The sequence below is a fragment of the Solenopsis invicta genome, chromosome 11 (assembly GCF_016802725.1).
Source record: "Solenopsis invicta isolate M01_SB chromosome 11, UNIL_Sinv_3.0, whole genome shotgun sequence".
Taxonomy (NCBI): domain Eukaryota; kingdom Metazoa; phylum Arthropoda; class Insecta; order Hymenoptera; family Formicidae; genus Solenopsis; species Solenopsis invicta.
In genome coordinates, this window is record NC_052674.1 from 3,250,931 (window position 1) to 3,708,430 (window position 457,500).

Genomic DNA, 457,500 nt, shown 5'->3' on the forward strand with positions numbered 1-457,500 from the left:
TTTATTATATCGATTTGAAATGGGCTTTTAAACTTATCGAGTGTACATGTACATAATTTATAAACTATTAAATATTAATAAATTATATTCAATAAATTATGTTAAACTATATTTATAACCTCTTAAAATATTATGTACATAAATTTATATAAATTTACAATTACAAAATAGCATTACAATGATTAAATTTTTTACTAACTAAAATTAGAAATAAGAATTGAATGATTTTAGAAAAGCAGATGCATACGATATATGCAGTGCTATATTTTATGTGTCATATTTTAAAAATTTCTTTATATTTCATCGCAGCAATATCATTGCTGATAATTTTCACGTTATCTATAAATACAAATAGAAACAAGGTGCTAAATTTGCCGGATGTAAAATAATATTTCGATCGGATAGGAAACAATAGCAATGTGATACATTCGCTCGGGAATCGCCCACAAATCGTTACACCCGGCTTGTTCCGTCCCACGCGTGTCCGCTACGTCATGTTTGCTTAGTTTAATCCGCTACCCTTCCAATCCCCCAGCTTCGTTCACATAGTCGTGGCGCGTGAGGGCAACGAGAAACCCCCTCTCTCCTCAGACGGACAAAAAACAATCGTGGTTAATTGCCACGCACACTGTCCGATCACACTTGTCACTCGTGATCCAATAGCCGCGCAGAGCCAGCGAATTCCGTCGCCATTGTTCTTCCAGTCGCGTAGACGGTACGCGCGTGGCAGAGAAATCGGACGGGGACTGTCAGAACTCAGGGGTGAACAGTATCGTGAAGAAAGTGATAATAAGAAGAAGGAAAAGGACGATTCCTCCGGTGTGACCGCGGTGCGGCGGAAGAATTAATTGCACAATCGCTATTTATTTACTCTTCTCTCCTCCCCGCGCATCCCGTCGGAGGAAAAATTGCCATGGCGGTCAGGTACGTGTTACGGCTGCGACGACAGTGGAAACAGCGTATCTTTTCTGTTGAAAATTTTACCGACGAATACCACGGACTTGCGGATGATAAGTAGTTTTTATACGCCGTGCGAATGCCCCCGTACGCCGCAACTGATAAGAATGTAAAGGATCAACGAGTGCAGTGCCATATTCGCTGTCGCGGAGCGTCATTTTTCTTACGAGCCAGGAAAGAGTAGAAGATTTCACACAATGCTGCTTCCTTCGATTTACGTTAATCGCATTTCAGTGATTTATTATTTAACCCACGCTGAACGGTCAGTCGGAAAAACGCGTTGTTTTTTTTTTTTTTTTTTTTTTTTTATTGTTAAAAATAGATATTGAACGTTATTAAACCGCGTTGTTAAGGCAATAACGAAGGTATTGCCTCGCACAGAAAAATAGGCCGATCAGTGTCTTTTTCGCGTCTACGACCATCGTGCATTCTTAATATATTTGTGGCGGTACACGGCTCGCGAGAAATCCGCTTAGAAAGTTTATCTCAATCTCCTTTTCTCCGCGCTCTGTGACGCAAACGAACGAGAATCGCGCTAATATTCGAAACTTCGTTTATTCTCCAGAGTGTGCGCGCGCCTCATTATACAGCTTGTCATCGCTATATCTGCATCCAATTTCATCGCCAACGCCCATGTCAACGTAGATTATAGCGAGGAGTGGGTCCTCAGGATACAGGGAGGATCGCAAGTATCGTCGTTATTAGCCGCTCAGTCCGGTTACAAGCATCATGGTCCGGTAAATCCTTCTATTAATTTCACGTAAACGGCATGGTACGGCGTGGAGCCTCTTTCGTCTGCGTGCTGATATCGCGAAAATTGCGAAACGTATTATTACATCGTCTTTATAAAAAAAGAAAAAAGAAAAAAAATAAAACGAGCACGTGAAATCGGTAATAGCGTACGATATGTAACATTTTCGCTACTTTAAATCCTCTCGAGAACGAGCAAAAATTGTGATACGTGATTCGAACGTGATTATATGTGAACCGTGCGGTTCGTATTTAATCGGCAGCTAAACGATATCGCGAAATGATTTTTGATTTATGTATCGATGTGATTAATTTCATATTCTGCCGATATATCGCGGGAGAAAAAAAAATGTATGTATTACTCCGTATGTGTCACTGTTTAAAGAATGCTTAAAAATAGATTGATTTTTTTCGGGGATTATCTCGCATGGGATGACATTCTGTTTCAGACGCCTGACATATGGCGTGCAATAAACTGCGTTAAGCTATCAAGTATCTAAAAGCATGTTATATGTCACAGACATTGAAAATATTTAATCATAAATATAATTTTTTTCAAACAATCATTTAACACTCATTTAATTTTGGATATAATATCTCCTCTTCTTTCGGTTTCAGATCATATAAATTTTATAAAATTAGTTAATATTTATCACTTATCCCGCTGATTTAATATTTCCTGTTTAATATACATACATCATTTAATAATTTGTTTAACTATAATTTGAAAATGTTGAAATCAGTTTCTGTAATAAGTAACTTTTGGGAAAAAAAAATCTTGTATTATTTCAAAATTTAATCATTAAAATTGTTAATAATAAAAATTGTTAAAAGTATTTCAATGTTAAGAAAAGACTCAAAATCAATTAAAGAATTTATGAAAGTTCTACATATTTTTAAAATATTGAGATTAAAAAATTCTCTCTCTCTCTCTCTCTCTCTCTCTCTCTCTGATAATTCTTCATTTTCAAAAATAAAATCCATTGTCTAGCTTTAGAAAAGTCTTGTTGTCTCAAAAAACATAAAAATTAGCTATATAATATGAACAGAATAAAGTTAAACTAGAATTGGACATTGCACAAATGGCTAACAATAAGTTATCAAACAGTTGTCCAACTTTTAATTGTATCCCTGTCTTTCACTTTACTTCTAAAGGAGTTACAGATATCTCTTGACAAACTTATTCCTTGACTTAGCGAATATCCGAAGAAAGAAAACTTTACTGATTTTTTTTTTTTTAGTTGGCAGTAATAATGATTCAATAAACATGCAATATTCGTCAAAAATTTTTATTGAAATTTTGCAATGCAGACACATTTTTATAAATTAGAAATATATTTCATTAATAAAAATATCTTCAAACATTTTTCACAAAAAAAGATGATTAAAGGAAGATGTTTTATTGTTTTATACTTCAGATCATTTCGATAAATTCACTAAGAAAAGTTTGATAAATATTCGCGCAACGCAAACGTAGAAATACATATGAATGTGCTAAGGCAGGTCGGTCCCGTCTCTCTAGAGGTCAGCGGCATCCCACGAAAGCTGTAAAAAGTATCCCAATTTCTGCGGAAAGTTTCCGCCCTGTGGGTCCCATTCAGCTCGCGGATACAGTTCGGGAAAAAAGAATGTCCATCACACAGGAGTGAAGAAATTTTCTACTTGCCCGGTCGAGAAAGCATCCGTATCGCACGTATCTTGCCGAATTTGACCGGATCGAGGAGGAGAAAATGTGTTTCGGAGTTTTGGCAGCGTGGATGTGCGAGAACGTTGGATGCGCCGGCGGCCGCGAAATCGTTTCCTTTGCTGTACGGATGACTGCAAAGAGATTATCCCCGTAAGCGGAGCCTCACGAGCCATTTGATCGTTCGTTCATTCCGTTCCGCTCGCATCCGCTTTTTCCGCCCGCAGACGTCTCTCTCTCTCTCTCTCTCTCTCTCTCTCTCTCTCTCTCTCGCGGATCTCAGAGTCCGGTGTACTTTGCAAAACGAGTTTCGCCGTGAGATCATCGCGAGAATTTGAGAGAAAATATTGGGACGACTAGGGCCGATATCGCATCTCTTTCCTTTTCCTTTGACGGAAACGTCTCAGGCAATCGCCTTATTTTCATCCGTAGACGCCGAGCTTCGGATGTTCCCTGCAGTTTTTGATGCGTAATATCGAAAAACGTACGAGAAGAAGCAGCAATATCAGTCCAATTTCCTAGGAATATCTCGTTAATCGTGTGTTCAATCGAGCAGTAAATTGCGTACCGTAGTGTGCTATTTTCATACGAATTCGTAATGCGATTTAGGACATCTCACTTTGTGTAGGCGTACATGTAATCCGGATCAGCTTCAATAATTAAATTTTAAAATACGTATCGTGTGTTCATTGAATAAAACTTAAATTTAAATGTAAAATTTTAAGTTCGAGTTTCATTTAATAATTCTATCACAATAAATTCTATTGCATTGCATCATTTAGAGATTTTGAATTTAAAATTGTAAATGTTTATGCAAATTTACATTTGCACAAATTAATATTTATTACAATGTAAATATAACCTATGTATTAAAGAAGCAAGGATCTAAAATTCAATTTTAACCACTTGCTTGCAATAGTAACTCGTAGAATTTTGCACATCTTAAGAACACTACACAAATCTTAACGTCTCCGTGCACAATAAACCGAAAACGGACTCTAGTTGTAAGGTATTGCCGCCTACACCCGCGCAAACGATAGTATCTATAGTTATCGTGCACTTTGCACAACGAGTTTTACCTCGTGTGCGAGAAACATTGGCGAAACGATATCGTATCTTTTCCCTTGACTTTGACGAGAGTACTGTGCAATCGATGTTGCATCTGTCCCACGATACATGCAATAATTTGCGCCGGAAGTGCTAAGTCTAAAAAAGAAGAAATATTTAGATAAAATGCTGAATTTTGCGTTTTGTCAAAGAAATAACATTTTTTATTTGCACATTCTCTCTCTCTCTCTCTCTCTCTCTCTCTCTCTCTTGGATGTTAAAACAAAATTATTAGTGCCAGTCAATGTCTTGAATACTGTTCTCCGATTACTGCCACACAAATATTTATTTACATAACAGGACTCATTTATTGCCTGCAGAAATGCAAGAAAGCCCTCAATGATTGTCCCTAATATTACCATGTCAATAAATTAAATTATAAAGTAATCTACCATATTTTTATGCTTGTTTTATTTAAATGTCATTTAATTATTAACATATAATTGCTTCATTAGATAAAAAGTATAAATATCACTACTTTTCGTACTTTCGAAACATGCAGTTCTGCTTTACTTCTATTTAGAACATAATGGCGCCTTCTCAGGTGCATTCCTAATTTCTTTAATTATTCTATAAATATAAAATTTATAGAACATTTTATATCGTTACATTTATGTTTATATGATAATCCTAATTTAACGTTAAAACATTTTAAACACATAACGTTCTCATACTTTTTGTTCTAATATTGTACTACAATTGAAAAAAGTGGCAATATAATTGGGACACTGGCAATAATTGGAACAGTTATCCTAAATATTTAAATTTATGATTTATTGTACATATGTAAATTTTTCCAAAGTTTTATATGTGTCAAATGAGTTCCTGATTTGTCGAACTGCTACTATGTGTTTAGCTGTTCATATTGCGGTACACATTTGTTTAATGAGTCTGACATAATTACGTAAACATATTTACGTAAAGCGTAGTTGCTTCTTCAACTTTCCGGAAGTCACCAAAAGTCCCCCTTTAAGTGTAATATTTTTTTTTTAACTGAGAAACTGCGAAGTGCACGCGAGAAAAGGGCATCACGAGACCGCAGCAACTGCAACTGCTTCGTCAAGCTCGCGGTATACCGCAATCCACGAGCGAGCGCAATGCGTGAGATTGCTCTTAGGTTGTCTGTAAGTGCATATATCCAGCGCGGTTACGACATGTAATTATTTCATATAATTAAGCCCACTCGTAACGACTAGCCAGGAGTACGCGGCGTAACCGCGACGTTAACAGGCCGAATGGAAAAGTGATGAACTAGTTTCAAAGAGCTTAATTGCACACGCAAAGTCGTCGTGACCTCGTAGACTGCCCTGTAATTCGTAGCATTTATTATCATTTATGTCTACCCTTTATTCTGCATCGCGGTATACTATTAAAGAATCCGATGTGTGCATGAACGAGCGCGATGTCGTTTACAATTCGCAGCAACAACAACTTGTTTAGTGCACATGCACAGAACGCTGCAGCTCATACTTTACGATATAATGGGAACAAGTTAGCATTTAATGCATTCAGAATGCAAGATAGAAAGCCTTTTTTAAAGAAACAGTTTTCTGAAAGTACACAGACTTTCTACAATAAAGATTTACAATATATCGTAAATTTATAAATTGTCGAAAATAACATGTATAAATTTACGTAGTACGAGTTTTATATTGCTTACATCACCCTGTTATATTTACAAATTTTGATGAATGAGGATTTTTTGAAATCTCAAAAATCCAAATTTGATGTCGTTTATCAAGATCAAATACATATTGGACGTATCGTGTGTCTCACTGTTTCGAACGTAACTTGCGAGCTTTCAAAGGTATGAGGCTCCGCATGACTGATCCGCACAGTCATGTGGGCTTAACGAACCTATCAGAGTTCAATATTCTGCAGACATGCACATTCATTTACACTTTATGTGTAACACACACATACGTTTCTGCGAGCAGAAGTGCAATAAATATTTAAAGAAAAATAAAAATAGATGGAAAAAATGTTGACTTAAAAATAAGAAGAATATGAACAAGAACGTGACCTATATACCTATTTTGATATAGCTAGAACAGGATATTAAAAGTTAATATCTTTTAATTACAGGAAAAGGATATGAAGTTTAGCATCGAATTGGGAGAATATGTAATAAAAATAAAGTTTTTTAATCATCATTTCGTAATAATGGCCTGTAAATGATATAATTTAAATTTAACGCAAATTTCAATTTAATGTAAATTCTAACTAAAAAGATTATGTAAATATTATTTATGCTAAATACATTCACAATTTATGCTCATTAATTTGCTCCTTACTGATAATAAATTTAAACTTGTTATTTGATAATTAAAATTAATAATTGAAATAATTATTAATTTATGTAAAAGCAGTTAATTTTGTTTTCTACGCATTTACAAAAAAATTTAATACCATAGTGTCAATAATGATTGTCACGGCATTCATAACAGTTAAAGCGATCGGATTTATACAGCAATTTATAAAATTGTCAAACTATGTGACAAAATGACGTTTGATCGACGAGTAATTAGCTGTAACATAGGAAATGTCCGTAATTCGTTTCTCATTATCGTACATCTTACGCACAACTTCTATTATAAACGGCGAGATTACTCAATCAAGTTCGGGCCTCAGGGCAAATTGGAATTTGGTTATCGAGAATCTGTTATAGAATTGTCGGAATGAATTTCCCGACATTAATTTTCCTACCGGCGGACAGAAACGATTTCTTTATTTTAGAGGCACAATAGTGTGAATATTTGAAGAGACGGGATTATTGTCGATATAAATTGTCAATAATATCTGTTTTTATATACTATTTGAGATATTTGTTAGATATATTTCATAAATAATATAACATATATTTTTTTATAAATTTTGCAATTCTATACGTAATAAAAAACGGACCACTGAACCACACAAACCACACGAGCCACACAACCCATCGAATCACACGACGCACTAAACCATCTAACCATACTAACCACCAAACCACAATCACAATCATCAATCGCAATCACAAAATACAAACATACCATTCCTCATATTTTATTTTTTAAAAATAATACAACAGTTATGTGTTTCAAAAAACAGTATATTCTTTTGGAATTAGCACAATTGAAAAATTTCATATTTTTTGTTGTTGTATAAAAATACTTTCTTTGAACGAAATAGCGAATTAAGCGCGAAACACTCTCGTGACTTTAGATAATTTGCTAAAATAATATTTAAAAAAAAATTAAAAAATGAAAAAATTAAAGTGACACAACTAAAATGAAGTTTCCATTCATTCATGAAATCTGATCAATTTTATTCTCGGATCAAAGGCGATACGTTAAAAAAGTGATCTTTTACTTTTTTTTTGTTGTTTCTTTATATCGCCATAAGATACAGAATTTTTTAAATGTAAAATTTGCAAAATGTATCTAAAAATATGTATCTAAAAGCTATATTTCTTAAAATATATCTAACTTAAGAGAATTAATATTAAAATTATATGGCAGTTATTTCGCGTTCTATTAATATGAAAAATAGCTTATTAGACGAAAACTTTTTAAAATCTGATTATGGTTTACGGATTTCATGTAATAATGGTATTTTTATACTTCTCTATTGTAAATATTAATGCTACACGTTTGTAAATTATTGGAAACTATCGATACGAATTTGCTGATTCAGCGTTTGGCAATAATTGAAATAAATGACGCTGACTTCCTGCTGTACTATAATGAACTTCCCATGAAGTTATGTCCATTGACAAATGTCACAGCGATTACTGTTCGGATCGTGCCTCTTCGTCAGCTTCCTCCCTTCGGTTCTGAAAAGATTTAATCTCAGGGCGAGATCCGCCCACGCCAATATCCCGGCTGGTGAGGTTAATGCATATTTGATAGCGCGTAAATCACTATAATCTAATTTCGTTTAATTTATACACAGTGTTGCAGCTTCTGTAATTTAGCCAAATTGTCAAGTATACACGAAAATTTATGTCAAAATTTGGTGTACTTTAAACACACATAATTAGTTATGTACGTAACTTTGATAAAATTTCAATACTTTTTGATTTTTTATTCAATTATTAATTTAAATTTTTTTTTAGGTATTATTAATATTACTCAAGTACATATACATGAAGTATAAAAAAATGATATCATTTATTTTTAAAAAGTTATTTATATAAAAGAGAAACAGCAATTTTAAACATATCAAAATTCGTAGACTGTATTATTTATATTGGCATTTTACTGATTTTTTATGATGCTTTTTAACTAAAATTATACAGCTTTTAGTCAACAACTTTTATGAATTTGAACAATGATTGTAATATATATTACTTGTTAAAAAAATTTTTTATGACATTATTAATTAACTAAAAAAGTAAACTGTAAACTTTGATGAAATATTTAGCAAATCTCTATAAATAATTATTTTGACTATTTACTATTCCAACAATTTTCTTATTTACCAATGTACATAGTTGCTGACAGGTTTGTCTCAGGTATAGAAATAGAATATATGTATAATCAATATAACGTTAATCGGTTCAAAACAATTGAGCGAGATCGACTGTATGGAACTAGTTGGGGCTCTTTGATCAAATTCACGTGATGCTGGTTATAGCGTTGATTTCAATTAAAACTTTAACTTTGACATCGACTTCGACACGATAAAGTTTCAAAGGTCGAACGCATTAATGCAATTTCTCGTTGCTTATACATGCCTGCTACAGTTCAACTATTACAAAGATTGCCAACTTTCTCTACTTCTTTGAATTTCTTAACGTCACTCTTCAAAACGATGAAAACTCTCACGATATCTTTTACTTTTGAAAAGCACAAATAATTACAAAAATAGCGGAGGTGTATAAATCAAGCATTTGTGAGATCAAATCGAATTTTTGATGACATGTTCAAAATCAAATTGAACCGAATCTGAAATTTTCACGTTGAATATGAATCGAATTTGAATCAAATTTTCTCGGATTTATGTTCTTGGATTACGTTTTGGATTACGTTCTTAGATGTTAATTTAAGATAATAAAGGTATTAACTAAAAAATAATTTGAAAGTAATAGAGAATTTTTAATGACGTTGCAGATCCTTTAAAATAGACAAGAAAATTATTTTCAAAAATTTTTTAGTCTAATCTATGTAGTAACTAATATAGGATTCGCTTTTTTGATCAATTTCTCAGGTTGTTTATAAAAATTCAAAATTGAAAAGTTACACTGAGAGAAAAAAATCTCTAAACTTTAATAATTATTTATTTTAATATTATTTCTTCTATAAGAAAAAAAATGATACTTAAATTAGTAATTCTTGTACTAAATAAATATATATTTACATTTACATTAGTAAATACGCCATTAGTATTATTTGAATAAACATTTATTAAAATTTAATTATTTTTCCTTCAGTGTAGTTACTTAGTTCCAATCTGCTCTACGTATTCGGCAACGACTCTCCACTACATGTTTAAGAGAAAATGAGAAACTATCATACAATTTGAGCGTGTTAAAATCCACAGCAACTTATTAATGACAATGAGTCGAAGTAATCTCGAATTTAACGCGAAGCATAAAGAAGATGTTAGCTATTATCTACGCGTTTTTTCTTAAATGCCTAATTGCAAAGACTATGATAACAATGTGGTCGTTTGTTTGTGCGCAACGAAGTTTAGGATATCATTGTCACTTTAGATGTTTACTGTTACATATCACCGCGACTGTATAAACGCTTGCCTAAAGTGTGAGTACTGTCAGTTTGGGAACCTGCACGTGAACGTGTAGATCGTCGAGAACTTCTATCCTCCGCTGAATTCAATGCATGTAATTGAATTTGCAGTCCGCAAGTGCCAGACATCGCGTAATTCCAAGTAACGCGTATATCAGAGTGTCATGGGCCGCCACTCACAATACGTTCAGCTGTTAAGAGAAAAATTCCACGCCGTGACCTAACGTGGTTTCGAAATCTAAACTTTCGCAGCAATAACCTTATAAAATAAACAAGCATTTTGAATTTCTTTTTGTTACTTCACATTTTGTTATTAACGGGTTTTTAAATGTACATACGTAGGCAATCTTGTTTTCAATAATATATTTTGTATATTCAATTATTAATTAAATATAGAAATGTAGAAAGTTAGGACGAACTTTATAGACACGTTGTATGTATATAAAGCCAGAGAGAAAAAGAGAAACTATTTGTTAATCAAAATAAAAAAAAACCGGATTTCCTATACATTCGTATCTACGTCCATTTGCTTCCGGTGGCACAGTAGCGACGGTTACGTATCATTTATGTAATACGAACAGTAAATACACGTGTCGTGTACACAATCACACATACGACACATGCATCAACATTCACACGTACGGCTTACATGAGACGAAGCATGTACTACAAACGCAATACCTGCCGAAGATTGACATACGTACGTACGCAAACTTTCACGTGCACTTCGTGCGATCGTTGATCTTTTAATTGTGCTTATCTTATTTAGCAGGAACTCTGAACGCTACAATTTTATCTATTAATTTAAATATTATTATTAAATTTTTTGTAAATTCTGTTACGTGAATTATGCTCCGTAAAATATTCAAGGTGAACGTATATGAAAACCGGAGTAAGAATATATTGATTAATTTCATAGAAATTACTTTGAGCACACTTAAGCGGAACAAAGAGCAGGTTTATTAAGAAAATTTATCTAATATTGAAAATTAAATAATTTGGGCATAACTTTAAACGTTTTAAATAAAACATTGAAAATTACATTATAAAGTTTAATACATAAAATTTGAAAAATTATACCACATAAAAAAATATTTTAATTTTTTGCCAAGAAAAGTAATTATTCGAATTTATTTAAGTTTTTGTTTACGTTTTATAAATTGTATATATTTAACATTTAGGAATACAATTGTACAATTATAATAATAAGGATCATGTTATTAACCACTTATATTCTCCGCTTGATATTTTGCCCAAGATAAATAGACAGAACGCTATTTCACCCTCGATTCTGGAGCATTTACGGACCATTTAAAACTATCTTGGACCATATGAAGTTACTTTTATAAAAGAATATCCTTACGTAGTTGGTACCGATTCGTTATTCCCACTGTTTTCTGAAGCGTCGGTTAAACCTCCGTCAGCATCTTTCTCGCCAAACAACTTGCTGCAAAATAAATCTTGCGATTATCCGCATAAAGAAATTCATAACGTAAAGCGCTCTCTCATCTTGAATATTTTATTTTGAGTTTCTATAAAAATATTTCTACAATAAGAATTTTACTCACATTACACGTCGAAATAAAGGTGGTCTGTCGAAATTTTTTTCGAAGTAAGTGGCTCAATGGTTTTTGCTAAAAAAAGAATAAAAAAATAACAATTTCGCTAGACCACCTGGGTCGCTGACAACACAAGTACAGTACAAGTTCGATTTTCACCTGTCACTGTACGAAACATGGTTGACGGCATCCCTTGGTCGACGTGTCTCCACTACCAATAACTCTTTTCAGGAATGGAAGTCGATCCCTTACGTTTACTGACTAATTCAAAGTGAAAAAATTGTTTGAGACTTTAATTCCTCCTTGTAATCTGCGAAGGATTAATACAAATATGTGCGCGTGACGATATTAAAAAATTATTAGCATAATCTTTGTAAACTTCAACGATATAATACACTCCAAGACTTCATAAATTGCATATATTTTTTTAAATTCATAATTGTAGATTTTTTAGTTAACTTATAGTTAGTAATATTAATGGGAGCTGGTAAGATGACTAATCACTATATAGTATGTTTACATTTAAAGAGTTCCTTTGTAATGCCCGCTAAAGATTACGAATTTAAAAATTTAGGTATAGTTGTAGATATAGTTTATATGATAAAAGGACATTTTAATACGTACTTTGTATATACATATAAAAACATTGTTTTTATCTGATATGTCTATAGACGTACTTTTATAACTTAATACTTAAAAAAAAAAGAAATCAAAGATTTTAAAATTTTAGACCAAAACACCTAAATTTTTATAATTTATAATTCGCTGTTTTCTAAATACCTTTTTTTTCAAGATAAAATCCGACTCTTTTTCGAGAAGTCCACATGGTTCGGACAGAGTCTAGAGAGTCTGTAAAGTTTGAAGAGAACACGCGATGTCTATGATACCTCGTATAAACGTACGCATGCACACATTCGCGCACGCAGCACACATAGAGAACGCGGAGAATGCTCACAGGAATTCAAGAGACAGGGACGAAGGTGTGGTCGGGAAACGACGACGAGGGTTGTTACTGAACGGGCAAGGTCGGATAGGGAGAAGAGGATAGAGACGTTAGGGTTTTCATTGGAAACTGACGACGCCTGCGGGAGCTTACGGGTGCGGGATTACGAGAGACAGTAGGAAATCCGATCAAAACAAATGGACTGCGAAAATACTTCGTCTCTCTCTCTGTCTCTCTCTATCTCCTCTCCCTTGTCCCCCTCTTTTTCTCTCTCTTTCTCTAAGTATACGCCCTTCTTTCTTCTCATTTCTCTCAACTTTACCTACGCTTCACGCCCAATATTCGCCCGAAGGCAGTTAAGTACAAGCAAGTTAGGCCGGCGATGTGCAGATTTTCCTGTATCTATATGAGACATCCCTCTTAGCAACCGAAAGCGCAATCTGAATACCGATAAGACGGATCGTGTCTACTGATCGCGAAGTAATGATCGGCACTGATTTCTCACGTCTATTTGTCCCTTTCCTTTTACGCGCACGAAGGTATTTCTCACAGACACCTTCACACTCGAAAAATACTACTGTCGATAGTATAATGATGCTCGAGCTCCGAAATGTCTTCACGCGAGCTTAAGACGATTGGATAGGAAACGTACAGAATAACGTAATTCTAAAAAAAGCCTTTATAAAAAAAATAAAAAATGTACATAATATTTAAGTACAGAATTTTAAAGGTGTATGCATTTTTAACAGGGCTAGGTATATTTTAAATACTTGTATTTAATGTACAGCATTTGAAATATAATATATTATTAATAACTACCTAATATTTGGTTAATTAGATTTATTTTAGATTTATTTTTAAGTAGTTATATTTTTTAAATAATGCATACATTTTTAAATATTTTTTAATATACTTGGCTTACATTTTTTTTTTTAAGATTTTTTACCGCATTGTTTGATTCTTTTTCAAGAGTTTGTATCAAGAAATCGTTAAATAGCGGGGAAGTCAAATGAGATTCGGTTAAGCGAAACTTCATCAATTTGCGAATATTATTTGTGTAAGACAACAATGCGAAGTAATGATGCGAAATTATGAGTTTAAATCATAAACTCAATTGAATTACGCTTTGAAAATTAATTTTCATATAATAAGAACAAAGTATTTTTTCTTTCATATATACATAATATATACACATGTATATAGATATATGTATAAAATTGATTTATTCAGAATTAGCAAATAGTTGTTGTGAAACAGATATATCTCCAATCAATTTTTTCTCAAAAAGGAGATATTAAAAACTGTTATTGCTACAATTTTTTACAAAATTAACATTAATCATATGTTCGAGCTTACAAAATTAATTCATAAAACGCTCTTTACTTTCAATAGCTTACACCTTCAAAATTGAAACTAAAAATCCGCTTCAAATTTAACAGGAAATTATTTTACTTCATGGATTTTAGTATACAGCATTTGTTTCGTTTAAGTATCGTATCTTCTCTAATAGTTTAAGAAAAGTAAATTAGGCGAAACTGAATTAGCTCCAGTTTATTTAAGAAAAACTGGCGTGTACATTTGCGGCTTAATGTTACTAAGGAAAGCCATTTCGTATCAGATTAACATTGCGATATCACGGTAATACTCGGTAATAACCGTAATATTCGCCTCGTCGCTCGCTGATTGCGAAGTAATGACCGTCCCCGATTTTCTCTTCGTGCTTCTCACGTACACGTCCGTACAACCCCCGTATTCTCTGCGACTGCTGTGCTTACCGATTACGAGGAGAGAGGAAAGGACCATTATCACGTAGTCGACGAATTCGAGTTTGAAGCGTTCCCACGTGGAATTTAAGAGAAGCACCCTGGCATGACACCCGGAAAGCACGTGCCCTATCTATCCGATGCTATTCTGCGTTAAAAGCGGGCGACCTTGAAGTCGCCGATAAAAGGGTCGGAAATGCTCACGTGCCGATCGAGAGACCTCCTTAAGAATTCTACGTCGGAGAAGTTTGCGGTAACTATATCGAACCGCAAGATTTCTCGAATTAACCCCTTTCACAACGGAACACGTACCCATAAAGTAGAAGTTACTGCGGAATTTTATTATCAGTTGTTTTAAAACTTACCTCAAAATCTCCGTTCGTGATATCTTTCGCTGAGCTACCTTCGCTTTATCAGCAATAAACGATAATTAATATCAAGCTAAAAGAAAATACGCGAAGATAACGATGAATTTGATTTTCTATAGCCAGTCCTGTAACAAAAATAAGAAAAAGTTCCAATTGGTATGAAAACTACAAATAATACGACGTAGCTTTATTCTTTTCTTTAATGCTTGAGAAAATGTTAACAAAACTTTCTTCCCGCAAATCATTTTTCATATGCTGCTATGTAATATCGAATTCAAATAGTTTATGTTTGCAAAGCTACGTTTACAGAAGGCAGAACGATATCCGATCGATCCACGGATCGCGATGTAAAATCCTAAATGCTTAATGCAGCGTGCGTGGCATACGTGATCACGGATACGCAAACGTGCAACATTTATGCACCGTTGTATTGAAAAGTGTATATCCTGCCGGATATTCAGTAGTTTATCAGCGAGTTCAGTGAAGCATTTTGACGATCAAATTTATTCCTTCCAATCGGATGCACAGCAGATATGATGGTTAGTGGATTACGGGATTTTTGCGCATGTTGTATGGGATTAAGAGGATGGCAGACGAAAGGATTATTGTTTTATAATCCCGATGGCCTGAATTTCCTTGGACTCTGCCGCGAAGTTTGATTGCGTTGAATGTTGTTTATGAAAATACAATAGGTACTGAAACTATTGTTGCCGCAATTAATAGAATTGATGAAGTGTGCCCGAATAAGCAATTTAAGATAACGCATTGTACAAAAATAGGAGCAAAGTAATCTTTAATTCTTATAAAAAGAGATGTTAATCATTGTAAATTGAAATTCAACGTATTAAACGTATTAATTACGTACATAAATCCAATTAACGTTTTTTTTTTAAGAGAATAGTTAAATCCTACAAAAATAATAAAAATATAGCTAAAAGTAAAAAATAATTAGTATTAAAAATAAAATTACATATACCTCTAGCATTTTAAAAGTTTCTTTACAGCTTATTCATAACTATTATTTTTGTACATGTGTACAGGAATTAACTCGTTTTTACACTGTCAAGTTGAAAGTACAATTTGTGCAGAATAGATATACATATCAAAAGTGTCGTCATAACATTGTCCGAACCAATTTACGATATAAAATGTCAATAAAGGTTCCATGCCAAAAAAAATAACACATATCGACAATTACCAGGAGAGGCAGATCGGACAGTTTAGGAGGTATCTCGAAATAAACGGCACGTGTCTGATGCGTTACGGAAATATCATAGTCGTCCTCCTTTGCACAAGCGACACTCAGTTTCCTACCAGGTGGTCTCCCCTCCTACGCGCTTCCCTCGCTCAGTCTCTGTCATATTGCTTTACGCTATGCGGAACATCGCATGCGGATGCCATACAAAAACGAAGGCAAACCAGCCGCGTGACACACCATGGATAATAATAACGTTACGATACCCCATTTAGACTTTCGATAGTGCCCCACCCCAAAGAAGTCGGTCGATCTACCAACTGCTTCTGTATGCTATCCTGATCGTAGCGTCCCTTTCATCCGTTGGCAAAGGGCGCGAACGTCGGGACGTCTAGTTTTACCCTCACCCTAAGCGTCGAGGGGTAGTTAATGCGCGAGATAAAGATGCGATATTGATGAGCATTCGAAGAACTTACGTATTGAATGTGTTGTTTTTACACAATAATATTAACGATTTTTATTGTTATTTAATTTAAAACATAAGCAACCTTTAATTTAATTAATTCTGATAATATTTATTTTTGTCTGTTATACGTATTCTATAACCGCAGAACATTATTAATTCCTATAATGAATTGTTTTTAAATTTAAATATAAAAGTAATACTGGCAATGTTTGTTTATATTTTAAAAATTAGCTGTATTTATATAAGCAATTTTCTTTAATGTGACTATAATACTGAATAATTATCTCTAAGGCTATATACATAATTAATACAAACGAGAATATGTCAAATTATTGAAAAAAAACGTAAAATTATACAAAATAGTCTTTCTCTTTCTCTTTTTAAACCAAATATATCACAGTATTAATCTATGCTGATGAATATTGAGAAAAAAGGATCAGCTGCGAGACAAAAGAATGGATAAAAGGACGGTGTTTTAACACTTATTTAAGCAAAAAATTTAAATAAAGGCTTAATCCGACTTGAAGTTCATTAAATATGCAATCCCGTATCATTGGCCGTCTTGATAAATTTACATGTAATGGATCTCTTCATTCAGGTTCTCGGATTCAAGGACACATATATATGGCTTAAGGATGATAATCCTAGTCAGAAGAAAAGGGGAAATATTCGCTTGACGAAGGCCCTTAATGCAAACTCTAAGGTAACATTTTTATACTCTGCAAAAGAACGTTATTTGAAATAACGTCCCATAACAGAGAAAATGCTACAACAGACTTTTTTAATTAATAATTTCTATATTCAATACTTTTCTAAGATAAGAAATTATTAATACTAATGCACGAAAATAAAAATAATACTAGCAAGTTTTGCAATGATAAAAATACAAAACTTGTATAAATACAAAATTATACAAGATACAACTTTCTTAACATAATCTCTGTTTTATTGAAAAAAAGATTATCTGGGCGGATCAACAGAAAACCGTGAAACGACTTAAACGTGATTACATCTCATTAGCCGATTTGGAGTCTGAAAAACCTTTAACGCGAGAGAAACGTCTTCCATTAAACATATACGGAGATGTATCAAACGCTATTGACGAAAATGATGGTGCTGTCCATAAATTACGGATATTCAACGATGAACTTTGGAATCAAGAATGGTATCTGGTAAAAATAGGTTACAATATTTGCACATTTTCCTGTAATTATTCAAAACGTAATGCTTCATTGTCGAATTATACAATAGAGATTCATAGCCAAACGATTTTAAGATGAAATTTTATTGATATTGTAAATCGTCAATTACTCTATGAAAGAGAAATATTACCATATGTATTATATCTCTTTATCTTCGATAAAATTCCAGAATAAATTTCAAAGTATTTCAAGAATCTGTTTTATTTTGATACTTAAATGAGTAAACCCAAAGAAAGTTTACTTCGTAAAAGTTGTAAGAAAACTTTGTGCGAAGAGCAAATAAAAAAAAGTAAATAAATGCAATTAATAATTTTGTTTGTATAATTAATATATGTATTTTATTTGATTTATTATTTACTGCAAAAGAACACAAAAATATATATCATTATATTTTCAATAATAAAGTATAAATTATGCAACAATACATATATAAATCTTTCAAGAGCAAAAATAATCAATTTTATTTTTTGTAAATGATTATAATTTTATTAATTTTTTCTTTCTTTCATGCAGAGCAATTGACTTTTGAAGAACTCATATATCATACTGTCTTTGTCATTTTTTATTTTTTATGATTTTTCTTTATCAACCGCCGTAGCAAGACACGAGGACGAATAAAGCTTTGCCGAAGCTCGACTTAAACGTTCTGCCTCTCTATCGACTGGGGATAACTGGTCGTGGAGTAAGAATTGCTGTTCTCGACGATGGTTTAGAATACACGCATGATGACCTGCGGAACAATTATGTACGTAACATTTGCTTCAAACTTTGTGCTCGTCTCATAGATGACGAAACGAGTTACTTAAGAATTTAATTTAAACTAGGAAACATTATTTTGATCCTATATTAATACATATTTTATCATAGACTATCTTCATATACATATACATATACATATACTTGCATTAATAGTATATTTACGTATATAAAATATGTATATGTACTTGCATTTAGCAGAGAAAAGACAGATTGTGAGATACGTATGGGGTGGTGAAGTACCATTACATTTCGTTTAATTCTAAGAGCAGCTGTTAAAATTACTTTGTTACAGTCTATTTAGATATTGTAGAATGATTACTGATTATTAGTGTTCATTGCATTTTCATAAAAATTGAATTTTGGTTTTGCAAGAAGCAATGATTTTTACAAGTGTATGTTGAGAAGCATGTTAAATATTAATCGTTTAACTTTAATTTAGCTTGAAAGCTTTGAATGTGGTTTTCAAATGATGTAATTTAATATGTGCCGTAATGTGCGTATGAATTCGGCATATAAAATTATATTATGTAGTGAGAAGAGTTGTAAAATGCTCGTGATCCATTTGCACTATGAGTATAAGATTGCTTTTGCGACTTTACAATCTCATAGTGGGCGTTGCTTACTGTCAGTAAAAAAATTTATATATATATTTTTTTAAAGTTATTTTTTAAACCAAAGAAATTATTTAAAAAAATTTTTTTTAATTAAATATACTTAATAAAATGGAATGAAAGTAACAGTTTTTATTAAGTAATAAAACTTTATAATTTCTAGTACTTTATAATTTCACATAAAAACTTTTATGGCACTTATAAAATTTACAAAGAATCATTAAATTGTGACATTTTAAAATTAAAGGTATCTTTTATAACATTATCTTTTAATATTACGTAACCGCTCGTCTTGCCATCTCACAACCAAAAATCTTTTTTCCTTCTTCAGTAAATTATAAATTACATTTGTTCTATATACCCAATAAATTTCTATCTATGAGGATGATTGGTAGAACTCTACAATGTCTAATAAATTGGTGTTGATAAGAATTTGCGTTAATATTTACTGATAATAAGGTATGTTAAAAGAACAAAATGGTATTCCACTATCCCTTTCTTTCCTCTACATATAAATCATATATGTATATCTGAAAATAAATTTTATATCTTTATGTAAATGGATATCATGTGTCTTCATAATTTAACATTAATTAAACAACATTATAAGGAGAATTATTTTTTATAAATAGCGAGAAAATGATGTAATATATATTATCTATAGTTTATATATAATTGTAATTATAATATTTAAATTAGGATGCGGCCATTAGTTACGACATAAATGAAGGTGATGACGATCCTTTTCCAAGATACGATGACTCAGGTAATTTCTATTAGATCTTTCTACAAACATATAAACGTATAATACAGTTACAATGATAGAATAAATATATATAGCTTAATTGTAATAGTTGGCAATATTATTTAGTTATATTATTAAACCAAGCGCATGTTAGAGCACTTAATATATTTAAATCAATACACACTGATTGATTGCAAAATTAATGGAAAGTTATTGCTTGTAAAAAAACTTTGTTACTTTTAAACTTTATAAATTTTTTGTTGTCCAAATGAACTAAATTATTAACATTTCTAATTTTAATTTATATGCAGAGTTATTAGTTCCGATAATTTAATATTAATTTTACTTTCTATATTTAAAAAATTATTCTTGTCTTAATAAAATATATTAAGAATCAGATTTCCACTTATAATTAAGTAATATTCTTTTATAAAATGTAGCTAAAATGTACCGGCAAAATAAATATAAAGAAATCTAAAATATTTTGTTTAGTCTAAAAGAAAAGTTTTAAAGTCCAGTTTAAAAATTTTTCTTTTAAAAGAAAAGATTGTCATATTTTAACTCATAAAATATGCACTACATTTTGATATATTTGTATGTGCGTGCGTATTATTTATAAAATAAAAATGCAGAAAAGAAATATTTACAATATAAAAATATTATATATTGTACAAAATGCAAATTATGACTTTGCAACATGTAGTTGTGATTATTAAAAATAATTTAGTAAAATATTATATACGAGGTGTGTTCAAAAAGTATCGCGAATTTTGAATTTTCGCGGGTTACGTATATTCGAATTTCGATCTTTTTGTGGCGTTATGTTGGTACTCATGTCTCTCACTTATGCCGACAAGCTCGGCCATTTTGAATGTTCACTTAATTGTTGACAGCTGCTTTGCTTGCACGTGTTTTGGATCGTCTTCGATTTTTACCTATTCAAAAAAATGGATCAAAGAACCTGTATCAAATTTTGTGTGAAAAACGAAATTAAGTGCGCGGATGCATTCCGAATGTTGACTGTGGCATACGGAGAAGCTACCTTGGACCGAAGCAACGTTTATCGGTGGTACAAAATGTTCTCAGAAGGCCGAGAAGATGTGAACGGCGAAGAGCGTGCCGGACGCCCGAGCACTTCAACAACAGACGAAAAAATTAATGAAGTGGAGAAAATGGTATTGGCCAATCGTCGAATCACCGTTAGAGAAGTTGCTGAGGACCTAAACATATCGATTGGCTCGTGCCATTCGATTTTTATCAATGATTTGGGCATGAGACGGGTCGCCGCGAAATTCGTACCAAACGCCCCTGCTCACACATCGTTGCTTGTGCGCGACTTTTTGGCCAAAAACAACACACTAATGATGCCGCAGCCACCGTATTCCCCAGATCTGGCCCCCTGTGACTTTTTCTTGTTCCCTAAACTGAAGAGGCCCATGAAAGGACGACGTTACGCTACGCTTGACGAGATAAAGACGGCATCGAAGGAGGAGCTGAACAAGATAAAAAAAAATGATTTTTTGAAGTGCTTCGAAGATTGGAAAAACCGTTGGCACAAGTGTATAATATCTCATGGGGATTACTTTGAAGGGGACAAAATAGATATTCATGAATAAATAAATAATTTTTGAAAAAACACAAAATTCGCGATTTTACAAAATAATTTAGTAAAATATTATATATTTCGAAATGACAGCTTACGTATTTTATTATATAGAAATTTCACATTTTTATTACCAAATTTTTATGAATATTAAAACATAGGATGGAGATATTTGTAACTCGGTTATTCGAATAATGTAGTAACGTCATAAGAGTTCAGTCAATACAATTTAATAAATAATTCATCCGGGAGAGGAGAAGTAAAAGTGTTAACGTGTCGATATTAATGAAATTTGCGTGAGATCAGATCGAATATGGTTAATCGCATTATCCTCAAATTAACCTATTCACAGGTTTACAATCTAATTATTAATTAAATATGATTATACAGGATGAAATTAGTTATGCAAAATGGAAGCGATCTGACGCTGGACATTTAAATAAAATAAACATTGCTTATTATTGCTTAACTTTAAATTATTATTTTAAAAATATTTTTCCATTTCAAATTCTCTAGAGAAAAATGATCTATGTACTTTAAAAAATAATTTTTATAGGTGGAAAAAAAGAAACGCGCAGTAGATCCAGGCTACTCTGCAGTATTTCGTTTTCAATAAAATACATGTGAAAAGCGTTTCATTTCTTTTGTACATGGACTACGTTTAAGGCGTATCGCTTTCATTTTTATCAATTGATATTGCATCACCTGTGTACAATTGCATACGTAATATTCTGAATTTCAAAGTCGAGTAATGCTGAATATTGCATAGCGAAATCTTAATACCTCCCACGCAAATGTTGCTATCGTTTGACTCCTCTTCTCGTGCATCTTGCAGGACTTTGGCGGGCTTCGCCAGCCCGATTGAACATTACTGTTTCACGATTGTATTATAAATTCAACTACTCCTCAGGGATGAACGGTCATGGCACCAGGTGTGCTGGAGAGATAGCTATGGAGGCCAACAACCAAAAGTGTGGCGTCGGTGTCGCCTTCGACGCATCCGTCGGCGGCATCAAGCTTCTCGATGGCCTGGTGAATGACCGTGTGGAAGGCGAAGCTTTGGGATACAGGTCCGAGCTTATTGACATTTACACGGCTTCCTGGGGACCGGCGGATGATGGAAAAAGTTTAGAGGCACCTGGCAGACTCGCTGTTGAAGCACTTGAACGTGGTATAACAAAAGTCAGTTTGCAATCAAGTTTATAACAATAATAATAATAATAATAACGATAATATAATAGTAATAATAATAATTTTATTGATTATAACGAATCACAAAAAATAATAAAAATACATGTATAGTAGTAAAAATATTGAATGTACAATAATTACATGCAATAAGTGAGGGAACAACTAAAAAGCTCATTTGAAATCATACCTGAACATTGAAATAGTTATACATAATAATTACCCGAAATAAAAAAATATTATAAAGTACACATTATTGTACAGCATAAAATTATTAAAAAATAAGAGAATATTAAAAAGAAATATGATACGATAATTAGATTAAATATAGAAATAAAATGCAATAATTAAATCAAATATTATACAAAATATTAACATCAAAAATTATTTTCTAATATACTTTATAATAAACAATATTTTAGGAAATTAAGTTTTTTCTTTAACAAAAGGAAGTTTGGAACTCTATAAATAATTTAGATTTGAATCTCGGGATTGAAACAAATAATAAATTACCCTAAAAGCAAAGTTAACGTGATTCTGCCAGTTTTAAAAGTACAGAGAAAATTTTGAGATAAGCATTATATTTTATATTTTTTTATCAAATGTAATATTTATTTTTTATTTCTGGAGAAATATCTATGAAAAAAAAGGAGACAAGGTACGAGTTTTGTACTCGAAAGTCTCTAATAGGATTACGAGTGGAGTTGACTTTACGTCAGAGTGAAACAGATTTTCTGGTCATTTAATGTTTAAACAAGCTTTTAACACCAACTAAGCTTAAACTCACAATGTAGTTAAACTTTAACAATGTTTTCCACAATGATACGTTACTTGTTGATCATTTTTTTCAAACGGTAAAAAACCCGTTTTTCTTCATTGCATTTTCACTTGCCATAAACTTATCTTTACTTGCGCAATTTTTTATACTTGAGATTTATCCACGCACTGCGTATTCCACGTAAACGCGGCAAAGTAAATTATGCCCCGCGATAATCAAGTTCATATTTCTAGGTTAATAAATTCCTGTAGGATTTATTAACTTGGAAATATACATTAATTCATTTAATGCTCGAAAGTTTGACTGAAAGCAAGGATGATTAAGACGGCGTGTCGGGAAGAGATTAGAGAATAATTTAATCTTGTAAATGTAAGAGACTCGAGGCTCTTTGCGTATCTTGACTTTTTTTCGAGGATTTTGTTACCTAATAATGTAATTCATTTTGTACGATTTCAAAGGTATGTCGGCTTTAATGTTATCGGCGCGAACGTTAGTCTCGGGGCTACAAAGAGATGCTTGCAAGATGCTCGCGTTTATGAAGTGCTCTCTTCTCATTTCTTTTCGAGGATTAAATATGAAGGCGAAAGGTCTCTGACAACGGCCTGAGGGAAGGGCATGATTTACTTGTGCATATTTATAGCGGCATCTTTTATGCAACAGCATCTTTCTGCAAAGTTATAGCACACTTTCTAAAACGTCGCGGCAATCTTTAAAATATACGTACATAATTTTCTTTATTTATCTTTTGGGTCATTAGTAGGTTTTCGCTCGAGTAAATTATTTGCGATTTGACATCTCGATATAACGCGACGTGAAAGTTTTATCACTTGATAAATTACTTTGACATTTACTTGTGGCAATATTAATACTTGAATATTTGACAGGGTCGGAAAGGCAAAGGTAATATTTACGTGTGGGCGTCTGGTAATGGTGGCTCCAAATCGGATGACTGCGGATGTGACGGATACGTAGGGAGCATATACACCGTGGCTGTTGGATCAGCCAGTCAAACCGGAAGATTTCCTTGGTATGGAGAAAGATGTCCTGCTACCCTCGCTACGACGTACAGCAGTGGCGCGTATCACGATCAAATGGTTGTAAGTGCCTTTCAGCTTGACGATGATTAATTGAATTGAAAAAAAAAAAAAATGGAAATGATGTAAAAGATGACTGACTATTTTTCGTGAGATTTACTTTATTGATAATTAAATTCAATTGAGATACAAATGCTTTAGCAATAAAATTTTGTAGTTTGTAAATTTCCTCTTAAATTTTTATTTAAAATAAAAATATATTATTCTTATCTATATTTACATAAATTACTTGTAAAATAAGAAAAGTATGCTCGTAAATGTAACAGGACTAAAGTATCGTAGATTTTTCACCGGTATCACTAGAATGTATAATCTTTGATGCAATACGATACGCTCTCATTTACCTTGATTCGACTTTTTAACGTGTTTTCTGAAATCGAATGACAAATATCTGCGTGGGAGAGAAATGAAAGGAAGGGCGGTCGAATAATTTAATAGCTTTCATTTCCACTGCGCAGGCAACAACGGATCTACGAAACACCTGTACGACTAGGCACACGGGTACTTCAGCTTCCGCCCCATTAGCCGCCGGAATATTGGCTCTCGCACTGCAAGTAAAGTACGTACATACTGCCGGCAATCTCCCATTGAAACTTTTCTTTGAAACCCTAACGCTAACTTGATTACTAGTACTCAGCTACGTTTATTTTTAGTCGCAGCGTCAATGAAAAGGGATACTTTACTCTGGTCCAAACTTTCTTCCCTCGTAACGGTATTTTCTCTATTAACACACATCTCGTCATTAACTCCGAACTTGAGAAATTGAAATTCGAACTTAATTATAATGTGTAGCGTATAATTATGATAATTATAACAGAAAGGATAGTATAATTATTGTAATAATCAGTTTATAATAAAGATGAACGTACATTGAATATATACGATATGTTGAGATAGTATTTCATAATGGTACACGCGTTGAAGATACCTTTATTGTACTTTATTAAAGAAACGCTGACAAGTTTTGAATATATATTCTTAAAAATTCTTTATTACAGTTGGTCTTTTTCTGTCTTCACTTCTTAAATATATACGTACGATCGATATATGAGAATGCAATATTCGATATATGCAATATTCGATACACATCTAAATATAGAGGGTCACAATATATTATTGAGTTTCGATTTAGCCTCAATTAATCTACGGCCTAAAATAAAGATGTTAAATTTTATTTTAGCAGCAAATAGTAGATATTATCGATATTTTGATCGAAGACGGTATATTTCTTGTTCCTTATTTTATTATTCCGACTTCCTTATTTTTACAGCAACAACTTGACGTGGAGGGACATTCAGCATCTGGTAGCTTGGTCATCGGAATACAGTCCTCTCAGGTGAGCGTCTCTCGAATAGCAATTCAGGCCACGTGTATCTGCAATTGTGCCAGTTTAACTTCTTATTCTCTCGTGCCGCGGCAAAATAGATCGCGGCGTCGCCTGCAATACGAAACCGTAATTCAGCTAAAAGCCGTAGGAAATAATTTTTCTTGACCTGACGTTAAAAATAATTCAGCGATCAATGATTAACAAGAGATCGCAGAAGGATCCATGAAGCTCAATTATCGGTATTGAATGATAATTGAGCCTCTCAGAAACAAAATTAGTTAAGTTTACCTTACAAAAAGTTTTTCTTTCAAAAAGTTTTTCGATACTCAATTTTAGTATCAGGATACACGATTAAATTTTAAGTTGATCAATTTGCTCTCCTTTTTATTTTATACAGTTAATCAGCTTTGCTTCTGAGAAGTTTAATCGTAATTGATTTTAAACACTTTTTTGCGAGATTTTCAATCAGATTTGCACGAATGATGAAACTCGTTAGGAAAATCCGATATTATTTTTTTGACGTTTCTCCAATAGTATTAAATACATTTGTTATGTTTTTAAACATACAAGTCACAACTGTGCCATGCGTAAAAATTATTTCGAACAATGGTGTGCAACTTTTATCGAATAGTTGTCAAAGAAACGAGGTCATATATCCGTGGCGGAAGAAAAATTGCTGTTCGATCAGCCTACTGGGATGCGTAGGTACACAGATGGTCATGCATATTTCTGTTCGTTATTGCCTGGTCTCGTAATTTATATTCCGCGTTAATTGCCTCCTATTGTCGTCTAGTAAATTATAAATGCGTCCGTGATAGCTTTCGCAGAAACGTGTGTTATTCACGTTGATGAGAATTAGTTTGTAATCGTACTTTATTTGCCTACATGTGATGTTTAACAATTGTGGTGTCGAAATTTTGTATTTTTATTCAAAAAATACCAATATCGAACTTTGTTAAAATAATTCACGTCTACAGTAAAATAACTCTTAAAAAATCCGGCGCATTTTGTTACGGCGAAGAACTCCAATAATAATGCAAATCTCATTTTACTTCTATTATTATAGAGATTTTAACGAGAAAAAAGGAAATCGAGGAAGTCTGAGAAAGAATAATTTTTCCACTTTTGCGTGAGCTTACGGAAACATCTTTCCCCGAATGGGAGCTTTAATAATATTTGCATAAATTTTCAGCGAAAATCCGGGCTGGTTTAAGAACGCGGCTGGATTTTGGTTCAATTCACGCTTCGGTTTCGGGCTTATGAACGCGTACGCGCTAGTAACGGCGAGCTACAACTGGACGACAGTGCCAGAGAAGACTATTTGTAAAGTGGATAACGTGTACATGTGAGTAAATTAATTTAGCGGATTTAGAGCGGCGGCTTAATTGCGCGGTACGCGAACATCGTGCTAAACGGGCAGCACAGGTCGTACGGATAAAATGCTTCCATTGATTAAATGCCTCCATTTTTGCTTACAGAAGCAAATATATTTACGCGACATTTAATTAACAGATAATTTATATTTAAATTATTAGACTGGCAAAACTGGTCGATCTACGAATCTCCCATTTTCATATTTTATTTCGGTTGCTCGATACCACGTAATTGCAAGATTAGATTTTTCTGACGTATGTAAATAAGATATTAACGCGGATTATCGATTAGATATTAAAGCGAGTTGAACATCTACAACGTGTAGTCCCATCGGATCCTTAAATTTTATTTCACGTAATCCACGAATACTGAAAGAATAATGATCTTTCGCGCTATTCGGTAATCCCCGAATGTCGCATCAATCGAATACGGCGACCTCCTTTTTCGGAAAAGCATTTGCGGATGTTCGAAGAAGCATGAGATAAGAAGCGCATCGTTAAATTCAACAAGATCGTAAAGGTCCTCATTCGTTACGTAACGACAGGGCGATAGAAGCGAGAAAATGGGGCATCATGGAAGACTTTTTCTTTTATTAGAATACGTTTCTGAAAGAGCAATTTACGTAGCAGGAAACGACCGAAACTTTCCGTAACTTAAATACGAATGTGCGTGATCATCTCAAAGAGCCATCACCTCGCGCGTGACCGAAAACGGACGCTGTAATCTCGTTACAAGATATCCCTCCAACCTGTGTAATTTAGGTGCAGACGTACCTTCATGACTGTGAGGATTTACCTTGTTTCATGTTCGCGTTGTTACCTATTTTGCGCCAAGCCATTTGCGATTACTCATAATCTCACTGTGAGTGATGAGATACTCATAAAGGCAGCTGCATTAATTTACCTTTTTACGCGGCGCTTTCCTGCATTACCTCTTATAATTATTTTTACCTATAATTTCAAAATTACTTGCACGCACAATTACGTAATGAACATATAATTAAATTATACAGAGATTACAAAAGAAAGATTTTGTTAAAGTTTCTAAAAATTTAATTAGATACGAACTTGAAAATAGTTTTATTGTAATTATCAAAATAATTAAATAGAAGTCGAATAGATTATTTAAGTACGATAAGCTGTACGATAAAAATTTTGACATTCCAGCAGTCAGTTTGAGCGTCCAAACAAAATTATTTTCATATCAGCATCCAGCTAAATTTTTAAAGCCCACAGTAAAACCATTCTTTCCATGTAGATACTTTGAATGCAAAAGAACAGTTTATAATCGTTATATATATATACTTTGCGTTTTTAGGATAGAAAGTATTAGAACAAAGAGTTTCCGCAAATTTCAATTGCACATCAAAACCGCTAGATTTTTTTTTATGCCAATATTTCTTCATCTGCCAATATTTCACGACGGCTCCGGCGTTTCGCGAAACTCTTACATTCAAATCCACTGCTTACACGCATAAATATGCAATGTTTTTCGTCGCAGCGCCGATAACAGGCTGATTTATGGAAATTCCAAGAAACTGCAGTTCGATGTCGATAACTTTTGTCGGACATCGGAGAGCGAGATAATCTTTTTGGAGCACGTGGAAGTTGAGGCGAATCTCGAGTACTCTCGCCGCGGCGCACTGCAGATGCGTCTGACTGCGCCTTCAGGTATTACGTTTTTGACTTTTCAATCATTTATCATACCTTCAAAGCTTTACCTACGTGCCTTGGCTGGCAAATAAAGCCCGTGTGTATGCGCAACGAGATCGTAGAATATAGAATTTTTTTTCTCATTTCTGACTGTAAAGAAAATGATAAAAGTGTGAGTGGTATTTTTAATAAAACTTTGGTGCAACAAATGAGTCGCATAAGTCTCTTGTGTCCAGTTTACTCGGCTGCGCTTCATTTAAAATGCACCTCTGGAAACGTCAATCTTCATTTGTATCCGACTTATAGAAGCGAAAAGGACAGAAAGCCGAGGAAATAACCATGAGAATAGTTCGCGGAATGGACCGTTTTACGTCCTTAACTAGGAGAAATTTGAGAGACTTCCAAAAATACATACAAGGAAAGCCCTTCTATAATTATATCGGCGCTGCAGTCTCCAAGAATATTCTTGGAGGCTAAATGCAAATGCATTTAACTACATTCATAGAAATTCGCTTGTCAACCCAATTTATCGGGCTCTATTCACTGTTACAGTTGAGTTTATGAAAGAGATGGAAGAACTGAAGAATAGAAGAAATATGCGAAGAATAAAAAGTAATCAGCATAAATAATATATGCATATTTTTTATATAATTGCATTGCATTAGGCAATTTTTTCAGAATTAAGTAATTAAAATAATATTAAAAGAAAAGACATTTTGATATCTTTGCAAAGAAAAAATAGAAAACGAGCTTGTGTTTTCCGACACATATCTTTACGCGTCATATATTTATCGTAGAATCAAATATCTATCTGTTGTTTCTTTTGCGAATCTGTTACTTGAAATGCTCAATCTTTTTTTGACTAACGTTCTTTTTTTTAAATAATTTTTTTAAAAATTTAAAGATTAGGACGTTATATTAATTGAACAATTAATTGAACAAGTTAAAAGCGTTAAAAGTAAAATTGATTATCGCATTATTAAATTAAGTTTTTAAAGAAAATTCTTTAATTTATGATAAACAGATATTACGCAATTTCAGAATTATTCATCAAGAGTATTACATAGTTTGATATAACACGATTCTGTTAAGGAAAGGTAGCAAATAACAAATGGATAATTTCACACACAACGGAATTAATACCACCATTAATATTGCAAGTCACGTTTCTGTGCCGCATAGCAAATGCAGTTAACAGCACAAATACGTTCTTACTTCAATTTATAGCTGGAAATTCAATTAATGCTACTTCGATGCGACCTGTTTATTCGAAGAGGGACAGAATTATATAGAAACATAGCAATAGGATTTATTCATTGAATAAAGATTATCGAATACCGTTTTTAGTAACGTATGTTACTATATAAACCTTAAATGTGTAATAAATGATAGAAAGAAATTCTATGACTTTTTGTTGAATAGAATAGTGCTTCAGACGCAAATACATAGCAAATAGATAGCAATCATCATGTTGGCCAATACGTTATTTAAATCCGTACACGTTTACCAATTGACGTTGTTATCGACAGTTGACGTCACTCGCATCTGAATACCGAAAGAAATCCGAAATGTATTGAAATGCAGGATAGAATAACGAGTAAAAGCATCCTCACATCTAAAGCAACAATGTCATAGTAGGACATATTCTTTTTTTTATATTCGCAAATTTTACTGGCAATATTCTAGCGAAAGCACTCTCCTTTTTAAAGAATGTCATGTTGCAATTTTTATAAATATAAGGGAGAAGGAAATTATTTTGAAAGTGAGACAACTTTTATGTGAGCAAGCTTTTTCAAATTAATTTCAAGAAAAAAAAACTACAATTTTTTAGATGTTTAGATGTTGCTATTCTGTATTAAAAACTTTTAATTTTTAATTTCAATTTTTTGTTTTATAAATATTTAATGTTATTAGATTAATATTATTTATTAAAAATGTCTGTAATTTAGCAATTTAATATTTTTACATTTCTTGTCATCATTTTTTAAAGACATCTAATTATATATTTTATATATAATTAATATATATTAATTATATACTTACTAATAAATTGTGTTATTTTGATACTATACAAATGTCAAATATTAATTTAATAAAAAATATTTAAATAATGTTGTGTTAAATTAACATTTGAGTATTCGAAAAATTCAACACAAAAATTTTAACAAGGTTCGGTTTTAGCACAAGTACAAAATCGTCTTATTGTGTATTTCTATCTGTGACAAAGATTAAAAATACTTAGCTAATAATATTTCTATTAAATTTATTGTAAAAAAAGTAATACAATATTTCCATTTGTTAAATAGATCAAGAAATGCTTGCAATTAAAATTTATTAAGAATAAATAGAAGTTTATTTTAAAAGAAGATGATACCTTCTCTCATTTTACAAAATTCTTCTTTCATTGTACTAAAATAGTAGATCGTGTGTATAATATGATTTAAAATTGCAAATCTATTACATATGTGAGAAAATCGATAACATTCATCATGAATGCAAATGTAATTAACATCTGCATGTTTTACGGAATCGATTGTATTTGATTATCTTAAACTAGTCATAATGGGTATGCATGCTTGTAATAATTAACATGTTAGTAATTAACACAACTCTCACGAAATGTAATACTGGCAGTATTAAATTGCTCAGTATTACATTTCTGTAAGGGAAAACCAAATTTCATTTATGTTTTCACATTAATGATGCGATCTTTCTTGTAGCAAAAATATCGTAAAATATTTATCATAATATTCTTAAAAGTGTTTGTGCATTTACGTATTTTATACACAAGTTCTACTTATGCAAATCATGTACTTTACTTTTTAGGGACTACCGTCCATATTCTAAGTCCAAGGAAGCTGGATAAGTCTGACTCCGGTTTTACGAAGTGGAAATTCATGTCCGTCGCGACGTGGGGTGAAGATCCTCGAGGAACATGGATCTTGGATATAATTGATAAAGTAAGACTGAAAATATTTTATCGCAAATTCTGCTATGAGGGATGTTTGACACGTTGTGCAAATAAATAGATAATAGTAGAAAGAAAAATTTTTAGCGTGATTTTATTGTGCCATTTTTTATAACGTCACCGAAGAAATTTTTATTTATTTTACTAAATTGTTCCGTTTTAACAGCAATGAAAATAAACGTTGTTTTGATTCTAAAAAATAGAAAAATAAAAAAAATTGTGTTGATTATTGAATATCTTGTAAAAAAGATATGTGGTACGTAGATCATCTGAAAACTTTTACATATCTGCATAAAAGATAAAGAAGAGAGCAGTGACTCGAGAACACATAAAAATAAAACAGAGCGGCACTTTCTTCAAGCGGGCGAACATTATAATTTATAATATAATTCTAATCATTAATTTATTCAAAAAGACACGCAGAAAAGACTTAAGTAAACCGGTATCAAATAACTGCAAAACATACAATTTGATCTTTGAAATCTTATCATACTATTGATTATTATTGTTATAATATTATCATACTATTATCATGGTCATATTATTAATCATGAAATCGAGATGAGATTACAGTTATTTCAATTGAAAAAATTTTACATTTAATTAACATTGTTTATTAATATTGCGTTGAAAAGTACTCAATACTCACTCAATGTGAATCGAAACGAGTGCGCTATTTTTATGTACGTGAGTGGTTTGAAAAGTTTGTGACCTGACTAATAAAACACGAATTTTCGGAACAAATCAAATTTATTTTTGAATGTAATTTTCTTTTAACTTAATGCATTTACTCCAACTTTTTTCTAAATCTTTCATATCGTCAGTAAAAAAAACTTTTATCCAAACTAGAAAAATAATTCACAGAACTTTGCACCACAAAATTCGATGAAAGTTTCTTTCCACCGAGCTATTTTTCTAAATTCGGTAATAAAAACGCTCAAAATATATTTTTTCAATGTTTAACCGAACTCGTTTTCGATCAGCGTCAGCAAACGCGACACTCACGGTTAACTCTCTCAAAGGTTTATAAAAACATTGGCGTAAGTGCATTGGGTTAAAAGAAGATTACGTTGAAAAATAAATTTTATTTTGCCCTCGAAATTCGTGTTTTATTGGTCAGATCGGAAACTTTTCAAACCACTCACGTACTTACTTTTAACATTCGAGAAACACCCTTGTTAATCTTTAGATTTATAATAAAGTTAGTTAAGTCGCACAAAAAATCGGTTTTTATTCGCTCTTTACTATATTTAATTTCTTTTTTTACAATCATTAAATTTATTTTGTACATCCTTTAAAAAATAATTCAAATTATTGAAATAAAACCATTAATGTGAATTATCAATGTGCAAACTAATAAACGATATAAAAAATAGCGCAACAAAATCATGCAAATAATTTTTTTCTTTATTTATACATATTTATATTTGCAAAATTTTTCAGATAATTCTCGTACCGATGTGTCATATTGAAAGAAATTTTCATAAGTATATATAATTTTATTGTTAAAAAAAAGCTATTAACGGTATTATACACAATACTAAGTAATGAAAATATAGGAAAAAAAATTGAATCGTAACATAAAGTATGATTATTCTTTCGTGAAGTATACTCGTAGATTTCCATAAGAAAACTTCATATTATCGTGAAAGCATTTTATATTGAAAATACAAATATACTATATAGTATAATATATGTCGCTCAGATATGTATTTAATGGTAATAAAATAAATACATAAATTCAAAAAAGATGTTCGATTGAGTACATAAGGTAGTAAGGTTCACTCCCTTTTCCATCAAACATCTTAAATTACGGCCCTTGGATTTCAAAGGTTTACACATACGAATATATATGTATGAATAAATTTGCATATTTACATAATATCTACATATAAATAAAAATATTGTAAATTTTCAAAGCACTTTTTTTCAAAACGATACCTCGTGATCCGACAGGCCCCGTCGGATGACGATACATAAGTTACCAAAATGTTTAATGCAAGTCGAATATGTTGATCGAATATTGATCAGTTGAAATTACCTCGTCGCACATCCGCATCTATCACGCGTGCATATTTGATCGTGCATATTTACGCGCTTTCAGATAGGCCCAAAGTGGAATAATGGCACTATTGGAGTATTTACATTAATTCTGCACGGTACCGCGCAAATTCCGGTTTATCGTCGAAACGGACCGCGAATCTACAACGAAGATTACAATCGAATACGCAAAACCGTAAGTAAACACCAATAGAATTCGGTTGTTTATTACCTATTTTAATAATGTCGATTCTTTCAGTACGACATTCAGTACGATTTTCAGCAAAACGTAGTGGAACTGAACGCAGCAAATCCCGTAGAAGATAAATACAATCAATATATAAAGCCAAAAATTAATAACATTTGGTTCAAGCAATGGTTGAAAAAGCTAATAAGATTATTATAGTCAGTTTTCTAGTCATGTCATTGAATATTAAATTATTAAAACAATTAGAAACATTTAAACAATTATCACCCATAATAATTGTCTGCCAAAACATTAATTTTAATTAATATTCACGCAGGCTTACGTTACGCTTCTACAACAAACTAATCATATTATCCTTCACAGTTATATCGAACTTTCATTTTGAGAGTACGATATAATGCAGTAATTTGCAAATTGGTGAGAATCTGCCTGCCTTTATTAGCAAATGCTACATAATGGATTTGTGATATCTTTGTATCAATGGTAGTATTATTAAATGAATTTCCTGCAAACATGCCAGCGGGGAGAGTTCTTTGTAACATCCTACGTATGTACATACGCATGTGTAATTCGAGATACGTAAATTACCTTTAATTCGTTATCAACACTGAGTGAGTTTCTCCTAACCCTTTGTGTGCGGCTGTCTGGACCATTTAACAACAGGCATCGGCCGTAGCAAATATCGCTGAAATTCTAGACGTAACGGAACAAGATAATAGCTCTTGCCTATGCGCATGCAAGGTACGTTATAAATCACGAGTTACAAGCGGACGTAACTGAACCGAAGTGGACTTGCAAATCACAGGCATAAATACCTTCGTAATTGTATACGACTGAAATTCAGTAATGAACTTCAAATAATTGCGCATAATTACTTATTTGTTTTAATTAAGATTTCATTAATCTTAGCGAGTTACTTTTTAGCTTTGATATGTAAATACTTTGTATTTTCTTCGAGAACTTTTATCAAGAAACAAGAAGAAGATCTCTTTGGAAAATCTTGGGGTGCACATCGTAATTAAAAATATAAAGAGGAAAATAGATTTACTGTAAAATTTCTTGATTTGAATTTTTCGGAAAATTTTCTTTCCGTGAAATTTTACTTTAGATATGCAGTCTTCTCTTGTATGCACCATTCTAAGAATTTACATATCCTTGGCTTTGCAATTGTGAAATGTCGTATGAACCCAAAGATACATGCAAACGTTCCCTTTTGCACGCACTAGAGATTACCATAGAGGAAAAGGAAGAAAAACATTTGAGTTTGCAATCTAAATCATCTTTACAATAACATTTGCACTTTTTCAATATTTCAATTCAATAGTACAAAGGATATACAAAATTAAATAGTAAATATTTTATTCTCTCTTGTGTCGTCAATGTGAGAAAATATTATTAATATAAATAAAAGATTTTATGTTTACAAAAAATATGTTATATAAAGTAAAAGTAAAAATATATTATAATAATTTATGACATATTCATAGTAATTGCAATTACTAAAAATTATTGCATATTTCAAAAATTAAAATATTTTTTTTTTTTTTGTTTCATAAACTATAAGTACACAACTTTTAATTCTATGAGAAAACTAATATTACATCCTTTTAAAATAATGTTTGATTGATTAACAATATATACATAAACAATGAATCAAAGCAGAGGAAATAAAAGTTATAGTAAAAGAATAATTGTAAATATAAAAAGAAAAAGTATTTAACATAATGTCAGTTACAATTTAAAAATAATGTATATAAATTGAATAATGGATTTATATTGTATTAAATTAGCTACTTTTTAAATTAGATAACAAAAATGTTCCGAACTAACGTAAAAAATGGCTTTTTCAAAGCAAATACTACCGGTGCTATATACCTGCACGTTCGGCTATAAATCATTCGCCGTGCGAGCCAGCAAGAATTAAACTTACACAATCTCACTGGCATATTTCACAATGACATATATCTTCACAAGCACAAGCACAATAATGCAAAACTATTTATCGTAACTACGAAATATCAGAAATAAGAATCCTTTGTTCTTTCCGGTATAATATAAATCATACAATTATATCATTTATTTCTTTTAAATGTTAAAGATGGAGCAACATAAAAAATGGATAGATTTGTGCTGATGCGTATTTTACCGTTGCTTATTTAGGAAACTAGTTTTGCGATAAATTAATTCAACGCTGAGAAGTTGGTCTAAAGTAATTTCACGAGGAAGATGATCCGCCCGTCGCTCTAATGTCATGTGCTGAAATTGCACAGTAATGTTCCAGCATAATTCATCAAACTGAGAACCGCAATGACAAAACCAAATAGCTTCATTATTGATAAAATTAATGAGACACCACAATTTCAATTAATTAATACGCTTGCATAAACGGGTGAAAGCGGCAAATAGTGACATTCATAAAGTCTACAATTAATATAATAATTACCTTTTAAACGTATTAAAATATCAACTTTTTAAGTAGAAGCTAATAGTATATTAATTATAGTATATTAAAATACTATAATTAATATAAAATAGTATATTAAAGAATTAAATTTTGAATTTGATAATAGATTCTTCATTAATTTATATATAACTAAATTTTTTTAATATCACTTAGTAAAATATCTTTCAATGAATTTTTAAAAATGATAAATAAGCGACGAAATTTATGTGGGCTATAAATTAATTTAAATTAATTAATTTTAAATTTGATATCTCATGTAGAATCGAAAACATTAATTATTTTTTGTAAATTTATAAAATAAATGGAAAACTGTTTATATAGATGTAATTGTAAATTGGGGAGACGAGATCTAAATGTTACCGGAAAGACAAGATCTAAATTATAATCTAAAGCTAAGGTAAACTCGAAGTAAAGGAAAATTATATTTTGACTCATCCAGAGACACGCTGTGTAGCAAATTACGATATATGTATTCTCGGAGATTCTACCCTTACACCGTCATTATATTAAGTCCTCTTAAATCTCCACTGATAAAATCCGAGATTAATTAAGACTGTTTAATTTGTCTCCTGAAATATTCCATATCTAATTTTCACTAACGTAATAATGTAAATAATATTTGCTGTATTTCCTTATATTGAGACTAATTTCTGCTCTATATTTCCTTGTATACACATCGGCGCATGAAACTTGCATGTAGTTTATCCGGGAAACTACGAGTTTGATGTACTTTTTATAACCGATAGAGCCTCCATTTTTAAAACTTTAGATAGATTTATGAGACCAGATGCATGATAAAAAATCACTCTATATGTTTCAGTACACATGTATTACTTCTCGAAAGTTTACCTGCTGAAATTCCGCGTTTAAATCACTCTAAACGAATTACATTACTTTTATGCATCGGAATCGTTCCATAAATAACAACCTTTACCTTATCCGACATTAATAATCTTACTCTGAAATACTTATTTTTAGATAATTGCATAATTAAATTTATTTTATTGATTAAATAAGGTCTTTATGAAAAGTATATTTAACTTATTATTCCTTATCTTTTTATGAGTTTGATCAAAGATTAGAAAAAAAAACGATCGAAATACGCGCGCGCCATCGTTCTGCAAACATACCAAGCGATTAATTGCTATGAAATATATCTTATTTACTTACGTTACTGCGTCCTACGTTATTACTAAAGTTTCGGTTAGATATCCAATATATCGCGATCAACATGCCGCGAGTAGAAATTTGCGATGCGAAGCATTAGGATGATGTAATTACATTTCGCATCGATTGGGCACGAATAAAAATTATCGATACCTACATATATCGCTCCAAAAAAAGGTCTCCTTGACCTTTCTCAACGAACGACTTACGGTGGACGGCTTTCAGTATTTATTCGTATTTTGTAAAATCGGAGGACAATGCATTTATCAGAGAACGCAAGCTATTAGAAACGGTTTAATGGTGCCGAAATCCGTGTGACAAAAATACAAATTGATACACATTGGAGTTATTTTCTGTTTTCCCATGAATATTCTGGATTTCTGAGAATCGGCGTATTACTTTTATATTCTACCTTTTCCTGTTTTGTAATTACAAAGACGCAGTTTTCGATTCTACGAGGAATCAAATGTTACATTCGTTTAAGATTGTGCTTTATTTATTAATAAAAATCAACGGGCAATTGATACAGAAAAAACTACTTATACGTAACAGAGTTTTCTATTGATTTCATTATTTAGTACGTCTAAAAATCTTTTAAAATATAAATCTATTTAGCATCACATTTTTTACAATACTGTACTTAATTTTTAAAAAAATTCTGCGCGATATTATCGTGGAAAAAGTAACTGGTCTTGTTATAAAACACGTAAAGCAGAAAATATTTAAATACAATTTTAAATAACAAAGGAAATAAAAAACGAGATTTAAAGAGAAATAAATATTACTAAACTATTGGAAAATGAAGTAAGTATAATTTTAATATTATCAGTATGTTAGTTATACATAAATGCACTAAAATCAGAGCAATAACATGTTTGTTCATCGATGCTTACAGTATCATGATCGAACAGGTGTGAAAAGAAAAAAAACTTGCTACGATTTCAAACTATTTCCAAATCGGCAAATCCGAATACGTACTAACTGGAGCGACTATAATAGTGGTCCAACCCTCCACGTGGCTGCGCTACCGTCGACCTAATAACAGGGGTGCCTCGCAGGCGAAAGAGGGATGATTCAGCCAGTAGCATGCTGCCTCTCGTAGCGTGAATATCGGGCGAGCTCTCGTTGCGGAGGAATCGCTACGGAAGAACGCAACACTCTTCATTGCTCACCTGACTTTTCAACCTCATTGTACCAGTGATCGAAGATTGAGGGAAGAGTGGTGTTTCCACCGCGGGAACACTTCAGGAAAACGAAACGACACGTAAGCGTGCCTTTAATAAAAAATATTTCCGCAAATTTAAAATTAAAAGTATACATTAAAATTATAAGAGACGCGTCGCTAAATTAATAGATAAACTCATTTAAATTAAAATGATACACGAGTATGTAATAAAACTAAATGGGTGCGTGTATAAATGTACAATAAAAGTTTCGCAGTAAAATTATTATGATTAATAAAGCCACTCGCGGTGAACTTTGAATGATAAAAGCTGAATGAAACCGAGTTCCGTTTTCAGTATTTCATTCTTGTTCGTGGTACAAAAATAACGTTATATCAAATATTATGTTAATTAAAAGAATCAGAATATTCCTAAACGTAGAACAGGTTTTACCTGATTTTTTTGCAGAATGCATTTTACAGCGTGTGTGGTTTAGAAAAAATTGTGTTGGGAAAATTTGTCGTTCGTACATTGGCGAAATACTTTTGCAAATATAATCGTGACCCAATTGAATTCTAATGGACGAAGAAGGTCGTCAAGACTGTTGACACGACCTGCGTCAACTCTGTGACCCCTACCCACTCATTCGGCATCTATTTTTCATACGCAGTCTCGCATGGGAGGCATTCGCATTCAAGACCAGCTAATTAATCATTAGAATCGCATACCCTTTATAGCCCCACTCATGACAATTTAACGGATTCTTCAGCAAATTATCGCACTTCGTGTGACTCCACGATCTAGTTAGAACCTATTTTCCGCGCGTCAAACTCGTGCCTGTATTTAATGACATTCTACGCATCATTAGAGATTCCGAAACTTTTGGGATATTGTAGGAAATGAAAGATTTTATTTCTTACATAAAATCCTTTTTTTTTATCTAAGCTAAACGTTTCTGTAAAAATTATTTTAAATTGTTTGATTCTTTTTCTTAATTCGTTTCTTTAAACAAAAACGTCGCTACATTAATATCTATTAAATTGCTTGTCGAGAACTAAGTCACTCTATTTTATTTCAATCACGAACAATTAGTTTGTTTAATGCAGAAAATTAGCAATTATAAAACAATAAAATTTCCATCGAGGAAAGATTGATTTTCAATCAATCACGAAATACTGCAAATTTGTGAACTTTATTGTAATATTTATTGCAGTATTTTTTATTCTTGGACGCGCACACATACTCGATCGTATTCTCTATAAACATCAGTCTCACGTTAAAAAAAATAGATTTTCCATTACTGTACAGCAGAAGGATGAGAGAGCAAAAGCTACAAACTTTAAAATTAAAATCCCTTAAGAGATTTATAAAAGCCACTTGTTAGCCTTGGCTAGAAAGTAACAGCTATTGTTATAACACTACCAGAAGCATATTCATAAAGTCGAGACATCAAAGCGTAAACTATGATTTCAGAGGAATAATCCCAGCATGGGGATACCAGAATTGAAAATGTATTCTCTTGCAAAAGAGAGATTAAAAACACGTATGCGCTCTACTTTTTTGAAAATGTAAAACCGGGATTGCTCCATAAATCTTGAAAATGTAGAGAGAAAACGAAAAAACATGTGTCGACGATTATATCGTATCGTATCAATTTCAATACGTTCTCGTTTTTCGAATAATTAAAATAATTACGTAACATAAAACAATGACACAATCACGATATTTTCCGCTTTGCAAATAATAACTCGCTACCTGTAGCGTTATTGTATATTTTGCATACTAACACAGTTGATTTATAAATCTATCGATTAATCGCTAATAACATTGTCTCGTTCAAGCAAGGTATATTTTTAATAAAAAGATTAAAAGTTGAATGTTTCCTTTTTTATAACCGTCAGACCGAAGATTAGCGTAATAACAAAAAAGAACGTTATAACGAAGCAAGGCAATAAATTATGTATATTATCGATCTATCAGTACTACATTTAATATTTCTTGAAAATTAAACTCGAGAGAATATGTAAAATTGAAATAGAAATAGTGCGAACATCGGGGGAGAACTTTGCAAAGAAGAGCCGTGTGATAATATGACTCGTTTACAATTGTGACGAAAAAACCTCGTGTTCCAGCCAGTCTCATGATTTTCCAGGTCAGTTCTAGCCTAGTGCGACAAGAGCTGGAACCATGAGTAAAGAACGAGACTTACCTGAGCCAGCCAGGTGATATTTTTCGCGAAATTCAGAGTTGGTGATGCTAACAAGGGAGGAAAATACCTAGCAATAACGTTAAAATAATTCAAGGACTGCGCGAATGTATATATCTCATTCGCGTATCCAGCTCGCATGTATGACATGCATGTATGTACATGCGATACACGGATGATTTACCGCGAGACTGATCGACGTTTGCGTTTCGCCCGACGCCCGTCGTTTTACATGGATAATCGACGGATATGCGAAAGCGCGCAGCGGGAATTGAAACTGACAGCGACGTAAACAAGAAGCGAATTAACGACTGTATTACGCATCCTACTTACACGACTCTCGTTAACAAATCGACGTGAACTGAAATGCTCGAGACGATTAAAAGCTCATTGCCGCGCGGATCAAATCACTTTGTCCCTGTCATTTTGACCGTGTCATTTTGGACAAGTGCCGAATTTGGAAAATGTCTCTTGTAACGAGAATAAAACACATTGTCTACATTACACAAAGGCACACGTGAAAAGTAAATTTTAATATCGTGCTACGGATTGTTTGATATTTCTATTTCTGCGAAGTTCGAAAAACGCACGAACGGAAGAGAAAATTCCTATTGTATGTACGCACGTAAATATTTAAAGTGTTCAGAGATATCTCTCTCTCTGTCTCTCTCTCTCTCTCTCTCTCTCTCTCTCTCTCTCTCTCTCTCTCTCTCTCTCTCTCTCTCTCTCTTCTCTATTCTAATTTTTATGCTAACATACTTGTGCAAACAATACATTACAAATTCTTCCAAATACCAATATTTAGTTTAATCTTTGAAAAGTTGTTTAAAGAAATGAGATAATACATAAACGTATACCTACATATCTTATATACGTATATATCTTCGCATTGTTCAGTGAAACAGCGTGCATTATTCCATTCGCTTACCTTGGCATCGACTGTATTCGACAGAATTGCGCAACTGCTAATCATAAATCCAATTGTGATTGATACTTAATTTCAGCGAAATAGGCTCAAATAGCTCATTGCAAACTGATGCTCAACAATTTTCTCTTACTTTCTGCTTATAACACTGCTTTTAACATATTCATTAATAGCTAATGATTTCTTATAATAAATCAAAATTTACCATTTTTTTAATACTATTTTTGAATAAATATAGCATCGAATGTTTTAAATTCGATAATTCTATCCAGAATTTGCTCTATAATATCAGCTAAAAGTTATTGAAATTTAAAAACTGCAGGCTTCTAAGGTTCAAGTTTTTTTCTAATCAATGACAAAAAATTTTGAATACAAATTTTGAATTTTGGCCCTGAAACCAGCTGCAATAAAAAATTATAAAAATTTTTCTTTGTAATGGCACTTATGCAAAATGATCCTATTTTGTTACAGTTTTAGGTGAATTTAAAAAAAAACTTTTTTGAATGAGAAAACGGGTCCAAATAAACTTTTGCACGAATATTTTTTGAGTTTTGTTACAGTATTTTTTTACATGTATTTTTACAAATTGTAAAAAATACATATAAAAAGATATATGTAAATAATTTGTTTTAATTCATAATGCTACTTCCTTATTAAATTTGCAAATAAGTATTACAAAATGCGGTATTACATAAAAATCAAGAGTAAAAAATTAAATAACTTTTGAATTAATAAGAAAATTATACTCAAATTTTATACATATAAAAAACATAATGATAGAACAAATCTACGATAAAAATTTTAAGTTTTTGGTAATATTTTGAGATGTGGCACATCCTTAAATATATACATTAAATGAATATTTAAACATACAGTGTTTCAAACCCAAGTTTTTAAGCACTTAGATCAAAATACACATTTATATAACTTCATAAAACTGTACATTAATTAATAAAATTATTTTTGTGTGATAGTTTTAAAAAAAGAAAAATGTCTTGAAGGTCGTATCCAATAAATTTTTAATGATCAAATTTAAGTTTAACTTTTATTTAGTCTTTAAAAGTGTTTGAATTTAATACTGGCGATCTCTCTTGAGTGTCATTAGAGAAACATGTTACATTATGTATAGTGTAAGGGAAGGATATAGCGTACCCTAGTTTCCGACTTTCTTTGGTAAAACCTTAGAAGATAGTTGAGATATATCTAAGTTAAGGATCACGTACGATCTGAGAGATTCTGAAGCTAATTTTAAATTTTGTTTTCTCTCTCGCTACGCTTCTGTAAACTCAATTATTTCTTTAACAAAGTTAGCCACACCTTTTCTGTCTTTCGCAACTAATAAACGATTAAAGTTCAATCGAAGGAAAGCGTAATTCGCTCGCAAATTCCGTGTAACTTCCTGTATACTTTATAAGAGATAACCGGATGCTACACGCTGCGGGAAATTCTAGATCCTTGATATATGTTTGTGCCAATGTTCAGGCGCTTGGTAGGTTCGTAGAAAGTTCCGTTCGACGGAGAGCTTGAATTATCGAGGAAGCGTGAACAAGTTCCTAAGCACTGCTGGGTAAACTGTGGTATGCTACCTATAAGACAGACGACTTAAATGTCAGGTAATTACACTCGCGGAAGCTTGAATGCGATTATTCAGCCGGATCGTCTTTCACGCGGCGTGACAGCGAGGTGACCAAGTGACTTGAGAATTTACTCAGAACTAATCAGGCCAATTTCTGATCTAGAGAAATCTTTCATTTCCTCTTTATTAGGGCATTTAAATTTACTTTGCGTGCACACAAAGTATTCATTCCTCTATCTTTTTTTATTCTTTTGTTCCATGATCTCGCGTGATGCTCACCGATACGATCGCGGTTAGCGTTCACTGTGATAACTGTAGTAATTCAAGATCATATCGCGCGCAACTCATTTTTTAATCTACAATCGTTCACCAATGCTTGACATACTAGACGAGAAAAGGTTGAGGTATCGATAATTAATCATCTTTACAAATATTATTTATTGAATCCAAATTTTGGATTCTTAAAACCAAATATTTCTATTCAATTAAATTCTGTTTCAGATAAACGAAGAGTAATGTGTGTGTCATTGACTAATCTGTAACTTCCAAACACAAATTAATAAATGTTTATTGTATAAACTTTGCGTGATTTATTATTGAGGTTTCGGTTCGTCCAAAAATTAATCGTGCCGAGCGTTACGCACAGGTGTGGGTAAACAAGTATTTATTAATATTATTACTTTATTTATCTACGATGAAATTAATGGAGATCCGTCGAGTTCGTGACACGGGAAATACGGGTTAATTACTGTTATCATGGACCGACTGATTGTATCGCGCTTATTTGTCATGGCTGCGACCACTGTGTGCACTGTGTGTTGTCGGGGTGCTAGTTTAATGAAGTCCCAGACGATCATTCTTTTGTCCGCGCGATATGAGTATTCTATTTTTCTTCCATCTGGCCAAGCTTGTAACCTCTTTGAAACGACTTGCGGGAAGAGAAGCAAATATACGCGCATCTCGGGAAAGTTCCAATTTTCGTCATTAATTCAGAGCACGATTTTTCTTCAATCATTCGACAATTGAGTGATAGAGCAAACGTGCAGTCAGACATCGGTGTAATAGGAAAGCATGCGCGCAATATATTTTTATTACGCAGCAAGTATCCGTTGTTATTGCATGAAGACTGCATGCCGTATGCAAGAATTGAAGTACGCTTTTACAAGATGATTTTAAAATTTACCTTCAGTTCAGGATCACGTAGTTTTATATTCACGGTATGAAATTTTGCCATACCCGCTATGTAAATACAATCGTATGTGAAATTAACGACGTGAAAAAACACAGAATTCGTATCTTAACATTTGCGATAGCAAATCGACCGTGTCGATTTATTCTAATGCACACGTGTGCACATTTTTATTTAAAATCGGAAAAAAATAAATTCTCTAGGCTGAAAGATAAAATATTGTTTCATGTCGGAACTAAAACAATGGCATTTTCAAAGAATTAAAATTATAATTTGAGTGTGCAGTATATATTTTAATTTGGCATATTTCTACATTTACAAATATTTTAATCTGTATCGCAATAATAACAATAAAACGTTGTATCATCGCACGATTATAACACACCATTAATTTCTATCATAAAGTCTGTTTTGACACAAACATATTTATAAAACTAGACTGTGAAAAGTCACAAATTAAAGAACATCAGTATAGAACTGAAATATCTATACTAAAATACAAAGTTTAAAGCAGATTCAATTTCTTTTCCCTTTGTGTATTGAAAGATATAATTGCGTATGTATAATTTTAACTTTGCATGCTAATGTCTTTTACGTTTGAAACTCTGTTAACATGCTTGATCATTCTAAAATCGAATACCATTGTATGCATATAATATAACAATTGACCCACTAACAGAGTATAATTTGCATTTCACTTGATCGGATTATATTCATCGATTCATATAAAACCTCATCCGCTTGTGCTCGATGAAGGCTGCTCGATTAAGTGCACTAATTATATGAGAGAAATTCGAATCAAGCACATTTTTTCATGAATACTGGCTCAAGTATCATTTCTATGTTTAGCGCGTATTACTCAGATACATAAAATTGAGCAAAATTTTTATAACTATTGGAATACGCTTGTTTCGCTTCTTGCATTGTAGTCTTATTCTAAGCTCATATCACTTTTAGATTACATTAAATGTTTAATTACGGGTTTCGATTCTGTCAGTAGTTAGTGTGTCATTATTTTTTATCTGTCACAAATGAAATGAGAAATAAAAGTAATAATACTGAATTAGGAGAGTTTTTGAGAGTTTTTAAGAGTTTCTGAGAATTTCTGGTTGGAACTCTCTTCAAATCTACAATTTTAAATAAATCTTTAAAATATTTAAATTTTAAACCTATATTTTTACGAAAATAAATAAATTTTAATATTCCAATTTTTAATTTAATTATTATCTCTACTTAATTTAATTCTGCACTTTAGCTTCAAGTGTTATATAATTACTCTAAGTGCATGAAGTTTCAAAGTTTGCTTAACTACTAAATTGGCGTCAAATTTTGAGGACATATCTCTCTCTCTCTCTCTCTCTCTCTCTCTCTCTCTCGCTCACTTATACATCATCTTCAATTTCGGCATGCGTCTATTATATCTGGCCGTGACATTCGAGTTCTATTCGAGAGATCAGTATACCATTGCATTGCAAAGCACCGAAACCTTACCGCATGTGTTGGCAATGGGTTATTCTGGGAGAACAATGGTACACCTCCAAACGTTCCTCGAAATCCAATTGCGCATCTGTCATTGGCCGCGTGCTAAACACGTTTCGATCGCAATACCACGAGACCGTATAGTATTAAGTACACTGATGAAGTGACCGATTCTAAGGAAATTTATGCTACAACATTGTTTACAAAGTTCCCGTAGAATACAAGTTACCAAAACTATTTTGTTAATATTAGAGTGAAATAAGTCTCTTTTAAACAATGCTTTAATTCTCCTTCGCGTTTTCGCTTCCTGAATAAATGAAATGCTTATAATATAATAGTAGAACAAGTTATAATTTATACAATCTGCTTTAAATGTAACTTTGTAATTAAAATGGATTTTGCAAATTAGTATTTTAGACTACTTGGTCTCTGAAAGTTAAAAAATTATCCAATTCATTAAATATGCAATCAAATAGTTTGGTTCCTATAACGTTAAAAATAATCGCATTTGAATGTTAAAAAATTGTTAGATAATATCAATATTATAACGCAGTACGAATTGAAAGAAACATAATTTTATAGGAAAATCGATTAACACGTTGGCGCAACCGCATAAAATTTTCTCTGGAAAAATTCTCAAACAATTGCATCTCATCAAACATATTATACAGAATATATCTTCCCTAGCACAATACGTGTCTCATAAAACAAAATGCATAAATGCAACGGCGAGATTTTAGAGGGCAAAAAGACAAAATATCAAAGAGAGAGAGTTTCAAGAGAAGCCGAAAAAGTGTGAAATTCTCTTTAGAACCCAGCATCTCGTCGCTACCCGTTTTAACTCTTTAGAGAAAAATGTCGACTTATACACCTGTATGTGACAGCAAAATATGAAAAATGGTAGTATCTGCAATGGAGATGATATATTTTAAAGCAACGCTTCTCGACGGTAAAGATTTATGACTGCACTCGCTGAATGCTCACTCATGCTGTTTTCTTTTTTCTTTTTTTTTTTTTACTAATTTCATAACTGCACTTATCCGGTTGACAAGTTGTTAATGCGACTAATTTGAGAATAATAAAGCATCGTTACGTTGCACTTCAAAGATGCCATTTGAGAAATAAGGTCCCTTGGAAGTAATATTAATTGCTTCTCGTGCATATCTATATATAATTTATTATTTCATACTTTTATTTATTAATAACTTTCTTATACACAAACAATACACAAATATACACAATAAATAATTAGAGTTAACATTTCTATAATTCGTATGAAAGAAATCAAACTTTACACGTCTTTGTCATTATTAATAGATTCGTCTTTTATTCGCTTCCAAATGGAAATTCTCAACATGATTGACATTCCTTATGCTTATTAATATTCCATTGTCTTTACACTATGCAGTAATGTTTGTAGTGCTTGTAGCATAGTTACAAAACAAATGGAAAACGTGGACTCATTTTACTTCTATGACTACTCTTTCTCGTTGTTAAACCAAGAATTGTTCGAGAAACTACAATTTTACATGCTCAATATTAGATAGGCGAGCTAAGAGATAAATGTCATGATGTAAACGTAAACCAACGTTAGCATATGATATGCACAACGGCGTCCGGGCAGAGTTAGGATTTATCGCATTTTTTCTCCTTTTTATTATCAATTAAGTAGAATTAATATGAATTGGCTGAAGATTAAGTATAATCGTAACGTGCCGTACTCATGGTAAACAGAGCTAAATAAATGATTATTTTTTTCATCGATAACTGTTTATCTCGTTGGCCTTTTTTCATTATTCCATCTTTCTACTGTTTCAAACATTTATTTTAACTAATTCAGGACAGGCATACCATGTACATCTAGTAACTCAAAATCTCGAGAACGTATTAATAGTTTTTAATGAATAAAGTATCATTTTAATCAAAATTTTACGTTTTACGTTTTGATGTATGTCATCTTTCATACTTGCAATTTCCATTATACTTTCATCATACTAGCAATTTTCAACTTTTTCGCGTCCCTATGTATAGTCAATTAATCAAATTAAAAAAATATTTTCTTAATTTATTATAATTATTGAGGAAAGATTAAAATTTTTTTAAGAAACCTTATTTGGAAAGGGTTAATTGTAAAAAATTAAGTGTTAACTTGAAACTATTGTTATAGTTTGTTATTTTGAGATTCTATTTTTTATTGATGATAAATGATTTTATTGTTATATTGTGCAGTTAAATAATACTTTCAATCTAAAGCTCGAATAATAAAGCATTGTAATCCAAAAAACTACACAGTGACGGTAATTTATGTAACTTTGTTTACTACACGGCATTAGATCGTATATTTACTTTTTAATACGCGGATGAATGCACGTTGCGGATGATCAGGAAACGGAAACATCGTTCCTGACATTACATTATTAATGAAACAACACGCTACTAACTGAAAAGGCTTTCTGATCGCTCGTAGCCATGAAATATATAACAGCGTACAATGCATCGGATAATGGAATTGATATCTGTTTCAAAACAACAAAATAAATATTGAGTTACAATATCACGTCTATATAAAAAATATAGAGAAAAAAAACTATTTCTCCATTTATCTCAATATAAAACATTTTTTTCTAATTTATTATATATTATATAATCTAATAGGTTTTTTCAAGACTTTATTTCGTTGGACGGAAAAAATTAAATATAATATACATAATATGAAATATTACTCTTATACCAAAACATTCTTCTAATCGTATCTTTCTAGAAATAAAAATGACTAAAATTTTTATATTTTAAAAATTATTACATTTTTTATTTTTCTAAAATGAATGGTAGAGAGTGATGGTGGTATAAAAGATAAAAATATTTTTTATAAATATGTTTATTGACTTGAATTACAAGTTTGTTTTAGTAGAATCCAGTATTGTCTGTGCTGGTTTTAATGCTCCTATCCTGCTTTAATAGCGCTTTTAATCTATCTCCTAATGTACTTTTCGGAAAAGAATATTACTCACTTGCCTGTCTTATTGTCATTTCCTTTGTATTTTTTAACAGCTAATGTCGTGCTCTTTTCTTCCTATATACCTCGCATTTTCTTCATATTCACCTAGAACAAAGCACAGTCGTCAGATATCAAGTCTCGCTGACTACTTGGACTGTCCGATACCGTCCGAATAATGCGCAACGAAAAACCAATGTATGAGACAAGCAATTTTTAAATAAAAAAGATTTTTAAACCCACAACTTAAAGAATAATGGATGCTATTTACATTACCCTGTAAAAACATTTTTATATAAAAACATATTTATATATGTTCTTATTAGTAACTAACATAATATTTATGTATGCTTTTGCATAAAAAATTTCTTATCGGATATACTAAACTAAAAACAAAATTCGGCTTATATTTAATAATGTTACTGATTGATAAAATTAATTCCGTAAGGTAAACAACAGCTACATAATATAATGCATAATAACTCACAAACAACACTGCTTTTATTCTTAATATGGAGAGGTTCCGATTCTCAATACAGGTGAACTTGGCAGTGGCTTAACGAATAGACTGCTACGCGTCTAAAATTTTAAAGAATCCTTATCCGATACTAGCCGTTATTTGATACTACTCAATCTTCCCCTAATACTAATATCCAAACCACTGTCTAAATCTCGTGGAGTAAAATTTTGATTCTTTATTTAGAATGAAAATTGAACTTGTTCAATTTTTCGAGTAATTTTGATTCTAATAAGAACCAAAATTCAATCCTATAGAGTAAAAACTGAGCTTGTGCAATTTTTGAGTGATCTTTTTACTCTACGAGATTTAGGGGGTTGTTTCGCATAACAATTTTTAAATATTTCAAATATTTTTCATATAATCAGAATTTAACAGAAAAACAAGAAAAATTCTATAATTTTCCGCATTAAGCGCATATTATACTTTTAAATAAATATATTTTTACAAATATATGAAAATATTATGAATATCTGTACTATTATAACATCTTTACGGTACTTTTGACATTTTAGATCTATTTATATACTATAAGTATAAATGACACTGATGTATTGAATTACTTTGTAACAATGAAGAAGAGAAATGAAAGTATCCAAGAAGTCATACAAGATTAAACGAATACAAAACTTCCACAAGTTTTAGCAATATCGGATTATGTAGGATTCAACGATAAACTCCGACGGCGTGGCGCGCCGCGGCACCTTGGCTCGACAGTAAAGTCAGGCACAATCAATCATTAAAAACAGATGGCAGTCGTAACTTGCAATGCTAATGAATGTCTTATAGATAAAAGCGCATTCTGTCGAGCGACAGACCTACAATGAAATATATTCTACAACGAAGGCATCAGTAATCCGTCGCGATGTGTGTGTGTATGTGTGTTTGCTTTCCTGCTATCTTTCTTGAAAATATTCTTCGTTGAATTAGAGAATTAGACATAAGGATATTATATTATTATAATACTATGAAATGTGTAAAAGTTAATTTAATATTTGTTCTATAGAATCCAATATTTACTCACAAAAAATCAAATAAAGGTTCAATGTTTGAAATGGTTTTCATTATTTTCTGAAACTTTGTTCTATCATCTATTGAGCAGCTGAGGAATACTCTCAAGAAAAAACTTACCAATTTTAAATCGATAAAATTTTCAAGACTTTTTTGAATCTCTTCCACAGTCTTGAAATGTTTATCAGACAGATGATTGAGCGACCGCCGGAACAGATGGTAATCCGACGGGGCTGGGAAAAAATTCGCATAGAGAAGAATTTTGCAATCTAAAGCACAGATGACATCTTCCGTCTTCCTCGGTGCATGTGGCAGAATATTGTCGTGTTACAAAAATATCTCCACTCCGAAACCCGTGATACGCTTTTCACATGTTTTACGAGTTACCATCACCCACATTCGGAGCAGGACAAATCATTTCTATGGCTTCAGCAGCATTATTTTTTAATGAAATGTGATAAAAATGTAGTGTCTCAGGTGCTACTTTTTGAATCTATCATGTTCATTGCTGTCTTGCTGAAATCACACGCATCGTCTGTTTCGCCAAGGTATACAATGTTTTGAAAACATCAAAAAGAGATCCACACTTGCAACCGTAAAAGGGTGGAAATTTAACTTTAAAATAGAATTATAAGACATCAAATGTAAAGGCACTGAATTAACTTGCTCTAATGTTAATATTACACTATATTATATTATACATGCTGTATTATCATATTCTGTATTATTATATTCTGCATTATTATATTACACAATAATACTGATATTACATATACATCACATATCGCATTTCACCACGAAGGACTATTGTCGTTCAAATCAGCCGACAGATATGTATTCTGCGCACATTGCAATCATACTGACACCTGTCCAGAATAAAGTTTGAAAGACGGATCTTAATTACAGTGGGAATTAAATGCGAACAAAGATAACGTGACTTCCTGTTAAACGATCTGCGATCCTTACCCGACGGATGCGAAAATAGTTTGATATAATTTCCATCCCAGTTTAAGCGTGATTATTGAAGTTTCCGCGGTTCCATGAAGATCCAATTCAGCTACGAAATAGCGGCTAAATTTATGAGATATTGCCGCAAGTACCGCTACAGTTATAACGGAAAGCATGCGGTAACTCAATCAACGGAATTAATGTATAATTTGCCACATATTTGGGCATACGATACCGAGTCGCATTAAGAAATGTTTAATTCACTCCGAACATTTACTCGAATTGCAAGATGAAAAAAATAAGCTCGCAACTCGTGCCGTCTTTATTTTTTTTTTAATAGATTTTTAAAAAAATAGAAAAATTATACTGATTTAGGAAACAAGAAATACAATAATTTCTTGATACACGACATATACGTATTTAATTAAAATGATTGATATTATCTTTGATTTCTTAACTGGCGTTTGAAATAATATCGGATGTCAAATAAATCGCGCAAAAATTTAATCGGTGCAAAACTAATAATACTAACGCGTTTATAAGACTGTTGTTTTTGACTGAAATATCTGTAGCTATCTACAAAATAGAACGCCTAGGAACGTCAAAGCGATAAAGCGACGGGTAGAGATTAAGCTAGATAGAGATACCTCGCAAGAGAAAGGGATAGGGAAGCTTTTCTTGTTACAGCGTAACTGACTAATGTTGAGAAAATTTTGACATTTCTGCTATTTCAATTGCACCCTCTCCTTTCCCTCCCTCTCTCTCTCTCTCTCTCTCTCTCTCTCTCTCTCTCTCTTCTCCTCGCGGCTGTGGTTTTGCGGTGATAAAACAAATATTACTGCATAACGAACTCCGAGAAAATTCGCAGTCGAGTAAATACGCACAGTATAACGGCGTTTTAAACGAATGTCGAATTACAAACGTGAGTTGTTTGTAATTCACTGTGGGATATGAAATTGTCAAAAAATCAGAATTAAAAAAAAAATAATTTGAGATAATGGAACAGTGCCACGACTACTAATTGATCATAACGTTACTTTGTAACAATACATCTTTAATTAATTTTCGTAACGATTTTAGTATTAATCGGTGAATAGTGCAAATTATATAATCGAAAAACGACATAAAATGCTTTAATATGAGGAAATGCATTGTAATTTGCGGTGCTAATTTAAATATTAAAATGCATCAAATCTAGTGTCACTGATATAATTTCGAAAATTAGAATTTCCGAGCGAATTAATTATCATTCATGAATTATATATGTTTTACACCGCTAACCAAGCTCCGAAACATATATTATTCGTCCTAACCGTATTGCGACCGCACGAACAGCAAATTGTAATAACAGATTTCATCGCGATGAAACGGGAAAATTCGAAACACAACAAATTGACATGTGTAGCGAGAAAACTCGTGAATAATTCGTCCGTCATTAATATATTTTGCCACCTACAAACTACAATTGCACAAGATATATGGAAGATTTAATATACGGCAATTCCAATTCCGTGTAACAAGCACTCAGAATATTTCTGATAATTTGTAGACATAATAAATTAACACCTACACTGATAATCTAACAACAAACTATCATCATATTTCAATTTATCTTTCAAATAAATCAGAGAAAATAGAAGCCATTACAGAAGTCTATAGTGTAGTTTATCTACCATATAGAAATTTATATCGTATTGATATTGAATCAGAAATTTGAAAAGTATTTTTAATTGCATTTTTTTTTCAATTCGAACACTCTATAATATATTACGTAATATCGGATATGTTGTATTGTCATATTGATTTCTTTTTTTTCATAAAAAAAACTCGTTGAACGGATTTCAACGATTCACTCTAGGAATTTCAATCTCTTTTGAAATTGTATTTTCAACTAGAATTTCTATGATCGCACACCTGACACTCATCGTTGAATTTTGGCTTTTCAGGTTGTTGATAATTAGTAGTAGTACTGAAACTCTCAGATATATTAACGTCGCACAACGACCGAGAAGCCGCGACGACGCGCCGATGACAATGCTAAACTCAGAACAACGGCAGTGAAAGATGGTGGACAAAGAAGAGTTGAGAATAACGAAAGCAAAGGCCCCACCACCACCGTTGAATCTCAGCGAGGCGATCGAGGATGAAGTGCTGAACCAAAAGACTGCTAGAAGTAAGTAAAGTACTGCATCTGCCTTATACAAAATGTGCCACGAAGCGTGCAAAGATTTAAAGCTGTCTCGGCAATCCCAAGTAAAATGTGAATATATGAGAAGTGTAGAAGCGGAAATCACGTTCTCCATTTTCCAAGATTTACGGTAAAGCCGGAAAAACCACTCACATATTTGCGTCACCGAATTGCCTGGATTTCTTTTAACCGATTGGTTTTTCCGTGACTTCCTCTTTCTTCAAATCGAAGCAACTTTTCATTCTCACGGTGCAATAATTTATGATCACACACTATCGCCGGAACAATAGAGAGCTTTATTATGGATAAAGTTTTACAAAAAAATATATAAACGTATTTATGTATTTATTGTTGTTATATTACATCCCAATAAATACTGCAGAAATTATTTATTATCAAAGTGGAACAATAGATAGAGTACGAGATTTATGATTCTGAGATCCCGGGGATATAAAGCATATAAATATAATAAAAATGTAATAAATAAAGACGTATTGTAAGTTTAATAGAGTGTAATGAAAAATGTTTACTTCTTTTATTTCAAATTTCTACTCTAAAACGTTTTTATTTCATAATTTTTAACGTAAATATTACATCACTTTATTCTGTCGTAGTTACGTATTAGGTACAGTGCAATGTTGCTGATTTGATCAAAATTTACTCTGAAAATAACGTAATAGTTACAGAACATCAAACGTCTACTCTGTAATTATTACGTAAAAATTACAGAACAGTGTTTATTGGGGCATATATTATTATATGTATAAATATAAAAATGTCTATACATTTATTGTTCAATGAAATAGAATTCTATTATGCAGAAGCGATAATAATATAATATTATATGAAGACTTTTAATCAGTCTCTTTTATCTTGCGTACACAGACGAGATGAAGATAATTTTTTTGAAGCAATTGCCATGTATACTTTTCACCATGCTTGGTCTCTTTATTAAAAAAAAAAAGAAGAAGACAAAAAAGAGAGAGAGAGAGACATTAATAATTATGCTTTCGCGTAATTAAAAAATTTTTTCCACGCTTTTCTATTTTGCTTTTGTAAACCATGCAGTCTATTAACATACGCAGTCGCGCAGAAATAAAAAAGATATTCAATTTGCATCGGACATTGGCGAAATCAGCTATTCAACTAATTAACGATACACTGTGCACACACACGTTTCATCCCCGCCTATCTTCCTTTCTTTCGCCTCAATTGCACAAACGATCGATATCCGTGCCGGACCGAAATTATAAAAAACAGTGTGCAGCGGTAACGACAGCACGTGTGCGCTACGACGTGACTGTCGAAAGTTAAAATAAAAAGTCCATAACGTGCACACGAATTAATTGAATCCGTACTTTTTCACGTTTCTCGCTCGTGATCCTACTTCCGTAAAAACCATTACAAAATAATGGAGAAATTAATCCGTGTATATCCATGTTGTATTGAAAATACGATTCATATTTTTGCAAAACCAAAGTATAAAGGAATTGAGAAATTAATCCAGGCCCATTTATATTATATGGATAGAAAAATAGCTTGACGTATTTCGTAAAAAAAAAAGGTAATATAAAGAGATTACAAAATATTGTGCTAGAAAAGTGATTTGACATATTTCGATATGAACATTTAAAGTAAAATCAGTTTGGAAAATAACTTCATCTCAAAAATTATAATTTAATAACTTTGTAAAGCAATTAACATATTTTAATTTTGCAATTGCATAAATTTCAAGATCGAAAGTAACAACACGCAGTTTGAAAAATAAAAAAAGTATATATAAAATTACACATGAAATATTATTTAAGCACTGAGATCCGCTGTTGCTGGCTTTATCTTAATTTTAATTGTGTTATACATTTATATTAATAATGTATATTATTATCTATATACATTATTATAATATATATTATAAGATTATATATATTATAAGCAGTTATTATACATAAATTAGTGTTTAAAAATATTTTATTTTTAAATACTTATTATTAAATATTTATCATTATTTCCTCTATATTTTCTTCTGTCCGTTTTTTTTTTCAGTTCTTAAGAATGATCTTCTTCTACACGAAGCTGTGATAAAGAACGAAGCGGACACTGTTCGTAAAGTACTCAAGGAGACTGTCGACGTAGATTCCAGAAATAATGTAAGTCACTAAAGAATGTTTTGAAGACAAAAATATATAATGGAACGTTCTGTTCCTCGTTCAATTCGACGTCTACTTTACTTTTTGCCAAAAATTTTAATTTGACGTTATTAGAGCGATAATCGCTCCTGACATTTATTATTAAAATCTCTCTTAGTATGGTCGCGCTCCGATTCATTGGGCAGCGTCTAGAGGAAACACAGAAATTATCGAGATGTTGATACAAGCGAAATGCGATATCGAAGCGAGAGATAAGGTACGAAACATTTTCCTTCTGTTTTTTTTTTTTTTAATTACAGTCTATTAAAAGAGAAGTGTATAAAATGAAAATAAATTAGAATAGCAAGGTAAAATATGAACGTTACGTTTCCGCGCAAAAGAGAAAAAACTCTTCCACGTTAAAAATAAATGGAGTCCGTAGATTTAATATCGTCGAGCGCTTCCGCATAGAGGAAATTAATGTAAGCGCATTGATTGATAAATGATTACTTTATTACGAAACATTAGTATCTATATATTTTTGGGGAGCGACATTTCTTTCGGAATTTAATCTAGACCGGCGACCGGCTTGATGAAATTCCTCGTCGAACATTAATTTCCGGGCTGTTCATTTCTCTTTCAAGTATGGAATGCGACCTTTACATATGGCCGCCCAACACGGACACCGAGACGCGGTGAAGATGCTGATCAATGCCGGAGCAAACGTATCCGCGATTAACAAGGTACACCAATCATCCTTTAACAATCGCTTCATTAAATATTTCATGTAAAAGCAAGTTTGAAGCTGTTCCTTGAGCACGACTTTGCAAGTGTCTAAACTCGCTGTACCATCTGTTAAGCATGCACGAAACTTGTGCAGAACGTTGCGATAATGGTGCGCTTGAAGAAAACTTTATTTAGATAACGAGGTAACTTAATTCAAATAACGCAAAGAAAAAATATTTATCTGACGGAAATTCGCGAAACACGTTGTGCAGAATTAAATCACACTTTTAATTGGAGTTTATTGATCGGCGATATATCGGTAGGAAAAGGAAATACTGAAACAGAAATCTCTCGCGGCGGCGATTGTGAAAAAAGTGAAATAAGTCCTGGGAATTCAACTTCCCTGGGAAACCGCAGCGGTGTCAATATTGATATTGGCATCGGTCCTAAATAATAAGCACGCGCTTTCATCGTGCCCTCTCGCCGCGCCGTACAGAATTTTTATCACGCGTGCCGATGCGAGGAAGGTGAAAGACGTGAATTATAAGAGTGCCAATGTAAAGGCGGTCCGCAAAGCTCCTTTGCAGATTGAATTTACGAAAAACGTTATAAAGTGACGGTCCCAGTTATGGGTTATTTAAGATTAAAATAATTTTTATTAATTTGTTTAACGATCAAACATTTTAAAAAGTTGTTAATATCAATATAGTTAGTAAACACATAATTTTTTAATACACGATTGTACAATATATTTAATAAACCAATTTGTGAATTTTGTAAAAATATTTAAAAATGTTTATATAAGTTTTAATAATTGATCGACATAAGTAAATGTACATTATTGTATATTAATGTACGTTAATGTACGTTTTTAATACGTTTGATGTTTATTATACGAAAAATATAATCTGTTAAAATTCTCACAATGAAGGAATTATTAAAGAGGTATTTAGAGTGCTTATCAGAGAGGTAACTTTTCGCTTTATTCCTAAATATTAACAATGATTAAGAAAGTGATTTTATATTGCAATAATTACAAAAAAAATTAAAATACGTAAAAAAGTGTTCTGTAATTTTCTTAACAAATGTATGTCTGCAAAAGCATTTAATTTTGTAAAGTCAACCAGTAATTGGAACCGTCAGCTTAACATATGCAACAGACTTTTTTCCGTTTAGAAACAGCACACCCTGCTAATGTGCGGTGCTCGCGGCAGCAACGTGGCCGTGGTAGAATACCTCGCGGAAGCCGTGGAATCGTTAAACGGTGAGGCTACCGACTGCACCGGGGCGACTGCCCTTCATCATGCAGCCATCACCGGACATCCCGCGGTAATCACAGCGCTGGCAAACATCCCACGGATCGTGCTGGACGCCACGGACAAGGTAAGCGGAAATAGCGTCTGATTTCAGTATGTCACTTCAATTTTTACATGAATAAATACGCTCACATGAATACGCCAGGACATTCACGTTTTACAAAAAAAAAATTATGTGTAAGAAATTATTTTTTAAATTTTTAACAAAAAAATCATGTTATTTTGTTCATCTCCGGAAAAACCAAACAAACTTTTAAAAATTTGTGGCGAAATTTGACTGCAATGTAAAAGTAGAAGAGAAGCAGGTTTCATTAAAATACGGACTCTATGCGATGTCAAAGGAGTTCAAGAAGCCGCAGCAACTACCTTGATGGTAGTATGTCAATAAAATGTGGTAAAGAAAGATATATACTAACATATATTGATAGTTTGAATTAAATTTATTCGCCAAATAACATTACCGAAGCTAGGAAAAGCTGACAGAGTTCAAACCCACCCTCACCTGAAACTTTTTTTTTTTTTTTTTTTCATTTTTAACTATAAAAAATACTTAATTTTTGACTCTAAGTTCTTTGTGGTCATATAAAATATTGAAAATGTGTTAAATTGTTTTGGAAAAAATCGTATAATTCTTCAATTTTGTAATTCTTATTGAATAATTTATTGAATTTGCTGTGTCTTGTTTCATTGTTTCATCTCTTTTTTATTCAATTTTATTTTAATATTACATTTTTAATAATATTTATTTCGCTTATAAAAAGCTTTTCATGTTCTTATCAAAATTTTTTCCCTAGAAAAATAATTATTATATAATGTTTTTTGTGTAATAATAACAATAATAGTAATAATAGCAATATTAAAGAAGCTTACATATTTCGTTTTTAATAACTGCATTTTGCTTATACTCTCTCCAAAGAAAGATGAAAATTATAGGTTTATAAAGCTTAATAAAGCTTTTCATTAAGCTTTTATAAAGCTTTTTTTTCATTTAAAATAAAAACCGGGAAAACATTCTAAGCTCTAAAATATTCAAGAAGTAATTCACTAACATAGACAATTGCTGTTTCTACGATAGCAGAATTGATAAATCCTTTTTTCCCTCGCCCTGCCCTTCCTTCTGCGATTCGAAAAAATTCTGGATACTCCCATGATCAAAATCAAGATACTTTCCATGATTTTCATACAAGTTATTGAACCAATGAACAAGTAACATGGCAAACGACGACCATTTTATCTCGTAACAAGATTGAATGATATATTATTGTGCGTATCACGTACACCCCAAAATAGGCCACCAATGCGTTCTCGCGCAATATGGATGCTCTGAGCTCAGTTTCTCGAATTTCGTATTGCAATGAGATATTCCACACCCGGAAATCTGATTCCCACTATTTCGTCCTCCATTTCAGTATACACCTACACAAACACATACACAACACAACACACACACACACAACACACATACACACACATATACACATCTACATCTCGAGAAATACCCGTCCAATCCGTCTATCCGTCCATCCATTAACATCTTGGTTGCCCGAATTTCGTTCGCGAAAGTTCCCTCACGTAACACCACTAGTCAAAAGTGCTTTCACGTAAATTTCGAATAGCAGATTTATTCGCGCGATCGCAACTGTATACACAAATTCGCCCTCATAAATTATTAATTACTCCTCTCTCTCTCTCTCTCTCTCTCTCTCTCTCTCTCTCTCTTTCTCTCTCTCTCTCTCTCTCAGAAAATATTTGCATACATAAATTATGTAGTTTTATATATCCCATTCCCCGCTTGAGAATCACAGACTAATTGCCTGTAATAATATTTGGAAACATAATTTTACCTTTAAAAGCTATAATTAATCACTAAAATGACGCAAAGGTGCCTTTAACGTGAATGCGACGCTTTTGATGTAATTATAATTGTTCGTGCTGCGCGCAAATTAAAAGTAAGATTATACGTTTGCTCGATTTAACGTTAGTGACGGTCAATTAGCGCTCAACGCAGCGTCCAATTAGCTGCAGAGACCGCAGCAAATAAAAATTCATTATCCTCGAGCGATAACAATAATTCAATGTATCCAGCGGAGGTCGTTTATAAAGCGGATTTCGGAGATGGAAACACATCCGCTCTCTGGAATCAGTTATCACTTGGTAACGCACATCCTCGATAAATCATTCGTGCGATCAATCCTCGCGTATATCTCACTCTGATTATTTTTTTTTCTCACTCTCCCTTTTCTCGCTGTTTCCGGATAAATGCGGATCTCCTATGGCTTTCAGTCATATATCGCAACCATGACGAAAGGAAATAGTAAGGTGCGCACATTTCTGAGCAGCTAATAAGATTTTGTTCCAGCAACGGCGATATTGCAGTGACAAATTCAATTGACATGTTGTACTCGGGAATTTAAAAATGAAAACGATTGATACAATGCGCAGAACAATACGAAAACATTCAGTTGTCGATATGAGCACAGCTCACGTTTCTTCCACCATGACTGCAACGACGATAAGCATCTATCTACAATCCGCGATCAGTTTTGACGTGTGATACGGGCACTCTCTGGGATATCTCAAGCTGCTTCCCGATACACACAGAATATTGTATGTACATTTAACATCCCTACGCGCATGTTTGGGACATGCCTAAAAGCCCTGTTGATCCCGGCCTTTTGTACATCGAAAATGTATTACATACATATATATATGTATATGTATATGCATAAATCAGAAAACAAAGTATATAAACTCTTTCGATAAAACGAGGAGAAAGGAAAATACTTTTCCGAGCTATTTCGTTCGGCTGTCGCAGCCCCAAGACACTGTGCGTCGTATGCATAAATAAAGATTAATGATCGAATCTGAGCTTTAGCAGACTTGATAAATTATGTTAAATAACATTATATTATTATTTGCCTGCTACAATCAATTATATTATCGCGATATATTAAATCTCTTGCGCGCATAAATATAATAAATTTCTCTCTCATCGCTAAATTTTACGCGAAATAATGATAAAATTAAATATCACGTATCCGAGAAACAGCAAAAACGCATCAAAAATTGTACGAGAATAATAGCACGATGCCTCGGCCATGGAGCAGTGCGGTATCGATCGCGAGGCGCGAATGAAGATACAAAAGGGGATATTTATAATTTATCGACAGGAACAATCGACCGTCCGCTTAACGCGCGGCGATAAAAGGAACCGCTCAGATTTCTGTATGTGTAGTCACATACAGAAATCACGTATTACCATACATATATTACATATAATATCTCGCCAGATCAGACGCAAGTCTTTCTCTCTTTTTCTCTCTCTCTCTTTCTCTCTCTCTCTCTCTCTCTCTTTCTTTCTCTCTTGATTTAAATCCTGGGAAACTGGATCTCTCTTTCCCGGTGTCGACTGCCACAGTGTCCTTATCGAGAAGCAAGCGTAATCCCCCGAGGAGGGCCTCCGCGACTGTGAAACTCGACCAACCGTTGGCTTGAGTACATTTTACGGGAGCCTTTGTAAACGAACTCTTCACCTTCCCGTATATCCTGGATACTCTTACCTTCCCATTCAATTTACTCGCGTATCTCCCCTCGTAAGGAATTCTAATTTCTATGATACAAACGCGGCATTCCGCCCCATCTTTACCGCATACCGCGCGGCTTGCCGTATCAGTTAATTCGTGGGCAATCAGTCATTTCCACTTCCTCCGAAAATATTGATTTGATGCCAATTAAGGAAAGCCATAAAATCTATTTGGATAATTGCGGCTAAAGATAAGCGCGTACCAATTATTTCCAGCAATGCAATTGATAATGGTCAAATCTCGTTAATTTCATAATGTCCATTGAGTCACTTTCATCCCATCGGCAATATCTATTTAATGCTGATTAAAACAAGCAGTAAGAAATATCTATTGAAATAATTATGAATAAACCGAATCGCGTCTCAATACTTTCTAATAATGTGATGGATAATCGTAAAAAAAAATTTATAATTTCGCGATATCGATTAATTAAATATCCCTTTATCACTCTTAATCATTTTATTATCAAATTAGTTATATTCAAAAGCATTGATTCAATATCAAATTATCAAGATTTGCATAGATATATTTGACATCTGTTATTTGTAATTGAAAAAGAATATCAGAAATGTATTCAATACGAATTTACCTAAGATATTTCGACGTAACATTCGGTAACTCTTTGCAAGCGTTGTAATATCGATAGCACCGCAGGCTAAAACTTCAAAAGTTTCTGTAAATAAAAGAGTTTTATTAGAATTCTTTTTCCTTTTACTAAGATTGATAGACGTCGTTTTAAATAACTCTAATGATGCGAATTTGTATCACTTCCAATGTTGCACAATGTTAGATCACACAAATGCGACGAATATAAGGGATAATAGGACAGAGAAAAATAAGACGCCCGTAGAACTAAAGGACTGTTATAACCAGAATATTTTCAAACAATTGCTTTTAACATCCTGTCCAAAGTTTACAAAATGTAATATAGATAATATGGCTCTCTTTCTCTCTCACGAAAAATATTACTCTTAAAACCTACACGGTATTTTTATTCGCTCAACAAACATTCTGCAAAACAAGAGAAGCTAGAATATAACGTGTTTTTCTATCATCCACTGCAAAAAGTATGCAGAATATATTGGATAAAATTGTGCTTTCTTTTACACAAATGTTATTCGGACAATATTTTTTATTTATTTTTTTAAATGATTAATGGGTACGCGTCAGCGTTAAATTATGAGAGTAATTTCTATTTAAACTATATCTTAAATGTAGGAAAATTGTGATAATCACGTATTTTGTTTATATATATATCAAAGTTGCTCAGGTGCTGATTAAACTTTTCCGAAATCTGGATTCATTTCCAGAAAGGACAAACGTCGATGCACTGTGCCTGCGCTGGGGAACACTTGGACGCGGTTGAGGTTCTTATAGGATTAGGGGCGAACGTAGACGCCCAGGATAACGACGGCAATACCCCGCTTCACGTGGCTACCAGAACTAGGCACACAGGGATCGCGCAATTATTATTAAAGGCCGGAGCGAACACCGAGCTAATCGATGCGGTAAATTGAACAGTTGAACGAAGTTGCGTTTACTTAACAGATAAATAAAAAAAAAAAGTATGATTGGATAAGCGAAATTACATGTAAATCTGTATTTGCAGTAATTAAAATTTAATACTATTTTCTTATAAAACTTTAGAGTTTGATTTTACTCACCAAGGCTTTTTCGTGCATAACTGACAATGAATGAACACTATGATACGTAGAAACGAGGACTTATTGTATAACGATGAATCATTACTTTGACCATCGTATTACGATCATTATTTCACATGATTAATCTGTATCATCTATCTCCTAGGAGGGCTTCACTCCCCTTCACGTCGCCGCAAGCCAGGGGTGTAAAGGAATACTCGACTCCATGATTCAACACGGGGCCGATCTTAACAAGCAGTGTAAGGTACAGATATACCTCGGTATTTCCAAATATAATCCGTGCCGAGACTGCTGCATACATAATGCTAGCAATATTTTGTCGGTGCCTTATTGCGCATAGAAATACCTCGGCGTTCGATCGCAAGTACGCAATCGTGTGACGCAATGAATAAAATTAATTATCGAGAAGTAAGAGGGACGCGAAAGAATTGTCAATGAGGGAAAGGTATATCGAACGAACAGTACGAATCCCCACCATTGCATTATTTGTTGCAGAACGGTAACACGCCTTTGCATCTGGCCTGTCAAAACAACGAAGTAGAAACGGTAGAGATATTAATTAACAAAGGCATCGATCTCAATTGTTTGAATCTGGTATGTAAAATAATAAATACATTTTGTGTACTCTTAATAATCATTATATTATTAACATATTTTGTGTCACATTGATCCCTGAGAACACTTCAATATTTTGATATTTTGCCTGTGAAAAAACATAATTATAAAATAATTTCTTGTATAAGTGAATACAGAATTATTATATACGATACAATATTAAAAGTGCATCCATTTGGGGATACAAATGTTTCGAAGCATTAAATTGGCCAATCAGAATAGAATTTTGCGAATTGACCAATTAACAAATATTTCAAACCATTTGTAGCGTCAAATAAATCGTTTTTTTAAATAATAATAATAATACTAATAACACTAGTTTACAAAAAATTTATTTTTAAATTATTTTAAACTTGACAAGCTGTTTTTTAGATTTTTTAATACATACTGAAAACAATCAAACAATGTATTAAACGCGACGTAGCCTCGAACTACAACTTATTAAGTACAATATATACATATATGCAATATACATGTAAACTTTATTATCAAAGACAAAAAATTTGCTATCTTAGCAGAAAATTTTCTATTTAAATGCATCTCATGTAACATGGCTAAAAAGCAAGATATTTAAAAAATGCATTTTATTGTGGATGAATAATACGTTCATGACTTCTAAGCAGAATTTCAAGCTTTAATCTTTCTACTTTCAAGCTTTAATCTTTCGAAAACGGTTCAAATATCACAAAAAAAGCTACTTCGTACAGCTTAATTACTTCAGAAATTTGATATGCTGAAAGATTTCATCAGCATCATTTTCAGTATCCAAAAATGTATAAGAAACATCTTCTCTATCAATTCAAAATAATTTTTGGCTATAAGCTAGTGTAATTTTTGTAGTTTTTATTTATTATGAAATACATTTTACTTACGCGAAGCATAGTGGACAAGTCATTTAAAATCGATCCGGCATCCATGCCATGTTCCAAAATGTTGTCAGTATCATGAAAAATAATATTGCTTGTACAACAAACAATATTATGCTTGTCAATCTCCAATCTGAAATTACATCTTTACAATCATATTCAATATCAATATCGGAAAATTTACAATAAAAATCTGTTATAACGGAACTTTTAATCTTTCCGTTTCCTCTCGATTTACTTCAGAGGCTTCAATCGCCCATACATATCGCGGCTGAGATGGGACACACGGATATTTGTGAATTACTTCTTGCAGCAGGCGCGAATATCGAGCAGAAAGAACAGGTAAATAATCAAACGTAGTTTAGAGAATTGGGCATCATTGCATTATACTTTGACGATATAATTAACTGAATCCGTTTGTGTGTTCGAACCGTATTATCGACGCTTGACTAAATCATTTATGGACATTGTCCCGTTATTGGATAAATTGCTATGCCATGAATTTGGTGCTTGCGCGGCGGTAGAATTATAATCGGACACAAATTATTCAATAACCAATTAAACTTTACTTACGAGTTAATTCCTGAATCAGCTTGATAAGTTAAATCGTAATTCCTTCACTTTTTACAGAGTGAAGGAAGGTTCCACGGACGTGGAACTAATTAAAAAGGAAAATCTAATTAAATCCACAAATCAAAGCGAAACGCTGCAATAGTGCTATAAATTAGCAAAATAAATACCGCTTGTATCTCATTACATTCTTCGTTGTGCCTTAATTAACAGATCTGCTTTAATAGTGACCTCCTACGTACAATGCATTAATCAAGATAATATTACGGGATTACTATGAATCACTATTATTCCACCTGAACAAATAAAGCTACTATCGCGACGACAGTTATGAAAACGCTAGTAAAATTAATAAAAGTATTACTTATATCCGCAAAATAAAGAAGTGGAAACTCGAAAGTTTCGCACGTGCGCTCGTCGTTTATTAAGACATCAATTTGAACAATAATACAAAATAAGGAAACTTCAACGACTTAAGTTTCTTCAATATATACCTCATTGCTTGCATTTCGTTCTATAGAAGCAATAGGATAAGAATGCAATAAAAGATTCAATCTCACGACACGGCTCCAATAATATAACATCCCACTCTTGATTAACACATTGGATGAAAAGCCTGAGTGGAGTCGATCCTGTCGACAATGCGACACGTGTCACGTGAAATTGACTCGCGCTATTTGCAGAAAACTCCGAGAACCGAACATCTTATTCCTGATTCGGGCGCGCTGCGGTTAACGCGATAGGGGGTGCCGGATTGACGGCAACCGTCGCAAACTTGATAATAAAGTTAAACCGAAGTTTATCCTGACGTTTGCAGAGCGGTCGAACGCCACTTTACATTGCGGCGAGGGGCAGTTTCACGGCCATCGTCGACATGATCATTAAGACCGCCAGATTGGATTATCCGACCCCGGTAAGTACACACCCGTCGTAGTTACAAGAATATCGTTTAACGTCGATCGCCTTTCCTTTCACCTCGCGTCTGACACTGCATTTGACCTGCGGCTTATCCTGGGGCTTGACGCTTAAATATCCCTTAAGCTACTTTCACGAACCTTGAAACTTCGATAATGAAAATAAAAATACGGAATATGACGTAAACAGTATCTCGTATATTTCAAACGCAGTTTCAATTTCCAATTTAAATTTGTTTACGGCGTTATTTATTTTTTAATTGTACAATAAAAATATAAATATATTTTTATCAATATTATTCAATTTAATTGATATTATATAATAAAAATAAAAATATTTATTCTGGTATTCACAGTTTCAGAGAAATTAGGTAATGCTCCAAACAATGTTTCAATAAAAAGCACAAATTCAATACGAGATTACTTTTTGAAACAGAACGAATACGCGTTTAGATATCACGTACTCTACTTATTTTATCTATATTGAAGTCAAATCAGATAAGGTAATAAAAATTTACGGATTTTTTAGGAGATCTCGAATTCTGACAAGGAAGTACGAGAACTGACCCCGGCCCGAAGATGGTGGAGAGAAGGCTCGCGCGGTGGCAGCATCTCCAGCAACAACAGCCGCCTCTCGGAGCAAGTTCGATCCGTTCTTTGGAAGTTGGCCTACAAGCAACTAGCGCCTGAAGATTGGAAAAAATTAGCCTTTCATTGGGCCTTCACTCCCGAGCAGATCAGAGCTATCGAGCATCAATATACCGGTAAATCGATATTATGTGTATTATTAGGTTCTTTTCAGCGATTTATTCCGTTTTTCAAAAAAATATTCAAATCATCTATCTACGTATCTCTGTTGATGTCCCCTTATTAGCTTTAATTAAAATTCACATTTAAAGATTTTAGAACTCACATTTAAAGATACAAATACGTACCTATACAGCATTGAAAATTTTTTTAGAAATATTTCAACTAAAAAGTGAAATAATTTACAATATGTTTAAAACATTTCTGAAACAGAATAGCAAAATATTGGTTCGTGCATTTAAAACCTCGTAGAAAAATTGCTAAAAAAATATTACTAAAGAAATCTGCTGCTTTTCTGAAATATTGCCAAAAAGTTACAAAAATGAATGAAATCTTTTAAAATATTACTAGTCATCACTTCTCTGAATACAATAAATTTATATATTCCTTCTAAAAAAAACATAACAAAAAGAATGCATGAGTGTATGTATACAAAACAATGATAATTTTATTTGAAAAACATTCTTGTACCTTACTACATAAAATTAAAAAATTAAAGTCAATAAGTAAAAACAACTCATCAACTTTCTTTTGAAAAATTCAAACTTTGCTCAATAAGAAAATGTAAAACGGCAAATGTTATCTGCTATTTTACGTATTACTGTATTATTTCACCCATTAGTCTGATTATTACCGTGCAATGCCAATTAGCGTGAAAAACAAAACTTATATAAATGTATCAATCTATCGCTCTGATATTATTACGATAATGAATCGCGATTGATCACAAAATGACTTTTAATAATTATATCGAAACTATTTTGGTGTCATGACTTTTTATTCTAATCAAATTTGTTTACAAATTTACTGTATGTGATGGATTGTAGAAACATGTTTCAACACTTCACATGAGACATTCTGCAGAATCTTTCCAGGATTGATAAAATGTGAAAGGTCGAAACCTTTCCTGAAAACTTTCCGCAACAATCGGAGTGTGCTGTATGGGTAGTCACGAGATCATATAAAATTGAAATATGCCCTAATCCATCGAGGTACAAAAGTTAATACAAGATTACTCACGCGGATAATAATTCGAAAGATAACAGTAAACATACGTTGCACCATAAAATATGATAAAATAGTCGTAGAATTACGAAGGATTACACGTGAATATTTGTACCTCGATATTCCTATAGTGCATCAAGGGCAGTCTTATGAAAAGGACGATAAAGCCCCAATTGTAGGTCCCTCGAGTTACAAGGAGCACGGGTTCCGAATGTTAATGATCTGGGCCTCCGGACTGAATCCAGATGTACCATTGACAAAAGAGCTCTGCGAAGCTTTATCAGCGGTGGACAAGAAAGCAGTTGCTGGTATATATATAAATTCGCTCTTTTTTTACTACTATTGTTATCCGATTGTTATCTCAACAAACTTCTTACCGCGCGTAGTAAAAATATTCCTTATTCACAAAGATAACATTGGGATTACAGCGCAACCGACGTTTACAGAGATAACAATAACAAACGTAATATATCTGAGATTGAATTTTATATAAAATAGAATTGAATAGAACTTCCTACAAGAAGATTCTATTTGCTTTTGCTCATTTTGCAGAATCCGTTCGCAAACAGTTGGAGCAGGGAGACGACAGTAAGGCAAAATCGAAAGGGCAACGATGTCACAAATGCTCCATTGCGTAAATGTCTGCAAGTGCCAAGTTCACGTGAAAATTCTACACAATCATATGAAAACGTAACGAATGGATATTGTAATTTACGTAATAGCTGTTGTTGTTGTTGTTGTTGTTGCTGTTGTTGTTGGAAGCTTACTTGCATTGTAATGGAAAGAGTTCAACTTGGCGAATGCCATTAACGACGGATTTACGAGAAAGATAAAAAGCATACGATGTTGTGTACATTGCCTTTCGTACCAATGATGCAATGTTACGCAAATTCTTAGAGAATACAAAAAACAATTATAATTTACGACGCAGGTATAGATGAAATGGCCCAATTAATACTAGTTTTTCAAATGCTGAAAATTCAATCTTTAATGCTTTTTTTAATATGAAATTTATATTATTACAGCATTATATTTAATTTTACTTGAATTCTTAAACAGTCCACTTATTGTCGTAACATTTCATTAAAAATAAAATCTCATTCTTATAGTTAAAAAGAAACATTTATTTTAAGATTGAATTTTCAGTATTTGAAACACTGTAGGTAACTGGATCATCTATCCCAGCTGCCACTATTATTTTGAAAGAATAAGAATTTCTTTGCAAAATATGAGATATATAACTCGACAGAGTTTATATACATACACACACATTTTTTAGTCAAAATTTAACGTTTGACCTAACTCATGGATGAGATAAGTTATATGACCCGTGGATGAGGTTAATCTGTCAATATTGAATAAATAATCTGCGATTTAAAAATTCATAAGAAAATAAAATTCATAATGAATTATTTCTTAAATTTTTTAATCAGACGGATTATATATTATCCAATCCGTATTTGAGAAAAGTTGATTAAAGATTACAAGTATATACAGTAGCTTCATTCATTTTGGAATAAAAAGAAAATGGACCCGCTACATTCGGGTTAAATAATATTTATCATACACGACGCGACAACAGTGAAAAAGGTATTTGAATTATATACAAATAATATGAGAAAAGGAGAGAGCGAATACTTAAAATGGAGTATTTAAACAATTATACGTACGAAACCAAGCCGTCCTAAGCTAAACTTAATTCAGACAGACTATCATGATTCCGTTTTATCTTCGCGATTCTTTTATAGAGAAACGCCTCCGTAACTCGTAGAAACAAAAATACAGTTAGTACACAAAAGCCATCGAAAAAAATGTACAATTGTAAAATCAAAGTAACAATCGAACGTAGATACTCTTCGGAATAATTACGCATAGAGTAAGTGTGAGAGTAAATTTTGCAGGGCTTTCGATGTGATATCAGTTTATTAGATTAGACCTCGAATAGTTATCAATATAAAATCGATATTGATTATCGCGCACGGTTCTCGAAAGAGACAATCTACATATCTAAAACTTACAAATTTAGACTTAACTACAAACGATAACATTATACATAATTTTATCCTGTATTTCGCAAAATAAATAATAAAATAAAAAATTATATAAAGCAAAAATTGAAAAATTAAAAATACAATTTTTAATTATATGAAATCAAATATATAATAATAAATTTATAAGTGAGAGAAGCGAATCATTTCTTCTCTACCATATTTAGCTTATATAATTTTATAAAGTTGATGAACTACTCAATTAAAAGATATCGAGAATAATTAAATGCGAAAATACTTTCTCTGCATTTCGTCTGTATTTTCAATTTTTTCATACAATTACGACAATTAGTAATGCAGCGATAATACAAAAGTTAATATATATAAGTAAATACTTACGCATGGATTTAAAAAAAAAATCATGGACTTCCGAAGCTGCTTTCTGAAAGTACGATTTTACAACAATGTACATATCGTCTTGATGTAATAAATCGTTGTATTCTGTAAACCGTCGTATATATTATTGTGTTTCAAACGCATCATATAAATTATACAATGTATACAACGTAAATTTGTAAAATTATTACTTTGTTGTAGTAAATTGTATTGACACACAAGTTTAATTTTTCAGGAAAGAACATGGTGTTTTTCACTTCCAAAATTAATAGAAAATTAGCAGAAAATCGAATGGAATACCGTGTGCCTCCATACAAAAGCAATGGCCTCGTAAGTGACAGGTCGTGAGTTTAAATCTACACATTTTATATATATACAAATTTTTTAATTCGTAAACTTTAACGAGAGTCACAGAAAAAGATTCTTTAGCGTAACAATAATGCAGAACTAATGAGGAACCTTTATTCCAGTTGATTAGTTGAATGTTTCGACTCGCTTTGAATCAAAATAAACGTTTAACTAATTAATTGAAATATTGTTAAATTAAAAATAACTTTCGAGTGAATTTTTTTATATTTGTAGACTCTTTAGATCTAATTGTAAGTGATATAGGGACTGAGATAGTTCTACCTACTCTTACTACTACTACTACTACTACTACTAATAAAAAATCAAGCTAAAGGGAAGGAAGATCAAGATAGAGACAGAACGAAGTGATAGGTTAATTCGTAAATAACTGACTCCAAGCGTTTCTATTAAAATGTGAACGTTTATTAATCCGCATGGAATATATCAATTATTCTATGCTATAAAAGAATGCATTTGTCGCTATTTTCTCGATTCGCAGTATGTAACAAAATACTAATATAGTATTAGAGTGGTGAATAATAGAAATGGAGATGGTGTCATCAATAGTAGTCGTACCGCGACGGATTACTTTTAAACTCTTTTAATCAGTATTATCATTACGGATGTTACACGACCGTACCCTAATGCGTGTCTCTTTTTCGTTGTCGCAAATTCCGGAAATCTCTTTTGAAATTCGTAAATCCCGAAGGTACGTGTGCCGAAACGCAGGTGCATCACGAAATACAAGTCAATCGCGCATCTCGTAGAGACGCACTATATTCCTCATTTCCTATTTTACAGTCGGATACATTTTACAGTTGTACATATGTGTAAATGTATCTCCATATCTAAAAACTACTCTTATCCCTTAGACCACTAACGCAATTTTAGTAAATACGTTTGGCGTTTTGACCTTATGCGATTTTTTTGCGGGACAATTCGTGCTCGCTTCACTCGTTATGACGCCTTTGCAAAAGATTTCGAAATAACAATGGGAGAAGTGAGACAAATGCGTACATATTTTCAAGATATTAATATTGAAATGTATAGATTGATTCATTTTTCCGGATTTTTTGTATACAGAACATTCTCTTTTGCCTTTTGCAAACAATCGATTCCAAACAAATAAATAAACTGGCAACATTCATAACGCAGATAATTGCATTTCTCGTTAATAACATCGCAGGCGACAGTATTATATAATTCCCATAGATACAATTTTAAATCTGAAAATCTAAGAAACAATATTTCTCCTACTGAAATTTGGATGATTAGACTTTTAAAACAAAACGAATCGCAAAAGGAAAAGATATTGCGTCAAGAAGATTGTGTCAAATGACTGGGTCATATCTGCGCTCGTAGTGCGTTAAAATTTCATATGCGTTTTTGACCTGTTTTTACCTCAAGTCCGCAAGCCTCGCGTCATCCGGTCAGTAAAATGTGATCAAGGACGTCTAGCAAATAAACTTCCTACGGCAGAAATCGAAAAAAAGAAAATATTAGGTTCTATATTCTAACGCTGCCGTCGACAATTATATAATTGAAAAAGAAACGAGGAAACACACGAAAGGGGGAGGGAGGTGGGCAAAAAGCAATTTGATCGCCCGCAAAACGAAAGTGAAATAGCTCGAAAGAGAGACGGTAAGATGAATGCTGCCGCTGCGAATAAACCTAATAATTTGCCCACGAGTCGGTCTCTCGTGCTGAACAACACGTAAATGAAAAAATAAAAGATATCGTCTTCCTACGGTAGCGGCGTCGTGTATATCTATAACACAGTCGTTGTTTGGTTTGTTCTCCGTCCTATTGATCGTATTCTCATTGTTTCGCGACACTTCTTATACGCTGGTAGACACTTGTTCGAGTACAGTTATAACATACGTACAATCCGCGATCGCGCGTCAACGTTAAATATGCGTTCGTAAGCTGTTTGACTTGCTCATCACCGAACGTTAGTCGCTGAAGTCGCTCGTGTCTTCCGCTTGATCCGGACACGCAGGGTACATAACGTGCGCGCAGTTCGAAATAATGGAAGAGAAATAATAAATTGCACAAGTTAATCGCTGTAAGAGTACGTTTGTACGTTGAAACCTGTCGAACATTTTTTTAATGACAGATCATTGATGAGTTCTCACGAGTTATTTATCTCAAGAAATCTATCGCAAACTTCTAGAAATATTATCTCTTAAATGTTACTCTACTGGGAAAAAAATGAACTTTTTGTAGAAAAGTTATCGTCACTATTAGATTATCATAATATTATATGTATAGCATATATAATATTATAATAATTATATATAACATATTATACGTATATAATATACATATAATCTTTTACAGCTATCCAATATATAAAATTAGAAATTTTTAGAAATAAATCAATAATTGTAATGTCCAATCTCTATTGTAAAAGCTGTGCAGTCTCTTAACTTGATTCAAAAGCTCAAACAATGCGCTTCGGGAAACGTGAGATGCATTCAGAACAAAAAGTCAAGTAATCTAAAATCGATTTCAACTTCAATGAGGAGTTTGCTGCACATACATAAAAGTATCTCGACGTACGACCTCGCGAGGAGAATCAATCAATGAAGCGTCGTATTTAGATCTTAAATCTACTCGACACCGCTCGATCAGTCGTAACGACCATCGATCTATTTTCTTTATTTTTATCGCGCGAGTGTTCCGCAATTTTTCTCTTTTTCTTTGTTGCATGCACCTATGGTAAATATACAAGTTGAAGACGAGACAAATTTACGGCAAACAACGTTGCGCCTTTCTTCGATCGTTGTCGCACGTTTCTCGCTCGTCCCACGAAGTACCATACGTCGATCCCTTTTTCTTCGTGAGCTTCTCCAGCGCAGACGTAAAATATGGCGGGTGTTGTTCTAGTACCGAGTATAAATGAACTCGTAATAAGTATGCATGCGAATGTGTACGTTAGCAACAAAGAGGGGAAGGATCTCGGACCGTGGCCGAAACCAGTTCTGTCTTATTCCTTTTAGCGACGATAAGGATGGTAATTGTTGGTGCTCGACGTGGTGCTCGATCCTGTGTAACCCCTTTGGGGCCCACCACCACTGTAGTTGTCAGTTCCTGGCGCGGCAGGAACACTCGACGATCCATATCTGGCGCCTGTATAGAATCGCACAAAAGAACATAGTACTACGTGCCAGGACGTGGCAAGAGGACGTAATCGGAGATGGTGGTAACAGAGCAGTGACTCGTGTTATTCTACAATAACTCAAGAGACTGATCCTCGATGGGAGATTTGAACGTGAAAAGCAGAGGAGGCTTAATTCTTTGCAATCCGGATTACGAATAATTAAAAATAGACAAAATTTTGACGACGCAGCGCAATTCACTAATGCGTTTAACGCCTTCACAGGTATTGTCCGACACATAAATCTATTATATAAATTTGAGCATTAATAAATTATAATTTGAATAATTTATTAACGTTCATGTTTTTAGATATTTATTACAGTTAGTTCAAACGATCGGATACATTCATATGTTTGTGTTAATTTCAAGTTATTAAAAATAATCTTTATTGATGTTATGAAATATCATAGTAGGTTAGAGATGCAGTAATATTCTTAACGTGATAATCCAGGTGAGCTGACGTTATTTTATCATTATTGTAAAACGTCATAAAAATTTGATGTCAAACAACGTTGACAAACAACGTTAGCTTACCTGAAATAAGACTGCAAAGAGTTAAGATTATCGGAATTAGCTGAAAAAAGAAGTTGGAATGGAGAATGGAGAAGCCAACCAAGACAATCGCCTAAAGTTTCTACAACTCCAAATCTCAACGGTAATAAATATTTGAGATCAAATAATTATTAGTTTGATAAGAAAATAATTTTTGTTTGATAATAAAACAATTTTTGTTTATCATTATTGGTAATAGTACACTGCGATATATCATAAAGATGATCTTTATTGAATTAATTTTAGAAATCGATATTACTGAAATATCAAAAAAATTAATATAACTGAAATTTTAATCAGATAACTATACAAGTAATTAAAAAAATATGATCCACGGTATATAAACAAAAGTAAACGTTTAATTTAAGAAAAAAACATGCTACGATGTATAAATTTATATTCAATGATTACGTAAGTTAAACGCTTCAGATTCCCAATCAAAATTTTAATAAAAGATTTTTTTTTAATATTATATTTGTTTAAAACGAAATTAAGATACAAATAATAAAAAAATGCAGAAAGTTAGTAATGTCTTCTTTTAGATCGCTTAGATTTATAAATATTTAATCAACTCATTTTTGCTATAACAGAAGTGTATAAAGTGTACAGAGACGAAAAATAGCAAAAATAAAACAAGAACAAAAAGAAAAAGGGCAGAAGTAGAAAGACAGGAGCAAGCAAAAGTTTGGAAGAGAAAGTAGTCTGAAGGAACTATGTGTAGGATCAGAGAATAGATGTCTTGCTTCTGAAACGATCTGAGGCGCAGAATGGATGGTTGGACAGACAGATGGATAAATAGTTAAATGAATGGATGAACGGATGTATCATGGATAAAAGGATGGATGAATGGGACAAATAAATAAGTGGATAGATGAGTAAACGGATAAACGTATGGATGGATGTATGGATGAATGGACGAGTGGAATTTTGCGGAGAGTAATTTGAAAATTCGAGAGCAAACGGGCTAAATTAATGTCACCGACCTAGATTTCGAAAGAGATTACACATCTTCTTTCCGTATCCGAGAGATCCGAGCGTGCATCGTAGTGGCGGCTTTTAGGACCTCCGGACGAGTTTCGAATCGCGACGGGTTCGTGACTAATTTGCAAAAAGGAGACGCCTGAAAAACGGTCCGCATCGACCTTATATCCGTTCACGACACAGGACATAAAACCGGAGCGTCATCACGATCAATTTTCTTTTAACGCTTTTCAATTTTGTTTTGTTTTTATTAAAAATAACGTTTATCGCGTTTAGAAAAATGTCTCGACCAAATATCGAATCGAAAAAGAATGTAATTTTCTGAAATCTTGCAATTAGTTTCAGAAAGTAACGTTGGACTTCAGAGTCCCAGTGAGGCAAGTAATTAACAGCCTGTTTGAGTAATAATTTATAATAGTGATATTCTATCCATTTTCATCTATAACTAGAAGATAAAGAATTTAAATAATATCTAAAAAAAATAAAAAAAAAAAATAAAAGTGATTGTAATAAATCAAGTTTTTTCGAAAGCACTGTAAATCCTCGTTATTTCATAGTATTCACAATTGAAAAGCGTTAAATAGATGTTTTCACTTTTTAATGACTTATACTTTTAATGTTTAATTACTACTTAAAACAATTATAGAAACATCGTCACGATTAAAGATAACACATGTATATCTATAAAAAAGCGGGACATACCTTAAGACTTACTACAAAGATACTACACTCTAAAGATTAAGCGATAAAATTTAATGTTAGCTTAATAATGAAAATCGTACAGCTAACATATGTGACGGTGGCTTAGTTAAATCTTACTGTATAAACCGAGCGCACTTACTTCTGGCTAATTTAATTAATTAATTAATCCTTACTCGGTGATCGATCTTACTGCGCGCCATCTCGATTGCTGGAAAGCTTAAAGTCACCGCTATAAAATTAACAAATTGTAATATATAATCAAAACTATGGAGATACAACCGGCACGAGGTACGCGCATGGGGAGATTCCGGCCGAAAGTTGTGCGCGTCCACTCTTGCACCCATTCCCTTGCATTCTCTTTCGCTTTCTGCCATTCTCTCGCACTCTTTCTTCCCCATTTCCCGTCTACTCGCGCACTCATGGAAAAACCTGTTTCTCTCGGCCGTTCGGAGGACATCGATGGTCCTTTTTAGCGTCTATAAGGATGGTAATTCGTATGTTGGGTCAAGGAAAATCGTTGGGGACCAGGGGCTGCGTCTCCGTTGGGAATGAAGGCCGGACTTCCGGTTTCGACGTTTTTGAATTTGGGGATCGGGATATCTGCGGAGGAAGAAAAGGTAGGAAAGATCGTTAGAGCTCGTTTCATCTCTGGGAACGCACTTACCTCCCTCGAGAGCCACTCCTCCGGAAATAATTCTCGAGCGAGTTTCGTGCAACGGTCGAGGATAGTAGAGATGACAGAAAAAGGATTAAAGAGGGGAGAGAGAAAGGTGGACAAGGTTCGAGTATTTTTCTCGTCGAGGATGATCTTACTTCAAGTGGCTGAGTATACGGTCTCATGAAGCTCCTAATTTAACCCTTTAACCGAGTATTCGTTTTCATAATATTAACACTATAATTATATCTATGTCCATTGCAGCCTAATAATCTAAGTCTTATCTAAAATTATTATTTACGATAATATGCGAATTCAAAAACATCGTACATTATAATATATATATAAATATATAAGTCTCTATATCAAATAGCTTAAATTAGAAATCGTATTATCTAAAAATTTAACCTGAGTCTTATTTAATTGAAAATTATATGTGTATTTATAAAAGTGTCATTTTGATCGATGCACTTCTAGACGAGATTTTTTCGTCATTTACGTATATATCTATATCTACATATACGTGTAAGTTATATCTACATAGTAATATATGAAACTATGTTACGATCTTTAACGTTGAAAATTATACGCATATTAAAAGTACGAACGCCAGAGAAATATTTTAACTGCCTGCCCGGTTAATGGGTTAAGTGTACTTAGAGATTAAGCTTCGATTTACATGTCAACACTAATGATTCAAATGATGCAAATCTATTACGGAATCATTAAACTAAAGAGAAAGCTTTAAAAAAAAGTTTTTAAAACAAATCTGTACTTAACTTGCGCATAGTAGCTTCAATCATGTTTAAATAAATATACGGAAGTGCTGACATGTCTAGTACCAGATCAACTCGAAACTGAGACTTCACCGTTGCAACGCGAAATAATTCGTAATAAAAAAAAATGCAAACGTTCTTTCCAGTGTAACAACTCTGGATATAATAATTATATTATACAGAATGAGACGCCTCAGATTCGAGAGAACATGGCAGGATATGTTGGGACGCGCATAAAACACTGCACTAATTAAAAAAGCTTGTCTCCACCGTATCCGGTACGTTCTGTCTGCGGCAATGAAAATCCATAGAATCCAATCAATACTTTTTTAACAGTGGACCACCTCTGTAATTTCGTTCTCTCGTTAATGACAGCGGCACCGTGCATACGAAAATTGTCGCGATATCGATTCGATAAATGTCCGCATAAAAAGTGTCAAAACTGCGCGTCAAAATTTTTTCACGTTTAAGATATATTATAAATATATCCATGATATATTACTTTTGTAATAAAGTATCTTTTCAAGTAGGACGTTGACGTGGTCGCGTTTCGATTGCGCCCACATTATCGCGTATGCACGGTGGAAGTCGCAATGCGTGAGATAATTGCAAAACAGAAGCGGCAAAAAGAAAGTAGAAGGTCGTGTGGAACGCATATCGGTGCCGATGGCACTGATCCGAGGGATCGAAGGGGATCGATCGTCGGACACAGATGCACCATCGTAATTAAAATTCTAAGGAAACACATGTAATCCCTCCTCTCTCGCGCACTCGCATGCTCGCTGTCATTCATACCATGTATATACAAATTATATATATATTAAATTATATATATAAATTGTAATTATATATATAAATTTAAAACGAAAAAATTCTTTAAAATGATAGATACTCGAACTGATCACTGCCACTCACATACTGACATCCCGCGATAATAACTATATGCTAGTACGATCGTCATTAGAAGAATTTATGCTGTGCAGTGTTTTAAGTCTCTCAACCACATGAAATAGTAACTAAGTAAGGTACGATCTAATTTTAAGTAAAGGGATCGAGATTAGTTCGATTAATAAGATAGAAATTTTCATCAATATCATTTTCTATTTAATCATAATTTCTCATAATCTATACCAGTGTGTATTTTTACGAATAATGATCCATTTTTTCTCTATATTATATCATAGTAATCAGCATATCAACTTATCATCATTATATCATTATATATATATATATATATATATGTGTTGTATATAGATTTATGTATATATATATATATTTATTTATTTATTTATATAATATTATATACGTCTCATAATGATCGTTATTAATATTATTAATATATCTTAAGTATCAATTAATCAATTAATCCACTAGAAACACCGTTAAGCATATTAATATATATATATTTTTTATATATATGTGTGTGTGTTCAATGAATAATAATAATAATAATAGCAGTAAGAATAATTATAGTAATAATAATAGTATAAGTAGTAGTTGTAATAGTAATAATAGTGGTAGTAATAATAATAGTACAGTAACTATCATAATAGTACTGTTATTTTATGTGTCGTCGAGAGTGGGGGGAGGGAGTAAGGGCGTATGGTGTATGACGTACTCGTATGGGCTAAAAATAACATGACAAAATGACGAAAGCAATGTATGTACGCGCGTGTGTGCATGCGTGCGTGTTCATGTGTGTTCGTCCACGCTTACTGACAAAAATTAAATAGCAAGGTAATCACTCCCGAATTGTCACATCTCATTTATTCATACGTTTATACGATCGATTGCAACCGAGTACAAGGAATACATTTCGCAGAGCAAACATGTAATTTATTGTATTTGGCGATGCAATCAATTACACGTATGTGTGAATAAACAAAATGTATTAATTAAACAATTCACGAGCAGCTTATTTGTTCCTTAACGTTTGTCGGCAAGCGTATATGTGTCAAACGCAAAAAGGAACAACGAGAAGAAATCAGCGGAACGAGTCGATGTCGATCTCTTCTATTTCGACTACCCTATCTTTACCGTTACACATCAGATTGATAGATATCCTTCCCTCGAAGACACGTCAAGGATTCTTCCGGAAAAAAAAAAAAAAAAAAAAAAAAAAAAAACGAACGGACACATTTTTCTAGCGCGCATCGTTTTCTTGACTACGCTGGCATATGTATTTCTATCTTCGATTCATCCTCTTTGACCTACTACAACCCGTCCATCTATCGACCTTCAATCCTTCCAAATTTCCCTATCCTTCTACCTCTGAACCTGATCTATGCCAGTCATCTGTGAAATTCACTTCTAAAGTGCCTGTTCCATACTGATTTCAACGTCCAACTTCTGAACATCCCTTTTCACCGCTTCAAACTTCTACTCACGTCTGAGATTTATATCGGTACGATTCATTTAATAAATCCGCCTCCGATATTTCTTTCATATATTCATATCTTCAGATTCAAGCTATACGTAACGTCACCGTCGTATCGATGCAACATCAGATATTCTTCTATGAATTTCAAATCAAGCAATTCACACTAGCCGTTATAAGACCAGACATTTAATATCAGGCATTCTCAAAGAGAATATTTAATAGGTCGGACCATGCAAATTCTTATACATAGAATAAAGTAAAAAGCATTTTAATGTTAAAAAAAAACAATTCACATAAATCAATAGAATCTTTAAAAATCACATACACTTCTGATAGTCTCTAGTACAGAAATACATTTCTTTAGATTTATTTTATTCGGGAAATTTTATGTTTGAAGACGGTACTTTTTTGCAGTCCCTCGCGGAAAATGTTGTACATGCGACGCTGTTGGAAGCACATTAAAACGGTTATTAATTTGCAATAGCCTATAGTAATTATTTAAGATTTAAATTTTAATATTCCATCATTATGACTGAGCTAAAAGATATATTTAAGATATATTTTACGTTCTATAGTAATCAAAAATACGAGAAGTATGAAATTAAATTAAAAAATTATTTTGAATAAGCTAATAGTAGTTGATGGAAAGTGTCCGCAGTTACATTTTTACTAATAGATTTGAAATTGTAATTACATATAAAAATATATTCCGATACAGATGGCTGTCGTAATAAAAAAATTATATAAAAAATATGGCTTACAAAATTTTTTGTTTCATGCTATACTGATTCAATGGCAATATTTACAAGTTAAAGTTCATACTAATATAAGTATCTTCATTGAAATTGTTAAGAACAGATTAGCACAACAGATGTTTCATTAAGAATTGATCGTCCTGATATTAAGTGGCATTACACGAAGCTCTACGACGATATACGGTCCGACGTTACGTAGTTTGAATCTTAATTTATAATGCAGACTAATTAAACTTCGGCATGTGTTTCCGTTATTAATCTCGAAGGAACGCCTTGACCGACTTCGGTCCCATATCGCACCCACGCCACGCAGACTACGTCAATTGCAGAGCCCTGCTATTTCGTATGAAACAAACGCAGAAATTCGCGTCACGTCAATTCAATCTGATAGGTGTACCGAAAACGCCGTTCGTGCCTCCCTTTCATTTGTCGTTTCGCCCACGCCAATCTCCCGTGATCTCTCCCCCACCCGTCGTGTCGGAGATAACATCGCTAAAAATAGATAACGATCGTTAATTATTTTTTAACTACTTTCGTAATTTTCACTCGTCGATCCGTCTCTGTCTTCTCCTCCTTCCGTTCCCTCGCTCTCGCCGTGCTCTTTCCTTCGCACGCAGGACACCAACACGTTCCCGACGAGTTATATTTGACGATCGTTTTTTTTTTTGTCACATTTTGATAACTAACATTATGCATGTGCCCTGCGAACCTATAAAACGCTCCGTCGACACACTGATGCGTCGACACAAGGATCGCGAAAAGAAAAACGGAGACACGATTGCAAGAGAAATGCAATGACCGAGAGTCTCCTTCCGTTTGATTTGTGATCACGATTTCCTCCTCACATTTCTCCCTCCCATTTTCTTTTCTTTTGTGTTTCTTTTTGCACGCGGATTCGTTCGGGATCGGAGGGCGGTTTCCTTCCGACAAGCGGCAGGTTCGAGGGGCTTCGATTTGGAAATATTGCGCCGGCACTTTTCATCACATCTTCGTTTTAATAAACACTAACGGTTTTTAGCTATGTTTTTTTTTCTCTCTTTAATGCAAGTACTCCCTACATGCTATACGTAGTGCAGCTTAATAAACTTTACTCTGTTTCGCGTGGTTTTTTTTACTTAGTAAGATTTGGCAAATCTTAAACCTGATTCGACGCGCGATGGTCGCGCGCCAACTTGTACCCCGTACGATCTATGCTCCTGTATTACTAAAACTGCGTTTGTGAACGTCACTCTAAATATGTGTATGTATGTATCTGCCATTTGGTTGTTAACGTCGGATATTTACGTCCTCACTCGTTGTCTCCTGATCGCTTATAATCACACACAACCCTTTCGTTCGAGCCTCTCATGTCGTCTTTCCCATCCGAGAAATCGAATCTATTCGTCTCTTTTTTCCCAAAATTTTTCAAACTCTTTTCCATAATCCTTTATATTTCTCCATTTGTTCTCATTATTTTCTTAAAATGCAGATATCGTCATCGTAGGAATCAACAGACTTAGCTTCAAATCGCGATTCTTTTTACAAAAAAAAAAAAAAAAAAATTACTTTACAATTTTTTAAACAATGCTAAAATTGATAATATCAATGAATAAATTCCAATAAATTATTCGATATATTTTTAATAAACTCTGCGTGTTTATCAGAAAAGTAAAAAAAAAAGTACACGAATGTATTCGATTCCTCCTTCAATTTAACATTCATTAGCAGTCGCTCGATCACCGTTCCTATCGATTCATTATCATGCAATTTCGTCAATCACTCGACATTCTCTCGCATCTCGTGCGCACGTCCATTCGCCTCAGTTACGTACGTCTCGTTCTGCGTGTGGTTTATCATATCCCATTTTACTTTCTTCCACCGTCTTGCTTTCTAACAAAAGAATTAAATTACAACGACTTATATAATCAACGACTTAGATACGCTTTCCTTTTTTCTTTTTACTTAAGAATTACGGAATAATTATGATTCTCACGAGAACACAATAGTTGGCATTTGTGGTTTCATTAAAAATATTTCACTTTCCCTATTTTAATACTTGTCTACAACGGCCTTATTTCGAGAGTTACGAGTTTAATTAATTAATTAGACAATAATCGATACCTTAATTATTGATTCTATATGCGCCCACAATGCTTCCGCCCTCGTGCCCGCCCGTCGAAAAGAGCGGGCCAACGAGTTTCTATATATATAATATGTGTTTACGATAATTAAAACGAGTCAAGTGAGTTTCATTAATTACTTGTTTTCCTTTCTGCGTTAAGGTACTCTGGAGATAATTGTTAATTTATAATACATTTGTACACAACTTATCTCTTAATCAATAATTATATCGATTTACCGCTACGACGTCTTGCCCAAGTTTTACACATTCATTCGTCTTTCACCCCGTCCGCCTTTTGCCGACGCCGTCGCACCCTCCGGGAAGGGGCACACGACGACACGTATCGTCGCGATTTTTTTAAGACACGTTTAAAAAGGAGTCCGCTAATCGTGTCATCGAAGCACGAGGTAAACACTCGCGCCCGATGTAATATAAAAGAGAACGAAAATAAGCCGTCGACTTGGTCTCGCGCGTTGTTAGAGTTATTTATTTTCGAAGCTTGCTTCAATAATTGCGAATCCTAATCTTTGTTTGCTCAGACATTACCAGCTAAATGAAGTTTAAAGTCGTCGTCGTCGTTCGAGACGTGATGCGATATCGAGAACCGCGCACGAGGTAGAACGAAATCGAGTTGATAAAAGGGAATTGCTGATATCGGGTAAATGGAAAATTTCGCTCGCACTTATCTTTCCCTCCGTAAACTATCTCGCGTTAAGAAAAAGAGAGATCTGTAGTGTAGCACTTTCGGTGTGTACTTTCTATCCTCATATTATTTAATGCGATTTCGGCCTTACCCAGCTAAACCTTACGACTTTTCGTAACAGCTATCATCCTTAGGCGGAGGTAACGAGTTTATTAAACAACTTTTTTTTGTCCATTTATCGAGTAAACTAGACCGTAAGACGTTAGAGATAGCCCATTAACTATTAGTAACAATAAACGCGAACAGTCGTTTGACTTTACAGCCAGCCTTCCTAATTAACTCTACTCCGAGGATGTGATTTAATTAATTCCCAGTCTTTCCAGGTCGTCTTATATATGTCTATTTATCTATCTAACCGAGTCCCAAGTTTTTGCTGCGCCCGTTTCTTTTTTTTTTTCATCTCGCACATGCACACCCACGCAGCATTCGGCCGCACAGGATTCTTACAGAACCACGACACAAATTAAGCACTCACTCCCAATCATCGATCTTAATTAACGTTTAAACATGCTCGCCTTACTAATCTAAGCTACGCACTTTCTCACACGCCCTCATTGCTCCGTAGCCTCGAGAAGCTGTTCGATATAGTATTTTATCAAGAAAATAGTAAAGCCATGGCTGATGACAATTAATTAATTACAAATAGAAATTAATAACAACAGTAGTTTTTCGTCTCTACCTCTCTCTCTCTCTCGCTTCCCTCCCCGCTAATCTTTCGTTTTAAGTGGTACTAACGCGTTAATAGTTAATAGTTAATTAGTGATAATTGTAGCAGTACTTTGACACTTCTTTTATCTTTTAATAAGGTTTTGTTTTTCCGCTTTTTTATCCTAAGCCTAAGTGTCACGGCAATATTTCCAAATCGGGCTGAAGCGCGTGAGTACGCGCGCACGCGGCTCGCAAGGAGAAACAGCAGACGCGCGATTTTTATTTCCCTTTTTTTTATTCAGCACGATAAAATACGCTCGTTTGTATCGTATTATGTATCGCGGCGACCCTTCTTCCGGCTGCCCCTATCCAAAGGGGGACACCGCCAGACACGAAAAGGACCGTCGCTCTCGTGTCTCCACGGAGGGCAGTGGTCGTTGGACGTATTTCACTTGGCGAAATTATACGTTTAAACGAACATAACTGTAGCGTAATAACTGTATGCTGATAAAACGCGAAAATTAGCCGGTAATTTCGACTTGGCGAGCGATCGATCTGTAGCCTCTCGCGTCCGTTCTGACGAAACCGAAATTCTAAAATGAGCGAAACATGAACTCAATCTCGATTCAATAACTGCCGCGCCCTAGTCGACAATTGAATCCCAGGATTGGAAATGCGAACCGTTTTAATATCAACCCCAACATTCCCTTTGATTGATAAATTTTTCGAGCTCCTCCGGCGAGTAAAATTTGGGGACGATATAGAATAGAATCGAAAAAATTTACCCGTGCGATCTGCATTCAGATCAATCAGATTAAATGCAATATTTTTCAACAAGAATTAATAATTTCCATTATCTTACAAATCTCACCAAATGATCGGTGAATTGCGAGTTTTTCAATATTTACGTAATTACTATTATTTTCATCATTGAAAGAAGTGTCGCAATGTCAGAAATAATTTTGATTCTACGATCTTACTCGCCAGATACTCGCAACTCAAATTGTGATGAACGAAAAGAGGAAAACCACGATAGCCGAAAATGCGTTCCAACCACTAACCCATCCTAGATTCGTCTATCAATATTAACACAGTTACCTCCACGGCTGTTCTCCTACGTTTACGCACACAAGTATAATGTGGAGTGGATGAAACATCAAACATTAAATATTACTTGTTAAAATACAAACAGTTATCTAGTTAGTCCATGCGCATACAGACTCGTAAATACTATTTATATATCGGCACCTTTATATCTTGCCGTGGTTTGCTTAGTAAATGATGTAAATGACGGCGAGCGTCCCTTCCGACATAGGGGGTAAAATGCGGTAGGTACTCTAATCGACAAAGTTCTCCAAGCGCTCGCTTATATATAAATCTTCACGTGTATGCGCTACCTTAAAAGCGTCTACGATGTGTATGTGTGTGTTCGATTTCTTGTGGGTGTCACATTTGCGTCGCGTCCGAAGCACAAGTATTAGAAAACTCTCGTTAAATGCAAAAGATTCATATTAGCGACATATTAGCGAGCTAGGTAAATGGTCGGCCGTATAAAATTTTGTGGTCAAAATAATTAAATATAATTGCAGTTAAAAGACTTACAGAATTTATTTATAAATTAATATACTGAGCAGTGTGAACACCTTAAAAACTTACATGATAAACCTAACATGATATTTGATAATACAATTCATTAAAATCAATCGCAGATAGTAAATCAAGGCCAGTACGATGTTCGCGAGCGCAAACGACGATTCTCTTATGCAAACAAATAGAATTCGAATGTTTGCGTTCGAAACGAGAGCTCTCTACATCTGAATCAGTGAGTAATCACTGGATTACCAGTAGCATACTTGGCACGGATAAATCAGTGATTATTTTTACCTAAAAATCAATGAAAGTTACTGACAATCATTGAAAAGTTTTTATTGATCAGTATATTAATAAATACACTCGTAAATACTAATAAATAGTCATTAATAAATACACGATAAATTTATTGATTTTTCAGTTCAGATAATCACTGATTACCAGTGGCATACTTAGAACTGATGATCAGAATTATCCACTGATTCAGATTTAGAGTGAGGAGTTAAAAACCAATAATCGAAACGTCCCGGGAATTCTATTATTTTAATAAAAGAATTGCTTATGCCCGCGAATATCGATTTGCACCCGTGGCCTTGCTTACGCGTTACAGTACAAATGCGCAATATTTTTATATTTCTGTCCAACTTCGTTATCGTCCAAAACTTCATTGTCAACTCGTCTGTAGTCAAAACCGCATTACGTGCATTCTGTTTGCAAGACTGTTGTAACTGGGTGCAATTCCTGAATAAATTGGATTGGATATTCCATTTGAAAGTGCACCTATATAATTAAAAAAAAAAGAAAAAAATTTTTAATAAATAATATAATCAAAATAAATAAATGTTTAACGATATATATATATTGCTTTATAAAACGCCGCGCTGTTAAAGGTTTATACAAGTTGCCAACCATCGTACAATAATAGGAGATGCACTCCTCTGCTTACACGCATGATCAATGATCGCGATTGGTCATTTAATTAGCCATTAGTAGTAATTCCTTAATTAAGTTTCCATAACGATCTAGTTACTGATTGAACGTACCATCTAACATTAATGACGTTTCTATGCGAAAGATAAACTATTGATTCACAGGTTCACGTAGTCCTCTCCCTTATTAAGCTGCAAAATGCATTATTATCTCGTCGCGCACTTTTGACGTACCATATATCGTAGAATAAAATTTACAAGTATATCATATCTCTATCGAGTAAGTTCGTATAGTAACCAAAGTCTAATTAAATATAAATCCAACAATTATAAAACCCTCGCCGCGCACAGTCAGTCCTTTCGTCGGTTAAGTTAAGTTTACGAATTACAACTAGTTTATGCTTTACATCGCTCTATCGGCAATGTCACGTAAGCAAACATGTGCCAGGCATTAATTACTTATTCATCCAAACGGAATCGAATATTGTTACACGTGATACTCCCACTCGGCCCTGTGATATCTCTAAGAGTTACCGTTAATTAACTAGTACTTAAACAAGAAAGTTTTTCTTTTCGGGTCCCAAGTGGTTCAGACCTCTGTCTTACTTAAGGAGAACGGATTAACTGCGTGTCACTAAGACTTTCCAAAAACTGGTTTCTTTTCGTTCTTTAAAAAAAAAAAAAAGGAATTTTACTTTCGAGTTTAGCTTAGAATACACCCTGAAAGATTAGTTGGGATATATCGATCCCTTCTCGGGATCGGTTTACGTGACGCGGCCGCAAATGTGACGTGCCAAGTAACACCGCGAGACGCCAAAACAAATGATGTCCTTGCGACAAACAAAATGGCAATCTCGATTGTTCCATCCAAGTTTATTCATTTGTCACCTTTCGTTCTATTATCCCGAACATCAGTAGTCTCAGTTGCAAGAAATATCTCGAACGCGGAAACGGATCGGAAAATTTCGGAGTCTAAAAAAATTTTCGTAACGAAACGACTGCATCTACATCGAACTGAACTGTAGCGATCATATGCCAAATATTGGTGAGAGCAAACTGTAAAAATGGCCTAACTCCACTGAATCGAATTGTTGTAGATATATGGAAAAAAAAAAAAAAAAAACGACAGATGAGACTTCCCTAAAAATGCACTTTATCCTACCAAAGTAACTCCTTATCCGAAATACACGCGTCTATTTCGCATCCTCACGATTAAATAAGAATAAACCGCCTACGATTAAGCAAGTTGAAAGCTTCAGTCTCGATTTATGCATGCTATATCGATACGAAATGATCGAATAACATCGTCGAATAGAATCTAAGCCTTACTTCTACAACGGTTGATAAAAAATATCCTTGCAACCAACATTACTCCGTCGACAGCGCGGATAACGCGCCTATATTTTCCACCAAATGAAAAGAAAACAAAAGATAGTGTATGTATCTGGTGTAGTGATTGTATTTATTCAGATTATATGAATATATGTATGCACGTGTGTGTGTGGCATACGTATTTATCGGACATACGCGTGCACGAATGACCGTGCATACACAATGTACATACCTTTAAAAAAATACTTATGACCCCTATACGATATACGCATATAATTTTAAAGGTATACATTTACACGAGCAGACATACGAGTGCGTGTACATACACATATGTCGTAATGAATATATATAGATACATGATAGAAGTAGCGTGTAAACATTACTTTGTCCACATATGCTTTATGTTGGTAATTTAGTAATCATTAATCATTAATCATTATCATTTAATATAGGAGGATCATACAAAAAAAATTATGCTCTTACATATCGTTCGTATGTTTAACTCTTTCTCTCTCTCTTTCTCTCTCTCTTTCTCTCTCTTTCTCGCATTCTCCTATCTCTCTCACCAAAAGAAAACCTCCTTCCTTCCTCTCTTTTTATCCTATCCTGTTTTTCAATTCTTTATCTTTTGGCTTTTTCTTGCGAGAAAAAAATTGAAATAGAGACCATGCGCCTTGGCCTGGAACGTACACCTCTGTGCTGTCTGAAAAATGTCCGACTTCAAATCTCATGATTACTTATTTTTAATCACACGGTCTAGTCGACCGCGCTTGAGATTTCTCTCGCACCAAACGAAACACAGCCTTTCTGTCCTATGATGTTATTTTTTTTTTTACCTTCTATTTTGATCTATATTTCACGTATTTTATTTTCAAACCGCCTTTATTTTAAACTTAAATATAGAAAGGCTGTAATAAATTTCTAAAAACACTTAATATAAGCTTTATCATAGTTTTTATCTGCGTCATTAAACCTTTCAGAGTACTTAAATATCTTTTATTCAATAATTCAATTATAAATTATATACTTGAATTATTATATTAATTTTAAGTTTTGTGTCAAATAGTGTAAACATTATGTTTCAATAATTTTGTATTTAATAATTATTGTTAAAAGAGAACAATATAGATATGTAACTGTAGTCATATGTAAGAAGTAAACGTATATAACAATTTCTTTACACTGTTAAATTTGTAATGTCGAATTATACTCAATTTGAGCCATTTTTAATCATTCCTACAGGTCGACATTGCTCCTACTCAATTCGTCATAATTTAACTAAAACAATGGAGTTAAACAATTTAACTCAAGAAATGTATTAAATTTGACTCAAATTTAGCTTATTATTCAATAGGAGCATACATAAAACGTTGTTTACTTTGAAGCTAAACAATTCAACTACTGAAATACAGAAATTACAGATTTGAATTAATTAGATATGATTGTTTTATAACCATATGTTCTGTGTTAAAAATAACACGTTTCGACATACACACACATTGAAATTAAAAATAACAAATGTTATTCAACTAAAAAAAAAATGGTTTCAATTTGATTCTTTTAACATTTAACAGTGTACAGTTATCAAAAAGCATAAAAAAAGAAAAAAACAAGATACGCTAAAAGGTTAAACTTAAAAAAATACTCGTTTCCTTTTTTAATATCTAATACATTGTTAATAAATTTTATTTCAATAATCTTAAAAAATAAAACTGAGGTAACACTTTATCACAATTTTAATTAAAGATTAAAATAATCGCAACTTCATGACGATAATCTAGTAATATTTTTGATATAATTTATTCTTACTTAATTCCTTGTATTTCTTTGTTCCAGTAATAATTAATACACTTGATTCTGTGTCAATTACTTTTAAAAATTCATAACTGCTTATCATAGATATATAAAAAGTAATTCACTCGGATCACAAGCTTATCTGTCTCTTATCTTACATAATACATAAATGTTCAATATACACAGAATCAATGGTGTCAAATCTACACCTATTATCCATTAATTATGAAAGATGATCATCATGAGAAAAGAAAGTTCATTGAACATATATTGTAAGATAAAAGCTTGTCAAAATCTATCAGCAGCGTAGATTGATTGAAAATGATTTGATGCTGTGAGCAGAGTGAACTGACAAATAAAATTAAATGGAACGTTTCGTTGAGATATGCTTGTCGCAAGTATAGATCTTTCATACGCAAAGTATTCTTCGAAGCTTATTGCTTTTACTCTGCGATTTGATTATTTAACATTTATTTAACATTTTTTTGTTTTGTTTTAGTCTGTCTCGTTCTGCATATTCAAAATTCGTCAAGTAAACAGTTGTACATGTAAACATTATTCTGGTTATTTCGACATATATTACTGTTTTAAAATTTCAGTCCAGAATAGATTGGACAAAGCATTCAACGTTTTCCATCATTTTATTGGATACGGATATTCTCGAATAAATCGAACACAATAGAGTGGAAATAACATTTCATCGCGGAAGCGTTTATCAAAGCGGAAAGTCGAACATCCTCTTTCAGCACAGGGTGACATTAAATTCGGAGCACTGGGAATAAGACGGACGGAAAGCGCGCGAGCGTAAAGATCATTTAACAAATATATCCTTATTACTGAGACGGGCATTACGCGCCTGCTCACTTTTTGTTTTCAGAAAATCGCATATCGCATATGCAAACAGCAAAATGCGGCACACTTGTGAAGTACTACTAAACTTACTACCATAGATTTTTCTCATATTATTCTCTATTTTATACTATTCACGATTAGCTCGTAAGGGGATACGACCTTACCAATACAATGCTAAAAGTTTACAAGTATACAGGTCATGTTATTACAGTTAATAATTTCATTTATTATCGTTACAATCATTACCAACTTTACGTCTATTACCTTATTACTTCACACTAAAATATGATAAAAGTAGATCAATCGATTCTCTCATCGTACCGTGTGCGAGATATTATTTTAAAGTATCCCAACGACTGTAGGAATTCCATTCTACTAAAATCGAAATAATCATTCGACCGTTCTCGAGCGAAATAAACGATAGCGGTGTATTCCCACCCTCCCCCCACCCTCCCTACATGCGTAAAAAAAAATTAAAAACCCTCCCTCTGTACATATTATTTCATATTCTTTTTTGCATTAGTGGCTCTCAAAGCAATCTAATAAATCTAAAAATCTATTAATCTCTCGATCACGTGTCTTGAGATTCGATGATCAAAATAATTATACGTTTTATAGGATTTTACTTATTTCGTTTCATCTTCTAGCTAACTTGCCGAATTTGCTAATGCACTCGTGGTTTTTTTTGTTAAAAATCGCTGATCACTCTCCCGATACACTCATTTCTTCTCAATACTGTGTATTTTTCGGATCAATGGATTGTGTGCGTGTGTGTGTGTAAAAATCGTGGATAGTCTAGTCTGTTTGCGTGTGACTTGTCCCGCTAAAAAAAAAAACGGGTGTCGATTCCTCCTTCTCATTCTCTCCTCTTGTAACAATGAAATATCAGCCCGCTGCACAAACCTTAACATAAACATATTTTAGAATTTCCCTTATATAAAACTCACTTGTTTAAATCCCTACATTGTTTTCGCATTACTATATACGTTTAAGACAATAATTATTTTGTCCTATCAGACTCGCAGGAGAGAAAATCACTTTGTAATTATAATTTAATGCCTTAACTGCTTCTATGTAAACGTAATTTAGAATATATCGTGTGTGTATAACACATTTATCTCTTATATTAATCAGCTTTGTCCCATTTGAAATTATTTTATTTATTTTTTTTCTTTTACTGCCTTATGCTCGCACCAACACGTGTGGGCGATTATCACACTACCTGAGTACAATATATACCAGCGGCCTCTTCTTTATTATCTGACTCTCACGCATCGTCTTAGTATAGCTAAAGAAAAAGCAAGCTAATGGGGAGGTTTGGTCTATCGAGATTTCCGAGGGGAATCGTACATCGATATTTATTTTTTTATTTTTACTTTTTTTTGGTTCTTCACGAAAGTTCCGTTACTTGTCGACAGATGTTCAATAGTTTGAAACGAAGCGAAACATCGATATGTATTACATAGATTGCTGATGTTCCAATCCTCTGCGTTTTTCTTTTGTACATTTTTTATAAAAATTTTAGTCCAGAATGCGTTGGACAAATCATTCAACGTTTTCGGTGTTTTGACTCAATATGTTTTAACAAAGCTTTAATTATCTCAAATCTCCTTTCAAACAGATCAGCAATCCATGTACATATCAATATGTAGTAAGATCGATTTGACAAAGAGTAGACTCAGGCAGTGACGAAACGATACGTTATATCGTTTGAGAATATATCCTTCTTCAATTATTAATTCGATGCGTTATCGCGGCTGCATTATGATGTTCGTTCCTTAATAAATCCCATGGTTTATCAACAAATAAATGCCCACCCTATATATTGGTCTTACCTATCTAACGATTTTGTTGGAGATTTCGGTGCAATTGTAACAAAAGTAATAATAATAAAGAAGAGGAATTGCGCGATATTCGTAATTTTAAGGATTAACAATAGCTTGATGAAAATGCAATAGCCAATGATTATGTCATCGTACCAACTAAGACATATACTAATAATTAAAAACGGCAGGAAAAATCATTTATATCAATAGAAAGTGTTTTTCACGATAGATTACGATACGAGTAATAAGTAGTTAAGTGTAATATTTAATTATACCAGTCTTTAGTGTGCGGGACGCTAAAACGTGCGCTTAACATTAAAAACAGACATTTCGCGACGTCCCCGGAATTATTTATACATTTAAGGACATTTCTTTAAATATCAAAATACTTAACTTGCCTGGTAAAAAAAACCCCCTAATTCGCATGCTACGCATTCGCTTGTAGGATGAACAAGGATGAATTCACGCATTACCTAATTAAGTTAATAGAGAAAAAAATAACGGCTTAACTTAGTGGCTGTAATATTTATAGTTTCCTTCGTTATGCTGCGTTTCGCTCTATTGACTGTGTGTTTAAAAAAATAATAATTTAACACGATAATCATCCAAACGCATAAAAAATGGAGAGAGGAATTTGCAGATATAAAAAAAAGCGAGATATATTAGTGGAAGATTGACCGTCAATTACTGATCGACGCGGCTTTAATCAATTTTATCTGTATTTCTTATTTTTAAGGCTTTTAACGTAAATGTCCCAATAATTAGATATGTATAACGATGCAGAATTAAAATTGTTTAATTTTTTTGAGGATTCACATGATCTAATTATATAATTGATTAAAATATAACACATACATATAGCTCTTTTTTTATCAATTGCTTCCGTTTTCCGGTAAACCGATTTTGACTTCCTATTCACCACTATATTAGCATGACAATAAGTCAGCATCAAAGCAGCTAGTAGAATTTATTGATAATTACGATGCACATTACAAATATTATACAAATTAATATTATTCTACGGATACTCGTTTTTATTCTAATTTTATTTTACAATGATCAATAATCAATTAACTTCAATTAATTATATTAATTAAAATTAATAAGAAATAAATAATTCATATTTACAAATCAAGCTCCAAGAGTTAAAAGGCCAAAAATCGAGCAAATTCAGGGTGTAATTTCCAATATTTATTTCTACTTATAAGGAGAGAACAAACCTTGGACCTTATGGATTTCGCTAAATATTCAATATGTTGCATTATACCCCTCCCACTAATACACGGTAAAATAAATTTATTCAATGCATAATATACTAGAACATATTGGTTAATTTGACATTAATGTTATTTTCTGTCTAGATAATAAAGATATGCGTTATTTAGAGCAACATAAGATACATTTAAATTGCCACACATCTTTATTTATGAGTTACCATTGCAAGATGAAAAATAATTCTCATTAACACTTTTGTGTGGTTTGAAGCTTGGAATTCTAAAGATTGCTACCAAAATTATTGGATTTTTCAATATTATTTCTCGTAGTATTGTTTATTCTTTTAAGTACTGCAGATTATTTTTACATTTTTTCGCAATTTCCTGCGTTACATTGCACGACACTGTGGATTATAAATTGTCAAGAGTAGTTGTAGAAAAGTTGTTAGTCTCTTTATTATGTCGCAGAATCAGAAAAATTTTCTATAGAATGACTTTCTAATGTTAGATTTTGATCTATTTTAAGAAGTTCGTCAAACATAATTTTATTAGCATTTAAAATATATAAAATAGAACTCGTGAAAATAAACATAACAAAAGAAAAGTAAATGTAAAGCGCCGAATACGAGTAAGGCGCTACTCGTAGTTGCTTGTTTGGTGCACAGAAATAAAATTAGTAACAATCGTTTATCAAATTACAATGTATTATAAATACGTTCCGGCTCATCTTCAGCCATCTTTCAAACCATTTCCAGCGTGTAATGACAATTTTATTAACATTTTTGCTATTAACATCAATGTCATTATTACCATCATTTCTTTTGTCTTTTTTTTTCTATTCATTTTTCTTCTCGTTTTTTCTATTTTTTTTATATTTTTTCCTATTACAATCACTATTATTTATTAAAACATTTCCGTTTATATCATTTCAGGTTTCAATCATTACAGTATACTTTTCAAGTTTTTTATTTTCCCCTTTAGCATCTTCTCGAGCCAATATGTTATTTATGTGAACTGTAGCAACAAATGGTCAAATTGTTCTTTGTTTTTAGGCGTTTTAGACATATAATAGGATATTAATTAAATAATATAATATATTGCATTTATTATTTGAATCTTGTCTCATATATATATATATATATATATATATATAAAAGGTAACAACATTCAATATATATAAAATAAATATATATATATATACATAATAAAATATCCTTTCAATATACAATATTTGGTTCGCTCTCTCCGTTTTTCTAATTCATGATTATCGTGTAGAATAATTTAATAAAAATAAATATAATAGTCTTCAGCAGATGTTAGATGTAAAGATAACTTTTAGACGCGTTTGATAAAAAAAAAAAAAAAAAAAAAATGAAGAGTGTCTCAGTCTAATTGCCGAAAGTATCGCAATAAAAACTTTTCAGTACTGAACATAGAACCTTCTTCGGCATGTCCCTTTCGAAAACAAAATAAATACGAGCGATTCGGAGCAGTAGGAGTAGATGAACATAAGACAGGGAGGAAAAAGAGCTCAAAGAAACAATAATAAAAAAAGAGAACAACAACAACCCTGAGAGCAAGCCGTACAGTTCGCGAAAACCGCGAACGAGGCAGGTAGTATAACAACGGCTAGAATCAAAGTATATCTTCCCTATATATGCTACCTATTACATTAATTAGATGCGTCATCTCTGTATTTAAAAATACTAATAATATTGCATTGAATATAAATATATTATCTGTTATAATTAGTAATCAATTATTCGAATAGTCCCCCTCTAAAACCTCCAAGTCCTGCCTTCGTTTTGTGTTTTAAAATTCCATTTGCGCCACCTCGCACATAGCTTCTCTTCCAACTATACCACCGTATCATAATCTAAAATATATGTATGTACATATAGTTGAGGCAAAGGCAGCCATTAATTCTTTGTAACCCTTTCTTTTTTTCCCTCCCCCGTCTCCGCGCGCTAGTATTTAAATTTATTTTTATCCGTCTGAGACTCGTTAATATAATAAATCAATTAGCTCGTTTATACCAATCCTCAACAAACGCATCAATTATATTCACGTGTTCTGTACAAATCAAATGTAATAACGCTTTTTCTTAACACCTCATGTACACTTAAGACTTTAAAATTCACGCTTTAACTTTAGTTAAAAATCGATAATAGTAAGGAATACAATATTAGTAGTAATAATTATAATTGATATACTAGTGGTTCTTATTCCGCATCGTTATTTATCGGTATTATTCTATAAAATAAGTTGTAAAAAACAGCCGTAGATAAAACACGTCGCTATTATTTGACGCTCCCTCCTTTGCAAGTTAGATATTAAATAACGCGTTATCTATTTAGAACAACCATAGTGTATTTCATCACTTTTTCATCTATATATTTTTTCCTTACGAATTTATCGTTTGAATGTTCAATAATATATTAACTATTTAACTCTTTAGTTGCAAACATCACATATATACATGATTCTGTTACAAAGTTCTTAATCCAAGTTGGATAGAAACAAATAAAAGTTTAAATAATCATGGAAACACTTTCCTGTTATTAAACTTTATAAAATCATTATATATATATATATAAATTTTTAAATATTGGATAGTCTAATACTTCTCAGTGAAACTCAATTATTCTCTAACTATGTAACTTATGTATTAGATGGATAGATGCTAAATAATTACAATTAATCGCCCTGTAGAGAAGAGACGTTGATTATCTTTGATGTATACAACATAGGTTTTTTATCTTTATGGAATATTATTTATTATTATGTTAATAACACTAAAATCTACCTTGGTGCTCATAGTTCTTTATTTTCACTATTTAAATTTTATTTCGCTGAGATTTTGTTTAATATATTAATTTTTAAAATATAAGACTTAAAATATAGTAAATTTGTATTATAATATTCCATAATTGTGATGTATTTTTGTTGAGAATTTTAAAACAATCGCAGCTAAAGAGTTAATTAGTTACTTCTTTTATACGCGTTTAGAGGTAAAAGTGCGCGTGTGTGTATATACGTGTATGAGAGAATATGTGTTCATGAGTGTGTTTCTCTGTACGTGTTTCCTTTGTATTACCATAATAATTAGGATGTAAAATTGGTTGTTTGATTGAGCTCTCTAGTCGCATTTTTGTTTCGTTATGTGTTTAGTTAAGTGTGTTATTGCGTTGATCCCAGAAGTTCACACGAGTCGCGTTTTGTTAACATTGCACTCGCTTCTTTTCATCCGTTTAGCGTGTATGACACCGGTTTTTTCTTCCCGATATATTATTTCGTCGCAGGCGAGAAAGAAGTTACTATAAGAATTCTAACAAAATGCAAAGTGGTTCTAAGTTCGAAATCGATACAATCGAAATTGATCGATAATACAGGATAATAAATACCATCGCAGAAAAGAAAAGATTGGCTTATTCTCTACACCTTTGAATGCAACACGATTTAACACTTTATTGTCAGGATGCGTAATAAGCATTAATGACATGAACGGCGAAACGAATAATGGAAAGAGTATGAAGAAAAATAAAATTAGCAGTCGATCTTGCACTTAAGATACAATGAAGCCTTACCCTGTCGATGGACAAGGAGAAAAATTATGGGCAATATTAAATTACGTTATATGAGATCGCATTTTATAACGCTTAACGAAAATGTTGGATTCTGTAACCGTAATCTATTAATTACACCTTTATGTGTGGTATAAGGTCTATCTTGGTGAATTATACATTAGCATAATACTCGCCATTCTCATCGATAAAGTAAGACACAACGCGACCCGCTCGGTAATTAAACATGAGCATTTGGAGAGCACTCTTCCGAAATATTCCTCGTTTAGATCTATGGTAAATCCTACAGAGTAAATACAATTAAGTCATATATTTAATCAGGTAAACTTTTCAGGTCAATATCCCCCACCGAGACATATCCACACGATTACAATATACCCCTCCCTCCACCTTATCTATCAATGATCTCATTCTACTGATCTAAAATTTAAACACTTATAAGCATCATCGCATATTTCATAATTATCGTCGACAGTAATAATAGTGTAATAATAGTAATAGTGCAGTTGTAGTACTTGCAGTATTAGCAATAGCAAGAACAGTGATAATTTATTAATAGTAATAATAGATGTATACAATAGTAATAATATAGAATTAATTGTAATAGTAACAATAATCGTAGCCTTAAACGTGCCTAATAGTTATTATAAATCGGAGGTAAAAAATAAACCAGTTTTCACGTGCATTACAGTATGGTCGAACAGAAGCCAGTCCGACGGCCACACACTAAGTTCTTATAATACAATTTGTAAAAATATTTGTGATTGTTTGTCGGTCATTTTTTTCTCCTTATTCCCTCCCTGTCGCGCGCGTTGATATCATTTCCAAATCGTTGGAAGAATAGGAAAGCAGCCGCTAAACTAATTTAAGGAATCAGTATTCGTAAACAAAAAAAGAGTAGAAGAAAAAGGAACTGAGGAAAATACGTATTTAAGATACTACTAGTGATATGACATGAAAGTAAAAAAAGACGCCTGCAGAAACTGCATCCTGCCGTGTGTTAAAGATTTATATAGATATACATATATCATATTAAAATGATCTATATATTTTACACTATTCTCTGTAGTCAGCCTGTGTGATCGTCTTACTTAATTATCTCGTCAATTACTCATTATATCATTTTTCCTTTTTTTTTTAATTATCCGGTATAACAACTATTTTAATAAATACAAAATCGTGGAGGGACGAGTGTCTCGAATGTGCAAGTCACTCGCGCTGACTTTCCATCAGAGACCATAGTTTAAATATTTTTTTCGTGTATTCTTAACTGCATTACATACACCGTATCTGCTAACGGTGTGGAAGTGAACAAGTATCGAATTTTGTGCTTGTCCCGAGAATTCTTCTCGAACGAAAACTTATTCACCTCCGTAATAAATGCCATTAACGATTAAATGATTAGCATTTCTGATTCTTTACGCTCGCTTTCACTTGTTTGTTTATTATATTTTGCCTTAGAAGTTTCATCTTAAAATCTCTTTTAACTCATTATATATTTTTACAATTTGATATCGCGCTTCCTTTCGTCCATCCCAGTGCCATGCAAACTTCACTTGCCTCATGGGTGTGTATCCTAACAATGTCGATTTATTTATCGTGTTTAACATTTAACATTTAAAATTTATTTTTTTATCCAAAAAAATCACGGTCTCGCGAGCGATCAGTGAAGAAAGCAATATTTGAAAAAAGCCTAAACACCTTCTTTAGAGGTACCATTCATCTAGCTTACAAGAATTCGACCGCTCGCGAATGACATGCTGGCATGAACAAGAGACACTCCATTTTCTGTACTCGATTTTGCTTACAAATCTTAGTGGCTTTTTTTAGCAACCATTTTATATTGTGCAACTAATTGTAACTCTAATTTGCAGTTTTCTATAAAAATATGTTGCGTAATATCAAATTTCTTAAAAGATATCTTTCTCTAAATGGCATTCCTAATGCTGTAAGAAAGGTAAATCAACAAGGAATGTCTTATGTCATAGCGCAGATGTCACAATCATATGGTTCGCGTTTATTTTGAATATGAAGAAATAACCCACGAGCAAGGCCAAGCCATTCAGCGCATCGAGTCTCCAACTGGAGTCAATTAAAATGGTCATGAGGTGGGCCACTCTTTAAAATCGAAGCCTTGCTGACCGGGTTTAGGTGCGCTGGCAGCATACCCACCTTGGCTATTTTCTCCTCCCTGATACGAACGCTGAGGATAAGAAGTATCAGCGTAATTACTGTACGCAGAATACCCAGTGTAATCGGGAGTCTTGGCCGAACTGCTGCTGGATCCTGGCGCACCTGAACCGGTATTTTGGCGCGAATACATGTCACCTGCAACATTTGTATACAATATTAAGTCATTACGCTCATCTCATTCCAACAAGTTGTAAAAAAAAATGTAAAGAAAGTGAAGCTAAACGTCATGTGCTTGAAAAAAGTACTAAAACTAATTATTTACGATATTTATCTTCACTAACAATTAATACAATTTATACAACGCATCACATTCTCCATACTTTATTATTTAAACACTGAAATATAAAAAAATCTAAGTACTTAATGAAATTAATATACAACAATATACATACAACACTATTACTTTTATATATAAATAATACTATTAAAATCTATATAAATACACAAAATCTTCTATGTTTACTTTCTGCATTTAAATTTATTAACTTTAATTTCTTAAATTTCTTTTAATATTGAAAAATAGAAATAATCAAAAATCTTCACTATATGACAAAGATAAATTTTTGGCACTTTTTAGATAAATAATAAAAACATTATTTTATATCGCTTATACAACAAAACATCATAACAGTAATAATAGCTTTCTGTTAAAAAAAAATCTTAATCATTCTTTTCCATTATTCAATTTTTGAAAAAATTATATTTAATTGTACATATAATATACATACATATGTATATATAAAATATATAAGTGAATAAACATCAAAGATATACATATTTTATATATGTATACAATTTTATAAATACATATAACGATATCACAAAGATATATCTTTTTTAAGTAAAACTTAATAAAAAAAAAAAATAACATATAGGGGAGACCAAGACTCGTTGGCATAAGAAGCAAGTTGACATTGCACTTTGTTTATGTATTTATGGCAAAAAAACAATAAAAAAGTTATCGCAAAATATATATCTTTTTTTATAATATACATACTATTTTCAAATCACATTTACTTAAATGGTACAAATATTACAATTAAAAAAAAAAATGATTCAAGAGGCAAATAAATTTCTTAACGTTTCAAAATTTTATATTAATGTTCTTCAGCTTGAGAAAATATATCGAAGTTACATATCATTAATTAACAGTTTCTGTTACTGTATGACATGTTATTTTAAATAACACAATAACAATAATTTATTAAAATGATTAAAATTAAGTATATTTAGGAATGAAGTATGTTGACACATATAAGGCAAGCTCAGCTCACGTGCGAGTAAAAAGAGTGTAAACATTTAATTACAACTTAGTTTTAACAAAACACTTTACATTTAACATTTCTATACTGAAACAAGCTACATTCAAAATAGTTTACATTTGTTTTTCCTATAACAACACTTTGTGATTCGATCATTACAAAATCATTTTGAAAGATACAACGTTTATAAAAATATATTTGCGATCAATTTTTTTATTTCTATTACTTTTCATTAATTTCATATTCATTAATTTGATTTAAGTTCGTCGTACAAACTTACACCGTGATAATTTACTCTATAGAGATAAATAGTTGACTACAATGCAGAAAGTTCGTATTTTACTTATTACAAAAAAAAACTATAGCATGAAATTATACATTAAAATGTAAAGAAAGGTTTCCCTATCATATTAATACAATTTAATCATAATAATTATTTAAAATGTCAAATGTCGAAATTGTAAAAAACTGCCAGTACGCTTCGGTCTCCTCTATTGTTTACTAATATATTCTTTAAGTACTGCAAACAAATTTTACTCTGCAAATATCTGCCTATAAAACACTAGTTTTATAATTCATACATTTAAATTAGCTACACAACGTCAAGATAATGAGATCAGTATTCACATATTGATTCACACATATGATTAATTTACCTTTCAATATCGACTTTTATATAAGAAATTTAGATACTACATAATAATAAATTATAACTTAATTATAACTATATTAAAAATTTTCCAAGCAACTTATAAAATATATAAATCTTGTTAAAAAGATATAATTTTCTAAAATAATAAATCATGTACGCTAAAGATGTATAACTGCTGTATAATCATGCATTTAATATCAAAAAACCTATTACAAATTAGCATAATAACTACGTAAACAAATCATTTTAGCTGTCAATAAGTCACTTTTTGAATATCTAAATGTCTCATACTACATTTGTATTCTTAATTTATAGATTATAAAAATAATAAATATTGTAAAAATATTTATATATACCAATAACACATTTCAAATAAAAGATTTATATCAATTGCAGGTTTCATTACAGTTACAATTAAATGCAAATTGTGTAAATTAACAATAAAAAAGCACTAGGTAGACATAAATTTATTACACACAAGCAAAAATATTGAAAATATTGTACTGATCTCAGGATCTTAAAGACGAATTGATGTCAGTTGTACAACTTTTATTTTCTTTTTAAATTTTTATAGCTTATAAATAGCTCATTACTATTGATGTGTGATTACTTTCAGCGTTTACGTTTCCTGAGATAAATTATATTCGTTATTGTAAATAAAGAAGACATTAATTCGTCATTAGTCATACAGGTGATAAAAGGAAACAGGGCAGAATACAGAATATTATATTATTATTATTCTGCATCACAAATAATCATAAAATGTTAATTTTTTTTAACTTTTAGCTTTTTTAACTTTTATTTGTGATTATTTCTATTTTATAAATTATATTTTATAAATTATATTTTATAAATTATAACATATGCTCTCAGATCTTGAGACAAAAATATCATTTGAGAATCTATTCTAAATCTATTACGTAGAATAGTCTATGCAATATATATGAATATATAACTTTCAACTATAAATGTGATTAAATAACCCAATAAATGGGTACTGGCAGGGTACATGCTTTTCGAGAATCTACATGTAAAAAGTTAAGCGCAAAAGGCATATTCGGAAAAGACATACTTATAAAATATAATTAAAAAATTGCAGAGGAATGGAATATATCCGGGATAGGATCTATTTAAATAAAAAAAAAAAAAAAATTGTAATTTAACATTACCGTTCAGAAATAACCGTTTTCTAATGCTCGAGGCGTAATCTAGAACATCGTGTAGCGAATAAAACATAAGATAATAAAGCAGATATGATGGGAATAAAATAGTTGGACGAGCGGCAGTGCGTCAAGCGTACAGCAAGCATTACTTTCGATCCATAAAGTGAACAATATGCAACGAACATATGACTATATCTATTATCCCTACTCAATTCAACTTCAAGCAGAAGCTAGTATCTATATGCCATTTTCTACTTTTGCATATACATACATAAATATATGCAAAATTTATATCTATAAAAAATATAAATGATATAACATACATACATACACACACACACACATGTACATATATATATAAAAGATCTCTCGATGATATAAAATTGCATCTCAAATAAAAAAAGGTGAACTCTATACGCTCGTTGTGTGAATATAATGCAAATTTTATTCTACTTCCTTCAACCTCCATCACAGTTATGTCGTGCGTCAATGTATCCAATCTTCCATGTAATAATTATTATTAGAAACTCAAGCATAATGTGTTAATGTAATTTTTTTATTAGAAAATATACATGCTTATATAAATTTCTGTACAAATATATTTCAACCATTTTTATTTTCTTTTAGTAGTTACTGTTAAAATTGTACAATCTTACAAAATAAGACATAAAAATGTTAATGTAAACGCAATGTTATACAGATTCACCGCGCTTATTTATCTTACTATTGTTAAATTGCTAATCCAATTGTTAGTGTGTGTGTGTGTATATATATATATATATATATATATATATATATATATATATATATGTATATATACTTTCAGATAAAATATCACAATTAACAGAAGTTATGAGAATTGGAGGAAGTTTGTGCAGGAAGTTACAGCATAAACAAAAAGAAAATGACAAATATTCCGATGTTGAAAGCATCAACCCTTTGAGTACAATGAATCTATATACACATTTAGCAAAACTCATCAATCTATAAATTCATGTATGCATCTGACGAAAATCATTGGCGTAGGGTCATATATGTATTTAATGGAAGTCACAGCGTGGTTATGGATTTATATATAGTTGACAATGTCTCCTTTATAATTCCACCATAAAAAAATTATCTGATGTACATATATTCCAACTATAGCCATCACTACTGTAAACAGTAAGTACATCCACACAGAACGTTCGGCTTCTAAGCGCTGCGTACTCAAAGAGTTAATTCTCCCGACCACTAAAACTAAAATCAAGCTGATATAAGAAATTACGTTGCTGTAGCTAGGCGCAGAATTAGGTCAGAATGGAACTAAATGCGATGCCAAAGGGTGGAAAGAGGAAAGTTTGTTTGACTTGAGCTTGAAGACTCACCCTGCGGGCCAGAGGGGTTCGAGTTGGAGTTGGGCTGCGAGGAGTTGGGCTGAGGGGGCTGGGGTGGGGGCTGGGTCCCAGGAGGAGGCCCATTCTGTGGCATGTTCCAGGAGCTCCAGGAGCCCCCAGGCCCGCCTCCCGCAGCCCCGCCAGTACCCGCCGTGGGCCCGTAGCCCCCTGAAGCGGCCGCCGCCGGCCCACCTGCGATCATCAACCACACAAAACACGTGTCACCGACCGCATGTCATAGCTCACCTCATATTTTTCTGTTTAATTTATATTACTATTATTTTTCTCTATTTGTACAAATATAAAGATGTCTCTACTTCTTCTGTTATTTAAGAATGCCTCTTCGGCAACTTCAACATTCATGCTTGGTTCTCCTAATAAATAGATATAGAAGAAGAGCAATTAGAAGAAGAAAAATAAAAATAAAAAGAAAGCAATAGATAGGCGGTGACAGTAATTCTATACAAAAATTGCTCTTGTACAAAATATTATTAAATATGTATATGTGTGTATATAACAATATAGATTACAAAAGATATAGATAACTTTTCTATTTTATAATACATAAATGTGACACTTGTTATCATGAAATATAAGCATGTGACATGTTATCATACCCAATGTTAGTACTCGTTATCTCTAAGCATATTAGAGATAGCATACTATTTTTAATATAGCAATAAATGCTTTAAGGTGATCTAGTGTTATAGATAAGTAAAACAAGAATATTTTAGTGAAATCTGAAAACAGGCAAGTAAATTTCAATAAAAGAAAAGATATGAGAAGGATTAAATTTGAAGAGAATCAAGCATAAACTCTATAGATAAGATTATGAGGTCCAATATTTTGACGTATATATTTGAGATATATATTATGTCAACCCAAACCAAGTGTTAGAGTTTGCTCAGGATACTTGAGATATCAAAGTTAAATCGTAATTATATTTGCATGTTTTATATAGTTATTATAATATAATAATTATTATTATGCAAAAATTATATATATATATATATATATATATATAATTTATATTTACAAATATTTAATATAATATATATATTATAATTTATATATACAAAATCCCAAATTCGAGAATCAATTACTATAGTAAAAAAGTTTTCAAAAAATTGAGTAAAATAGTTATTTGTAACTTTTTATTATAAACAATAGTTTTTGAAATATAAAGATCTAAAGCTGGCCAATCAAACATTAAACAGTCGCAAGCTCGTTAATTACGTATATAGCAATGACACGGGTCTAAAAGTAATCTCTAACTAACTTTAAGAAAAATTAAGAGCTAAGAAAAGTTATTTCTAAGAATATTTATGAAGATAACATTTTCTCTTTAGGCATTATGTTAAAGTTGTATAATCTGCTCGTTATACAATAATAATAATAAACACATGAGTCTGGGCTGACATAATTACTCTTTATATTTCAATTTTTTTTTGCATCAAACCTGTTATATTTTTTTTCTTATTCTTTCTAAAACCTCCAGGGGGCAAATAGATCGTATGGTAAAAGTATTACAAGTTCGTACTATAATTGTATGAATTGTAGATTTCTCATGTTCTTATCTTTTTATTTCTTCTTCTAACCTCTCTAAGCAGGATGGAAGAGGATAGGAGCAGGATAAAAGTTATATTAAGTAAAATTTTATCGCTACCTAAAATATGGTATAAACGAAGTTGATATTTGTTAAAACTATCAATTTTAGAAAAATTGTTCAGATTAAATACTTTCCAATGTATAGCGATCTAACTGTATCTCAGCAATATTTTTGCAAATTTTATTTCTCTAGTATGCAATTGTATGCGATATCAACGTCGTTCACCATCATGTACCCTGTATAATACGATACAGTAATCCACTCAGTCATACTGTCAATTTCTATTTAATAATAAATTTTCCTAAAAATCTTTAATTTTGCTGATGAAATATCAGCTATAATTAATGTTAATATTTTACATCAATGATATAAATGCAAGAAAAAATAAAAAAATTTTTTTATATATAAATTTTTTAAATTTACATTTAGAAAATTTAATTTTCTAAAATTACTTCAGTACAGTCAGTAAGTTGTATACTATTAATATTGGACAAAGTGTGTTAAATTACATTAAAATTATCTCATATTCCATTATAATTCATTGAATTAAAATTTTGATTAATATTTGCTAAACGGAAGATGAAAATGTGTAATCTTCTGGAATTATATTTCAATTATATTTGAACTCACCATAGCTTCCGTAGCCCTGAGTAGCTGCAGCTGGTTGAACGTTATAGCTGCTACCCCATTGATGCGGCGGCGGCGGCGGAATTTGCTGCTGTTGTGGTGGTCCTGGTGGTGCACCCCAGCCTTGAGCATTATACTGGGTGCTGTATCCTGCGTATCCACCAGTTTGAGGACTGGTACCCCAACCCTGGTATTGTTGCATCATATTACCAGGCGGTCCCATGGGTCCTCCCATCATAGGTCCACCCATCTGCCCGTTCGGTCCACCCATAGGCCCCATATTTCCGGCCATTCCCATCGGCGGACCACCTTGTTGAGGTGGGCCCCATTGACCCTGATGACTATCGTTCATTTTGCTTGATGAGTCCCGTGGTTCGGCTCTTTTAATCTCAACCTGAAATGAATAAATATCACACAAATGTATTATAAATTTCCTTCTTTTCCAACAAAATTAATAATGTTTCGAATTAATGTCAAATAAATTTTAGAAAAAAAATTATAGGAATTTACATTACTATCATTTATAACTATCTTTACAAATTACTTTACATTTTAGACTAACAAGTGGCTATCGTTAATTAATTTTATAGTCTGTACTAACGCTTGTGCTACCTTATTTTTATATATAAGTTAAATATTTTATACAACATTTAACTCTAATTATATATATTAGATTTAAGATAATTGTAAGATATTTTAGGATAATGTTAACAAACAAGACTCTCATTATAAAATAGAATCATTAATTGGACTTATATTGTAAATTAACATATTTTATAAAATACTTATATAATATTTAAAATATTTTACACTTAATACTATTCTAATTATAAAATTCAATTCTATCCTCAATTATATGTACAGTTTTTGGAATATACATCAATGTTTGTATTAATATGTGACTAAAATTCTTATATAATAGAGCCTTAAACGGGGAACAATATTAATATATACTTATATTTTATTTTTTATTTTTTTTAGAGGGGGGAGATAAGGCCACACAGTTTAGTTACACGATGATGTATTGTTTGAACTAGCTATACCTGCTTTCCATTCAGGTTGACAAAATGTTCCGCGACACATCGGTCCACAGCTTCTTCATCCTCAAAGCTGAGAAAGCCGAATCCTGTCGTGGAAGAGAAAGCCGAATCCAAATGTGAGAGAATATAATCAAAAATGCTCGCACAATGCACAATAATACAAGAAAGCAGTTTCTACAATATAATTACGCGCAAAATATGCGTATAATCAAAACTAAAAAAAAAAAATACAATTACCAACATCCAGTCTTATAATAATACTTATTAGATAATAAATTTTATCATTTACATTAATAAATTAATAAAATAACTTTTATATTGCGCAATGTAAATTCAGCAGTTCATGTATATCAATATATTGTGATAATCTATGTATTATGATATAATAAGATTTAATAAATCAAAATTAATATTTTACAGTCCATTGGAACGCTACTAATCCATTTAATGTACAAGTTTCTTCAAATGAAAAAATCATATACACATATGTTAAAAGGTAAGTAACAGAGACTAGGAAAAAGTGAAATTATTGTGCCATGACTATTGGCTGAGCACATCTCTCCTGGCGCAGATTTATTAAATAGTTTCATTTGTGATTTTTAATAAATACTTTTTGAAAAATTTAAACATGTAAAATATCACAAAATAATATATAAAAATCAATTTATTTATGTTTAAAAATTACCCATATATTCACTATTTTATTAATAATTAATATTTATATTATTATTTGTATATGTTTAATATTTATATATACATACATATATATATATATATATATAATTATTCGTTTTTCTTATTTATGAATAATACCAATACTACGCAATTGTAATTGTATTTTTTAAATTTCTATATATAATCTAGATATATCTAGAATATAATATTTTACGTTTAAAATGAATGGAATCATCTAAAAATTGTGACATATCTATTTAGATGATTTATTTATTTAGATGATTATATTATCTAAAAGTTTTACTAAACCGCAAATAATTTTATGATAACAATTTTAATAGTGATAAGATTTAAACTTAAAATTTTATAAGATTCACAGTAATCATGCACATCAGCCTATCTGTATTTCTACATGTTTATAAGTATTCTATAAGTATATAAATCTATATATATAAATCTTAAGTATAATATGAAATAAAAATTACATGATACATTATAATACAAATGAGATAAATATTATTAAATATTATTAAATAATAAAAATTTGTTTCAAGCAGTTTTATAAAATTGAAAAATTATTTTTTATCCTGCAATTTGTATGTTTTACAATTTCAATATAAATAGCTGATTTTAAGAATACTATTTATCCACCGCAGCCAACTTGGATTAATATTACACACGAGAGAACACAGTTGAAAATTCTTGCAACGTGTATTAAAATAAAAAATTTTTTCAATAAAACACCATTTATAATCAATCAAACTTATGAAATATATCTAAAACTTTTCTTTTGTTTATGTTATTTATAAATAACTTACGTATATCGAATTGAAATGTATCTAATCAAGGATGAAAACAAGGTGTTTGAAAGCTGAATTAAAATAAATATTTACTTTTACGTATAGAATTGTATCAAAATAAGAATGTTCGGTACATTTTAACACCATGACAATTATTTCAAATATAAAAACGTTGTACTGAAATAATAACGCTGTACATTGCAAGAATAATTTAGTTTTTTGACATGTCATTTTTAGATACACATTGTGCGCGCGCATGTGTGTGTGTGTGTGTGTGTGTGTGTGTGTGTGTGTATGCGTGCGCGCGCACGCGCGTGTATGTGTGCGTGTGTCGATACACGGAATATAATTCTTTTTTCAAACTTCCAACATTTTAAATCAAATAGTCACTATCAATGCAGATTTGGCAATCAATTCAGCAGAAGCCTTAAAAAACTTCTTAATAGAAATAGAATACTTTATTCTGATGTACAGATGTAAGCACAAAGCCTTATATCCATTTCTACTAATGCAGATTAACTTTATTTCGGATTAACTTTATTTTTTCTTAGTTCTAAAAATTAGAAAAAGAATAAACACAATGATGATAAAAAGACCTTCTTCGATCGTAGCTAGATCTTAGTGCCTATATTTATTCGTGTGATTTTATATACTTCTTCAAATTCAGAAGTATATAAAATCACACAAATAAATATAGGCACTAAGATCTAGCCACGACCGAAGAATGCCTTCTTATCATCGTGTTGTTACATTATCAGTCCAAAACATATCTCTACTTTAAAAAGAATAAAGTTAAATCGAAATTAAAATAAATCTATATTGGTGAAAACAGACATTACAGTATTGGCTTCTTGTGAATGCAACAATTAAATTATTTATTTCTTATCTTGATTAATATCACAACGTAATTGGCGATTATAAATTATTAATGTTTCTATACACATATATAATCTAGATTTATCTAGAATATATAATAAATATTTTGTGTTTAAATTGGACGGAATCATCTAAAAATTGTTTAATCTATTTAAATTATTTATTTATTTATTTATTTATTTAAATGATTATATTATCTAAAAGTCCTCTCTCATCGTCAACCTAAATATTTCAAAATAATTTAGAAATGCTTGTATCTAATTATATTTACTAAATACTAGTCACCTTATTTTAATTAAGAATATTTAATTAAAAATAATAATAATGCTTAGCCAATAGGTTCAAACTTAATATTTAATCGTTACTTAATTTAATATTATTAATTTTTTCTAAAATAACATACGTTATTATTCGTTTTACAAAGTAATTTTTATATAAATTTATAAATAAGATTATATAATTATGGACAGAAAATACATAATTATGGATAAAAAATTACATAAACGAGTTATTCAATAAGATATCTAATAGATAATACCTAGTGAAAAAATTTGGAACTTGTAAGATTTTTTCCTTGTTACATAGCAAACTTAAGCTATGTATGATTTACAGTATAATCTGACAATCTTATATACTTAATAAAACTTAGCCAAAAACGCATTATTTATAAACAACTGAATTTAATTTAATGTTAAATATCGCAATATATAAGAATGAAAAAAGCGAAATATTACTACAAGTAAAATATTATTACAAGAGATAAATCAAGCTATCATAATTGCGCAATATTAGATAAATTTAAATATAATTGTTTAAAGTCTTAATTAATAGAAACTGTATTAGATTAAAAATACAATAAAAATTATTAATTCTAATGCATCATACATCAATTTTTATTGTACATGAATAATGGATGTGTCGTAATCATCAGAATTTTTGATCCAAATATTTACTTTTATAAAATTATTTTCAATACCAATAAGACATTTAACTTTTTCCTTTTATTCTCGTACATTTATAATAAAATAAAAATATTCAAAAATTCTGACTGATGATCATAATAAAAATGTAATTTATTCTATCATTTTGATGCATCATTCAATAGTTTCCATTATTTATTTTCGAAATTTATTAACATATATAATATAAAAATTATTATAAAGCTAGCAAATCATAAAAAACATGTAACTCTTTTTCTGTTAACGGAGAAAGAACAAGATATAATTAAATATAAGCAATATTAATAAAAATATCTTATAAAAATGTTGTGAAAACCATTAAACATAATGCATCAAAGAATAAATCTCAATATAAAAATCAACTCGCACTCACCTCTTGATTTCTTCTTCTCCTGATCATACATTATGACTACTTCCATGACTTTACCAAAACGAGTGAAATAAGATCTTAAGTCAGTCTCCGTCACATTACTTGGCAAGCCACCAAGAAAAACTTTCGGGAAGCCACCGCTGCGTTTTGGCTTTTGAAGAGTGCGTGGATTGCATGGTTTTGGATCAATCTGTAACATCAACAAGATATATTTCATATAACTTTTACTCATGTAATAATTAGTATCAATCCTAAATTTTATAAAAGTAAAACATTATTAAATATAAGTGAAATATTATTTTATATAAGAATAATTAATACATAATTGACAGATTTAATTCCAGTTATCATTCCATATTTAATTTTTAAATTAATTTAAAAAAAATTTATTAATTTATTGTAATATGATGCATTTGCGAGTTTTAACATGAGATTATTAGCATACATCTACCATTATTTTCTATTTAAAGATATGATTTAACTAAATCACTTGGAAATACACACAGTCGCTGAATCCCATTCAGTTTTGAAACTGTGTTGGACAATGTAATTTTATTACTGGAATATAGAGTAGTACTCTCCTTTACTAATTGCACACAAATTGCAGATCAGCACCTTACTTTGTACACTGAAAATGGGTACAAGTACAACCAAAATGTATAAAGAAGCTTTTTATAAATTAATACTTAATTTTTAGAGAAAAAATGTTTGTGGGTCACTTAAATTGCTAACTCTCTATAGCCAATTATTCGTAATCAATTTTTTTTATTTAAAAAAAAATAAAACAAATTCTTATTCTTATTCTTGACCCTTCGTCTCTTATCAAAAATGTGGTGACTCTTCAGCATATTTTTGTGCAGCAGAAAAATAATTTACATAGATATACAGAATCTGCAGTTTTAAAAATCCTCTCCAGTTGCTTTCAACTCCCTTTAGAGCAGTTTTATGGCAAGATACTTTTGATAATGTACCACTGCCTTCAAAGAAGCAACTTAATAAAATCCAATAAATCTGATCAGATCTGCACCTGAATCTTTGGTACAGACAATAAACACAAACTCTACCACAATCACACATATATTAAAACACATAAAAGATAAATAAGCCTTTTTTGGTCAAAGCGGATATTGATATCAAAAATAATACTTTCTGAGTAAATTTTATATATATTTCCCATGTCTGTAAACAATGCACTAACTATTTTATCGATCTTAAAATACAGTCCTAAACTAAAGTTTAAATTTAAAAAATTGAAAGATTTTGATAGAAGAGTACAACATTACTGTCTTGGGAATCAAACTAATACATATATAAATGTAACATCACTTAAATGTTACATCAAAAATGTAATTTTCTGCAATTTATCTAAGTAAGTCTCTGCAATCTTATTTACAATAAGTATAAAGGTACATACCGTACGTCCATCAAGTTGGTGGGGACCATTTTGAAGGACTAAAGAAACATTCGCAGGATCGCTGAATGTTACAAATCCAAATCCACGACTGCGCCCGGATTCGCTGTTTTTCATAACGACGCAATCGATGACCTCGCCGTAGCGGCCAAAGTAACGTTGGAGATTTTCTTGGGTTGTTTCCCATGATAATCCACCAACGAACAATTTTCTGAACAAAATAAAAATCATCTATACAGTATATTACATAATTAAATAAAAAATTATCCATACAGTATATTATATTATATAATTGGAAATAATTTTTATCATTAAAAATTACACCCTAGTTTATTTGTTTTTTGACCTGTTATTTTTCTTCAATTGCTTTGTAAATATGCAATTTATACGCTATTTAATCCTTATTATTTTAAGATTATTTTTTTAAGTGCTGTGAATATATAAATTTATTTGATGTGCTACATACATTTAAAAAATATATATGTGGGTTATATATGATACATAATACATGTTCATTGTTCTTGAATCTACTTAAATGCTTATCTTTACAGGAAAAATACTTGGTGATATTCCAACATGAGTCATACAGTTAAACGATCTGTTTTTATTCAATCTGATATTATAACAATATAATATTAATGTAACAAATATATGTTCTCTATAAGCGTATCAAATTATTTTAATATATTAATTAACATTGCACAACATAATAAACAGAATAATTATATATTCCATAAATATAAATATCCATAGATTTATTTATAAAAGTGCGTGTCCATCTCATAAATGTACAAATTCTGTCAAAACAGCGACAATCTTGTATCTTTTTTCATAAGAAATTCTTTTTTCAAACTCTGGAAAACTGAACTTCTCACAAGATTTATCTTTCCTTTTTTTTTCTCTCTAATGCAAAAAGAAAAAGAGGAATCCAGGTGGAAAAAGAGCAAACCTACAAATGATTTGACTCGTGAAAAGAGAATAACATGACACGTATACAACATAAATATTTACGAATAATAATAAACGTAATGTTACGTCCTGCATTCAGAAGATATTTTAGCGCTTAGTCTTTCGGCGTTGCCTCCAACATCCGAGTTTCGAGAAAATGGAGTACTAATCTCAAAAAGAACGTACTGAGTCATATGAAAGTGTAAATATGCCCGGCAGCTACTGGCGCCAGCGAAATTCGCTCGCCGAATATCGAAATCAACCGATATCTATAACGCCATTCCCTTTTTGCCGCCGTTTCTAAAAACACGCCATTCCGACTGTATCGTTTATATTCGCGCGTTATCAATTATTCCGCGTATGCTCGACCGGCACAGAGGCGCCGAGGATCTTCCAGCCAAGTCCGCCGAACGGCTCCGGTCGGGAATTGGAGCGTAAAAATAGAGAGACCAGCAGTCGTCTAAGGACGCGAACGCTTTCGCCGCTCTCGGTGTGCTGCCTTAAAAGAATGCGCGGGCGGCGAACGACGGCGCGGGGAAAGGCGGAGCAGGAGGGGGAAGAGATCCAGTATTTTTCCTAAAAAATATCGCGAGCGTGGGAGCCAAACGGCGCTAACGCGCGGCAAACAGCGACCGGCGAGCTTCCCGAGCGAGGAGTCGAAGCGTCCTGGCCGTCGCCAGCAAAAAGAAAAAGGAAAAAGCCAAGAGAGAATGTCGCCAGCATGTCGGGATACGCGCATCGACGACGGTCCACGTAGTCGCGGGACAGGATTCGTGGAATGCGAGAACAGTACCGATTCCGGGAACGAAAAATCGTTCTCGCGACGCGATCAAATCGCGATCGGCGGCGGCGGCGGCAACAGCGGTGGCGGCGACGGTGGCAACGGGAAAGATGATGGCCCCGCCGAATAATTCTGCGCGTGAAGGACGGCGAGGGGGACGCGACACCGCTCCCCCGATACCGGCCTCCCGGACTTTCACTCACCCCTTTTCGTCGTCATCCATTTCGGTCTTCACTCTCATAATATTTCACTTAAAACTACGAGAACGCGGTCAATTTCAGGGCGCGAGTGGGAATATGGCACGATGCTTTTAGCGGACGAGGGTAATGGCTCCGCACCTCATACAACGCGACGTCGGGAACAAATGTAAACGTAACGAAGCGACAGACGTCACTTCCGCCTGACAACGCGGGTCGAATCAGCGTCAGGGCTACGATACAGTTTAGCCAGTTGCGACACCGAACGTCAGCACCTTCGCCATGTAGGCAATTCAAGTCACGTGATTTTGTGAATAGGGCTTCGCAGCGCGTGATTGGTGCGGACGCATTAGCGTATCTCAACTGAACACCGCATTGGTGCAACCATCTTTTCCGTAGTATAAACCGTTCATGCGCATTGCAAATTCGTGACATTGGAAAGAGTAGTGTATCGTAACTGGTTAAACTGTGGTTACCAGGGCCGTCGTCGCCTGGGCCCACCGAACAACTTCAACTAAACTCATGATTAGCTTAGGTACATTTGCGCACCAATGTAGCTCAACTTTTAATTTAGTTTAATTTACTTTCTATTTTTTCTAATTTTTAGAATTGACCAAAGTACTACAAGACTGGTTAGAATTGTTAGAAATATTAAGTTTATTTAACACGATTAATATAATTGTTTTGAGTAATCAAATTTAAAAACTTACAAATTTCTAATTTAATATATATGAATAATGCTTTTCAGAATTAACTTTTAATTTAACTTAATTTATTCTTAACGTAACTTTTAACTAGTTATAACTAGTTAAAAACTATAGGTTTTAATTTATGTAACTTTTAATGTAACTAAATTAATTTTATAAGGAATTAACTTTAACTTAATTTAAAAAATATATATAATTAACTTACTTAAACTGGTTTCTAGTAATTCAACTTCCAACGGTGAAAATGTGTTACAAACACTGGTCACAGAGCTATAAAATCTTAAGATATTACTTAAGATAATCTTGAAATAAGAATTTATTATGAATACTTTCTTAAGACGTCTTGAAATTCATAATTCGTTCATATATTTATGATCATCTTTAGCACCACCTTAAAATGTCATCAACCAATCAGTGACTCAAGTCAAGATCGAAAAACAACCAACTCAAATTGCCCAGGAATTTGTATTCCCTTCTTTATGTACGGCCCTGCGAGAGAAAACAATCGCAGTGTGCAACATATCTATTTTGTGCGATATTCTTGCTTTATTTGCAGCTGTTCGCCGCTATTTATCACGTTTGCATGCAACAATTTATCTATTGGAAACGGAACATCCACGTATTGGCGATGTACAAACGTTAAAACGTCATCTGAACATATCAGTCAGAGTTCAACGATCTGTCGGCATAAAGTCCGTTTCTCGCGCCGCGACTTAACGCACTCAGCGAGTACGGAACAGATCATGTCAAAATTAATGCTTTTTATTTAATAATAAAAGTGTCATTCTCTCTTTGTTATATATTGATGAATATTAAACATCAAGAAAGATAAAACGACATTCGTACCGGCCATAAATTTTGAAACACAGCTATTGAGTACGTTCAGTGAACTTAACAGTTGAGTAAATACTCGCTGTTATTGGTGTACTTTTTTAGATCGTCCAATCAGACCTTTAGATATAAAAGAATACACCAATAACAGCAAGCGCTCACTGAATTGTTGAGTCCGCTGAATGCGGCCTGTGCACAAGGCCTAAACTTGTAATTATTATGAGCGCCAAACAGAACATACCTATGAACTTGCACGAATCTGTGACTATTTTGCCCGTGGTTTTGCCTGGTTTTGCCGTTCGACGTTATGCTGCGCTGTCGCGAGAAATTGTAGTGTCATTCAATTTCAGACAATTTTCATTCGAAACACTTTGGAGAGCCAAACGCAATGATGGATCTGTTGACAGAAAATGGAAAAGGACGTTTACCCGATTACGAGGTGCAAGGAGCGAAAAAAGTGAGCTTCAGTCCGTATTCTGACAATGGAGGGTAGGTTGAATGGAAGTAACCTATACTTCTACTGATTTTAAAAATTACATCTAAAAAATTATATATTTCTACAGTTAATCGTTAAACTTTAGTTTTTGTCTAATCTTTCTCTATAACTTTATATTTTTTATACATTTATATATGTACACTATATATATATTTATATAGTACATGTACTATATAAACTATGGTAATTATAATATATAAAGTAACATATATATAATAAAAAGAAAAACTAGGTTATAATTGTATATAATTCAACTAGATTTTATATATATATTTTTTTGTAACACATATATGAGCATGCACACACAACATCCAGAATATTTTACATTTACACAATTATATGAAAATGTTTTGTTCCCAGGAGTGTAGTAGCTCTTGCTGGAGATGATTTTTGCGTCATAGCTGCAGACACACGTCTCAGCACTGGATTCTCAATTTACACTCGAGAACAGGATAAATTATTCTCTTTGTCAAACACTACAATCTTGGGATGCTCTGGTTGCTGGTGTGACACCTTGACTCTAACTCGTCTCCTATCTGCTCGCATGCAGGTATAAACTATACTTGTAATCAATTAGCATTTAAATATAGTAAAGCATATAGTTACATGATATCATACATGTTAAATTGTTAGACGTATGTATAACAGTTGTTGTCTCGCTTTAGATGTATAAACATGAACATCAAAAAGAAATGTCAACCCCAGCAGCTGCACAAATGCTGTCGATAATGCTATATCACAAAAGATTCTTTCCTTATTATGTCAGTAATATACTTGCTGGATTAGATGAAAATGGAAAAGGCTGTATATATAGTTATGATCCAATTGGACATTGTGAGAAAACTACATATAGGGCTGGTGGTTCAGCTGGTGCACTTTTGCAACCACTTCTTGATAATCAGGTATATATTTCAATTTTTATATACATATATATGTGTGTTTATGTGCAACAAGAAATGTTTAAGAAAAAAAATTATTTAATTGGTATCACGTGTAATTTTTTTATCTTTTAGATTGGTTACAAAAATCAAGAAGGTGTCACTCCTACACCAGTGACTCAAGAAAAAGCTGTAGCAATTTTGAAAGATGTTTTCACTTCTGCGGCTGAAAGAGATATATATACAGGTGATGGAATAACCATCAAAATTATTACAAAGGATGGAATAAAAGACTCCAGTTTTGCTTTGAGAAAGGATTAATGGATAAAAAAAGCATTTATACTATATCTGCGCAAATAAAGTTATTTGAATATTCCAACGTTTTGTTATCAAATTCTCTCTTGAACTTCCTTTGAAGGAAAGAATGCACTATGTGGAATAAGGTAGCTTGATTTTTTTTTACAGATTTTAAATAATGTATAAAAGACAAAAGTCTGAAATATACAAGACAAAAGATATTTAAATAGACTTTATATTTATATACTATATTTTCTATTTGTGTATGTGTATCTCATCTATACTTTCATTCATATAGTTTTAATAAATCTTCACCATGCTCAATGAGAACAAATACCTGATACTTTACCATAAATTAAGAATTTTATTTTGTCATTCAAACATGTTTCGCATTTACCTCATGATTAGCATTAGTAATGTACACTTAAAAATCTATAACAAACGATTACGCGCAAAGGTAACTCAATAAGCCTTGTTTAACGTTACACTATGTATGCACTTGTACGTAACCGTGTGTTACTCCATACGTATTTGTGATATCCTAAAATAACTTTCTTTTATTTCATACATGAAGACAAGTTAATTATAACCCAGTTTTTACTGTTCAATATCCATATAACCAAAGGAAAAGAAGGTAGGGAATTCTTTTTTTTTTGTTGCGTTCCGTTTCTACCGTCTTTCTCATAGTTCTTCCATGGGAACAGTATATAAGGATCGAAAGATAGACATTGCTTCCCCCCGAGATTCACTTCTTCGTCCCGGGGGCCGTTAGCGGTTTGCCGCGATCTTTACCGCGCAATTTAATTCCAAGTACTCGCTCGATTTTGCCAATTACCATCTGGTTCGGTATTCCACGTCCGGCTTCGTAATCATTAATGACTTGCGCCTTCTCGTTTACCTTCTGTAAAAAAAAAAAAAGAAAAAACGTTAACGCAATTTAACAAAAAATTTGTACTTTATTTTTCTCTACTAGTTTAATACAATAAGTAGTTAAATTATAAAACAAATATTTTACCGTAGCCAGATCTTTTTGCGACATTCCCTTACTCTGTCGTCCTTGCTGGATAAGTTTGCCAAGTTCGAGTGGAATTTGATCGTGCTTTAATTCCTCCGTTTCACGATCTAATTTAGCTGTGTTCTTTGTAGTTACATGTTGTCTGTTTGCACCACCACCCCCTAATCAGAAATATTATTTTCAGAAATATTGTACTCCTGATAAAATATTGCTAGAATAAAATTATAACATATGTGGTGATAAAATACAATAAAATATTTTTAGGACAACATTCTAAATCTGTAAAAATTAAGCAAACTATCTTGATTAAAATCTTAAAATCTTAATTATCTATTCACAATGTCTCTTTCGATTATTTATATAGCATATTGATAGAATACTAAACATCTACTAAATATATTTCTTGAAATATAGATAACCTTACATATATCCATTATATACATTATCTACTATATACATTAATCTGTTTTCAAACTACTTCAAGCCTTATTATCTAAGGCTCAATAATAATGCAATATACATGCAATTTTTTTAATGCAACTGTGCTGACATTTACATATATTGTTATTCAGAGGAAAGAGGAAAATATAAGTATCACGTTTTGCAATTTGCAGTTCGGTCTTACGAGACCATGATGTAACTGTTATCTCAGATAAGAAAGTACGCAGAAGCGGCGAGCACAGACTTTGTTTATGTCGCGAACGGAAACAATTCCCCACGAGGGAAAAAGCAAAAATCATGGTCAGACTCGTGGTACTCACATTTTGCTTGTGTCTCGACGGTGTAACCCTGCCGCCGAGCGTCGTTGACCGCCTATAAACAAACACATTCGGTTACACAATCGCGTGGCGCAGATACGCGGCGGCTGGCCAGCCGGATCAGACCACGTACGTGGAACGAGATGGATTACCTTCTCCGTTTTTAGCGTGGATGACTTCGGGACGCGCTTGCGAAGAGTGATAGGCGCGGTGTCCCAGTCTGACATACTGTTAAAAAAAAATATCGCTACGACGAGCTCGGGGGAGTTGGTCGCGATGGGTTGGGAGCACGAGCGTTCGCGGGGAAAAACGTTTCCTCAAACGTGTGACCACGACAACGATAGCGGTCGCTCTACTGACTCTGCTCCCGCCGGCCCCGCCGCCCGCCGCTCCCGCGCCGTGTTGCGTTTCCAGCCGAACAAGGTCTTCTCTCCGCCTCGCGGACGTTCCGAAAATCATGCAGCGCGGTCGCTCGATCGACCGGCGCGAAGTCGCGATTCCGCGAACATCGGGAGTCGACGCCTACGGGGATACCGTGGATACAACTCACCGCGTGTCCTTGTGCTCGCGAACACTAATTTTTTCTCTGCGACGCCACACCGGCCGGGAAAATTGCGATACGACACGACACGACGCAACGCGTTCGCGGAGCGCCTTACGTCTCACAACCGCGAGATCCAAAATGCAACTTATGCAAACTCATGCAACTCGTGCTAGCGTAACTGTCCAATTTTCAATTGCTGCGTGCACAAAAAAATTTCTTTTTACATCGATCATTGTGATAACTACGTAGGTTGTGTCGTTCTCTTCTGTTCTAATTTTAACTTTAAACTTCTATATGAAATCTCATACGCAACTATTTTCACACAGCAGAAAGTTTATCCCTGGACAGTATTACATAATATTTATAAAAGATTTACAAATATTTACAACATTTGGATATTTTATAAACGTTTACAATATTACATAAACATTTTTATGATCTTAGATTAAATACACAATAAAGATTTATCATAATAAATATTTGCCTTGTGAAAAAAATTTGATAGCATTTTAATCAAATTTCGATATTTTGTTGAATTTTTATTTCAATTTTATCAAAATTTTATTATTTTTAATAAAGTATTTATTATTAATTTGTTTATTACGACCTACCCAGAAATGATAATGAAATCGATATCGATTCTACATCGAAATCATCGAATCGATATCAATGCACTATCGAAATTATCGAATCGATATATATTGAATCAAAATCGATTCCATATTATTGGCTGAGGAAATAGTGACGATTTTTCATGGACATTTCATTAAAAATTTAAAATTACAATTTAAATAAAACTTATTTTTTATGTTAAACAGTATTAATAGTTTTTCATTCAAATTTTATTACAATTGAATTCTCGTTAAAATTTCAACTGTTTCTCATTAAACGCGGAAAATAATTTTTTCAGCAAAATATAAACATAAATTAAAATTTTATTGCATATTCATTGAAATTTCATTAAATTTAATGAAACGTCAAGTTCATTGAAGTTTCATCAAAAGTTTTATTAAAAATTTGTTTATCAAAATGTAGTCGCACTTATCCGAACATTTACGCGGAGTAAGTGAGCAAGTTTCTCATTCGACAGTTTTACATCTCCGTTTCGTTTTCTCGCTCTCTTTTTCTTCCTCTCTTGCTCTTTAGTCGCCGATCTATTGCGCGTGTTCGATCGCCGAGAGTCCGTCCAGTCGTCCAGTCCTCCTACCTCCCCATTCCCTCTACCTTTGTTGTCGGTTCTAGCATTACTGCTGTGAATCTTCGATCCGCATCGCGACGTCCGCAGTAGCATATTTATACGGCTGTTCAGCTAACCGCGCGAGGACAAGATGTCGTTGATCAGGACGCTATGGAGGTGTACGTTCAGTCCACGACTGTTCAAGATTTACGAGGTAACGTGGATCGGTCTGGTTGACGTAAGTACGACACACTTATTCAGCATTTTCCGCAGGAATTTGCATACAATTGAGGTTACAGTGCGTGTGTATGCGTTACAGAAATCGTACGAAGCGAAGAACCTGGAGCGATGGGGCGACCAAATTGTGATTTCCGTAAGTGTTTTGTGCGATAGAAAAGAATTTATAGACAGAGCTGTTAAAAACTTGCCACATCTTTTATCGTGTTCTGCTCCGTACAAGCAGAAATTCTCAAAGTGCCGACGAACGTGATCTTCTATTACATTCTACTAATTTGATCACATCTTCTATATTATTACAGCTACAAGAATGTGCGAATTCACAAATTGTTCTTGCACTGTTGCAGTTTGCAGCGATATGGTCCATAAGCCTTTATGCTGTGCCAGTTATTGCTATGTTCGCCATGTATCAGCGTGGCTATTCATTGACAGATAATGTCTCTTGCTTGAGTAAATTGGCAGCTGGTGCTGGTGCACTTCTCGTTGCCTCGTTGGCTGCACGAGGTTACTCCAGGGTCAACAATCCAGTGTATGTAAAATTCGTGGAGACCTTGAATGAGGCACATCTGCATTACAATGCAAGCACAAAGCAGGAGCTTCACAAATATGATTTTGAATTCTGGGCATGGCCTGTGGATTTTGATGTATCAGAACTAAGGTACAACAATTATTATATAATTAATATACAAGATATTCGAGGATCTTTAACTTTCATTTTATAATAAAATTAAATTTTTTATAAATAAATTTAAGATATTTATAGGTGCTTTTCATTTAGTGATAAAATTAACACAAGCATCATTCTCTTTGTTATTCATTGAGTACCAAAAAAAGCTAGAATGTTTGTGTCGATTTTTGTAGTAATCTTTTATAAGTCTATAATAGCTCTGTAATAAATATAAAATATTTTCTAATTATTTTCTAATCTCAAATTAATGTCTTGGAAAATTGATTTACAATTCAAAATTGTTTAATTTTCATTCCAAAACTTAGAAAATAAAGTTTGCACATTTCAGTTGAAGAAATATTGATCTTTTAGTTAGAAGACTAAGATGGAAGACTAGTTAGAAGACTAAGATGGAAAATTTTACAATGGTTTGTGTGTCACAATTAATATTACTATTAATTATTTCTTGTAGCGAAACTGCAGATAAGTTGACACTAGAAAAAATTGCAAAAGCTAGTGGACGTCTTAGGAGACAAAGCGGCAAAGAATTTATACTTGCCATACCATGTAAATTACTCTCGTATATGGTAGCACACATCTTCGCGGGTAAACTGATTTATCCCGGCAGTATATCTCTGATCGGATGGGCGCTCGGTAACACATTATTATTACTATTATGATACAGAATTGTAATTGGAGTTATTTTGTAAAAATAATTAGTTATATTAATTTTGCAACTTCAGGATAAGATAGCTTCAGGATATGATAGCTATTTTTGAAAATGATTTATTACTTTATTCTAATGAATACAGATCACATGTTGACAAATAAATTTAAAATATATAAAATAATTACAAAATTAGTTACCTAAAAAATGTAATTAAGTTGAGTTACAGTTACTGTAAAAAAAAACTAAAGTAATAAGTTTCTTTCCAATCCTATTATTGCATTTTCTCAGGTTTATATGCAACTTAATATCATTTTATTTACAATGTTAAAGGCTCAACGTTGGTGAAAGGAAGGATAGATTTGATAAAACAAGGTGGAGAAAGATTCAAATTAATGACTGTTGATAAAAATCAAATCGATACGATGTTCGTTGATCGGCGCAACAAGTAATGTAAACAATAACTTTATCAATATTTTCCATTGAGTTACAAATTGTTTCCTGACATATCCCATTGCAGAAGCTCTAATGGCGACATATTGGTTGTAACCTGTGAAGGGAATTGTGGTTTCTATGAAACAGGCATTATATCCACTCCTCTGACCAAAGGCTATTCGGTGCTGGGCTGGAATCATCCAGGTTTCGGCAGTAGTACTGTAAGTATCATGCTTGCACAAAGGAGTAAGCTTCGCATATATTTTCACAATAACAATCCGACGGGAAGAATTGCTATTACTCCGTCGTATAAAATTCTTTATTGCAACAATAAAATTTTGCCAATGTTGCAGTTATTGTCATTCAGACAGTAAATGCAAAGTTGGAGTAATGGCAAGCCTTCTTCGAGAGCCAACTTGTATCTTGTATAACAGTAACAGTAAGTCATGACCACAAAGGGTGCACCATATCCAGACCAGGAGGAAAACGCTGTCGATTGTATAATGCGCTTCGCAATTGAGCGCCTAAAGTTTCCCGAGGAACGAATAATCCTGTACGGTTGGAGCATCGGAGGCTATACCGCCACTTGGGCTGCTATGAATTACCCTTCCATTAAGAGCTTGGTAATATTACTCAATTCAACTGAGTACATATACGTCATATATACAATACCACAATTAATAAATTAATCACTGCAGGTTTTAGATGCTACATTTGATGATGTACTTCCATTAGCTATTAAAACAATGTCACCGTCCCTAGAAGGTTTAGTTCGTAACATAATAAGAGATTATTTCAATTTAAACATAGCAGAGCAATTAAATAGGTATGTTTTACATAACATATTATCAGGGTCATACATTTTATCTACATTACATCATGATTATGTCTACATGGATTATTCACATATTGATTACACTATGTTTATACGAATTTTTTTCATGTAGACCCTACAATGTAAATTATTAAATGGATAACACAATACAGAAAAAAGTAAGTTATAAGATTGTTAATATTTCTGACTATAGTATTGACAAAATAAAAATCTATACTATGAAAAATAAAAATTACTGAAATCTGAATCTTCAGTGATTTACAAATTATTTACATAATAAAACATAGTTTACATTGTTCATACGTAATGTAGATTATTTATATTTTACATGTAAATGCCGAACCCTGCACAACACAATGCAATTAGCGATAATGTATCATATGTATACCTTTATATATTTTTTGTTTTAATAGGTATAATGGGACTGTATTGTTAGTGAGACGAACGGACGACGAAATCCTTTGTATACCTAATAATAGCTTAGCTGGAAATCGCGGTAATATGTTGCTGATGAAATTACTTCTCAGGCGTTACCCACACTTATTTTCCGAAACTTCCGAGTCTGGAACAGTTTTATCGAGGTTCCTATCCGCTGAATCGTCTGATAGAAGTAAGAAATTCAATTCATTGTTACATTATTAAATTTACTTAAGTGTTACTTAAAGAAATCCTACATGAAAAATAGTATATTATTGATTCTTATATTTATAACAGCGTCCATATTGGAATCGTTTAAAGTAGAAGAAAAACATTGCCTAGAATTGATATCGGCTAATATTCGAAGTAATGATGGGGTGATAAATTACCCGTCTACTCTGGGACAAGATTGTAATATTAGGACAAAAATACAGTTGGTTCTCTTCCTTGTACGTATCACATACACATAGATTCGTAAATTGGAAATCAAAGAGAAAATAAGAAAATTGTCTTTTGATTCTATTATTCCATTCGCATTCTATTTTTTAGGCCACAATGTATATGAAAGATCAATCATCATCACATTGTATCCCATTGTCGGTTGATCTTTTTCATCCAGGTTGGGACCCAGCATCCATACTTCTGTGAAGTAGTTTTTATAGTACTATATTTTGAACACATCTGAATAAGCTTCCCAAGAGATTCTTATTTATATAGTACATTATGAATAAGTGAAAGCGGTAATAACAGTGCATTTTCGTGTTGAGTTTTACTAGCACACATACACGCAAGCGTTATTTATTCGAATTTCCATATTAATCTATAATCAATCTTATAAATTTTTGTGAAAAATGTTACACTAGATACTTTAAAATCATGCTAAACATTTTTAGTGGAGTTGTAATATTTACGTTTTTTAAATACATTATACGAATCGCATATCACCAAGTACTGCTTTGTATAAAATTCATTTGTATTACAATATACATATTAAAATTTAAAAATTGATTCTTAATATATTAACATTATTTTAAGAAATAGCTTTTACAATAATGTGTATTATATTTTATTAGTAACTTAAAAAAGATAAAAGTAACTTGCATTAAAACTAAGTGAGAATATATATATATATACATATATATATATATATATATATATATATATATATATATATATATATATATACAGGGTGATTCAAAACAACCCATGTGTCCCTGTAAAGACGTGTTCTTGAATAAATTCTGAGACGATTTTTCCTGTACGAAAATTTTGTTCGACGCTTACTTTTTGAATAATAAGAGGATAAAGTTAGCGAATCACGGGCCGTACACACGTGGTAGACAAAGGCGGCACAACTCAACGTCCGACGCGGGCGCTTACCTGTGTCGAACGGTGAGTTGCGCCGCCTTTGTCTATCATGTGTACACGGCCCGTGATTCGCTAACTTTATCCTCTTATTATTCAAAAAGTAAGCGTCGGACAAAATTTTCGTACAGGAAAAATCGTCTCAGAATTTATTCAAGAACACGTCTTTACAGGGACACATGGGTCGTTCTGAATTACCCTGTATATATATAATATGTATACACACATATATTCTCATATACATACACACATACACACACACACAAACACAAACACATATACATTGTAAGATAATAAATGTATTTTTCATTTCAATATTATAATTTAATTGTTACGTAAATTATTCGTAATTATTATTTATTTTTTAAATAAAAAGTAAATTCTTATAGTGAGATAAAGATAACATTGCAAAAAGTATTGAAAAAATTTAATGTTAAAAGTACAAAATTTTGATTTAAAATTATCAAAATTTAAAAATCATTTATATGTAGAGAATTTTGTAAAATTCATAGGTATAATGATCTAATTTTATATGAAATTTCTATTATTTCCATGCAATGTATAAAAATAAATAACTATATGTCATACCACGATAATTTCCAGTAACTTTACGTAACTTGAATACTGTCTAGAACAGTTTTGAGAGCAACTTTGGAATCTTGAAATGGATCGACAACATTTGCACGACTAGTCTTCATTGGTTTCTCTAAGAATACCTTCAATATATTCCTCGTACGTGCTAAGAAATAATCTCTCTGACTAATTTTTTCCAAAGCTTTAAAACATCCTTCCAAATTCCAATCAATTTTTCCACTGGCTTTGTCCTCGCCCTAAGAAACGGACAATTAATCATTTTATTTGCTTTATGTATCTTCTACGCGCGTGCATATAAATAATAGTAATTCTTAATTCTTCTTACTTTTATTAAACCAAGATTAACTAGTAATGCATTATTCAAATTTGAAATTTGATCATTTTCTACAGCATAAGAAAATAATTTGGCGTATAAAGCATCTGACAAGGATTCTGCTTTTATTCTCACGTTTATGTAGCCACTACCACATAATGCCGATACTTTCATAGTTATTCGTAAAAGTTCTTCTATATATTTCTGTTTTGTAGTTGTATTATTTTGATTTGCTAAATTCTGAAATCAAAAGTGAATCTCGTTAGAAATACTACTAGTACAAGTACACATTAATACTTACCGTTGCGTAATCGATGAAAGCTTGCACATTATCATCTTGCAGTAGCAACAGTTTCTCGCCTATTGGCGATTTTACGAATTCTGCTACTGTAACCACTACGCTTTGTGCAATATTATCTTGTTCTTTGTTATCTTTGTCACTTGTTTCATCTTCATTATTATCACTTTCATCCTCTCCACTTTGTTCATCCTCGTTATCATTATCGTTATCGTCATCTTCCTCATCCTCAGTATAATCCTCTTCCAAAGAATTCAATGCATCAAGTCTTCCCAATTTTGCAAGAATTTCCCTAAGGTTTTCGCGTCCTTCTGTTCCAAAGCAATTCCCATCTAATTGTAGATTTGTTAGAAGAGTTTTATCATGAGTGGCTTTAGCAATAGCATTACCAGCGGGCGCACGTAATTCGTTACAACTCAAATCTAGATATCTAAGAGATGTGTGATTGCCGTGAATCTCTAACGCTTCTGCTAAAGCTAAAGCCCCTTTAGTCTTTAATAAACAATCTCCAAGGTTTAATTCCTCCAAACCTCGGAAAATCGGTAATACTTTAGCGAGCGCTCTGGCGCCTTTTAATCCGATTGTATTATCATTCAAATTTAATACTCGCAAATTAGGATTGGCAGATAAACCCTGTGCAATTGCTGCGATGCCCACATGATATATCCCATTCTGCTGCATTACAACTTCCTCCAATGTTTTCAACTTTTCAAATACAGATGCTAACGCTTGTGCGCCCTCATTCTCTAGCCGATTTCTACCAACGATGAAAACTTTCAATGCAAGCGGTGTACCTATAGTAGAATTCCATAAAGCATTTAAAATATTTTAAAATACATTAATTGATAATATTCCCACAAAACAAAATTTTTTCACTAATAAACATCCTATTTAGTTACATATCTTACCTTCTTTAGAACTATTTTCATGACATTTCTCCAATGCTTTAGCTAACATCTTTCCACCTGATATACCAAGACCATTGTTGTTCAACTTCAACTGTTGAAGAGCGTAGCATGGACTCGACGCCAACAGATTCGCTAACCCCTGAATACCAATTGGACCAAAAGCATTGTCGCTTAAATCAAGTTCGGTAAGCTGACTGCCAGCAGTACACAATGCTGTCCCTAGGTACTCCAAAGCTTTTGGAATTTCTGTTTTCAAACGACCGGTAAACATGTCCTTCCATAGAGCTCTCTTCAATGGAGTCCCCTTCTCTTTCAACGCTTCTGCTATAACCTCTGCAGCTGGCGTACCCAGTGTGTTTCCTTCCAGATCCAAGTATTCCAAGCAGGGGCATGCTTTGATTGCTTCTACCACCTGGAGAGCTGTTTGAACGTGATAAAGATTTATTGATAAACAAATTTCCTGGTAATAATAAAGAAATATGAAAATAATTCTTATAAATAAATATTTAATTTATACACATACAATTAAAACTTTTGTAACAAGTAAAATTACATAAAAGAGTAATTGCATCTCGAAAAGACGAGACGAATTAAAGAGTAGATATGATTGTTTAATAGCTCCGTACGCATTGTGCATGTGAGGAACACGAGAAGCTACGATCATTCTAACGTCTTACCGTCATTCGCGGTGTCCAAAACGAGCGATTGACCGGCGAACGAAACCCCGACCGATTTTCGACTCACGTCTTTCAATTGCTCGCCAATCTCGCCTAGACTGAACATGTTGTGCGTTCGCGAATGTCACGGAAATTCTTATAAAACGATTTTGATTGACTATCTCTCGATACGAGCTAGCAAAGTATGATAAGCGTCGATAAATTCGCTCCTTTGTTGATATCACTTCACACACAGTGCGTGATGCGTGTTTCTATAAACGCGACCAACGCGACAAAACTGCACGCGCGGGAAACCTCTGCCAACACAAATAAAGCACTGGATAAAAGATCACTAGCGTTACAAACATGCTGTTTGTTTTCTGTTCCTGAACTCCCTGAATTATTGTGCAATTAAAATGAAATAGATATATATTTGAAAGTTAGTGAAAGCAAGAAGGAACGTTCCAGTGCAGTCTAGTGTAGGAATAGAAACAAGCCTGTAATCGCGGCTGCGTTTAAATGAAATTTTTGTACTACAAAGCATAAAGATTAATTTATAAATATAAAATATGTAGTCTAATATTTTAATAACGTTATAACAATTGAATAAAGATTTTAATTTTTTTCTTTATGTATGTACATACAGTATGTATAAAATTTTACATACTTTTAAAAAATAAATAGTAATATTTACGAATATTTATCATAAATATCATACTCTATCTGAATAAGAAAATTGTTAAAAAAAAATTGATTTATCAATTGTATAATCTTGACCAAAAACTGACAAACTTATCAAGTAATATTTATACAATATTAAATTTCATTAACGTACATATTTTTTGTTGTTTAATACGTAGAATTATAAATAAATCAAAATTTTGCTTTGAGCTTCTTTGCTGATTGAATTAATCGCTAATTAAGTTAATTGCTAGAATTTAATTTACAACGTTATTTCAGACAAAAATTTCTGCCATGCGGCAGAAAGAATATTTGGAAAAATAAAAAAAAATGAATGCTGATGACAATAAATAAGAATACTTTTTTGATGAATTTCAGCGATTTCAGCACGCAATATTATAAAGGTGAACTGTGAACCGTAATCACTCATTTATGCAAATCCATAACTGATTCGCACATTTGCAACTTCAGTCGATATTGATGCATTCTGAAATAAACAATGTTAGATGCCACGAATGTATATAAATATATAATAATAATAATGAAGTAACATTAAATATCAATAAAAAATAAAACCAATTTTGAATAATTTTCTTCACGAAAAATATTAGTACCAGATTATTATAATTTAATAAAGTATATACTAACCATTTTGATTGAAGATACATAAAAATCAAAATTAATATTCAGATAAAAGCTTGGAGTTTATTGGAATGAAACATATAACGCAATAAAACATTATTTGTTATAACTAGCACATTTCCAGAGATCTTTTTCTCACATATTTATTTACAAATCGAAAAAAATATCTCATTTTATAGCCAAATATAACAAAAAAATACAATTACAGCTGTTTACAGTTATAAAAACTGTAAAATTACAGAATTCATTGAACATTCGAGACAGAATTATTTGATCTTTTTCCTCTAAAAAAAACTCCATATATTTATTGTTAATATGTGTAGAATAACAATGATAAACAATAAACATATAGGATACTCAAATTCAATTTTTTTGTTTCGTGCTAATAAAGATGCTTTATTACACTGAATGCTGCTTTTTCATAAACTGGCCACTGTGTCTGTATATGTATGTGTACTTATGATTTTTATTATATCATCATATCATAAATATTTTTTCTTCATTAATTTGATTTTTTCAGACATAGGGGATGTCTAGAAATATTTCTTCAGCTTTGTTCTATCACTTTAGTAAAAAGTTTATATATATATGCATGTTTATAATAAGCATACATCCATTCTCGCTATCCATTCCATTTAAAAATGTCACCGTGTACACGCTAAACATATTCTAAATTTGGGAAGGAGTACAGAATACGAGGCATAAGAACATAAAATCACATCTGAGTCCATAGCAAAAAGAATGACACACTATTACTAACAGAGGAAACAAATTTTTTTTAGACAATTTTTAGGCAAATATAAGACTATGAATGTTTTCCAACAATCATACATTGTATGACACAATATTACACAGTGTCGACTTGTAGCTGAAACGCTGCTTTTTTTAGTTTTTATTTCACTTTTTTATTTCAATATCACTGCGCCAAAAATGTAATGTTGGTATCCATGTGGACCCAGGTAGAACATAAAAATTATAATATCAGAAGAAATTTGTCACTCAATGATATTATAATATCTTAAATATACTTATAAGTGACAAAGTCCTTATGTTATTATAACTGTTCAATGTAAAGTGTGACACAAAACGACGACACAGTCAAATACAGCATTTTAGCTACATATGATTGTATCAGTTAGAAAACACTGGATCGCACACTATGTTATGCAGTGTCGCCTATGTACGTTATTGGAAAGTACCTTGTTTTTTACTATATATATATATATATATAGTGGCCATTTTATACCTTTTTCACATTATACGGTCAACATTTAATACAAAAATTAATCTATTATATCTAATGACATTCCGAATGCGTTCGAATGTAAACGTCAATTAATGAATTCTACTGTTAAAATTACTTAGAGGCTAAGTTTTCTCTTAAATGTACATAAATAACCCTCTTATCCAGTAACTATACTTTTGCAGTGTGTCTCAAATGTTAATAAATTGTCCATTTCCATTTCATCTTTTGGCTTAAATATCGAAAATTTAAATTAAACTTTCAAACATTCAATTTTTACATCGTACGAGCCAATAGTGAGCTTGTACAAAAATCTAAATATTACAATATATTTCTTCTGTGCCTTTTGAGTAAAAGACAGAAAGTGATTCTTTATGTGTTGCACAATGTTTTGTATGCGATGTGGTTGCGATAGGTGAGAGAGTTGTATGTTGAAGTTCGTTACGACAAAAGCAGATTTTTGACTGAGCATTCTCAATTTCTTACGATTTCCAAACACATCTAAAATATATAAAGGTTAGAAGCCTTCCTGATACTGTTTTGAATCTAATTTCGCTTGGGTGAGCTCGAGTTGTCTTTTTGCTTCACATTGAGGGAAATTTTGTAGATCATAATATTGTGGCGCTATCATAAGTAACCAATCAGCTGTAAAAAAAATACATAAAATCTCAGTAAAGAAAAATTAAATCAATGATAATTATTATAATGAATCAATGAAATAAAAAAGTAATACTGTGCTAATTGTGATTAAGTACGAAAAAAACTTACGTTTTATATCGGTGACTGTTCTGATATAATTTTTAGTTGTTAGTACAAATTCATTATAGATAACCCACTCTGGTTTGTGATCAAGACAACTGCTCGGATGAAGTTGTACTACCTGATTGTCTTTGATAGTCAGGTAATGTCCTGTTCTTTCTAAATGTGCTACCTGTTGGAATGAAAAATCGAGATATAATATGTAAAAAAAAAACATGTAAAGAGAAGCTCACTGCAATGCATATCAATATTTATGTTACCTGCATGAAAAAACCATTAACAAGAGCTTTTCTGATATTAATGTAATAATCTTTTGAATTAAAGTCCGTCGAAGTACGTTTTAATACAAATCGATCCATTATTCGGCTCAACTGTTGCCTTACATTGTCTCCACTCTTCAACGATCGATAATTCACGTAATTGTCATAACACCATTGGACATCATCCATATCTGTAAATAATTTGTCAGAAATAGAATTATCAAATCATGTTTTGCTATTAGAAATATTATGTTTACTCTACATCATTTATCATATAATAAAAATTAAAAGCACTTACGTTGTTTGAAAGAATGATATACGTTAAGTAGTGTCAGATGATCACCATCAATATGTGCAAATTTCATTTTTGCATCATCTGCAGCCTTTTTTGATTCATTTGGCCTCACAAAGCACTGTGGGACTAATACCACGTCAATCATCAATATACTACCATGTTATCTTACCACAATTCTGATTCTATTTTACTTTATTTTTAGAGTTATTTCTTAAACATTTTACACATAATTTTCATGATGTATTAATAGATAATATGTATAACATAAATAGAATAAACTGTTATTATTAAAGTATAAATAGTATTAGTAGAGTTACATGGTGTAATCATGTACAACAAACCCTAATACGTTACCTGAGAGCATAGCGGTAATACTGAGTATCTCATTGCTGCAATTATGATTACAAGAAGCTATAAGCATCTTTGCCAACTGAGGATCTAATGGAAATTCCGCCATTACCGCGCCGAGATCCGTCAGATTCCCGTCATCATCAAGAGCCGCTAGATAATTCAAAAGCTCCAAAGCTCTCATAAGAGTTTCAGGCGCAGGTGGATCCATAAAGTCAAAATGTACCTGTCACATAACACGCGATAAAGTCATTAAATTTAATACAAAACAATGTTATTTAAAAAGCAAATAATAAATTATTATTTGAATAATGTAACATTATAATAAACACACCAGATCGTCAATGCCGAGTTTCTTCAATTGCAATACGACGCTTCCGAGATTAGAACGCAAAATCTCAGGATAGGTATTATCTTGCATTTCATTCTTGTATGCCTTTTCTGTATATAATCTGAAACACTTTCCAGGTCTTGTTCTGCCAGCACGACCGGCTCTCTGCTGTGCCGAAGCTTTGCTAATAGGTGATACTAAGAGGGATTCAACACGAATCCTAGGATTATATACCTATTAACAAAAAAGAACATTAGAAATTAATAAGTTTACCATAATAAAAATTAAATTCTCAATGCTAGTTTAAGATTACTGATTTAAATTAAAGCATATTTACTTTTTGCTTGGCAAAACCAGGATCTATGACAAAGACGACCCCGTCAATAGTCAACGATGTTTCCGCAATATTAGTCGAGACGACGACTTTGCGACCGATAGCACCATTAGCTTTGGTAGGCGGAGCAGGCTCGAATATTCTCTGTTGAAGATTCGGTGGCAGTGTCGAATACAACGGTATGCACTTCAATTCACCGACTTCAGGTCCCAAGTTGTCCATTTCTCTTTTAATTCTCTTACAAGCTTCTTCGATTTCTTCTTGGCCAGTTAGAAATAGCAAAAGGTCCCCAGCAATCTCTTCACACATCTGTATCTGAATAACAGTTCTAATTGCCGCTTCCAAGTAATCTCTTTCTGGCTCCGGCGTGTAAAATATCTCGACTGGATGCGTTCTACCAGGTACGTTCATGAGCGGTGCGTTATCAAAGTACTGCTGAAATTTTCCCGCGTCCAAGGTAGCACTCATAATCACAAGTTTCAAGTCCGGTCTTTGTTTGATCACTTCTTTCAAAACACCCATCAGCAAATCAGTAGCTAACGTTCTTTCATGAGCTTCATCTAGCAGTATCACTTGATAGGCATCCAACATAGGATCGGACATGCCTTCTCGAAGCAACATACCGTCGGTCATGTACTTCAACACAGTCCTCGGAGAACTACAATCTTCAAAACGGATGCTATATCCTACTTCTTGACCTATCAAAAAATTATATAAAATTTTTTTTTTTAGTTTAGCACAGTTGCAGCACTTTATCATATCACAATATTCTTTAATTTTTCAATGTAAAAGATAATGTCTGGTATTCACTGAAATTTTGTAAAAAAACTGCATGAGAATACCCAGATTTTCCATAAATTTTATTAAAAATTCCAGATAATATGAGAAAATTTTTTAATTGAAGTAAATTTATTTTATTATTTTTAATGTTTTTTAATCATGCAATTGTGAAAAAAAGCCATTTGAATTTTGTACATTAAATTTAAAAAAAATACTAAAAAAAGTAAACTAAATATAGCATATAATAATCTATTAGCAATACACAGATCTAACTCACCAGAAGCATAGAGCTCAAAAGTGATAAAACACAAATTTATATTTAGAAAGATGTATCAATAAATTTTTTTATAAAAACTCACGAGTCACATGAAAATGTACATACATGTGTATGACATATTTATTGCTAATCAATTTTGCATTATTAAAAAACATGATCAAAGAAACAATTTTGTCAGAAAGAGATAAAATTTAAATTTAAAAGTAAAGCTCCAAAAATTTCCCTAATACCAATAAAATCCATGAAAATTCATTATTTTCAAGGTTAAAAATAATTTCCCAAAAAATTTCAGGTTTTCCTGGTTTTTCCATAAAATAAACACTCCCATAATCAATAATTAACATACTTAAATAAAAATTTTCATTATATTTATAAAAACAAAAATTTTTTTATTTGCATTTTAATCATTTTCAAATCTTTTTTTTTTTAATTTTTTTGTGCTCTTATTAATTCAAGATACAAAATAAATAAAATTGTTCTTAATATAATTGTATTATAATATATACCTAAGGCAACATCCATCTCTTCTGAAACTCTTTGAGCAACGCTCATAGCTGCCACTCTTCTAGGTTGTGTACAGGCAACTCCTTTGTTTCCAATACTTCTCGAATACTCCACACACCATTGCGGTATCTGTGTAGTCTTACCAGAACCTGTTTCTCCAACGAGAACAATGCATTGATGCTGAGATAACAATCTCATAAAATCAGTCCGATACTCGAATACAGGCAGAGTTATCCTTTTCTTGTAAAGTTCATAGTATCTCGGCGTGTATGGCAGCATAGTATATGGATTGAATTGTACTTGGCTCTTCGCCGCCGTCGTCCCTGGAGTTGTTGCATTGTTGGAAACAGAACTGTCCCTGCAAAAAGATTACAATATTACATTTTTCATTCTAACAATCCATGTATGCAGCAAGCAGTACGTAGAGTACGCAGAGCATACGAATAACTTGGGTATCTCTATGTAAAATGGTACAATCTCGAGATATCATCAACGCGAGAATCGGCACATGTGCAAATTTAAATCAAATTACGGCGATGCGTGCGAATAAGTGCACATAGTGCATGGTACGCTCGCTAGAGAAAAGAATATAAAAAACCTAGACTCATTTTTTTTCGCAAATGCAAAACAGGTCAGACGACAGAACCGTTACGAAGCATAGCTACGAGTTTCCCATCGTCGCCGGAAGTGAGGGCTATCGAAGCGACATGACCTATCCGAGGCTCGTCGTCCGCAGACAACATGTGAGGATCGCGCGCACGTGCCAGGACGTGGATATTTGCCAGGGTATCCGGATATTCACGCGCGCGATCGCGCGTACGATAAGCTCTCTGGCATGGTGCTGATACGATGTCGCGGCATTGCACATGGCAAAGGGGGACTGCTGCCGACTACCCGTGACCACTATCGTCCGCGTGAACGGAAATAATGTTTGAAACACTTACGTGGCTTTCCGTTTGACATAGGGATCTACGACCTCGATCCTACGCTTCGACATAGCGTCCCCGTCGCCTCAAGCGCGGTCAAGCAGAAGCCAAAACTGTTTACGAAATTTCAGGCGAGGCGTCAGTCAAGATGGCAAGCAGGCGCCAGCAGCGGCTTGAAGCAGGCTTCCTGCCTTTGTAGTGAATACAAGCAACAGCAGATGGCGCTGACGGCAGTTTAAAAAAAAAAAGCAAGCAGAAGAGATAAAAAAGAGAAGGCAGGAAAAAAACGGAATGTTTTTTTATAGGTAATTAATAACTCATTAGAATTCAGAAAATAGAATTTCTCACAAAAAAATGAGCAACCTACATATTATAAAATGCATAGACATTTGCTTGTCTTATAATTAAATAATTAGGTAGATTTTTAATAAAATTTTTAGTAGAATTTCGATGTAACGTTTGATGAAAGTACTGAATTAGTATGGGCGAGTTTTTTAATTCAACGATTAATCAATCGCATTATGCGTAAATGTAACTTTATTCTGTAAAAGCAGCATTTGCTTATAATGCTATTGATCTATCAATGAATTAAAAAACTTGCTCTATTAAAAATTACCATTAAAAATTTATAGTGGCTTTTTATTAAATTTGTAATAGAAAACAAATTTTGCATATGCATAGCTGGAGAGAAACCTAAAAGCAGCCAACCTGACTTTTTTCATGGGACCGTCACAATCCTCATACATTACCACCAGTACATCCATTCCTGCAATTGGTACTATATAGCACATTTATATTTTCTTTTACAACACTGCCAATAAAAATAGTTCAAGTCTACGTTAAAATCATGGAGCACTGAGGATATAATTTTTTAATCCCCACTACATTATTTTAGCATAGACAACATAAAAAGAATTTAAAGCTTAAAGCAAAAATGTGATATATTTAAAAAAAAATAATGATGCTAATATAGAAAAGATGGCAATTTCAAGTTTATTTTATAAGTTTAATAAAGTTACAAAAATAATGTATATATACACATTTTACTCTGTTAAATAAGTACATTTCTTATAATATATATAGCTTCATTGTCACATCCAAAAAGTAATGTCGATCTGTTGATATCAATACTGTTTATTGGTTTGTGCATAGCAGCACACAGTGAATTCACATTAACTTTTCCATTTGCACTAATTGTATTCAACCAATGCATGTCTGCAGAATCTAATATCATGAAAAACAGAATGTTAGAATCATCTATGATGCATTTGCAACTTATAGTTACAGTTAAACTTCTTACTAATAAATAATTTCTTTCAAGTTCCTTACCAAGTTTTAGTTTCGAACTTTGTGCATTGTTCCAATGCCACAACTCTCCGCTAACAGAACAAGTAAACAGATTGTCAGGTCTGTCTTGATGGAATAATATCTCGCTAACGGCCTTGGTGTGCGCATTGAGTTGTGACATCGGATAAGTATTCTGCCTTAAATCCCAGACAGTTAAACTGCCGTCTTCTCCACCGGCGACCACAATATGCCTTTGTGTAGGATGATGGGTAATACTCGTAGTTGCTGTCTGTAAAAGCATTTTTGTTACTTTAAGAATTTTATAAGATTTTTTCTAGTTTTCAGAATTATAGAAAAAGATGAAGAATAAATTAAATCAATCAAAATTAATCTAATTTCATAGAAATGGATATAAAGGTTTATATATTTATTGGAATTGTAAAACTTGTCAAAAAATAAAACAAGACTTACTTTAATTTGATCAGAGAGCATGAAAGTAGTGGCGGGCACATCTCGATCATTTCTCAGATCCCAAACTTTCATATGCCCTCTGGAATTTCCCGTGAGTACTTCATTGTGTTTTAAGAAGTCGGCGCAATATATAGAGCAACTATCAGCGTTTTCTGAAAGTAAAACAGAACAAATGTAACGAACATTTAAATGACATAATCAAATTATACATTACAAATTAATGCACATATTAATGCAAGTTTTACCAATAACCCTAACTGGTTTCTTTTCTGCAGCTGTGAGAAGATTAAGCTTCCCATCCTCTCCCACTGAAGCTATGTCTTGTTCAAAAGTAGACAATGCAGTGCAAGAGGCATAATCTGTTGTTCTATGAAAATAATTAAAAACATGTAATATTTATTTAGTCATTCAGAGCTAACATTAAAATCCTTGATACAGTTACTGATACTGGATTTGTGAAACTATGTTGACTAAAAAGTACTAATTAATTTCAAAGGACCAAAATGACATAACTCATAAAAAAACAAATACTTCAAATTTATTTTAATAACAATAATTCAAGATTTATAATTGACAGTAGGTTCAATAAACTCACAATCAATTTCATAAGATTAATATTTCGATTTCAAGGTTTACGAGAATGCAGACAAATTAACCAAGTTTACTCACTTAAAATTATGTATAAACTCCCATGACATATGTTCCTTAAATTCAGTACAGGTATCCTCATCAATTTGCAGTAATCTTATTGATCCTAAAGATGAGGCAGCGACAAAGAAATCTTTACTGATAAACTGAAAATCCATGTCCCATTAATTCTTAATAAATAAAATAAAAATTAATAGTTTTTTTAAAAAAGAATGATGTACTACCTTCAGTTCAGTTACATCCCCAAGAAATGAATATGACGACAAGACTACAGGGTATGACTCTTCGTCATAATTCGTTTTAAATGTCCAGTATGTTATTTTATTTATCTGCATAAAAAAGAAATTTGACAAAATTAAATTCTAAACTACTTAAACTCTTATCGTCATTATAAATTATTAATTTTTATTATTGAAATATATAAATGTACAAAGTTTTATATAAAAATACTATAATACACATTTACTTCAAGAAATATATTTATAGGTTAGGTATATCAGAGGTCTTACCGGGTTATCCCAACTACCGGTTAAAAAATTCTTCGCTTCCGTAAAATTTTCATATTGCCATCTTATTTTGGAAATTTTCTCAGACACAAACGTCCCTTGCACATTTTCTCCCATTTTTTGATAAAAATCAATGCGAATTCAACCGGGAAGGAAGTGCCAACTATCACAATGGTGGGACGCTAGCCACAGTCCCGCTAGTTCCGCTTAAATATTAAAAAGTGTCGCCATGTGTTGTGCATTCTTAAGCCATAATTATATTACCCAGACAATATTTATTTACAAATTATTTATAATTATTTCAATATTTTATAAATATTTCTGTGATCTTAGATTGAACAGATCATAAAGATTTATCATAAAAATATTTATAAAATATGTATAAAATATTAATTTTTTAAATATAAATATTAATTTTTTACTTACCATAAATATTGCATAAAATATTTAATCTATATTTTAATAACATGTTGAATAAAGATTTTATGATTTTTTCCTTCATGTATATAAAATACGTATAAAATATTTATTTAAATAATATTTAAAAATAATAATAATAATAAATATTTATAAATATTTATCATAAATCGTGTATTGTCTGAGCGAATTGAAGATTAAAGATTACAAAATGGAAATTTTGAAATTTAACCAATCAGAAATAAATAGATTTAAATTAAAATATTGGTATGTCAAATTCAAATTTCAAATTCTCAATTTCAATCTCCAATCCGCTTTTGATACAGTCTATTTTATGCAACAAAATTTTTTTCATACCTTTTTACATTTTTTTTTTAATTATAAGCTTTTTATTTTGTTTAAAGCTGACATCAGATGTTTACGGTTATAAAGGTTTGATGAGCTACACTTTGAAGAAACTCAAACTAATTTTGTCCTCGTATTTTTTCAATGCTTTTTTTTAATACTGTCATATTAAATTGTTCCAATTATTTCCACGAAAATCTTCATATATATTTTAAAAAATATATCCCAAATTAAAAATTATTTCATTACAAGTCTAAAAAATGCAAAATAATACAGCTACAAAAAAACAGCTTTGTTTGTTCTAGTTTACAGAATTGTTAATTTATTTGTTTTTCTAATATTCTACAAACTTGCGTACAGATTTTTCATTTAGAAACGATTTTTGAAAATCGTCTTTTCAAGTTATTCTTTTCGATCTTTATGATTTTTGTCATATTGTATTAAACATATTTTTTTATTTGTTTTGATAATAGCTAATTTTCAATACAATAACAATTATAATTTTAGACAATTTTGATAAAATTTTAATTAGTTTAATCGATGATTAATTTAAAGAATGTCTGTATAATCCATAGTTTAATTTCAGTGTTTATTAAAATAAAATTTAAATACCCAGCAAACGAAAAAGAAATTGAAATAGATAGAAATAAATTTATTTCGATATTTTTGAGTTTGCGCTGCAGATTTTTTTAATCTATTTGAATCCAAAAATAATGTGATGAATACATCCGAATTCAGCATGATGAATAGCTTATTTCGTATTTCAATTTATTTAATTCTAAAAATAATATGAGAATAATAAATCTATTTGAATAATAAATCTATTCGAATTTACAATGATGAATAGTATATTTCCATTTATTTAAGTCTAAAAATACTTTAGGACTCTAAAGCGCGAACTTAGATAAATTAAAATGAATTAAAATAAATTACAATTTTTTCATCTTATTTGAATTCATTTTTGTTTGCTGAGTATAATTGATGTAAGAGAGAAAAATGTTATTTAATATAATATTCAAAATTTTACTTTGCTTAATGAGAAACAATCAAATTTTTTATAAACCATGTTATTATATTATCTGTGTAATTTTTCTTTGAGGCTTTCTCATCGGTAAGAAGACGATAAAATCTATTTTTAAGGGCGAGTGGAAGCCACCGCTGTTTGTAATTTCGGCTACACCATATGATGAATTCACAACGTGCTGTTCACGTGCGACGAGATGTCGAGAATCATACGTTACTCTGTATCATTGTTTTGTCTCATTTCGTTTTATTTGGCATATGGTGTGAGTGAATCTTTGCGGAAAACGCGTAAGTGTAAAACAATTGTTTATTACGCGCTGACAACTTCCCATGGATGCCTGATAAAATACTGTTTAAATAAAAATATTTTAAATAAATACATTTTAATATATGCTGTGACCAGTAAAAGTAAAAAATCACATAATTAGAATTTTGTTAAATTTAAAAAATTACAAAATCAAATTTAATGATATCATTAATGCAGTCAATTTTTCTAATTATGTCTTATGTATTTTTTTCCTCTTTATATTTATCATACAGATAAGAGACACAAGATTTGTACGTAATGTACAAAATCTGATAATTATTGAAACAACACTCCTAGATAAATAGAGCAGCATTGCGTCAATAATTATCAAACACTTGAATATACAATGTAGCATTATCAAATAATAATTTTGTTTATGAAATTCTAGAGATTTTTAAATAAGTTAGTCCAAAGATTTTTTAAAATGAATTAATAAAAATGAAAAGATGAAAAGCAGTAGTAAAATATTAACTATTTGTTATATTTGATTTAATATTTTATTATACAATCAATGCCTGATTTTATTATAATCTCAAAGAATGAAGTTTTATTGCAAAGTTACATATATAAACTCCTTTTATAAATAATCTTTGATGAAATTGCACTTTCTTTAGTGCATTATTCATTAAGACAGATTTATCTGAGATACACTGTCATTTTTAGCAACGATTGAGGCCAATGTCAGCAGCGACGATGTCACGGAAACGCAGCATACCACTTGCAAAATCGCAACGGAAGATGTGATCGCGAACGCACGTGCCACTGTTACAACAGTACTCAGCGGCGCCTGTAAGGCAAGTGAGTAAAAATCAAAACTGATAAAATAAAATATTTAAAAAATTAAAATATTAATATAAGTATATTATTATAAGTATCTATTACATCTAAATATTTAATATTAGCTTGACGCACATTGAAGGATACTGTAGCAAATTTTTTAACTTGCAGAAACACAATATTCAGAACGCATTTATAAAGATATTAGCGTGTTTTTTTTTATCTTTATTACTTAGTATAGACAGTAAGGATAGATTAAAAAATGCTCTTTTGAGTATATGGCTCATTATTTATAATAATATCAATAATTAAAATAGTTTTAAAAAATAAGATGAAAAATAATAATTTTCATATCTTTGCATTTTTCGTTAAAAATAATTTTTTAATTGTGTTAGAAGATGACTCCATACGCATTTAAGCTTTTCATTAAATCCTTATACAATTTTCTAAGAGTTGTCTTAATATTATTAAATTACGTAAAAAAGTAGAATGAAAGAGTTGTGAGTGACAATACGGCACACGGAGAATTTTAAACCTTTGGCATACCGAATGAAACACAGCTCTAAATTTAAATAAAGACATTCCAACACCATTCCATCTGATGCAAAATTAAGCCTTACAAATTGATTAAATTTTTTCACTAGAAGATAATTCCGCTCTCGTAAACGTAAGATAATCAATCATCGTTCATGGAAACATATTCTGTAGGTAGAACCTAAAATTAATATCAAGATCAAGATTATATCAAATAGAAATCATTTTACCAAAAATTGTTAAGATCACTCGATGATTTTGTAAATTCTTGATATAGTAATAATTTTAAAGTGATATTTTAAAAAAATGTTAACCAAAAAAATAATTAACATACAAGAAATTATCACAAAATTATTGTCAAAAAAGAGTTATCGTCAAATGTGATTTTTTAGTTAAAATTATCGTTAAAAGCATTTCGAGTGAAATTATAATAATTTTTCCTAAAATGACTTCTATGTGATATAATCTTAATCTTATGATTGTATGTTCTATCTGGGATGTTTTATCTTGGACATAGGTTTGTAATACGTTAAAGCTGTGATACATCAAGTCAGTTAAGATAAAAGTTATTTTAGAAAAATTATGATCTCACTCGATACACTTTTGATGATGATTTTGTAAATTCTTGATACGACAATAATTTAAAAGTGATCTTTTAACTAAAAAATTATTTTAAAATCATTGATATATCAAGAATTTCAAAGTGTATCAAATGTGAAATCATAATAAATTTTCCTAAAATGATTTTATTTTGATTTTATTATGATAGATTTTGTGTTCTGCTTGGACATGTTTTTAGAGACGATGGACGAAAAATTCGCGAGTCTCGAGGAAAAGTTGAGCAGAGAATTTGCAGATGTCAAATGGTTACTTTACAGCATTCTAGAGCAACAGTCAAATTATTTGAAAAATGTACGAAACGCTAATTATCTTCAGGACGGAGTGTTCGACGGTTATTTATCCCCGAGACAAGACGAGATCAATAAATTCAACAACACCATGCAAAATTTGAATGGTTAGTGCAATCATTTAGGAATAATTTAGTTATGCTCTGTGGATCAAAATATAAACGTTCTTTGTGATATATATAAATTTTTAAAATAATTTTTAGCACGTAGAAAAATACTTTTTTATCAACACACAGTCCATAATAACGATAAAGTTAACTTTATGCTTACAATTAAACAAGGTAGTTCTTCGACACAATTGGAAGACCTAAAGTTCTCAAAACTTTGCAAGTGCTTCTACTACTCTGCAACGGCCTATCTTGCATGTATCTTCCATGTATGAATGAGATTAGTAAACTTGGTAAAAGAACAGTCTTGTACCAACTACAAGTGTTATTAAATTTTTATACACTTGTATAACAGAGTTGAAAGAAAACTTCTATTTTAGTATTTGTATATTGATTATTCTAGATTCTAAATAAGAAATAACGTTTACCTGTGTCGCAAAACATACTTTAAATGGATTTCTTACTTTGAAATTTTTATTTTAAATACATATTATTTATTTATATACATTTACATATATTTACATTATAAATATTATGAATTTTATTTTAAATAAATATTAATTGTTGTAAATTTTAATAGTTGCCATTAAAACGATTATCAAAGTTCTTAATATTCTTAATTAAATTCAGAGTGAACAAATAATTTTTACAATCTGAATGTACGGCAAAGCTTAGTATGAAAAATGAAATAACTTTATTTTTAATTGTTTACAATCCGAATGATAATGTATAATTCATTTTCTAGAAACTAAAGCTACGCAAAACATGACATTTAACTTGGCATATGTGTTATCGCATGTGCATGTGATTCTATTTTAGAATAATGAGACCCGAAATATAAACGCGGACGTAGTGTATAGAAGTCTTGTACTTCTTGCATAATATCCTGCATTGTTATACTTCAGAGCCTAAGCTAAGCATTTGTATGTAAGAGATCCATGCTTTTATGTAAATGGATTCTGCGTTGAGGGGGTGAGAGAAGGTGAGAGTTCGCCTTGTCCATGGAACGACAAAGCTGAAGCTTAGTCGGGATAAACATGATTCAAATGAAATGAATAGTGCAACGAAGTACTGAGATTTATTATTTTCAATTGCAGTACATGCAATGATTAACTCTGTCGCGTTTGAATCATAAAAGATTTACGTAATACGCAGAAACCCAGTAAAACTTGTAACGCGACTTCTATTAAATTATTGTAACTACATTGTATTGTTAAACTTTGATTTTATTAAGATATTTAATGAATTATTGAAAATATTATGATTTTTTGATAAGAAATCAATTGATAAAATTATACAAAAAATTATTTATATAAAATATTTTGAATTTATCCTTAATTTAATAATCTTGAAATTTAAGAGTTAGACATTATTTCGCAGTAAAAATTTAATGACAAGCTTTGAGCGAACACTTCATATTATTAACAATCAAAGCAAAGCATATATGTTTAATTGGACATTATGTAATATATCATAATCTGTTAATCTTTAAATTACATGATGAATGATGATGTGAGATTTTATCCCAAATTAATTGAAATATGAGATTTTGTCGTTTAAAGCTTACTTATTAAAACTTTTAATATTTTTCAAATCTTCAATTAACTTCATAAAGTTCTCATCTTGCAAGTTGAAAAAAAATTTGATTTAAATATTAAAAAACGCACTATCTTGTAGTATCATAAAAAATTCTGCATTTTTTTTGTGAAAGTTACAAAAAAATGATACCTCAAAAAGGAAATAATGATTATGAGTGGAAAGTTATAATTTTTAATTATTCATGTTCCAGATTCAACGAATGCATTTGCTTATTACTGGGAGGTGAAAAATTTCAATATGATGCTGATGAGCTGGCAGACTGGCCGTTCGATGCGCAGCTCTACCTTCTACGTGGATCGCAGCGGTTATGCCATGTACCTGAAAATCACTCCAAAATACTTTCCCGATGGCACGGTCTTCGTAGGTGTCGGATTAACCCGCGGCCGTTACGATTCCATTCTTGCGTGGCCATTTCCTCACAGAATCCGCCTCGAGGTATGCACAGGTATACGATGATCAAAACCAAGTTAGACGATCCCGGAGATAAATCGGTAGACCCCAAATAAAATAAAATTTTACAAATTTTTGGATCACAGATGATACAATTGCAAAATGTCATTGCAAAAAATACCTGCGGGCGAGCGGAAAGAAGGAGAACATCGTACTGAGATGTCGTGTCGAATATCCTTGTCGCGGATGTTTATGGAAATCTCTCGAGACGTTTTCAGAACAGGGGAACCTTTTCAACGCGATCAAATGATTTCCAACGAAATTAGAGAGACACGACTACATAAGTACGATTCCTTGTTGCTCTCATTTTCATTATAAAAAGGATAGACAAAATCAATATTGTTCGAAGAAGCTATCTTACTTTTCAATTTTACTTTATTATTATTGGATAAATATATTTTATATGTATCGTCGGTTAAAACGTATCAGATAATTTCAATCTTTTGAATAGATGTATTTTTTCCGTCTTATCTTGAATTTCACGTTATCCGCGATTTTAATTTTTGACTGATTTTTGTTACATTTTTACGCGAAGAATTGATTAATAATCAAAAATTTAAAAAAGTAAAAAATTGTTAAAACTAATAAAATTAATTAATTAAATTATTAATAAATAAATATTAAATTGACCAAATTAATTGCTTATTTTACTTGCATTACATAATTATTTAATTTATAATAACAAATATATTGTATTAACGACCAAATATTTATGTTTATTTATTTTATGTAAATAAACATAAATAATAAACCTAATAATAATTGCTTATTATTTCTTTACAAATTTAACTCAATTTATTTAATTAAATTTAATATCTTTCATGTTGTGTTACATATTATTAAAATGTGACATTGAATATTTATTTATGTGTAAATAATTTTATAATGTGACTCGGTAGGTATTAGATCAATCTTTGAGAGGCGTGCGTGAAGATCGACGATCTCGAATTTGGGATCCAGTGACGCTTTGTACAGAAGACTTCTGGGGTAGACCTGTGGCGGACAATCCGGAGTGCGTCGGGATGAGTATTCCCAGACGTGTAATTCTATCAAAATCATTATCAATATCGTCTCGATATTCAGGAAATGCTAGGTATGTGTGGAATGGAAGTATGCTAATAAAACTTATCGTTTATCTGTAGGTTAAGATAAACATACAACTATCAGGAAATATTTACTACACATATCAGTAATATTTTTGCTGCTATTATTAAACAAAATATGTATCGTAATTATTATAAAAGAAGAGAAAAAGCAAAATTAATAAGTTGTTATTTTGCATATTAATTAACTAGATAACATTTTATAGAATTTATTGAGTACAATTAAAATTCAATGTAACAGTTGTTTAAAAAAGATGTAGATTTTAAAGTTACTTTTAGCAAATTAATTAAGACATTTGTCGAGAGGATGAGGTACGTACAAATAAATGCATAACTGTCAAAGTGCTCCTGCAAATAAATGAATATTTCTAATCTAATTCTAGCTAACACCAATATTATACTGATTACATTTTTATATGCTTCTTTTGTGAACAATACATTCGTAATAGTAAAATTCTCGGAAGTTGTACGGAAATGTCATATAATTGTACAATTTTCTCATTTAAACGTAGATTTCTTTAATTATAACAAGACGAAGAAATAAATACAAATTAAGATATAGGCAAAGTGGACGCAAAAAAAACTGCGTCCCATCGCAAAAGAAGAAATAAGCTTTAGTTAAATTAGTGTAATTTCATAAACATAATTTTTACACTGAAAAAAGATATTGCAAATCAAATGCTTTTTGTGCGTTTTCTTCGATATTTCTTATATAGTTAAAAAAACAATGGATAATGAACATTTCTATAAAATATACATTATATTTAAAGAGATATCACTCAATGGAAAAATAAATAATTTATTTACTAAAAATAAAATTTTTATTACACTCTATTAAAAAAAAAATAATGTATTAGGAAAAAAATACTTAAAAATTATTTGTAACATAATACTTATCTCACATCAAATTTATTCCTAGAAAATAAACCAATTAATAAGAAAAGTAAGATATATTTCACAGAAATATATTTCATCATCACAACCAAATTTTTTATAATCAATAAATAGCGAAGAAAACGTTAAAAGGAGTATTTGCTTTTCAATATTTTGACTTTTTTCTCTCAGTGTATAAAATATTTAGTCAGTATTATAAATAAATTTCACAATGCATATTTAGAAATAAGATAAAATATAACTCCGTCTGTTACAAATTCTGGCGGCGCCCATGCGTCGAGTTGTGCCCATCAAAATTAGCTTTCCACCGTATCACGTAGAGGCATTTGACCCGAGAGATAAATCGGCAATTGTTGTGATCGATAATCGTACTCCTCACGATCCATCGTTTTCCAAGCATTCTGTTTGGCGGCATTCAACAGTGCTTTGTACAGAGAAACCGGATACTGAACGTTGTTGCTCGTTACTTCAAAGTTCAATAAATCTTGCAGCGTAGAAGGTCCTTTCTTCTTCTCTCTTTTTTCTTCCGAAATAAATCTGCCACATCCTATGAGGCATCAAAAGTATTTTATTAATTACTAAAATTTCTACAAAAATCAAACCAGCCCATTTTTTATAAATCTGGCGTCAAATCATTTTCTAGAATATTGTCATATCAAATATGATTAACCAATTCTCTTTCTATTCGTGATTATGGACTGAGTTTTAGTTTCGTGGACACAAGATTTTAGAAGCAAATAAGTCCAAAGATGTTCTAATTTTTTTTAATGATATATTTATACAATTAATAGTTTGAAGAATAGAAGTTTTTCTGTTTCTTGAAAATTCCTTTTTGGACTTGTTTAAAGCTTTGAAATATGCTACTGTCTTATGATTTATTTCAGACAAATATTGTTTTAAACAAAAAGCTTTCAGTTTTCGAAAAATATTGAAAATTATTTTGAGTTTTGGAAAGTATTGTTGATCTCTGAAAGTAAAAAAATTATTTCTTACCCGTGAAAGCATTGCAAAATGGTCTCTTTGCCTTGATTGTTTTCTCTGCGTTTAGGCCGTTTAGAAGCTGCCGTTCGAACTGTAAAAATGAATTCTGCCCGCCCATTCCCATTAGGAATTATTTTTTATCTTTTCAAAATATGTGAAATTCGATTGATATTTAGTTTGATATTAAATTTGATGTATAGAGAATAATTCTTTTACTGTTAATCTATTTTACATAAACTAAAATTGTACACCAGATATTTTTGATTGACAGAATATACATGTTTTAAGAAATAGATATAACAGTTTACAAATTCCAAGTAATATAACAAAAATTTATCTTAACGCTCTCAGTAAATTATTCATTGAAAGCTTTACCTTGTCTCTCGAAATCTCACTATTTGCCACCTTCAGCAGACACATGCAAGCCAGAGTACAGTAAAGATATTTGGTAATCTGCATAACGAAACAAGATATTAACAAACACAGAAAACTGTTCAGACGTTTTTCGTAACAACTCTGTGAATTGTTTAAATGGAGAAAACGGATCTTACTGCTTAATAATAATTTTCGTGATGAATTGTATATGCATTTACAAGTTCTCTTGAACTGCGTGCTGCATGTTTCAAGGGGGATCTAGGTTCGCACCCTAACAGAGGCAACAAATTTTTTACAATTTTCGAGATAGAGATTTGTAGAGATGCTTATAGGCAACCAAATCATGAAATTGATTAGCAATTTAATTTCTGATATTACATTTCTTGTTCTACTTAATTAACAGCTGCGTTTTAAAGTCCGGCAAACATGCGGTGCGCAGTTCGAGGGAATTTGTATATAAATTTACTTTGAAAATTATTATTGAGTATTAAAATCTGTTTTCAATCGGTATTTCTCAATTTAAATGTATTAATACATTTTCCGATCATGAGATTGGCTATGGATTATGTAATTAATGACAGACAGGTAAACGGTATATCCTGTTGAGAACAATTTACAACAATGTTTATGTTAAATAAGCATCGTATCGTATTTATCCGGTACTTAAGCTCTTTAAACATCCGAGATCAATATTATATTACAGCTGATTAACAATTAGCGAAGTTGTTACGTTATTTGGAATGCCATATGAAGTGCATTCAATTTAATTAACTCAATAGGGATAACAAATAACGATTTTGCATATATTTACATTTCTTTTAATATAATACGCTTCGCGAAAAATTACAATTGATTTTTGTGTAATATAGGAGCGAAAAAATAAGACTTACGTCATTGTACGTGGTATTTAATATGCGGTTGTTTTTATAAAAATGATTGGTAACATTTGTTATTTCATACTGGGAAGTGGGAACTCCGATAACCGTATGTTAAATATTCGTTTGTTATCATGTGTTCGTAATATGCATGCAACTCAAATATTTGCGCATATTTTTAAATCAAAAGTAATTTTTTACATATAAGGTTATTAGAAAGAATTTATATGCCATTATTTTTTAAATTTTAATATTAAATGGATTAATAGATGAACCAAGTTAAATTATTATTGAGCTGGAATATACTTTAAATTTTATTACTAGAACTTTTTTAAATTATATAAAAAGAAATAAAATGCTAATTGTAGAGTAACTTTAGCATTTACGTCGCAAAATCAGAAAAAAATAGGATTGAAGATAATTTGCTTGCAATTATTCTGTTTTACGTGCCTTTATATTAATATTGCGTTTTCAGTTTTTTTACTATTATTATGTTTACCATTTTTTACTGTTAATATATCGAAACAGCATTATGAGTTGAATTAACTGTTAATGTTATGAGTAGCGCACACAGCAATGTATTACAATCTATATAAAATTATTACTCCTTATGAAGTGTAAAAGGCTTAGTGGTTATTTCGCAATATATAAGTGTAGAGGGCTAGTGGAGTATACTGTAATACAAGTACTTTAGTTCCGTGTTGAACTGAATTGTCTCACCTATATGAGTGGCTATATATTCCACCCCCTTTTGATATACAGTAAAAATGCAAGGGTTTCTAAAAGTTTTTCTTTTGAAATATAAGAAAATAAATATTTCATCTTTTGTATTTTTTTATAGTAGCAGACAATATAAAATTTTTATTGGCATAGTTTTTTTTTTATTTGAAACAGTAATAATGCTTGATAAATTAAGTTTTCGATAGGTGCGGTAAATATACCGGAGTTAACTTATACAAATTTAAAATTTAATTTGGACTTTTATACAATGTCGTGATATTATCAAAATTATTATTTGCAGTCTGTCATGGATTTATAATATTTGATTGATATGAAAAAATAATTAGTTTGTTACTAGTACTTAAATTCATAAGTACTTAATATCTCAGATAGCGCACGTGTTCAAAATCGGAAAAGAAGAATTAAAGATATTTTAAAGATGTCTTTTAGCACGACATGACTTAAAGTCATCTTTATATCGTTTTAAGACATTTATGTCTATTTCCGCCAATATAGATTAACTTTGATCTCAGTTTAACTTACTCTTTATCTTTTTTCAATTTTTAGAACTAAAGGAAGATGAAAAGTAAGTTAAACTGACAAGAGATCAAAAGTTGAACTGCGTTGGTGGAAATAAGCATTAATGTTCCCGTTTTAAACTGTCCAGGATTATTAGTAGTTACGCTTATTATAACACTTTGCGGTCCGCGACATTTTACCCTGTTGCATCATCTGACACAAACAAACTACAGCTATAATATAAACTGAGCTGCAATTTTTACCATAACCACGTACCGATATGAAAGCACCCATTAAACTATTTTATGTGTTTTGTTTTTAATAAAGTACATACAATATTCTTACACCGCGCAGCGGCATTGTGCCGTCGACTATAATGTCGAAATCCGCACGACGATACTATGGTTGCGTTTCGAAATTCATTACTGAAAATCTATAATACTATAATGCGAACTATAGATTTTCAGTACTGGCAGTATATATTGAAACGCATCTGTTATCGCGACCACACATAAAGTGTTAATACTTAATGTATTATTTTTATAAAACATTATATAATAATTGTATTTAAATTTATAAATCTAAAAAAAATATATATATATATATAAAATTCACACAATATTCAATTACAGTAATGAAAAAAATTGCAGAAATGCAAAATGTGTATTAGCCAAAACCTTAAATTACTTCACAGATGCACGATCTGAATACACATCATAAAACGTAAAATGCAAAAACGTTTTTATATTTAATGAATTTTTTATCATAAGAATTTTTTTAAAATTATTTATTTTAGTATAAAATAAAAGAAAATTTTACATTTTAAAAAAGTATAATAAAAGTTTGCAATATCTTTATACAATCGGCATATATGCTTTAATATTAAAATATTTAATTTAAAATATTTTTGAAGATACAAATGTATTAATAATATAATATTAAAATTTTCTCAGATTCCTTATGGAAATATAATACTACCAGTATTACATTTTTGTAAGAGATGTAGCAATATATATCAAACATCGATCCTGATCATTACATATTTAAATACGTGTTTAATATCAGTTTCTAGTTTCTATCTATATCATTCCTCACAAAAAATTTAGTACTAGCAATATTAAATTGGTTAGTAATTTGATTAATTATTGATTTGTTATTAATGTTTTTAACACTCAAAATAAGTAATTAATCATTAATTCAATACTACGTTCAATATTTTTAATTGTTGTAAAAGGCAAGGACTCTGACACAAACTTTTACATAATGCATATACGTATAATACGTAAGAGAATTAATCGATTAAAATCTTTTATTTCTAATCTAGGGAGGGAAAAACGAAGGAGTTGATTAATCCTTTTAATTGCTTCCTCTTGTGCATTATGCAAAAGACTTTGTTTCTGTCCCAACATGGTTACGAAAAAATCAAATATCACCAACCTTCATATTGCAATCTTCTTTTCAAGCGGTTTACAAGATCTTTGGTTTCTTCAAGACGCACCCCTAATTCGGCACCTCTTCAAGAAGTTACGTTCTCGATCAACTATCGATACGGGATACGCGATTCGTATGCCGAAGGACAGCCGCGCACGATTGAAGCCGTGAGCTTCTCCCTCTCGTTTGACGGGTAAAATCGCGCGGTCGGTCTTCAAATACAATCCCCTCCGTTGTGGTAAGTACCAGGGGGTGGATGCTAGCGCTTGGAGAACGCATGACCGCAAGGGCGCGGGCGTATTTTACACCTCAAAAAATCTCATTACCGAGAACACATTTCAGACCTTATGATTTCGTAAAAGATTCATGCATCTGATTTAACCCTTTCTAAACAATTTTTTTTTAATGTTAAATTTTCCTAAGCAAGGAATGCAAACAGGAAGCTCTCTGCGTGGGTGTGCAATTGGAGATTTTTATTTTAGTTCACTTTTAATAAATTCACTTTTAATAAAAAAAGACGAGATTTGATACAAGATTTATTAATAACTGTTATATACATATAACGGTTATTTTTATAATTCTAAATAATCCTTCTCTTTCAATCTCTCTCTCTCTCTCTCTCTCTCTCTCTCTCTCTCTCTCTCTCTTATGCTAGTTTCACATATAATTCAAGCAAATTAAATTTTTATTTAGTGCATTTGAATAAAAATTTTACTAGTCATATTTAAATTCAATCTTATAGATCATCAACTATTCGATTATTAGTTATCGTATCTTTAACTATAATATTTTTAAAATACTTTTTCACATGTTTAAACAAAATTAAAAGGCATTTATTATTGGAAGATATTTGAATTACTTCTTCGTCAAAAGACGTTTACATAACGCTCGAACTACCGTATAACTGTTCCGCTATAGATTACAGCCGAACTCCGATTCCGTGACTGCTCGCGGGATATGCATCTTATGCAGGTCTAATAATTCATGTTTCTCCGTAAGATTCAAGGATCATAAGTTGTCATAGGTCACAGGGTTTAACAGTGAGGTCTCAACCGCATATTGACGCAGCAACGCATCCCGACCATTTTATTGCGTGTATTGTACCGCTCGCGAGAGAATTCTCGTTACAATATTGTACTAATTGGTTACATATTTCAAAACAATTCGATATCCAAATCTATTGCAATTTAATTGATATTTTTTACGTAGGAATTGTAGTGTACAGTTCGTAGAAAGTTTTATTGTACTTTGAGGGCACGCGTACACGAAATAAAAATTCACATATATAGTATCAAAATCGAGTACGTGGGAGTCCAGTGTTTCAAAAATTGTTTAATTTTGAAATATCATTATTTCAAAGTTGCATTTTTACATACAAAACACTATAATATTTTTGCAAATATTATTCTTCTCAGATTTGCTCTTTATTATACTTTTAATTTAATCAACGTTAATTTTATCTTTATGCTTTGCATGGAAAATTTTTATTAACGTAAGTATTTGAGGAAATATAATAATGTACCTGTTCTGTGGCAACATATAATGGAGATAACACATTAAACTCTCTTTCTAAATAGAAATTTAAAAATAATTACAGTAAGTTAGTAAATCCTAGATGTGCGTAAATTTGAATGGTCATTGCTATATGCTAATCTGTGAATTTTGTAATAGAATATTTTGTAAACAGTCATAAGTGCAAATTATAGATAAAAGAGATATCTGATATCGTAACAGTATGATAAAAATAAGTGCTTTGCTTTTTAGCTGTAATGCATGAAAGATGAAGCAACAGTAAGTACCTCCTTCTAGCGCTCCATGCAAATATGATTTATCGCGTACTTACGCACAACAAACGAGAGCCTGGATTATGCAAAGAGAAGTCGAAAGCGAAAGTATCGGATCTGAGGATTAGTGCCGATTAAATCAATGCTAGGAAGCCGAAGTATTGTATAGCGGGTCGGCCGATAAGAGTCTCCATGTAAAAATCGAGAAAAAACAGTCGGAGTTAAGTACTTACACCATTCTCACATCAGAACCCGCTGAGTTTCGATTAGGTCGTTCAACTTGGTCTGCCAGACTGTTCACGTTTTTTTTATTCTCTTTTCCTTTAATGTGCTTAACACATTCACCAATGACAAAATTTTCGGTAAGAATCAGAAAAGTTGCTAATAAACTTAACAAAATTTAAATTTAATGTATTTTAGTAATATAAAATAAAACAGAATGTTTCTTAGCAGTCAACTAAAGATGCTATAATCTTTCAAAAATCGATGAAAAGTAAAGCTTAAGGAAAATGAGAATTTTATAAAATAATTAAAAAATCGATTTTTTCCTTCTTAATAATTTTTAATAAGACAATCCTTTAGGAATATGATACTACTTATTAGACTAAAAATATTGAAAATTGCAATTTTGACAAATAAAAAATAAAAAAATACACGGTCCAGTTTTTCGCATTTTTCTCCATGCAATGTCCTTCATAAAATCAAAATATTTTTTTTAACGTTTTATTTTAAATGATCAAAAAATGTATGTTTTCATCAGAAGATATAATAGCTTCATAATAATTATAATTAAATGCTGAATAATAAATATTATGCTATAAAATCGCCAGTCTATTTAAATAAATACATCTTTTAATTTAACGACAGATATAAATGCTGCTGCTAAAATTAACGACGTGAGACGAATAAATCAATGCTTAGAGCTACTGGATGATAGTTCACTTATGAATAAGAGATGTGCCTTATGCAAAATGTATAGCAATCTCTCTCATAAAAGAAAATTAACACTTTTATAGCAGTCCAGATTTCATACGAAAGCACTCAACATAATTTTCAAAGCATTTGTTGACAGTAGGCAATTGTTTAAAATGTTTAAATAAATTAGTACAATTTTTTTTAATTTACAATGCTCAATTCCTTAAACAGAAATTGTTAATGATCAGGGAAAACCCGAAAATCAAGGAAAAGTTAGGAAATAAAAAAATTTGTTAACATAAGATGAAATTGAATTACTGTAAACCAATTCTAAATTTTTAAATTATATTTTTTTAAATTATTAAAAATAATTTTTAAAGTTATTTAAGGAAACATTGTAAATATTTTTTATGATTTTTAAATTTTATCATGAACGAGTTGCAGAAAGTAATTAATAGATAAGTTAAAACAGCAAACTATAATATCTTGATTTTTGTATATAGTTATTATAGTTTTTATGTTGACGATGTTTCATAAATCAATCACTCACAAGATTATATAAAAATTATATAAGATATTTTCAAGATGCTTAAGCAATCATATATCTATTTTTTAAACGCGAACAAAATTGCGAGAAATGTTTAATCTTTATTTCGCACAAATAGAAAAGATAACTGCTCCTTTTAAAACTGCAATGAAATTTTTGTCTTATAAATAATTTAAAAATGTATTAAAAATGTGATCAAAATTTTATTTTATATTATTTGTCACATACTTAAAAAAAATTTGTTTGTTATTAAATATAATATTTTAATATTTTTTCTTCGTTTTCATTAAGTGTTCCTTTTTGGCTTCAGTAAAAAAATTTTTCCAAAAAGTAATTAGGAAAACCGGGAAAAATCTTTTTTTTTTCTATTTTGCTAATAAAATTCTGTTAAATTTTTATCTTAGCTGTTATTTAAAAAAAATACTAACCCATACAGCACATAACTACAGCAGCAACATTGTTACAACGTTGCAACAATATTTCTGCAATCTTTTGTTTGCAAAATGTTGGGAATGTAGAATAAATTTGATATAAATGTTTCAGAATTTTAGTACCAATTTCTGATTTTAAAAATAAAGAATTAAGAGGATTTTACACACACACACACACACACACACACACGCGCGCGCACGCACACATACATATATGTATATAGAATAAACGAAACTAAATTTGATATATTATTTACATCATAATCAAACTTTTATAAATTGTATGTTTTGATAAACATTATTAATAGTTTTAATTAATACAATATAAATTGTTATAGTTATATCAATAAATAATATATGTATATGTATACGCATACACATATTCCAATTAGGCGAAATACAGTACAATATTAACCTCCTCATTTCTCAATCGCCCGGATAGCTCAGTCGGTAGAGCATCAGACTTTTAATCTGAGGGTCCAGGGTTCGAGTCCCTGTTCGGGCGTTTTTTTTTTATTACATAAAACGGAACAATATATTTTGAGATGATTCTTTTTTTTATAATATAAAATCAAATTTTTGAATTATATAGTCATGTTCAGTATTAATTATTAAATAAGAGCAATTACATTGAAAGTATTCTAGATTTATAAATTTTTCTCATTGTATAAATGTTAAACATACATATTCTAAATTTTATATCTATTCAATGTTATTAATAAAAAAATTATATATATATAATGCAAAATTTATTTAAAATAATATAAAGTAAATAAAATATTTTGTGTGTGCGCCTTGGTAATTATTATTTTTATGTCTATATCTACTATACTTAAGGACCTCAGGTCCACCGAGGCAAAACATGAGTCAAGTTAGTTGATTGTTAAGGAGTCAAAGATCGATAATAAAGGGTTTATTTTTTATGTGCAAAAATTAGATACAAGAATATTGTACTAAAAAAATATATTTTTTCTGCTTATTTTTATGGGTGTATAACGTGTTATTTCAAGATAAACATTTTATATTATACATATCAAATATAAAAATTTTCTGATTATTTATACTTAAATGGGTTACACACGTTCAAGTAAATTTATCAAGTATGCATGCACAAGCACGCTTGTGCAAGTTTATTGAAGTGTAGATAACAAAACTGCTTAGTCATTTTAACTTGTGCAAATGAACAAATATGAAAAATCATTCAATATACTTGCTTCAAAATGGATTGTTCAAAAAAATCGGAGTGTGTGTAGCAACATGGCAGACTTAATTCCGATTAATCAAAAGTTAGCATTGTATAAATAAAAGTAATTATATTAAAGTAAAAATCAAAGAAGCGCTCCTTCTATAATGTAATTATTACTTGATAATATATTATTCAATTTAATATTAACAATGTTATTACATGAGATAGTCACAAATTTTTACTTAGCACAAATAATTGTACACTCTTATTTTCTTTAAAATCTATTCTTATAAAATAATTGCTTTTCAATCATTTTTTTTATTCTCACTGTAGATTTTTAACTTTTGTTCAATTAAAGAGCAAATCTTTGATGTATATTTAAGAGGATTTCTTTTTAAACTGCACATGTTGCAAGAACGCTTGTGCAAGTTTATGGAAATGTCTGAAACTGCAAGTTGTTGCAAGTACACACATTCCGGTTAATTTACACAAGTTTATGTTAGAGTACACTTAAACGTGTACAGCTTTACAAAATACGCAGTGCGATTTGTTGTTGAAATATACGCTTTGACTAAAAATATTTACAGCTTATATAATAGTAATAAAGAAAATATAAAATATACTGTGTACAAATTGGGTATATAAAAAACAGAAATATAAAAAGTACCCATGATAACGCAATTGGAATGACACATATATAGCTAAATAAAAAGTAAAAGTGCAAAGAAAGGTTATCAAGAATCTTTATCTGACAGCATTATTTGTAGATTATTGAATTCAACTTCACATTGTATGAACGGTTATACCATCTTCCATACCAAAGTAAACTTTTTTTTTCATATTAAGAAATAAACCAGTTTCTACGACACCAGGTATCAAAGATATTTCGTTGTTAATATCGTCCCAACATTCTATGTTTGGAGGAAAACACCAATCCAAAATAAAATTACCATTATCTGTTATTACTGGACCCTGGATAAATAATTAATATAAATTATTTCATGTATATGTTATTTATACTACTTGATTAATAATAATCTACAAAATCAGATAATGAAAATATATTTACAGCTTTAGCAATTGCCATTCTGAGTTTCAACTTTCCTCCATATTTATCTTCAATTTTATGTTGAATTGGCACATATGCCATAGGAACTACTTCAATAGGAATTCCCTTTTTGTACTGATCGCCTAGCTTTTGTGATTTTTTTCTGAAATGTAAGGAATAATGTAAGAGTAAATCCTATATAATCTCTGTACCACAAGAGAGAGATTTCAAGTTGTCAATATGTAATTATATACCAAATCAATTACAACAGAATAAATACTAATAGATGTAATAGTACATTTCTAATAAATCAGTTCAGTTCCTTTTTTAATGATCCTGTCAGCTTAATATTAAGCTATCAACTCTACATTTTTTATCGAAATGTCAAGTATAGTACAAACTTATTTTTCATGGTATAATTTGATGCAAAATCAATACTAAATGTTTCAATAAATCTAATTTGATCTTGCTGACTTGATCCTACTAACTTAATAGAAGTCAACAATACTTACGTAAAGTCTGCTATAATAATAAGCTGCTTAGCACAGGAAGCGACAATTTTTTCTTGTAACAAACATCCTCCACCACCTTTGATAAGATTCAAATGACTATCAACTTCATCTGCTCCATCAATTGCACAATCCAGCTGTGATCATATTAAAAATATGTACACACACACACACACACACACACACACACACACACACACACACACACACACACACACACACACACACACACACACATATATATATATATATATGTATACACATACATACATACATATATTAGTGCTTAAAATATGTAATAAAAAATACATAATGTAGAGAAAGAGTATGAGAATTACCTGTGGGTAAGTTTCTAAGTCACCTAAGGTTAGATGATGCTCTAGTATAAGTTGACGAGCTTGAAACGATGTAGGAACACATATTACACTGAGTCCTTCTTCTTTTACACGTTCAGCTAGAAATAGAACATTTTCAAAAAATAAGCAAGCTTGTAAATTGTAAGAAGTTAACTTTTGAAAACAATCTAATACAATATATATATATATATATATATATATATATATATATATATATATATATATTTCAATAACTATTTTACAAAGCTCAAAGAATGAAATAGTATGTATTATATTTTAACAAGTAGAAATTTTAATAGCTATTGAGAACAAAACATAGGGTGCTTTCCAGTTACGACATAAGTCGACACTGTATAACACAGTGTCCATTAATGTGAGTAAGACAACTAAAATTTTCTTTCTTACACTGGTGGACACTGTGTTACACAGTGTTGATTTGTGTCGTAACTGGAAAGCACTCATAATGATGTGTATATATATATATAGGCACTCAAATTTTAAATTTTATGTATCTTTTTACAAGAATTTAAAGAATAATGCATTAAACTTACTGTATAAAATCTCTCAGCATGTTTAAAATTTTATGTTAGATCAACAAAATAATTTCTTATTAGCAATGTGTTGCACTAATAACAGTTGAATTTACATATTGCAAGATGTCTTAAGTTTAACACATGTTCTTTTCATAACACATTATATTCATATAGAAAATCTGAAAAGATGTAAGGAAATTCTTTTACGATTTTACTTAAAAAAAAAGTAAGTGTAAGGACGGCGAAAGTAATTGTGATTGAGTTGCAACATTTAAAGTATGAATCGTCAATAAAATCCATTTCAATTATATAAGACAATTAATAAATATAAAATTTGTTATTACCAAGTCTCTGAACAGCATAAACCACAGTGGATCCGCTACCAATTCCGATCACAGTATTATTCTGAAAGATAATTTGCCGGAACGTATGTAACGTAATATAACCTCTGACAGACAAGAGCAATTGAGCGATACGACCGATCATACAATTGCTTTGGAGTAAATATCTACTTACCTGAACGAAATCGGTTACAGCTGTGTAAGCCGCAATTTTCTTAGCACACTCAATCTTTCCCACCATTTTCGGTGAACTTCCCGAAATACTGTACAATGCTCTAACAGCTATTCGAATAAGCGAATGGATCATGTGCGCACAAGAGTATTTATGCGGATGTCATCTCTGGTCATCTCCACTGACTTCAGATTATCTCTCCACAGGCGCGCGCGTGTGTGTGCATAACATGTGTATGGGCACAACGAATATAAATATGTATAATTTTAAATCACAATTAATATACTTATATATAAATTTGTCAACACTTGACAATTATAAATTAACGTTTAAACATGATCCGCATACGTTCCAAATAGACAAAATCGATGTATATAGCTTTGTTTCTTTAAGCATTTGTGCGCACACATATCATATCATTGTTTAATGTTATGTAACTTTTTAGTTTATGTTAAATTACTATATTAAAACATATAGTATAAAATTATTTAACCATATGATATGCATATCCAAAATACACACATATATTGCATGCAATTATAATATAATATGTGTATTTTGGATATGCATCAGGATCGAATAATTTTTTACTATGTGTTAATATAGTAATTTAACATAAGCTAAAAAGTTAAATAACATTAAATAATAATTTTTAACTTAATTTAGTTAATTTTAAATGAATTATTAATTTTCAATTTCAACTAATAATTATTTTTAAAACACATAAAACGTACTTTAACTTTATTAACTTTTTTCTTAAATTAAAAATTTACTTTGTATATAAAAAGAATACATTCTTTACATGGTATCAAAAGCAATATATAAATATATAATACATATATTTGATCTTTATTATGTCATATAAACTTAATTTATAAATGAAATTAAATTTATTTGATGACCTATACTGTAATTATTTTTTTTATTTAGAGTAAAATTATGATATTTTACGCTAATATAAATTAAATTTTTTAATTAATTTTTTATTTAATTTAATTTAATCTTAACGCAACTTTCAACCAAGTTTTTTTGTTCATGTAACTTTCAATATAATTAAATTAATTTAAATTAACTTATAAATTTATAAGTCATACTTAATTTAGTTTAAAAAAATATTAACTTATCCTTATCCAATCCTAGTGTATATACACATCATGAAAGGCGTATATTATATAATTTTACACACATGTTCAAAAACGCAGGACGTTTAGAAAAACTTAAAAAATCAATGAAGCGATTCATTACCTTTTAACAGCTATTACGATAATATATAAATATTTGTATAAATGAGTATATTTAATAGCAAATATTCGATTTTTATATTAACGATTATATAAAGTATTTTATCCTAATTAAAAGTCACTGTTGTTAACTATATATTAACTGCATATTATTGTTTTACACCTTATTATTTTAGTAATTGAGATCATTAAGATAGATATACTCAAGATTTTCTAAAAAAATATTACAAGAAAGTAAAAAATAAAGATGGATTCTTGAACAGTAAACTAATTGAGTTTCATTTTCTCGTTGCTGGAATATATATAAAAATCATATATATAAAAATTCTACGTGATGACGTACGTTAATTGTCGGGTTAATAATAATGCAATATAGTTTAACGAAAATATATAACGATGATATAATTACCATATATAAAAATGCAAGAGAAATTAAAGAATTGATACGCAAGATTCCGTTTCCGTTAGAAAAAATATAAACTGAAAACAATCTAGAGCTCTTCATCCAAGTACATTTTAGCAGGGAGGGTGAAACAGTTTAACAAGGAGGTGAACTAGTAGACACCGATCTTTGATTGAATTTCCATTATATTCAGCGTCAGAGGCGTATAACACAAGATACACAACCAAACACAATTTACATTTCGACAATCATTATGTATAAGACTTCACTTGGATTTTCTTTCTATTGATACTTAGCAGTAACGCTCATCGATAGCTTCCCGCTCCCCTTGAAGGGCATCGCGATAACTTCTGGTTTATCAACGCACCCTCTCTTTCCTCTTTCTCTCGTTCATTCACACACTCTCACTTTCGTGCATTCGTATGTATGTCGTGTGTAGCGTCGTCGATCGAAAAGTCAGGTAAAAATCCGCGAAGAACTCCCTCAGCTGCGACAATTCGCATTATGATTCACTCTTGATAGCGAAACGTCGCTCGGTACTCTTCTCTTCCTGATCGAAGTTGCATTCCGAAGGAAAGCTTCATTGATTCTCAATGAAGAAGTTCGCCGCTTTAAACACCGGCAACACCTTAGAATTTCGATGATAATTATTTCGCATTTACTTCGCTTGCTGATTGAGCTTCTTCCCCGAGAAATTACATGATCACTTCACTTTTCTCTCATCTACAAATTAAGTTTTGTCTGTGGCAACACCAATCTGAGTAGAGTCTCAGGCACGCCGCGTGAAAGATGACCCTGTGTGGGTACGACAAAACGTGCAAACTAATTAATACCATCATCTATCGCACAAGTATCTTATGCGATGCAATTAGGACGCCTGGTCACAATGATCTCTTGTGCTCTATATATTGGAGAAAGACTCCATGTGAAGATTCGTTTGGGATTCTTTTAGTTTTTTCATATTTCTTTGCATATCATCGCACCCCGTTTCTTCAGAAGAACAGCGCAATGGCAAACTTGCATCTAAAATTTTCTTGGGGGATCAGCAACTATCGTCAGCGTGTTCTTTTCTTTCTACCATTTATACATCTAATACATACGGCTTCTTTAGCTTCTAAGATTCTTCCTTTATCATCATGCACATCGCTTATCTCTCTCTCCACCCTCTCACTCTCTGCATTTTGACTACGGCTCGTGAGAAACACACTATCAAAATTAATCGAAAATCGAAATCTTTTTAACTGTATTTTAATCAGGATTGGAATCAGTATAATTTCTTGAGCTCAGATTTTCACAAGTCTCTCTCTTATTATATTTTTCAGGACAATAACTCTGCTAAAAATCTTTCTCTACGCAATTAGAAATCGAACTCGCCGAAATTACATCAAACTCCGCACTTAATCTTAATCAATCAACAGCAGGACCAAATCGTGAACGAGAGTCGTGAATTATTGAAAAAGTGACGCTCTTTGCCAGACATTTTATTATATTTATATTAAAATTTTCCGATTTATATGACACGAATTACAGCGAAATAGATGATAGAACTTTGAATGTAAAGATTAAGGAAAATCTACGAGAGTGAAACTTCGACAAACATTTGAGGAACTCCGGAATTCCGTACATGTAGTTCGTGTCCAAGTATCTCGCTCTTGATCACGAGCCTGTCCGGCTGAAAATGGATAAGCCTGTCTTCTACAATTACGCCTCGTTGCACACCTCCTAACGCTTGAAGCCGAACGAGACCGTTTTAAAAGCGGGATAAAATGTACAGCTAAAACAAAAAGACTCGATATTCTCTTCGCAAAATCGTTCCCTGTTCTTCCGTTTATAAAAGAGCAATCCCAGTTATCGCATTGCAATGAATTCGATTCGACAAACCGCGGTCCACGATGACGGATCTTTGATCCTCTTCGGGTAGCGATTGCATCGCCATCGTTTATATTTTTTTTTTTTTGTTGCGATCATTCACGCAAAAAATTATTTGTTTATATATTCTATATTTACACTATTTTTGCTTTCGACATTTCGTACAGACATGCCGTAATATTCGCTTTCGTTAAATGAGCGAGATTACCTCAATTAAAAAAAAAAAAAGACAAAATGAAAACGTAAGAAAGATAACTTTTCTCGCATTCAATGTTGACAAAACGCGTGCAAATGGCTACATTAAACAATTTAATGAAGAGGACATGTATGTACGCACATAAGAATAAATGTTCTTACGCCTTTACAATACATGATTGTTGCGAACGAGAGCGGTTTCACTTGATCTGCCACTCTACATGCATGCGCACAAAACGACGACATTCCCTCCGTTTTAAAATTATCAATAATTGTCTAATATGTTACAAGGCGTTACGTCGATTCGCGAATCTAAACAAGCCTTAAGATTAATGATTAAGAAACGTATGGTAATAAGAGTAATACAATCAGAGTAAATTATCGAGATTTAACAAATTCCACTTTTCTTCTGAGTATTCGCTCTTTAAGCTCTTTCTTCCGTCGCTTCTTTTTCTTTTTTTTTAGTCCCATCACATATCTTTTATTACCTACGACTGCATTATTTTAGATTTGCTTCAGCATGTGCGCAAACATAATTAATTACGTGACGCGTATTCAGAAAACGATATACTAGCACATATTATGAATACGTGCCTCTCTCTCTCTCTCTCTTTCTCTCTCACACTCTTTCTCTCTGTGCATCTCTATCTACATGTATATATATATATATATATATATATATATATATATATATATATATATATATATATATATATATATATATATATATAATTTATATATAATTCTCTTATATGATAAACAACAGTACGTAAAATGTAGTAAATACAATCAAAACATTGTTCATGGGAAAAGGAGACAATTTTTGTTCATTAGAATAAGAAACGAGAAAGGGAAATGTCGTACGTTCTCTTCCTTCGGGAACTACAGTGACGTTATTGCGCTCGATTCCATTCTGCTCAGGATGCATTTGTTACAACCATGAAATATGTACTTGTATGTACTCATCAAATCCTGAATTCTTTATTTCTTAAAAATTTGCTTCACAATCTACGAATCAAATTTTAAAATCAGATTGAGTCTCGATCAACAATAATTGGAGAAAGTTGATAACTTTCAATTTAAAAAGTCTATTTTGCAGAATCTTTTAAAAATTATCTCGTAATAATAATAATATGGCATATCGCATCGCTAATAACAAAGAGATATCTGGAATGAAGAGAAAAAGGAAAAAAATTTCACATGAGACAGTGACGTGGAAACAAGGGAAATGTAATTTTTCACGTATGAATAAAAAAGTCACGTAATATCGTGCATTTAAATTTGAAGAAAATTATAGCTGATTGATCGTTGAAAAAGAATTGATTAAAATCAGGAAACTAAACTTGCATTAGAGTCTTGCTTCGTTCCTGAACACTCTCCGGATTAGGCGTGAATCGTTGATTTCAACAGTCGATTTGTAACGTACGACAGTGCAATAAATTCGCTCAAATATCTGCAATTTGGTAATTTTACATACGCATACGTTTATTAAAATTAGCTCAGTACAGTATTAACTTCATCACGGAGCATCATGCGCAAAAACTTTCGCAATGCAGGCACATCCGTTTCTCAAAGAGGGGTATCGATTCTTTTCACATTTTAATTTTTTCAGGCATCCTGCATTAAGGCAATTAAGTGCACCCCATTTTATTTTACGTTTCGGATCTATTTCTTCGCAAATTGCAACTAATTACATAATACAAAGTACAAGATCGTGAATAGCTATTAAAAAAAAAACACTCGTTTAAAGTATACACATGTCGAATACGAGTAGAGAGACAGGCAAAACATTCAAGATTAGATAAACGTCGGTGAAACGACGCAATTAAAAGTTAAACAGGTTTTTTTTACAATCTGTATATTTTCTTTTTTTTTTAAATTTAATTTTGAAGTTTCTCGACCTTGCACACAGAAAATAAGATGGTCAAGCTTTGAAGTTCATACTCTATATCGTAGTAGATTCGCACACTAAATATTTTAATTCTTTTTTCCTCATGGATTTATGAGGCGTGTATATATCATTTTTGCGCACTTGTAAAACGTTGCACGGTTTGCAGAGCTACCACATCTTGCAGCTACACGCTCACACGGGATCTTAAGTGAGAGATAATTTGGATCAAGAACATCGATGAGAGAAAGAGAGACAGGAAGAGGACAAGGCAAGAGATATTATGTATACGACAGTAACATGCCAAAAAAAGGAAGAAAATAAGAGAATAAGTACTCGAAGAAAAAAAAATGAGAAAAGCAAATAACGCTGATGTATAATAGAGCACCTTTAAAATTTTACTTTCAGTAAAAATTTTACTGATGCATTCATATACATCGCACGCATACTCCGATACAATGTTACCGATGTTACCTTTGTGTATTTTACAGAAGAAATAAATATATCTCTATTAAAAAAATATTAGATATATTTGAAGGATTTGGCTTGCTATTTCGATAAAATTCAAGAAAATTTTGAAGATTTTCCATTGCCGAATCACATTCTTTTTAAATTTACGCTTTTTAAACATATAGACCGAAGTACGAATTTGATAAAAAACACAATTTTTTTTACGATTACTGCAATTGTTCAGTGCCTTAAAATGGAGTGATTAATTTTAAAAGAAATTTTATTCTTTAATTCTGTGCATCACATCGTAAAAAAATTGCAATATATGATAATTCGGAAATTAATATTCTGACAAACAATACGTAAGCATTAGTAAAACATTAAATACATTTAAACGCCAAAGATCATATATTTTAAATTATTGAATTTAAAGGCTGACATAAATTAATAAGTTATATCTAAATATAATCTCTCCACTTTATGACACACATCTTTTATGCCATGTGTATGCCAAGGGATGGTCCGCCAATACCGAGATTTTTACTAAATTAAAAATCTAATTTAATTAAACTATTAAATCTACTTGGGAGAGTCTATTACGGAAAATTTATTCTCAACATCTCTATTCTTTTAGCAACTTCTTCTATTACTTGCGTATGCAAAATGCCACAGCGCGCGCGCGAGTCAGCTCTGCTTAAATAAATTAAAAAATAAAGGAAGTTTCGTGTAAGCTACGAATGATAATTATAGACTATAAATGACTTTCTTGTACATTATACCAATGATTTATTGATTGTAAAGCATATACAGGAGTCTATTATAACGAGAATTATAATCTAAGTAGTCATCTGAAAAATATGCAGCAACGTTGTTCTGCACTGTTATACCATTCGTGACATTCATTCCTATAGTCATTTTTTCCACTATTAGTGCGCCGGAGAAGTTATCTGTAGGTTAAAGCAATTTAAAAGCGTTAGTACGGACCAACCCAGGCATGATTTTGCACTTGTGTATCTTTATCTGAAAAAGGGAGGTACATCGTTTTTTTCAAGTACATAGCACATTAGCGATCGATCGTTCGATTTGTACTGGGTATACTGATCAAATAAGATCTCTCGCACTTGGTATCATGTGACAGTAAATGTGTATAATATACACAAAATGTAATGTGAAAAGCAACACTTGCGTACACATTCGTTCACCATCTCATTGGATCAATATGTACTATTGCTAAACTCTTACATCAATATGCTGATCCACGTATCTGATTAATCCTTATTCGTACTATTCTTCGATATCTCAACAACCGAACGATAAATGCTAATATTGCTTTGTCCTCATAAGAATTTCTTTTTAACAACACATTTTTTGTTGATTCGCAAACACCTGCTCTCCAGCGGATAAAAGGTAACGCCGTATCGTGGTAGCACGTCAGCGTGGAAGAACGTGGCAAGACTCATTCGAAGAAGAGTAGTATACGCGAACGAACTCTATATATTTCGAGCATGACTGCAAGAAGTGTGAGTTATGTACATTATTCGCAAATATGCCGCAGCGGCAAGCGAATCAGCCCTTGCCCTTGTTCCATGTCACGTAACAGCAAAAATGGCGAGATTAAAGTTCGGGAAAGTTGTCATAGCGTTAGGGCACAAAAGGATGAGGACAAGGATGAGGTAGAGGAGAAGGACAAGAAGGAAAAGGAAAGGAGAGGGCGTTTCGAATAATTATTAATATATAATATTATAATAATAACAATAATGATGAGGTGTTCTAAACAGTGCTAGGACTAGTGCTAGGGAATCCTGTGTGAGGAATCAGGGTAGAGGATGGGTACATGGGCTAAGGAGGGGTTAGTGTGGGGGTGGCGGTTCCGTAGATTGGTTTCTGCCATCTACTGCCCTAACCGGCTTCCTACGCGAAGAGCCTGTTACTCCGACAGAGCCAACTCCACCTCTGAGGTAAGCAGGCGCCGGAGCTGCTATCGGTTCCCTGATAGTTCCAGTACCAGTATTCCTAATTGGTGGCGGCAGTGGTTGCTGCAATACCTAAGTCACACGAAATTCTATGAGGACTATTTCGATTTTCTATCGTCCATCAATTGTCACGTTAACAATATCACGTCTCTGGAACTAGATATAGCGTGTCTTGAAATAACACTGACGTAAGCATTATGCATAATGATAGCAAAATTAGATGAGATAAGTGAGAGATAAATTCGTATGTGGGAAAGATAGATGTTAGATATTGCTACATCGAGTTCCAAATATATTATTATATTATACATTATTATATTATTACATATATTAGAAAGTATTACATTAATTTCAAATATATTACTATAAATTAAATATATATTAGAAAGTAATATATTAATTTTAAATAAATATTACTTTCATCTCTTTTGTATCTTTACTCAATTTTATAAGTATTTTAACATATCATATTATTTATCAGAAAAATAGATGCTTACCAATGGCTGAGGTAATACACTATGCATCAATGTTTGAACTATAGGTGGATTTTGCGTTGCAATGCTACTAGGATTCGAGGATAAGCCCTGATTTTGCAGACCTGAACCTACGCTGCCAGTAGTAGCAGCAGCAGCAGCAGCAGCAGCTTGCAGAATATGCGATTCTTTTTGCTGTATAGATGCCTGCGATGTCACGTGTTTACTTGTCGCTTGTTCCCTCTTCGCTTCCTGAGTTACTCCCAATTTCTTTGCAGAAACAATGGAAGTATTGGCGTTTGGTGTTTCAGGACTGGTCGTGGCAGTAGTCGCATTCGACGCTGGTGTTTGCACAGCGCACTGCTGCTGCATCAAATCTGACAATGTTTGAGAAAGCGTTCCGACGATAAGTTCACGTGCAAAAAGGCTCCTATTTGCACTCTCACGTTCAATACTTTGTAGTTGTGAATCAGATGGCGTAGTTATGATGCATCTGCACATATGAAAAAATAAATCATGTTTATGAAATTAAAATAAGCGTCATAATATTTATCATTTTATTCCAGTACATTAAACGTTTATTTCTTTACTGTTCATGGATATATATTTTTCAATTATAAATATCACATGTTGATATATGATAAAATGTATATCAGTGTTGCTCAAAATAGATATGTAGATATTTATAATACGGTTTTTGGCAACAATTTATACAACACGTAATCTTGTGCATTTAATATATAGGCTAACAAAAAATGACTAAAAATTTTTTTCATTAGAACATGCGCTTGACTGATCGCCATTATTCTTTTGCACATTGCATGAATTTTCAATCTTGATTCAATATATATGAATAATTCAAATCAATATTCTACGCTAGCAAAGTGCACATAAAATTAACCAGATTTGTTTACCTGTTTAATGAAATTAATATCGATAAATTGTGTAAACAATATTTCATATTTGCAACTTTAAAATGTACATTATTAATTAAAGATATAAAAGGAAAATACATACCTGGGTAATAGAGACATATTATTCTGTGAATTAGAAGAAGACACACCGGACGGGTTGGCCGCATTGGTCGCGTTATTATTACTACTTGTACTGTTCGTTGTCCCCATAGTAGTAGTATGACCGCCACCACCGCCGCCACCTCCGCTGCCTCCACTTACAGAACCGATCACTTGCGTCTGTCTTCTGGGTAATCTTTCGAGTTGTTGTCTAGCAGCCTAAAAATATTTTGTTTCAGTAATCATATTGTTTATATGTAAGAAATGATTAATTCTTTTACTACAAGAAGGGTCTATTCTTTTTAGCTGAACTTCTTGCATAGTTCATCCTTCCTCATTTTCTCTCCAATGTTTTTCTCTCCACAACAAGAAAAAGAAAATAAATCGTGTAAGAAGTTCAGTTAAAAAAAACAAGACTATTGACTAAAATTAATTTGCTACTTTTGTTACTTAGAAATAACCAGAACTGGAAACAAAGTAAATTAATCACTTGCCCAATACTTTTTATAAAAATCGTACGACTATTAGAATGATAACCATTTAAATAACTCACAAGTTACCAATAAAATAACTACATACTATTTAAACTATTAAAAACAACATTACTTTCTCTAATATAATAACTATATTTTGCTGCAGCAACAGACTAAGTAATAAAAAAAATATTAGCTTACTTTAGAGTTATTTGTTACTATCATTGACCAAATGTTTCTTAATCTTTTGTATTAAAGTCAAAAATTCAATTTAATAATTTAACTCTATATAAGTCAGTAACTGAACAAAATTTTTGAAATTGTCTTTTTTCTAAACATTTCCCTATTTTTCTAACTTTATTTGTCCTTCTAATGTTCTGCTAGATTACTTATAAATATCTATTCTTTTGTTTCTAGTTATAACATCTTATCTCATCAAACAATCTCTATATATTTATCATTAAACGATAAAGCTAAATATATATATATATAATTTTTTGCCCCTTCCCTTACATATACATAAATATGGAGAGGGAGGGAGGGAGAAAGGAAGAGAGGGGGGGGGGAGAAAAACGTAATACAAGAATTAAATTATTCACTTAATACAAGTAAATATGCAATCCACATCATGTGTGTATTGGTCTGAGATTAACTTCAAGAATTGATATTGAGATACTGATAATGATATATGTAGCTAGATACGCCACTTAGCAATACATATTTGCATATCATAATTGTTAAACATTCAAAATTACTTTCATTATTTTTGTTTCATAATTTGTCATTTTCTGTTAATTTTATCTTACGATTAAGTTTTTGTATGTAATAAATATCCAACGTTATCAAATAAATAAACAAGGCTATGAATCGCGATGCATTTTAATATGTATATTTAAACACAATTCAACTTGAATGTCCTTCAGACATAATGACACATGACATGAAGATTATGCATAACTCAATAAATTTTATAAAAAAAATATGCATATACTTTTTTGTGAAGTAAAAATTAATTATACCCGAACTTGTTGTCGTTCTAATTGCAATTGCATTTGTAATTGTTGTAATTGTGTAGGTGCCGATGTACTTTGTCCACTTCCTCCTCCACTTCTGCGTACCCCTGACAATTGAGACAGCAATTCCGCAATTGGATCTATACCTTCGCGATTACTTGGGCTTAACCCTCCAGATGAACTAAAATGCATGTTGGACCTGCAGGTCCAATGATGACTTTAAAAAAACATTATCCAATACAAAATAATAATATTAAGAACTTGTAATTAATTATAAAATTTGTCAATTTTAATTTTTTAAAAATAATTTTAATTTATCATGATTTATATATCAATTATTATATATGTTTATAAAACAGCTTTTCTATAAAAATATAAAGACACAGATAGAATATAAATTTGCAAAAAATCTAATAACATAAATACAAAAGTTTGTATGAAGATAAAGTCTATAAATAATATAATCAATTATGAAATATTATCATTATAAAAATTTATTTTTTAATTTATATCAATATTAAAAAAAAAATATTTTATATATTTAATAAAGTATGTAATGTATTAAATAAATAAGTCATTAGATATCTACAGTCTTGTACATACCTACGCCCACGCGGAGCTCCAACGGCTCTAGATGGATGCGGTATCCGTCTAACACCATGTCTACTTGCAGTCGGTTCATCCAGAAAGGAAATCAGGTCCCTTGGTCCACTGCGGTGCTCTAATGTCAGATGGCCAGCAAAGTCGTCAGTTACATGATTAGGATCTCCACCTGGCACTGCTGCGCATACTGGACAAACCTGTAGAAGTACATAAATTATACATTTATGTAATCGTTAGATATTTAACCTATTAGTTCTTTACTAGTTTAGATTACTCTTCTTTAAATGTTTTTAAAGCTCCTTTAAAGAAATATTTAAAAAAAATATTAGGTACACATAAAAAAAAAAAAAAATTGAAAAAATGCTGTCCTATAAATAGGATATGAGAATCTTTTAGTACACGTACGACTTCAAACGAAGTATCTGGATGATCAGCAGCAACGTGTTCTTGTAATGTAGCCTCGGTAAAGCCCATTTTTGTACAGTAAGGACAAGTCAAGGATTGAGGCTGTTCTACACTCACACCTTCGCCACCATAGTATAATTCTAGTAAAAAGTTAATATAATATACTGGGGTTAAAACAGTAGTTCATAATAACATATGTGTAATTGAATAAATCTGTGTACAAATATCTAAATATTATTTTTAAATTTCAATTAAAAAATGCCACAAACTTATGTTCCAACTAGATATTAATTAAAATTTAATCACAGTAATATATGTCATCTGCAAATTACTTAATGTTATTATATAATTATGCTTTGAAATTTGTTCCTTTTTTATATTTATAATTTTTAAGAGAAATTAATTAAAATTTTTTAAATTTATTTTATCATTGAAAATATTGTACCGCGCAACTAAAAGCTTGAGTTGCAAAAATTTTATTATACCTCATGTATTTATAATTATGTATGAGAGTTTGGCATTGAAATAAATGAATTGTCTTCTTACATATTCTGTTGAATAATATATGTGAAAAGTTGAAACATATAGAGTGCTTTTAAAGCACTCTATATATACATATTTAATATAATTAACCATACATTTCAATATTTATAATTAACTATCAACAAAAAATATTATAATTAAGCCTTACCAAAGTCAGATCTAGTAAGTATGCATTGCATAGGATGATCTGTGAGGTGGCGAGTGGTACTAGCGCCTCCCTCGTAGCAACCGGCACATAGATCATAATCGTAGCATACAAGGCACTTGTATCTACGACCCCGAAAATTTCCTTTCAAGCAGGAATCACAGCTAACCCCTAAAAGGAAGACGTTTAACTCAATATAAATTCAAAAATATTTTTAAAATGTTACATATCATATACATATAAATTTCATACAGATTTTTTAAATACCCTGTATCTGATGTATTAGAATTTATTTATAAATTTTTTGTTATGTTATATTAATATAATAATTTATTATATTAATTATATAATATTACTTTTTTGTAATATGATAAATCCTTAATGTATATTGACTCAGACATAAAATTATAATAAGCATATAAATTCAAATTGTGGTTTAATATATTGAAAGTTATCAAAGTTACACTAATCTTATATATGTTGGACAGTTTTTATTATTTATTATTTATTATTTACTAATTTTAAAAAGGAAAAAATGATATATCAGTACAACTAAAATAGCTTAAAAATATCAAAATAAAATAATAAATGTTATATGAAGTATAAGAATTAAATCATGTATCAAATTTACCACTCAATATATTAAAATTAATTTAAATTTTACATTTTTTAAAATTATTTTTTATTAATATACATTAACTCTAAATTATTCTTAACAAAAAAGAATGGTAGAGAACATATATTATGTAAATGAAAAAGACAAAAGGCTAATTAAAAGAAAAAAAGAATAATGTTTATCATTAGTTAACAATAGTTAACAACATTTTAAGAAAAACTGTGTATATGTGTACCTCTATATAAATTTTAAACAATTTAGTTCGCATAATATTAAATATGCAATACTGTTAATTAAAAAAATATTTCTTATACAGTATTTAATATTTTTTTAACACTTCAGTATTAAAAAAATTTTTTTACTTTACAATTACGTTATACAAAACACAAACCCAAGAATACTTTTAACTTGCCAATAAGGAATTCCTACTACTATATCCAAAGTCAGATGACTATACAACTATAAATAGCAATGTGGAATAAATACGAGTCACAGCCTTGCAACAATGCAAAGCAAGATTTGGACACAGTATACACACTATCCGAGTATGATAAGTACAAAAGCACAACTGATCTACATTTCATGAAAAGGTATAAACTTAACACATATATATATTTCTTAATTCACTATAAAATTGATACACTATATTTAGCTTATAATAAAATGTTAACTTGACGTTCATGGCATACAAAAGTATTGGAATTTCTAAGTACTTCAGCTTGATCTTTGCATCAGACATGAAATTATATAACATATAACATGTCTTAGGCTCTGAAAAAATGTAAATTCTAATCAAGGAGTACACAGATTTCCCTGTGCTGTATGTGCCACTAAACTGATGCAAAACTTTATTTCTTTTATTAAAAATCTCAAAAGTCAGAGGCTTGAAAGCAATACGGCTCGCAAAACTATTTTTATGACACACATTAAGCAATGATGCTGTGATCTCGAGAGGATGGCAGGCAGATCCACCCAAGGATACAAGTCACTATGTAAAATTTCCATTGACCATCTGTGCATCGGATTCGTACAGAAGGATCACGATAACATCGGAAAAAGGTTGCAATATGTTCTGAAAGGAAGACTTGTCAGGGAAACGGGCTGGGAGATAGGAGAGACCGTGTTGAAGAGGGAGTCAGCTGAGGCGGTAGGGCGGCCTGACAGCTGATCGGACGTGGTGGCCGACGATCAGGCAGGATAGACCGTGGCGGAAGGAGAGTAAATATTGTCGCGAATCTCCAAAGATTTCTTGGGAAAACGTCGAAAATCCGCAGAAATTCGCGTAAATTTTCACCGTGTGCTGCCATCTGGCCTCTGACATTAGGCCCCTCGGCCACGGGAGCTCGCGGGACGTGTCCCGTGTCAAAGGGACGTCCCCGCGATTTGACGGTCCCGCGGACACCGTCAAGGATCCTCATGGATCCACGGCGAATGATTTCGCATGCCCCACGCAACCCAAAAACCGCTCGCCGCGATAAATCCCTGCGTATGGTCGCCCGTCTCCCAGGCTGACTTGCCTGATTCGGTGCATGTACGTACCTTCATGTCGACTCATTTTCCGTTTAAAATCTCATATACGCCAAACCACGCGAACCCCTCGCGATCGCACGCTCTGCGAGACACGATCGCCGGCCGTCGCTACGTAGGCACCTCGGCGTCGCTCGGTCACGGGCCAACGCGACACGGGGAAAACATCAATCGTCAAACAAAAAATTTATCGTTAGAATTTCCAGCGTAAAACCTAACCCAACTAGGCTGACGAACGTGACGTCACGATAGACCGGCCTACTGGGTATTTCGTTGGATGTTGCGCGCCGCCGGCGCCGTCTATTGGTTAGAGCTCTAGATTACATTACAAGAGTAGCGCAATCCTTTTATCAGCGAATGAACAATTGTGTTTTCCTATTGGCTGTTTACTTTTTTTCACCTCTCTTTTGAATCAAATTGGTTCTACGGGGTGTTCGGTAAAAATCTTACAATAATTATTCAGTTTAAAGATCTCTACTCCGGAAAGCGACGCTTTAAAACACAAATTCTCTGCTTTAAAAACATAAATTATTTTCTTATATAATCTTTGTGTTTTTAAAGCAGAAAATAGTTTATTATTTAATTATTTTGATTTATTGTTATTTAATTATAAATGATTTGATAGATATTTATTGAAATCATCAAACGATGCATTACAAAGTGCATACATGCTTCAAATTCGTGCACTTTTCGCATGTGCATATAGCCAGAGAGCATGCACATGTAGCCACGGATCATATTTTCATGTCGCTTCCTTTTGTCGGTATGACAGGTTTCTTAACTTAAATAGTCCGATTAATATCTCGCTTCGTGGGGTGAAGCGATGCTTTTTCTGCCAGATTCTTTCGTTTTGTGCAAAAACGAAACGATTGAGTGAAAATTCATTAAAATTGGAGGTGATTGAGGCCTTTAATTATTAATTTAAAAAACTAGTGTCATCGCACGATTTTTTTCATATCTCCTTTGTTCCAAAAGACGTTTACGCACGTTTGCGTCACTCGGTAGACACCACGTCGACGTGATGAGACACTCGACAGCCATCGACAAATATGTAATTCATGGTGAAATCTGACGATCCTTTCACGAAACTTTCCGAAAGCCTCTTCGCACGTGATCGTATCATTCCGTCGGTAATCGCGGGTCTCCGGGTCGGTCTCGCGAAATCGTATCATTTATTGAACAATGGCCGCGGTACTCGGACGCGTAATTGTGTACGGGGGTAAGGGTGCCCTCGGCTCGGCCTGCATATCGCAATTCAAATCGCAAAATTGGGTGAGTAAGGGACTCACGAACGCCATTACCCTCGCGTCCAACGTGATTTGGGTTCGATTAATCGCGCGATCGTCTTATCGGCAGATCTTATCAGTATGTTGCGTAAAATTTGATTAGAGTTTTCTGTTTCGGTATTCTATTAAAATAATTTATAAATATGCAAGAACATATATCATTACATACACAGGCATCAAAAGAATATAAATATATATGAAATATTTAAAACGGCAAAATATAGAGTAATGACTTCGAAGCCTTCGTTTTATCAATCGATTTATCGGTGACTTTTGCCCGGTTGTTTTCATAAATCGTATATTGATATTTTCGTATGTTTTTAATTTTTTGTCATAAAGTTTATCGCAATAAAATAAAAATTGTTTTTTTGTGATGTGTAATTTACATGGAATTTATTTAAGTCCGTATCAAGAAGCATATGGAGATGTCATATGATTTGACCCGAATGACAGTCGACTGTTTTCTCTTTAATTTTTGCGGTTCCATTAATCTGCGATCGTAAATATTTTCGGAGTAATTTCAGATTATATGCGACATTATATATGGTTTTTTGTCTATTTCATTATCTTTTTAATTTTTATATGTCATTAATATATAAATAAATATTTTATATATTAATATAATAATAAATATTTTTTTTAATATGTGATTATATAATTAAAAGATTTTGTAATTTAATCAAAATTACCTTACATGAAAAATTTTTCCTTGAGGTATATTCATATGTACATATAATAAATGTCTGAAGGATGTTGCATAAAAACTATCTGTACCAAGGTTACAGGTAGTCAGGCAAGTCCTTTCACAAACACTTCTAGAGGCTTCTAGAAGCTATTTGCCTTTACTTTTACATTTAGATAAATGCACACTTGGACCAATTGCATTCACATTTAGTTAAATTGTATTTTTTTAGTTGAAAAGCACAAATATATTTATTGTATACTAATTATTTTATTACAAATTATTTTAATACAAGTGTCATTTGTATTATTAATTGTATGTATAAAATTATTAAATATTTGTATAATATTATTGATTTGTTATATTAACCTTGCTGTTTTCAAACTTTCTATCATATCATTGAAGTTAATAGAATCAAAAAGCTCTGAAAAATAAAAAATAGTTGTAGAATTTTGATAGACAGAATCATCAAATCCCAGAAAAAAAAGTTTTTAAGGAAAATTGATTAATAAGAAAATAAAATGCACTTTTGGATCATACAGATCAAACAGGATAACAGGGTTAAATATCTATTATGTTGTGTTATGTATAATTATTTATGTATAATCATAAATTATTATTTTGGCACTGTATACATGTTGTAATTATAATTTTTAGTGGGTTGGCTCCATTGACATGAAGCCAAATGAACAAGCAGATGCGAATATGATTGTAAATCCAGACAATAATTGGCAGCAGCAGGTAATTTTTTGTCTTTTATTGACATTTTTATTAGGAATATCCATGTGGTAGATATTAATTACTTTCTATTCAGCAAACAGAGATCTTGGCCCAAATTAAAGAAACACTGAAAAATGAAAAAATCGATGGCATTATCTGCGTAGCTGGGGGATGGGCTGGAGGTAATGCAGCACACAAGGATTTCGTGAAAAACAGTGACTTAATGTGGAAACAGAGCGTTTGGAGTTCTGTTATAGCTGCTAGTATCGCTGCTGAATACTTAAAGGAAGGGGGATTCCTCTCTTTGACTGGTGCTAAGCCAGCGTTAGGAGAAACACCAGGTTTAATAATAATGCAAAATATATAATAGGATATTACGTAACTAGTGGTCGGAAAAAAGGTGATTCTACATGGAAAAAAAAAAAAAAAAAAGTCAAAAACTTTACATAAAACGAATTTATGAGATATTTTATATTTCTAAATATGTAATTTCAAATTTGATTATTTTGAAAATGATACATCATATGAAGTAATTTTATTGTATGTTAAAAATTTTTTTTATGTAGATTCACTCCTTCAATCTTGCTATTCCAGTTATGGAATACTCTGTAAATAAATCATGTACTTTTTTGTATTTGCTAAAAGATCGATTTTACTCTCGATTAGGTATGATTGGCTATGGAATGGCAAAGGCAGCTGTTCATCAGTTGACAAAATCTCTGGCGGCCAAAGATAGTGGTCTTCCTCCCAACAGCTTAGTAGCTTGCATATTACCAGTTACTTTAGATACGCCAATGAACAGAAAATGGATGTCCAAAGCTGATACAAGCACATGGACTCCACTTGAGTTTGTTTCCAAGTAAGATGAGATGTTCATATATCAAACTAATCTTGCATTTTCTATTATAAAAAGAACACTTTGTTTATAGTTTGTTCTGGAAATGGTCTCAAAATCAAGATCGGCCTGCTAACGGTTCTCTTCTGCAACTCATTACCAAGGACAATAAGACGGAGCTAATCACAGCTTAAAGATATCAAATGAAATAAAATTCATGGGAACAAAAGTCTCGGAACATTTATGACAATATGATAATAGATGTCGTTTATTGTTATGTAAAGAAGAGAGATATGTTCAAGAGCGGCAAGTCCTCCGAAAGTTATATTTGTATCAAGAACCAATGTAATTTTTTTATAAGTTTTTAAATGTTCATTCCAACATTATATATTTTTGTATTGTGTACATAAATCATTTAATATTTTAAAGAAGATAATTTTAGTGCATGTGCATATACAGTGACATATCTGTTTTTGTTGCGAATGTAGAATATATATACATACATATACTATATTAAATGTTGCAAAAACAAAAAAGAAAAATTACTTAATGCATCATGAACAAATTGTCTCTTTCATGTAAATCTCTTCTCCTTTTTGACCTTTATTAATGCAATCGAATAATAACTAAATTTTTTTCTGTTTATAATTCATAAAATTTTATTTCTTATGTAAGTAAATTTTAACATTTTAATCCAACTTGCAGTATTATTATAGCAAAATATTTAATGTTGAATATTATTGAAAATACCGTGATTATAAATTATATTAAACATTTTGCGATCCACTATTAATTTTTTAACAATTAAATTTATTTGCTTTTATTTAAAAAAATTATTAAGCTTATTTTATGTGAAGATAAATAAGTATCTATAGTAACTAACACGTTCAAAGAAAGTTAAGTATCAGCCCGGATAGCTCAGTCGGTAGAGCATCAGACTTTTAATCTGAGGGTCCAGGGTTCGAGTCCCTGTTCGGGCGTTTTTTTTTTTTTTATTACTCGGAACAGAATATATTTTGTACAAATAGTAATTTAAGAATTTTAAGTAAAATATGTTTAATAGCATGTTTAATTCGATATACTTACCATAAAACTTTATTTTCATACATATATTACAGATTATAACTTGCAATGTATAAATAATCATTTATTATATTTTTTCAGATATTTATTATTTTTGTACAATATGTAGTATTATCTGTGACAATGATGTTGAAACAGCACGTAGACTAGGTCTATAGATACATATAAATCAATCGGCGAACAAATTTCGTGGCATATATATATATATATTATACTAACGCCAAACAAATTATGCTTATTTTTCTTTGGATAGATTGAAAAGCTCGTCGAACATTTTTTGTTCCGCTGAAAAGAAAAAAAGAAAAGTTTATATTTATGATAAATTTTCAATTTGCATTATAACATACTTCTATAACATTTTTATACATGCTATCTAAAATTCAATCGTGATTTGAAGAATAATGGAAAGGAACATACAGAGACTAATGAAAAAATTATAATCAAAAAGACAGAAGACAATCTCATGGAACATATTTTATAACATGTAATGTGACCAAAGAGATTGTATATAAATGTGACTCAACTCACTTTTATTATTTAAATGCACCTTTAAGCTTACAGTTTATGTTACATATATTTGAAATTCAATAAGCTAATATTTTTTTAAACTAAATTAAGTTAAAGCTAATGGCTTATAAAATTAGCTTAGTTACATTAAAGGTTGCATGAATAAAAAAATAACTCAGGTAGTAGTTGCATTAAGATTAAATTAAGTTAAATTAAAAATTAATTTTAGACAATTTTATTTATATTAAATTAAAATACCATAAATTAAAAATTTTTTAAATTAGACTAGTGTAAATAACAAAACAATTCTAATTTTAATATAAATCATCAAATAAGTTTAATGTTTTATTTATGACTTAATTTATATATAAAAAAAAATACATTTTTTATATAGGAATACTTTTCTTTACGTTTTATCTTTTACATAGGTAAATTTTTTAACTTAGAAAAATGTTAATTAACTTTAAAAATAACTATATGAACTATAATAAAGTCAAAAAAGTTAACAATTAACTTATTAAAATTAACTAATTGTAAGTTAAAAATTATACAGTTTAATTTTATTTAATTTTTAGCTTTTTAACTACTTATTATCTAATCCTGCATATGCTATAAAATTTTAGACAAATGCATACAATCATTGATAAAATTGAGCTTAGAATATGGGGTATGGCATTTAAAACTTTTTCACTGATCAGATTGTGTGATGTCAGAAAAAATATATAATAAAAATTCTTGTACAAAATATATTCAATTAGAATTAAGATTATTTTTCAATAAACTATTTGCAAATAATAGAACAAACTTATAAAATATATTGAAACTATCTTTTTTCATGACAAAATATATTTATTTTTACATATTATTAATTAGATAATTGTCACAGCTGTAAACATAGCTTATTTCATTTTTAGTATACATATTTATTTTCAGAAATATGATTCACTAACAAAACAAAAAGATAATTTTTGGTATATTTTACAAATCAATTCTATCGACTGTAAATGTTATTTTGTTGAAATATTTCATTTTAATATATTTTACAAGATTGTATATTTTCCTGTTTCTGACATCACAATGTAAAATAATAATGGTAAATAAACATGAGGGACTTAATATAAAGTTTCCTGGCAAAACTAAAGATCTGAATCATAAATTGAATGTAAGGGAAAAGTAACAAAAGTGTAAGAGGTATTGCCTCTTAAAACACCCATTTTATGCTTCACCAATCCAATTTACACTTTCTAGAAGTTTCATTTAAATTAGACTTAAACATTCCAGTTTTTTATTTTTGCCAGGAAGGACATTTATTTTTACATTTATATTTGAGTCAAGTGTTTTACCTAATAAAGAAAGTCTTTTTTCCTCAGCTAGCTTGGCGTCACGTACAGGTTTAAGTCTCAGTTCCTCTGCTCTGCGAGCATCCTCTTTCCTTTTCAATCTTCTGTGATGATATGCACCGTAGGCGATTCCAGTAAGGAGCAGACTCCAGCGGCAAAACTTCAAAGTACAGAAAAATAGAAATTGTTTATGTATCCTAGTGTTTATAAAGACATTACTACTAATTTTATAAGTGCCACTTCTGAAACAAGCTAAGGGAAGTTTAATTCGCAAAATAATAGTCACATAAAAATCAATTACGAATTACTAATCGAATTTCGAGAATTTACTTTAAACAGAGCAAAACACTTCAAGGTTAGAAAATCAGGAGGGTCAACGTTAGGAAACTATTCAATAAAAATCAGAGCCGTGAATTATCGCAATAATGTAAAATGCTATCACCAATTATCTTATATATACATTTATTAATTCCAAATACCTTCACAAAACAGTAGAAAAATTATGTAATAAAGTCAATCCGATCAAGAGGCGAGAGATGAGAATTCAATCGAACATTTGCGAGAAAACTTTTATCGTAAAATAATATTAGGAAGATGGATAGCAAAATATACGATGACGGTATCGAAAGAAGCTGTTTCTCTTACTTTAATAAAAGGAGAAACCCGCAAAGGTCTCGGATTCAACTCGGTGGCCGACATCTTGCTCGCGGATGAGACAGGATGAGAATGATGAGAATCAGAGAATGTCGTTTCTTGCGAGTGCTCGAATCGTGACGTTTGTGACATAATACGCGCGAACTTCAAAAATGCTGTTTTGCTTTTCGTAGTTACATTCCGTTTGTTTTCTGTTCCCGAACTCTCTAAATAAATGTACAGAAAATGAAATAGATAGATGTTTCAAGGTGAAAGCAAGAAGGAATGTTCCAGTGCAGTCTAGTGCAGGAATAGAAAACAAGATATTATTATATCTTCTGTATGTATGTAAAACTAAAGTAGGCATATAGTTAGACATTAGAGAAAAGAAAGGAAAGACGAAAAAGAACTATTATAATATAAATTTCTGATAGTATCTCGCCAGTGTAGAAATTTAAATACAATTTGCTGGGTCGATAATGAAGGAAAGCCATAAAAGCTCGAGAGGACTTTCTCAATATTAATTCGCGGCTCCGCACGTAGATGGCGCACCGCGCGTTGCGAGATTCCATAAAGTCACTAGATATAAATCTAATGGCTTAAGGGCCTCGCACATGAAATGCATAACATAACATAAGCACAACATAAAACCGACGGACCAATGAAAATGTTATGTAAATCAATATGGCGACTTTATGTTGAATGCTCATTGGCCCAACGGTCTTATGTTGTGCTTATGTTATGGTATGCATTTTATGTGCGAGGCCCTTAAGATTTCAGTCGATTGTGCGCCATCTAGAGCGCATCCCCCTCTCCAACGATAACAATTGTGTGGGCGAGAAACGGCCCGGTGTTCGCAGCTCGCGGCAGTGAGTAAAATGGCGTTGTTGTGGTCGGTGATATCGTTCGCGTTCTCGTTGCTGCTGACACCTTTCCTCATGCTGCTACTGGCGATCATATTCCTCGCATCCATCGGCAAGTCCCTCGGTGTGCGCAGGCTGTACATCAAGTTGCTATTGGCCCTCTTCGAGGTGAGTTTCTTGGTTGCCCAGGAGGAGTTCCTGTTTTCTCCGTCCCAAACGTCACAAACGAAATCAACCGGCGCACTCCCGGATGACCACTTCCTGCGAACCAACGCAACGTCCGTAGTCCCGTGACGTTGCCGCTGTCTCCTTCGACCGTTTCTCGTCTCGCCTTTCGCCGGAAGGGCGACCGTTTTCCACTTATATTGGCGCATTTTTCTGGCACGTGCGCGTCGCGGCAACGCAAATCGGATGACTGCACGCCGCGCCGTTGCGTGGTCGCGTCTCGCTCGAGGTACGATTGACAGCAGTCACCGAACACTTGGTGATCTCATAGTCAACGAGAGAGAACAATCGGTTTGTTTCTTTTTCCTTTTTTTTTCTTTTTTTAAATTCGCGCTATTCAGAAAACGGAGCTCCACAGAGATTTTTGGCAAACGATGACGACGCGAATGCCTCGCGTGGCTCAGCCGGATGGAGACAGATGCGATGATTGTGATTGAGGATTTTTTGTGAGTTGTAAGTTAATTGACGCGCGATGAACAACTCCTGACCTTTCATACTTTGTATACATACTTTCTCATACCTTATGACTGCGAAATCAAAGTACAGTTCTCAAGAAACGGTGAGAAACGTTTTTTCAACGTTACGCAAGCTCGATTTATTTTTAGATGGAACAAATCGGTGCGGAAGGAGTCTTTTTCTTCAACCGAATGATTAATCTCTTGTTTTTCTCACTCGTGCACAAATGTTAAGAGAAATAATGACTCAATGGTTAAAGATTACCGGCGAAGCAATATTACGTAGAAATAAACGTGTTTTGTGTAGTTTATGTATGCATGCGGCTTTTGAATTCTTGAATGAAGGTATCCTAAATCTCTTCACTTGGGATAGCTCGCGACAGCAAGACCTTGTCGAAAGCAAGTCAAAAATACTTTTCAATTCTGATGGATCAACGCGGTGTAATCGCGAAACGGGATTAACTATAATGATCTGCAAAGTCCTCTTGGATCGCGCGACAGTCAAGATTGTCCCTGATTTCTATTTTAAATTATTCTGCATCAGAATGTGGCGCCTTTGACGTCAGACACGTAATAATTTATGAACAAGACAGCTGTTAACTGAAAAGATTAAAAAGTAATCTTTGTTCAGATCGTTTTTATCGAGGTATAATGTCTTGTAATATCGTACGTAAACATTGTAGAAATGCTCCGAAATTTAAAAACTCGATGGAGTTAATACTAACCGATTGATGAAAGAGAACTGAGAAATCCTATGATTTAAATTTCAAAAATTTATATGTAGATAAGGATTACTTTAATATATATATGTATATTATTATTAATGTTGTTTATGATAATCTGCTGAAAGATTTCTTTTTTGAAATATCACTTGCATATTCATTGATAATATATAAAAAGCCTTAATTATGTATGAAAGATACTTGAAATAAGAAGAATATCAAGAGTGAAAAAGTTATTTAATTTCTTTAAACGACTAATTAGGCACGAAATTAGTATCTAAAAAAATTTTAGAAATCATTACCGGGTACTTTCTCCAAAAAATATGCCAAATGTTCCGCGTTTTGTGCACTTTCTCCTGATTACATATACATTTAAATTCAATAGATAAAAACGTATCAGTTTGGTGTGAATAATTTGTTGATTCTAAATGCCTCAAAATTAAAGATTTCTAGAAACGTAGAACTTTTTATTCTCTAGTTTATCGTTTAACATTTGACCTCCTATCATTTCATTTTTTTAGTCGATAGCAGCATAATTTTACATTATCTAACGTATCTGAAATCTATAATTGCTTATATCATTACATTATCCATTATCTCAGGTATTTATTGTACAACTTTATGAATATGAATTTTGATTAATTTGAAAAGTATTTTTTTTTAAATTCCGTAAAAATTCAAACTCTGATAATTTTACAAAAGTTATATATGTTTGAAAATGGAGATTTTTATGAATTTTCAAGATGTAAAGAAGTAATTTTAATGTTACTTTTTATAATATTTCTAAATTCATTCTTAAGCAAAGAAATGCATATCTGATTAAAATTATCTTATATTTTTATTCTGTATTATCACTAATGTTTTACAAAATTCCATAGTCGCTTATGCACACGTTTATGTTTCATATTTACAGCGACTTTTGCCTCGCGCTTCTTTAACAAATTTGTCGATGTTTAATCAAATTACAAGATATCTGTTTCGCTGCATACCTTTTTTTTCTTTTCTGCAATTTTTTTTGCCTATTCACGATATACTGCTTCACATTCCTTTTATCATTTCCGTTTACCGTTGTGTTCTACGATGTAGACTACGCATATGGTCTTTTATTAACTCGAATGGGTTTGTCCTAAAATTAGTGTGCAATCAATAGACTAGATTATTTTCTTATCACGTTAATTTTTTAATAATTATAGATATAATATAATATATCTGTCTTTCCGCCTGCTTTCAGAACAGAATAAGAAAGTATATGCCCGAGGAAATATACGTTCTCCGTTTTAACAAACTTTTTTTTCTCTACTTATCTGTCGTTTAGAAGTCGAAGATAATTCTAAATATACTCGAAGTCATAATTTTAAAAATGTCTATGATCTAAGACAGAGAATTTGACGGTTTTAATTGTAAGTGAATTATTTCATACTGTGAATAAAGATAAAATATCAGTTTTAAGGGACGAGAGAATTGAGCGCATAGACTATGATCAACAAGTAGTAACAGCAACATATGATGCGAAGTATTAATCAGGTTTTATGTTAATTTCCATAATTAGCAAACTGCATACGTGAGCAGTTTTTGCATTTTATCGATGCGCGTCGTAATCGTGTGACAACCAAAACTGTCTTTGATAAAAGAGCCAAATGAATACCATTATCATACTTTATAACATCGTTATCGTGACATAAAGATTTAATTTATATTTAAACCGTGTAAGCATGTATGTATTGTATTTCCGGCGTGACTTTGCGATAACTTTCCGGTGTTTGATACGAACTTTCGTCGTGTAGCGTAACGCTAAAATATTTTAAAATAGCTACCTAAAATCAAAAATAAGATAGCAAACGATTTACTAAAATAACTACTAAAATCAGAAATAACTTGTTGACATTAAATAAGTTTCGAATATATTGCCAGAAGATTGTGAGAGAATGGAAGGATCAGTATACTTGAGTGCTTGAACGAAATTTGCATTTTAGATTTAAACTATTGAATTTGTAGGTTTTTGTGGAATCTTTCTCTCTCTCTCTCTAAGATATTTGAGTATTGTTCATTATATGCACTATTCATTGCTATTCTGGCTATATTTTGTTGAGATTTACAAAATTACATCATTAACATATTTTATCTAATAATAAAAGAAAAACAGAATAATATTAAAAAAACTTACAAATATTTTCTTGATGGAAAAGATAAAATATCTTTTTAGAATTTTCTAATATTTTATAATCGTTTCAAATTTATCATTGATTGAAATTGTATCTGCAGATATAATACTTTAATTTCTGTAATGATATATAGCCGTTTTTTTATTGATTTTTATAATTTAGATATTGAATTTTAATATTCTAAACTTGATTTCTTATTAACTGGTTTTATTTTGTCTCATTATGCACACACACTGCATAAATTAACAATAAAAAGTGTAAATTACAAGTTGAAATGAGATGAGAATTTTTTAAATTTTAGTTATTACATTTTGCTTTACTTAATTTAAATTTACAAAAACTAAAACTTGAGCTATTATAGTGTGGAACATTATTATAGATAAGAGATGTGAATATTTGTGCAAGAAAAAAAAATTATGCGGCACTATTATGTCGTAGATTTATATTTTAATATGTTTTTTTTTTTAATTCTGAGTATTTAATTATACAGTACTTAATTTCAATAAATTTCATTTACATAAACAGTAAATATATTTGATTAATGTAATCAATTTTTGCAAAAATTTGTTATCTTTTTATACTAAATCAAATAATGCAAATTACTTTAGTTAAAAATTACAATTTTTTAAATGATTAATAATTTAAATTTGTATAATTATAATAAATATTTAGAAACAGACTAAAATTAAGTGAATGGTGTATCGATAAATCAACAAGGTTCATTATACATTTCACAATCGTGTTTTTATGAGCAAAAACTTTAAGTCATCGGTTATATTCCGCAAGGTCTAATCGAAATGTTTTGAATGCTATAGGAATGCTATAGGAAAACGCGACATATATCCCTCAAACGTAATGATATTCTATTCTGATTTACTAATTTAATAATGTGATTGTTCTTTACTGCTATAAAGATTAATGTATAGAGCGGAAGAAAGTTTACAGATTTTTGTAAAGCAAATGTAATGTTTGATAAGAAAGAATCGATGCCTTTTAATGATGTACAATTAATAAAAAACTTGAGAATTTATCGTTACTTTGAACCTCAGATTGACTACTTGTACTGTGACATCAGAGACGAAGAAAGCACAAAGTTATATATGTGAATAATTTATGTTAACGCAAATGACTTTTTTTGTTAATTATACCGACCTGGTTCGATAATACCTGGTTCGATAATACAATTTGTTAAGTGTACATGGTAAACATTATCAATGATATATTTAGATGAGCGCAAAGAATATGATGTAATTGTGCATTTGTCACAAATTATCAGTAAAAGAATTTGTCGAGACATAGATACATGTAGTGCGTAGATTTACATTTATTATCTTTATTACATTCCTTAAGAATATGTAATATTAATACGGAAATTTCACATATTATTTTTACTAAACAGAATTTATTTAAGAACGAATTTTACAATTAATAAAAAGTTTGAGAAAAAATTATTTATAATGATTCCTGATATTTTCAAGAAAAAAGTATGCAAAAGAGCAAAATTGCATGAAAAAAACAAATATTTAATTTTAAGTTATTAAAACGTTATATTTCTCTCTTTTTTTAAATACTTAAAATGTTTTAGTTTTAAACAGTGTTTAGGATTTAAAACATTACGAATATTTAAAGCTCTTAAAAATTTCAGTTTTAATAAATGTATTGACATTGTACATTTGAATTCAGATTTATAAATGCCATTTAAAATTAAAATCCAATGGCCAAATGCCATTTAAAATTAAAATCCAATACTATTTAAAACTGAAACGTTTTTAAGTATTTAAAAAATGACAGAGCTAAAACATTTTAATATCATAAGATTAAAAACAATTTTTTTTAAGTGCATGATTTAAATTTTATCTATAGAAATGTCATGAGCGCGTTACACAACTGTCGGTCTTGGATTTTACGCAGTGACGAAACGAAGTTTGCGAATGCGTTCGCACTTTGAATTCACCGTTATGTTAGAAATTCTTCTACACGTCTTGAATCTTAATTAAATTACAATACACATGTGTAATACAGTTGGTACATACAAAAGCACCGATAATGTTCTGACAGTTTTACCATTGATAATTATTTTTATATCAAAGAAAGAAACATTATGGAATGTTAAACATAAATTAACTTGGTCAAAGAGTCATGTCATTTTATTTTCTAAATAAATAAAAGTTTTTGTTTTGTATGAAGAAATGCCTTTCGTTTACAAGAAGAACGACACGACTTTTTTGTCAATCTAATATATAAATATGTTAATAATCTTTTAGCTATAATATCGTTTTTTTTGTTTTTTTTTTAATGTTGGAAACTATCTGTCACTAGCAACACATCTTCATCTTAAAACTACTTTGACTTAAAAAGATGAAGGATGAAGATGAGCAGTGATTCATGAATCAGCTCTCTACGTTATTTTCAAGTTATATGTAGATTGTTTTATTACTGTTTGTTTCAAGGGTAAAAAAGATTATTATGAATTTTATCAATGATATGTAGACAATTAATTTTCGTATTTTTCATGTATTTTAAAATATTCTTTATCCATATATCATGATAATTGGAGCAATGCCCGATTTTATTTTACAAGATCTTTGTTATCACGTTTTCGAGGAAAACACTGAAACGATCTCCATTTCAAATCGAGTTCGTGTAAGTATTTATTCTCTTGCAAATATATATTTAATTTGGAAAAATATTATGTTTCGCAGCTCTTGTGTGCCATGCTGTGTATTTGCTGATACGATTTGACTATGATAATTAGTCGAAAATTTCATTGAAAATACGGAATTGAAAAATACCAAGATCTAACTTAAAAGATTTGATTTATTTGCGCTTTTAAAATTTACATTTTATGTGAAGTTTTATCTATAATTGCATAATCTTTAATGTTTGATACTAAATAATAACATCAATTTTTTATAATCTTTGTTGTTTTTATTTGTTATTCACTTATAAAAAACTAAGAAATTGTATTTATAATGAAAATTAATTCGATATTTGTATGTACATAAATGTTTTACATATGTAAATTTATTCAAAATATGTAATATTGTCAAATCCTGTACAGTACATAAAAGAACGTTAAGACTACATTATTATTAAATACATGCAGTATATGAAAATTCTGTTGAATTAAGATGGATTAAAATTCAAATAACAAATTTTTATTAGTCTTTCCATTAATAATGCATGAAGCTGGATTATCTTTCTCGTTATTATTCGCAACTAAAATACACACATACATACTCGAAGGATGAGAAAACTATTTTAGCCTGTGAAATCTATGTACGGATCTGCACGAGTCCGTTTTGATCTATAGAGCGTGTGTAAAGTTATACATGTGTAACCTACATTCGCTTGAACTCCTGTTCTCTATCACTGATCGATACGGATTTATTGTATTGTCTCTGCATTGTACAGTATATATTTGTGTATCTCGAGATATACAAATATATCAGATGGATATATCAAATCCTTAGTAAAATCTGTTGCACATCAAATGAAAAATGCATAAATTGCATTGCACAAAGCATATTTACAAAATAATTTTTTTCGATTACACTGCAAATAATTGTGTAATATTGTTTGTTTTTTTTTTAAGTCGGAGTCTTAATTGTTACAAAGAATTTTTCTTACTGGAATATTAGAATATATTTATGGCACAATCGATTTTAGTTAAAAGCTCATCGTGTAAAGAAATGCAAATCTATTAAAAACCAATCTTTTATATATTGCGAAAGCTTTGATCTTTTTATAATTGAATCTGAATAGATATATATTACGATAAGATAATCCGATGATCAGATATGATCAGTGACGCTATATCTGATAATAATAAAAAAATAATAATGATTCAAAGTTCACTCGAAAACACAATAGTATTATTAACTATGCCAATGGATTGATTATTTTAACAATTGATCGACAAAACATCTACGTTTATTGTTAAACGAATTGATTAAATATTCAATAACTCTAGTCAATAACTAAAGACTGAAAACAATCAATCAATATGTGTAACTTGGAAGATTTGATTGTTTCTTTTTGTTTTTGAAATAGAAACTAGACTTGCGATTATTTTGATGCGACATTAGAATTTTCACAACAATGTTTTCAATTTGCTATTATGGCATTATATTTCCCAAATTCTCATTGATTATTCTTAATAATAGTTCTTATCTGTAAATGACAAAGTTAAATATTCTGATTGTAAAATAAAAGATTTCGGAAAATCTTAATCTACTGATTGTTCTTTTATTTTTATGTAGCGTACATTTTTGTGTAGTGTAGATTTATAGTGTAGGTCGTCCCCGATTAATTTTTTAAAATTTAAGTTTTTTATTACACACTGACCGAAAAAAATTTTATAATCAAGTAATTCTAATCAGAATAGATATTTTCTAATTTTTGACGCGTTGAATCCGAATCCATAAATAAAAATGTTCTATCACGTCACACAAGTTTTTGAGAAAAGTGAGATTAAAAACTTTAAAAAAACATGTTTTCGTCGACTAATGTTATGTGTAATGCATTTACGTTTATCGCTAAAACAAAGTGGATCAGACTTTCGAGAGTGAGACAGATAATGCATACGATAAAAGATTTAATATTTTTACTTTAAAGCACAATGTTTATACTCTTTAATTTGAGCCCTTTTCAAAGTTTCTAGCACATTGAATTTATTAATTACGAATAAAAAATAGTAAAAAACACAGGGAAAAGGTTTAACTTTATTTTTCTCAAAAACTTGACATAATAGAACATCTGAACATTTCACTTGCGGATTCGGATTCAGCTCGGTTTTGTCGATCAATGCTATTAATTAGAACTGTTATTCTAATTTTTAAAGCACGTGTAGCGTTTCACATATAGCTTATAAAATTAAGTCGTAAAAAAGTAATCTTTGCTGAATATCACTCATACTTATCGTAAAGTTAAATATTAAAATTTAAACAAGAATACGAATAAATGGAATTTAAAAGTTAAATCGAAGTTTGTCTAGACTAGCATGTGATAATTTCAACCGATATCTTCAATTCATGCATAAAAAATATTTGGAAATCTAATTAGCGGGTCCTGTGCATGATGTTCTGTTCGCTTCGACAATTGTAAAATGTCTGGATTTGTTTTTCGGTTTAGAACTGGTGAGAGGCTTCGTGCAATTTCTCTTGGGAGAAAGCCCACGAATCTATAATGCCGCGTGATCCAAATGCTCTCCTCACACGTTCATATCACATGCTGTTCATCATCAGACGCGATATTAAAGCTGTGATTCGTGCTTCGAAACGCGTGAGAAGTAGCGACTAAAACGCGATTATCTGTGTTACTTGCGAAACTTTTCCACAGATTGTCACAGTATGAATGATGCAACGATTAAACGTGCATAATGTTTACGTTATTGTGCAAATGTCTAGATCAATAACAGTTTCCTCTTGCCTGCGTCGAAAAAATAGCATCGATAATGTGCCACTTTATTTTTTAAAACAACACAAAACTTTTCTAACTGCGCCATTTCTGATGCATTGTTGATGCATACTCATTTAGCATTCATTATCATACGTTGCATATGTACTGCGGCAGTCTGTTATATGAAATACGAGATGTCACATATACGTTGCTTATCAACACATGATTGTTGAAGTCTTAGAGTGAGCAATGTATGATCAACAAGTGATAATTCATGTCAACAATTGTAAAAATATCTTGTTTGTAGGAGATAAGTTTTACCTGAAAACTTCATCTGACACTACGACATAGCTTGTGTATCAGCAAGATCATCTTTTGGAAGGAATCAACGGAACTTTTTGACGATAAATGTATCTGCCTTTTTCCTTATCTCGCGACCTTAACTTTAGCGGCAGGTACTCGAATGAATCAGAATTAATTTCTTGTTAGATGTAAGGCGACTGAAAGACATGAGAGAACAGTTCGCATGATTAATACCGAACGTAAAATATATGTAAAAAAACAATTGCCTGTTACAGCTTGCAGTTGCATTCTGATCTATCGAACGTAACTGAAATCTCTATCGGACTTTTTGATAACAAAGGTGAAACATCACACCACTTGAAAAATATCTTGTTGCGCAAAATCAAGGATAGGATAATCCAATCGCTTGGAAATTGAGACAATTTTAGTAAACAGCGCTTTATCTTTTTTTTCCTTTTTCATTCAATACGTATCCAGAGCTTTGTCATTACACGGATCATGTCCAAGTTTATCAAACGATAAATTATAAAATACTAATGGGAATAATTATATAAAAGAAAAGGGGAGAAAAATTCGTAAATAGAATTATGAGGAACAATGTAATGTCACAAATATTTAATTTTAAAGTAATAAGTAAATTACTAAAAATATTAATATTAAATCAACACACTCTCTCTCGGGATTTTTCCTTTAAAATTTTATATCCTTACGTTTGTTTTTTTCCACATCTTAGAACTGAACTTTTCGAACGGTTTTTTTTCTTTTTTTTTTTTAATGTGGAAAGAAAAAAAAGAGATGAACCGTTCAAGAAGTTCAATCTTAAAATACATAAAAAGAATAAGTCTCTTATCTCGCGAGCTTAATTTTAGCGATGGTCCTTGAATGAAACAGATAAAATCTTTTTTTTTATTTTTTTTAAATGAAAATTTGCGATAGCATATCAACAGATATCAAAAGAAAGAAATTTAAGTTATTTCTTTATTTTCTTTTACAGGCAAAATTCTTGACATGCAAAATGTCGACTATCAATTAAATATGACGTACATCTACCTACATTCTCGTCTGATTCGCGAGTTTTTATTTAAAAAAAATCGATGTTGTGTTTAATTACGTTTCAAATTCTTTATTTCCGGAGTTAGATCCATATATTGCGGACAGATCTTTACATACCATTTAATTCACATTGCTTTTTAGTATGCTTTTTAGTATATTATATACTTTTACAAATTAAATATTGAAAATTTAAATAATTTTTCTTTATGATTTTATGATTTTTTGATTTTTTCTTTCTTTAAGATTTTATGACGTTCTGAGAACTTAGTACACTTATCGCAAAAGAATGGGAAAATTTTTTTACTTTGGAACGGAGTTATAAGGCATCGAAATAATTTGTACATCTAATATAAAATAATGTATTAGACATATGTAGTATGTTTCTAATTTTATCGATAAAAAAAAACGGTCTTCAATAAATACAAATTTTGTAAGTATTGATATTAGAAATTAAGAGAACTCTAAGAGAGAATTTTAATTTATAAATTATTTTAAAATAAGTATATAATTTATAATATATAATTTATTTAGAAATAAATAATAAACTGAAAATTAAATATGATAATTACGTTTACAAACCATCTTGCAATTTAATAACAATTATTTTATCTTGAAATTGATCGAAGATGGTCACTTAACTAGGGAATGCTGTCATACAGTCAGAGTTGCAAAGTAATGCATGACTTATAACATCGTTACCATTTTCATTACTTTTTTTCGATAACGTCGTGCGTCGTTACATTTTTATGGTAGCAGTAACAAATTTAGTCGTTGTTTTTATCGTTATTTTAGTTTTCTATTATCTTTATATCTATTGATTGCACTATCTATTCAATCGCGTGATTGAATAGAAATATTTCGATACAGTACTTTGTATCTTGGATTGAATTCCGATTGCAACTGTCAGTATTGCATAATTTCCATTTACACATTTATATTATAGATTTTCAGTACTGACCGTGATTATTGGAATACGTTCTTAATAATTTTAATGTTTAAAAAAAATTTTTATTCTTGAAAAAATAAGTTTACATTAAGAAAGAATTAGAAAAATTATTAGATAAATTGATAAAAAAAAGCTTGTTCTATATACTGAATAGCTTAGAGAGAGTTCAAGTTTTAATATTTATTATGACATTTAACATTGATTATATATCAAATAATGTAATTTAATGACTTATAGCACTAAGTAACGAAAAATGTCAAACAACTGTAATGACAACACGTTAATTTTTTCCATCAGTCACAGTAATGCATTTCTTTTTTTAAGGTAACATTCCCATCTCTGCGTACATCTTTAAAAGACATAATAAAATACACTTATTTTAAAGCTGCATTAACAAATTCTTTAAATCTTACCTGAAATTTAGAATAAAAATTTTGGAAAATTCTCAGATAATTCTTTTACAAAAATAAACACTTAGTTTTAAATCTTTTTAAATTAATCTAATTATTAAATCTTCTCATATATCTAATAGTAATAAAACAACTTATAGCTAATCGTTTTATTATTCTTTCTCATTTTTGTAATCTTTGCATTGAAAAAGAGACAATTGTTGCATCTGCTTTATAGAGAGACATATTGCACTTGTGCATGACTTTCATATTTGATGTCGTACCGATAATGCAGCGTCGTAATAATTTCACAGGAAAATATTCTCCAGCTGACATGTATCTATTAACATTCACATACGTAACTGTACTCATCTCGATAGGGGTGATATTCTAAAAATACAGATAATATCGATCATTTGTGTTTTAAATTGGAGGTCATATTTCTCCAGCATAATCATTCGAGTTTAAATGACACACCGGAAACTGTACATTCTAACAAATGATACGTACAAAATTTACAGTATAAAATGTAGAAACTGGAAGAGCTATATGCGAAAACCTTTTTTATATAAATGATGTTTTAATAGTCACGTAATTATTAATTTCTGTAATTCTGATTTACGCAATTCAGTTCAAACAATTTCCAATAACTCTCAGTGCGCTGACAAGTGCACTCTTATTAATTTTCCTGGCGTAGGCGCATTGAATAAGTGACAGTTCAACGAACAGCAAGAGTGACTTGACGTGTTTGCCTTGACGGAATTAATTAATGCACTTGACTGCACACTCGTATCAGATAATTGCGTACACAGTAGTGTGTAGCACACCAAATTCGTCGAAAGTAACTTATTTTTTCCAAATAAATCAATTTTTGTTTAAGTGAATTTTAACTGTATAAACTCGTACCTTTGGACTAACATTTTTTTTAAATCTTTAACGAGAGTTATAAAGACTAAACATGTCATATTTAATAAAAATCGTAATACATCCAATTATCATATTACGAATAGTTGGAAAGCAATTTAATTAGTCTCAAGAAGCGATTGAGCGTTTATTGATGACATTTCTCATATCGAAATACTTGTACCACATTAAAGATAACACTGCGATCAACATAAGATATTGATTCAGAGAGTTCGATAATCACTTGGACATGCGATGTTCACGCATGGATCACTTTTTTGGAGTTTGCTCCTGTAATTGTGACTCATCGCTGATGTAAAATGTTATTTCGTCATTATCGATCAGTGAACGGAGATCAAAGTCTCGGTATAACTCCAGGATAATTATCGTCAGTTTCCTGAAGATTACGTTCTCGTTGCGCGTGCAAAGAATCTCTATCTTCGATGACGTGCATCGTTCTTGATCACGCATATATAGATTAGCATCGCGTGCATCTGTTTTTCGCTATCTCTTACTTGCAGCTAACGAAGTATTTGCGTATTACGCAACTTGTTGTGGGATATTTTCTTGCATCGTTCCTGTTTCCTTGAATTGAAATCGTGGTAATCAAATGATTCTGCATTGCAAATAATAATTCTACAAGTACACAAAATAAAATGTAACTGAAAATATATTATATATTTCTAAATAGTTAATAGAATTATACCTGAAAGAATATAGATAATATTTAATTTTGCTTAATTGGTAACTCTTAATTTAATTTATTTTTTCTATTGTGTATTTACACAATAGTCATGAAAACACTTCAAATATTTAAATTAAAAAGTAAACTTTATTATCTGAGAATGAAAATAAATGAGATAAGATTATGCTATTATAATATTTCAAAATTTAGTTTAAAAATTGAACATTTTAGCATTTTATTATTGCAAGGAATTTTCTATAAAAACCACGAACAAGTTTATTTCTTAAAAAATCTGGTTTATGGCGCCAAATTATTATTTACAGCATCATATAAATTATTTTTTTTTTGACAAACATCGAATAGAAAATGAGGAATATAAATGTAAATAGCTAGTAAATATAAAGTTTCCGCAAGTACAAGTCCAGAGAAGTTTTTTATTTTTTTCTTTTAAATAGGTCCTCAAACTATTGGATTGGAACAAAAGTTCGTAGTGGCACATATGTAATGGAATGATTCTCTTTACAAATATCTAAACAAATATCTTTGAATTTCTCTTAAAAAACGTTACAAACTTTTGTTCTATCTCAATATCAAAACCTATAACTTTACTCTTATATTATATCTGGAAAAAATTACCATATTTATACAATGAATGATGTGTAAAAAATGTTTATTTTCTGGAAATTTAACTGATTGGATTTGTTTGATAGGTTCTAACCCTTTAATTAAATTTTTATTTCTTTAGATATAATTGATGCAGCATTTACGTCCAAAAACTCATAATTTTTTGCTGTCAATAATTCACAGAAGTATAAATTAGCTAACAGAAATAATGTTCAGTTAATAAAGCTAGTTAATAAATCTGTTTGTACTATTAAACTACATTTTTTCAAGAAATCTTTAATAGTAACAATATGTCTTTTTCAACAGTTCATATAAAGAATGTAAAAACGAAAGTCTCTCTTTTAAAACTCTAAAAACAGTTGTAAAAGAGAAATTGTTCGCAAGGATTGTAAAATTATAGTTACAGTTTACAAGAGACCTTAAATTTAAGTCAAAGACACAAACAATTGACATGATATATACCTTTTTACGATCGACCACATTTCCTGTGTTATAGTACGGCCGACAAAACATAGAAAATGTGAGGAAGAAGAACGGTACTTGGGATCCGGATGAAAATCTTGCTGCAGGAGAGGAATGCGAGTCGCCAACGAAAACGGAAAAAGATTCAACAGCAGTATCGCCTAAAATGCAAAATGGCAATGTGAGCAATTCGGTGATAGCCAGGTCGAAGGATTTAATCTTAGTTCCCGAGCCAGAAATGCAAAATCAAAACGCTGATGAATCGAAACTCAAAAGTGAACCGTCAATGATTGTCATCAAAGAGGTAAATAAGAAAATAAATATGTAGAATAGATTACATTTCCGTCGAGTTTTATAAAAATTAGCCATATTTTTCTTAATTATATTTAAATATTTTAGGAAAGCCTTAATTCAAAAAACTCTTTAGAAACGTTAAAAACTGCATTTGCGCCTGCAAGTTTGGATTATATTAGAGCAGGCTTTGAAGCCATCATAGAAGACGAAGTGACTTCACGTTTTGAAGCTGAAGAACTTAAGGTAATATTTCATCGACTGTAATAATCGTATTGATATTTGTATAGTGATAATTGACACGTTTGAATAATTAATCAATGTATCCTATAGAACTGGAATCTGTTAACTCGAACGAATAGATCCTACGAGTTTATCTCTTGGAAGTTGACTTTTATATGGATGTTTGGATTCTTCTTGCGCTACTGTTTTCTGCTACCCCTAAGAATATTTATCTGCTTTGTAGGGGTAAGTTTGATATTTATTTTGTATAAATTGTAGTATATTTAATATACAGGGATCATTTAATGTATTACTATTTTCCATAAAATTACTATTCAAAAATTCAGACGAAAGTTGTACGATTTGAAGAGAGATAGAAATAACAGTAAAATTAATTTTAAAAACACTGTTTTAATGTTATATGAAGATCATCGCCATTTTTATAGACTTATATGATTTTTTAAATATAATTTTTTTAATTATTTTGCACATAAAAATATTAAAAGAGTTATCGAAAAAACAACAGTTTATGAGATTTATATAATATACTATAATATACTATAATATAGTATAAGGTATCTCGTGAACTATTGATTTTTTGATAACTTTATCATAATAATTTTATGTGCAGAAGAATTAGAGAAATCATTATGTAAATTGTAATAAAATTATTTAATTTAATTTTAAAAAATAAAATTTTTTAAGTAATATTAAAAAATCAATATTTTTTTGAAATTTGATTTTACTATTTGCTCCCCTTCTGACCATACAACTTTTCTCTTGAATATTTTTGTAACACGTATTGTCAGAAATAATAGTAACGCTTTAAATGCTCCACTTGGTATATATTAACGCTGAGCATACAATAAGTGATAAATTGTGACAACCAATAGGTTTTCTGGTTGGAATTTTATTTATATAGCGGTACAAAATCAGTTCTTTCAGATAGTCAAATTTAGATAGTACGTATTAATCTTCTGCAAAAAGCTAGATATAATTTTTAATATTTTCACATTTTTAAATGCACGTTTTAGATTTGTGATAAAGTTTATTAAGATGTATGCTAAACATATAAATTTAAAATTGTGCACTAATATCGAAGTTTCTTAGGTACTGTATCTCGTAGTCGTAACATTTTTTATCGGCTTTTTGCCGAATGGCCGTATAAAACGTTGGGCAAACCACCAGGGCACCGTTATTTCGTTCAGGATAATGTCCCGTGCTCTCTCGGCCCAGATCACGATTCACAATCCCGAGTACAAACCAAAGAAAGGAGGGGTGTGCGTGTCGAATCATACGACCACCTTTGATGTCTGCATTTTATCCACGCAAACGACATTTTCTTTGGTAATATGTCGTGGATGAGACAATATATTTATAAGCTGAAAGATTTTGTCTTGTTTCATTGTTTTGTCAGCATAAATATCTTCCATTTGTTAAGAGCTTTGTATTATCTATATTTCACTATTTCGTTTGGTACAGAGAATGGTACACGAACGAAGTACATTAACAGGGTCAGCATAATACAGTAAGCGAATCAAGCATGGCATGGGGACGTTATTTTTTAGGGGCACCTAATGCCGCGTATATTGTATACAATAAAAGATACTTTTTTTACTATCAATTCCAAAATTCGCAAAAGCCGCGAATTAGATTATTCCGAATATAATAACTTTTGACATTAGGTTTAAATTTTATGTTAATACAAGTTTTTTTCTACTATTATCATGATTATTTATACATAAATAATATTACCGATTTTTATTGTTCCACTTTTAGAAGTTTTGACTTTCTGAACTTTTATCGTTAATTTTAAAACATGTGAAAGAATTTTGTAATTTTTCTAAAGAAACAGATATATTAAATGAAAAAAAAAATGTTAGACGATATTTTATTTGTCAATATTTATATTAATAATTCCATTTTTAATTTATGGGGGGTTTATGATAATTTACATAGATTATTTTATTCTGAGGTTAAATTATCTTATTAATTTATTTTACTTTAAAATATTTTTTCTGACACATACACACACATACATACACGCGCGCGCATGCACGCACACATATAGGGTGCTGATTCAAATATGCATGGGAGCGCTGAATAGCTTAGCGCCGCTCCTGAATACATATATAACATAATTATGTATATTACATAATCCATATTACTCAAACTGTATGAAACAGACAGTATATACGACTTTGTATAATATATTTTTTATTCACAATAACACTGGATTCAAAGGTATATTTCCCTCATGTAACAAAATACGATTTTGGTCGATTCGTTTTCACATATGATCAAGAGTCAGGAATTTGTTACTAATGTTATACAGAAGTTGTTGCGCGTTAGTGGTAAATGTTACAGGTAACGTCTCCTGTAACTTTGGTTTACAGGTAGTACCTACTCAGCAACGATAGAGAGGGAATCCCACGTTTCTCAGGTGCAAAGCTTGTGGTTTACAGGTGATGTGGCTGACAGTGTGCACTGCAGTAGTGGGTTACGTTCCCGAGGGTAGCTTCAAGCGGTGGCTCAACTACAAAGTCTCCGTAATGTGCTTTGCTGTCTTATCCAGTGCTTTGTCTGCAGTCATCACCTACAACAATCCAGAGAATCGACCTGTCAGAGGCATATGCGTAGCTAATCACACATCTCCTATCGATGTTCTTGTACTCATGTGTGATAATTGTTATTCATTGGTATGTTTTTGCTTATAGATATGGATATCTTTTTACAATTGCTTTTTTGTGCAAACTATTTTTTTTGCTTTGCTTATTCATCAAATTTTTCCAAACATCTTTAAAATGACTATTATTCCATAACTACGTGAACATGCTTGGATCTCATTACTAAATAATTTTTTTGCTTTCATAATCACTTTATTAATATATTTAAAAAATCGTACTCTTCTTAGACTTTACAGATTTGTTAAAACACGTGATATTGACTTTTTTTTCACGAAAATTGGAGAAAACTAACAATAATTTTGTAATATACAATATTAGATATACGAAAATTAAATTACAAATCTATATTAAAATAAGAAATTTTATATTAAAACAAAATCTATCGTAATTATTTAAGAAACATTTAATTTTTCTATATTTTTCGACGATTGTAATTATACATTGGCTATTCATTGGCCATTCTTAACTATTTTCAATATCTGTAATTCGAAGGAAGTGTACAATTTTTAAATAGTAATATACATAATTTTTAAATGCAAATCGCCTTATTTGCATTTTTTACTATAGATAGGTCAAAGGCATGGTGGTTTCTTGGGAATATTACAAAGAGCTCTTGCCCGTGCTTCTCCACACATATGGTTTGAACGCTCCGAGGTCAAAGACAGAGAAGCAGTTGCGAAAAGGTGCGATTACTTAACTACGCGATTACGTTTTCCTGCCATTGTGTCTTCCTGTCTATTTTATATTCTATAGAATATAGTTGTTAATGCATGTTATGTTATGTGCAGGTTAAAGGAACACGTATCAGATCCTACAAACCCACCAATACTCATATTTCCGGAGGGTACATGTATCAACAATACATCAGTTATGCAATTTAAAAAAGGCAGTTTTGAAGTTGGCAGCATTATTTATCCTGTGGCTATAAAAGTAATTTTTTCATATTTCTGATGTACACCATATATTTATCTTGGCATGATATTTTTTTAACAAATGTCTTGTACTTTTTTTTACATATAGTACGATCCAAGATTCGGAGATGCGTTTTGGAACAGTAGTCGATATTCAATGTTACAATATTTATATATGATGATGTCCAGCTGGGCTATAGTCTGCGATGTGTGGTATCTCCCTCCAATGCATAGAAAGGAAGGAGAGAGTGCCATCGATTTCGCGAATCGAGTGAAATCTGTGATAGCGCGGCAAGGTGGTCTTGTCGATCTGCAATGGTATGTTCAATATTAATTTAAAACTTCGTAGGAAATTGGAATTTTGCAAGTAAAAATTGTATATTTATTTCATAAATGATAGGGACGGGCAACTGAAGAGGATGAAACCGAAGAAGGAATGGAGGGAAAAGCAGCAAGAAGAATTCAGTAAACGACTAAAAGTCGAATAAATAGTAATATCGTTTCTAGTCATAGCCTCATAATGCATATATTGCGTGATATTTGTTTGTTTAAACAATATCATTTCATTCAATTGGCCCCCTCTGTCTCACATGTTATTTCCGCATATGTCATAATAAGGAAAACCTATGTCTTTATTAATCTGCGTTATTAAATTTTAGATATAGATATTTCCGCAAATATGACAGTTTGCACTTTTCTGACAAATTTCTAGATAAAAATAAGTGGCATTCTAAATGTTACGCGAGGTAATATAATATTGTACATTTACAATAATAGAAATGTCATTTTTAATGGAATTTTTAATGTGCCGTATGGCTTATATCTTGAGGGATTCCAATTTTCATTTGAAGTGCAAATATAATATTTGCTAGTTTTTAATAGTAAGGTTCGATGATTGCAAAGGCATTATGAATTTATTATTTATATGTGGAATGTATAATTATGTTAAAACGTGTGATATCTTTGCATATGAGTGTGTGTAGTATTGAGAAACTTTCCAATTACTCGTACATATTAAATTATTGAACAAAGTCAGACAGTTTAGATGCATTAATTTTCTTTTATCTATAAGAGTACTAAAGGGAAAAATATTATAGTTTTTACTGTAGTTAAAAAAGAAACGAAATAGTATATTTATTCATTTTGCTCATAAAGAGATTTAGGCGGAATGACAACTTACCATTTTATCTATCCTCTAGAAATACGGTACACGATTGCATTATGTTATTTTTCTATTAAAACTGAATAGCATCTCGATATATATTTTCTACTTTTATATTTTACATACATAGAATGTGAACTTTTTTAGCGCTCTATATTGCAATGTATGTCAATATAATATATGGTTATGAATATAACATATAAGTGAAAACACACGCGCGGGCATATTAATATATTCGTGAACTCATAAAAAAAAACGAAACAAAAAAAAGATATACAAGTATGGAGAGACATATTTTCTCACACTTCCAACCAAAGTTAAATAGCAGTTTTAAAAGAAGTGCTATTTTGCTATCGATGGCATTATTGTAATAACTATTAGTAAATTAATAATAGATGTTATTTATTTATTTAGAAATGAAGATAACGCCTATTATAAATTCACATTATTGTATATATTTTATAATTTGGCCTAATTCCTGTTATAGTTAAACAATTTAGAGTTGATAAATTTTTTGTGAAAGAGAAAAAGTTAATTAACCATGTTTTTTGCAATAAAAAATTATTAATATATTTTGAATATATTCTCCAAGAATTCTTGAAACAAAAATAAAGACTAATGCTTTTTTAATTAAATGCAATAAACGATGTTCATTAGATAATACAATTATTACGTGGGGAAAATAAATTGTAAGTCTATTTATTTTCCAAATCATCTTTATCATAACATCATATAATATACTAATTATCAAATATGCATGAATCCATTGTTTCGTAAAATTAAATTTATAAATGTTATCATGTACTATTTGTAACATCACTTTAAAATTTTTTTTATATATAAGAAACGGTATAAAATATATTTTTATAGAAATAATTAGTCAATAATATATAAGAGATGTAACTAAATTGCTTATATTAAAAAATAAGGATTTCTGGGATTATGTAAAATTATTTCGTCTTTTATAAATAAAATTAATTTGTTATATAGCATGTATATATATTGTTATCGTTTAGCTCACATGAGAAAAATGTATTATATAGTGTGTATGGATTTAATATTGTATTTTGAATGGCACTTGTTTATAATTAATGTCTGTCGATGTACATGTAGTTAAATAAGTTAAGTTAATTGAAGTATATTAAATAAATTGATTTGTACGAAAATGTGTTGCAGTATGTAAGAATAAAAAAAGAAAAGATTATTTCAGATTAAATATAAAAGCAACATAACAATCCTTAAATAAAAAGCAATTAGGAGAGTAAATGACATTTTAAAATTATTAAAATTCTTAATTTTTAGACTCAATATATTGTCACTTTTTTCGATTACATAACAAAATTGGTGTCAAAGCTAAGAACTGTATTCATAAATGCTTTGTTCAAACATATGGTTATAAATATATATATATAATATATATTTTTTTGAAAATTTACTCCGCAAATAAGTAAACAAGTTGAACTAACGTAAGAACAACAACTTTGAATACAGATCTTTGTTACATTAATTATCAAAAGTAATGAATAAACTATTAAGCTCTCTATTTTTTAGTTTATAATTTTCTTTATACTTATTTGCATAAGATATAAATATATTACACGATAGTACTTTTTTCTTTAGCAATACATGTAATGCTCTAACGCTTTTAATAAATAAAGCACTAATCTCTTTGGCATGAGACTCAAATGATAATGATGAAAAATAAAATAAATAACTTGTATTAACGTTATTGAACGACTATTTCTGAAAGGTAAGTTCCTAAAATTTATACTGTAAAAAAGCAATGTAAAATCGGTACCTTGACTGATTATGAAGTCTACGATAAGATTATCGTTCCTTGTGTAATTCACTTAAACTTTCATTCTGATTTTGTGCTCAATTAGAAAGCAACTTGTCATGGTATCGTGTGACTATTAGAACCATGTAATCATTACATTCATTTTTTTGAAACAAATATGCAAAAATGCAAAAGCATATGCATTATCATTTGCTGCATACTTATTCTTATTGAATATATTTGTAAACAATCTCTCAATATTGTTTGTATTTTTTAAAAATAACATATAAGACTATAGTCTCGTTAACAAGTATGAAAATGACTTATATAAACATTAACATATAAATTGTTTTACCACTAGATCACAATGGCTCTTGGTAATATTTAAATAACTATATTGCGATTAAATTATAACTACTCTCATTGTTATAAAAAACGAAATTTGTGAAATAAATTAGAATATTGTAACAAATAAAAAGTTTGCAAAACGTTCTCATTATATTTAATGCGTATTATATTATTGATAGCAAATATCCGTTCAAAAATGGATTAGTATAAAATGTAAAAGGTTTCCAAAATTTTTATTACAATTAAAGCTATATGTGTGTGTATAAGTTTTATATCAAAATTTATAAAAAATATATATTTTCCACGAATATATATGTCCAAAGTCATATTGAAATAAAAACTTTGATCAAAAAAATGGACACTACTACAATATGCTACGCATTGTAATGGATGTTACAGCAAGCATATGAATTATAATAAAGCAATATTGAATATGTTCGATAAAAATGTACTTATTTAGAGTGAACGAATGTTAAAAGCAAATTTCTCAATTTTTTGTCCTTAATAAGCACAAATTCCTTTTATGATATTACAAAAATCTTAAAATCCTTCTGAATATAGCTTGCTATATAAGAATAGAAATATAATAGAGGCATTATTATAGTCTCAGATTACATTATAGTCCTCGTCACATATGCACATAAATTATAAAATGTCTTTTAAATCCATACTGATTTTTAGATTCCTTTGTCAATAACATTGCTTATTCGGTACAGAAAAAGCAATACCTTCTGTTATTAGAGTACATTTTTAAGATTTTTTTTCATATTACTATAGCGTATACTTATTCGCTTATCCTAAATCGCGAAAGAAAGGCACAAAGAAATATATTAGAACGCTAACTCTAATTAATGGTAACTCTTCTAAAGATCGATAATACAAAAATCAATGGAGAATGCTTCTGTAGATGTGGATGGATGCTTATTTTGTTCACAACACTTGGCAAGGAGGACAACGTGAGGCGTTTTACATTATGCAGTTGATGAATCTTCGACAAGCGAGTTTTCGACGTCGTTTGAGGCAAGCGTGTTCTTGCTCAAATTGTGAGCCTGTCTTTTCGGTTTTGGTGGAGGTGTTGGCGGTTTAGAATGATCATCCAGATCATCATCGGTAGGCGTTGGCAACTTATTTTTACACTGTCCCGAAGACTTGTTTAGATTATTTAAAGTAGTTGAACATCGATTGGTGGACAGTTCGTCTGGAAGATTGCAATAATCGGCCTCGCGCATTTTAATCGGTAGAGGTGGTGGTGGATCATCCTCGGATGCTGTACTGTCGGTTGTACCGACGCTATCTCTGTTTCCCTTCCCTAAACCACTTGATTCTAGTCCATTGTTGACGTTTCTTAGGTAGTGAGAGTGGCCGGACCAACGATTACTCATTCTTCTTTCTTTCTCCGCTTCCGATCTCAAGGGACGTTTTGGCGTGAGCTGTGTGCAAAGAAGTTCGTTCTATGTTTACTTTAAAGTCATGAGCAACAAGAAAATGTTCCTAAAATCTTTACCTCTTGTCGAAGCTCAAATACATGTGATGAGTGTAAATTAGATATTAATGACGTAACAGATGATGCTGTTTGCTGAATAGAACCGTGGGATATTTCGGTCGTGGTATACCACTGGCTGGTCGGTTGATCAGTTTTCATCACTGTGGCAGAGTCACTTTTTCGTGAGCTTCTACGTTTCGAATCCTTTTTCTTGTACGTGCCTGAACTTGGACTTCCTAATGCTTTTTGCAAAGAGGCCGTCGACAAGATGTGCGAACGCATCGAGTTGCTTCTACAGATTAAAAATATCCGCGATTAAAAATGTCTCTCCATTAAAAAAGAAAACTTGTAGCTGGATAGACAGAAATTACTAGCGATTGTGCAACTCATGATCAAATAGATAAACAATTGAATTTAACAATGGAATAAATAAAAATTTATAATTATTGTTAAAATAAAATTTCCAAACATTGTGTGTACGCTTATATTTTATACTTATTATAGGTCAGCATGGTCAGTAAAAAAATCATCCATTATAATAATATTAATCACGATGTTCGAACTTTGCAACAATCTCGTAACACAAGTGTATATTTTTAATTACCTATCGTAGTTATTGTAGACTTAGGAAGCTTAGTAGAGATTGCCACTTGAAGGAGATTTATATTCCAGGGATATTTATGACGATATTGTGAAAAATGCGAAACAAAACCATGCAGATAAAAAGCAAGGTAAACAAGTAAGAGATATAAAAGTGCTAATAATAACAAAATCAATCGTACACCTTTTGCATATATTTAGAAAATTTAATATTTATAAAATGATACACATATCATTTTATAAATATTATATTGTATATATGTATATGTATATGTGTATATGTATATATATATATATATATATATATATATATATATATATATATATATATACAAATATATAAATTTACTTACATAGTCATATTCCTTTACGTATACATATGTAAAGAAATATTACTATGTAGCATTCAAAATAATTTTTAATGTTCTATTATGTTTTCGATGTTTGCATTTCAAATTTATTATTTTTAAAAAATTTCTTTTGTGGATTTCAATGTCATTTATTTAATGCTAATTATAGCTTTAATGTTTTATAAATATTACCTACCCTCGAAACACACGTACATAAAATAGATTAGTGCAAATTAGTGCAATATGTGTGATAAGATATATATTAATTTGTTTACTGTATCGCATGAAAATCAACAAAAATAAAACAAGCAGAATATTAAGCATAATGCTTTCATTAAAAAAATTAAAATATGAAAGAAAAACATATATAGGAATACTAAGTGCGAAGAAAGGATAATAAGGTATTATGCGAGAGTTTATCAGGTCCAACAGCAATATTCCTGAAATCATATTGTATTCTTTTCTATCATGTGTTCTAAATGAATTTTATATTATTCATCTTCTATTAATGTAGAACGTAATTATATGTATACTAAAAATAAATACTAATAAATACTGAAAAATAAATTCTAAATAAATCCGTGCATCTAATCGATTAATTAAATATTTATATATTCCATATAAAATCAAAATATAGATACGTAAATATTTTGTTGTTCTGATTGGGATCAATTACACTACATCTAAATTCATCTACGAAAATAGTCTGACTTTTAGATAGTGCTGAAGTTAAGTTAAACACTGGTATGATGATGTTACCTTGACAAATTGATGCTTTGAGCATTACTCGGAGGTATGTTGTTGTTAAAATTGAACGATGCAAGCGACTTGAACGTTGCAACTTGGGATCTTGTAAGTGAGGATACCCTGTAGCGAGTTTTACAGCTGAATGGGATAATTATAAAGTAGCTATATAACTATTTTACTATTTTATACAGGGTTTCCCAGATCAACAATGTTCGATCTTGGACATTCTGTATAATGCACACACCCATTCATATTGATATTATTTTATAATAAAAATATGTCTCGCAGAATAACCGCATTATTTTGATATTTGATGCTTGTAAAAGATAATGTTAAAAACAATTTGATTTAATGTTGCTTGTTAAGGATAATTAAAAACATCTTTCTAAAATATTGCCTTATTTCAATAATGATGAATGTGATACAGCAATAACATGCTATGCACTATTAGTTATATTTATGTTAATTATGATAAACTTATTAATAAAACAGTAAACATGCTTTGCAATGGATGGGAAAGCTTACTCTGAATTATTCATATTTGACTCGGACAGGCAGTGATTATCTCCTCTCGAGGTTGGTGGTCTTCGCATTGTTACGGTTTGCGTTAGGCTTTCAATTTGCAAATCGCAGGTCTGTGTTATAGAATAAATTACAAATTTAGAAATCTAATGCATCGACTTGATTAGATTTAGAAATCCAACATACTTGATATTATTTCGATAGATATTAACATAACCGTTTAGAAGCTTACTCTTTTTCCATATTTAGCCTCCACTTGATTACGCATCGACATGAAACATTGTTCTAAACGTTGATGAAATGGCGCCAACTCAGTAGGTGCTCGTGCTTTATGTAATTGTAGACCTACACTAAGTAGAGGTATTTGCTCTGCAATAAGCCCCTCTAACTTTAAAAGATCCGAACTGTCTTCTGGATGACTATCTTTGTATTCTACATTGAGGAAAGCCTTTTCGTAGTTATCGATACCACCCATCACAGCTGGATCCAATATACCATTCAATTTCATGCTCAAAGGATTCAATGGAAGACTGGGATCACTTCTACATAACAAAATAATAATTACATAAAAGCTGCTATCGTAAATCATGACAAACATATGTATAATAAAGTGAATTAATTAAAGATCTTATAACAGGAAGCTAATTCACATTTTGTAAAAACGGAGAAAATAAACTCTATAAAGTTAAAGTGATGAACTTTGCAGTTTTCTTTTTACACAATGTGAGTTAGTCTATGTTGCTGTAGTCTTCAATTTTACTTTAACATGTAATATATATTTATTATAAATTACAAAAAGATATAAGATAACACGATTCTACGTAGAAACAGTCAACAGATCTTAGATTTGATCTAGAAGTTCAATCTTTCAGTTTTTAAGAAATTGATTACAAAGTTGAAAGTTTTACAAATTAAAAAATATGAAATTGTAGGATAGGATAAAATTATAACTCGTTTCAAAAGCAATAAAATTAATTATGTATAAAAAAATATTGTACAAACTTGTTAGCAATAATGAGATCCCTCAGTGCTGTATTTGTAGCTTCCATAGTTTCAATCGCATTCCTCAAGGGGCTGACTAAATATGTCTCGCTAGACGTCACAGGGAACCATCGAAGAATTCCCGGCAACGGATAGCTTGTAACGAGTACCGTTCTTTCCAACCATAAAGAGGCGAACTCGTTGCTATTATTAGTGCCGGTATTTGCTTCCTTTTCCTTATCGCTATTTGCCGCAATAATTTCCTTTCTCGGAGCGGGTCTTGAAAATCTGAAGCGCTGCACATCATTTACACGATGATATCTAGAACATAAAGATACAATACTTATAAATCCAAACCTAAACAATCATAGAAATACAATACAGTAAATTGAGAAAATTGAGATTTTACATAAACTGTATTTAATAATGTAATGTTGAATATGTACCTTAAAACTGCTTCCGCAGTAACGGGTTTACCGCTTAAACGATGCCTTTTCTCATCCATCAGTGGTTCTACCTTATTGATTTGTACGTACTGATGATATGATTCCAGCATCTCTGTGGTGGGTGGCGACAATTTATTCATTTGTTCAGCATTCGGTAACTGATTCAGTGTTCTAGTACAAAAATCACTAAGTCGTTCATATTCTTTTCCTCGATACACAAACACCTATATCGCATAAATATATTTCATTAATTAAAGAATAGAATAATATCAAAGATATGAGAGATTAAGATAGATATTAAACACAGTAAAAGTACTTTGTTTTGAAGAAAAGCGGGGTGTCCTCTACCGTAATACGCGACTCTGAAATATTCTGGTTCAGGTCTTAACTGTTTCACTATGCAATCATAAAATTTCGCCATACGTCTTAATAGTACGGACAATTGCAAGTAATCGAATGTTTCTTCTTCATATTGCGAAACTAGTTCTTTACAAACGGCAAGAGCACATTCCCACATTCTTCCTTTATCAAAATAATCAATGATATCATTGTACAACGCTTCTTTCAATTCACGGTGTGTTTGACATAATGGATACCTAGAATGATAAAAATGTTTTAATGCTAATTTCATTTCTCAATTGATTAAATATGAACTATTTATTTAAATTTAATTGAAACTATTTAATTCTGATTGATAACATTACCTATGGGATATTAACAAAGGTGACAAAGGCTGATCACTCCAAGCTAACAAATGACTGTGGAGCTTTAGAGAATAAGCTGCTTCTGTATAATTATCGCATTCTAGATGTAATTCACACAGCTTGTTCACATATCTGCAGAAAAAATCAATTAATATATTTAAATATGCATTTATTATTTATATATTAAATCTTCATTTATAAAATATTTAGAATATTAAAAAAAAACAAGTTTATTACGTTGATTTAGTTAGACTTAAAAGATACACAATTGAAACGTTTAAATTATAAAAATATGTTATAAATTTTTTGTAATTACCTGATATACATTTCCTTTCTATTAATTTCAGAATAGAATTCCAATAAATTCACAGTACAAAGCATGCGATGTTCTTGGGATTCTGCGTGAATAATATCGCGATATTGTAATAAGCGTTCCATAAGTCGAGCTATAGTGTCTACAAAACGTAAGCCTTGCTCTCGCATTGTAGAATGTTTCTCGCATAAAGAACCCATAACGTCAATCCAAAGTGTACGAAATTGTTCATCACCTCTGCCTCCTTCGACCTACAAAAACAAAACTTTGATGAAGCAATTTTCCACTAATATAATTACCATTGTAAATTTTAATTAAAAATCATTGTTTCGCTATTTATAATTATGTATACAAAATATTATACCAAAATATCCAATTTTGCAATCATTTCATTTTCATATTCTGTAAAATTAGCTTTGATATGAGCAGGATCGCGTTTAGTGTCCCCATATCCCTCCACTATACGTGAACTATAGTACTCGCATTGCATCATGTCGAAAAAGATAGGTATAGTAGCCTTTCTTAATTCAGTATCAGGTATCAATGCCATTTCAAGGATGGCACCAACTAAACCGGGTACAAACAGTATTTTGTGTTGGCCTAAGTTAAACCACATAGATCTAATTTCGAACACGGTTGCTCTGTAACGTAAAAAAAATTATTATTAATTTTATTTTATTTATGTAATATTTAATAATTATATATATAAAATAATTATATATATATATATATATATATATATATATATATATAGAATATGTTGACTAAGAATCGTTTGTCAGTACTACTCGATTTTTTCTACTTGTGAATCTTTAGTTTTACTGTTAGATTTACATGTTCTGTAATTATTTTATTATATGAGAAACGTACCTGCGCATATCTTTATAACGTTTAATAATACGATTTCGTTTTGCTGATGTAAATGTTTCCAATTGTAGGGCAGGTTGAGTTAAGAACGCAATAGCGCAATGAAAGAAATTTGACCACGCTTGATGCTCAAATTCGGTGAAAAAATAATCTCTAATCGTGGCTGAGAAATAACGCAAAGAATTCAAAATAATGTTATTTTGAAGCATGATCATTTCACACCAATCCCCCGCAAATACGCTTCTAGAAACCAGATCTTTAAAGACTAATAATATCTCCATAAGAAAATCAAGTAAATCAATTCTTGTTCCAAAATGATTAATATACACTTCATAATGGAGCTGTGTCATTTGTCTGAAAAAATTAAAAAGAAAACAAAAAAATCAGTTCTGTTCTTTTGGCAATATTTTACAATTTTTTTTTATATTTTTGAAATCTTAAAAATACCTGAATATCGCCAACATTACTGAAACTAAGTTTCCAACTAAGGGATTTTCTCTATCCATTGAAATAACTGTCTGTATAATAGTACGCAAGGCCGTCAACATTATCTCTTTAACATCTGAAACTGTGCTACCTATATCTTTTCTAAAAGTCAGTTCCAGGATGTCAGATAATATCTTGACGCATAATTCCACCTGTAGAAAAAATAAAAAACGGAGATAAGTAGATTGCTTTGTGAATTATATATAGTATATACCTATAAAGTATAAATAAAAAGGATTATTATAAATGCATAAATTTACACATCAAAATTAGTATGTGATATAACACTCTGCAATCTATATATCCATACAATAAATAACTCACGTAACGTGGATTTTCAATGCTAAAATTGTAATGCAACACAACAGACATAAGTGCAAAGTACATCAAAGGTCTATGTTAAATAGTCTCATAATCATGATGCCATGAAAAACGCATTATTCGTCTGCATAGATTTTAAAATTTCCTGGACTTATGACATAAATTACCTCTTCGGAGTAGCCGCGGTGTTGGTTGAGTCGATGCCGATTTTCGCCGAGCAACCTGGCTACCTTCGCCACGCTCTTTCCAGGCGTACTGGATAGCCCCTTTAAACGCCATTAACCAAAACCAAACCGTACAAAAAAAAATGAAATAACCCTTGTTAGTTAAAAAAAAAAACGATGCTATTTTCTAAGAACGTATACAATTACATTCCTGACAATTTCCCGACACCATTATAAATACAGGTCTGCAGAAAAGGCGCAATATCATTAAGCGCAGTATAAAATATCAATAAAAATTATTCATAGTACATTAGAAAAAGAAAGATTAGATAATATCTAATAATTTTAAGTTTTTTGGATCATACAAACTTCATATCAAATAACTTTATCGCACAATGCAGAATAAACACTATACAGTAACATTAATGGACAAACACATGCTACATTCCAAGTTTCAATTCCTTCGAGTCGTACATACTTTTTTACATGCTTTATCAACAGTAAGTAAAGGATGTCTTTTAATACCATATATTTCCAGATAATGCAACTTACTAAATTATTCATTGCTATTAAATTTTCTGAGTAATCACAGTTTACAACATACATAACTATTCTTTCTTTAATGTAAGATTTAGAAATCAACTTTAAGAATGTAACAAAGAATTTAATTACAACAAATTACAAGCAATTTTAAAAATGAAAATGAAGAGACATCCTCTATAGCAAGAGAAGTTTCAGAAAGAAGATTCATAGAAAGATGCGTGGCGGAAGGATCACAGGCTGCACGGAAAGCACGAACAATGACATTTATCATACATCACGTTGAATGATATTAAATGTAAAATTTATGAGTTTGATCAAATTTAGTTATATGCATATGTATGTAGTTAGGATTCATCATAAAGTATTGCGAAAATATGTAAGTTTATGAACTGATATTATTTTTTGTGTGAGATATGGATAAACATTCCATTTCGCTTAAACTGCAAGTTAAGAAATAGCATTAGAAAATAGCAAATTTTACAACGTCTTACCTCCTCTTTGGCTTCCAACAAGTCCCTCACAAGTATAGTGATTCTTGGTAATAAAATCGCTCTACAGTCCACATTTAAAAAAAGCGGACTGTGGACGATGTCGTTTACTGTCATCATTTTTTGTTTGGTTAATCTACCTGTTGGTAGAGTCACAAGTAAATCCGTTAAAATTGTACTCAATTGCTTGCCACTATAAACTCTTAATAAATGAGGTATCGTTGTTGGTAGATACTTGAGACAGGCTCCTTGAACCAACAGAGTACCATCTGTTTCATGACTCATGAGATTAACGATAGATCGTAATAGATCAGTCAAGGTTTGTGAGAATTCTTCTTCATCCTGATTTAACCTTTAAAATAAATTACAAATATTTATTAAGAATCATGCATATTTGTTTCTTGAAATATGTACACACAGACATATTTATTACATTATTATATTTAATCAATTTTATAAAACATTTTATTTATGATCATTTCATTTATGTAATAAAAAAATGTATGTAACAATAAATAAAACGTACTCAGTAAATAAAAGACGAGATTCGACAATAAATCTCATGCAGTATTGCAGACTTTTCATTGTCTTAAGCAATAAATCTCGTTCCTGACCGTCGCCGTTGCTGACGCTGTCTATACGCTTGCACAATACCGAAATTAATTTCTTATATGCGAGAGTTGCAGAAAAACTTTCAGAAATATATAAATCTAATACTGGTTGGAAATGCTGATACTTTCTATCGGATACAAGTCCAATAATATATAAAAGGCACTCAAAGACCATATCATCGTATACGTCGCTGTCTGAATTACTCATTAAGATATTAAATAAAGCATCCAAAACATCCTGTGAAAAAAATGCTGATTTCAATATAAATTATCCTTTACAGAAATATTATTTTTTATTCTACATATATTATCTTTATATTTTCAATAAATCAGATTTACTGTACCTGTAAAAACTTCACTATTTCCTCTCCATCGACCTTCATTAAAGCAGCTAAAGATTCTTTTAAGTCTGTATTGTGTGACGCCCAATTAAGTAAACCTAGTAAGTCTACATTCTGGGTTAATTTAGTTGAGCAAATATTGGTCGCTATCAAGAAACTATCTTTGCTGCTTAATGTTAGCGATCCTAAACTTGGCTTCTTCTCCATATTCAATTGAGCCTAAAACACGCAGACAGAAATAAAGAAAAAGTAAAATAAAATAAGCAATATTTAAAGATATCAAACTTTTCTTATCAATTTTATTAAATAAATAAACATACCAATTCTCCACGTGTAGATGGCAACTTGAAGTAGGATATATCACTCTCTTCGTACTTCTTCTGTTCTAATTTGTAAACCAACAATTCGTGCTGTATGTCTTGTAAAGTCGTTCCATTGCGCTGCATTAATCGAACATAACTTAAAGCAAATGGCTTTTCAGACTTATCTTTTGCTTCATTAGAACTACGATGCTTAAACGTAAACTTTAAGTGGGCCTGCTTAAATTCTTCTATAGGTATGGCAATCTTAAACGTTTCGCACCATCTAGGTTTGTCCTCGTGATAATAAATAACGCTACGGTACTCGTCAATTGGTGACGCACCGCCACCTAATGTCATAACTCCGGGGATTGCTATACCATGTTCATTACATACTTTAACCTGTTAAAAGTTATAAATATTCATATATGTGTATGTATTCGTACATATATATTTATAAGCATATAAATACAATTTTTTTAAATTATATTCTTACTAACCGTTACTTCCACATTTTTGTCCGTAGATTTGGAGCCTTTGCTAAATTCACCACTAATTAAAGTAAGGTACAGATCGTTGCGTACGTCACCCGGTAAGATAACTTCTGGGAATCCCATTTTACGCGCGATGGCAACATTACCGAGTACCAAATGTGGATTTTCATCACGCACCTTCGTAAATATTCAAAATTGCAGAAAATAATTTTTCTCTTGATCAGTATAAGTTTATTTTAAGACTTACCTGTTTCGGATCGCCCCTTAACAATTTTAAACTAGTCCACAATCCTTGTCCACCTGTGACATTGGCAATATTACCGTTGACGTGTTTCTGGGTACTTGCCTCTTTCTGCGCAATAATTCTACGTAACGTGCCGTCAAGGCTATCTTTCTCACAACATCTGAAACAAGGACGGGAAACCAACAAAAAGGATTCTACCACAATTTTGTAAGAGTCGTTATAACGCTCTTTTCTGACACTTTAATCGCGAACGTTATACTATCAAGTCTCATAAAACGGAAATACTTAAAATGTGTACTTACTGTACAAAAGGTATAAAGTGATGTTGCTCAACATCACCCTCAAGCTTGCCGGTAATGAATAAGCTAATATCCATCGCGGCCACACCGAATGGTCTCCTCATACTCTCCGCGCTCTTAGTTTTGGTTTGATTGGCTTGTGTGACACTCGAGCGACGGTGGTCTGGTTCTTTGGCTTCCATACCGCCTATTCTAATTACGTAACAAGCTAAATAGACTTTGTCTCTTGTCAAATCTCTAGAACCAAGATCCGTGAACAATACTCTAAGATTATGCAACTGATCGATGTCCCTTGCAAGTCCTTCTTTGCTCCACGATACCACGTAATTCTCCGTGATGGCTTTCATCTCTCTGCCGTCGTACAAAGTCAATAGCAGTTCTACATCCTCCGCCATCTTACATACGAAGTTTCTCACACTGACAAAGAAGATATGTGAATACACAGGTACTTGTGGCTTATAGGGCTTCTTCTTGGTATCATTGCACGCTTTTCTTATCCTTTCTGCAGCAGTCTCGTGATGGTAGTATAACTGAATAGTGCTCGTCTCCATGGGATTCAGAATATTTCCATGTTCGTCTCGAACCACCATGTCCAAGCCCAGCAATTGATTCCCAGTGTCTATTTTCGCCGTTGCCAATCTTTTCATATCCTTCAACTCGTCTACTGTTAAGGTACCACTCAAAATTTTGCTTCTGTATCCAACTGCATCCAGAATTTGTTGTTGCATCGTCCGGAAATGCTCGGAATGAGTCTACATACATAGAAATATGAAAAAAATGAGGAAGATCAACAGCCAAATGACGAGCTATAGAGATGTAAATTAAAAATATAATTTAATCTCAAATAATTAAGTACAAATTAAATTTCAATTTTATTATGTTTTCATTAACATTAAGATAATGACATAGATGGAAATTAACATAACAAAATGAAATTGAGAATAAAATTCAAAATAAATTAAGTAACAAAACAATTTTTTAAAATATATAAACACGAACAAAAGATGTGAAACTAAATTAAAAAACAGGCAAACAAATTGATAAGAGGTATGTAAAACATATCTGTTTTTAAGATATAATGATCAAATTATCAAGAGATTAATTCTTCATTCAAAGGTGAAAACATGTTAAATCTAATATGATAAAGAAAACATTACTATAAAATACGATTTAAAAAATTAAAATTTTATATATGTATAAAAAATCTAATGTATCAAAATTCACAGTAATAAAAATTATATAATTAAAGATCAGAGTTTTGGGAAAGTTAATTTTATTTTTTAACTAAATTAAGTTCTAATGGCTTACAAAATAAATTTAGTTATTGCAAAAGTTGCATGAACATAAAACTATAACTCAATTAAAAGTTGCATTAAGATTAATTAAAATAAATTAAAAGTTAATTTTAAAAAGTATTATTAATGTTAAACTAGAATATTATAATTTTTTAAAATTCAATCTAAATAACAAAATAATTATAATATAGATCACATAAAAAAATGTTACTTATATAAGAATACATTTTTTCTTTTACAACCTTACATTTTAGTTTTTTATATAAATTTTTAACTGAAAAAAAATTAACAAATTAAAGTATTTGTGTTTTAAGAATAACTAATTATTAATAATTATAAATTAACTTATTTAAAATTAACCAAGTTAGAAGTTATTAACTTTTTAACTTTACTATTTAACTTTTAACTTTTTAACTAGTTACTATCCAACACTGTTAAAAATAATATGAAAAGTATGTGAATAGCAATTGTAAACAGCTTTTTATTCATACAGAAGACATTCCGCCAATCAATTATCAAAAAATATATAGTATATTCTTTCTATTTCCAAAAATATAAACATAAACTATCTATGGGGAGCAACTCTATACATACCACATATAAATGTTTCCAATGATGGCCCCATTCTCGTAAGACGTTAGTAATTTCCTGCACTAAGTTATCCGTATTCGTTGATTTCTGTAGGATATGTATATAGGACTTTGGGAAAATTCCACATGTACCCTTAAACTTGCTGCGGCCATAATACCAATCTGCACATTCCGCAGTTATTTGTACAACCTCTCCGACTGTTAAGCATATTGCGTGCGGGATTGGATGTGCAAAATTATGGATGGCTAAATAAAAAAGTGATAAAATATGACAATAAATATGAGATATATGTTTAATTTTAGTATTCCAATGGTTGTTAAGATTATATATAGAATATTTATAAATTATAAATTACAATATTTCTACAAAATTTGTTACAGAACATTGTCCTCTTTCCATTAATTTCAGGATTATAATTCTTTGAAAAGTTTGCATGCTTTACAAAATCCAACATTTTATTCATTCACTTTTACATAACAGTTTAAAAATAATCTGAGAATTTGTATTTCAAAAATTAATGAATTCACATTGATGAATTTTATACTAAGTTTATAAAAACAAAATACAAATATGAGTGTAATGTGGAGTGCAGTGTTTTTTTTCCAACAGATAATCAACATGCGCATTTCAATGAAATGTTTATTCATTGACATCATCAAAAGCAAAGTCTGAAATAATTAAAATAATAATTTTCCAACGATAATAAATGAGTTCTTCTGTAAATCAACTAAAAAAACGGAAGATCGTATTCTTGAGACAATTTGCCATTTACAATAGGCTCAAATATACTGTCAAGTGAATATTCGATATTACGCGCAAATGTCATGCGTGAGATCAGCTTGGAAATTCCGCATTTGATTCGGACGCGAATATATATGCCGAAGGAGTGGAGGATGCGTATGTCAGCCCGCTCGACCGTCAGACGATGCAACGAGAATTTATCTGAACTCGGGGGGCACCTCCCAGGATGTTGGAGTTTCACAGTGGCAGGTTATTTAGTCTCGTATATCGAAACTACTACTCACCTACTCCTGAATGTTCCTCAATCCGTTTCCATGTCATTGTCATTTTATCCATGACACTTAGCAGCTTTAAGTATATTTACGGTAATTACATCTCGACTCATACTTCGCCAATAAAGTATTACCGTTTTCTACCTTCCCATCTAACTATAGTGCTGCAAAACAGGATATTACTTCTCTACTATATATTGCCACAATGAGAGAGTGACAGGGGACAAGATAGAGCAGGGGCAGAGATGGGAAGGGGCGGAGTACCAGAGAGAAGCCCGAGAGTGGCCATGCCCACGATTTAGCTGATACGACGCCATCTCTACAACGAGGATATACACTACAAAGAAACGACTTATTTCTTACCTCCATGGTACATACGTTAGACTTCGGAAAGCACGTCGTCTGACTATTGGCACACCTGGCAAAAGGAACGCCGAGCGCGCATACAACGAAGTCAATTGTTCCTGTCTTAAACGCTTTCGCGCGACCGATTGATTCGTCTCGTCGTCGTACCGACAATGCGACAATAATTTACGCAAGTGCAGTGTGAACTAGGCGCGAATACCGCGAATAAACGATAGATACTAGTAAAAATGGACTCACCGTTCGTCGCTGGTCGCTCCGTCCAGCTCGATCTCGACCGCAGCTTTCGAATGTTCGAGATCCAAGATTCTCTTCACGATTCTTCTTGATTTCCATTTGGCATGCGTAATTCTTCGTTTTCGGCATTCCCGGTACTCACACGCGTCGGAAACTCAAGATACGAGGCAAAGGAGAAGATGCGAAACATGATTGAACGCGCGTCATGAATTCGCAGACTTCGCACCATGCATCTGACACTTCACGGTACTCTCGAAACACTCGCTCGCATGAAAAATTCGAATGGGACAACGAGGATGCGAGTTGAAATGTCTTACGCCGTCCCGTCTGACCTGTCTGACCGACAGTTACGTACTGCGCCGACTGCGCGTTAACTGCGTAGCGGCGCCGCGTGGCGCGCCTGCGCTGCTGGCCGCTGCGCAGTCTCGTTCAGTCGGGCAGTCAGTCGGAAGGTTAAGCAGGACGGCGCGTAATTGCAATGCGTCGTAGCGCGTTTCAACTCGTAGCTTCGTCGTCCCGTTCGAGTTTTTGATGCGGGCGAGTGTTTCGAGAATGCCGTGGAGTGTCGAAAGTGAAGCAAAGTGTCGGGTGTCCGTGCCAACATCCGGCGTCGTGTCGAATACGATGCATGATGCGAAGTCGTGTCGCATCAACCGTGTTTCGTAGCTTCTCCGTTTCTCGTATCTTGAGTTTCCGACGCGTGTGAGTACCGGGATTGCCGTAAATGAAGGGCAAAGTGTGAATCAAGACGAATCGTTGAGAGGAGGATCTTGCGGTCGGTCGGGACGGCGCGAAGTCGTGTCGCGTGTTCAATCGCGTCTTATTCTCCGTTGCCCCGTATCCCGTATCTCGAGTTTTTGACGGGCGTGAGTACCGGGAGTGACGAAAGCGAAGGATCACACGTTCGTGCCAAGTACGAATTATTAAGACGAACTGTCGCGATGATCTTAGATCTCGAATGTTCGACAGTTCGGCCGACACGAAGCGACCAACAGCGAACGGTGAGTCGATTTGTGTTTACTGTTTATTTGGGGGGGTTTCAGTATTCGCGCCTTGTCCCGATTGTGCTTACATAAATCGCGATAAGACTAATCGGTGAATCGCTCGAAAGCCGTTAGAATTGAAAAAATTTCAAGTTCGTGTACGCGCGTTCCCTTCGCCAGGTGTGCCAACATTGTTGACGGGCGATGTGCTTTCCGATCGAGGTCTAACCAGGTATATTGGCATCGTAGTGTATGTCTATGTTGTAAAGATGGCGTTACGCAGGCTTCAACCGGCTCAGCTGTTTGCATCCATCGCGACATCGCGTTTCGTTTGCTTCCTTCGCGATCTCCATGTCGACGTATTTTTAAAATTTTATCTTGTCGTTATCGTCGAAATAGTTAATAGTATCATCACATCATTATGGTGCCCAATTGCACAGTCGAGCTTAACAAGTTAATGAACGAGTTAGAAGTAAGCGAACTGGAGGTAAGTCCCGAGCCGTGCGAGCAAAAGCGCTTTGTTGCGAGAGGTTATGTTGTCATTGATGGTTTTTGGTTTACACTTAATCCTATTGTGATCATTAGCAATCATCCAAAGAATTATTTGATTATTTTTGATACTTCTTAATCCTCTTATTAAGGAATGTATATTTCTCTTTAACTATTACTTTCTTAAAAGAGGGAATGTATCAACTCTTTAAGCACTGTTTTCTAAGTAAAGGGTAATAGTTATAATTCTATCCAGCACGCACACATTTCTCAGCTAGCGTTGAAAGATATGGAGTCGAAAGCTAGGCTTGAACTCGAATTTGTAGAATCGTAATTCACTATACAGTGCGATACACTAACAGATTGTTCCAGTTGTTGATTTGTTTCTCTTTCTTTAGTTCTTGGCTCTTGTCAGAGCTTAGTGATCCCTCAATGTATTTCTGTGGTGTACGCTTTGTACACAGATATATGGGGGGACCTATAGTTTAAATGCCAGTTCCGGATAGCCTAATTTAGAGGAATTCTTTTTGCATACTCATGGTGGTTTGCCATTGCTTTCCAAGAGGTAGTGATTGAATAAAATCGGATGTTTCTTTGATGATTAATTTGATTTGAAATCTTCAACATACAAAGCAGATGCATGACAATCTCTATCATGTTTACTACTTCTTCTTTTCCATGTCGAGTAAAATGTAGTTTAGATTAAGTGTCGTTGGTGCAAGAACGATTTTTAATTATTTACTTGTATTCTGTTGTTTCAGGCACCGAAAGCTATAAGTGCACAAGCCTACATGCGACTACTGGCTATCTACCTTCATCAGAATGATCTGTGAGTAGAAAATCTTTTATTGTATTGCCATTTGTTTGATTTTGTTGAGGTTATTACACTTTTATCTCAAATATGTATTTTGACAAGACGATAAATAAGATATTTTTTTAAATATTTTTAAATATCTTTTTAATATTATTACAATTTTTTGAACAAAATTTTATTAATTTTATCGTTTTATTAATAAGTTTTATTAACAAGCAATAGGATTGTACACCGAAAAATATGTTATATTTAAATATTGTTGTTTCAAGTATTTTATAAATTTATCATAAGCATCAAATTCATTCAGAATATATTTAAAATGTATTCTAAATCTTAATTTAACTTTAAAGCCCAATTATAGATATTTTGTGACCAACCGATTTTTACACTGAGAAAAAAAGTTGTTAACTTGACTAACATTTTCAATTTAATTAGATTTCTTCAAGTATTTATGTCTAACCTGTCAATTTTCTTGGGAACAATACTGAATTCATTTTTGAACACCAGTAGTTTGAGTCCAATGTGTTCTTTTTGTTAAGAGTAAAAATCTTGGTATTTTATTTCAATTCTATATTATCTGAATGCTTGTTTTTGTTTAAAATTATTTTTTCTCGAAAGAAAATTATTTATTTAAAAAAAAAATAAATTTACAGAATTAAAGCATTGAATTGCATTATATACAGCAAGACATGTTGAATCTCTTACAGGGAAGATGTTATTTTTGCACCAAAATATTTAAAAAAATTTATTTGTTGCTAAACTGATTTTTTCTATTTGCCTCTTGTTAAAAATCATTCTTCTTTTATGTGCTTAAATAATTTTACTTTTTGAAGCACTTTACTGAAGTCATTTTCAAATTTATTATAAAAGAAAGTTACAATGTTTTTATGCCATATAACTTTCACCCAATTTTTGATTAATCTTTGATCATTAAAATATGTATATTATATTTTATTTATTCTCAAAATACATTTGTCCCTGTTGAGTACGTTTTAAATATTTGAAAGTATGTTTATGATTTTTTTAGAAACTTTTTTGAGTCATATTAAATAGATGAAAAAGAGATTGGACGTAAGATATCCTTTAATTGGGCTAAACTCTTTTTCACATTGTACCGTAAGAGTTATTTACTTCAGGAAAATACTTCAATCAAGAATATTAATTTAATATTTTAAAAATTGATTTTTTTATTATTCTGACTTTTGTTTGATAAAATTTTGTAATATACTTTGAAAGAATATAAATTCCTTTTTTGAATACATGACAATAAATTTTTCTAAAATTTGTAACGAATATATTTTAAGACTGTTATAAAAAAAAAATCTTGTTAAAGATTGAATCGTTACTTGAAAGAAAAGATGCAAATTGAGTGATCGCTTTTCTTAGCAGTAGAATATGATATTTTTCTGTGTATCGATTTTTATGTGTAGACTGAAGCTTTTATAGTATCTAATCTATATTTGAGTTACATTAAGTACTTTAACGTTAAAGTACTGAATATCAATGTTTAACGAAGATGTAAGAAGCAGACCAAAAAATAGCAAACCATGCAGTAATCATATTTTAAAACTTACATGTTGGATTGGAGTGTCAGATCTATAAGATCATTAATTGTATTGACTTTATGTTGTTATTAATAGAGAGAGACGTGATATTTTCTTCAAGAGAATAATAGGGCACTCGGAGTAGTACCTTGTAAAAGTAAGACGGTAAGTTGTAATACCTATAAAAAAATGTTGAACAAGATGTAAGCTATTACAAACTTTTCTTTCTTACGCTTTTATATCTTGTTTATAACATTTTTTTTATATAAGTTACATCTTACTCCTGTTATTTTTAACCCGTCTTCTTTAAGTCTCCCCTGTTTTTATACATATTTTTATGTAATAATATTTAAATAGTTGCATTGAATTTATAAATTTGCAGAGAAAGATTTGTCTTTAATAAATCTAGTTTATAATTAGAGTAAAATTTTTTTCAACTACAAGCGTTTAATCGTTCAATAATTCCTAAAATATAAATTTCTTTATAATATACTTTTTATTTCTTAATATATGTTTAGGAACTTTGGCTTTGCCATCTCACATTTCGAAAATGTTCAATTTTATAAAAAATAAAAGTGCGAGTTTTCTTTATATCTTATTTATTGTCACGTAAACGCATTTTCTTTTTACGTATATTATTTTCTTGTTTGTTGCGGGGCTCTAAGCTCAATGACGAACATTTCAAGCACGAACATCACATAAAACATTTCGCCAAATTGAAATGACGACTCGTTTGCGACCGATCGTAATTTTGCAAGGTGCATCGCGCTCGAGAGCGCGGTGCCCGGTAGCGTGGTCGGTTCTCCTTATCGATTGGCCCTCTTGAATGAACGACTACTGATCGTAGGTGTAACGCGAAGTACCTCTGGAAGCGAATTCCTGCGGACATGAAGACCGCCCACGAGGAGCTCGGACGGGTGTGGACGGTAGGGCAATGCATGTGGCAACGTAACTGGCCCGCGGTTCACACGGCACTAAACGTGGAGTGGAGCGAAGACATCAAAGACGTTATGACAGCCCTCAAAGGTAAGTAAGGTAGAACAATAAACCTAGGGTTAATAAAACAAACGTTTTGTTCGCGCATTGGATAAAATTTACGACATCAATTATGAAATCGTATTTCTTACATTTTTCTTGTGTAAACAAGGAGATATCTATAAGAAGATATTTGCACGTATAGGAATACGTAATTATTGCAAACGCTCGTCCGAGGATTATCGGTTATAATAATGATAATAAAAATTTGTTGAGTCATTCAATTATCCAACATTTGCTCTCTTGTCTTTTGAATATATTAATAAATATAAATTCTGATAGAAGAGAAGAGGGTAATATGGCCCATTTTTATTTTATTGAATAACTTTGTTTCAATATTTTATATTGAAACACGAACGATTATATTCGTCAAAGTGTTGCTTAACACTTCTAGACTCAAAGTACTTAATGAAATATTTATTACTTAGAGCGTGATTTCTAAAAATTTAACGCACTGCATAATCGATGGAAGAAAAAAAAGTGATGGTAATATGATTAGTCCAAACATAATTTTAAAAAATTGGTTTATTTTAAAAGACATTGTATTTTGTTACAAAAATTGGACATTATTAATTTTCCATCGTTTAGAATTTTCCTGCGTTCTCAGAAACTTTAAAGATGTTATTAGAAATATTTTACCCTGTTTAACATTAAACGATAAGCATAAAATGATATCTTTAATATTTCTGAACACCATCCTCTAGCAGATAACAATCTATTTACCGAAGGAATATTTTAATATGAAAATTTTGCTTAAAAAACCATATTAATAAAATCTCAAGTTAACTTTGCATAATTTGAAATGTGTACAGCCGAATAAAAAGTTAAATAACAAAAAAAGAACACTGGAGTATACGTACATTCGTATGATAATACGCTCAAATTTTAAAACCATTAGGAAGTATGTGTAATTAAGTCCTAAAATGTACCCTGAAAAAGTTTGGCAGTGCTCGAAAGTAAAAATATCTTATAATAATTGTCAGCAATTGTGTATTGACATAGTGCCACTAAAACGGCGGGCTACCAGATGAATAATTCCATAAGCAATTGTTAGAATTCGCCATCTAATAACGGAGATAATAGGGGTAGCCGTACGTAATGTCCACAGTAGCCATAATACCTCCTTCTCTTCTATGTTGCCATTTACATACGGCTCTCAATTATTACAGTGATCACTTATTGAGCACATGTAAGAGGATATTTGTATTTTATGAATATTACACGCGGGTCAACTTCGTGTTAACCACGGCAAGTTGCTTTCCTTATTTAGCGCCCTACATCTGTAGAAGCAAGGACTAAATATGTACTTTATTATAATTAACGACAATCAATTGTTATTAAACCCACCGTCTACATAATTATCGCTTACAACGCCAGCCGATAATCGATTATTCAAGCGGAACCTGCCGAGTACATTGGAGTCACTCTTCACTCGAACTTCTCGTACTTTATTAAGTGAGAGGTGTCCCTCCGCGCTAATGGAATCTCCCCCGCTCGATTTCGACCCCCGATTTTTACAGACAATGTTCGAGAACGGCTGATGAGGCTGATATCGAAGGCGTACTCCTCCTTGAACCTGTCGACCATGGCGACGATGAGCGGAATGTCGTTGGACGAGGCGCGGCAGGCCGCCATCGACAGGGGCTGGGACGTTGACGGTACCATAGTGCAGCCGCGCAAACAGATCGACGAAGAACAGTACAGTCAATCGGACAAGATTTGCCTGACGGAGGAGCAGCTGCAGAAGCTCACGCAATTCGTGTCCTTCTTGGAGAATTGAGGGAACTTCGCCGTTTCACGGATCCCCGGATTGCCGCGCGATCTCTGTATGACGAACTTGCATATAACTCCTCTCGCAATCTCACCTCGTAATCCTATTATATAAAGGAGGAAGTGCGCGCCAAAGGTAGCATCATCGGTGTTCGCGTTCGTAAAATAAGCATATCCCATGAGAGAAAGGGAGAGAGAAAGAGAGAGAGAGAGGGAGGGAAAGAGGAGAGAAAGAGAAAGAGAGAGAAGGGGGGAAAGTGACAGAGATAGAGACAGAGAGCCTACCCACGCGATTTGTCCATTCGATCGGAAGGATAATTCAATGAAGCTCCTCGCAAGCGTGGAATCAACAACTATATTAATCGATAATCAGCTGTGCGTGCGAGAGGGCGGACTGGCATTTGCGGAAAGGGATCCTCCGGCAGGAGCGCGCCTCTCCTCTCCTCTCCGTTCCGCCGTCCTCCGTCGCTCCTCTCCTGCCCGATGTCGGATCCCATGAAAATATACTGCCGTTCGCGACCGTTCGCATCGCTGTAATTATCAAAGCGGATCGTGGCCGCAGTAAGAATCGCGCAGGTAGCCATTAACGTACCTCGCGGCCGACGACAACGTATCTCTCTCTCCAACGCGGACGACGCGCGCGGCGTGTGAACGTTTATCACGCGTGGACTCTTCGTAGCATATTTTCGAGTTGATTAAAAGAATAAAAAGAAAACGAAAGAAGAAAAAGAACTGGAACTATTTCGAGCGGCGTGCTCTGCTGAATTTTGATAAAGTGTATTATAGCAGCAAGTGAGTGTTTGTATTTGTTTCTTTTCCCCGTTTACCGACTGTACCATTATCCTCACGCAGCATTCCCTCCCCTGACATTATTACATGCGCGCTTCCGAGAGCCGCTTACATACCGAAGTATACTTTGTAGATATTATGGATTTGCGATCGGTGGCTGTTTTCTATTATTTCTGAAGGAGTAAGTTAATGATTATGATGATGCTGCATTATAATTGTTTAAAAGCAAGAAAACATTCACTCGATAGTTATAATCGTTCACGAATTGTAATACGTTGATAATAAAAATCTAATCGATATGGATCTGTAGAAACGACTGTCTTTAATTTCAGTTTATTTATTCTTAGTTTTTCGTTAGATTTAGAATTCTAAAGGAAGGTTTAATAAAACTAAAATTGAATTGGTAATATCAGTTTATTTATTCTTGATTTTTTGATTTAGAATTCTAAAGGAAGGTTTAGTAGAACTAAAATTGAATTGTCAATTTTGAAAAGGTGTTATCGCGTGTAGAAATTTATTAAGAATGGTTTTATGTAACATGAGGTCTCGATCATTATTAGAGATCCCATAAGAAAGATTTTCTTATTTTAATCTGATAAGTTCCCGATTATTATTTATTAAAAACCTCATAAGAAAGTTTTAACTTTATAAAAATTCTCAAATCCAAATTTTACAGGAAACGAAAAAAATGTTTTTTTTTTCTTATTATTTGATTCAGCGCCATTAAAATTTGTATAAATACTTTATTGGTGATCTGTTTATAATTGCTGATAATGGTGACCATTTTTTAAAATTTACTTGGTTAGATTAAATTTTGATGTTTGGACATAACTCTTTTGAAACTAACGATACAAATTCATAAAATAACTGGTTATCAATAAAAAAAACATTTAAAAATGTAGAAAACGGTTTATAATTATCTTTACTGTATTAAAAAATTGGAAGTAATTTTCAAATATAGAAAACTCATATTATGTTACCAGATATCATAAACGTTTGAAAAATTGGTGAATTTAAAAAGTAAAATGCTAAGAATCAAAAATCTTTCTCAGAGTACGTTTCTTTTTTATTCAGTAGATGACCTCTTTTTGAAACTTATGATTATTTCTTTTCTTTTTCAAAACATAATATGATAATATCCGTTCTCATAGCTAACGATGCTACGAGAATACACAAGCGATCAGAATAAGAAAATGTAAAAAGCAATATTTTGAACGAAAAAATAGGATAGACATCTTTTCAAAATTGACAATTCAATTGATTAGTCTCAAGTTTTAGTAATTAAATTAATTAGCATCTAAATTTTATTTCGTACATAACTTCACTCGCACGTAACTTCGCAGATCGTAATACAATTTTCTCAGATTGCGTTCTTCTGATCCCTCGATCGAGGTAGAGGCGGATCGCCGCGTGAAAGCCGAACGATCGATAGAAAAATCGGCGTTTCACGAGGATTCGCGAGTTGCGTCACGCAAATCGAATCCTCGTGCGGAAAAATCGGCGCAAACCGGCGCGCGGGCGAGGTAAATACGTTCCGGGAGGCGGCACACAATAATTCTCCATGAAATCGATTTCTGGGCGACCCAACCCGCCGGCATTGTTACGCGCACGGATTGTGCCGCCGATCGCGCGCACGCGGGGTCGTTATGCAATCCCGTGGGTATTCTCGAGGAGACCTGCGGCGGGCAGGTAGCTCGCGGTCTCTCGCCGGCACCGCTACTCCGTGGCTTTTGCTCTTTTTTTTCGGGCCCCGCCGACACTCTAGAAAGTTGTTGCACCAGTATCGCCAGTCCTATACGCGCGCGCGTGTTCGCTAATCCGCTCCTCGCCTGTATGTCTCTCTACAAAGTGCTGAAAAGCTACATGTATATCGTCGGCGTCGAGATGTTCGAAGCACCTTTCGTCGCGGACAGCGTTTTCCTGCAGATTTATCTCTGTACAAATTAAAGCTAATAATGGCAGTTAACGCTGGTTATTCCTGTCTCGACGAGTAAATTAATCTTATATTAACAGATTTGATGCCTCGTTATTTAAATGTACTCTGAGGATCATTTATGACAAAAATTTTGGATTCATAGCTGACATTAAGAATTTTTCTATTCTCGTTAAGAAGGAATAAATTAACAACACGTGTATAATTTTAATTAATTGAATCCGTTGACTGCGCGAATTGAGACCATGTCAAGGATTCAAATATTAATAAAAATAATATATGCAAACGTGGGTCTGGAAAAGTCTTTTGATTCGCAAGCGATTGAAAACGATTAGCACTTTGCTTTATAAAAATAGATATCAATTAATCATTATTTAATCTCAAGTGAATTTCAAGGATAATTTTATTTTGATTTCCAATGAAATCAAATCTCGAAAATTCAGAGTTAACACAACGATGTTATAAAACTTCTGGCAAAGAGGAATGCAAAACGATCTTTAAATGATGCTATACGTGTAGCTTTTCAGCAACTTCCAAATAGCGCACCTTTACCAGATTCTCACCTGTGGTCCTGACTTCGGCAAAACGTCGAGGAACGTGAGAATCGCCACGAAGATCTACCGCGAAACGTTTCTACTCGCGAAACAATTGTTTCGATCTTCGCTGATCGCGCCGCGGTGCACCACTCGACTTCGATCGCGCGGGGATCGCGAATATTTCGCCGGGAATATGCATGCTAACGAGAGAAGTTGAAACGCTCTCGTCGGCGCTCGTTGGATCCGCTTCTATTATGCGGAATAGAATGCATATCACGCTGTGTACCCTCCGGAGTCACGAAGGTGAAAGCTTTTGTAGCGTCGCCTTTTTTACCGTAGCGTAGATCGAGATGCGCTTTCGTAGAGGATACTTTTTATCAGACTCCTCAGAAATGAAGAAAGAGAAATTTTTGATTGTAAAATATATCAAATTGAAGAATATGTGATACAATATAAGTGAAATTTGTTCGACATGTATCATTTTTTTGCACGAGGCACAATAGAAGCATATGCCAGTATTACATAAAATTTCATTCAAATTTCAAATAATTTATTCGTGATGTTATTGTTATGTGCGTGAGCATGATAAAAGTAATAACTATTACGAAATATAATAAGAAAGTTAATCATTATGCAACAGTCTTTTTTATTCTCTTTCTTTTTTTTTAAATGCAGACGATTCTCATTATGTTTATTGGATTAGTCAAGAATTACTAATTTTTAATTGATGTCAAAGATTTTGTCAAAGAAAAATTTCAAATTATCCGTTACATAGAAGAGATTTTTAAATTTCCATGAAATAGACTCTGCTCCGATATATCACGCGTAAGATCCCTCAAGCCTCTTCCTCGTGGCAAGCATCCAGGAAGTTGTTAGAACGCGTTCGTCGGCTGACGTATCCCGATCGAAGTGTCTAAGCTAATTTTCGCGCACACTAATTCCGACGTGTGGGAATGCTCGCAGAAAAGCGTTCAACCTGTCGAACGGAGAAGGAAGGCGTGTTCCCACGCGCGCGTTCGCTCATACGTACGCGCGATCGCGGGGCCTATCCTAGACGCGCCGTCGCCGCGCCGTTCCGCATCGGGTACGCGCGATCGGCACAATAATCGGTATCGAAAAAAGGCGCTCTCCGTAGATCAGCGGGGGGTTGCAAAGCGCGCGCGCGCGCGTGCTGTTCGGGATGTGGTCCCGGACGCGAGGCGCAAGGCCCGCGATGACGGGGCCCGACCCCGGGCCCTCGTTCGTTGTACCTGTTTCCACGAGGCCAGCTCTCGCGTGCGCGCCTTCTCAACGCCATTCGCTGAATAATGCAGATTCATCCGGCGAGATGATTGCATCGCGATATCGCACCGCGATATTCTTTTTCGCCGATCCCGAAGCGGCACGCGGCATGGGGATAGAGCCTGGGCGGGGAGGAGGTGGCTAGAGAGCGATCACGCGAGCGAGCAGCTCCTCGCGCGCTTCGGGATACATTGCCCGCGGATGGATGCCTCGTTTGCGCCTCGTTCGCGGATTGTCGAACGTTTCGCGGCTCTATCGGTCTTCGTTAACCTTTCGGCGAGACCTCACTTACGCGGCCCGGGAAATTTGTCTTGGCCACGTCTCGACGGTTGATTGAGTTGCAGTCCTCGATTTGATGCGGTAATGGAAGAAATGGATGCCCCTTAACAACGTGTATCATCGTTCCATTAATTATCCACAAGTATCCGGGTATACATTTTAAAATTATTTCTAAAAAATTGTTTTTCTCGTTAAAATTATAAATACATAATTATAAGTGAAAACGCAATTAATTAAATTAACTTGGAATGAAGTACGACGGTTTTGTACAAAGATAGAATTATGTCTGGAGAATTGAGTTCTACAGAGTCACAGAGATAAATTAAATTTGTACATTATTAAGAATTTTTAATTCTTGACGAACGAATATTCGAGATTCTTTTTATGGTGTAAAAGAGACCACACACACTGCAGAGAAGTATACACATATTAAAGAATTGTATGTAAGAACGTAATTACTTTGATATTTTGTAAAAGACGTATATGGGATTAACGTAACATGCAGTTTTACTGAATTCCTTCGATGTGGGGAATGAAATTGCAACCGCGGTGATTTACGAGAATGTAATTTATTTGCCCTACAGCGATATAATCGAAGCAACTATCAAGCAGCAAAAGAACACACTGTTCCAGTCTTCCCGTCGAGTTGCTGCAAATACAGACATTAGCGGATGGTTCTTCTTACGTTCATCCGATCGTCCATCATCGGTAATCCTGTAGCATGAAAACAACCCGACTCCCCTACTCTAATAATTGCACATTTCAATCAGATATTTAATTACAAACGTCAAATTTTTATTTCATAAAGTAATTTAGAAATTAATCATGATTAAGGAAATATATATTAAAAATATAACTATATACATATATAGAAAATAAAAGGACTATTAAAAAATAAAAGCTGAGGACTGAGTAAGTCGAAACGATATTTGCAAACATTGGAATAAATGTATTAATTTTTGTTTTTTCTTAACTAGTTCTTTTGCTCGTTATTGACTTATAGTCGCATTTATTATTTTTATATAAATAGATCGAGCTTGAAACGGTCAAAACTTAAAAAAAGTAAAAATTATAAGTTTTAAAAGAAATATACTAAATTTTTTAAAATTTTAAGTGACAAGTGACCCTTTTGTATCACACTATAATCTCTATTTTAATTGTAAGAATTAGAAAAAGATAGAAAATTAAACTGAATTTAAGCTACATTTGTGCAAATGAGCTTAAATAATACGTACTAACTGCGCTAAAATCGGCAATTAAAAAATTACACGGTGAATTAATCTTTTCTTTAATTCGAATAGTGCACCCTCCAGTGACTATGTTTACGATGCTCAACCCGCTTCCTATAGTCTATCAGTCTCAAAATGAAGATTTTTATTAGTAACACCCCATGATTATCTCGGCGTAAACGCGACGCGGAGTATTAGCGAAGATAAGCGAGCATCGGTTTGCAACATTAAGCGAAGTGAAGGTGAGAGACGAGAGAGGGAAGAGCCAGCCGGGTTACCGGTTACCTCAGCTGACCTCCCCTCGTAAGAGTACGCGCCGGTGACTCGCGTCTTCTTTCCCGAGCGGGCTCGCGCTCGCGCTCGCTTGCGGTGACCTTTGCACGTCGCGGAAAACCGCCGATGCTCTCCGCGCGAGCGAGCGAGCGAGCGAGCGGCACGAATCGAACGAACGCGCGCGACTAGTCGATTTCGTAAGTCCCCATCGCGCACGCGGCGGCGACGGCGGCGACGGCGGCGGAAGAGTCGTCGAGGTGAGACGTCGAGGACGAGGAGTGGATGATGATGATGATGATGATAATGACGAAGAGAAGAAGAAGGCCGACGCGGCGAGCAGTGGGCCTCCGACGACGACAACGACGAGGATTCCCCTTCGCTACAGCTTTCCTCCCCCTCGACTCCCCCTTTCTCGGTCTCGCATGACCTCTCGGGTCGTTCCAGGTTGCACTCGGAGGGGTTGCGAATGCGTTTCCGCGGGGTGCGTTTTTGAGAGTTAAAGGTGATAATGTTTGCGACAACGGGTTCGTTTTACACGCGCGCGCGGAGAAAAGGGCGGCTACGTTCAAGAGTGACCTTTTCTTCTTGATACCATTCTGGGTATTTTTATCGCGCCGGACGCTACTTGCACTTGCCTTTAAATGATGTGATCGATAGGAATCTGCGTCGCATTATCCGCGCGCGGCGCGGATTTTTCATTTAGTCGGAGAACGCGGGCACGGTCCGGGGCGTCACGGCGCAACGCGATATCTGGCCGTCGGTGTATCCGTCATCGCGCTCGCTTTCAGCTTCGACGGAGAAGCTAATGATGGCTAGGAGGTAGCTCACGAGAAGCGAAGGTAATTACATAAGTTACGTAATTTCGAAATTACAAAAGTTAGGAATTTCTTATCCTCCTTTTCTTTGTTTTCTTCAATGCGCAGCCTAATTCTCAAAACCTTCAATTGAAAAATAGCTGTAGTACTTACTGTAATCTGTATACTGGCTCTGCAAGTGTTATTCTTATTTCCCTATAAGCGCTACAATATTATTTAATATTAAATAATATTCCTGAAATGTTGCTTAATATTAATAAAGAATGGTTATATGTCCACTTCTATTAGAGGAAAAGAGGGTATTATATGGCTACTGTGAACATTACGGCTACTTCCGTTACCTCCGTTATTAGGTCACGAATTCTAACAATTATTTATGAAATTATTCAATTAGTAGCCCGCCATTTTTTAGTTAGTTATAATATGCCAATACACAATAGTTAACAATTATTATAACTATTATAAGTTATTTTCACTTTGAGCACTTCTAAACTTTTTCAAAATACATTTTAACATTTAATTACACATACTTCCTCATTGTTTTAACTTAGCGTATTATCACGCGAATGTACGTTTTGGAGGAAATAAAAAAAAGTACTAACAAAGATAATTCTCTTTTTTATCAGATAATAAAATATCGATATCGATGCAGATTATAGATCTAATATTGAGGTACCAGAATAATTCTATTTTAAAGTTTCTCTTCAATTTTTCTCCAGTTTTCTATTATATTACAATAACTGCTTCGCGTTTCAATAAGGACGATAGCGCTTGCTATTTACTCGACTTGTGGAATTTTTAGGATCTTTTCATTCATCGTTAAAATCGATTTTTTTTTGCTATTTATTTTGCAACCAAAAATAAAACGACAGTTTTGGGGAATTAAAAATATCGTATTAAAATTATTATATGTAGAATTAATCAACAATTTAAGATTGAATTTAAACATCGCGTATGTAGGTATAATCTCCGTAACTATGTATTAGAAGGAGAAAGACGAAATGTAATCGCAATCACGACCACTCTCTTTGTTATTACGATTCAAAGCGGAACAGACAATGTTTTCTCGCGTTCAATTATTTGTTGCGTAATCGAATAATTCCACCTTACAACAGTTTGCATTCTGACGGTGATCCTCCTTCGATTGGCGACGTCATCCCTCTTGTTAGGTTTCGAACAGGTCGCCTCCTTTCTTCTTTGTCTCCCCTGATGGGATTTATGTCATCGGTCAAGTTGTTAACCATACTTAGTGCTGACGTACATTCTAAATAATGCGCTACATCGAAAAGTACTGACAACGTTCGATTAACTTGGTGTCCTTGTCATAGTTGAATGTGCTTCCAATACTCTGAAATTTAAAAACCCAAGTTTATTAATTATTATGCGTTTTCGAAGATTTTCGAAGATTTGAGCATCTTAGGATTTTTATGAAATAAATTCTTCATTTTAAAACAAAAGTAATTGATATATCTACATTTTTAAAATTATAAATTGTGATATAATTCATAGAAGCTGTATAGAACTAATATAATTAAAAGCTAGTTATTAGTTTTATAGTTTATATATCTTATATTAACATAAAGTAAAACAATCAATTTATGTTCTAGTCTAAAAAATCATGTATAACTATTCTTAATCTATGTAAATTTAATAATATAAAATTCTTGTTATTTTGTTAATATCATCTATATCTGCATTAAGAAGTTTTAGGATCCTAGTAAACTAAAAAAAAAAAAGATTTTCCAACACTATGTAAAGCTTTTATTTAAAAAGATAAATACATAAATGTTTTTGTATTAAAATATTATATATATTTATTGCAATAAATAAGATGCAAAATTACATTAAAAAAAGTATTGTTAGAACTTAAAACATCTTTCTCAAAACATCATTTTTTTAAAATAGTAGTCTTAAATGATTATCATCTGATCAATTTGAAATTTTTAAGTAATATTTTTAATGATATATTTGGCATCTGCTCGCGATGGTTTTTCCCGGTTTTTAATTTTTTTCTTAACACATGATAAAAAGAACAAAATTGTTCAGGAAAACGCAATTTTAAAACTCAGACGTGTGCAATTTCGCGAAAAATAAAATTAAAAACATTCTTTTGCACACCAAAAATAACAAGTATGGACCAAAAATTGTTTTTTTTCAATTTAAAATGATTTATGAATGCAGACTTATTGTTAAATACGTACAAGATTGTGGCTATTATTTATAATAGAACATTATTATTTTTATACTTATTCTAACTTTGTACCTTTTTTTAAAAATAAAAATACGTATCTTAAAAGCGGGAACATTATTTATCTATCTTTTTAAATAAAAATTTTACTTTATCTATCTTTTAAATAAAAAATATCTTATTTTTCAATTCACTAGAATTCTAATCTTTTAATGCGTCTAAATCAATAAAAATATAGAACATGATATAGCTCACAATTTGTTAGAATCAACGAAAAGGAAATGAAATTAATAAAAGCTTAAACTGTCGCTGACAGATTCGATTATAGAATTTTTCATTAAGCAACTTTATATATCAAATATAATGATAACCGATCGAGCGACATTATAGTCACTAGAAAAAAAACTAAACGTATCATTATATACATACACATGTATACAATTGAACATATTACATATGCCATGTGGAAATCTATTTTGGATCTAAGATTAGACAGAATTTTAATTTCTTCTAATTATGTACGATCTACAGGTATACGTAGAAAATAAAAGAACAATTTTATAACGAGAAAGAAACGATGGTCTTGTGAGATTTGTTCCCAAAAATTAGGGGCTATCGACTTCCTTGTTGTTCAAAAATAATTGCGGATACAAGTCGCGATGAGCGGGCGTCTACCAGCCAGAATAATAAGGACTTTTCGTTTCTACCATGATTGAAAGCGCGCGGGGGAGTTCGAGCTCGAGACGAATCGATGATCCCCTCGTTGTTCGATCGCGCATACGTTCCGCGTGTACGGGATGCAATTGTGCAAAGGTAACGATCGGTTTTCTTTCCTCCGGTGGTATGCCGCGGAGAAGGCGCATTCTGAGCGCACCCACTGGAGTACCATCGATTCGCATCGGCCAGCTCGAACGGGGACAAAGACGTGATCTACAGGGTGTCCCACCACTGTCTACCGGATGTCTGTCCCTCATAAGTAATAGAAAAAATGATCAATTTTCATTATTTGTATATAAAATAGCTATGTTGCACAATATTGGATCTTTAATGATTATAATATTGCTAAGCAAAAGTTAGAAAGCTTTAGAGTAATTAAGCCTCGGAATTGTAGATGGATGACGGAACATTATTTTCTATCAAGCGTAAACAAATTAAGAATAAAAAAGAAAGGTAGTGCTTATAACGTCGATTGTATGTGAATATATATCAGTAATTTCTTTAATAATGTCCAATTTTAGATTAAAATTATTTCCGTAATAGATCCATTTATTACACAAAGAATGTTGCATCAACAGCATCAGTCTAATTGGATTTTGTTAATTTAATAACAGTATTAATGAAACAAAAAGATTAAAAGTAAAGATAATAACAAATATAGTTGAATGAATAAAATTTAATTGAATCAAACTTCGTTTTACTTCATATTGCAGCATTTTTTTCATTGTACTAATTGATAATTACAAATTATATATTTTATAATTGAAGAGCTCTGATCCGAAAAATTGTAAATCATATAAATTGATTGCAGTAAGATCAAAGAAATTATTTTAAATTATTCAAAGCTTTTAAGAAATAAAAGAATGACTATCGTAATAATCAATGACCCGCTTTTGGTGAGAGTCTCGCTGTTTCAACAAAATTGAGCAAAATAGTCTCGCTGAGAAATGCTTCGTAAATTTCAACAAATTTTAATAGCAAACCTAATACGTTCAGATGAAAAAAATTATTTCGCTTTGTATTAGAAAATATCTGATCATATTAATGATAATGCGATATCGCGATTTGATATCGAGAAATGTATGATTGAGGGGACACCCTGTATAAATCTACGGGAACACTATGTCGGGTGAGATCGCCATTGCCGTCGTAGGAGAGGGAACGAGGATGATCGCGATAAAGAAACAATCGAACTGCGTCCCGCCCACGGATCCGCCAACATTCAATTGTGTCTTCTCTCCTTCGACCTGCGATCGTCCCCGGTGTCCCCTCGCTTCCCTCATCTAATCGAACAACAAAATGTTTCGTAGCACTTGGAGTGGCGCGACGTAACACCTGTATAACACTCGTTATTGAAGAGCCGATGAGAGTCAGCTCGAAAAAGAATATATAAGCAAGAGAGCTCCTTTGGTCCACCTTTCAATCTTCTGATCGAATCTACTCAAGGTCGTGCCATTGATTCGATTGGAAAACTCGAGAGGAAGTAGAGTGTCATAGAGAAAGTATCAAAGTTTACCTTCTGCATTTATTCAACAAGTTTATATTTATCTCCAATATACAAACGTAATTCGAGGACGCTCTTGAGTTTAATAGTTTAGTGACGAAATTCTATTTTGTACGAAGCGATAGAAACAACGAAGTGTTATAACGATGATTTTATTAAGTAATTATATTAAAGATTTATTGAATATAAAGGCATTTTGTAATATAAACTGTTTAATAGATTTGTAAGATCACGTTATATTTACTTTATACCTACAATTTATTTACAATGTTGCAACAGAGATTTGAGAAGTTTATCTTGCTTGTCGATCGGTTATCTGATTTGATTCTTTCGCGCATTGCCCAGCTTACTCGGGTATCACGATAAATTGCTCGAATTCGCGCTCACAGCAAGCAGATCGTATCTTGGAAATTTTGCGGCCGTTCAACTTCTCGCGCTGCGAGCAAATACGCATCGCGTTGCATAACGCGCGACGGCAGAAAGTATCTCGCATCGTTGCAAAATCGACACCGCACTTCCGATCCTGAGAACGCGATGGCGAGTGATTCTCGACCCGCCCCTTAACTAAGCACAAAGTAGTATCTTTTCCCGCGCTCTTGATTCTCACTCGGCCTCGATAACCCCTTCGAGCGAGATAACAATGACGATCGATTATCGAGAGTCACGGCCATTCAGTTGAAAAAATATCTGGAACCTTTGCGAATGAGAGAATTGTTTTTCTTTCCGGAAGACAGCCCTGATTTCTTTTCTAATATTAAAGATTATATTAACCGAACACCATCTGATCTTTTTCTCTTATGTTATCATCTCTAATTAAAATTATGTGAATATATTTCTAAAAAGTATATTTACATTAACGTTCTTTTTTTTTAAGGAAAGTTGCTGAATGCAAACTGCTTTCTTCTAAAGCATACCTATGCAATATTTCACAATTTTACTTCATGAGCAACATTTATTTGAAAAGAAACAAATTTTTTCATGTGAGCAAGTTATGTCTGTTTTAAGATTATCAAATTCTTTCAAGAAGATACACTCATTATGAGAATATTGACTAGAGTATTGATTTGATAATAATTTTTTTCTGTGTAGTTAATCAAAAAATAGAATACTTTTCAACATATTGAAATTTTTGTTTAAAAAGATAAATAAATTATATGTTTGGAAAATAAATATTTTTATTAAAGAAAATAGGATACAAAATTAAGATAAATATGAAAATAAATTAACAATAATAACATTCTACATAATAATCACAATCCTGCATGATATAACCACAATTCAACTGTGATAAATTATTTGAAATTAAAATTTTTCTTCTTTACACTTGTCGGCTCACGAAAGAAATTTTCTAAATTTAATTTTTTTGTAAAATTACACATCTGAATTTAAAAATTGTATTTTTCTAAAAAATTTTATTCTTGTTATATTTTAAGAAAAAAAAATGAAAAATCGAAAAAAAAACTCCGTGAGTCCATACTGAGTGTTATTAAAAATATTGCTTTCAAATTTTAAATTGATCGAACAAATCATTTGAGTTACCGTGATGACTGCTTTGAAAAATTATGTTTTGAGAAAAATGCGTTTAAAGTTTTACAAAATTACTTATCTATTTCTTTAAATAAATGTTTTACATGTGATATTGACAAATATCTGCTAGGCTCGACAAATAACTGCTTAAAAAAATATCTTACAATTAGAAAGAACAGATTGACTCATCGTGGCGTCGCTCATTAACTCTTAATTGTTTTAATTTAACTTTAAAAACGAATGATTTAATATATCGTATTGGAGTTACATTTTGCTACAAGAAATTTACGGTGTTTAAAGGAAGCGGCGGTCGCATTCTTTGCTCCCAATCACGAAGTAAAAGGAAGTTCTCTAGGACGTGCGGAGTCGTTCTTCTTCCTCGGCGACTCTTCCGTTTCCTGCACGATATCTAACCGCGCAAAATTAGTGCCCGCCGTTGTTCGAAAAACAAACACAAGCTCTCAGGCCACGATTACTGATCCGAAAAAAATCTGTTCGTGTTGCTTGTGGTCGTGCGCGAGGAGTGAGCTAGGAGGACCCTTCTTTCGGAAGTTCCGACGCGAAATCTTGTCCGGCGCGGCATCCTCGCGCCGCCAAACAAGATTATCCGAGGTCCCGTCGCGATTTTGCAATCGCCCGGTAAAAGGAGCAGTCAGATTGCACACGAACTTCTAATCCCATTATCCGGCCTTTCTTTTCGTTCTCGATGAAAGCCCGACAAAGAATCTTCAACTTTGCCATTTCGAGCACACTGCGTGCATGGGTGCTTCGTACCGGGGAACATATAGTTTTAAAATTATATTTCGTAGTAATGCCGATAGCGCAAGAATAAATTTGCTTCGTGAGAGTATTCCTTTGGAAGCTATTGTGAAAACTTCGAAGATCGTACGATAGAAGAGGAATGTAGCAAATGCGAAGATGCATACACGGAAAGAATGGTTTTGCTAAAGTACGTTTCTAAAAAGTTACTTGGATATAGAACTGAAAATAATTTTGTTATTTCATCAAAATAATTATTGTTGGACTCTCAAACTGATTATTAAAATGTAAAAATTTTTTGCAGCATTGCTCATTGTGCTTGAACGTCCGTGATATTTATTTTGATGATTAATAAAAATATTTTCAGATGCGTATCCAGTTAATTGTTTAGATACTTTAGTAAAATCGTTCTTTCTGTGCAAAAAACGCAAATTTATTTAAAAAAGAAAGCGGATAGCAATGGAATTTTTAAATATTTATTTTCCGCTTTGTGCGAAAGTAGCACTAAATTTTTTCATTTTTAAACGATTAATTGTCGAATTCTGTTTGGATCTCAAAATCATTTTCATGTCGCATTAATAGTAATAATAAGAAATTAATAATACTAAAAAAACCAAGAAATTTTTATGGTAAAAATCTCTTGTTTAAAAAATTTGTCTTACGACAACATTAATTTTTACGATACCCTTAAAGATATTAAACACCAATAGTGCGTGGCAGTAATGAACCGGACACACTTTGAAGAAATGTATAAATGTAATATGTCCTCCCCTACACCCTTAAGGCTATTTTGACTATACAATACGAGTTAAAAGTTACCGAAATTTAAAAACTGAAAGATTCTTTAGGTTTATTCTTTTTTTTTCCTAATCGTAAATGCTTGAATTTTGGCCTTGAAACTAACTTTAAAGAAGAAAATGATGAAAAATTTGATTTATAATAATTTTTGCAGCAAAAATTGCTGCAAACAGTTATAAATAACTTTTAAACAAGTAAGTGAATCTAAATGAATTTTGTACGAAAATATTTATTTATTTTATTAGAGTTTAATTAGTATATGTAACAATTTTGATTTAATTGGTAATGCTATTTCCCTATCAAATTTGCAAATAAGTATAATATAACATAATATTAGTATGTAAATATATAAATTATTACTATATTAGTATATAAATATGTATAATTATATTATTAATATTTTAGTATATAAATAATCTAATATTAAAATAAGTACTGCAAAACGCGATTTTTTACAAAAGAATAAAAAATAAACAAAAAATTAAATAACTTTTAAACCAATAAGTGAACTGTGTTCAAATTGTTCACAAATTGTTCACTTAAACTATAATACTAGAATATCTTATGGAATTTTTATATTTTTGGTAGTGTTTTGAGATATTACCCATACATCTTTAAATCATAAATTGCCCTCTAGCGCATTTCGGTGGCACGGTAGAAGGTGACTACACGCTAACGCGAGCATACGCGAGACTTCTATGATTTCGCAAGTGTGCAGCGGCACTCTCGGAGATAAAGAGAAATACCTGAAGAGGTGCAGGTGAGGCAGAGAGAAAGAGAGCCTCGGCTTGGAGAGGATCTGGTGAGGCTCCACGGCTTACTCGAGAATAGAGAATTAGCGAGATAGAACAGAAGACGCGGAGGAGAGCGTTCGCCAGCCTAGAAGAGAGAGAGAGAGAGAGAGAGAGAGAGAGAGAGAGAGAGAGAGAGAGAGAGAACGGAGAATATGGGATCACTCGGGGTTAGGGTTCGCGATACTGCGCCCACGTATCCATTGTCTCCGCTTTCGTGCGCCGCGGGAAAAAGGACGCGAGTTGCCTACGGTGCGCCGCTCGCGCGGAGCCTCACCGACCCTTTCTCGCCCGCGGGATGCACCGATACTCCGTTTCCTTGAGCGAGAGAGAAAGGTGCACCAGCGGCGACGGGCAATAAGAATACGTTACGGGTTATCGATGCCTTAGCCGCATCAGTGACAAAGTGAACCGGGATTGCGAATAAATGCGTTTAACCTTCGACCGAGCAGCGAGCTGCACCCCGATCTCTATTTCTTCGAAAAATTCGGTGCGTTATAAACTCTTTTCGAACAGGATTTATATCCTGTAAATAATACGTTGTACAAAATACTGCTCAATAAATTAAAAATCGTCATTTTCTTTTAGGAAACTATTTATAAACAAAGTTATTTGTTGAAGCGTTTGCAATATTACGATAAATTACATTTCAAGATTATGCAAGGAATAGATAAAATAATATAAATACTTGGAAATTACATTACTTATTTTATTAATAACAGATTAATTCATCTTTCTTTAATACAGATTCCTTGTTTGGAAAAAGATTGTACAATTTTTCGTTTTGTGCAAAAGTAACTTTACTCTTTCTTAAATGATTAATTATCGATTTTCTATTTGGATTTCATAATCATCATTATCCTGTTGCATTAATAGCGCATAAATAGCAACAGTAAAAAATTAATGATGCCATAATTTTTATGATACTATAAAAAATCCAACAGGCTTGAAAAAGTTTCTTACAAGACTGTAAATCATTTCTATGTATTTTTGCTCGATGAATACGAATTCATCGTCAAAAATTGACTATCATGTTAATTTTGAGAAAAATGACGATATTTATGGATTTCAATTTTTTTCCAAATTTTGTTAATATCATGCAAAAGTAACAACTTAACTTTAACTTTAGTTTCTCAAAATTGTTCACAATAGCTCATTTAAAACAGGCAGTTATATTGGCCGCGGAAAACATTGAAATTATGAAGAACAGAGGACAATTTTAAAAAATAGTGAGAAACAAATTTTTTCCTTCAACATCATTTATATAATCAATTGAAAGATGTTCTGCTAAAGGAATATTACAACATTCCATTAATGTCTATTCAAGCAGTGACCCTTATTCCAAACAAGAATAAAATCTGTATTAAAAACAAATGAATTAGTCTCTTATTAATAAAAAAAATATTTACACAAAAACATGAATTCTTAAAGAAATGCATAAATGCTTTAATCTAAAGAAATATTTTATGCTTAGAATAGTGCCAAGAATAAATAATCTTTGATTAAGAATAAATTATTCTTGAAACAAAACAAAAAGATATTCTTAATTGAAAACAAATTTTACTTTATTTAAAGAATAAAATTGCACCTGTTTAAATATGCTTGTATTAGGATTATTTTTTTCTTCAATACGGGCAGATTTGTTGCGGCGGATTTATTGCACATTTCACTGTTTGTGGATAGCAGATCCGCTGCGGCAGATCCGTTGCGGCAAATCTGCTTATGTGTACAGGCAACCGGCGTTTCTCTATCGCTGTGACAAAGTATCGGCCGTTTATTAATTATGAACATAGGTTATGTAGGACGAGCTGAACATTTTACTTATCTGTGAAAGTTTGAATTACATTTTGAGGTGATGTTCTGTGAATATAATATTTCACTTACAAAACTCTCTTCATTTATTTCATAACCATTGATAGTCTGTTCGAAAATAGGTTGGCTATTACTGGCGTTGCGTTTTGTTTTTTCCACTAGTACAACCAGTAGACGATCCCGAATAGTCCGAAACATCATAAAGATTTTCAAGTTTAAAATTGTGGACATTTCAACGTTACCGCAAGCTTATAGTTAAAGTTAAAAATTAAGTCATTGAAAATTAATTAAGTTAAATTAAAAGTTATTAATTTTATTATTTAACTTTTAATTTTTATAATTGCCCAACTGCAAATGAGTTACGAGAATTTGTAACGCGGTGCGATGCAAGATCTTCCTAAAAGTCGTTGCGGTAGTCTCGCGCAGCGACAGAGACTCCGTTTACCAAAGGCGCGCGTGCATGCCGTCTTTATTAAAGCCCCACTCGGGTCGTTGACCGCACACAGGGTTCGCAGACAAGCGCACGTGCGCGGCCGTCTGGGCCGCCTCCCCACTCTCCGTCGGCCGAGGAGAGTGGGGAGACGGCCCAGACGGCAAGCACGTGCGGGACCGTGCGGTCAACGACCCGAGTGGAGAAGCATTAACCGGCGTGCACGCGCGTTTTGAGTAGACGGAGTTTCCCTCGCTGCGCGAGACTATCGCAATGACTTTTAGAGAGAATTTCTTGCGTCGCACCGTGTTACAAATTCTCATAACTCATTTGCAGGATTGGGTAATTAAAAAATTAAACATTAAATAATAAAGTTAATAACTTTTAACTTAACTTAGTTAATTTTAAATGGCTTAATTTTTAACTTTACAAGCTTGCGGTAACGTTGAAATGTCCGCAATTTTAAACTTGAAAACCTTTATGATGTTTCGAACTATTTGGGATCGTTTCTTGATTTTACTAGTAAAAGAAACGAAACGCAACGACAGTAATTTTTACCTCTGCCAATTGCATTATTTTTACTAGTAATAAACAAATTTATTTTCAAACAAAAGGTGAATCATCTTGCTTGATACTAGGATCCACTGGGTTGTCATGCACACTTTTGCCCGTGAACATGAAATAAGTGAGCTTCGAGTATAAGTCGAGCGCACTTTCAAACATATTATTTTTAATCCAAGAATAAATAGCTTTCAAATAATGTGATTGAGCTTGTCGTAAGAACAATATGATATTAGAAACAAGAATACGATCTTAAGAATAAAATATACTTCGCACAGATGTATTTATTATTTATGCAAGTGAACAGTTGTAATTGAAGAGAGCATTTTATACTTAAATGAAAACAAATAGCATTCAAGAACAAAAGTATACATGAATTAAGAATTCATTTTTTTGTGTGTTGTATTTTCTAGATATTCACATTATTATTTGTTTCATCCCTTGTACATGTAAATAATAAACAAAGAAATTATTTTGAACTGATTTTTCATATAAAATAGGTGAATTGTAATAAATCTTTTCCTCGGTATCTTTTACTGTGTCGCTGAAGAAATATATGGGTATATGTATATGTACGATACATTTTCCTTGCTTCTAGGAGTTTTGCATTCAACATTGGTACTCATTGAAGTGAATATTCGATACTCGCCTACTGGTAAAGCCCGGAACACAGACTATTTCCAGGCAAGGGTCGCCGTTTTTCCGTGCGCGCATCACATCGGCAGCGGGTAAGTTTTTCTTTCTTTTTTTTAATGAATGTACGTCGTTAGAGAGTACCATCGATGGCGGTACCAAACGCGTTCTAATCTCGCTAGACTGAATGACGTCAGGCACTGTCCTCTCGCGTCTTTCCAATTTGCGGCCACCGCATGGATGATTAGACATCATCTATAGATGATTTTTTTGTGCCGCGCACGAAACGAGGTAAAAGCATCGATCGTTTTTTCTAATGGCCGATGTCGCAACGCGAGCGATGCGTCTTATCAAATCTCGAAGATCGTAATTACCGCGCGATCTTGTTATCGGTATAATTTGTTTAACGGAAATTGTAAGAAGAGGCTGTTGCCAAGTAATATTTAGCGATCTTATTAATAGATATTTCAAAATAAAAATACTCTGCAGAAATAACCGATAAAAAAATATCGTCAGGTAATTCAGCTTTTTTGTTAAGTGCAATTATTATTTTTTACCCATAGCTATCACGCGTCAAAGTTTAATTTGCAAATGTTACTTTAATTTTATACTAGAAATAAAGGGTATTATGATATAAAATAACGTTACACTACGTGACCTTACAGTAAAAATCACTGATTTAACAATGATCAACTCATCGACGTTTTGTTGTTTTATTGCATTACATATCGGTAACTTGACATTAGATTGAAACGCCCATCAACATCATCCGGTATCTTTGCAGTATAGGAGTCAAAGAAATGTCATGTGTTCCGCTACAAGATATATAACTCGTTTTTCACGGACAACACCACGCCCTGTGTTACTTCCACATAAATTTATCTACCACCCTAATGATAAATTGCCAAGGTTGCGTTCATATAAAAAAGAAATAAACAGCCCGACGCACGCGTCGTGGATGATCTTATCAGTGTGCATTTAGCGCTGTCGTCGGGACTCGTCCCGCGTTATTAGCGGTGACGATGACAATGGATCTCAGATGAATGGAGTCCAAGGGAATCTGATGGCTCCATAAACCGTCGTCGTCGTCGTCGTCTGTTCCGGGTGGCGGCCACCAACGTCGCGCACGACTTCTCTCCCAATGGTTCTCACCTATCGTAACCACAGCGCGGTCGAGCAGCTTCTAAACGTACCGCCGTTATTTAACAATCGTTCCGTACTATTGCGCTAGTAATTAGACACGATCGTGTTAGCGAAACCGAGGTAGTCGACGACCGAATGTCGGCCACGTGTCTGTCGAATAATATTTTTCCTCCTGCAGCATCGTAAATTGATATAAAATGTCGCGTCAGTCGAGATTTCTTGAGATTAGAAACGCGTCGAGTATTATGAAATACTTGTTACATTCGGTGACACTTACGTATTATATAGAAAAAATAGTCTAAAAATGATTTTATTTATCCTTTACTTTCTCCTTCATCTTTGAGAGTTTGGAAATCGCGAGTGGTAAATACATATGTTGATGATGCGTTTCGTACGTTACAGGGCTCTTCGTTTCGCGCGACATGCAATTTTCAACAGTTCGTATTTGTTTGTGTACGAGCCACGCGGAAACTGTTCAATGTCAATAGCGGTTTACGCGCGTGGGAGTATCTTTTCTCTCGATCTACCCCGAGTACCGATGACTATCGGCGCTCGATCTCGTCGACCTATCATCGTCGGACTTACGTAAATTTCAAGGAGTTATAGTCGAGTTTAAAGAATTACATCTCGAAAGTATACACCTTCGACGACGTTAGTCTCCGGGAGAAAGAGAGAGAACCGTTAGGTCTCTCGCGAGACTCGCGATCATGCTCCCCGTCGACGTTGCGTTCCGCCCTTTCTCGTTGCGCTTAATTCCTGAACGGTCTATTGTCTTCTCTCGTTCGCGACTTTCGCACCGAGAGGCACCGGAGTCACGATTAATCGGGGCCTAATCGCTCAATGGACTTTACTCGCCCGGTGCTTATTTCGTTACAGAATTCCGCGAGAAGCCAAGAATCGGACTGGCTCTACGCCGGTCGACAAGTTTAGCGATTTAAAACCCGGTGATGTTAATTAATTACGATTTGTGACGTTAGAAAATATTACGAAAGATTGCAAGTGTCTTGAGCAATTATAAAAGCTTCGCGAGAATTCTACCAGTTTTCGAGTAACATCGGAATTACGTAAACTACCACTTGCTCAAGCGCGTGAGAATTGCAATACGCCAAACTTCGCGAGCACACAAATTCATACAAACGCCGTAATTACGTAATATCATAATGTATCTCGCGGAGAGGTCTGTTCGCGCGTACGCGCCTCGTTCGCAGTCGTTCGTCCATTCCTGTTATCTTCGCGATCAGTTAATTAAGCTCCGGCGAATTCGGATGTTGCATAATTAAAAACAAAAACGGCTGTTTAGCTCGACGAATTACCGGATTATTTCGGAATTTGTCCTTCCGTGCTCGACTCCCTGCGTTTATTAGCATGAAATTTGCTGCATCGGCAAATGATTCATCGCAGCAAGTATATCGTCATCAATAACAACAAGTTACGTCCGTCCAACGTTAATTATGTTGGCTAAAATAATAAACGTCGCGTTTTAAATATTCTTGAATATTATCACATAATTTATTTTTACTCTCTCGATCTCTCTTATATATAAATCCAAGCATGATTTTGAGAAACTTATGCGGTCATTGTTATAGTATTCATAACATCATAAAATATCAATGATAGTAATTAAATAAAATTGATATAAATGTAATGCTATTAAAATTATATTTAAATTAAAGAGAAGAGCTCTACAAGATATTTTATATATTTATAAACAACAAAAATTATTGGAAATTATTGCGTCGAAAATCTTTTTTTTTTTTTTTTTAAATACGTATCTCAGCAATTTACAAATTTATTTTATTATTTGTTTTATTAGCTTTTTATGTATTTATAATCGATTTAATAATCTATTTAAATCATGATATTATCAGGATTGAATAATTACATTCAAACGATCAATAATGTGTTTGCATTAAATTTTTGTGAGAAATAATTCGTTCCACACTTCTAGATCTTCTTTTATGTAATCGCTACAATCGAGTACACAACACACTACACACGGTTATTATGGCGCAATTATGCGTGGTGAAATGATAAGTAGCGGGGGCCGCGTTAACGCGGACAGGTTCATTTCCTTCTCGTTCTCCGACAGGAGAAACACGAATCAATCATCGGTCGAGCTTATCCTTCCTCTCTTCCACTGACATCCCTCTCCGTTCTAATCACTCACGGCGGCGATCAGCTGCGCTGCGTCCAATTTAATCACGTCTCTTTACGCTCGAGAAGTTCGATATCGCGAGCAGAACTTCATCATTATACTCTACCTCTCGCCGCCTACGCCCACACATTACAATTGACGCAAGCTTTTATGCACCTGAATTGCCGTAATCCATGACGCAATCGAGCTCGTAATTATTTCGATGTTAAAGTCATAAGGATGTTAATACGCAAGCGCATCCAAAAGGGCTACGTTGATTTTTAGTTATAATTACACATTTTCTTAGTAACTATTAATACGATAAGGTCGAAATAGTTCAACGGTACACCTATGTGCTTCTTTTTTTTTCAGTTTTTGCAACGTTTTACTACGTATACTTTTTTTAGGTATAACTTTTTCCGCATTTGCGCACTATTAAAAAAAAATTTAAGTTGTAATAAACAAGTTGCAATTACAAGTATATTTCAAGTCTACGTTACAAGATTGTAACAAATTTATTTCTCGACCGCGACATTTGATACTTTCTCCTATTAGTTCTACATATTAAGATCCGGCTGCAGTTAACGATTTCATTAAACAGAATTTTTAATTTGAGCGGAAATTAATCAGGAGTTAACTCAGTACATTAACTTCCATTCATTATGTTTGCAAAACGGTTCGCTTCCATTCATGCAACTTGTCGAGCACTCGTATTTATGATCTCGCCATTACAAACTGATAGACTTTAATTATTCTTCCTTTATAAAGTATCTACAGATACTATCACGTAATGTCGTGGCATTCAGTCTTTAATTACCATATGGCGATTTGAGTAATCCAACTACATTACGTTGAAATTAATTTTGATTCCGATACTAAACGATGCTACGTGTTACATAATCGACAACGATAGACAGCCCGATCGATTAATGTTAACCAACATTATTGAGGCAAGCTTCTAATGCGTTTAACTCATCGACGAATTCACGATGTTTGTTGGTTCGGCGGGGAAGAAACCCGGAGACAGCCTCTTCCAGAGCCGTGCGCGGTGCCTTCCCCGTGCTCCTCTCTTCTAATCGCTCACGCAGTAATCGGCTGTGTCCCACTTAACTCGGATAGCGTGGGATAGGCCCTTGGGAGATGATAATTACACGTCGCGAGCTCGCGCGCGCCCCGCGCTGTGGGTCGACCTACGGGCATGCCGGCACGACCGTATCGTACCGTATTGTACCGTATCGTACCGTACGTTACGGCCGTGCACTCTCACCGGTACTCTTCGGCCTCGCCTGTTCTCTCTCTCTCTCTCTCTCTCTCTCTCTTTCTCTCCCATTCCGCGCGCGATCGCCGTTTCTTCTGTCTTTCTGCGCTTACGTTCGAGTACTGCAGCGCGACCGGTGCGCGACGGAATCCTCGTAGCCACGAGAAGTACCGGCGAGTAATTCTCGGGGTCGAACGCGACCTCCGGTATCTCGCGCCATCACGCGCGATTAGCGAGCCGCGACGAAAGTGATTTCGTCGTCCTGCTTATGCCGGAGTCCTGTGTGGATGCGTCCACGCGCTTTCCCGCTTCTTCTCCGACTGGGCTGCATTGGTGGATCAAACCTGTTATGCACAGTCTAATCGTGTATTATTTATAATCGTTAACTATTTTATTGAAAGACACCCAAGTAGAACAACAAGTCAAAATGATATCAAAGTGATTCGTCCCGTACAACACGGACTAGTAAATACATTGCGAAATATTTTGCTGAAACATCGCAGCAATGTCTTACCATGCTTTTTCTATGCTGTGCTGTATGGGGTGATTGATCAAAAAGTGACTTAGCCCTAGCTCGCCATGCTTATTTTTGGTTACCTTTGTCCCCATCTATGAGTTTGTGAAATCTTGTAACTTTGACACGCTATATCTCTAAACAGAAAGCATATTTAGCTCATAATATATGAAATCGGTACTCAGAGTTTGATAAATTAAACTCGAATCAAAAATATTTTATTCTCAATTTTTTAAAAATTGTGTTACAAAAATTCGCAAAAAATGAGTATTTTAGATAACTATAGTTTTTCTTCGAACTTATCCTAGTCTTCAAATTATATTATAAAAAAGTTACAGCAATGTAAAAAATTGCATAGGATACATCGTGATGTATCCATCGTATCCATGTGAGGGAAGCTAGACTCAATAATCATTTTAAAATCACTTTGATTGAATCATTTAAATATCACGATGATTTTTTTGTACCGCTTCGGTAATATAGTTTTATGCTAGAAACACAAACTACACTCACAGACTGAAGAAGAAGTTTGATCAATGAAGAAAGTAATTATCTCGCGGCTTTTGCAACTTTGAATACTTGATCAGTGTTAAATTAGATTCGATTAAAGTCTATTTAAAAACAACGTGGCAAAGGTAGAGAAAAAGTCAGGTGTACTATTATATTATATATCCTTTGAAATAAAGTGTCTGAAAAGTTGGCAAGTATTGTAATTGCAGAAACTAGCTGGTTTTATACATTTCTACATTGCGTGAATTCCAATGAACTCGTTGCAAAAATAAACCTCTTCTACGGTGGATTACGCATTCATTTACGAGTTAATCATGTTTATTCACAGTCGTGAACATCAAGTTATATGTTGTTGAGATAAAAATCCGAAGAGGCTTCCTTCTTCATTATTTTTTTTTTTTGCCAACACAGTGAAAACACCAAATCGTTAATTGCGCATTGGCAATTTGCCACGGAGAAGTCGGCATAAAAGAAGAACAAAAACGCGCAGGCTAATAAAGACGATAACAAATGTGCCATCTACCACGCGTCGAAATCACTCGCGTCTCGCCTCGCGATTATCTCGTCAATCTCGCGCTCGCTCGAGCGAACAACTCGTCGACACTCGCAATCGACTCCGATGTTTCCGCCAATGTACTGGTTTTGAGATACGCTCGAAACTGTCGCGTGCGCGAAAATAGGCAGTTTATTATTCGTTGTTACGTTCAACGATATCGCGCGTCGAGAGAGAAAGAGAGAAAGAGAGAGAAGCGTGCAGACCATTTGATAATACATATATTGGTTAATAGAACGATGTTCCGTATCGGGAATAGAAATATTTTATTAAATTTCTATTTCTACCTTATACTCAAATTTCTACCTTATTTAAATTTCTTTACCTTATTTAAATTTTACCTTTCTACTTAATTATCTCGTTTGAATTTTTATTTTGCAATATGACGATTTCCTCGTTACTCATTTGGGTGAATACTTGGTGTTTACGGTATTCCGGAAAAGTAACAGCCAGCCTTGTCTGCCGCACTACCGTTGCCGCAATTATTACAATTATTCAATAAATTACAATTACGCCGTCACACTCCGGGAGTTTGCAGAAATAATCGCCCGGCGGTTACGAGAGCGGATCGCGCGCGGGAAATAGCGGATCCAGGCGCGATAAAAAGGATAATAAACGTCCCGTTCACGGCGCAACGATATCACTTTCGTCTCGCCTCGCGGGATCACGCGCGTCATTCGCGCTCTCGCAGCGGGCGGCTTTTAAATTTCTTTTTTCGCGCCACACAGCGCAAAAATTGAGCGCGGCCGAACACCGCCTAAGGTATTCGCCTCGATACTATTCCTTGCGTAATCCGAATGTGAATATTCGTCCGTGATCGCGTCGTATGATAATCCTGTCGTAAAGCGCGTTGACAGCGAGAAAATCGCGATGGAAGAAATCAGGGGCTCGAATCGTCGCTGTATAATGATTTTTTTCGAAACAGACACTTTTATTAGAATTTATAATAGTATAACTTTGTTTTTTTAAAGCATGGGCCGTTCCATTTTATGATATAAATGCATTTCTTTCCCAATGTTTCTGTCGTTAGTCAACCATTCGGAAACAATGTTAAAGGAACATTGATACAGATAAACGTGCATCGAGAGAAAAAATTACTAAATTTTAATAAATATTTGTCGAAATACTTGCAATTTAATAAATGTAAATAAATATTTATTTAGTACGAGAACCACTAATTTTATTTAACTGTCGTTTTTTTTATTGAGTAAATATTGATGTACAATAAGTAAATAAATATTTCATTTCAAGTATCCAAACAAATATTTATTAAAATTTAGTAATTTTTTCTCAGTATAAAAAAATTAAAAAAATTGAAAAATTCATTAATGAATAATTTATATAAATATAACTTTGCCGTGTTTAAACTAGAGTTTAAGGATAATCTGACTTTTGTTAAAGAGAGCGTCCTGGAGAAAGCCGTAAATCCTTAGCTATTTGCGCTATTATATCTAATAAACATTCGAATCTCGAAAATATCATTCTTTCGCTCCATGTCGCTCTTAATTTGGTCCTTTATTGAAATTGGACTTTAATTTAAATTATAGGCAATATGTGTCCCGCGATCGATCTCGATTCCGCCTATTAAACAGGCAGCGAAACATCGCCGCGTCCGATGACGACGCCAGCGTCGCCGGCGTCGGCGAATCGGCTGTAATATGATAATAGCGTGCGCGGCGGGGCACTCCCCGGCTGCCTCTATCTATGTACGTTTCTTGCCTTCGTCTCCTCGCGAAGTGAAAGGCGGGCGAGTCGCGCTTGTATGCCTATGCCCGAGCTATGCCTGAGCTATGCGCCACGGTGCCCCGCGATCCCCCCGACCGCCCCTCGCGCGTCGGGTCAGAGGTCGGCTCACCCACTCCCCTCCCAGCCCCGTCAGCTCCGCAGCCGCGCTTCTAGCTCTTACTCTCCGGCCTCTCGATCTCCTCTCGCGCGTTGTGTTGTCTCTGTGGCCATCCTTGTCGGACGCGGCCGCGTCGACGTCGCCGCGTCTCCGTCGCTCGGCGTCGGCGGGATGCAAGCTTACGTTACGTCGACCGTTCCTCCGAGACAGCAGGCCAACAGGATCTAATGACGCGCGATCGTTTTTGCTCGTTCGCTCGCTTCTAGAGACTTTACGCTCGTCCTTAAAAGACCAACCGCGGTGGACGACGCTTCTTTCGATTCTTTTAAATCTGCTTAGAGCTTAATCGCGCGAGCTTTTGCCGAGATTGGAATTTGAGACAGTCTCTGAATGACCGAGACACCTTCTGTTTCATAGATAATCTTTGATGAACGACGTTTATTGACACATTTGCACCGCGGGGCAAGTTAATGATTAATGTGAATGAAATTTCGACTAAATTCCTGTCTCCAAGTTATTTTTAATTCGCAAAAGTTTAACGTCACTTTGTGATATCGTTCAGTTCCACGGAAATAGCTGCGCTAAGAGAGATCTAAAAGTCAGGTCATGACCTGGATATTTAATTACGGAGATGATAATTATGTGTGAAAGGAAACGATAAAAAATTATAGATCGACGGCATATGCATTTTCATCATATTTTTCAGACGTATAGTGTACAATAATTATCACGCCTGTCATAGTACTAAAAAATTATGCATGTCAAACGATGCAAATGTTAATAGTGATTTACAAAAAAAAAAGGAAAAAAAGAGGAGACCGTACCAAACGTGTAATTACGAAGACACGGAGCAATCTGTAATTAACATTTGCATACGAATATTGAAACGCCAAAATCGGAACCGCGGCTTGGGACCGATCCTTCGTTTTCGTTTTTACAGTATCGATATATTATTGTACTCGATATCAAGCGACCATTAATATACTGAAGGAAAAACTAGTTCGCGCCGTGGTGCACGGTACATGATATCGAGAGGTCGATGTAGATCAGCGCGCACTACGAGATAAGCGGTATCCGTAAGCGTTGCACGAGGTCCTATTTTACAGTTAGCCGAGGGAAGGCCTCTCCTCCGGTATTTCGACGTGTCGCGTATACCGTATCCGAAAGCGTACCCACGCTGCGGCTGCGTGGGTACTCGGTGGAGGATCGCGGTGATTAATGGCGATCAAAGGGAGAAGGCTGAAGAGAAAGAGGAAGAGATGTACGCTCATTGCATGTACACTTATACGTGCACACAGAGAGACGGAAAACGGTTCTAGGAGCGACAACAGCGAGCGTCGCACCCTTGCGTGGCCCGCGAAACGATTCTACGCGGTATGCGTATTGTATGGTAATACTGCCCGTGTACCTACTCCAATATTTATTCACTGTCGTTATAACGCGCTTTTACTACCACCCGGCATCATCCATCTCCCGCCCGGACCGGCGCGGCGCGGCGGCGGGTCCTCGAGAGCTTCTCTCTCCTACAGACGGGGACGATGCGACTCGCGGCCGCGGCTCTGCTGTCATCCGATTCAGATATATAATACGAGGAAAGTCGTAATATAACATCTAGATCTCACTTCCTGGATGTATTAACAGCTGCCATAAACCGCGCAACGTCAGCGCAAACGGTGAAAAAAGATAATTAGTCTCTCGTTCTAGAAATTTTATTAGGAGAATTTACAAATCTTAAATAAGTAAACAAAATCATTTTTTTAAGAAGAATTTTTAAATCGTAACCAATTTAAAGCAACGAAAACCAAAGAGATATTAATTATAATATACGAGAAATAAAATTTTATCGAAAGCTCTCCGATTAATTATATTTGGCTTAAAAGTTGTTCAAATATATATCAGATTTTTTAAATATTTGTCAAATCCATAATTTCGATAGTATCCCACATAATGAAATTATTAATTAGCTATTGATTTGGATAGATTTGCATTTTCTATTATGCATTTTCTGTACACATGTACGTGGGATTGTTCTTTCTTCTATTTTTTTTTTAATTTACTATCAATCTTTCAATTATTCACTTGATTTTCAATTTACGCAATTTTGCGTACTCACAGACTTTTAATACCTTCAATTTTTTGTTGTAATCCTTAACCGGAATCGTTAAAATTTGTCGCTTAGCGTCCGGGTGTTTTGCATTCATTTGAATATCGCTGTCTTGCACTCGCATCCCGCTAGATTTCCAGTGGCGATTTAATGACCGCGATCTCTTCTACACCCACGCGAGGCGTTCTCGTGTACATACACACTGTGCTAAAGCAACTTCGAAATGCAATGTACCGCTCTTCCTCGAACTGTCGTGGATTATATGCAGAATGCTATTTCGCCACTTATACGGCAACATAATTTTTTCATATCTGCCTGTGGATAAACCCAGTACATGTAACTCGATTTTCAAAGTTCGCTATCTTTTGATTATTTATTTATTTAGATTTAGGCGATAGAAATAACCGTGTTTTTTGAACAATTAATTTTGAAATGCATCGCATGGAATGGTAATTGTAGTTGACAAATAGAATTAACTTTGAATATCTCGTATAACCGGAATTAGAATGAGAATACTTTCTCTTCACTATTGCATCGTTCAAAATTACATTTCGTGCTATTAAACTTATTTTTAATCATTAAATTATTAAAAAAATATATTAATAATGCGTTAATTATGACGTTCACTCACAAAAGAAGTATTTAATTTTAAGATATTGAAATGTTTTATTTCTATTTCCGTTTTTTGAATATTTGAAAGAATCTTATTTTTAAAGTCGAAATCTTTAAATCTTTTAGTGCTTTATTGAAACGTTATTTAAAAATAAAATATTTGGAGAATTTAGAAAATGGATATAGAAATTTTAATATCTTAAAATTAAACTTTTTATAAGTGTACTATAGAGCTATTATAGAGTAATTATTTAATTATTATATTTTATTCTTATTTTTATATAAAATATAAAATGATAATTTGTGAAATCTTAGAATAAATGGCTACAAGTGCACTTTTAATTTTGACAATAATAAAATTAAAGTATCAATTTACACGTGAATTATATCAATCGTGAGAGCTAAAATCCAAAGAGAATCGTCAATTGCGCATCATATATTTATTTCTTTTTAAAGAGAAAATTAATTAATCGACGTGGAGATATTTTGTAAAGAATTTTCGATTGACGTACATGTGTTTATTGACCTGTTAATCTCGATACAGGCGTGTGACCTCGTTTTTTTAGTCGGTTAGTCAGGGGAGCCGATGGGTCTCATAGTTGAGCGCATTCGCCGAACGATTCCGGTCAGTCGGGATGTCTGCGACTACTCGCTCGTAATGGCTCGTCCTTTCCTTTTTCGCCCGCAGCGATCGTCCTCTCTCTTTCGTTCCTGCGCAGGTGACAGGTGAAACGACCTATACGCGCAGGACAGCGAGGTCGCGCGCACCATTCGCCGAGGATACCCAATTCCGTAGAAAAGGAGAGATACTTAATCGAGAGGCTCTTCGCCGAGCGATGGGAATGCTCCTCGCTCGGCCGAGGAGAAACCGATCGCAATCGGAATATCGGGTGCGTTCGTGATCGATTTGAGCGCAAAATTAGAGATGTGATTTATGCATACGGAGGGCGAGATTGCAGCCTTCCTGCGAATCGACTTTTTGAATGAAAAAGTAGAAAGTTTCTGAACGTCTTGGTTTTTTTCATTTTTTTTTAATGAACAAATTTTATATGTAAAAAAAATATGATAAAACAAAATTTTTCTATCCATATTTCGAAACGGATATTGTTACTTAAAAAAAAGAATGGTATAATAAAAAAAAAACCTGACAGATTTCACGCGACCGATAATAATGTACGTACAGCGGAGAGGAAGAAATTTCAAGAGAAATTCTTTCAAATTGATTTCGTTTTAAATTTCCAGCGGAAAAAAAGTAAAAATACATAGTGCACGAAATGTTAATCGCGTTTGCACAGCGAAGTAATAAACGAAACATTCTCTAAAGAGAAAGAGTAACTTGATGAATGAGCCGGAGCTTTCGATTTTTCGCATTTAATCCCGGGAATTCAGTAATGATATGTTTCGCACGATTGGCTGAGGAAACACGCGCATTACCTCCGTTAACATTTCTGCCGGTGCACGGTGGATAAAAGTCGCTTCTTTCTTTTTTTCCTCTTCAATTTTTTTTTGATCGCTGGCATGCCAGAGGCAACGACACGAAGGCGCACATTAGCGGATAGACTAACGCGCTAATACGCGCGTCATTCGCGCCGTGCAGTTTGTATAAACAAGGATTTTGCAACGCGATGTGCATCGCTCGCGCGTCTCGCGGGCTAACAATCGATGGGCCACGCGCGCGCGCGCGCGCATGTGTGTGTGCGTGTGTGTACGAGTTTCCTGCTCATTCTACTAAATTTTTCGATAGGATATCGAAGATCGGCGCGGGGCGGCGGGGAACGGGCAAGGACTGCCTTCCGTCGTAATCAAAGAAATGAAAGTGGTGAGTGAGGCTCGCGCGTGTGTCCTCGTAAACGCATAATTACCGCTTGTCTTCGCGTCGGCAGGATCAGAAGCCGGCAAATCAGACTCTCTTACGTTACTTAACGTAAGTAATTGGCCTGTGGAACGAGTAATGTTACTTAATGTAACTGCAGGCCGCACCGCTGCCGCTGGAGTCGCGTCTCTCGAAACGATGCGAACGTATTCCTTCCAATCGTATGCACCGGCTTCAGAGGTCGAGGAATCGGATTCATGCGATCTATATCTGCATTATGATCAATCGTAGAAAAGTAATGGAAGGTCGTGCCGTTTGCCGCGCGTTTCGAAACACTTTGCGATCTGTGAGTAATCGAAAGCAATTTGTATTGTGATTAATCGGAAGTTCGATTAATGTATTGTGAAATATCCACGTGTCTCTTTCCAATTTGTGACATTATCAATCTTGGGCCTTGACTGTCACAATAAACTCAATAATGCGTATAATCAATAATGTTAATAAATTTAATGTATTGACTTTTTCAAGGATGTTTTAGCTTTACAATACTAGCTAGAAGTTATCAAAATTTAAAAACTGTAACCTTCTTAAATTTATTCTCTTAAGAAAAAGATTAGGAAGTCAACGAAAGAAAAAATTTTATCGTGACCAAATGCCCGAATTTTGGTTCTAAAACCTGCTGCAAAGAAGAAAACATTAAAAAATTTGGCTTGTAATAGTTTATGCAGCGAAAATGAGACTTCATTATGCAGTTTTAGGTCAATAACTTTTAAATGAGTAAATGGGTCCAAATGAACTTTAATACAAATATTTATTTATTTATTAGAGTTATATTAGTATAAGTAAAAAATTTTATTTAATGCTACTTCCCTCAAATTTTTAAATAAATATTACAAAATGTGATTTTACATAAGTACGTAATAATCAGCGCAATCTATGAAATTTTAAAATTTTCAGTAATAGTCTGAGATGCGATACACACATTCCTCAATCCGGCAATATTTATGCATTACTGAATTAATTGTGAGAACAAATAACATAAATGCTTGTAACACACGGTCGGAGCGAAAAACTAAATTTGCAATGAAAATTCGCTCGATTAAGTTAATTATACGGCTTTTTCTAGGATTACGCCGGAGGTGCAGTTAAGCCTAATCGGCCGACCGCGACTCGTATATACGATAAATCGATAAGATAATTGACACGCTCATTGCGAAAACGCGTACCCTGCAGGCTCCCGGAATATCTAACGCGGCAAACGCTAACTATCGCGCACACACAAGGGAACACACACTACTTGGACAACCTTTTATCCATCTATTTTTTCACCGGTGTTTACGAGCGGAATTAATAAACGCGCATTGACATCTTATCTGCTTTACGCCGACATTCTGTTACTCACGAAAGCACGACTAAGAACCTGTCTTTCGCGATATAAACATTTATAAGTGTTTTCTATCTTTAGCATTGCGTGCAATATTTCCGCAACAAATGGCGTTTCTCCTGGAAAGTGCAGTCCTTAAACGCCGTGATAAAACTTCATTTACGGACAATCACATACACGTCTTTTCTTTTTAATTATCACAACTGTCTCGAGAAGGTGTACGATGCTCAGCAAATTACCTTCTTTTACAATCCGTTTGTTATTATCGTTTCGACATGTAAGATTGCGTATAAACTTCGCCATATCTCGCGGATAATGTAGTAGTGATATTGATGCGATATCACTGCAATATCATGGATATTAGAGAGCTATTGAGAAGTTCGAAGTGGGTTAACGCGCGTCAAACCAGTTATCACTGCACTGTGTAAAAAAATAGACATACTGTCGATATTATCTAAGTCCGAGGAACAACGTGTTAAGATCTTCATATCAAAGCGCGGCGAGACCTGTCAAAAGGAAACGCTTTACATTCGCTAGACGAGAGAGCCCGTGCGAAAATAAATCACGCGATCGATAAAGGATCGCGTTTCGCGCGCGGCGAGGGAAAATTCGCAGAGGTCCCGACACGTGCTAAACGGCAAAAGCGAAAGAGACACATGCGGGGGTGGAGGGGGGGGGGAGATTATTAATATACGCCCAATGCGAGATAAAGCGCCACGAGGACAATGATAAAGCGCGTACAGAAGCCACAAAGTAGATAGCAGGAAGCAGATATCGGATCTGAAAAAAAATCCTCCACGACCCGTTAACCAACGCGACTCCTGACCAAGGCCAAGCAACGTTGTTAACGACTTTGTAGTCTCCGGCTTCCAACCGGTGCGGTGGCCGTGCGCGTCCCCGTCGCGGTAGTTCTGCATTAGTCATCTGTCAAACGCGATGAAACCCGGTATTACGTGCAGGTTCTCACAGTCCTCGCCTTTTTCTCCGAGAGCACGCTTCTTCGATAACCAAAGTCGGCCTGCTGCATTCCGTCGCGGTAGAATCGACCAGAATGAATTGATACCGCAAATACTTTATAAAGAATTTTTTCACGAGAAAATGTTTTGAGAAGAGTCAGACTACTGACCTTTACCTTTTATACTTAATATATTCCCTTTGGAATATATTTTCCTACATAGGATCACGCAAAGTTTTCCCTTGTTAGAAAAATCTTGTTAAAAGTTTTTTCGTGTTAAAATGTCGGTGAACTTTGACATATATTTATTAAATTTAAGAAAATTGATTACAAATTTATGTATTAATTTTCTGGAGATACTCAATTTATCGTTTTCTCTAAAAATAGCTTTCTTGAATGAAACGTAAAAGCCTTGAATGAAACGTAAGTAGCGACAATACATAACGTCTTCCTGATCCGTTGTTTTCTCGCTAGTACACGAGCTAAAAAATTTTCTAGATCCACTTCCACGTACGATTTCACGTAATTCGTACGATTTCACGCAAGTGATAGTAACGTACAACTGGCCGCGCTCTCTATCGCTTTTCACCGGCCGCGTGGTAGATCCTTTTGTTCTCCGTTAGATGATCGGTCGTACGAGCGATAGAGAGAAGGGATCGTAAATCAGTGAAATTGCACGATGCCGTAACGAAATCTTAAAACGCCCCCCTCTTTTGAAAAAAATCGCCGGCGCGGCGGAGGTGTTTTGCGCAACGCGTAAAGTTTTGATCCTCTTCTGCGCTCGGCAATTTGTTCTCGCTGCATCGTTGTTCCATAGAGATACGTGAAGAAATCGACAGGCTCTCGAACATTGCAATAACACCTTGATATATCGCGTCCCGATCATTTTTCGCTATCTAGAGATTATTGTTACGTAAATGTTAAATTAGACTGAATACCAATCTCTGGAAAACTATGCGATGAGATGCTATTTGGAAAGCGGTTATTGCTTTTCCTTTGTTGCCTCCCCATATAAGATAATTTTGCGATGAAAATATAACTTGTCACGTCACGTGTCAAATCAAAACGCAGCTGCATTATTCCGTATAAATAAACCCCCGTTATTGAGTGTCGCAAAATTTACTTGTGTCGATATTTACCAAAAATAAGAGTAACCCGCGGGTCTGAAAATAAAGCGCTCATGTCGAAACTACATTTGCGTGCATGCAACTTCCATCATTGAAGCTGGCCTAAGGTTAAAAACGGGTGACGGTGGTGCATAATTCACGCGTCGCCAGTCCGAAAATCTGAGTGGTAATTAACTTACACTTTTATGATGCTTCTTTTTTAAATCTTAAAACACGCACCGTATTCGTTCAGATTATAATGCGTTGGATTCAAGCGACAAATCAGGTCTAAATTGCGTATTTACATAAATTACATAAATCAGGACCATGCATCGGTTCGCGCCATTATTCTTATTGCCTTGGATCAATTCATCGGCCGGTGCTGAGCAAGAAATCGGCGACTCTTCGAAAAATATTCAGCCGTTGCAATATTTCCGAGTGATCGTTAATTTTTTAGTTCGCTATAACAGCCAATTTAATTTCGATTTTCAACAAGTAGAACGGTATATAGAACTGTTTTACGTTCATTTTTTTAACGTAAAAATTGCATTGTTTTATACATTTTTCACACACTCGAGAGGATAAAAAAAAGTCTACTTTTTTTGTGAAACTAAATAAATGTTATAATTTTCTTTCTCGCTTGCAAGGAACAAAAATCATATTTTTTACGTATTAATCTACGTATATTCTTATTGTTTATTGTATAATGAGTGTTCTTTTGTACTCCAACGTAAAATTTGAATTGGAGAATTTGTTGTCAATGTCAATGAAAAGTCAAGAATTCTCTCGAATTACTACGATTACAAATTGTCGTCTTGAATTACATGCTAGACGAATAAGATTCTAAAGTGAATAAACAATCCGTGGGCGACTTGTGTATATGTCTGATAGGTGTTACGACGTTGACGATACCGTCGTCGTTGTCGTCATCATCATCATCGTCGACGTCGTTGTCGATCTCCGTGCATGTTAAAGACGACCGAAAAACTATGGGAGAAAGTACCTGTATGTCTTGGAAGATCGGCCATGGCGGGATGAAAGGGGGGGAGAATAGAGAGGGAAGGGAAGGGGAGAGGGAACGACCTTCCCGCGGTTCTCCAGCTTCGTGTCCAGGCACATCTCTCTCTGTCTCTCTCTCTCTCTCTCTCTCTCTCTCTCTCTCTCTCTCTCTCTCAAATTCCTCTTTCTCCCCCTCGCATTTACCATCTCTCCCACTTTCCGCCGTTCTCTTATAACTGGCCGCCTAGGTGAGCAACGCACGTATACGCGACACGTGTATACGTGTATACTTACACACACACACACACACACACACACACACACACACATACACACGTGTATAAAACTAAGCGCTAAAGATAACGAGGAGACTCGTTAACGACTTTGTGCAGATCGGAGACGGCGACGTTGCTCGCAGGTCGTATATCGACTCTCCCACGAGGCGATAGAGGGTGAGAGCGCGGGTCAAAGGAGGCGGAGGTGAGACGGGGGAGGAGGAGGTAGGGGGAGGGAGAGGGAGCGTATTCTTCTTCCTTCTTCTCGCGGGTCGCACCCGACGGGGGTTTGCAACCCGATGGCGACCCCGCGTGTGACCCCACGACTCGGCGTCGATTCTCTGTATGGCATTATAATCGTGACTGCGCTGCCTACCGGGAAGCGAGACCATTTCTAGGGAGAGAAAACCAACGCTAGCGAAACACTCCGCGCGAGCGATGGCCTGCTAACTCGCGCGGACGGTATCGAGATTCGACGAGTCCCGATCGTGCCGAAATCCGGAAGTTGCACCTCGGCGTGCAGGACTGGATTCACTTTTTACGTACTCATCCCTTTTCTCGTAGACGCTTAACGTTAAGTGCAACTACACGTTTCGCCACGAAAGTGAAATATTCTTTTACGCTGATACATGATGAAATACTCATTAATAGGCAAAATAATATATTATGAAAAAAAATGTGTATTTTATGGTAATTAGATTATATTTTATCTTTAAAAAGGAATGGTATTAAAAAAGAAATTCGGTGCTTTATGAATAATCTTTCGGCAATATATTATACTTTTGCAAATTTCTTTTCTCACGTGCGCTATTTCAATTCAACTAACAATCTCCTGCGAGATCTTCTGGGTCACATAAAAGCGAAATCACGACCATTCAATTACGAGCACAATTTGTACGGAATCAACTCTCGCGCGGTAGCGTCAAAAAGAGATTACTTTTTTTTTAAATTGATCATAATAGCATTTCCAGAGGTATTTTCAAACAAAATTAACAATAATAAAATGAAATTGTAACAATATATGAATAATATAAAAACGAAAAGAAATGGGTCTTAATAGATAATGACATATTGGACGATGTTGGATGTATTGGCGGCGATTTTCTATCTGGATAAAGTTATTTCAATAAGAAGTAGACATGTGCTCTAATGAAAATATAATTAATAATAAAATAAGAAATAATGAAAAAAGTCTGAATTATTTTATTTACGTATTTTATGTAAATATTCAAGATGATTTATGTAAAGTTTTATTGCGATGCAGAGTCAGTTTTGTAAAATAAATAAATTTATTTATTTACAAAATAACTAAACAATCACAATAGAACTATAAATCATCTTGAATACTTAAAGTCCTTACACAAATAAATTGAAATTTTTCTTAATGCTGAAAAAAATAATTTAATAATCTATAAAAATGTTATTAGATAAAGATATAATCTTATTCACACTTTTATGTGTATATAATTTATTTGAAGTGTTAATCTTAACACGTTTCCAAACTTTATTCACTTTGTAAGGACCGTACGTATATGTCCAATACATCCTTAATAATAATTTCTGTACCAATTATATATTAAATACCCTTTTCAGTTCTATAAATTACGTGTCGCTACGGATTATCGGATTTGAAACGTAATTATAAACCGAATCTAGAAATTAAAATAATATCTCAAATTAAATTGATCGTCATATTTTAATAATGAGGCTAAAAGCATTTTAAAACAGTATAAAGAATTTATTGCAAAAAATATTCCCCATCCAGGCAAAATATCATCTCATCCGTAATGAAATTAACTCTTATCAAAAATATGATGGCTTTTCGGAATTAGGTATATTTGAGAAGATACTTTACTAATACCGCTTGACCGGATTTCACATATCCTCGATTATGTTTCGTTGCATTTACGAGAGATTTCGATCATCCATCCTCCTCGAGACATCCATCTACCTCTAGTATCGTTTTAGTGTCGTTGAGTGGAACACTTCAGACCCACGCGTCTTATAGCAAACGCCTCTTAATCCTGAACACTCAAAGGAGGAATCTAATAAACTGAAGTATCTCTCTCCTCTCTAGCTCTTATTTATCATTTTAAAGTTTGTATACTCTCCTAACAAAATATGCTTATATCAACAAGGTACACAATATATATTTCGCGATTTAAAAAAAAAACACATTATAATATTTGTTATGTTTTTGTTATGAATTCACGTAACGTAACGTAAAAACTATTGCGTACGTTAATATAGTAGTTTTTCGTTTTTCTATATACATATTTAAATTTTCTTGTTTACCGCTTGAGTAAAATATTGATTGAGTAACGTGCCGAATCGTGACTTGTTGCATAAGGCATTTTTTTTTAATTTATAGCGTTTGACTACATTTTATACATTTTTGATCACGTCATATTTTTACTTTTTTTCGCATTGTGTCATGTTTTTCGTATCAATCTTTTTTTTATCATTAATAGAAATCTTGTTTTTTTTTTGTTGACAAAATCTCGATTTTAATAAATTCAGAACTTGTGTTCTAGTGCGAATCTCGTTCAAGGCAAAATCTTCAAGATGCTTTTACATTAGCATAGTCATTCTATTTAAAAAAAAACACATTAAATCTTTATGAGACACAAGTCTCCCGTAAAGTTATAAATTGTTTAGAAGCTCTTACATCCATTCTCTTTCTTTTTTACACCATTGCCGGAATGAAATTAAGAGTGGTCACATTAACGAGTTGTGCGAGTTAACGGTATCGCAAAATTTTATCTTTTCACACGCATTTGATTTACTCGTATTATTTTTCATGTCCAGACATCCTATTCAGATTCAATCTGCATCATGGATGAGTTTGTAATATTAACAAAAAATTTTTTTTTATTTGAAAAACTGGATTTTTTTTTTTATCAAAGAACAAATTGGAACAGAATTTTACGAACAAATTCAAATTAGACATGTTCTTATAATAAAGTCTTCTAAAATAAAATTAATTTTTTATTCGTTTTCTTATTATTATCATTTTGCTTAATAAGGTTTGCTTAATAAAAGTTTAATAAATCGATAAAAAGTCCAAATGATCGAATATATGACACGTATACGACGTATGACTGATGCATTGAACAAGAATAAACGATAGCTGTTTAAGGATGTATTACTACCTATTTTCAAAATAATGAGATAATTATGAAAAACTTATAGATTATTTTATTGTTTGAGAAAGTAAAAAAAAAGTTTAGCGGCGATTTTCTACCTGCATCACAAATTATTTCAATATTAGTATGTTTTTACCTGCACTCTCTAATGCCCAATATAAGGTCTAAAATCGGGATATAAGACGTTTTAAAAACGATTAAAAGAAGTGTTACAGATATTTTTGCAAAAAATGTTTTTTAGATTATGTTTTTTTAACGTATGACATTACAAGTGTAACAATGAGAAAAATATTGAAGATACGATGAGACATTTTCATTTCTTTTTATAAACTTTTTAAGTATTCAAAATGATTTATTGGCAATCATTATAATGCTGAGTTTAGTTGTTCAGTAAAAAATAAAGTATAAATTTGAAGTTATATCCTAAGTATACTATGCATTGTATATTTTTAAACATTCAACGTATTTTGGCACTTTTTTCAACATCTTTGATTCAATTGCGTAAAAAATATTTTTGCATTCGTATTTTATTACTTTCTAGTTGGATTGGTATATTCACGGCATATTCACATCTAAAATTTTTCACCGAGAGCACTGTAAAAATGAAAAATGATAGCATTTAAAGGAAATAAACTAAAAAATTGTGTTAAATATAAATATTGACATTATTGAAGTATTGACATTATTGAATAGTTTCATATAAGTATATAACATTTATTTTTATACAAAAAAGTACAAATATTGACACATTTCCAATTCCAATCACTTTTTGCAGAGACTACATGGGTAATACATTCTTAAATAGAATTTTGCATTATTTATACTTAAACCAGTTATCAAGTCTTTACGTAAAAACAGAGAGAGAGAGAGAGAGAGAGAGAGAGAGTTGCGCTTGTCTCCCATATCCGATAGAACGAAACATCTTTCGATTTCAGTGCGATCGAAGCTCGAACCTTTGACGTCGAACCTTTGGCAAGCTAGAAGTCCGTCCAAGGATAGCCGTCTTCGACGATCGGGACGCTCTCTCATTAGCATAGCAACGCGGAAACACCGAGATGCATGTAGGTACGCGCGCGAAACTCGTGCTCTCATCCTTGCAGCTCCTCTCGCGTACGCGCGCGCGTGTGCGCGCGCGCGTGTATGTCGACATGCCCGCATCCCGTAGACATCCGTGTATGAGCAATCGCGATACGCGGTGCGTGTACGCGCCGCGAGATCGATCGATCGCCGGTGGAGATAGCGTCGCAAGGCAAATTATAGAAAACATCGGAACGTGTCGTACAATGTAAATAATAGCGCCTTCCCGCACACGCTTTTTCCGCGCAAGTGCGGAATGAATATGTATTCTCGCACACGAGAGGACGGAGAAAAGGGAGAGATAAAATGTAATTAACAAATGGAAATGTTACGTAATATGTGGTTTGCTATATCAGGAGGAATAACTCCAATTACTCCAAACTCAATTTGGTCACGAAATATAATCTTTATTTCATCTCTGTCAGACGTTGAATTAATTAATAAATTTGAAGGAAAATGTTTGGTGAGAATATCTCGCTGCTTTTCTACATACGTACAGAAATCAATATGCTGTGTACCGATACACTCGATTGAAGAGAGGACTTTAATGTTGCAATATTATGAAAATGTAAACTGACTGATTATGAGCTGTAATGAATCCGACAATTCTTCACCCTGTAATACCATCCATTAATCATAGCGAAGCCAATTATAATGAATGGTTTCTCGCAGTATTTGCATGGCTCTACATAACGCAAGTATGGTAATTCGGTCCATAAAATCTCAACCTTGCAATTACGGCGGATTCATTCATAATTTTTCTCGCGGCTGATCGTTCCAGCGATCTCACGGCGTATCACACGACGGCTATGACGAGAGTGCCGAATTGCATTAAAATTAATTCACGCCGACGAATATATGTATGCGATTAAGGAATGTGTTTACAGGCAAGTTTCCATTCTCAAGAACTATTTAAACGTGCTTGTTTATTCGTTTTGCTTTCACATCTTGTATTATATTATTTCTTGCTCTGTGTTTTTTGTCACTGACTTTTTCATCCACTAAAAGTATAATATTTTTAATATGGATTTAAATATCGAGTATCATTGATAAATGTAACTACAATGAATGATGTAAAAATCCAAGTTATAATTAAAATCCAAGATGTGAAGAAAGCTATGTAAAAACGGACGTAAATATTCTAAAAAAGTAAATGGTTGCAATATTTACTCCATCTGTTGCAAATAATTCTAAAAACAAGAAAAGATAGGATAAATTTTCATATTTCAATATTCAATAAGCATCCCTTGCATAATCATATTTAAATCATAAGCTGCAACCTGCCGCTATTATTTTGATAAATCCTTTTGACGTAAAACGTAAGGATTATTTGTGATAATGAAAACAAGTGAGATAAAGTGTATATATTTTTATTTGAACAAAAAAAAAAAAACACACGCGTTTAGTAAAATTGTACAATATTCAGTTCCCTTGAGTCAAATATTAAAATTCACGGATCGTCGAAATATTCGAATTCACTCAGCATTTGCAATTATTTATTCACCCGTGTTAATATTATATATTTAATTTTATATCACTCCCACCAATCGTCACGCGCGTCGATAATGATGGTTTGAAAGATCCCAAAAAACTCAACAGAATGGCTCTGCCCGACAAATCACCTATTCATCGATTTTTGAATCGCGTACCGTAAAAAGCACCAGCAAATGCGCGCAGGAGGAGAGGGCGGACGGCTGGCAGCGAGAAAAAAGGGAGAGAGAAAGAGAGAAAAAAAAAGGAGAGACGCGGATGGAAGAGAGCGCGCGGGAGAGACGGCGAACGCGCGTTACGTACGGAGGAGAGAGTCGTTTCGAGCCGTGTACCGTGCCGTGCTGTCGGGTCGATCGTCCTCCTCCGTGAAGTCGACCACTCGCTTTCCCTTTCACACGCGGCGCTAATCGCCCATCGTTCTCCGATCTATCGAGCCGAAGAGAGAACGAGCTAGAGCTAAGGCAGACGGAGAAAGAGAGAAGAGGGAGTAGAGAAAGAGAGAGAGAGAGAGAATAGAGTAGGATACAGCAAGATTTATTTTACCTCGGGATAATAATCCTTTAAGCACGGCGGTGTTGTTTATAAATTTCTCTGTGTTTTCCGTTTTCTAAAAAAATCAGACGCGCGCGATCGAGCGCCGCGAATGCAAACGCCGTGTAGCGGCATTTTAAGTAACGGGAGAATAATCGTCCTTTAACACCGCGTTTGAGGACACCTGATGAACGCCGGCCGGCAATTATTGCCCACTTTTTATTACCGTATCATGAACCTAATCACGTTACATGATTTTTTTTTTTTTTTAGAAAATATACGGGAAAAACGATTTTATTGTAGCATCTACAAATTTTTAAATACAAAATAGAAAATAATTTTATATCGGGTCATCAAAATAATTATGTAGGATGCCCAAACATGATAATGTTGCAGCAAACAGTTTTGACATTCTAGCAACCAAGTTGAACATCCAATGCAATTTTTCTAAATGGTTCAACACAATTATTTTCAGATCTGTATTTCGGCAAAATTGTTGTTTCCGTGTATACATCTAGTTTCTAGTTAATAGTCAGCTCGTAATGCCTAATATATCTGACATAGACGTGGGAAAGTGCGGTGCACGACCGCCGCCACAGATCGCCGCCAAAAAGTGCGAGTCGACGGAGATGCGTCGACTTTCTTCGAGACACTGAATTATGTAGGCGAGGAGATTGCACACACATGCGAGAGAAAGAGAGAGACGCTACAATAAACGTAACGATCGTCGTTAAATCATGTCGCACCTCCGGCCGTGCGTTTCCTTTCGTTTCGGACGCGAAGAACCTCACGCGGTACTCGACGTTGCACTTTACTCGTGGGAAGGTGGAAACAGAATCTTTTTTGAAATCTTTTTTATTCAGCGTGACGGCGAACGGCTTTTCCTTAGACAGTGCGATAATAATGTATTGAAAGAATGGGTTTGCTGAAGTATCTAATGATTTAGCTTTTAGCTCGATACAGATCTGAAAATAAATTTGTCGGATCATCAAAATAATTATGTAGGACGCTCACGAGCAATGCTATAAAAATACACTTTACATCATCGTAACTCTGAAGAAGATTGATTATCGCGAAATATGTACATTACTTACTATACTTTTACAGACTAAATTTTATTTCTGTAGATCCAATATCCTTTTTGCTCATTTGACTATATTTCTTCTTTTCTATTGCTTAGCATATAGCTTGTCCTGTATTTATCAAATGCTATAAAAAGTTTTGACAGTTTTAGTTCGAGCGTCCTACATAATTATTTCGATGCTTTAATAAAATTATTTTCAGATTTATGTCTACTAATTTTTTTTAGATATTTCAGCAATAAAAACATTTTTTCCGTTTAAAAAGCGATATATAAAATTGATTTTCATTTTAAAAGGCTTTATTCTAAGAATGTTGATATTTGTTTATACGATTCTGTTCCAATTTTGGTATAAAACTAAACTGAAAAAACATACGCTTTTATATATTTAATATTACTGAATATTTTTGTGTCTCTTAAAAAAAAAACCAATATTTATGTTATAATGTTCTTTCTAATTAAAATAATTAGAGCATTAAAATCTATTGCTCTTCTTAATATTATTAACTCAATTAAAAATACTTTATCAATCTTAATTGATATATTATCGTTTTATATACTATAAAAAGTGTAACGATATTTATATCAAGTCAGAAAATAAGATCTCAGATTGAAATTAGATTAAATGCTTTTAAACGACATTTAATACGTGACATTCGGAAGGAAAAATAGAGCAACATAAAGGATATTATAGATCCTGAGTTTAGTTCTGCTAAAGGTTAATCCTTTAAAGCCGATCGTATAATAGAGCCATTTAAATTAACTCAACAAATAAAAAATGCGCATATTTCTGAATAAAATTCTGTGCATTGTGCAAATAATTTATATTTTTTTAACAAATTTAGAACATGTATAACATATATAGGGTCATTGCTTGTTAATCGAGAAGACTTCAGACAACGCAAAGTCTAAAATCGAGTTTTAAAACTATTGACAGTGTGTTTTTAAGATGATTTTTTAATCATCTTTAAGACGACTTATGACTCGATTTGAAAAGAGATGTCTATGTAATTTTTTTGAAAGAAATTAAATTGAATTGTGGATTAGTCCTTCTAAGAAATCCTTATATTACGAATAATCATATTGATATGCTGAATATTCTGTTTTAGCAACTAGATCGATCTCGGCGCGTACGTTACACTAATCAACGATGTAATGGATTCGTGAGCGTTCGCTCACGTGTTGCCATTTCGCCGCACTCGCTAATCCAATCCGTCACGATCGATTCGACGCGTTTTGCCGAATTAATTCGCACCGCCGTCGCCGCCGGGCATGAATGAAAAGTCGACGGGTCGCGGCGATGGTTAACGGAGGTTAACGACGTCTGTGATTTTATGCGCCGATCGTTTTACGGCGGATAGTTTCCCGGCGCGGGTAATCGCCGGTGCCCGATCGAAGCCGCATTGAAAGCAGCAGTTATCCGGTTTCCATTCCGCGAAACGATTCTGCGCTACCGCCTCTTGACGATACCATTCGCACACATGCACGCACGCGTACGTATGACACCCACGCGTGCGACACCGACACCCACTCGTTTTATTAATCGATGTACACGCGATGTATATACGCGACATCGCTTATATCGACAGCAAAATCCTTGCTAGGACTCGCCTCCCGTCGTTTTCGTGGTCTTACCCGATCGATTAAGCTCTTCACACTCAATACTTCTTGTCATTTTTCAGTCATCTGTTAAATCTTTAGCTGTTTTTAGCTACGACACGTGATAATGCTTCTTTGAGATTGCCAATAAAAATAAAAATGTCCTGCTGTTAATCGGCTTCATTTTTGCAATGTTAATTAAAGCAAAATGATGTGTTACTGATTGAAACAAATAAAAATTTTTATCGGTTATTTACTTCAAAGTTTCCCGATTATTGGTGAACGTACACCGTATTCGTACGCAAAAGGATTAATTTTAATAAAACTTATTAACATTGTATTTAGCTCTCTTTTTATATTATTTTTGAAACGCAATAGAAGCTTAAAGAGCTGAAATTCCAATTCCAACAAGTTATAATTAATTTAACTCGTGATTGTGTAATTTTCACAATGATTTTAAAGGTGAGAGTATGTCGACTGAACCATATTGTGTTTAATCAAACAATAGACATTTCGGTACAAAGTGTACCTCAAATATCAAATGTACACGCATATTTAGATTTTGCAATACATTTGCGTTCATGTACTATGTATAAAGGTACAAAATTAACGGAGAAATAGATACCCAACGAGAATGTCACTAAAGAAACCTTTTAATTTGAATCTCACGAAAAGGAATAGCGTACTACGCTGTTAAATATTTAAGGATCAAATTTGAATCAGTTCCTCGAATTAAATAATATTTTGTTATTTTTAATTTCCATATATGTGAAAATTTATTATTTTAACACAAAATATATAATTAAAAGAGAGAACAACCTCATTTTACAAACCCATTTCTGTGGGTCCATTTCCATCAAGTTGCTTAGTTTCAAAGTAAACGGCGTCCATATTAAGCATCTAGTAAGTTTAACTAATTAATTTGAGTGAAATTTAACATTTCTCGAATTAAATTGTTTAACTCAATTTTAATTAAATTAGCGGCATATTTAATAGAAGCAACTCGAATTGGGTATGATGCTATGAAATTAACAGTATATTTTTTCGACAGTTCTACTTTTACGTATACGAACACAAATATATATTTGCAGATTGTAAATATATAATATATATATTTATGCGTTTACGTTTGCGTAAAAATGTCAATTCCGAAGTACTTTGTCAGTGTATCACTCTTTCATCCACGTTTCTAATTAGAATCACAATTATGATATTTAAACAAAAATACAATTTATTAATTGTTGTATCAGACTGCCTTACAACGACTTTCCTTATTAAAGACTCGCGCTCGATATTCAGAATAGATGCTGCCACAGCCGATTAATATAGATCTTGCAAGTCCGATACTCTTTACTGCTCACGCAAACACATCGTCCTTTAGTTTGATCAGGTACATTCTCGAATATCCGTAATAAAATAGAGGTATCATGGTAATCGACGATAATATGCAGCTACTTTTTATTAACGCGACGTAGAAAAAAAAAAGAGAAGTTACCCTCTTAGAGATCGATTCACCGACACGCGCCGTGGCTCCATTATAGAGAGGCGGCCCACGCATTCAGCGCGCCACGCTTTAATCTCATTCACGCTGAAAGGGAAATTACGCTCTTACGCTGCATCGCGGAATTACTTTGCCGGAGGAACGCTCATGCTCCATTCTCGCAAGTGTACGCATGCGACGCGTGGCTCTAATTTCAGAACGGGCGTAATTGAGGGGTTTCAGCGCAGGTCATACACGATAACACTCCGGACAGATATATAGTAGATCTTTAATAAAAATCTAGTATAGAATAAGTGACCTTCCTCGATTCTAATAAATAGATTACCCTAGATCTGAAATTTTTATTCTATTTTGCATTGAACAAAATATAACGAACGAAATAATTTATTAATTGATTATAATTTATTATTTTCGATTGTATTGGAATTCTGCAAGATACAGTGCGCCGCACCAATCCATCCGACATAATAATAAATTTCCATCTTGATGAGTGTTATCTCAACTTTCGAACAAAATGAAGAACTAACGGCGTATGTTGATTCTTTCCAATGTAAGATCCTGCGAGCGCAAGTACGGTTATTGTTTATTTCGAAAGGAAATAACAGTACTCGTAACTTTGACAGGTATTCTCATCAAACTCCGTCGTAAACAAAAAGTGGTTGTAACTCGGAGAGAAAGAGTTTCTCTAGACTCGTGTTTTTCATTCTATCTTCCGTAAGTGATTTCTTTCGCTTATTACTTACGCGACTCGTGCGTGAATATCGATAGATCGCAGATATTACGTGGCACTCGCTAACGTTGCACAATATACGCTATTCGCGGTTGAGCACTCTAACAAATACGTACGCGTCTACAATGTAATTAAAAGTGTACTACACTTATAAGATTACATGAGCATATAATGATGTTTACCGTAATTAGCGCGATAATAAAAAGATTCCAGATTGCAATTAAAGTTATGTTATGCAATAGCGATGTAATTATATTCGGACACATGTTATTAAAATAATCTGTGAGAAGAGGAGTTTGTAATGATCCTTCGCTTCCTTAAGATTTTCTCGGATTAGCTGGTCACGCGCTGCTGCAGAATATATATACTATTCAAAAGCAATTAGACAATTAAATGAATATTTCAATCTTTCTCTTTTGTATTTTTTACGCAATTCAAAATTTATTTGAAGCTAATTTATAAATTATATAGATAATGTTAATATTTTCTATTAGAGCATTGTTATCATTTTCATGATTGTCTGCCACAGTAATGTTTTATTCATGTAATTATCGCAATATATATTTGAATATATAAAAAATATTCAGTTGCACTTGGGTGTCTTTTTACATGGATGCGTACCGTGTAAAAAAATTGATTTGCTACAAAGTATAAATTGTAAAGTAACGCAAACTATTTAAAAAGCAATTTTAATTATAGAAATGCATCACACACTGAAAATATTTTACTTAATAAATATAAGACATAAAAGAAAAGCTGTATTGAAAAGATATATATATATATTTTTTAAAAATCGATATTTTATTCATCTCATCACGAATAAAATGTGTTAAAAAAGAAAGTAAATGTAAATAAAATGTATTTAAAAAATCGTGTAATTGTAAATAAAACGTATTAAAAAAAACTAGTGTAGTTTTAAAAATTTGGATTATAATTTAGAATATAAATTAATGTAATATCGAACTATTCTAAGTGCATTTCTATCAATTAAAACCGCTTGTAGCACATGTTTTCAATCTTCCAGTCAGAAATTTATGTTAATGTTGCATAATTTTACACGAATGTACAGAACGATAATTTTTTCGACCATACTACAGATATTATATTAAAGTCATTGTGTGTGCATATCACCATTAATATTGCTTGCGTAAATGTGCGTGTTCCTGTCCGAGCGACAACCGCCTTCCGTCGTGCAACCCGTGGCTTGTGGCCCGCACGCGATTGCGTAATATCGGCCTCTCACCCTCGCCTGGTTCTTCCTGTCTGTACGAGAACCGGCAACCGGTTTCTTCTTTTCCCTTTCGTCCTTCTGCCCCGCCGAGTCCTGCCGAGCACTGATCATCGCTTCCTTCTTTCTTATGAATGCACCGACGACAGGTTGTTGATTTTATTATAAGTAGCAACTTATGAGTATTACAATTTGTCTTACAAAATTCAAAGACTTCAAAAAATTCAAAGACATTTACTCTACGTTTTAAATCAATCTCTCTAAAGTTATTGCTATTTAATCAATGTGTATCTCATTTCAATTGTGATATAATTAATTTGATGTCATCTTTGCAAAAAAAAGTATTGAAACAATCAATCCAAGAACATTTTAAAAAGTTAGATCCTTATTTATGTAATAAAATGTTATGTTTTTGAATATGCAACGTTACCATATAATATTCTGATACATTTAAAAAATATAAATATATATATATATATATATATATATATATATATATATATATATAGTCCATTACCAAATAATAAGGATCGAAATGTTATACTGAATAAACTTTTTACAATGTTTTAGGAGAATTTTAATTGACTCTGAATATAATGCTGAATGTCATCAGCCAAATATTCGTAGCATAATCAGTAGAATTATAAATGAATGTGCTGGTAAGATATAAAAAGTGTTAATAAGTCGGACAATGTATCTAAACGCGTCCATTTCTTTAAATAATAACTAACATTTTAACTGCAGGAACCAATATGTCACGTTTAAATAGTACGGTGTTTGGGATTGATTACTCATTCGGTTGTTCATCGAATTATATCATTCTTAAATGTCATAGGCTTTACTTAACTCATATTTACAATATCGCCGTTATTCTAATTTTTGCATAAATGTCAGTTATTTGTGATACCGAATAGCCTCCGAATTGCGACAATTGCGCGAGAAATCGAAGTGAGGAAAGCTATCAGTCGATAATATTCCCACGGAAAAAGATTAGTATCAAATCAACAATTTTGTTTCATATATGAATAAGAATATAAAATCTTGAAAAAATTTATAATCTTAAATAGATATAATATGCTAACGTGAAGAAATTTTGTTTCTTTATGTAAGCAAATTATGTCTGTTTAAAATTATAGAATTCTTTCAAGAAAATTTTATATTTTGCTTATATATATGAAACAATGAATTGTTGATTTGATACTAACTTTTTCTATGCGGATACGATACATTTCTTATGTGCTTATGTACGTAACGTTGATGTGAAAAACGTTTTATACGATGTATCATTTACGCTAAAATGACTTTAAATTGACTTTTAATTAACTTTAGATTGACTTTAAATTCTAGCTTTTTAGACGTTCTGTAAACACTTGCTGGACGAATTAATTTTTCAAAATAAATAAACGCACTTTTCGGTGTTGTTCATCGTCTTGTTCCGCATATCGTTTATCACGAGTCACTTTCTAAAAATCTTCCATCAGATCTTCAAAATCGCCTTAGGCAAGTCGCATAGTTGACGAAATTTTTCGACAACGGCGCTCGTCAAATAATTGATGATGCGCAATCACGCGAGCGTTACGTGCTGAAAATTGGTGGCGGCTTTTGGGTTGAAATTTTCATCCAGTGGTGTCGAAAATGAGACAAAAAGTCTAGTACAATAAAAACTACATTTTTTTTAAATATACAAATAAATAATCTATTACTTTTTATAAAATTCAATAATTGTTGTCGAAACATATTAATATAGTTCAATCATGAAAATAGTCCCTATTGATTAATAACATTCTTTTACCTTTCAAGTAAATTATAGAATCCGGCACGAAAGAAAGACTAGTCTTTACTTTCGATGAATTCATTTAAATCATTTACTTATTTTTTCGACTTATATAAATGTTTTGTCAAATCGTGTTACATCAAACGAAACAAATGATAATCTGAAGACGATATGTTCGATGAGGATGCGTAAAATGTTTCAGTCAAGTTACAGTGCTTGCAACTGGCGATAGTAGGAAATGATCGTCGCCCAATTGTCGTCGACCTCACGTGGCGAAATCAGTTAAAGATTAAAATTATAATAAGAGTTATATACATACTCTTTAAATCTCAGAGTGAAAAATTACACACACTCTAAAATTGCACAAACTTAATTTTTATTCTATAGGAGAATTTATTCTGCAGAATTTAGAAAATACATTTTATTATTTCGAGTCTTAAAATTGACTATTTTATTATATATAAATCATATAAATCATGGCTGTATTTCGATATTCATTATCAGTATTGAAAACGTTTATATTATACATGCTTTATATATTTTCAGTATGAATATCGGAGCAGTACGACCTATTAATTTATTATTTATTTGTAATTTAAATTTTAAATCTAATTACTAAAATTCTAGATAAATGCAGGTTTTGATCGAACTGGATTTTTCCGTAATACTTTTTTTTATAAATTTACATACATATTTCTACGTTTGCACACTACGCGCCAATACATTTTTGAAATATAGTCTTAAACTAAAGATAGAACAACAATAATAATATTCTGATTGAGATAATATTTTGCGATAATTCTTTGCTCAACATATATAGATTCTTATTAACAGTAGTATTAAATTGATTATTAATTTAATAATTTAATATTACTATTGTATCTTTAGATTGAGATTGCGTTTCAAGATTGACAAATATAATCAATGCGTTTACAAAAAAAGCTGAAAAATGTATTACACAAAAATTCAGCTTGAACAAAAATATTCTTATTTCTGATGTTAATCACGTATAAGGGATTTATATTTATTTATTGTTATTAATTATAATCTATCTAAATTGTAAAAAAGAAATCAGATTGGCCGAGTACCAAATAGTTGGTGAAAATTTAGCTAATTTTTTGAGATCTCATTTCACCCTTTAAACATATTGTCAATAAAAAAATACGTGTCTATTATTCTTTACTACTCCACAAGTGTAGAATAGTCAATGTAAACTAAATCGAGTTTTAATAAATTTGGCGAGTAGCACAAAGATAGGTTTAAGTGTCGTTATAATTGACGAGTCGATTTCGACGACTCAGAAAGCTCAGACTCTCTCAGAATGTTGGTCCGCGTTTTAGTATCACGAAAATGGCCCTTCGATCTGTATCGCGTTACACTCGAAATAAAATCTACGCTGGGCGTTTCAATATTACTGTCGAAGAATGCACTCGCGCCGCACCGATGGGAAATCGGAGGCCGGTCCGATCGAGCGGACAGTGACTGGGACGAATAAAATTTCAACGTATTGTTTTTCGCGAAAAGCTATTCTTCTCGCCAAACGTTCGCATTCAAATATGAATGCCTTTTACAAACGCACCGACTGATTTATATATATTAATCGCACGCCACGCTATGTACGAACCGGCGCGCGAGTCACGTTCTATAAATGCCGCAAAAAATAATTCTCCATTGCCCGGCGAAGGAGGGAAAGAGAGAGAAAGAGCGAGTGTAAGGGTAGTACGCGGGCAGAGGAGGTTCACTGGCATCGTCGTGCTCGTCCTTTTATATACACTGATAGAGCGCATTACTAGCTCACGGAGGAAAGGTCATCACACAGTGTAATAAAAGATTATGCGCCGCGTTGGCTCCCGTGCATACACGGTACAACGATCTTCAGGGCGCGATACAAAGTGTCCGGAAGTTTATTAAAAAATCATTAAACAGTTCATATCGGCCCCGAGTTGATTAATAAGAACAAATTATCTACCAGACTGCCGCGCGGGATGAGCAACAGATTCCAGAGCGGCTATTATTTGATACAAACGGTCATCTTCGTCCGATCTAGAAGATCTTGTCTGCATTTCCCAATATTTAGCCGCTGCTTCGATTTCCATTAATTGCACAAAGGCGAATAAATTAGTACGACTTGCTTAATTAGAAGAGTTGCGTGATTTGATATGTAAGATTTTTTCTTCAAATCTGTTCTTTGTTTTGAAGTAAATTTCCAACATGTTTTCGCACATCCTTAATCTTGCACGTAGCACAGATTCAATTTTGAGTGACATTAGTAGTACAAGTATAAACATGGTGTCCCACATATCCTTTCAACCACAGATACTTAGAGGTCAATGTAAAAGAAACGGCGCTTGTTTTAATGTCGAGGTATCTATAGATGCGAAGTTGTTTAACAGCTACGACAGAGGATCTTGCGAATTAATTCCTGAGAATGTGGGCAGCCAACAAAACATGATAAATTATAATTATATTTTATAAAATAATTTTATATCGTCGATCGTAATACTTTCTTCGTTCAAGCAAATATGTATAATTTTGTGAATTATTAATTTTAAGTTCACAAGTTTGTGGTTAAGAAATCACAATACAGGATAAACTTGCATTGATGAACACAGGAGACAAAAAAATATGCGCGCGGCTCCTCCTCGTATCTGCATTATAATCATCATAATATTACCGTGTCGAGGCAAACCGCTTTTTAGGTAAATGGAAACTCATCCGTTTAAGTCAGGCACGTGTCTCTCGCGATTATCGCTACTGCGACGAGTGCTGCCGGAAGGTTCCGTGTATCGATTACGAACGACCTTATTCCTTTTCCCTTTACCTGCCGCGTCTCGTGCTTTTCTCGATCTATTGAGTTTCGTGATAATTAATTTTATCATTGATCGAATAATCACATGTAATCTCTTAGCTATTTCATGCAAAGTTGTTTCGAGGCAGAAATAAATTCGCGATAAAATTGCAAAATAGTACTTTTGATGATTGAAAATTTTATTTGCATAATTTTGTCTAACGCGTACATAAATAAAATTTTTATATAGATAATCTTTCTTGCTGCGAAATATATATCCACGCAGATTCACGGTTTTATCAAATTACCGTTGTGTAGTAAAACTTAAAAAAAAAAAACTTCATTCAATCTACGAATGAAAACTTAAGATTTCTAATTGTTTCAATCATTGTGATATTTTCTGCACGTTCTATTCTTCAATGCTCATACATATTTAATGACATTTGTATAAAATGAGATGCATTTTAAATTATTATTTGTCTGCATCCATTTCTGTCTCTTGGCTACGCTGCGGGCAAATACCTTTAACCTCACAAAACTCGAAATACCTTAGCACGTGTGTGCTCCATTTTCTCGTCTCGCGAACGTCATTAGAGAGCAACGATGAAACCACAATAAAGCACGTTTTCATAATATATGGTAATCAAAAGGTTAGGTTAACTATAACTAAAAATTAATTAATACACATTCATTCATAAGCTCATGATTAAATAAACTAAAGATTATGTATTTGTACACGCGTAACCTTTAATTTATCTAATCATAAAAGATGTATGAAAGTATGTGTGAAAGTAATCACAAGGTATATATTAATTAATTTTTTGATTAATAATTGAGATAAAATCGCGATCTTTGAATTGCACATCATTATTTTTGGTCTTGAAAACGCAGTTTTTAAATTGAACCAGAAGTCATATTACAAATATTAAATGGATAATTGATTTAATAACACTGATACTCGCAATATAATTTTTAAGTTATAATTAACCTAATTTTTTGGTTAACCATATACTATAAAAACGCCAAAGTGACAAACTAGGGCAAAGGCATACATTATTATCAACTCGCGTCTTGAAGAAAAAAATGTCAAAATTACCCCGGGAAACACATGCGGAAGCTCGATAATTTATTTCGCCGCCATTAGTGATGGCTGTTAATTAATCAAGTGCGCTAATTACTCAAGGTGGCACCAGAACGTTGCACGCTCTGCATACCTCGTCATTAATATCAAATAGACTTACTGGCGTAATGAACGTCGCGATTATAACGAGCGAACGTAGTTAAAGGGGAGGGGGTGAACACTGTTAAGGGCGAATAATTTCAATTATAGGAGTATTCAATTAAAATTATTTATAATTATATAATTGTGAAATGTATCGTTCAATTGTCAGGATTTTATCGATGACAGTTAATTGTTTCAAGCTACTCAGTCTTGTTCGCATCTATACGTTCTCCGATAACGAATCGATTGGAAATATGTATTATATGTACATGTATATTAAGCACCGTCTAGCCCGGGGATACGCGCCGTTCATTGTCGATCGCTGTCTTGTCGAAATCAACGCGATTCCATCGAGAGGTAAATGACTTTATCCGCCTTTATCTTATTACCGACATTTATGTGCATCTCACAACACGATCGTCGCGATAATCGCGCCCGTTGCATTATCGTGAATGTCAGTCAATTCTTATTACTGCGCGTTGTTCTTGTCTCGGCATTGTCGATTAAGCTTTCACAATCGTGGGTTCTATCTCTTTGAAGGTAATAAATTTATTTACTCCGTCTATGCCCACAGATTCTTCCCGTATGAAAAATTTGTGCAACCCACAGCTGCAAAAAGTTTCAGTCCCTACAATATAATTAAACCGAGGAGTATAATTAAATCTTTATATATAACTGAAAAATTGCCTACATGTCATCATCATCAATTTATATAGTGCACATAAGAGGCAGAAAAACTTTGATGCTTAAGTGAGACATGCTCGAAGATGAACGGCTTCGCTGCTCGTTATACCTCGATTCAGCGGGCTTACGCTCCATAGAGGCGAGCGTTCTCCGCGCACGAGAGCAGTGTGTCGCCGATTTCACCCTGCTGCGACGACCGGATCGAAGTCGACCTTACCCCTCAATTGGCGCTCTTCCGGTTCAGCGGACGTTTCATACAGGTGACGGCACGCCGGCAGCGTTTCGTCACGTGTCGAAGTGTCGAAGTCTTACGGTTGATTAAACTGAGGCGACATCAACTCGTGCTGACGCCTCCGCTCTGACACGCGTGCACCGCGTGCCGGAGGATCGAGAGAGAGAGAGAGAGAGAGACGTGGAAACGCAGGAGAGAATGCAAGGGGGTGCTGGGTGGGTGCGCGCGGGGTGCATTGGGTGACGCATGAATGGAGGCCACGCGGCGGCGGCGGCGGCGGCGGCGGCGGCGGTGGTGGCGTTTGAAGTCGACGACGGAAGAGACAGCCGCCTGCACGTCGCATCCTTCTCTGTCTCTCACCCTCGTTACCCGGTTCATCCTATCTCCTTCTTCCACTTGATAACAGACCTGCACCGCATCCCCTCTGCCATAACTGACCTACGCGCAGAAGCGTCCGATAAAGAATGGCGTAGGTACCGTCATAGAAGCGCGAGCGCGCGCGCGGAGGGGGACGGACAACGGCGTCATCGTTTCACCCTCATATGACGTCATGGATAAATTGATGACGTATTAAACCGCTTGTTCCGAGTGGTTGAGTCTGCGCGAGAGGATTCGCGAAAGCCTGTCTGAAACGAGTGGGACGAGTGAGACCAGACACTGCAATACGAGAAGCGCTTCCATTGCGATAGTCTCATTCCGCGACGCTTTAGAAACTTTTAATTGAGTTACCGCTGTGTATCGGTATTGACGGGGCGAATTTATAAAAGCGGGACAGCGCTATTAATGATTCTTTAACTTGGGACACAATTTCTGCCACGCTGATGCGAAAGAATATATTCGATGCTTCGTTGGTATTTCAATTTAGATGTATTAAGCAAGGTGGATTATTTCTGAAATTTTTTCACGCGGAGAGAAAAATTAGAAAAATTTAAGTGAATTCACTCGCTTTGTAATTTAATTTTCCTCTTATGCGAGTTTTCAAGTTCTCTCCCCGCGGACATCTCGAGTCTTTAAGAATTAAAAGTCTTACAAGAAAGATAAAATTAAAGCTTACTATTCTTGTCATTAAAGTGGAAGACCTGATTCTAATGATCGGTGATCCGTTACGTCATGAAAATAAACATTGCGCAACACGTGCGAGGAACATTAGTTATTCTTAAGCTTTTCTAAGTTTATATGATAAGATAATTGCGAACTGAGTCTTTGATCATCGCGGACAAAATAGCGAGATACCGTCACAACTTTACGCGATAATCATGAGCTATATTGGCTGATTACATTACCCCATAATGGGGCTGCCTGGATTGCGCTTTCCTAGGTCATAGGTTAATAACGACAGCACGTCTGGACTGCGCCCCTGATGCATTCCGGTGCATTGTTGCACGCACGAGCAATGAGTATCGACTCCCGCAGTCTCTTCTCATCGATATTACAAAACCGGCTATAACTGACATAAGCTCGCCGTCAGATCGGCCTCGGTATATTTATGATAACGTGCAAAAAGTATGTAATGCATTCGTTAATGCATTACAAAATCCGCCATCGTCAACGAATTGAATCGTTATTTACGATCATATATTATGTGGGAGGTATTTATTTGGCGCTTAATTGTGAAGTTTTAATATTCAGTTAGCAATTTTATTAGTGAGTATCCGTGGAATTTCTTATGGCATTTATATAAACGTTTAACCACTGTTAAACTTTCAAAGACACATCTTTCGAGCTAAAAATATTTTTAAAGGTTTACATACTGCACTCTCTTTGCAAAATGTACCAAACGAAATAAATAATATCGTTACCGTAACAGAATCATCCTGCAACGAAAGCTCACGCAGTTATCTAAAAGTCTTTTATAAAATTCAATATACAGTGTAAAATTTTTTAATACCGTAAAATATTATTCCGCATTTATAAAAATCTTTTTTTAACTGCAATACATGTATAATAAAATTCCGTTTCACAGTACTTAAAAAGACTTACGTAATCAGATAAGTTACATTCATAAAAATCGCGGTTATCGTGAAATAAATTAAAAGAAAAAAAAATAATAGAAACGAAATTCTTAGAATTCAAGTTTCCTTCTTTGTTCGTCTCCCTCTCGCGCTCGTCTTTCTTTTCTTTTCATCTTGGGCGACACGGCGACGTCGGGTCCGCGTGCCGCCACCGTCACCCCACACCGCCTCAAGGCTTGCGTGGGGTTGAAACGAGTGCCGGAGGGTGCCGGAGGGTGCGGAGGCGGGAGATGCAGGCGGGGTGAGGGTGGAGGGACCGCCGGGCGGCCGGTGGGTGGCGTGTTGACGTCACCGTAACGGCATCATCAACCGCGTGGGCCAATAGGTGCGCTCATACTCAGAGCTGGTCCATCGATCCGCCGGTGTGCTGTCGTGTGTGCGTCCCGGGTTATGACGTCCGCGATGACGTCATCGTTAGCGCCGTTCGCCTCCCGTCGCCGCGCCGTCCGCGTTCTCCGCTCCGCTTCACTCCGCGCCTTCCTACGCCACCACCGCCGTCGCCGCCGCTACACACGGTACGGTTTTAATATAGCGGAGGAACGCGCGCGATCCGGACTCAGTTACGCGGCGGCCGGCCACCCGTGCGAGTGTACCGCTCTCTCTCTCAGAGTATAGTCGAAGGTCCAACTCTCTCAGGATCTTTCACCTGTCGTTTCTCGTTCGCTCTCTTTCTCTCTCTTATTCTCTTTCCGTCTCGACGACGTCCGCTCGGTGTCTCGCGGTTTCGCGCGTTCAGTATCGTGCGGGATTGAGCGTTTTCCTATCCCGAGGGTGGCCTGCGATCTCCGCGTGTTGATCGTCGCGTTCGGAACTTGCGGAGTGACGATCCCCCATCGATCCGCCCATCGGTGTTTCGAATGGTAATCGCGAGCGCCGGTTCACCTCGCGATTGAATTGGACTAATTGACGACAGGTGCATCTAATCTAAGGACCTAAACTCTAACTGAAAGAACGACGATGTCGTCCGGCACGGCGACGCGGCAGCAACGCTAAGGCATCAGGATTCTGCATGCGAGTACCCAGAGCGGAAGTATTCGGGCTCCTCGGTGGGGCGCTGACCTCCGACAACATCATCAGGAAGGACTCGCCTTGCCCTACGACGACGCACGCAGGTCGGTGATACATCGCACATCACATCACGTGTGCTGTCTCACGTTCGTTCATTCGTTGTTGCGCGGGAGGAGGCCGTTCTGCTCCTGTGTGTTTTGTGTATGTGAGCGTGTTTTGCGTGTGGCAATCGCGGATGATCGCGGAGCGGGCGCATTCACCGTCATCTCCGTTGACAGCAAGGGCAATCCTCATCTTTTCTTTCTTCCAATTCATCTTTTGCTTTTCCTCCTCTTTCCTTCTGATCTCTTTCTTCCACTCGTCGCCGGCTCTCTTGGCACGTTACTCTTCAACTGATCGATAATCAAACAATCGGGAGAGCATTCGGTCGACTGGCGGGAGTCACGTAGCGGATTTTCGATCGTGCATTGCCGCAAGTCAGATCTCTCATTGATCTCTCGTTTCTACTTCATTTTCTTTCCCTTCCTCCCTGCCTCCCTACTGCTGTCCATCCGACGACCGGCGCGGCGCGCATGCTTCATTATTAAAGGGATGTGATACATCGATAGATGATGCCAGTTTTTTTCGCGTATCTCTTTGAACGCAACGCAATTTTTTGACAACTGATCGGCGTGGACCGTGCAACACACACACACACACACACACACACACACACACACACACCGATCTGACTCTGTACGATCTCATCATTCGTGCATAAGAATTAAAAAGGGACCTCTCGAAGCACCGATATTCGGTGTCAGACCATCCGTCAGAATCTAGAGCTCCGATGCACATGCCGATCGGAGCGAACCCCTCGCGTTCAGATACACTGGAACTCACGTGACGATCCTCGCGGATCTATAGATCGCGAACGCGTCTACCACACGGACTATTTAATTTTCGGTGTACATCGCGGAATCGCGAATCGCGCGGGATGCCACGCGCGATCGGCGGTCGCCCGATGAGCAGCCGCCGCCGCGATTGAACGAATTGCGCGAGGTCGCAAGCGCCGAGGCCGCCGCTGATACGCGCGATGCGCACCACCGTCGAGGACAGCACCGGCAGCACGAAGCGACCGGCGGCGTCGCGACGCACCACCATCATCAGCATCAGCATCGCGGCATTCCCGACGTCCGGCACCTGGGCGTCGAGCAGCATGAGCGATCGGCGGCGGTGCCGATCCATCTGACCACCGCCACGCCGTACCATCAGCTCACCATCGCCGCGGACACCAACAACAATCACGACCATCATCGGAACCTCGAGCACCACGCGGCGCAACGTCACGATCATTGGAACAAGTGTAAGTCAGAAACACCAGACGCAAGATCGCGGATTATCCCCGTAAGCTGCTCGCTGCTGGTGATGGTTATGGTGATGGTGCTGTACGATGATGATGAGGATGATGATGATGATGGCGGTGGTGGTTGTGGTGGTGGTGGTGGTGGTGGTGGTGGTGGTGGTGACGGCGGTGATAGTCCCGCGCTGATCGTAATATTCGAACATTTTGTTCGTTCTGTCGAAATTTTCGATTATCGCTGATCAATAAAATTGCGTTTTTATTATTAATATACGTAGATAGTTTCACAGCCTTTTTTTGTCGACGTTTTCATACATATTGTAGAGCCTGACTGGGTATTGAAATTTTACAGTTTGCAATCTAATTTCACGGCTTGTAACATTGATAATCGATTGATGATAATTGACAATCAAATAACGGAAAATTATAGATGGAATTTTTCAAAATAGATCGCTCACCATTAATAAAATACTTGATAAAATTAAAAGATATTATTAAATTAAAAACTTAATAAAAGAGAAAAGATTGCATTATGTATTGGAGGATATTTGATATCCTAATGTCGATGTGCGCAAAACGTTAAATGTTATCATTTTTTATTTTAGTTTTGTAAAAACTGACTTTTTTTTAAATTTACATGAACACTGTTCGAGAGTAATTATTGAGTGATCCAATTGTCAATATGTGCAATATTAAAATATTGGAACTTTCATTATTAAATAGTCAAATTTTAAACTAATAATGTTATGCGATATTTATGTTTAATATATGTCAAATTTATCATTATATAGAAATTAAATTGCAATCAATTCATTTTGATTTTTTAAAAATTTACATTCAATTGAGTACATACGCACAATACGATATTAAAACTTTTATCGAGTGTGATATGAAATTGTTAAAATATTTATTTATATACAGTTTAACGTGTACTCTGTTCGATATTTAGGTCACATGATATTATATTCTAATTTCGATCGCAGAAGCGAAAATATATAAAATATAATTTATAACGTTACGAATCTGTTGCGCGTGTTTTTGCTTAATAATGGCATGAAGAGAAGATTATTATGCATCGCACACATTAGCTTTTACAGTGTTTTTTATAAACACCGATCGTTTTGGTTTTAATTCAATAATTTTATTTCGGGGCGATGACATAAGCTCGTTCACCTATTTCAGCTTCCAATACTGACGCGAAATATTCATATCGGCCTTCGTCAGGGATATTAATCTATTTGAAAAAGGCAGGGAATTTCTTCGACCGCGCAATATTTGATCACCGATAATTGTAACGCGTTCTTCTTCGTGCCATTTGCGGTACATCGAGCCACGGGCGGCTAAATAATTGAACGTTATTACAGAGCGATTTGGGTTATCGTCGCCTCGTGTCCGTCCGATATATATTTCCAAACGCTTGTTACCGTTTGTGCTCGATATCTGCTTACGTCACGGCCGTGACGTAGACGGCGGACGAGAATATCGTTGTTATTATTTCGCCTAGACAATCGCGGTGATCCACTTTGTCGCGATTATTCCCCGACTGCCAATTAAATAACAATTTACCTGGACGCATCGATCGGCACCTATAAATTATGACGTCAAGAAAGCTATCGTGTTATTCTAAGTTTTTCAACATCTCCATTTGAGATCAGTCAGTAACCGTTGTGAATAAATAGTGGCGTCGTTAATATTAAAGAATGTCACCTTTAAATTTTTTTAGACTGATTAGCTTCAAGCGGTTAGTTTTAGTTCTAGTTATGTTAATTTTTTTAACGGTAATTACCGTAGCGCATTCGAGACCCTTTAAATTAAAAATGCTACAAAAATAAAACTTCGCCGGTGAAGAAATATCGAGATGCAAATTTTTAAAAAGCCAATTGCTCCGAATAATTTGGAAACTTTGTTAATCTGGATTTCAAGTATATATTGAATTACTGATTTGCGATTATCAAATATTCTCGGGATTACAAATTAGCTTTGCTCGTTCGATCGTGAATAGAAGATGCGAGACGCACGAAATTTTGTAACGTAACAAATAAAAATTTTATATTCGTACCATCGAATTATCGCTATCATTACCATCATCCTCACGCCTCGCACTTGTAGAAACACTCGTAAAAACCGAGCGCATCAATTCAAAAGTTATGCAGCACACTCTATACGTTATTTTCTCGCTTCCATCACAGCTATAACTATTATTATTATCTTTTAGCCGATAAGTATATAAATAAATCGATATAACCGGCACTCTCTCGCAAGCAAAAACCCGGGCTTCGTTTTAACTTCATTTAGCATTCAGAAAATTTACTTTGTACGAAAGGCGGACTTGGACGGACTTCGGGTGGGCTTTTGCGGGTGGCCACCACCCCCTCGGTGATTAATCGATACCGCGGGATCTGCGCTCTCCGCTTCCCACAGGACTTTTTACAGGTGTAATCGGCACGTCGCAGTAAATATAGTCTGGCAATCGGCCGAGAGTGCAAGCCGTTTCTTTTCCGCGTACATACTTGGCTTGCGCGTTGAGGCCGCAGGGAAAGAAGAGAGTATACGAGAGGATTACAAATATAACCACTTGCACCGAGAGCGGGTGCAGGTACGGCGTGGCGAGGTGAGGAGAGGTGAGACGGCGCGGCGAGGCGGTCAGCCGGCCGGCTCGGTCATCGGTTTGCAATTGCCGCGCTCGAATTGTGACGGCCGCCGCGCCGATCGTAATGCTCTCGCGATGGAGAGTAACGACCGTGGCAATGGTAAATCGGTAGCTTATAACTCCCTCCGCACTCCGCTGTTAAGGATGCTTTGGCTATACGACAGGAGCTAAAGTTATTGAAATTTAAAAACTGAAGGCTTCTCTAAGTTTATTCTTTATTTTTTTTCTAATCAACAAGAAAAAAATTTGGGTCACGATTGTCCGAATTTTGGTCCTGAAACTGACTGCAAAGAAAATAAAATTTGATTTAAAATGATTTTTGCAGCGAAAATTGTTATATTTTGCAATTTTAAAGAAAGAATTTTTAAACGAGCAAATCGATCTAAATGGATTTTTGCATGAATAGTTATTAAAGTTTTATTAGTATATGTAAAAATTTTGATTTAATTGGCAATACTACTTCTCCGTCAAATATACAAAACGCGATTTTACATAAGATTGAAGAGTAAACAAAAAATTAAATAACTTTAATACCAATAAGTGAATTGTGTTCAAAATTTATAGATACTCAAACGTAATACTATAAAATTTTATAAAATTTTTATATTTTTGGTAACGTTTTGAGATATGACCGATACACCCTTAAGCTAAGCGAGTGCTGTTACCAAACGGTTGAAAAAATGTGAAAAAAAATGGGAGGGTCAGAAGCAAAGTCAATCCCTCCGAACTTCGTAAAGCCCTACTTAGACCACGCATTAAAGATTCGGGATTGAAGATTTTAAATTTTAGATTTAGCTTTTTGTTAATCAGAAACGGATTTAAAATTAAAATTATCTGATTGGTCTCAAAGTTTAGTCTTCAGTTCGTAATCATTAATCTCCAATGCAGTCTGATAATCTTCGTTAATCTAGGTTTCAGGCTGATAGTGAGCTGCGGATTTGTGATTATTTGCGGCTTCAAATTATGAAAGTTAAAAAAGTCAAAGAACACTTTGCGATAACACATCTGTAAAATATTTTCGCGAGAAATTAGTTTTGCTCGTTCGATCGTGGAAACAAAATGCAAATGCAAAATGCAAAATCTTCTCGATACATGAATTATCTATCGACAATGTGACAGAGAGATGTCCAGTTAAAAACTTAATTAATCTCTTCTTTTTTTACATGCAAATTTTTATATGAGATACTCGATATTATGGAGCGCGCATTTAACAAATTGCACAAATTGTATGATTAATATTTTAGCAATTCCGTATTTTTCGACTGTAACATTTATTCTTTCACTGTAGCTACTGTAGTACGAGTAATCAGAGACGTCGTCTAACAAGTAGTTAAACGCCTTCAGACTCAGACGTCAGCGAACATTTTTATCGCGAACGTCTGACGATGATCGCTTGTAACTACTTAACGCGGTGAAATGTATGTCGCGCTAATTTTAATTAACTGTGCGAAGCTTGTGCATTACAGTAAATAGATCGCTTTTACGTTTCCTTTTATACTCATTGCCTCGTTCAACTGGTCGTGCAGCGGATTTATCGTATTTAAAGTATTATATTATTTATCTGTTATATATATCGCTATATTCTCTAAGAAAACCAATATCGCAGTGACTTATTAAGTCTTCTATAGTAGGAAATAGCCTCTTTCGACATAACGTTTTGTTACTTTCTTTTTCGTAGACACGATTTTGTTTCTAATGATTATTTTGATTTTTACCAACAAATAAATGATCTCTGAAAGGTATTTCGCAGTATTAAAAATAAATTATATAGCACGGCTTACTTATAATTTTGCAATTATTCGTGACTTCTTGAAAAAGTTAAGTAATAACATATAAATTTGCTCTATGAAAATCTCATGTGCACGATATATAATTGAAACAGTAAAATAATTAGTTCACTGATAATGCATTTACGAGTTAATTAGAATTAAATACTGTGTATCGTTTTTTTATGAAACTATTTTTATAAAATCTTTTATGTGATAATATTTTCAAGATAAAATTATAATTAAATATTGAATACTTTGTACAATAATATATTCAATGATAACATAATTATAATCTCTCTTATCGCCTTTCCTTTGTCTTTTATGTCCCCTGAAAAGAATTACGATTTTATCATATAGGAGGTTTCATAAAAACAACTGCGATATACGTTTCACGTGGATAATACCTCTTTAAAGAGTATGCGAGTAGCAATAAAAAAAGGATCTTCATTTTGTTCATCACTTAAAAAGGGTCATTTCCGCGGAAACATTGCAGTACTCTGTACAATTCTTCTTTCGCCCACGCGCGATTACTATGAAAAGTGCGTCACTTTATTTTCCTCCATTATTTTTGAATAGTGCACATTACGCGACATCCCTCGTCGTGTAAGTCCAACTTTCTCGTATCCGCTCAGAATTAATCTACTTGTCGGTGGTGAGATTTATCCGCGATCGAAGTGAGCGCGCGCGCGCGTGTGTCCCGAGGACTGAGAGTTGTTCTCGGGTTGCCGGAGACGCCGATGTCAGGCGGATGCGGCAAAGGGGAGGCGGAGGTTTGTATAAGCGACAAATCCCGCGTCCCTTGACTCGTCAAGGCCGGAGCTCCATAAACAGCCGTAGCATCGTATGCACGTATATTACACGTGTTTATTATGTACGCGTGTGCCGTAACCAAGATAACGACGTCGCGCGCGCGTGCTTGCCTTCTTGCGGCCGTGTAAACCAGCCGCGCACCCGTTATAACGTAGAGCTCGTTCACGCAGCCACTGAGCAGCACAAGGGGTAGCTTAAAGTGTGATATCGGAAAATATTCTCTCTGTGTAAAAATTCTTACACATTATATTATCTACCGTGTCGCCGACAATCGGTGCGCGCGCCGCCGTCCTGTTTCTTTTCCACGCTCGCAATCTCTATTTTCGCGCCGAGCGAATAACATTCCGTTACGCGCGGCGAATCGCACGTCGAACGGTTTTTTTTTCTTTTTTTTTTCTAAGCGAGTTTCACGCGATGCTAATTGCTATGCGGTGCGCACGTAGCGTCTCGAAAGTAGTGTCCTCCGTAACTACATTTATTCGACTATAGATTTACTACAATCGCTTTTTCATTCTATTTTCCACTCAATCGATTTTTCCATTTTTATCATTTTTCGATATCTTTGATGAAGCAACGAAATAGTCAAACAAAATAATAATATTTTTGGTTCATAATATTTTTGGACGGCGAAAAATGATTAATATTACACGAATAAAAATAATTGCAATTTATTAAAATTTGCATACAATTATAGAAAAATTTTATTATGTCGAGAGATTGTTAGCTATTTTTAGTATTTAGAAGAGTTCGATTATACATAATGCAATTAATCCGCAGCTTTGTCGTCAAAAATATATATTGGCGTATAAAAGCAATGCTCATAATGACTTATTCTTGATATATTTAAAGAAAGTTGTGATATTCCTAAAATAATTAAAATATCGTTCATGCACTGAAAGAAATAGAAAGAAGGATTTTAAAGAAAATACAGGTACAAAAATAATTATGTTGAATCATTAAAATAATTACATTGTACTGAAAAAGGATTTGATAACTATTATCAAATTTTATAGGATTACCAAATCCTATTTTCAGTGCAATGTAATTATTTTAATGATCTAATATAATTATTTTCATATGTGTATTTTCAACAAAATCGTTCTATCAGTATGTATGTTTGATCTCTCTCTCTCTCTCTCTCTCTCTCTCTCTCTCTCTCTCTCTCTCTCTCTCTAGTTTGAGAGGATGTTCTTTAAAACGCTTAATAAATAACGCTTCTCTCTCTCTTTCTTTCCTCTCTCTCTGGCAGTCAAAGTACGAAGGATTAAAAAAAAGATCTTGGTGGAACCGAGCAGCGCTTCCTAGAGGCCAATTGCATTGTTTTGTTGGGCAAACTAAATATACGTGCGAGTCGAGCGATCCGCGGCTACTTGGCCGGGCTACAAAAGAGACCAAAACGGCAACGAAGACGGCTGACGCATCACGTGCCGCTTACACTTTTCACGTTTCCGACGTGTGCTATAGCGTCCAGCCACGCGCGAGATATAAACCGGTGTGCCTAGTATCTTGGTCGCTTCGCGTAAGGACGCCGTTACTCCGATCTGATGCTGTCGCGAGTATCGCTCGCTCGCCGTGAATCATACGTCTGTTACACGCGCGGCGACACGTCGCCACACTGATAAGGCGCTCCGCGATTCGTTCGATTTGTTCGCCGATCGATTTGCTTATCGCCGTTAGTCGATGATAGCCAGCAAGATAGTAAATCACGCTCGACCCCGGAATTCGTGCCGCGCTTTTCCGAGATAAAACGTATCTTGGTAACTGAGAGATGAGATAATAACGGATGACGCACGGCAGACTGCCAATCTGTTTTTTTTTTGTTTTTTTTTTTAAGAGAAAAATCGGCAAGAGAAGTCGCGTGGAAAAATTCTGTGGTACGGAATTTTCAGGTGGATATTGCATAAACTGAAATTTATTAAATAATAAAATATTTGGAAATTTATTTGCGATACAGCTATTATAATTACGCGTTTTGCATAATATTTTTAATATGCCGAACTTTCCGTAGGAATTTTAATATTGCATGATCGTCGTGCGTGTATAGGAAATTTGTAAATGTTTAAAAGTTTATAAATGTTTTAATTAATTAATACAATTGTTGTTTAATTAATATATTTCACATGTGAAATATTAAAACGTTCAACATTTTAAATTCTGATTTAATTCGATCGCGCGAACATAAGGTAAATAATTTTAATTTCAAATACATGCAAATCTGCAATATCTGTGTATAATGATATAGTTTTAATAGCTAATTGACTTCAATGTCTAATATCTACAACATACTACTAAATTATAATTTAATTCATTTCATTAATATGTAATCATATTATATTATGCCCGCCGGTAAATATTCTATTTCGTTAGTTCATAAGGTAGAAATCAATATAATTATGAATTCTTTCTATAATGATAAACAAATATTAAGTTTCACAATCAAATATCAATCATCCAGCGTTTTGATTTTAACGAGAGCGCAATATTTATGATTTTACTTGATTAAACACGAATCCATTTCGCAAGTGCAGAAATTGCAGTTACGATAAATAATGTACGTGTGTATGGAAGAAATTGTTCGAAACGTAACGTGGCAGGAAATGCGATATCCAATCGCGACGTCCACGTTAAATTCACTCACTACCCGTCCGAACCCTTTCTTCGGAGGGGACACGCGACCAAGAGGCGAGCTGTCTCGCTGCTGGGATGAACAAGAAAAAAGCGTGCAAAAATCGGACGCGGTTAAGACCCGAAGTGATTTATATTGCATAAATGTTACCAACCGCGAGGCCTCATCAAACATTCAATCCACGTCATTGTTACCGCGATGTTGCGATGGGGCTTTTGTCGGACTTGATATACGTATTGCACGAAGGGGCGAGATCTTGGTATCGTGACTCTCGCGAAGAAATCGTTAGGAAGCACAAAAGCAGTCAATTACCGGGCCTGTCATCGTCATCATGTTAACGTCGCGCGATATAATCGACGTCGTAACCTACACGTACTACAAAAAAAAAAATATTTCCCTTTAACGTATTAATATAACATATTGCATGTGGCTTATGATTCTTCTCTATCTTTTCCTTCTCGCATACTTTGATTAATCATTCGTTTAGAATTGTACAATCGTACAATAACTTTCACAACAATGCACTTGTCGTCTTTTAATGTTTTTTAAATTATCTAATAGATACATTTACTTTTATTTTTATACGTAGATAAATTTAATTATGATCTTTCTAATGTTACACGGAGAGAAAAGATTAGGAGTATTAGCCATAAATATAGTTTGTTCGGCTATACTGCAAATACATTTAAAGGTTAATTAATAAAGCAATTATGTTTTTTGTATGTAATAGCGATTCAATAAGTATATTAACCAGTCAATATGTAAAACGCAATTATAGGAATATTTCTAAGTAGATGTTTAGATTCTAGTAGATGGGGTTATCAATTCCTTATGATTTCTCTCCGTGTATTAATATTATTATTATTATTATTAGATCCTTCTGAGATTCCAGGTGTTAATTTTATTCGTTCTAGTTTCGGTGCGAATACAATTGATAAGAACGATTTTATACGTGGAACAAATCCATTTGTGCGGAGAAAATCGTGTCGTTTTATTCGAAACTCAGGCAGAGAACGCGATTCCGCGGTGAAGTCTATTTCAGGTGAAGTAGGCACGTGCGTCATACGGTGCGTGGCGTTATATATTTTTGCCGATCCCATATGTCCGAAGTATCATAAGTCTTTTCGGCAGGCGGCTATTGAAAGAGACGTTTCATACATCAACACGAATAACGCACAGTCCTTTTTTAAATGAATTCTGCAACGATCGTAAATCGGGATCGTTGTCAACGGCCATCAATTTTCGTGCTCGCGTGTATATAAGTGACACTTTGATCCGTTAACAGATTGTTTATGACACAACGTAATAATATTAAATTTGAAATTGATGATAAAATAAAAACCTAAAATACGAAATTGATGGTAAAATATCCAAAATATGATTTTTTTTATATTGATTGAAAATAAATCGTAAAAAGAGATAATTTGTAAATTCTGCTAACGATCGTGCATTACATCCCAAAATACGCGATAATAGCGATTAATCAAGCGCGCTAAAATATCGCTGATATTTGATTTCTGTATGTACATCAGAATAACACAATGTTACTGCTTTTATTTAGGAACCTTTATATTGAAACAGAATTTTTCCTTAATGAGAATTTGATTAAAATTTATCAAATTTTATACGGTTTTTCATTTTTAAACGTCAGATATCTTGAGCTTTCGGGATTCGTTATATTGGAGACAAACTTACTGGGTATTAAGGGGCTATACCAGTGTGACCGCTCAAAATTTAGGTGATTTTTGGGAATTTTTTTGAAGAAAAGTATTCCATCGAATGTTTTTAAATTTTAGGGATGTATTTGTCTATAAACGAACTGTATAAAATAATTTTTTTATCTAAAAATATTGAAATGCGAGCGACTTATGCGCTATCTCCCGAGACGCAAAAAAAAAGGTTCCGCCACTGCTGCAGTGATACCGGTCGCTAGAGTGCTTGAAATAAAAAAAACAAAAAACGTTGTTAAACTAGAACACGTTCTCCGTACAATGATTAAACAATATTAAAATTTGACAAAATGGCGGAGTTTTGAAAAAAAAAGTTTGATTTTGCCTTAAAAAAAAAAGATCGTTTTTTCGATGCCAAATTGATTTTCATCCAATAAAAAATATCCTACGTCATTGTACAATAAAACAAGTTTAGAACACTCTGTTAAAATTTCAAGTCAATCGGATGATTGGTCTTTGAGTTAGAGCTGCAGCAAATTTGAAAAATACCGTTTTGAGAAAAAGGAGTTTAAAGTTTCAACTATCGATTTCTTCATGATAAAATGAAATTTACCTTAAAAAATGTTACTCTGCCATTTCTGGCCCATATAATGCACCCTCCTCTTCCTCAAAAAGTGCCTGCTGAGCCGCTGAAGCTCTCCGAGCTGACTGACCCTTTTTTGATGCCGCTTGTAGTATCTCTGTTAGGTGGATTCTGTTTTCATCTTCCTCCTCGGCATATTTCTTTACAATAGGATCAATGGTAACTTCCATTACTCGGAGCATTTTCAAAATAAATTGAAAACCATCATTAAAAATCGAAACAGCAATAAAATTAGCAAGTTCAATGGTTTTTAAGCCATTGTGCTTTGGAGTGAAGTACCAGAGCAAGCCATTGTAGCTTTCGTTATTATTTTGGGTGCTCCCTCCGTTGCATCTATCTAGTAAATCTCTTCTACTTAGGTCCGTATAAATACAATAGCACTAACACATCTGCTCCGATCCCCACCCCAAGGCCGTAAACGTGTTTTTGACCTGCGAGCGGTTGCTCTCCAGAAGGCTGCCATTCTCAAACTATTTGAGATCCGACTTTGAAATTTTAATATAATATTCCCGAAGGTATAAACTTTCGAAAAATGCAAAAGAAATCGATTTTTTGAAAGTGTCACACTGGTATAGCCCCTTAATCGCAAAATATAATTTAGCTGTAATAAAGTGTACTTCTGAAGCTCAGTTTATTTACGATTTGTTTTATTTCTGTTTTAATTTCTTGTATATAAGAAATGTCGATATATCTTGACATTTTTATCAAATAAAAATCCATTTTATATTGATCGAGCAATAAGGATAAAAAATATTTTCAAAAAAATTTGGAAGGACGGTATTTTTTTTATCAGAAAGAGAACTCTCATCCAGTGAAGAGAATAAAAATAAATAAAGAGAATAAAAATAAATAAAATAATAAATAATAAAAAAATAAATAAAATGATAGAAATATTTTAAAAATTAACTTTTGTTAAAAAAATAAACTTTTTTTATAAAGTATACACGTCGCGTATATAGTATCAATCGATTTTTGCCCATCAATCCATCGCGAAACACATAAATAGTATCGAGACATCGGTGAACAAATTCGACGCGGATCTCCATCGATCGTCTCCGCAGGAAAACTCGCGCCTCGTGTCTGCTCCGTTAATACTCGTCGCGCAAGCTTGGCGTCGAGTCGGTGGCGTCGGTAGCGACGGTGGTGGCGGCGGTGGCGGCGCGACGGTGGCGGTGGTGGTATTAATACTGACGTCACAATGCCGCCCCCGTCCGTCATCGACCGTGCGGCGGGATGACGACGTCATGCTCGCCGCCAAGGACGACGCTATTTCGGGCGTCATGCATCGCCGTCGTCGACGGCGTCGACGTCGTTACCGCCGCGTTGGAGGAGACGGTGGTGGTGGTGGTGGTGGTGGTAGCGGCGGCGGCAGCGGTGGCGGCGGCGACGAGCGACGCGGCTTCAGTGACGGTCGAACCTTCCTCCTCCACGTGGCCTCCGTCAGTTTGCTCTCGCCGTCACCTGCCTTCGCACGCGGCTTCCGCGTTTCCGGTATCCTGCCCGCCGTCCGCAGTACCGGTGCCCGTTCCCGTTCGATCGCGACGCGAGAGATGCTTCGATCGACCGTGGCAAGGTGAACGCGACGTCGCAGAGTTCGGACGACTCGCCCGAAGCAACTTCTTCCGGTAAGGAAGCCTTCGCTCTTGTTGTTTGCGGTTTGATCCTTTCAACGGTTGAAACAACTTTGCTGTTTACCGCTGATTTTCCTTTTTTCTTTTTACTCTTAAAGGGGCGAAAGGTTACGCTCGAAGGATCGTGGGCGTTTTACAGAGCAATTGTACTACGTTTATAACAACTGTCGGAAAAGTAATTAATTCGCCTCTGCTATTAATATTAATGATCCTCATACTGGTTAATTAAAATACTAAATGTTGCAAATTGAAACTCATTGTCTGATAAGGAGAACTCATGTATTTTTAAAATATTGATTTTACAGTGACAAACATGTTGTTTATCTCTCGTTATAAATCGGCTTTCCTATTAATTTAGATAAATGTAAAATTAACTGCGACATGCGTAGGCGCCCTAGAACTATCGTCCTTATCTTTATTCATGAACTTTTTTTATGAATTTGAGATTGATCATTTTTTTAAATAAAACTTCTATGAAACTCCCGTCGTCTCGTTATGCATGACTTTAAAATAACCGATAGAAGTAGAAACAAGGAGTAAAACAAATTTAACAGCTGAGACAGGTTTCTCCCGCGTTTTACCGAGGCACGTAACACCCTATTTCAATAATATTGGCGGCGATCAGAAAATCGCTGATTGATGGCCTGGTATTTCCTCGAGCAGATTTCGTTGGCAGGTAATCGTCGCGATCCGACACACCTTGCCGTTTTTGTGACTCGGTGATACGATATATGCAGTGTGTCGTATCGATCGCGCAGAAGTCGATTCGACGGAACACCAAGTTCGCGAAGAGAGGTGGTTTAGAAATTTCTTACACCACAGACGCGTTCGCTGCGTTAAACCGTGACTGGAGATTTCGGCGATGCTCCTCGCGATCGATCGGCAGGCGTTAAATCGAGTCAAACGTTACGCAGTTAATTAAATGCACGCGCGCACATACGTATATGTCGCTTTCTATGGAAATGTGGAACTTTAAAAAAATATGCGTTTTTAGTACTAAACAGTCACGATCAAAATTGGTAAGCGCTAACAGCTGCATGATGACAAAATGATTATACTAAAGAATTAAAAACAGAGAAATCGATGACTCGTGGCAATGGAATAGATTTAACGATTTATAAAACCCGCTTTGAAAGGCGGTTCTTAAATTAGGTTTTTTTTTCTTTTTCACTTTCTTCACAAATCGTAAAATTTACTTTTACTAAATTTTTAATGTTTAACCTTTCTATATACATTTTAATTCTCATAGCATTATTTATTAATATAATATGTTTCAATTTACAATTTGTAATTATCTACTTTAAATATCACATATTATAATTGATATTTGAAGTAGATTCCTTCAAATAAAGGACTTATTTTATAATTAATTGTATGAATATAATATTTTAACAGTTAATTAAATAACATAATAATTAAATAATATAACAATAGTCAATTTATATTGAACATTCAAATATAGATTGATTGTTGCAGGGAAAGATCACATGATGCACTGCTCACCCTGAACACGTGAACGTTTATGCATTCTTATGTTCGTGATTTCCGTAGATTCCGCGTTTCGCAATAACTTCCGGGAAACGGCGTTACGCCGTCGTCGCGACGGAGGGCGTCCGGGGAAGCGACGTCGTCAAGATTGCGTCGAGGCACGAGCCTGCTCGCGTAATAACTGGCGTCTAAATTTAAAGCAGCGCTCCGCTGCGGGCGCGCGTGACGCCGCGACGCCGCCGCGCCGCAACGACGACGTCGGGGTAGTAGCGTCGTGCCAAGACGCCGATGACGATACGTCCACTTCGACGCCGTCGATCGCGAGCGTCGCAATCGTGAATACTGCGATGGCGATTAACTTGGTGAATGACCGTATCGGAAGAAAGAAAACTATCGAAATCTTATTCTGGCTACGGGAAAATAGATGGGAACGAAAGAAAGTGACACTTATATGACGGATTTTTATAAGAGCTGAGAGAGGGAAAAGCGGAGGGTAGTTGGCTTTGAAGCTAGATTGCTAGAAGCGAGATTTCTATTTTCTGCAGCATTTTAATGCTGCATCGCTGACTCTACCTTTTTTCACACTCTTTTTAAATTCTTATGCTTTATAAAAGCTCTAGATAACATTTTTTTTATAATATTTACGCGAAATCAGTTTATAATTATGTCAGATGTTTATATAATATTCTGATTCATTAGTCTAATGCTTATGGGGGATAAAATGACAATAATAATAATAATAAAGGTAGCGCGCAATTCTACATTAATAAATTTGAGTTTTCTTAAAAGAATAATTATTTGAAGACCGGGGGATGAACCTAGCTAGTACGCTTTGTAGAAAAGGGATACTTTATATCATACAAAGTAAAATTTCTCAATGTGCTGACTAATATACGCGCGTTGCATATTTCTGGCGGAGTTTAGCCTCATACTCGGGAACGTGCATTATTGTCATAGCGTGTCGCATATAGTGGGCGGTGCACTGCGTCAGACTTCTCGTAGCGGCGAACGGGTTTATGGGATACGCAATGAAATTATACAATGCAGTTGGAAAGAGATAGAACTGCTGGCGAGAAATTCGCAGAATGGAGTGACGAGAAAAACTGGATCAACCAGTGCCAAGTCGAGGAAAATAAAATATGAAGAAAATTCATCTCGAGTAGGAAAGCAGCGCATTAGATACACGCGCATTGGATACAGTAGATATATTTGCACATAGTTACACAAATTTGCATTACAAACAGTTTTATTTTGTACTGGAGAATTAGAGTACAACTGCATGTATTACATTCGTAAATACATTCATGATTATATTTTTGTAGAATCGTTAATAAAGCCACGATAACAGAAATGTAAAAATTATATTTTTTCTTCTAAATATTTAATAGATAACGAATGCATTTGTTGATACCAATCACTTAGGTGTCGATTATGTATCAATTTGACTTCGATTTAGCAATGGGAACTATTCGAAATTTGTAATTCCGTGTGCGTTTCCCGCGCACAATTGTCTAGTAGAGCAAGTACGCAGAGTAAACAATCGACCGAACTAATCGCGCCGAATTTGCGCACACGCGACAGACGTGCGGCATGAGAACCGCTACCAAAATATTGATCTTCCAACGTTTGCAATTCACTGCTAATACTAACTGCATAGAGAGTGAGCGAGAGATCCGGCAAGTAATTGTTTCGCCAACGTCAGTTAAATGTCTCGATACACAGATGTCAACAAATTCGCCGACGTGCTCGAATGCACCTTTCGTGTGTCGATAGTAATCTTGATATGTAATATACGTATATGTACATAAACAGTCGATATTTATTGCGTCATTCATATCCAGCATATCCATGCTGGTATTCAATTTCTCGTGTGCACTTGATTTTTATTATTTTCAATTTTTATATCTTGCATTTTTAATTCACGTAGCACGCGCGAGTAAATTAATAATATATATTTACATATAAATAAATAAATATACATATTAAATTTTGATAAAATACAAACAAATTTATATATTAATAAATATAATAAATTAATAAACTTATATGTATATATATTAAGAAGAAAAATTTGTTGAAAAATGAAAATATTTACTTGAATCGATCCAATCTTTAGTCGATCGTATCAGATTAAATATTTTAGTTTTGTAACAATTTTTTTTTCTCAGTGCACATATAAAGCTTTATTTATTAAATAAATATTAAATTTATGTACATATATAAATTTTTTATATTTTATAAAAATTTTATATACATATATATGCTTTATGATATGTGAAGTGAAACAATTATAGGCGTGAACAATGATGGCTTTCGAAGGAAGAGTGACACGAGAATGTTCTCACGTAGACTTTCGAAGAGCATTTAACGTCTGAATTTGCGTGCATTGAACAAACGCAACATGCAATTTCTCCACGAATACAACAGCTGTCTCGCAATCTCGACACTCCGTCGCGCTATAAACGTAATATCTTTCGCAATACGAGAGGGGAGAGGGAGCGCGTAATTTTCGCGTGATGTCACTGTGCAGTAATGCCGCGATGTAGCGCCGTGAGGGACGTCTATGCACCGCGTGCTGCATCTGTTGGCGGCCGTCGCATCGCGCACGTGCTTCCTCGCGAGCTTTTTTCGCGCGCGCCGGCCGGTGACGACACAGAAATAGTGCGTCGGTGAATAACCAACCGATGAGGGAAAAACCGCATCGGCACAAATCGAATCGGCCGGCGCGGCGGTCGAATGAAAAATCCGAAGGATAGCGCGACGAGCGGGGAAGGACCGCGCGTTTTTAGGCCGCGATTAATTTCTCGTGTAACGACGTATCGATTCTCACGCTTGATGGTGCGCGGTCAATGTAGAAATATAGCGAGATATACCAAAGCGTTTGAGGGGACAGCAGCAAATTTTTATTTTACGAAAAATTTAACCTTTTTCAATTTTTTTTTCAACGCACGCCGATTTTCTTTTTAAGTCACGCCGGGGAACAATTTTTAATAGCAACATTTTTCGCTGAACTTCACCGAACTCGGTGGACGTTTATTATCGAGGGTGACCTCTGAGCCGTTAAAGTTCCGAAGTGTACACCTCAGTTTGCGTGCCACCACGGAGGAAATGAAGAGCCCGCTTTAAGCTCGGCGTTAGAGTCTAGCAGGCTATTTCTAAGCTTGCGTGGAAACGAGAGAGAATGCCGGGATATACATGAGAATGGTCGACTGGTGGCACTGACGAAGCGCGCCGTATTGATTCAACGCGGTAATCTGGTTGGCTTTAACGAACGCGCAAATCAAATATTTCCATACGGTCTATAGGAGGCTGCGATTTCGACGATGAGACGATGATCGAACCGCACGATGTGCCGTGACGCCTCTCGCGCTATCGATCGTTCACTGTCGCCGATAATTCCGCGATGATGACGTACCACCTTCATTCGACGACCTACTTCGCGGGCTTTCACTTTTGCTTCAAATATTTATGTACCCTGCTACACCCGCGATTCTCCTAATTCATATCCGGATCGTCTCGTCCTTTTCTTTAAATGCGAAAAAGTATATCACAGATAGAGTTTAATCTGCTTTGTTTATTAATTTTAATTAAATTTGTAACGTATCGTTAATGTTTCATTATTAATAATTTTTTATTCATCTTATTTTAAATAAATTTTAAGCGAAAAAACCTAATAGAAAAATGTGTCGAAATTTTATTGAATGAATAATTTATTTTTATTACATACAAATGTGTCAAAACTATGCGATTAAATTGACAATAGTTTGAGAAATATGCCTTATACACTTTTAGAATACAATGTATTCGCGATCATTGTCCTTCAGATCGACAAACTCGTCTCGTCGATAAGAAAAAAACCTCCATGAATTATGACGTTAATAACGATCGCACATTAATGAGACTACATAATGATCCCGCGATTACGCGATGTATCGCGCAAGAATGTAGCCGGACTAGTTCCGGCTGAAGTCGAGAGACGCAGAGAAATGTATTCGGAATCGCGCGACTGAAGAATAGGTATCGATCTTTCTCTCACCGCCGTTGCTCGTCACGTCGATCGTTGCTATCGCGCGATCTACATACCCCAACGAAGTGGCGAACGTCTGGAAAGTCTCACCGCGAAGATTAAGGGACGAGTTTTACGTGCACCTTTATCTACAAATATTTGCGTAATCTGTCGGCGTGTAACTCTGTTGCAACGCGACAGGAAAGTAGGTAAAACGCAAACTTTTGCGCTAATTTATCTACTGTCTTCAGGGACCTTTGTTCCCTCACTCGCGTTTTTTAACATCATCCTCCGCAATGATTAAGATGAGCGATAAATCAATGGCGTCGACGCGCGTCGTGGCGGCGTATTGGAATTTATTAAGTTGGTACCGGCCGGATTCTCTCTCCCTCTCCTTCTTTCTCTCTTTCTTTCACTTTGATCGGCAGTGCTTGAGAGATAACTGTGTCCCGGCATTCCTCGACGAGGTCGCGACGGCGAGGGAGGCCGACGACTTTTTTGCATTGGTATTAAACGGCGTGTCACCTATGCTCCGCGGGCTCGTAGATCAGCTTAATGCGTTCCGCGAGCGCAGCGAAAGAGGGATTTCAATTAAAAGCTGACGCGGATAAACGCGGAGCGATGCGTGACGCAAACATTGCGACACACGCACCGCATCCTGCGTCCAACTGCTAATTGCAGGCCGTACTAATTCGATTCGGACGAACGGTGATTTCTGAATGCATCGAACAGAGTAGGCTTTCACAAATTGATATTTGTCCAGGAGCAAGATTAGTTTGTAATTTCTAAGATCGTAAGGACGGTCTTGTAAGAGAGCAATGGTCCCATTTTGCACCATATTTCTTAATTATTATAAAATTAACAGTTATTAGTAAAAGTTCTAGTAATTAAAGTTATTAGTAAAATTTCTTTCTTAATATTTCACATTTAATGACATACGTATAAGATACTTTTCTTTAATTAATTCTTTAATTGATTTAGAGTAGCTATTTCATTGAAATTTATAAAATAATATTTTATAATATTTTATAAGATGTGATTCTGCATTTAACTAAATTTTTTATAAATAGAGAATAACATCAAGGAAATTCAACAATCACGCGGAATCCTAAAATTCGCGCGGCATGATACTTGATAACGCCACCTCGGATTCTTCATTCCAAGGATACTAGGACAACAAATCGTGTAAACGATGGCAGAGTTGAAATAACTCTGGCAAAGTAACTTTAGTCACGATTCTTGTATCCTTGGCAGTGATACGTAACGCGACGTTTCTTTTCAAGAGAGAAACCAGACCGGGGAGCGGAGGGTGATAGTCTTTTTATTTGCAAAGCACCTTTTCTCGCTTTTAATAAAGTTTATAACATTCTGTCAACTCGTACGCCCAAATGCTGCACACATGTAGGTAGCAAGTTCAGTGAAATAATGAAGAGGAAAAGGGGAATTATGTCACATTTGGAAACGTACGCGTGTAAACGCAAAGTAAAAAAAAGAAAAAAAAAATGACGAAATCCATATCGGGGGTAAGAATGACGTGATAGTAAAAGACGCGTCCGATAAGGGACCATAAGGGAGGTAAATAAGGGACGATGTAATCGAAAAATTGCGTAAATTCGCCTCCGCAATTCGCCTCCGGCTACGCCTCACGCTCCCTTTTTTTAGTGTCCTTATTCACGTTGCACAATTCTAAATAAGGTAAAAAAGAAAAAGCGTCGGTAAGCGTAGGACGGGGGATGAAACAACCGTGAGCGCCTCGTGTCGTGAGCGGCAGAAACAACTCGGCCAATAAAGGTCCCTTCCGAGCCTCTTCGTGTCACATATGAGCGCTTATAATAATTCTGCTAACATTACGTCAACACGCACGAAAGCGGGAGAGGCTAGCCGGAATCGGGAAGCCGTGAAAGAGATGGCTTCCTCCACCACCGCCCACGTCTAATGGTTCCATTCACGCCGCATGCAAAAAATGCAACGCGGAAGAAATGTATCAATTAAATTTATTACTCATTCCAGCTTGCATTATCGCGTAAGACTTTGGGAATACTCGTCTATGTGGAGCGTACGACTCTATGACGCATGTGTGAAGAAGTTTATTTGGTGAACGACGTGCTTAGCATGTTAAGTGTTTGTCGCAGTATTTTCAGATGAATCTTTGATTACCGTGTAAGTGATGCATGTGTACGGCAGGCAAGCGGAAGTATTTCGTTACATGCTTGCGAAACACTTGGACAACAATGTTAATTAGATGACCTCAGCTAGGAATCGCGTAGGGCGCGACGGGGGTTGACCGTGAACCTATCGCCATCGCGTGAGAGGCGGGACACAATGAAATATAAGAATGAGAAAAGGACCATAGAGAGTTTCCGTACTTTTATAAATATATCGTATCGGTGCGCAAACCATGCTAGCTACGAACTTTTCTTTTTACACGTTATAGCGTATTTTTTTATTAATTTAATTAACAATCGGTAGAGATCAAAACTAAAAAAAAATTTTTCATTTTGTTCATTTAATTAGATTTCCGATTATCCTATCACGTCTTACTCTTGTCTCGTTTGTTTTTTGGTTTCTACAATAGTTGTAAAATTTATTTTACATTTTTCCGATTATCCATTTTAGGACTACCGACAGCCCTTCGACAGGTGGGCTTCACGCTGACACGTTACGTCACTCCCGCGCTCAATAAAAATAATGGAGGCGTGGGCCGCGATGATCCCACTGTCGTTTTTCAACGCAAGCATACACGAAGTCGTCACGACAAAGAGAGTTAGTGAGCCGATCAGCACTCTCGTGAGTGCGCCCCGACGGACGTATCTCTTCCGCCGCCCCTGCGGCGACCCCACGGGTCGCCGATCGATGAACGGAACTGCGGCACAACGGTGACGTCATAGACGACGTCGCAGTATGACGTCACTATTGGCCGCGGGGTTGCTCGTGGCGGAAGGAGGCCGCGAAAGGGGGCGGCTGGCGGATAGAGAAGGATAAGTGGAAGCGCGGGCGAGGGAGGCGAAGCAGCTGTGTAAAGCGTCGGATCATTTAGAGGGGGGTGGGTTGAATATCGGCGGCCACCGTTTTCTATGTGTGTTGTCGACTCACACTCGGGGGATGTCAGTGTGTTAGTGTGCGCGCATTTATAACGGGGACGAGTAAGGCCGTCGCTTAAAGCGGATAGAGCGCCGCGATATCGAGCGACTTTTAACAGGTGGACGCGCAGCTGATCGCTTTCGCGAGGCTCCCCGTGAACGTTGCTGACGTTACAATTGGAATTGGAATTGGAATTTTGCCATCGTGTCGTTGCTTATTTATTCGTTCAAGAGGCAATGCACCGACGACAGAATTCCATTGACATATTTTATGAATCTCGCCTCTCTTAATTTTCTCTGAAATTGTACTCGGATCGAGTTATTAATTCTAACGTCCGTGCGTTAAGCTGCGCTTAGAGATAAAGCTACATCGTGGAGTGACGTTAAGATAAATAATAAGCGCGAAACGTACTTAAAAAATATGTACTTTTAGAAAACAAATATCTTGAGAGATGTCTATTGAATATGTGTTTGTTCTAGATGCTGGAAGTCTACGATGGATTTCCAGCTGAGAAACTTCTGGTTAGTGATACTTTTTAATCTCATCTTTGAGCGCGCGCGCAATTTATCTGAAATGATATGTGACCGAAGGCTTTGCGAAGTCAAGTGCAAAAGAAAGTGTTGGCGCCGCTTTAAAACCCAGCATGGTGTTTAACGTTACAACTTCCGGAGTAATTACACCCTAAGTATAGCTAATACTTGGCGCACGAATCGCTCATTTGTTCGTTGCAAATGCTTGTTCTCGCCTGCGTATTTGTCGCGTGATGCGCGATCCGCTGGACGGATAAGAAAAACGCTCTCTGAAAGCCCCTCTACTTTATTACACTTCTCTAATTATTCTAATTAATATTCGCCGTGATTATTCTGAATCCGGTTGGAGTCCGGAGGGCAAATTTACGAGCGACACTGTGTCTTAACGTTATTAAATGTCCCGCATTAAACTCTGCCGGCGGATGAAACCAGCCACCACCTAGGTGAAATCTTTCATACGATTTTCTCGGTGCTGCTCCAGACATCTTAATTAAAGTCCCTGGGCTTTAATGTCGTTCTAGCACGCCGTGTTCCCAGACCGGTCGGTGAAAATGATCGGGTTCTTTCACGAGAGCTACAGCTTATCAGATCAGATCAGTTATCGTTCCGTTTTTCCCTCCCGCGGCGCCCGATACGGCGGGCTTGAACTTGCCTCAGTGTGCCTCAGCGATGCATACAGTGTTTTGTGTCGGTGTTTTAGCTTTAGGTGTATGCAAATCCGACCCTGATCGAACGTGTGTCCGGCTGCTTGATTCGCGCTGCTCGACCGCGATTGAATCGATTTCGCGAAATACCTGGCTTGCGCTCCACTTTAAGGCGCGACATTTTCCGCTATTCCGATTCATTAATGGACCTCCATTTATCGAAGCGAGGATAGATTTAACTTTCCATCCCCTGGTCCGTCAGACCGAAATAACATGATATCGTCGGGCGCGAGGATTATTCTCGACTAGTAATTTTATTAGTAACCTGTCCGTGTCTCGTTTGGAACGACCGGTGACACCGTATGACCTGAAAGCCGGAGGAAGCGAATGTGGAAGGAGTCGCATTGGAGATTTATTTATATTAATTAATTTTTTGCCACAGATTCGCTTCTTGCAACACACATTACTTTGCTTGTAACATCGAGTTGTTACGCGATTGCAGAGATTCTCCTTAAAACAAAAAAAAATTCACAGAACCAGTTTATATTTTTATCAGGTATGACGTTAAATTACGTTTCTAAAGTGGTCTCGCTGTAAAATAAGTCATCTTGCTGTTCATATATTACATCTCCAAGTAATTCTCTCGGCGTATTTCCATATGAATCACGTGCGGGTTTACATTTGTTTACATACGTCCTCCACGTCAATTATGAAAATATTTATGCAACCGCGTGGCTATCGCCGATGAAGCAACAAGGACATGGTCGCACGATCCGCAGGAAGGATGAAGAATCGATGGGGAATGTGCCGACGAATTCGGTACGCGAGTGACGACAAAGTTGGCCGTTGGCCGATTGCCAGGGCAATCGCTACTATTTGGGTATTCCGCGAGAGACGATGAGTACTGACGTCCTTTTTGACCTGGCTGAAAATGTTCACGGTGAATTGACTCGGTCCATGATACAACGGATTCAATTTTACTTTGCATTCAATTATTCTCCAAGCAATATTCTTATAAAACGACTAACATTTTCAATAAACAGTTGAATTAAATTAAAATTAAATTATACACATAGCTACACTGAGAGAAAAAAAGAAAGAATACATTTTCTTAAAACCATACATTTTGATGCAAGCATTCGTTTGTTTTTTTTTACATTTAAATAATGATTTTACAAATAAACTATTTATATTATTAAACTTAATTAAATTATTTTTTTAGATAAAAAAATTGATTATCTTAAATATAAAAACAGTCTGAATATTTTCTGGACTGCGGGAAAAAATTATTTCAATAAAAATTATTTCTACATTTTATTAACATATATAAATATTTCAATTAAAAAATTATTTTTAACTTGATTGCAAGGAAACAAGCTATTGGGATCCATCGAGTAAATAATTTTTTGTTTTGAGTAAAATTTTTTGTTGTAAACTTTTTTCTCTCGGTGTATTTAATTTTTTCTATTTAATTCAAAAGTTTCAAGGTTCACGTGCGCTATAAATTTATATTATTCTTTCTCAATACTTTTGTCATCTGTCAAAAATCTACGTATCTCGTATATCAGCGATTTCTGTGAGCAATCATTTGAAGATTCTCCTTCGAATATTTTAATACAAAATTACGTAATGTCACAGGCATTCATCAAATCGTCAGATGACACAATGTTCTTCAAAACTCACTTGGAGAATAAATTTGATTCTTTTTTGTCTCTCCAAAAAGTTGTGAAACTAATTAATTTAACGCGCGTTGAATTAACTTGAAAGAAGGCAGAGATCGTAGACACGCGAGTGTGTCGCTAACGTCCACAAATCTTCGCGACGTTTCGGGAGGGGGCCAATAAATTTCGGGGGCTGCATTGTGCCGGCGATAAGGGCACGCGCGGCGGGATCGCGCAGAGGCGTTCGTCATCCGTTCTCGTGCCTCGCGCTGGAAATCCGCCTCGCGGCGACGCGAGGGAGAGGCACGAATTGGCTTTTACGAGCCCGGCGGCCTTGAAGGCCTCGTGTCCCCAACAACGGGGTCCCGATACGTCGTCGTCCTGCGCGCGACTCGGTCACACACAATCGTTCGGTATGCGGACCTCGATTTAAGGCGGCTAAATCACCCGCCGTCGTCGCACGCTACACCTCTCGTGTACGAACGAACGATCACTGGGGATCCTGACTCACGAGCGAATCCATGTTTCTCCGAAAATCCGCTCCAGCCAGTTTCCGCCGTAACTTCCGCCAGCTATGAACTGGACGAAGTGCTGCCACTTGCGTCGCTCGATGATATATTACGCTTGTCTTTTTGTAGATATAGTTGCTGAGATTGTGTGTTATAAACTCTCGAATATGCCGCTTCACCGCAAAATTTATTCGCAAGTTCTATTCGGATCTTCATCGTTCTATATTTGCCTTTCAGCATTATTCATATTTTAGAAGAGTTTTTGGTTGCATTCTAGGTGATTACATGATTGATAAACAGTAATGGATGGATGAAATTAATGATTTGGTATCATTTAGAATTACCGCTAATCGTCTATCTTAATTACCGTCTAATTTAGTTTTGCGAAATTAATGGATATAAATTTTAGGTCATCTAGAAATAACTCTAGCTCTGTTAACTCAAGTTTCACACCTGACATACTTTTATTACAATTTCATGCGACCTGTCGTATTTGATATTCGTAAATAATGCTTACAATTTTAGTACGTTCATCCGCTATGAACTAGACTATTATTATCGACATCGCCAACTTCTGCGACGTCCGTGAAATTAGGATAAGTTTATGCATCGTTTTACGAAGTGTTTATTGTCGAGAATGAATTGTAACGAAAACGAATGTGGTGCGGCGCGCGAAAAAACGTTTTCCGCTATATCTTTTCGAAAATGTCGACCGTTCGGCATCAGACGCGGGGGTGGGCAAAATACATTAAAAATTGTATTTAAATGCAAAATACGAAACACTCTAAAAAAAATGTATGTAAATACAAAATGTATTTAAATGTGTGTATTTCAAATACATACATTGCGGGAAAAAAAATTACTAAGTTTTAATAAATATTTATTTGAATGGTTGCAATGAAATATTTACTTACGATACTTAAATATTTACTCTATAAAAAAATGATAGTTAAATTAAATAAATGTTTATTTACATTTAGTAAATATTTCGTTGCAACTATTCAAACAAATATTTATTAAAATTGGCAATCTTTTCCTCTCAGTGTATATTTCAAATACTGTTCACCCCTGGGACAGACACTATTTCGCTTCTTTGCTACTACCCAGGGTCTTTCTCTGTCTCCGGCGATTCCTCGGTTTCGGGGTCACGGAACCTGCAGCTCCGTTTCCGCTCACGATATGGATGTCGCGTATGAGTTGGCCCCCGGCGCATACCAAACCAAAGAGAGAGATTCTATCCGCCGCGTATTGCGTCGACACGCACGTATGCACGCGTGCATACGTTTATGCGATCTCCCAAGCTGTCCTGTCTCGCTCTATCGTTTCCTTCTTATCGTCCGCCTCTTTTTTTCCATCTACCTCTCCCTGTCTTTTCTTTGCTCGCGGACCGACCACACGGTTGGGTCTAGCTCTTCTTTTTATCCTCGATCTGTGTACGCGTCTTACTTTCCCCGTCACGTCTTTTTCTTCTTCTCGTGCGCTGTTTATTACGTTTCTGCGCTCTCTCTTCTCTCTCAGATCCTTTTCTCACGATTTTTCGATACTAATATTTTTACAAATCGAAAAGGCAAAACAGAATAGAAAGAAGCAGAAGTGGTAAGCAGAACAGAAAGAAGAAGAATAAAAGATGTGCAGAAACATAGACGAAAAATCTTGACTCTCGATCTTTTCTCCAGCTCCAAATTCTATTTTCTACGCGGAAAGAACGATTCTGTCGCAGAATCTAAAATATTTAACTGGATACAGATCTGAAAGTAATTTTGTTGGTCCATCAAAACTCCTTGCTCTTCTTTTTTTTAACTCTATCTTTTTGTTCGCAACTTCTTCCTTTTTCTCTTTTCACCGGTCAAGTGTTTCAGCCGATTAGAAGACAGCGCGGTGTAGAGAAATTTCAAAGAGAAATCGAAATCGACAGCGGATCGACGCCGAAAGCGGCATGTCCGGCGAGCTCGGAGGTTTCAGTCTGTGGCGTTCGCTTCCTTCCTCGTCGCTTCATAAACGTGATCTATGAACTGCCGTGACTCACGCCTTCTTTCGACGACCATCGTCGCGAGTTCCTCGACATCCAAACCGCAGCTCGCTGCTCAGATCTCTCGTGCTGCCTCCGTGGTAACGGTTATTAATCATATCGGTTATCTCGCCGTCCATGAAATAGACACGCAGTGCGCCTATCTTATCGCATTCCATTCAAAACGCACGAGAATAACGAAATAGCGATACATTAATCGAGGTAATTGATTATCTGCATACATATTAATAGATAAAATATTGCGTATAATGTAACACGGTGTATAAATGTTCTGCAGTGCGGGTAGTCGATTCCACCGTCTAGTCCGATTTTTACACTTTCACCACTCGACAGGCGCGTCGCTAGACAAGCGCGTAGGAAAGACCGACCGCCCGTCAATGCGCGATATGAAGAGCACTTGTTAACAATCGCGGTGGTCCGCGGTGCGATTCGCGCAATCTCGCCACATGGCGGATCGCGCATATGCGTTTCGCTGCCGCCGCTCGCTCATCTGGAGACGTTGCGCGAGTCGATTCCCTTGACAGGCATCGACAGGCCCCCGCGCGTTGTATGTCTCAATTTGCGCGGATCGCGCCGCTAATTAATGGCGCTCATCGAGCGCGGCGCGGGGTTTGCGCAAGTACGAGCGCGCGGGGAGGAGGGGAGGACTCCTCTTCGACAGATGCGCGCACCTCGGGAGAGCCGCGCGACTTTGACAGCTGCGCTCCGTAATTCGCGTTGATTCGTGCCGAGCGCGGCCGATAAATGGCGGCCCATAAATCGCGCGTATTACCGCCGCTCTCATAATCGACTCTGTCTCGTGTGTATTTGGAGAAATCTAAATCAGTCCCGACGTCTTCCTCATCTCGCGCGCGTATCATCGCTCGCTCTCTGCGCGGCAAATGAGCTCGTTGAGAGCCGAACCTGCCAGCTGTTCCTCCTGTTGGCCTGCACGCGCGCCCGCGCGACTGATTCCCTCCGCCGTGCTTGATTAATGCGACCAATAACTCACGCGTGAGTATTCTAACGGAGACCTGCAGCGCGGCACCATAATTCGATATCGCTTTCTCTGCTTTGTGTCGTTTAATTAGCTGAAATACCCCCCGGGAGAACGAAAGAAGGAGAAAGAGAGACGCGTTGCTGATGAACGGAAGTTTCTCTTGAAAAGCTTTATTTGTCAATCATAACTTTTCCTTACCAATTAGCTCTCGGAAGAATTGTTGCTTGATTACTGAATATTATTTCTACAGTTTCGTAACTGTAATAGTGTTGATGTTTCGTTTCTCCAAGAGCAAAAGAACTTCTCTCCCAACGAGTTTTAATTGTTTGTCGGGAAAATTGTTTGTTTGCGACATCTCTTCCATTACTTCGTACCGTTCAGCGAAGATAGTCTGTGACAATCATTTAGTCATAATTGAATTTAATGATCAGCAAATTTATTAGTTATTAGCAAACTTATCAATTGAGATATATAAATATAAAGAGTTCTATACGCAAATATCTTGTTAATAAATTTTATGTCACTTTGCATCAAATTTAAATTTTTTATGTATAAGCTTAAATTAATTATAAATTAATATAATTAATTATTTCTGACTAAAGTTGAGTCGTAGTAAAAAGGTAGGCGAGAGGAAGATGGCTAGTTAGAAAAATCGATAAGAAAGCGGAAAGAGGAGAAATCTGAAAGTGCGAAGAATATCAGATGGTTCAAAGTTTCAAACATTAGAGAGATACGCGTTTAGAGATACAAATGTGGAGACCCTTCCCATTCAACATCATTATTGGAAAGATATTAACGATAAATGTTACATGTCACTTTGTTAAATTTAAAATTGGAGCAATGTACAAAGTTGAATTAATTAAAGCATAAATTATATAAAAGTTTCTTCCGATTAGCCGAGAGTTCCAGGGAAGAAGTAGGCGGTAAGAAGATTATGCTAGTCAGAAAAATCGATAAGAAAGCGGAAAGAGGAGAAACCTGAAAGTACGAATATCAGACGGAATAGAATATCAAAGTTCCAAGCTCAGTATTCAGCTCGGGGCAATTAAAAAATGCATTGAAAATAATTAGATATATCTAAACAAAGTTATAATTGTGTTTAAATTAAATTACGGTTTGTCTTATAATTGACGTGCGTATCTATTATCCGAAATCTGAACAATTTACCGAGCTTGTTAGACTAAACGGGTGCTTTTCCCGCAAATTCGCCCACTCATTTCGCTGCCTCCGCGATTGTCCCCGCGATTCCGAGAATTGCGTCGAGATCGTAATCATCGCGAGCGCCCGCATCATTAACCGCATCTCGTCGAGCGTCGGCACTTCGCTCATTTCGAATCGCCGAATCGATTTTTATCGGCGACCGGTGCAAGGACGATCGCCACGGGCGATTACCGAATATCTGTATCACTCCGCTCCGCCACACCGTGTCCTTCACCTTCACCCATTTCGCGCGCTACACGTTTCATCTATCCTGCGACGACCCACTGCCAACTACACCATCGATTTTCGTCGTCGTTACCGCGTAACCCGGCGCAAGGACGCCGGCCGCGGCGTTAGCGATTCTATGACTTCACCGTTTCGGTAAGCGGCGGCGGCGGCGGCGCTGGCGGCTTAAAGAGGAACGCTTATTCGTCTGTGACGCTGATCATCGCAAATTCTTATCTACGATGCAAAAATTATATCGAATAGATACTGGTGAGCGAGCAAGTAAGATGCATAAATTTGAAGACGAAGAAATAAAATATTAAAAAGTGTGTTTTTAATTCGAACAGCTTTAACGGAAGATAAGTGAAGATAAAGTGCAGTGAAGAAACGTTACCAGAAATATTCAAATATATAAATTCCTTATAAATTTCTTATAAATTATTCCGTGATGGAAATGCTTAAATATTTGCATTTATAGATCATTAATGTTATCAATAACTGTCCAGCAAAAGTGATGCAAACGTGTAATTTACATGAAACTATTATTAATGAATACGCATAAATAATATCCGACGTATAAGCGCCGTCAGCTATTGACAAATCTTTTTCTCTGCTATAAATTTACTTCCGAACTGCGATTACGCATTCAGAAAAATCGTCGTGGATCTGGCATAAATTTTTCCACCGTGTCCGCCGGCCACCGATTTGTACGCTAATTGATATTGCCATTTTCATGTCGTCGAAACAGGAGCGGGCAGGTAAAACTGTCGCAAATAGATTTAGCGCGCCGATTAATATTTCTCGCGGACATATTTCTCCTGTCAGTGTCCGTGTAATGAAACGCGCTTCCGCATGCGTGTCTTATCTATCGATATCGTAAACAGATCGCGCGTATTGATCTCTGTCGAGGATTTCCGGCAACTTTCGCGCGTAGTGCAACGACGAACGACGCGACGGTCGCGCAAGGACGACCAGGAATACGGAAATGCCGGCACACACACACACACACACACACACACTCTCGTATATTTGATAACTTTATACATTTTTGAAAGATCCGGGCGTGACGAATCCACGCGAGGCCCGTTGCACGTATTTATAGATCCTGCATATTTATAAATATTAATGGAGTGAGCGTCGTTGTCGCGCGCTCGCGTGGATAATAAGTGTCGCTCGTTTCGACACGACGATTAGCATTTTCAAAATTCTTCCTCGAGTCGTTCGCAACGAATTAATTTTGGGACAAAAATTTGCGCATCCGTCCAGGACTGGCCGGAGCGCGCACGCGCGCTTAGCTGTTTACGCAATCTCTGAAAGAAAGCTGCCTTTTTGGAAGAAGACATAAAATGCATAATGCATGAGAAAGAAGTGGCAAATAAAACGCATATATTTCGTAGCATATATTTCGTTCAAATCTTGTTCCGAAAAATACATAATGACTATATTTGGGCGATACTAATAAATTCGATAGCTTCTAAGCGGCTATAACTACCGGCATGGAGCGGGTGCACGATTACTGCCTGTGCACGTGCCGCGACAGGTTCGATCTTAAAAACTTCAACACGTTTGATCTTAAAAACCTCTCATCATAAAATGCTTGGTGAATAATTTCCTTATAAATAATATACGTGGCGATGTGGCAGAAAGAGTGCCAAAGATTTGGGTTTAAAATAACTCAGGAAGTATAACTCTAAATCGGTTTTTAATCGATTCAGAAGCGATCGCCGCTTCTCGGAAGACAAAGGTAAACCACCGAGATTAACTCTGTCCAAGAAAGTTTTTTATTCTAGTAGGCCGTTCGGAATCGAAACTGTTCACAAGGTCTCCATATATCTAGAAATATATGCAGAAAAGATCGCCCACGCGCTGACAAGCATATGGCACGCGAAGAAGAAGTAATATCTAATTTAGTACTCTAATAACTAATAAACCATCTATTTTTGCCTTTTCTAAATTTCCAACGCATTGTTAGTCGCAATCAAACAGACCGTCCGATATAAACGCTACAATATTCTTAGAATATTATACAAGTATTATTAACAATTAAAATGATATTAAAATAACATTCCGAGAATATATTTTTTAATATTATAGAAATATTAATGTCCGCTTTATATTTGTGGTATATTATTTCAATATCCGTGGAACATTATAAAAGTGTTCTACGAATATTAATTTTGTTCAAAAAAATTAATGTGAATTATTGTCCATAAAATAACTTTATAATTATTACATTTAGAAGTTAAAATATTTCCGATAATTTAAAATATCGAAGTAAATAATATTATTTACTTCTCATATAATATTCATATAATCAGGAGTGGACATATAACCACTTTTTATTAATATTAAATAATATTGTAGCGTATCATGCATCGATCCTCACGTTTTCCCTTCTTTATGAGAAATCGAACCAATCAATATTTTCTGCATCTAGAACGCTTCGCGCATTGATCACAGTTTATTATAAAAACTTCACAATTGTCAGTCCATTTTACAATATATTACAACTATACGTAGCATCTCGCTCATCTGCAATGACAGTGCTCTGAAAAGCAGCTATCCGCGACCGCCCGTGTTCGCTCCTCGTCTCCTTGTCTAAATGTGCACGTTAGCAATTACGACTAATGCCGTAACCGGTTCTGACTTTGCCTACCGCGCTCCATTGATTCCGAGCTGAATTTCCGTTTCGAAAATTTCTATAACGCGTGGCATCGACCGCTACAGCCGCGATCGGAACAACGTCCTTTCGCGGAAGCGACGATTCCGGAGTATTAATTGGCCGATATTGTTTGCGAGTCACCGATACTGAAGAAGCGCGGAAACCGCGATAATTGCCACACAATCGATCGATCGTACGAACGTGCGTTGCTTGGTAATTATCGTCTATTTATGATCGCTTATCTCGTGTATGTATCTCGTTTACAGCTCGTTTAATTTAATTTACGCTCACGTTATTTAATTTTCTGTATTTAACAGAAAGTTTGTCTACAAATATATTACTAAATATGTAAGTTTCGCCGTAGATATTATTTCATTATACACTCTCGATACATTTTTGATCGAGTTTTATTAGTACCATATATGTATCGACATATTTCATAGATATATTTTTCCTTGTGCAAATTTTATATTCATCCGCGCATACTTTGAGCGTGTCGTAGGATTTTCTTTGATTAAGTTTTATTGATATGGAAATCTCTTGTGAGTTTTATATCGGTGCAAATGGAATGGAATTTAATTTATTTACTGCAATGCTGCGTATTAAGCAATCGTTACGTGTCATTTGCACAGATATATGATCTTGTGTGCGACAAGAATAGCTCAAGCCTATGTTGCGCTCCATGCCTCACTTACGAAAGACCAATTAAAATACTCACTTATAACATAATAAAGATCACTTCTGGCGCCAAAAAAATATTATCGCTCAAGATATGCTAATCGCCTTAGTATTATCAGACGCATATCGGCCATGTAAACGCGCGATTCGCGTCACAAAGCAACTAGCTGACTAACGGCCGAGGACGTTTTAATCGGCTGCGTGCGCGCGGATTGAAATGACGCGAAGGGCGTCGCGTGCTATTGCAAAAATCCGATAATGGGACGCCGACGGTGGAAAAGTGCGCGACGGATGAAAAGTCCCGATCTCTCACGCCCGTCGGCGACGTGCACGCGTGCCCCATTGGATTTCGCAATAATTGCAGGCTACGGCCCGAGTGCAATCTGCGTGGCGATGCACAGCGGGCCTTTATCGCGTTGCACCTATCGCCGTGGCCGCGCGCCGGTGGTGCCTGCCTATTGCGCTCGCATTGCACTCGTGTCGGAGGGGCCCCTCTCGTGATCGGACGCCCTACCTGCATTCTGACGGGCGATTGTCTTCGCGCGCATGCATTACGACAGGCCAGAGATTGTAGGAGCGACGCTTTTGTCTAGCTAGTTCTTCACGTGTGCACCGCGTGAGTGTACGTGTCTTGTACTTCGCGAGCGACCGCTGCTATGCTTTAGAAAGTTCAATCGTCGATCGGGAGGATTCGTCCGCCGATAGCTGCAAGTTCGGAGAAATCGATTCGGCCTCTGTGTATCGCCGCGCGATAGGTCATAGAAAATAACCGACCACCACGCTCGACATTTAATGTAAATCTTTATCGAATCTATATTTATACTCCTGTCTCTTAGTACCTCATAATATTTCACTTGGATCTCTAGATATTTTTCAACATCGAGATGTATAATAATACTTACCAGAATATATGTATATCATTAGGATGGAATTTGTCTTCGACGTAATAATTTGATGTAACTTAATTTGTTTACATCTTAATTTTGATTCATTAAGGTCTTCGACATTTCAATAATTCCGAATAAACACTTTCGCGTATAATTCATCGCGATTTCTCGTGAATTGCTGACGGATATCTCTACACACGATCGAAGTGTACTTCCTATAGGGATAAGGTTATCGAGCGTTAATATCTTACGGCAATAAACGACATAATGAAATGCAACGGGAATAAGTCGGCGACCAGCCCGAGTAGTACGGTAGCTCCGTACCGTTGCTGATATAAATTAGCAGCGCCACGCGTTTATTCTCTCTCGTGTGTCTAATTACGCGCAATACATGGGACAGTCCAGTGTTCGTATATCGGCCTGTGTTGCACGCACGTGCGCTGCCGATTATGCAACGTTCACGCCCGCGACAGTAACTTGTTCCTCTCTCACGAACGCGAATGCTCTGTTGCTCGATGCAATTGTTTTTATTACGAACGTGACAACCAAAAATGATTGTACGTATAATTTTCGGATAATCATTATTTAAAAAATAAATAAATAAATAATATGGTATTAATAAAATTTTTCTCTGACTTGTTTGATTATAAAAAGAAGTGCAGTTGTTAGACTTCTATGCGCGACTGCACGATATGCCGTGACAAGAGCATTAGTACGATTAGATTGTAGAGCGTGGATAATTATTGTGAAATGCAGGTGTCACATGCGCCAGTCATGCGATAAATAGTTTTTGAAAATATTTTCATACATTATACTTACTTTTCGATAACATATTATGCGGGAATTCACGCATGAAAGATAGTGAGAACCTGTTATAACGATCTTGCATAATATGTGTTGGATTTTGTCTGACATCTATAGCGTTGCAGCTGCGACCGTGTCAGTAGAGAATGCACGTCGCGATCAGACGTCTCGCCTGTGCGTGCTAACAGGCGATTGTCTCTCGAGAATTACAACGGGATGCCCATATGCCCCAGGCTACCGTGATGCCCACATTCCCTAACATGCTCGATACCGATTCATTATCGAGCCTACCGCTCGTTATTTCGTTGTACCTCTTCAACATTTTAAATACTCGAGATTCCTACCAATTAAATGTCGTTCTGAACGTCAAAATATCTTAACACGATTCAAGCACGAACATTCTTCGAAAGAAGAATCCTGGTCTCTAATTGTTTTTCTCTCAGACTCGCGAGTAGATCTCGCGCGCCTAAAAATACCGGGCAATGCATCTGATTCTTTGTCGCAGCACGCGACAGATATTTCAATGCGTCGATCGAACACTCGTGCGCGAACGAAGGCCTAGCGCTCGCGTTGCCAGCACATTTCGCAATAATTACCCACGCACCGCAACCTGCCTGCGATGCAGCCCTTATCGCGACGCGTTATCCTGTCGCTCGCTCGATAGGAGAAGGGGGATCTCTGTTCAGAAGGGTTCACCGCATTCTCTGACGGACGATTGTCTTCGGAGGCGCGCCGGGATCACGCCACGTGCGTCGACACGCCATACACAACCTGGCGTATCTACTGACGGGTTTCCCGTGTGTGCCCGTATACAATTGCAATATGCGCATATACATGTGAATGGCATCTTGCATCCTGCGATCGGCGCCCTCTGTAATTACTCCCTCGTAGCGATTTAAACGTATCATTAGTACGTGAGTTATGTGAGCAAACATGCTCGAGAGAGGCCGCAAACGTAATATCGTTTAATATCTCGTTGCATCATGATTAAGCCGAATCGACCGCGGATTTTTCTACTTGCGACGAAAACTTCGATCTCACGGGGATTCAGCGACAATCACTCCGCCGAATTGTACGCGATCGTTCGATCAGCAACAGTTAACATGCATTGACAGATTGCGTTATGATTAAAAGTTTTGATTAAAATAAAAAATTAAAAATATTAGATTGCATTATTTTGTTTACAGTAAAAACGTAAAATTGAAAAAATAAACGAAACGATGAGTTTTTACGCGATTTGCAAAGTAGACTTTTTTAAATCTTTTGTTATTTTATTTTTCAGACTATCCGGATCATTGCTTACGGATGTATTTTTGAAAGTTTGAGCTCTAAAAAATTTGAAAAATTTTGACTCTTTTAACGTTTGTAGGAATACAATTATGACACAAAACATTTTTTTTTATTTTTTTTTGTATGCCCAAATTTGATGCAGAATTGGTAAAGTGGAAAAAATCGTCTGAGAATCAATATGACCCGGGTTAATCTGCGAAGGATTAATAATCATCCTGATCAGATATAAAAGCGAAAGTTTAATTTTTATTTATTAACTCTCTGTTCTTCTCGTCGTTTGCGATTTCACATGCGTTAATCATATGTTGCGTACGTTCGCCTACGCGTCCACGAGAGAGGAGAGCACAGTGAGGAGAACGGACAATGAATGACATAACACGCTTGCACGCGAGGGAACAAGAGGTTCGGCTTGAAAATTAATCACGATCATAAATTTGAAGCTTACGCGCGCACGCGGGCGCTTCCTCGGGGGCGATATTCCGATTCCGAAAGCCGCGAGGTCGCCTGGTAGCGGGACTTGCGATATTATTCATTGGCGAATCGTCCGGTGAGATTAATAAGGAACGAAAATATACACAACTTTCGATCGGCGGTGGTCGCGTTATTGCCACTGGCCCCTTACGAATCCGTCGAAAACACGTGAGTGAGCGAGAAACAAGCGGCGATTATCGAGCCGTACGAGAGGCACGAGGAATGCGCAAAAAACGTTGAAGGAAAGTTACATGTTTTGCCAGATTATTAAGCGAAGGGGTACATTAAGGAGAAAATGACTGGGGAGCGAGTTAAGAGAGGATCGATCGCCGCGATTTGTTAAGAGCGCGCTAATTGTCGAGAGGAAAAAGCAATTTTACGGTTCAAACTAGATTGAAGAACACCGTTGCCCGTGCTGAAAGATGAAAGTATTCGGCGCACGTGGAGCGGCATTGAGCAACAGAAATCGTAAAAAGTGAAAATTTGAAAATACAAAAGATATATTATCTTGTCATAACTCAATAATCGGAGAAAGTCGACAATGTCTAGCTTCAGTATTTTTCTTGATAAATTGACAATACGCTTGACAAATGTTTTTTTTTTCTCTAAACGCCATATCTTTTTTTTACGCTAAAAATGAACTCGCTTGTTACCACTTCCTTAAAGCTACTTATCGATGTCCAGCTATTTTAGCGCAACCAATTTTATCGCTAGCAGTAAATCTCCTTCTTTTAAGATCAAGATAATGCGCAGTAAAGAATTACAATTGCCATTAAGCTCGCCTAAGAAGTTCAACAAAATCGATAATTCATGCGGTCGTTCTTTGCACTTTACGCACATGCGTGACTATTTCCGCACGTGCGGCAGGAAAAACGTCCGTGAGAGAAAAGCGAGAAGGTGAAATAAGTCGAGAGAAATGATCTCTTATGTAATTGTCTCACAGAAGATGGAAAAAATATATCCGCTTTTAGCATTAACGTATCGTTTACCGATAAAGTTTTATTAAATAAACATTGATATCATAAAGACAATATCGGTTTATAACGGAACATTGATTAGTGTCGATGGTCATCCCCATATCTTATTTCTTTTTTTTTTCTCTATCTTCGCTTATTTTCTTATCCAAGAAGGACATTGTTTTAAACGCACGATTAGTGGAAGTAACGTAATCGTTCGAGCGTGATTATAACCGCCATGTTAGTTGAAGCGTTTTACGAGCTAAGCTTTTGTTAAGTGATTAAAGTGTATCGTGAGTTACTGGAAGTTGCATCGCGGTGCGGACGATTCCTGTACACGACGAGCGATTCCTCGCCACAGGCGGTATAGAAAGCTGGATGGGATTAGGGTACCTGTTACGATATCCGTGCGCGATTACATCTACCTGCCCGTCCGTTGACTTCCGCCACGAATTCGCCCACGTTACGTCTCGCGCTTTGCGGAGGAGAGCCAGTTCGATCGTGAGACGAGCAAATCGGCCAATGTGAACTCTTGCGAACGAAGCGGACGATAATAGGTGCAATAGGTGCATACAACATGCTCGTAACGCCGCAAAAAATTTTCTATTGTGTTAGCATTTTTATTTCGTCTATGATTGGTTCTTTAAAAAATAGAAAATGGAGGTGGAAAATATTAGCAATGCTGATATATTCTGGACAAGCAAACTTATTAAAAAGATGCAAAAATATTATTTATACATTTGTCTGACATCATTTATATTTACTTGCTTTTATTTATTTTACATACTCGAGCATAAATACGCGTGCTTTCTAAAAATTTTAGTAATCGATCATTGGTTTTGAAAATCGATTATACGCATAAATTAACAAACTAAATTTATAGATAAAAATTGATAATTATTAATGCAAACGATAGATTTACGATAATCTGGCATTACTTGAATCGTATTTTATTAAAGAGTGGAAGCTCATTGCTGATCCGTATTTGATATTCGACGAGTCGATGATCAGTGCCTAATAGGGTTAGTCGGCTTGATACGAGATCTACGAATGGACGAGACGAAACATAACCGTAGAAAAGAACGTCGTTACACGTGCACCTTTCTTGAACCGATCGCCTCGTATCTGATCGTCCGAGATTGGTGAACCGGTAGCATCGATCAACGCTCAATTAAGCGATCAGAGATCGATTAGACGATCCGGTTTTTGTCGTACTCTTATCGGGATATGAAAATCGCGGTCGCACGTGTTTTTACGAAATCTTACGGAATCGCTTAGCGGTTATTTATTTTTTGATCCTTACATTTTCAAATACCCTATAAATATCTGAGTATCTTGTACCTTTCGCGCGCGCGATGCAACAAGTTCATCTTACGGGCTCGTTCCACTTTAAGAGTTAATACTTAGAGGAATGCTGAGAAGCTGCTCCAGCAACTTCAAGACACTTTTAATGGAAAGAAAAACACTGTTTAATACTAATTACAATTATCACTTAACTCGCGTGACAGTATTCCGATTGCCGGTTAAATATTGCTCTATTTGATTACCGATTAAACGTTGCTCTACGTTTGACACTATGACTTGTTCTCCGTCTTTTGCGATTGGGATCATTTATATAAAGCTATCTGCGGAGCGTGGGGCATATGGTCACTTGATTTAACTATATATTGTTATTGCTTAATCATATCCATATAGTCAGTTTATAGCTACTAGACGCATTTGCAATTTCCGCAACCATTTTGCAAAGTGTGAAACTTGTGACGTAATCGTTGCTATGCGGCTTGTTGCCATGCAATTACACGAATATATATTATTGTAGCTTTCGGGCTACAATAAACTGTATTACCAATAGTAACCCTTAGAGGGTCGCTATTTTTTCTTTGAACTTTTGAATTTTTTAAATATAAAATTTATACATACATATGTAGAATCTACATGTTGCGCAAAGTTTCCGCGTTTATTACTGGTCTCTTTAACGATTCATGTCTTTAACAATAATAGAATTTTACTTCAAATTCAAAAATTACATTTATCTGTGTAAATAAAATTTACATATGTAACATTTTACGACATAATTATATGGTTTGGTCAATTTGTATAATTATTTTTTTATGCATTTTTCTCTCCGAAGGTAAATTGAAATTTATGCTCAGGTGAAAAGTGAATATAACCAACTTTGTACAAATTTCCGCTATTGCTTAATCCACGTATGCCTAATGTATGTACAACCATCTGTAATCATGCCGCAAAGCAAAGTGTTAATCGGCTTTATGAGAAACTTTCATAAACTTTCATAAAAGCATCAATATGTGCTAATGATAATGTAAATGCCATTTTAAATATCACATTTAGCCAGCAAGTTGGACGTTTGAATATTCAGGAGCGTTTCCCGTGGCGGAAGCGAAAGAGAACCGGAGTGCATAAAACCGATCTCCGACTTTCATCCGCGAGAGCTAATCGGCTGAGCTATCAGACGTTAAATCGACCGATCCCGGCGCGGCGCGGCGCGGCGTCTCGCCAGCTTGCACGTCGATACCGACGATGTGGGAAATCCTGATGCGATTTTTCGCTGGCCCGGCGCGTAAACTTTGGCCCGTAGTGACCCTATTAGCCGGTGGTTATCTTTTCCCATGGTGTCCCGCGCGCGGAGACGACGACGGTGACCCCGGCTCAAGTCCTTTCTCCTCCGAGCGATTCGCAGGCTCCTGCACCGTTGCGCTCCGTTCTCCGCGGCTCCACCAGGCACCGAGGCACGTACATTCGCACGTGTACCTCGAATACGTGGCTTCTTACGCGCGCGCGGGTCCGCTTGATGCGGTAGCGGAGGTAGTTCCTTTGTTGATAGTTCCTCGCTGCTCGTTAACTATGCAACACGGAAAACGCGTCGACTCCACGCATTTTGTTAGATTCCAAATGTACACGATATCTCTCTCTCTCTCTCTCTCTCTCTCTCTCTCTCTCTCTTTCTTTCTTTCGTAGCGGTATTTACCGCTACACGAATAGTGTGCAATTTCCTATTTAGGGTGTAGCGTTCTCATACTATTGCTAGATTGAGCGGCGATTGCAGTCAATGGTCGAAGGTACGTTGCTCTTCTGATTCAGGAAGGCTATCTCGTTGTTTCGTTATTATTCGAAAGTTTCGAAAATTTCGTGAATTGCGGAACTGCGTGTCTTTATCTTTCCTGATTCGATCGAGCTAACATGTAATTAAGATTTTTATTAGATTAATAAAACGTATGTGGTAATGTAAATAACAAAATATTAAATTCCGCAGTTAACAGAATTAATTTAACCTGTTTTATTATCGGCGACAGTTGTAACTTGCCAATTTCATTTATGTTTTATTTAGCGATGCCTAATGACGCGCGGAGTCGGGCGTTCCTAACGAGCGCCCCATTCACGGATTCCTCTCGCGGATAGCGCACTTAAATAACCGTAAATAATAACAGCGTGCCGGGAATAATCGGGCTCGAGCGCGAATTCGCTCCGCTCGCTCGAAATTCCGCGAATACTCCACCTTTCTTACGGTTACGAACAAGTATATACGCGAAAAATATCGGGAATATACCTTCGTTTTTACGGGGATAACGTGCCGTGAATAATTACCCCCAACGCGTATTTTGACTGCGCCATTGGTCACACCGCGACACCCCGATGCATCGCGATGCACACTCGCATGCTTCGGTGCGCGCTGCGATAGGCGATGCGATAGGCATCTTCCCTCCGCGCGACGCGGACGCGGCCCTTTTTCTCGACCACGTAGACCTCCGCTCGAATCCATCAACCGCCGGCGATGTACCGGCGATGTACCGGCGATGGTGCGCGGGTGTGATGCGCGCGCGGCGATGCAGTCGTGTAACAGTCCGCGCGGTAATTGATGGCGCGATCCGGAACTCCGTCGCTGTCGTGATAAACGTTCGCACGCGTGTACCGGAAAACTGCGCGTGAGACTGCGCGTCTTCGCGGAAGATTCTGAGCTGTTACCCGGGTGATTGATAAGCGTATATATTGCTATGCGCCGTGAAGAAAGGGACGTTAATGATCTTACTGTGCATTCGGCGGAATGAAAAATAAACACCTCGCGCTCCCCCGGCCAGGAGGACTTGTCGAGAAAATTGTGTGAGCGCGCGTGTTGCAATATTAATTCTTTAAAAGTTACATAATCCACCAGTCATTTTTTCGCTCGTTGCTTCGAAGTTTGGAATCCACGGAACACTCGTAAACTTTCTCAAGTTTGAGACAAGTCACGCTTTCACACATAACACGCGTCTAAGAGCATATAGGAGCGTATAGTGTAATCCCGTGAAAAATTATTTACAAATCTGCCGCGGGACATGTCGGGTGACGTCGGAGTAAAATTCGTTCCCTCGTCAGTTTCGATGAAAGTACACGTCGTCTGCGCCTGGTGTCTCACGATACTCCTCATCTTCCTGCTGAGAGTGAGAGGATGAGCAACCGGTATATCGCGCGTTGCACGACGGGGAAAGGAGGACCGGTACCAACGAAAACACATATAATACACACGTTGATAGCAGTCTTTTCTGACGTAACGTGTCACGTTTTTTTTTATTTCGAGGCGACAATTTTTAATAGTTACAACCTGTCTTTTATAACGGAAACAGGCTGTCCTTGAATATCGCGATTGAGTCTTTTTTTTCAGTTATAAACCGTTATCGCGGGATGGACCGTTCGCAGAAATCAAAATCACTGGCGACATTGCGCAATGCTCGATTATAAATGGCTCATCGTTATTTACATCTGTATTGTCCAGATCACCTTGCGATTAAAGTTGTTGGAATTTTAAATTAATTTTGAGATATTCATTAAGTTTTTTGGAATTTAAAGATCGACAATTGTCTGATTTCGAGAAAATCGCGATTTAGACAGAATTTGTCTATTTAACACACATTTGCTTTGTGTCTCTGTGACAATACAATTATAGAGCTTTTTTCCTCAACCCTGTCAAATTTAGAATTAATTCGCTGGCCATATGGCTGCGCGAGAAACGAGAGGATTAATCGAGAGTGGCGCAAAGGTGTAATCGAGTGCGGCGAACTGGCCGGATCACTTTCCGTCTGGCGCAACAAGAGGATCACTCGCTCGCTGCGAGAGACGATCCGATCGCGGAAAGGAGCGCGCATCCTGCAAAACGCACACGAATGGTTATGCAAGACATTCGACGAGGCAGGTTCGACCGGTCTTAATTGCGATCGAGCCGCCTGGCAACTTCGAAACTAGTCAGTTTGGCCGCTCGGTTCTGCGGTTCTGGAGATAAAAGAGTAGAGCGTATGGGAAGCGTTCAAGGGGGAGGCGAATTAGATAATGCTGGCACGTGGCTTTGAACAGGCTACCGGTATTAGCAAACGTGAAAATTTTCGCTTGTGTCAAGCACAACAGAATTGAATATTTATGAAATTGAAAGTATTATCCGGTTCAAATGGCTATGCAATAGAAATTTTCCATACAATGGAAATTTTCCACGCAATGGAAATTTTGTTGTACAGGTACTACTGACTTTTAAAGTATTTCTGTCATACCACTGGTTATATATTGTGATGTACTCGTATTTGATTTCGACTGAGTTTGAGGAAACGTACAGCTTCTTATCGTTTGACATTTGTTTCTGATTAATTTCCTCGTAATGTAAATTGCGCCAGTAAAACGTGGAAAATTACTGGCCAGTAGGAAGCCGTTAACAAAACTCTAATCACCTTTTATTACATGGAGAACCAATAAATATTATTATAGTATATCATCTACCGCGGTACTAATTTAACTTGATTGCGTGTAATGCGAATTTTTGCGCATCTTTTATCGGTTCAGGGGTTAAGTTCTCTTTTCGCGACCTTTTTATGGTTAATTGCAGACTCTCTCGTTGCACAAAACGCACAGCTGTATTGTATATAATTGCTTCTTGCCCGACAGATTGTAAATCGTCGAAAAAACTTACGTATAACAAGACACGGTAAACGGCCATAAATGTCCTCATGTTTTCAAAGAGGAGGAAGCAATAATCGCGTTTATTAGTCGTTATTGGGATCTACGCAATTATCGCCAATTTATAATATACGCAGTCACTGATCATTAACGGCCGTTGTAATTTTCGTTCATCAAGTTTCTACGATCACACTCGCAATCTGTTCTATAATTCCCGTCGCATCGCAAATCGTCGGTACCTTTGAGAAAGATTCATTATTTAACATCTTAAATTAAAATTTGTTCGTTTATTTAAGTGATATTAATGATTTGTTCAAAGTCACAAAGATTTCTAAATAAATTTCTTGTTATAGTTTTGCAGTGTTTCTTCTTTACAAAAATGATTACAAAGTTAAGGAAAAAAAATGTTTGTATCTTTTTTACTGTCAGAAATCAACATAAAATACCGCTGAAAATTGTTTTAAAGAGGACACTTTCTCAGAATCTGGTTATTCGAGTAGGAAAGGCGACTTGTGTTACGTGATTTTCGGGAAATCGCGATAATTCTGGAATGATGGAGAGTTCGATGCCCGCGAGGAACTCGCGACCATCGTTCCCGGTGTTGAAAGGGGTCCGTTGAATCGATATGTGAAGTTCTCGAGCACGCATGCGAGAATCGAGACGTGGGTGGAACCATTTCTCACGGCCATCTTGAGTTACACGCCATTCTTTCCGGTGTGTGCATTCTCATTTATCCCTCCCTAATCCTCACGTTTTGTGTATTTATTCAGTATTTATTTGAATCACTCTTTACGAATTTTTAAAACGCGTTTTGACGCATATTAAAAAATGTTTAATGCAACATTATAGTTTTTCTATTTATGTGATTGCTGTAAATTATTTAAAAGAAAATAAAAATTCATGCATTATAAGTTTGTTGTGTATTTTGTGTTAAAATTGCATTATAAATTTATTGTGTATTTTTGTTGAATTTTTATTATATTACATGTGTAAAAAATGGAAACTTGATTTTTCGAATGATTTAAAAAAAAAGTTTTAAACTTTTAATAGGAATTTCACTCGTAGCGCCTCTTTCGATATTTTCTACTTGTCTCCTGCTCGCCCACAAAGTCGCGTACGCGAATCTCGCGGTAATCTCGTAATTGTGTTTACTAAGAATATATAGTTGCTAGGTAGATTTCTATTTGCCTACTCTTTCATCTGTGGAATGTGTGCAATTTATACTTAATTTACAGTACGTAAAAAAAATGCATATTGTATGTGAATGTCATTTTTTTAACTTTGTGTAAGGAAGTTACTTACGAGCGGCTATAATTAACTGCAGGAGGGAGAAAAAGGGAAAAAAAATTTTGTGAAAACGTTTAATTATTTTCGATATCGAATAATGAACATTTAATTAAATGCTCGTTGAATGCAATTTTAAATCATGAAAAAGCAAACCGATTCACTGACACGAGTATGTTGATTGTTTACTTGGAAAAAGAACTAAAAAATTTGTATTTATATTGAATTAAATAAGTATTCGAAAATATAAGCAGCCGTATGACAAGACGCGAGTGAATGATACAAAATTATATAAATGTGTACTCGCACGTCGAGTTTAATGGCTTACGAATAACTATTGGCGGATTGCTGGATAGGAGAAAGTCAATCTATAAGGTTTTCGCTGATATAACGAAGAGTTCCGATACGTCGCTCGTCCCGCGAGCTGAAATCGGATCGCGAAGTACCAGAGAGCGACGGGAAAAGCGCTCTTGCGAACGCCACTATCGGGACACCCTGTACAACGGTCCAAGCGAAAGTCCATCGGTAAATCTCTCGCAGAAAATTTCCTGGCGCACACGACGCCGATATTCGGCCGGCGATAAATCGCCGATGAACCGTGAACGCGAAAGAGTGGGTCCGATGAGTTCGGGGCGTAAATCACGCGCGGCCCGGAAAGAAAAAAAACGATTGCCGTAATCGCACGCTTAGGATTTTACGGCCGCGGCTGGAATTAAGAGTAGACGAGTATCGGTCGTAAATCCGTGCGGATGATGTTCGGCCGAGCGTAGATTCACGGAGTCGTCGGAAAATTCCCTCGCGCATTGGCAGCAAGTTTAGCAAGTTTAGCAACTTTTTGTTTAGGACAGTTCACAAATATATCAGAAGTCTGATAGCTACGGTCTGATAGCTTTCGTGAAATTTCCGGTTTAAGCGTTCTAATGCGTAACGTTAATCTGTTAACTTTTAATCAATTTATGTGCAAATAACTAACTTTTAATTTGTTAAAAAGTATCATGTTTTTACTTTTTATATAAATCATGCTAAATAAACTTTGTTTTTGCAAAACTACAATATCAAATTGTAACTTTCGAAATATTTTTAAAAGGATTGAAAATGCTTTGTTATAAACGTGGTAAACTTATTGAATTTTCCCATCGCTCGTGAATCTTCGTTCGTCAAAGCATCGTGTTAAGAAGAAGATACAAATATTAATAGAATGATTAAATAGATTAAATGAAAAGATAAGTGGGCATTCATTGAGGAAAGATTTGAGATAAAGAAGATTCATTTCAGGAAGTCAGAAACTGTCCGAGCGTCTACGCTTCGCGATCCATTTCCACTTGTCTCCCTGTAACGAATCTCCGCGCTAACGACTCCCGACGCGAACAGCGGATTCCTCGGTGGACGACCGAAGATGACGGTCGTAACCCCTTCGCGGAGTGTCCATAAATCCTACGGTTTCGCGCAGCAACATTTATAACGCTTGCGACACCGCTCTCGCGGCGTATCCAAACGGTCCATTGAGCTCCATTCCTCCCTCCTGCTCCCTCACCGCCGTCGTCGCCGATGCACCCTGAGCGAGCGCGGATGCGGCCAGATGCGGCTGCACCCACGAGACTCCCATCTATCGTGTCGTTCCCTTCTCCTTCGCCCTCGTGTCACGCGTGCCCTCTCTTCCTACACTTCTCGCGGCGCCTCGCGAGAAAACACACACACACGTATAACACACGTGCACCCAGTTCACGTGCATCATGCACGCGATGCACGCCGCGCAAAGCGGAGAGCAAAGGAGAGTGCTCTCCGCGCGCCGGCCGGAGCTAAGCCGGTCTCACGGTAGTTGTTCGGGGTCAGGGGGCGATATACCTACCTACCTACCTACCTATCGGGCCGGTTGCGCTGGAGCCTGCGTGTCGCAAGCGCCTCTCCGTATCCTTCTCATCCCTCCCTCTCTTTTCCTCTCTCTCTCTCTCTCATTCTCGTCTACTTCTCTCACTTTCTACCTTCGTCTGCTTCTCCTACTCGACCCTCTTCTTTCACCTCCGCCAACACACCGCACTCTAACCCGCGCGCGCGCGCGCGCACGAGAGAGAGAAAGAGATATCGCAACAGCAGGCGTGTATGTACACGACTCGTGCGGATAGGATGCACTATCGAGATAATGATAAGCCGAGAAGTAAATGTGAGACTCACTGCAAAAACCGATTTCATTTGAAATCGTTATCGATCACCTCTTTACAGCCCGGCGAAGAAATGATATTCTTGGTCATATGGGGAAAGAAAGAAAGAGTATTTGAAGACTTGGTTTAATTTACACAAAGGCCTCGCGTAGTCGGTGCTAAAGTAGACGCACCACTTGTAGATATTGGAGATGTAATCATGGAGATTTAATGCTTCTGTCGAGGCATTAGATTCTCGTACTTCTCGTCAAAGACACTGATCAAGGGAATACCATGTAATCAACCGACCCATTAATTTAATTATAGTCTCAAACAAGCATACGAGCTGGTAAACATGTAATCGATGAAGTTAACCGTAAACGACGACTAAGAGGATCGAGAAGTGCCTACCATTATATTTAGAATTAAACGCCAGTGCTAAACGGCAGTAATAAGATCTCTGCGGCGTGTGTCACGTGAACTACTCTTCAGATTCCTTGAATACGCTGAATAATAGCCGGCGATAAAAGGCAGCGAGCGTGTGCCGTCATCCTTAACTCCTTCGGAGAAATGCTGATGGTCTCGGCGCGCGCGCGTACACGCACGCGGAATCGTCGAATGTACACGGTGTTTCACAGAGCTATATAGCTCACTTCTTATTTATGGATTCATCAATCAATCTCGAATTATTTCCTTCTTAACGTAAATGCCGAGAGTAGTTGCCATTTGTCAATCTTAAAACATTTTAATACTCGACTTAATACTTAACTCGATTATATTTACGACTCTGTTAAGCCTACTTGAAATTGAAGAATGACATCTTACCGTTTCCACCTTTAAGATTTAACTTCCGAAAAGTCCCTTATATTTCATCGCGCAACTCTGAAAGGCTGGCGATCTTTTCATATACGATTAAAGAAAAATCGACTCCGAATTAATCTACGAATAAAAGGTGGCTCGCTAGTTCTGCAGCAGCCTGTATTACATCGCGGCGGTAAGGCGCATTATCATTAATCTCCTGCTAAATTTAATTAAAGTGAAAGCAGTCTGACATCGGGGATTCACACGACGCGACGGTCTTACCGAAACGCGTAACATCTGGGTACTTTCAAAATACGGTATAGATAAAGAAGACGAATGACTGTATAGCGCTATTTAGTCGCTTCTTTGTAACTCATATACGACATATTACGATAACGCATGTGCATTAAATTACGCGTAATCTTATTCGGATGCAAGACGTATGCAAATGCAAGCGGGACTCGGGAGCGCGCGGCATGACGTCTCGTAGAATTGAATTATTATCGTAACTACGATTGATTCATCATTCGACGATTATTACTCCTGACATAGATAAGTCCCGGTGATTTGCCGGCAATTATCGTTCTATCAATCTGCGATCGAGTTGAAACTTTATCGGTAATTCTGCTGTTTACCATTTGTCATTTATCATTGATCGTGTCGATTATAAACAATTTTTATTAGAGAACTTCGGTGTTTCCTGCGTCGCTCAAATAAGAATTTTTCGTCGGAAGTGAAATAATGAATCATACTATCGTAGAAATAATAACATGGAAACACAGTATGTTAAACTATGTTCTAATACATTTTTAATGTAAGAAAATTTGATGATCAATTAGTTTGGTTATCTCAAAATGTTTTACGATTTCGAGTTTGTAAAATATTGGAGGAGTTATTTGCATATATGTATGAAGTTGTACGCATTGTGGACAGAAATAGATAATAGCGCGACGCGTCATCGATGCTTTTTCTGTTCATTACCGCGCGTCTGAGCGAGAGATGACTAAAGAGGCGTGGAGAAGGTATTTTATCCACGGACTTTCCTCCGCGGCCGTGCCGCCGCGATCAATGGACTCATCTCGTATGCGGGCACACCTAACGTTCCGCCGCGGTGCGTGCGCGAGAGCGTGCGCGAGCGTGCGCGAGCGTGCGTGAGAGAAAGCGGAGCCCGATATCATGCGGCATACAACCGCGGCCGCGGGGATATCCTCGATTTAAGATCCCATCGCGTTCGCCCACACGACAGAGGCGTCCCGCGGGTCTGTCCGCCGAGCGCCAGATGCCGGACGATCATAATTAACCCTTTCACTGCTAAGTAAGAGACACCGTCTGCTTTCTGCTACTTTAGACTCAGACGCGAGTCCTATTCCTTACGAAACTGTGATGGACCAGCTAAGTCTTTCGAATAAACTTGTAATGTAATTTGCTCTCTCATGCAAATGCTCAGCTGGAATTTACTCATGATTATTGCAGCAAATTGTTTTACACACAGTTTATTTTTATATAAAACACTTAGCACTAGAATTAATTTTAAATTTAAGAAAATTAAACATTGAGAATTAAACATTGACAATTAAATACTGAGCTTTAAATAATGAAATATTTACTTACGATACATAAACATTTATTCAATAAAACATGATAGTTAAATTAAATTAGTGGTCCTTGTACTAAATAAATATTTATTAACATTTAGTAAATATTTCATTGCAATCATTCAAACAAATATTTATTAAAATTTAACAGTAATTGTTTTCTCTCAGTGAAAGTACAAATTTTCTCTTTAAAATTTTTCTTTATATTGATTGAAAAAACACGTAAAAATTTATAAAAAAGAAGTAGGACATAATAGAATTTATAAACATGCTTGAAAAGTAAAAGATTATTTTGCACAGAGTGCAAGAGAATTTACATATAATCCTCAAAATAATGAAACGGTGGTAAACCTGAAACTCATATTTTACCGACTCCTTCTCTTTAGTACTGCAGATTATCGTAATATTCGTGGAATGTGAGTGGCATTAAATTCGAAGCGAGACACCGAGCTCATCGGCTGTCGATATTACCGTCAAGTATTCATGCAATTTCACTGCAATCGGGCGTTCATACATTGTAATCGATTGCACGTTTTTTTTTTAATTTTTTTATTGATCGAGAGAAGGACGCGCATTCCTCTCGCGGACATTTTCCTGACGGCCGATGCACAACGGCCGAGAACTAATCGCTAATGACGGAAAAACTGATTGTAATCTTTGAAGTGTGCGAGCTTATGTAGAATTGTCCGGATGATTTGCATAATGGGTGAATCTCCCGGGAGTTACTTGGCGATCAGCAACAATATGCCTTTCTCTTCGCCGCGCAACACGCGGACGCTTAATACGCGCGCGCTTGTCCGCGTGGCTCTTCGAAATAATCCGCTCCACGGTAATTTACTAGTTATGCCAACTAGAATCATTCTAAGGATGGAAATTATCCCCGTGGCTACATAAGCGCAAAACGGAATTATCGTTACGATCCTCCGTAGCAACGACCGATCCCCTGATTTAGCAATCTCCAGCAATACGGCTTCTCGGTCTTCTTCACCCCCGCCCACCAATTCTATTCATTTTCTCCGCTCATCTGCGATATTACATGCGGATATAATTTCATGCTGTAACTAAGATTCGTCTAAATCTATAATATGCACGTGTAAAACATGCATTCGCATGGTCTTCTTCCATTTGCGGTCGATCGGAGAAAGTCTATAATGCTTAGCTTAAGAACCCAGTGTTCAAATCCATTGTTAATCAATTTTTATTGTAATAATATTTGCCTTTATCGATCGTGGTAGATAGACTCGCGAGAAATCCGTGTATGTCGTTTCTCATGCGCGCGTTTAAGTCACCGCGCGGAGTACCCCTTAAAATGCGTGACTGCATCTTATATATCGGAATTACAATATATTGCAACGAGATTTATCTGCAATTAATATATATTTAGTAATTGATTTAGGATTTAGGTGATACGATAATTAATAAAAACTGTTCTCGTCCGTTCAATCCAATTATTATTTCATATGTCAAAAATAATTTTTTTTCTTTTATATATAACGTAAATATATGAAATATTATCATCAATTTTCCTTTTTTTTGCATATATACATTTTCTTGCTTTCACGGAGCAGTGCACTTTTAATTTTGTGTTAGCATTTATATCAAACTTCGTTGTCACGATAATACATATATTTGAATTCATACGCGAGACAAAGGAAAGTTGCTTTCATCTACGTATAGTCGTGAGCTAAAGGGTTGCAACACATTTTTTTCAATTGTTTTTGAAATGTAGACTTGCTCATCAAATGGCGAACGTCATTGGTTCTTACCTGTGGATCCAACCAATTAAGAATCGAATCATCTAATCATCGAAGAAAATGTGTTGCAACCTTTTAGCTCACGACTGTACACGCGTCTTCGTTTTCTCAGCGAAGAGAAGATCGCGAGATGTGAGGGAAGTTGAAGGAAGGACCGATAAGAAAACAAGAGAGAACGAAAGAGGGGACGGGTGATTCACGAGAGAGGAAACCGCGGACGCGGAGAAGAGCGAGCGAGCGAGCGAGCGAGCGCGAACGAGCGTGCACGTGGTGGCACGTGGAGAGGCGTGGTTCGTGGGAGGGCCCTGCACACCAGAACGCTGCAATCCACTTGGCACACGCTGTTCTGCTAAGCCCTACTCTTTTCTCTCGACCGTTCGCCACCCTACTCTGGCTCTTTGCCGCTCTACCTCCGCGCGTTCACCCCTGCCTACGGCGCTGCCGTTCCAGCCGTTCGTTCGCGCGTGTTAGTCGCCGCCGTTCGCGCGTTCTTCCGCGTGCGCGTGCAGTTGGATGCGGAACTCAGATCCGTTATCCGATTCATTGGCGCGATCGAGAGTCGAGATGTTCGAAGGGACAGTATTTGAAATTCTTTAAGTAAACATTTGGATCACAAAAGATCCGTGTTGTCTTTCTTTAAATTTTTGGACCAATTTGCAAGACTGAATAAATTTTACAAAAATCACGTTTTATTTAATTAGTTAAGAAATTAATATAACTGATAATTAATCTCATTCCCTATTTTATGTTTTTATAAAGTCGTCAATTTAACTTTTTAACGCTGTATAAGCATCATTACTATAATATTTGCTAATTTTATTTTAAGGTAATTATAGTTTCCAATGCACTCTCGTGTTTAGCGTATCTTTTACGATGTACCCGCTCACTTCCACCATATTTCTTGCAGATAAGATTGCGACTAATTGCACATTCTGCCTTTACGCAATCTTAAATCGCGGATTTTATGGTATCTCCTCGGGCGGGCTGTTAAGTGCCATTTTCACACTTAAAAATAACCGCGAACAACGTATACAAACGGCATTCAATTAACTGTAACTGTAACGAATGTTACGGGTTGACATTCTCATGGTATCGGCTAATTTATTGCGTGGCGATAACGACATTGTATTTTATAGCAGCGAGAACATATAAGTTTTTATATCCCCAAAGCACGCGACTATCACGAACTGGCAAGGTAGTCTCGCTAATTGCATCGGGTCGATGTTTACGACGCAATTAGTAATCTAAAATTTTTGATGCCTGGATGTCAGGAATGATCGATCGAATTGCTTTATTTTCCATTAACAGAAACTTTATTAGATGCAAGCAGGATTTACGATGACGTACTTTAATTTTCCTTACTGATTAATATTAATAATAGACTTTCAACAAATTAATTAACTCACTAAATATAAATATGTAATGCTGTAATAATAATGATTACCGTAATAATTTATCTAAAAATATATATATGCTTCATATCATTTACTTATGTTATACTCAACAGTTAATTGCGCAATAATTAAATTTCACGTATATTTGCATCAGACAATTAAACGAGAAATTTATATTTCTCACAGCGCCACGTTAAGAACAAACGATTATCTGTATACTAATGCACGCATAATTCCTATAATTTCCCAGATTCGTTTTCAATAATCTCTCTATCGAGATAGTCGCACATTTTCACTTCATGCGAGCTTCGGGATAATTAACGGAGATTGCTGAGTCTGACACAACTCGCGGAAGACGTTGCCGATTTCCCCGTTTCGTTCTATGACGCGGATAACAATAAGCTTCCCTTCTCTCGCGCGCATTCAATTCGCCATAACAGCCGGTTCATTGTGCCTAATCGTCACTCTTTCCACGCGCGCAACACACCCCTTGCAGAATCGATCGGCGTCACGGTGAAATCGCTCATGACCAATGCTTCGCGATCGCGGTAGGTGGTCCTCGGTGTGGTGCGATCGTGAAATTAAATCGAACGCGACTTCGATGCCCGTGACTATCGACGAATGGCATCTCGATGCGCCTGGAACGCCCTGCATCCGGCTGTCGTATCGGATTACTCGCGTATCGAAACCCTTCCTAGTGGATTTGATAAATCATATTCTCGTTGACTCTGTTCCCGTTGTTTCTTACAATCAAATAAATGGCTTAAAATACGTAAATGATAATTATCAATATTATCATTAAACATTAGAATTGAATAACATTGTAAACTTTTTTCATTTCGATCAACTGTATTAGCATCAGATAATTTATCATTCTTATAAAAATGACTATTGTTTATTATCTTGTTAATAAATACATTGTCATAAAATTGAAGGAAATATCATATATTATGTCACAATTAAAGAAATCTGTTCTCTTATACAATTTGATTGAATATTCTTCAGAAATACAAATTTAATATAATTGTGAAATTATATTTTCTAGGAGAGATTCATAGAATTGGTAATTTTTTAATTTTAGAGATGTTTCAATTACTATTAATTATATGGAGAAAGCATCAGTACCTTATACTTAGCATCAATGTTCTGCAGTAAAAGCGTGATATGAGATTGTCTATCGCTTGGCCGTCAGGGGATAATATCGCGTAATAATAATCGGGAAGGGAGGTAGGGCGCGTGGTTGTTTGTATAGAATGGGGTTGTAGTATTTTAAATGCCAATGATTTCATGTCTCCCCGGGGTGTTCGAGACCACCCTATATAGGACGTGGCGACGACGTTCAAGTGCTCAGTCGACGACGAGGATTCACAGATTAATAAGATCTACCGCGAATCTCTTGATCGTGCTCGAATGTAGTGAAAGTGATTTCGGAAATTTCTCCTTATTAGCGTGTTGCCGTTTAGCTCGCTGATTGGCTATTAAAATTTAGAAAAATTAAAAGAAGTAATAAAAATTCGTTGTAATAACATAATTTTCTAAGTCGCGCGTAGTAATGTTTAGACATGATCGCCATGGATGATGGACATTCTCTGTACCATAGATACTGTACGTACTTCAGATATTCAATTTCTTTCAAAAATTCCGCATTGAAATTTGAAAGTAAATTTATCCTTCATGCTTGAAAAAATTATATATTTCAAGTATATAATCATTATCTAGTTTTGTTGATACGTAGGTATAAAATATTTTAAAACAGTACACAAAATTGAGAGAAGAATACTTTGCGAATTACGTTTTATCTTGCAAAAGATAACTTATTCGTTAATAACATTTCGAATCGATTTTAAAGTGTACGGAGATTTAAACGTCGGAAAGTTGTTTCGACCGAGTTGTACTTAATGCGCCGCTCTTGTACCGTGCACCGGAAGTGCAGCGTGCCACACAGAATGCTTAAACATCAATATTAATCGCGTTCTTGCGATAGAAAAAAAATGTTCCTTTCGACGTATTCGAAACTGACATATCAGAAAGTTTTCCGTAGAAACGAGGTTACAGTCCATTTCTGCCTCTTCGCACATAATGAGTAATGGTAGCCTGTACTCCCGATTTGCTAACATTTAACGATAAATAGCGCGCGCATTATTTATCAAATGTTCGAAGTCCCTTATTGGAAAAGCAAGGCATTATACATTGCACATTTTGCATCTCACGTATACCTATTTAGATGAAATGTTGAATAAACACGTGAAAAGAACGATTTTGCCAAAGTATTTACTTAGCTGGACATACATCTAGAAATGATTTTTTTTTTTGGACGATTAAAATAATTATGACGAATGCTCAAGACTGTAAAAAATTTTGACATTCTAGCAATTAGCAATCAGTTTGAGAGTTCAACAATAATTCTTTTGATGACCTGACAAAATCATTTTCAGATCTGTATCCTGCTAAATTTTGAAACACTTTAGCAAAACCACACATCCTTTTCGTATACTGAACATTAATAATAATAATTAATAAAGTTAGGTTTTTAATGAAATATACGCTAATATATTACATGGGATAGTAATCTGCAATAATACATATTACTTTTCCTCAATTCTTTTTCAATTCCACTTCAAAATACATATCTCCTATTTTTATGTTTATTCTTATTGTCCTTATTATTAAAAATTTTCAAAATTATTCTTTACTTTACATTTCAATTTAAACAATATTGATTGCCTAATATATAACAACATAATAACCGAAAGCCCTCCTTTTTTTTAATGTTACAGGGCAACTGCATTCGCCGAACGGCGATAGCGACAACAGCAACGGTAGCCAACGTGCTGTTACTCGTAGCGAGGTAGAGCAGCAGCAGCAGCAACAACTACATCGCCAACGACTGCAGCAACGTCAAGCGACTGCTACCGTTCCGGTTCTCGCCTGCACTAATCAATCGTCTATCACCACGACTACGACCGCTCTCACAGTGGCATCAAGCATGCTACTTTTGCAGACACAGGTGAGCTCCATTTCTCTGCTTCACGACACGCTCCATCTATAGGTCTCCAATTAAATTCGAATTGAATTCATGAAAATTGGAGAGTCATTAAATTTCGAAGACGTTGAAGAAGATGGGGAAACCAAAGGTGTAATAATAATAATAATAATAATAGGAGGAAGAGGGCCATAGCGAACAGCCGCCAGTGCGTCACCGCGACCTATTGTGACAAAAACCGAAGGTGTAAAGCGATTATTTTAGCGATAAATAACATTGAGAGCAAAGTGAAACTTGATTATAAATTCAACCGATATTCTGAAATGTCGTCTGCATTGTAAATCTTATGATCGTAGCTTCGATTGAACGGATCAGTTAAGTCCTCGCTTCCATGTCTGCGTGATGCAACATAATTGTACTTTTACGTAATATTCATCCGTGTAAACGTTCATATCTGATCTCATCTCGCCTCTCATAAATAATTTCAAGAAGAGGGTCTTATGAGAAATATAATGGATGTGGTATGTAATCCTCAAAGAAAATAAATTTAAGAATATAGCGTGCCCTCCGTGCAAGATCAAGCAATTTCCAGTCAATTCAGAAACTAATTTTTATTACTTGCTGACATATGACATAATTTTTCAGTTAAACTTATAGAATTATATAATTTACATTAAATAATTAAAAATTATTTAGATTCGAGAGAATTTATTAATGTCTAAAGAACAAACCTAAAAAGTGCTTATAAAATGAAGCTCTTAGATTGATCACTCCAGCTTTTCAAATCTTTAAAATTTGTAAAATTTTTTTCCTTTGCAACATTCTGCATATAACGATAAATCACTTTCTTATCCTTAATTAATTAAATTATTTTCTATCATACTATCCTTTCCTATCATGATAAGCACTTAAAGGAGCATTGCTTATTATAACGCTTTACACGAGAAATCACCATTAAAATATCGCCATTCACTTTTTCACACCGATAAGTTCGCGACCAGTTTGAAATTATCACATTGGGATATCCAACGACTAATCCAATTTTTATCGATCTCTCAGACTTTCAGATTTCATGCCGGGTTCGGTAACGAGTTCCGCATTCTTGCGATCATCGTTTGCATGTATCATGTACAATCTGCATTCCATGTATCTGGATGCTGCCTTAGCTGTTTCTTCTTCTTTTCCCTTTCACCAGCATCTTCTTTCGGTTTCGAATGCATTTCCGCGGTGGATGAAACGACGTTGCGGTCAATTAACCGCTAAAACGACAATGTGCCACAGAATTAGCGGGACAATATCGAAGAGGTTGCTCCGACAGTTTAGCGGGAGAAAATAGAGAGGCTAGAGAAGGAGGGTGCTTTTAGGATGCCGTTTAGCAGGCCATTTATTCACGGTCTGGAAAGACGAGGCTTCGATCGTAGGTCCTCGGGGGAGCGATGAGCGAAATGTCAGCTCGAAGCGGAACCGGCACTTGCAAATTGAATATCCACCCTCTTTTACCCATCCTTCTCCTCATGATGCTATTCTTTACTCTCTGCAGCAGGATTACTATAGTATTTATTTTCTTTTTGTTCTTAGTCAGATTTTTAAAATAGTCTTTGAACTCGAGTTACAGATTTGTTAATGACAACTTATATGGATTTTTATCAATTGCATTTTGTCATTGAAAGAGGTAATGCCATTATTTCGAATGTCCTTAATATAAAGTGCCACTTGCACTTTTACAAACGTTTTTTTTATATTTGTACTTTTCTTTTAGAATTATATTGCAAATTTTGACTATTTTTTTTCAAGCACACACACATACACACACTGAGAAAAAGATAAATGTATTTGTGGGATATAAATTTATTTCATTGAAACGAATATTTAAATACGGTGAAATACAGTTTTATTTTTAGTAAATAAACCAATTGATAAAAAAATGAGATATATTTCAGAGAAAAATGATATATTTGACAGAAACTATATATTTCGTCATCGTAATCAATAGTTTTAAAAAATTAATGAATATCGAAGAAAACGTCATATTTGTTTGCTAATACTTTGACTTTTTTTCAGTGTAGATTTGTTTGATTGTTTTTTATATTTTTGTTGTAAACCGTGATTGAATGCACATTAATTTTACAAAATTTAACGAACCTGTTTTGCAAGTGAACAAGAAAACATGTTATAATTTTATAAACCTTTTCGAGCATCGCGATATAATAAATCTTCGTCGTTAATTTTGAAAGTTGGTTAGTTAGAATATTTTACGGCCGATTGATTAATTCATTAGGATCAGTGTACATAATTTCTTGTCGAGTCGATTTACAAAGTGTCAATACAGATCGTCAATACGTTCGTTCGTCGTTTATTATTATCCTATTGCCGCGCGAATATTTAATCGCGAGCTGGTATAGTGTTTTACCGCTCATCGACTATCGACTATCAATGATTGAAGCGGGTCGGGGGGAGAGAGAGAGAGAGAGAGAGAGAGAGAGAGAGAGAAACGGGGTGGGGGAGGACAGAGAGAGAAAGAGAGAGAAGCTCTAAACCTCTATCGAGCGTTAGCTTATAGACAACACGCGATACGAGCTTGGCTTGTCCAATCCTCTCTCGAACATCCTCTGCGCACCTCGATTGTACATCGATGTCTCGACTCTGTGGCTCGCAATTGTGGTCGAACAATGTTTCTGCCTTGCAGTTGGGTGCTTCGATTTGCCGCTCACACGGCTCTCTGGAGGCCGTGACGGCTCCGCTAGAGGAAAACATCGTTTAAAACGGCGTTTAAAGTTAATAGTTGATTCTTGTTTATTCGGTATGTAATTAAAAACACAAAAGATTCGCAAAGTTCATGTCGATATGGTGTTCAAATTGGCTCACGTCATTTGTGCGACGCAGGTATTTTTGTTTATTTGCGTTTCTTTCTATTTTATTACTCATTTTTCCGGTTTTCTATTTATTTTTGACAGAGCTTGTTGTTATATGTTATACTATTAAATTTTGTGATATAAATTTCATTAAGAAATCATTAATATTATTTTACTGAATCATGTAAATTTTTATTTCTTATGTACAAAAAAAAATCATTATTTAAATGTAATTATTTTTGTTGGATTAAGATTAGAAATTATTATTGTTATTACAAATAATTATTTTCTGCTTTCTCAATACCTCAATAAAATTATGGTTATTTCTATATATATAATACAAAAAATAATAAATTTTATATATAAAATTTATTATTTTTTATATATTTATGTATTATATTATTAGATTATATTTATTTTATGGCTGCTGCGTAATATTGCTTATAAATGTGGCTGTAATTTTTCATTGCAGAGTCCCTTTGGTAGTTTCGGGGAGTTCCTGAACAGCCCTTACCCAGACGCTACGGATGCCGGAAGCTTGCCCGAGGAGTTGGACCCCTTTCCGGAGTTGCAACTCGGGAATCCACAGGGCGTACCTCCGGTCGACGACTCTCACCAAAGCGTACATCATCAGCCATCGCAGCCACCACCACCCCCACCCCTCCCCGAAGACATCCAAGCGGATTCGCTTAGGTATGCGAATTATCCTTAAAAAAACCCTTTCAATATTCTAATCTTGATGATTATAATTTCTTTTGAGAATTTTTCAAGTAGTACGGCAAGAAAGATATACTATTATCAATATTATAATTAAGTTAACAAGATTTCTAGACGATGGGGTTCGCTATAAAAGTTACGCATCTTTGTTCGCAGTCCTACGCCGTTACCGAGCTTCCAGGAGACCTACACGGTGCAGCGATACAGGCAGGAGCTCCAGGGTCTCGGTATAAAGATGGACGATGAATGCTACGACAGTTCGGTATATTCATGCACTCCTACTCATTACCCGACCGAGTTCTCGTCCGCGGTGTCCTATCACGAGCAGCAGCCGCAACAGCAGCACCCTCACCATCACCCGCAGCATCATCAGCCGCAGCAGGCTCCGCATCATCATCAAAGTTACTTCCCCACGGAATCGGCACCCACCTCGACAACGGCAGTTATACCGCCCTCCAATCATCATCGGCAGGACCCATCCTATGGGGTGGCTGTCACTATGCCCATGGTTTACGGGGCACCATCAGCCATTGCAAACGTCGCCACTCCCGTAGTTCCTACTGATCTCTGTCCCAATGTTGACGCCAGCGTCGTCATTGGTACTCGGCCGCGAAGAGCGTCATTGCCCACCCAAAGATCAGAATCGGCAAGGTAAGATCTTTTATGAAATAAATAGAATTAATAATTTCAAGTCTCATTGTTCCTCGAATTAAATTAACAACGTTTTAATGTGATGGAAACAAGAAAGAATAACATGTTTACTCTTTGTTCTAAATTCATTACTTCGTTCGTTTACAATTTCAATTGCTAAGTCAAATCTCTTACGCAGTAAACGAAATTTTGGTTGAAAATTTTTAATTCTAAAATAATAAAACAAATCGTGCAATTTGTCTAAATGCGTGCGTGCGGCAGATCATTTTAATCTTGTTGTAAATCTTGGAAAATGAAAGACGCGAGTTCGGATTCTCCGCGTTTATAATCGCGACGCGTGTTTCGAGGACACGAGACGCGACAGTTTTGAGAGATTCCCTGTTCTGACTATCGACGGCTTATAGATCAATGCGCGTCCTGTGTCGTGTTAACAGTAGTGGGAGCACAGATTCCCCGAAGCCGCGTGGTGGCGGCGGTACCGCGAGTTCCGTCAGTTCGCCGTCACCCGGAAGCGGCACCAGTGGCGAACGCGCACCTCCGAGCCCGAGCCAGCTCTGCGCCGTGTGCGGCGACACCGCGGCCTGTCAGCATTACGGTGTGCGCACATGCGAGGGCTGCAAGGGCTTCTTCAAGAGGACCGTGCAGAAGGGCTCCAAGTATGTCTGTTTGGCCGAGAAGGCTTGCCCGGTAGACAAGCGCCGGCGAAACCGTTGCCAGTTCTGCCGATTTCAGAAGTGCCTGATGGTTGGCATGGTCAAGGAGGTAAGCAATATCGTCACTGCATCGCGTAAAATATTTCAAAAAAATTTTCCCGAATTTATTACTATTAGTTTATATAAAGAAATTATAGGTATTTATACCTTTCAAAAAAACTTTTAAGGATCAACTTGAATTTGCCAAAATTGTCTCTGAGGTTTAAATAAACGATGAACATTTTTTTTTTACATTGAATTAAATTAAATGATAAAAGTTATACAATTATTAAATTCTCTGCTAAAGGCTATTAAAAAAAAAAAAACGACAAAATATTGTAAAATAATTACAGATGTGAAAAAAAGTGATTGTCACTTATGTTATTATTTAATTATCGGACAGGTCGTTAGAACTGATTCTCTGAAAGGCCGTCGAGGTAGGCTGCCTTCAAAGCCCAAGTCACCGCAAGAATCCCCACCGAGTCCGCCGGTCTCTTTGATCACCGCTCTGGTTCGTGCCCATCTGGACACAACGCCGGACAAGGCAAGCCTCGATTACTCACAGTACCGACAACCTAGACCGGGCGATCCTCCGATGACCGAGGCTGAGAAGATTCAACAGTTCTATAATCTATTGACAACCTCCATCGATGTTATTCGAAACTTTGCCGATAAAATCCCCGGATTCACGGATCTAGTGCGGGAAGATCAGGTGAGATCACTTATCACAATACGAATGTAAATAAAACAAAATTTAAGCCAATTTAAAAATACAGCGGGTGTGTTTTGAAAAAAGTTTTGATCGCAGGATTTTTAACGCAAAAGTCCTAAGATTTCAACTTGTGAGAGCTCGTTGGGTTATTTTTTTTCTCATTTTTTTTCTGTTTTCTTCCATCTCATCGAGATACCTATATGCTTTTATTATATCACTGGTCATATATCGATTCTCAGGCGATATCCATTGGGAAACTAACAGTTATAGAGATCGATAGCTCATACATTTTCTAAAAGGTCAGTCTTGACGAGCTTTTGACGCGGCGAGTTACTTAGCTGACTAGCAGACTGCTCGGTAAACGTTAATTTGTTAATATGTCACTATGAGTAGGAGAGATTTTGCTCTCAAATTTATCACAGTATGTAAAGGAAATTATGCAATTTTATTATTCTTCTGTAAGAGAAAAGTGATCGATATCGCGAATAATAAAATAACTTTAAAAAATCTTTCAATCAGTAATTCAGTATACTTTGCTTCTGGCACATTAATAATTTCATGACGTAATCTGATTTCAGGAACTGCTCTTCCAATCGGCCAGTCTAGAACTATTCGTGCTAAGGCTGGCGTATCGCACGCATCCGGACGACACGAAGCTGGTTTTCTGCAACGGCGTTGTCCTCGCGCTGGAGCAATGTCAGCGCAGCTTTGGCGATTGGCTGCACAGCATTCTTGATTTTTGCAAAGCCCTCCACTTCTTGGAGGTCGATATCAGCGCCTTCGCCTGCCTGTGCGCTCTCACCCTGGTTACTGGTCAGTATTCGATTATATAAATTTCTTTGATTTCATGGCCGAATGAATTGTTACAATTGCGATGTCTATCGTTATAAATATTAATTACTCTGTGATCGCCAAAGTTGCCACATCGCGGTTTTGCTTATCATTTCTTTATATATGACGACGTCTACAATCTTTCTTTATCTATTTTGCTGTAGCTGTGCTCTGGTTATACCGGCCGGGTTAAATAATTAATCCATCGGATCGGTTAATTATTGATGTTCCGACGAAAGGAACGACGATGTTCCTCATTCTGCACGCGATCCCTGTGGCAACCAGACATGCAGGTGTGCGGTTTACAAGCGTGTCCAATCCGAATTTCCGTGTTTAGATAGCTACGTGTCGAAGGTCGAGTGACTGACTATTATTGGAGTTTAATTTGATTTATCAATGTTTCTTAATGGCCAATGTTAGCGGCAGTAATTAATTAAATTTCGAACTGTAATGCATCATCCGATATCCGGAATATCTCAATGCGTTCAAAATTCTACTATCTACATTCTTCACGTTTAATTTTCGAAAACAATATACAATGCAATACATAACGATAATTCAATATTAGAGTTGTCAATACTATTTACGGAATGCTGTTATTGTTTAATAGAATTTGGTGGCAATTTATGGATTCCGATCACTTTATAACTGTTTTGAAAAAAAAAAAAAAAATACAGCAATCTCATCCGAGCTGATCGCATGCTTTCAGAGAGGTACGGATTGAAGGAACCGCAGCGCATGGAACAGCTGCAGATGAAAATTGTTTCGTCCTTGCGCGATCACGTGACCTATAACGCCGAGGCGCAGAGGAAGTCGCAGTACCTGTCATACCTACTAGGGAAGATACCGGAGCTGAGGAGTCTCTCGGTCCAGGGCCTCCAGCGAATCTTCTACCTCAAGCTGGAGGACCTGGTGCCGGCGCCACCCCTGATCGAGACGATGTTTGTCGGTAGCCTGCCCTTCTAAAACCGAGTCGAGCAGTCTCGCCAGCACATAGAACAATTACTTTCTCAGACCCATGCGGTTGCGTTATCTAATTCGTTCTAATTGCATCCTTCTTAGTTTGTATTACACGTAGCTTTACTCTCTTCTTGCGTGTAACCTCGTGCGGTTCCGCGGATACGTTCGGTTCTCGACGACGCCCCGATGACATCTTCTCGCGCTGTGCGGAGGACATCCTGAAAGGGCTCGTCGAGCGAGAGAAGCGAGGAGAGCCGTTACTGATCGTACGAGCGAGCGCGGATGGAAACTGTCCGCGCGAACGCGAACGCTAAACTTAAGGGAAAGTTTGTTGTACGTACAAGTTGTATGAGCGAATGAATGAGCGCACATGTGTGAGTGTAAGCGGATGTATTCATCACGTGCGAACGTAAGTGTACAGAACGTCTTGATGTAGGTCTTTGCATGCGCGACGTGGCGGGTGGCGGGTGTCACACGTCGCCGTTATACTACTAATAGTAAGTGCACTACAACATAATTACTGCTGCTGAAGAACGGATCGGCGCGAGCCGACTGACGATGAGGCACGGGCGGATAAAGGAAGCGGGCGCGAGGCGGGCCGCGGCGATTTCGCTATTCTCCCTTCTAGCTGTAGTAGATTTCGTGCGGACTTGGGTGTGGACAGGAGAGATCCCTCTTTCTCTCTTACTCGCAGGAAGGCTCTCCGCGCGAATTTTTCTCACTTTTCTACCTAGTTTGTACGAGGCTCTCTGTGCTCGCGCTTGGCTCGCCTCGTCGCTCCGACGGCCCACGCGCGCGACCCGCCACTTCTTGGACACGTGTAATACCTTCGGCAAAATACCTTGCCCGTCGCGAGGGAATGCATTGGCGATTCGCAACATATCAGAGCAACGGCGGGAAGGGTGGATAAGACGCCCCGTCCGTTTTGACAGTAGACGTAGGATGTGACTGTCGGTCACGCTCTCAACGGTCGGACGATGCCGAGTGCAGACACATCGATTGCTCGCTCGAATGCATAATAAGAATCGATGCAAGTTAAGTATATTCTTTTATTTATTTGTTTTTTTTTGCCGTTTTATACCATGGACGTATCTGTCCTGAGATGACACGCGCTTTGCGTTCTCGAGGCAAATATGATTGAACACAATGAAGAATATTGAATAAGAAACTTGTCAGTGGATACTAAGATATAGACGAAAAACTGTGAGTTTATGTGCATTTAAAAGCTGCAACGGGTTGCATTATGCGTCCCACGGGTATGCTAATGAAAAATGAATTTAGGAGTGGCGCTACTATTTTATGAGTTAGATTGTAGGAAAGTTGATGACTTTTCGACTAGATACATTTCAATCGTGGTATTTTTATACACACTTTTTACATATTTTAAATACATCCAGCTTTTAATATTATTAAAAATTGAACAAGTTTTTTAGCTACCGGAGTTATCGCAAACCGTAAATTTTCACCAGACATTTTTGCAAGTACTTTACAACTAGGCACATTCAACAATAATTAAAAATAGCGTTAAAAGTGTCGGCAAAAAATTGTCAAGTAGAAAGAGTTTAGCATATTCGAGAACGGAGTAGCGCGTAGGAATGGATTTCAGCAGCCTCGCACTGCAGTTTAGATATTTTGGGATACCATGGGACCTCCTCAGATTCCATGTGTCACGTGTTCTTTTTTTTTCTTTCACGTAACGAGCTCGGCATTGTCAACTGCCGTTCGAGCGCCATCCGAAGCGCATGGTCGATGTCGATCGACCCTTTACCACTACTCTTGCGTTTATGTGATTTTAGAGAGCTAAGGCGAACAAACCACGGGCCCGCCTCGTTTGGGAATGCGAGACAAGTTGAATTCAACGCGAAACGGCGAGGCGGGCCCGGCTTAAAGTTACCTATTACGTTATGACATTTACTTTTTTAATCAAACTAACGTAGAGTGTCCTATTTATATACGTATAACGCGCCGCTACTACTACTACTTAACTACTACAACTACTTTACTATACCGTTATACTTACTACTATTCATTGATAGCGTTACTACTCTATGGCGTTACTACCACTACTACCACTGTTACCAGCGCTACCTTTACTACCACCTTGTGTTACCATTGTCTCGCTACAGTAAGCTTCGCCGTCGTTGTCGTCGTCGTTAAAATGCATCCCTCATTGCACCTGTATCCTACGATCGACGCGATGGACGGCAGAGGATGCTGACCGAGGCTCTTAAATAGGCGTCCTCGCCGCCAGGATTACCGCAGTCGACATGCATCTCTGTTTTTGATGTATATCTTGATATTTTATCCACGTTCAAGTACCGTAAGATAAAGTAAGATTGCATATCGGAAATAACTTCGTATTGGAGCGAAAAGGGATTTCACGATTATTTTCCACCCAATGTTGAATATATTTAAATATATTTAAATATAAAAATCTTTAAGTACTTATTCATTTGCTATTTCGCCTTTTATCTTGATTAAAAGTGTTATATATTATTAAAATTTTTTTATTACTCTATTATATTATTAAAATTATATTTTTTGTAATTTTTTTGTAGTTGTTAAGGTTTCTCTTATTTCTTTTATAATTATAGTTTTATTTATATCGAGAGAGATAACGTTCACGGAAGTAATAGTAAGCTTTAGCCCCAACCGCCATGGTTGCTTTAATTATCTTCTTAGACTACGTTAGATAATCCTGAGATCTATTTTTGTTCGGGCGCAGTTACCTTTGCCTGTGTAATCTTACGATAATCACCGTCGTCATCGCAACGCGATCCGATCGCTTCGTAACACGACAGATCAGGCATTGTCCTTACACCGCGGTCCACACAGACACATGTACACACGTACACGAACATACATAAACAATGACCACCTTAATTACCTGTACATGCACAATAAGTATGATAGTTACATGTGTATATGTTAATCTAAATTCGTGTGTATCCGCAAATGTTCGACGTTTCGCAGACATGACGGAATCAATACCTGGATCTCGAATTTGCTTTTAACTAGCTACCTATAATTGTGATTATTTGTATTAGGGTCTTCTGTATTTTGTTTAGCGATATCATTCGCGTGATATTTTCGATTCGCGATGCACGATACAGTGCACGAGAGAAGTAATAATAAGAAATAATCAAATACTCGCGTTCGATTTCCGTCGCTGGAAACGGACCCATTTTACCGTCATTCAACTGTTTCGATTCCGAAAGCTTTTGCGATACTTCAGAAATTTTATCTCAATTCTTGTTACTAATTGAAATTTAATGCTTTGCGGCCTGAAAATATTAGGCACCATTTTGTGTCGAGATAACTCAAAATCTGAAATAGAAATAATAGAAATTAATCTGAAAATTGTAGAAAATGATTTTTGAAAATAATATATCGCTCTTCAAAAACGCGATCGGCGATCACAGCGTAATAATATTAGCTATGCCCAGTAATAAATTTGATTGCCATATGCAAATCCATAAAATAATTTTGGCCGTAAAGGATTAATTAATAATTGTGATATTATGCTACTTGTTAATAAATATTACAAAGGAACGGTTTCCTATAAAAATCCGGGTTTCGCCATGATGATCATTTTAACACATTTGTGATGTGAAATTGAAAATCTGAGGTTTTTAAGTAAAAATGTTAAATATCCGATTGCTTATAGTCATTAACATTTGTGATAATGTATTGGAACAATATTGTCTAATATAAATTACAATATAATGGTAATATATTTATCACATGGCGAATGCAATGGACACCGTTGCTACACTGGCTGATATAGGCGCAATAATTCTTATATCGCATGTATGTGTCTCGCGTTTGTTAATCACTAGCGATGACGTTTTAAATAATCAATCTTAATACTCTAATTACTCTTTTTACAAAGGAACAAATCAATTCCGTTTCCAGCGGGCGCAAAATCCGATATCAATACAAAAAAAGTGCGAAACACGCAATGGACGACATATCAAGTTCTTCCCCCTCCCCCCCAAAATTGTAAAACCGTTGTAACCGTTGTTAAATCAGATGATTCATTAATACGATTCATTATACACGTCCACGTTTGCGGATGGATACGCGCGCAAGTGTTCAAAAGACAAAACGCCCGGTAAGAATGCAAGGTAAACAGGATCCGAGGGTATAAAGGCTCGAGCAACCCTTGCGATCGAAATTAAGATAACGCATATACGAGAGAGTCGATTCAGCTCCCGTTCGAAGGATACAAATTTCGTAAGGGCTTGTTCTCGCTGGAGAAAACTGATTCGCGCCAATCGAAATCGATAGCAATAAAATAAGGAGGTTTTTTTACCAGACCGATGCCAATGTTCTGACAGAATATTTTCTAGGGAGGAATAAAGCGTTTATGAGCTACGGATTGAAGAATTTAAGAATTTAGAGATACAAAATCTTGCCTTTTTAGAATTTCTAAAAGTAATCACTTTTTGAAAAGTCTCTATAGCTATGAGAGAGCGTAGTGAATATTCTAGGCATATAGAAACAATATCAATGTTGAGCTTTGAAATTTTTACAAAATAATGTCTCGGTAAATATAAATGTTTTCTTCCGTCCGTTGCGAAGACAAGTAATTTAATAATGAACTAGTCGAGCGAATTGAGAGAAAACCCCAGGAGATAAAAATATAGAAGAAAAAAAGAGATAATTTTGTATTAACGATAATAAAATCGGGTAACACATTGGCATCGGTCTGCGGCATAATTAAAACAAAAATCATTTTTCACATTTGTAAGAAACGTTTTGGCACAATTGGAATTCTCGAGGACGAGCGCTTTTTACCTGATACTCGCCTTATCTCCTCCTCATTCATATCAGTCTTCATCTTTAGACGAAGCACGTAGAAGTCCTCGAACGTAGAAATCGACTTTCTCGCCCATGCAAACAAAGCGTTGAGTCCACAGGGGGATTTCGGGAGAGGAGTTATCGGTCGCAGAAAAATCGAGATCGAAATTTCGCCCAGGGCTCGAGTAGAACGAAAGAAACCCCGACGAGTTACGGCCTCCGTTATACGGAAGATGGGGTTTTCGCGGCGATGTATTTTTGTTCCTATATATCTTAACACGAGAGTCCGCGAGCGAGGCTGATGTCTTCCGCTCCTGATCACGGAAAATCGTCCTTGGACCCAGCGCTGCAGCGAATTATTTTTTACGAGAAATTGTCATAAAAAGAGAACAGGCGAGAAGGGAGGAAAACGTGAGAAAGAGGAGCAGGGATAGGTGCGCTAAATTGGATCGTTCGGGCGTGAACAGTAAGATCGTCCTCGCGACGAAACGAACGAGCTCGTCCCGACGTTGTTGTTTAAATCGATTATCTGTCATTACTGTAACGAAATAACAGTCAATTCCGTTAGGTGTAAATCTATCCCTTTTTCCCCGTTTCATCGATGTATACAATAAATGTTCGATCAAGAGATTATTTAATTTCTCTTCGAAATTTTGTTAATAAATTATTTTCTCGATTGACATCGCAACTCAGTTTATTCGAGGGCATTATCTATCGCTGATTCGTGAAGCGGCGGACGTTTGCGTACAGGGTGTTTTCCACCGTGAGAACTATACGGAAGTTGTTGGTTCTCTGACAATGAGTGTTCAAAATGATGGAAAGGTAATCATCATGATGTTACAAAGCACATAGTTTATTATTTGTAAACTTCTCATTTCTCCTACATTTTTTTGCGAATGAATTCGAAATTTAGTCTCTCTCTTTTCAGCACTTTTCGCTTTATTCCTCAATACAAATTACTAAATTTTATCTTTTCAAAGCAAAATTTCTGAATTAGTTTTCATGATCATTGTCGAGAAAAAAGTACATTTATTAGTTTTTTCTATGAAAAAAAAAAAAAAAAATTACTTTGGTTTTCAATGATTAAAATATAATTAATTTACTCGTGATTTCTTGTAAATAACTTACAACTCATTTTCACCACGATTTTCTCTGATAAACAAGAATTATGACGAAGAAGACATTTATTCGAGCGCGATATTAATTAAATTATCTTTAATTATAAGATCAATCTTCACTGCTTCACTCTGCCATACGAACGTCCGCACGCAAAAAAAACTCACGTTTATAAATGCACGACAAATGTACTATACGCGCTTAACATATACATATGCACGGTGAAAGATGAGCGTTGCACCAAAAATAAATCTAGTAAATTAACACAAACGAACATGTGTCTACGCAAACAGAGAGACAATGCGAATAGCAGCCAACAAATGTCTACGTAAGTGTCGCAAGACGATTCACGCTAGATGCACCACGTCTTTTGATCTATCGATATTTCTTCTCCCTATTTCCTTTCTTTTTATATGCTGAATCTTATGTGATGCACACGATCGAATATATTAATCGTGGGACAAAGAGAAATGGTGGAAGGTCAAAGGAAATGATGGAAACGTATCGACGTATCGACGGCCGTACGACTCGACAAATTGAAATTAATTGCATCGCGAGAATGTGTGATCTCGCTGTGTGATTACGCAATCAATGCATGTGAGAGAGAGCGAGAAAGGGAGAGAGAAGGAGAGAGAGTGTGAAGCAGGTGTAACTACAATGGCTGACAATAAAGAAATCGCGAAGAGGAAAATACTCGGAACTGATCGTTGATCTTTTCATTCGTACGACCGTCGATCGTAGGGGTGATGCATAGCGTAATATCACGTGAATATGTTACTGTGTAATATCGTACTCAAATATTGATACATACACATATACACTCACATGCGCGCACATTCATGAAACCTTTTTTTCTGGCCTGATTCGTTGTTAATTCTGTGCCGAGCCACAACACAGTTCCCTCTCGCTTGGAATGATATATATATAATATATATATAAATAAACATAAAAAAAATATATAAATATATATATATATAAATACAGATATAAATAAATATATATTATATATATAAATAAATAAATATATATATATATACATATATATAAATACATATATATATACTTTCGATATATACGACGAAGAGACAGTTCAAAGGCAAGACGCGAGAACAAAGAAATTATGATGATTATATTTTATAAATAAAAAAAATTGACATGTGATATAGATGGTAAGGCACGCGAGAATGCGTTGCGATGCATTACGAAAGCAAATGTATTCTGTATATCGTTTCATTAAATCTACTAAAACGATAAACCGCGATAGTTTTTTTACTTCCTTTCTTCGCAGCCCCCTTCAATTCTTTTTTTCCGTCTTTTTTTCTCACTCGTCTACTTATAACAATTCTGCGATACGTTCAAGAATTTTTCTCTCGTAGATTTTTCATATTAACCTGCTCTTTTTTTTTTAATTGCGTACCTAACCATTAGCTTTTAACACGTCATATCAGTTCTAGAACGAATAGAAGTGTAGATGTCGATACTGTTTTATTTACGTAATAATTTATTTATCAACGTTTTTATTGGCGAACGAATGAATATGAATAAACGCGAAATATATTTTGATCGTCGGCTAATTCATAGAGCTTTTCGAAACTGCCGGATGTTAACCAAAATAAACAATGCAATTTTAAAATTGCATTTTTCATTAATTTTTGTGACAATATAAATATTCGACAACTTATTCTAAAATACTATTGATTTTAAGAGTTTTACTTTTAAAATACACTTTTTACACTGAGGGAAAAATAACTAAATTTTAATAAATATTTATTTGAATAGTACTAATGAAATGTAAATATATATTTATTTAGTACAAGAACATACTTTAATTTAAGTGTTATTTTTTTATGAAGTAAACATTTATGTACCATAAGTAAATATTTTAGTACTATTCGAATAAATAATTATTAAAAGTTAGAAATTTTTTCTCTTATTGTACACAAGGAAAGAAATATATTTAAATAAGTAAATAAAAAGATTTAATTATAAATAAAACCTAAATAAAAACTGGAAATATATGCAGTGACGAATGTTGATCAAAGGATGACAATTATAGCTAAGAATCTTTCCATTATAAATTTAATATTATTTTAAATACACGAATTATTGGCCTAGGATAGATCACGAGTAACGCTATTATCATTATTATTACCTCTTTTTTAATAACAATTTACTAATGTAGTTTTAATTTTTCATAATGTTAGTGATCAAGGTTGAAATAGTCACTTTTAACAAACAACTCGTTATTATTACACGCTATATATATTCATTGAAAAAAATGTATCTCGTAACTTTATACTCGTTTATACATAACGAGTTACTTTTTTGCATAAATAAAGCGTAATGATAAAGAATTATTTGTCAAAAGTAATTTCAATTCTTACCATTACCATTACCATTGTAATTGTGAAAAATTGTAACATAACTACTAAATCGTTATTATAAAAAAAAACAAGGATAAGTTAATTATCTTTATTTTTTTACAATAACTATTTATAAAATTAAGTTAAATTAATAATTTTTCAACTTTATTATTTAACTTTATTATTAACTTTTTAATTTTTTAATTCGTATTACTCAATCCTGAAGATAGTACACAGAAAAAAAATTAGTATCAACAATTTATTGTTTTATATATAAACAAAAACATAAAATCTTCTTGGAAGAATTTATAATCTTTAAACAGACATGATTTGCTTACATAAAAAAATTTTTTTCCAAGAAAATTATGTGTGTAATTTTTTTCTGTGTACATACACGTACAAAATAGCCACATACCTTTCAGAAGAAACTGCATCAAGCAATGATTCGCCGAAACATCTTCGTTTTAATCACAAACTCATTGCGGTTCCTCGTCGTTGAAGCGTCAAAGAGACCTCAGTTTAACTGTTGAATTATTTATCGTTAGAAAACATTCATGTATACTAGCATTGCATTATAAAATACATTGCACTTGAACATTGTCAGAATTATACTGTTCTAGAATTTTCTATAGCGAGAAAAAAGTTATTAATTTGACTAAATTTTTTAACTTGAACAGATTTTTCAGTTCAAGTATTTATGTATTTAAGTTAAATGTATAAATACTTAACTAAAAGTTCAAGTGTTTTATATATTTAGAGCAAATAAAATTGATCAAGAATTGAAAAAATTTAATTGAGTTGAAAAAGTAGTCAAAGTTTACTTTTTTTTCCCAGTATAAAATCTTTGAAAATCTTCTCTATTTTATTTTCTAACGTTACTATAATTCCGCGATGTTGCAACAATATTGCACAAAGTAAACGCGACATTACAGTCTGGTAAAATACATTTAAAACATATATTTCTATAATGTACTAACTCGAATGTAACATGGCGGACATACATAAAAAATTTGAGCGATAGACGGAGGTGTTGCATCACTTTTTGCATAAAAGTATGGGGTGGAGGAAAGGGGGGGGAGAGAGAGAGAGAGAGAGAGAGAGAGAGAGAGAGAGAAACTTTATGATTAGGTACCTGCGTCATGTGTGTTTGAGAAAAAAAGAGAGTGACTCGCTAATTTTTTCCTTTCGGAAGTTTCGATACAAAAATGCATCGTAGCAAATATACGTAGCATCTATTGCTGGGCGTTCCATTTAATAACCGAAGTTCGCGTTCAGTGGGTGTTGCTGCAACGTTTCTGCAACAAGTGCAGCAAAGGTCCTCGGACAGATCCTAGCGAACGTTCTTTAATCGCGCGACGTGCCATGCCGAAAAAAAAACGGTTCACGTACGGAAAGCGCATTTCAAACGTACATACACGGGACGTCGAAAAAGCCACCAACGGTCAATCTTGCGCAATGGAGACGCCGCCGCGCCGCGCGACTGTGCGCGACCAATGCGGTTGGCCGTAGCGGTGCCAGGTGGCGCGCGCACATCGGTCGGCGCAGGCGCGTCGACGCGGCCGTCCGTGCGCGACGGAAAAATAGTCCAGCCTAACGAGAACGCGGCGCGATCACGGTGGAGATACTCGACGGTGGCTTCGCGTTTGGGTTGATCGTCGCGTCGTCGATATACACGTGTCGCTCGTCGACGGCGGGCCGCGCTTTTCGCGGCACCGTGCTCGCGATTCACTCGCACACAGGCAGGCGCGAGAATATCAAAGGGCGCCAGGTATCCCTACGCCGCGTGTCGTGCGCGAAGCAAGCGCCGAGTACCGACGGAGAGCAAGGGAGTGCGAGCGAGAGAGGTCGATAGGTCGCGCGACGGAGCTCGCGCGAGCGAGAGAGACGGCACGAGATCGTTCGCTAGCAGGAAGTGAACGGCAGGGTGGGGGGAACGTCGAAGGCAGTTGAGTCGGTGGTGGCTACATGTGGATATCCGCCGGTTGCGACGAGAATTTTCGTATCAGGGAGCAGACGTTAACTTCCTCGCGTCGAATCGCGGGAGCCGTGTTGTCGTATCGCGCCGTAAACGAGAACGATCCGCCGTTAGCCATGCAGATGGACCCGACGACGTTGCAGCTGATCCAAGTCCTCGAGAGGACCGTCTCATCGGGTGAGTGTATCGGAGTATGTGTCCCCGCGCGCCCTCGTGCCCCGTGACGACGTCACGAAGACCGGGTCGCTCTGCTCCGTTCGGAATCTTCGCGAATCGTCTCGTCGATCACGAAAACGCGACGCTCGCGACGACGGCAGCTGCGGCGGCGGTGATGATGGCGATCCCTCCCGAGCCAGAACACGCGAGGGCGATATATCGGAGGAGCCGCGTGCGCGTCGCCGTTCTCGGTTCCGGCGAATTCGTCGCAACGTGCAACTGGAATCGGGCCGCCGCCACCTCGACCGCGATCCCGCGACTTCTCCACAGCTGCGTCCGTTGTCATTGTCCCGCGAGCCATTTCACACGCTGTTACGCCGCGATATCGCGCTCCGCTGTGCTGTTGCTAGGCGCTTTGTTCGCTGCCGGAAAAGTATTGTCCCGTGCGACGGTTGCTCGTATTCGCATGCACTGGCGTGACACGCATCTCAAGGCGCCTTGCGCTCGTCTAACCTGCGATTTTTCCGCGATTCCCGCCGCAAGATTGATACGCCCGACATTAATCTCGGTGCGCAATTGTAAGGCATCCTTGTTGTACTTTCAGATAAGAATGAGCTCCTGGCAGCGCAGAATTTCCTTCAGCAGGCGGCCGAAACCAATCTCGTGAGTATAAACATTGCAGCCACTACAGAGGCTGAGTTTCATAAAGTGCATAATGTGTCATTTCATCCTTGTGTAACGTTCACTGACCAACGAGGATAAAATAATACATCATGCGTTTTATGGAAATCAGTCAGAATGTGCAACATTGACTTTGGGAGCAAAGTTTAATTGCAACATTCACTGGTATTATGTCTTTTTCAGCATGAATTTGTGCAACGACTCAGCGCTGTGCTGGTCACAGTCGGTGCGAGCCCCGTCGCCCGCATGGCAGCGGGTCTACAGCTCAAAAACCAACTTACCTCCAAGGATCCTGATATGAAATACCAGTACCAGCAACGCTGGCTTACCATCCCTGTTGAAACGAGGGAATATATCAAGAAAAATGTAAGAAATGCTATATTTATCACATTTTCTCACATTATTTTCATTTCTGATTGATTTGATTTTACATAGAGACAACATTCCTTCTTCTATTATAAAAAAGTTGTGTATGTTAATTATTCCAAGTAGAGGCAGAAATATTTTTACCAGAGTTAAGTGTTTGAATAATTTACATTGTATGTATACAAAATAAACTATATATAATGTGTCATCATTCTATGTAAACATCTGTGTAAACAATGTATGGATCTTCGAAGATTCATATTTAGTCAGAAATAGTAGAAATTATATTGTTTTTTATTTTATTGTTAATTACCGTATTTAATTTGAGTATATAATTATTTTTATAATTTTTGAGTTATAACAATTGACATTCTATTGTCTTGATCTACATAAAAAAAGATATATGTAAATATAATGCAAGCAATATAAATTAATCCATGTAGTAATCTTGAAATGGACTCGACTCTTTTTAATTTATCACTTTTATCTTTACTCTTTTAATCTTACTGTCAAGTGTCTTATTTATCGTACTTAAGATAATATTTTAAATATAGAATGTTAACAATTTGTCTCTCAAAAAATAAAATTTTAAAAGAGAAATTTTGAATTCTTAATTAAAATTATTATAGATGTTTGTTACTGTATGTTAAATAATATTATTTAAAAATATGCTGGAAACATATTGGACAATGATTATTTTTTATATGTGACAGAGAGGTATGTTTCTTTTTGCAGATTTTAGGAGCACTGGGAACGGAAAACAATAGGCCAAGCTCTGCGGCACAATGCGTTGCTTATGTGGCTGTTGCCGAGTTAGCAGTAGGACAGTGGACTGAGTTAATTCAATTGTTAGTCAATAATGTTGTCAACCCGTCCAGTACCGAGATGATGAAGGAGGCTACTCTAGAGACTATCGGATATATCTGCCAAGAGATTGAAAGCGAAGTGTTAGTATCACAATCAAACGAAATTCTTACCGCTATCATTCACGGTATGAAAGGTTCCAGCACGTCAAATCACGTTCGACTAGCGGCTACAAGTGCCCTGTACAATTCTTTGGAATTCACTAAAGGAAACTTTGAGAAAGAGGTTAGTAACGTGAATATCATGTTTATATATAACTACGATACAATCTGAGTAATAAGCTAATGTTTTGACATTTTAATCCTGTGTACAGACGGAACGAAACTTCATAATGGAAGTTGTGTGTGAAGCCACTCAGTCTACCAATACTCAAATCAGAGTGGCTGCGTTACAGTGTCTTGTGAAAATTATGTCACTGTATTACCAATACATGGAACCATATATGGCTCCAGCACTGTTTCCTGTAAGTATCACTTAAATTGTCATTTGAATTGTCGTTTCAAAAATGTTATATATTAAAAATGATGCAATTCTTACTAATGGAATTTTTATTATAGATTACTTTAGAAGCTATGAAATCTGACGTTGATGAAGTAGCACTTCAAGGAATAGAATTCTGGTCGAACGTGTCTGACGAGGAAGTGGATTTATCGATGGAAGAAGGAGAGGCATCAGAAGGAGGCCGTCCACCGTTAAAAGTCTCACGGCACTATGCTAAGGGAGCTTTACAATACTTGGTACCGGTGTTGATGAAAAAATTGACTAAGCAAGAAGAGTTTGATGATGAGGATGATTGGAATCCTTCAAAGGCTGCTGGAGTTTGCTTGATGTTACTATCCTCTTGCTGCGAAGAAGCCATTGTTCCGTTCGTTCTTCCCTTTGTCAAGGATAATATTAAGAGTCCCGACTGGAGGTATAGAGATGCGGCTCTGATGGCATTTGGTTCGATTCTCGGTGGTTTAGAACCAGCAACATTAAAACCGTTGGTAGAACAAGCCATGCCCACTCTTATCGAGCTGATGTACGATAGTAGCGTAGTCGTTCGCGATACCGCTGCGTGGACGTTTGGCCGCATATGCGAGATGATTCCAGATGCCGCGATCAACGAAACCTATTTGAAACCATTACTGGAGTCTTTGGTGAATGGACTGAAGGCAGAGCCGCGGGTTGCTGCCAATGTATGCTGGGCATTTACGGGATTAGCAGAAGCGAGTTACGAGTCTGCCGAGGCGAGCGAAGACGGTAATCAACCGGAAACATACTGCATGTCTCAATACTTCGATTTTATCATTCAACGACTTTTGGAGACTACCGATCGACCAGACGGAGCTCAGGCGAATTTGAGGTCCGCCGCATACGAGGCTCTCATGGAGATGGTGAAGAACTCACCGCGTGATTGTTATTTAACCGTACAAAAAACAACAATGGTGATACTTGAGCGACTGCAACAGGTATTGCAGATGGAGTCACATATACAGAGTCATTCGGATCGCGCCCAATACAACGATTTGCAGTCGTTGCTTTGTGCGACTTTACAGTCTGTCTTGCGTAAAGTCACCCCGGAAGATGCACCGCAGATATCTGATGTAATAATGACTGCTCTACTGTCCATGTTTAGTTCGAACTCCTGCAAATCGGGCGGTGTACAGGAGGACGCGCTCATGGCTGTTTCGACCTTGGTTGAAGTGTTGGGCGAAGGTTTCCTAAAATATATGGAGGCATTCAAGCCCTACCTCTGTCTCGGCTTAAAGAACTATGCCGAATATCAGGTGTGCTGCGCAGCAGTCGGTCTTACGGGTGATATTTGCCGTGCTCTTAAGAACAAGATGCTTCCTTACTGCGACGAAATTATGACTCTGTTACTTGAAAATCTCAGCAATAATGCCGTTCATCGCTCAGTTAAACCGCAGATTTTTTCGGCTTTCGGTGACATCGCCATGAGTATCGGACCGGAATTCAAAAAATATTTGGATGTTGTATTGCAGACGTTGGTTCAGGCATCGCAGGCTAACGTGGATAGAAGCGATTATGATATGATCGATTACTTGAACGAGTTACGCGAGGGCGTTCTTGAAGCTTATACCGGCATAGTTCAAGGTCTCCGCGGCGATGGGAATAACTGTCCGGACGCCGCTATTGCCCTTATCGAACCGCACGTGCCGTTCATCATACAATTCATCACCTCGATAGCACAGGACCGTGAACATTCCGAAGGTAATGTGTCGGCTGCGGTAGGCCTTCTAGGCGATCTCGTTATGGTATTTGGAGCTAAGCTGCTACCCATGGTGGAGACTGAGCCACTCAATGATTTGCTGGTCAAGGGCAGGAAGTCGCGCACTCACAAAACTAAACAGCTCGCGAGCTGGGCTGCGAAAGAGATTCGAAAGCTCAAGAGTGCTAGTGTTGTCAATGCTACGTCCAGTTGGTGAGTATCTTTTCATTATATTCTTTCGACTCGCGTTTAAGCGCCGTGCCTAATTAATTCATGAAGTTCTCGACGTGATTTGACCTCACTTTAACTTTTTCACTCAACGCGCGATGCACTAACACTGCATTTTATTTTGAGTTTGCATTTCAGTTCGTATATCCCCTTTAAAGGATGTGAGATTTATCTTCGTTATTTTTGTTGCTCTTCTTGCGCTTTTCCGCACTCCGCCTTTATCATACATATTCGATTATTATATCGTCGTACATTCTTCGGTGTTGCTAAGTTTAACTGGCGAGCTTTTCATAGTGAGGATAGGATGTAGATAGGATAGAATTGTTAGAGGTAAGAGAGAAGGAGGAGGGCGGAAGATAGAGAGAATGAAAGATAGAGAAAGAAAGAGAAAGTGAGAGAGAAAGAGAGAGAGCGCACGTGAGCATTGAAGAATCTCTTCAATGTTGGTATAGGAATGCACTACTTTATATCGTAGCGTTGTTTTCTGTCCCTCGAATTCCCCACGTACGCGATTTAAAGCATCCGTCCGAAACTCCCCCTTTCCGAAAAGAACGAGCACCGATGAGCGACGGTGACTGATATTTGGCTCGCTTTTGTTGTTTACAGATCACCCCACGGTTGTACTGTCGTGCAATTTGATTTGACTAGAAAGCTATCAAACACAATACAAAGACAACAAGATTGGATGGTGCGGATGCGAGTTGATGGATGTGCGTGAGTTCCGAAGCGATGACGAGATGAGGTGATGAGTCTGCACGTGTCCCTATCTGGCGACGGTATTTTATCGATATAATATATCGGTGTCAAGCGCAACCCATATGATCCGAGAGAAAGAATTTTTTAGTGAGAAAGCGAGAGCGAGAGAAAGCGAGAATGAGAGAAAGAGAGAGAGCGCGAGACGGAGAGAATAACAAATAAAAAAATAAATACCTGTCTGCCGGATGCTGACAACGGATGATGACGAGTGCAAGTGGATGTTGCCGATGAATGATTCAAGATCAAATGAAAAGTCTGCCGAGAAGACAGGGAGAAAGAGATGATTTTGGTTGCAAGTGTGCCTGCGGCTTTTATCCGTGAATGATTGAAAGATCAAAGCCCAAGAAGAGAGAAAGAGAGAGATTGAAAAAGGACGCCTTCGATGAATAATTATGGTGAGCAGTAAGAGAAATGAACGGAAGAGAAGACACGAGAGAGCGCGACAGGAATACCAAACGAGGTGGAGAATATGAAGAATATATACACATACGAGTGAGGGAGAGTGAGAGCGAGAGACTCAGGGAGAATTTCCGAAATAAAGTGATAGCATGATAGAGATATAAAAAAGAGCGAATGAAAATATAAAATGTATGATGTAATAATGCGTATGCGAATGTGAAAGAGAGAGTATGCACGTGTGTGTGTGTGTGTGTGTGTGTGTGTGTGTGTGTATATGTGTATGTGAGAAAGAGAGAAAAAACGAGAGTCTTTTATTTACAGTGACTCACCGTTGACTCGTTGTAAAGCTCGTACCGAGCTTTTCAACGACGTGCATCAAATTTTGAATCGCAGTTTTTAGCTATCGATGCTTAAAACTGTGTTGTATTTACACGAGTAAGAAAAAGTATCGCTTTCATATGCAACAGAGTAAAGCTTGAATGAGCAACGAAGGAGAAAAAGAGAAAGAGAGAGACAGCGAGTAGGTTGGGAAGATTATAGAACTGATCCTTGATCCGATCATGCTGCGTGAGAATCCGTGTGATTCGTTGTGTATGAGATGATGCGTATGTTACTTTTTCCCCGTATGTGAATGTCTGTTGCTGTTGATTGGATAATTAAAGTTAAATGTTTTGATGGCACAAATGATTTAGTTGTACCGAAGTCCTCGTCCGGCCTGAACGTCCGTAGGAGCAAATGATCTCGAATGCTCAAGAACAAAAAATCTCCAATTTCCTTAAACTCCATCTCCTTATACCCGAACCTCGATTCATCTGATTATCATTTAAGTCCTTTTTAATAATTGGTCGAATATTTCGCGCGATCACGGTACTCACGAGTAGCGTCGCAGACGAGGAGCTTTTCGCACTGCCATTTGGAACAACGCTGCACGGCTTGTCCAGACATTTTTTAAACACTCGTTTCTTCCTTCCCCTCCGTTCGTGAGAACCGTCTGGGCCACTCGAGATCTGTCCTGAGTGAGATCGTCTTCCTGGCCGCGCGTTACTGTGCAGGAGCGCCTGTCGTGCAAACGCACGACGGTAGTGTCTCTTCGCGGATCGCTTGGACTTTAAGAAGGTATCGTGATCGCGTTTAAATCGGCCAGAGTTCTATCAGACGGATAGTTGACGTAGCCTAAAGTCGTAGCCTGGAGAGAAGTAGCCTAGTGAGTCGTAGGAATCTAAGCTTGCGGTAAAATCGCATGCTTCTATTTGTGCGAAGTTACGAAGAGCTTTTCCTCCACGTTCGGCTGGGATGTTTCAAGTATCCTGTATCTCTACCTCCGTACTTTATACCACGTCTTTGATGTATAGTCAGTGCCGCACTGATCGCGAATCGTCATCGCGAGTCTGTTCTGTAAAGTCGCAAAGCCTCCTCGTGAATCTTTCTTAATCGTGGGCCGCGATTTTTAGCGACATTTCGCAGTAATAATGTAATACGGAGTTATGTCACGTCGTCGTCGAAAAACGTGTCTGCGGTAGTGCCATGCATTCCAAATGCTTTTGCCAGCGGATCCTTTCGTAATTTGAGTATTTTGTAGTGACTTCGTATTCATATATACTTTATACATCCTTATTTACACTTTTATCGTGATTTTCGGAATGCGAAAGGGAGATAGTAACGTAATAGCATAAGAAAATCTCTAGTTTTTCGAACTTGCTTTAACAAATGTTAGCACGGAGACATATAAATTCGGAAATTTTATTAGCATCAACGAACAATGCAATGAAAATATCTCTTAGATTATGCTGATTTATTTTTGTGTGTCTCTGAAAATCAAAACTTCTTGTATCTTTAATCACTCATCGACGAGGCCAATGCATTTTCAAAACGTGTGCTCAACTTTTATATTTATAAGTTATTTTGCACACAATACATGGTAACATTGATTAATTAAAATATATTGTCCCGCATAAGTGTTGCCACGGTATTTCGTAGCCTGGGTTTTAATAAGAAATATTTTTATGTACCCAATTCATGTAAATTCTAACAAAAGTGTTTTTTTATTGTTTGTTTAAGAGATGTGTGTGTCTCAATTGTTTAAATCCATGTATCTATTAGATTCAATATCGATGACAATTATAATGATAAAACTATTTTTGAATGTATGAATATTGCCAAATTGTAAATAATCAAGTGAGAAACATTTAATCGTTGACTTGAAATTTATCGAGTTAATATCAAAGTTTAACAATGTGGAAAATATATATACACATATATATATTATATATATTGAGGCTTCTTCTCTAAGAGGAAGGCTAAACTATTTTTCTAAGATATGAGATCTTTCATAAAAATTATTAAATAAAACTTCTTGCAAAAACACAGGAAAACGTTTCGAGCTTGTGGCAATGTTTATTCGAGCTGTTCTGTATATATATTTTAAGGCGATTATGTTGAATAGTCAATGATTTTCAAAAATCAGACATCTGTAATGTTCTCTTTTCCATTAAACTATAAACTGTTAAATAATATCAAATTTGTGGCATCAATCAAGCGATTCTGACATAAGAATTTAAGTTAATAGTTAAGTATTTCAATAATTATTTCATCTTTTTTACGTTTATAAAAAAAAATTATTCTTATTGAAATACGACGTTCTAAATATTGATGCTCTAAATTTTTGCCGCAATTATCTCAGTAACTTGCCGTTTTAACACGCTTATCACCGACGGCGGTTAGTTAATGATTGCGATTAATAGAGTTCTATGATTGCGATGGACTCGGTAAAGAGGCGCGAATTATATTCTTTTCTTTTTATACATTCCATTTAGCAGAGATTAGGTAGAGAAAGAGAGAGAGAGAAAGAGAACGAAAGAGAGAAAAGAAGAAAGAATGAGAATGAGAGTGCCACGGAGAGGACAGCGGTGTGTGTCTTTCCGTATCTTGCAAAGAACTCGATCGCTCGCCTAATCTTCTGATTTGCAATCGAGAGTTTGCAATTTCTGTGTGTGACGGTCGCCGGAATTCGCAGCGTCCCGATTTTAATGCCGAAATCGATCATTCTCTTAAAATGAATATTATTAATATAATATTGGTTAATTGCATCAATGTATATATCTAAAATTTTATTAACATCAACAAGAAAGAAATTATGTTATTTGATCTCAAAATATAAATAGTTTAATTTATATATATTTTTTAAATTAATTTTTCTATTCTTATTTATATATATATTTATTACGAAAAAATTAATTGCTTTAAATTTAAAAAAATGAAAAAAGAAAATTATACAATTTGTTGAACAGTAAGAAAATTTTTAAAAGCTAGAAATATTCTCTTTAAATTCCATAAACTATTGTTATTAAATATTTAAAAATAAAGAATCGTTGATTGTTTTTCTGATCAAATGTTATATTGAGAATTATCGAAGGCTAAAAATACGATTACACAATAATGTAGAGCGTAGGGATTATAATCGCTCTGATTAAAAAAATTTCATGTATTTATTTATTATTTAACCGTCATTGTTTCCAAAAAAAGAGTATCTCAGGTTTTACGCGAAATTGCCGCGAATTGCGTCGCCGGATTTAGCGATAAGGGGAAAAAGGCAGAAGAGAGAAAGTCAGGAGTGAGAGTGAAATTGTTATTGAAGGATGAATCAAAGATTTATGATGTAAGAGAGAGAGATAGAAAATGTGAGAGGGAGAGAAAGAGCGCAGGAGACGAAGCGACGAGATACAGAAGTGACAAAAATACAAAAAAAAGAAAAAGTAATAGATATATATGTGACTGTGATTTTTGGAGAGAGACTCTCGTGTGCGAGGAGTCGACGTTCTACCCCGAGGGGAGCACGGTCCTCGCGACCTTTCGCGATCCTTTCGTCGATCGTACAGACGAAACTCTGGCGGACGATCCTGATCCTAGCATATCCTACGATCGAAGCTCTTCTCTTTCTCCTCTACCTCGACAACCTGATCGAGCCTGAAACGCACACATCGGGATCGTGGCCAGAGAGAAATCTGCTCTCGAGTACCGTGCTTCGTCAAGGCTGGCTTCGTACCGGTATTCTCGTCGGATAAATAATCCTTTATTCCGTAGACCTAGACTATTTCTTAACTAATCCCTATTTTTTTATCAGGAGAATTTAAAGTCCTTTTAACAGAGCTTCGGATGATCCGTGAAAGGAGAGAAGTCTGTATATTCCAAAAATTCGTATGCCAAAGATTTCTTAAAAGTGATAGGAGATTAACATGGAAAGTGTTAATTCATAACGCGAAAAAAAAAAGAAATCGGATTCTGACGCCGCTCTGTGAGAAAATCATTGTAGATCGTGAGTCATTGAAAAATGTTCGCGCGAAGCCTACGTTTTTAAACATAGATTTTTCCGCCGTAATGACGTCTTCATGATGATCCAGAGGAAGCGACGTAACACGTCCTTGCAGCGGAAGGTCCTCGATGCGTGACGAGACGGGAATTTCTCGTCGGCACGCGGAGCCAGCCTGGAGGAACTTATAATAGCACGACAAAGCGACTTATCTTGTCGACTAATTAGTTGTTTAGCCTTTTCATCGTCGAGACTCCTAGAGTGCGTGCGATGCTTACTAGAGCGAACGTACGTGATATGAGCGTATTTTACGTAGTATATTTAAAAGTCGTGTGCATTACGCTGTATCAGTGATGATGTGCGCTGTGAAGTAAGTAAGTTTACCAGGGATGCGTCGATGATGACTGATGGAGCGGATCGGAAAGAGAAGATGGTAGTGATGATAATGATGATGATGATGATGATGATGATGATGCTGATGACGTTGATGTTGATGTTGATGTTGAGGATGATAATAATGATAAGGATGTTGGATAATGTGGTTGGCTCGTGATTCGTCGTGAATCGCGGCGTCACGTTCGAGAAGAGAGAACGGATCGTCGATGCATGGAGAAACAGAAGGCCAAGCAAATATGTAAAAGTAAATATAAATTTTGTATCGCGAGGCGGGCCGAATCGCGTCGCTTGTCGGCCTGCGGGATCGATGGAAATATTCTCAGAGAAATGTGATTTCTATATTTATCACTATATAGCGCTAATATACTGACGTATTTTTGAATCGAAAAATTCTAACGAGGTATAATTAAAAAACAAAAAGGAAGAGAAAGCTCAATAGAACGTTTTTCATCTTTCTCTCTCTTCGCGACTGCCTTAACGCAATGGAATCTGATATAACTTTAGTTTAAAGTACATTTTCGATGGGATTTTTAAAAATAGACCTTAAAACAACTATCTTGCGCTAAAAGCGGTTGCAACATTGCTATTTTACGAAGTTTCCAGGTGATTCCGCGGGTTCGCAAGCGTTCTCGCGACTCGCCTTCCGCCTGCGGTGTCCTTGTACGTACGAGACAATATTTTCGATAATATTTTTTAACGATCGAGTCGCGAAACACGAGCCCAACGCGTAGATCTGTTGTTCGATGCTTGAAGCCGCGCGGCGGTGGCGACGAGTGTATCGCAGGAGAGCGAAAAGCGAGCACAATCTTATTTTTTTCTTCCCTTCTCTCGGCGATATTGCCGAAGCGGAGCATTCTACTTGGAGAACCGATCGTACTTTAAATTCGCAGAAATTGCGATTGAAGTCCTTTCGGTGGCGTCGCATCGCAAGCGAACGCCACTACCGGAGAGAATTATCGATACTGCAATCCGTCAATTAAGAATCACGTGTTCCATAGTAATTAATTATTACATATTATTACCGAACGAAAATTCCAATAGTGCAGTAAAGGAAACCGCGTCTGTCGTGATGTCTCTAGATAAAATTCGGTGGATCTCTCGCTTCCGCGAAATCGTCGCGATACCGTCTCGTAAAAAAAAAAGAAAAAAATGATCTCGTCGAGACTCCCTGCGATCCACAGTTTTTTCGGGGCGGGATGTCCTGGAGAGCGGCGTCACCGTCGCGACGAAGTGGGCGAACTAATTAAAAAAAAAAAGAAAAAAAAAACAAAAAAAAAGCTGCGTGCGTGGATGACGTCTGGTGCGCTGCGCGAGAGAGTGCCGAGTGCCGATCGAGAAAAAGCGATCGGATCGAGCTAATTATAATTGACGCGTGGTGGAAAATGTGTTTCTGGGCGACCTATATATATATTGCGTGGGTGAAGCGAGAGAAGAAAATAAAGGGGACGATTCTGGATGTGGACGTCCGCCTGCCGTCGTTGCTCCACCCTCTCCTCCAAGCAATCTCCTGGCACTCGATTCGCCGATCTCTATAGAATAAGGCTTTCTTCGTGCCGCGATAAGAGCGCCGATAGGCGACGAGCAAAAATCACGGCCTACTCTCGCGCCGACTTTCTCGGGCGGCGTGGCCCTTCGCAGATCGGACGTAATCATTTTAACACTTGCTCAACTCGATGCCCTTTTTGCGTCTGCGATCGGTATCGAGCTAAGGGAAAAGCACCAAATTCGCGTTTTGCGGACATTTATCGTTTTTTGAACGGATGAATAATTTTAAAAAGGGAATTACTCTACATTTCGAGAAATGTGATGTTACAGAAGAGATTTTATTTTGTATATTTAAGAGGGAGTTTGCGAGGGAACAACATAAAGCTCTGTCGGATTTAACGTATCGTGAGTTTATACCGGTTGTCACGCTACCTAAATGTTTTATGTATTACGACATAAAGACGTTTCTGTCGCAGCATTCTTGCGACGGCACAATATGGCAATCAACGTATATAGAGTAGTAGTTAGACTTTGGATATCGCGCGATTGGGATCTGGGTAAAATAAAAATGCACAGCTAAAATTGAAACGAAGATCAACATCTCAGACTGTACGGAGCATTTACTCGGGAATTTCATTTAACACCCCAAGTAAATCCTGAAATTCTAGAGAGCCAAGTGAACGAAAACTACGCGCATACAGTTGTAAGGTTTTAAGTTTAAGAGTTTTAAGAGAACTGGTCACGTTTAGCCTATTTTCCAATTAGCACATGAAAAGAACGGTTTCGCTAAAGCATCTAAAAGTTTAGCTAGATACAGATCTGAAAATAATTTTGTCGAATCATCAAAATTATGCTGGACGTTTAAGCCGACAGCTAAAATGTCAAAATATTTTGCATTATGCTCGAGTGTTTTACATAATTATTTTGATGGTTCAACAAAATTATTTTCAGACCTAGCTAAATTTTTAGATGCTTCAGCAAAACTGTTCTTTTCATGTAATACACAAGACAGTTGAAAAATACTATCTGCTCCATTTAAATATTGGATTCGCGCAAACAAAGTGTTCTTTTCGAAGGATCCCTTTCATTTATAAAAATATTAAAATCTATCATTGCTTACGTAATTATCAACTTATTGGCGTGAAAATTAGAAGAGTGGACGATTCAAATCACTGTAATTATCGATTTTTAAAGAATAAGATTTATAAAGAAACGTCACTTCTTTCACTTGCTTCTCGTTCGTAAGTTCTGCTCTTGAACGGTCGCGGGGAGCTAATCGGACCTCAAATGGGAGAGGGTGCGGCATGTCCACGCGGTGCGAGAGCTGAATGCACCGCGTTATCATTTTATTCCTATTCGGTTCGAGTCAGTCGTGTGGTGCTTGCGAGGATTGTGTTTCCTGTGGTGATTTATAATTGACAACGATAATGTGACTTCGGCTACATCGCTTACGTGAGTGTCAGAGCGATCGTGGAATGACTGAAGGACGATTCTTCGGGAAGTGTGTCTAGCGTATAATTGGTCACATTAATGATCGCTCGATTAAGCGGGCCCCTCACGAGGCCCCTTACGACACACGGAGAAATATCGCGGCGCAATACTGTAACTCTTTGTAAAAATGCAAAGACATTCTCTTCGGCGCCTGCTCGTCCTCGATGCAAAGGGTGCATCGTCCACGTTGCATCGCACAGGAACAATTCGATTTTGCATATCATAAGACATTAATGTGGCTGACTGTACCGATTGTGAGTGCAAGAGACAAGATTATACGAATCGCCAAGCGACAGTGCCATATAATATCGAGTCATTTCGACTGCTGTTTCTTCACCGATTTAATTTGCCTTTCTTCGGAAACGGAGTGAGCTTCGAGCACGCGAGAAAAACGCTCGCGTGCCGTCCGGGAATGCGAATATCGAGAGAAACGAGATCCAATCGGCAGAAGTTGCGAATTGCTTCCTATTTTTATTTTCATGGTTTCCTTTTCTCTCACGAAAAACATGATGGCCCGAAAATAAAATTCCATTTGAAATCTATATCCACGCGATTGATGCCATTATTACCACACAATCGCTCAAATACGCCAAGCACAGCCAATATGTGTCACCGTTCTTTTTTTTCCAACACCTGTCGCGTATAAATTTTGCTTTTTGTTGTCGCGAGAGAGTATTATTGGAAATATGAAAATTTCATTTCTTAATTTCACCACTGCTTTTAGTAGGCTACGTAAGTATCGTCGCCTCAGATTTATTCATATTCTTACGCTCGCCAGAGAATTCAGTATTATCCAATTACATAATCTAAGGATCTTTTTCAACGTAATGAAAAATGCTTATCACGAAAGAACTTTGAAACAAAAATCGCACGTATATCCGGAAGGAGTGGGGACGAAGAGGCGATCGGATCGTGCGTTCGTAACAGCATGTGCGTGTCACGGTTATTCTTAATCTCTTCTATAAGTACCTTTAATCTAATTAGAAGAGTACACCTCGCGTCACAGTTTAATCGCCCGTCCGTCACGTTTCCGATACCATTCTTTCGAATAGTGCAAACGTGCGCGTGCAGCTGATCAAGCCGTCAGATTGTTGTTATTTATAACAAATCATAAATATCACGTTTTTCTAACTGGGAGAGAGATATATGCGCGTCTTATATTTGGTGCATCGATCGCGTTATACGAAAGAAGCACGATCGACGTTTGCAATTGCGTTTTACTGTTCTCGCAAATCATTCATTATTCGATCTATTGTGAACTCTGATGAAATAATTATCTTCTTTTTATCGTAAATTCTTTAAAGATTAAAGCATTTCATATATTTTTCGTACCTTTTGAACGTTAAACGTGAAAACTGGGCAAAAAGATTACAAATCTATTTTAGATATAATATAAATAATTTCGAAGTTTTGCAAAAAAAAAAAAAAACCAAATATTAAACTCAGCAACTGAAGAATACTCGAACTCACTGGTGTTCTTGTATGTTGGCTCCGTGTCCTGTTAATAGAAGTCGCAGCGCGGCGAATCGCCGTCGGTGCTGAAATCGTTGAGGTGCATGGTGCACTTTTGTGAGTCCACAAGAAAGAGAAGTCACTCTTGCGATTTATTACGGAGGGAGACGGGCACGAGACGATGCAACGCGCTTCGCATCGTTCGAATCATCCACGGATGGATGCATGTCACGTGACGCCTTTGTAAGGTATCATCGGGGCTTTCGGTAACGTGGGACGAGGTCGAAGTTCACCGAAATGGAGCGACAGGATGATAGCGGCTCGACGCAGACCGATAGTGCTAGGGCCGCGGACAATAACGTAAGTATTATTTTTATCTCTTTAAAGGATATCTCCCCGTTTCGATTACGCGCACACTCGCGGAAGCGAAATTTAATATTGAAGATATCGTTAAATCGATTAACTCTTCGCTCGCTAATTATCAAAATGATAAGCTTCAAGCTTATTGACATACATTCGTAATCTCGTTATCATACGATTAAAATCACGTTTCATGAAACATGATCTACAATAATTTTATAATCTCTGAAACAGAAACCTTTTCGTAAGACAAAGGTGAAAAGTTTCAGCGGGCACCAACTTTTATTACTATCTTTTAATTTGTTTTATTGCAATCTAAATCACAAGTTCCTGGAGAAATTTGAATTAATGAAAATATCGAAAGTCGTGATTAATGCATGTAATCTTTTAAAACTGACCTAAACAACATGATATCATTAAGACGTTTGTCTCAATTTCTGCTTCTTGTCTAGGTCAGTTTTAAAAGATTATATGAATTAATCATGTCTTTATTTATCCAAAAATCAAGTTTTAGAAATATACTGAAGGGTCACCACGCTCTGACATGAGCTAAGGATGAAAGAGAGCGAAAGAGGGAATTCTAAAAAAAATTGTCTATTCAGACAAGATAATGTATTTTAAGTATAATTTTATAAAATTGTTAATATATGCGATTGGTATTCGAATCTTTAGATTCAAAATTTTTAAATAATTCGGATTCGAATTTGTAACTCTATGATTTTAAATCGAACTATTTGAAAATTTTGAATCTGAAAGGTTCAAATACTAATTGCATATATTAACAATTTTATAAAACTATACTGAAAATGGCTTAATCAATACGATCAATATTATCTTTTTTACATAGAAATAGTTTTTTATCTATTTTTTACTATCTATTAAAATTTAACTTAACAATAATTATTAGATATTAATTAAAAGTTGTTTCTCAACAATTCTATTCAATTTAATCCAATTCGATTCAGGTTCAAAATTTTGTCGATTTACTTTGATTCGGATAAAAAAAAAAAAAAAAATTCAATTTAATTAGATTCAGTGTCAAAAATGAAATCTGAAGCCTTCGCAACATTTCTAAATAGCGATAGAATATTTCTTATGATTAGAAGCGTTATTCGATCGCAAATGGCTCCGCACGTAATGTCTCGCAGGACGACTTCGATCTCGACGATCTTTTGCCGATTATTGGCGAGTTCGGTCGTTATCAGAAGCAATTGCTATGGCTGGTCTGCTTGCCGGCGTGTCTGCCGTGTGGCTTTTGCGCCTTCAATCAATTGTTTATGGCGGACACGCCACCGCACTGGTGCAAGGTGCCGGGTTTGGAGAACATGGATGTTGTTCGCAGAAGACGCCTCGCCATTCCCACGAGCCAGGTGCAGTTGATGTCGATGCTTTGTAGATGCGACGCCGCTTTTGTAGGTCGATCTATAGAGACATCGATGCATATTGATGCCTTGCGTCACCTTCGCTTCTTCATCTGTGGCTCATTAGCCATTTTTCTTCTAGCGCTAGATACGATAGTTATTATTCCGCTAGTGTATTCCTTTTCTTACTTTTAACGTTGCGTTCTCTTCACGACTTGTTTTCCTCTCTATATACATATAATCCACTGGATTAATCGCGTAATTTAGTTGCAAATTGAATTGTTTAATTAGCGCTTGGAAACTTGCGCTAGAACAAGCTAATTTTGGATTTCTAATTCTCTTGCCGTAACTCTGCGCCAGGAATAGTTGGGAAAGTCAATTCCAGTAAACACAATGTTGTATACAATGTTGTATACAATTTTGTGGAAGCCCAGGTAGAATATATTAATCCTGAGACGCGAGTAGAGACTGTCGTTTGTTTCATGCGATCGGATGTAGTTTGGTAGGATCGATCCTGTCTTACAGTTTGTAGCGAATGCATTATTCATGCGATGTCGCATGGTCTGGCGCTAAAAGATGTCATGTAAAAGCAGGATGACAACGAGACGTACAGCCAGTGCACGCGATACGATATCGACTGGACGGCGACGAAGACGATGGAGAACTACTCCGTCGTGACGACGTACTTGCCCATACCCAACGCGTCATGGTCCGTCGTGCCCTGCGATCATGGCTGGGAATATGAGACCTCAGAAATGATATCGTCCATTGTCATCGATGTATGTTCATCTGATGGCGCAGGAAATACTGTACAGCTCGTCGTCTGTCATTCGCTGGCAGTGAACGTCGAGCCTGCAATGAAATTAGTTATTTTATTAATTAATCAGTATAGTACATTTTTAAAAATAAATCGAGTCTCGAAATTTCATAGTTTCAAAACAATTTGGAGAAATTAAAAGAAATGGAAGAATATATATCTCTCTTTTTTTATACAAAAAAAGCAAAATATTTCGGTCGTTAGATTTTATTATATTAGAAAACTGTAATCATGTTACAGTTCGATCTTGTATGCGATCGCGCGATCTATCCAACAATTGGTTTAGTGGCTCTTAATGCAGGAGGTCCTATAGGAGTGTATCTGTTCGGCACATTAAATGACAGGTAAATTAGAATTCGATCGGTTTAATTTTCATGAAAATATTGTTTCTATTTTTATGAACGCATTTTTAATTTTTCTACACGAAATCAAGACAAAATAAAGATTTATTAAAATCCTTTTTTTTATACTTGTTTTAATACATTTGTTTTACAAATAATCTATCTTATGCATTTTGCTTTATTGTATTTAAGTATTGTTGGATTTCTATTTTTCGGATTTGATTTTTGTTTCATAGAATCGTTATCGAAAAGTTATTTTTATTTATACGTTAGCGATGTTAATAATCTATTCATCTATTTATCCTCTTGAGTAGAATCGGTCGGAGGTTATCCTTCTTTACGTGTTTGGCAACGTTAATAACTGGCGGTTTTCTGACGGCAATTTCGAACAATTTTTGGACTTGGGCTTCTACACGTTTTATCGTTGGTTTGACAATACCAGCGATTTACCAAATACCTTTTATTATATGTAAGCACTTGAATTTCTCAGTAAATTTATATCTCGCCATTAGATTAATGTGTGTATTGATGTTAAAGATTAATATCAATCAATCGACATAATATCAGGATCTTAATATCTTATCTCAGCTCTATCGACACTTACAGTTGAACTTAAGATTCATTATAAATTTATTTTAGCCTTGGAGTTGGTCGGTCCAAATTACCGTTCATTTGTGACAGTTATGACTTGCACTTTCTATACGATGGGCCTGTGTATGCTAGCAGGTGTCACATACTTAGTTCGTGATTGGCGAATGCTCGCCATAATCACGAGTGCACCTTTTCTGATATACTTCTTTTATTGGTGGTGAGTGAACAGTTAATGCTGTCATTGAGAACTGTAATAAATACCATATGTAATGAATATATGTTAATTATGTTTGCGATTAATGAGAATTATATCTGCAAAATGAGACATTTCTTTGAATCTTGTAACGTTAGTGTGAATTGACAATGAGCAATTAATTTACTGAATGTATTTAAATTAATCCATATTAATTAGTCATCGTCAAATCAGTCATTAAGCCACATTCATAAACGTTCTTGCAATTATTTTTGAGATATAATTAGGTAAATAAATTCTAAAATGTGTATTACTGAAATGTCAGCGGTGCAATACAGAAAAACGCTGTACGCTTATCGTTGACGCAAGTGTGCTCGAGATAAGAACGCGTTATTTTAAAAGACATAATAATTTTAACTTGTCTTCTTGTCGTATCCATGTGTAAGCACCCATGTGAAAGATTAAAGATCATTATAGGTTCTTACCGGAATCACCGCGGTGGTTGTTAGCAAAGGGTCGTCTAGGTGAGGCTAACGATATTCTTGAGACTTTGGCTCGCGTGAATGGCAAAGAACTTCCAGCATCGTTCACGCGGAAGCTCCGTCAGCGTATGACGATGTCGAGATCGAAGAGCGAGGAGGAGAGATTGCGAGCTGGTCCCGGTGTGCTCTCGCTCTTCAAATTGCCAAATATGCGTCTCAAGACGTGTCTTATCACATTAAACTGGTAAGTTAAAATACATAAACGAATCTATATATTTTACAATTTCTTAAAAGTAAGATAAATTCGCGTAACAATGATTCCCGCCGTTTTACTTGTGATTCTCTTCTAGACTTTGCTTGCCATATTAAGTTCACTTAAGATAATTACTTTAGAAAAGAAAAAACAAGTCCCGTTTGACTTATTTATTCTTATTTTTTTCACGATTTATTAATATTTTATATCTCATGTTGATCCGCAAATCTTGACCTTTGTAACCAAATAATAAAAAAGAACAGATAAAAATTGATTATGATAATTAGATCTGTTTCTAGATAAAATATATCTTGATGTATCAGAAGTAATATCTACATTACGATAATTTATAAGAATCTTGTGTAGCCTAGAAATGAATGAGTCTTCACTTTATTGCTATTACAGGTTCGCCAATAATATGGTGTACGTCGGTCTTTCCTATTACGGGCCGGCTTTGGGGAACGAAGAACATCTGAGTTTTCTGTTTTCTTCCCTCGCCGAGATCCCTAGTTACATCGCCTGTTGGGTTGTAATGGATCGATGGGGCCGTCGATGGCCGCTTTGCCTGTGCATGGTCGTGGCTGGAGTATCGTGCATTGCAACGGTGCTGTTATCGCCCGGTACGCACTGCTGGTCAATTAATTAATGGCTTGATTAATTAGCAAGAGCGGCAGTGTAATCAGTAAAATTGTGTAACGTGCCGATATCGTTGAGAGCAATAAGTTAACTGGTTAACAACGCGTGGAATTGCAATACTAAGAAAAAAAGCTATGACGAATCGATTTCATAATTATTATCGTTGATGCTTTTCATTTAAGACGCTGTTATGGAAACTTTAATACTATTTCTCATATCGAAGTCTACGATATCGGCGTCTTTTTTGATTATTTACCCCTTCGCCGGAGAACTCTATCCTACGCAATTACGCGGAGTTGCCATCGGTTTCTCCGCGTACATCAGCGGCCTCGGACTCATCATCATACCCTTCGTAACGTATCTCGTGAGTCGAAATTATATTTGAATTCCATTTCAACAATGCTTTTCTATTTTTTCTTGTTGTTATTAGACGTACGACACATTTAGACAGCATTTGCTAATAGTTTTTCAATTATTACAGAATTTATTATCTTATTAAAATTTATTATCTTATTATCTTACCTTAATATAAAAATAAAATATATATACATTCATCTTTGTGTGTGTGTGTGAGTGTCATTACAATTTATATTTTTGTAATATAGTATACCGAATGTTTACGAGCATGATTTTCAGGGGAGAGAAAATCTTGTGTTACCTTTAGTCATTTTGGGTACAATTTCGGTAATTGGTGGTTTATCCGGACTACGACTGCCGGAAACATTACATCACCGTTTACCACAGACTATTGAGGAAGGAGAATTGTTTGGCAAAGATTGGACGTGCTCGGATTGCATTCGTTGCGTTCCAAGAAAGTACGTATTCGACAATTAAATATCACTTATATTTTGCGTTTGCATAAAACATTAGAAAGCTATTTTGATATCTAACAAATTGTTTTCGTTTAAATCGTTAATTAAATCAAGACAAATGTAATAACTACATTAATTAAAAATTATATCTTGATACATTTAATAAATTCTTGATGTAATTTTTGTAATTCCTCATTTTTTTCTGTGATTATATTTTCGATTTATTAAAATTTGTATTTTTTAGACCATCATCGATCGCGACTTCTTACGAGGACTTGTCGACGCGAGACACAGTAGAGATGCAGGAAGTATCCGAAGGGAGATTGGCTTCATCCATTTTGGAAGAACATCAACGGCCTAGCACGGCAAGTGTTCGCCGTTTGGCTCGCCAGTCCAGCGTGATGGATACTCAACGTGATTCCGACGGAACTATGAAGATGACTTATTGGTTTTAACTCTAGTCATTTTAAATCAAACTGCGTTCTAGTCACAATTCTAGTCAAAATAAAATGGATTTTTTTCCCATTTCTTCTACAAGTAAGTTAAATATTTTTTAATGATAAAACAATTATGTTCTATTTCTTTATTAAAAAATATATATGTACATACATAAAAAAATAATTTATTCTATTGTTAATAAATGTTATTTTAGTAAAAAACACGAACTATTGTGACGAATTATATCCTCACTCGTGTCATTTTAATCAATGAATTCTTTTCTTGATATAAAACGAATGAAAACAAAATCTGTTAAAAATGATCGGAAATAAAAGTCCAAAAGTTCATTTAACTGTTGCGCCGAGGATGAAAGTCCAATCGTTATCGCAATCGTACGTATTCAATGCATACCTACACTCTTTATCTTCGAAACGTGATATGACGATGCAACATTCTTAGAAGATAAGAGAATAAAGAGAAATGGAACGAGCAAATTGATGTCGTGTCCACGATGCAGTTTATTCACATTCGGTATACAAAACACGAGGATAACGAGGATAACGAGAAAAATGAGAGTGAGGAGTACCTCCGCTCCGAGTACCTTCTTTTGTGCAGAGATCCCGGATAAGATTTTAATCATCGCGTATATGCACTTCCTTCCTAATTCAACTCGTCCGTTTACAGACGAGTGGTCCTGTTGTAGCAGCTGTAAGCAGGAGGATCACTGTATTTTGCGACGTAGAATATACATCAGGTCTATGCTTTCGCGCGCGAGTCGATATACCTCTCCAGAAGTCGCCGCTTCAGCTCGGGCGGGTAAGAGACATAGATATAGTGATCGGGCATGTCCTCGCTCGATTGGGGCAGATCGTCTCCGTGATCACCCTTCCGTCTTTCTAACCTGCCTTCCTGAATATTCGGGTCGTGCAACGGAGAAATACTTGAGCGATCCATGCTTCCGTTGTAATCCATGTTTCCGCTACCGTCCAGTCTGTCGTCATCCGCAGTACTGCACGCAACGAAAATATAAAAGAGTTAAATTTCTAGTTACAATGCAATGTAATGAACAATGTAAAATATGAATAGTATCTTGGTAATAATACTGCTGATAGATATTTATAACAACGAAAAGAAATGATAACTTACATATGATAACTTATTATTTCTATTATTTTTCCGAAACTTTTTTTTAATATATTTGAAATCGCTTTATAATTGTTATTGATTGAAAACGTGGATTAAAAAAAATAAGCCATCTGACATAAAGTAACACAACATTATATAGGCTTATTGTAACTCTTTCGGTTTAGTAGTACGCACATGTACCAGTGTCTTTAAAAAATATCTTTGATAAAATCTTCAGATTTTTTAAATTTATTTGAAGCCAAAAATAATATAACGAGAAAATAAATCCCCGTTCAAATTCAAAATGATGAATATTGCATTTCGTGTTTCAATTCATTTGAGTTCATTTAAATGTAAAAATATTCTAGAATTCTAAAGCGCGAAATTAAAACAAATGGCAATTTTTAATTTATTTGCATTTATTGGCTGAAAAAATTTTATCTAACGATATTTATGTTAAACATAATGTATAAACACGTGTAATTTTTAAGGTTCTCGTATGTTAATGATTAGAAAAATAACTGATGATATGAAATGTTATTAATTGATACTTATAGATGCGAGTGAAAAATGCCCATGATTTCATTACAATTTAATAATATTTTAATTCTAGATTCGCCTTTTAGATCAGTCATTTTGAATTTTTATATTTTGTATTTTATTTTTGCATTCAGTGATTTTCTAAACCTTTAAAAATAAATAGATAGTATATCCTATTTCTAAAAAAAAAGATTCGAAAGGGTCAAATAAGTGTATAAATATATAAATCATTACATAAATAGTATTTCTTGACTATCTATAATTTTTTTTTTATTCAACACAGACCTTGGCTGTTTTTTTATCAGAAAAAATTTAATTTTTTTTCTTTTTTTTTCCAGAAAAAGTAAGAAACATTTTTATTAGAAGCACTTAATCTAGAGTCGATTAATATTTTCCAAAGAAGTATGAGAAGAGTTTTTTAATCTGGCATGACGTACTTGAAACAAACCCAGATTACGTAGTAGCATGCGTAAATCGACGAAAACAGGAGCAGCATGAAGATAGTCAGGAGATACCAGGGTGTATGACGCTGCGGTCTTTTTGTGTCTTCCCAGTACTTGTCACAGCTGAGATACCAGCAGATCGCTCGATTTAGCTCCCCTGTTGATATTAATTACGATCGATAAGGAAACATTAATGGCCGCATCAAGTGCGACTTGCGTAACCAATTGTCATACCTTCGATTTCTTGGAAATCTCGTACAGAAAGATTAGTTAGCAGTCCGGCAATGCAATCGCGCACGAGTATCTGTTGTTGATAAACGCAGTTATTGCATATGATTAATATTTACAGACAATGTCTGCAAGCACGTTTTGCATGCTTATCTCTCGTGTAATAATAAACAAGATCAAAGATCGCGTGCTATAATATTCAAATCGGGATTGCGTAGATTCGATCATAACTGAATTATCTGATTGTTTACAATACACGTTCCAATGTGCAAGAGACCAGTGCGTGAACTTTTAACAGAGTAATGCTGTTTCTGATAAAATAACGTGTTTTGATAAAAATATTTCAAAGCTATGTCAAAGAGACATCAGGTAAAGTCACAATGGCCATGCAATAGCTTTAATTCGCAGTAACTCACTTCACATTGGGTCTTCAGTTTCTGTAGCTCCTCCGGCTTGCAGTTGGACTTTAGCTTTCTCAAATGCAGCCCCCGCCGTCTCTGCTTTTTGTCGACGGCGGGTAGCGCCGCTTCCACCAGATTCTCCTCATCCTCGACGTCCTCCTCTTCGTCCTCGTCCTCCTCATCCTCCTCGCAGTCACTGTTCTTATTATCCGTTTCGGCGATCTCGCTGTGATACGACGATCTCGCCAGTCTGTGATTGTGCATGTCACTGTCATCGTGGTCATCGCGACGGCAATAACGCAGATTTGTCACCGTTCCACCGCCGGCGACGGAACAGGACTTATCTGTAGGATACATCCTGGCGATGCCACGCGACCCGCACGGCACGATAGAAGTGCTGCGCCGCTGTTGCTGTTGCTTCTGCTTCTGCTGTTCGGTATTTTCGCGCCACACTTGGATATCGGTGTTCAGATGACCATCCTCGTCCACCGAATTCTCGAAGTCGCGGTTGCCCAGCACCTCGCAGCGCATGATGTCGCAATAATCCGCTAGGCATACCGCGTCTTCTGCCTGGAAAAAAAAAACATGTTTTCATGCCTCTCACATCTTTACTAGACCCCGATCTACTACTGATAAAAAAATATTGACTCGTTAAAAAGTTTAACGCCGACGCGGTCACGCTGAATCGGTAATAATTTTGCCAAGATAAAGACTACGCAGTTACAATTAGAAAGAAAGAAATCTTTAAGAAAATACATAGAGGGAGATCATCAATTATGTATTATGTTTTCAATACTACTAGAATTTCATTACATACTACTTTGTTTTTGGTATCTATTTCTTAAATAAAAATGAAAAAAAAACAAAAGTTTACAAATGTAAATACAAACTAGAAAATATCTTCTATCATATCTTCTATCATATAACAGTTGATGATATAACTGTTTATATAATCAAAAATATAACGAAATAATAGCAATATGAGCCGTTACTGGATGTTTGTGTGTATATAATAATTTTATTTTAAAACACAATCCATTACATAAAACCGGAATCTACAATATAATATTAAAATTAACAAGCAATTTAATAGTTTATGCTAATAGTTTATGCATCTATAACATTTCTCATCCTATTTTCAATCACAGAAAAAACGAATAAAGAATTAAGTTTTTATAATAATATTGTTTCAAATTTTGCAATAATAAAGTTCTAAATTTTTTAATAAAATAATCAGAAATGAATCTCTCTCTTTTTCTCTTTCTCTCTGACAAAATGAACTTTGAAACTGACGTAGTAGACAGTAATGTTGCATTTTTTTCTTTTTCTTTTACATGTATTATCGGTACAAAATACTAACTTAATGTAGATAAGGATTCCTAAAAGCCTTTTCGCAACATGTAGCGCAACAATATGTAAAGATTAGATTAGATTACTAATTGAATAGGTAGTTCTATTACATAATGCTATGCCTTTTACTTTTTCCTATAACTATAGGATAGTTTCTACTATCCTATAGTTTGTCTTATCGATAGGTGTGCTGCACCTCGATTTTATAATTAAAACAGCATGTGAAAAATATAAATATTAAAGTTTTAGAACAAATGTGTAAAATAATTTAATATTATTAAGAATGGAATAATAAACTCTCAAAATTAAAATAAAAAAAATAATGAATAAAACAAAGCTAATAAGAGTCTAAAACGCGGTCGAAGAAGCGCAAAATTACAATAATTAATAACGTTTATTCTTCACGTATACATAATTTTAAATAAACGTTTCTTTGGAGCCATCATCAGTCTTACAAAAATAATTAACGTAAAGAGACATTCCTAGAACCCGCGAGATGAAGTCACCGCTACTAACTACGGTTGCGAAAACTATAGTATTGATTTTCTATTAAGCCCTAAAGGAACAAAACTATTTTTAGATATTCTTGTGTTTTATTTATTTAATATGTTTCTAGCTTTATGAGACTTATAGTAATTGATTTTAATGATTTAGGCACTCACTGGACTTTGAACAGTAAGCATGTTAAATTCCGACATTTAATCTTAATTTATTCGGACATGGTGCGGCCGATTAGATCACATACATTTTTATTTAATGTTTCACATTACATTTTTGACCTTTGACAGTAAGTCACTTTTAAGAAATCTTTACTTTGATTTTTACGGTCAATTTCGACCTTATCTCCATGTAGTGATTATCTAAAGGCAGTCTTGTTTTTTCAGGGCTCAACAGAAAGATAACACTATGATTTTGGTAACCTTGTTAGTGGCTTCATCTCGCAGATTCCAGAGATGTTTTTTTACGTTAATTATTTGTAATGCTGATGACAACTTCAAAGAGAATTGAAACGTTTATTTTAAATACATAAAGAATAAACGCCATTAATTATTATATTATAATTTTGTATTCCTTCAACAGCGTTTTAGACTCTTATTACCTTGTTATTTATTAGTTTTTTATTCTAATATTATCAATAATATACTCACTATTGTTTAAAGTATTCAATTTGCAAAAGAAATTGTGTCAATTTTCTTCTCGCTTTTGAAGAATTTTTTTTTAGCAGATTGTACATCGAAAACAGCTACGAATGTATGATTTACGGGATTTTACTTCTTTAATTATCTAAGCAGATTTTGTTTTCATTAATATTAATATAGTGCAACGTTTAGTTTTCGAGAAGTAAGGGAATGTCGCTTTAACAGATCTACGCCAGTATTGGCGATTTTCCTTTATAATTATGTATTATATTTTCTGGCAATAGGATTATCAACAATTTTTACATTTCTCAATACTTACTGTATTAACATTGCTTCTATGTCTGTTATCGAAGTGGACGTCGAGGTGTTTCTCTGCGTAGAAGGACTTGCCGCAAAGGCCGCAGGTCCATTGTGATGGTCTGTGCTGATGCTTCGCCTTTTGTTGTGGCCGAAAAATATCTCGACTCTCGTGGAACGGGCATTCCAATGGCAATTCTACCTGATACTTCTTCAGTATTGGAATCCATCTCTGAAATTTCGGCTTAATAAGTTATCTCGTTCTCATCTCTTTGTAACTTCTTAAACTATTGTTGACAAGACTATTATCGAATTTCCGAAAAATATAATATTTGTTTTGTTTCTCAAGCAAAAAGATAATTTTTGCATCAAATCGTTTGATTTTTAAATTTTCGCGCATAATCAACTTACAAATTAATTTCAATTATTTTAATAAAATTAATAATACACTCATCTCTCGATTTACGCGATCCGTATTACACCCTTGTTCGCACGTTTAATAAATGCGATGCGCGTTATACACGTATTGAGTACTGCGTAGTAAAAGTAGTATATCCATAGACCGCGTAAATCGAAAGGGACGAGTGTATTTTTTCTTACCTTGTGAACTATCCTCCTCACTACAGACGCTCGGTCGCGGGGGCATGATATTTTAAAGACACTGGGACCCGGCCATGGAATCACAGATAGAAGCAACACTGCCAAAACCTAACGATAACAAAACGTTACTTAATCGCCGTAAACACGTGTGCGAACATGCACGCGTCTTTCGCATGCAAAAAGTGAAAAAAAGTTTAACTTTGCAACTTTCTTTTCGTTAGAGAGCTGCAAATCATCGATTATCTTTCAAGGCAGACGGAAGAGAGAGCTCCTCACGTTCTATATTTACATAGACGCTCTCGTACGGCATGAAATGCGGTAATACTTTTTTTTTTTTTTTTGACACAATATAGAAAGAGAGCTTTCTTATTCACGTGCATGATATTTTAATTAAGGCCGCATTACGATCGACTAATAAATGGCAAACGTCAAAGTGACGCACGAATGCATGTATGAACCTTATACACTCCGTAACAATATTGTATATGTACATAACTAAAGAGTATTCTTCCTTGAGGCACACATGCATAAGTAATGCAATCGATAAAAATGTCGCCACTCGCTCACGCACATTGACATCTTTTTAACCATCTTTAATCACGACACGAGAAAGCGTGTTGTTTCCTTCTTTATGAAAATCTATGACTATTATTAAACGATTCCAATTTCGCTCTATGAATCCCCCGGACACGCCGAGTGAATGTGACACGAGATATACGATGAACTATATAAGGGGATGATTACCTCGAGGTGAAAGGGTTGGGTCTTCATTCATAGCCCAAATGCTGCGTGCAAGAGTAACCCGGCGCGACGATTACTTTACTTCGAGACGGTGTTGTTCGTTCTCTGAGAGCAGTTGCTTCTTCTTTGCGAGTAGCCACCAGCCGAGGGTATATGTAAGTTGCAACGGGGGTGCACTGCAGGGTCCACGTCGACATGGCCGTCACCCTTGAGCGCAGGTTTCAAGCATATACAGGGGCGTCGCAGTGTCGATATGTGTACTCCTATGGGTTGTTAGATAAAATAAATTTAATCACGTCTGGTACGTATCAGTTCATTGTGAAATCCACATAAATTTTCTCACAATCAGTGAAATCAAAGTGTAAAGTATAAACGTATTTAAATTTTGTTTTTTTAAATATTGTTTTTGTAAAATATGTTTTTATGCTACCTTTGTAAAATGAATATTTTGCTTATTATCTTATAATTTTGCATAGTTTTGCAAATATTTTTTTTCATTTACACACACACACACACACATAAAAAACTATTTATACATAAATGACAAAATACTGTTAACATAAAAGAATAATAAAGTCACAAATTTTTTTTTTAATCCGTTATTTTAATATTATTGAATTCGTAATTAATTTTAAGCATATTTAATGAAAACACGTGTGTATAAATTTATAAACACGTTGAACTACATTTTAATTTTTGAATACGTTTTACTATAATATAAGGCATTCTGAGACGGTCCTGTCTTACTAAACGTCACCAGCGGCGTCGGCGTCGGCGTCGATGAAGACGCGCCGACGCATTATTGCTTCGATAAGCTCGAATCGACCAATGCGCAAGTACTGTAAAACTAGCGGTTTTACAAAGAATGTGTTGCTACATTCATTGAAACCTGTAATAAAATTTCGAAATTGTGCGCTTCACGCTTGTGTTGTTAATATATCAATATAATTATTCAACCTTTGAACGCAAATAAAAAAAAGACAAGAGTTTGAGTCGCGTATGTCTTGTGTTCTTAAATAATAAATCATAAAATATGTAGACACATTATCATACGATGGAATATGCGTAAAAAAATTTACATATATCAATGATAAAGCAAGAACTCAAAATAAAATGACGAACAGTAATCCTATTTACATAAATTTCATAGTTAATAAAAAATAAATGACGTAAAACCAGTCATGATTTATTTTAATGTCATTTTGATATATTGTAACATGTTATTTTGCTTGGACATTCGAAAAGAAAAGTATAAAAAATACTAATGCGTGAAAGAGCGATAGTCCGGTCAGTGCACTGGGGAAATCCGGTTTCTCCGAAATTGCTTCAGGTATCTAAAAGATGCACGAAAAATAGTTGCAGCAGCAAACATCCGCGTGTCATAACTAAATTTCAGTTGTATACGGCTAAAATTTAACTGCGTGCAGATTCTTGCTAGTGCAATAAACAGTAAGTGTTAATAAACTATTCTATTTTTTCTGTGTATCTGATGAAAAGTCAACTGAGCGAGTATTGCTTAATCATAATTTTTGTATTATATAACATATAATGAAAAAGAAACGTAAAAAACAAAAACATCAATTATTGTCAGTATTTTAAAAATGCTTAAATATAATGGAAAAAAATAAAACAGTGTTAACTTTTTGCGAGTTAATCTTTTGCGTTTTTTTTGCTGCTTGCCTATAGTTCAATTAGGTTATTGGTGCCCGATATTTTTAAAAAGGTTTTTCAGCTCTAAAAAAACTGAATAAATTCTGGTACACTTTTTCGACATTCCAGAGTACTATTTCACAGTTGTTTAACCCAAAACATTTTTCACTTTTTTTATGTGTCTAAATTCAAAATTCAAAATTTGACTTGGTCCTCAAATTCCCCGTTGGACTACGAAGATCCAAAATAGTGCAAATCACGTGCAAATATATTTAAAAAAAAATGTCCGCAAGTTTTATTATTGTGTAATGTGCGAATGCTTGAAAGTTTTTATAACATTTTCATTCAAGAAATTGAATGTATGTATATTCGCATGATAGTATTGATCCATCGTGGTAAATGCAACGCACTCCTCGTTGCTCGAGATAAAACGCTAGATGGCAAGAGAATGAAATATTTCACATCTTTGACCTAATATGTTTGGAAATAAAGTTGCGACGAAGTAAAATTTGTAGCGAAGTGTACGGAAGTAGGGAAACGGTAAGACGTAGGAGGGTAGGGAAGGAATTCAAAAGGGAAAACAATCTGAATCGAAGGGGACGGTTCCAAAGGCAATCTCGCTGCACTGAGAATTTGAAAGATCGGAGAGTAGGGAACGATTCAAATAAGAAAATAAATGGACCATTCCGGGTGTTTGATTGACCCGGAGGAGTTGCTCTCGAAAAGCGGTACCATGAATTCAAGAGAGCAGGAACAGAGGGAAAGAAACCGTGACCAGAAATCTGAAAGAAACCGCTGCCTGAAAGAGAGCATTGATCAGATCCATCTGATATTGAAACGAGTAGGCGTCAAGAAATTCGCTAGTCCAAGAAAAGTGAGGTAATTTATTGGTAACCGTCGAATGAGTGGTCACCGCCGGAGGTCGAGCGAGTCCAGGGAACTTTGAGCGATCTGCCCAGGGATGACCCGGTTGAGCAGCGACGATGCGTTGCATCCAGGCAGACGAAGAGCCGTCATCAGGAGAGCCTGAAAGTGAGAGCCACGGTCCGGCGGTACAGCATTGCAGTAGACGATCAAGGTCCCGCGAACGGTAACCTCGGTGGACGAACGTGGCGATCAGTCAGCAAGGTCTATCTCTCAGGTCGGATCATTTCGATTGTTATTATTATCGCGCGATATTTACGAGCTTGTTATCGTTGTTGTAATAAATTTCATATAATTATCGTAACGCATTGCTGGACGAGTATAATTTATTGTCAATGTTGGAAAGGTGCGGTAATAAAACTGCTGTAAACATCGATAAATACATGTATGCATTCTATCCATAATTTTCATGAAGTTAATTGATGATTTCCTCGCCCGTTGTCGCTCATTCGATTCCACATCGCGGAACCATCAGAACCGTTACAAGGTCAGAGGAATATGTTTGTTTTAACTTCTTTATAATTGATCTATGTCTGAATTCATTTTGAAATAGCTTCTATTAATAAACTTTTACACACATACTTACCATTACTTTTATGTAAAGCCATTCCATAAGCCATTTAGAAATTGACATATAATTTGTTCTTATTGGAGCAACAATAATCTGTTCTAAATTATATGTCGAGTATTAAATAGATTTAGTAATAAAATTTGTTCTACAGAATTTAATATAAATAAAATATCTAACATAAAATCCATTACTATTTTAATATACCAATCTTTGATATCAAACAGTAAAAAAATTCATAAATGTAAATAGTTATATTATAATTATATTATTTCAAGACACATATCAAATGTGTTTGTATATTGCTTGTTATATTGATAAATTCATCAATATTAACAAAGTAATCATAGGTGAAAAAAAAGAGATAATTTTAGAATATTGTAAAAATATTATTAAATTGTAATATTAATGTTATATACATCAGATAATATTTTATCATTCTAACAATTGAATATTTATTAATAGTGATACAACCAATTAAATAAACATGATTTAAAAAATCGTATTGTACATATAAAAGAAATAGTATTAATTAAGAATTGTAATAGATTTTAAACTATAAATTTATGTGTGAAATCTAATGTATAGATTTGAAAAGCTTCTTATTATTCATTGTAAAGATATGTTTTACGTAATTAATATACAGGTTGTCCCAAAATTAAATGTCAAGATTTTGGGAGCGTGTAAGAGATTAAAAAACTTAGGACGGTATTCATAGTCGTAAAATATTTTCAATCTTCGATTGAAAGCGTCATTAGTTATAAATTTAATCATACATTAATTTATTTTTTTCTTTTGATCAAAGATTGAATTGATTATTTACGACTATGAATACCGGCTTAAGATAAAGATTTGTTTTTGCTTCATTTTAAAAAAAATCGCTAAAACAAAAACTTTTTTCAATTTTTTCAAAATTTTTTATTTGGATCATATCTTTCATTCGAAAAAAGTCCAATGTAAAAAAATTTTCACTTATTTATTACATAATGTTACGTTTATTTATATTTTTACTTCCTTAATAAAAGTATTGCTTAAAATGTTGGCTTCTTGACAATCACTAGATCAATGCAAGCATTATCATTATATCTAAACAGATCGTATCGCAACCAGATACTTCTGATGATATTTGGCGTACTGCAGTAACGATTCGGTCTTTAAAAAGTTCTCTTGAGTTGATTGATAACGAATAAATTTCTACAATATGCAATAATGAAATTATAATATGTAATAAGTAAATAATAAATAAGTGGAAGAATGTAAACTTTTTGACATTGGATTTCGCTCAAGAAAAAAATATGGCCTAAATAAAAAAATCAGGTAAAAAAATTTTAAAAAGATATTTTATTTCTTTTGCGACTTTCTCTAAAATGAAGTAAAAACAAGCAATGAACTTTGCGCCTGAGTTGTTTTGATCCTTTATACTCTCTAAGTTCTGATATTTAATTTTAGGACACCCTATATATAGAACAAATGTGAGCGTTGCAATGAATGCAAGTTTACGACATCTGATCCAAAGTCCTTGTAAAGCAGTTTTATAATCTTTTCTCAAATAACTCTATTCTGTTTCTCATTTACGTTACGAAATTTTTTATGTATTTTAATTTTTGTAGTATCAGCTTTCACATCAAAAATGAAGAATCAAGAAATAATTTTTCTTTTGTTTTACTTCTTCTGTAAAATTGAATAAATATCGCAATTTTTTTTACTCATTCAAAAAAAAATAGTGGAATATTGCTGAATAAATAAAGATAAATTTTAATAAAAATTATAATTCTAGTATTCCATTACTACTAGTAGTGAAATATCCACTACTGAAATATATTTATAAATATATTTATTTGCAATTATTATGTTATTTTAAAAATCTTAACTTATTTCTAAAGTAGTCACTGCAGTAATAAATCATTTGTATTTTAGGCAGAGATTATTTGTTGTAATTGCATTTTTCAATAGCCCTCAGTATTTATATTTATTATCTGATTTTTTCATAATGTATTTTTTCATTACGTTATATTTTTTTGTCGAAATTGTCACATATATGTTTTGATTAATTAGTTAATTGTATGAGTAATTAGGCAATTGACAATTATACTCAGAAAAAAATTTTGTTGAAAAACTAAAATATTTAGTCCGATACAATCAACTAAGCATTCAACAATTGTTAATTGTATTAAAAAAAAGATATAATTCATTCATGTCAATCTTTCAAATTTTTTAATCAAGAATTAACGAAATCAACTCAATATTTAGTTAAACATAACTTAATATTTTACTTAATATTCTATTATGATCCAAAAGTGTATTAACATTTAAATTAAGAAAAACAATTAATTAACGATTAATAGTGGATTTTAGTGCTCAATAATGATTTCCTAGATGAATTTTCTAGGTAATTTGTATACATGTGCAAGTTTCTTCAAATTGCGCGATAAAAAATATTTTAATTTTTGAACGCATGTTTTCAATGTCGATATATTTTTAACTTCGATTTGATATTACTGATGTACGTAACAGCATATGAGAATCTTGATGATGGTACTTTTTTTATTTCATTTTTTCTCGTTTGCCTCGTGTACACGTTTCCGGCGTGGCAAGTCGACGGTGGGAGGAGTTAAATATTTTCTCGTCTGGTCTGAAGTTCAGTTGGATTGTTGAAGAACTCGACTGGCAGTCCGCCAGTGAAACTGGCCACGTAAACATTGGTGACGGGACGATCGATCGACGACGATCTAACTGGCAATTCCTTAGTTCGCGCGAGTTCTTTTAAATATTGTGCATGTATGAAAGTTCACGCCTGAGAAAAAGTTACAAGTTTTAGCGTCAGAACATTCCAACAAGGTTGTGACGTTATAATCTTGTTGGAACATAAGATACTGAAATATCGCCATTAATAAGATAGCGTTCTAACATCTCTAAAAATAGATCTGCTACGATTCACTTCATACGGAGAGAAAGAAAAAGTAAGATTAATTTAAATATTTATAAAGCAAAATATTTTTGAAAATTTAAATAATATTTTATGTAGTATTTATTATATCTAATAAAGTATTTATTATATCTAATAAATACTGTACTAGTGAAGATGACAAAAATATGTTTTACAAAGACAAAATAAATTTATTTTTGAGTAAATTAATAAAAATATTAAAATGTAATAAGGAAATTTAAAATGTAATAAGAAAATAAAATTTAATATTAAATATTATATATTTAGACTAAACGATCAAACAATGTAGTACTATTTTTTACTAAATATATAAAAATATGTATAAAACAATAGTTTTTAATGTATTGCGATATTACGATTTATGTATTTGATTTTGTGACTGCGGAAAATTTGAAAATAACAAATTTAAACTTTTGACAAGTGAGGCTAACTAATGTGTTCTACAAACGTGGAATTCTAAATTATTAAAAACAAATATAATATTCACATAATAACGTAATTATTAAAGTAAAAGCGCTTATTAAACGTTCCGTTTAAGAACAGTATTTATATAGATATCTATAAGAATAACGGTTTGAATAACGGTTTGATTTTTTTTTAAACATAATGTAATGCGCGCTTTTGAGATAAACAGTCTTTTTTCTCAAATTCTTATTTTTGCGAATTAGCAAATATCTATATTTGGACTTGTACGTTATGACGAAACTTACGAAATACAATATAACGTAATGCATAATTAATAATACGATATTAATAGCATTTCGTATGCGCTGTACTTTTTCATCCAGATAGAGGTGAGGTAAGCACCATAATTTTAAATAAGTAATAAATAAACCTACCATTTTTTTTTGAATTATGAAACTTACATGATGAATGATTGTATGAATATTATGCATACATAATATGTATGTATGTTTACGTATATTTGCGCGTGCAAGATCATTCATTTGACCTTTCGTTCTATTAATTTGCCGCTATACAAACGTAATAATATTGCTTTTCTGCCACGTTATTAGTATTTATTGGTTACAGAGAGAGAATAGAACCAACTTTAATTGTGCACATGAAATTTCTTGGAAATTTCTTAAAGTGTAAATAATCTGTTGTGATATTTTGAACTATTTTTGCGTACGTAATAGCCTTAAATTAAAAATAATGATTATTAAAATACTAAGTACTTTCAAATCTCTAGTAATTGTTATAGTATTAAATAAATGCTCTAAGCAATAAACATTTTCATAAATAAAATCAATTTTTTAGTATTAAACTTTTTTCTGTGTTGTAATTAAATATAATTATTTAAATAGCTTATTTCATTAAAAACTTGTTTAATTAAACGTAAATTAAACCTACATTTACCTACATAAAAAAATAATATGATTTAAAAATTATGTTAATATACATATATGTTGTATGAGACTTGTAAAATAAGAAGTTAAATTATAAATCAGTCTAAGTAAAAAATAATTAAATTATGGAAGAAACTTTCAACATAATCATACTCTTTAAATTAAGATGTATTTTACAACTATAATTTATGCAAATTTTATATTGCAAAGAAATGATACAATGCAAATAACTGAATAAACTGACAAAAAGAAATAATGTATTACTGTAGCTAATATGTTTAATAAATAATACATTCATATAGATAATTTACCTAAACAAAAGTTGACTTCAATTTCGAGCAAATAAAAAATTATTTTATTACTTGAATTTTTTAAACTAGATTTCTTTATTGACAATCATAACGTATCAATCTAAAACTGCATTTAGTATAAAGTAATAATCTAATGGTTAAAAGGCAGCCTAGAAAGCTGCTTTTGAACTTTGGACGGTTCATACATTATCTGACTGATTAAGATTTTGATTGTGCTTCGTTGACTTTAATTATATTCCGGTTCTTAGGATGAGTTAGCATATATGTGTTTATATATTTGTAATTGACCTACTTATGTCAGTTTAGCTAGACATGATCCTGACATAAATATTAATTTGTATCATTTGCTACGAGTACGAAACCATTTTTTAGTATTATTTAGAAACTAATACAGTTAAGGAAAAAGTTAACTTGAAAAGTTAACTTGAAAGTTAACGATAAAGTTAACTTGAAGTTCACTTGTAATCATAAAATACAGCTATTAAAATATACGAAACGGCAACAATGACGCATGAATAATAATTGGAAATATCGTCATCGCATATTTTATGATATTTCATATATGTGTAGTAATATCTTTATAAAACTAACGTATTACATATATTTAAAATATTTATATAAAAGTAATTACAAATACAAATATTAATTGCGAGTTAACAATATTTTAAGAATTTGTATATCTTTTGTAGATAATTATACATATACATGTATGTATTATATAATTATATTTCTTCTCTCTGTTTACAACAATTTAAAAACTAATAAATAAGAACTGGCTAGCGTTGTTTACATATTTTTTATGTATAACATATTCATTAATATTATTATATAACTTTGTTTTCTAAAAAAAATCATTATAAATAAAATTTAATTTTAATGTTTTACATCTGTTAGAAACTTTTAATAAAATTAATGAAGCATTTTTATGAGCTTACTCCATTAAAAAAAGTCAGAGAAGAATTTTTTTTTTTATAATTTTTTTAATTGAGCGTTACTTATTTCCTTTCAAAATTCTATTGCGTGACAAGAATAGGAGAAATCATTTTATTTTTCATTATTATCTATTCATATTTTGTGGTTTTTTAATGATTACATAACCATTAAGTTCATTATAGTAACTTATTAATTCTGATTATTAATGCTTAACAAATACATTTATATTATGAATGAAAACGAAGTCTTAATGACCTGTGTATCAAACAATATATCCGGAGTCAATATTTGAGAAGGCAATATTTTATACTTTATTCTTTAAATCATATTTCAACATAGAATCTGCATAAAATAATGAGATAAATAAATGTTAAGAAAATACATAATCGTTTAAAAAAAATTTATGCAATTACTTTTGAAACATGTAATTACCGTTATCTAGTATTTATTTTACAGTTCCCTTTGCTATCTAGTACTAATTATCTATTATCTTTACAGATTACGAGTAGTGCAATTAGTTACTGATAAATTAGTAGTGCCATTGTACAAGTATGGCGACACAAGCATTTCGTGGCATTCAGAAGCTGAGTCAAGTGTTCGATGCAGGAATAAGGACACTGAACCCCATATTAAGACGTGCATCGACCTCATCGCAGGCTAGAATTGTGACGGGACCAAATAACGAGAAGATTATTATGTCTTCGTTTGGCAATGCTTCTTATCCGGAAACTTCGATCCACGAGTTCATTTGGAGCGACAGCGAGAATTATCCTAATCACATTGCTTTGGTAATTTTTTTTATCTAATATATAGATCTATTATATATATATATATATATATATATATATATATATATATATATAAAAGATAGAAAAATCTATTTATGCATAAAACTTCTGATTAATCGAGCGTTACTTTGTTCAAACAGACCAATATAAATTATTTAGCAAATTTTAATAAAGAAAAAATTGCGCGTATATGTAAAAATTGAGAAAAAATGTTTTCAAAGACAGAAAATGTGACCAAATGTAAATAGCTATTAGGCCCATTTGTAAACGGCAAACAGATTACGTAAAGAAATTAGACATGTTGTCAATTTTTAATATACTTTGCAGGAATGTGGCGTAAGTGGTAAGAAGTATACGTACGCGCAAGCCAAGGATGCGACAAGTTATATCGGTAGAAGTTTGCGGAACATGGGTCTCAAAAAGGGCGATGTGGTAGCACTAGTGACACAAAATTTACCGGACACAGTTTTAGGTTTTCTTGGAAGCGTGTCAGGCGGACTTGTTGTTACTACTGTAAATCCGCTTTACACATCTGGTAAGTCACTTTACGTTATATATTTCAAACATTCCATTTTATTTGAAAGATCCATATACACATGGAAGATTTAACATGGACTATTTAATAAAATAAGTAGTATGGGGAAGTGGGCGAATTAAGCGTATTGTTACAATATAGGTAGACCTGATGAAAATTTTCAGAGGAAATGCGGAGACAATTTTTGAAAGTTAGTGCAAAAGCAGTCATTACTTCGACCGCAATTGCATCCGCAGTGCTCGCTACAACAAGGTCATGTCTTCCACGTGAAACTCCTTTTATCGTGATTGACGATAAGAGTGGTTCCATGCCAGAGGGTTCGATACCTTTTGACGTAAGTATCAAGAAGGATATTCATACGGATAAATCAGCAATATTTAAATGTTCCGAAGAAAACGATTAAGTACAAATAAATATGAGTGTGCATAACATTTTTCAGGATCTCATAACACGAGGCAAATCATTATCACCTGTAAATCCAAACATTAATTGCGACGATCTAGCGGTTCTACCATTTTCAAGTGGCACTACTGGATTACCAAAGGGTGTTATGTTAACGCACCGTAATTTGGTGTCTAATATAATGATGGTTCATTCCTCTTTCGGCGATACCTTTCGTCCTACTACAAGTATGCTACAACTATTTATTGAACAAGCTATTACTTTACTAGGCCATAGCTTCTACTTGACAAAGAGATTCTTTTCTTTGATTATAAGCAGAACGCTACAACAATTTATAACAAAAATATATCATAGATTAAATACAGCGTTGTAGAGTATAAATATAGAGCTACATTAATATGAACTGCGGAGGTTAATAACCATCTCTTAATAGTTATAGAAAGTAGTAACTTTTCCACAAAATAATAGAACGTGAAAATTCTACCTTTGACCTCATTCTCAACAATAGTCTGTACGACATACTAGTTATTTGTCAATTCATCATGTAACTACTTAGAAAGGCAAGTATAAGAGTAGGCAATATTGGATACAGTTATTAAAATTATTGATTTTTTTTTTAGACACATATCAAGAAGTAATACCTGCAGTACTACCAATTTTCCACATTTATGGGATGAATGTTATGGTATTTCCGCGTCTTACTTTCGGCGGGAAGATAGTCACTATTCCAAAATTTGAACCGGATATGTTCGTCAACGTATTGGAGAAAAGCAAGGTGATTAGTTTCTTGGTGTGCATGAATAAATTTACTTTTCAGATTTTTTTCTGTACATTTATTATTAAAAAGTTTGATTTATTAAGCTAGAATGTCAGACTAAGCTCGAATTTAAATTAATCTAAGTCTTTTGTGACTTTACAATTTCATATATCGTCGATTATACATAAGAAAAATTATATTTTTCTTGTGTAAAAAATGTAAAGAAAGTATTATGAAAGGTTTAAAGCATTAAATTTGCGATATGGCACTTTACAGGCGACTGCACTGTTTTGCGTACCACCCATAGTGCTATTTCTAACGGCTTCCCCTCTTGTGAAGAAACATCATTTCGAGCACATGCATATGATGATTAGTGGTGCCGCGCCGCTCGCTCAAACAGACGTCGATAGGTTCTACGAGAAGTACAACATTGATCCTAAAGTTTTTAAGTTCCATCAAGGTGGGTGTTCGCAAAATCGTGCCGTCGAAGTGAAATTCTCGTTTCGCTAGTGAACGAGATGTTTATCGAGTTTCATAGATCGAATTTCCGGGGTCGTGTTTCGACATGCGCGAGCTTTGAAGGCTCGGATATATTTTTTTTTTCAGGTGAGGAGAGAAATATCGAAGAGAAAGGGGGGAGGGGGGCGAGTTTTGCATTTGTGAGCTTTGCGAACCTGAACAAACGGGCGGTGTATACGTTCAATTTTTAACGAGACCTGACAAATCGGCTACGCTGACCCTGGAATAAAGTTCGTCGTATCGAGACAGTGGCATTGTATTAAATTTTACTCTTGTTTGAATAGTTGTTTTGATGTGCGTTTGCGTTGTGTAGAATTCAACAAATTTATTGCGTTAGTTTAGAAAAAATGTCAGTATTAACTGACAGGATCCATTTATTTAATTTTTTTCACAAAATGGTTTTATTCGGATATAAATATCTAACAATCTTTGTTCAGTGAAATTGTTTTTATTTCAAACAGATATGATATTTTAAATTACATTTCAGTAATGCATCGCAAAATTAATTAATGTTTTTTCATATCATATCGTAATTTCCTTTATCTCGATGAATCAAATAACTATTTATCTCACATTTGTAACTATTTAAAAAATTCTTATTGTAATTTAGAGTTTACATTATTATGAAGTACTTAATTTTCTGATACAAATCAATATAAAATAAAATCTGAAATAAATTAAAATCTATTTAATCCATATAGAAAATTAGTACTTCCAATATTAAATTGATTAGGTACTATTATTAATACTTAAAATAAGTAACTCATTATTAATCAATTTAATACTTCGAATATTAAATTTCCCTAAGAAAAATATAAAAAAAAGGGAAAAGAGAATCGATGGAATATAACGAAATATTTATTTCGACAGCAAGTTTGATTATTTAAAGACTTAAAACGTTTTTTTTTTTTAAGGTTACGGATTGACGGAAAGTTCGCCAGTGTGTTTCCTCGAACACGGGAAAAAATATTCTAGCATCGGGCAAAATGTAGCGAGTTGCCAAGTACGCCTGGTGGATCCAACGTCGCAGGAGAATGTTAGTATTCCAGGTCAAACCGGTGAGTTATGGGTCAAGGGACCTCACATTATGAAAGGATATCTCGATGACGAAGTTTCTACAAAGAATACTATAACCGAGGATGGTTGGTTGAAAACGGGTGACGTCGCATACTTCGATGAAGACTTCGATTTCTATATTACAGATAGATTAAAAGAACTCATCAAAGTCAAAGGATTCCAGGTAATAATTTGTTCTGACAAGAATAAGAGTGCTTTTTTCTTTTCAAACTAGAAAGATATTCGACCGATACATGTAACACAGTTACTAAACAAAAAGGCCTTTTCGGTAGTAACGGCGCGCAGTTTGGTTGAGTCTGAGAAAGTATATAAAATCACACGATTGTTTAGTAACTGTTTTTCTCTTTTCGTTTTAATGAATTATATCTTGGAATAATTAATTTGGTATGTCATTCAAAAATCAATATCTTTTAAGACTTGAAACTTAAATATATTTTATAATTATATAACCCAAATTATATAATTTCTTTATTTTAAGTTTATCGAATAATTCTTCTCAATTTTTAGTACATTTATATTTATAGAAATTTAACTTACAATTCACAATTTAATCGACTATTTTTATTAAATAAAAATATTATTAAAAATGCTTTTTAATATTCACTGTCAATGAAACTAAAAATCCGTGCATTCACATTGCATACATATTATAAAATTTTTAGTACTGATATAATAACAATAATGGCAACGACTTTTGAAATGCAGTTTAAAATATAAAATACAAAACATTTTTCAGTATTATAAAATATAAAAATAAATAAAATTTATAACTGCATTCATTACGTACCATTAATCAATATAGCACACTGATTTGCGATCTGAAGAAATGTGCAATATATTGATAGAATAGACACAAAGATAACAGGGAACGATAAAAAAGAAATGATAAGAAAAAGTAACGGCTGAATTCATTAGGCCAATGACACATAGAAAAACATAATTAATCTGTAAGCTAATCGGCAAATCAAACTAATGAATCTAATCGATAATCGACAGCAGTAACGTAAGAAGGAGCAAATCAAATATGATTTTTTACTACTTACGATTTACTGTTTACGTTTTTCTAAATATTTCCAGCTACGCTGTTAATATAGAAATATAACAACGTTACCATTACCGTTATTGACAAAAAAAAAAAAAAATCTTTATCAAAAAAAGTAATGATCGAGCTATAAGTAACGCGTTATTTCTCATATGTATATTAGACTATTCGTTTTTGGACTTTGAACTTATTGATTATCTCATTTTATTACCGATGGCTTTCTGATAACTTCTCAATTTACTGCACTTTATGTACTTTTCTATAACTTACTGTAAAGAATATGAAATGTTTATTAATTTTGTGTTACAGATAGCATAAATTTTTATCACACGGTTAACTCGTGTTAACTGTTATTATTAGAATTTCATTATTTCTTTTCTTTTAGAGCTTTAACTTATTTATATTATATTACATTAAAATTATTTCCAATAAAATTGATTGAGAAATTTTTGAATATGTTAAAATATTCGTATTTCATTCCTTAATTTCCGATAAGAAATTTTATTACGCTAAAAATTAGTTTTAGATTGATCACATTGCTGAATTTTATGATTATACACGTAGCTTAGGAAAATTTGTAGATAATAAATAACCGTTGCAATATATCTAAAATACGGTCGCAAAGTTTGAAAGTTCCACCATGTGATGGTATCTTATTCCTTGGCAATATTTAAAATGTTCACCAACTTTAATTAAAAATATTATTTTCGCCTGGTTGAAGGTACCACCGGCGGAACTGGAAGCTGTGTTAAGGACGCATCCAGACGTGGAGGAAGCGGCAGTGATTGGTATTCCACACGAGAGACATGGTGAGGTGCCAAAAGCATTCGTGGTGGTGAGCAAGGGTAAGAAACCTACGGAGGACGAAATTAAAAACTTCGTGAAAGGGAAGGTCTCCGACTACAAGCAATTAAAAGGTATAAGTCGATCATCTCAACTGTTACAGTACGTTATGATTTTTAATTGTCTCGCAATTATTTTTAATTAGTATATCGATTGTTATCACTTTAGAATAGTTATTATCTAGATATTTAAAGAAATATCGCAAATACTTAGAAAAAATTTAATTATTCTGTAAATCAATTAAATTAGATGTAAAAATTCAGAGCTAAAAAAGAGCTAGACAGCTTGAAGTTTTATTACGAAAATTCGAGAATTATATTACATTTTTCTTTTTCTTAGGTGGAGTCACATTCGTTGACGATATTCCAAAGAATGCGAGTGGAAAAATTATAAGATCAAAGTTAAAGCAAGGCTACAAGTCTTAACGTTACCAAAGTGATGTATTTTTTATAAGAGAATTATTAAAAAAAAAAAGATGTTAATGATATTAAAAATTGTACAGCATGTTGTACAAAGATAAATAGAATGCAATTTTCGGACGAGTAAATATTATGTTTACGTGTACAGTTTTGTTAATGAAACACTATTTTTGATATAAATATGTATATATAGATTACCTAGTTCGTTAGAAATAGAACGTAATATCAAAAGACATTGTTATAACTTTAAGAATAGTATAATTTTAATTGCAATATAATATTAATTATAAACATATATCAAGTAGAATTTCTTTCAAGAAGACAATTTTTTGCTAGTATTGAAGATAATTAGAAATGTTTGAAACAATATTTACTGTGTGTGTATGGACAAAAGTCCTAATACGAAGATGTTGAGGATATAATAGTTTTTTATTATTAGCGATCGAAATTTACGAATTGTAGAACTGACATGTCGTGCGTTCAAGCATATAATATGACAAGTAATAAAAGTGTTATGGCAAGTAATATCACGTATCGGTTCCTTTCACAACAATAGAGATTTTCATATAAATATGTGACGATATTTTCATTAAGAAACTATTTCTGGTTCTACACGGAACCTATTTGAACATTATATATGCATAATTATTATAATATCGGAACATATCATAAAGTATTCATTAGCGAAATATTACGACATGTGTCACCTGTCAAAATTAATTTTATAATCACGTTTATTTGTCTCGTACAAAAGATGTCAAGATTCCAAAGTTTCGAACACATTGGCAAATTGTGATATGTAATATGTGTGCCTGAATATGTGCAAATTGTAAATTAAAAATTTAAGTATTAAAAATAACAATGAGAATTGATATTTATTAATTTTTTGTTATTACTGTTCATTAATAATTATTCATTAATATGTGTTTGAGTGTATGTGTGTGCGCGCGTGCGCGCATATGTTCGTGTGTACAGCACAAGACAGTGTATATAATGTATACAATAGCATACATATGTTTTAATAATATTTTGATATAACTATTGTATCTTAGTTTGTACTTAAAATTTACATAATGTTAGTCTGTTGAATAAAACGGAATTTTATAAATTTCTGTTTCTCCTGTTTAAAGTGCTCCCTCGATATGTCATTTATAGTCCGGGATGTAATGACACAAATTTTTGACCAATATCGACAAAGCTGATTTTCATTTGTTTTTGTGTTATAAATGAATAAAATGACCGTCAATCAGCCCACGATTCCGCGGGACGGGGAGCTTCCACAGTGTCTCAACAATGTAAAAAAAGAAATGTTAATATTAACGAAAAGTTAATATCGACAAAGCTAAAAATTCTTGTACTTACTATTGACAACATGAAATGTCGAAAGGATACCGTCAGCCGCGGCAACTGCAGAACGTCGTGCGTCACTCATATTAATATGTGAAATAAATAAGGTAATTATGCAGGGGGACTCAGTTCCAATCATGTTGACCTCGACACATGTTATAGAGGTAAGGATACTAAACAACTTTTTCTTATAAATTAATTGGCGCTCTCGTACAGTTTTCTTACAGAGATATACTTAGAGAAAAACAAAACAAAATTTTCTTAATTATTTATATATATATATATAATTTTAATTTATTTCTAAATTATATATATATATATATATATATATATATTGTGGCGATAAGCAGGTACGCGACGCGAAATAGGACAAATAGTGATACCTAGTGAAAGTATAAAATAGCGTGATCCGGGGGGAGACAAAGAGGGAAAGACAACGGAAGAAAGAAGCGAAGAGATTAGGAGAAGGGAGCGCGTGGAAGAAGGAAGAGATAGCCGCGGGCAGCCAGAAGGAAGTGAGACTTCGAAGAGACCGCAGAAAGAGGGCCGAAAGAAACTTTAGTGAAAGCCATCGAAATTAAAGCATTGCCTCACGAATGCTTGTGCAAGGCCAATGGGACGGGATTCCGAGAGCAGCCGGCGGTCCATAAGGAAGACAGTTGTTTGGATCGAATTGGAGCAGTCCTGAGACGGGCACCGATCCTTGGAGCACGCGGCCGTCGAAACGTGTGTTTCCATGTTTCGGTTTATCGGAAGTTGAAAATCTCGGAGCCACCTCGGAGTGACGAGAGGATTCGCGCTGGAATGCCCGGAGATGCTGTCCTACGTAACGGATCCACTCAGAAGTCTCGTAGGAGCGAATAGACGCAGCGCATGAGGCGAGTAATCAACCTCTATCTCTCTTTCGCTCCCCAACGAAGAAGCCCACACGCAGATCGTATTCATCCTTTACCATCTAGCGCAGAACGACTCGGCGAACGGTCGTTGGCATCGTATGTGATGCTGCGCAGGCACTCGTTTTGTATCATATTCGTAACGATTATTTTGTTAAATATATTAGAATCATAGATGAGATTTTCTCTGTCTGTCTGTCTGTCTCTCTCTCTCTCTCTCGCGCGCGATCTCCAAGGAGCCTGCGCGTCGTATAGAATCGCGTGGCTTTAAGACTCCGCGGTCTTAATGCCATCATAATAATTTCGGTATCAATTTCGGAATTATGTTCCATTCGTGAGAAAATCAGAGCATCCGTGAGAACCGTTACAATATATATACATATATATACACACACACACACACACACACACGCACACACACGCACACACACGCACACACACGCACACACACGCGCACACACGCGCACACACGCGCGCACACACACACACACACACACACACACACACACACACACACACACACACACACGCACACACACACACACACACACACACACACACACACACACATACTAATAAACCGTTTGTTTCTCACGAATATAAAATTCTTTTATGATAATCGTGTATAATGGAATCTATTTACATTGATTATCTATAACCTTTGTATTTTTTTGAATAATTACACGCGAATAAATATATTCTCTTAATATATTTTCGACACAAATCGAGACAAATTAACACACTCGAACACAGTTTCAGACTCTCCTCCTGAGTAGAGTCGAAAAGTGTCGATTGAGTTTGTAAATGGAAAGCGAAGTGTGTCGTTTTGTGTTAAAAGTGTCGACTGTATTCTCTAAAAGGAAAGCAGCCTTAATTCTTTGATAAAATTGTAAGTAGTTTTTTTAAACACCCATCCAGATATTATTTAGTATTCTCATTAGTTAATAATATTGCGTAGGAAATGGATAAGAACCTAATAGAATTTTATTTGGCTAAAGCAATTTTCTTGATAAAAATATGCGTAAACGCCCAGTTATTATCTAGTATTAATAAACAAATTTTCAGCAGACATATTCTGTAACTCTTAATGATAGTTTCGTTTTCATTATAACGTCATTGCGTAGATATAATACAAAGTAAAAAAGTTGAGCAACAACGTTTATAATGATAACGAAACTGTCATTATAAATAACAAAGAATAGGCCTGCACGCTTGCTTGATAAATAATTGAATAGTCATGTTTTCGTTCAGTAAACAAATTCAGATTTTGCGCATCTTTTATGTGCAGTAACTGCAGTCAAAGCATTATATCTTGATTAAGATTCTAAACAGTTTTACTTTTTAATTACTAGACAGAAGTAATAAAACGATTTAGTAACCATATTAAAAAAAAAAAAAAAAATGTATGAAATTTCTATTAGAAAATTGCTTTGATCTGATATTCAGTTCGTAAGAGTATATCAGACAGTCTTGACCGATATTTTTTGTACCATCGCCTTATCTCCTTTGCCTTTCGTTTCTTTTTCCGGTATAACAGTCAATGGTGGGAGTGAATCTAGATATCTCCTTGTCTGAAGTTCAGTTGGTTTGTTGTAAACCTCGGTTGAATAGTCTGGCAGTGAAACTGGCCAAGTAAACGTCGATGACGGTGATCGAACGATCGAACGATCGATCGACTGCAATCTAATTGGCAACTGTCTAGTTCGCGCGAATTTTATTGTAAAATATTATATGCGTGTAAAAATTGCAAGTTTCATCTTCGAAACATTTCAGTAACGTTGTGACATTGCATTTTATAACAGAACACTTTGAGATACTACGATATCGCCATCAACGTTCTAAAATCTCTAAAAATAAACCTGCTACATTCTAAGCATCGAGAGAAAGAAAAAATAAGATTGATGTAAGTGCACGAAATATCGCAATATCTTTGAAAATTTGAATATAACGATTTTATAATTAAGGATATCAAATATTTTTATTACTGAAGATGGTCCTTCGTGATTAAAATATACATTGTGTACAAAATAAATTATTTAATTTGTTTTCGAGAAAATTAATTTTGAATATTAAAATTACACGAAAGAGTCTAAGTATTTAGCCGTCAAACGATGCACAGTAATGTGAACGTAAAATAATGCTGTGTCATTTGATGATTTAAAAAGAGGATAATTTGAGAGTATTGCATTACCTTTAAATTTCGAAATATTATGCACATAAATATTTATATAAACATTGTTTTCAAATGTTTAAATAGTGTATGCTTCTTCTTCATTGATTATGTCATCCTGACTTGTTAATAGTATATGTTTATGTTATATTCAAATTTCTTGTAGTTTGAGAATCTTAAGTATAAAAATCATATACAATTTCGCTACGCATAAACATTTTTTGAAAATTTAAAAATAATATAAATGTATATTTTTGACAAGTGGAAATAACCACTGGTATTATTTATGCATAAATCTCTTACACAAAAGCAAGTATAATTCACACAGACGTATTCAATAAAGTAGAAATAGATTTCCGTTTAAAAAAAATGTTTACATAAATATTTATAATATTTCGATTTTTTTGAAACGCACGTAATGTAGTGCTTTAGAATTATGTAGTCCTTCTTCCGTTCAAATTCTTATTTTTGCAAAATTTGCATCGGTAAACATCTACTCGTATATTGATGTGCTTATGCATGAATGTTATAACGGAGTATATAGAAATATACAGAGTATAATATAACCTAATGTGCATGGTAATTAACAACATAGTGTTAATAGACTTCTATTGATACGTGATATTATTTTCATTCAAATAGACAAGAAACAGTAACCACCAGTAAACTTTAATAAATATATAAATAGTAAATGAACTTTGATCATATTTCTTGAATTATGAAACTCACGCGATAAATTATTGTAGAAACGTGTTTGCCTTTACATATCCATATATGATCATTTAGATTCACTTGACCTTCTGTTCTTATATGATTGTCACTACACAATAGTATTGTTTATCTATCAAGCGCTATTAGCATTAATTGATTACAGAAAAAGAATAGAACTACAATTATGCATATAAAATTTTTTGAAAACTTTTCGACGATAGTTATATCTATTATGAAATCTCAACTATTTTTGTATACTTGAAAATTTTTAATTAAAAATTAAGTATGATATCAAAAAACCAAGTATATGTTATACCAAGTATATATTATATGCTATTTGTTGTTATGATACATATTAGATAAACGTTTTACACAACATATATTTTTATAAATAAAATCGATAACATTTTTTACATTAAGATTAACACATTACATTAAGAAGAACATATATTAAGAAATATGTTACAAAAGATATGTGAAATAAGAAGTAAAATTATAAATAAATAAAAATAAAAAAATCAATTTTTTAATGCTGATTTTATGCATCATAAACATGTTAATTTACATACCTTTTGCAAAGTATTTCTTGGTATCGCATAATGTTTAAGTCATATTATTTCTTTTTTTATTTTTTATACATATAAAATAATTTAATTTTTTCATTAAATACATTTTTAAATAATATTATTTAAATAATCACTAATTTACTAATCACAGAGTAAAAAAATTAATAAAAAATAAAAAATAGAAGAAACCAAAATATAACTGTTACAAAAATCTAATAAAAGAAAGAAAACGTTTTACATATTTATATTATTCTTTATATTATAATGTATTTCACAAATATAATTTAGAATTTAGACAATACATCATATTGCAAAAAATATATAACTGATACAAGAGAGATATATAGATAATGCATACAATAGTCAATATTTACTAAATTTGTAGGTAATTATATATATTCATGTGAACAATTTTTCTAGATAAGTCGTCTCTCTTCTGACAAATTCTTTATGACTTAAATTTTAGAAAATTTTTTTAATAATAATGATAACATCGGTTTAGAGTAATCAGTAGAACAATAATCCAGCGGGTCAAAAGTCAGGGCAAATTCTATATTTTGCACTTTGAACAGCTTATATATTATCTGACTGATTAAGACTTCGATCGTCACTGACGTTTTGATTCTCAGGTTGACGCAGCAATATGTATACAATTCATATTTGGCTTACTCATGTCAATTTAAGTGGGTGTGTCTTATCAAAAAATAATATAGGACTCGCATCTAAAAACTTTTGGAAGTTATTGGAAAACCGAATTGAATATTGTATACTATTAGTACTAATCATTTTTTTTTTGTAAGTTTAATAGGATTTTTCCATAAGAATACTTCTGATATTAATTCCTATAACACTTGATACAAATACAAAAATAATTTTTAGTATTTAAAAAGTAGTATAATTTATGACGGGAAGATATTAATAAATTCATACAGTTAACTTATGATCATAAAATACAACTATTATAACATATGAAACGGTAATAAACACACACGAATAACAGTCAGCAATATCATTGAAATTATTTTTGAAAATAATTATTAACTTATCAAAATTTCAATTTAACCAACCCATCAAAAACACAACAAATGTTTAAATTTTAGATTTATCAATTTTTAAATATTGCCGTTCTGTCGTAGAAGATAGAAAGCCATTATAGTAACACTGAAACAATAACATGTTTTGAGGCAAGAAATATAATAAATTATAATTACTTAAAAAAAACTGTAAAATTTCAAAAACTAATCCATCCGTTCTTTAAAAATTAAAAAAAGGAAAAGAGACCGCAGGAAAGTATTTTACTTCAATTTCTTAATGGAGTAATACGTTAAATTTTCTAGAAAAAGATTTTCTGAAAGTTTTTATTTCTGGTAATAATTTCGAATGACATCAATATATGTATATGCAAATAGTCAATTTCTTAAATTACGTAATAGTTTTTTCTATCTTTCATTCTTATTGCGTATTCGATTCTCCATAATTCTTTATGATTCTTCAATAATTAGAAAGCTATTAACTGCTTGTTATAATAAATTATTAATTCTGATTAATAAATATGGTTATTTCTTATAAAAACAGAATGCTTTATTTTCATATCAAATGAGATAACTGATTATACAAATAATCGAGACAATGCATGAAACAGTTTCACGATAATCGCTGAATAAGTAGATAATAAAAATTGGGAAATAAACGTGACACTTAGAATATTAATGGTATGAGGATAAGTATATGATATTTTGCGTAAATCTATCATCTATAATTCAATTTAAAAAAATACGAAACCGATTCTTATTTGTAAACCAAATGCTTAGTTCATAATATATGTAATTTTATATTGTAATTAACATAATGTTGCAATTAATTACTTTATAATAATATTATATTTTATATTATATAATTTTTTAAAACTTTTATCTTTTATTTGCAACGTATAAAACCGTGAATATTTAACAAGAAATCTCTGATGATGGTGATTCAAAAACGACAAATGTATAAAAAATTGCTTACTTTTTAATTTCAAATAGTTTATCAAAGCACAAATTGTGACTATCACAGATAAACGTATTTATTTATAACACTATTATTATTTATTTATTTTTATAATTATTCTAATTTTGCATCTTATTTTTTTATTACAATATGTATTTTTAAAGCAGAAAGACATTTATTTCGCTCTTTCAATAAAAACTTTATATAATATTAAAAAATAATCTACTTTTCAATTTACTAGAGTTATAATAACTTAATTATTTATGTAAAAAATTTAAATGTTTGTCTAAAACGTACGAATACTTAAATATTTATAATTAAAAAAATAAAATCTTAATAATAATTTTATTATTTTTTATTTTTGTCTTATTTTACCATCTAAAATCATTCCTAACATTTTCTCTCACTTGTTGCCGGAAACTCTGTACATCAAAACTTAAAAATTATTTTATTTTTATATAACATTTTTATAATTTTTTTTTAGTACATGAAATTATTATAATCTGTTTTCATTTTATGGTTTACGCTTGCAGATAACTAGACGTGCAATTAATCATTGGTAAATTAGCAGTGCTATTCTACAAGTATGGCGACACAAGCACTTCGTAGTATTCAGAGGCTGAGTCAAGTAACAATACGCTTGGATGCAGGAGTAAGGACGTTGAACCCCATATTAAGATGTGCATCAACTTTGTCGAAAGCTAGAATTGTAACAGGACCAAATAATGAGAAGATTATTATGCCTTCGGCTGGTGAGGCTTCTTACCCGGAAACCTTGATCCACGAGTTTGTTTGGAATAATAGCAAAAATTATCCTAATTATATTGCTTTGGTAATTTTTTTATCTATTATAATATACCTATATTTTATACAAAATAAGTAACCCATATGTAAAGCGCTTCTAATTAATCGTGTCATCTTTATCAAACAGATCGATATGAATTTCTTAGCAAATTTTAATGTGAAAGAAATTTTATATCTGGAAAAAACGTGAAAGAATGTATTCAAAGACGGAAGATATATATTTATAATCAGACATAAACCTAACTATTTGCAAACGGCAAACGTAGTAATCGAGTATTTAGATATCAATTTTATAACGTACTCTGCGCAGGAATGTGGCATAAGTGGCAAGAAGTACACGTTCGCGCAAGCCAAAGATGCGACAAGTTATATCGGCAGAAGTTTGCGGAACATGGGTCTCAAAAAGGGCGATGTAGTAGCACTAGCGGCACCTAATTTTCCGGATACAGTTTTAGGTCTTCTTGGGAGCTTGTCAGGCGGACTTGTTGTCACTACCGTAAATCCAATAAATACGAGTGGTAAGTCGCTTGTTGTTATTTCAAACATTCCATTTTGAGATTCATATAAAAAAATTAATGTGTATGAAATATTACTAATAAAATAAAGCAGGAAAAATTGAAAAAAAAAATCGTAATTAAACTTAATGTTACAATAAGTAGACGTGATAAAAATTTTCAGAGGAAATGCAGAGACAATTGTTGAAAGTTAATGCAAAAGCAGTCATTACTTCGACTGCAATTGCATCCACAGTGCTCGCTGCAACAAGGGCATGTCTTCCACGTGATACTCCTTTTATTGTGATTGACGATAAGATTGGCCCCATGCCAGAGGATTCGATTCCTTTCGATGTCAGTATCAAGATATTTATGCGAATAAATCAGCAATATTTAAGTATTACAAAAAAAAAACAATTAAATACACGTAAACGGTTACCAAAATTTTTCAGGCTCTCATAACGCGAGGCAAATCATTGCAACCTGTAAATCCAAACATTAATTGCGACGATTTAGCGGTTTTACCATTCTCAAGTGGCACGACTGGATTACCAAAGGGTGTTATGCTAACACATCGTAATTTGGTGTCTAATATAATGATGGTTCAGGCTTCTTTAAATCCTGATCCATTTTACCCTACGACAAGTATTTTCATTTTATTATTTATTTTATGTAACATGTTACTTCAATCTTCTTTTTCGCGGTTTTTTAAATTTTGCGAGTTTTATATTGACATACGTTATATACTAGTTAATAATATTTTATTTAAAATAGTTTCTTATCTTCTGCAGTTATTCAATACATAATTTCAATATTTATCATAAAGTTTTTTAATTTTTTCTAGGCACATTTCAAGAAGTAATACCTGCAGTATTACCATTTTTCCATATTTATGGAATGAATTGTGTGGTATTGCCACGTCTCGCCTTCGGCGCGAAGATAGTCACTATTCCAAAATTTGAACCAGAAATGTTTCTCAACGTATTGGAAACAAGCAAGGTGATTTGTTGCTCACAAATAAATTTCCTCTTTAGATTTTGTGATCAATTTTTCGATTAAAAATTTTGATTTACTAGGATAAAACGTCAACTAACAATAAGCTCAAATATATCCAGATTAATCTAAATTAAAAAATCATTTTTTGTGATAAATTTATGATACGGAATTTTGCAGGCAACTGTGCTGTTCTGCGTACCACCTATAGTGCTATTTCTAAATACTTCTCCTCTTGTGAAAGTGCAACATTTTGAGCGCTTGCGTATGATGATGAGTGGCGCCGCGCCGCTATCCAAAACGGACGTCGATAGATTTTATGAGAAATACAACATTGATCCGGAAGTCTTCAAGTTCCATCAAGGTGCGTGTTCGCAAAATGTCATCGAGGCAAAATTCTCAATCCGTGAGCGAACGATATGTTTATTAAGTTTTGCAGATTGAATTTCGGATCGCGTTTCGATGTGCGCAGCTTTGAAAGCTAGAATTTTTTTCGTCGGGGAAAAAATGTCGAACAGGAGAACGGACAATTTTTCTATTTGTAATGTGCGAGGCACACATAAAAATAATTGAAATACTCATAAATTTATAAATTTCGACTTACAAAATCTTTTAGGCTATCTCTGTTATCATTTTTATATGTCAAAAATAATTTTTTCCAAATTATGAAAAATACGTATTCGATCATTTGGTTTTTTTTTTAAGAGAATTAGAAAGATTGTCTCTACTTTTTTCACATAAATTTAAGGTTGGAAAAGGTAATACTAACGAAACTGATGTAGTGTAGCAGTATGACAACTTGTTTTATAACTTTCAATTCTTACATTATTTGCTCATTAAATTCGTTGATCATTATTAATGTTTTAAATTCTTATTTCTTGTTTATCTCGTTACGACCAACGCTCCAAAAGTTTTTCTTTTTTGCACTTACTTTGTGATAATACATGAACAATTGATTTTAATGATAAAATAAAAAATTAAACTATATATTTGTTTTATGAGTGTGAACATAAAATATAGTGTTTTTCGTTTTTTCAAGGTTACGGATTGACAGAAAGTTCGCCAGCAGCGTTCTTTGAACTTGGAAAAAAATATTCCAGCATTGGGAAAAATATTGCGAGTTGCCCAGCACGCCTGGTGGACATAACGTCACAAGAGGATATTAGCATTCCAGGTCAAACTGGCGAATTATGGATCAAGGGACCTCACGTTATGAAAGGATATCTAAATGACGAAGAAGCTACGAAGAATACTATAACCGATGATGGATGGCTGAAAACCGGCGATGTCGCATATTTCGATGAAGATTTTGATTTCTATATTACAGACAGATTAAAAGAACTCATCAAAGTCAAAGGATTTCAGGTAACAATTTGGTCTAAAATTATAAATTATTTTACATTTTCCACATATTTATTCTATAAAAGCTGTAAAACATTAATTTAATTAAATGATTTTATATATGATTGCACATACAAAATACATAACAAAATTATTTCTAACAAAATGTCAAAAAAATCTTTAAATACGTTAAAATTTTGTTTTGGATTTTTCGTTAGTTTTTTTGTTAAGAAGTTTTTATAACGCTAAGAAATTTTAATTCTGTCTTATACTGTTGGGCTTCGAATAATAATTGTTCACATAGCTTGGGGAAATGTGTGGATAATAAATAACCGTTGCAATATATCTAAAACATCACCGCAAAGCTTCGAAGTTCCGCGGTTTGACGATACTTTACTTCTCAGCTGTGTTTAAAGTGTTCGCCTCTCTTAATTTAAAACGTTATTTTCGCTTGGTCAAAGGTAGCGCCAGCGGAACTGGAAGCGTTGCTGCGGATGCATCCAGACGTAGAGGAAGCGGCAGTGATAGGTATTCCGCACGAGAGATATGGTGAGGTACCGAAAGCATTCGTGATAGTGAGCAAGGGTAAGAAACCTAAGGAGGACGACATTAAGAACTTCGTGAAAGGGAAGGTCTCCGACTACAAGCAACTAGAAGGTATAACTCGATTACCTTCAACTATTACAGCACATCGCGCGATTTCTAATTGTCTCGCGATAAGTTTAATTAGCATATCGCGATGGATTCTTTAGAATAATTATCCAAATATTCGATGAAATGTCGCGAATGGACAAAGAATTAATTGTTATATTATTTAATTAAATTAACATCTAAGAATTCAGAATTAGAGAAGAATTGAACAACAAAATACTGTATTAGAAAATTTCAAGGTGCATGTTTTTTTTTACAGGTGGAGTTACGTTTGTTGACACTATTCCAAAAAATCCGAGCGGAAAAATTCTAAGATCAAAGTTGAAGCAAAACGGCAAATCTTAATCAAAATAGTATTTGATAGAAATGTTTTAAAATTAAAATCAACGGTATTAAAAGTTATGCACAATATGTATAAATGAATGTGCGTGAAATGTAATTTTTCGCGGATGTATATCATTATGTATGCATGTATAGTGCTTTGCTCAATGGATCTATAAAATCTTCAGATAAATTATAAATCATCTACTCCATCAAAAACAGAATATAATATTAAAAGACAATTCAAGTATTGTTTTAAAAAAGGAACTAGCATAAGAATAACGAGAAATGTTTCATACATTTTTAATTGTAATGTTTTAATTGTGATGTTATATTTCATGGGAAAAATTCTTCTGTTTTTGGTCTCATATACATGCATATATGTAAATACAATATTACATGTGACAAAATAATATTTTTATAAATTTGTAATTCATGTTACTATTGAATCTATTATATTGTAAAATTAAAGCATCACCTATTCTGTTTCCCAGAAACAAATTTCAAGAGTGTACTTTCATAAAAAATCAGTAAGTCGTTTATTAAACTGTTGATCTAAAACGTAGAAATTTTAAGCTGGAAAAGCCTTGTTGGAAAATTTATTAGGATTATTTTTGATACAGTTATAATCTCTTAAAATGTACTTTTTTTAGGAACAGAATAGGTGATGCTTTAACTTTGTTGCATGTATGTATATATGTATTTGTTGTATATAAATTTTTTATAATTATTGTATCTTAGTTTCTACTTAGAGTTTACATGAGTCAGTCTGTTGAACAAAATAAAGTTTAAGTTTTATAAAATTTTATTTCTCTTAATTGCTTCCTCGATATGTCATCTAAAAATGTCTCACATCATGTGACTATATTAGTCGTAAAGAGTGAATTAGATTAATGTGAAATAGGTCAATTCGTACCGTACAGAAATTTGAAAATAATGCGTCTAATATATGCTGAATACATATATTATAAAAATATAAATGTTATATTTAAATAAAAAAATAAAAAAATAAAAATTGAACTAGAACTGTCTCAATAGAAATAAATTACAGTATAAATTAATGTCATAAAAGCCAATACTGTTCATGTGTAAAATAGTATATTAAATAGAAAATCAATACAAACGTTTTGGATTATCTTCAATATAAATAATATAATATAAAGATATTACGGTAGAAGCGTAATATAAATTGCGCAGATCTCGACTATTCCGTTACAAATATGGTGATTAAGATGATAAGAATTATTTGCGTGAAACATATTTAAAATTTGAAAAGTTTAGAAATTATTTAATACATTATAAGACAGATTTTAAAATACCAGAATCATGAAACATAGAAATCATATTAATAGAAATAATATTAATATTAATAGAAATACGATTCACCATTCGGTTATTACAGATCATAAAATCAACATGTCTCGTGAATTTGATTAAAATGGCGTTGAAATATTATGACAGACAAAAGAATTTTTAACAAAAGATTAATATCAGAAATGATCTTTATTCGTAAACAAAAACAGTCACTAAATCTGCAGACAGGCATTAATCTCTTAAATATTCTGATATGATGAATTGTTTACAAATTCTTGACGTTTCTATCTCTTAAATCACTTTTGTCTTTTATGTTTATTTATTATAAATATACTGTATTTCCGATATATCGCTCATTGTTCTATAACTCCTTGTATTATCCACATCGCTTTGACTGCGTTCGTCCGCTTTAACTGTTAAACGGAAACACTTTTTAACTAAGTAAGTTACATGCTTTAATTCGGAACTTATTTCGATAATTACTTTTTTTTTACTATGTTTTCGCGTTCTACATAATTCTCTTGTTAATTTGGGTAAAATTAATTTTACCTTAAAAGTACTTTTTCTGTAAAATTAATAAATGTTTTAATTTTTGTTTACTTTTTTATACAAAATAACGAAATATTTCTGAATATAAGAAAAGTAAGTTTAATTTAAAATTAAAATTCCTTATTTAAAATTTTGTTATTAAGTTTTATTAATATAATCATAATTCATTTTTATAATAGTTTTTAATGTCGTTACACATTTATAAAACGTTTTAAAACGTTTTAACGTTTATAAAAATTCGTTTGTGTCTCACTTATCAGATAAGTAAATCAGATGAGTAAATCAGATAAGTAAATAATAAACAATCACTAAAATCAAATATTAGGCGGTAAAACATTAAGAAAAAAGGTCAAAAATATTTTACTCAAAATAAAGATAGGCAATGAGAGTCCACGCAGTTGTTGCGTATATAGAAAACTAATTTATTCTAACATTAATATCTAGTACAGAAAATAACGAACGTTTCGACCCAATTTTGGGTCATCTTCAGCAAAAATACAAAATTAATGGAGAAAGCTCAACCTTATCACATGGCGAATGCAATAACTCTATCCTATTCAGGGCAACAATTTTGTATCAAAATCCTTCGTAATGCTTTTAAACTTATGTGATACCGAATGTATATATGGTACAGTAAACCTAATATTCTTTTCAATGACATTTCCATTATTATCAATCGGAGTTGATTTTTTCTGTTTGTGTTTTATGAAAAGGTACTCAAGTCTAGTCAAGAATTGAGATGTTGTCCCAGTCAAATTCATGGTCTCGGTTATTCTACGTTCTGTAATGACTGACTGTGTGTTGGTGCTTCTTTTGATATGATTTTTGTGTTCCAAAATTCTCGTTTTTACTTGTCTGCCTGTTTGTTTTACATACGATGCCTCACAATCCTTACATGAAATCTTGACATAAAATATTTAAATTCTTGACAAAGAACGATATCTGGGAAAACGCTTAATTTTGGAAATGCATGTTACATATTAAACGTCAAGAGAATGGCTTCAATAGACAGACACAGGATTTTTGCACCATGCCTACGGTTGTATCCTAGACAGATTGTAATCTTAATCATATACCTAGACATATACTTATTCGTTTCATCCGTTTGAACAATTACCGTTACTTCTCATAACCAAGAAAACCTTGAACACCGATCTGACAGAATCACATTGGACTGAGCGGTCGAAACTCGGAGAGAGGTTGTGAAATTGATTTTTATAGGTACACCGAAAACCTTGATCAGTATTGATCGGACCGTGCTAGTGAGTGGAAATATTGACGCTTGGGGCAACGTTGTAGATTTGGATTTTTATACATTGAATTTCAACCATATGCCAGCATCAACTACTGTATTCTTTGCATCTCCTCCTTTCGCATGGCGACTCGTTGTAACTTACACAGAATAAATCTTCTTACTGACGCTTGTTGTCACAATTTAATATGATGTAATTACTCAAATTAACACCTGAATAGGATAAAGTTAATGCATTCGCCATGTAATAAGGTTGAGCTTTGTCCGATAATTTTGTATTTTTGCTGAAAATGACCAAAATCGGGTCAAAACGTTCGTTATTTTCTGTACTAGATATTAATGTTAGAATAAATTAGTTCTATATATACGCACCAACAACCGCGTGGACTCTTATTGCCTATCTTTATTTCGAGTCTAATATTCGTGAGTTCTGTCAACTTTACAAAGATATTTTACAACTTTAATCACGCGTTATCAGATGTAAAACCGCAGAACGTCTACCACACTTGCGTTTCCTTCACCTTTGCCATTAAAATGATAAATTCATGATGGTTTTAAGGAATAAAAAATGAAGATCAAAAAAACTGTTATCATCTCCCGGATTAACAGTTTTTTTTATCGCTGCATATCTCAGTAGAATTTTATATTATTTACATTTTTTATTTAATTTTTTATAACACATTTTTTAAGTATGATTGCAATAAATTCATACAGAAAATTGTCGTTGATTTTTTAAATAAAAGAAAAAGAGAACAATATTGAGTATAACTTCAATAATGTATTAAACTTCTGCAAATTTTAAAAAATTGTTCTGGATAACACAAAATTTATAGAGTTTGATAAAATAAATGTAAGAATTATGAGATTGCATACACAAAGAGAAAATATATTCATACGTAACGTACCTTATTTTTGTGTCCCTTAATTCGACTTTCGCGTGATTCATGTCTTCATTCTAATATCACAGTCGCGTCATATTAATTGCATGAGATTGCACTATTTATCTTATAATACAAATATTGCAAGATACGCATAATATAGATGCGCAGTTACGCCAATGCGCAGTAGAACTGGTAGATATGTACATAAAAGAGTAGCGCAATTGTTATTATCTGAGCGATGCCGACCGCATATTCTTATTGGCTGCCTGCCTTTTTTATCACCATTTTTGACTTAACTGATCTCTCGTTTAATGAGCGTTTAATTCAAATTCTGGTTTCTACACTTATTAAATTTAAACAAATTACCAAACTTAGGTTCACAATAATAGTTATTTGGGTTACTTTTTTGTATATAGAACTTTAAGATTAGTATTTATAGTCGTAAATATTGGATTTTTGATTGAAAGCGTAATTAATTACAGATTCAGAATGTGATAAATTACTCTTTCAATCAAAAATCAAACATTATTACGATTATCAATACCAGTCTTAATGTGCGGATATTTAAGCTGAACGATGCATTTTATACGTTTTCAAAAAACACATTTGTCGTATGTAGCATGTTAAATATCGCATATCGCATGTCGCATGCCGTATGCTATATATCACATGCGCTCTGATATACAAGCATTACAAAACAAAATTTTTAAGATAAAGATGATTACACAGAACTTTATAAGTGTTGACATGTATTCTTAAATTCAATGTTACTGACTTTCATTTTGTAACAACATCAGACTGTTTTGATGTCGGTATTTTATATATATATATTTTTTCCATTTGCCTCTCCAGTCCTCCACGACAAGTCGATGGTAGAGGAAATGAAGTATCATCTCGTCTAAAGTTCAGTTGTTGAAGAACTTGTTTCTAAATAGTATGCTAGTAAAGCTGACTACGTAAACATCAGTGTTCAAACGTACTATCGATTGATATATCGGCTAATGCATATAACTGGAAACTGTTTTGTATAAATTTTTTAACGAAATATTGTGTGCACTGTGTAAGTTTTAACTTCAGAGCATTCTAATAACGTGATTCTAGCCGGAACACTGTGAGATATCGTCATGAGATAGCATTCTCAGATCTTTACAACTAGATCTGCAACGATCTGTGTATAAAGAAGTAAGATTACATAAGATTATTTACATATGTAGGATAGAGTGTTTAAAAATATTACAACGTTACGCGTTGTTTTAAAGCATTACAAGTTATTATACTTGAAATCATACACCATAGTAAAAAAGTTCAAACCGAAATTGTATGGTCTGGAGAGAGAAAAATAATAATATTAATTTTCAAAAAAAAATTAATTTCTTAAGATTATTTTGGAACAGAATTACACGATTTCTTCAACATAATATGATTCTTCCAATTATCTTGGGCACAAAGTACAATATTAAGATAGTTATTGAAAACTCAATAGTTCATGAATTAATCATTATCATCATAAATATTTAATCAAGTTTTTCTGAATATATAAATTTAAGATATTGCGTATTTGACGCAATGTCATTCGCTTGATCTTCTATTCCAATGCCATCTGTTATTATATAATCATAATAATATTGCCTCTTTCATAAATGCTGTTAACATTTCCCACAAAATATTAGGATCTACGTAGTATATACATTGTATATACGTCCATGTATATTGCATGTACATATGCATATGCATATGCAATGTATATACCAGGGATATGTAATGTATGTGCAAATGTTACCGCAAGAACGTACTATTGCACATCCTATGTATACTGTTAAGTAAAAGCGGCCTTATTCAAGACTGGTAAAAGTATCGCTTTCAATTTTTTGTGAGCCGATAGAGGAAAGCTTTCTCTCGCACATTATATGCTTGTTGAGGTTGACCAAATTTGTTTGAAGCTACTACGTGCTCAGAACATTTGTCAGTAAAAATTACATCACTGAAATCTTAATCAATGTTCTAGCCCGTGCGCATAAGCGAGTCGCTTTTTCACATGTTTTTCACTCAACAGAAGTTTCTTTATTCTACTGCGGCATTTCATGCCATGAGCGCGGATATGAATTCGAATAGTTACATACAATATATAATATCTAAACCTTTTTGCTTCAATTTCGCTTAATCTTGACGCAGTATTAGGCTAGAATTCCGCGAAAACAAATTTGCGATCATTTTATTGTCTTTTTTCTTCAATTTTCCTATCGATCCACGTTCCAGTAAATCATCAACATTATGACCTTATATCGCCAAGCCCACTTCTGCACGAATTATTTTGACTTCTCAATATATTTAGCAATCGCTGATTGCGACATTTTCGGATGACTGTACACAGCTTCATAGCGCGTCGTGTATTTGGATCTCATGGCGCTTAATATGTTTTTCTCACAAAAGATCAACAGTAACTGAATCTTTCTTCAAAATGCATCGAAGACAAAGGTTCCCTCTATCGGCTCACAAAAAATTAATAGTGATACTTTTACCAGTTGTGAATAAGGCCGATTACACTCTTATTTAACAGACTGTATACACAAGCACACACACACACACACACACACACACACACACATATATGCATTATATTTTATGAAAGATTATTCACTTGACCTTTTGGAGAATCGGAAATCGCTTAAAGAAAAATAAATTTTGAATATTCGGTCAAAATACTTTAATATAATAGTTTGTCAGGTGTCGATGACGGCGCAAGATGCCTTTGAAAATATCAAATTAATTGATTTGCATATAATTATTGCATTTCATCTAAATTTGATTTTAATATGATATTCATCAGTTCTTCATCGATTTGTAAACTCGGGTTTCTTTATTGACAATTATAATATCGAGTGATAATCGACAGAGTAATAATCTAACGGACAGAAGACAGTGTAAAATACAACTCTTGTACTTTGTGAACAGCTTATTTAATGTCTATTTTTAATAATGTAGATTGAGTTTGACTTCGGTTTAATTTACTTTTTATTCTTTTCTAGTTCTAAAAATTAGGAAAATATAAAAAGTAAGTTAAATTGAGATCAAACTTAATCTAAATTGACACAAGCCTTTAATTGTTACTTAACGTAATTATTTTTCAATTTGTATGCGTACATAATCGTATTTGGACTCGCATTAATTTGGCTAACGGTATCCTTACGGAAAAATAATATAAGACCAAAAAAATTATTGAAAATTATTGGAAAACCATTCAAATCTAATATTGTACACTTAGTTGCAATGGCTTTTTTCGCTAGTTTTACTAGTATTTTTCCATAAGGACGCCCACTGTATTAATGCTTAATATATATTTGAAATAATTTTATTTTAAATACAATTTTTGTACATATACATACATACATACATACATACATATATATATATATATATATATATATATATATATATATATATATACGTACACATACACAAAATTATAATAACCAACTTTTATTTTACGATTTAATTTACAGTCTTATACTATCTATTAAAGACGATGAACTAAAATTTGCGGATTACGAGTTGCGCAATTAATCACACTGATAAATAAGGAGTGACATTATACAAGTATGGCTACACACGCATTTCGTGGTATTCAGAGGCTGAGTCAAATATTCGATGCAGGAATAAGAACACTGAACCCCATATTAAGATATGCATCAACTTCGTCGCAAACTAAGATTATAACGGGGCCAAATAATGAGAAGATTATTATGCCCCCGGATGGAGAGGCTTCTTACCCGGAAACCTTGGTCCACGAGTTCGTTTGGAACGATAGCGAGAATTACCCTAATCATATTGCTTTGGTAACGTTTTTTATTTAATAAAGTTATATTAAATAATACACTAATTTCGATTTTAAGAGTAGGCGATATAAATTTTATAACGTACTTTGCGCAGGAATGTGGCATAAGTGGCAAGAAGTACACGTTCGCGCAAGCCAAGGATGCGACAAGTTATATCGGCAGAAGTTTACGGAACATGGGTCTCAAAAAAGGTGATGTGGTAGCACTAATGGCACCCAATTTTCCGGACACAGTTTTAAGTTTACTTGGGATCATGTCAGGCGGACTTATTGTCACTACTATAAATCCGCAGTATACGGCTGGTAAATCGCTTTACGTTATATTTCAAACATTCCATTTTATTTGAGATCCATATAAAATGTACATATAAAATATTTAACAAACGTAAAAAGAAGTAAAGAAAATCGCAGAAAGTGGTGAATTAAACTCATTGTTACAATAAGTAGACGTAATGAAAATTTTTAGAGGAAATGCAAAAACAGCTGTTGAAAATTAATGCAAAAGCAATGATTATGTCGACCGAAATTGCATCCAGAGTGCGCGCTACAACAAGGGCATGTCTTCCACGTGAAACTCCTTTTATCGTGATTGACGATAAAACTGGTCCTATGCCAGAGGGTTCAATACCTTTTGATGTGAGTATCAAGGACATGTATATGAATAAATCAGCAATATTTAAATGTTGCAAAGAAAATGATTAAGAACAAATAGATACAAGCGTGCATAAAAATTTTTCAGGATCTCATAACGCGAGGCAAATCATTGTCACCTTTAAATATAAACACTAATTGTGACGATGTAGCGCTTTTACCATTTTCAAGTGGCACTACTGGATTACCAAAAGGTGTTATGCTAACACATCGCAACTTGGTATCTAACATGATGATGACTCAGACTACTTTAAATCCATTTCAGCCTACTACAAGTATTGTCTTATATTTTATCTAACAAATTATTACTTTAGCCTTCTTGCTTGCGTTTACCAAACTTTGCGAGTTTCAAATTGTTATATGCTACTTATTATAATTTTTTATTTGAAATAGTTTCCTATATTCTACAGTCATTCGAGACATATAATTTTCGTATTTATCATAAATTAACATTTTTAAATGTTTTCTAGGCACATATCAGGAAGTAATACTTGCCGTATTACCTCTTTTCCATATTTATGGGATAAATTGTACAGCATTTCCACGTCTCGCTTTCGGTGGGAAAGTAGTCACCATACCAAAATTTCAACCAGAGACGTTCGTGAAAGTATTAGAAAAAAACAAGGTGATTTATTGTTTGCTATATACGATTTTTGAATTGTACCAGCAATTTTTCGATTAAATATTTTGATTACTTTGTAACAATAAGATAAAGTATCAGTCCGTGCTCTGCGTAATTTTGTATTTTTATATCATCAATCATAGAGAAACAATTTTCTCTTGTGCATTTGTAAATAAAATTATGAAAGTTTTAAAGCATTAACTTGCGATATGGAACTTTACAGATAACTGTACTGTTTTGCGTACCACCCATGGTACTTTTTCTAACATCTTCGCCTCTTGTGAAGAAGCATTATTTCGATCATATGCATATGATGTTGAGTGGTGCCGCACCGCTCGCCAAAACGGACGCCGATAGATTCTACGAGAAACACAACGTTGACCCAAAAGTTTTAAAGTTTCGTCAAGGTGGGTTTATAAAATCGTATCATTGCGCGTGGCGCAATATTTTCGATCCTCTAGCAAGTGAAATGTCTATCGAGCTTCGCGGGTCAAATTTTCGAATTCACATTTCAATGTGTACAAATTAAAAAATTTTTTTTTAATACTTTTTTTCTGAAAGAGGAGAAAATTTTGAATTCGTAAACTTTACAAGCCGAACGATCGTTGTACGATAAGGTACGAACGATAAGGTATTTGAGCTAAATAAGATCGAGGATTATATAATTATCTACTTTTAAGTTTACTATTTAAAAACGCATTTTATGCTTAGAGAATATGCTTACAATATTTTGTTGGACGTAGGAAAAGCGGTACTGAAGAATTATAACTGGCAGCAACGCGTTTATTCGGTGCAAACTTTATGACGTAATGAATGTACAAGTATCCAAATTTAGAAAAATTAAACGTCCATATATATAATAGTATATTTAATTTCCTAATTAAAGAAAATAAATTTATATATTAATTTTTTTTTAATAAACATGTTTTCTTAAAAACTGTCGCACTCATCAAATAACGCCCAGTTATATCAATGTAACTTGCTTGTGGGAATTACATTAGAGAGTAATAAAGCATGCTGCTAACTTTCGCTAGCTAAAACTTTATCCAAATGGCTAGAAATTTCCAAAGATATAAAGATTCATTAAAAATCACATTAAAGATAATTGTAATGTTTAAGAGTAGACTAAAGAATAAACTCTAAGAAATGTTGTTTTTGTAATTGATAGTTATTTTAAAAATAATTTATAAGATAAAAAGTTTAGTTTCTTTGTTATTTTTATTATAATATTTTTCAAGGTTACGGAATGACAGAAAGTTCGCCAACTGTGTGCATAGAACTTGGACAGAAATATTCTAGTGTTGGGAAAAATATTGCTAGTTGCCAAATACGCTTGGTGGACATAAAGACACAGAAGGATATCACTACTCCAGGTCAAACTGGTGAAATTTGGGTAAAAGGACCTCACATTATGAAAGGATATCTAAATGACGAAGAAGCTACGAAGAATACTATAACTGATGATGGATGGCTGAAAACGGGCGATGTCGCATATTTCGATGAAGATTTTGATTTCTATATTACAGACAGATTAAAGGAACTCATCAAAGTCAAAGGATTTCAGGTAACAATCTGTTCTGACAAGAAAAGAGCTTTTTTTTTCATTTTAATCAGTACTTTGATATAAGTGGTTGTGTGGTTGGTCCACTTGGTCCTTCTTAATAAAAAATAATTGTAATATACCATATAATATACTGTATAACAGAGTATGTTATAATTACTATATTATAAAATATATGATAATTATTTTTTATTAATTCTCTTAACCAGTAACTTAATTGCAATAACTATAACATAGTTCACTTAACTATAATCATAATTCTATTCATAAAGCTAATATAATTATTTCCTTAGTGTTGCCATCACTATAATTTTTATTCTTATTGTCATAGATGAAAGAGTGAAAGGGCGAGTGAGAGACTGAATGAGCGAGCAAGAGAAAGTGAAAAAGGATTTGCGTGTATTATTGACAATAGCGAATGAGCGAGCGAGACAGCAAGAGAAAGCAAAATAGCAGTTTCTCTTTTTGCACCCTTTCATTGTATGTGAATATACATGTTAGCCGTATTTCGATGCACATTTTCAATATGCATGCATAAGAGTGAGCGAGAGAATAAGGAGCTTTGAGTTTTGAAGTTCCGCGATTTGACTGTACCTTATTTCTTGCAGACGTTTGAAGTGTTTACTTTCCATAATTTGAAACGTTACTTTTGCTTGATCGAAGGTACCGCCGGCGGAATTGGAAGCGGTACTGCGGACACATCCAGACGTGGAGGAAGCAGCAGTGATAGGTATTCCGCACGAGAGATATGGTGAGGTACCGAAAGCATTTGTAATGGTAAGCAAGGGTAAGAAGCCTACGGAGGACGACATTAAGAATTTCGTAAAAGGAAAGGTCTCCGACTACAAGCAACTGAAAGGTATAACTCGATTATTTTCAAATGTTACACCATTGAGATTTCTAATTGCCTTGCAAGCAGTTTAATTACTATATCGATAATGTGTTGTGGTCTTTAGAACAATTATTATCTAAATATTTATAGAAATGTCTCAAATATCTTGAGAGAGAACTAGTTGTCATATAATTAAATTAAATTAAATCTGAGAAATTAGGGTTAGAGAAGAATTGTGCAGCTGAAATTTTTCGTAGAAAAATTTGAGTATTATGTTTGTTTTTCTTTTTCTCAGGTGGAGTCACATTCCTTGACGATATTCCGAAAAATCCGAGTGGAAAAATTCTAAGATCAAAGTTAAAGCAAGTCTACAAATCTTAACACCATCAATGTAATATCATTTTAATAAATTTATTTTATTTAATCGTTTTTTGGAGGCTCTACAATATTGTTATTACCTAAAGTTATCGAAATTCAACAATTACTATATTTAAATTTTTTACATATATCTAGTTTTCGTTATTTAACAAAAAAATATAGTTACAATTTTTTAAATTTTGGACGCAAAAAGGGTTGTAAATAAGAATATAATAAAAAATTTAGTTTATAATGGCTCATGCAGCGAAAATGAATGTATTATTTTGCAATTTCAGATAAGAAATATTAATTTTTACTGTTAAACGACAAAGTGGATTCAATTTTTTCATAATCTTTTGTACAAATAACACAAAATTTATAGTGTGATAAAATAAATGTAAGAATTATGAGGTTTCATACACAAAGAGAAAATATAATGTACCTAATATTCGTACCCCTTAATTCGACTTTCGCATGAGTCACGTCTTCATTCTGGTATCACAATAATATTAATTGCATGATATTGTACTACTTATCTTGTAATACAAATATCGAAAGATGCGCATAATATGGACGCTCAATTACACCAGTGTTCGGTAAAAGTGTGTATACATATATAAAACAGAAATGGACAATTTTTTGAATAAAGAATAATCAATAACGAATAAAGCTTTATTTATGAATAACGAATAATTTTTATTCGAATAAAAATTTATTTATCATTCGTAAATAAAATCTTATTTATTATTCGTTATTTACATAACACAAATAAAAATTATAAATAAAATTTTGTAAATAAAATTATATTTGAATTAGCAATTGATATTATAGCTTTCCAACGTAAGCTGAGTTCAAGAGTATTCTAAAGAATATTTTCATGAAATATTTTCCTAATCATTCACGTGTGCGTGCGTGCGCGCGGGTGCGTGCGCGTGTGTGCGCGTGTGTGCGCGTGTGTGCGCGCGTGTGCGTGTGTGTCTGTCTGTATATATTATATTATGATGCACGCGCCCGCACCTGTGTGTATGTTGGCTATTATGTGTGGAGCTAGTATCAAAGTTTTATTTTTTTTAGTCATTTATTAAATATAATACTAATAATGAGAAAAGGAATTAATATGCAGATAAAAAAAAATAATAAAAGTAAAAAATAATACAAATAAAAATAATGCGAATAAGAAATAACGCAAATAATAAATAAAATTTTATTTAAATAATCATTTAAATAAAACATTATAATGAATCGCATATTTTTTTTATCTGAGCAATGCTAACTGCGTATTCTTATGAATGATGCGAATAATAAATAATGTCTATAATCCAAATAACGAATACCGCGAATAACGAATAATAGCGAATAATATGAATAACGAATAATGTAAATAACGAATAATACAAATAACAAATAAAATTTTGTTTAAATATGCATTAAAATAAAACATTATTATAAAGAGCAATGCAATTTTTTTATCTGCCGACCGCGTATTCCTGTTGGCTGTCTTCGCTTTTTAATCATCATTATTGACTAAACTAGTCTCTCGTTTAATGAGCGTTTAATTCAAATTCTGGCTTCTACACTTATTAAATTTAAACGATATACCAACATTAGGTCAACAATGACGGTTATTTGAGCTATTTTTTTGTATGTAGAACACTGAGACTAGTATTTATAGCTCTAAATAATTTTTAATCTTTGATTAAAAGCGTAATTAATTACAGATTCATAGAATGTGATAAATTATTCTTTCGATCAAAAATCGAAAATTATTATGACTATAAATACCAGTCTTAAAGCGCGGATTAAGCTAAACAATGCACCTTATACGCTTTCAAGAAATACATTTGTCGTATTTAGCAAGTCAAATATCGAATATCGCATGTCGCATCAGCTCTGACATGCAAGCGTTACACAACAAAATTCGTTAAGATTTTGGATGATCGCACAGAAATTATAAATTTTGACATATATTCTTAACGTCAATGTTACCGACTTTCATTTTGTAACAACATCAGACTGTTTTGATGGTACTTTATATATCGGTACTTTATATATATTTTTTCCATTTGCCTCTCCAGTCCTCCACGATAAGTCGATGGTGGAGGAAATGAAATATCTTATCGTCTAAAGTCCAATTGAAGAACTTGGTTCAAGATAGTATGTTAGTGAAGCCGGCTACGTAAACATCAGTAACCGAACGTATTATTAATTGATATATCGGCTAATGCATATAACTGGCAATTGTTTTGTATGAATTGTTTTACGAAATATTGTGTGCACTTTGTAAGTTTTAACTTCAGAGCATTCTAATAACGTTGTGATTCTAGCCCGAACACTGTGAGTTATCGTCATGAGAAGGCATTATCAGATCTTTAAAAACAGATCTGCTACGATACGTGTACAAACCGACAGAAATCAGATTACATAAGATTATTAACATATGTATAAAATGGAGTGCTTAAAAATATTAAAACGTTACTTGTTTTACAGTATTACAAGTTATTATTCTTGAAATTATATATTATAGCATACAAGTTTCAGACCAAAGTTGTACGGTCTGAAGCGAGAAAGATAATAATAATATTAATATTTTCAAAAGAAAAAAATCATTTTTTTAAAGTTATAGCTTTTTTTAAAACGAAGTGATACAATTTCTTCAACATAATATTAATCTTCTAATTTTCTTGGGCATAAAAGTACAATATTAAGACGGAGTTATTGAAAATTCAATAGTTCATGAATCAATTATTATCATCATGCATATTATTCCAATCAGAAATATTTAATCAAATAGTGAATACATAAATTTACGATTTGCATTATGTTTTATGCAAGATCATTCACTTGAGCTTCTATTCCCATGCCGTTTGTTATAATTATAATACAATAATATTGTTTATTTACTAAATACTGTTCACATTTATTGCTTACAAAGAGAAAATATAACTGACTTTAATTGTGTATATATAAAATTTCTTGAAAGATTCTCAAAATAAAAATAATCATATCCGTTATTCTACAACACCTCAAATTATTTTTGCGTTAGTAGTTTTAAAATTAGTAGGATTAAATTAAAAACAATTTTACAATATCATAAAACTAATATATTTCTGATCTATTGTTGCTAGATTAGATAAATCTTCTATAAAACAAATACTTTTATACGTAAAATTGGACCTAAAACTTTGTCATCTCGGTCGTTCCGATATTTACATGTTCTCGAGTCGGTTGTACATTTCATACTTACAATATGATATAAGTTGAATGATGACTAGATTATTAACAACTATATAATATTTTTCTTATAAATAGATATAAATAATAAAATCTTTGAAATATCAAATTAATTGATTTGCATATAATTATTGCATGCATCTAAATTTGATATTAATATGATGTTCATCAGTTCTTCATCAACTTGTAAACTCGGGTTTCTTTAGTGACAATGATAATATCGAACGATAGAGCAATAATCTAACGGTTATAAGGCAGAGTAAAATACAACTCTTGTACTTTGTGAACAGTTTATTTAACCGATTACTTTACATTGGTAAAAATTGACACAAGCTTTTAATTGTTACTTAACTTAATTATTTTTAGATTCGTATGAATACATAATCGTATTTGGCCTTACACTAATTTAGATAAGAGTGCCCTGAAAAAATAATATGAGACTTCCAAAAAAAATACTGAAAATTACTGGAAAACCATTCAAATCCATTATTGTGCACTATTATTATAGTTGCAATAGCTTTTTTTGCTACTTTCAGTAACATTTTTCTATAAGAATGCCTATTATATTAATGCTTAATATATATTTCAAATAATTTTATTTTAAATACCTTTGTACGCATATATTATATATGCATACATACATACACATACATGAAATTATAATAACCTACTTTTATTTTACAATTTAATTTGCAGTCTTGCACTTTCTATTAAAGACGACGAATTGAGATTTGCAGATTACGAGTTGTGTAATTAATCACACCGATAAATAAGACGTGCCATTATAAAAGTATGGCTACATACGCATTTCGTAGTATTCAGAAGCTGAGTCAAATGTCCAATGCAGGAATAAGGACGTTGAACCCCATATTAAGATGTTCATCAACTTCGTCGCAAACTAAAATTATAACGGGACCAAATAATGAAAAGATTATTATGCCCCCGGATGGAGAGGCTTCTTACCCGGAAACCTTGATCCACGAGTTCGTTTGGAACGATAGCGAGAATTATCCTAATCATATTGCTTTGGTAACGTTTTTTAATTAATAAAGTTATATTAAATAATACACTGATTTCGATTTTAAGAATAGGCGATATAAATTTTATAACGTACTTTGCGCAGGAATGTGGCATAAGTGGCAAGAAGTACACGTTCGCGCAAGCCAAGGATGCGACAAGTTATATAGGCAGAAGTTTACGGAACATGGGTCTCAAAAAAGGTGATGTGGTAGCACTAATGGCACCCAATTTTCCGGAGACAGTTTTAGGTTTACTTGGGAGCATGTCCGGCGGACTCATTGTCACTACTATAAATCCACAGTACACGGCTGGTAAATCGCTTTACATTATATTTCAAACATTCCATTTTATTTGAGATCCTTACACATAAAATATACGTAGGAAATATTTAACTATTAAATAAAAATAAGTAGAAAAAATTAGAGACAGTTGTGAATTAAACTTATTGTTACAATAAGTAAACATGATAAACATTTTCAGAGGAAACGCAGAAACAATTGTTGAAAGTTAATGCAAAAGCAATGATTATGTCGACCGAAATTGCATCCAGAGTGCTCGCTACAACAAAGGCATGTCTTCCACGTGAAACTCCATTTATTGTGATTGACGATGGGACTGGTCCTATACCAGACGGTTTAATACCTTTTGATGTGAGTATCAAGAAGGATATTCATATGGATAAATCAGCAATATTTAAATGTTGCAAAGAAAATGATTAAGAACAAATAGATGCAAGCGTGCTTAAAATTTTTCAGGATCTCATAACGCGAGGCAAATCATTGTCACCTGTAAATCTAAACACTAATTGTGACGATGTAGCGCTTTTACCATTTTCAAGTGGCACTACTGGATTACCAAAAGGCGTTATGCTAACACATCGCAACCTGGTGTCTAATATAATGATGAGTCGTACTTCTTTACAAGCATTTCAGCCTACTACAAGTATTGCCTTATATTTTATGTAACATATTATTACTTCAGCCTTTTGCTTATGTTTACCATATTTTGCGAGTTCCAAATTGTTAATGTTATATACTAGTTACTACAGTTTTTTATTCAAAATAGTTTCCAATATTCTAGTTATTTGATACAAATAATTTTAATATTTATCATAAATTAATATTTTTAAATTTTTTTAGGCACACATCAAGAAGTAGTACCTGCAATACTACCCCTTTTCCATCTTTATGGAATAAATGTTATAGCATTTCCACGTCTCGCTTTCGGCGGGAAAGTAGTAACCATCCCAAAATTTCAACCGGAGACGTTCGTAAAAGTCTTAGAAAGAAACAAGGTGATTTATTGTTTGCTATGTATGAAAAACTCTCATTTTTTAATTGTACCATAAGATTTTCGAACAAAAATTTTGATTACTTCGTAATAATAAGATAAAATATCAGACTGTGCTCTTTGTAATTTTGTATTTTTATATCATTAATCATAGAGATCAATTAATTGTCTCTTGTGTATTTGTAAAAAAATTATGGAAGTCTTAAAGCATTAAACTTCGGATATGGAACTTTACAGATAACTGCATTGTATTGCGTACCAACCATGGTGCTTTTTCTAACGTCTTCGCCTCTCGTGAAGAAGCATTATTTCGATCATATGCATATGATGATGAGTGCTGCCGCGCCGCTCGCCAAAACGGACGCCGATAGATTCTACGAGAAACATAACGTTGACCCAAATGTTTTAAAGTTTCGTCAAGGTGTGTTCACAAAATTGTATTGTTGCGCGTTGGCGCAAAATTTTCGATCCTCTAGCGAGCAAAATGTTTATCGAGTTTTGCTGGTCGAATTTCCAAAGTCGCATTTCGATGTGTACGAGATTTAAGTTTTTTTTTCGAATACTTTTTTTCTGGAAGAGGAGGAGGGATTTAAATTTGTACTTTGCAAACCAAACGAGCAGTATATATATAAGGTATTTGAGCTGAATAAGATCGAGGATTATATAATTATCTATTTTTAAGTTTACTATTTAACAACTCGTTTTATGCCTCGAGTATTTGTTTAAAATATTTTATAAAAAATAGGAAAAATTGAGAAATTATAACTGGCAACGCATTTATTCAGTGTAAACTTTGTAACATAATGAATGGACAGGTATCCGCTTTTGGAAAAATTATACGTACATTTTATGTACGTTATCTTAATATAATATTATTAATATGTCATAATATTATTTAATTTTCTGACTATAGAAAATAAATTTATGTGTTGATTTTTTGGAATAAGTACATTTCTTTTTAGAAATAACTCACTCATTGAATAACGCACGGTTATTTCTAAATTCTTTGGAGTGGAATTTCATCTAAAAGAGTGGAATCCTACTCTAAAAGGGTAAAAATCCAGCCACTTTTTATCAAAACTGACAGGATTTTCACTCTTTAGAGTAGGATTCCACTTCAAAGAATTTAGAGAGTATATCAACGTAATGTCATTGTTATCTGATTGTGGGGATTATCTTAGAGAGTAAAAAATTTGAATACGGCTAATTTTTGAAAAGTTAAAACTTTATCCAAATAGCTAGAAATTTCCAAAGATTTCCAGATTAATTAAAAATCAAATTAAAGATAATGGTAATATTTAAGAGTAGACTAAAGAACAGACTTTAAGAAATATTCTTTTTGTGATTAATAGTTATTTTAAAAATGATTTATAAGATACCGTTTAGTTTTTTTGTTATTTTCATTATAATATTTTTTAAGGTTACGGAATGACAGAAAGTTCGCCAACTGTGTGCATAGAACTTGGACAGAAATATTCTAGTGTTGGGAAAAATGTTGCCAGTTGCCAAGTACGCTTGGTGGACATAAAGACACAGAAGGATATCACTACTCCAGGTCAAACCGGTGAATTATGGATCAAGGGACCTCACATTATGAAAGGATATCTAAATGACGAAGAAGCTACGAAGAATATTATAACCAATGATGGATGGTTGAAATCGGGCGATGTCGCATATTTCGATGAAGATTTTGATTTCTATATTACAGACAGATTAAAAGAACTCATCAAAGTCAAAGGATTTCAGGTAACAATCTATTATGACAAGAAAAGAACCTTTCATTTTAATGAGTACTTTGATATAAATGGTTGTGGTTGTGTGGTTGGTCCTGCTTAATAAAAAATAATCGTAATATCCTGTATAATATACTGTATAACATAGTATATTATAATTACTATATTATATAGTATATGACAATTATTTTTCATTAATTGTTTTAGCCAGTAACTTAGTTGCAATAACTGTAACAAAGTTCACTTAACTATACATATATCATATTTTTATTCATAAAACTTGTGTAGTTGTTCCCTTATAGTTGCCATCACTATAATTTTTACTCTGAGATGGATGAAAGAGTGAAAAGGCGAATTAAAGACTGAATGAGCAAGCGAGACAGTAAGAGGGAGCAAAACAGCAGTCTTGTTTTTCTTCGCCCTCTCGTCGTATGTGAATATACATATTAATCGTATACATATGTGAATGTACACCCAGCAAAATTGATTGTCTCTCAAAAAATTTTCCAAACTGAGAAGTCGCTGTCTTTCTACATACTTACAGTTCATGATTATCGTAACAATCAATAAGCTCTAATCATTACGTTAACCATGAACTGCGAGTATGTAGAAAGATGGTGACTTCTCAGTTTGAAAACTTTTCCGAGGGATATAATCAATTTCGCTGGGTGTACATATTAGCCATACTCTCAATATGCATGTAAAAGAATGAGCGAAAGAACAATAAGGAGCTTTGAGTTTTGAAGTTCCGCGATTTGACTGTACCTTATTTCTCGCAGACGTTTGAAGTGTTTACTTTCCTTAATTTTAAACGTTACTTTTGCTTGATCGAAGGTACCGCCGGCGGAATTGGAAGCGGTACTGCGGACGCATCCAGACGTGAAAGAAGCAGCAGTGGTAGGTATTCCGCATGAGAGATATGGCGAGGTACCAAAAGCATTCGTGGTGGTAAGCAAGGGTAAAAAGCCTACGGAGGACGACATTAAGAATTTCGTAAAAGGAAAGGTCTCCGACTACAAGCAACTGAAAGGTATAACTCGATTACTTTCAAATGTTACAGCATTGAGATTTCTAATTACCTTGCGTAGTAGTTTAATTACCATATCAATAATGTGTTGTGGTCTTTAGAACAGTTATTATCCAAATATTTATAGAAATGTCTCAAATATCTTGAGAGAGAACTAGTTGTCATATAATTAAATTAAATTAAATCTGAGAAATTAGAGTTAGAGAAGAGTTGTGCAGCTGAAATCTTTCGTAGAATAATTTGAGTATTAAATGTATGTTTTTCTGTTTTACAGGTGGAGTCACATTTATTGACGATATTCCGAAAAATCCGAGTGGAAAAATTCTAAGATCAAAGTTAAAGCAAGTCTACAAATCTTAACACCATCAATGTAATATCGTTTTGATAAAATTATTTTATTTAATTGTGTTTTGAGGGCTCCACAATACTGTTATTAGCTAAAGTTGTCAAAATTAAACAATTATTATATTTAAGTTTTTTAAATATATTTATTTTTTGTTAATTGTCAAAAAAGTTTAGTTACGATTATTTAAATTTTAAACTTGAAAAGAGTTGCAAATAAGAATGTGATAAAAAATTTGGTTTATAATGGCTTATGTAGCAAAAATTATTTTTTTTTAAGTATTTATTAAATATAATAGTAACAATGAAAAAAGAAATTAATATGCAAATAAAAGAATGAATAATAAAAATACAAAATAATACAAATAAAAATAATGCGAATAACGAATAACTTGAGCAATGAATAACAAAAATAATAAATAATAGACAATTTTATGAATAATGCAAATAACAAATAATGTAAATAAAAAATTACAATTGTTATGTCATTATTGCAATATTATAATTACAACTATTTGTAAGCCATATATAATTATATAAATATATTTAAGATATTACATGTATTAATATTAAATATATAAAATAATTAAGTTTTATTTGTTTAGAAAATGTTACATTCATTTTTAACATAAACCTTGTATACTCAACTGTCCCGTAATACTACAGCTATCTTTTCCTTGAAAGTTTGATAAAATGACAAATGCATATGTTGTAATAATTTTATAATATTAGATTTCTAATAATTGTTTTTTCTTTAAATTCAATAGTACTATTAATGTTAAGCTTTAATAAAGTGATGTGACAAACATTATTAAAAAATAATAAAAATAAAAATGTGTTTTTTGCATTTAAAAAAAGTATGGCTATCTTCCCAAGTTTACCCTATCGCATGTCGTACGCAACATGTCGCATGCACTGATATGCAAGCATTACACAACAAAATTCGTTAAGATATCGGATGATTACATAGAATTTACAAATGTTGACATACATTTTTAACTTCAATATTAATGACTTGCACTTTATAACAATACATCAGACAGTTTTGATGTCGGTACTTTCTAATAGTATTATTTTTTTGTTTACCTTTCCATTCCTCCATGACAAATCGATAGCGGAAGAAATAAAATATCTTCTCGTTTAAAGTTTAGTTTGTCAAAGAATAATAGCTTGTAACTAGATTGCAGATAAGTATGTTAATGAAAATGACGTCAGCATTAGTGACGTTCTAATGACTGTTATATCAGCTGATATAACACAACTGTTTTGTATAAATTCTTCTACGAAATATCGTGGGCTCTTTGTAAGTTTTAACTTCAGAGCATTCTAATAACGTTATAATTCTTGCTCGAACATTGTGAGATATCGTCATGAGATAGCATTATCAGATCTTAAAAAATAGATCTGCTACTATCTGTGTGCAAACAGAAAAACGTAAGATTACATAAGATTATTTACGTATATATAGGATAGAGCGTTTAAAAATTACAACGTTACGCGTTACTTGTTTTAGAGCATTACTAGCTATTATTCTTAAAATTACATGTCATATTGTTGCTAGATTAGATAAATCTTCTACGAAACGAATATTTTTAAACATAAAATCGATACTTGATTACAAAAATTTTCTTAATGTAGTGTGATTAAACATGTACGATTATATTCTCTATGCATTTTTTACTGATCTTCGAAAGAAGATCGATACTTTATTGACTGTATCGATTTTGATTTCTGTAGATATATACATATCAATTTAATATATAGAAGATATCGAACAAGTGTCGAATTATTAGTCAAATGATTGATAACTAGGAGATATCACATTCAAGTCGATTCAGTATTGTAAGAGATCTGAGGAATCGGGAATCCGTAAACAAAAAATAAATTTTAAATATTCGGTCAAAATACTTTAATATAATAGTCAGGTGTCAATGACGGCGCAGGACCGACTGCCTTTGGACCCGAAGCTTCGCTATCTCGGTCGTTCCAATAATATTTACATCTTCTTGAGTCGGTTATACATTTCGTCCTTATAATATGATATAAGTTGAATGAAGACTAGATCGTTGACATATATATAATATTTTCCAGATATAAATAATAAAATCTTTGAAATATCCAATTAATTGATTTGCATATAATTATTGCATGCATCTAAATTTGATATTAATATGATGTTCATCTTTTCTTCATCAACTTGTAAACTCGGGTTTCTTTAGTGATAATATCAAGCAATAATCGATAGAGCAATAATCTAACGGTTAGAAAGCAGTGTAAAATACAACACTTGTATTTTGTGAACAGCTTATTTAATCGATTAATGTCACTTTCAACAATGAAAATTAGCTTTGATTTGGTCGTGTATGTGTAATATATATATATAAATATATAAAACACATATACGAAATTATAAGAACCTACTTTTATTTTACGATTTAACTTGCAGTGTTGCACTATCTATTAAAGACGGTAAATTGAGATTTACAAATTACGAGTTGTGTAATTAATCACACCAATAAATAAAAAGTGTCATAATACAAGCATGGTTGCACACGCATTTCGTAGTATTCAGAGATTGAGTCAAATGTTCGATGCAGGAATAAGGACGTTGAACCCCATATTGAGATGTGCATCAACTTCGTCGCAAACTAAAATTATAACGGGGCCAAATAATGAAAAGATTATTATGCCCCCGGATGATGAGGCTTTTTATCCGGAAACCTTGATCCACGAGTTTGTTTGGAACGATAGCGAGAATTATCCTAATCATATTGCTTTGGTAACCTTTTTTATTTAATAGAGTTATATTAAATAATACACTGATTTCGATTTTAAGAGTAGGTAATATAAATTTTATAACGTACTTTGCGCAGGAATGTGGCATAAGTGGCAAGAAGTACACGTTCGCGCAAGCCAAGGATGCGACAAGTTATATAGGCAGAAGTTTACGGAACATGGGTCTCAAAAAAGGTGATGTAGTAGCACTAATGGCACCCAATTTTCCGGAGACAGTTTTAGGTTTACTTGGGAGCATGTCCGGCGGACTCATTGTCACTACTATAAATCCACAGTACACGGCTGGTAAATCGCTTTACATTATATTTCAAACATTCCATTTTATTTGAGATCCAAAATATACATATAAAATATTTAACTAAAATAAGAAAAAGTAAACAAAATTGGAAAAAATGATGAATTAAACTTATCACAATAAATAAACGCGAAGAAAAATTTTCAGAGGAAATGCAAGGACATTTGTTGAAAGTTAATGCAAAAGCAATCATTACTTCGAACGACATTGCATCCAGAGTGCTCGCAAGGGTATGTCTTCCACGTGAAACTCCTTTCATTGTGATTGACGATAGGACTGGTCCTATGCCAGAGGGTTCAATACCTTTTGATGTGAGCATCAAGATGAATATTCTTATGAATAAATCAGCAATATTTAAATATTGCAAAGAAAATGATTAAAAACAAATAGATACAAGCATGCATAAAATTTTTCAGGATCTCATAACGCGAGGCAAATCATTGTCACCTGTAAATCTAAACACTAATTGTGACGATGTAGCGGTTTTACCATTCTCAAGTGGCACTACTGGATTACCAAAAGGTGTTATGCTAACACATCGCAACTTGGTGTCTAATATAATGATGTGTAAAACTACTTTCAATCCATATCAGCCTACTACAAGTATTGTCTTATATTTTATCTAACAAACTATTACTTTAGCCTTCTTGCTTGCGTTTTCCAAATTTTCCGAGTTTCAAATTGTTAATGTTATATGCTCGTTACCAAAATTTTTTATTTGTAATAGTTTCCTATACTCGACAGTCATTCGATACATATAATTTTATTATTTATCATAAATTAGCATTTTTTAATTTTGTCTAGGCACATATCAAGAAGTAATACCTGCTGCACTACCCTTTTTCCATATTTATGGGATAAATGTTATAGCATTTCCTCGTCTCGCTTTCGGCGCGAAAATAGTCACTATCCCAAAATTTGAACCGGAGACGTTCGTCAAAGTATTAGAAAGAAATAAGGTGATTTATTGTTTGCCATATATAAATAATTCTCAACTTTGAATACCATATTTGAGTACCATAAATTGTAACTACTTCGTAACAATAAAATAAAATAAAATATCAGGCTCTTTGTGATTTTGTGTTTTTATATCATCAAGTATTGAGAATTGATTTTCTCTTATGTACTTGTAAATACAACTACGAAAGTTTTAAGGGGTTACACCACCTTGACAGCCTAAAAATCATAGGTAACTTGGGGAATTTTTTTTGGCAAAACGATAAAAATAGTGAAAAATTTATTTTAAGGCTTTTATAATACACATCTTTAGGAATAAAATTCGATTTTTTGTTTCCATTTTAAAAACAAAATGGCGACGTCAAAGCCGTTTTAGTAAATGCCGTTTTGCTACAATTGTCAAATCGGCGTTGCGAGGATCTGTCACTCGGTAGAACCTGGAATAAAAATAAAAATTTCATTATTTTCTACATAATATTTAAAGATGTGTATTATAAAAGCCTTAAAATAAATTTTTCACTATTTTTATCGTTTTGCCAAAAAAAAAATTCCCAAAGTTACCTATGATTTTTAGGCTGTCAAGCTGGTGTAACCCCTTAAAGCATTAAACGTGCAATATGAAACTTTGCAGGTAACTGTACTGTTTTGCGTACCACCCATGGTACTTTTTCTAACATCTTCGTTTCTTATAAAGAAACATTATTTCGATCACACGCATACAATGGTGAGCGCTGCCGCGCCGCTGGCCAAAACGGACGTCGATAAATTCTACGAGAAACACAACGTTGACTCAAAATTTTTAAAGTTTTATCAAGGTGGGTAAACAAAATCATGCCGTTGCGCGTTGGTGCAAAATTTTCGATTCTCTAATGAGTAAAATGTTTATCGAATTTCGCGAATCGCATTTCGATGTATGCCAGTTTTAAGTTTTTTTCAAATACTTTTTTTCTGGAAAAGGAAAAATGTCGAAGAAGAAAGAGTTTTGAATTTGTTAACTTTGCAAACCGAACAAACGGTGTATAAGGTTTTTGAGCTGAATAAGGTCGAAGATTATATAATTATCCACTTTTATATTTACTATTTAAAAATATTTTATGCCTAGAGTATATGCTTAAAATATTTTGTCGGAAATAAGAAAAGCGGTGAAGAACTGGCAGCAACGCGTTTATTCAATGCAAACTTTGCGACGTAATAAATGTACATACAAGTAGCCGTTTTTAAAAAAATTATACGTACATTTTATAAACCTTATTTTATTTTAGTTTATTATAACATTATAAATATATTATAATATTATTCGATTTCTTAACTATAGAAAGTAATAAATTTATATATTGATTGGAATAAGTATGTTTTTTTAGAAATAATGCACTCATCGAATAACGCCCAATTATATCATCATAATATCATTGTTATTTGTTTGTGGGGATTATATCAAAGTGTAATAAATTTGAATGCTGATAATTTTTGAAAAGCTAAAATGTTATCCAAATGGCTACAAATTTCCAAAGATTTAAAGATAAATTAAAGATCAAATTAAAGATAATTTTAATGTTTAAGAGTAGACTAAAGAATAAACTCTAAGAAATGTTGTTTTCGTAATTGATAGTTATTTTAAAAATAATTTATAAGATAAAAAGTTTAAATAATTTATAAGATAAAAAGTTTAGTTTCTTTGTTATTTTTATTATAATATTTTTCAAGGTTACGGAATGACAGAAAGTTCGCCATGTATATGCATTGAACTTGGACAGAAATATTCTAGCATCGGGAAAAATATTGCTAGTTGCCAAATACGCTTGGTGGACATAAAGACACAGAAGGATATCACTACTCCAGGTCAAACCGGTGAATTATGGATCAAGGGACCTCACATTATGAAAGGATATCTAAATGACGAAGAAGCTACGAAGAATACTATAACTGATGATGGATGGCTGAAAACGGGCGATGTCGTATATTTCGATGAAGATTTTGATTTCTATATTACAGACAGATTAAAGGAACTCATCAAAGTCAAAGGATTTCAGGTAACAATCTGTTATGACAAGAAAAGAACCTTTCATTTTAATGAGTACTTTGATATAAATGGTTGTGGTTGTGTGGTTGGTCCTGCTTAATAAAAAATAGTTGTAATGTACTGTATAATATAGTATGTTATAATTACTTTATTACATAATATATGATAATTATTTTTTATTAATTCTCTTAATCATTAACTTAATTGCAATAACTGTAACATAGTTCACTTAACTATACATATTATAATTCTATTCATAAAACTTGTAAGCTGTTCCTTTATAGTTGCCATCAATATAATTTTTACTTTCATTGTAAGATAGATCAAAGAGTAAAAGGGCGAGTGAGAGACTGAATAAGCGAGCAAAAGAAAGTGAACAAAAGAGATCTATTATCATTATAGACAATAGCGAATGAGCGAGCGAGACAGCAAGAGGGAGCAAAATAGTAGTTTATCTTTTTCCACCCATTCATTGAATGTAAATATACATATTAGCCGTATTTTGACGCACATTCTCAATATGCATGCATAAAAGTGAGCGAGAGAATAAGGAGCTTTGAGTTTTGAAGTTCCGCGATTTGACTGTACGTTATTTCTCGCAGACGTTTGAAGTGTTTACTTTCCTTAATTTGAAACGTTACTTTTGCTTGATCGAAGGTGCCGCCGGCGGAATTGGAAGCGGTACTGCGGACGCATCCAGACGTGAAAGAAGCAGCAGTGATAGGTATTCCGCACGAGAGATATGGTGAGGTACCGAAAGCATTCGTGGTGATAAGCAAGGGTAAGAAGCCTACGGAAGACGGCATTAAGAACTTCGTGAAAGGAAAGGTCTCCGGCTACAAGCAACTGAAAGGTATAACTCGATTACTTTCAACTATTACAGCACATCGCATATTTTTAATTGTCTCGCGATAAATTTAATTAGCATATTGCGATGGATTCTTTAGAATAATTATCCACATATTTAATGAAATGTCGCAAATAAATATAGAAATAATTGTTATATAATTTAATTTAATTAATATCTAAAAATTCAGAGTTAAAGACGAGCTGTGCAACTGAATACTGTATTAGAAAATTTTAAGAATTATATGCATGTTTTTTTTTTACAGGTGGAGTCACATTCGTTGACAATATTCCGAAAAATCCGAGTGGAAAAATTCTAAGATCAAAGTTAAAGCAAGTTTACAAATCTTAACACCATCAATGTGATATCTTTTTGATAAAATTATTTTATTTTATTTAACCATGTTTTGGGAGTTTCACAATACTGTTATTAGTTAAAGTTATCGAAATTAAACACTTCTTTCATTTAAGTTTTTCACATATATTTATTTTTAGTTAATTAAAAAAAAGTATATTTACGATTATTTAAATTGTGAACTTAAAAAAGATTGTAAATAAAAATATGATGAAAAATTTAATTTATAATGGCTTATGAAGTGAAAATGAGTGTATTTTCTTGCAATTTTAAATAAAAACATTAACGTTTACTTTTAAAGAAAAAAGTGGTTTCAATTTTTAATAAACTTTTGTACAAATATATATTGGAGTTTTAATAGTATAAAAAAATTTGATTTTATTCATAATACTACTTATTTATTAAATTTAGAAATAAGTGTTACAAAACGCGATTTTACTTAATTTTCTTTTGCTTAATTTTTATAATAGTTGTCATTTTAAAATATCACACGGCATATAAGTATATTGTCCATAATAAATAAATTCATTTAATGAAAAAAAGTCAATTTGCACGCAGAATACACGTGCGTGCAATACTTATTTAATATCTACTTTATAATATCACGTTGTAATTACAAATAAAAAAAACATGCTTACATTTTTGTACCATCGTAATCATTTCAGTATTATAAAAAGATGTAAAACTCTTGTCAAAAGAAAAGCGCCCGGAACTACATTCTCCAGCTACATGAAAGAAAGCAAGGTGTTCTTACGCGATTCAAGTGGGATTGAAAAAACAAGATACGAGAAAGACTCTTCTGCCTCGTAGCAGCAAAGGCGTATTTTTCACGGTTGAACTGTGTAGTTGAACTTTCGAGATTTATGCACGGCAGTTGATCGTCGGATGAAAGTGCAGCTCTCATGACCTCAATCATACAAATAGAGGAAAGCAACGAGCAACTTTTTGTATTGTTTTCTTTTGTGCGTACAATTTCTCGCAGATTGTTCTATTTTATAAAAATGAGGAGCAGTGTCAGACGTGATTGTTCTCTAACTTTAGCATTACTACTACCATTATGAAAAATTGTAACGTCATTATCAAATCGTTATTATAAAACAATAAAAACAACGATAAAGTAACTAAAGTAACAATAGAAAAACAACTTTTCATCCCTGGTACAAATAACAATATCGTAATCAGTGTGTTAAGTATGACATATTTAAAATGAATTTCGCAAATTACAAATTCAGAGTTCATGTTCTTTATGTTTACTAAAATTTCAATTAATAGCGTTTTATATTTAATTTAGACTTAAATTATATAGTTAATTAAATGTGTTACATTTAATTAACTATATAATTAATAATTGGCAAAGAATCTTCTGATGTAAAATTACAATTAAAACTTTGAATTGGCAATTGAGAATATTAGCACGGTAATTCGCGCGCAATTATTTGCATATATAAAATACGGACCATTTGATTTAATTTAAGTATTTGATATATGCAAATAATTGCGCACAAAGTACCACGTTGATACTCTCATTTGCCAATTCTAAGTTTTAATTGTAATGTTAATATAATTAGGAACTTTCTTTATTTATAATTCGCGATTTATCTCTCTTCATTAAATATTTAAGATAATTATAAAGTTTAAACAATTAAATTTCAATTTCAATTAAAATTGTTTCCCTTGTTCGCAAACGTAGCTTTAACCTGACATCGTTTTAATTTATGCATTTAATATGCACCAATATGGATCGCGGGTTGAATACGTTCTCGCATCTGGGAGAAAGATATAAAAACGAATCACTACTTGTGAAATGCGTTTCGAACAGCGCCGTATCATTATGACAGGGCTAATGCACCGGGATAAAAAGGTGCGAATGCAGTTGTAACTCCACCGTAATAAAAAGTGAACCAATTTTTATCTCTTCCAAGTCGTTGTGCTTCAGAACTCCAAAGAAAAAAACCATGAATGTTTCTTTGCCTTTTACGTTATCCGTGTCTTTATTATTCTATAGGAGAGCTTCTCGTAAATTAACTTCTGTAACGCGCACGTCTTATTTTCGTAAGCCTTTTTGTTACGCCTAATCACGCACGAATTATTCTTCGGCACGACTATAATTACATTTTATTTTAGCCATGTTTATGTTGTTTTACAGATTATTTTCCCAACTTTTTTATAAATTCAACATTGATTATTGGTTATTATTGTTTCTTAATTTTCTTTATTTTCAATAATATGTATTTTGCATATAATCAAATTTCAAATATGTAAAAACTTTGAGTTTTGAATATATATATATATATATAATTTTTAATATTGTGATAATTATTTTGATGAAGAGAGGAAAACTGAATAGTATTTACTAAAGTATTATTTTTTTTTTATCTTTGTTTAACTTTTCATCTTTATTTAATTAGATTAAATTAGATAAAATATGATTAAACATAAATTAAACTTTATTTTTTCAAAAACTTTGAAAATTCCTTACTTCTGACTCTTTAAAATCTAAGGATAATGCAAGAAAAAAATCGTTTTTTTTTTCAACTGTTTTTATCTGAATCCACGTAGCTGCTGCTTCTTCAATGATTCACGACTCAGTATGATAAAAAGTGTCATAAATGTAAGGGATAAAATAGACACTTAATGGAGTTTCTACGGACGCTCGGACTTTGATGCGAAATCGATGCTCCTGTCCTTACTATATGTTTCACGATTCTACCTTTTTTCTTATTCATATATTCGCGTGATCATGTTGCGAGATACGCTGTATAAGTGTGATTATCGATTGTGCTCTACACAGCTTTCTTCGTAATTTAGGTAACAAAGTAAATCACAAATGTAATAATAAAAAACAATGACTATTTTCTCTCTTGATAAAATATTGTAAGTAGTGATGCTGTTGTTAAGGGAAAATGGTAAATGAAAATAGAAAAATGTGGGCGGGGACGTATTTTGCACAAATGCACAGGATGCAGTTTAATGCAAACGACGACTTTCGAGAGACGATGGACGCGAGCGAAGTCTCGCAACATTGTTCTTTCGTGCATTTTATACGAGAAATTTCTAGGAGCACGTGTGCCGGTTTCGCTACCTGGGAATTATTTAGCTTGCTATCTACATCGCGATGTTTGCGCAGCCTGTATTTATTTATCGTTTTGCAGTCTTTGATCATTGCGACGTTCAAATTACACACACATTGTAACAAATTAATTATATCGCTGCATGTACGTATATCATTGATTAAAATTAATTAAAGCGAAGTAAAATGCAAAGATTTTAAGCGGCAAAGAGGGATAGCATTAAAACAACAGTATAACGAATATAAAAGTACGTGAACAACGGAAATAAATTGACGACACAAAATACGACTCACTGGATTTAATTGCAATTTCTCGCATAGCGCCTATGCAACACAGTCTGCAGCAAAAAGAAGTGTCCTCAGTTGGCTGAGCGAGTATCGTCGAAACGGCGAGATACCAACATAAAAAGGATGTTTCGAATAAAATCGGCTTGAACGTGTTTCATTCCTTCATGTCTCATTACACATTCTGGACGACCTAGTTTCGCCTATATTCGATCTGCGCAGTTATTCTCTTGAGTATCGTGACACCTCCGTTTCTGCTTTTGAAATGAAGTTTCCGTTTCCTAGATTTTCATGAATTTTTGCCGATTACTGATGCTTTCCGCGCGATTCTCCGGAACCTCACCTACATTCATAGTGCAGGTTTGATGCTATGCGTTTTTATTTCTACGTGGACAATAGCGATGAAGCACGTGAAGATCCCTCGCCGGTAGATTCAAATCGGTTCGATTTTTCGCATTTGAAAGTCGAATGTTCGCGAGAAGTCGTGCAAGTGTCGTGTGATTCTCGCGCATAATTCTCTTGCTGCGTTTCCATTGCGCGGACCGTAGATGAATAATATATTTCGTCGACATCGCTCTCTCGGATTCGAGAGTTGACGCGTGGCGGAAAGGGGATAAAGCTCCTCGGTAAATGAGCTTTTCATTCTATCCCGCGCGCAGGTCGGGCACATGCGGAGGTGCCTAAACGTATTGCAAGAAGGAGATAAACCGTAGACGTGCTTAATCCAGTCGTCGGTATATTAATGCGAAAGAGGAAAACGTGAGGATACTGACGAAAGGAAATAGGAGAGCAAGAGAGAGAAAGGGAAAGAGAGTACGGGATGTACAAAACCCAGAGGGAGAAGGATCGAATTCGGAAAGCTTTCAGCTTTTGCCTCCTGTTTCTCTCTCGCGTAAATGAAAGAACGGTCGGGACAGCATCACCGAGGTCGGACGATGAAAAATAGGGAGAAGCGTGGGCGGTGGAGCAACGTGGAAACCATTTTTTGCCCTATATTTCTCACTCCTTTTCTTTCCTCTTTTCTCTTATATCGCTGTATGTGAGCACCGGCGTCAACCTTTACTGACGATGAACGATCTTATTTTGCGTGTGGCGTCGTCGTCGGTGTAAAGCTGGTGTAAAATTTGGTTGTCGGGAATAAAGCGGAGACGAAGGCGATTTTCGGAAAAAAATTCTTGTCTTGTTTTAGGATTTATAAATTCGCTTCAAAATTTATTTCTTTTTGGCGACAAAAAAGCCTGTTTCCTAGAGAAACTTTTTTTTTAATATATAAATCACTTGTATATCTTTGATTAGATTTTAGAAACAAATCCGTAAAAAAATTTTTTTTTAAATCTATTTTTCCAATGGACCTTTTTACTTTCTACTTTCCAAATAATTTGTTTCTTATTTTTGAAAAGCCAAAGCCTAATTCTTCATATCGATTTCATCTAGTAATTCTATTTAAAATTATTTCTAAATTTTGATAATAATAATTCCTCCGCTTTAATTAAAAAAAGGCACAATTTTCAGAAAAATGGTATTCTTCTTCTTACATCATTTTTTGCATTACCTAGAAAAATGATATTCGTTTACAGGCGGTAAATTTCGACGTTATTACCAGACGCTCATTTTGCGAAGCTTCTTCATCTTCACGCCAAGGTACAAGATGCGTTATATATTATAGTATGAGATGGTTCGTCGTATCGATGAGATCCAAAGACGCGTGATAAGCACGCATCTTTATCTGACAGCTTACAGTGTTTATAATAATAGCGATGCTCATATGAGCTTTTACCTTCTGATAAGAGAGGAAATGCATCCCGTCGATAAACAAAATTTGCATGAACGTACTTGCTAATATAATAGTTAACATCAATAAATATTCTCTATTCATCAATTGTATTAAAATAACTATAACTTTATAAATTAACATAAATTATGCTTAAAAGAATTCAATTGGAATATGAATAGCGTAATACCAATTCTGAGCCAACACTGGTTGTCCGTATTGTATATATAATAAAACATCGTTTAATTAAATTTGTAAAAATAAACGTTTCTAAGATTTATATTGAATCTACAGTACAGTATTGTAAATTAGAACTTCTCTTATATTCTATTATATATTATAATATAGTTATACGTTTCTATATATTTTTAAGTAATTGGATTCTTCCAATCTAATTTATCAATTCACTTTAATTTATTTTATTTTATTTTATAAGTATTTTAAACTCAAATTTCATTTCATTAAGTAAATTTGTTTGATAAAGTTAGTAATTATTTTGCTATATTATTTAATTATAAAATTATGATCTTTTCGATAGCATATTGTTTGATTTAAGAGTCTTTATACTAAACATCTTCTATCATTAACAGGCTATAAAATAATAAAAAAAGACAACTCCTTTCTTTAATCGGATCTTTTCAGTATTTACGGTGTCAAGTTGAGAAGCTTTAGAGGTAATGTACTCATTTGATTCCGTGAATAATGAAAGTGCACTTGCAAGTTTTATCAAACTGCCATGAAATCGCCCATTATCGCTGTAATTTCCTTCCGGAATTCCCTACACAAGTCCACGTCGCTTGTGATATTTCAGTATCTAAAGAGTGGAAGTGCAACTAAAGCGGCGTTTCTGTACTAATCTTATCAAATTCATTTATTTAGGACGGTGTTCACGATGTAACGCACGTATAGAAGTTAGTGTAGCCGACAATTTTCAGAAATAATTTTCAGTTTGATCGAAATGGCATTTCAACGAAAAATAGATAGACGTAGAGCATTTTCAATCATTTTCTTTTCCCTAGAGAGGATGACAGAGGTAAGAATACAATAAATCTTATTACAATAAATACTTTCCAGATTTATTTACTATTCTAAGAGATATTTATCGTATACATTGCTCCTTTTTTGTTTCAGTTATTTAAAAAGAGATATAGAATCCAGATTTGAATCTACATATATCAATTTCGTTCCGATCAACGTACGCAAAATTCTTCTATGTAGAGTGTAGTGAAGTCAAGCAATCTTTATCTCAATCGATTTCAAAGGAATCACGGGCGCGAGAAAAATCGCGAGAGAAGAATGTTCCCCGGTTTACACCTTTGGTGTCACATACTGCCGTTTCGTGCGTCCACTTTATCGTCGGCCCATTAGCTCTTGTCTCGTGTTACAGAAACGCCTGTCACGGACGACGTATAAAGTGTAACTATCTCAATCGAAGATAACAGTGACACGCACGCTGTAGTATAACGTGCGGGGAAACGGCGAGGTGATAATAAAAGCGACCGGAAAGGCGATACAATGAGAAAAACGGAGACCGCTAAAAATCCAATACGTTTATTGGTGTAATTCGTTCACGTGTGCAGCCTCAATATAAAGGTGAATGGCTACTATTCCTTTTCTCGACAACGTTGTGCGACACATTACTTTGCTCGTTTGTTGCACAATTTTTATTTTTTATTATTATTAAAATTGATTAACAGTACCGAGGAAAATATTCGAAAGCATAATTAATATTTCCTAATCAAAAATGCGTTATTAATTATTATACGGGGTGTCTCAGATCATTTGTACTCCTCTTTCAAAATAAAGAGAACACGATACTTTTTATTATAGATTCAGATTACACGTAAGAAATAAAAAACTTTTATCTCAAACATCTTTAATAAAAAATACTTTCATTACCTTTTACTTAAGTTTAGTTTTTCATCACATTTACCTTTAAGAACATTTTAAAGTTAGAGACATTTTCAAAAAAATATTTGAGACAAATGTTTCTTATTTTTTTTTACGTGTAATGAAAAATAATTAATGAAAAATACATGCTACATTTATAAAAATCAACATTTAATCTAAATAGTTCATTTCCGGTTGAATGGAAGAATTGGTTGAAAATATCATCATTTCATAGAGAGCGCATCTGATTTACTTATTAAAATTCTCTCTCTTTTGAGTTTTTTGATAAAAACCTCTTTCCTTTATTTTCAAAGAGGTGTACCGGTGGTCTAGAACACCTCGCATTTATTAATACAAAAATTTTTACAATTTTTTTAAATGCTTTTTTTCTAAAATCTTTTCCTATGCTGCAAATCTACATTAAACTCAACAGTCAACATTTGACACTTTTACTTTTTGTACAATTAATTGCTGATAATCATAGAGGGAATAGAACCGAAGTCCTTGGACTCCTAAAGGAGAGATTGCTGAAAACATCAGAAGCGGGGACCGAATTGAATTCCCTGTCGAGGCAGCGCCGTGCCATTATTAATTTACGGAGATCAAAGGCGATGTCACACGATGGCTAATTAGCTCCGCGCAACGTAGCGGCATACCTAGAAGCAGAGGCCGAATGTATCCCTATGAAAGGCCTGCGCGAAAATTCAATTAGGATTGGCCTGTCACCGACATGCCGACAGTCGAAAGCAGAGCACGATAATAACCGCAGAATGCTATGCCGTCGAACATTCGGAGCAAATTGCAAGTGTCCCGGGTCCGCGATATTTACAAAGAGAAACAAAAAGATAATTTGTAGTTACGTGTAATTCAGCTTAAAGCGACTGAAAGAATAGTTTTGTAAATTTTTTGCGATAATTTTCTACCATCCGAGCTTGATCATGGCACTGGATAACTTTGAAACTGTACTTTTAATTATATAGAAGAAAGGAAAAGTACGTCCATCATATCGAGCACTGGATGCAAGAAAAAGATAAAATCGTTCATGCTTCAAAATAAATGTTTGTCAAGCTAACGCCAACACTGCCAGCAGATAGATCGTCGGTATAATATAGCGCTATGTTAATAAAATGTGGAGTTTATGACAAAAAGAATATTCCGAGCAAACAGCTTTGGAGTTACCAAATGTTCTTTTTATCGGAAACAACATCACGTTCGTGCTAGCAAAAGCAAAAAGATCTATCGTCACAACGTGCCAATAGCGAAACAATCACGAATTTGTTCTCGGTGTTTCTATCCTTTCTCTCACTCTCTCGATTCGGTCATCTCACTCCATCGGAAATTACAAGGTGGCGGCCCGCCGATTCCTTCTATTTCCGGTCGAGATGCGACGCGTCGCGTCGGTGAAAATTCGCTTCGATGTGTTCGCGGATAAACCACCGTGCAAAAGTGAAGAAAGCGATAATGATCGTCCTGTTTCGACGAAGAAATTCGCCTACAATTTGTTCCTCCTTATTACTTTTTCCATTTTTCTCATTTTACAGAGGAAACTATCAATAAATGTTGAAATGCTTTTCAATATTTAAGATTTCAAGCTAGATGGATTGCTTGATAAAATTCATATCATAAAAATGTGAGAATCAAGTCATATTCTTAAGATGTCAAATATTAATTAAAATAATTACATTTATAATAAAAAAAATATATCTATAAATTAAAAAAAATAAAAGGACAGGTATTAAGAAAATTTAAAAAATATATTGCGTAATAAATATATGATCAAAAAACACATTTAAAATTGTTTTCAGAAATTTGAAATATTCTTTTCCTTGAAATAACACGCTTCTCAATAATGATAATAAATTTTAACGTACATATGTTTAATTGCTTTTCAAAGGAGAACATTATTAATCTAATAGTTAATCTCTGAGAGAAATGGGAGCACATTATATAATAATTATTTTTGAAATCTAATGTCATTAATCTTCATCGACCTACTTATTCCTTGTACTAATTATAGTAATTTTTCTCTTACAAGATTAATGTCATGCACTTTCTTCTAATCGCTTTTTAATTTTATGATTAAAGCGTTTGTTGACCATGTAACTGAGGCATATAACATATGTTACAAGAATAAATTATAATTACGGATAATTTCGAAAATTGCTAAATATACTCTATAGATATCAATTAAAAAAGTTATACGTACATGTTATACAGTACAATATATACAGTTGTGGTGATATCAAAATTATAATGTTTAAAAATTAATACTGCTTGTTAGAATGAAATAATTCTTTCTCTATAAGTTTGCAATCTACAAAATTGTTTTGTGAGTTTTAGCGTAACAAAAACCATAATAAAATATCAATACACTATATAAATTCCATATTCCGTTTCACTGTCCAACTTTTTACCTTTGTCGTCAAATATAGGTTAAAACCGATATGTCCCGTTGCCATATCGTTGTCGACATTTCGCTCTAATTGCAGACGAATTAATGTCGCCGGATGAACGAGCTCTGCCGAGCGTTGATTGGTATGCTCAGCACATATTCGGCTTAATATCGTAACGACGACTGTCGGCATACAGCAAAGCCGCGCAGGTGGAGAGGGAAATTGATTTGGTAAATATAATTAGAGCGCAAATTGGCGGGCTCTTCTATATCGAAAACTCGATTAAAGCAAATATGGATGTGAACGAAATTTCACCCAATTTTTAAGCGCTTGCACGACTGACAGGTTATGAAACACAATAACCCGTCTGTTTCTCTTTACTCTTTTATTTTTCATTTATTTACGCAGTTGTTATTTTTTACAATATTTGATTCCATATGTTGTACATTTTGATAAAATTATAATGTTTCATAATCAAATTAAATTATGTTCCATCTCTATTTAGTATAATTAACTTTTGATACAGATATAGTAAAATAATAGTTATTAATTAGATGTAACAATATTAAGTAAAATTAACGAGATTAACAGCTGATCACAAATTTAAACAAAGTAAATTTTATACATTTTATTTTATACCTTGTGTTTTTGAACTTTCTAAAGTTAAGAGAGCATAAATTGAATATTGATATAGCAGATGCCAAATAGAGAGATCTATTTGAATTTCTAAAATTGCAATTTAACTTGTGCATAGAATATACATGTATCTCGCCTATACATTTATCTATACCTACACGCTGTTTACCACGGAATTTTTAAAAGAGCACCGAGCATGCGGAGACAATGCATTATTCTGCGACTGCAAACACGTCCGATTCTTTTTACGAATTCATAGTATTCGCGAAACGAACGGAGATCTGCTGTCGGCTCATATTAAATTCTCTTCCGTGTCGTTTGTTTGCTAGGAAAAAGTTGGACCGTGTCGACTGCCTGCTGCAACGCAGTCGCGAGAGCTGGATGGGCTTTAAGGGTCACCGTGACGTCACAGGACAGATCAGAGAAAGAGGGCAAAGAGATGAATAAATTATAAGGGCGCTGACATGCTGCCGTGACGAGTGAGCTTGAACTATTTTTGAGAGCATCTAGTCGGCAGGTTAAAAGATGAACGTTTGTTTCGTTTTGACATCTACTAAATTCACTTCATTTGATTATTCCATGTGCCAGTTTAATCACTATCACTTCTTATCCACGCATCTTTTCATAAAAATAAGAATACAATTTCAATCATGAAATTTTGAATCTTTTATCTTACACCGTTAAATAAAGCTGTAAATCAAAATGACATTTCTATTTAATTTACTAAAATACATCTCATGAGATAAGAAAAAATATAAATTATTTAAAACGCGTTACAAAATAAAATCCCTTGATTAATGTTAAAGAGATATGCTTTAAAATTGACCGACATTCGATGTGATTTTACTTCTCAAAGTGCTACAATTATGAAAAAGATATGCCCTAAATATTTAACAATATTTTTAAAAAATTCTGTAAAGTGAACAAGACTATGTATTTAAGAAGTAATAAGTAATATTAAAATTAAGTAATATGTTAGGAATAGCAAAGAAAATCATATTCGGTTATGTTTATTTAATTAAATTATATTGATTGTATTTAAGTTAATTACGTTAAATATAAATACTTAAAATGCGTTCTTTTTCTAATATTAATTGGTATTTACGTTATACGTAAAATTAAGTAAATATTTAAAGTTGTGATGCAATTAAATTTCTTGAATATCTTACGGTTCACTCGTTGACAGAAACACTCGTTGATAGAATAATTGTTAATGTTCATGTCTGCTCACGTGAAGAACGGTTGGCGCCAGACGCATGCGACATTATGGCGCCATCCTTGTTTTCCCGCAATGTTTATCCGGAAACCTAGTATATCATATCTTATCTGCAAGCAGCTATTTTATAGGTCATTCTTTAAATCACAATAGTGATTTTATTACGAAAACTACAACTTTGCTAAAAAAAAAATCTCCATTGGAAATATATGGAATACATGAAAATTTATTTGGATAGCTTGCATATTTTTTCAAATCATCATATGTCAGATTAGATTTTTTCAAATTAAACTTTTGCAATTTTTATAATGAATTCTGTATAAGTCATTCGTAATAAGTCTATGCTATTATAAGATTCGACGAAATCGAAAATAATTTTTAATCGACTTCATATAATTTTGAATGAATGATCGTCTACTGCTCGTTTTTCTTTAAAAAGGACATTAAAAGAAAAAAAAACTAGAAGAAGTAGCCGCACTATTGTTTCATTGCGAGATTGGTTAAATATGTTCAAATTGAAATCTCTTTGTCGAATAATAAGTTGCTAAATTGTCAAAGAATCACGTTTAAAGCAGAGACCGAGACCATTTCATCTGCTCCGCTTCTGCCGGATTTCACAACATCAATTTGTAAGAAAAGTTAAAAAGGAGACCCGTCAAGGGTCTTTTAATAGTCAACATTTAATTTTGCAAAGCAGACAATAAAATACTAATAAGATACTTATTCCCCCCCCCTCCCCCTCCCCACAGATGCTCAATTATTAGGCCTCTTTTTGTCGAATTTCTTCGTCAGACTCGCACAATCTCGCTCGCGAAAATGTAATTAATTATAATTACGTGACACTTTATACTTGCGCGGCACTTTTTTGATGTTAATCGCAAACTTTGCTGTATTTCGCGTCAACGATCAATTAAGATTTAAAACAAACGGTGCAAAAATATGCAATGCAATCAAAGTTTGGCATTTCCATCGTGTGTTATTGCGATTTCTTAGATCGCGCAAATTATATATTTGTTTAATCAAATATTCATTGTTTCTGCATCCATATATAATTGAACGTGTCAGTTAATTGCGCGGCAGATAATTGCATATCGTTTACGAGGAGCATCGCAAAATATTTAACACTTATAAAATAATTTTATGCTAGCTGGATATTCTACTCCTCATCATTTTAATTAATTATTAACAAACTGGTACATAACAACGATGTATATCGCGGTTGTCTATTAGGTAAATTATGCAATTTAGCGATTCGTGTATTATTTCACGCTCTATGTATCAATTATTACCTGAATTAACCCGGTGATTCCTGATTCCGTTCTCTTAATCCGGAAATCATAATAGACAAATTAAATATTGATGAGACATTTAAAGCAAGATGCGAGATATATTCGAATTAACAAGCATCATGTTGAAGAAATATCGCCCATCATAAGAAATTAAAATTCTTATCTTGTGTCATTTTGATCTTTGTCGCGAATGAATAAATTAAGCGATACATCTGCTTGGGTAAGCAGCTGTCGCCACGATACGCTTATAAGTCAATAATGAGAGTCTGATAATTGTGAGATAAGAATTATCTGTTTATAAGAAATAATCGCATTTTCTTGTGACATTAGTCACGATCACCTGTCAAGGAATAATAACTTGACGACATATGGAACAATTCGCGGCACTATCTGTTCGCTTGAGTTTCACAGCATCAATGGTAACATGATGATCTTAGGTGCACAATGGCACGCTATATTGAGAGATACCATACGTAACCATTCCATTTAGATTTAACGATTATAAACTCGCGTAATTATTTGTACAATTAAAAACTATTAAACGAACCAATGCAACAGATATTTATTGAAATAAATATTTATTTCGCACAATTTATTTGTTTAAAGTGTAAATTCTATAAAAAAATTGGAAATTATAAATTAATATATTTATCTGATGTGTTTAATAATCCGTTCAGAGAGTCCATTTTTAATGTATCATGGACAATTCCATTGTGTTTAAATTAGTTTTAACTTTTAACTTCAGAAATACTATACAGTGTTCGCGCGATCGTTATATTTCTGATAGTATTCAACATTTAATTCGCACGATCGTAATTAATCATTTTTTTCGCAAGTGTGTAATTGCAATCAAGAGATCAGAAAGTAGGAACAATCCAAGCGTAAATATCTCATTAACGGGACATTAATGATATATTCTTTTCAATCGGTTCTTTTTTTTATCTATTTGATTTCTCAGATAATTTTTAAACAAGAATTAAAAAGTTTTATATAAAATAAAATTATATATAGATAATAAAATCTTATAAAAATTTGTAAATGATAATGAGAAAAATATTTTTCTGCAAGTTACGTAACTGTGTCATTGAATATAAATAGTGTTAAAGAACAAATTGTTTATGAGTTGCAACAACATAATATTAATTTAGTTTTACATTAATCAAAATAATACTTGATTTTAAAATAATATATTTTTAATATCTATATTGCATTGTAAAATTAATTTTGATAGTGTATAAATGTCTTAATAACTAGATATTTATGCCGATATGCAGATTTATGAAAATTAATCTCGAGAATATGAAAAATTCACGTTGACGGCAATATTGTATGGCAGGTTTATTTATTCCTTTCGGATCACATTATTCATTCTGGGTCTCGTTTTTCATATACCTACGTTATCGATAATGAATACAAGTCTTGAATTTTTTTCTCCGAGAAATTTTTATTAGTTTATTTCTAAATATTTTGTATATGCGTGTATATTTCGTATAATTTATTCATTCGGAACAGTATGAGTTATGCTTTGTGACGTTAGATTATTTATACGTCATTCAAGTTGATTTGCGGCTTATACGTTTCTACTTCTGAATAAATAGCTCAAAGTTTACTTTAATGCGTGCACGTTGTGGCACGTGTTGCGCACAGACGTTTCCTGACCATTGCGCTAAATCACGAGTAATGTGGTTGCCATGACTTACCTAGGAAACATTACAGAAGTGCTCTATGTACTAAAACGTAGTTTGTTATACTGTCGCATATAGTCGCGATTTTCAGACGCAGCTCATTTGCGCAATTTGATTTCTACCGATTAGGCGATGCAATAACTTTCTCTTTGCTCGTGTAAAGTTTCATCTCTTTGATGATTTCGAAAATGAGCGAGTTTTGAAGAGAAATATAGGGAGAGAAAGAAGAAAAGAGACAGGAAAAATAGGAGAGGAGGAGAAATGGAGCAAGGAGAGCTTCTCTTCTGAATGAATTTCGTGCATCGCGCGCGCAGTCGTTGACATAATAATTTTCTCATATTCATATTCATAAGTACTGCATGCATATTCACAATAAATTTCCCAGCGGAATCGCTGTACTGGAAAGTGTAAATTATTTCGTAGCAAATTGAAAGCGTCTGCTTGGATGTTCCGTACTGGGCGCGACATAATCGAAACTCACGGTTTGTTCTCACACAAACTGTTTAAGTTAGCCTGATGAGACATTGTCAATTCCAGCTTTTCGCATATGGCTGGACTGGCGTTGCAGGCAACACGAAAGTGCGAGGTGCAAGAACGCGAATTAAAATTAAATGAATTGTCGAGCTACGGTTAATTTTGTGTGAAGCATAATTGCGAGAGAAGAGAGAAGAAATTAAATCTACAAATAAGATAGGCGAGAGTTGACAAATGCGTGTGTTCTTAAGTGTTGTGTTTTATATTATATTTTTTATTTAATACTAATTTAAATGCAAATAGACGTTGGATATTGTAGTTTGATGTTTCAGGTACTTGATATTACATGCTTATCCTTTTATCAATAACAAATTAATGCAATGTAAACCTTTGTAGCAATATGCTGCAAGAGGTAACCGATAGCCTAAATTGTATCTGCAGATCTTGTAAGTCGTATCGCTTTTGATATGAAATCTATAAATTTAAAATATAAATAATTGTTAATAAATTTTTATTTAATATTAATGGTTTATTTAAAAAAGGAAAAAGTATTTAATAATTGATAAATAACATAAATAAAAATATACAAATGTCGGAATATAACTGACATACTTTTATTATATTTATACCAGAACTATTAGTTATACTAATATCACTTATCAGTTTTGCATTAATATCATTTATTGTAAAAGATTTGTAATAATACGATTATGAAAATTTAAAAAATTTTTAAAAAATATTGTTTTAACTTTTATAATGAATGTAAAATTTTTATAATAAATTTTTTATGAAAATATAAAAATATAGTATAAAATTGTACGATTACATTATTAACTAAATAAATTGATCAAAAATGAAATATCAGTTGTATCTGATTATTAAAAGTGTTATTAACATGCACAAACAAAAAAAATCTATTGAATTTTTGTCTATGTGTAGAGAGAAATATTTCTTCGATTTATTAATTTTTTTTTCAAATTCAAAGTTTATACATTGGAATAGTTCAACCAAATCATTATTTGAAATAAAAACTGTGTGTGTGTGTGTGTAATTGTTTGACTTTCTAAATAATATATATACATCTTAAAGTAAATATTTATTTGAAAAAAATTAAATTTTTTTCCTTAAACAATTTTATTATTAAAAAACAAAGAAAAATAAAATTCAACAATTTCATTATTTTAATAAAAGTATTGTGTTATTTGAATAAATTAATTCATTGCTTCAATTAAATAATTTGATTTTAATAAAAGAAATTAACTGTTTCCATTAAATAATATAATTACATTCATTCATTGGAATAAAATATATTTTCTTTTCAATATTTTACATTTTTTTAAATAAAAAACGTAAATTTACTTTAATAACCTTGCTTGCAAAAAACATTTTACATAGAAAAAATGTTACAATGTAAAATATTTACCGTAAATGTTAACATCATTTATGTTAAGTCATATGTTTCTAAAAATAAAGCAACATCTTTCAAAACACTTATTTTTTATAAAATAAACTTTAATGAAATGTATTTTTTGGGAAATGAGCAAATCAAACTACTTCTTCGACGTTAGTTCGAAAAGATTAAAAATGATCCGAGCACGAGGTGCATACCTTACGTATTGCTAATAGCTGAACTGAAATGCGGAAACATAATATGTATCAAAAAGAAAAATGATTACAATAGTTATTTCAATTAATTTATCTGTAAAAAAATAATACTGCTATTTCAATTAAATATATTTTATATCATTTCTATGAAAATAAATGTTTTATTTCATTAAATAATATTTAGTTTAATAGTGTAATCAGCGAAAAAAATAGAAATATTGAATGTAAGAAATATTTTCCTCTGTGTACTATTCATTTCTAATTTATTTCATATTTTTCATTAATGAGGCTTATAAGTAAAAATATAAAATATAAAAATATAAAATATTGATACAAGGTGACCGATACCCATTTAGCAATTTTCCCATATGTATGTGATATACATATACATGGAATATTGCAATAAATTTAAATGTTAAAGTACGGAAATGAATATATGTCAAATGTGATTGCTCGCAAAGAACAGTAATTTTTTAATTTTTGTTAAAAACGAGGAAAAAGCTTTCGGGATTATTCGATTTCGAGATTAACGAGCTTTCGGTATTTGTTTTGCGTCGCGCATTCGTTCTATTTCGAAAACGAATGATGCGATAAATTTCGTTACACGCCGGACGATATGAATCTTCCGGAAATCTCTGTTCCACTACACGTATCGCGGAATCTTGCCAACATGGCACCTAAAGCAGATCGTTTTGCGAGGGACCATTCGTATTAAAAGACCGTAACGTATCGGGCGTCTTTCTCTAAGTAACTCGATTTTCCGTTCGAGTAACGTAGTAGTCAGCAATGAGCAGATGTGTCGAAAGATCGATCGACTTTTTTTTATCAAGAGGGTCAATTTAGTCCGTGCGTTGCATTCGAAGTAAAGACTAATTTATTTAAGCTCGTTAAATGGTATGGGGGTATACATATTTTTTCATATAAAATATTAAATTAATTTTAATTTTAATTTTTTCTATTTTCTATAATTATGTTCAAATTATGAATATATTGTGAAGATAAAAATTTATTTAATGTTTTTTTCTTTATAAAAAGTAAAGAAAATCGGGATTTGTTGATTCGGAACTTTTGGAACGCCATTTTGTGAAGAACGGAAAGAGAGAGTGCACCTTGGAGCTTGTATATTTGAAATCTACTCGAAACTAGCTTTTATTTGATACTCAACTCAATAGGGATATGTAGGCTAGTAAAAAATTTGGTAAAAAATTAAATCTGGTCTTGGTATGAGAGCCAGGCTTAAGAAAAATCGCATTTTTTAAGCATTTTATGACTGTTGCGCTATCTATCAATAAATGTTAAAGTTTCTGTATATTATAATATATTCTCCATTGAACAAGAAAACCGATACCACAAACGATTCGAC

At 33.8% G+C, this 457,500-nt stretch overlaps 27 protein-coding genes, 2 long non-coding RNA genes and 2 other non-coding genes across 75 annotated transcripts; 19 read left to right on the forward strand and 12 right to left on the reverse strand.

Annotated features, from left to right (window-relative positions):
* The first annotated feature begins 376 nt into the window (after positions 1-376).
* Positions 377-35,306, forward strand: LOC105194699 (neuroendocrine convertase 1). Its single transcript, XM_026130799.2, has 15 exons — positions 377-924; positions 1,523-1,694; positions 17,120-17,224; positions 17,481-17,693; positions 18,322-18,468; positions 19,793-19,859; positions 22,352-22,623; positions 24,292-24,504; positions 24,960-25,060; positions 25,772-25,837; positions 27,021-27,173; positions 28,703-28,872; positions 31,681-31,814; positions 33,927-34,058; positions 34,122-35,306. Exons 1-15 carry the CDS (start codon positions 914-916, stop codon positions 34,266-34,268), a joined length of 2,103 nt encoding a protein of 700 aa, XP_025986584.1. The 5' UTR covers positions 377-913; the 3' UTR covers positions 34,269-35,306.
* A 3,455-nt stretch (positions 35,307-38,761) lies between these two features.
* Positions 38,762-70,717, forward strand: LOC105194639 (ankyrin repeat and death domain-containing protein 1A). 4 transcript variants are annotated; one of them, XR_005575904.1, is made up of 14 exons: positions 38,762-38,965; positions 53,657-53,883; positions 55,942-56,045; positions 56,203-56,301; positions 56,669-56,767; positions 57,927-58,133; positions 62,961-63,158; positions 63,460-63,558; positions 63,810-63,908; positions 65,039-65,137; positions 66,183-66,278; positions 66,809-67,043; positions 67,914-68,399; positions 68,644-68,664. XR_005575904.1 is itself a non-coding variant. In XM_011159660.3 (14 exons), the coding sequence occupies exons 2-14, from the start codon at positions 53,775-53,777 to the stop codon at positions 68,727-68,729; spliced, it is 1,707 nt and encodes a 568-aa protein (XP_011157962.1). In that variant the 5' UTR covers positions 38,763-38,965; positions 53,657-53,774; the 3' UTR covers positions 68,730-70,717. The 4 variants fall into 4 exon arrangements, 3 of the variants coding, with proteins under 3 accessions (XP_011157962.1, XP_025986585.1, XP_025986586.1); XM_011159660.3 differs by having other exon boundaries at positions 38,763-38,965; positions 68,223-68,399; positions 68,644-70,717; XM_026130800.2 differs by having other exon boundaries at positions 38,763-38,965; positions 68,259-68,399; positions 68,644-70,717.
* LOC105194098 (heterogeneous nuclear ribonucleoprotein 27C) lies at positions 63,942-114,490 on the reverse strand. Of its 5 annotated transcripts, XM_039455123.1 has the most exons (9): positions 114,305-114,490; positions 112,376-112,583; positions 110,965-111,151; positions 107,285-107,367; positions 106,245-106,635; positions 103,997-104,197; positions 99,532-99,687; positions 64,802-64,928; positions 63,942-64,017 (listed from the first exon to the last, which is right to left on the reverse strand). In XM_039455123.1, the coding sequence occupies exons 1-8, from the start codon at positions 114,340-114,342 to the stop codon at positions 64,825-64,827; spliced, it is 1,368 nt and encodes a 455-aa protein (XP_039311057.1). In that variant the 5' UTR covers positions 114,343-114,490; the 3' UTR covers positions 63,942-64,017; positions 64,802-64,824. The 5 variants fall into 5 exon arrangements, with proteins under 5 accessions (XP_039311057.1, XP_039311056.1, XP_039311059.1 ...); XM_039455122.1 differs by lacking the exons at positions 63,942-64,017; positions 64,802-64,928 and adding an exon at positions 71,225-73,955; XM_039455125.1 differs by lacking the exons at positions 63,942-64,017; positions 64,802-64,928 and adding an exon at positions 71,225-72,293 and having other exon boundaries at positions 114,305-114,488.
* On the forward strand, positions 73,955-79,746 carry LOC120359000. Its single transcript, XR_005575905.1, has 2 exons — positions 73,955-74,948; positions 75,080-79,746. It is a non-coding gene; the product is annotated as an uncharacterized LOC120359000 (long non-coding RNA).
* A 1,615-nt stretch (positions 114,491-116,105) lies between the features above and the next one.
* On the forward strand, positions 116,106-117,734 carry LOC105194640 (proteasome subunit beta type-1). The gene is made up of 4 exons (XM_011159663.3): positions 116,106-116,325; positions 116,693-116,882; positions 116,998-117,234; positions 117,346-117,734. The coding sequence occupies exons 1-4, from the start codon at positions 116,225-116,227 to the stop codon at positions 117,529-117,531; spliced, it is 714 nt and encodes a 237-aa protein (XP_011157965.1). The 5' UTR covers positions 116,106-116,224; the 3' UTR covers positions 117,532-117,734.
* Positions 117,735-117,848: 114 nt separating this feature from the next.
* On the reverse strand, positions 117,849-119,718 carry LOC105194641 (endothelial differentiation-related factor 1 homolog). Its single transcript, XM_011159664.3, has 4 exons — positions 119,433-119,718; positions 119,284-119,335; positions 118,523-118,683; positions 117,849-118,408 (listed from the first exon to the last, which is right to left on the reverse strand). The coding sequence occupies exons 1-4, from the start codon at positions 119,505-119,507 to the stop codon at positions 118,253-118,255; spliced, it is 444 nt and encodes a 147-aa protein (XP_011157966.1). The 5' UTR covers positions 119,508-119,718; the 3' UTR covers positions 117,849-118,252.
* A 1,071-nt stretch (positions 119,719-120,789) lies between these two features.
* On the forward strand, positions 120,790-125,263 carry LOC105194643 (phosphatidylserine lipase ABHD16A). Of its 2 annotated transcripts, none has more exons than XM_011159668.3 (11): positions 120,790-121,215; positions 121,321-121,374; positions 121,586-121,896; positions 122,378-122,559; positions 122,906-123,020; positions 123,093-123,228; positions 123,466-123,630; positions 123,706-123,833; positions 124,256-124,452; positions 124,557-124,708; positions 124,809-125,263. In XM_011159668.3, the coding sequence occupies exons 1-11, from the start codon at positions 121,153-121,155 to the stop codon at positions 124,905-124,907; spliced, it is 1,602 nt and encodes a 533-aa protein (XP_011157970.1). In that variant the 5' UTR covers positions 120,790-121,152; the 3' UTR covers positions 124,908-125,263. The 2 variants fall into 2 exon arrangements, with proteins under 2 accessions (XP_011157970.1, XP_011157969.1); XM_011159667.3 differs by having other exon boundaries at positions 121,153-121,239.
* Positions 125,264-125,964: 701 nt separating this feature from the next.
* On the reverse strand, positions 125,965-128,692 carry LOC105194642 (ran GTPase-activating protein 1). The gene is made up of 5 exons (XM_011159665.3): positions 128,415-128,692; positions 127,738-128,157; positions 126,833-127,623; positions 126,544-126,771; positions 125,965-126,454 (listed from the first exon to the last, which is right to left on the reverse strand). The coding sequence occupies exons 1-5, from the start codon at positions 128,518-128,520 to the stop codon at positions 126,233-126,235; spliced, it is 1,767 nt and encodes a 588-aa protein (XP_011157967.1). The 5' UTR covers positions 128,521-128,692; the 3' UTR covers positions 125,965-126,232.
* A 1,300-nt stretch (positions 128,693-129,992) lies between these two features.
* LOC105194647 (putative pre-mRNA-splicing factor ATP-dependent RNA helicase PRP1) lies at positions 129,993-135,961 on the reverse strand. The gene is made up of 9 exons (XM_011159672.3): positions 135,792-135,961; positions 134,850-135,205; positions 133,290-133,984; positions 132,956-133,186; positions 132,628-132,847; positions 132,277-132,399; positions 131,979-132,169; positions 131,728-131,890; positions 129,993-131,604 (listed from the first exon to the last, which is right to left on the reverse strand). Exons 1-9 carry the CDS (start codon positions 135,842-135,844, stop codon positions 131,477-131,479), a joined length of 2,160 nt encoding a protein of 719 aa, XP_011157974.1. The 5' UTR covers positions 135,845-135,961; the 3' UTR covers positions 129,993-131,476.
* LOC105194646 (TNF receptor-associated factor 6) lies at positions 135,941-146,481 on the forward strand. 4 transcript variants are annotated; one of them, XM_039454977.1, is made up of 8 exons: positions 135,961-136,078; positions 136,455-136,548; positions 140,588-140,758; positions 141,441-141,575; positions 142,888-143,103; positions 144,893-145,147; positions 145,239-145,436; positions 146,052-146,176. In XM_039454977.1, the coding sequence occupies exons 3-7, from the start codon at positions 140,668-140,670 to the stop codon at positions 145,400-145,402; spliced, it is 861 nt and encodes a 286-aa protein (XP_039310911.1). In that variant the 5' UTR covers positions 135,961-136,078; positions 136,455-136,548; positions 140,588-140,667; the 3' UTR covers positions 145,403-145,436; positions 146,052-146,176. The 4 variants fall into 4 exon arrangements, with proteins under 4 accessions (XP_025986618.1, XP_039310911.1, XP_039310910.1 ...); XM_039454976.1 differs by lacking the exon at positions 145,239-145,436 and having other exon boundaries at positions 144,893-145,137; positions 146,052-146,481; XM_026130834.2 differs by lacking the exon at positions 146,052-146,176 and having other exon boundaries at positions 144,893-145,137; positions 145,239-145,433.
* On the reverse strand, positions 136,744-138,902 carry LOC105194645 (nucleoporin Nup43). Its single transcript, XM_011159670.3, has 7 exons — positions 138,689-138,902; positions 138,404-138,508; positions 138,201-138,325; positions 137,777-137,898; positions 137,532-137,683; positions 137,103-137,349; positions 136,744-136,997 (listed from the first exon to the last, which is right to left on the reverse strand). The coding sequence occupies exons 1-7, from the start codon at positions 138,800-138,802 to the stop codon at positions 136,825-136,827; spliced, it is 1,038 nt and encodes a 345-aa protein (XP_011157972.1). The 5' UTR covers positions 138,803-138,902; the 3' UTR covers positions 136,744-136,824.
* Positions 146,449-152,249, reverse strand: LOC105194644. Its single transcript, XM_011159669.3, has 4 exons — positions 152,057-152,249; positions 148,506-148,583; positions 148,143-148,236; positions 146,449-147,696 (listed from the first exon to the last, which is right to left on the reverse strand). The coding sequence occupies exons 1-4, from the start codon at positions 152,060-152,062 to the stop codon at positions 147,446-147,448; spliced, it is 429 nt and encodes a 142-aa protein (XP_011157971.1). The 5' UTR covers positions 152,063-152,249; the 3' UTR covers positions 146,449-147,445.
* Positions 152,250-156,159: 3,910 nt separating this feature from the next.
* Positions 156,160-156,232, forward strand: Trnak-uuu. Its single transcript has one exon. It is a non-coding gene; the product is annotated as a tRNA-Lys (tRNA).
* A 441-nt stretch (positions 156,233-156,673) lies between these two features.
* Positions 156,674-160,059, reverse strand: LOC105194702 (ribose-5-phosphate isomerase). The gene is made up of 6 exons (XM_026130835.2): positions 159,876-160,059; positions 159,704-159,764; positions 158,809-158,924; positions 158,474-158,607; positions 157,983-158,124; positions 156,674-157,885 (listed from the first exon to the last, which is right to left on the reverse strand). Exons 1-6 carry the CDS (start codon positions 160,005-160,007, stop codon positions 157,697-157,699), a joined length of 774 nt encoding a protein of 257 aa, XP_025986620.1. The 5' UTR covers positions 160,008-160,059; the 3' UTR covers positions 156,674-157,696.
* Positions 160,060-165,044: 4,985 nt separating this feature from the next.
* LOC105194648 (E3 ubiquitin-protein ligase KCMF1) lies at positions 165,045-174,946 on the reverse strand. 2 transcript variants are annotated; one of them, XM_011159674.3, is made up of 8 exons: positions 174,715-174,945; positions 172,563-172,730; positions 171,872-172,011; positions 171,467-171,663; positions 170,870-171,062; positions 169,382-169,596; positions 168,389-168,857; positions 165,045-167,963 (listed from the first exon to the last, which is right to left on the reverse strand). In XM_011159674.3, the coding sequence occupies exons 1-8, from the start codon at positions 174,728-174,730 to the stop codon at positions 167,769-167,771; spliced, it is 1,593 nt and encodes a 530-aa protein (XP_011157976.1). In that variant the 5' UTR covers positions 174,731-174,945; the 3' UTR covers positions 165,045-167,768. The 2 variants fall into 2 exon arrangements, with proteins under 2 accessions (XP_011157976.1, XP_039310933.1); XM_039454999.1 differs by having other exon boundaries at positions 167,849-167,980; positions 174,715-174,946.
* An 813-nt stretch (positions 174,947-175,759) lies between these two features.
* LOC105194649 (dihydropteridine reductase) lies at positions 175,760-178,790 on the forward strand. Its single transcript, XM_011159675.3, has 5 exons — positions 175,760-175,974; positions 177,328-177,411; positions 177,485-177,731; positions 178,057-178,249; positions 178,320-178,790. Exons 1-5 carry the CDS (start codon positions 175,885-175,887, stop codon positions 178,417-178,419), a joined length of 714 nt encoding a protein of 237 aa, XP_011157977.1. The 5' UTR covers positions 175,760-175,884; the 3' UTR covers positions 178,420-178,790.
* Positions 178,791-179,132: 342 nt separating this feature from the next.
* Trnak-uuu lies at positions 179,133-179,205 on the forward strand. The gene has a single exon. It is a non-coding gene; the product is annotated as a tRNA-Lys (tRNA).
* Positions 179,206-179,371: 166 nt separating this feature from the next.
* Positions 179,372-182,104, reverse strand: LOC105194650. Its single transcript, XM_011159676.3, has 3 exons — positions 181,801-182,104; positions 181,159-181,315; positions 179,372-179,593 (listed from the first exon to the last, which is right to left on the reverse strand). Exons 1-3 carry the CDS (start codon positions 181,939-181,941, stop codon positions 179,544-179,546), a joined length of 348 nt encoding a protein of 115 aa, XP_011157978.1. The 5' UTR covers positions 181,942-182,104; the 3' UTR covers positions 179,372-179,543.
* A 505-nt stretch (positions 182,105-182,609) lies between these two features.
* LOC105194651 (glycerol-3-phosphate acyltransferase 3) lies at positions 182,610-203,419 on the forward strand. 3 transcript variants are annotated; one of them, XM_026130766.2, is made up of 10 exons: positions 182,613-182,819; positions 197,015-197,284; positions 197,380-197,517; positions 197,605-197,739; positions 198,604-198,840; positions 199,959-200,192; positions 200,748-200,863; positions 200,969-201,110; positions 201,201-201,409; positions 201,492-203,419. In XM_026130766.2, the coding sequence occupies exons 1-10, from the start codon at positions 182,667-182,669 to the stop codon at positions 201,577-201,579; spliced, it is 1,722 nt and encodes a 573-aa protein (XP_025986551.1). In that variant the 5' UTR covers positions 182,613-182,666; the 3' UTR covers positions 201,580-203,419. The 3 variants fall into 3 exon arrangements, with proteins under 3 accessions (XP_025986549.1, XP_025986550.1, XP_025986551.1); XM_026130764.2 differs by lacking the exon at positions 199,959-200,192 and having other exon boundaries at positions 182,610-182,819; XM_026130765.2 differs by lacking the exon at positions 198,604-198,840 and having other exon boundaries at positions 182,610-182,819; positions 201,492-201,868.
* A 125-nt stretch (positions 203,420-203,544) lies between these two features.
* On the reverse strand, positions 203,545-219,439 carry LOC105194703 (dedicator of cytokinesis protein 1). Of its 10 annotated transcripts, XM_039454978.1 has the most exons (24): positions 219,184-219,439; positions 218,593-218,744; positions 217,571-217,812; positions 215,685-216,433; positions 215,386-215,542; positions 215,145-215,315; positions 214,666-215,046; positions 214,349-214,564; positions 213,920-214,242; positions 213,397-213,745; positions 212,366-212,464; positions 211,839-212,029; positions 211,395-211,745; positions 210,889-211,165; positions 210,528-210,775; positions 210,212-210,343; positions 209,824-210,103; positions 209,508-209,731; positions 209,083-209,382; positions 208,313-208,622; positions 208,084-208,193; positions 207,571-207,696; positions 205,883-206,153; positions 203,545-205,829 (listed from the first exon to the last, which is right to left on the reverse strand). In XM_039454978.1, the coding sequence occupies exons 2-24, from the start codon at positions 218,642-218,644 to the stop codon at positions 205,350-205,352; spliced, it is 6,039 nt and encodes a 2,012-aa protein (XP_039310912.1). In that variant the 5' UTR covers positions 218,645-218,744; positions 219,184-219,439; the 3' UTR covers positions 203,545-205,349. The 10 variants fall into 10 exon arrangements, with proteins under 10 accessions (XP_039310912.1, XP_039310917.1, XP_039310914.1 ...); XM_039454983.1 differs by lacking the exon at positions 219,184-219,439 and having other exon boundaries at positions 217,571-217,728; positions 218,593-218,832; XM_039454980.1 differs by lacking the exon at positions 219,184-219,439 and having other exon boundaries at positions 207,571-207,678; positions 218,593-218,832.
* Positions 219,440-219,800: 361 nt separating this feature from the next.
* LOC105194652 (COP9 signalosome complex subunit 8) lies at positions 219,801-306,505 on the forward strand. Of its 3 annotated transcripts, none has more exons than XM_039455002.1 (5): positions 219,801-220,181; positions 221,414-221,481; positions 223,858-224,036; positions 244,636-244,765; positions 306,173-306,505. In XM_039455002.1, the coding sequence occupies exons 1-5, from the start codon at positions 220,122-220,124 to the stop codon at positions 306,345-306,347; spliced, it is 612 nt and encodes a 203-aa protein (XP_039310936.1). In that variant the 5' UTR covers positions 219,801-220,121; the 3' UTR covers positions 306,348-306,505. The 3 variants fall into 3 exon arrangements, with proteins under 3 accessions (XP_039310936.1, XP_039310935.1, XP_011157980.1); XM_039455001.1 differs by lacking the exon at positions 219,801-220,181 and adding an exon at positions 220,457-220,650; XM_011159678.3 differs by lacking the exons at positions 219,801-220,181; positions 244,636-244,765; positions 306,173-306,505 and adding exons at positions 220,458-220,650; positions 225,566-227,129.
* Positions 233,545-356,540, reverse strand: LOC120358965. 2 transcript variants are annotated; one of them, XR_005575857.1, is made up of 3 exons: positions 355,934-356,540; positions 355,217-355,324; positions 233,545-234,298 (listed from the first exon to the last, which is right to left on the reverse strand). It is a non-coding gene; the product is annotated as an uncharacterized LOC120358965 (long non-coding RNA). The 2 variants fall into 2 exon arrangements; XR_005575856.1 differs by lacking the exon at positions 233,545-234,298 and adding an exon at positions 340,424-341,844.
* LOC105194704 (nuclear receptor subfamily 4 group A member 2) lies at positions 283,500-353,693 on the forward strand. Its single transcript, XM_026130873.2, is given in 9 exon segments — positions 283,500-285,083; positions 285,086-285,322; positions 338,899-339,128; positions 342,429-342,649; positions 342,830-343,324; positions 343,729-344,086; positions 344,420-344,728; positions 345,307-345,541; positions 346,269-353,693. Coding segments are annotated over 9 exon segments (2,373 nt in total). The 5' UTR covers positions 283,500-285,052; the 3' UTR covers positions 346,526-353,693.
* A 195-nt stretch (positions 356,541-356,735) lies between the features above and the next one.
* On the forward strand, positions 356,736-371,854 carry LOC105194653 (importin subunit beta-1). 3 transcript variants are annotated; one of them, XM_026130872.2, is made up of 7 exons: positions 356,736-356,953; positions 357,537-357,595; positions 357,797-357,979; positions 358,715-359,068; positions 359,157-359,306; positions 359,401-361,268; positions 371,625-371,854. In XM_026130872.2, coding segments are annotated over exons 1-7 (2,802 nt in total). In that variant the 5' UTR covers positions 356,736-356,766; the 3' UTR covers positions 371,626-371,854. The 3 variants fall into 3 exon arrangements, with proteins under 3 accessions (XP_025986657.1, XP_011157984.1, XP_011157982.1); XM_011159682.3 differs by lacking the exon at positions 371,625-371,854 and adding an exon at positions 361,890-363,140; XM_011159680.3 differs by lacking the exon at positions 371,625-371,854 and having other exon boundaries at positions 359,401-361,272.
* On the forward strand, positions 371,796-378,165 carry LOC105194660 (carcinine transporter). Of its 4 annotated transcripts, XR_005575852.1 has the most exons (12): positions 371,839-371,928; positions 373,032-373,298; positions 373,883-374,068; positions 374,347-374,450; positions 374,762-374,916; positions 375,087-375,255; positions 375,709-375,957; positions 376,372-376,586; positions 376,785-376,966; positions 377,239-377,417; positions 377,659-377,951; positions 378,067-378,165. XR_005575852.1 is itself a non-coding variant. In XM_011159695.3 (11 exons), the coding sequence occupies exons 1-11, from the start codon at positions 371,866-371,868 to the stop codon at positions 377,867-377,869; spliced, it is 1,935 nt and encodes a 644-aa protein (XP_011157997.1). In that variant the 5' UTR covers positions 371,825-371,865; the 3' UTR covers positions 377,870-378,032. The 4 variants fall into 4 exon arrangements, 3 of the variants coding, with proteins under 3 accessions (XP_039310922.1, XP_011157997.1, XP_011157996.1); XM_011159695.3 differs by lacking the exon at positions 378,067-378,165 and having other exon boundaries at positions 371,825-371,928; positions 373,077-373,298; positions 377,659-378,032; XM_011159694.3 differs by lacking the exon at positions 378,067-378,165 and having other exon boundaries at positions 377,659-378,032.
* A 187-nt stretch (positions 378,166-378,352) lies between these two features.
* Positions 378,353-384,964, reverse strand: LOC105194659. Of its 2 annotated transcripts, none has more exons than XM_026130881.2 (8): positions 384,720-384,964; positions 383,976-384,083; positions 383,398-383,607; positions 380,605-381,159; positions 380,195-380,264; positions 379,955-380,117; positions 378,637-378,861; positions 378,353-378,558 (listed from the first exon to the last, which is right to left on the reverse strand). In XM_026130881.2, exons 1-8 carry the CDS (start codon positions 384,744-384,746, stop codon positions 378,531-378,533), a joined length of 1,386 nt encoding a protein of 461 aa, XP_025986666.1. In that variant the 5' UTR covers positions 384,747-384,964; the 3' UTR covers positions 378,353-378,530. The 2 variants fall into 2 exon arrangements, with proteins under 2 accessions (XP_025986666.1, XP_025986665.1); XM_026130880.2 differs by having other exon boundaries at positions 378,353-378,576.
* A 1,923-nt stretch (positions 384,965-386,887) lies between these two features.
* On the forward strand, positions 386,888-400,888 carry LOC105194658 (probable 4-coumarate--CoA ligase 3). Of its 2 annotated transcripts, none has more exons than XM_026130876.2 (10): positions 386,888-387,507; positions 393,897-394,186; positions 394,514-394,721; positions 394,886-395,055; positions 395,161-395,350; positions 395,744-395,898; positions 396,157-396,340; positions 397,314-397,639; positions 399,240-399,435; positions 399,701-400,888. In XM_026130876.2, the coding sequence occupies exons 2-10, from the start codon at positions 393,950-393,952 to the stop codon at positions 399,784-399,786; spliced, it is 1,752 nt and encodes a 583-aa protein (XP_025986661.1). In that variant the 5' UTR covers positions 386,888-387,507; positions 393,897-393,949; the 3' UTR covers positions 399,787-400,888. The 2 variants fall into 2 exon arrangements, with proteins under 2 accessions (XP_025986661.1, XP_011157991.1); XM_011159689.3 differs by lacking the exon at positions 386,888-387,507 and adding an exon at positions 390,447-390,818.
* Positions 400,889-401,652: 764 nt separating this feature from the next.
* On the forward strand, positions 401,653-418,643 carry LOC105194657 (4-coumarate--CoA ligase). 3 transcript variants are annotated; one of them, XM_039454989.1, is made up of 10 exons: positions 401,653-402,005; positions 407,990-408,288; positions 408,571-408,778; positions 408,939-409,108; positions 409,207-409,399; positions 409,599-409,753; positions 409,928-410,111; positions 410,787-411,112; positions 411,550-411,745; positions 411,999-412,863. In XM_039454989.1, the coding sequence occupies exons 2-10, from the start codon at positions 408,043-408,045 to the stop codon at positions 412,082-412,084; spliced, it is 1,764 nt and encodes a 587-aa protein (XP_039310923.1). In that variant the 5' UTR covers positions 401,653-402,005; positions 407,990-408,042; the 3' UTR covers positions 412,085-412,863. The 3 variants fall into 3 exon arrangements, with proteins under 3 accessions (XP_039310923.1, XP_039310924.1, XP_011157989.1); XM_039454990.1 differs by lacking the exons at positions 401,653-402,005; positions 411,999-412,863 and adding exons at positions 403,612-403,923; positions 418,436-418,643 and having other exon boundaries at positions 411,550-411,720; XM_011159687.3 differs by lacking the exon at positions 401,653-402,005 and adding an exon at positions 403,612-403,923.
* LOC105196439 (probable 4-coumarate--CoA ligase 3) lies at positions 416,906-423,983 on the forward strand. Of its 3 annotated transcripts, none has more exons than XR_005575853.1 (10): positions 416,906-417,238; positions 419,557-419,889; positions 419,984-420,191; positions 420,355-420,524; positions 420,628-420,814; positions 421,010-421,164; positions 421,385-421,568; positions 422,400-422,725; positions 423,331-423,581; positions 423,850-423,983. XR_005575853.1 is itself a non-coding variant. In XM_026130877.2 (10 exons), exons 2-10 carry the CDS (start codon positions 419,653-419,655, stop codon positions 423,933-423,935), a joined length of 1,749 nt encoding a protein of 582 aa, XP_025986662.2. In that variant the 5' UTR covers positions 416,911-417,238; positions 419,557-419,652; the 3' UTR covers positions 423,936-423,983. The 3 variants fall into 3 exon arrangements, 2 of the variants coding, with proteins under 2 accessions (XP_039310925.1, XP_025986662.2); XM_026130877.2 differs by having other exon boundaries at positions 416,911-417,238; positions 423,386-423,581; XM_039454991.1 differs by lacking the exons at positions 423,331-423,581; positions 423,850-423,983 and adding an exon at positions 423,054-423,294.
* Positions 423,984-425,335: 1,352 nt separating this feature from the next.
* Positions 425,336-432,623, forward strand: LOC105194656 (probable 4-coumarate--CoA ligase 3). 6 transcript variants are annotated; one of them, XR_005575854.1, is made up of 10 exons: positions 425,336-426,191; positions 427,839-428,171; positions 428,266-428,473; positions 428,643-428,812; positions 428,918-429,104; positions 429,302-429,456; positions 429,690-429,873; positions 430,873-431,198; positions 431,488-431,614; positions 432,020-432,153. XR_005575854.1 is itself a non-coding variant. In XM_039454992.1 (10 exons), exons 2-10 carry the CDS (start codon positions 427,935-427,937, stop codon positions 432,570-432,572), a joined length of 1,749 nt encoding a protein of 582 aa, XP_039310926.1. In that variant the 5' UTR covers positions 425,340-426,245; positions 427,839-427,934; the 3' UTR covers positions 432,573-432,623. The 6 variants fall into 6 exon arrangements, 5 of the variants coding, with proteins under 5 accessions (XP_039310926.1, XP_039310927.1, XP_011157986.2 ...); XM_039454992.1 differs by lacking the exon at positions 431,488-431,614 and adding an exon at positions 432,487-432,623 and having other exon boundaries at positions 425,340-426,245; positions 432,020-432,215; XM_039454993.1 differs by lacking the exon at positions 431,488-431,614 and adding an exon at positions 432,487-432,623 and having other exon boundaries at positions 425,340-426,245; positions 427,880-428,171; positions 432,020-432,215.
* Positions 432,624-433,839: 1,216 nt separating this feature from the next.
* Positions 433,840-440,096, forward strand: LOC105194655 (4-coumarate--CoA ligase 1). Of its 3 annotated transcripts, none has more exons than XM_026130878.2 (10): positions 433,840-433,988; positions 435,001-435,333; positions 435,428-435,635; positions 435,793-435,956; positions 436,062-436,248; positions 436,450-436,604; positions 437,234-437,417; positions 438,307-438,632; positions 439,280-439,475; positions 439,735-440,096. In XM_026130878.2, the coding sequence occupies exons 2-10, from the start codon at positions 435,097-435,099 to the stop codon at positions 439,818-439,820; spliced, it is 1,743 nt and encodes a 580-aa protein (XP_025986663.1). In that variant the 5' UTR covers positions 433,840-433,988; positions 435,001-435,096; the 3' UTR covers positions 439,821-440,096. The 3 variants fall into 3 exon arrangements, with proteins under 3 accessions (XP_025986663.1, XP_039310931.1, XP_025986664.1); XM_039454997.1 differs by having other exon boundaries at positions 436,062-436,167; XM_026130879.2 differs by having other exon boundaries at positions 433,853-433,988; positions 435,152-435,333.
* The last annotated feature ends 17,404 nt before the right edge of the window (positions 440,097-457,500 follow it).

Bases quoted from the DNA above. Each gene is read 5' to 3' on its own strand.
- LOC105194699 (XM_026130799.2), top strand. The intron at 17,694-18,321 runs GTAAAAATAGGT...CAACCGCCGTAG, and splicing joins GGAATCAAGAATGGTATCTG to CAAGACACGAGGACGAATAA. The intron at 31,815-33,926 runs GTAAGACTGAAA...ACGCGCTTTCAG, and splicing joins TCTTGGATATAATTGATAAA to ATAGGCCCAAAGTGGAATAA.
- LOC105194639 (XM_011159660.3), top strand. From the start codon at position 53,775: ATGGTGGACAAAGAAGAGTTGAGAATAACGAAAGCAAAGGCCCCACCA. The intron at 56,302-56,668 runs GTACGAAACATT...TTCTCTTTCAAG, and splicing joins ATATCGAAGCGAGAGATAAG to TATGGAATGCGACCTTTACA. The intron at 63,159-63,459 runs GTAAATTGAACA...TCTATCTCCTAG, and splicing joins ACACCGAGCTAATCGATGCG to GAGGGCTTCACTCCCCTTCA.
- LOC105194098 (XM_039455122.1), bottom strand. From the start codon at position 114,342: ATGAGAGTGAAGACCGAAATGGATGACGACGAAAAGGG. The intron at 112,584-114,304 runs GTGAGTGAAAGT...TATTTTGTTCAG, and splicing joins ATGGATGACGACGAAAAGGG to AAAATTGTTCGTTGGTGGAT. The intron at 73,956-99,531 runs GTGGGTATGCTG...GATTCTATACAG, and splicing joins GGGAGGAGAAAATAGCCAAG to GCGCCAGATATGGATCGTCG.
- LOC105194640 (XM_011159663.3), top strand. From the start codon at position 116,225: ATGATGGATCTGTTGACAGAAAATGGAAAAGGACGTTTACCCGATTAC. The intron at 116,883-116,997 runs GTATAAACTATA...GTCTCGCTTTAG, and splicing joins TCCTATCTGCTCGCATGCAG to ATGTATAAACATGAACATCA. The intron at 117,235-117,345 runs GTATATATTTCA...TTTATCTTTTAG, and splicing joins AACCACTTCTTGATAATCAG to ATTGGTTACAAAAATCAAGA.
- LOC105194641 (XM_011159664.3), bottom strand. From the start codon at position 119,507: ATGTCAGACTGGGACACCGCGCCTATCACTCTTCGCAAGCGCGTCCCG. The intron at 119,336-119,432 runs GTAATCCATCTC...GTTTGTTTATAG, and splicing joins CCACGCTAAAAACGGAGAAG to GCGGTCAACGACGCTCGGCG. The intron at 118,684-119,283 runs GTGAGTACCACG...ATTTCTGATTAG, and splicing joins CGTCGAGACACAAGCAAAAT to GGGGTGGTGGTGCAAACAGA.
- LOC105194643 (XM_011159667.3), top strand. From the start codon at position 121,153: ATGTCGTTGATCAGGACGCTATGGAGGTGTACGTTCAGTCCACGACTG. The intron at 123,021-123,092 runs GTAATGTAAACA...ATCCCATTGCAG, and splicing joins TTCGTTGATCGGCGCAACAA to AAGCTCTAATGGCGACATAT. The intron at 124,709-124,808 runs GTACGTATCACA...TCTATTTTTTAG, and splicing joins TACAGTTGGTTCTCTTCCTT to GCCACAATGTATATGAAAGA.
- LOC105194642 (XM_011159665.3), bottom strand. From the start codon at position 128,520: ATGTTCAGTCTAGGCGAGATTGGCGAGCAATTGAAAGACGTGAGTCGA. The intron at 126,772-126,832 runs GTAAGTATTAAT...TTTTGATTTCAG, and splicing joins CTTTCATCGATTACGCAACG to AATTTAGCAAATCAAAATAA. The intron at 126,455-126,543 runs GTAAGAAGAATT...TCCGTTTCTTAG, and splicing joins TTAATCTTGGTTTAATAAAA to GGCGAGGACAAAGCCAGTGG.
- LOC105194647 (XM_011159672.3), bottom strand. From the start codon at position 135,844: ATGTCGAAGCGTAGGATCGAGGTCGTAGATCCCTATGTCAAACGGAAA. The intron at 132,400-132,627 runs GTAACGTATTAG...ACGTGGTATTAG, and splicing joins TATTACCGCTATGCTCTCAG to TCCCACAGTGCTTTGTGAGG. The intron at 131,891-131,978 runs GTAACATAAATA...TCATTCCAACAG, and splicing joins TTAATGGTTTTTTCATGCAG to GTAGCACATTTAGAAAGAAC.
- LOC105194645 (XM_011159670.3), bottom strand. From the start codon at position 138,802: ATGGGAGAAAATGTGCAAGGGACGTTTGTGTCTGAGAAAATTTCCAAA. The intron at 138,326-138,403 runs GTAGTACATCAT...ATGGATTTTCAG, and splicing joins GGGATGTAACTGAACTGAAG to TTTATCAGTAAAGATTTCTT. The intron at 137,684-137,776 runs GTAAAACTTGCA...TTTTACTTTCAG, and splicing joins GAAACCAGTTAGGGTTATTG to AAAACGCTGATAGTTGCTCT.
- LOC105194646 (XM_039454976.1), top strand. From the start codon at position 140,668: ATGTCGAGAATCATACGTTACTCTGTATCATTGTTTTGTCTCATTTCG. The intron at 141,576-142,887 runs GTGAGTAAAAAT...ACATGTTTTTAG, and splicing joins CAGCGGCGCCTGTAAGGCAA to AGACGATGGACGAAAAATTC. The intron at 143,104-144,892 runs GTTAGTGCAATC...TTCATGTTCCAG, and splicing joins CACCATGCAAAATTTGAATG to ATTCAACGAATGCATTTGCT.
- LOC105194644 (XM_011159669.3), bottom strand. The intron at 148,237-148,505 runs GTAAAGCTTTCA...ATGGGCGGGCAG, and splicing joins GTGAGATTTCGAGAGACAAG to AATTCATTTTTACAGTTCGA. The intron at 147,697-148,142 runs GTAAGAAATAAT...GATGCCTCATAG, and splicing joins ATTTTGCAATGCTTTCACGG to GATGTGGCAGATTTATTTCG.
- LOC105194702 (XM_026130835.2), bottom strand. From the start codon at position 160,007: ATGATCCATTCGCTTATTCGAATAGCTGTTAGAGCATTGTACAGTATT. The intron at 159,765-159,875 runs GTAAGTAGATAT...ATTATCTTTCAG, and splicing joins CTGTAACCGATTTCGTTCAG to AATAATACTGTGATCGGAAT. The intron at 158,125-158,473 runs GTAAGTATTGTT...CTTACATTTCAG, and splicing joins ATTATTATAGCAGACTTTAC to AAAAAAATCACAAAAGCTAG.
- LOC105194648 (XM_011159674.3), bottom strand. The intron at 168,858-169,381 runs GTATGTATTTTC...TCATATGTGCAG, and splicing joins AATATGTCTCTATTACCCAG to ATGCATCATAACTACGCCAT. The intron at 167,964-168,388 runs GTAAGCATCTAT...CGTGTGACTTAG, and splicing joins GTGTATTACCTCAGCCATTG to GTATTGCAGCAACCACTGCC.
- LOC105194649 (XM_011159675.3), top strand. From the start codon at position 175,885: ATGGCCGCGGTACTCGGACGCGTAATTGTGTACGGGGGTAAGGGTGCC. The intron at 175,975-177,327 runs GTGAGTAAGGGA...TATAATTTTTAG, and splicing joins AATTCAAATCGCAAAATTGG to TGGGTTGGCTCCATTGACAT. The intron at 178,250-178,319 runs GTAAGATGAGAT...CTTTGTTTATAG, and splicing joins CCACTTGAGTTTGTTTCCAA to TTTGTTCTGGAAATGGTCTC.
- LOC105194650 (XM_011159676.3), bottom strand. From the start codon at position 181,941: ATGTCACAAACGTCACGATTCGAGCACTCGCAAGAAACGACATTCTCT. The intron at 181,316-181,800 runs GTAAGAGAAACA...TGTACTTTGAAG, and splicing joins GGGTTTCTCCTTTTATTAAA to TTTTGCCGCTGGAGTCTGCT. The intron at 179,594-181,158 runs GTAAAACACTTG...TTTTCTTTTCAG, and splicing joins AAAAAGACTTTCTTTATTAG to CGGAACAAAAAATGTTCGAC.
- LOC105194651 (XM_026130766.2), top strand. From the start codon at position 182,667: ATGGCGTTGTTGTGGTCGGTGATATCGTTCGCGTTCTCGTTGCTGCTG. The intron at 200,864-200,968 runs GTGCGATTACTT...TGTTATGTGCAG, and splicing joins AGAGAAGCAGTTGCGAAAAG to GTTAAAGGAACACGTATCAG. The intron at 201,410-201,491 runs GTATGTTCAATA...CATAAATGATAG, and splicing joins GGTCTTGTCGATCTGCAATG to GGACGGGCAACTGAAGAGGA.
- LOC105194703 (XM_039454978.1), bottom strand. From the start codon at position 218,644: ATGGATAAAATGACAATGACATGGAAACGGATTGAGGAACATTCAGGA. The intron at 212,465-213,396 runs GTAAGACGTTGT...TGGCGTTTAAAG, and splicing joins TGTTGGAAGCCAAAGAGGAG to GGGCTATCCAGTACGCCTGG. The intron at 211,166-211,394 runs GTACGTTTCTCA...TTTACGTTACAG, and splicing joins CGTTATAAAGATATGCGCAG to AGCAACCGTGTTCGAAATTA.
- LOC105194652 (XM_039455001.1), top strand. From the start codon at position 220,585: ATGGTGCCCAATTGCACAGTCGAGCTTAACAAGTTAATGAACGAGTTA. The intron at 224,037-244,635 runs GTAAGTAAGGTA...CCTTGCTTCTAG, and splicing joins CGTTATGACAGCCCTCAAAG to GAGTTTTGCATTCAACATTG. The intron at 244,766-306,172 runs GTAAGTTTTTCT...TGTTTGTTCTAG, and splicing joins GCGCATCACATCGGCAGCGG to ATGCTGGAAGTCTACGATGG.
- LOC105194653 (XM_011159680.3), top strand. From the start codon at position 356,767: ATGTGGATATCCGCCGGTTGCGACGAGAATTTTCGTATCAGGGAGCAG. The intron at 357,596-357,796 runs GTGAGTATAAAC...TGTCTTTTTCAG, and splicing joins AGGCGGCCGAAACCAATCTC to CATGAATTTGTGCAACGACT. The intron at 359,069-359,156 runs GTTAGTAACGTG...TCCTGTGTACAG, and splicing joins AAGGAAACTTTGAGAAAGAG to ACGGAACGAAACTTCATAAT.
- LOC105194660 (XM_011159694.3), top strand. From the start codon at position 371,866: ATGGAGCGACAGGATGATAGCGGCTCGACGCAGACCGATAGTGCTAGG. The intron at 371,929-373,031 runs GTAAGTATTATT...TCTTATGATTAG, and splicing joins CTAGGGCCGCGGACAATAAC to AAGCGTTATTCGATCGCAAA. The intron at 374,069-374,346 runs GTATGTTCATCT...ATCATGTTACAG, and splicing joins TATCGTCCATTGTCATCGAT to TTCGATCTTGTATGCGATCG.
- LOC105194659 (XM_026130880.2), bottom strand. From the start codon at position 384,746: ATGAAGACCCAACCCTTTCACCTCGAG. The intron at 378,862-379,954 runs GTACGTCATGCC...CGTTGCGTGCAG, and splicing joins GTAATCTGGGTTTGTTTCAA to TACTGCGGATGACGACAGAC. The intron at 378,577-378,636 runs GTATATCGACTC...CGCAAAATACAG, and splicing joins AAGCGGCGACTTCTGGAGAG to TGATCCTCCTGCTTACAGCT.
- LOC105194658 (XM_026130876.2), top strand. From the start codon at position 393,950: ATGGCGACACAAGCATTTCGTGGCATTCAGAAGCTGAGTCAAGTGTTC. The intron at 395,056-395,160 runs GTAAGTATCAAG...AACATTTTTCAG, and splicing joins AGGGTTCGATACCTTTTGAC to GATCTCATAACACGAGGCAA. The intron at 395,899-396,156 runs GTGATTAGTTTC...GGCACTTTACAG, and splicing joins ACGTATTGGAGAAAAGCAAG to GCGACTGCACTGTTTTGCGT.
- LOC105194657 (XM_039454989.1), top strand. From the start codon at position 408,043: ATGGCGACACAAGCACTTCGTAGTATTCAGAGGCTGAGTCAAGTAACA. The intron at 408,779-408,938 runs GTAAGTCGCTTG...AAAAATTTTCAG, and splicing joins AAATCCAATAAATACGAGTG to AGGAAATGCAGAGACAATTG. The intron at 409,754-409,927 runs GTGATTTGTTGC...GGAATTTTGCAG, and splicing joins ACGTATTGGAAACAAGCAAG to GCAACTGTGCTGTTCTGCGT.
- LOC105196439 (XM_026130877.2), top strand. From the start codon at position 419,653: ATGGCTACACACGCATTTCGTGGTATTCAGAGGCTGAGTCAAATATTC. The intron at 419,890-419,983 runs GTAACGTTTTTT...TACTTTGCGCAG, and splicing joins ACCCTAATCATATTGCTTTG to GAATGTGGCATAAGTGGCAA. The intron at 421,569-422,399 runs GTGGGTTTATAA...ATATTTTTCAAG, and splicing joins AGTTTTAAAGTTTCGTCAAG to GTTACGGAATGACAGAAAGT.
- LOC105194656 (XM_039454992.1), top strand. From the start codon at position 427,935: ATGGCTACATACGCATTTCGTAGTATTCAGAAGCTGAGTCAAATGTCC. The intron at 429,105-429,301 runs GTATTGCCTTAT...AAATTTTTTTAG, and splicing joins AGCATTTCAGCCTACTACAA to GCACACATCAAGAAGTAGTA. The intron at 432,216-432,486 runs GTATAACTCGAT...TCTGTTTTACAG, and splicing joins CGACTACAAGCAACTGAAAG to GTGGAGTCACATTTATTGAC.
- LOC105194655 (XM_026130878.2), top strand. From the start codon at position 435,097: ATGGTTGCACACGCATTTCGTAGTATTCAGAGATTGAGTCAAATGTTC. The intron at 435,957-436,061 runs GTGAGCATCAAG...AAAATTTTTCAG, and splicing joins AGGGTTCAATACCTTTTGAT to GATCTCATAACGCGAGGCAA. The intron at 436,249-436,449 runs GTATTGTCTTAT...AATTTTGTCTAG, and splicing joins TCCATATCAGCCTACTACAA to GCACATATCAAGAAGTAATA.